Source organism: Bos taurus, chromosome 8 (assembly GCF_002263795.3).
Source record: "Bos taurus isolate L1 Dominette 01449 registration number 42190680 breed Hereford chromosome 8, ARS-UCD2.0, whole genome shotgun sequence".
In the NCBI taxonomy this organism is placed as follows: domain Eukaryota; kingdom Metazoa; phylum Chordata; class Mammalia; order Artiodactyla; family Bovidae; genus Bos; species Bos taurus.
This window is the reverse complement of record NC_037335.1, coordinates 83918789-84437297: the sequence shown is the minus strand read 5'-3', so window position 1 is coordinate 84437297 and position 518509 is coordinate 83918789. Positions and strand designations below refer to the sequence as shown.

At 42.2% G+C, this 518509-nt stretch overlaps 9 protein-coding genes and 1 non-coding gene across 24 annotated transcripts; 8 read left to right on the top strand and 2 right to left on the bottom strand.

The window, feature by feature from the left end:
- Positions 1–16659: 16659 nt before the first annotated feature.
- FGD3 (FYVE, RhoGEF and PH domain containing 3) lies at positions 16660–80930 on the bottom strand. 6 transcript variants are annotated; one of them, XM_059889036.1, is made up of 19 exons: positions 80584–80930; positions 49484–49666; positions 49276–49344; positions 48144–48657; positions 41708–41797; positions 40890–41026; positions 38525–38681; positions 37164–37302; positions 36548–36606; positions 33450–33596; positions 33014–33106; positions 31740–31819; positions 30468–30498; positions 29440–29547; positions 28005–28067; positions 20256–20378; positions 19801–19941; positions 17882–18028; positions 16660–17610 (listed from the first exon to the last, which is right to left on the bottom strand). In XM_059889036.1, coding segments are annotated over exons 3-19 (2277 nt in total). In that variant the 5' UTR covers positions 49278–49344; positions 49484–49666; positions 80584–80930; the 3' UTR covers positions 16660–17364.
- A 44462-nt stretch (positions 80931–125392) lies between these two features.
- On the top strand, positions 125393–181273 carry BICD2 (BICD cargo adaptor 2). 2 transcript variants are annotated; one of them, NM_001206475.1, is made up of 8 exons: positions 125403–125724; positions 157834–158046; positions 171169–171321; positions 173010–173444; positions 174089–175096; positions 175348–175499; positions 177127–177337; positions 179163–181273. In NM_001206475.1, exons 1-8 carry the CDS (start codon positions 125485–125487, stop codon positions 179166–179168), a joined length of 2418 nt encoding a protein of 805 aa, NP_001193404.1. In that variant the 5' UTR covers positions 125403–125484; the 3' UTR covers positions 179169–181273. The 2 variants fall into 2 exon arrangements, with proteins under 2 accessions (XP_005210476.1, NP_001193404.1); XM_005210419.5 differs by having other exon boundaries at positions 125393–125724; positions 177127–181271.
- Positions 181274–190766: 9493 nt separating this feature from the next.
- Positions 190767–250287, top strand: IPPK (inositol-pentakisphosphate 2-kinase). The gene is made up of 13 exons (XM_024996269.2): positions 190767–190984; positions 199725–199772; positions 201861–201956; positions 205168–205234; positions 209362–209483; positions 210342–210431; positions 215538–215596; positions 216015–216087; positions 219484–219763; positions 221561–221711; positions 222446–222548; positions 244945–245024; positions 247618–250287. Exons 1-13 carry the CDS (start codon positions 190904–190906, stop codon positions 247841–247843), a joined length of 1476 nt encoding a protein of 491 aa, XP_024852037.1. The 5' UTR covers positions 190767–190903; the 3' UTR covers positions 247844–250287.
- CENPP (centromere protein P) lies at positions 250128–485724 on the bottom strand. 2 transcript variants are annotated; one of them, NM_001105615.1, is given in 8 exon segments: positions 250128–250449; positions 250792–250883; positions 252039–252118; positions 421474–421570; positions 448262–448350; positions 465345–465433; positions 467139–467320; positions 485599–485724. In NM_001105615.1, coding segments are annotated over 8 exon segments (867 nt in total). In that variant the 5' UTR covers positions 485706–485724; the 3' UTR covers positions 250128–250318.
- On the top strand, positions 289034–330062 carry ECM2 (extracellular matrix protein 2). 2 transcript variants are annotated; one of them, XM_024995834.2, is made up of 10 exons: positions 289034–289175; positions 300046–300358; positions 302871–303059; positions 305653–306237; positions 308475–308590; positions 310600–310735; positions 316113–316270; positions 318445–318584; positions 322126–322452; positions 328648–330062. In XM_024995834.2, exons 2-10 carry the CDS (start codon positions 300070–300072, stop codon positions 328814–328816), a joined length of 2109 nt encoding a protein of 702 aa, XP_024851602.1. In that variant the 5' UTR covers positions 289034–289175; positions 300046–300069; the 3' UTR covers positions 328817–330062.
- On the top strand, positions 344649–370018 carry ASPN (asporin). 2 transcript variants are annotated; one of them, NM_001034309.2, is made up of 8 exons: positions 344665–344859; positions 351626–351892; positions 354437–354549; positions 358718–358931; positions 359954–360064; positions 365790–365883; positions 366266–366404; positions 368780–370018. In NM_001034309.2, exons 2-8 carry the CDS (start codon positions 351649–351651, stop codon positions 368975–368977), a joined length of 1113 nt encoding a protein of 370 aa, NP_001029481.1. In that variant the 5' UTR covers positions 344665–344859; positions 351626–351648; the 3' UTR covers positions 368978–370018. The 2 variants fall into 2 exon arrangements, with proteins under 2 accessions (XP_059744977.1, NP_001029481.1); XM_059888994.1 differs by lacking the exons at positions 365790–365883; positions 366266–366404; positions 368780–370018 and adding an exon at positions 362410–363379 and having other exon boundaries at positions 344649–344859.
- On the top strand, positions 384571–399607 carry OMD (osteomodulin). Of its 2 annotated transcripts, NM_173947.2 has the most exon segments (4): positions 384691–384802; positions 390034–390987; positions 391996–392324; positions 398899–399607. In NM_173947.2, coding segments are annotated over 2 exon segments (1269 nt in total). In that variant the 5' UTR covers positions 384691–384802; positions 390034–390047; the 3' UTR covers positions 398899–399607.
- Positions 402445–418031, top strand: OGN (osteoglycin; the record flags this gene model as incomplete). The annotated part of the gene is given in 7 exon segments (NM_173946.2): positions 402445–402508; positions 403248–403774; positions 405188–405284; positions 411960–412118; positions 413839–414041; positions 416116–416211; positions 417024–418031. Coding segments are annotated over 6 exon segments (900 nt in total). The 3' UTR covers positions 417195–418031.
- On the top strand, positions 476675–476781 carry LOC112447956 (U6 spliceosomal RNA). The gene has a single exon (XR_003036209.1). It is a non-coding gene; the product is annotated as a U6 spliceosomal RNA (small nuclear RNA).
- Positions 485725–486090: 366 nt separating the features above from the next.
- NOL8 (nucleolar protein 8) lies at positions 486091–512463 on the top strand. 5 transcript variants are annotated; one of them, NM_001191213.2, is made up of 17 exons: positions 486091–486345; positions 487433–487640; positions 488295–488357; positions 489981–490059; positions 491780–491915; positions 492355–492423; positions 493575–495425; positions 496653–496766; positions 497237–497359; positions 497642–497732; positions 501464–501602; positions 502232–502309; positions 507284–507555; positions 509326–509452; positions 510025–510095; positions 510834–510913; positions 511564–512078. In NM_001191213.2, exons 2-17 carry the CDS (start codon positions 487502–487504, stop codon positions 511612–511614), a joined length of 3483 nt encoding a protein of 1160 aa, NP_001178142.2. In that variant the 5' UTR covers positions 486091–486345; positions 487433–487501; the 3' UTR covers positions 511615–512078. The 5 variants fall into 5 exon arrangements, with proteins under 5 accessions (NP_001178142.2, XP_059745254.1, XP_059745253.1 ...); XM_059889271.1 differs by having other exon boundaries at positions 486302–486345; positions 492355–492425; positions 493577–495425; positions 511564–512463; XM_059889270.1 differs by having other exon boundaries at positions 486302–486345; positions 492355–492425; positions 493577–495425; positions 497234–497359; positions 511564–512463.
- The last annotated feature ends 6046 nt before the right edge of the window (positions 512464–518509 follow it).

The window sequence follows — 518509 nt, the reverse complement described above, 5'->3', positions numbered from 1 at the left end:
GGAGGGACAAAGCCTGATGGGTTGCTTTGGGGGCTCCTCCTTCACCTCTGGGTGGCCAGATTGTGGCTCATTTTCTCCTGCCTCTTGACGCTTCTCTGTGTTTTCTGATTTTTTTTGCAATAGGCATGAATCTATTTCTTTTCAGAAAACAGGAGACTAATAAAGATTTTAAAGGTGGAACACATGTAAATGATTACACACAGTCACTGGACAGTTCTGAATTCTACCTGTCAGAAAAGATATGGACTGGCCCCTCATTTACAGATGGGGAAGCTGGACTCAGGGAGGTAGAATGATCCCACCTGTGGCCATTTGCCTGCTCGAATGATGCCTCATTACTGTGGTCTGAGGGCTCACTCACAGGGTTTGGGTGTGCTCTGCCACGGGGAAGGGGTATGTTTTCACAGACAGAAGTTTTTCCTAGGTAAGCCTGGGGTAAAATGTGCGTTGGTGAGTCTAGGGTAGTCCAGAGGGTTGGTGGTTTTGAGCCAGTTAAGCTTCTTTGAGGCCATATACCTGCACAGCCAGCATGGCAGGAGCCCGAGTCCCCAGTGACAGGAGAGGTATGAGAGCCTGTCTCCCCATGCTCCCTGCCTGCTTCCCCCTGCCTAACACAGCCCCTGTGACCTCTTGGCCCTCATCATCCCCTCACAGGGCATTTTAACTACTTCTGTACCCTGCTGGTCGACTTTGGGTAAGCTCTGCCCTGTCTCTGGGCTCCTGTCTCCTCCCCACCTCTCCCAAGCCACATCTACTGAGGCTGTGGCTCAGGGGCACTGAGGCCCAGGCTTGTGGCCTGGCACACACCTTGTGGGAAAGGCACTTCCTGGGCCTCCTAGGGAGTGGTCTTTCATAAGGTCTGGAAGGCTGGCCAAGGCCATCCAAATGAACACATTGGAGAGACCTGCGTGGAACAAGTGCTTGGAGGGCTCCCATTTCACAGATGGGGAATCTGAGGCCTGGGGGAAAGATCCGCCATAGCAACAGAGCTCACCCCCAAGGCCCAGCCTCTGGGGCCTGACTTTCTGGTTCTCTCTGCCTCTCAGTTTCCCTGAGATGGGCCAAAGGAAGGACAAGATGTACATTGCAAGACCAAGTGTGCTCAGGATGCGAGCCCCATCAGGGCCAGTAGGAAGGTTGGGACAGCCGAGAGCAGGAAGGGGCTGTTCTGAGCCCTGCAGCCTGCGTACCTACTCACCTCCTCACTCCCTGTGCTGACAGCTGCTTTTCTATCATTCAGTCTGATGATTACTGATTTTCCGGTAATCATCATGAGCGCTTTGCTGTCCCCATTTTACAAGTGAGAAACTGAGGCTCAGGCCTGTGAGTCATACATTTGCTAAGTAGCTGCATTAGTCATCTTCAAGGAATAGTAACCCAATATCAACCCAGAAGAGAAAGCTGTTGGCAGTTTCAAAGTTTTGAGGGAAGCCCTTCAGGCTAAGAATCCCAGAGCAGGGGAGCAACTCTTTCAGCATCCCAACACCTCATCCCAGAGGTGGGCTGGACCATGTGTTCATCCCTGGACAAAGAGCTGTGTCAGGTAGAGTCACTTGATGGACAAGGGTTCTGGGAACCTGTGACTGCATAACCACAGATAGTGTTTATAACAGATACTGTTTATTACAGCAACAGTCATTTCTGCTCATAAATCTGCAGTCCAGGCAGGGCTCAGCACCTTGGCTCTGCTCCACAGTGAGACTCCACTAGAGAGGGCTCATCCCAGGGCATCATCACCTCTCCACAGGCTGCTTGAGCTTCCTTATGACATGGCGCTGTCTTCTAGGAGCAAGCATTCCTGAAGACAGGAAACTGCGTGTTTATCCATGCCTTAGCCTGGAATGTCACTTCCATTGTATTCTGTTTATCAAGCTGCCATGGAACTCAGGTTCAAGGGGAGGAGACAAACCTCACCTTCAGCAAATCTGAGGGCCACCGTGGGAGCACAAGCAGTAGGCCAGACTTCTCTTGGGTATCTGATGGACACCTACACAGTAGCAGGCCACTCCATATTAGAGAACTAGGATCAAACTCAGACCCTAAGCGTAGGTGTAATCTGAGTTCTGATAAAACATGCACAAGGAGATGCAGACACAGGAGGGCTGGAGAACATGGCGTTAAGTGCTGATAGGAAATATGAGTAATGTCTACGTTTTTGATGTTTGTCCACATTTTCTGAACAGTTCAGGGGAATGTACACTTTATTCATCTGGCCTTGGGCTGTAAAGATGCTATCTGAGGGCAGGTGGGCAGAGACCATAACCAGAGACAAGGTCATCTCTCACATACCCACTTGTGGAGTCCCAGTGATAGTGCCCTCGAGTCTTCCTTCCCGTCAAGGCCCAGCTCAGCCCAGGTGGGTCCAAGCTCATGTGAATCATGCATATTGCTATACACGTTTCTCCCCTGTCCCCCCATGGCCTCAGTCCTCCTGGAAACTGCCTTGTTTTCAGCTCCTCTGAGAGGCTCAAGGAGGGCCAGGGGAGGCTAAGGCCAGCCCGTTTGGTGAAGGCCAAGATCCCCGAGGGTAGTGCACGGGCTAAATGTCTTTGTATCTCTGTGCTCACTGGGGCCCCTGTGCAGAGACAACATGTGGACAGAACATGGTGATCCTCGGTGGGGAACATGCTCCTTCAGCCTTCAGAGGACTGGGGGGTGCACAGGTCCTGCCTTGCCTTGTTGATGGCCACCACCTCTCAAAACCGGACTCACAGTGTGATTAGTTAAAAGGTCCCTGCCCAGCTCTTCCTTGACTCCCTATTTTATTCAATCCAGTTGTTAAATACCTGCTCCTACCTGACTCTGTGCCCCATGCTGCCAGCCTCTGTGATCTCTTCGGTTTCCAGGGCCCGGAGTAAAGCCTGCTCACTCATTCCTTCCTGTAGCTTCTGCTGCTGCTAAGTCGCTTCAGTCGTGTCCAACTCTGTGCAACCCCATAGACGGCAGTCCACTAGGCTCCCCCATCCCTGGGATTCTCTAGGCAAGAACACTGGAGTGGGTTGCCATTTCCTTCTCCAATGCATGAAAGTGAAAAGTGAAATGAAGTCGCTCAGTCATGTCCGACTCTTCGAGACCCCATGGACTGCAGCCTACCAGGCTCCTCCAGCCATGGGATTTTCCAGGCAAGAGTACTGGAGTGAGGTGCCATTGCCTTCTCTGCTTGGAGAGCCTACTGAAGTATTTATTTGCAGAGTGGTTCCTGTAGAAACCATGGTAAAGGTTCTCGCCACAGGTCCCCCTCTCCCTCTGCTTCCTGAGCAACAATGGTGCTTCCTTGTGTGGCCCTGCATGATGCAGTGTGCTGCCAGCTCCCAGCCCCCAGCCCCATGGGCAGGTTAGCTCCGAGGCAATGGTTCTGCACTATGAGAAAGCTGGGGCTGTCCTGATAAACAGAAACTGTCACAGAACATCAACATGAGACAAGGTCACTCTGTGAGACAGGCAACACCATATATCACCAGGATAGAGACATAACTAACCATCCCCATCCTGGTGATATAAGTGACCGCTGCTTTGTTACCAGCCACAGCTTTTGCTTCCCTTCATTCCTCACACTTTCCAATAAAATGTATTGATACTCAAGCATAGAACAAGTCCCACTTCCTAACAGCATCCAACCCAGCTCTGCCTCCTTGAACCCTTATCAAGATTGCCTCACATGAGCCCAAACCCTACTCAGGCCCTCCCTAACATCATTGTTCTGAGACGGCTCACACGTTCCCATTGCGAGCACTTCATCTCATCTCACTGTGGGAGATCTAAAAACCCCAACGTTGTCCTGGGGGTCTCTGCAGGGAGGAATGGGGTGACTGGCACACAGGCTTCCCCTGCAGCCAGGCTTCAGTTGCTCCAGACCTCAGTTCAGTTCAGTCGCTCAGTCGTGTCCGACTCTGCGACCCCATGAATTGCAGCACACCAGGCCTCCCTGTCCATCACCAACTCCTGGAGTTCACTCAGACTCAAGTCCATCGAGTCAGTGATGCCATCCAGCCATCTCATCCTCTGTCGTCCCCTTCTCCTCCTGCCCCCAATCCCTCCCAGCATCAGAGTCTTTTCCAATGAGTCAACTCTTCACATGAGGTGGCCAAAGTACTGGAGTTTCAGCTTTAGCATCATTCCTTCCAAAGAAATCCCAGGGCTGATCTCCTTCAGAATGGACTGGTTGGATCTCCTTGCAGTCCAAGGGACTCTCAAGAGTCTTCTCCAACACCACAGTTCAAAAGCATCAATTCTTCAGTGCTCAGCCTTCTTCACAGTCCAACTCTCACATCCATACATGACCACAGGAAAAATTATAGCCTTGACTAGACGGACCTTTGTTGGCAAAGTAATGTCTCTGCTTTTTAATATGCTATCAAAGTTGGTCATAACTTTTCTTCCAAGGAGTAAGCGTCTTTTAATTTCATGGCTGCAGTCACTATCTGTAGTGATTTTGGAGCCCCAAAAAGTAAAGTCTGACACTGTTTCCACTGTTTCTCCACCTATTTCCCATGAGGTGATGGGACCAGATGCCATGATCTTCGTTTTCTGAATGTTGAGCTTTAAGCCAACTTTTTCACTCTCCACCTTCACTTCCATCAAGAGGCTTTTGAGTTCCTCTTCACTTTCTGCCATAAGGGTGGTGTCATCTGCATATCTGAGGTTATTGATATTTCTCCTGGCAATCTTGATTACAACTTGTGTTTCTTCCAATCCAGCGTTGCTCATGATGTACTCTGCATAGAAGTTAAATAAGCAGGGTGACAATATACAGCCTTGACGTACTCCTTTTCCTATCTGGAACCAGTCTGTTGTTCCATGTCCAGTTCTAACTATTGCTTCCTGACCTGCATACAAATGTCTCTAGAGGCAGATCAGGTGGTCTGGTATTCCCATCTGTTTCAGAATTTTCCACAGTTTATTGTGATCCAGACAGTCAAAGGCTTTGGCATAGTCAATAAAGCAGAAATAGATGTTTTTCTGGAACTCTCTTGCTTTTTCCACGATCCAGCGGATATTGGCAATTTGATCTCTGGTTCCTCTGCCTTTTCTAAAACCAGCTTGAACATCAGGAAGTTCACGGTTCACATATTGCTGAAGCCTGGCTTGGAGAATTTTGAGCATTACTTTACTAGCATGTGAAATGAGTGCAATTGTGTGGTAGTTTGAGCATTCTTTGGCATTGCCTTTCTTAGGGATTGGAATGAAAAGTGACCTTTTCCAGTCCTGTGGCCACTGCGGAGTTTTCCAAATTTGCTGGCATATTGAGTGCAGCACTTTCACAGCATCATCTTTCAGGATTTGAAATAGCTCAACTGGAATTCCATCACCTCCACTAGCTTTGTTCGTAGTGATGCTTTCTAAGGCCCACTTGACTTCACATTCCAAGGATGTCTGGCTCTAGGTGAGTGATCACACCATCGTGATTATCTGGGTCATGCAGGTCTTTTTTGTACAGTTCTTCTGTGTATTCTTGCCATCTGTTCTTAATATCTTCTGCTTCTGTTAGGTCCATACCATTTCTGTCCTTTATCGAGCCCATCTTTGCATGAAGTGTTCTCTTGGTATCTCTAATTTTCTTGAAGAGATCTCTAGTCTTTCCCATTCTGTTGTTTTCCTCTATTTCTTTGCATTGATCACTGAAGAAGGCTTTCTTATCTCTTCTTGCTATTCTTTGGAACTCTGCATTCAGATGCTTATAGCTTTCCTTTTCTCCTTTGCTTTTCACTTCTCTTCTTTTTACAGCTATTTGTAAGGCCTCCCCAGACAGCCATTTTGCTTTTTTGCATTTCTTTTCCATGGGGATGGTCTTGATCCCTGTCTCCTGTACAATGTCACGAACCTCATCCATAGTTCATCAGGCACTCTATCTATCAGATCTAGTCCCTTAAATCTATTTCTCACTTCCACTGTATAATCATAAGGGATTTGATTTAGGTCATACCTGTGTGGTCTAGTGGTTTTCCCTACTTTCTTCAATTTAAGTCTGAATTTGGCAATAAGAAGTTCATGATCTGAGCCACAGTCGACTCCTGGTCTTGTTTTTGCTGACTGTATAGAGCTTCTCCATCTTTGGCTGCAAAGAATATAATCAATCTGATTTCGGTGTTGACCATCTGGTGATGTCCATGTGTAGAGTCTTCTCTTGTGTTGTTGGAAGAGGGTGTTTGTTATGATCAGTGCATTTTCTTGGCAAAACTCTATTAGTCTTTGCCCTGCTTCATTCTGTATTCCAAGGCCAAATTTGCCTGTTACTCCAGGTGTTTCTTGACTTCCTACTTTTGCATTCCATTCCTCTATAATGAAAAGGACATCTTTTTGGGGTGTTAGTTGTAAAAGGTCTTGTAGGTCTTCATAGAACCATTCAACTTCAGCTTCTTCAGTGTTACTGGTTGGGATCTCCAGTCTTTCCTATTCTGTTGTTTTCCTCTATTTCTTTGCATTGATCGCTGAGGAAAGCTTTCTTATCTCTTCTTGCTATTCTTTGGAACTCTGCATTCAGATGCTTATATCTTTCCTTTTCTCCTTTGCTTTTCGCTTCTCTTCTTTTCACAGCGATTTGTAAGGCCTCCCCAGACAGCCATTTTGCTTTTTTGCATTTCTTTTCCATGGGGATGGTCTTGATCCCTGTCTCCTGTACAATGTCACGAACCTCCATCCATAGTTCATCAGGCACTCTATCTATCAGATCTAGTCCCTTATATCTATTTCTCACTTCCACTGTATAATCATAAGGGATTTGATTTAGGTCATACCTGAATGGTCTAGTGGTTTTCCCTACTTTCTTCCATTTAAGTCTGAATTTGGCAATAAGGAGTTCATGATCTCAGCCACAGTCAGCTCCTGGTCTTGTTTTTGTTGACTGTATACAGCTTCGGACACGACTGAGTGACTGACTGATAGAGCTTCTCCATCTTTGGCTGTAAAGACCCCCTCATCCAAGGTAAGGAGCAGCGGCTGCGCTTTGCTGGAGCAGCCGTGAAGAGATACCCCATGGTAAGTAAGATGGTAGGTGTTGCAAGAGGGCATCAGAGGGCAGACACACTGAAACCATACTCACAGAAAACTAGGGAATCTAATCACACTAGGACCACAGCCTTGTCGAACTCTAACTCCAGACCTCAGTTGCCTGCTAATAGACTCTGTGTATCAGTGTCCTGGGGCTACTACAAGGAAGTACCACAAATCAGGAAGCTTAAAACAACAGATGAATCCTTGGTGTGCCTTGGCCTGTAGGTGCACCACTGCAGTCTGCCCACACCATCACATCTCTGTGTGTTCTCTCCCTCTTTTTATAAGGACACCAGTGACTGGATGGACCTCGATGCCGGGAGCTGGCGTGAGGAGCTCCACCCATGGCAAAGGTCATGAGGAAGGAGGCTCGGCATACGCAAAGGTGAGATCGAGCCTCAGGAGTCCCTCTGGAAATTCTCGAGCATCTACCCCCAAAACCAGAGTCTGCCTACTTTCTGCTTTGTGCTCTCACCTACACCTCTGACTTCATGGGGGGCTGTCCCCCACTATCTCTCTCTGAAAAAAGAGTTAACTTACAGCTCCAGTTAATAAAGTTCCTGGGTGTGATAGTGTTTCAACTTACAAACTCCTTTGGAAGTCCTCTAGCCTGCCTGAATAGGTTTTTCCGGCCACATGTGATTGTTCAGAGCCTCCCAACTGTGAGAGGCATGAGATGTTCTAAACTATCTAAATTCCTTTGAGCAGTTAAAAGATTGATTAGAAATTGTATTGGTGAAGGGATTTTCACTTGTTGGGCCAATGTTTGCTGCTAAGTTTCCATATCCCTTACCTGCTGTGTCCCTGGCAGTGTATTGATTAATATGATTGGTGTAAGTAGTAGCTTTAATGTTTGTAACCTTGGACCCTTGAGTTAATTCTTTTTCTTATTATAGCCCACCACACCTTTGCTCTGTAGGAATGCAACTTTATCTAATGCTTTTGGAGGGTGGCGCCTGACTAATCACCTTTAGAGAAAAATAAGTTTTCTGAAGAAAGGGTCTTAAAATGTTAACAGGCCTCTTGGCCAGAAGATGATGCAAATCACCAAAGCTTTTGCATATGATAAGTTTGCAGGAAGAAAGCCTGGCTTACTGCATGACTCTACCCCTTCCCCCATCATCCTCTATGCATAACTTAAGGTATAAAAACTACTTTGGAAAATAAAGTGCAGGACTTGTTCACCGAATCTTGGTCTCCCCGTGTCATTCTTTCTCTCACCTTCTGGCTGAATTATTCAGCCTCTTTTCTCCACTGAATTTCCTCACTGAGCTATCCTTATTTAACCACTCTTTATACCCTTAATTAACGTTTAATTAAGCAATTGTTTCCTGATCCTCGCCGACGCCATCCCCGCTTCGAATTCCCTGGATCCACCGGGGTTGGACCCCGACACCTCATCTTAACTAGTTACATCTGCAAAGACTTTACTTCCAAACAATGTCACATTCTGATATTCCAAGTGGACATGAATTTTAGTGGAGGACACTATTTAACACATCATCATCTGCCTTCTGACCCCCTCAAAAGTCACTTTGGTTCCCCACGTACAAAATACACGCACCCCATCCCAACATCTCCCAAAGTCGTAAATCAGTCCTAGAGGGAGAAAAAGGAAGGCGCAAAGGAGCCACTGGTCCAGTGCAAGTCAGAAGCCCAGCAGTGCCAGTTCCAGTAGATTGCAAGGCCTGTAAATAACCCTTTGTGGCTTGATGCTCTGGGTGCGTGATGGTGGCCCTGCTTTCTGTGGCTTTGGCAGCAGCTGTAGCCCCACCTTCTCTTTTCTCTGCTTCTGCCTTCATGGCTCTGCCCTCCAAGCCATTCTTTCTTCACTTCATTCCATCCCTGGGCCTCTCAATCTAGACTGGCAGATGTAACTGATGTAACAGTCTCAAAAACCTTGTCGGTCTTCTCGGTAATTCACAGGGAGCCACACCATCAGATAAGAGGCTCCACAGATCTTTCCTGAATAACCCCATCTCTGTTCCTTCATTCCCCTGAGATGGTGGAGTAGGCCTGCAAGTCATGTGCCTAATCTCTTCAGCAGTAGGCTCTCCCACACCTTTGGTGCTCTCTTTAGACCACACTTTCTGAACAGTAAATTTCCTAAATTTAACAAACTGAAGTGAACTGAAGTGAAAGTCGCTCAGTTGTGTCTGACTTTCTGCAACCTCATGGGCTGTAGCCCGCGAGGCTCCTCTGTCAATGGGATTCTCCAGGCAAGAATACTGGAGTGGGTAGCCATTTCCTTCCCCAAGGGATCTTCTCGACCTAGGGATCAAACTAGGTCTCTCATATTGCAGGCAGATTACTGTCTGAGGACTTCCCAAATCATCAAGTACTGATTCCTTTTGCTTATCAGTTCCTTTCCCCAATTTCTTTCTTTCCTCTCAGCTTTTACTATAAACAGCAAGGAGAAACCAGGCCATATCATCCACATTTTACTTGGAAATTTCCTCAGCTAAATAGTCAAGTTCATTCCTTACAATTTCTACTTTCCACTCAATATTAGAACATAATTCAGCCAAGTTTCTGCTACTTTATGGCTTTTCCAATAACTGGTTCTTCACTTCCATCTGAGATCTCACTGGAAGAACCTCTCATGTTCATACTTATGTCAAAAATATGTTCATGATCATATATGTATTCTCTGAGACAATAGAAACTTTCTCTACATTCTCCTTACTTCTTTCTTTTCTTTTCCTTTTTGGAGGTTTTTCTTTTTTTTAATTGAAGTAAAAATTTACAATGTCATACACCAGTACAGAAAAGTGGTTCAGTTATACATACATACATACATATATATAGTATAGCTCTCTGTTCTATACAGTAGGTCCTTGTCAGTTATCTGTTTTATATACAGTGTGTATATGTTAATCCCAAATTCCTAATGTATTCCTCTCTCCCACTTTCCCCTTTGGTAACCATAAATTTGTTTTCTATGTCTGTGCATTTATTTCTGTTTTGTATATGGGTTCATTTGTATCTTTTTTGTTTGTTTGTTTTTTGATTCCACATATAAGCAACATCATGATGTTTGTCTTTTTCTGTCTGGCTTATTTCACTTAGTGTGTGATATCTCTAGGCCTATCCATGTTGCTGCTATCATGCCTACTTTATCCATTTATCTGTCAATGGACATTTAGATTGCTTCCATGTCTTTGCTATTGTAAACAGTGCTGCAATAAACACTGAGGTGTGTGTATCTTTTCGAATTATGGTTTTCTTCAGGTATATGCCCAAGAGTCCTCACTTCTTTCTGACCTCAGTCTCACCAGAATCACCTTTGTCCGTATCTCTACCAACAATGTCTTCAAGGAAATCTAGGCATTTTCTATCATGTGCCTCAAAACTTTTCCAGCATCTACACATTACCCAGTTCCGCAGCTGCATTTTTAGACATCTGTTATAGCAGCATCCCCCTTCCTGGTACAAAATCTGTATCAGTTTGCTAGAGCTGTTGTACAAATTTAGTGGCTTAAAACAACAGAAATTTATCCTTTCAAAGTTCTGGAGGCCAGTAGTCTGAAATCAAGATATTGTCAGGGCTGTGTACACTCTGGAAGCTCTAGGAAAGGATCCTTCTATGCCACACACACCAGAGTGAGCTGCTGGTCACTCCGGGTGAACTTTGCTGTTCCTTGGCTCATAGTTGCGACATGCCAGTCTCTGCCTCCGTCATCACAAGGCCTTCCTTGTGTGTCCTGTCCTCTTCTTATAAGGACACCAATCACTGGGTTTAGGGCCCACTCGATCCTCATTTTAACTAACTCCATCTGTGAAAAATATACTTTCAGGTAAAATCACATTCTGAGGTTTCAGGTGAACGTGGATTTGGGATGAGGGACACTATTCAACTCAGGAAGCCAACTTGTGTTGGCTTTCTTCCCTTTTCTGCCTCATTCTCCATTCCCCTACTATTCTTCCTGGGTTGCCTCCCAAATAAAGTCCTTGCATTCTATCTGTGTAGCAGGATCTGCTACTGAGAGAAAGTTACATAAGACATAGGCCCCCTGCTGGGAGCCAGTGGGGACCCACCTAAGACATGGCCCCCTCCTCTGTGACCTACTGGGAACCTACTTAGGACATGACTCTCAGTGCTGAGCTGCAGTGTCCCCCTCTGTGAATGGAGTGAAGATAATGTCCCCTTCCTCTGAGGTTTTGGGAGGAAGGAGGGCATGCTGGAGGGCTCTGGGCTTAGGCCCACACACAGAGAATGGCCACGCCCTGCCTCTGGGAAGTGGGGATGCTTTGGGAATTACTCCAGTATTTTTCTTTGGAGATGGGCTGCTCTGGTGTCAGTTTTCCAGTGCCCCTTGGGGTCAGATATTCTGGGGGGCTATAATTTGCTCTCTGAGTCTGGATAGAGCACAGGGAAGTGGCCCTCCAAGATGCAGATAGATTCATGAGATGTGGCATGCGCAGTTTCAGCAGGCAGAACTGGAGTGCTGATGGCCAGGCCCCCCAGGGGCAGGCTTGGCCCTGGCAGGAAAGGGGAGGGTTTTGTCCCTCTCAGGGATACTGCCAGCCTGGATTCTGTTGGGAATATAGGGTCAAGGCAGGACATTTTGGAGGATGCAGGCTGGTCCCTGTCTGTGGGTGCTGTGGGGTGGGGCAGGGCCATAGAAGAAATAAGGCTCCAGATGAACTTTATTTGCTCGCTGCTGCTGCTTCAGGCGAAGTCAGAGATGGTTTTCTTCCCCTCTTTTCTCCTATCCTAGTCTGGGCTCCCTGGGAGGCCCTCCCATCTCGTTCCAGGATGGTCCCCCTCCACCCTCAAAGGGGGACTGTCTTGGGTCACACGGCCATCTTGGACCAACCCCGGCAGAGGGAGCGGAGAGCTGGCCAGTGAGCCTGTGGTATAGGGGCCCCGATAGAGGCCTTCTCCTGCACACCTTCCTTTTCTAGGGTCTTGGGGCGAGATGGCCCACCTGAGCCACCAGCTCTTCTCCTTGGCACCACCTGGTACTTGCCATCCTGCTGGGGTGGGTTCCTGGCTGCTCCCCGTGGCTTGCCCTAGTCCTGCCCACCTCTCTGGCCCTCCGTTTTCTCTCTTATAATTGGGGGGCAGGGTGGATGTAGGAGGGTATGTGACTAGGGAGCAGCCAGGCCCCCTGTCACAACTGGCTGCCTTGGGACCGCCTGGAGCTCCTCGGATCACTTGGAGTACTTAGGAATACCTGAGCTCCCTGGGGAGACCTGGAGCCTCACAGGGACCATTTGGAGGCCCTGAGGACCACCTGGGGTCCCCCGAGACAAACTAGAGACCCATCTTGGGCCCTCAGAAACACCTGGAGCCCCTCAGGACCACTTGAAGCCCCTGTGACCACCTGAAGTCCTCTGGGACCATCCACGGCCCCCTGGGAACCCCACCAGGAGGGGGAGGTGACTAGTAGGAATGGGTAATGGGGATCCACAGAACAGCCACTCTCAGTTGCCAGCTGGGCTCCCAGAAGGGTGGTTCAGAGAGACCTTGTCTACAGACACGTTGCAGTGGGTCCTGAGGAGGTGAGCCCGCCCTCCTTCCTGGATGCCCAGCACCTGGACCAGCTGCTCAGAAGGGCTTGGATTCCAGGGCCCTGTCAGACCTCAAGAGGTGGGAAGGCACCGTGAGCGTCTAGGGGATGAGGACTAGAGCCCCCCGAGGCCTGGGAGTGTCAGCTGGGGCTTCAGGGGCTGATCCTACCACCCCCATGTGTACAGGGGTCTTCTGTCCCCTGGGAGGGCACTGAGGGATGGGCACAGGTGTAAGTCAGACCCATTTGGGTCCCAATGCCCCTCTGCTGATTTTCTGGGGGCGTGGCAGCTGTCTGGGTCTCATGTGCTATTCTCTGCAATGGGACCGGATGTCCGAGGAGAACCTGGCTATGTCCCGGATACCTAGGGACTCAGAGAGGGCAGGAGAGCCACTGGGCCTTTATCACCCCAGGCAGCCATTGGCTCTGTTTCCTGATCTGTTAAAGTGAGTGAAGTGAAGTCGCTCAGTCGTGTCTGAATCTTTGCGACCCCATAGACTGTAACCTACCAGGCTCATCCATCCATGGGATTTTCCAGGCAAGAATACTGGAGTGGGTTGCCATTTCCTTCTCCAGGGGATCTTCCTGACCCAGGGAATCAAACCCGGGTCTCCTGCATTTTAGACAGACGTTTTACCATCTGAGCCACTAGAGAAGGTCTGTTAAAAGAGGATTCCAGACCCAAAGTGCTCTGGGGCTGCATGGCAAGAGCAAAATCCCTGAACTTTCACTAATGCTGTTGGCAGATATTAACTGAGCACTTATTCTCTGCCAGGTGCTATCATAGGTGCTTCATTCTGCCCTCGGAGCTTCTGTCCTAGATGAGGAGACAGAGATTAAACAAGGAGGCAAATACCCAAACAAAAAGTAGAGAGATTAGGGCAAGGGCTCTGCTGAGATTCATGAAGCAGACTCTTGCAAAGTCATGAAGGAAGAACCCCCAAGCAGATGAACAGCATGTGCAAATTTCCTGAGATGGGAGGGAGACTAGTATGTTCTAAAGACCCAGTGACGAGACTGGTAATCTGAGGTCAGGATGAAGCAGCAGGGGAGCAAGGGAGGGCAGGAGAAAATGAGGCTGGAAATGTGGCAGGGTCAGAGGCTACAGGGCATTATTCAACTCCTGAGTCCCAGAAATCCGAGTGGCTGGCACCCTAGTGCCCAGCACACAGGCATGCCGTCAGTGATGAAGAAATGGACAGGGAGTGAAAGAGTGACCCAGCTGGGTCCCTGATGCACTGTGTGACCTTGGGCAAGTATATTTCCCTCTCTGGGTCTTTGTTTCATTACTACTAAGACACTACCCGAGTTATAATTCTTTTCAGCAAATGGCTGGGCTGGGTGCCTGGCTGCAGCAGGCCTTTGAGTATGGTGGCTCCTTCCTCTTCCCACGACTATGAGGGACACAGCCAACATCCCCCGTGGCCTTAGTGGGGACATGTTTTCCTCACACTGCAGGCAGCAGCCCCTGGAGGCACAGAAGACTCTTAGCTCAGGCCTTTGACTCCTGTGGCAGCTGGGTACCTCAGACCTTTTCCTGCCCTGACTGGCATTCTTTAGGACAGGGGATGGTCTCCTGTCCTGCATGGTTGGGAGCTGGACTTGGGGAGGAGGAGATGATTGAAAAGAAGGACAGTGGAGAAGCTAAAAGCCAGTGTGCATCCACCTCCTCGCTCTGTGGGTGGGCAGTGTGGTGTGGGCAGGCCCTGGGTTATGGGGACAAGATGAGGGTGGACAGATGTTGGCAATGTGTGCGTGGGAAGAAGCCCAGTCTCAAAGTCACCCAGACATATGGTGTGGAGACTCCAGGCAGGCATCCTGCTTTTCACAGTCCTTACTGGGGCATCCAGAGGGCTCAGGGCAGGCCAGATGCCCCTAGCCGAAGGGATCCCTGGAGCCATCCACTGGTCACCCACCCCATGACTTCAAACTCTACAATAGTTAACATTTATCGGGATGTATTATAAGAACATTCAAGTTTCTTTCATCTCCTGAAAAGCTGGAAGCTCTGGCCACATAGGTCCATGCCTGTGTGGGCACAGTTGGCAGAAGTGCCCCTATATCACCATGACTGCTGGTGTGCCCCTCATGGGGGTTTGTGTTGAGATACCTGGCCCTATCTCTGTCTCTGCCCTGGCCATCCCTATTGCAGCCAACTGGATCTATTAAGACCCCCAAGCCTGCCCCATGGCTCTCGCCTCCTGGAGCATCACCAAAAAAGACCCTGTGGAGACCGCATGACCAGGCCTTGTCTCCCCCAGGCTCCTTCTCCTCACTGGCTCCTCCAGATCTTGGTGGCCCTGCCCTTAACTTAGGGACCCTCTCTGTAACCCCTCCCCCAGCATGTCCTGGTCAGGAGTGAGGCTTCTGGGTACCTCCTGCCACCCCCCCACTCCCACCACCCACCCCCCCACACACACCCTGCTTCTCTCTTCCATGGCTGCACACTTTCTTCTCAGTGTCTCAACGGGAATAGCCACTCCAAATAGGAATTTCCTTTCCTCTGGATCCTCAGGGCCCAGCTGTCCAAACTGGACAGTGAGGACATTTTTCCCAGTCCTGCTGCAGCCACAGCCGATGGAATGCCTCCTGCTTTCACCCTTGCAGTTGGCCCCAGGACACTCTCCGATGGACTGTGATGGAACGTAATGTCCTGGCGGACTACGAGCTGCTAGGGACAGAATGGCCACCTCACCAGCCTTCCCATGTGCTGAGTGAGACAGGACCCTCATGAAATTACCGTGGACACCTGTATGCCAGGCCCCCCAAGCTGTTGGGTCAGAGAGGATAGGGCTCAGGCCTGCCCTGGTGCCCAAGAGCTCACTGGGGAACTGGTCATAATGGCAGAACCCACAGTGGCAGCCCTGGGTGAGGACCCTGAATAGGGGGCCCAGTCTTGACCCCTCAGACTGGCAGAGTGGCACCATGTCCAGTTGGTCAATTCTGGCTGTGCACTTGGTCTGGAGCTGTGGGACTCTTGGAGGTGTCCTTTCTGTGACTCAGTTTCCTCAGCTGTCAAGTGGGAACATCCTGGGATTCAGGTAAGATGGGAGTGTTACAGAGTTGACCCTGAGAAGGAGCCCCACTAGGCCCCCTCAGTCAGCGCATGAGGCAGAGAGAGCAGAGCTCCGAGGGAGAAGGGGCAGGACCAGTGGGGAGGGGCTGGCTGATCCCTTCACTGCCTCTGACACCTACCTTGGCTCCCTGGGTAGGACTTTGCTGTGTTTCCTTGAGTAAGAGCACAGTTGGAAGGGCCTGGCCTCCCCTTCCCAGTGGGCAGGTTGCTGGTATCAAGTAGCGTCAGAACACCCACTGCAGGGTGGGTGGGCTGTCACAGATGCAGGACTGGGGCCCAGGTATACAGCTGCTGCAACATCCAGGCATCGCAGGGTGAGCACGCAGGGTGGGCACACAGGGCGTGGCGCTGACTCGTGCATAAGCTCACCAGTGCCCTGCCCGCCTCACCTGTGTCTCCACCTGTGCTCTCTCCTACCTCGCCTGTACCTCACCGACCCTGCCTACCTTACCTATGCCCCACCACCTCACTTGGACTCTACTCACCTCACCTGGGCCCTGTTATTCCTCACAGAGCCCAACCCCCACCTCACCAACGACCAGTCATCCATTTCTGGCTCTCACAATGGCCCTCTCAGCCTCCAGGTAGGTGCCCTGCAAGTCTGCCCACACCTGAGCAGTGACAGACATCCCTGCAGGGTATCTTGTGGATGTTGGAGAGATGGGGGTCCCAAGGGACTGGATACCCCTCAGTCATCACTCCCTAAGTCCTTCAGCTCTCTCCCAAGGCCCTCAGGGCTCTGGTCCAAATAGACCTTCCTGTTGACTTTGTGAGTGCCCAGCACCCCACGATCCCGTAGCTAAGTCTGGCTCTACTTGCTACAGGGGCAAACAGTCCTATCTACCCCAATAGCATGCTCAGGGACACAGCAATTGTCCAGGCATGGCACCTTGTCTGAGGCCTCGCCATCTGATGCCGCTGCATCCTGGGGCACCCACAGGGGTGTGACTTGCACCCTGCAGGCCTGTATGGGGGTCCAGGCCCCGATTACTGGCTGTGCCCCGTTACCCTCATTTTCCATCCAACCACCAGCAGGCCCACTGTGCGGAGACCCTGCCCCAAGGCTATGTCCACCTGTTGGCTGCCAGTATTTATTTATTTATGCAGATAAGCACTGTCCGCCACCCGCCAGGGGAGGCAGGCACAAATCTTGAGGCCCCACACAATGCCTGTGTGGTCCCCCTGTAGTTTTGCAGCATGGTTATTTAGGAACATACCACTCGTCCCCTTGGGCAACTCCAAATGGAGTGTCAAACTACAAGGCAGCACAATGCTGTGCCCAGTCGCCGGGAGAGGAAAGGGAAGAGAGGTGGAGTCCAGGGGCCAGGTCTGGTTCAGCTCGCATGCATGTAGATGGTGTGGATGGTGGGCAATCACTGGGAGGGATGGCATGACTGCAGACATCCACCAGGTGTCCCTGGGCACCGCCCATGAGCTCCTTCTGTCTTCCAGCACAGGTGACTGCTCATGGCCCACTCAGACAGACTTCACTTGACAGTCACCCTACGCCCAACTCTGGGCCACATGACTGGGCCTGCAGGCAGAAGCCCAGCTCTTTGAGACATGCTGGATGACCTAAGCAGTTGGCTGCCCTTCTCTGGGCCTCATTTTTCTCCTCTCTGACATGGAGGAACCCTCCAGAGCCAAGTGCTGTGTGGCCTGTCGGCCCCTCAGAGGTCCAGGATCTCTTCATGCCCATGTGGAGCCTTGACATCACCTCTCAGAAGAGCATAGGCCCTGCTGTGGTGGCTGTACAGTTAGGAGACATGGCAGAGACTCAGCTCATGGGGCAGCTGGGGCCTGGGGCTGCGGGGCCCCCAGGCTGGCCTGGGATGAATGCCTATGGGCTGCTGAGCTGAGAGCCTCCAGCCACTGCTGCTGCAGCTCGGCAGACGGGGCGCTCAGGTACAAAGACTGCTGGGCCTGCTGCAGCTGCCACACGTGCCTGGCATCCAGTCTCTCTGCAGGGTCCAGCACACTCACCCTGCAGCCGGAGAGGGGGATGGCATGGAGCAGCTGCCCATCCTGCTGAAAAGTAGAGAAGCGTCAGCACCCTAGCCTCTGGAGTCCTGGCATCACTAAATACTACCTCCCACAAGTGGGTAGCAGAAGGGTGATTCTAGACAGTCGGGGAAACAGGCCCTAGGGTCACGTGAGCCACCCTCCAAGTGAAGCTGGTCCCAGGCAGCATGGCCCAGGCCTATATGGGCACAGGCCTGAGGCCACGGGCCTGAGGTTCTGGTTGCCGGAGCAGGGTGAACCCCCACCCCCAACGTGGCCCGGTGGACAGAGCACACACCTGGCTGCCTTCGTGGAGGTGCAGCACCAACTCCAGGGAGTCTGACTCAGAGATGGCAGCCCACGCCTTGCTCCATGCTGTGCCGCCATCTGACACCTGCAGGGGGCCGCAGAGCAGGCTGGGTGGGGGCTCCGCAGCGACTGGCTTCTGGGAACGCAGAGGACAAGTCAGGTGAGTCTCACTTGTAAGAGCTACTCTCCTGGGGAAGCATCAGGGCCAAGGCTCTGGGGGGAGAGAGGCAGGAGGGGAAGACAGACTGGACAAAGGCCTAGGCCTAACTGACTTTGCCCAGGGTCACTGCAAGGCCACTTGGGGTTGGGCTGGACCCTCTAGGGAGTGAGACCACAAGAAAGGTCAAAGACAGAAATAAAGGCAGTAGGAAACACTGGAACTGCAGGAATCCAGAATGTGGTGGCTTTTGTGATTTATCTGTACACACACACACATAGGTAAACACCCCTCACACATAACACCACACACATACCACACACATGCACACACACACACACACCCATACCACCCCCCAACACCCACACACACCTCACACACCACACACACACATTCATTCACATATACATCATACATCACACACGCCCTTCTCTCTCTTCTGATGTGTTTAGAGCAGTCATGGACACAACCCCTAGGTCATCAGAAAATCCCTCAGACACACCTGATAAAACTGGTTCCTGCTTGGACCTGGGACACGGGTCTCCCAGATACAGCATTTAAAATGCATGGATGAGAAGGCCAAGGGAGCTGTGCAAGGGACCCCTCTCTCCTCTGTCAAGATAATACTACACTCAGTTCTAATACACCGATGCACTTAACCTCTAAGACATACAGAGACTCTAACTGGGGCTCTAATCAGAGTCCTGACCCACCTGGATAACCTTCCCTAGAGCCTTTGGGAAGGGAAATGTTATAAACATTATAAATAGCTTCCCAGAATATCCCAATGTGCAGCTGGCCTTGAGAATCATGGACTATGTTATGTGGAGAGAATGCAAAAATGCACTTTTTTGGAAAGCCATATTCTCTTTTTTTCCAGCTTTCCTGTTACCTCATCAAATAGGGACAGTGCCCTTCAAGGAAGGCCTGGAGGGCAGCAACCATCTCCAGAGAAAAGGAGGTGAGAAGGAGGCAGGTGTCCTCACTGCCCCCACCGCCCTGATGGCTTGGTCAAGGTGGGAGCAACATCTCACTTCAGCAGGGCCTCCAGGCCTTCAATGAGGGTGACCGTGAGTGAAGATGAAATGTGTTCCCATCTGCTGTGGGCTGAACTGTCTGCCCTTAAATCCATATGTTGAAGCCCTAAGTGCCAGCCCCGCACCCCCCACCCCCCACCCCCCCAACCACACACACACACACAGTGAGACTGTGTTTGGAGATGAGGCCTCTAAGGAGGTAATTAAGTTAAAATGAGGTTATATGTATGGGCTCCAATCCAATATGATCAGTTTCCTCATAAGTAGAGATTAGGATATCCATAGAGAGAGCACCATGTGAAGACAAAGGGAGATTAAGTCCATCGGCAAACCAAGGAGAGAGACCTCAATTGAAACCAGCTTGCTGATCCCTTGATTTCAGAATTCCAGCCTTAAGGACTATGATGAAATAAGTTTCTGTTGTTTAAGCTGCCCAGCCTGTGGTATTTATTATTCAGCCTGAGCTGACTAAAGCACCATCTAACTCCAGGGTGCAAATGATTCCCAAGCTCTCAACCATGACTAGATCCTATGAAGCCCAACATGCACACAGGAGATATTTGGCATTCAGTTGCTAGCTGCCTGCAGTGGCCTACAGATCCAACTGAGCCTCATCAGTCCTGGTCCCAGGAAAGCCAACAGCTCTGGGAGCACCATCTATCAAGGCTTCTGGGGCCTTGTGTCTGGAAGGCTCACCAGACCCAGCCCACCTACCTCTGTGCTCTGCTTGGGCTCCAGGGGCTCCTCAAGGCTGAGGTTCAAGTGGGCCACTGGCTGGGTCAGGAAACACTCTTTGCAGACACGACTCTGCCTGCCGTTCTCAGCCTTGAATTCAGAGCACTTCCCACAGATGACCTGCAAGACAAGGGCACCTGTGACCCTACCACCCAGGGACAGAAGACTGTCCAGAAGGAGGCTGGAAGGGCCACAGTGACCAAGAGAGATGTGACATCATGTGGAGGGGAAGGGCTTGCCCATGAGCCAGGGGAATCAGGAGCCTTGTCCAGCAGGCAGAGACCCCGAGGCTGGACCCCTTTGGGCCTCCAGGCCCTGCCTTCTTGCTCGGAGGGTCCAGAATCCAGGGGGTCTGTGTGCATGGAAAGAAGATTGGGAGGAGGAATAAAGCACATGAAGGTCCCAACAGTTGGCCTCCTCCCATCTGGACTCACCGCCCCACACAGCTTGCAGTGGTGTTTCCTTTTGGTGATGGAGTTGAAGGTCTCACCACAGCTGCTGCAGCCCTGCTTCTCCTTGTCACGTCTGGTCTTAGAGGACCCTCTCCTGGGCTCAGACTGTTGGAGGCAAACCGCTGCAGTCAGCTTCCCAGCACGTGTGGAGTGGCAGCCGTGTGACACACAGGCAACGCACATGCGGGGCAAGAAAGCTGGACGTGCAGAAGGGAATTGAGCAGGAGCCACGTTGGCCATGGCCCCCTGTTCAGCCCCGCTCCCCAGAAGCTGCCCTGCTATCACACAGAGTGAAATTCCAAGGGGATCAGGAATTCTATGCTTAGAATGACCTGGCCCTCCACAAAGGTCAGTGACATAACCCTGCCGTGTCTGCAGGGATAACAACCGGAACCCACACCAGGGGAAATGGTGGCTGCTCTGCAGCAAAGTCCAGACGGCGAGGACCGGGTGTCTGCACCCAGCATCCGGCCAGGTGGCCCTTGCTTCCACACTCTTATCCTGCACTGGGCCCCAGAGCGTGGTGCCTGCAGTTGCCCACCCAACATGTGTGAGAGTGCTCTCCTGGGGTGGAGGAGTAGGGTCAGGGGGCTGGACTCCCCTGTCTGTCTCCTCTGATGCTGCCTGAATTTCCCACAAAGGAGGGCACTGATGAGTCTTTTCAGCAAGAGAAGAGAAACAACAGGAAGTCATGAAACATAATGTGGTGTGTGTTCAGAGAGGTTAAAAGACCTTTGAGACAAGTCACAAGAACACACTACAAAATTCTTTTACTTTTGTTTTGCTTTCTTTAACGTATAAACAAGCTGTTTTGTGTAAGGTTTCTCAAAAAGATTTATAAGAACCACATCAAAGTCCTTGGAGCCAAGAGGAATTGGGAGTGGCAGGCAGCAATGGGAGAGAGGTTTTCATTTTCTTCTACCACTGTACTTTTTTCTTAAAAGTATTCATTCCTTTTATGGTAAGCATACATTTACAAATTTTTAAAAAATCTGATGCAGTTTAAAATAAAGGAACAGGTGCATAAATCATGCATGGGAGGTAGATGTCAAGGCGACGTATCGGAAAATTAAAGGTGTTGAGTTCTATAGCTAAGGGAAACAAGCAAATAGCAAAATAACAGACAGTAGCATATGATGTTTATACCGAAAAGGGTACATGCATGAAAAAAAGACTGGAAGGAAGCACACCCTGATGATCCTATTGGCTGTTTGGGGTAGAGTTACTCTTATCTGACTCTCTTATCTGGATTGTCTCAATTGTTCACCAGAACGGCTTGTGAAAGGAGAAGAAAACCAAAAAACATACAGAAAGCAAATCAGTCACTCACTGACCAGCACCCCCAAACCCCCACCCCCCACCTCACACTCCCATCGAGGACTGTGTCCCCTCTGCGCTATGAACAGAAGTTTGAGAGCTGGTGTGGTCTGCTCTGGCCACCTACACCCTGGCCATAGTGACATCAACTGTGTCTAGGACCCCAGCCCCATCTGATGCAACGGCTTGGGAGGTGAGTGGGAGGCAGGCAGGAGTGAGGGTGGGAGTGGGCACTGCCCATGCACTGAGGCTGGGATGGGGGCTCAGAAGTGTTGTCTGATTAGGTTTCTCCATCTGATTAGCAATAGTGCAAGTTAGGGGATAACTCCCAGGCCCCTGCCCTGCCCCTCATCAGCCGTGAGACCCTGCATGAGTCACTTTTCCTCTCCAAGCCTGGTTCCTCATCTGTAAAGTGGAGTAAGGGACAAAGCACAAAGCTGAAGTTGCTCCAGACAGATGAGGCGGGGCTCGCTGCCCGTTATTTCTACTTCGGTGTGTCCAAAACTTCTATAATAAAAATCTGAACAAAATAAACTAGAAATATGTTTAATATAAACTCTGCAAACTTAAGGAGAAAGAGATGCACTGGTCAGGGGTGAGGAGACAGAAAGGAGGGGCTTGTGCTGAATTGTGTCCCCCAAAAGTCATAGTTTGCAGTTCTAACCCCCAGCACCTTGGAACGTGACTGTAATTGGAGAGAGGGCCTTGAAAGAGGTGATTAAAGTAAAATGAGGTCACTTGGGTGGGCCTTAATCCAACATAACTGGTGTCCTTATAAGAGGAGATTAGGACATGGACATGCTCAGAGGCAAGACTACGTGAAGACACAGGGAGAAGATGGCTATCTATATGCCAAAGAGAGATGCTGTAAACAAGAAAAGAACAAAGAGTGTTACTCATCATCCAGTTATATAAGGTTCAGGCACAACCTCTGCAGTCATGACAGTGTGGCCAGAATGAAAAAGCAAGAGGAGACATTCTGTGTGTTGGAGAAACAGGCCCCGAGATAGATGCACATCTCAGAAAGAATTTCAAAGACCTCAGATTCTTGTATCTTCCCATGTACAGAAAAACACCAAAAGTGTTCACTTGAGATATGTGTTCTTTATGATTAGCAGTCATCTTTTACTAAGATAGATGTCTGTCTACATGTATGTCCTAGCCAAAATAAATCCATTCATATCCTGGCTCCTCCCCTCCTCTCTTAGAATCAGTTTCTCAGAGCTGTCTGCTGGGCTACAGTCTTCAGTAAGACCGTGAATAAAACTTAAATTCAACTCTTAAGTTGTATGTTTTTCTTTAAGTCAACAGGCCTCCGGAGAAACCAGCCTTGCCAACACCTTGATCCTGGATTTGCAGCCTTCAGAACTGTGAGCGAATAAGTGTCTGTGGTGCTTTGTTAAGCAGCCTGAACACAGGCCTATGCTCCCCAGCTCTGCTGCCTCTGCTCATAGTCCCCACTGTGGGCCCCACCACTGTGAGGCCAGCTCCAGCCACCTGGTACTAGGAGCCGTGAGACAGCTGGTGCCTCTGAGGGTGACAGGAACACTTATTCCGCCCAAGACCGCCCCCCCCCGCCCCGCCACCTTCTCCTCCATCTCATGACCCCTGGCCCCATGGACACTGGGCTTAAGATGTCCCCCTCTGTTTATTCCATGCAGCTCAGGACCTCAGAGCTCTGTGGGTGGAGAACGGGCGGCACAGACCCAACAAGCAACGCTGATGCTCCCTACAGCCACACGTCTCACCCAAGGCCACCCTGCCATCCGACACGGGCCACCAGCCACACTGTAGCCCTGAGACACATGTGTCTGCCCCACTCAGGGTTCCTTCTTTGGAGACCATCTCCAGAACTGCTAGGGCTCAGACAAGAGGAGGAAAGGGAGGGGCCATCTACGGGTCTGCAGCAGCTGCAGCAGCCCCAGCCCTCCACCAACCTTCAAGGTGACCCTGTCATTCCCATTTTCCAGGTGAGGACACCAAGGGCACGTGGGATGGGCGTGGTCAGAGGTAGGGTGGCTGGATCCACTGGCTTGCCTTCAAGCCCTGACGTGTGCCACAGAACCTCATCTCTCCAGACCCTGAAAACAGCGCTGCACAATTGCAGAGAACACCAGGGGACCAAAGGGGCTTCTGGGGTATCCCTGAGGGCCAGGGGGTAGGCAGGGGGCTGGAGGGGCAGGGCTGGCCCACAAGATGGAGGAGAGGCTGTAGTGGGCCAGAGGTGTGTGGCCATGAGCTTGACCTGTGAAGGTCACCAGGACAGCAGGGACCCTGCTCTGGCCAAAGGGACAGAGGGCAGTTCCCAGAGCAGGGCATCTTGGGGCTGGGGCTCAGCAGAGCAACCCTCCTGGCTTCCTTTGTCAGGCAGCAGCTCAGTGCTCAGATAGAGTTCAGGCTAGGTACCAGCTCCCTGCATGCTGAGGACTATAAGCCACTGTGGCCCACCACTGATGCACTACCCCACCGAAAGCTGGTGACCAGGTGGCTGGGGTGAGCCCACCTGCGTTGCTGGGGACAGGTCTTGGCCAACCATACTTCCTGTTTGGATGAGGATACAGAATAGGCCAACAAAAGGGAGAGGCTTAGATTTTCTCTCTGGGTGTGGAGACATTGGAAAGGCTGGGCCAAGTCTAACCGGGGAGGTGTGGAACCGTGGCTTTCTCCACTAACAGCCAAGTGACTCCACCCGCAGTGCTCCAAACACACAAGCGTGGGCCTAGGAGGAGGTATGTGCCAAAGCCTGTTTCACGAAGCGTTTTCTCTTCAGCAGATTCACTTACAAAGCAGGGAAGCAGGAGGAAAATTCAGGTTAAGAAGTGGGTCCCAAACAGTGGTCCTGACAACCAGCCCCGGAAGACAGAGCCACACAGTTATCATCCGTCCTGAAGGGTGTGGACATTGGCCTACATCTTAGGCCCTGCCCAGCAAGGCCCAGCCCCTCTTCCTCTTGTGGGCAGCTCTGTCCCAGGGCCCTGGAGGGTGGGTTGTACTAAATTTGTGCATGCTGAGGAGATGGTGGCAGGGGTGGGGCCTTCCTCGGCATCGTGGAGGGGTCCATGTGTGGTCACGGTGGGTCAGGGACTCTGACATTTCTGTGCTTCTGAGAAGAGAGATGTAACTTTTACAGAACAGGGAAGTCTTTGGCTTCTGCAAGGCCCCCTTGCAAAACTTCCTGGTTTAGCTTCTCTTAGGAAAGATGGCTTGTGGAAATTGAGTGTCTGAGGACAACACCAGGAAATCAAACCAGCACACCAAGAGTGAAGTTACATTTCCTCTCCAAAAGCTTACATCTGGCATGTTGTAGCAAAGATCACTCTAGTGTCAGAATTAAAACCCACTTTTGGGTACTTTCCACAAATATCCACTGAGTACGTCTTGGACTCGCCTTATACAGCGGGAGCTTCACTGAGTTGCCCTGGGTCCACTAAAATCTGTGCTCACCAGAGACACAAATGAGAAGAACCATGGCCAGGCCACATGTGCCGGGGCCAGAGCTACGAGTCTGTTGCTAACAGATGTCTCTCTATTGTAGGGCCCTGGCCTGGCTTGGGGTGGGTAAAGGGACTGGGACAAGGAGGCCTGAACTTGAACTGTGATCTCAAGCATCTGCGAGTCAGAGACGCTGCAGAGCCCTGAGAAGACTGAGCCCCAGGTGGGAGAAAGAGGGGCGGCCTGCTCATCCACTGACTGAGTGTCGCTGTCACTGCCCCGCAGGCTGCAGCCTGGCCTGGACAGACCCCTGGGCTGGGCTGAGGCCCTGACCCTCAGGGGCTCTCAGTTACCTTTTCACCTATAAAAGGAGTTGGGCGACCAACTGGAGGGGCACCCAAGTGGCCAACAGGCATCTGACATAGTTTCTCTCTCTCTTCCTCCTATCCAGGAGAAGGTAGGGGTGGAGGGTGAGGAACTGCCCAAGGCCTCATGTCAGGACCCAGTCACAGGTTAAAACATTAAACGTGGCTTTCAGGTCCTTCCACCTAGAAGATTCTCCAGTGGGCACTGCCTGCCCTGTGTGCCAGCCACACCTCCTGCTTCTCTCTCCCTGCCTTGGCACTGGATCCTCCTCGGTGCCTCCTCCCTAACCATGCAGCCTGCAGCCATTCCACTTCTCCTTGCATCCCAGGGCTGAGGCCTGCTATGGACTCACCCAACAAAGAATGGGGGTTGCTCATGGCTCTTGATGCCTTGTAGCCCACCCCAGGCCGAGGGTCAGATAGCAGAGGGCCCTGCATGGGGTCCAGCTCAGCTCCCCTGTGGAGGCAGGGAGAGGCAGTGCTTTATGCAAAGGGCCAGCATGGAGGCTGTCAGAGACCCCTGGCCAAGGGACCCAGGGGCCAATTGGAAAACTGCAGAGGCCCCATCTGTCATTTCTCTCTGGTCAGTTACACAGAGGAAGCCTGAACGTGCGGATTCTTTTCATGACATTCCTAGACGTTCCCGAAAGGAGCACAGTAGCACAGTGCAAGCCTTACGTGTACAGTTTTGTGATTCATAAAGCTTATAATGGGCTGCTTCATGAGGGAAACACTTGTCAGTGATCCTGGGGTCAGCTGTGAAGGCCTCACAGATGAGGCATTCTGCACAGAGCGGGCAGCAGGTACACAGGCCCTGGGACATGGCTAAGTGAGGGGGACCAGGGCGTGGTCAGGGAGGGTGGGCTGGAAAGAAGGCAATGCGAGACAGGGTCACGATGTGGGAAGCCCCTCAGGGAGTTTGAAGGGCTGTGATAAGACCATCTCTCCCCTACTGACCACGCGGCTTTTAGATTTCCTGACTTTGAGTTCAAACAAATTAGCGCAGGCTGCTTCTGACCCCCCAGCATACTGTGTGGCAGAAGTATCACTCAAATAAGGGGGCTCCTTCCTCTCAATTGGTCCCTGAACCCCACCATGCTCTAGAAAAGCTGTATCTTTCCCTCAGAGCCCAAGAACTTCTCAAGGGTTTCCCAGTGCCTGCAATCCAAGACATGTCAGGTTAGGGGTCATGTGTGACCTCGCAAAGCCTCTGCTCTTGTAACAGAGCTGGGGGGACACTGGTGCATCTGTTCTGGGGCCTCAGCAGGGGTTCAGTGCTATCAATGCATGGATGTTGTGGGAGGAGGAGATTAGTTTTCTTACTAAAAATCTAAGTCAGGACAGGAACACTTACTCCCCATAACAAGCTAGGCAGCTGTCCCTCCCTCTGCTGCTGTCCCAGGAAAGTCCAGTCACACCACAAAGTCTGGAGTCGAAGGCTAGGTCTCCTCACCTGTCAAGCCCATTTCTGCTTCCTAAAATGAGTTGTCCTTCACAACCGCCAACCCAGAATGGCGGTAATGACCAGCAGGGTGGCACTTGTAGCCAGAAAAGAAGGAGCTCTAGAAGCTGGTGCTAAATTCAGGCAGACTTTGCTGTCCGACTGGGGTGCACCTGCCCCGAAGGGAATGGTCCTGATAAGGGTGTGAGAAAGAGAAGTGGGGGAGGGAAGGAGAGGCAGGCATGGAGGAGAGAAGGTGGGGACAGTACTGACCCACCCACAGGAGATGTTCCTTTCTAGGAGCAAATACCCTGTTGGGTGTCAGGCTGGGCCTCAGGCCCCCACTCGTTCTTTCGAGCCTGGAAAACTGAGGAACAGGGCCAGGTGGGGCTCGTGGTAAAGAATCTGCCTGGAGATGCTAGTTCAATCCCTGGGTTGGGAAGATCCCCTGGAGAAGGAAACGGCCCCCCCTCCAGTATTCTTGCCTGGAAAATCCTATGGACAGAGGAGCCTGGAGGGCTACAGTCCATAGTGTCACAAAGAGTTGGACATGACTGAGCGTGCACACACAAGGGCAAAGCAGGGGTGCCCAGGAGAATCCCCTCTCAGGATGCAGGGCACAGCACCTCCCTGGGAGTCTAGGGTTATAACTGTCATCAGACTTCATGACGATTAGGCCCCGTGGTTAATAACAACGCTCCCCTGTACTGCATACTCCCTGCATGCAAGGCAAGCACATTTGCCCTCCTACTTAATCTCCCAACCAACAGAGTGGGCGGGGCTCAGGCATAGTCCCATGGCCTGGCCCTCTCAGAGTGGGGACAGGACACAGGCCGTCCCTGGACACACCATCTTTGCCCACACTGACTGAGCATCCTGAGGGCCAGGCACCACCTTGATGCACATTGATCCAGGGCTATTCTATTCATGGTAAAGAGCACAAGTCTTCAGAAGATCTTAGCTGTGTAACCTCCACCCACCCCAAAAAATGGACATTTGGGTCCCAGCAGGCTTACTCCAGCCCTCTCCCGACAGGCCCCAGAGGCCATCACTGTAAGGACGCAGGTCTCATGGAGTAGGAGGAAGGCTTACCCCTAAGGACTCACCCTCAGGTCACCCTGATCTGACCCCAACTTCTACCTCCCACCCATGCCAACAGCTGAGGGGGTCACTCACCCCTGAAACTCCCCCTCCACTGTTGGCTGGCACTGCAGGCACCTCGGAGCTGGGGCTCATCATCTGGAAGGGACAGAGACAGCTGGCATGAGCAGAGGTTCCATGGCCACATGCTGACATCCAGTGTAATGTTGGAACACCACCATTTCTTCTGTCTGATCACAGGGTCAGGAGAAAGACGGTTGGGGCCTAGCATTTGCTATAATTCTGACAATCAGCCCCTCCCTGGCCTGGCTGAGGACTGAAGGCATCCCAGGAAAGTTATCATTTCCCAGCTGGGGGTGGGGGAAGGTGGGCAGGTATGAAGCTTCTCAAGGTCCGTTGGGCCTGGCTGGCTACATCACACCACGTGAGGTGGCCCTGGGTTCTAGCTCCTTCCTCTGGCATTCATGGAGAGCTCAGTGCCCTGCCTTCTATGGTCAGGCTCTGCCTCTGCATCGACTTTAATAGCAGGTATGGGGTGGGGCAGGGGGATTCTGTTTTCAGGTCACCTCTGTTCAAGCTAGGAGACAGAGCTTTTCCTGCCTGGAGATGACACAAAGTTTTCTTCCAAAATAGTCCAGAAAGCAGACAAAATGGAGATTTGATGCAAATATTAAGTGGATAACGAGGTGGCCTGTGGGCCACAGGGAGGACCAACCAGGCCTGGTGTCTGGGACACTGAGCTGTTGAGCCAGTCTGGGCTGGGCATCAGGGATGTCTCTGAGGCCTCTCACCATGAAGTCACGTTTGGTTGTGCCCACACAGAGAGTCCCTTGGACTGCAAGGAGATCCAATCAGTCTATTCTGAAGGAGATCAGCCCTGGGATTTCTTTGGAAGGACTGATGCTAAAGCTGAAACTCCAGTACTTTGGCCACCTCATGTGAAGAGTTGACTCATTGGAAAAGACTCTGATGCTGGGAGGGATTGGGGGCAGGAGGAGAAGGGGACGACAGAGGATGAGATGGCTGGATGGCATCACTGACTCGATGGACGTGAGTCTGAGTAAACTCCGGGAGTTGATGATGTACAGGGAGGCCTGGCGTGCTGCGATTCATGGGGTCGAAAGAGTCGGACACGACTGAGCGACTGAACTGAACTGAACACAGAGGGGATGGCCAGGGCCTAGGGCCACCTATCTGGCCGTGGGTGGGGATCCTGCTTCCCTGCTCTCCCCAGGCCTGGGGGCGACTCCCCATTGGGAGGAAGCCACCCCTGCTGATATGATCACAGCCCCTAGTGCACGTGAGAGGACAGCAGATCACGTAGCAGCTTCATCCAGCCCTGTCTTTCCCTCCCTCCATTCTGAGCGCTGACCACACCTGCAGGGAGCAGGGGTCCCCACATGGATGCTCAGTAAATGTGGGCACAAGGAGAGTGTGGGGACCAACTTCCCTCCCAGATACCAGTCCTTGCGGAAAGGGCCTAGGTCACCCAACAGGTACTGGCTCTCACAGGGGGTTCTGGAGTGAGGGGGGAATTCTCATCCTGGCTGAAGGAGCCACTGAAGGCCTTGAAAGTCTGGCTGTTCTGCTTGTGCTTCTCAATGGTGGCTTGAATGACCTGAAACAACCACAGAGAACAAGGGCCCTCAGAAAGCATTTCAGGAAGGTCAGGACAGGGTCCTATGGTCATTGCCTTTCCCCCTGACCAACAGCTTCACATTTCGGCAATAGCCCCCCCATAATGTGAGGAAACAAGGCTCAGGGATGTGACCAGTGACTGACAAGGTCCCCACTCCAGTTCCCATGGATCCCAATGCCACCCCACATGCAGTGCTCCAAGCCCAAAGCAGACACTCTCTGGGAACCTTTTATATGGATTTGAGGCCGTGTTTTCATTTCCTGCAACTGCATTACCATCTAGTATCTGTTTGAATTTCCTTTTTCTCCTCTCACTCAGATTTCTCTTCTATGAATTTTGTGAGCCACACTTCACTAATGGTTAGCATTTGGCCTGGTGGTGGTCTGCCCACCCTGCTCACTGCCTTGGTCTTCACACTGCCTTGGCCCTCCTGACCGATATCCCCGCCATGGCCAGCTCTGAGCTGAGCCTGTTCTGGCTGCCCCATGATGCTGCCTGGCCTGTCACTGGAAGTGCAGACTCCATCCTGGAAGTCAAACTGCTCTTTCCACACAATGCATCGCTCCTGACAGCCATGGAGAGAAAGGTGACAAGGACCCGCCTTCAAACTTCCAGCCAGTAGGGATTCTCCCCAGGGTGAAGGCACCTCCCTGCATTCCCACTTCCAGGCCTTTACATTTATTTGTTTACTGAAGAGGAGCCCCAAATAAGAGAATGGATTCAAACTTTGGATTCTGAAGGTACTTAGAAGCTTGGTCAATCCACCACTTCAAGGTGGATAGATGGATGGGCAACACCTGAAGGGCCACAGGGCCATCCCATCTCTTGCTCCAGAATGAAATGACTATGCTGCTCAAGACTTTGGTCATTTGGTGACTTTAAAACTTTAGGAGCTTTACCTGAATCCATTCTTTCTTCTCCTCTTCCGTCCTATAAAAGCCAAAACAGTATTTTATTAATTTTGTCTTGAAAGTGAAAGTGAAGTCACTCAATCTTGTCGAACTCTTTGCAACCCCATAGGCTGTAGCCTACCAGGCTCCTCCATCCATGGGATTTTCCAGGCAAGAATACTGGAGTGGGTTGCCATTTCCTTCTCCAGGGGAGCTTCCTGATCCAGGGATCGAACCCGGGTCTCCCACATTGTAGGCAGACGCTTTACCAGCTGAGCCACCAGGGAAGCCCTAATTTTGTCTTAGATACCTAATTTTGTCTTAGATACTATAAACCATTGACTCCTCTCAGCTCTGTAGCAAACGCCTGAGCTGCTCACTGCCTGGAAGTACAATTCAAGGCTTGGAAGAGTGGCCCCACAGGCTGTGGGACAATGAGGCCAGTATCACCAAGTGCAGCCGGGTTGAGTGTGACCAAGTGGAGTTAGATATGGCCATGTGGGTTCAGGACGGTTCAGGTGTGCCCAGACGAAGTCAGGTGTGACTGTATGTGGTTAAGCTTGGTATGCAGAGCCCTCTGCAGTGGATGTAAATCAACACCTCCCTGGGCCACAGTGGGTCATAGATGGGCTCTCCCACGTACTGCTGCAAGTCAGAGAGAGCCTGGCACCACCTTACAAGGTAGTGTGATAATAGCCACCAAAATTTAAAGTGGACGTGCTACTCTTTGGCCAGCAATTCCTCTTCAAGAATCTGTCAGATGTACATAACAACACGTCTGTATAAAGCTTGGTTCATGGACACTGCTTGCAGCACCATTTGCAACAACAAGACCCCGGAGGAGCCTAGATGCCCATCAGTGGGAACCAGCCAATGACCATAGTGGAAAATTATCCTACTTTAGAAAATGATGATCATATATGGGATGATTTCTAATAAATTAAGTGAAAAAAGCAAGATGAAGAACAAACTAGACAGAAAATGGTCATCTGTGATTAAAAAAAATAGATACATGTATGTATGGGGACAAAAATTCCAGAAGGATGCTTCAGAGATGGTTAAAAATGTCTGCTGGGGGTGGGAAACAGGAAGTGGGTAGAGGCCTAATTTTCACTGACTTCCCCTTAGTACTGTTAACATTTTAAACCACAAATAAGCCAGTTAAATGAATAAATAAAAAATACATCAAAAGGTTATCCAGTTTAGAAAAGGAAGCCATCTGCTAAAATTTCAGGTCAAACACACTCACACAGCAGCAGACACTGAGGCAGCTGACCCTACCGAGTTTGTAGCTCCAGGGATCTTTTCTTTCCAGTTATGATGAATGTGTGGGCTGCCCCTGACTTGACGATATCCTGCACCTAAAGGCACACAGCCAAGGACAAAATGAAAACAGTGTGTCACTCAGCAGGGCCTGGACTCTGGACTCACACCGTCACTCAGACTTGGAGGGTTTTCCCTGAGAAGGGGGCAGAGGGGGCCCAGAGGGTCTGCAGGGAAGGTGTCCAGCTTAGGGTCATGGTTGCTGCGGGCAACTGTATGAGTCAGTCCATGGGGGGAGGGTGGACCACTGACCTGCCCACACAAGGCTAAGACCACTCATCCACTGTTCTTAGAACTGTGCCAGCCAAATGTGTCTGTTCTTGGAGTTTCCCAGGAAGTCAGTGCCAGTGCCTTTCCCCACAAGGTACCCCCCAGACACTCCTGACACACAGGATGAAAATCTGAGAAGAGCCAGGAGGATCCCCACTTCTCTGCAGGAGTTTCTGAGGCCCCATGGGCTGGTGCCTTGGATCCAGGGGCATCTGCAACAAGGAGCCATCCTTCATCCCCTACACTCCTCATTCCCTCAGCTGGATGTGGCCCACAGGCAGGCCACTATCAGAAGGGATTTTTTTTTTTTTTTGGTATCACTAGCAAATCTTTACTTTTCAGAATAACTAAGTACTTTGATTTAGCCAGCATTTTTGGAGTGCCTGTTAATTCAAAGTACTCCCCCACAGGAGAAGGGGCACTGATTCCAGCTCCAGTAGCCGCACAGCATAAGACATCGATGGACTCAAGGAAGAGGGACGGCAAGAACAACAAGCCGTCTGGATTTGGGGTACAGATGTCAGCAGAACCTCATCCGGGTTCCAGATTGGTGCCGGAGTGGAGGGAGCATAGGACCAAGGACCAAAGAACAAGGATGCCCAAAGAGCAAAGTGCCCAAGCATGGGCACCCCATCTGTATTCACCTCAAGCTTCCCTTAGAGTCTGTAAAGGGAACCCTGAGTGCTGGGTACAGGAGACAGCTTGGTCCTGCCATGGCCCTTCAGCCTGCCAACATGAAGCCTACACATGCTGGAAGGTAGGCCAAGCTGAGGGGCAGGGATCCTGCCCACTCAGTCCAGGATGCCAGGACTCAGAGATGTTCCTGCACGCCTGGATCAGGACATAAGCAAGGCTCAGAGAAGCAGGCACATGACCAGTCGCACAGCAGTGAGTGCCCTGTGTCCCTCCACCTGCTCTGTGCTTTCCCAGGGGAACAGATTGCGTGGGAGGGGCTCACCCACCTGGAGGCCGGAAATGTCCATCTTCTCCCGGACACTGAACTTCTGGCCCATAAGCCGCAGTTTGGGCACACAGTAAAGGATCATGCTGTTGAACTGCGATAGGGACGGGCAGGCACGCGATGAGGGGTGTCTGACCCCAGAGAGGAGCACCCTAGGGAGGAGGTGGGGCGTGGCCCTGGCGGTGGTGGACAGGGCTAGGTGGGGCTGGGCTGAATGTGGGCGTGGCGAGGGCATGCTAGGGGGTGGGCTGAGGGTGTGGCTTAGCCGCTGGGCGTGGCTTTGCCGCTGGTTGGGTCTGGGCTGGGTGAGGGTGTGGCTGAGTGACCCGGTGGGCCAGGACTCTGCGTCTGGGCTGGGTGAGGCCCGGCAGGGTTGTGGCTCTGCAGCTGGGTTGGGCAGGAGTGGGCAGGGCTGGTGTGATTGGATGGGGGCTCACCAGGAAGAGGTGGCGGTCCTGGGTGGTGCCATTCTTGGCCGACAGCTTCTGGATGTGGCCCTCCTTGATCAGCTCGTTCGCAGGGTTGACGATGTCCTCCTCCCCACCCAGTCTCTCGTACACCTCCAAAAGCTTGTGCATTTTCTCCTAAGAGAGACACGGGGCTCAGGCAGCTCCACAACCACAGGGACTGGAGGCCTGCCAGGGCTGGGGACCCAGAGATGAATGGAACCCTGCCCTCCAAGTGTGGACCAGAACCAAGATGGGACCATGAGCCTGTGTACAACCAGATGTGAGGGGAAACATGGGTGACACTCAAGTTGGGCACTGAAGAACAGAAGTTCACCTCGCATGTTAATAATAACTATTCAATTGTAACAGCAGCTAGCACCATGTGCCCTGCCCTGTTCTACACACAGTATACTTAATACACATAGTGTATTTAACCTAATTCTAGCACAGGTTCTATGAGGCAGATCCCATGATTATCCTCAACCTATAGACAGAGAAAGACTTCCCTGGTGGTTCAGACGGTAAAGCGTCTATCTACAATGCGGGAGACCCGGGTTTGAGTCCTGGGTTGGGAAGATCCCCTGGAGAAGGAAATGGCAATCCACTTCAGTATTATTGCCTGGAAAATCCCATGGACAGAGAAGTCTGGTAGGCTACAGTCTGTGGGGTCACAAAGAGTCGGACACGACTGAGCAACTACACACTTCATAGATAGAGAAACTGAGACACAGAGAAATTAAGTAACTTGCTGGAGGTGCTTCAGCTAGAGAACCGGGACTGGCTCTCTTGGCCTCCACACTGCATGCCAGTGCCTTCTATGGGGAGGCAGTGAAGGCCTTGGGTCAGAGGAGATACGCTGGGCCCCTCTTGTGTTTTAGCCTTACCGGTTTCCTGCTCCACCCTCAGATGGCCCAGGGCCATGATAAGACCAGACCTCTGCCGAGCCTCAGGTCATCTCCCTCCGGCCTCAAGACTGGTTGTGGTCATATGGTCAACCAGCTCCCCTGGGGTATGAGGGGAGAGGATAGGCAATTCATTGTTACAGCTCTGGGCTGAGAGGCACCTAAGCCAGGAATGAAGGAATGAACACAGCAAAAGGCAGAGCTGAGCCTAAGGAACCTTAACCCAGCAACAAAAAGAGTAGATCCACTATGCTACAGCAGCCACTGCCCTTGGATCTGACCAGTCTAAATCTGCATGCCCTGGAAACAGGCTGGTTTAGTTGGCCCTTCTGTCTCTGGTATGGAAACAAGTGGTAGATATGGGCGTGGGAGCAGAAAGGGGACCCCAGCATAGAGATTAAGGAGGAGCAGACAAGGCAGGGCCAAAGGGCCTGTGTGTCCTGGAGGCTAGGCATGCAGACAGCAAGTTGGAGAGCTTGTGTGTGTACCTGGGAGGCGATGGCAGGTCAGGAGGGCTCTGAACAGGGAGTGACAAAATAAGCAACCCATAGAAGGCTCTGAGCAGAGAAAGGTGGATCAGAGTCTGGGGAGACTGGAGGTGGGGAGGCTGCAGCGGTGGTCCAAGATGAGGAGATTACAGATAGATAGGTGGAAGCATGAAGAGGCTCCTGTGAGCACACATTGATAAACCGTCCCCTGCACCTGATAAGAGCCCCCAGACTGTCACAGAGGCCTCACCAGACTTGGAGTGAGAACTGCCACATGGTGAATATGGTATAGTGTGATGGGAGTCCATCCCATGCCCCTCCAAGATGTAGGCCCACAGCAGCTCCTCCAAAGGTCCATGGCCTCTATGTGACCTCATGACCATGGAGTTCCATGAAGCAGCTCTTTCTCCTCCATTAGATTTAGTATTAAGGACAAAAAGATGGGAAATTAGATTAAAAAGGATCTAGAGTGAAATGTTGCCTGTTTTGGTTGCTGTGGGTACCCCCAAAGCACACCCAATCCTGGGGAAAGTCAGGTAGGAGGACATAGGACATGGATCACACATAACAAGAGCTTCCCCAAAACAGGCTGCCCATCTCTCATTTCTCACTGTTGAGAGATGTGGGGGTCAAAGAAATATTTCCCTTTCTTTCTCCTCTCAAAAAACAGCAGTGCCCATGTGAAAGTAAATAGGTCCCAGGACTGAGGGAACCAGGGCTGGATAGAGACTGTGGCAGCCTGGAGAGCCGGCTCACTGAGAAGATAACCTCATCTCATCCTAGGTTGAAGTGTGGCCCTGGTGTTTTCAGGGTTTTCCAGTAAAGCCAAGAATTTGGATTCTCCTGTGAAATGCTCTGATCTAAAATTCTGGGTAAGGAATTAGAAATTCTTACACTATGTCCAGGCAGTGTGCAGGATAAACAAGGGCTGTGATGAAACAATGCCAGCTGGGTCAAAAGGTGTTGGTATGAGCTAGGACGCCTCCCCATCTGCAGACCCCATTGCTCAGAGGTGTTAGATCAACAAGAGGACACCTTCAGGCTGTATCTGGAGATGGGGCCTTTGGTAGATGATTAAGTTTAGATGAGGTCATGGTCATGGGGTGGGAGAGGGGATCATGATGAGATTACAGCCCTAATAAGAGAGACATCAGAGAACTTGCTCTTTCTTTTTGCCAAGTAAGGACAGCGAGAAGGTGGCTGTCTACAAGCCAGGAATCAAATCCATCAGCACCTTGATCTTGGACTTCGAGCCTCCAGATGGTTAGAGTAAATGTCTGCTGTTTAAGATGTCTAGTCTACAATACTTTGTTATAGCAGCCCCAGCTGACAGAGCTTGAATGAATGAATGAACAATCAAATGAGCGATGCTGACACTGAGAGCTAACACTGAACTGTACCAGGTCTTGTTTTGAGCACTTTATGTAGAGTGATTTGATCCCCATGATCCCCAAGGAGACAAGTTTTGTCAGTGATCTCATTTTACAGATGGGGAAACTGAGGCACAGGGTACTGTATAACTTACTAGCAATCATCAAGCTAGTAAGGGGCAGGCCTGTATAGAACTCAGCAGAGCCTCTGTCTTCCTGGGGGCAGGTGGGTAAGTGTGCATACTGATGATGCTTGGCCCACCCTGTGCTTGCCCTGCCCTAAACTGCTGGTTCCTCAGGCATCTTCTGGGAATGCCCACACTCACCATTTTCCGAATGGCAGCATTGGAGTGGTTGGCAGCTGTGGAGATGAGCTCCAAGGACCCTGCAGAAAGACAACAGAATCTAGCTACAGGGCACCTGATGGTGCCCCAGGTCTTTCCCCCATGAGGCTGAGTGCCAGGCTCTGCCCTGTGCCTGTCCTTTCCCATGGCTGTACCAGGTGCTCATTAGAACTGGCCCAGGGTGGGGCAGTGCAAGCTGGCAGACGTGTCCCATTTGCTGGGGGTCTGCCAAGGCTGGCGTCCCATTCCCCTGTGCAGATCCTGCCCCATGCTGCCCATCAGCTGCTGCCCGTGCACCAGGTACAGCCTTGCCAGCCCCACAAGGTCCCCCATGAGCCCTAAGCTCTGCCAGCACTTAGCAGTTCCCTCCACAGGAACATCATCCTCTCCTCACACTGCAGTGGGGCAGGGGAGGTTTTCCCTTGCACTCACTCAGTCGCTTCCTGCTTAGGGGTCAGTTGGAACTCTTTCCTTCTGTCTCTGTCTCTGTCTCTGTCTCTCTATCTCTGCCTCTTTGTCTCTATCTTTCTGTCTGTTTATCTCTCTCGATGTGGGTTTTCAGCAGGAGCCCCAACTCCCACCACCCAGGCCAGCTCACTCTCTGCATCCTTCCAGTCTGGGGCATCCTCTGGGAGCCTCTTCAGATAGTCCTTGAGCAGCAGCTCATAGCGGGGGACCCTCTGCACGGGTTCCAGCATGTGGTGCTGCAGGGTCAGGTTTCCGCACAGCTCCTGCTTCTGTGGGGTAGACAGAGGAGGTGTGGGGCACCCATGGGCAGGCATGCGGCTCCCAGGCACACTCCACACTTTCAGCTTCTGCAGCCCCCAGAAGGCTGCCTGGAGAACCCACAATTGACTGACTGCAGGCCACATCTTACACAGAGGAAACTGAGGCTTGGAGAGATTGAACAATGGAGTGAGGAGCTGCACCCCAGGCAGGCCTGCTCTAGACCCAGTGCTGGCACTTTTATATACATCTTCGTTGGAGACTGTTCTGTGCGGACAGCTGGGAGGGCCCAGCTGCAAGTGAGCAGGTGAGGGTGTAGGGGTGGCAGGTAAAAGGGGAGAAAGAAGCACTCAGAATCAGAGATATCCTCTCTGGGGAGAGATGGGGATGCTGAGAGATGCAGGCAGATCCAGGACTCTATACTAAGAAATCATGAGTGATGTGATTACAGTGGGATCTGAGGACAACCCAGAAAGTTATCAAGGGGCCACCCCAAATCTGAACCTGTCCTTCAAAGCCTTGGCACAGAGGGCTCAGTGCCCATTAACTCTCCAGGGTACAGTGAGGAATGTAGGTGCACGTATGCATGTGTGAACATGTGTGTGTACACATGTGCACATGTGTTACATATGTACATATATGCATGTGGGTGCAGGTGGCTCATACTTAAAATATTTTTAAAAGAATTACTTTATTTAAATTGGTGAATGTGGCCAATTAAAACCCTCAAATTTTGTATGGAAAACAAAATCTTAAATAAAGTTAAAAAATAAAACATCAATGGGGAAAAATAATTTGCAACACATTTGAGAGTTAACAGCTGACATTCTTAACATGTAAAATCTGCATGAATTAGTAAGAAAAAGACCAACAGGGCAGTAGACAACAGTAACCAGAGTTGTAAACAGTCTGTTTGCAGAAAAAGAGAAAAAAAAAATTGATGCAACATTTTCCTAAGTGTTTGCACCAGCCACAGAAGGATGCTCTGGAGGGAGACTGGCATTTGGATCCTGGTCCTATTGAATAATAGTTTGTGATGACACGATCGCACAAACTTTTTGAGCCACAGTTTCCTCTTCCATGAAATGAAAATGATGATTTGTCTCTTGGAGTTATTTTAAAGATCAAAGCATTAATAGAGCGTCTGGACACATCCCACAATTTTACTGATTTCCTCCATGTTGAAACACAAACCCATCACTGTGCCCATGAAGCAGAGGTGGGGCCACCTACCTGGATGCTTTGGACAGTGTCTTTAAATACAGGTGAGCGCTGGGTCCAGGTGCTCACCAGCTCCATAGCCCGGTCAAAGTTCTTGACATATTCACCATACATCTTGAGGAACGGGGCCAACTTCTGCAGGATGTCTCCAAGTCGAGGGTTCACATCCCTTCACCAGGAAATGAGATCATCACACACATAGTTCCAGTGAAGGGCCAGGGTGGGACAGGGACTTCACAGGGAGCCATGGGACAATGGCCTGACTCCCAAGTCTGTGTGATGGTGGGCAAACTGGTCACCCTCTCTAAGCCTTATTTTCCTCTCCTGTATCACATGGGATGGAAAATAGTGTATTGCCTAGAGGATCATGTGAAGTACTTCAACAGTGCAGTCACAGAACCATTGCTCAAAACCAGGAGCTGTTAGTAATAATGGAACCACCTGATGAGCCACAGTTATCGAACAGAACCAAGAAAACCCCATTATACTTCTATATGAGCAACAATTAGGAACAATAGGATGATCTAATTCTGGCAATATCATGGGAAAGCAGCACTGTGTAATAATGAGTGGTTTGGACAGGGATTTAGAAATAAATTTAAAGGAACCAAAAATATATGAATATATTAGACTTTAGAACTGTGGGGGATTTATCCTAAAGAAATAATCCAAAAGAAGAAAAAAAGGCACAGGCAAAAAGTCATCCTCTGCAGCATTACTAGGAATGGGCTTTCAAAGGCAGAGGGGAAGCCCCTGGACTCCTGCACCATTATTACACAAGGAGTGTCTGTGTACTGACAGTCTTTTCAGGGCCTTGAGGGGCAAAGTCATTTCTAGCAGCTGTGCGCTGCATTAGCCAGAAAGGCAATCCAGCCCTGAGCTTTAACCTCATGGCCTTGCACACAGTATAACCTGCTCTGCAAGTGGAGCGTGTCCTTCTAAATATTTACAAATTGACCTGGATGCTTGCTGAGCCTTGCAGGTGCAGGGACACCCCCCAATCAAGCCCCTGGCCCCTGGCCTCTGTGTTCTCTCTGGCCTGGCTCTAGCTTAGAGAGTGGACTCTTGGGGACACCACAGGCCTTGCAGCTGAGCTGTCCCTCTCCTACAAATAAATGGAAGCAGCAGAGGGACAGAGGGACAGCCCTCTGGGGACACTCACGAGAGAGAAAAACATCTCAGTTTTTAAAGCAGAGGTGCAGTATATACTAGGAAGGAAAATAAACCCATAAGCATGGTATATTCACTGGTGTTTGCAGACGTCAAACCTCATTTAAATTCTGCAAAGCTCTGGTTTGGTGGTTTTAGTTGTTAAGTCATGTCTGACTCTTGCGACCCCATGGACTGTAGCCCACCAGGCTTCTCTGTCCATGGGATTTCCCAGATAAGAATACTGGAGTGTTTTGCCAGTTCCTTCTCCAGGGGCTCTTTCTGAACTATCAGTCAAATCCACATCTCATGCACTGCAGTCTCCTGAATTGCAGGCAGATTTTTCACTGACTGAGCCACCAGGGAAGCCCAAACAATTCTATTTACAGTAGCACCTGCTCAAGGTGCTCGGTCACATCTGACTCTTTTGCGACCCTGTGGACTCTAGCCTGCCACGCTCCCCTGTCCATGGAATTCTCAAGGCAAGTATACTGGAGTGGGTAGCCAACCCCTTCTCCAGGGGATCTTCCCGACCCAGGGATTGAACCCAGGCCGCCTGCATTGCAGGCAAATTCTTTACAGTTGAGCAATCAGGGAAGTCCTGAAGGAAATGGCAACCCACTCCAGTATTCTTGCCTGGGGAATTCCATGGACAGAGAAGCCTGGTGGGCTACAGTCCATGGGTTTGCAAACAGCTGGACACAACTGAGCAACTAACAAAGCCCTGAGCAGGTATTAAAGTCTCTTTCATAGCTCAGTTGGTTAAAAAATCTGCCTGCAATGCAGGAGACCTGGGTTCGATTCCTGGGTTGGGAAGATCCCCTGGAGAAGGAAATGGCAATCCACTCCAGTATTCTTGCCTGAAAAATCCCTGGACAGAGGAGCCTGGTGGGCTACAGTCCATGGGGTCACAAGTTGGACATGACTCAGCGACTAAACCACCACCACCAATTTGCAGATGAAGAAGCTAAGACACTGAGAGGCCATGGGGTCAGGGTTGGCCCAGGACCCTGCAAAAGAGAGCCTAGGACCCTAGGAGACAGGTTTCCCAGGTAGCCCCTGGTTTGGGGGCATGCAAACCCCAGATTTAAAGGCTGCTTGGCAGGGAATATACAACAAAACACTGCAACAGGATCACCATGACCTTCAATCTCCAAAGGTATAGGAATCCAACTCCCAGGGAAATGTCGGCCCCTCCACTTTCCCAGGCACCCTGAGTTGCACTTACCACTCATTCGTGATCCGCGCCTGCAGCTCAGGCAGGAGGAACTGCCCGTGGAAGCGATAGATGGAGGAGATGTTAGAGAAGATGCCTGTGGTGACTTCTGAAGGGATCCCTGCTTCTGTCAGCCCGGTGCAGAAAACCTAGGCATGGAGAAGCCCTTGCAGTGGTCACTAAATGTGGGTCACTGCAAATGGTTACAATCATGCTTCTGCTACAAACATGGGAGCTCAGGAGAGGCTGCCATTGCCTTATGTTTTCTTAATGAAACTTCTGCTTCAACAAACTGCCTTAAAGAACCTTATGGTCTTAAAGCGAGCTTACTGATGGCCAAGAATTAGGAGTGAGGCAGCGACAGTCCCCTCTAGACTGAGACAGACCATCTTTCTCCCATCTGCCTTTCATGGGAAATGGATGATCCTGATTTCCTTTCTCTGCTTTGTGAGCTACAAACAGAAGCAGCACCTGTCAAAACCTGGTTTCTATTGGAGTTTTACTTCCTGTGCTCATAAACCCCATGTTGCCAGGTAAAGAGGGAGAGTGCCACTCACTGTCATAGGGCTTTACATGCTCAGATAATTTAACTGCCATGAAGAAAAACCCCCAAGGTGACTAGACAAGACCTTTGCCCCAGAGCCACAAGTTGTGAAAGCAAAAACTAAAAATTTCTGGAGGAGACTTAAATATATCCAAGTTTTAGTATTCGTGTCAGTCATATTCCAACTGCAAGGCCTAGCCAATGCTAAGATAGAAAGCTTGCCTCTGAAACTGCCCACTGAAACTCTGGAAGTAGACAAAGGCAGGCTCCAAGCCAGGAGGGTTACCTGGTCTAGCAGGTACAGCCGCTTCACATAGGTCTCCTCCGTGTGCAGGAGCTCCTGGGCGATGTGGAGCAACTTCTGAGGCTCAGAGCACTGTGAAGAGAAGAGCTATAACTCACCTAGGGATGGTGAGTTTGGGGGAGGCAGCATCTGACACTGCATACCAGGGATGACCACAGGCCCCCAAAGATCAGAGGAAGCTGCTGGAACTGGGATGTGAGGCTCAGTTCTCACAGATGGAATTTCCAGGGAGGTTTCTGGGGGAGACAGAATAATTTTTACCAATCCCCTCAAATCTTCTGCAGCCAAGAGAAAACTCTATCCTCCCAGGGCTTTGACTGCAGAACAGCTACAATAGCCACATCAAAATATACTGTGGAATGACATCATCAAGATGGCAAATCAAAGCTACAAGCCCACCCAATAGACACATGAAAAGATGCTCAACATCATTAATTGTTACAGAAAAGCAAATCAAAACTATAATGAGGGTATCACCTCACACTGGTCAGAGTGGTCATCAGTCATTAAAAAGTCTACAAATAAGAATATTAGAGAGGGTGTGGAGAAAAGGGAACTCTCCTATACTATTGGTGGGGATATAAATTGATGTAGCCAATATGGAGATTTCTCAAAAAACTAAAATAGAGTTGCCATATGATCTTATAATCCCACTCCTGGGCATATGCCCAGAGAAAACTATAATTAAAAAAGGTACATGTACCCCAGTGTTTATTGCAGCACTGTTTAAAATAGCCAAGACACAGAAACAACCTAAATGTTCATCAACAGATAAATGAATAAAGAAGATGTGGCGCATATATACAAGGGAATACTGCTCAGCCATTAAAAAGAGTGACGTAATGCCATTTGCAGCAACATGGGCTAGATATTATCATACTAAGTGAAGTAAGTCGGACAGAGAAAGGCTATGCGATATCACTTATGTGCTTAGTTGCTCAGTCGTGTCCGACTCTTTGCAGCCTTATGGCCCACCAGGGCCACTGTCCATGAGGATTCTCCAGGCAAGAACACCGGAGTGGGTTGCCATGCCCTCCTCCAGGGATATCGCTTACATGTGGAATATAAAATATGACACAAATGAACTTATCTATGAAACAAAACAGACTCACAGAATTAGTGAACAGCCTTGTGATTGCCAAGGAGAAGAGTGAGGTGTAGGAGCGATGAACCTGGAGTTTGGGATTAGCAAATGCAAACTACTATATATAGAATGGATAAACAACAAGGTTCCGGTGTGTAGGGAACTATATCCAATAGCCTGTGATAAACCATAATGGAAAACATATTAAAAAGAATGTGTGTGTGTATATATATACTTATATATAAATGCATAACTGAATCACTTTACTATACAGTAAAAATTAACATAACATTGAAAATCAGCTATGCTTGAAGAAAATAAATTTACAAAAAGAAAGCTCCAGGCCCTCCTTCTCCTACATAGACATGGAGTTAACAATATACAAACAAGAATACCTCTGTGAAATCTCAAGACAGCTGAGAAATTATGGCTTCCAAGCCATTTTAAAACTAAGAAGAGATTCTATCAAGCAGCGAATGAAAACTGGTGTTTGGAACACCCTTTTACGTTCCTCCCCCAAGCAAAATAGGATGGCACAACTGGGAGGAACTCCCCCTCCCCATGATGCTCCTCCCTCAGGATGAAAACAAAGGAGTGAGCTGTACACCCAGTGTTCTGTCTCTTCTGGAAGTTTCCTGAGGGATGGTTTTTGTCTTGCCAGACTTGGAATGCTATCATGACCAGTGCTAGAGTTTCAAAGACACTGAAAACTGAGGCAAGAAGCATGTTAGAGCTGATGGTCTGCAGGCAGATGCCAGAGGAGCAAGAGATCAGACAAAGTTTACTAAGTTTTAGAACTTCTAGCCTGACTGGCTAAGATTTTTCCCTGCACAAAGCCAGCATGTGAAGACTGGAGAGGTGGTTGTTTTTCAGATGCCCAAATTCCAGCAAAATATTACAAAGAAATAGGGAAATGTGGTGTGATTAAAGGAACAAAATAAAATTCCAGAAACCAACCCTAAAGAAGCATAGATCTATGAGCTGCCTATAAAAAAATATTAAATACCTGTCATATAGATGCTCAATGAGCTAAAAAAAAAAAAAAAGGAACACAAATAGACAACTAAGTGAAATTGGGAAAGTGATGCATGAACTAAATGAAAATATCATTAAAGAGATAGAAACTATAAAAAAGACCCAAACAGAAATTCTAGAGCTGAACATTTCAATAACTAGACTAAAAAATTCAATCTAGGTCATTTGAAAGTCAGAGAAACAAAAAGAAAAACAATGAAGAAAAGCAAAGAGAGCCTAAGAAGTTTATGGAATACTATCAAATTGACCATATATGCATTATGGGAGTCCCAGAAGAAGAGAGTAAAAAGAGCAGAGAGTTTACTTGATGAATTTTTGGCTGAAAATGTCTCCCAAATGAAATGGATACAAATTCAAGAATCTCATGGAACTCCAACTAGGACAAACCCAAAGAACCACAGTGGGACCTATTATTAAAAAAGGTGGGGGAGGGGGGCAGTGGGATATCATATTTAAAGTACTAAAGATGAAAAAAAAAAAAAAAAACTGTGAAGCAAGAATACCTTATTCAACAAAGTGGTTCTTCAAAAGTGAAGAATAAAGACTTTCCCAAATAAGCAAAAGATAAAGAGTTCATTATCACTAGACTTGCTATACAAGAAATGCTGAAGGAAGTCCTTTAAGTTGTGAAAAGATGGTAGATAGCAACATGAAGTTATACAAGAATATAAAGTTCTTCAATAAGAATAAATGCATGAACAAATATGATATAATAACCTATGCTATCATAATTTTTGGTACAAAATAACACAAAAAGGACAAAAACTTTTAAAAACTCTAAATCTATGTGAAAGGGCATACTGAACATATAAACATGTCATTTGTGATAACACATAGATCATCTGGTAAGGACAGCTGTAAAGCAGAGTTTTTGTTTACCATTGAAGTAAGTTTTTACCAACTTAAAATACAATGCTATAACTTTAAATATTTTATGTAATTGCAATAGAAAAAATATATAGAATATACACAAGGGGCAATGAGAAAGGAATCAAGGCATATTATTACAAAAAAGTCAGTTAAACTTAAAAAAGGAAAGCAGTAAGAGACGGACAAAAAAGTTACAAACCATATAGAAAACAATGAAAAAGGCAATAGTGAGTTCTTCCATATCAGTAATTTCTTTAAATGTAAAATAATTTAAACTCCCCAATCAAGACATATGGATTGGTTGAACAGATTTAAAAAAAAATAGCATTCAGTTATATGCTACCCACAAGAAACTCGGGCTTCCAAGGTGGCTCAGTAGTAAAGAATCAACCTGCCAAAGCAGCAGATGCAGGAGAGGAGAGCTTGATCCCTGGGTTGGGAAGATCTGGAGGAGGAAATGGCAACCCACTCCAATATTCTTGCCTGGAAAATTCCATGGACAGAGGAACCTGGCAGGCTACAGTCCATGGAGTCACAAAGAATCAAACATAACTGAGTGACTAAACACACAGAAGAAACTCACTTTAGACTTAAGGATATACATAGGCTGAAAGATGTAAAAAGATATTTCATGGAAATGGTCAACAAATAGATCAGGAGTGGCCTACTTACATCAGACAAAATGGACTTTAAATAAAAAACCTTACACAATACAAAGACATTATATAATGATAAAAGGATCAATTCACCAAGAAGATAGAAAAATTATAAATATGCATTAAACCTCATGGTGGGGGTGGTTTACTTGCTGAGTCATGTCCGACTCTTGTAACCCCGTAGACTGTAGGCTACCAGGCTCCTCTGTCCATGGGATTCTCCAGGCAAGAATACTGGAGTGGGTTGCCATTTCCTCCTCCAGGGGATCTTCCCAAACCAGGAATCCAACCTGGGTCTCCTGCATTGTAGGCAGGTTCTTTACCTCATAACACCTAAATATATGAAGCAAACTTCGACAGATTAGAAGAAAGAAGCTGATTACAACAAAATAGCAGTAGGAGACTTCAGTACTTTCAATACTGGATAGGACATGCAAAATATCAATAAAGAAGCAAGGGATTTGAACAACAGTGTCCGAATGAACCTAACAGACATATGTAGAGCACTCCATCTAATAATGGCAGAACATACATTCTTCTCAAGTGCACGTGGAAACCCTCAAGATCAGACCATGTGTTAGGCCACAAAACAAATATTAACAAATTGAAGAAGATTGAAATCATATGATTTATCTTTTCCAATCACACCAGAATGAAACTAGAAATCAATAGCACAGGAAAACCTGGAAAATCCACAGATTTCTGGAAATTAGATAGTACACTCTTAAACAACAGTCAAAGAAGTTGCAAAGGAAATTAGAAAATAGCTTGAGACAAATGAAAATGAAAACACAACATATCAAAGCTTATGGAATGTGGGAAAAGCAGTGCTAAGAGGGGCATTTATAGCTGTAAATGCATGCATGTATAAGGAGGAAAGATCTCAAATCAACAACCTAACTTTGTACCTCAAGATTAGAAAAATAACACACTAAACTCAAGGGAGTCAGAAGGAAGTAACTAACAGATTAGAGCAGAGATAAACGGAACAGAGAGTAGAAAAATACACTAAAAAAAAAAACAACAAAACTAAGAATTGTTTTTTGAAAAGATGAACAAAACTGACAAACCAAAAAAATGAGATAGAAATCAAATAAATAAAATGAAAGAGGAAACATTACAACCGATACCACAGAATACAATCATAGAGATGGACAATTAAATGCCAACAGTTGAATAAACTAGAAGAAGACATAGATAAATTCCTAGAAACACAATCTACCAAGACTGAATCATGAAGAAATAGAAAATATGCACAGACCAATAACAAATAAGGAGGTTAAATAAACAATAAAGAAACTTCCCAACAAAGAAAAGCCCAGGACCAGATGGTTTCACTGGGAAATTAACACCAATTGTTCTCAAATTTTTCCAAAAACTTCAAAGAATGAGGAACACTGCCTAACTCATTCTACAAGACCAATATTATCTTAATACCAAAGTTTTGGGGCCTTGCTGACCCTGGAGATACTGTCCCTCCCAGGATACACTAATTCCTAGAGATATAAAGAATTCACCAGCAAGACAAAAAGTGTCTTTCAAGTGCAAACCAACCCATCCAGAGCCCACATCTAACCATCTTCTTTCCTGAATCACACAGGACCAGGTGTGAGGTATCCAGGGACAGCCCCTGTACACAGAGCCCACTGAAATTATTCAGACTGGCCAATCTTAAGCCTGCTTACTCTGTCTCACCCATCCATCTCATCAGAAATCACAATCAAGACTCTACTGTAACTTAAATAGTACTTGTACATCAACTATACTTCAATTAAAAAAAAATCATTAAGTGATTAAAAAAGATTCTTGCTCACAATTTCCAACCCCTCTGTCTCCTGACCCACCCTGGTGAGTTTCTCTCTGGTTCTCCTTGGTATCATGTACCCCCTCTTTTCATGAGCTATGAGTAATAAACTGTCTTTACACATAAGTCATTTCCTGATTTGTTGGCTTTGTCATTTCTGAATAATAATAAAACCTAGATTAAAATATGCCCCCAGCCCACTTGCTGAGACTTTGGCTTACAACAGCATAGGCCTGTGGCTGCCGTTTGCCCACAAACCTGCCTCTTGATGCAGCCATGTTTGTCAATACCATCTCCAACCAAAGGCCGCCTGTGCTTCTCTTGAGACCTAGTCACTTGCAGCTTACCTACGCTGTTCTCCTCCCATGCACATGCAGTCCCTCTAAGCCAGGGCTATCAGCTTTACTCCCATGTCCCCATGAGTCCCAGTGCAGAGCCCAGAGCCCCAAATGCTAAAGGGACACAGATGAGCTTTCTCTAACACTGAGCCACATGCATGAGCATACCTGCTTCCCTGGGCCATCTGCATGGGGCTCTACTCCCATGCCTGGGCTCCCTTCCTGCCTCTGTACACACCATGTGCAACACTAGTGTTTTCCCATTCATAAAACAACATGATAACCATGCTGCCTTCTTCATGGGGGCTCTGCAAGGCAGGCAGCAAGCATTGGTGAACAGAGCTGGTGGCAGCGCTGTTTGCATTAAGACTGGGACACTGTGTGGCCATGGAACTGAGGCTTAGGAGAGACATCATTGCCTGATGTGTTGGGGAGACCCCTGCTTGCATGGTCCTGCCCTCGGGCCTGCCCACCAACCCATTGTGGGGGCTTCTTTGAGAGTGGTGTTTGAGTGTGCACCCTGCTACTGGCACCAGTAAGTGATGTAAGTAAGTGATGGCCCTATGGACCTCCAATACCCTCAGAGGAGGGCCCTGCAGCCCCTGATACCTGGTACAGGAAGGTGACCTACCTTGGCTGGATCCATGTCAACCTTAGAAGGGTTGTTCTCAGGGTCTGGCTCCTCACTGCTCCCCTCGCCTGCATCGCTATCAGCCTCCTCCTGTGGAGACTTGCTGCCCAGGGCTGTTCCCGGGTGTGGCCCTTTGATGATGGTACCTGGGCCCGCCTCGCCGCTGTCCTCACAGAAGTGCTCGCTGACCACGCTGCAGGATGGGCTGTCTATCCCGCTGTCCCGGTTAGGGATCTTAGAGCTGCTCGCCTCACCCACTGAGCTCATGTCCCCAGCAGAGGCCTGGCTGCCAGGGCTCCCAGAGGCAAGCTCCCCGTGGTGAGTTCCAGGCCCGACAGGGAGCGCTGGGAGCTTCCCTGGGTCTGTGCTTGGTTGCTCCAGGGAGGAGTTATTAGGCCCAGCATCTGGCTCCTCCATGGTGGCACTGGGGGCCGGGGGTGTTGAGGACCCCCTTCCTGGCTCCATCCTCAAAGCTGAGTTCTCTGATCTCTGTGAGGGGCTGGCTGGGGGCTTCCTGTCAGGGAGAAATGAGTGCAGTCAATGCCAGCTGGGCTGTGGACCAGCCCCCAGGGAGGGCCCTCTGGAGAAAGTCAACATGCAGCTGCACTTGAGCACCCCTGTCAGCCTCAGCTGGTTTTCGGGCAATGGCAAATACAAAGCATTTTGTTTTAAAAATTAATCTCTTCATAAAGAAAGAAGGAAGAGAGAGAGGGATGGAGGGAGGGAGAGAGGGAGAAAGAAAGAGAAAAAGAGACGAAGGAAGGAAGGAGGAAGAAAGGAAAGAAAAAAGAGGGTGAAAGAAAAAGACAGGAGAGGGAGGAATGAATCCTGTATCATGAAGCTACCTGCTCCTCGATGAATTAGAAATAAATGCATAAAATAATAGCAGTAGCCATCTTGGGCACAGTGGATCTGGTCTGCACCCTGCTCTGGCATCCGTGACACTATCCTCAAGGTAGCTCTGAGGTGAGGCAGGATCCCCATCAGGACCCTCCCTCAATATCACTGTAGATATTCTGTCTGACAGGTGACCTGACACTTTCCAGAGACCCAGGGGCTGAGGAGCCTGGATCTTGGTCCCAAATTCCTCCTGCTGCTGCGTTTATGCACTGGGGCTGTTTCATGCTCTCACATGGTGCCTCTTCTGGAAAACCTTGTGGAGGAAACGCCCCTTCGAGTGTCAGTCAGTCAAGTGTCAGACCTGCACAGAGAGGGTCAAAGGTGAGACTAGACTGCAGGAGACTGAGATCCCCCCAAATCTTCTACTTGAAGAGTGGAGCTGCAGAGGAGTCAGGGACCAGGAACAGCAGCCACTTATTCCTGGGCAACAGGTGGGTTACCTGAGGCTGGCAGACTCCACAGGGCACTGAGGTGAAGGGCGGGTGCCAGGCTCCCTGCCAGCTGCTTTCTGGGTCCTTTGGGTTGGCCAGCCGAGGCCTTGCACGAGACTGAGGGGGGGGGCAGGATTTGCTGAAAATCTTTTTCTTGCCCAGCAGTTTTGAAGTGGAGCAGTTCACGAGGTTCTGAAAAAAAAAAGGTGAAAAGAGAACGTTAACCACGTCCTCCACTGGCACAGAGCAACCTGGGTGACAGACCTAGTTCTCCAGGGAGAAGATGAAAGGGCAGCTTCAGGCCACCGCTCAGTGCAGGGGACCCCTGAGCAGGTCGTAGAGGCCTATGGGTGGATGGAGCACGGCTGATTCCCTGGCCCCCAGCCCAGGGAAACATGTACGACAACGGCCGTGGCATGTAGCAGCTTCTACTGCTGCTGCTACGACTGCTAAGTCGCTTCAGTCGTGTCCGACTCTGTGCGACCCCATAGACGGCAGCCCACCAGGCTCCCCCATCCCTGGGATTCTCCAGGCAAGAACACTGGAGTGGGTTGCCATTTCCTTCTCCAATGCATGAAAGTGAAAAGTGAAAGTGAAGTCGCTCAGTCGTGTCCGACTAGTAGCGACCCCATGGACTGCAGCCTACCAGGGTCCTCCATCCATGAGATTTTCCAGGCAAGAGTACTGGAGTGGCTTGCCATTGCCTCTAGGGCTGGCTTAAAACTGGGGCCAGAATTGAGCTTGTCCCCAGCCATGCCATGACTCAGGGAGAAAGGGTCCCTTCGAGTGTGCAGTGCCATCATGACTGAGGGGACCCAGCAGGCCCTCCCAGACACATGCACTCCTTGTGCTCACAGTCACAGGCAATCAACTGCTGTCAGTGGCTTCTTCACACATGGTCTTCCTCCCTCACTAAACAAAATAAAGAACCATCAGTGGAGGCACAGGTCCCCCTCCCCTCCAGACACACAATCAAAAAGGTGTCCTGAAGCCTGACCCTTGGCCACCCATGCAACAGAAGGGCCTCCTGGCAGAGTGTGCTCAGAAGAGAAGTGTGACCCACCTCTGCACGCACATGGCCTTGAGGGCTGGTGAGGCCCCAGAAGCCAAGCAAAGATCCAGCCCCTGTGGGTCTCCTGCCCTCTTGTCTCCCAGTGTAATCAGATTTCTTCTGAGTCAAGTGACTCCAAAATCAGTGCAGGGTGCACATTTAGTATTGCTACTGCCACATTCCTCAAGAACTTAATGGGGAGGAATATCAATATTTCTAAACAGAAAATGCATGCTTTGCCGCATTCTTCTCATAGCACAGAAGATAATCTCCAGTTTCCAGAAATCAGACATGACACAGCAGTAAAAATATGCCAGATGGAATTCAGGCCACACAGTCAGCTTTGGCATGTCTAATGCCGCCATCCGGTGCCAGGTTGAGCCTGCTGCAATCACACCTCAGGGCCTCCTGGTTCTGGTCAAGATTGAATAAACTGGAGCTACTCTCTCACCTGAAACAACTAAATCATGGATAAAGCACACGAAACAGCAGTTTGAGAGACACCTTACAGCAGGCAGCAAAGGGCAGTGCTTCTGAAGGTGGAAACATGTGCAGTGAGCCCTCCGTCACCCCAACTTTCTGCCTGGAGAAGGGGATCCCAGGTTGACCCCTGAGTGAGGAGACAGACCTGGGCATCCAGGAACACCAAAGCAGCTGGACGTCACAGGGTAGAGGGCTAGAGAGAGATCTGCAGTGAGGGAACACGGAGACTGACGGGGGCCCTCGGGATAGCTCAGTGCGTGTGCAAGGGAACTACAAGACTTGAGAGAGAACTACCAGAGAGGATCAGAGGGAACGCCAACTCAGGCTCACACAAGGCAGGGAGTAAGCCTGTTTCCACCAGCCAGACTGAAAACCCCAGTACCCACAGGGACTTAGCTAACTTGGAAGGGTCTTGCCTCAGTGTGGGTGCATAATTAGCCCCACAGTGAGCTCTACTCAGGTCCCACCTAACAGACACTGACGAATTTTAACAGGCAAGTCCCTCTGTTAACAAGCAACTTAATAGCATCGCTAAACAATGCTCCAGAGCAATTATGGAAGCACAGACATATTCAGAATCTAATAAGGTGAAATCTACAGTGTCTGGAATCCAACCAAAAATTACCAGACATAGAGGGCAGACACACACAACCCACAGTGAGGAGGAAAAGTCAATGAATTGAAATTGACCCATATCTGATACAGATGCTAGAATTAGCAGACAAGGTCTTTAAGACAGCAGCAGTACCTGCTGTATATTCAAAAGGTCAGCAGAGACATGGAAAATAAAAAAAGATGCATATCCAATTTCTAAAGATGGAAACCACAAGATGTGAGATCAAAACCCCCTGGAAGGGACTGATGGCAGATTAGATATTAAAGAAGAAAAATTAGTGAGTTTGGAGAGACTATAGAAGCTTTCTAAAATGAAAGAGAGAGAATGAATTGTGAGATGCAGAAAAACTATGAACAGCATAATATGTGTGTAACCAGAATACATATGTGGAGTGTTAAAAAAGGAGTGAGCTTGAAAAATACTTGAGAAAAAAAAATGACCAAAGTTGATATCAATTCTACACAAGCCTTTGGATCACTGAGGGGAAAAGGAAATACTTCTCAATAATAAGGATGAATCTAGAAAAAATTATTTCAAGTGAAAAAAAGACAAAGAAAAAGGTGTCTACTTGTTTTTCCATTTACATAGAATTCTAGGAAATGTACCCTAACATGTGATGCCAGAAAGCAGACCAGGATGTTGCCTGGATGGAGGGGTAGGTGCGGTGTGGGGGTTACAATGGAACACAAGGAAGCCTTGCAGAGTTGACAGATGTGCTCATCACATGTGTGTGTGTACGTGTGTGTATGTTGGAACATCCAATCGTACGTCTTAAACATGCAGTTAATTGTATGCTGACTATACTTCAGGGAAGGTGATACCTCTGAGTTACACAGACTTGGTGAGTTGCTAACATTCACCAGTGTCATTTTCCTTGTTACAGAAGGGACAATGAACTATGCAAAGAACAGTGGTAAGGAGTGTGGCAGGCCCAGAGCCTGGGGAGGCTGCAGCAGCCTGGCTTCCCTGGATCCCCATCAAGGAGAGGAATTGTACCCTTTCTCTGGAGGTCCTTCAGGTGTGGCCATCTTACCTTCCAAGGGTTTTTGTGCAAGGGCAGCTGATCAAGGCTTGGCCAGACTGGGAAACCCAGGGCTCGGCATAAAGATGCCCTCCAGGGAGCAGAGTACCTGGTGGAGGGCGGTTCTGGTTGCAGAAGAGCTGAGACCACCCTCTAATCTGACTAGGAAGCTGCAGGGTACAGCCCGCAGCCTCAGCTGGTCTCCCTTTCTAAGGCCAAGGTGAGCACAGGACAGGCCAGTCCAGTTATAGCCTCCCCTCCTCACAGCTCAGAGGAGCGGAGGGCTGAGGGAGGGTTAGGGTCGAGGACACACACGTGCAAGGGTGCCCACCACACACACACATGTAAACACACACACTTACACACATGCACATGCACACACAGACACACATAAACATACATCCAATTACACACACACACATACTCCATGTGCCTGGGGACATGCTGAGCGCTTTTGTATGCTTGCTCAGTTGTAGTCACCAAGGTGGGTGACATTCCATGTCTCAGACAAGGATGCCAAAGCTGATCCTGACCATGTGACCTAGGGGAATCAGCACCCAGGAGCTGAGTCTACCAGACATGCTGCTCTGAACCCCCTGGACTGGGTTCCAGGCTCATTCTGACATGCCCAAGGCCAAAGATGTAAAACCATGCAGGAGCCAAGGAGCATTTGTCATTTCTGTCTTCCCAGCCACTCACCTCTCTCTTTGAAGCCCCGAGCTCTCTGAGCTGAGAGAGCCCAGCTACTGAACTCAGCCCAGGGCCCAGTGCCCCTGACACCCAAGGCTGCCACCAGCCAGTATCAAAGGCCCCAAACCTGGGACCAGGAGAGGTGTGGGGACTGGAGAAGTACAGAGAAATTAAATGTGCCCCACTACCGAGTGCATTGTGCAGCCAATGGATAGGGTGGCAGGAGGGGTGTGGTCCCTGCCCTGGAGTCCCCAAACTGCTTGGCAGCTGCCTGAGACAGGCAGGGATAGTCCTGCATACGGGCCACAATTCCGCTCCACCTGACGCTGGACGTCCCCACTACGGATACAGTGCAGGAGCTCCCACTAAAATCAACACTATGCCCATCTCACTTGCTGCCTGTCACCTGGTACCTTGGAGGCCCCAGGTGGGCAGGCATCTCCACAGCTTTGTCACTGACATGGCTTAGTAGCCCCTGAACATGGGGCCCCAGATGACAGCTATCAGCAGCCATCAGACATATGAGCCTGAGAGGAAGCCTTTGAAACAGTTCTAGCCCTGACTGGCTACAGTCCCAGAGAAACCCTGAATGAGGGCCACTGGAATGCACCCCACCAGTCCCAGAATCGTGAGAGATGATAGTGCTCAGTGGGGTGGTTGGTTACGTGAAGGAGGTAATCCAAATAGTACTGAGAGCACCATGGGGCAATACAAGAAACTGCTATGCTGCACACACCTACATGCAGGTTGCAGGCTGGGGGATAAGGCTGCAGAAACCTACAAGGCTCTATCAGCAGTGACAAAGGTCTGGTTGTGCAGGCCCTGCCAGATGCAACAATCGATGGCATGTCTACAAAGCTGTTCCATGACCCAGAGGTGCCTGCACTCCAGAGTTAGGATCCAGAAGCACAATACTTGTCTTGGGGCCTCAGCCTAGGAAATGCTCTGGCTGGTACAGTCTGTGGTCTCCATCCTGTGTGCTGAGAACCCAGACATGGACACAGACACTGGGGTGCCATATGCTTCAAAATTCAGTGGGGGTCAATGGGACTTCAAGGCAGGATGGGGCTAGCAGAGCGAGGAGGAAAGGAGACTGGTCAACAGCACTGGACCCAACAACAGTCCCACAAAGGTTCTTAAAGCCCGAGGCAGCACACAACACTCTACCTCCAACTGGCTATATCATCGCTTTTTAGTGGTCCTAACAGACAAAGATGGTCAGGACACCTCACCAGGCTGATGACCTCCAGCCATTAGCATCACCTGAAGCTCCTAGTTCCCCATCACAGGGCCTGTTCAGCTACAGTAGGAGTTGGCAAAATCACACAATGAGTCCAGTAGTGATGACATGTGCCCAGAGCTGAGTTAACAGAAGTTCAGCAAAAGCAAGCCCAAGAACGCACTGGGTACAGTGTAAGGAGCTGTGACTAGAAGGCCCACGTGCAGAGCTGCGCTGTATGCAGGCAGGTGTGTCTGGGAAACAGATCACTGTGATGTTTCTTTCTCTCTTCTTTGGCCGTGCTGCATGGCATGAGGGATTTCAGTTCACCAACCCAGGCTCCAAACCATGCCCCCTGCAGTGAAAGCGTGGAGTCTTAACCACTGGACTGCCAGGGAAGTCCCTGTACTGCTTCAACTTAATCTTTTTGCTTATGTATATATTTACTATTCTTCTTTATTTCCTTTTTTTTTTCTATTTTTAAATTTTTATGTTTATTTCTGATTCATATTTTGTTTCTGTTTTTACTTTTATCTAGAAGGAGAACAAATATAAATACTACAGACACTATGCATTGCCATACATCAAAAGCAACTACAGAAATAAAACCACAACCTTGGAAATAAAAAGTAAAATCCTTTCTTGCATAGGCAGCTAGATGTATGATAAAGCAAGTAGAATCCCAGGAGTGAGCACTGCAAAATTATTGGAGCTTTGCTGTATTTTTAAAATGTTTTATAATAAAGTTTTTTGGGAAAAGAGTTTATCCCCACAGCATCCAAGATCCCTAGGCCCACACTCAGGATGAGGCAACAGGGGCTCCTTGTTCCATTCTGACCTCTCCCATGGGGCACCCTGGGCTCACAAATATTCCACTCTACTTTTGATTGTGTTTAAAATTTTTATTTAAAAAAGCAATGAATCAAAATGGATAAGAACTTTCCAACAGCTTCCAGTTGATACTGAAAACCCTAACACAGACATGACTCTGCCTCTCCCTCCACACTGAGCCACTTTGGGGGGCTTTCAAGGCCCTCCCTCTGGAGGAACAGCCTAGCCCAGCTCCCCGCGCTCATTCCCTGCTCTGTGATAGGCCTTCCTCAGAAGAGAACCCCCTCCTCCATAGCTCCCACCTGCCAGGCTCACCCACACCTCCCCACTCCACTCCCCGCCGGCTGCAGACCACACAGGTGGAAATCTTACCTCCTTCGTGTGGTCTGCCACCTGGCAAATAGCAGGGCTCAGTAAGCATGTTCAGTGAGTAAGTGAATAGATGAATTTGAATCAGCACATCAGTTTTATTTCCTTCTAATATGTACTTTTACATAGCCCTACAAAAATATGCTTTAGTCAAGTCCAAATTTTTGAAAATACAAAATGCAAATCAAGATTACAGAAGGTTAAACTCCATCTCCTACCGTCCGTCACTTGACAGCCCCACATCATCTCATCTAACTGCACAGTGACCCTGTCAGGTAATTACAGTGAAACGGAGGCCTAGATGGTGGATTCACCTCCCCAAAGCCGCATGGCTGTACCAGCAAGAGCTCTGTGTCCTGGGCACCAAGGGGCTCCAAGTAGCCCCCACAAAACCCCGTAGAACTGATGTACAAGGTAGGTTACCATCCACTTCACTGGGAACCTAGGCAACCAGTCATCACCACCACACACAGGGGCTCAGACAGGGGACAGGAACCCAGACAGAGGAAACAGCATCCTTAGTAGAGGGAACAATATCTCAGACAGAGAGAGCAGTATCACAGGCAGAGGGACCAGTGTCCCAGACAGAGGGAAGGGCACAAAGCAAACAAGAGTGAGTCATGCCATCTGAAGAGGTGGCAGTGTGCCTAGGTGTGTGAGCCCAGAGGGGAGGGGACAGGATTTGGGGGTTGGAGCCAGGATGGATCTCATAGCTGTAGGCAGCCAGGGGTCATGCAGGTGAGCGACACCCCATTCAGGTTTGGGTTTCACATCTGTGCTATGGTCAATACTGCTTGAAGGTTACATTTTTACTCCCAGGCTCATCCCCTTTTCCATGGACCTGTTTCCTCATCTGTCAGTGGGGTCATCAGAGCCCACCTGGAGCAGATGGCAAAGATGCAGCAAGACAAGTGCTCCTGGCACTTGACCGTGATCCTGGTGTACTCCTGGAGACTCTTCTGTGATCATTGTTCTGAGTCCAGCAACAACCCCCACCCTAGGCTCTCAAGGGGCTCAGGGCAGAAAGGCCTCACCTTTCCTCTGGGGCCTTGCTCAACACCTCATCTCAGCTCTAACCTCAACAGACCTACTGCAGTCTAGGCTTCTGTGTGTGCAGAGCATAGAGTCCTGTCCAGCTTTGGGGGCCACTGCATATTCAGAGGTGCTGGTTTTGTGTGGAAACAGACGTCAGCGCAAGTTGCGGAACCAGGGCCTTGGCCTCCTGCAACTACCCAGCCGAAGACAAACCACTTCCTCCCCTCAGCACCCAGCCCCACCCAGCCCCAGGGCCACTTGCCAATCAAATTTTCAGGCTCCAAAGGTTTGAGTTTGGGCCCAGGTTGTCAGCTTACAGTCCATGGTCTGGTGCAAGTGATGGGCCTCAGTTTCTCTGTGGCCCTCAGCTTCCTCTCCTAAAAGAGTGGTGGAGCAAAGTCACCGTGGGACTTGTCTGAGGACTAGTGTGAGTAACAGCAGAGCTTCCCTGAGCACACCCAGCCTCCCAGGGCTGTGCTCACCTCTGGAGCCTGGTACCACTCAGATCCCACTTCACATATGGGAAAGTTGGGTGGTAGAATCAGTGGCCCATAGTCACAGAGCTGGGGGAGGGACTGCAAGCCAAATGTCCCCGTGGGCCATGAACATCACCAGGATACCAGCTACCTGCTGCCACATACTCCTCGGTTCCCTCCTCCAGTGAAAACCCCAGACCCATCTTTCCACCTCCCAAGGGGAATCCACAGCACCTCACTGACCCCGAGAAACTGTAAACGGGCTGATGGTCTGCAATCAGAGGGACTCCCACACTGCAAACACCACAGGGTCCTGGGAGCCTAGTGCTCTGGGTACAGTCGTGCCCTAGAACATGCCCCCTCAGTACAACCAGCACAAACACAGCTGCCTCTGGTACCCCATGGCTGCCCATCACCCTCCCCGATGTCAAGGTGGCCTGGCCACCACCCTGCACTCTCTGGGCACAGTATGAGGTTCGGAAGAGGCCCTGACAGGCTCAGTCTTCCCTCCTAGCAGCCCATCATAGACAGGCCCTGTCAGGACCTAAAATGCAGATTGCAGCGGAATCTTCTGAAGCCCCACAGTCTCTAGGGACTGTGTTTGGGACCACTTATCCTTCCTCCATAGGTCCAGTCTATTCGGGGACCCCGGCCCTCAAGTTCATCTTTGCTAGAGTCTAAACTGCCACAGGACACTCAGCAGTGTGCTCACTCACTGCTCAATGACTTGCTACAAATCATGCCAGAGGCACCACAGGAAGACAAAAGGGACACAAGACACTGCTCGGCGCCACCACGGCAGCTTCCTGCCTTAGAGACATCCGACCCCAAATGACTACTGCTCTGAACTTTTCCTGACCCCAGAAGTGCCCCTTAAGGGACCAGCAGAGGCTCTCTGGGCTGGCAAAGACCCCAGAGCCAGCACCACTCACCTGTCTTCTGTGGCGCACGTACTTCTCTCCAGGACTGACTTCAGGCAGCAGCAAAACACAACTTCCTTTTGCTGGTTTTCGCAATATGGGTCACTAAACGACAGTGCATTTGCATTTCCGCACTGGTTCTTCCCTTCCCTCACATACAAAAAGATACACCCCAACCAGCTGGAATGCTGTCCGAGGACCAGGCGATGCTGGCCGCAAGGTGGGTTAAAGTTTAACCGACTGCTCTGCGTGCCCCAAGTGGTTCCGGGTGTGGAGGCTACAGCCGTCCTGCCTCTGCCTCTATCTGTTTTTCTAAGCAGACTTCCAGGTGCCCGTCTCTCAAACCTTCAGAGAGGGGGCACTCAGTGGGTATCTAGTGGGTTCAGTGCCTGAGTTGGAGAAGGCAATGGCACCCCACTCCAGTACTCTTGCCTGGAAAGTCCCATGGATGGAGGAGCATGGTAGGCTGCAGTCCATGGGGTCGCTAAGGGTCGGACACGACTGAGCGACTTCACTTTCACTTTTCACTTTCATGCATTGGTGGAGGAAATGGCAACCCACTCCAGTGTTCTTGCCTGGAGAATCCCAGGGACGAGGGAGCCAGGTGGGCTGCCGTCTATGGGGTCGCACAGAGTCGGACACAATTGAAGTGCCTTAGCAGCAGCAGCAGCAGCAGCAGTGCCTGAGTAGTGGGGTTGGCTCCAGACCATACAGGCTGTGGCTCCTAGATCAAAGAAAAGGCCCAATGGGCCACCAGAGGCTTTCTTGAATTTTCTTGGATGGGAACAATGAAAATGGCCATAAACTGTTGGAAAATTGAAAGTGGATTGTTTCAAGGTGCTCCCAGGGGTGAAGCCAGTCGCCACCCCCACCCCAATTTCCTGAGGAAACCTGTTCCATATTTGATGATCTGGCTGCTCCAGCCAGATCCAGCCCTTCCTAGCACCTACAGAGAGGGCTCCATGACTTTTAGAGTGAAAAGTAAATATATGAAGATACAAGATTGCTGCAAGGCTTAGACCACAAATTCTGGTCCAGTTTAAATGATGGATTCTTCATCCAGCCTTATATGTTTTTTAAAAAGCAAAGAGATTTCTCTGGACCTTGGTTTCCTTGTTGTATGGGGGTCACAATAGAGCCCCCTCAGAGGTAGTACCTCACACACAGGGATCATGTGAGTATAACGAATGAGACCATTGAAGGAGCCAGTTAATGAGATAATTTCTCCAGTCCACACTGACCCCCCTTGGCAGACCACACAGCCATGTTTCTCCATGGGTTTCCAAGGGATGCCCACACCAGCTGGAGAGGGGATTTGCTTCCACCCTCTGTTCTTCTAAATATTTACCAGTTGTTTGGAAGGGGGTAGTCTGAGAGATGCTACCCACTTTCACCTCCAGATAGTCTTCCTTTCAACCAAAGACTTGAAGAATTCTACGACTAAGACACTGATAAGCTCTTGCTCACCTCCATGACTCGTTGCAGTGAAATCCACCATGTGCCAGGCCCTACGGATAGGACCACCTTGGACCCAGGTCCAGCTCCAGAATACATGAGTGCATCTTCTCCAGGAATCTGAAGACCAACGTTAAGATAAGTTCCACCTGGCCCCCAGCCATTACTGTGGACTCAGAGCAGCTCAGTCAGCAGGTGATGGAAAAGAGGGCAGCCTATGTCTCAGGGGTACCTGGTTTCATATCCTGGCTGATGGGGGGTGTGTCACCTCCATACATCACTAAGCCCCTTGGAGCCCCAATTCTTCTCATAAAATGGAGATAATACAGGATGCGTGGTTGGAGTTTTGTGAGGAAAGAGAGCCTGGCCTGGGGTAGATCAATTATCTGAGTGCTTCCAGTCCAGGCTGGCAAGGACAGTGCCTGCCACCATCGCCCAGCACAGCCCTTCCCCTTGTTGACATCCCTAAGGCAGAAGACTGGCAAGGGGACCTCATCAGGACCTGGAGACCCAAGCCCAGATCTCTGCTGTACAGAAATGGCCCAAGAAGGCAGAGGTGAAGCCTGGCAGCAAAGCAGCAGACCAAGTGTAATGATCCATGGGTCATGTGGTGGTGGAATATGCTGAAAATAAGAACGGGGGTAAAGTGCCCTCTCATCCTGGGTGGGGGAGGAGATTCTCCACCGGGATGTGGGTGACCCCCTCCAACAAGAAGTATGTTTGTGGCAGCCATGCCCCAAGAGGGATCTTGGTGACCCCGCTCTGCTGCAGCTGTGCCCACTTTGAATAGGGTTGATGCAGTAATGCAGTCAATAGGACACCGCAGAAATATCAAGGGTAACTTCTGAGGCCAGGTCAGTCACCACACTGCAGCTTCTGCCTTTCTCTCTTGGCGTACTTACTCTGGGGGAGCCAGCCACCATATCATGATGATGCTCAAGCTGCTCTGCGGAGAGCCCCATGTGGGGAGGAGCTGGGCCCTCAGCCAACAGCCAGCACCAACTTGCCATGAGGTCGTGAATCACCTGGAAGGGCACCCCTGGCCCCAGTCAAGTCTTTGGGTAAGACTAGGACCTCACTAAAGTCTCCAAGCCAGAGACAAACTGTACCAAAATTCCTGACTCACCAAAACTGAGTTGGTAAGTGTTGTCTTATGTCACTCAGTTTTGGACATTTCATTAGGCAATAGATAGATCCGTTATGCAATGATATGAAATGGTCATCAGGAAATGCACGAAGGATGACTTATGGTCAGGGGGCATCAGCCCAAAGTGAAGAGATGACTGCAGGGTATTAATGGCACACCGTCCTATTTCTCTATCCAATTATTCCATTAATGACCCGGTGGTTCAAACTGTGTCCTCATCCCTGAAGGGTTCCCTGGTAACAATGGTGAAGGCTCTGCCATTCACTCTCCATGACCCTGAATAGCTTCATGAGTCAGAGGCTCTTCAGCGGAAGGCCAGGTTCCCCAAACAGCATCCCTCTGCCCATCCATCCTCCCCCAAGCTGCTTGCCACACAGGAAGCAGCGCTGATCATGAGGGCTCTCCCACATGGTCCCCGCTTTACCCCAGAAACTCCCAGCCCCACCTAGCACAACAGCTGGCAAAGAGTGAGGGACAGCCCATCCAAGGAAGGCAGAGGAACCCTGAAAGCTGTCACTAAAAGGGAACTTGTGTAATCAAAGGCTGGGGAGAGTAGGTGAGCAGAGACCTTTCTACCAGGGAAGTATCCATTCATTTCACTCAAGAGGTGATCCAAAGGGAGAGAGCCCAAAGCCAGCCAAGAGAAACTGGTCTGGGGGATGGTGAATGGGGCCCAGCCCATATCCTGACGTGGGGCTGCTGGTTAGCGCCCAAGCCCACACAGAGGAGGATATGACAGTCTCTTGGAATAAGGGACTGGTCAGAGAGGAACCCTGGAAGATCTCATGATTTGACTTCTTCTGTGCTATGATTCCTACTCATCTTGTGTGAAACTCATAGAATTTAAGCTATATTAAATAACTCAAGATGCAGTCACAGTGGCAAATGTGAATTTCCGTATTAGTTGTTTTGAATGTACAACATAGGACTCTGAGTGTCTAAGTGTAATACATTGAGAGTGTCAACAGAGATAAGGCACTTGTTTGGTAGCATCCTAGGAAAGACTGGGAACAGAAGGGGTGACTTTGACTCCATATATTTGACTCCATATACTTTGACTCCATATATTTGTTTGATAGAGACAAGACCCCCAGAGTAACTGTTACACCTACTGACTGACTTCTTAAAAGCTCAGACCACTAAGCCAAATGACTTAATGCCTCTTTGCTGGAGGACCCAAGTCCACACTGCTGAGTGCTGTTCCAGATGGCCCTGCCAGAGGCTCTGCAGGAGGAAAGCCACTTCCCACTCACGCTTGGTCAAGGGACCCACTGCTGGCCCAGAGACTGATGCTCATGCTGAGATACCTCCTTCCGGGACTTTCTCCTGGAGTGATTTGTTACCCCCTTTCCTATTTTCTCCCTACTTTGACTAAACTGTGTTGTAACCTGATGGTGTGCAATAAGCTGAGTGACTTGTGAGGTGAGTGTTGGTTGCATTTTGTGTGCCTCCAATCCTGTGATTGTTACCTGGCCTTACTGCTGTGCCCTCAACAAACAGGTCTGCACAAAGAACAGTGGAAAGAGTGAAGAAAGAGACCTTGGGTGGTAAAATCTAGGGTTTATGGAGTCTCTCCATATATTTGTTTATCTCTCTGTATATTAGTTTCCTGCTCAAACCTGAACTCCCTGATTCACTGTTTACTCCAGGAGTGTATACACCTGTTGTGTCCCAGCTCAAGGGACACAGAGGTCATCCAAAACGGGTATTTTTATAGTATAGGATATTAAACATAAAACAGCCACATATAGTTGTGTCTTATCCACACTTATTTGAGTGTGAGGAATATGGAGCAGTACTGAGAGTGAAGTGACCACATCTTATTACTCCCAACCTCCCCTGTGGATGGTGGGCCGTGTTGCCAGCCCTGGGCAATGGGAATGACATGCTCCCTTCAGGCTTGGCCTCTCAAAAAATGTTCACAAAATCTTCCAGTTTGCTCTTCCCCATATGCCAGGCAAATGCACAGAAGTTGGGCCAGTAGCCATCAGATGAAGGGGACTGGACTCCAGACTGTCGACGAGCTAAGCTGGACTGTGTCTCCCATAACTCCTTCTCTGTGGGGACGTGAGTTAGGGATGGTCACAGGGGAAATTTGCACAATATCTGGGAGATGAAAGTGAAGCAATACCTCCCTTTCTGAAAGTCACTGTGATTAGATGAGAGAGACCCAAACAAGAGCCCTAGAAGATTCCAGTTCATCCCAGTCCTCTCTGCTCTCTGTCCAGCTCTACATCTCCCAAACAATCACCAGTGCCCCTTCATGGTTCTTGTCTGCTGGTACCCCTGCCAGCAGACCCTTCTCTCCTAGCTGGTATTTACTAAGCACATACCTGAGCCAGATTCCGCCTGGACTGGATTTGTGAGAAACTTGGCACCCATTGGCCCACCCCAAATGCTGCTCAGAATCAGATCAACTGCCAGGGTCCTTTGATCATGCAGAAGTTTCACTGGCTGTGGACATCTGATGGCCCCAGAACATGCAGAATCAAACATGTGGTCAAGCTTCACTGAGGTTTTCCTGCAGACAGGGGACAACAAAAGCACTAGCTCCAGGCAAAAATCACCTCTCACCTGTACTGTATGTGGCACTGAGCTTTGAGATCATAACTGAGCCCATATGAGATTCTGAAGATGTTTAAGACGCTTTTCCGTGGGAACAAATTCAGATTTTACTCACGGTTACCAGCAATGGAAAAGCGCCTGCTAGAAAAGGGGAGGCCTAGCCCACCCACATACATTCTGAGTGGGCACTCAAATATCTCAAATCCTCTGACCATAGCAGGGTAGAGAACAGAGGCTCCAGTTTCCTTGTCACCAGGAAGCGGCAGGGCTGGGAGTAGCTCCATCCTCTTGCCTGTACTGATCAGAGCTGAACTAGCTCTTGCTGTCCTGCAGTACTGTAGGTGTAAGCAGCCTCTCCTGGGACACTCTTGTGAGCTATCAGATGTCCATTCTGGACCATGGGCATTGAACAATCACTGCTTTGGTACTGGGAAACTTGGAATACACCCGGGGCAGCCACTCTTCTGGATGGTCCAAGAGCTGTCAGCTCCACTGTTCTCCCATCAGAGACCCTACTCTCAGCATTGCTACTGGCCCCCTGTATGTGCCCCCTCACCTCCGCCCCACAGTCCCCCTGTGTCCTTGGGGATCAGAACCACACAGTCAATACCACTTCAGCGTCCCTGATGGGGTATCCTCTGCCATCACAGTGACCCAGAGCGGGCATCAGCAAATCCCTTCTAACGAGCCAGGCAGCAGGCAGCTCCTACTGCACAGCAGTGCAAAACCAAGAAAAGGGCCTGCAAAGTCTGACCAACAGGGGAAAGTACCATTGTTCCAGCACATTTAGAAATTTTGTCAGAACACTGAAAATCTCTCACTGTTGCTATAAATATAGAAAGATGAAAAATAGTAAAACCAACATTTATTCATTATGTTGTGCTGCTGCTGCTAAGTCACTTCAGTCGTGTCTGACTCTGTGCGACCCCATAGATGGCAGCCCACCAGGCTCCCCCGTCCCTGGGATTCTCCAGGCAAGAACACTGGAGTGGGTTGCCATTTCCTTCTCCAATGCATGAAAGTGAAAAGTGAAAGGGAAGTCCCTCAGTCGAGTCTGACTCTTCACAATCCCATGCCATTAAAAACATTAAAATTAAGGTGCTTTATTTCTTCATATAAAAAGTTACATTGTTAAAAAAAAAAAAAACTTATAAAAAGAGAAACTAATTCTCTCTTCAATTGCTCAATCTGTTACAATTGCTCTGTTGTAACAAATGTACCACTCTGGTGGGAGAGGTTGTTAATGGAAAGCTATGCACCACTACCTTGTTGATGAGAAAGCTATGAATGTTCAGGGGCGGGGAATATATTGGAATATCCCTTTTCCCTCTTAACAGTGCTGTGAAAGTAAAACCAGTCTAAAATTTTTTTAAATTTAAAAATCCAATATAGTAAATAAAATATGATACCCCAGATTGAATGCTGGTGAAATCTGACTACAAACTGTAGTTTGTAGTATTCTACCAATGCCAATTTCTTGACAAATGGAACCTGGTTTTGTAGATGCCCATGTTGTGGCAAGCTGGGTGAAGGGTATAGGAATTTATATTATCTTTTCAGCTTGTCTGTACATCTAAAACTATTCCATAATCTAGGGATTATAAATTCAGTACTGAATATTTTAATGAGATGGAACAATCCTGTTGTAAGGCCATGAGAAAGTTAGCTTTCTCTCAAAATCTTGTCTCTTATGACATTTCGCATTCTAAATAACTATCTGGTTCATGTGTCAGTGAGGCAGCAGGAAAGACAAAAGGATGATAAAAAAACAGCTACCAAATGTAAAGCAATGTATTTACTGTTAATTTGACTCAACCTAAATTTGGTTTTATTGCAAAATGGTTCAATTTTTTAATTTTTTTAAGATTCAGATGGCTGATCTGATCTGCCATCAGATGAGCCACTATCATTTGGGCCAGATGAGGATGCTGTGAAATGATTCAGAACCCAATAGCTCTGGGCAAAGGTTAGGAACAGATAATCACAGAAAAGGAGAAGTGGCTCCACCTCACATGTAATGAGGGAACTACAGATTACAGCTACACTGTGATAACTTTCCTCCCAGTTAGACAGGCGAAGACTGAGGGAGGAGGGAAGTGAGGCCTGGGAGGAGGCTCTTTCCACCTGGCTGGTGGGAGAGTGAAACGGCACATCTGCCCTTTGACCCGGCATTCACCTCTCTGATGAATGTGGGCATTCTGCAGGCACAGTTCTGCAGACACACCTGCACAAGTACAGCAGCCTGCGTCAGGCTGCTAAGAGGAAGGCTGGAAACAACCAAGACCCACCTAGGAGGGACCTGCTGGTAAACCACGTGGCCACCTGCCAACTGCAGAGGGGAATTTGCACAATGAGGGGGATCTGGCAAAACTGCCTTAAAGGACGATGCAGCTAGTCACTAAAATGGAATGACCAGAACCTGAGTGACACAAGAGGAAGTCTCTAGCCACAAAATGTTCCATCTGTGAGCTCTGAAAGTTTTTTTTTTTTTTTTAAAGATGGTTCTGACCGAAAAAAGTCTGCCTATATATTCAGAGAGAACGAGGGATTAAATATGGGAAAATGTTGACACTTGCTGAATCAATTCTTATAATTTTTCTGTAAGTTTGAAAATGTTTAAAAGCAGTTTAAAATGGGCTATCTATACAGAACAAGAGGAAAGGGATGGATGAAGATAGGGGTAGGAGTGAGATTTCTCTTGTATCATTTTATTTTTCTAGCCATATAATCATTGTAGCCATTTTTTCATTTAATCATTTTCTTAGAATAGATAATCAAAACAAACAAACAAATTCTACTTCCTCATATGGTTCGTCTCCATGACAAAGCACAGAAGCAAGACATGAGATAGCACTCCAGAGGCACCAAACACCGGAGGTCGACTTGGAAAGGGGCAGTATAGGGCCTGGGGTGCACCATTCCCCTGCTCCGCACCATCTTGGGGAAAGCAGTCTGGAGCCTCGACCAAAACAAGGATGGCAACACACAGCTTATACCTCCTCCCACCCAGCCGTGCCCACTCCAGGTGTCAATCCTTCATGCTCACACAGATGAGAAAGGACATGCAGTACAGTCATAATTGTAATAGGTGAAAATTGGAGGTGTTCTGGATGTCCACCAACAGAGAACTAGTTCAATAGATTACCGCAGCACAGGTCTTACTATAAAATATAAAATGATTTAATTTATTAAGTAAAATGATTACTATAATAATATTAAATTCAAAATCAAGACACTGTGATGATATTGGCATTGTTGTTATTCAGTCAGCAACAAAAGAGTTGTTTGACTCTTTGCGACCCCATGGACTACAGCACGCTGGGCTTCTCTGTCCTTCACTCTCTCCCAGCATATTGGCATACAGATAGAGAAGTAGGTCAATGGAACAGAATAGAGTCCAGAAATGGACTCACATTCACTTGGTCAGCTGATTTTCAGTGAAAGTGCCATCAGCTGTCAATGAGAAAGGAAAACCCTCTCAACAAGCTGGATTAATTGGTTATCTATATGGAAAAATGAACCTTAACTCACCACTCACACCACACATGTGAAAATAACTAGAAGTGAATCACAGTCTTAACTGCAAACACCAAAACTAAAACTGAATAGGAGAAAACATACATGCATTCGAAATAAGCAACAATGTCTTAGGCTAGAAAAGACACTAGCCATACAATAAAAACTTGACAAATGAACTTCATCAACATGAACAACCTGTGCTCATCAAAAGGCTCCCTAACCAGAAGGGAAAGAGACACGTGTACCCCAATGTTCACCGCAGCACTGTTTATAATAGCCAGGACATGGAAGCAACCTAGATGTCCATCAGCAGATGAATGGATAAGAAAGCTGTGGTACATATACACAATGGAGTATTACTCAGCCATTAAAAAGAATACATTTGAATCAGTTCTAATGAGGTGGATGAAACTGGAGCCTATTATACAGAGTGAAGTAAGCCAGAAGGAAAAACATAAATACAGTATACTAACGCATATATATGGAATTTAGGAAGATGGTAACAATAACCTGGTGTACGAGACAGCAAAAGAGACACTGATGTATAGAACAGTCTTATGGACTCTGTGGGAGAGGGAGAGGGTGGGAAGATTTGGGAGAATGACATTGAAACATGTAAAATATCATGTAAGAAACGAGTTGCCAGTCCAGGTTCGATACACGATACTGGATGCTTGGGGCTAGTGCACTGGGATGACCCAGAGGGATGGTATGGGGAGGGAGGAGGGAAGAGGGTTCAGGATGGGGAACACATGTGTACCTGTGGCGGATTCATTTTGATATTTGGCAAAACTAATACAATTATGTAAAGTTTAAAAATAAAATAAAATTAAAAATTAAAAAAAAAAAAAAAGTAATATGGATGATATTGAAAATAAAAAAAAAAAAGAAAATGAAAAGGCAAGTCATAAACAGAAAGAAAATATTTGTAATACATCTACCTGACAAATGACTTGTATCCAGACTATTTAAAGAATTCCTACAAAGACAGTATGGAGATTCCTCAAAAAACTGAGAGTAGAACTACCATATGACCCAGCAATCCCACTACTTAGCATATATCCTGAGGAAACCAAAATTGAAAAAGGCACATGTACCCCAATGTTTGCTGCAGCACCATTTACAATAGCTAGGATATGGAAGCAACCTAGATGTCCATCATCAGATGAATGGATAAAGAAGCTGTGGTACATATATACAATGGAATATTACTCAGCCATAAAAAGGAATGCATTTGAGTCAGTTCTGATAAGGTGGATGAACCTAGAGCCTATTATACAGAGTGAAGTAAGTCAGAAAGAGAAAAACAAATATTGTATTAGTTTAGTTCAATCACTCGGTTGTGTCCGACTCTTTGCAACCCCATGAATCACAGCACGCCAGGGCTCCCTGTCCGTCACCAACTCCCAGAGTCTACTCAAACTCATGTCCATCGAGTCAGTGATGCCATCCAGCCATCTCATCCTCTGTCGTCCCCTTTTCCTCCTGCTCCCAATCCCTCCCAGCATCAGGGTCTTTTCCAATGAGTCAACTCTTGCATGAGGTGGCCAAAGTATTGGAGTTTCAACTTTAGCATCATTCCTTCCAAAGAACACCCAGGACTGATCTCCTTTAGAATGGACTGGTTAGACCTCCTTGCAGTCCAAGGGACTCTCAAGAGTCTTCTCCAACACCACAGTTCAAAAGCATCAATTCTTTACGTTTCTCTTGTTTAATATAGATAGCAGCCTTTGGTTCTATCACTAGCATTGCAAGTAAAAAGAAAAAAAAAATTAAAAAAAAAAAGCATCAATTCTTTGGCACTCAGCTTTCTTCACAGTCTCATACCCATACGTGACCACTGGAAAAACCATAGCCTTGACTAGACGGACCTTTATTGGCAAAGAAATGTCTCTGCTTTTCAATATGCTATCTAGGTTGGTCATAACTTTCCCTTCAAGGAGTAAGTGTCTTTTAATTTCATGGCTGCAATCACCATCTGCAGTGATTTTGGAGCCCCCCAAAATAAAGTCTGACACTGTTTCCACTGTTTCCCCATCTATTTCCCATGAAGTAACACACATATATGGAATCTAGAAAGATGGTACAGATGAACCTATTTATAGGACAACAATAGAGACAGACATAGAGAACAGACTTATGGACACAGGTCGGCAGTGGGGGAGGAAGGACAGGTTGGGACAAATGGAGAGAGTAACATGGAAGCATATATACTACCATGTGTAAAACAGATAACTAATGGGAATTTACTGTATGACTCAGGGAACTCAAACTGGAGCTCTGTAACAACCTAGAGGAGTGGGATGGGGGGTGGAGGTGGGAAGGAGGTTAAAGAGGGAGGGGTCACATGTATATCTATGACTGACTCGTGTTAATGTATGGCAGAGGTCAACACAATATTGTGAAGCAATTTTCCTTCAGCTAACGGTAAGTTAAAAGAAAAAAAAAGATTCCTACAAATCAAATAAGAAAAAAAGGCAAGTGATCTAATGAAAACAATTTTTTGAGGAAAGACTAAAGTAAGTACTCAACTAAGTTATTTAAATAGACAAAAAGCACACGGGAAAGTGCTCAACATCACCTGCCATCAGGGAAATGCAAATTAATTTCACAATGAGATATCACCATGCCCCACCAGAAGGACTACAATGTAAAAGACTGAGAATACTAAGTGTTGACAAGAATGCTGAGCAAACAAATCTCATATAGTGTTGGTGGAAGCATAAAATTTTACAACTGCTTTGGAAAACTGCTTGGAATTTTCTTATGAAGTTAAACATACATTTGCCCTATGACCCAACAATAGCACTCCTAGGGGGTCTACCCAAGAGAAAACATTTGTCCACACAAAGACCTCCATTTTTGTCACAAAAGTCTATAGAAGGCCTGTTCATAATAGTTCAAAACTGGAAAAAGACCCAAGTGGCCACAGGAGAATGAATAAATGAAGGGTGGTATAGCCCTAATATGAAGCAAAAAGGAATGAATTACTGACATAACCAATAATATGGATGTATCTCAAAATAAGCCAAGCAGAAAAGGCTGGTTTTGATGAAGTTCAAGAACAGGCAGTACTAGTCTATGAAGTTGAAGTAGTGATAATCTCTGGGGCTCTGGGTTGAGAGGGTGGGTATTAGTTTGCTTGAGCTGCCATGACGAAATACCATAGAAACAATAACAAAAATTTATTATCTCATAGTTTCGGAGGTTAAAGTCTGAGATTCATGTGTCAGTAGGGCTGGTTTCTCCTGAGGCCTTTTCCATGGCTTGGAGATGACAGTCTTCTCTCTGCATCCTTACATGGCGTTTCATCTATTTGTGTGTGTCTATATCCTAATCTCTTCTTCTTATAAAGACACCAGTCATATTGGATTAGGGTTACCACTTGCAAGACCTCATTTTAATTTAATTATACCTCTATAAAGGCTCAATCGCCAAATACAGTAACATTCTGAGGTACTGAAGATTAGGATTTTAACATGTAAATTTTGTGGGACACAATACAGCCCATAGTTCTCCTTAAGAATGAGAATGAGGCAAGGATATCTGCATTCTTATTCATCAGAGTGGTAGATTCCTTAGCTAGCTCAATAAAGGCAAGGAACTAAAATGTATCCATAACAGAATGGGAGAAATAAAAATGTCCATATTTACAGATGACATGATTGTCTACAAAGAAAATTTCAAGAATCTACATCATACTCAATGGTGAAAAGCTGAAAGCATTTACTCTAAGATCAGGAACAAGACAAGAATGCCCATTCTCACTACTTTTGGGCAACACAGTATTGGAAGTCCTAGCCACAGCAATTAGACAAGAAAGAGAAACAAAATGAATCCAAACTGGAAAGAAAGAAGTCAAGCTGTCACTGTTTAAAGATGACATGATACTATATATAGTAAATCCCCTACATACAAATAGTCAAGCTGCAAACTTTCAAAGATATGAATGTGCATTCCCTCGACATCAGGGGCGAATTAAAGTGAAACTTGCCCTCCATCTCCTATTGCTGGTGATCCTTCAGCCCTACCATCTCTCACCTCCTCTACCTCCTCCAGTTAATGATTCTTCTTGTCTGTTCACTTGATGCCAGACCCAGTATGCTAGCTGTTGTACTGTACTTTTCAGTTACTGTAAGATTTAAAAATGTTTTATTTTGTGTGTTTATTTTCATGTATCATTTATGTGAAAAGTATTATAAACTTATTACAGTACAGTACTATATAGCCACACAATTGCACTCATCTCACATGCTAGTAAAGTAATGCTCAAAATTCTCCAAGCCAGGCTTCAGCAATACGTGAACCGTGAACTTCCTGATGCTCAAGCTGGTTTTAGAAAAGGCAGAGGAACCAGAGATCAAATTGCCAACATCCGCTGGATCATGGAAAAAGCAAGAGAGTTCCAGAAAAACATCTATTTCTGCTTTATTGACTATGCCAAAGCCTTTGACTGTGTGGATCACAATAAACTGTGGGAAATTCTGAAAGAGATGAGAATACCAGACCACCTTGACCTGCCTCTTGAGAAATCTATGCAGGTCAGGAAGCAACAGTTAGAACTGGACATGGAACAACAGACTGGTTCCAAATAGGAAAAGGAGTATGTCAAGGCTGTATATTGTCACCCTCCTTATTTAACTTATATGCAGAGTACATCATGAGAAATGCTAGGCTGGAAGAAACACAAGCTGGAATCAAGATTGCCGGGAGAAATATCAATAACCTCAGATATGCATATGACACCACCCTTATGGCAGAAAGTGAAGAAGAACTAAAAAGCCTCTTGATGAAAGTGAAAGTGGAGAGTGAAAAAGTTGGCTTAAAGCTCAACATTCAGAAAACGAAGATCATGGCATCCGGTCCCATCACTTCATGGGAAATAAATGGGGAAACAGTGGAAACAGTGTCAGACTTTATTTTTTTGGGCTCCAAAATCACTGCAGATGGTGACTGCAGCAAGGAAATTAAAAGACACTTACTCCTTGGAAGGAAAGTTATGACCAACCTAGACAGCATATTAAAAAGCAGAGACATTACTTTGCCAACAAAGGTCTGTCTAGTCAAGGCTATGGGTTTTCCAGTAGTCATGTATGGATGTGAGAGTTGGACTATAAAGAAAACTGAGTGCCAAAGAATTGATGCTTTTGAACTATGGTGTTGGAGAAGACTCTTGAGAGTCCTTTGGACTGCAAGGAGATCCAACCAGTCCGTCCTAAAGGAAATCAGTCCTGAATATTCATTGGAAGGACTGATGTTGAAGCTGAAACTCCAGTATTTTGGCCATGTGATGGGAAGAACTGACTCATTGGAAAAGACCCTAATGCTGGGAAAGATTGAAGGTAGGAGGAGAAGGGGACGACAGAGGATGAGATGGTTGGATGACATCACTGACTCAACAGACATGAGTTTGAGCAAGCTCCGGGAGTTGGTGATGGACAGGGAAGCCTGGCGTGCTGCAGTTCATGAGGTCACAAAGAGTTGGACACGAGTGAACGTCTGAACTGCACTGAGGCTAACTTTGTTGGACTTATGAACAAATTGGACTTATGCACATACTCTCAGAATGGAGTTTGTTTGTATGTAGGAAACTTACTTTATAAAAAATCCTAAAGATACCACCAAAAAGCTATGGGAACTAGTAAATGAATTCAGTAACGTTGCTGGATATGGAATTAATATACAGGAATTGGTTGGATTCCTATATGGTCACAATGAACTATCAGAAAGAGAACTTAAGAAAACAAACCCATTTATAATTTCATTAAAAAGAACAAAAGCACCCAAGAATAAATCCAAATAAGGAGGTAAAAGATCCATACTCAAAAAACTCTAGACATTGATGAAAAAAATTTAAGGCAACACAAATGGAAAGATATACTGTGCTCCTGGACTAGAAGAATTAATATTGTTAAAATAATCATTCTACCCAGGGCAATCTACACATTCACTGCAATCTCTATGAAAATATCATTGTTATTTTTCACAGAAAAAGAACAAATAATTCTAAAGTTTGTACGGAAACACAAAAGACCCTGAATAGCAAAAACAATCTTGAGAGAGAACATAGTTGAAATTATCAGGTTCCCTGACTTCAGACTATACTACAAAGCTACAGTAATCAAAGCTGTATGGTACAGGCACAAAAACAGCCACAAAGATCAATAGAACAGAATAGAGAGCCCAGAAATGAACCCACACTTAAATGATCAATTACTCTATGGCAAAGGAAGCAAGAATATACAATAGGTAAAAGATAGCCCAATAAATGACGTTAGGAAAACTGGACAGCTAAGTGCGAAAGAACCAAAGTGAGCTATGTTTCACCATATAGTAAAATAAATGCAAAACGGTCTAAAGGTTTAAATGTAAGACCTGAAACCATAAAATTCTTAGAAGAAAACATAGACAGTATCCTCTTTGACATCAGTCTTAGAAATATTTATTGGATATGTCTCCTCAAGCAAGAGAAACAAAAGCAAAAGTAAGCACAGGAAGTTGCATCAAATTAAAAAGCTTTTGCACAGTGAAGGAAGCTATCCACAAAATGAAAATCTTGCCTACTGAATGGGAGGAGATATTTACAAACCATATATCTGATAAGGGGTTAATATCCAAAAGATACAAAAAAACTCAAAACTCAACATCACCCTGATTAAAAAAATGGGAAGAAGACTTGAATAGAATTTTTTTCTCCAAAGAAGACATACAGATGGTCAACAGACACATGAAAAGATGGTCAACATTACTAATCATCAGGGAAATGCAAGTAAAAACCATAAAGAGATATTACCTCACATCTGTCAGAATGGCTGTTATCAAAAAGATAACAAATAACAAGTGTTTTAGGAAGGATGTGGAGAAAAGGGAACCCTCATGCTCTGTTGGTGAGAAAGTAAACTTGTGCAGCCACTATGAACAACAGTAAAAGAATTAAATATAGAACTCAAAAAATTAAATACAGAACTACCATATCATCCAGCAATTCTACTCCTGGGCATTTTTCTGAGAAAAACAAAAACACTAATTTGGACACTCCTATAAACATAGGAGCATTGCTGCATATAAACTGCAGCATTATTTATAATGGCCAAGATATGGAAGCAAACTAAATATTCTATGATAGATGAACGGATAAAGAAGATATGATAGAGACAGACAGATAGAGATATATACACATATAGAGATATATACACAATGGAATATATATATATACACACACACATATACAAAATGAAAAATTTTTTCAATCAGATAGAGATATATACACAATGGAATATATATATATATATATATATATATATACATACATATACACACACAAAATGAAAACTTTTTTCAATCACTAAGTCATGTCTGCTCCGTGGACTGCATCTCACCAGGCTTCCCTGTCCTTTACTATCTCCTAGAGTCTGTTCAAATTCATGTCTTTGAGTTGGTGATGTTATCTAACCATCGCCACCCTATTCTCCTTTTGCCTTCGATCTTTACCATCATCAGGGTCTTTTTCAATTAGTTGGCTCTTTACATCAGGTGGCCAAAGCATTGGAGCTTCAGCTATAGCATCAGTCTTTCCAATGAATATCCAGGGTTGATTTCTTTTAGAATTGACTGGTGTGAACTCCTTGCTGTCCAAGGGACTCTCAAACATCTTCTCCAGCACCACAATTCAAAAGCATCAGTTCTTCAGTGTTCAGCGTTCTTTTATGGTCCAACTCTCACATCCATACACAACTACTGGAAAAACCATAGCTTTGACTATACTGACCTTTGTTGGCAAAGTGATGTCTCTGCTTTTTAATACGCTGTCTAGGTTTGTCATAGCTATTCCTCCAAGGAGCAAACATCTTTTAATTTCATGGCTCCAGTCACCATGAATGAAATGTTACTCAGCCATAAAAAAGATGAAACCTTACCATTTCCAATAACACGTTTAGACTTTCAGGGTATTATGCTAAGTGAAATCATTTGGAAGGAGAGAAACACTGGCACAAGTGGGTCCTGTGCCTGTGCCTCTTCCACTCACCGGTCCCATGGGACACACAGCAGCAGGCACTGGGGGCACTGCCAGGCCCCAAGGATGGGACACAGTGTCCAACACTGTACTTCCTTCAACAAGCTGGGCAACATCACCAAAACAGCTGGATGGGAGGCTGGGATGAGAATCCAAGAAGCTTTGGATAGGGGGGGCAACTTGGTCAGCTTTCAGGCCCCAATGACAAATTCTGATGAATATTCCACTTATCAGTAGACAAGACCCAGGAAAGGAAGAGGGAAATCTTTCCAGGCCCACATAAATCTTGCCACTATCAGGTGGTGAGCTTCTGGGTTTCCTCTTCTCAACGCTTCTCAGTAATATCTAAATTTCTATGAAGAACATGTATTATATTTGCAATTGGGAGAAAAGCCAACCTATTTAAAAATAAGCTAATAAAATCTCCATGCTCTTTCAAGATTCAAAACTTCCAGTCATTACAGAGTCAGAGCCAGCTGTCTCCATGTCTGTTTACGTATGGAATTTTTAATTTCTACTTAGCTGTCCTAAATCTCTCTGAGGAAAAATGTGGTCAAGCAATTCCAAAAGAAAGGACTCTGAATGTAATTCTGCTTTCCGAGAACATGTTTTTGCAAAAAGCTTTCTAGATTGCTCTAAACTGAAAGTATGTTTTGTTCAAAGGCAGAAAATTTTTCCTAAACTTGAGGAACTTCACCCATTTGCACCATCAATCAGGCAGCTAGGAGGGTGAACACAGGTCCTGAGAGGCCACATCCTGGCCAGATGACAGTGGGGGAGCCCCTTCACCCCAACGCGAGGCTACAGGGACTCCCGGGGAAAATTGTATGTCAGATGCCAAGGTGGAGGCAGTGAGGAGCTGATTAATCATCACTCACTTTACTTTTCTTATTTATTTTTTAAAAGAAGACTTGCTCTAAAAATATTTGACAGTTTAGTCATCTCAGCCAAGAGGAGCCTTTGGCATCGCACTGGAGAAGCAATCTCGGCCTCAAGCCCTTAGATGAAGTGGCATTTAAGAGCTTTCCAGACAGGACAGGATAATTACAGAGAGGCCCTGGCATAGGCTGCAGTGACATTCAAGCCTGAAGTGGAAGCAACCTCTTATCTTTAACAAAGAGCTCTGATGATAGACACTGAAAGGAAAGTGCTGTGTCTGGGATGCTTTTTTTTTTTTTAACCCTGTAAGAAAAAAAAATGTCATTGTGTAAATAAAGAGCTACATGAAGGAGTAAGGAAATAAGAGTGGCCTTGCCCCACTCTTCAGGTCCAGGTGTCTGGATACAGAGTGATTCCAACATTGTTCTGGCAACTGCACAGCCTCAAGCAGAACATGGCTGAGCCCAGGGAGATTAGGGTCTCCTCTGCATGCTCAGGCTCCACCCACATCAGAGTTGGCCTGGTGGCATTTGCACAGTCACTTGGACTCTTTCTTTCCTGTTCAGTTCCTTCATCTTTGCTCCTGATCAACCAAAGGCAGTTCAGAACGCAACAGCTCTGCTTATTTAGAGGGCTTCCTTTCAGGGCACTGATATGCTGGCAGCTCTGGGAGAAGATAGCTAGAGAGAACTGGAATCTACTCACAGCACCACTGTCCTAGTAAAAAAAAAAAAACAAAACCAAAAACGAGTGAAGGGAGGGAAGAATTAGGGGAGGGAAAGGGGAGAGGACCTAAGTGTCCCTTAGCAGGGCTCTGAAGCTGAGGGACAGGCCTTCCCTGATGGCTCAGATGGTGAAGAATCTGCCTGCAATGCGAGAGATCTGGGTTCCATTTCTGGGTTGGGAAGATTCTCTGGAGGAGGGCATGGAAACCCACTCCAGTATTCTTGCCTGGAGATCCCCATTGACAGAGGAGCCTGGTGGGCTACAGTTCATGGGGTTGGACACCACTGAGTGACTAAACACAGCACGAAGCTGAGGGACAGTCTCAGGAAGCAATATCGGGCTGGGAGCATCTGCCTACTCCTGCAATTGATTATTTTTTAGGCAGCATAGTTTATTTTGCAGACAAAATTTTTTGAAGCTTGGTTTAAGACAGAGGATGATGGGGAGAATAGACAGCAGTTGCCCACTTTGCCACAGAAGCTCTTAGGCTCCTCATATATGTAGGGAGTGGGGAAGGGAGGGAGGAGCTTCTCTGCAGCAGGTCCTGACTTTAGGAAGAAAGGCTACCATTTCAGCTGTTCCCGAGGATACTCCCTGCACGTGATGTATCCCCACAGGAGGACACTGGCTAGACCCCCATCCACACCAGGGTTCCTTGACCAATCATCTAGGACAAAACAGTAACAGCCATGCTCTCCTGCACCCATTTTTGGAGAAGCAGCACAGGCTGCTGAAAAGTCACAGCCTGCTGACCAGGAGGCCCCAAGCTTATATTTAGAGGCCTGCAGTTTTATCCAATTTGCAGTCAGAGCAGCAGCTATGAGGGGTCCTTTAGACATGATGTTAAGAACATGGAAGTAGACAGCTATAACCCCACATCTGCATGGGATGCCAGTTTATTTTAGGAGACTCTAAATTCAGCATAAGATGCATTCAACAAAAAATTCTGGCCTCATCCAGCACAGTCCTCCTGGAATATTCTGAGATATAAAATAATGTACCAGGAGAACACAGGCCTTCCCTGTTCATCTGTTCAAGCATATATCACTAGTAACTTCTCATTTTTAAAATCCCCAATTGGATCTCTAGCAAGTCCATTGGAATTCTCTCAAAACACACTCGACAGAGCTCTCACCCCAGAGCCAGGCCAAGGTGGAGTGAGCCATCTGCTCCCATGCTGTCCCCTCTCCCTTGTTCCTGCAGGGGGCAGAAAGCTGGGAGGGGCAGCCAGGAGGGTGGGTGGTCATTTAAGGGCTCCCACTCCTCAGACCCCCTCTGAGTGGGCTCCTTGGGTGTGTTTCTGGGTTCCACTCTTTAGACTAAAGAATGCTCACAGGTTCTAATAAGTCATAAGAATCTGACCTGGAAGTGGGGCGAGGACTTGGACTAAACTGGCCAAATTGAGCTCACTGGTGCAGAGCCCTCCGCTCTCCCCTGCCTTCTTTCAACACCCAGGTTCTTGCAAGGGTGGGCCCAAGTCCAGAACTCCTATACAACTCGATCATGCGGCTTCACACTCCACCCTCCGACACACTCACGAGTTCTGTCTGCAAATACATCCAGCTCTTATGATAGGTGGGAGAGAAGGAGAGAGGGAAAGGAGGAAGGAGGAAAAGGAGGGAAAGGGAGAGAACAGAGAAGGAGGGAAGTCAACTAGTTGGTTCGTAGTTGGGTAGTGACTGCTAGTAGTGACTAGCACCCAGGTGCTGCTAGTGGTATAGAACCTGCCCACCAATGCAGGAGACATAAGAGATCTGGGTTCGATCCCTGGGTTGGGACGATCCCTGGAGGAGGGCATGGCAACCCACTCCAGTATTCTTGCCTGGAGAATCCCATGGGCAGAGGAGCCTGGCGGGCTGCAGTCCACAGGGTCACACAGAGTCAGACACGACTGAGCAACTGAGCATACACACGTGCACACAGTGACTGGCTAGTCAGTTAGTCGAGCTCTAACAGGGATCTTGCCTGTGGCCCCAGGGCAGCAGATGGCTGACAGCCTCTCAGTGAGCATGGAGTGAGGACAGGAGGACCACGTTCCTTGGCAGCATGTGAAGGGCACGGGTGCAGCAGTGTACACAGGGGGCGGGTTCTGGCCCAGAAGGCATGGCTTCTCAGTTCCTCCCAGACAGACTGCTGCAAACACAGGTGCCTCACCTCTCACTGGACACAGTTGGACCACATAGACACCTGGTGGCCTCGGGTGGGCTGGGAATGCTGAGCTGTGGGTGTCCCGGATGTCCGGATGTCCCGGAGAAGGTGGATGCCCCCAAAGCTAGCCTGAAGCTATAGGAGTGAGGCAGAACTGGTGCTCAAGAGCTTGGGTAGGGTGTCCCCTCAGTCCGGGCAGATGCTTAAGTCAGACAGGCTGCATCTGCCGCAGAGTGCACCCCTCAGCTCCTTTCATACATACTAAGCACCACTGGACACCTGGGAGAACTGAAGCACTGGTGGTGTGTGCTCCCCCTGCCCACATGGCAGGCAGATGTGTCCTGCTCTGAGCCCCCCAGACCTGTGTGAGCTGGTCTGTTCCTGGTGCCTAGGGCAGGGCCAGGCCCCCCACAGCCCTAACTGAGGTCACCGAGCGAGCCACTAAGGGCCGGAGGATGAGCTGTCAAGATCCCCCAAAGTGCAGATGAGGAAACACGCCCAACCCAAGCTCTGCCTGATGGGTTCTCTGTGTCAGTGGGATCCAGCCCAACCTGGCTTGCCCGTCACCCTCTTGTCTACAGAGAGCAGGCCCTGCATCCAAAGACAGCTGGCCTTCAGCTGACCAACTGGCCAGACACGGAAGGAAAAGCCACAAAATAAGCCTGCACAATATCACCTCTCGTGAACAGCCTATCTGGGGTTGAGGTGAGCTGCTGTCATTTGAATTGAGTCTGAGCACATGTGCGCACAGACCCCCCTCACCGACTCACTCTTTTTACATCAAGCTAATTCAAGCTGTGATGCTGCATCCCCCAGTCACCCTAGAAACCCACAATGACAGCTTAGACCTTCTCACTGTCCTGATTCATAGATGTAGACAGGGAACACACCATCAAAGAGCCAGGGACAGCCTGGGGTCACCAAGAACCTGGGAATAAGCACTTTACACTCTCTTTAAAGAAAAAAATCCCCTTATCCACATTTATCTGAAGGGCTGGTTTTCCTAATCTAGAAGAAAGTAAGTGAGAAAGAGAAAGAAATAATAAGACAACTCTGGAACCTAAAATGAAGGTTACTAAGTGACAGAAGCCAATCTGAAAAGGTAACATACTGTATGAGTCCAACAGTGTGACATTCTGGAAAAATTACTGGAGTTAGGACTTGCCGGGGTTTAAGGGAGGAGGGATGACTAGGTGGAGTACAAAGGATTTTTAGGGCAGTGAAACTACACTGTGCAATACTATAAAGGTGGATACCTGCTATTTGTCCAAGCCCACCGAACGTTCACACCTAGAGTGAACCCTAATGTAAAACGTGGACTCTGGGTGATCATGATGTGTTGAAGTAGGTTCATCAGTTGTAACAGACGCACCATCCTGGTGAGGGAGGCTGATAATGGGGGAGGTAGGGAGAAGCAGCTGGGAGTTATATGAGAAATCTCTGTACCTGCCCCTCAGTTTTGCTGTGAACCTAAAACTAAAATAACAAGTCTACTTAAAAAAAAAAAGACAATCCTGACATATGAAATCCCTGTTATCATGGCAACCTCATGCAGGGGTATTTCTAAAGCACCCAGTCTATTCCCTTCCCATCCATTTAAAAAGGGGGAAAAAAGAAAGAGTGGGGTGAGGGTGAGGGAAATTCAGAATTAAACCAGGTCCCATCACAGAACCCAACATTCTGCATTTGTTCAAAAAATACTCTGGACAATTTTGTTCAAGAGCCAGGGACCCCTCAGCAAAGCCAGCCCAGGCTGTCAGCCTAGACCCTGGTGCAGTCAAATGGAGGCAGACCCCTCCTCAAGTCACACAGCAGGAGCGCTCCAACCCAGCCCGACAACCCCGGAGAATACAGCACCCAAGGAGCCCAGGGAAGTGACACCCAGGACTTCAACACCACCCGAAACGAGAAAAACTCTCCCCTTTTCAGACATTGGTCTACTCACCGCCTTCCCTTGGCGAGGAAACCCATGAAACTCACAAACAAGCAGAGCCAGGGGGTACCCACAGGCCTGGGCAGCCCCATTGGCCACTCCTGCCTGGGACAGCTTGCTGCCTGAGACCCCAAGCAGGTCACCAAGGAGCAGGATGTCACCCCAGTCTCCCACGCTGGGGTGCCGTGGGCCTCCTCCTTCTGGGCACGCTGTGCTGTGGGCAGTTAGTCCAGGGTGAGGCTGGCAGGAACCCCACGAGCTCGGGGCTGGTGGTCTGGAGTGGCCCTGCCTCCCTGTTCCAGGCCTCAAGGGGCCCCAGTGGCACCCACGGCAGCCTCTTTTCTTCTCTGTCTAATCTCACAGCTGCAGGGAGACGCTGAGCCCTGACAAAGCCCGCCTGCTCCTCCAGAGCCAGCAGGAGGGGTGAGGGGAGTGCAGCCCGCAGCCCGCAGCCTGGGATGCCGACTGTCACCATGGTAACAGGAAGGGTGGGGGAGGGTGGGCGAGGAGCTGGTGGGACCTGTAGGGCCAGGGAGTCTCTACAACCATGGGCAAAGGAGGAGGCCCTGGCAGGCTGTGAGGGGCCTTGTTTCTTGTTCTGAATACCTCTGCCACCCACCTTCTCTCTTGCAGACTTTTTTAGAAGATTCTGTGGCAACAGGGCATTTAAAATGCTTCATCACCACAATGATGTAGTGTGCGGACATTTAACACATGCCTACAAGGAATACTCATCTGCTTAAAGAGTCCTTTGTTTGGAGACTATGGGTGTAGGGGGTGTGTGTGCCTCTCACATTCAGGCTTGCCTCCACACTCACATTTTACGCTCATACCTGCCTGCACCCCTCATTTGGAGAATGCTAACTGAAGCCTGGATCCTCAGGGTGTGTCAGCTCCCCTGAGCCCTGTCCGTGAATGTGACACAGACTTACTTGTTTGTTTCCAGCTGTGCACCTGTAAGGTGAGTAAGGTGAATACAGTCATCATGGAGTTTTCTGCCAAGATCACCAAGGAGATACATGCCTTGCTGAGGTCATTTCCTCTGTAAGTGATAAGCCTGGACTGAATGGTGTGTCATATACTTTTGAAAGTGCCAAAACCACAACTGGCCAGCACTGAGCAGACCTAGGGCACGGGTGTGAAGCAGAAAACTGCGAGGCCAGCCATCTTTCCTGGCCCAGTTCGCCAACACCTTGAGAAGTGGTGTCTCAGCTTCCCACCGGACCTGAGTGTCCTTCACTCCCCTGTCCAGGATCTCATTAACATCTTCATAATTCAATGTCTGCAGGCCTACAAATGCCCACTGAAGTCCCCTTGGTGAGGGGCCTGGGAGGACACAGTGGGTTTGAAACCTCAAAGTCTTCACTTTTCACTCTATGAATTTATCTATACATGTACACTTGTGGTAGCATCAAAACAACTTGCAAAGAGAATGTGCTAATATGTTCCTTAGGGCGTTCAGGAAGGAGGGGACATATGTATACCTGTGGCAGACTCATGATAATGTGTGGCAGAGGCCACAAATATCGTAGAGGAATTGTCCTCCAATAATTATATTTTGTGCTAAAGTTCTCAATATTGTACAATTATAATCTTTGACAATTATTAGTTACTCAAGAACAGTTATGTTTTATGTGTATTGTTCAATTGTCATCACCAATAGAATGATACTGAGAAAAAAAAAAAGAAAAGGTTTAGTTATTGATAATGAAAGTTTTTAGGTTGATTCATAATTCCTCATTGGAAGTTCAAGGAGAGGCAAAGAATAATTTTTTAGTATGTTGTAAATATTAGAATTTTAAAATTAAAATGTTACATCACTTTAATAAGGTAACTCATAGAGTATACTTACTACAGTGATTTGATATGTTGTTCAGTCGCTCAGTCACATCCAACTCTTTGCAACCCCATGGACTGCAGCACACCAGGTTTCCCTATCCTTCACCATCTCCTGAGCTTGCTCAAACTCTTGTCCATTGAGTCAGTGATGCCATCCAACAGTCTTGTCCTCTGTCATCCCTTTCTTCTCCTGCCTTCAATCTTTCCAAGCACCAGGGTCTTTTCTAATGAGCTGGCTCTTTGTATTAGGTGACCAAAGTATTGGAACTTCAGCTTCAGCATCAGTCCTTCCAATGAATGTATATTATGATTGACTTGTTTGTTCTCCTTGAAGTCCAAGGGACTCAGTGTACTGCTTTATCTTATCCAGAGAGATATACTTTAATCTAGATCAGAAAGTCAAGGAAAGACCCAGACATCATGACAATCCAGGGGAGATTCAGGAGAAATAACAAAAGAAGTGCGGGATCCCAAAAAGGGAAAAAGCATTAGTGAGAAGTTTGGCAAAATTTGGAAGAGTTCTGGTGACATGTTTTCATTATGAACTTAAATGATGACAAGTGCAATTTCAGCTTCAGCTACTGAAATTCAATCCTCTGAGAATATGATGTTTAAAACCTAGAACAACTCTTTCTTGGAAAAAACAGATTACAAATTTCAATTTTGAACACTTCCTTCACTTAGCCAAGAAGAGCATCTATGGACAAAGAATCCAACTTAGACCCTGCCCTGATGTCCCCAAGCTCCAGATTTCATCTGTACCTGCAGAGGGCCTGGGGACTTGAACCTGAGGGCTGCCAATTCCACCTGATTTCCAGCTGCCAGCCTTTTACCCCTGCAGCCCAGGGCAGCTCAACCCAGCACAGACCCCTGAGCATACCTTCCTTGTCCTGAAAATACAAAATGTGCCTGAAGTTATGGCACCAGAAAGAAAGGAAATGCTCAAACGAACAAAATAGATTGTCAACAGAAATCAGGACTTGACGTGAAGGAGCTCCTACTTGCCACAGCCGGAATAATTTGAGCAACAAAATAAATGACATTTAGATCTTTAATCCATCTTAATTTTATCTTTCTGGATAGTGTTAGGAGCTGCTCTAATTTCATTTTTTTGCACTTAGTTGTCCAGTTCTTCCAGCACAACTTATTGAAGAGACAATTTTTTTTCCCGTTGTGTATTCTTGCCTCCTTTGTCAAAGATAAGGCACCCATATGTGTGTGGGTTTATCTCCAGACTCTATCCTGTTCTATTGGTCTATACCTCTATTTTTGTGACAGTACCATACTGTCTTGATGACTGTAGCTTTGTAGTATTGAAATCAGGTGAGTTGATTCCTCCAGCTCCATCCTTCTTTCCCAAGATTGCTTTTGTGTTTCCATTTGAATTGTGAATTTTTTTGCTTCAATTCTGTGAAAAATGCCATTGGTAATTTGATAGGGATTGCATTGAATCTGTATATTGCTTTTGGTAGTATAGTCATTTTCACAATATTGATTCTTCCAACCCAGGAGCATGGAATATCCCTCAATCTGTTTATGTCATCTTTGATTTCTTTCATTAGTGTCTTATAGTTTTCTGCATATAGCTCTTTTGTCTCCTTCAGTTCAGTTCAGTCCAGTCACTCAGTCGTGTCCGACTCTTTGCAACCCCATGAATTGCAGCACGCCAGGCCTCCCTGTCCATCACCAACTCCTGGAGTTCACTCAAACTCACGTCCATCGAGTCGGTGATGCCATCCAGACATCTCATCCTCTGTCGTCCCCTTTTCCTCCTGCCCTCAATCCCTCCCAGCATCAGAGTCTTTTCCAATGAGTCAACTCTTCACATGAGGTGGCCAAAGTACTGGAGTTTCAGCTTTAGCATCATTCCTTCCAAAGAACACCCAGGGCTGATCTTTAGAATGGACTTGTCTCCTTAGGCAGGTTTATTCCTAGGTATTTTATTCTTTTAGTTGCAATGGTAAATAGAATTGATTTCTTTATTTCTCTGATTTCTCGTTGTCAGTATATAGGAATGCAAGTGATTTCTGTGTATTGATTTTGTATCCTGTGCCTATACTAAATTCACCGATTAGTTCTAGTGATTTTCTGATGGTATCTTTAGGGTTTTCTATGTACAGTATCATGTCATCTACAAATAGTGAGAGTTTTACTTCTTCCTTTCCAAGCTAGATTCCTTTTATTTCTTTCTCTTCTCTGATTACCATAGCTAGGACTTCCAGAACTATGTTGAATACAAATGGCAAGAGTGGACATCCTTGTCTTGTTCCTGATGTTAGAGGGAATGTTTTCAGTTTCTCACCATTGAGAATAATGTTTGCTGTGGGTTTGTTGCATATGGCCTTTATTATGTTAAGATAGGTTCCTTCTATGCCCATTTTTTTCTTTTAAATTAATTAATTTATTTTACTTGGAGGCTAATTACTTTACAATATTGTAGTAGTTTTTGCCATACATTGACATGAATCGGCCATGGGTGTACACGTGTTCCCCATCCTGAACCCCTCTCCCACCTCCCTCCCCATCGCATCCCTTAGGGTCATCCCATTGCACCAGCTCTGAGCACCCTGTCTCACGCATCAAACCTTAACTGGCGATCTGTTTCACATAAGATAATGTACATGTTTCAATGCTATTCTCTCAAATCATCCCACCCTTGCCTTTTCCCACAGAGTCCAAAAGACTGTTATTTACATCTGTGTCTCTTTTGCTGTCTCACACATAAGGTCATCATTACCATCTTTCTAAATTCCACATATATGCGTTAGTATACTGTATTGGTGTTTTTCTTTCTGGCTTACTTCACTCTGTATAATAGGCTCTAGTTTCATCCACCTCATTAGAACTGATTCAAATATATTATTTTTAATGGCTGAGTAATATTCCATTGTGTATATGTACCATAGTTTCTTATCCATTCATCTGCCGATGGACATCTAGGTTGCTTCCATGTCCTGGCTATTGTAGACAGTGCTGCAATGAACATTGGGGTACACATGTCTCTTTCAATTCTGGTTTCCTTGGTGTGTATGCCCAGCAGTGGGATTGCTGGGTCATATGGCAGTTCTATTTCCAGTTTTTTAAGGAATCTCCACACTGTTCTCCATAGTGGCTGTACTAGTTTGCATTCCCACCAACAGTGTAGGAGGATTCCCTTTTCTCCACACCCTCTCCAGCATTTATTGTTTGTAGACTTTTTGATAGCAGCCATTCTGACCAGCATGAGATGGTTATTATGGTTTCGATCTGCCTTTCTCTGATAATGAGTGATGTTGAGCATCTTTTCATGTGTTTGTTAGCCATCTGTATGTCTTCTTTGGAGAAACGTCTGTTTAGTTCTTTGGCCCATTTTTTGATTGGGTCATTTATTTTTCTGGAATTGAGCTGCAGGAGCTGGTTGTATATTTTTGAGATTAATTCTTTGTCAGTTGCTTCATTTGCTATTATTTTCTCCCATTCTGAAGGCTGTCTTTTCACCTTGCTTATATTTTCCCAGATAATCACGATGGTGTGATCACTGACCTAGAGCCAGACATCCTGGAATGTGAAGTCAAGTGGGCCTTAGAAAGCATCACTACGAACAAAGTTAGTGGAGGTGATAGAATTCCAGTTGAGCTATTCCAAATCCTGAAAGATGATGCTGTGAAAGTGCTGCACTCAATATGCCAGCAACTTTGGAAAACTCAGCAGTGGACACAGGACTGGAAAAGGTCAGTTTTCATTCCAATCCCAAAGAAAGGCAATGCCAAAGAATGCTCAAACTACCACACAATTGCACTCATCTCACACGCTAGTAAAGTAATGCTTAAAATTCTCCAAGCCAGGCTTCAGCAATATGTGAACCGTGAACTTCCTGATGTTCAAGCTGGTTTTAGAAAAGGCAGAGGAACCAGAGATCAAATTGCCAACATCTGCTGGATCATGGAAAAAGGAAGAGAGTTTCAGAAAAACATCTATTTCCACTTTAATGACTATGCCAAAGCCTTTGACTTGTGTGGATCACAATAAACTGTGGGAAATTCTGAAAGAGATGGGAATACCAGGCCACCTGATCTGCCTCTTGAGAAATTTATATGCAGGTCAGGAAGCAACAGTCAGAACTGGACATGGAACAACAGACTGGTTCCAAATAGGAAAAGGAGTTCATCAAGGCTATATATTGTCACCCTGCTTATTTAACTTATATGCAGAATACATCATGAGAAATGCTGGGCTGGAAGAAGCACAAGCTGGAATCAAGATTTCCAGGAGGAATATCAATAACCTCAGATATGTAGATGACACCACCCTTATGGCAGAAAGTGAAGAGGAACTCAAAAGCCTCTTGATGAAAGTGAAAGAGGAGAGTGAAAAAGTTGGCTTAAAGCTCAACATTCAGAAAACGAAGATCATGGCATCTGGTCCCACCACTTCATGGGAAATAGATGGGGAAACAGTGGAAACAGTGTCAGACTTTATTTTTCTGAGCTCCAAAATCACTACAGATGGTGACTGCAGCCATGAAATTAAAAGACGCTTACTCCTTGGAAGGAAAGCTATGACCAACCTAGACAGCATATTCAAAAGCAGAGACATTACTTTGCCAACAAAGGTCCGTCTAGTCAAGGCTATGGTTTTTCCTGTGGTCATGTATGGATGTGAGAGTTGGACTGTGAAGAAGGCTGAGCGCTGAAGAATTGATGCTTTTGAACTGTGGTGTTGGAGAAGACTCTTGGGAGTCCCTTGGACTGCAAGGAGATCCAACCAGTCCATTCTAAAGGAGATCAGCCCTGGGATTTCTTTGGAAGGAAAGATGCTAAAGCTGAAACTCCAGTACTTTGGCCACCTCATGCGAAGAGTTGACTCATTGGAAAAGACTCTGATGCTGGGAGGGATTGGGGGCAAGAGGAGAAGGGGACGACAGAGGATGAGACGGCTGGATGGCATCACTGACTCGATGGACGTGAGTCTGAGTGAACTCCGGGAGTTGGTGATGGACAGGGAGGCCTGGCGTGCTGCGATTCATGGGGTCACAAAGAGTCAGACACGACTGAGCAACTGATCTGATCTGATAGTTTTCTTCATTGTGAAAAAGCTTTTAAGTTTTATTAGGTCCCATTTGTTTATTTTTGCTTTTATTTCCATTATTTTGGAAGGTGGATCATAGAGGATCCTGCTGTGATTTATGTCAGAGAGCGTTATGCCTGTTTTCCTCTAGGAGTTTTATAGTTTCTGGTCTTACATTTAGATCTTTAATCCATTTTGAATTTATTTTTGTGTATGGTGTTATAAAGTTTTTGACTTTCATTCTTTTGCAAGTGGTTGATCAGTTTTCCCAGCACTACTTGTTGAAGAGATTGTCTTTTCTCCATTGCATATTCTTGCCTCCTTTGTCAAAGATAAGGTATCCATAGGTACATGGATCTATCTCTGGGCTTTCTATTTTGTTCCATTGATCTATATTTCTGTCTTTGTGCCAGTACCATACTGTCTTGATGACTGTTGCTTTGTAGTATAGTCTGAAGTCAGACAGGTTGATTCCTCCAGTTCCATTCTTCTTTCTCAAGATTGCCTTGGCTATTTGAGTTTTTTTTTTTGTATTTCCATACAAATTGTGAAATTATTTGTTCTAGTTCTCTGAAAAATACTGTGGGTAGCTTGATAGGGATTTATGCCCATTTTTTGAAGAATTTTTTTTTTATCACAAATGGATTCTAAATTTTGTTAAAAGCTTTTTCTGCATCTATTGAGATTATCATTTGGTTTTACTCTTTCAATTTGTTAATTTGGTGCATCACATTGATTGATTTGTGTATACTGAAGAATCCTTGCATCCCTGGGATAAACACGACTTGATCATGGTGTGGTGTTGAATTCTGTTTGCTAGAATTTTGTTAAGGATTTTTGCATATATGTTCATCAGTAATATTGGTCTGTAATTTTCTTTTTTTGCGATATCTTTGTCTAATTTTGGTATCAGGGTGATTGTACCCGCATAGAATGAGTTTGGAAGTGTTCCTTCCTCTGCAATCTTTGGGAAGAGTTTCAGAAGGATAGGCATTAGCTCTTCTCTAAATGTTTGATTGAATTCCCCTGTGAAGCCATCTGGCTCTGGGCTTTTGTTTTGGGGGAGATTTTTGGTCATATAAACTGTTCTCATTTCTTTTTTTTTCTGTTCAGCAGCAATGGTTTTCACTACTCTGTCTTCCAGCTCACCTCTTTGTTCCTCTGTATCATTTAATCTACTGTTAACTCTATCCATTGTATTTTTCACTTCTGTTATTGTACTCTTTATTTCCATTTGGTTGTTCTTCATATTTTCTGACTAGTTGTTTAAAACTTCTAACTTCTTGCTCTGTGTATCCATTCTCCTGAGTTCTTTGACCATCTTTGTGATCATTACCCTGAACTCTTTCTTGGGTAGACTGCCTATATCCACTTCACTTAGTTCTTCTTCTGAGATTTTTATCTTGCTGCTTTGTTTGGAACATATATCCTTGTCAGCTCATTTTTAATTCTATATATCTGGAAGGTTGGTTATGTTTCCCAACCTTGCAGAAGTAGCCTCTTGTAGGGGACATCCTATGTATCCCAGCAGTATGCTCACCTCATCACCAGAGCCATATGCTCTAGAGGTGTCCTTTATGTGGACTGCATGGGTCCTTTTGTTGCGGGCTGACTACTATGGGCAGTTTGGTAGGCTTGATTGGCCCTTGGTCTAGTTGGTTGCTAGGCCTTGCCTTGTGCAGAGGCTGCTGGCTGCTATTTTGCAGGGCTGGGTTACAGGCAGCAGTGTGTCACTGCTATAATTTGTCCATGATAACCAGGGACCTTTCTAAGATTTAGCTACTAAGGTTTGTAGTTATACAGTAATCAGTCTACTGGGAGCTGTATGTCACACAGTCTGAAGGCCTGGTAGGTAGTAGACTCCAAAAATTCCTTCCTCAGTGATATCTTCTGTAGTAGATATAATCTGAGAAATAGGAGTTACGATACTGGCACATCACTAGAATTTCACTGGGCTGTCAAGAATCAGTGCTATTCCTATGACTACAGTGTCTCCCATAGTGACGTCAACTACGTTTGCAGACTGCCGTGTGATCTTTTCATGTTCCTAGAGCAAACATATGAGTTTACCCTTCTGGATGTCTGGTGTAATTGTGCTCAAAGATACTACAATTCTCTTGTACTGAGATTATCTCAAGGCACCAGTGTAAAGTGGACTTTCCCTCATTGCATGATCTGTTTATTCATTCCTTTCAGCTCTCCCTGGTGGATCAGATGTTAAAGAATCTGACTGCAAGGCAGGAGACCTGGGTTTGATCCCTGAGTCAGGAAGATCCCCTGGAGAAGAAAATGGCAATCCATTCCAGTATTCTTGCCTGGAAAATTCCATGGACAGAGGAGCCTGGTGGGTTACAGTCCATGGGGTCTCAAGGAGTTGGACCTGGTTGAGTGATTGAGCACACACATATGCATGCCCTACATGAACATCCCCTTAATAGTCTGGTTTTCCATGGCCCTTCTGCCTGACTGGATGGTAAGTTATTGCCATTGTCCATGAGTCAGTAAAAATCGACATAGAAGGCCTCGTATCATTTGTTTTTTAATTATTTCATTACAGCGAGAGAACAGTATGCAACCCAGCCCACTGAGCTGACTTGTTCTTCAACTAGAGATTTTCCATCAGTCAATCATAGTACACTGACCTTCCAGCCAAGATGTTGTCTGTCTACCTAGGCACTGCCATTTGTAAATGAAATGACTCTTTCCTAGGAATGAATAAACAGATCATGCAATGAGGGAAAGTCAACTTTATACTGGTGCCTTGAGATAATCTCAGTGCAAGAGAATTGTAGTATCTTTGAGCAGGAAAGAGTCATTTAGTCAATAGAGAGCTGTGGATTCAGCAGATCCTCAAAGCTGCCTTACAGGAAAGAAGGCCATCTACACATGAATATGATGAGTACTTCCTTCCATTCCCCAATAGCATGTTCCTGGAAAAACTATTTCCGTATTACTATGGAAATCTTCTTGGCACTGACTTCCTTATATCAGAATGTGTCTCTGATTTAACCCAACATATTATGGGTATTTCAGGTTTCAAAATCATTTTATACCTTCACTCATAGGGTCAGTTTCGATCAATACTCAATCAAAAGCTAGTAATTGTGTCTCACACAGGATACACGGTACTACCATGGCTAGAAATTTTCCAGTCCAAAATCCCAGCGGTCACCACTGGGTGGCACTCATGGGCTTTTGCCATGAACTCCAGTCTGTGCAAATATTCATGGGCATGCAAGCCATTCTCCTTTTCCATGGGCCACATAGAGCTATTGTACAGAGAATTTGTAGGTGCCAGAACTCTAACTCCTAATATGTCATAAAAGAGTCTGGTCATCTCTTTGACTACCAGATATCCAATACTGTTTCAAATTAACAACCTGTATGGGCTCAGATTCAAAAAACTAAGATCATGGCATCCGGTCCCATCACTTCACGGCAGATAGATGGGGAAATAGTGGAAACAGTGGCTGACTTTATTTTTCTGGCCTCCAAAATCACTGCAGATGGTGATTGCAGCCATGAAATTAAAAGACGCTTACTCCTTGGAAGGAAAGTTATGACCAACCTAGACAGCATATTAAAAAGCAGAGACATTACTTTGCTGACAAAGGTCTGTCTAGTCAAGGCTATGGATTTTCCTGTGGTCATGTATGGATGTGAGAGTTTGACTATAAAGAAAGCTGGACTATAAAGAAAGCTGAGCCCCGAAGAATTGATGCTTTTGAATTGTGGTGTTAGAGAAGACTCTTGAGAGTCCCTTGGACTGCAAGGAGATCCAACCAGTACGTCCTAAAGGAGATCAATCCTGGGTGTTCATTGGAAGGACTGATGTTGAAGCTGAAACTCCAATACTTTGGCCACCTGATGCGAAGAGCTGACTCATTGGAAAAGACCCTGATGCTGGGAAAGATTGAGGGCAGGAGGAGAAGGGGACGACAGAGGATGAGATGGTTGGATGGCATCACCAACTCGATGGACGTGGTTTGGGTGGACTCCGGGAGTTGGTGATGGACAGGGAGGCCTGGCGTGCTGCAGTTCATGGGGTCGCAAAGAATCGGACACGACTGAATGACTGAACTGATGGGCTCAGATAGAATTGAGCCTTCTGTATTTCCCATTAACACAATTTTATGCCTTCTGCTTTACAATACTAGGTAGGAGAAATGACTTCTAGTCAGACATAATATCCATTGATTAATGCATTTAGGTAAAAGAGATGCATCCACTTCACATAAAATCTACTCAAACATTCCAATTGTCCTCCAAATTTTCATCTATCAAACATTTCTTCCTCTATCTTCCCAATCTAACTGTAATCCTCATCAGGACCTCACCACCAAGTTTTGGAATCACAGTGCATTGGGGTCCCAATGTCAGGATGTCCCAGAAAAGTTTCTTCTCAATGCCTGGCCAATTTGCCCCCATATTTCCAAATGACCTTAAGTCCCTGACTGGGGACTGGGCCAAAAGACACTGACTCCTTCATCAATACAAATTCAGAATAATTTTCTGGACCATCATTATCAGTGAGTCAAGATTAAATTTCTCAGTCATCTTTGCCTTCTGTTTTAATTCCTTCAAACCAGGATAAATAGCAGAGAAGGCGATGACACCCCACTCCAGTACTCTTGCCTGGAAAATCCCATGTACAGAGGAGCCTGGTGGGCTGCAGTCCATGGGGTCGCTCAGCGTCGGACATTACTGAGCGACTGCACTTTCACTTTTCACCTTCATGCATTGGGGAAGGAAATGGCAACCCACTCCAGTGTTCTTGCCTGGAGAATCCCAGGGACGGGGGAGCCTGGTGGGCTACCGTCTATGGGGTCGCACAGAGTCAGACACGACTGAAGCGACTTAGCAGCAGCAGCAGGATAAATAGAGCATATTTGTTTAAATCTCTTCAAAGTTGAGGGAGTAGCTGGGGTTCCCATTGGTCCAGCCAACCTCCATTAGTGCTGCATTAAGACTTTTATTTCAACTCCATCAATGTCCATTTTATTCATCCTATTTCTTAACTGTGTAAAGACTTCTATGTTTCTTGGAAAAGTCCCTTGACTATCCTCTTTGTCTTTCCCATTCCCTTGTGAATTATTCTAACTTTGTTAGTTTCTCTAAGACCCATAAGGGGAAGCTGATGGCATTATCCACATAATGGGACAACTCCATCACACACAATGAGGCAACTCTCCTTGATTTCAATAGTTTCTCAGTTTTGTCCCTCTGCCACCTGAACTACTTCTTGGTGACCAGAAGTCTCTTAGAGGTGCTTGTTATTTCATTTGTTGTTCCAACATAATTTTTCCCTTTGGTCATGTTACTAAGGCTACCCATAGTTCAGATGAGCTGAAATACAAGCTTGAAAAATGGCCTCAGGTTTCCCATTCAACGCTCTCCTTTATTTTCATTTTAGCTATTCATTCAGCAATAACCAAGGAATTATATACTTTTTTTTCTCATTATCTTTCATTTTCTTGTGTATTTATTAAACCAGTGTCTGAGGCATTGGGTGTACCAATTCCATTGGTGACTTTTACCTCTAGTAATTGATCACAGCGTAGCTACTGTTTCATACCATGGGTATCAGTTTCATCAACCCCATTTCTTCCTTATTCCTTTTCTCAAAAGAATGCTTTCACAGTGTTTTAGTAAGTCAGGATCACTAAAGCCCAAGTCCCAGTTCTGACACCCACTGTGTCTGGGATTCCCCAAGGTCACCTTCAGGTTTGATGATTTTCTAGATGGGCTTACAAGACCCAGAAAAGTTAATATATGGATTATTACATCAGATAGATACAGACTAAAATCAGCAGAAGAGATAGGTACATAGGTAGAGACCAGGAAAAACCAGGTGCAAGCTTCCAGTCATCCTCGCTCAGTGGAAGTGCACAGATAGCACTTAATTACCCCTGCAATAATGAGTAACAACATGTGTGAAGTGTTGCCAATCAGGCAAGCTCACCAGAGCCTCCTGTCCAGGAATTCTACTGAATGCCTGAGACATAAGCACAGAGCACTTTAGTCATCAGCCCCTCCAGAGATCTGACTGACCTAGCATAACCCAGAGCCCCAGGCAAACAAAAATAGGCATTCACTATAAACCACACTAAACGACAGAAATGGTATGGACCTAACAGAAGCAGAAAATATTAAGAAGAGATGGCAAGAATACACAGAAGAACTGTACAAAAAATATCTTCACGACCCAGATAATCACGATGGTGTGATCACCGACCTAGAGCCAGACATCCTGGAATGTGAAGTCAAGTGGGCCTTAGAAAGCATCACTACGAACAAAGCTAGTGGAGGTGATGGAATTCCAGTTGAGCTATTCCAAATCCTGAAAGATAATGCTGTGAAAGTGCTGCACTCAATATGCCAGCAAATTTGGAAAACTCAGCAGTGGCCACAGGACTGGAAAAGGTCAGTTTTCATTCCAATCCCAAAGAAAGGCAATGCCAAAGAATGCTCAAACTACCGCACAATTGCACTCATCTCACATCTGATCTGATAAACCACACTGTTAGTATAAACTGTCTAGCATGGCCCAAGACCCCAGGTAAACAAAGACATTCTTATCAGACAGGATAATGCAAGTGCTTAGAAGTTACATGCCAAGATCCAGTCAAAGACCACTCCTTTCTTTGGAACAAGCTACGTTTAAGCATCCCAAGACTTCTGAGTTAACCTCTAATAAAAGTCTTGAATTCTTTTGTTTAGCTTCCTACTACTTGTTATACTTTTTATCTGATAATTCTACTAGTTATATTATGAAAGCTATTGGTGCATATATATTAACATACCACACTACCTTCCAGAATTCCCTTCAGTTCAGTTCAGTCGCTCAGTCGTGTCCGACTCTTTGTGACCCCATGAATCGATGCATGCCAGGCCTCCCTGTCCATCACCAACTCCTAGAGTTCACTCAAACTCATGTCCATCGAGTCGGTGATGCCATCCAGCCATCTCATCCTCTGTCGTCCCCTTCTCCTCCTGCCCCCAATCCCTCCCAGCATCAGAGTCTTTTCCAATGAGTCAACTCTTCACATGAGGTGGCCAAAGTACTGGAGTTTCAGCTTTAGCATCGTTCCTTCCAAAGAAATCCCAGGGCTGATCTCCTTCAGAATGGACTGGTTGGATCTCCTTTTGGTCCCAGGGACTCTCAAGAGTCTTCTCCAACACCACAGTTCAAAAGCATCAATTCTTCGGTGCTCAGCTTTCTTCACAGTCCAACTCTCACATCCGTACATGACCACTGGAAAAAACCATAGTCTTGACTAAACGGACCTTTGTTGGCAAAGTAATGTTTCTGCTCTTCAATATGCTATTTAGGTTGGTCATAACTTTTCTTCCAAGGAGTAAGCGCCTTTTAATTTCATGGCTGCAGTCACCATTTGCAGTGATTTTGGAGCCCAGAAAAATAAAGTGTGACACTGTTTCCACTGTTTCCCCATCTATTTCCCATGAAGTGATGGGACCAGATGCCATAATCTTCGTTTTCTGAATGTTGAGCTTTAAGCCAACTTTTTCACTCTCCACTTTTACTTTCATCAAGAGGCATTTGAGTTCCTCTTCACTTTTTGCCATAAGGGTGGTGTCATCTGCCTATCTGAGGTTATTGAGATTTCTCCCGGCAATCTTGATTCCAGCTTGTGTTTCTTCCAGCCCAGAGTTTCTCATGTTTCTCATGATGTACTCCGCATATAAGTTAAATAAACAGGGTGACAATATACAGCCTTGACGTACTCCTTTTCCTATTTGGAACCAGTCTGTTGTTCCATGTCCAGTTCTAACTCTCGCTTCCTGACCTGCCTATAGGTTTCTCAAGAGGCAGGTCAGGTGCTCTGATATTCCCATCTCTTTCAGAATTTTCCACAGTTTATTGTGATCCACACAGTCAAAGGCTTTGTTTGGCATAGTCAATAAAGCAGAAATAGATGTTTTTCTGGAACTCTCTTGCTTTTTCCATGATCCAGCGGATGTTGGCAATTTGATCTCTGGTTCCTCTGTCTTTTCTAAAACCAGCTTGAACATCTGGAAGTTCATGGTTCACATATTGCTGAAGCCTGGCTTGGAGAATTTTGAGCATTACTTTACTAGCGTGTGAGATGAGTGCAATTGTGCGGTAGTTTGAGCATTCTTTGGCATTGCCTTTCTTTGGGATTGGAATGAAAACTGACCTTTTCCAGTCCTGTGGCCACTGTTGAATTTTCCAAATTTGCTGGCATATTGAGTGAAGCACTTTCACAGAATTCCCTTACTGATTGTTAAATCTGATTTTCATGGGTTTTCCAGGTACACAATTCTGTCATTTCCAAATGCTTATAGTCCAGTGTTCTGATTGTTGCCATAGCTTAAAGTAAACAATCAAGCATATATAGTTCCTGATATTTATGTTAAAGATTTTTATCATAAGATTATTTTCTAATCATTGATATTTTATCAGTTTCTAGAATGCCAGATATCATTTTCATTCTTTAAAAGCACAGGAAAACATCAAGACCAACACAGTTCATGGGTGTTCACTACCTATAGATCCTGTGTGAGCAACCCTTTGATGCTTTCAAGTTCAATCAGAGTCAGTAATATTGAATGTTTGATGGATAAAAACAAGTCTTTAGATAGGTTATCTTGAAAATAATAAAATCTAAATTACAGAAGAATATAAAATACACAGATGATTTGACCATGCCATCTGGATCCTTGTGTCCTTCTCCAATATTTTGGCTCACCCTCTTCCAGGAAACCAAATCATAGCCTTTGCTGCCTCTATTTCTCTGAGCCTTTACATCTAAATAATGCACATTATGCTGTATACTAGAAAAAGCAAAAGAATTCCAGAAAAACATTTACTTCTGCTTCACTGACCACACCAAAGCCTTTGACTGTGTGGATCACAAAAACACTGGAAAATTCTTAAAAGATAGGATTTCCAGACCACTTTACCTGCTTCCTGCAATACCTGTATACAGGTCAAAAAGCAACAATTAGACATGGAACAACAGACTGGTTCAAAATTAGGAAAGGAGTACGTCAAGGCTGTATATTATTACCCTGCTTATTTAACTTATATGCAGAGTACATCATGCACAATGCCGGACTAAATGAAGTAAAGCTGGAAGCAAGATTTCTGGGAGAAATATCAGTAACTTCAGACATGTAGATGACACCACTCTTAGGCAGAAAGCAAAGAGGAACTAAAGAGTTTCTTAACAAAGGTGAAAGAGGAGGGTAAAAAAGCTGGCTTAAAACTCAACATTCAAAAAACAAAGATCATGGCATCCGGTCCCATCACTTCATGGCAAATAGATGGGGAAACAATGGAAACAGTAAGAGACTTTATTTTCTTGGGCTCCAAAATCACAGCAGATGGTGACTGCAGCCATGAAATTAAAAGACACGTGACTGCAGCCATGAAATTAAAAGACACTCCTTGGAAGAAAAGCTATGACTAACATAGACAGTGTATTAAAAATCAGAGATATTTCTTTGCCGGCAAAGGTCTGTCTAGCCAAAGCTATGGTTTTTCCAATAGTCATGTATAGATATGAGAGTTGGACCATAAAGAAAGCTGAGCACTGAATAATTTTTTTTTTAAGTTCTACCATTTTACTGCTCCAACCCATCTCCCTCCACCCTCATGCATGCGTGCTCAGTCATGTAACCCTATGGACTACAACCCGTCAGGTTCCTCTGTCCATGGACTTTTCCAGGCAAGAATACTTGAGTGGGTTGCCATTTCCTTCTCCAAATTAATGCTTTGGAAATGTGGTGCTGGGGAAAACTCTTGAGAGACCCTTGGACTGCAAGGAGATCAAACCAGTCAATCCTAAAGGAAATCAATCCTGAACATACATTGGAAGGACTGATGCTGAAGCTGAAGCTACAATACTTTGGCTACCTGATGCGAAGAGCCAACTCATTAGAAAAGACCCTGATGCTGGGAAAGATTGAAGGCAGGAGAAGGGGATGACAGGTGGTGAGATGGTTGGATGGCCTCACCAACTCAATGGAGATGAATTTGAGCAAGCTCTGGGAGTTGGTGAAGGACAGGGAAGCCTGGTGTGCTGCAGTCCATGGGGTTGCAGAGTTGGACACAACTAAGCAACTGAAGAACAAAACTGTATCCTACATGCATTGCCAGAGCATCATTCTAAAACACACATCTGTTTATGCTCCAAATTCCCAATTTCTATGTAAAGCTTAACTCTTAGCACAATGCAGAAGAATTTTGAAACCTTATACTAGCTTTGTCCCAGCTTCTACCTATATCCAGTACCTACTCTTACCGGAAAAACCTATTCGATATTCCCCAGACATTTCATGCATGTTGCTATAACTAGATTGTGCCTTCTTCCATATTCATATATTGACACCCTAACCCCCAAAATGATGGTTTTAGAGATGGGGCCTGTGGGAAATAAGTAAATTTAGATGAGTTCATAAGTAGGACCCTCACAATGGAATTAGTGCCTTAAAAAAAGAGACACCAGAGCATTCTCTCTCTGCCATGTGAGGACACAGTGAAAAGGCAACCACCGGCAAAGCAGAAACAGAGGTCTCACCAGAGAGTAACCATGTTGTACTTTGATATTGGACTTCTAGCCTTCAGAACTGTAAAGAAATAAATTTCTGCTGTTTAAGCCACCTGGTATATGGTATTTTGTTATGCTGCTGCTGCTGCTAAGTCGCTTCAGTTGTGTCCGACTCTGTGCGACCCCATAGAGGGCAGCCCACCAGGCTCCCCCATCCCTGGGATTCTCCAGGCAAGAACACTGGAGTGGGTTGCCATTTCCTTCTCCAATGCATGAAAGTGAAAAGTGAAGGTGAAGTCACTCAGTCGTGTCTGACCCTCAGCGACCTCATGGACTGCAGCCCACCAGGCTCCTCTGCCCATGGGATTTTCCAGGCAGGAGTACTGGAGTGGGGTGCCATTGCCTTCTCCTTTGAGCAGATTACTGAGGCTGTAAAATCTAGATACCACTTTCGCATTATTATAATTACTCACACATATTTCCCCCCTATTTCTCCCATCCCCCCAACAAACAGATCTTAAAAATTTTAAAATAGTTGTTGCAACTGACATTCAGTCGTTAGTTAGCACATGATCAAATCTGTAAAAAGATTTAAGAATACAAAGAAACTTAGTTACAAGAGCCTAACAATTCTGAAACAGTTCCAATGAGTATATGTGTGGAGGGAGGAGAGGTTTCCCAACAACAAGCAAATCTCGGACATCAACTGGGTGACCTACAAATCAACCCACACAGTGTCAGGTAAATAGTACCTGGAGATAGCATCAGACTCCACAGTTTAGGAGCTCAGCCCCACAAGACTGCCCTCTAGTTAAGATGTCAATTACAAGTCCATGTTGTCACTTCTGACCATCTGGGTACAGACTGGAGGTTCCTATGACTCCCTCGTAAGGTTTGATTAATTTGCTGGAGTAGTTCACAGAACTCAAGAAACCTGCTTACTCACTGAATTACCAGCCTATTATGAAGGATATTAAAGGATATAAATCAATAGCCAAATAAAGAGATATATAAGGTGAAATCTTAAATAAGGGAGCTTCTGTCCCTGTGGAGTATGGGATCCAGCATGGTGGCATATGCAATCATTCTGGTTCCCCAAACTCAATTCTCCAAACCCCTTCCTTTTGGGTTTATATGAAATCTTCCTTATATAGGCATTATTGATTAAATTGTCGGCCACTGGCTTTTTTCTTTTCTTATAAATCACAATAGTGCACAGTTGAAACTGACCAGGACACATGTTTATATCCCCTGGCAGGAATTTTTGCTGTTTCTTCTGCTTACTTCTGCCTGGAGATCCCTATTCATTTTCAAGACCCAGGTCAAATGTTACCTCCACAATGTCGCTTTCCTAACTGTATTATTCCTCCCCCACATACATGATCTGCAACATAATTGTGGCCCAGTACAAATGAAAATGCAAGACGTCTTACTCAGCAAGCAGCAAAAAAGTGCTGTGAAAGGTACTCATACAGAAAGCGTTTTTCTTTCTTCTGCTTTCTCTCTCACTTTTATTTGCTACTTAAAGTAATTCTGAGGAAAGAAAAATTAAAATTTAAAATTATAGGGACTTTCCTGGTAATTCACTGGCTAGGACTCCATGTTCCCAATGCAGGGTGTCAGGTTCAATCCCTGGTCAGGGAACTAGTTCCCACATGCCACAACTAAAGATATCACATGCCTCAGCAAAGATCGAAGATCTCATGTGCCACAACTAAGACCTGGCATAGCCAAAAAATTAATAATTAAAAAAAATTTTAAATTATCATATGAATTTTACCATTTACCTTTATATTGCATGCTCAGTCACTTCAGTCATATCTGACTCTTTGCAATCCCATGGACTGTAGCCTGCCAGGCTCCCCTGTCCATGGGATTCTCCAGGCAAAAATACTGGAGTGGGCTACCATGCCTTCCTCCAGGGCATCTTCCTGACTCAGGGATTGAACCTGAATCTCTTGTGTCTCCTGCATTGGCAGGCAAATTCTTTACCACTAGCTCCATCTGGGAAAACCATGATGCCAATTTAAAATGCAAACATAAGAACATTCAGCTTATATGTAGAATCACTGAAATTGCACAATTCATTGCTCATACATGCATACAGATTTCATTCTTGGGCAGAGGAAATGCTGCACAAAGCTGGGTCAACTGCTTTTATTTCACTTCTTGATATACTCACTTTCTGTCAACACCTCCATCTTTCTAGTGAGTGAGGGAAAACTTTTAAAAAGCATCTGTGTGTTGCCGTGTCTTCCCCTTTCCTTCCATGCCATCATTTTTAGCCAAGTGGTTGGCCAATGTGGGGGAAGTAGCACAGATAAGAAAGCATAATTATAGGACTCCTGGGTCATTGGTGTTTTCCTGAAGACACTGTCTTCTGCATTTGAAGCAAGTTTTGTGTTTAAAGTAAGTTCTGCTTGAAGCGGCTCTCAGGCAGTCCCCAAAGCCCAGTTCACCTAGCTGTAGCCATCACATGCTTACATCATACCCTCCACTTGGCTCCTTTGGCTGTGCACCCAAGCCCTCTCCAGACTTGTTCTGTTTGGCAAGAGATGTGTCCCCTAAGTGGGCTCCTCTGTGGGTCTGGCCCTGTCCTTCCCTTCATGAGCCTGGCACTGTGCTAGGTATGGGCACACAGCAGTCAGCAAGATGATGAAGGTCCTGTTCTCACAGGGCCTGTGTTCTCTAGGGGCCAGCTGGAGGTCAATGAGAAGAGAGAGGAAAGAAAATCAATAAACAAGAAAGCACAGTAAGTGCAGTGCTACCTCTCTCTAAAGCATGCAGCGGGAGGGGAGAACGAGGCAGCAGCAAAGGGTCCTATGAAGCTGGGTCAAGAGGACAGAGAGAAGGAGCCATCAGAAGGGTTGGGATGAGCGTCCTGCTAGTCTTAGTGAGTGGCAACTGGTGAAGTGGGGCATTCAGAAGGAGAGGGCCCCTGCCTGGGCCAGGCAGGACCTCTATGTGAGGGTAAGACCCTGGAGCTCCTCTAAGAGCAGTGAGGACTCTGAGGGATGTGAGGCTGTAGGCTCTCCACCTGCTGTATTTGTGGTGGATCATGGTAGCTCCTGGTGGGGAAAGCATGGAGGGCCAGAGCAGGAGACCTTGATGGGGAGTTGGCTGAAGAGGTGGCAGTGGAGACTGAAGAAGGAGAAGGAATCCTGTGGTTAGCGCACTGTGCGTGCTACAACTACTTGAGGATTGCAGTAGGTCAGAGCCGTCAAGTATTTCTCTCTGCGTAGACTTTCTTTCTAACCTGGGCAGGTAGTTATTTATTCCTATTTTCAGTACTCTCTCAGATGCTTCTTCATGCAAAATAGGGGTTAACAAAGCACAGTCCAGGACCAGAGCCAGCCTGCCACCTGTTTTGGTTCTACCTGTGATGCAAAATGAGTCTTACATTTTAGAATGATTGAAAAAAATGAGGTTTTGTTTGAACAAAGCCACACCCACTCACGGACATGTTGTCTATGCCACTTTGTGCTAAAAGGACAAGTAGAGTAATTTGAGGTCCACAAATCCTGATTATTTACTAGCTGGCCCTTTACACAAAGTTTGTCCATACCGGTCCAAAACCCCGAGAGAAGGCGAATCTTTAGTTCTCACTTAGTAACAACCACAGGTGAACATAAAGAAAGAACACAGTGGCGCAGAGGACAACACGCACAAAGGCAAGCAGATGGGTATGAGGTCAGTGTCCACACACGCCAAGAGCCCGCTCTGCAAGAAAGGCTCCTGAGCAGAGGGCTGAGTGGGCCGTGTCTTGTCAGGGGCAAAAGAAGGCCCTGACCACAGATTGCAAATGGTAACCCATTTGCAATCTGAACTACAGGCTTAAAGTGGAAGCCAAGCCACAAAAACTTTCAGGAGGGCTATATGTCATTCCAGCAAGATGTGAGATCCTAAAGGGGCAGATGAAAGATGTGAAGTGGAAGCCATAAGAGGGATTCTCCAGGCAAGAATACTGGAGTGGGTTGCCATTTCCTTCTCCAGGGGGTCTTCCCAACCCAGGGATCAAACCCAGGTCTCCTGCATTGTGAGCAGATGCTTTAACCTCTGAGCCACCAGGGAAGCCCATAAGAGTTGGTAACTAACTGGATAAACGGAAAGAAAGTGTTGAGACAAAATTGACTCCAGTTTCAAAAATTTGAACTGGGCAAAAATAATGTACCAGAGAGAAGAAATAAATCTGGTTTGGTTACAGGGGAGATGTGAGATAACAGTGAGATGATTTAAAAAGTCCTTTAGGCAGACATGAACTAAAAGTGAAGACAAAGAGTCTAGATAAAATATTAGGCAGCCATCAATTCAGAAACAAATGCAGCCTCCAGGGCAAGAACTTGAAGCAAGGAAAGCCACAGAACAAGCTCTTGCTTCTGTTAGGGGGTTAGAGGGAAAAACCATGGGAGGAAAGAGAAGAAGCAGAGACCAGAGAATCTGGACATTACCACATCACAGAGGCAGAGACCCTCAAGAAAGGGCTAGATGGACTCTCTGTAGAGGGCAGAAGGCATCCCACAGGGAAGAATTCCTGTCAATACCTTGCAATAAGTGTGAGGAGCTGGACCAAAAAATATGGAGAAAGATAGTCATGACCAATAAGTCACATGGAGGAGAGTAAGGGGGAAATCACCAACATGAATGCATGTGTGTGAAAAGAATATTAAAGTTAAATAAGTGAAAAGTTAAAGTTGTGGTCTAATATCTCACAGCAGAGGAGAAAAACAAAACACGACAAGAGATTAGAGCCTTTGTTACTAAGAAAAAGATTAAAGTCATGCTATAACAAATTTTAGACTTTATAAGAAAATAACTGAAAGAGATGAAAGTTGAACACTAAATAATTAAGAATCCAATTTTACTATACCTAAGATGAATAAATAAAACATATACCAGGTTTATTACTTTTTTCCCTAAAGTTTTCAAATCAAACAGGGTAATCTTAAATTATATTCACCTATATGCAGAGTACATAATGCGAAATGCTGGGCTGGATGAAGCACAAGCTAGAATCAAGATTGCCAGGAGAATATCAGTTAACCTCAGATATGCAGATGCTGCTGCTGCTGCTGCTGCTAAGTTGCTTCAGTTGTGTCTGACTCTGTGCGACCCCATAAACGGAAGCCCACCAGGCTCCCCCGTCCCTGGGATTCTCCAGGCAAGAACACTGGAGTGGGTTGCCATTTCCTTCTCCAATGTAGGAAAGTGAAAAGTGAAAGTGAAGTCACTCAGTCGTGCCCGACTCGTAGCAACCCCATGGACCACAGCCCACCAGACTCCTCCATCCACGGGATATTCCAGGCAAGAGTACTGGAGTGGGGTGCCATTGTCTTTTCCGATATGACACCACACTAATGGCAGAAAGTGAAGAGGAACTAAAGAGCCTCTTGATGAAGGTGAAAGAGGAGAGTGAAAAAGCTGGCTTAAAACTCAGTGTCCAAAAAACTAAATCATGGCATGCTGTTCCATCACTTCATAGCAAATAGATGGAGAAAAAATGGAAACAGTGAGATTTTATCTCCTTGGGCTCTAAAATCACTGTGGACGGTGACTATAGACATGAAATTAAAAGATGCTTGCTCCTTGAAAGAAAAGCTATGACAAACCTAGACAGCATATTAAAAAGCAGAGACCGCCTTGCCGACAAAGGTCCGTATAGTCAAAGCTATGGTTTTTCCTGTAGTCAGGTATGGATGTGAGAGTTGGACTATAAAGAAGGTTGAACACTGAAGAACTGATGCTTTTGAACTGTGGTGCTCGATAAGACTCTTGAGAGTCCCTTGGACAGCAAGATCAAACCAATCAATCCTAAAGGAAACCAACCCTGAATATTCATTGGAAGGATTGATGCTGAAACTGAAGCTCCAATACTTTGGCTACCTGATGTGAAGAGCCAACTCATTGGAAAAGACTAATGCTGGAAAAGATTGAGGACAGAAGGAGAAACGGGTGACAGAGGATGAACTGGTTGGATGGCATAATCAACTCAATGGACATGAGTTTGTGCAAACTCCAGGAGACAATGAAGGACTGGGAAGCCTGGTGTGCTGCAGTCCCTGCGGTTGCAAAGAGACACACACAACCCAGCAACTGAACAACAACAACAAAGTGAAAGAATTTAGTGTTAAAGTTGGAAAAGAAATTAACAAGTGATGAGGGATAGGACAGAGGTCAAAGGCAAAGAGGGAACACTGATACTATATAGAAAGGTGGAGAGGGATCACTCACGTGGAAAACTATTTGCATAATGCTTACTTGCTCTCAACACTCATTCACTGAATGTGAACTACACACAGTGTACAAAGTAAATGAGATCTTGCTCTCCCTTCAAAAGATTTACTGACTAAAATATTGTATTTATAAAACAGAACCTATTTTCTTAGTGAATCTAAGAACTCTAATAACCTGATTTTTTTTTTCCATTTTCCCTTCTTTTTTATTTTTAAATTTTTATTTATTGGCTGTGCTGGGGTTTTGTTGCTGGGTGTGGGTTTTCTCTAGTTGTGGCAAGTGGAGGATACGCTCTCTTTGTGGCATGCAGGCTCTTCTTGCAGTAGCTTCTCTTGCTGCAGAGCACAGGCTCTAGGGCTTGTGGGCTTCAGTAGTTGTGGTGCATGGGCTCGGAAGTTGTGGCTCCCGGGTTCTAGAGTGCAGGGGCTCAGTAGTTGGAGTGCATGGGCTTAGATGCCCCAAGGTATGTGGGATCTTCCTGGACCAGGGATGGAACCCATATCCCCTGCATTGGCAGATGGATTCTTAACCACTGGACCACCAGGGAAGTCCTCCTTTTTCCCCTCTTGACACACATGTTCCTTACAAGAATGTCCCTTCCCCACACATAAGCAAGAGATTAGGATGGGATTGACAACCCTCAGCTCCAGGGGCGGATTCTGAAGGGCTTAAGCCAAGCAAGGTCTCATCTGTCTGGCAGAGTGAGTGGCAAAGTATTGAGTTTATGATTCAACCCTTTTTAATCATCCAATGGAGGTTTTTGTTGACTCTATAATAACAAATCTACCAACTGGAACTAAGCGGGGGGAAAAAGCAGAGTATAAAATCTAGATTCCTCAATGACTTTAACTCTTAGGGGTGTATTAAAAAAAAAAAAATCCTGCTTCATTATGTGTCAGAAAAAGCCTAAATTCCTAAAGTTCTTACATCTGAATTTGGGAGTCAGCACCCCCATGAGGGGCAGTCCTCCAGGTTTTACTTACAACACCTGGCCATTCGGATGGCATTTATAAGACTAGTCACACTACCAACTTAAAGACTATTTTTCTGTTAAGTTCTGTCAACAGGTCTTATTAAACAAAATATCCAGCATCTGAATTAAAGTTTGTTTTTGGCCCATGCTGTACATTATTATTTTTATCAATATTGAGCAAATGGAACATCTTGAGAGTTCCTTCGCAATTAGAAACTTTACTCTTTTCTCTACTACTCAAAATCTAGGCAGAAAAGATAGCTTGTAAAATGTAAGAACTAAGTTACTGGAAGAGAGAGACAGGGGAAAAGGAAGAGGGGAGGAGGAAGAGAAAGAACACCACCAACCATCCTAGAATGATCTGACCAGTCCTTTTCCTTTATTTTTGTTTCCTTATAATTTCTGTGGTCTTCAAAAGTGAGTCATACTTCAGCCATACATATTAAAACCCACACAAAAACACTACATTTTAGCTTGAAAGTAAACATGTGGTTTGGAGTTTTAAAGTAAAACAGAACCAAATCATATTTTCTCCCTTCGTGATCCACTTCAAAGCCAAATATGATGTGTTAGCTTCTGTATGAGATCAGGTCATAGGAAAACAATTTTAATTATCAGAATGTTAGAGAAATAGAAGTAAGTTAAATGTGTGCATTTCAGAAAGAAGGTGCACATTACCAGAGAATTCATTTATAATTCTTTTATGGAAGTGAAACATTAAAAATGGGATATACTAATCCATAGAAAGATTATTCAACCTATGAATACTCATAATTTATCTCCTATACTAAGGAATATCAAATCCTAATTGGATATTCTCCTCCTACTGTTTTTAGGCATTTATACAAAAATACTAAAGCTGTCAGATTTTTTAAATAGAAAATTATTATTTTTTAAAATTTTATTTTATTTTTAAACTTTACATAATTGTATTAGTTTTGCCAAATATCAAAATGAATCCACCACAGTTAGAAAATTATTTTTAAAGTGTGCTTAGCAGCTAATCTCTGAAAACACTTTTAAAAGTAGAAATTGAAAACTTTTGAAAAACAATATAGAAAATAAAGCTAAAATTAAGTGTTTAAAGATTTATTTCTGCTTCTAAGATGGAGTAACACAGAAACAGATGAAGTATACAAAACAATTATTTTCTAATATTAGCTCTCAGAGGTGAGGGACAGTGACCCCCGAGAGAGGAGAAGCAAATTAGCAGAGAGCTAAAACTGTCCGCAGCTCACCACCTGGAGAAATCATCCAGGGTGCAGTGGGAAGAGGTGATTGCAGGGGGAATAGGTGGGCCAGGTAAATTGAGGACAAGGAACTGAGTCTGAGGAGAACCAGGTTACTAGAGTTCACAGAGCAGGGTGCCGGAGAGGAGAGATCTACATGGAGAAAGAGCATTTCTGAAGGTCCCCTTAGAGTACTGAGTGAGTCTGGAGGTGCCACTCAAGGCTAGGGAAAGAACCACAAGTGAGAAGTGAGAGAAGAATCACCAGATCTTTGCAAGGCTGGGACTATTTCCTGCTCTACCAGTCAAGACAAAACACTGCAATACTCAGGCCATCAGATAGAGTACTCAGGAGGGTATTTCCTCAGTGGTATAGTGGAATCAGCCGTAGAACAAAGGTTACTCTGACTGTTACCAAATGCAAGTTCTTGTGTCTTACAGTGAGGCCAAACAAGCCACAACATGGGTGTTTAAAGCAGGGAAAACTTTATTGCAAGGCCAAGCAAGGAGAATGGGTGGCTAATGCTCAAAATCCCTGAACTCTCTGATGGTTTTCAGGAAGAAGTTTTACAGGCAAAATTTGGGGTGAGGGTTTCAGGGTGTGGGACTTTCTTCTGACTGGTTGGTGGTGAGGTAACAGGGCACTGTTCCAGGAATCTTGTGTTTAGCCTGAAGTTACCATGCTCAGTTTTCATTCCAATCCCAAAGAAAGGCAATGCCAAAGAATGTCCAAACTACTGCACAATTGCACTCATCTCACACGCTAGCAAACTAATGCTCAAAATTCTCCAAGCCAGGCTTCAGCAGTACGTGAACCGTGAACTTCCACATGTTTAAGTTGGATTTAGAAAAGGCAGAGGAACCAGAGATCAAATTGCCAATAGCCATTGGATCATTGAAAAAGCAAGAGAATTCCAGAAAAACATCTACTTCTGCTTTATTGATTACGCCAATGCCTTTGACTGTGTGGATCACAACAAACTGTGGAAAATTCTTCAAGAGATGGGAATACCAGACCACCTTACCTGCCTCCTGAAAAATCTGTATGCAGGTCAAGAAGAAACAGTTAGAAACAGACATGGAATAACAGACTGGTTCAAAATTTGGAATGGAACTTATGTATATTGTCACCCTGCTTAGTTAACTTATATGCAGAGTACATCATGAGAAACGCTGGGTTGGATGAAGCACAAACTGGAATCAACATTTCTAGGAGAAATATCAATAACTTCAGATATGCAGATGACACCACCCTTATGGCAGAAAGCAAAGAGGAACTGGAGAACCTCTTGATGAAAGTGAAAGAGGAGAGTGAAAAAGCTGGCTTAAAACTCAACATTCAAAACACTAAGATCATGGCATCTGGTCCCATCACTTCATGGCAAATAGATGGAGCAACAGTGGAAACAGTGGCTGACTTTACTTTTGGGGACTCCAAAATCACTGCAGATGGTGACTGCAGCCATGAAATTAAAAGATGCTTGTTCCTTGGAAGAAAAGTTATGACCAACCTAGGCAACATATTAAAAAGCAGAGACATTACTTTGCCAACAAAGATCCGTCTAGTCAAAGCTACGGTTTTTCCAGTAGTCATGTATGGATGTGAGAGTTGGACTATAAAGAAAGCTGAGCGCCAAAGAATTGATGCTTTTGAACTGTGGTGTTGGAGAAGACTCTTAAGAGTCCCTTGGACTGCAAGGATATCAAACTAGTCAGTCCTAAAGGAAATCAGTCCTAAATATTCACTGGAAGGTCTGATGCTGAAGCTGAAACTGCAGTACTTTGGTCACCTGATAGGAAGAATTGACTCATTGGAAAAGACCCTGATGCTGGGAAATATGGAAGGCAGGAGGAGAAGGGTATCACATAGGATGAAATGGTTGGATGGCATCACCAACTCTATGGACATGAATTTGAGCAAGCTCCGGGAGTTTTTGATGGACAGGGAAGCCTGGTGTGTTGCAGTCACAGTCTGACATCACTGAGCAACCGAACTGAACTACCATGCTCCACCTGGGTGGGGGCCTTAGTTCTTCTGAAGAACTCAAAAATATTATTATGTATATTCATTGTGAAGAATCAGAACCCTGCCCCAAGGCTACACTATTGATTCTTGACTGCTCCACCTTTCTTTCTGCATTACCTCCCTTGCCTGATTAGCTTTGAATTTATTTGAATCTGCTCTTAAGAATTCATGGGACAAAAGAAGGCTGAAGCCTTTTTTAATCAAATAAGAAATGGGGGACACAGAAGGTATTTGTACCAGGGAGAGTCCCACACGGTCTTGCTCCATTTCATGGTCCTACATAACACCTCTCAAAAGCAAGCCTTGAAAGATCTGTTTCCAAGTAATTTAGCTGTATGCCAAAACAATGTTCACTAATGTTCAGTTCAGTTCAGTCGCTCAGTTGTGTCTGACTCTTTGCGACCCCATGAACTTCAGCATGCCAGGCCTCCCTGTCCATCACTAACTCCTGGAGTTTACTCAAACTCATGTCCATTGAGTCGGTGATGCCATCCAACCATCTCATCCTCTGTCGTTCCCTTTTCCTCCTGCCTTCAATCTTTCCTAGCATGAGGGTCTTTTCAAATGAGTCAGTTCTTCGCATCAGGTGGCCAAAGTATTGGAGTTTCAGCTTTAACATCAGTCCTTCCAATGAATATTCAGGACTGATTTCCTTTAGGATGGACTGGTTGGATCTCCTTGCAGTACAAGGGACTCACTAATGTCCACAGAAATCCAAATTAGCCAGCACCCAAAAGGTAAAACTCAGAGTGTCTGGCAGGCAAAATGTTAGGAAAATCTGACCCATAATGAGAAGAAAAAAATCAACTAATAAAAATAAACCCAGAAATGATAGAGTCATTAGGATGATCAGATAAGGAAATTGGAATAATTATCACAGCTGTATCTCATGTTCACTGTTCAAGAAAGATTGCACAGGTTATTAGGGATAGGAAAATATGAAAAACACCAAAATCAAGCTATCTGAAATGTAAATACAATTTCTGAAATTAAAAATATTGGATAAGATTAATAGCAGATTAGACAATGAAGAAGAAAAGATGGGTCAACTTGAAGAAATAGCAACAAAAACTATCCAAAGTGAAACACAAAGAAAAAAGATTGAAAAAATTAATGAATCACCAGTGAGCTGTGGGACAAATTCAGTCAGACTAAAACACATGTAATTGGAATCCCTGTGGGAGAAAGAGAGAAGGGGAACATTATTGAAAAAATGACATCCCCCAATTCCCCAAATCCTGATTTAAAAAATCTAAACCAGTAGTGCTCAGCTGGGGATGATTCTGACCTTGAGGAAATATGGCAATGTCTGGAGTCATTTTGCTTGTCACAAGAGGAGAGTTATCCTGGAACCTAGTGGGTAGAATCCAGGAATACTGCTAAACGTCCTATATGCATACCCAGCCTCCACCAGACCCCACAGTCCTGAGACTGAGAAACTCAGCTCTAAACATGCAGGTCCAAGAACCCAATCAGCTCCAAGCACAAAGATAGAGAGAAAGAGAGAGAGAAGGAAAAAACAGCTCCAAGGCATGTTATAATTGGATTACTTTAATCTATGAAGGAGCAATGGCTGTGCTTTGCTGGAGCAGCCGTGAAGAGATACCCAACGCCCAAGGTAAGAGAAACCCAAGGAAGACCGTAGGTGTTGCAAGAGGGCATCAGAGGGCAGACACACTGAAACCATACTCACAGAAAACTAGTCAATCTAATCACACTAGGACCACAGCCTTGTCTAACTCAATGAAACTAAGCTAAGCCCGTAGGGCAACCCAAGATGGGCGGGTCATGGTGGAGAGATCTGACAGAATGTGGTCCATTGGAGAAGGGAATGGCAAACCACTTCAGTATTCTTGCCTTGAGAACCCCATGGACAGTATGAAAAGGCAAAATGATAGGACACTGAAAGAGAAACTCCCCAGGTCGGTAGGTGCCCAATATGCTACTGGAGATCAGTGGAGAAATAACTCCAGAAAGAATGAAGGGATGGAGCCAATTGTGACTGGTGATAGAAGCAAGGTCCGATGCTGTAAAGAGCAATATTGCATAGGAATCTGGAATGTCAGGTCCATGAATCAAGGCAAATTGGAAGTGGTCAAACAAGAGATGGCAAGAGTGAATGTCGACATTCTAGGAATCAGTGAACTCAAATGGACTGGAATGGGTGAATTTAACTCAGATGACCATTATATCTACTACTGCGGGCAGGAATCCCTCAGAAGAAATGGAGTAGCCATCGTGGTCAACAAAAGAGTCCGAAATGCAGCACTTGGATGCAATCTCAAAAACGACAGAATAATCTCTGTTCGTTTCCAAGGCAAACCATTCAATATCACAGTAATCCAAGTCTATGCCACAACCAGTAACGCTGAAGAAGCTGAAGTTGAACGGTTCTATGAAGACCTACAAGACTTTTTAGAACTAACACCCCAAAACGATGTCCTTTTCATTATAGGGGACTGGAATGCAAAAGTGGGAAGTCAAGAAACACCTGGAGTAACAGGCAAATTTGGCCTTGGAATACGGAATGAAGCAGGGCAAAGGCTAATAGAGTTTTGCCAAGAAAATGCACTGGTCATAACAAACACCCTCTTCCAACAACACAAAAGACTCTATACATGGACATCACCAGATGGTCAACACCGAAATCAGATTGATTATATTCTTTGCAGCCAAAGATGGAGAAGCTCTATACAGTCAGCCAAAACAAGACCAGAAGCCAACTGTGGCTCAGACCATGAACTCCTTATTGCCAAATTTAGACAATTGAATTGAAGAAAGTAGGGAAAACCACTAGACCATTCAGGTATGACCTAAATCAAATCCCTTATGATTATACAGTGGAAGTGAGAAATAGATTTAAGGGCCTAGATCTGATAGATAGAGTGCCTGATGAAATATGGAATGAGGTTTGTGACATTGTACAGGAGACAGGGATCAAGACCATTCCCATGGAAAAGAAATGCAAAAAAGCAAAATGGCTGTCTGGGGAGGCCTTACAAATAGCTGTGAAAAGAAGAGAAGCTAAAAGCAAAGGAGAAAAGGAAAGATACAAAGATCTGAATGCAGAGTTCCAAACAATAGCAAGAAGAGATAAGAAAGCCTTCTTCAGCAATCAATGCAAAGAAATAGAGGAAAACAACAGAATGGGAAAGACTAGAGATCTGTCAAAAAAAATCAGAGATACGAAAGGAACATTTCATACAAAGATGGGCTTGATAAAGAACAGAAATGGTATGGACCTAACAGAAGCAGAAGATATTAAGAAGAGATTGCAAGAATACACAGAAGAACTGTACAAAAAAGATCTTCATGACCCAGATAATCACGATGGTGTGAACACTGACCTAGAGCCAGACATCCTGGAATGTGAAGTCAAGTGGGCCTTAGAAAACATCACTACGAACAAACCTAGCAGAAGTGATAGAATTCCAGTTGAGCTATTCCAAATCCTGAAAGATGATGCTGTGAAAGTGCTGCACTCAAAATGCCAGCAAATTTGGAAAACTCAGCAGTGGCCACAGAACTGGAAAAGGTCAGTTTTCATTCCAATCCCAAAGAAAGGCAATGCCAAAGAACGCTCAAACTACCGCACAATTGCACTCATCTCACATGCTAGTAAAGTAATGCTCAAAATTCTCCAAGCCAGGCTTCAGCAATATGTGAACTGTGAACTTCCTGATGTTCAAGCTGGTTTTAGAAAAGGCAGAAGAACCAGAGCTCAAATTGCCAACATCCGCTGGATCATGGAAAAAGCAAGAGAGTTCCAGAAAAACATCTATTTCTGCTTTATTGACTATGCCAAACAAAGCCTTTGACTGTGTGGATCACAATAAACTGTGGAAAATTCTGAAAGAGATGGGAATACCAGACCACCTGACCTGACTCTTGAGAAATTTGTATGCAGGTCAGGAAGCAACAGTTAGAACTGGACATGGAACAACAGACTGGTTCCAAATAGGAAAAGGAGTTCATCAAGGCTGTATATTGTCACCCTGCTTATTTAACTTCTATGCAGAGTACATCATGAGAAACGCTGGACTGGAAGAAACACAAGCTGGAATCAAGATTGCTGGGAGAAATCTCAGTAACCTCAGATATGCAGATGACACCACCCTTATGGCAGAAAGTGAAGAGGAACTCAAAAGCCTCTTGATGAAAGTGAAAGAGGAGAGTGAAAAAGTTGGCTTAAAGCTCAACATTCAGAAAACGAAGATTATGGCATCTGGTCCCATCACTTCATGAGAAATAGATGGGGAAACAGTGGAAACAGTGTCAGACTTTATTTTTCTGAGCTCCAAAATCACTACAGATGGTGACTGCAGCCATGAAATTAAAAGATGCTTACTCCTTGGAAGGAAAGTTATGACCAACCTAGATAGCATATTCAAAAGCAGAGACATTACTTTGCCAACAAAGGTTCGTCTAGTCAAGGCTACGGTTTTTTGTGGTCATGTATGGATGTGAGAGTTGGACTGTGAAGAAGGCTGAGCACCAAAGAATTGATGCTTTTGAACTGTGGTGTTGGAGAAGACTCTTGAGAGTCCCTTGGACTGCAAGGAGATCCAACCAGTCCATTCTGAAGGAGATCAGCCCTGGGAGTTCTTTGGAAGGAATGATGCTAAAGCTGAAACTCCAGTACTTTGGCCACCTCATGCGAAGGGTTGACTCATTGGAAAAGACTCTGATGCTGGGAGGGATTGGGGGCAAGCGGAGAAGGGGACGACAGAGGATGAGATCGCTGGATGGCATCACCGACTCGATGAATGTTAGTTTGAGTGAACTCCGGGAGTTGGTGATAGACAGGGAGGCCTGGCGTGCTGCGATTCATGGAGTCGCAGAGTCCCACACGACTGAATGACTGATCTGATCTGAATCTATGATAAAGAGAAATCTTAAAATCTTAAAAGTAGCCAGAACTACTTAAAAGTAGTTCAGTTCAGTTGCTCAGTCCTGTCTCACTCTTTGTGACCAGGAACCGAGGAACATACACTCGCGTGACATCTATGGTGCCATGACTCGGGTTTAACCTGGCTGAAACAACCTCTACTTGGAAGAGGCCAAGCACAGCAGGAGCCCAACTCAGCAAAGCTCCCGCGCTAGAAGCGGAAGGCGAAGAAATCCAGCGCAGGTCAAGGCCCATCGTGCTGGAAACCAGGACAGCGAAAAACGAACTCAGCAGAAAGCTCAAGCGGCCCAGTCTCAGATTCCAGAAGACCTCCGGTTAAGGTAAGAGATCCTCGCTCCTATGGCTGGAGGGACCTTTACAATCTCTTGTTTCTTGTTTCCTTGAACCTCCCGCAAACAGGCGGGTGGCAGGGGCACAATTGAGGGACTCTGGAGAGGCTATTCCTCAGCATGTCCCAAAGGCGCTATCTGCTGAGCCCCAGTAGCTGTTACACAAGCCGAGGGAGGTTCTTCTGTCCTTTCTCTTCTTTTTGCCAAGGATCAGACCAATGAAACTGTGAGCACCGGTCAGATATTTAGCAAATTTTCCAGCGGGCTATGAAGGGGATTCCTTGGCACGTTTTCCCCACTGCTTTTTCCTCCTGTCCTTCAGCTCTCTCCCAAGACTCAAGCCCAGCCAAAACTAATGAAACTCAGGCTCTGATGTCTCATTGCAAAAATTCATTGAGAGACAAAGCGATAAGAGGTAGATTTGTTAGGATCCAGAGAGAAGCCACCCTTCAGGGTGTGAACCAGCCTGGCTAGGTTTTGTGAGGGGATGGGATTCATATGCTAATGAGTGAGGATCATCCCAGCCATTGGGGAACCACCCACTTCTCCCTCTTCTGAGGGAGCTGTCTTGCCACCTCTGGGTGTGTCTGTTGGCTTATAGATTGGGGATTAAGGTTTACTTGAAGTTGACTTGTCATCTTGGACCCAACTGATTTTAATTGGTTTATGTCATTCTTTCAAAGTTTGTGCTCTGCCCTCTTCCCTCCTGTTTCATGCTCTTTTCCTGAGCCCCATCCAGACACACAAGGTCTCTACAATCTTCTGGAGAGACAACCAGAAAATAGCTGGCCTTGGGAGGGAAATACTCTATAATATCCAACCCCTAATCCTACCCAATACTGATCACACTGGAGATCTTGGGGACGCCCAAACTCCAGTCCGGGGGGTCCCAGGAGGTCATCACGCCTTGACCTGCCTAGGGATTGGTCTTCGAAAGGTTGTCACGCCTCAACCTGTTTGGGGATCCTCTAGTCCCAGGGGTCCCAGGAGGTCGTCACGCCTCGACCTGCCCAGGGACCCAATCCTCGGGAGGCCGTCACGCCTCGACCTGCCTGAGGATTCGATCTCTAGGAGGCTGTCATGCCTCAGCCTGCCTGGGGATCTGCACCCTGACCCGGGGACACCTGGCTCTCAGGTTGCAACAGTACTAGGTAGGATGAACTTAGTCATATCTATTTCCGTCCAAGGTGGGCAAAACAAACCTCTTAACTCTACCCAGCACTGGTAACACTGGAAATCTCGGGGACGCCCAAACTCCAGTCCGGGGGGGTCCCAGGAGGTCATCACGCCTTGACCTGCCTAGGGATCGGTCTTCGAAAGGTTGTCACGCCTCAACCTGTTCGGGGATCCTCTAGTCCCAGGGGTCCCAGGAAGTTGTCATGCCTCGACCTGCCCAGGGACCCAATCCTTGGGAGGCCGTCACTCCTCGACCTGCCTGAGGATTCGATCTCTAGGAGGCTGTCATGCCTCAGCCTGCCTGGGGATCTGCACCCTGACCCGGGGACCCCTGGCTCTCAGGTTGCAATAGTTCTGGGTAGGATAAGCTTCAGAAAGACTCACCCCTAAGGAAGTCCACCCATGGAAACATAAAGAAGCCTATTACTTGTGGGACTGTGCCCAGTCTCAGCAATAACTCAGGAGCCCAATGAGAACCCCATTACCTTTCTGGAGAGGCTAAAAGAGGCACTCCAAAAGTTTACCAACCTGGACTTAGACTCTTACGAGGGACGGGTGATTTTAAAGGACAAATTCCTGTCCCAATGTGCATCAGATATCAGAATTAAGTTACAGCAGCTACAACAGCAGGACCCTGCTGCCTCTTTAGATGAGATGGTCCAGACAGCCACCAATACCTTTTATAACAGGGAACAGGAGAAGGAGGCCAAGGCTCAGGAGAAGGAGAGAAAGAAAGAGACAAGGCATGCCCAGATGCTGGCCGCCCTCCAGAGAAGCCCTATGGCAAACCCCGAGTCCTTGAGGGACAAGGCACGAGAGACAGATGCCTGATCTGTAGACAGGTGGGGCATTGGGCCAAAGAGTGTCCAAACCATGACAAGTCTCCTAGAACGGCTTGCCACAAATGCCATCAACTGGGACATTGGGCGGCACTCTGCCCTCGGGACCCAAGAGCCTCAAGGTCAAGCGCCAAGCCTACCCTCAGGATACGATGGTTCAAGAGGACTGAAGCGGCCCGCTCCAGCCAGCCCGCCTGTCACAGATAACCATCACGGGGCTGGAGCCAAGGGTGCAACTGGATGTGGCAGGTAGGTCTGAGAATTTCTTGGTTGACACAGGGGCTACCTACTCTGTCTTGATCTCCTACGCCAGAGCCTTCTCCTCCCAAACCTGTACCATTTTGGGTACTTCAGGAAAAGCAACTACTAAAAGATTCACCCGAGCACTTCTTTGTTGCTGGGATGGACAAATATTTTCCCACCAGTTTCTGGTGGTTCCTGAGTGTCCTACCCCCTTATTGGGAAGAGATATACTCATTAAACTGGGGACCACCCTTGTGATGGGAAGTTTTTCAGCCCCTAGAGCTCTACAGCTCCTGGTTACTACTGAAGAACCCATTATACCTTCAATAGAGAGGGACCAAAAACTATGGGAAGACAAAATTAACCCCCAGGTGTGGGACCAGGGGATTCCTGGACAAGCCCACCAAGCTGAACCAGTCATCATTGTCCTCCGAGATCCCACTCGGTTTCCTAACCGGAAACAATATCCACTCAAAAGAGAGGTTCAGGAGGGACTACAGCCTTTAATAAGTAAATTCCTTGCTTGTAGGCTATTGGTCCCTACCAGTTCGCCATGTAACACCCCAATCCTCTCAGTAAAGAAAAAAGATGGAACCTGGCGAATGGTTCAAGATCTCCGGATTATAATTGAAGCTGTAGTCCCCCTCCATCCCACAGTACCCAATCCCTATGTAATCTTGGGAGAAATCCCACCCAGTGCCAACTGGTTTACAGTCTTGGATCTCAAAGATGCATTTTTTTGCATACCACTGGCTAAAGAATCCCAATACCTTTTTGCCTTTGAGTGGGAGGCCCCAGGAGAAAAACACCAACAGATGACTTGGACAGTATTACCTCAGGGCTTCAGAGATAGCCCCTACCTGTTTGGACAGGCCCTTAGCCGGGATCTCCTAGATCTGGACCTGGGACCTAATGGGAAAATATTACAATACGTAGATGACCTACTAATCTGCTCTCCAGATGAGAAAAGTGCCCAACAACATGCAATTCAGGTTCTAAACTTCTTGGCAGAAAGGGGATATAAAGTCTCCCGTACTAAGGCACAGATGGTCGAGACAAAGGTCACTTACCTGGGAATTCAGATTACACATGGGTCCAGGAGGCTGTCCTCTGATCGGGTACAAGGAATCCTTCAGTTGCCCTCCCCCACGACTCAAAAACAATTGCGAGCTTTCCTGGGGCTAACTGGTTATTGTAGAATCTGGATACCCAATTATGGTCTAATTGCCCAGCCCTTATACGAAAGCTTAAAGGGAGGAGATGATTCAATCCCACTGATGTGGGGAACTCCTCAAAAGGAGGCAGAGGCTACACTAAAACAGGCCTTAACTCAGGCACCTGCCTTGAGGTTGCCAGACCCAGAAAAAGCATTCCAACTCTATGTCCATGAAAGAGAGGGAATAGGCTTGGGAGTGTTAACTCAAAGGTTGGGATCTGAGCCCCAGCCTGTAGCTTACTTATCCAAGAGGCTCGATCCAACTGCCCGAGTTTGGCCCTCCTGCCTTCGAAATCTTGCAGCTATTGCAATCATGATAGAAGATGCTTTAAAACTCTCCTTTGGGGGCAAACGATTTTAACCAGCCACCAAGTAAAACAACTCCTAAATGGGAGAGGCCATTTATGGATGTCTGATCAAAGAATCCTCAGATATCAAGTAATGCTGATGGAAAATCCAGGCCTCACTATATCCCCTTGTGAGGTTCTTAACCCAGCCACCCTCCTTCCTACCCCCGAGGGCTCTCTCCTCTTTCACTGTTGTCTAGAAACCTTGGACCACTGGACAAAACCCCGAGAGGGATTGTCAGAAGATCCTCTGACCAATCCTGAGGAAACCTGGTACACTGATGGAAGCAGCTTTGTCTTGGATGAAAAAAGAAGAGCCAGGTATGCAGTAATCTCCAATTTTGAGACCATAGAGGCTAAGCCTCTGCCACCAGGTACTTCAGCCCAATTAGCTGAGCTCATAGCCCTGACTCGAGCTTTAGAGCTGGGAAAAGGAAAAAGAATAGCCATTTACACTGACTCCAAGTATGCCTTTCTGGTGCTACATGCACATGTGGCTGTTTGGAAAGAAAGGGGCCACTTGACCACCCGAGGGTCCCCAATCAAATATGGTGATCAGATTCTTCGACTCTTGGAGGCAGTCCATCTGCCAACTGAGGTTTCAGTCTTCCACTGTAAAGGACACCAAAAAGGGAACATGGAAGTGGCACGAGGGAACCAAGCAGCTGATCAGGCAGCTAGGAGAGCAGCATTACAGAACCATGACCTAATCGGGGTTGCCACCTTAGTTCCACAGACTAATTTGCCAGAAACTCCTTCATATATTGAAGGTGAGACTCTTAAAGCTAAGAGCGAGGGCTTTCAAGAAGATCATATGGGGTGGTTCCAAAAGGAGGGACTCCTTTTTCTGCCTGGAAACCGCCAATGGAAGTTGGTTAACTCCTTACATGCCACTACTCATTTAGGAGAAAAGGCCCTCCAAAGATTACTAGAAAGCTCCTTCAGAGGAACAGGCCTCCAAACAACTATAAGACAGGTTGTCTCCTCTTGTCCCACTTGCCAATTAAACAACCCCCAAGGAGCTTGAAGACCCCAGCTGGCCCAGCCCGTCCAACGACGTGCAGCCTACCCAGGAGAGGACTTGCAGATGAACTTCACCCAGATACCAGTTTCTCTTAGGGTATAAATACCTACTAGTTATGATAGATACATTCACAGGATGGATTGAAGGCTTTCCCACCTGGACTGAGAAGGCTGAGGAGGTGGTAAAAAAACTGCTCCATGAAATCATTCCAAGATTTGGTCTGCCCAGGTCATTACAAAGTGACAATGGGACATCATTTACTTCTAAGGTCACCCAAGGGGTCTCAAAAGCATCGGGCATTACTTATTATCTCCATTGTGCCTGGAGGCCTCAATCTTCAGGAAAAGTAGAAAGAGCCAATCAATTCTTAAAATCAGCGATAAAAAAGATAACCCAGGAGACCTATACAGATACACCCAGATAGATGTCACACGACAACAAAGATATGGAGCATTTGGACATTAAAGCCCTCGGCGCATCACAGCTCTCGGGTCTTGGACAAACCGTGTTACAGCTCTTAGGCAAATCAGTGTTACAGCTCTATTTTATTTAGAAGATAGCAGGAGAGTGAGAGAGAGAGAGTGAGAGAAAGAGAGAGAGAGAGAGAGAAAAGAGCGCACACACGCGGGAGAGAGAGTCCGAGAGAAAGCGCTTTGGCTCCTCCTTTTATATGTTTTTTCCTCCACCTGGGCCTGCCCTATGCAAATTTGGCTTAGCCAGGAGTGCTGTTTGTTCTGCCTGAAGTTTTCACTCTGGTCCTCAGACCTTCCTTTGACCTTCCTTGTCTTTGAGCCACCGCCATTTTGGACTCCTTTTCCCTATTCTACCTACCTAACAGGTCCAAGATGGTGGACAAGTTGAATTCCACTAGACCTTGAGGCTCATTATATACTCATTGTGTCCACTTAAAAAATAATCACAACCTAAAAGCTGAGACATGTTTTATTTGGTGGGAATTTCTAGGACTTCAAGCCTGGGAGACAGCATCTCAAGTAACCCTGAGAGAACTGCTCTGAGGAGGTAGGGGTGGGGTGGGGTTGAGGAGAGGGGGAGTCAGGTTATTTAGAAGTTTGCAACAAAGGACAGGTAGTCTGAATGAGGAAAGTATTTTTGTGAATTAAAGAAAACCAGATATCTCAAGTTAAGGAATTTAGCACTTTTCTATGTGTGGGAAGATGCAAGAGTCTGGGCTCACCGGAATCTTTCCTTTCATGCGCATCTAAGCTATATTTTCAGGCTGTTTCTCAGTGCTTACTGTAGGGAGTACTGCAGTCTAATGGCTGCCAGATCACAGGTATTGTTCTCCTTCCTGAGTGCCCTCAGGGCTCAGAAGTTCACATTTGGAGGGCTGGACATCTTTCTTTACAGATATGGCAGGAAATACTCCTCTCCAAAGTCACTGCAGGTGGTGACTGCAGCCACGAAATTAAAAGACGCTTGCTCCTTGGTCTCCAAAATCACTGCAGATGGTGATTGCAGCCACGAAATTAAAAGACGCTTGCTCCTTGGAAGAAAAGTTATGAACAACCTAGACAGCATATTAAAAAGCAGAGATATTACCTTGCCAGCAAAGGTCTGTCTAGTCAAGGCTACGGTTTTGCCAGTGGTCATGTATGGATGTGAGAGTTGGACTGTGAAGAAGGCTGAGTGCCAAAGAATTGATGCTTTTGAACTGTGGTGTTGGAGAAGACTCTTGAGAGTCCCTTGGATTGCAAGGAGATCCAACCAGTCCATCCTAAAGGAGATCAGTCCTGAGTGTTCATTGGAAGGACTGATGTTGAAGCTGAAACTCCAATACTTAGGCCATGTGATGCGAAGAACTGACTCGTTTGAAAAGACCCTGATGCTGGGAAAAATTGAAGGCAGAAGAGGACGACAGAGGATGAGATGGTTGGATGGCATCACTGACTCAGTGGACATGAGTTTGAGTAAACTCTGGGAGTTGGTGATGGACAGGGAGGCCTGGCGTGCTGCAGTCCATGGGGTCGAAGAGTTGGACATGATTGAGCAACTGAACTGACTCCATCTCTCAACTGTAATACATCAGCAAGCTAAATAACACACACAAAGGCACCATGACAGTTCCAAGGCTGACAAGAAAGTTAAAAATAAGTGTCAAGGCCTGAAACCTGGAAATACCCTTTCCCCAAAATAGCTGGAATAGTCTTCCCCTTAGTTTATGAATTTACCCACCCTTAAAAAACTGACAACCCCCATACCCTGGTGCCACTCTTGCCTTCTGGGATGGCCCACACTCTGTCTCTGGAGTGTATTTCTCTCTAAATAAAACCACTTTTTATCTGTCACTTGATCTCTTACTGAATTCTTTCTGTGATAAGATGTCAGGAACCTGAACTTCATTAAGTCCTGTGTGTGATCTCAATTAAAAAACTATGGGTTCAAGTCCCAGTCTGAGTTCCACGATTTACTGACCCCATGGGGCTCCTGGGCACAGAACATTTTGAATCCTCCACTTCTTGTAGGGAATATACCTTCCTTCAGATTTGAACATCTGCTAACCAGGGAAAGGAGGAGATGCAGAGATGAGAGAGGAGCAGCCAAGAAACAAGTTTCGCCTTGAGCAGGTTCCTGGTTCTACCTCAGGGCAGATACACATGACAGTATGTTTGAGTTCTTTGCAGAATTAAAACCTCCAACAAGTAGAAGATGTTAGCACTCCAGAGGAGATCACCTGAGGCCAGATTAAAGAAACCAGAGAAGCTCAACAAGAGATTCATGCTAGTGCTTGGAGACGGAGCAGTCAGGAAGGCAGGAGGTCAAGGCAAGTTCTGGGTCTGTCATTTGCTTAGAGATTGACAAATCGTCAAAGGTGACACTGAGGCCTTTACCCTGAGCTTCGTTTCTCATTTGTAAGTGAAGTCGCTCAGTCATGTCCTACTCTTTGTGACCGCATGGACGGTAGCCTACCAGGCTCCACAATCCATGGGATTTTCCAGGCAAGAATACTGGAGTGGGTTGTCATTTCCTTCTCCAGGGGATCTTTCCAACCAAGGGATCGAATCTGGGTCTCCTGCATTGCAGACAGACGCTTTACCGTCTGAGCCACTAGGAGAGCAAAGTCCCACACTCTGGGGTGTTGGGAGCATTCAAAGAGATAATGGAGGTAAAGTATCTGGCAATGTTGGAGACCCAGTTGGAGCCCAACAAGCAGTGGCCCCACCTCTCTTATCTTTGCCAATCCCCTATTCCACCAGCCTGACCGGCCACTTCCTGTGCACTTTCTGGGTCTCCAGTTGGGTGTCACCTCTGCAGGGAATCTTCTCTTGATGCCTATCCCCCCGATATTGTTACATATAATGACTCTTCCAGGGATAGGCACTCTGTCCCCAGTACCTGTAAGAGTCTTTGCCTATCCCCTTCTACTGTCACCCTAAGCTTTGTTGTCAATGCCTGCACCAGATTCCCACCTTTTATTCTCTCCCTCCCTCAGCCCAGCCTCATATGAAGGTGTGGAGTTGGGTAGGGGTTTGGAGTTTAGACAGCTTGGGTCAAAGTGAAGTGAAAGTGAAGTCGCTCAGTCGTGTCCGACTCTTTGCGACCCCATGGACTGTAGCCTACCAGGCTCCTCCCTCCATGGGATTCTCCAGGCAAGAGTACTGGAGTGGGTTGCCATTTCCTTCTCCAGGGGATCTTCCCCACCCAGGGATTGAACCCTAGTGTCTCGCATTGCAGGCAGATGCTTTAACCTCTGAGCCACCAGTGTATCAGTCTTCCATCTTATGTTAATCTCACTCAAACAAGGCTTGTTCCTCCTCACTTCTCTTCCCAATCACCTCTCCCACTTAGACTGAATGGTGAGCACGGGCCTTAGGGCTTTTCAGGACTTGGGACTTGGTGCTAAAACCAGGACAGACTGGCTGTTTGGGCATCATACTGCTACTGTGGTTGAATGCCCTAAAAGTAATTTTTTAATTTCACAAGTAAAATTATGACATATTCTCCTCAGACAAATAAACCATTAAACCACTAAAAGGAATAAGGGCTCCTTAGAGAAATGGTTGATTCCAGGTCTGGGACACAGAGTATAAGATGATCCTGAAACAACTTTGCTATAATCAAAGAAAATTCTCAAAAACCATGACATGTTGAAAGGACACAGACTCAACTGAGCAGCTTCCACTGGCCAGATCTGCACATGTGAGCATCTAAGTGAATATGGAGAATAATGGATTATAACTCATTAAGTACAATGAGAATCCACAGATTCATATCACTAATGAATGAAATATCTTCTCTAAAGTACAAAGTTAAGTAAGTGGAACAGGAATGAGGGAAATAGAATAGTCTGGTTAATAATCTAATTTCTTTAGGCAAGAAATTTCAACGAAAACTAGTCAGCTAAAAGTTTGAGGAGCTCATTTAAGTCAATATCAAAAAACCAAACAATACAATTAAAAAATGGGCTGGAAACCTGAACAGACATTTTTCCAAGAAAGACATGTGGATGGCTAATAGGCACATGAAAAGATGCTCAACACTGTTAATTATTAGAGAAATACAAATCAAAACCATAATAAGCTATGATCTCACACCTGTAAGAATGGGCTTCCCAGGTGGCACTAGCGGTAAAGAACCCACCTGCCAATATAAGAGACATAAGAAATGTGGGTTTAGACCCCTGGGTTAGGAAGATCCCCTGGAGGCAACCCACTCCAGTATTCTTGCCTGGAGAATCCCATGGACAGAGAAGCCTGGCAGGCTATAGTCCACAGGGTTGCAAAGAGTCGCTATCATCAAGACTACAAACAACAAATGTTGGTGAGTATATACAGAAAAGGGAACTCTCGTAAAGTGTTGGTGAAAACATAAATTGGTGCAGCCACTGTGGAAACAGTATGGGGATTCTTCAAAAAACCAAAAAATAAAAAGAACTAGTATATGATCCATTAATTCCACTCCTGGTTTTATATCCGAAGAAAGTGAAAACACTAATTCAAAAAGATACAATTCCACCCCAATGTTCATGCTGCTGCTGCTGCTAAGTCGCTTCCGTGGTGTCCAACTCTGTGTGACCCCATAGATGGCAGCCCACTAGGCTCTTCTGTCCCTGGGATTCTCCGGGCAAGAATACTGGAGTAGGTTGCCATTTCCTCCTACAACGCGTGCTAAGTCGCTTCAGTTATGTCCGACTCTGTGACCCCATGGACAGCAGCCCACCAGGCTCCTCTGTCCACGGAATTCTCTAGGCAAGAGTACTAGAGTGGGTTGCCATTTCCTTCTCCACCCAATGTTCATAGCAGCATTATTTACAGTAGCCAAGATATGGAAACAGCCTAAATGTCTAACAACAGATAAATGGATAAAGACTATGTGGTATGAAATAGTACTGTCATTAAAAAAATTAAATTTTGCCACCTGCAACAACATGGATAGACCTATAAGATATTATGCTAAGTGAAATGACACAAAGAAAGACAAATACTGTATGTTATAACTTTTCTGTGGAAACTAAAAAATAAACTAGTGTATATAACAACAACAAAGAAAACACTCAGATAAAGAGAACAAACTAGTGGTTAGTAGCCGGGAGAAGGAAATGGGGAGGGGCAGGATAGGGGTAAGGGATCAAGAGATACAAACCACTATGTATAAAATAAAGCTACAATATATTGTAGAGCACAAGGAATATAGTCAATATTGTATAACTGTAAATGGAGTATAATTTTTTAAAATTGTTAATCACTATTTTGTACACCTGAAACATTATAAATCAAATCTACCGCAAGTGAGTGAAGTGAAGTCGCTCAGTCGTGTCCGACTCTTTGCGACCCCGTGGACTGTAGCCCTCCAGGCTCCTCCGTCCATGGGATTCTCCAGGCAAGAATACTGGAGTGGGTTGCCAAAAGTGTAAATTGTCTTCTCATAGGATAGTGATTACAAAGGAGTGCCCAGCAGCACCGGGGCGATGGGTTTACGAGCTTCCTGATAGAATTCTTTGAAAATTTAGCCCCATCTCGTGATATTCCAGCCGAAGTGCATTATCTACTCTAACCCTGGAGGATGCATCGGTGTATACATCTCTGGCTTGCACGCCTCAGAAAGGTCAAGGTCATGAAGACAAAGGAGCAGAGTAAAGACAGCTGACTGCCGTTTGAGTGACCCAGGACCAGGTCCTGGGCTGGAACCGTGCTACAAGCGCAGGGACGCTATGCTGGAGTTAGGCCGCGTCCGTGTCGACGGTCCTGAATTGGATCACTGTAGAGCGAATGCAGATGCCTAATTCTTAGGAAACACGCACGCGGCATTTCGTTTTTAGCTGGATGGAAGGCGCCTCTTCTGCTAGTGGTTTGACCATTTTTCCCACTGGATAAGGCCCGAACCAGCAGGTTACAATCCTCACCGCCACCTGGCCCGCGGTTCCCCCGACTCTCCGGGCGCTCCACCTCTGGTGGTTCATATCGGGGGCCCGCTCCACCCATTCCCCTGAGCAGCGCAGTGCGCACCCTCTCCAGCGACCCACCTAACCACCGACCCCCACCTCCCACGCCCCGGGACTGGCAGCGGAAAACGCTAGTTTCCGGCTCCGCGACGGCGGACGCGCCGGCCAATCACTGGCGGGGGCGGGAGGGCGTGGGGAACTACGGGCCTTGTAGTCAGCGCGGCGACTGGACCACGACCCCCACAATGCTCCGCGCGGCGGCGGCGGAGGCTACGGAATTGGAAGGGGCCGCCCGGAACGGAGCCCTGGCCAATCACAGGCGGGGGAAGACGGGCGCGGGGCAAGACCGGCCTTGTAGTTGCCGCAGGCGGGACTATGGCCCCCACAGTGCCCCGCGCGACCGCGAGCTCACTGCGGCTGCGCGGCGGCGGCGGCGGCGGCGGCGGCGGCGGCGGCGGCTGCGGCCGGGTTGCCGTCGGGCGGGGCGGCGCGGACAGGAGTCTGGTCTGAGCCTCCGACGGAGCGAGTGGTGCGACTCGGGCCGTGGCCACCATGTCCGCGCCGTCCGAGGAAGAAGAGTACGCGCGGCTCGTGATGGAGGCGCAGCCAGAGTGGCTGCGCGCGGAGGTGAAGCGGCTGTCGCACGAGCTGGCCGAGACCACGCGTGAGAAGATCCAGGCGGCCGAGTACGGGCTGGCAGTCCTCGAGGAGAAGCACCAACTCAAACTGCAGTTCGAAGAGCTTGAGGTGGACTACGAGGCCATCCGCGGCGAGATGGAGCAGCTCAAGGAGGTAAGGAACAAGGGTGGCTGGCGCCACGCCCTCCGTGTCCCCCGGCCGTTTCCGACTCCGGACCCGGATCCCTCATCCCTCCGAATTGACCTCCGCGCCGACCCCAGAATCGGCCCTTGACCCGAGCCAAGAAGGCGACCCCCGAGGCAGCCGCCGACCCAGGCCGAACTGACCCCTTAGCCCGAGTTAGGTCGACCACCAGCCGACTGCTGACTCCGCGCCGACCAGACCAGCACTGGAGCACCCGGGGTCAGTGTGGTTGGCCGTCCCGGAGGCGGCCCTGCAGTGGATGACGGGCCTTAGGTGCTGTGGGCGATTTGGGTTCTAGAAGCCCTGGCCTCCGCGTCAAGGGCTGCGGTGGAGCCTGGTGGTTAGCCTTTCTGCTCTTGATGGCAGGTCTCGGGCACGGTGGGGGTGGTGTCCTTTGCGGTGTTTGACTTTTTGAGTAGCGGGGATTTGGACGTGGGATGGATGCAGGTGGCCGGCTGGGAAACACCAGGCGTGTGTATCCATCATTTCTATGTATATCATCTCCTGTCTCTGGGCGCAGCTGCCTTCAGCGGTTTCAGCGTCTTTTGTGAGCGCCGGGACACCAGGAAAGGGTCAAGTTGGGGACTTGCCTTGCATGTGGCGATCACAGCTGGCCGGGGTATCTATCCCACAGGCCTTCCCCATGCTCTGCTCTCTGACCACCCCGCTGGTTACTTCTCTGGGATACAGTGTTCTGTCCACTTCCTGCCCTAGATGCCCATCCAGGCCCTTTCCCAAAGTTGAGGGACACGTCTGTGGATTTTTGTCACAGGTGAAGCCTTATCTCTCCTGTGATATTTTTACTCTGGGATGAACAGGTTGGACCACTGGGCTACCAAGAAATCTTGCAGTGGTAAAACTAGGCAGTCCTTCCCTGAAGTAGTTCTCTTAGAAGATTTTAAACACCAATTCCTATCTCAATCCTTCTTGACTTCCCAGCCTTGTTGTAGGGGTGGGGAGGGAGAAGTTGCTTTCTGGGTGGACACTCAGGTTTGGACCTAGGTCTTGCCCCTTACTGGTGATGGGGCTATGAGCATGCACCTTCTCCCACCACACCATCTCACCTAGAAAGGGTTCATCTGAGATACATTTAAAAAGGCTAGAGAAGGTGTCAGATATTTAGCCTGTCAGTGTCTGAGATAGTTTTCTCCTTCCCTACTTGATTCTTCCCTTGTCCAGGTGGGCTCTTGGCCCTTGGTCTCAGGATCCACCACATTTGCTGCTTCTCCAGCTGCCCACCTCCCAGCAGCCTGCTCCAGGTGGCCTCAGGCAGGTCCCTGGAGTGTTTTGAGCCTCCATGCCTCACTTGGGAGACCAGTCAGGTTCCCTTCTGATAGTAAAGGGAGTTAATGCATGAAGGTACTTAAATCTGTGCTTGGTGGAACAAGTGCCCTGTTAGTGTCTGTAGAAGACAGATAAGGGTGCCCAAGGAGGATAGTTCTGTAGCTCCTTCAACTTGAGGTCTTGTATATGTCAGCAGGTATTGGTACCTCCTCCAAGCCAGCCTTATCTGGCACTAAATCTACTAGAGGGGTGATATGTGATCCCTCTGGCAAAAGCCTTATCTTACTATATGGGGCAGGCAATGATGGAGGGAGGCTTAGGGGCCTTGAGAAAATGAAGTGGGAGCATCTTAGGTTCACCTTCTCTACACTTCAGAGGGGAGCCTGGCCTTCCCCCGCCCCTCCCCTCAGAGTCTATTCAGATGGAAGTCTGAGCAGAAGCTAGAGGAAGGGGCATCAGAGCCTCAGTAGATATTGCCAGAAAGCTCACATCCATTTACGCAAAGTCAGTCAGCCTCTCTAAATCTTTGTATTGTTATACTTCAAAGTATTAACTCTTATTTTAAAAAATAAAGATTTAGGGACTTCCTTGGTGGTACAGTGGCTAAGACTCCTCTCTCTCAATGCAGGGGGCATAGGTTCGATCCCTGATCAGGGAACTAGATCCCAAATGCTGCTTCAGAAAGACCCAGTGCAGCTAAATAAATAAAAATAATTTGAAAAAAAAAAAATTAAGATTTAAGGAGACAGTATCTATTGGATCTTTAAAAAATTTTTTTCTCCTGTAGAGAGATGAGCCATCTTCATTCTTTTTAAAGCTTTATTTCTTTAACTAAAGTGGGTTCGGTCACTAACAAGTCATGCCACAGAGGTACCTGTGTTCCTGTTCAGCGTTTGTAGATAGTATTGTCTTGAGGGAGGAAAGCCGACTGGCCTATCCCAGGTGACTGGGTTTGCGACCAGACCTGAAGAGTGTCCTGTGTAGGGCAGTGGTGCCGGCCCTGCAGCCTTTCTCGCTTGGTAAGTGTGTGTGTGTCTGTGTCCTGCTGACACCATGGTGTTAGGGAGGAGGGGTACTAATGGCCCATTTTGCTAGTGATTGAGCCTGGCCTACTGAGGGCCCCGTCTGTCCCAAGTTCTGCTGTGTCCCTTCCCCACCATGGTGAGGAAGAGAATCGGATAAATTTTGGTCAGCCATGTGGTGTTTCCTGTCCTTAGTGGCCATGGAACGTCTTGCTGTGTGTCCTCAGCTGCGGTTTGAGGAGGGCAGGGGTGCTGGGCTGACGGTTGCTGCCTGCAGGGCTCAGTTAGGCACCGGGAGTGGGTAGCTCTTTGGAATGTGAGGGTTTGGTTTGGAATGTGAGGGCCAGTGGTGGGAGTCCTAGTGCAGTCGCAGCCCCATCCTCATTCAGCTTCCAGAGAGAGCAGGAAGACAAGGTCTGGACGTCCTTGCTGGCTTCTGTGCTACCTCAGGATCTTGGCTGTGCAGTATACTTACATCCCAGGGAACCCAGGGGTGGAATTTGGTGAGCTGCAACCTGTCACAGGCTGGGACTGGTGCCTGGCACACAGTAAGTGCTTACTCAGTAAGCACACACAGTAAGTGTGTGCTGGCTGGTATCTTAAGCTTCTTCCTTCCCTCTACCTCACCCGACCCTGGATACCCTTCCTGCTGTCCCTCTCATTGTCTTATCTCTACTCCTTGCGGGATCTGGAGCAGCCCCACTGCGTCTCCTAGAGGGCAGCCTGAGCCGCTGGCCTGGCTCAGCCTGCACTGCTCCCCTGCTTCCTAATTGCCTTCATGGTCCTCACTATCCCTGCCTCTTCCCAGTCTTGGATCTTGGAAGTCCTGCCTGCCCTTCAAGGCCTGGATGCTTTTCAAAGCCTCCTCTGGACTTGTCTGAGCCCAGCTCCCAGGTGACCCACATGGGTATCCCTCTCATCCTATAGGCTCAGCAGCCGCATGAAGAACTGTGGCAGAGCTGGTGAGAGCAGCTGCTCTGTCCTCTTTGCTTCCTCCTTCCCATCTCTCTTTATCATAATTTTCTCTCTCAGAGGATGGGGAAACCAAGGTAGGGATGGGTGTGAGTGTCTGAGGAAGGTGCAGTAGCTCAGACCAAGTTGGAAGTGGTCCTTGGGCACCAGGTTCCTGTCCAGGTTTGTAGAAGTTCCAGCCATGAGCTGGCTCCAGAGGAGGGTGATGTGAGGGCTGTTGCCCAGGCTTCACCCCTATTGATGAGTGGCTCTAGCCTCCCTGTGCCCCACCAACTCCTGCAGTCCTCATTCTGACTTTTGGGGTCACTACCCTGTTAGGTCTGTTGTACTGCTGTGGAAACCAAGGCACGAAGAAGTTGGCTTTGACTCAAGACTGTGAGCCCAGGCAACCTGTCCCCAAGAGAGTGGACACCTGCGGAGGAGGGAAGGTAATGGGAATCCTCTGTGCAAGGCTCAACCTCCTCAAGTGTTTGTCTTGGGACAGGAAAAGTCCTGATTTGGGCCAGACTCTGTGAGGATCCCACTTATCTGTTACCACCCTTGAACTTGGAGCAGAGAGCCATTGGGGATTGGGAGGCTCTGGGAGTCCTATGGGCCTCTCAGGGCCAGCTGTGTGGTAGTCTGCTGTTAGCCTGAAGAAGCCTGACTTGGGATAGAAGTTAAGTTCCAGGAAGTCCTGGAGGTGCTGAGGTGGCCCTGCTCCCAGGGATCTGATAGTTGGGAGAGGCAGCTTCCAGCATCCAAAGGCAGTGACCACGTGGCCTATTGTGTCCACATTGCTGGGCACTCCCCACTTTCCTGCCTGTAGAGCTTGTATCTGGTGTGGCATCGTGAAGCAATCTTGAGGGCTCTTCTACTTTTGAAAACTCCTGAGACCCCCATGTCACCTGGCAGTCTGTTTTCCTTTAGGCCATGGTGGGTGAGCTGCTGTGTACTTCAGTGTTTTGGGGGCGTGGCTCTGGACAGGTGGGTGGACACACTTAGAAGGAGCTGCTTTTCCATGACTGGTGCAGGAGGGAGGCCAGGCCTGAGAGTGGCTGTGCCTGGGCAGGCGAGGAGGTGCTACCTGTGCTGTCAAGGGCTGTGGTTTCCACATTCTGGCTCCACGGGGCCAACGGGACCCTGCCTGGGCCCTCAGGAGCTATGTGGCCCCAGAGGAATGGCTCTGCCCTCAGGCCAGTGTGCCTGGGGCACTTAGGCAGGTAGTGGCTGAGGCTCCGTGTGTTTGAGCAGCTGCCTCAGAGAGAGCTGTGGCAAGGCAGACACAGACTCTCGCTGGGCCTTCCCGCTCAGGGAGCCCAACCCCTTCCTGTGAAGTGGGAGCTCAGTGTACCCTTGTCAGCCTGGGGCAGCCACTCCTCAGTCAGACCTGCTGCTCCACATGTGTGCACTGGATAAAGGGCCGGTACACACATTGAAGGTAAAGAAAGATTTGGTTTCTTAGTGAAGTGAAGTGGCTAGTGGGCAGAGGCTAGATGAGACCCTCCTGGGCCTCAGGCCCCATATTGTCTACTGTTTGGAGTGTGGCCCCTTGAGCTATTCTCCAGAGCCAGGAGTGCCCAGTGTGACCTTCTAGCTGCTGTCCTGGGCATCAAACCACCCAGGGAGGTGGGCTGACAGATGGGGCTGTAGGAGCAGGGTGGGTGTCAGGGACATGTGGCTGAACGGACAGTCCAGTGTCAGGTAGTCGATGGCATTAAGGAGGAGAAGACTGCTTTCTTCTCTAGAGATTCAGTTCAGTTCAGTTCAGTCGCTCAGTCATGTCCAACTCTTTGCGACCCCTTGAGTCACAGCACGCCAGGCCTCCCTGTCCATCACCAACTCCCGGAGTTCACTCAAAAAGTTATTCATTTACTTTTGCTGTTGTCCAGTCCCTCAGTTGTGACTGACTCTTTGTAACACCTTGGACTGTAGCATGCCAGGCTTCCCTGTTCTTTGCTGTCTCCTGGAGTTTGCTCAAACTCATGTCTATTAAGTTGGTGATGCCATCCAACCATCTCATCCTTGGTTTCCCCCTTCTCCTCCTGCCTTCAATTTTTCCCAGCATCAAGGTCTTTTCCAATGAGTTGGCTCTACCCATTAGGTGGCCAAAATACAGGAGCTTCAACTTCAGCATTCCCCCTTCCAATGAATATTCAGGGTTGATTTCCTTTAAGATTGACTGGTTTGATCTCCTTGTTGTCCATGGGACTCTCAAGAGTCTTCTCCAGCACCATAATTTGAAAGCATCAGTTCTTCAGTGCTCAGCCATCTTTATGGTCCAACTCTCACATCCGTACATGACTACTGGAAAAACCATAGCTTTGACTAGATGGACCTTTGTTGGCAAAGTGATGTCTCTGCTTTTTAATATGCTGTCTAGGTTTGGCATAGTTTTTCTTCTAAGGAGCAAGGGTCTTCTAATTTCATGGCTGCAGTCACTGTCTGCAGTGATTTTTGGAGCCCAAGAAAATAAAGTCTGTCACTGTTTCCATTGTTTCCCCATCTATTTGCCATGAAGTGATGGGACTAGATGCCATGGTCTTAGTTTTTTGAATGTTGAGTTTTAAGCCAGCTTTTTCACTTGAAAGCATCAGTTTCACATGATACATCCTCTTTCACTTTCATCAAGATCAAAAAGTGGAAATGAGCATGTCTCTGTAGAAAGTACGGAATGTGTATGGAGGACTACTGCGTATTTCTGCTTGCCAGCTTTTTCTTCCTTTATGTGTGTGTGAGATGCATATGGTATTCTAAAAACCAGAAAGTGCTTTGAGCATCTATAACAGTTGTTTTTAAGGAGAGACGGGGTTTGGGGTTACTCTCTGAGTTGCAGTAAAGTAGGTTTCATTCAACTGGATGAAGATAATGAAGATTTCCATGGGTTTGGAAGCTGCTGTGCACGTCCAGTCTACTGTGTCATGTGCAATAATGGTTGTGGTTTGAGTTTTATGGGTTTGCTTTTTGAAAGCAGTTCCCCTCCTAAAGGGTTTCCATCTTGAGGGGATGTTCTATGCACAACCAGAGCAGAGACATTGGCCTGCGTGTTTTCCTACCCACTTTGGTGCCTCCAGCTTTGGCAGCCTGCATTTTGTGTCTCACTTCTTCCGTAAGTACATTGATGTGTTGTGCTGAGAAGATAACTTTAAAAAAAAATAAAACATAGTCACAGATTAATTTTTACACCTCATAGGATTAACAGTGATTCCTTAATGTTGTCTTTTATCTGGTCAGCGTTTGGATTTCCCTGTTCAGTTCATAGTTGCTTTACAGACTTGTTGCATTGCATTATAAAATCCCTGTACTTTACCTATTCAACACTGCTCCACCCCCCAAAAAGAACCCATGGCAACCATTGATCCTTTACTTTTTCTGTAGTTTTTTTCCCTTTTCTAGAATGTCATATAATTGAAATCATACAGTATGTAACCTTTTCACATTGGCTTCTTTCACTTAGCGACATGCGTTTAAGATTGATCCATGTGTTTTCATGGCCTGATAGCTCTTTTTATTTAAAAAAATCACAGAATTGTTTAGATGTACCATAGTTTGTTTATCCATTCAAACTGGGCATCTTGGTTACTTCCAGTTGGGGGTGTTTCCTGTGACAAAGCTGTTATAAAGCATCCATGTGCACGTTTTGTGTGGACATAAATTATCAACTCTTTTAGGTAAACACCAAAGAGTATGCAACTTTTTGGATCATAGGCTAAGAGTACGTTTAATTTTGTAAGAAATCACCTTGCAAGTGCTGCACGAGTCTGTATTCCCGCCAGCAGTGAATGAGAGCTCCTGCTCCGTCTCCGTACCTGCATTCGGCGTTGCCAGTGTTTTGGCTTTTATCCACTAGACTAGGTGTGTGGGGGCATCTCATAGTTCTCATCTGCATTTCTCTGCTGACATATGATGTGGAACGTGTTTTCATGTGTTTGCTTGCTGTTTGTATATCTTCTTTGTTGAGTTGTCTGTTCCGATCTTTTGGTCATTTTAAAATGGAAATATTTGTTTTCTTATTATAGATTTTAAGAATTCTTTATTTTGGATACAAGTCCTACTTTTCAAATTTGTAACCTAGTGATTTGGCTTTTCATTCCCTTAACAGTGTCTTTCACAGAGCAGTTTTTAATTTTAGTGCCATTTTGCTTTCATATTAAGATTGTCATCACCAAGCCTAAGGTCACGTAGATCTTTTCCTATGTTTCTGTCTAGAGGTTGATAAATTTTGCCTTTTATATTTAGATCTTAGATCTCTGGTTCATTTCAGGTTGGTTTTTGTGAGAAGTATATAGTCTGTGTCCAGGATTCTTTTTGTTTTTGCACATGGATGTACAAGCTCCAACACCATTTGTTGATGAGACTGTACTTTCTTTATGAAGTTGCTTTTGCTCCTTTGTCAAAGATCAGCCTATTACGTGTGTGGGTCTACTCCTGGAAGTTCTGTTCTGTTCTGTTGATCTGTGCAATTATCCTTTTTCCAGTACTCTACTCTCTTGATTGTATGCTGCTGATTTTATTAGGTTTGTGTCCTTTTCATGTGTTAGTGGCGAATCTTCCCCTTAAGGCCTGTGTTTTTTGTTGTGTGACTCATCACAACTGAATGGTGTCTGCTGGCTTGGGTCTTCAGCCCTGCGTTGACAGGGTTGGTCCTGGTCATAATCAATCGATAGTCTTTTTTTTTTTTTTTTTTAATCTTGAGGAAAAGTAATAGAGTGCAAACTGTTAAAAACAAAAATCACTAGTACAGTTGGTTAGATTTTTGATAGAAGATGAGAAGTGAGACTTCTTTGTGTCTTTTTAAGATGGTCCATGGGAACTTCTGTTTGAGCAGCTCAGTTAGGGTTGTCTTTACCCCTGAGAATCCACCTGGAGAGTTGCTTAACCTGCTAGCCTTATGCGTTTGACTCAGGAGTTAGGGGAGAGGTGTGGACTCAGCCACTGCTCAGACCTGGGATTGAGTCCCACTTGGGCATTTAATAGCTGCTTGCCCCACAGGCAGAAGCTGGCTGCCAGGTTCCTCCAAAAGTGTAACAGACATGTTCCTTTCTGGGCTTCAGATGCCTTCTCTTTTATCTCAGGTCACCTGTGTAAGCCCCTTTCCAGCCTGCCAGGCCTCTAGCTCTGGCCCTTCCTGTGGTGCTAGGGCCAAACTCCACCCTCAAGATGCCAGCCTTTCCCCATGCCTGCTCCCCCTCTTCACCATCTTTAGGACAGGTTTTCGGGACCCATGATAGATTTACGGTTGGTGTGGGTGGTGCTCCACACGCCAGGCTGCCAAATCTACATCTCCCGCAGACTCTCACTGCCAAGCACACCTCTTTTCCCTCCTGTGCTCTCAGCATCAGTCTCAACTCCACTGTGGGATGCCCCTTTGTGCCCGTGTTGGTTGAAGTCTGGATCACATCTGTTTTCAGGACCGACAGAAGGCTGTGAGGCTTTGGAGAAGGGAGCGTGCCTGGGCCAAAGGCACCAGGCAGAGGGTCAGGGCTTGACATGGCACTTTCTTTGGTTGCGGTTTGCACAGTGGCTGCTGCAACCTGAAACAGTGTTGGTGCTGTTGTGATTGGGCTGAGAAATGGCCCCAGGTAATCTGCTGGATGGTGTCCGGATGAGTCACTTGTGTTAGGCAGTGGGCTTTCGTGCCTGAACTATGATGAAGTGAACTGTGTGTGCATGTATGTGCATGTGTTCACGTGTGTGTGTGTGTGTGTGACAGCACAGGAAGGATCTCTGCAGCCTCACTCTTTGGGTGACCTTGATATGTGGAGGGTGGAGGGGCAAGACTTGGGGAAAAGACACCCGGCTTCAGTATAGGGTCTCAGCTGCCCACTCTGAACCTCAGGTTCTCACCTCCTTTCATGAGCAGTCAGCATCCTCGGTTCCTCAGGCTGTGCCAGTCCTTAGTGGCATTGGCCCTCAGAGTATCCGAGGTTTACCCTGCAAGGGTGATTGTGATGGAATGCTGGACATGGGGGACACTTGGCCAAGACCTTTCGTCTTACCTTGCTGCAGCGACTAACAGGCCCGTCTACTTCCAGGGCAGATGTGAACATCGAATCATCGTTACAGCCATGCCCACGGTTCCATAGGCTCCACTCTCGTCCCCAGAGCTGCAGACCTCTGGGTTCTTGGCAGGAACACGACTTGAGTTACAGGGTCTCTGGCTACTTGCTGACTATGAGCCTTGTTGGATGTCCCTTCCTAAATGGCGCTAATAACATGAAGATGTGTTGAGATTAGAGATGAGGTAAGAAACCCCAGTTAACTCTTCTGGTGTTTCCAGCCCAGTATAGTCCTGGCTGTGCTGCCTGCTGAGTGTCTTCTGAGGCTTGGGACAGATGGCAGCTGGACAGCTCCCCCCAACTTCAGGCCATTCAATAGAGGTTTGTATCTGGCAGCCAGCTGCCGTGGAAGACAAGAGCTTGTCCCAGGACCCAGGATTGGCAGATGAACCAGGGTCTATAGGGATTGCCACCAGCTACAGGGCTCAGCTGGCCAGAAGCCTGTCTGCTGACATTGGGGCAATTAGGGTGTAATCTTCTCTAAATGACACCCAATTCTGGCTAAATCCCTCCTGCCCAGGAGTGGATTCTCAGTTTTCTAAAAGCAGCTTAGTGTTTGGACACTGCCCAGGGCAGCTGGGGTTTGTGGTTGGTGATGGGATGGATGTGGGCCGGTGGGACGGACGTGGGGAGTGGGGGTGTTCCCTATGTGGGCACCAATCCTTGAGTCCAGTTCTTCTGATCCCTACAGCCAGTGTGCAGATGCTCTGTTGAGAAACTGAGACCGGAAGTCACACAGTGGGAAGGGCAGGCCAGTGGAGAACAGCTGTCATACGTGTGCCCCTCCTAGACCTTTGGAGGGGATCTAGGACAAGGGTGGGCCTTGGCATGCTGGTCTGCTGGATGCTAATTGTCTGCCGGACAGGGTGTATACAGGTGTGCTGGCAGCATCTGTTCCGCTGCAGTTCTCAGGTGGGCCCCATCTCCAGGAGGCCCCGCCTCTCCTGCAGGGGGATTTGTGCAGCCTTCCCAGGAGCCTCCCTGCCTTCCTGCCCGATGAGGCTGTTGGGCCAGTTTGGAACCCAGCTCCACCCTCACGCCACCCCTTCTCCAGCATATCTTGCCTTTTCCAGGACACCCCAGATCTGGGAACTACTTTGCTGCAAAGAAGTAAAGTCGTTTTTGGAGTGAGAAGCCCTATGGTGCCACTCGGGGGAATCATCTGACTTAGCATAACCATGGTTTGCTCACCTGTGAGATGGGAGTGTTAAGTTTATACTTTGCATGGCTTTGTGAAGATCACATGAGATTCACACCCATCTCTGTCTCTTTTGGGTGGTAGCCAGGCCTTCCCAGGCTGCCTCCCAAAATGCTTAGGGGCCTGGGGCCATGCCTGCCACCACCTGTCTGTTCAGGAAACCTGTGAGCCAGGTAAGTGGGAGTGGGTCTGGGATAGGTCCTTCTTGGAGTGGAAGGTAAGAGCAGATAGGAAAAGCTGGCTGAGGAGGTGAGCTGAGGTCTCTCGGAGTGCACATGGGGTCCTTTTGTGCAGCTTTGCAGATCTGTGAAGGCCTGTTTAGGGAATGGGTCTGTTTCTGGTTTCTCAGCTGACTTGGTTCCAGTGGAGGCTCATGTGGAGCTGGTGTGGTGTATTGAATTTCCTGCATGCCAGGGTCACCTGGGAATGTTCAGAAATTCCAAAGCATTGGCCACACCCTGAAGGATCAAAACAGCTTCAGGGTAGGACATGGCATCAGAAGTTTTCATACTTCTGGAAGGATCCCAGTGGGAAGATGAATTTAAGAAACCCATCGTGTCACTGCAGCTTATGTTAGGGATCTGAACTTTCCCTGGTCACATGGGTGGACTATCATTCTGTACTTTTGTGGTTATAGAATTTAATTGCATCTCTCTACCTTGGTACACAGTCAGGGCCCAGGAATGCCCTTGGCTGTGTTCATGTGCTGGCGGGAAAGCCTGCCTCTTTGCTTCCCATGGCCAGGTGGTGGGCCACCAGCTGCCCTGGGCTGGTCCTGGACAGTATGCATAAGCCACAGGCAGACCCAGGGAGAGGGGTGAGCCTCAGAGCGATTCCTGCTGCCAAGTCACTGGGGATGTATATCCTGCTAGCTGGGGAGGGGAGATGGAGAGATGCCTGCAAGGCCTGTTTGCCAGCTCCCGCAGCACCAAGCCTCACCCAGCACCCCTACTACCTGTCCATTCACTGGACCTGCTGTCCCTGTCCACCCGTTGCTGATGTGGGCTTGTCACCCCTCTGCAGTGCCCCCACATCCTCCCTGTTCTCCAGTCAGTCCACATATATTTACTGAGCACCAGTCATTTGCCAGGCTTGGGCTTGCCCACTGACTCTAGGCCTGTACCCCACTGAGGAGGCAGAGACTCAGTTGCCAGGCATGGGGTGCCCTGTGTGCACCACTGCTTGCATTGCCACTTGCCACACCCATTTTCCCTGTGTGAGAAGCCACCTCACCCCCACCACCCTGGCCTGCACTAATGTATCCAGGGGGTTTGAACCCTGCCTTCCCCCAGCCCAGCTCTCTGCATCTGTGAACTGAAATGATAGAGCACCAGCCCTAGGGTGGCTTTCTGTAGGGAAAGTGGCAAGTCCAAGGGTAGCCCCAGCACTTTTATTTTCCTGCCTGTTCCCTACTATCCCCAGGACTGATTGCCCTGAGTTCATGCCCTGCCTCAATCCAGGCTCCCTTGACCGCTGGTGACACCCCAATCTGAAATATGGCTTGATGAGGACCGAGCAGAGATGTCACAGGCTCCGTCCAGCCTTCCAGAGGGTTCTGTCCTTGTGTGGGAGCTTGGCCATGTGTCCCCTCCACCGCTGGTTTCTTTTCCTGGAAGTTGCTCCTCCTGGCCAGTTAGGTCTTACCCACCTGTTGGAATTTGGCTGATTCACCGTGAGGTGATGCTGAGCTTCTTTTCTAGTGGCAGAAGGTATTGTTCAGGTCCACCTCTGACAGATGCTTCTGGAGCAACAAATTTGGCTGCTGTCCAGATGATTCTATCTACAATTAGTTCTCATTTTAAAATTGAGGCATAATTTACTTATTACAAGACACAGTTGTTTGCACTCCTGTGGCTGCCTTGCCTGAGGGTCATCCTCACATACCTTCCAGCTCACGTCATCCAGTACAGCCCTGCTGGCCTGCTGCTGCAGGTTCTGTTTTAGACTTACATGTTGATGGGCTACACCCAGGTGGCCTTTTTGTCTGGCTCCTGTGAGCCAGAGGAGGCATTGGAGCTGTGAGTGTTGGTGCTTGCTTTTCTCTCTGAGCAGTAGTGCCTGAGTCACCAGCACCTCCCCTTGGAGGATGCCAGAGTCACCTGTTCCAGGCTCTGTGTGGACCTGCATTCTCAGGTTCCTCAGTGATACCCATGAACAGAACTCATCTCCCTTTGTCCGGGACAGATACGCACAGATAGCCACCCTGGTCCTCTGGCTAAAAGGCCAGCTCCTCTGCAACCTCTGCCCCTTCTGCACTTCACCCTAATGCTTGAGGGTGGCCGGGCTCTGCCAGGAGGGAGATAATCTCCGTAAGTCATGTGAAGTAGGAGCAGGAACCAGCATAACCAGTCTCAGCCAGATCTGGGAATTAATAAGCACTGCCCCAGTAAGCTAAAACATTTCAGATTCTAGGCCTGAGACCACAGGAATGACTGACTGGCAGGCAGGTGGGTCTGCACCTGGGAAGGGACAGTTCTGGTTCCTGGTGTGATTCTTAGGTGTGGGCAACGGAACAACAGAGTTGTGGGTCCCATGCTGGTTCTGCCTTCCAACCTGTTACACTGCTTTCCTGCCTTCTGTGGCAGTTTCACCTGGGAAGTCATGTGGAGTTGCTTTTTCCCAGAGTTCAGTTTCTCACCTGGGAAGGAAGGTCCCTCCTGTGAGAGAAGCGAATGGGCTCTTGTTGGTGCAGACTGTGAAGTGCACAGGCCTCACGTTATTGTTAACCCTCCTGGGCCTCTCCCCAACTGTTTTGTCTCTTCCCTGGGCCCCCATCAAAGCTGGAAAGCAGGGCCCGAGAAAATGGGCTTTGGAGCCACTCTGTTTCTGAGTGCTCTGTGAGCCTCAGCATCTTTCTCCAGGACCTCTGTCCTGGATGTATCCTCATTGATTGCCATCTCTAGCCCTTTTTATGCCCCTCTCTCCTTACCCCATCCCTGGTCCAATCTGCACTTGGTAGCTGTTGTAACTTGTTTTTCTCCAGTTACCAACAAGGCTGTGTGCCTGTATGGGGTGAAAGGAAGCATATGGCCCACAGTGAGCCTGCAGTCCATTTTTTTGGTTCCATTTTCTGGCTGGACCTTACATTCTGATATCAGGTTTTTGCTGAAGTGCAGTTGTGGAAAGTTGCTCTCTCATTGTGTGTCTGATAACTTCTGTTTCATTCGGAAAGAGTAATTGATCTCCCTGGGTTATATTCAGATCTGGGGTACATTTGGTTTGGGTATTGTATGGGGCTTCCCAGGTGGCACAGTTGATAAGGAATCTGCCTGCCAATGCAGGTACCGTGGGTCCAGTCCCTGGGTCAGGAAGATCCCTTGGAGGAGGAAATGGAAACCCACTTCAATATTCTTGCCTGGAACATCCATGGCAGAGGAGCCTGGCAAGCTACAGTCCAGGGTCACAAAGAGTCAGACACACTGAGCAACTGAGCACCAGTTGTTAATCTTATAACTGTAATCAGGTGCAGTAAAACACAGACTTTTAAGTGCATGTACACACCATCCCTGGGCACATTTGCACCCTGCTTCTGGTAATTTCTCATCACCAAGAGTGGTGGTAGCTTAAGGTACTGAGCATCTCACCTCTAGCATTGTACATTTAGATAACATTTCAGATACTGCTTCATTTTCAATGGTTTGATTCTGTTGGGTTGGCCAAAAGATGCATTTGGGTTTTTCCATAAAGTGTTAAGGAACTGACCTTTTGGCCAACCCAGTAAATTCCGTTTATCACAGTTTTGATAATGGTCATACAGTACTATTTTAAAATTAAAATTAGTTTTATTAAAGTATAGAAACTACACGATCATCTTTATACAGCTCAATGTCCCCATGCAGCTCCATAGATGGAGCAAGGAGCATGTTGTCAGCATCCCAGGGACTGTTCTCTGATACTTGTCCAGAGGTAATTGTTCAGACTTTGCCCCATGAATTGATCATGCCTGTTTTCAACTTAGCATAGGCAGTCCCACAGACTTTGGGTTTTGTGTGTTCACTCTGAATTTTGTGTCTAGAGACACGGATTTGTGGATTGATAGCACTCATTGCTGATAGGGTTGCATGTGGACACACCATGCTTGCTTCCCCAGGTTTGGGCAGTTGGATTCTGAGCCTCCGCACATGCATGTAGGTAGACCCAGGGTGGGCACTGGTGTCCATGTTAAATTCCAGCCTTTCTGGTCCGTGTCCTAGTTGCCAGCCTGGTGCTGGCTTTCATTTCCCAGTGGACCTCTCCTGTGTTGACCCTCTTTTTGCAAGGAGCCTATTCAGGATCTTTACCAGTTTTTCTGTGGGGTGTCTGCTTCTTTCCTCCTTATGTGTCAGAGTTCGTGATGTGGTTTGGTTGTGGATCCTCCTGCCCTTCAGCAGTAGGTCCACCGCTGGTGTAATAGAAGAGCTGGCGTGAGAGGGTGGGGATGGCCCAGAGTTACAGCTGTGCCTCTACCAGGATAGATGAGGCCTTGACATGGCTTTGGCCTCTTGGACTCAGTTTCTTCCTTCATCAACTGGGAACCAGAATTCTCCTGAGAACTTTGAGCTAGGCAGTAAGTGAAATAATCGATTTAAGGAGAATTTTAAGAGTGGTAGCTATTGTTGCTAATACTAAATTATTTTAAATAGTAGGATACCTTATACCTACTATGATGGCTAAAATCGAAAGACCAGCAATAACAAGTATTGACAAGGATGTGGAGAAATCAAAACCCACACTTGAATGGAAAATGATATGCTGCTTTGGCAAATCATTTGGCAGTTTCTTGGTGTCAAACATAAAGTTATCATATACATACCACTGGTTCACTCCTACATACATACCCAGGGAATTGAAAATATGTGTCCACACAACTTGTACATACATGTTCATAGTAGTAGTATTCATGACAACCCAAAAGGGGGAACAACCCAAATGTCCATCAGCTGATGAATGCATAAACACATGTGGTCCATGCATACAATGGGATAGTATTTGGGAATAAAAAGAAGTGAAGTGCTGGTACACGCTATAACATGGATGAACCTTGGAAGCATTATGATCAGTGAGAGAAGCAAGTCACAGAAAATAAAATTGTATGGTTCCCTTTATATGAAATATCCTGAATAGACAAAGCCACAGAGATAGAAAGTACACTATTTAGGGTCTGGAGAAAGGGAGCTGGGGAATGAATACTAATGGGGAATGAAAGTGTGGGTTATGAAAGTGTGAAATTAGATGATGATAATGGTTGCTCAATCTTGTGACTCTATTGAAAACTACTGAATGGAATTGTACGTAAAATAGGCAAATGTTATGGCATGTAAATTATATCTTAAGGTTTTTTCAGTGGAAGCAAAGGGAAGAATCTCTTTGCTTGCTAAATCATCTGGATAAACTACACTATGCTCTCACGTAATCCCAGAGGATTTGGGGCAGTTTCCTTCAGCCTGATAGCTGTGCAGTCCCTAACATGTGAGCTACAAGTGACAGCTCAGGCACCTTACCCTCCTACTTGGGTTCAGCCCTTTTCAGTAGCTTATTTATCATTGTCTTTGAATAAATCTTGGGTTTCTGGTTAAATTAGTATTCAAGGTTAACGTCTTTAAGTGGTTGCAGTATCGCTCTGTTTTGTGTTTTTTGGCTACAAGCCATGTTAGGATCTTAGCTCCCTGACCAAGGATCAAACCTGCATCTCCTGCATTGAAAGGCTATGTCCTGACCACTGGACCGCCAGGTAAGTCCCCTGGATAAAATCATCAGTTCAGTTCAGTCCAGTCGCTCAGTCATATCTGACTCTTTGCGACCCCATGAATCGCAGCACGCCAGGCCTCCCTGTCCATCACCAACTCCCGGAGTTCACTCAGACTCAGTCCATCGAATCAGTGATGCCATCCAGCCATCTCATCCTCTGTCGTCCCCTTCTCCTCCTGCCCCCAGTCCCTCCCAGCATCAGAGTCTTTTCCAATGAGTCAGCTCTTTGCATGAGGTGGCCAAAGTACTGGAGTTTCAGCTTTAGCATCATTCCTTCCAAAGAAATCCCAGGGCTGATCTCCTTCAGAATGGACTAGTTGGATCTCCTTGCAGTCCAAGGGACTCTCAAGAGTCTTCTCCAACAGCACAGTTCAAAAGCATCAATTCTTCGGCGCTCAGCCTTCTTCACAGTCCAACTCTCACATCCATACATGACCACAGGAAAAACCATAGCCTTGACTAGACGGACCATAAAATCATCACCTACAGACAATATGGATATGTCAAGTTAAGGCAAGATAACCTTAACTTCTTACCACACTTCAGAGACTGGAAGAAAGAGAAGAAAGGATTAATTCCATATTGTCTGTAGGTGATAATTTTATACAGACAACATGGAATTAATCCTTTCTTCTCTTTCTTCCAGTCTCTGAAGTGTGGTAAGAAGTTAAGGTTATCTTGCCTTGTCCTTTTAAGTAGAGCGACTCCAGTGCTTGTCCATTTTTTAATAATGCATTCTGTTCTTTGTTAAGTTGGCTCTCATTTTAAATCTGTTTAGGTAGATTTACTGTAGCTGTAGGTGCTCTTTCTATGAAATTAAGAAAGAAAGTTACACAACCATTTTTCTAAGATTCATGTTGAGGAACAGGTTGAAAGCATCTTAGTGCAAATGACATTCTTGCATCCTTTCTTAACATTAGTTTGCAGCAGAAATGTTGATAGTTCACTTTCTGACATACTGTATTGTTTACTTACTATGCAGGTAGATGCCAAATCAATATTTTTAAGTTGTTTAAGTTAATGCCTTTGGTTTTGTGTTCCTGGGGCAAGTGAGTGCTTCTCCAGGTGAACTCTTGACTTTTGTGTGCTGAGATCTCACCCAGGTTTCTGCATGCATAGTCAGCCCAGGTGACCTGGGACACTCCCCCACCCCCGGCTCTTGAAGGAAGAATTTGTGAGTTACAAGGTGTCTGTTGAGCCACCCTTCCCTCCCCACATCCTGTCTTTTGCTGTGAGTGGACAGAGAAGTTCTGATTTCCAGCCTGATTTCCAGCCCTGCCACAGTGCAAAGTCCTGGCGGGTGGGGCAGCCGGTGGGGGCGGGGGAAGTTGTGGTGATGGTGGTGATGGTAAGGGACTGGCTTGCAGCTCCTTGGTTTAGGGGCTTGTGCTTTTGCATATGTATATAATCATCATCAGATTGAGAAAATAAACTAACTTAGTGGCTTTTTTTCTTTTGTTTGGGGTTTTTGTTATGTCACTTCCTCTTTGTGAGACTTTTGCCTCATCTCTTTGTTCAGTTGCTATTTTTATCATTAGTATGTATTTATAGTATAATCCCTCCCCCAACACAGTAATGCTTTGGCGGTGATCCCCAAGTTCTGATATGAAATGTTTTTACTTTTTGTTTACTTGGTTTTCTGTTGTTTTGTATACCCTCTCTGATACAGACAGTATTTAAGAGATCATATTCCATGTGTTTGGGTGCATACTGATATATATTTTTTTCTTAATACATGTATTTTATTGAAGTGTAGTTGACTTACAGTGTTTCAGATGCACTGCAAGGTGATTCAGTTATACATATATGTTATTTTGAAATTATTTTCCATTATAGATTATTAAAAGATATTGACTATTAGTTCCATGCGCTATACAGTAAACCTTTGTTGCTTGTTGGCATACCTATTTTTTTTAAATTAGGAATCTAGCATTCTATTCATACTAAGACAAGTAGAATCAAAATGTCATATGTTTTTTAGTTGGGCAAAAATTCATAAGTTTTCCAAAATACATATACATATTACTTATATATATGGATGCAAGAGTTTTTCTACTACATATGATAAAAGCTTGAGATAAAGCATTAAAAAAAAAGAAGAGATGGAGAAATTGGAAAACATAAGCTAAATGAAATAAGAGCACTGACTATGAAATAGAAAAAGTGAGAAACTAGATAAAAGTAAAAGAACCTCATATAGTCGAGTTGTTTTTAAACATGGCTGCTCATTAGAAACGTATCTGGAGCTCTGGAAGAAAAAAAGCAATATGTGGGCATTTGTGTTTTTCAAAAATTTTCAAGATAATTCTGATATGCATCTGGATTTTAAAAAGTGATTACAGGTTTTTCTGTTAAGTCCTAGTTTTGGTAATATAGAGTTGTTTTTTTTCTGTTGACCAGTCATGATTCAATGGTGTTAAGTAATAGTTACATAATCACAGTAGTAAAAGGTGTTTATCAGTTTTCACAATCAATCGCCAGACAAAAAATAAAAGATAATTACAATTGCAAGCCATAATGGGAGCATGATTAACAATATGACATAATTAAATACAGTTTGGCGGGGTCAAGCAGAGTGATGTGGTAACTGGAGCACATGCATTTTTCATCTGTTTTCATCTGCCCAGCCAGTCTGTGTTTTTTGGTTGGTGCTGTAAAATCTTTATCTCATGATAATATCATAGAGCTTGTTCAGTTCAGTTCAGTCGCTCAGTTGTGTCCAACTCTTTGCGACCCCATGAACCGCAGCATGCCAGGCCTCCCTGTCCATCACCAACTCCCGGAGTTTACCCAAACTCACGTCCATCGAGTCGGTGATGCCATCCAGCCATCTCATCCTCTGTCGTCCCCTTCTCCTCCTGCCCTCAATTCCTCCCAGCATCAGAGTCTTTTCCAATGAGTCAGCTCTTTGCATCAGGTGGCCAAAGTATTGGACTTGTTATCTGTATACAATTCACAGACTTGAGTCCCATTTTGAGGTTGATGAGTGAGGCTGATGTGGTTTCTTGGGGCTGACAGCCTCACAGAGGGAGCTAGCCATAGGGTAATGCCTACATGTGGCCCCGTCTCGCAGGTCTTCCCATCATGTCTTCTTTCCAGTCCTCAGAGTTGCCAGACGCCCTTTTAACTCAAGCAAGGGCTTAAGCCCCGTGCTTTGTATGTACTAGTTTTGGGGTAGAGAGGAAGCCATCAGCAGTCAATATCTGTTGAATATTGTCTGCGACAGCCTGCATTGAACTTGAGTTACTGGTTCCTCTTCCCTACCTAGCTCCCTGAATTAAGGTTTGGGAGAGAGGCCAGTTCCCAAGGCTGCTCTTCCCTTCCTCAGATCAGCAGACAATTAAAGCTTTCAACTGATTAGTAAGTGCTCTGTGGCTGAGGTGTGGCTGAGCCTGGGCTGACAGGTTCAGCAGGCCCAAGTGTGCCAGCAGATGGTGACCATGTGGAATGATGACTGGAGGGACTCCTCCTTCCCTGAGCACCAGCTGCTGGTGGCCCAGCTCTGCCCCAGGCTGGCACTCTGCCCCTTGGGGTACTCAGCACATACTGGCTCTGAGGAGCTGCTTCCCAGGGTGAGGTTCTGGTAGGGACACCACTTTGAACCAGAAAAGAAGTGAGGGATGTTTTAGGGGCCCCTGATTCTGGTTGGGGATAGAGAGGATGTAGTGCTGACAATCACTGGATACAGTAACCAAGACCATTGGTGAGCTGAGGGTAGGAGGTGATTCTGTCCATTCATGTGGTTCCTAAGGATGTCAGGGTTTGTAGTCCTAGCTGGGACAGAATTGGGTCCTGAGGGCCTGACAGTGTGGGCTCTCTTGGTACCAGCGGCACCCTCCCGAGGCCAGACACTCAGGAAGCATGCTCTTGAAAGGTCCTTGTGAAGCTACTGGTGGCACAGGAAGACATTGTGGGGTAGGCACATAATGATGGTCCCCAGTCCCTGATCCCAGGAAAAGGATTAGGCAGCAAGCCCAGCAGAGGGGCCAGGATGGGCAGCTGATAGGAGTTGGGAATTTCCGGGATGCCCCCACCCTGTTGCAGGCTGCTAGCCCTTCAGGAAGCTATGGGAACTGCTGTGGGAGGGTGGGGCTGGATCAGCCGAGGAATTCCAACAACAAGGAAGTTGAGAATCCCAAACCCCAGCTTCATTGTGAAAACTGCTTCCTGGAAGCACACCTAACATCCTGGGAATGCTCAATCTGGTTCTCCTGGCTTGGCATGTGTTGCATCTGCTACATCAAATTGTCACCTGAAAAACTGGTAACTCTTGGTGGATTTTGGGCCAAAAGACTCAGCCAAGCCAAAGAATGGGAAACGAAGGATTTGTCACTCCCAGTAAGTTAAGTAGAACACCATAGATCTTTCCCAAAACAGTGTTGTGGGACCCGTGCCCTTAGCCAGTCAGGTTGCTGCTGCTGCTGCTGCTAAGTTGCGTCAGTCGTGTCCGACTCTGTGCGACTCCATAGATGGCAGCCCACCAGGCTCCGCCGTCCCTGGGATTCTCCAGGCAAGAACACTGGAGTGGGTTGCCACTTCCTTCTCCAATGTGTGAAAGTGAAGTCGCTCATTTGTGTCCGACTCTTCGCGTCCCCACAGACTGCAGCCTACCAGCCTCCTCCGTCCATGGGATTTTCCAGGCAAGAGTACTGGAGTGGGTTGCCATTGCCTTCTCCAGCCAGGCAGGTTAGGGAGAGGCAGATGGAGCCTTTTGCCTGGAAAGTCCATGAACTCCCTATAGACACCAGACTCTCAGTCTGCGTTAGTTGCTGACCCTAGTGTAGGCCATGAAGGCTGCTAGCTGTGTGGACCTCACATCCATGGACTCGTGGCAGAGGCCCCAGCATCATGCTAGCCTGCTTCAGCTTTCCCGTTTAGCTCTGTTCCAAGACAGCTTTAGTAGCAGAACGAGACTTGGACCAAACATGGGCCACAGGGCTACATCGTGCTGACCTCCATTCTTCTCATCAGGTGGTCAGAGGAAGCCTGTTATCTGTAATTGTTACTTCTGCTTCTTTGTCCTGCGTCTATCTCTGAATCTGGGCCTTGTCAGGGTAGTGCGGGCCTGAGTATCTGGTGGAGACTTGGATCTGGTCCTGGATAGCATAGCATGGGGCCAGGGGTTGTTGGGTATCTCAGCGTGTTGACGCTAGTCAGAAGTGCTGGCTCTGGAGGCGTTGGTTCCTCTTGAGGCAGGAGGGGGGATACCTGTCCACTGGTGTGTCCCAGCCTCTAGTGGAAGCAAAGATTTGGCTTGTTGCTTGAATGTCCTCATGGGAGTCTCATCCCTGTCCCGACACCACCCTCATAAATGGTCCCCTAGTTGCCTCGCTCTCGGCACGACCCTAGTTGAAACTGCAGCTCAGGGGCCCTGCACCTGTTCTGTCCCCTTTGTGTCCTACTTTTTGGGTGCTTGTGTTCTGAACCATGCCGCCCTCAACATACTGAGGTGGGTGGCTGCACTGGGCAGCAAGAAGGGCTGACCCAGAGCCAGAGCTTTGCGACAGGAACTCATCCTGTCTTGTCTCTGAGGCCTCCTGCAGAGAGACTTCAGGCCTTGAGGACGGGAGGGTCAGGGTGACCCAGGTCTCATTTACCCAAGTGTACAGGTGCCCTGATCCCTGAGCTCTCACCGCTGTTCCCACTCCACAGAAGCTAGGTGGTCTGCCAGGTCACTTGGGGGAAGCCCCCAGACCTGACTCCCATCCCCACCCGGCTCCTCTGCTCCCCACTCTGAGTCTCCTAGCTGCCCCCTTCTCAGAAAGCGGCTCTTGATGCTTGCCTGAGAGCCTGGGACCTCCTGCCTGGCATGTGCTCACACTACTTCCTGAGCTGTGACCTCTCTTCCCACCAGGTTTGGCTTTGAAATCTGCCTCTGGAGGCCTCCAACTTCACTTCCTGGCCTGAAGCTTGCCCTGGGCACCCTTCCCATTTGGCACATGTAACCTCCCCCACTATGTTTGCTTCTGGCTCCAAGTGTCCACGTGAGTGCGGATGTACTTGAAGCAAGGCCAGGCATGACCTCACATCTGTATTCACTGGACCTTGGAAGATACACAGCAGTGGGGAGGGTGTGGTCTGCAATCCTGTGTCGAAACAGCGTTAGCCTGCTTACAGCTGGCGCAGCCCTGTGGGGACATCACAAAGGCACTGCCACTGCCACCTCAGAGCCCATACAGGCACCCTGTGATCCAGGAGGTCAGTGGTCAGGGAATATCGTGGGCAGGCCTGGGGTGGAGACCAAAACTGGGTCCCCAAGCTGCCCGGGAACTTGTGAGGCCCTCCAGAAAGCACCAGCCTGGGAGGTTTGTGGAGAGGCAAAGACAAGCATATCCACAGCTGGACACTGCAGTCAGGGGTACATTTAGCTGCTCTGAGGACCTCCTGGGTTGAGGGGGCAGGTTTTGAGATAGACTCAAGCCACATAGGATGTTATGGGGTGTGTAAGGATGCTTTGGTCAGAAGAAAGACAGGTGGGCTGAGTGACCAGGGGCGTAGATTGTCTCCACCTCTCCAGCCCTCAGCTTCCTGGCCTGTGAGCTGGGGCAGTGAGCACAAGGGTGAGGTCTCCAGGTTGAATGCTTCAGAAACATCCAAGTTGTTTTCTTAGCTTTATTGAAGTATAAGTGAAATACAATAAATTGAATATATTTAAAGTATTCAAGTTTTCCCTGGTGGCTCAGTGGTAAAGAAATTTGCCTGCTAATGCAAGAGACAGAGGTTCAGCCCCTGGTCCAGGAAGATCCGACGTACCACATAGCAACTAAGCCTGTGTACCACAACTCTTGAATCTGTGCTCTAGACAAGTTTTCATATGGGTGCATACTCATGAAGTAGACAGTGTAATTGAAATAATGACGGTATTCGTCATCCCCACATGTTTCCTCATCCCTATTTGTAATTTCTTTCCTCCTCATCTGCAGGCAACAACGATATATACATTTGTTTGCATTTTCTAGTTTTACATAAATGGAATCATACAACACATACTGTATTTTTGGTGTGAGAGGTGTCTGTGTTAATGTGTGTGTCAATAGCTGTCCCTTTTGGTTGTGGAGTGGTATTCCATTGTGCGGCTATACCACATTTTTAAAAAAATCTACTTTCCTATTGATGGTCATTGGGCTGTTTTGAGTTTGTTTTGTTTTGGTTGTTACAGATACATAGATTACTGTATGTATCTATACAAAGATACATACTTGGATTTCTCTTGGGTAAATACCTAAGAGTGGATGGCTGTGCCATAGGTCAGATATATGCTTAACTTTTTAAGAATCTGCCAGATTCTTTGCCAAGATGGTTGTACCATTTACATTCCCCATCAGCAGTGTAGGAGAACTCTAATTGCTTCCCACTCATCCAGCCTTGGTAGGTAGGATCAGACATTTTAATCTTCAGTATTCTAGTAGATATGTTGTGGTTAACTCATTTAATTATTATTTGCATTTCCCTTGAGATAAGTCCTGGGTGTTCATTGGAAGGACTGATGTTGAAGCTGAAACTCCAATACTTTGGCCACCTGATGCGAAGAGCTGACTCATTGGAAAAGACCCTGTGCTGGGAAAGATTGAGGGCAGGAGGAGAAGGGGACGACAGAGGATGAGATGGTTGGATGGCATCACCGACTCGATGGACATGAGTTTGGGTGAACTCCAGGAATTGGTGATGGACAGGGAGGCCTGGCGAGCTGCAGTTCATGGGGTTGCAAAGAGTCGGACATGACTGAGCGACTGAACTGAACTGTCACTTAATATGTTCAGCACCTTTTCATATGATTCTTTCTCATACGTGTATCTTCTCAGGTGATGTATTTGTTCAGTTCTTCTGCCCATTTTTTAAAATTAATTTTCATTGAAGTATAGTTGTTTGCCAATTTTTTTTGAAAGAAAAATCAGTTACATTTTTAAACATCAGAGTTTATTGTATAGTTTATTAAGTACTTTTGTCACAAGTGGCTTAAATAAATCTGATTAGTATTTGGGATGTAACATTTTTTAATGAGTAGAGGAATATAGGACTATTAGGACAAATCTCCCTGTCATGAGATTTGTGACCCACTCATTTATCAGCAGCCCCTCAGATATGCAGATGACACCACCCTTATGGCAGAAAGTGAAGAGGAACTAAAAAGCCTCTTGTTGAAAGAGGAGAGTGAAAAAGTTGGCTTAAAGCTCAACATTGAGAAAACGAAGATCATGGCATCTGGTCCCATCACTTCATGGCAAATAGATGGGGAAACAGTGGAAACAGTCAGACTTTATTTTTATGGGCTCCAAAATCACTGCAGATGGTGACTGCAGCCATGAGATTAAAGGACGCCTACTCCTTGGAAGGAAAGTTATGACCAGCCTAGACAGCATATTAAAAAGCAAAGACATTACTTTGCCAACAAAGGTCCATCTAGTCAAAGCTATGGTTTTTCCAATGGTCATGTATGGATGTGAGAGTTGGACTGTGAAGAAAGCTGGGCACCGAAGAATTGATGCTTTTGAACTGTGGTGTTGGAGAAGACTCTTGAGAGTCCCTTGGACTGCAAGGAGATCCAACCAGTCCATTCTAAAGGAGATCAGTCCTGGGTGTTCATTGGAAGGACTGATGCTGAAGATGAAACTCCATTACTTTGGCCACCTCATTCGAAGAGTTGACTCATTGGAAAAGACCCTGATTCTGGGAGGGATTGATGGCAGGAGGAGAAGGGGACGACAGAGGATGAGATGGTTGGATGGCATCACTGACTCGATGGGCATGAGTTTGAGTGAACTCCGGGAGTTGGTGATGGACAGGGAGGCCTGGCATGCTGCGATTCATGGGGTCACAAAAAGTCGGACATGACTGAGTGACTGAACTGAACTGAACTGAACATGGTATTCTTCTTTCATGTTAAGACAAGAAGAGGCATAAACTTTCTGTTGCCCAATTTTAATTGGATTATTTTTCTTACTGAGCTTATATTCCAGATCTTAGTCCTTAATAAAAAAGATGTGTGATTTGCAAACACTTTTTCCCAGTCTATCACGTCATTCTCTTACCTGTCTAACAGCATAAGCTTATAGTTTTGGAGTCCAGATTACCAGTTTCTCCTTCTGTAGGTCATGTCCAAAGTCACAGACATTTTCTTTTGTTTTCCCCTGGAAATCTTATACTTTTAATGTTTAAACCTATGATCTGTTTTAAATTAATTTTCCTATATGTTGTAAGGTATGGGTGGTAGTTCATTTTTTAATATAAGGATATTCATTTACTTCAGCACCATGTATTAAAAGATTATCCCTTATCCACCAAATTGCCTTTGTACCTTTGTCAAGTCAGTTGGCCGTACATAAGAGTCTATTTCTGGATTCTCTATTCTGTTCAGTACCGCTGTTTGTCTGTCTTTATGCTGGTAGTATGCCCGGTATTTTGGTCATCTGATGTGAACCACCGACTTCACTGGAAAAGTCCTTGATGCTGGGAAAGATTGAGGGCAGAAGGAGAAGAGGGCATTAGAGGATGAGATGGCAGGATGGCATCACCAATACAATGGACATGAACTTTGGCAAACTTCAGCAAATGTTGAGGGACAGGGAGGTCTGGCATGCTGCAGTCCATGAGGTCACAAAGAGTTGGACACGACTGGGTGACTGAACAGCAGCAATATTCTCTTAATTACTATAGCTTTATAATGTTGAAATCAGCTAGTTAGTCCTCCTGCTTTGTTTTTCTTTTTCAAAGTGATTATGATTGTTCTAGGTCCCTTAGCTTTCCATACAAATTTTAGAATGAGATGGTCAATTTCCACCAGAAAGAAATGCTGGAATTTTGATTGTCATCATGATGAATTAAAAGATCCATTTGTGGAGAATTGATATCTTAACAATATTGAGTCTTTTGGCCCATGAATAAATATATCTCTATTTTTTAATTTCTCTCAGCAGTATTCTGTGGCTTTTAATGTATAGGTCTTGTATATCTTTTGCCAGACTTAAGTATAAACATTTAATACAGTTGATGCTGTTGTAAGTAGTGTTTAAATTTTTTTCATTTTCCGATTGTTTAGTCCTAAACAAATACAGAAATAAGATTTGATTTTTATATAGTAATCTTGTGTCTTGCAGCCTAGCCGATCTCACTTATTAGTTCTAGTAACTTTGTAGATTTCTTTGGATTTTCTATACAGACTATTGTGTGATGTCTAAGTAAAGATGGTTTTACTTCTTCCTTTCCAGGCTAGATCCCTTTGATTTTTCTTGTTTCATGGCACTGTAGGCTGAGAACTTAAAAAGTGCAGTGTTGACCAGAGCAAGGTGACTGTTTTTCATCATTAAATAATGTTAGCTGACAGATGTTTAGAAGATGTCATCAGGTTGAGGGTGCTCCCTTCTGTTTGCTGAGACTGCTTACAGGGATGAATGTTGAATTTTGTCAGATTTTCCTGCAGCTTTTGAGATGATCCCATAGATTTTTTTTTTGTCTTAATATACTCAAGTACATTTATTTTTTTTCTTCTAATGATTGTCAATCAATATTACATTCTTTGGATAAGCCCCTCTGTATCATAATTCCTTACCCTTTTTATATATTGGTGGATTTTTATACTGTCTTTGGTTTAAAGCTGGTCTCATAAAGTCAAGTGGGAAGTTTTCCTTGCTTTTCAGTTTTCTGGATGAATCTGTGTATGTTGGATTTATGTCTTTCTTAAACGTTTGGTAGAATTCATCAGTGAAGCCCAGAATGTTCTCTCTGTGGTTTTAAACTACAAATTCACTTGCCTTAGTAGATTTGGGACTATTCAGGTTATCCATTTCTTCTTGAGTGGGCTTTGGTAATTTTTATCTTTCAAGGAATTTTTCCATTTCATCTGTCATATTTATTGGCATCAAACTATTCATGATATCCCTTATTCTTCTTAATACCTGTGGTGCTCCCTCCACCTACCCCTACCTCAGTTATTCTGGATATAAGTGTATCCATTTGATTAACGTTTTTTAAAGAACTTGCTTTTGATTTATCTATTTTTTTTTTTCTATTTCATTGATTTCTACTCTGATCCTTATTATTTCTGTTTTTTCCTTTGAATTTCATATGCTCCTTGTTTCTTGTTTCTGCTTTTACTTTTTTACTGAGGAGAAACATATAGAGCACAAATCATAAGCGTGAACTTTCACATGCTGAACACGCCTACATTATGAGCACCCAGATCAAGAATCGACACATCTTTAGCTCCAGAAGCCTCTTTCAAGGGCCCTCCCCCAACCCAAGGGACCACTGCCTCTTTACCAGCTGAGTTGTGTATATAAACGGAATCATACAGTATATCTCTTGTGTCTGACTTCTTTCACCCAATGTTGTATGAGATTCGTCTATGTTGTTTAAATAACAGCAATTTACTCATTTTCATTTCTGTGTAGTATTTGTAATGTGACTATATCATAATTTTTCCTTCTGTTGACAGAACTTGGGAACTTTCTGGCTTGAGTCTTTTTGTAAATGATGCTCCTATAAACATGCAGGGTCGTGGAACAGATGTGTGCTTAGTGTTAGTAGATAATAGTTTTCCTGAGTGGTTGTGCCAGTTACGCTCCCGCTACCAGAAGATCAGAGTTCATGAGGGTTTCAGGCAGGGTGTACACAATATGTGTTCCAGACACCATCGTGCTGTCCAGTGTTTGTTGAGCAGCCGAGTGAGTGAATACACAAGCACACAGCTGAAAGGAGAGGCAGTTCTCACTGGGGTTGGCTCAGCTCTAATCAGATACCATGTGGGCCCAAGACTAGCCAAATACAAGAAACAGCTCCTTCCTTAAGGAACACACAGCCTATAAGGAGGGTTTAAAACCATGCTCCAGTGGGGTTTATAGGGTCTGTGTTCAGTACAGAACTTGTGTCTGGGAGGTGAGAAACACGGTAGCCCTCAGGCAGGACTTGAAGGCCTTCATCCCTTGGCCTGTAGAATGCCCAGAGACCATTGGGCAAAGGCCTGGAGGAGTGTTGTCTAGAGAAAACTATGGCATGGTGAGCTGGGGTGAGCATGGGTTTCTTAACAGCTGTGTACATGGGGCTAAGCTCTTAGCCTTGTGAGCCTCAGTCTTCTTATCTCTTAAAAGGGCTTAGCCTCACAGGGCTTTTAGCTGCACCATGAGCTTTGTGCCCAATACCTGGTGTAATTTTTAAGATGGAAGCTGAGGTTATTGATTAGATTGGTAGTTTTTTTTTTAAAACATAGTCATTTAATGCTATAAATATTCTACTAAGTCCTTGCCATAATGGCATCCCGCCAATTCTCATACTCATTTCATTTTCATGTAGTTAAAAATACTTCGTTTCACTTTTGGTTTCTTCTTTGATGTGTTCGTTAGTTGCCAGACATTTAGGGATTTTCTAGAAATCTTTCCATTATTGATTTCTTTTTTAATTTCCTGTGGTCAAAACAAATCTTTGTATGGCCGGAATCCTTCTGGGGTGTGTTTCGTTTACCCAGAGTATGGTCTGTCTGGGTAAATGTTCCATGTGTCCTTGTAAAGAATGAATGTGCTGCTGCTGTTGGGCTGGAGATTCTAGACATGCCAGTTAGATCAGGCTAGTTAATTGTGCGGTTCATGTCTACTGTGTCCTTATTGATGTCCTGTCTCCTTGTCCTATGAAATATTGAGAGGAATAATGAGAGTTGGGTGTTGAACTCTCCCAACTATAATTTTGGATTTGTCTTATTTTTGTTTGTAGTTCTACCAGTTTTTTATTCATATATTTTGAAGCTCTGTTATTAAGTGCATAAATGTTTAGAATTGTAAGGTTCTCTTTGTGACTTAGACTAATTATTATGAAATGATCCTCTTTGTCTCTGATGATATTCTTTGCATTGAAAAATATATAAAAGATATATAAAATACCTACTTTATCTGATATTAATAGAGACATTCCAGCTTTCTTTTGAGGAGTGTTAGTGTGCTTTATCTTCTTCCATGCTTTAACTTAAAACAACTGTAACAGTTTATTAGTATAATTCAATGTACCGTACAATTCACTCAAAATGTACAATTCATTGACTTTTAGTGTATTCAGAGTTGTGCATCTGTCTCCTCAACTAATTTTAGAATATTTTCATTAGCCCCAAAAGATACCTCTTTAACTGTCACCCCCTCCAACCTCGCAACTCCACCCCCTGCCATGGGCAACCATTCGTATGCTTTCGATCTCTAGATTTGCCTGTTTTGGATATTTCATATGCATGGAAGCATACAATATGTGGCCCTTTGCGACTTGCTCTTTTCACATAGCAGAATATTTTCAAGGTTCATGTATGTTGTTCCATGTGTCAGTAATTCATTTCTTTTTATTACCAAATAATACTCCATTGTATGTGTAGACAGTTTTATTTATCCCTTCATCAGTTGGTGGCCATTTGGTTTTTTTCTGCTTATTGGCTATTATGAAGATTTGTGTACAAGTTTTTGTGTGAATGTATATTATCATTTTTCTCGAGTCTGTGCCTAGGAGTGAAATTGCAGAATCATATGGTGATTCTGTGTTTGACTCTCTGAGGATCTACCAGGCTGTTTTCCACAATACCATTTTATATTCCCACTAGCAGTGGGTTCAGTTTTTCCATACCTTCACCAGCACTTGTTATTTTCCTTTAAAAAAATTTTCGATTATACCCATCCTAGTGGGTGTGAGGCGCTATCTTCTTGTGATTTTGACTTTCATTTTCGTATCTGCTGATGGTGAGTGTCTTTTAATAAGCTGATTGGCCATTTTTAAAAATCTTTGGAGACATGTATTCAGGTCCATTGTCCATTTTTTAAATTGATTTGTTTATCTTTTTATTGTTGAGTTATAGGAGTTCTTTATATGTTCTGGATACTAGACGCTTACCAAATACAAAAATTTGAAAACATTTTCTACCATTGTGTAGGTTGTCTTTTCATGTGATAGTATGCTTTGATACACAGATTTAGAATTTTGATGAAGTACAGTTTATCTGTTTTTTTCTTATGTTACTTGTGCTTTTGGTGCTGCAAGGAAGATCCCGTTGGCAACAAGGTCATGAGGATTTACCCACATTTTCTTTTGAGAGTTGTAGTTTTAGGTCTTCCATTTAGATCTCTCATCTATTTTGAGTTAATTGTTATATATGATGTAAGAAAGGGATTCAACTTCATTCTTTTGCGTGTGGGTTTCTATCGGTTCTAGCACAATTTATTGAAAACCTCTTCCTTTTTTTCTTTTTTTGCCCCCCTAATTACTATTTGTTTGCTTAGCTGCACCAGGACTTAGTTGAGGCATGCAGAATCTTCAGTCTTTGTTGTGGCATGCAGGATCTTTAGTTGTGGCATGCAAACTGGTAGTTGGGATTGCCACCCAGGATGTGGCAGGTCCTGCCTAGACACGGATTTGTGCTTTGGTTTTTCCCTGGGACAAGGATGGAGGAAGTAGAGGACAGCAACAGAAATCAGAGAGAGAGAGCTGAGCTGACTTGATTTAAAAAGGAACCTATGTCTTCACAGAGCAAGTTGTCAGTGGCTGGGAGCAGATGAACAAGGCCCACTCTTGGGAGGGAGAGCAGTTACCCTGACCTGACCCTACCCTACTTTATTCAGATAGATAATCAAGTCGCTTTCTACATTTTTATCTTTTATATTACACATAGTCCTGCTCATATACATATGAGCTTTGCTTATATACATAGCTTTGTATGTTTTCCCAGTTGTTTTCTTAGACTGGATTTCTAGACTTCATATTAAATAATAAATTAATGAAAATGTTTGTATTTCTCTCAAGAAATAAAGGCATCATTTTCCTTGCTCTTTAGTAGCCCTCTCTCTTTTTTCCTTCTGTGAGCCAGGAGCCCTGTAAAGAGACAGGGTCTCCCCTTCAGAGGTCCGTATGGGGTGGCCAGTGAGGACCAGGGTAAAAAGACAGGGTCTCCCCCTCAGAGGTCTGCGTGGGGTGGCCAGTGAGGACCAGGGTAAAGAGACAGGGTCTCCCCCTCAGAGGTCCGCGTGGGGTGGCCAGTGAGGATGGGGTCCCTGGGGAGGATGCACACTAGAGGCCTATGTGGGCCGTGTCCTGGCTACTGTGATGACGCAGGGTGGGAGGGAAAGAGAAGCAAAGGTGCTCGCTTGGGGCTGTGACACCTGGATGAACAGGGCATGATGGTGCGTCCAAGCTGGCCGGGACCTGGGGCATGGACTTGGGCAGACCAGCACCAGTTCTGGTTGTACTTTGCTCATGGGGGCTACTCCCTGAGCCACTGCAAGATCCTTTGCTTTTAGAGCCCAAAGCCCTTGCTGGGTCTGGGGGTGGTGGGTCCTCTCCCCTCGGGTATTTTCAGCTCTGTGCCCAGGTCCTGGGCAGGTGGGCAGGGTCTCCCAATTAGGACACATGTGGGGATCAGTTGGCACAAGCTTCACTTGTACCGGGCTTGGGCTCTCACCTTCTCAGGCCTCCCCTGGTATAGGTGTCTTCCAGGATGAGTGAATCAGGATCAATCAAGGGAAGGGCACTGCCTGAACCTTGGTTTCCATATCTGGAGGAGAACCTCAGACCCACCCTAGTGCTGGGGGCTTCCCTGCTGGGACCCAGGACAGGGGTCTGTTTGCTGATGGGGGCCACGCTGGCAGAGACAGTGGCTGGGACCTCCTATCCCTGCCTTGTCCCAGTTCCTCCAGCCACTCCCACCATCCTATCCTACCAGGGCTCCTCATCAGCCCCACCCCCAGATTTTCTGTAACTTCATAGCCCTCATGTCGCACTTGGGTATCTTGCTTCTCCTGTGGGAAAAGTCCCCCCACTTTCCTCTGCATGTCTGGCCACAGGATTGCCTCCAGGCTCTCTCTCAAGAGCATCTCATCCTCTACAGGCATTTGGACAGGCCCACACGAACCATAAGAAGGTGGCTGCAGATGGCGAGAGCCGAGAGGAGAGTCTGATCCAGGAGTCAGCTTCCAAGGAGCAGTACTATGTACGCAAGGTGCTAGAGCTGCAGACAGAGCTGAAGCAGCTGCGCAACGTGCTTGCCAACACGCAGTCGGAGAATGAGCGTCTGGCCTCAGTGGCTCAGGAGCTGAAGGAGGTAACCAGTGAAACTGGGGCCGTTTGCTTGACTCTAGGTGGGTGGTGGGAAAACAAGTAAGTGCTCCCTGGCAGGGGGCGGGGGTCAGGGCCACCCACAGATTGTTTTACCCCAACTTCTTGTGGTCCATGGTGGTCCAGAAAGGTCTGGGGATGGCAGGGTCCCATCTCTGCACTTGGGGTGATGTGCGTCCTGGGTTCCTCATGTGAGCAGTGTAATTATAGTGTCTACCTCCCAGCTTGGGACAATAAAGTCAGAGGGAGGCCACTACAAACAGCTCTGAGGATCAGTTTGGCCCCTAACAGGGGCCTGGCCGTCAGAGGCCTGGGCAGATGGAGGGGAAGGGCAGCCAGTACCCTCTGAGAGAGGTGGGAGGCTGGGCCAGTGTTCCCAAGGTGGGGTGGGGCAGCAGCAGCAGGGGAGCAGCATGACCAGACGTCTACCTGAGCTGTAGTCCTGGCCGTGGCTTTAGGGTACCCTACTGTCAGAATCCCCAAATTCTCATCAGGAAGGGCCTTGTTAACCTCTGTTCTCCATAGGGGTGGGGAGGGGTTGACCAGAACAGCAGATGGTTCTGAGTGGTGGTCAGCTCTGAGGTCGACACCTCAGATGGGATGGTATATGGCAATCAGGGTTCCACAGGGGTGGGAGGGACACTGGCAAGGTTTGGGACAGAGCCCAGGAACTGGCAGCAGTGGGAAGTGGTCATCCATCCTGGTTTGGGATCAGAGGTCACCAAGACTTGTGGGCTGGGGAGGAACTTGGCTTGAATTCAGGAGAAGTGCACGATCTCATATCTTCACACAGGAGCTCTCTGGTTAGGGTGGGGAGAAGGGACTATCAGAGCTGTAGATTTGAGCACCTAAGGGGGAGGCTAGCCTCATGGCCAGCTACGAGCCCTTTTCTAAAAGAGTCAATGCAGATGCTCTCCCCAGCCCAGACTCATTCTGCAGCTTCCCTCTTCCTCAGAGGAGTGGCAGGGGACTTGCTGACTACTGGCTTTGGCGCCAGGAAATGAACTAAGCCAGTCCCACATGCTGCTATTGAAGAACCCGTCTGGTGGGGTCAGGTTTCCTGCCGTTCCTGTTAGTGCTTCTGGAGGAAGCCTTCGACTCCCCACCCCCATACATCCTCAGTACATTTTCTCCTGAGGCCCTGCCTGTGTGCCCCTGATCACTGTCAGGCAGGCACTATGGAGCCATGCCAGGTTCTTGGTTGGAGTGGAGGCTCTCCGTCACCGCCTACTCAGACTAGAGCCCTGGTCAGTGTCCCCACCATTGCTGGCTCTGCCTGTGCTCTGCTGCCATCCCTCTCCAGTTATTCTGCTCGTCTTGGTCCTGCCACTTCTGCCTGAGCTGCTGTGTGGAACCCCTCTGGGGCTATGCCCTGGAGGCCGGCTCCTACAGGAGGCCTGTACTGAGGCTGAGGAGCCTAGATCCTGAGAGCTCAACACTGAGCGCTGCCCCTGAGGAGCACCAGCCTGCACCTGTCTTGGAGTGATCCAGATAAGCAGGCTCTGCACAGTCTCCACAGGAAATGCCCCTTCCACACGCAGGCCTTTCCCTGCTGGTGCCTGCTCCTGCTGCTGTCCAGTTCAGTGACTGAGGGGCCAGCTGTGCTGTGCCCTCTGACCCACCCCCGTCCTTCCACCCTGTGATGTCTGGCTTAGGGGTTCATCCCATGCCCAGCTCTCCAGGAGGAACTTGAGGCCTCGGTCATGTGACACGTATGGCAAACATGCTCAGCGTGGGGGACAATTCAGCTACTCTGTGACTTGTCTTTTGGGTGACCCTGTGGGCATCCAGTTATTTCCTTCATCTCACAGGTTGGGAGATCAAGGTGAAGAAGGTTTGACTGCTCACCCAGGGTCACTGGGTCCTGACCTCTGCACTGTGTGTGAATGGACCCTGCCAGCTTCTGCCCTGGGACATGCCCTGAGGGCCCATTTTGCATATAGTGAAGCAGAGAGAGACCCAAGGATCAGATCCAGCTGACGGATGACAGAGTCAAGTCTTTTGCACATTCCTCAGATTTGCCTTGGGAAGGGGTTGAGAGGGGTGATGAGGGCTGCCTTGAGAAGCAGAACTGTGAGTTGAGGAGGGGGTGGGCATCATCAGCCCAGGGGGTGACCCCTTTAGGTAAAATTAGCATCCCAGTGGACCCTGGCCTTGCTCTCCTGGTGGACTCTGCATGTATCAGGCCCTTCACAGGCCTAAGAGTGAGTGGCAAAGATGTGCCAGGAGAAATCGTATCTGTTACCATCTCCTTTGTCCTGGCTAGGAGCCAGAAATACTTGTTTCTTGCTATGGTGGCATCTGGGCCCCTAGGAACGGCTGAAGGGAAGCCAGGGTTTTGGCCACAAGCTGAAGTGGTGGGTGCTAGATCCGGAGCAGCAGCCCCAGGCACCAGGGGGCTCTCCACTGTGGTGTGGACAGGCCTGTGCAGAAGGACACCTACGCTCCAGATCCAGGGGATTGAGTGGAGAATGTCACGTTGGCAGTCCAGAGTCAAGAGGAATGGCCCTGGGTTTGTAGAGAAAGCAGCAAGGGTAAGGGGTAAAGTCAGGGGTGAGCCCTGCAGCCGAGGAGGAGCTGGAGGGGGCACACAGATGAGTCCCGAGGGAATGGACTCCATAAGGAAATGGAAATTCCTCCCAGGGAGCAGAGCTGGATCCAGCTGGTTCAGATGCGGCATCCAGCAGCCCCCTAGGAGGTCAGATTGGTGAGGGAGGGCCTACAGGGGGTGCTAAGATGGTACCCCGCATACTATCTGGTTTATACCCTGTTGGACCAAGGCCTCCTGTGTCCCTGGTTGCTGTGCATCATCAAGGCTGCTCTTGTCAGGCTCACCTGAGAGAAGGTGCTTCTCTCAATCAAACCCCACAATGGCCAGTGGGAGCTTGTTTGAGCCCTTGGTAGTTGGGTGTGTGCCAGGCAAAGGTTCCCCTGAGGGCAGCGGCAGTGCCCTCACCTGCCACGCCAGCTTGTAGCCTGGGTGCACCTCGCCTTGCTGTCCAGAAGCTCTCCTGCAGACCTGTAAGGGCCCATACTTCCTTTGTCAGCTCCACTGCTATGACAGGAGGCTGTGTTCCAGTTCTGAGTTGAGAAGGTGGAATCTGCCCAGGCCGTGAGGGAAGCTGATCCGAGTTTCTTCACCGCAGCCTGGAGGGCTTTCTAGGTTTGTTAGTCCTGATGTGCAAACCTGTGGGGAGCTGGTGAAGTTTAGACTCTCCTCTTGGCTTCCACTCTGTTGTGTGGTCACGTGAAATCAAGCCGCACATGTTTGAGCACCTCCCCAAGCAGCGTGACTTAGCAGGGAAAGAGGGAGGAGTAGCAGAGAATTCTGGCAGAGGAGTGAGCGTGCGCCCACTAGTGTATTCACAGAGGGCGAGAAGGCAGCTGGAAGCACTGGGACAGGGGCTTGGACAGGGGCTTGGGCACGGCTAGGGGCTCATAGCCACAGCACGCCAAGAGCAGTGGGAGCCAGCGAGGGGATACAGTTCAGTGTTTAAGCAGGGGAAAAACAAGATGAGAGAGCAAAAGCTAATTGTTGTGGGAGCCTGTCCCATCTGACTGGAGGCAGGAAGACCAGTTAGGTAGACTGGTTAGCTGTGGCCAGCCTGTGTGACCTGCAGCAGGGTGGGTTGGTGCTGCGGATGGATGCACAGGGGCCACAGCTTCTCCTCCAGTTACCATCCCTTCCATTCTCAGAGGGGAGACAAGGCCCTGGGAAGTGAGCCAAGGTATGGTTACCCCTCGAGGGCATTCGCTTTCCTGAGCACCTCACATAGCGCCTCCATGTGGAGGCAAGGCTGAGTCACTGCTTCCTCAGCGCAGTCTCCCACACGGGCCCCTCAGCCCTACCCCTGCCTGAGCCAGTCTGAGCCATCTTCACTGCTGATTCCTTGCTGCTTCTCCAGGTGTGCTTCTGTCTGGGTGACAGCACACTTGCAGTACAGATGTTTGGTGGCTCCCCAGGGGCATACGTGCCAAGTGAGTGAAGTCACCTGTCTGGGACTGCCCCTTGGCAGCTTTCTGGTGGGGGCAACCACAGCACCCTGCCATGAGAGGTGGGTCACCTGGCACAGTGTTGACAGCGCTGGGGGCTCCTCTTCCACTTCACTTAGCTCTGTCGGGTGCTCTGGGCTCTCCTGTGTCTTCAGGGTTCATCTCCCATGCCCGACCCCAGCTTTCAGTGGGATAAGACCAAAACCTGTGTTCATTTCTTGTGACTGCTGTGACAGATTACCACAAACTGAGGGCTGAAGACAACAGAAAATCAAGGTGTCAGCAGGGATGGCTTCTTCTGGAGGCTGTGCAGGAGAGTCCTTCCTGTGCCTCTGCCAGCACCTGGCAGCCTCTGGGAGTCCTTGTGTTCTAGTCTTTGCCTCCGTCTTCCTGTGGCCTTCTCCCTGGGTGTCTCCAACTCTCCATCTTGGAAGGACACCAGCCCTTGGATTTGTGCCCACTCTAATCCCCTATTACCTCATCTTAACTTGGGTGTATCTGCAAAGGCCCTATTTCCAAGTCAGATCCCATTCACCCCTTCCAGGGCTTATCATTTCAGCATATCTTTTGAGGGAACACAGTTAAAACCCATAACATTCTACCCTCTGGCCTTCAGGATTTATATATTTTCCGTGTGAAATAGATTCGTCTCATTCCCAGAAGTCTTAGCCCATTCCAGCATCAACTCTTCAAATCCCTTATCACATCTCAAATTCACTAAATTAGGAAAGGCTGACACTTTGAGATGGTCCATCCTGGGGTGAAATTCCTCCCTGTGCAAATTATGTGCTTCCAGAATACAATGTTAGGATAGGCAAAGGAGAGTTACTCTTATTCCAGAAGGGAGAAGAGGAAAGAATAAAGGGGCTGCAGGTCCCAGAAAGTAAGAAGCCGCGCATTTCAGGGCCTGAGAACAGTCTTTGTTGGCCCCCTCCTCTGACTCCTGGAACCCAGGGAGCAGTGGGCCTGCTGGCCTCCCAGCCGGGTGGCTGAGTTGTAAGCCATACCCTTGGTGCTGTCTCCAGAAAAATGCTTTCTCATTTTTTTGCAATAAGGACAAGCTGAGCGTTTTCCACATCTTCAAGTTCTAGTTCTGTTTTGCTTACAATTATTTCTTCGGTTTCTGTCTCCTTTCCCACTTTGCTATAAGCAACAAGGAGAAACCAGGCTGTACTTCTAACCTTCTGCTTCAGAATCTCCCAGGCTGTTCATCCATCTTCCTCGCTTACTAATTCTGCTTTCCACACAGCACTGGAATACAGCTCAGCTGGGTTTTCTGCCACGTTACAGCAAGCCTTTCTGCCATTCCTCATTCCCTCCTAAGGCCTTAGAGGGAGCACCGCTAGCATTCACATCTCTCCTAGTGTTATTTCATGATAGTCCATGCATCCCCTGAGACAATGGACTGTTTCTCTATGACTCCTCTCTGACCCTCACCAGAGTCACCTGAAACAATTACTTTTTTTTACCAATAGTCTCAAGGCAGTCTGGCCTTTTCCTGTCCTGCTCTCTAAGCTCTTCCAGCCTGTGGCCATCCCCAGCTCCATGGCCACTTCCACATTTTTGGGTATTTGTTACAGTGGCATCTTTTTCCTGGTATTAAACCTAAATTGGTATATTTGGTTTTTGGGGCCACCATATTAGATTGCCACAAGCAACAAGATTTTATTCTCTTAAGTTTTCTGTATCTGAAATAAAAGTGCTGTCAGGACCATGTTCCACGTGGAACCTTTCCAGCTTCTGGGTGGCAGCAACCCGCAGACCCTTGTCTTGTGTTCACATTGCTCCAGGCTCTGCCTCTGCCATCACCTCCTCCTGTGCAGGCTCTGCAGGTCTGACAGGACTGGGGCATTACTCCCATGTCCACCCTGGCCTTCCTTGGGGCCGCAGGCCTTTCCTGGGGATTGGGCTGCGACCTGGCTAAATGTCTTGCCCATTCCTCTGGGGAACGATACAGACCAGCTTTGGAGCACTCCTGTGCAGGGTGGTGCTCCCTCCCTGTGCCTGAGCTCCAGCCGCACTATGATGGGGCTTCTGCAGTGTAGAGTGCTAACTTCTCTGCAGTCCAGATCCCCAGACCTGACCTCAGGATAGCACCCCTCCTTGCCTCATCAGGGCCTCCCTCAGCAGCAGCTGACACCAGCTGGCAATGTGTGTGCTGTACGTGGGCAACTTTAGGGAGCCTCAGTGAACAACACAAAGCCTAGAGCAGCACCCAGCACAGTCCGTACTCAGTATTGAAGGAAGGGGTCATGCCCCTAGGGTTGCCGGAGCGGTGCCAGTATGGAGACAGCGCCAGTGAAAGGGTTTTTGAGCCATGCAGAGAGACCACACATTGTCCAGGTTCATTTCTGTGAACGCCAAGAAAAGGCAGATTCACAGACTGAAAGCATATTGGTGGTTGCTGATTGGTGTGTGGTTTCTTTCTAGGGTAATGAAAATGTTCTAGAATAGGTAATGGTGCACAGCTATGAATAAACTATAACCTTGGAATTGTACACTGTCAGTGGGTGACCTTTATGGGACGTGAATCATATCTCAATAAAAAACAAAAATGGTTCTCCTGTGCAGGCAGACTGTGCTAGGGTGCAGCTCAGCAGAGGCTTCCGGTACAGCCTGGGCGCACAGGTTCTGGGGTGCAGATGGCTTCGACTAGGCAGTCAAGCTGGCCCGTGGTCTTGTCTCCCCCTCTGTCCTTTTTCTGTCTACTTTAGGACCACTTGTTTCATTGAGGAGAGCTGTTAAGTTTTAAGTAAAGTCCATTTACATTTTTCATTGACCAACAGCTCCCACTTGCTGCCCCTGTTTCACCATCTTAACTCCTATGTCTTCCCATACTGAGCGGGCAGTTTTTTTTTTTTTTAATTGGAGCATAATTGCTTTACAGTGCTGTGCTGGTCTCTGCTGTAGAAAAACATGAATCAGTCATAATTTTATATATATATCCCCTTCCTGGTGAGCCTCCCTCCCCATCCCACTCCTCTAGGTTGTCACAGAGCACCAGGCTGGGCTCCTTGTGATACACAGCACTTCCCCACCAGTTTCCTATTTACACATGATATTGTATGTATGTCAATGCTGCTTTCTCAGTTTGTCTTACCCTCTGTTTCCCCTGCTGAGTCCATGAGTCTGTTCTCTGTGTCTGTATCTCCATTTCTTCTCTGTAAATAGGTTCATCATTATTATTTTTCTAGATTCCTTGTATATGTATTAATATACAATATTTGTTTTTCTCTTTCTGACTGACTTCACTCTGTAACAGGTTCTAGGCTCATCAGCCTCTCTACAACTGACCCAAATGTGTTCCTTTTTATGGCCAAGTAATATTCCATTGCATGTATATGTTCCACATCTTTTCTGTTCGTTCATCCGTTGATGGACATCTAGGTTTCTTCCATGTCCTGGCTGTTATAAATAGTGCTGCAGTGATCACTGGGGTACATGTGTCTTTTTGAATTGTGTTTTTCTCAGAGTGTATGCCCAGTAGTGGGATTGCTGGGTCATAGGGTGGTTTTATTCCTGGTTAGTTAGGGAATCTCCACACTGTTCTCCATAGTGGCTGTATCAGTTTACATTCCCAACAGTGCAGTAGGGTTCCTTTTTCTCCACATCCTCTGTAGCATTTATTGTTTGTAGTTTTTCTGATGATGGCCATTCTAATTGGTATGAGGTGATATACATCATTATAATTGTCATTTGCATTTCTCTAATGATGAGCAGTGTTCAACTTCTTTTCATTATTGGCCATCAGCAGGGAGATCAAACCAGTCAATCTTAAAGGAAATCAATCCTGAATATTTTATTGGAAGGACTGATGCTGAAGCTGAAGCTCCAATACTTTGGCCACCTGATGCGAAGAGCCGACTTAATGGGAAAGACCCTGATGCTGGGAAAAAATGATGGAAAAAGAAGAAGAGGGGGCAGCAGAGGATGAGATGGTCAGATACCATCACTCTCAGGGATACTGTGAAGGATAGGGGAGCCTGGCGTGCTGCAGTTCATGGGATTGCAAGAAGTCGGACACAACTTGGCAACTGAACAACTTGGAGAATGTCTTTTTTGGAGAAATGTCTGTTTAGGTCTTCTGCCCATTTTTTTGATTGGGCTCTTTGTTTTTCGGTATTGAGCTATATGAGCTGCCTATATATTTTAGAGATTAATCCTTTGTCAGTTGCTTTTAAGTTTATTTAGGTTTTATCTGTTTACTTTTGTTTCTGTTTCTATTACTCTAGGAGGTGGGTCAAAGAGGATCTTGCTGTGATTTATGTCAAAGATTATACTGCCTATGTTTTCCTCTGAGAACTTTATAGTTTCTGGCCTTATATTTAAGTCTTTAATCCATTTTGAACTTATGTTTGTGTACGGTGTTAGGAAGTGTTCTCATTTTATTCTTTTACATGTAGCTGTCCAGTTTTCCCAGCACCACTTACTGAAGAGGCTGTCTTTTCTCCATTGTATAGTCTTGCCTCCTTTGTCAAGGATAAGGTGCCCATAAGTGCATGGGTTAATCTCTGGGCTTTCAATCTGTTCCATTGGCCTATATTTCTGTTTTCTATATATGGAAATATATTTCTATATTTCTGTCTTGATGATTGTAGGTTTGTAGTATAGTCTGAGGTCAGGAAGATTGATTCCTCCAGCTCCATTCTTCTTTCTCAAGATTGCTTTGGCTGTTTGGGGTCTTTTGTGTTTCCATACAAATTGTGAGTTTTTTTGTCCTAGTTCTGTGAAAAATACCATTGGTAGTTTGACAAGGACTGTATTGAATCTGTATATTGCGTTGGGTAGTATAGTCGTTTTCATAATATTGATTCTTCCAATCCAAGAACATACTGTTTCTCTCCTCTATTTGTGTGGTCTTTAATTTCTTTCCTCAGTGTCTTATCGTTTTCTGCATACAGGTCTTGTGTCTCTTTGATTAGCTCTAGTAATTTTCTGGTAGCATCCTTCGGATTTTCTGTGTGTGGTATCATGATCATGTCATGTCATCTGCAAACAGGGAGAGTTTTACTTCTTTTCCAATCTGGACTCCTTTTATTTCTTTTTCTTCTCTGATATCCAAAGCACAATTCTTATATATCAATCACTGAGTTAACGAGGACTCTCTAGAGAAGCAGATGGATAGGGGTATGTGTTTTGCAGGGTGCTGGGTCAGGGGGTGGGAGGCAGAGATTTATTGTAGGGAATTGGCTCACTCAGTTGTGGTGGCTGGCAGATCCAAAATCTGCAGGTTATGCCATCTGACTGGAGACCCAGGAAAGAGCTGATGTCGCAGCTACAGTCTGAAGGCTATCTTTTTTTTTTTTTTTAAAGGCCTTCGACTGACTGGATCCACATTTTTACTCAGTGGATCTGTGAGTTTAAATGTTAATCTCATCTGAAAATATACCTGAATGGTGACACCTAGACTGGTGTTTGACCAAATATCTGGAGGCCAGGGCCTAGATAAGCTGACACTAAAATTAATTGTAACAATCAGTTGGGTGGTAAGTAAGGGAAATGGCCAGAGTCAAGGTGTATGTAGAATTTTGTTAGGAAGCAAGTAAGTATGTTTCCTTAGGTTACCGCTCACACTGTGTTATTTTGTTTATTTTTGCCTCTCAGGAGTTTTGCTTTCCTGACAAGCCTTGCATTTCACCAATCAGTAATTTCAGTTCAGTTCAGTCGCAGAGTCGTGTCTGACTCTTTGCAACCCCATGGACTGCAGCACACAAGCCTTCCCTGTCTATCACCACTTCCCGGAGTTTACTCAAACTCATGTCCATAAACTCGTGTCCATTGAGTCGGTGATGCCATCCAACCATCTCATCCTCTGTTGTCCCCTTCTTCTCCTGCCTTCAATCTTTCCCAGCATCAGGGTCTTTTCAAGTGAGTCAGTTCTTCGCATCAGGTGGCCAAAGTGTTGGAGTTTCAGCTTCAACATCAATCCTTCCCATATATATTCAGGACTGATTTCCTTTAGGATGGACTGGTTGGATCTCCTTGCAGTCCAAGGGACTCTTAAGAGTCTTCTCCAACACCACAGTTCAAAAGCATCAATTCTTCAGGCTCTGCTTTCTTTATAGTCGAACTCTCACGTCCGTACATGACTACTGGAAAAACCATAGCCTTGACTAGACGGACCTTTGTTGGCAAAGTAATGTCTGTGGTTTTTAATTGCTGTCTAGGTTGGTCATAACTTTTCTCCCAAGGAGTAAGTATCTTTTAATTTCATGGCTGCAGTCACCATTTGCAGTGATTTTGGAGCCCCCCCCCCCCCGCCCCCCAAAAAAAATCTGACACTGTTTTCACTGTTTCCCCATCTATTTGCCATGAAGTGATGGGACCAGATGCTGTGATCTTAGTTTTCTGAGTGTTGAGCTTTAAGCCAACTTTTTCACTCTCCTCTTTCACTTTCATCAAGAAGCTCTTTAGTTCTTTGCTTTCTGCCATAAAGGTGGTGTCATCTGCATATCTGAAGTTATTGATCTTTCTCTTGGCAATCTTGATTCCAGCTTGTGTTTCCTCCTGCCCAGCATTTCTCATGATGTACTCTGCATGTAAATTAAATAAGCAGGGTGACAGTATTCAGCCTTGACGTACTCCTTTTCCTGTTTGGAACCAGTCTGTTGTTCCATGTCCAGTTCTAACTTGCTTCCTGACCTGCATATAGATTTCTCAAGAGGCAGGTCAGGTGGTCTGGTATTCCCATCACTTTCAGAATTTTCCACAGTTTGTGATGATCCACACAGTCAAAGGCTTTGGCATAGTCAATAAAGCAAAAATAGGTGTTTTTCTGGAACTCTCTTGCTTTTTCAATGATCCAGCAGAGGTTGGCAATTTGATCTCTGGTTCTTTTGCCTTTTCTAAATCCAGCTTGAACATCTGGAAGTTCACAGTTCACGTACTGTTGAAGCTTGGCTTGGAGAATTTTGAGCATTGTCTTACTAGTGTGTGAGATGAGTGCAGTTGTGTGGTAGTTTGAGCATTCTTTCGCATTACCTTTCTTTGGGATTGGAATGAAACTGACCTTTTCCAGTCCTGTGGCCACTGCTGAGTTTTCCAAATGTGCTGGCATATTGAGTGCAGCACTTTCACAGCATCATCTTTCAGGATTTGAAATAGCTTAACTGGAATTCCATCACCTCTACTAGCTTTGTTTGTAGTGATACTTCCTAAGGCCCACTTGACTTCACATTCCAGGATGTCTGGCTCTAAGTGAGTGATTATACATTCGTGATTATTTGAGTCATGAAGATCTTTTTTGTATAGTCCTTCTGTGTACTCTTGCCACCTCTTAATATCTTGTGCTTCTGTTAGGTCCATACCTAACATACCATTTCTGTCCTTTAGAGGGTATCTTTGCATGAAATGTTCCCTTGGTATCTCTAATTTTCTTGAAGAGATCTCTAGTCTTTCCCATTCTATTGTTTTCCTCTGTTTCTTTGCACTAATTACTGAGGAAGGTTTTCTTACCTCTCCTTGCTATTCTTTGGAACTCTGCATTCAAATGGATATACCTTTCCTTTTCTCCTTTGCTTTTCGCTTCTCTTCTTTTCACTGCTATTTGTAAGGCCTCCTCAGACATCAGCGCTGCACAGCCGCTGCTCTGCCTGCGCCCCATGTCATCTGTTGGGTACCTCCTTGGCTCACTTAATGAGGGGACTGCATTGGTCCATTTGCTGGAGATTTGGGTAGTAAGCATTTGTCAGGAGTACTTGATATATGTGATAACTCGTTCCCCTTTTTGTTGTGTTCTTCTTTTCTTATTGGTCCTATTTCACTTCGTCAATCCAACATTGCTTTTCCATGTGTACCTATGTGGAATCATAGAATCTTGTCTGCAAAGTGTATGCATCAGTGGGATCACAAGAAACCTCAGCACCAGCAGAGATGCTGCTGTGTTGGGAGAGGACAGAGTGAGCTCTGGGGCCCAGTGGGTGATGGTGCTTCTAGCCAAGGGGGTGGGCATTAGATCTTTGCAGGTGTGTAGGGGAGGCTGCGTAGAATGTTGGGACAGAGAATGTGAGGAGAGATGGAGAGTTTGCCTCAGAGACAATTCTGCCTCCAGGGGCACCAACCTTGGGCTGCAGCTAATCCTACAATGTATACAATGACTCCAGAATGTTGGCCAAGGAACCCAGGTCCTGGTCCTTGGCACAGAGTAGTAGCTGGTTGAGAATCCCCCACGGTCTTGATTGCACAATTCATGCCAGGTCTGCACTTGCCCGTCTCCGTGCATGTTTGAATCCCCTAGACAACTTGGAGGCAGGGACTTTTTTAATAGAATTATTGAGATAATTCATATCCCTTACAAATCACCCATTTGAAAATATGCTGTTAGTGGATTTTAGTATATTTACAGATTCATGCATCATCCCAAATCAATTTTAGAATATTTCATCACTCCAAGAAGCAACCCCATTAACAGTCACTCTCCTTCCCATCTTCCCCTTGTCCCCGCCCCAGCAACCACTGACCTGCTTTTTCAGTCTCTCTGGGTTTGCTTATTCTCAATATTTCATATAAGTGAAGTCATAAGGTAAGTGAACACCAACACCTCTTTTTTACTCATGTTGTTTTCAAGGTCCATTTGTGTTACAGCATGTGTAGTAACGTCCAGTTGTATAAATATACCGTATATTGTTTATCTCTTCAGTTGGTGGGCATTTGGGTTGTTTCTGCCTTTGCTGTTATGAATAGTGTCTGAACATTCACTCACAAGGTTTTGTGTGGACATGTGTTTTCCTTTCTTTGGAGTGCCTGCTGAGGCCCACTGCTGGGTCAGCTTTAACCCTGTGCTGAACTGTTGAGTATCTGCAGACTGTTTCCACAGCACTGCACCAGTGCATGCTGCCAGGAGCATGTGACAGAGGAACTACTTTAGACCCCATTTTACATATGAAGAAACCAGGGGTCAGAGCTGCTGAGACTCTCTGCTGTTCACCCCCATACCACACAGCTCACGGCCCCAGCTCGTTGTTAGGTGGCTACATTGGACACCACGGCAAGCCTGGGATTCCAAGTCCTGGCTGTGTGGCTACCATGGTGGGCCTGGCTGCACTGAGCTCCTTCTGCCTTTGGAGTGGTGAGACCAACTAGAGCAGGCTTCTCATATCCACCTTCTTCCTGGCAGATCAATCAGAATGTAGAGATTCAACGTGGCCGCCTGCGGGATGACATCAAGGAGTACAAGTTCCGGGAGGCACGCCTGCTGCAGGACTACTCGGAGTTGGAGGAGGAAAATATCAGCCTGCAGAAGCAGGTGTCTGTGCTGAGGCAGAATCAGGCAAGTATCTGGGCTGCACAGATGGGACGGGTAGATTAGCTCTGGGCCACAGCCTGGCCTAACCCTCACTTTGCTGTCTCCATGGTCAGAAGACATTCCCTCCCTCCTTCCGCACTCAGGCTGAGGGTTATATGCCACTGTAGTTCGAGGGTGTGGCAGCAGGGCCCAGCCCCTTCAAGACCAGAAAAACAAAGCCTCCGGCTGTATTGTTGGCTGGCAATTGTCAGCCAGCAAAAATTGGAGGAAAATGGAGGTGATGAAGATGTGAAACCAAGAGATCCCAGAGGCTGGGTGTCTGGCTCCCTCTCATTTCAGGTGCCAACAGGAGACCAGAGATGTCCGTATGCCCTCTGGAACCCTAGAGCTATCAGTGTACCCACTCCTCCCACTGTATCATGTTTTCTAGACTCCTTTGAACCCCATATGGTCCTGGACTTTGGGGTGAAGCCTAGTGACCCTTGAGCAGTATGGAGATGTCCAGGCTGTCATATGATGTTCTCAAGTAACATAAAAATGGGTGGGACGAGTAGGAACACTTCCACCTGGGACAGGTCAGGGACAGGAGGTCTCCTCTCCCCACCTGTGACAGGATGGGGACAGAAGGGTCACCTCCACCTGTGAGAGGACAAGAGGGTCACTTCTGCCTGGGACAAGACACCCAGGCCCTTCAAGGCCTGCCCTTGTCACCTAACTGTCCAAGAACCCCAGCTTCACAGGTTGGGGACTAGGGGGACCTTTATCCCAGAAATCCCCAAACTGGGGACCCGGGTATTTAAATCCAGCATAAGGAAGTGTGGGCCCATATGTTTACGCTGGTAGTAGAACTTCTGACCCTTGGAGCCAGAGGAAGTGGGTCTCCTCCCAGGAACACAGGCACCAGAGCTCCTCCTCTGGCCGCTCGGCAGACTCTGTGACGCTGTGCTCATCTGTGGGTCAAGCATCCTGAGGAGTGGGAAACCAGACCATGAGTGGCACATGGAGTCTGGCCTCTCCCTGGGGTTCCCCTACTCTAGTCCTCAGCCCACAGAGACCCTAATCGACCTGCCTCTGAGTGGTTTACTCCTCGTTTCTTGCACAAATATTGCAGAATAATACCAGTTTGTTTTTAAGTTGCTCATAGGCCCTGACTACCTGCACCAGGCATTGGTTTCTGTCAGTTCTCTCCTTGTCCGCCTGCACATACTGTCCTGGCATGCACAGCTTTGGACTCCACCCCCCTACTTGTACCCGAGCCTTTCTCAGTCAGGGTGGTGTGTGCAGTGAAGGCACATCCCACTCCAGTGAGAGCTTTCGTTCCTTCATTTTGAAATGTGATTAGAAGTGGTGGTCACATTGCACATCTAGATACATATTTTTTGTATCTTAAAAGATTTAATCAACTCTTAGTGATAATGAAGTTTTGTAGGATTTGAAGTCAATATATACTTGGTAGCATTTTAAGTCACCTAACAAATTGGCAGTGTGGGTGTGTTCTGAATTCCAGAGGGCACCTCTGGTGCTGAGCAAGTTGCATGCTTTTGCACTGCTCATGTGTGCACACGTGTCCGAGGCGCGGGCTCAGCATTTCCTGTGTGCACCTCATGCCTGCAACCCTCTGAGTATCCATGTTCTCCCAGTTGTTCAGTCACTACGATGGTGCTTCTTCCCCATCCCATGGGGATAGAAGAGTGTCGACTTCTCTTTTACAGGTGGAGTTTGAGGGCCTCAAACATGAGATCAAGCGTTTGGAGGAGGAAACTGAATACCTCAACAGCCAGCTGGAGGACGCCATTCGGCTCAAGGAGATCTCGGAGCGGCAGCTGGAGGAGGCTCTGGAGACGCTGAAGACAGAGCGGGAGCAGAAGAACAGCCTGCGCAAGGAGCTGTCGCACTACATGAGCATCAATGACTCCCTCTATACCAGCCACCTGCACGTCTCCTTGGACGGCCTCAAGCTTGGTGATGACGCCGAGGCCCTGGCCAATGGCTTCGAGCACGGTGGCCTGGGCAAGGTGCCACTGGACAACAAGACCTCCACGCCCACCAAGGACGGTCTCACCCCACCCCCTCCCAGCCTCGTTTCTGACCTGCTCAGTGAGCTCAACATTTCTGAGATCCAGAAGCTTAAGCAGCAGCTAATGCAGGTGAGCAGGTGGATGGTGCTGGGACCCCACCCCGTTGGGTTTGTGCCACAGCCCTGGGCCTTGGGCCCGTGTGCGCCATCCCCACCTCCACTGCTGTCCTCGATGGTGTTGGCCAGACCTGCTGTTCACCACGACAGTGCTTGCCTGACACTTTGTGAATTTTTTAAATGCTATGCAGTCCTTTACTTACATTTCTTTTACGTAGGTAATTCTGTATTGTTACCTAAGTGGAACTGCAGCATTATAGGAGGAAGGTGCCCAGAGAAATAGTTTTCTGGTTATGAGTTTGGGCACCACCAGAAGTTTAACATCTCTCTGAGGTCTCCACATATGGTTTCCCATGCTGTGTCCGTTAGACACGTCAGGGTTTCCTGCCCCAACAGAACAGAACCCCAGGGTCTGCATCACAGCCTCTTGGTTTGCTGCATGTCTCTAAGGAAGGACTCACTTGGCCCCACAAACAGCTGGGCAGGGGGAGGAGCCATCATGGCCCCACACATGACACCTTGACCCATATTTATCAGAGAGAGCTCAGCAGGGTGATGAATGTGGCATGGACAGGGTCTTCACTGGGACTGACCAGGGGTTCTCTGAGGGCAGAGACTCCTGTGGGCTGTTAATGGTCCCTTTCTCTGCCTTTGCAGGTGGAACGGGAGAAGGTGGGCTTGCTGGCAACACTGCAGGACACACAGAAGCAGCTGGAGCAGGCACGAGGGGCCCTGTCTGAGCAGCACGCGGAGGTGAGCCGCCTCACGGAGAACCTGAGTGCTCTGCGGCGCCTGCAGGCCAGCAAGGAGCGGCGGACCGCGCTGGACAGCGAGAAGGAGCGGGATAGCCACGAAGACGGTGACTACTACGAGGTGGACATCAACGGGCCCGAGATCTTGGCCTGCAAGTACCGTGTGGCCGTGGCAGAGGCGGGCGACCTCCGGGAGCAGCTGAAGGCCCTGCGCAGTGCACATGAGGCCAGCGAGGCCCAGCACGCCGAGGAGAAGGGCCGGCACGAGGCCGAGAGCCAGGCGCTCACTGAGAAGGTCTCCCTGTTGGAGAAAGCCAGCTGCCAGGACCGTGAGCTCCTGGCACGGCTGCAGACAGAGCTGAAGAAGGTGAGCGATGTTGCCGGCGAGACACAAGGCAGCTTGAGCGTGGCCCAGGATGAGCTGGTGACCTTCAGCGAGGAACTGGCCAATCTCTACCACCACGTGTGCATGTGCAACAATGAGACACCCACGCGTGTGGTGCTAGACTACTACCGTGAGGGCCAGGCTGGCACTGGCAGCTGCAGCCCGGAGACCCGTGAGCGCCGCTCACCTGTCCTGCCCAAGGGCCCACCACCCGCAGAGGGTAGGGCCAGGGACAGCAGCCCCTCGCCTGGCTCCTCTCTGCCCTCACCCCTGAGTGATCCACGCCGAGAGCCCATGAACATCTACAATCTGATTGCCATCATCCGTGATCAGATCAGGCACCTGCAGGCAGCCGTGGACCGCACCACGGAGCTGTCCCGGCAGCGCCTAGCCTCACAGGAGCTGGGCCCAGCTGCAGACAAGGACCGGGAGGCACTCATGGAGGAGATCCTGAAGCTGAAGTCACTGCTCAGCACCAAGCGGGAGCAGATCACCACACTGCGCATGGTGCTCAAGGCCAATAAGCAGGTGTGCATGGCGCTTGGGTCCAGCAGGGGGTGGGTAGGTGGGTGGGGGCTTTCTCAGCCTCCCTGGCTTCCCACCTTGTCCTGTCCCAGCTCGAAGAAAAAATGAGAGAAAACCTCACCTCAGTGCTGTGGGGAGGGGCTGGGTCTCAGGGGCCCAGGGCTGGCTGGGGCCTTGATCTGTGGTGCTCACCAAGGCAGCGGACTCCTCCTGATGCCTCGTCTGCCTGTCTTTTACAACTCTGACCCCTGCAGACGGCAGAGGTGGCCCTTGCCAACCTAAAGAGCAAGTATGAGAACGAGAAGGCAATGGTGACTGAGACCATGATGAAGCTGCGCAATGAGCTCAAGACCCTCAAGGAGGACGCGGCCACCTTCTCCTCCCTGCGGGCTATGTTTGCCACCAGGTAATGCTTACTGCTGTCGCTGCTCAGCAGCCCGGGGACCTGGCCCTGTGGGAAATTTCCATTTCTGCTATTTGTGAAAACCCAGGGGCCCAAGTTTTGTCTCCACTTTGTGTAAAATGAGGAAGTTGGAAGCAAAAGGCCATGAGGGTGGGTCCTTAGTGGCCAGGCTGGAGGCTTGAGCTTCGAAGGAGAAGCAGGCAAGTGGGCAAGCCACTGATAACAAATGAGGAGCTTGCTTTCCAGAACTTGGTGGAAAGTTCGTATATTTTAGAAGAAAGGTTCCCCTCCCAGCAGTGGTGAGGCCACAGTGCTCCCACTCTGACCCTACCAGGTGGAGTTTGTTGGGGGTGATGGCAGCATCTTTGTTTAGGCCAGTCCTTTGGCCGGGAACCCTGGGCCAGTGCGGAGCTGGAGGCTGCTTTGGGGCCTGGTTCTGGGTGTCTCCCTATTCAGAGAGGCTTGGTGCCATCTGCTGGCCACAGTCAGTCAAGCACCAGGGGAGTGTTCTCTGGATAGGCCTGGTGTGTCCTCAGGGCTGGGAGGCTGAGACTCCTGGTTAAATAGGTTGGAACTGAGCTCAGGGTCTGCTTCGCCTTGTGTCAAGGTGCTGGGCACTCCCTGCATTTCAGCGATATGGGAGGAGAGGGACAAAGCTCCCTCCTTCTGGGCAGTGTTTGGGAAAGATTTCAGTTAGTCCCTTAGCACATGGTATGTTGACCTTTGCTCCCTTATCTTGTATTATTTAAAAGTGTGACTTCTCAGATGGAGCCAAGATGGCAAACCTCTGGGCAAAGGTTGAAACTTGCTGATGGTCCTTGGCCTTGGTGGATGGGGGTGTAGGGTGGGTGGGTGGGTGTGCCCACCACCACCTTTACCCCAGCCACACTCCCTCAGGGGCAGACCCAGAGTGGGCATTTCTCTCCCAGATCCTTACCCAGGTAGAGGGCCCCTGTCAGTTGGCAGATGCTAAAATGGGGCTGTTTGTGGCGCCCACGTGTGCTTTTCCTAGGCCCTGTTGGCTGTTTGTCCCAGACTACTAAGCACCTGCTGTGTGCCTGGGCTGTTCCAAGAACAAACAGATTCCTGTCCTCGGGTTTATCCCCACATCCTGAGAGCCAAGTGACATCACACCCCTAACTTGCTCCCCTGGGCCAGCTGGAGGTCTTCAAGGGCACCATCCACTGCCTGCTTTAGTGAAAACTGGCTTTAGAGAGTCCCTCTCAGAGAAAACCAAACCTCAGAAAGGCACATCCTCTTCGTTTGTGGCTCAGTAAGCTGATGAATCCTATCGCAGTCCCCTCACCTGGAGCTCGGCTTCCCAGGTTGGTGCAAGTGGTAAAGAACCCGCCTGCCAGTGCAGGAGACTTAAGAGATTCTAGTTCGATCCCTGGGTTGGAAAGATCCCCCTGGAGGAGGGCATGGCAACCCACTCCTGTGTCCTTACCTGGAGAATCCCCTGGACAGAGGAGCCTGATGGGCTGTAGTCCGTAGGGTCGCACAGAGTTGGACACAACTGAAACTACTTAGCACGCGAGCACCTGGAGCTCTCAGCATGGGGACCATGGTCACGTGCTCTGCTGGCTCTCCCAGGTCCTTCAGCCACGCTCTGCCTCTCGCCTTCCCACAGATGTGACGAGTACATCACACAGTTGGATGAGATGCAACGGCAGCTGGCAGCTGCCGAGGACGAGAAGAAGACGCTCAACTCACTGCTGCGCATGGCCATCCAGCAGAAGCTGGCACTGACCCAGCGGCTGGAGCTGCTCGAGCTGGACCACGAGCAGACCCGGAGGGGCCGCGCCAAGGCCACCTCCAAGGCCAAGCCTGGCCCCCCGAGTGTAAGTCACACCTGCGCCTGTGCTAGTGACAGGGCTGAGGGTGCTGGGCTTGCTGCCCAGGTGCTCTGTGGCGAGAAGTATAACATTTACTGCGATTAGGGCCGCAAGGTCACACGCTGCAGCTAACCTGCCGCACGTCACCTGTCGCTTCACCTCAACTAACCTGGCAGCAGCGGGACTGTGGTGCTAGGCTGGTCTTAACTGTGACTAATGCACAGAGGGAAGAATTTAGCAGAGGCAGCCTGCCACTCCACCTGGACGCTGCAAGCTTTGCGTCTGTTTCTCATCCCTCGGGACCACCCTTCACAGCAGCTGCTTTCTTGTTTGGGTGGTCAAGGTGGGGTTGGAGCCACACGTCCTTGCAAAAATGTGGCTTTCCAGGGCCCAGTTGCTGTTGGCTCCCAGTGGGAGGGGCAGAACTTGCATTGAAACTTGCATGTTCCCTGCATGTGTCTAATGCAGTTATACTGCCCCAGCACCCAGAAACCAGTGTTAAAGGTTCCAGCCTGAGTCCCAGGTGCAGCCTTGGAGGACACTCTGCACTTGGCAAGTTATGAAGTTTGTGCAGCATCTCGTTGCAGTTTATATTTGGGACAGAATTACAGAATTCCTTCCCCTAAACACAGAGGAAGAGCAGCCCCACATTCTCCAGCCCAGGGACCAGTCGTGCCCAAGAGGCACAGGCATGCCTAGCCACATCCCAGACCAGAGCTCAGCAGTCTCAGCTTCTCTGTCTGAGATTTGTATGCTTGTCTGGTGGCCTGCAAGGTGACAAATTGGTGGGCCAAAGGCTTGGGTTTTTTCCAAAAAGAAAAGCTTCCCAAGTGCCTGGCTAGACTTCTGTCCTCACAGGAAGCCCATCTTTTTGAACTTAACGGTGTCCCCAGCTTTCAAGTGGATTTATTCACCCTCTGCCCATTATCAGGCCTTCCTCCCACAGGGCTTCAGACTCCAAGAAACAGGGCTATGGAAACCCCTAAGCTGAGTCTGAGTCACCAGCAGACCAGGCTGAACAGTGGGTCTCGGTCCCACAGCTATAGCTGAAGCCCTGCCTGGTGTGGGAAAGGAGCTTTGTGTGGAGACAGGGCAAGTTTCAGGATTCACAGTAGGAGGAATATGGTTCATGATCGTCAGTGCAGTTGCAGGGGTGGTAACAGACCAGAAGGGCAGTCATAGGACTTCCCCCATTCTCAGGAGCTGCATCCACACCAGAGCTTTGGCAGCTGGACTTCTCTCAGTGTTTCTCTCCCTGTCATCCATGGGCCCACCAGCCGTGAGGCTGCAGACCTTGAATAGCTCCTTGCTTCTCTCTCTGTGGCCAGGAGGGGGAGTTTGCATTTCCCCTGCACACTTCTGTCTGCCCCATTCCACTCTTTCCCTTAGTTCCCGAGCATGTCTCAGTTCCCACCAGATGCCAGTATGGGTTTTACAAACTGCCGGATTGAAGATACGCAGGATAGACCACACCTGTCCCTTCTGTGTGCCTGTCTTTAGCTCCAGGCTGCTTTGCAGAAGGGATGTCAGGTCTTGATGCCCCTCCCACTTGAGAAGATGTCAGGCCATCTCCCCTCTGCAAGCTGGACTCCCAGGGGCATGACTGCCTGCTGGCCTCGCATACTGCTTCTGCCTTCTAGCCGAACCTGGCACACAGCTTCTCCATACTTGTAAAGGGTTTTCATGAGGCACTCGGAGCCAGCGGCCCCCCTAACACATGCAGGTCTTCTCTGCTGCCAACTAACACACCCATGCCCTCACAGCTCGGTGAGAGCTTAGTTGTCTGACAGGTGACCAGTTCTAACGCTGTCTTGTTTTCTCCCATTTTCAGCTGTAGAGTAGCTGCTGGGAGGACTCGGCCGCCGGCCCTGTCACACTGCACCCCCCTCCCTTCCTCTCCCATGGTCCACGCAGAGGAAGGAAGGGCAGCCTAAAAGTCCACTTAGAAACGTTTTTGGATATGCCACTGCAATTCTTTTCAAAATAGCATTCCCCAAGTTTTTAATGGCAGAGGAAATAAAAGCTTTAATGTTGAGAATACCGCCAGCTGCTGCTTGGAAAGGCCTTTGTACAGGCGCTGAAGAACCTGCTTGGACAGCGACCACCAGGCTTGCTTAGGAACCCTCTAGAAACACTCACCACTGGGGTCTCCCTATTACAGATACTCCTTTTTTACCCAATCAATCTGTGCACTTTTGATATTTTGATATTATATTTGCTTCCTTAATCCCTGGCATAGAGATGGTCTCAGATGCCGTAGTCTGTCTCGTGGTCCTGTAGCTCCCACAGTGTGTTGGTCTGATATCAGCACATGGCACAGACGTGTCCTCCTAGCGCGTAGCTCTAGACTGTTTAGGTGAAGGCTTCAACCCGGTAAGGAGCCCGGCTGAATGTATCCACACTGTGGTTCAGCAGCCTTTTAGATTATACGGCATTGTGGTTCATGTTGGAAATTACAGATTTTAAATGCCATGTTCATTAAGAAATCCAGGGTATTCCGATTCTGGGGTTTTTCATATTGTATTATTATTATTCTTAGGAATAGTTCAGTGTAACAAGAAGAAAACTTGACCTTTGCTCTGGTTAAACAGTAAAAGGCACTTGAAAACAAAAAGATAAATTATTGAATGAGTAGTATTACCTACAAATTCCAGAATTTTCTGGGTTTTAGGACATTGTGAAGCATGACTGATTAACAGAATTTTATACAACTGTACCAGTGAAATTCCAAATTGGAATTGTTTTGTTACTCTGGTTGTTGTGCCAAATTGTGGTACACTTAGAAAATCCTACAGTCTTCGATTTTTAGGGTGTTCTATTTCAACGCCTTTTTGTTAGTAATCATTGCCAGTAGTGCCTTCATCAGTTGAGGGAGGTGGCCCAGCGTAGTCTATTCTCTAAAACAGACAGTAAAGAGCTATTTGGAAATGTTGAAGGCTGGTATGGACCAGTTGGTGTGAATAGGCACACACCTTTGAACCTAAATCTGGGCATCTTCATTGAGGGAAAGAAAACAGCAATTGTGCAAAATTCTGTTAGTCAGTGATTCTTTACTGTGCAGATCCTTGCAAATTCAGGGGCTGAAAAAATGAAAGTGAATATAAACCTTGAGTGTGCTTTGGGAACCAAATGGACTTTACGGGACAAGCTAAGCAAGTATGTGAACAACACGCCACGTTTGTGAAGAGTGGGGTGGGTGGCAGGGGAGCTGGCACTGTCGGCCCCGTGCACTGGGGTGAGGGGTAGCCATAGTATTCTTTGCAAATGTGAGAAGAGACATTATATATTCTCTTGCTTGGTGTAACTAATCACTGTTAATTTCAGGAAACAGAAGTCACTGAAGCTCCTTAGCAAACCAGATCTTTGTCCTGTCCTGATTTGCTAAGTGAGGTTGTGCAAATGGTCAAATTGGTACTCGAGGAGGAGGAATGAGAAAAAGTGTCCTCTCTTCTCCAAAATACAGGACAAATTATAATAATATAAGTAGCAAGAAAGAAAGAATTCTGTTTCCTGGAATAAGCATTTTTATTCCTAGTTGTAGGGACCCCTGTTTTTACCTTCTCTTACAGTGTTGATTCATAAGAAATAATGTTACATTTACAAAAACTTCATCTGTATGGGGTATTTATTTGCAATGATGTCTGAGTACTGTATTTTTCTGTGCATTACCTTAGTGTCAGAATGTTGTCTTTATTTTAAGATCATATGCATGTTCTCCTGCCAAGGATCTTTTACACAGACCCAAACAAACAAAAATGCCTTCAGATTTTGAGAAAATGAGGCACTACATGGAAAAGGAATAGGAAGGGGAAATCAGTCACCAGCTGGGACACAGACATATGACACAAGTGTCTGTAAAGCCAGTGCATATAGGAACAGTGGGCCTGGGTAAGGGGTCATTTTGGTAGGACCAATAAATAAAAAATAATAAAAAGACAAAGCACAAGACTTGTTCTTTGTGGCTGCTCTGACCCCCTGCTCCAGATGACTGTGGATGCAGCAATGCACTGTAATTCTAGCACCTAAAACAAGAAAACTAGGCAGTCAGTAACCCTGGTGGTGGGAACTGGAGGCACCCTATCTCAGGAGACCTATCTCAGGAGGCGTGGGAGGGAGGGAAGTCATGGCTTGCCTCCTGTGATGGGCATCATGTGTTGTGAGTACCCAGCAGTGTGGCAGTGAGAGCACATTGCCTTTGTACTGTCCTGATCAGGAAGCAAAGAGATTTACATGACAAGGGGGTCCTCTGCCGTCCAAATTCCTGGTCTTTGTACCCCAGGAATGAATGGGTACAGGCAACAGGAGTTACTTGTTTGTCAACACAAAACCATGTTCATCTGCAGGAATGTGCTCAAGGTCCTCTGAGCCTGTCCCAGCGATTGCTTGTGACCGTGAGTGTAGGGTACACATCATGTCTGAGGACACAGAAAGTCTTAGGACACTTTGCCACCTCTCCTTCTGACAGTCTTAGTCAGACCTAAGTGATTTCACCCAAACTTCAGGGCTTCCCTCTGGGAAGCTGTCTGAAGTCAGGGTCCTGCTGCCCTGCATCTCCACATGACCCCACCCTCCACCTGAATTCTCCCTTGGCCTCATGGTCACTGAGAGACCCCTCCCTTTGACAGTCCCCATCCATCCTACTTGGGTAGTGTGAACCCATGTTCAGTTTGAAACTTTCTTTCAAAAGAGACTTGTTTTTCTAACTCAGTAGCTGGAAGAAATCTTCTTTCCCTCCTGGACTGTCATCCCAACAGGCCTCTGGAAGAGGTTGGGAAGAAAGCCTGCAGCAGATCTGGAGGAGGGGGTATTGAGCAGAGCAAGCCCTTTCACGTGGCAGTCGTGCTCGTTGGGGTGTTTCATTTGCACAAGTGCAGATGTTGAGGTCTTCCCTACCCCTCAGTGTGCTTCGGGTCCTTGCACATGTGCTTCTTCATTTCACAGGTGGAGTGGCAGCCTCCTGAGTGGGTGGGGTCCCGCGGAGCCTGTGGGAGAGGGCAGTTGGAGCTCAAAGGCTTTCCATTTGGTTGTGCTTTCCACGAGGGAATGTCCCTGTTGCCACCACCTCCTCCAGCTCCCTACATTGGTTTTCACCCTCACACCCAGCATGTTACCAGAGCTATAAACAACAGCACCAGCTTTGAGATCTTGCCTCCTACCTTTGGGAGCCTCCTGGGAAAACAGATGCCTACATTCTGACATCACTTGGTGTGAAGTTTTGACAGGGACCGGATGCCATCAGGTCTGCCTCTGTGCTTACCCTTCAGTTGTGTTCAAACAGCAGAGCAGGAAGAGCTGAAGAGCTGTGTGTTACCATTTTGTGGGAAAGTAAACTGGCTCTTGTGAGTTCACCTCAGTCATCCATGAACTGGATCCTTTATAAGCTCAGGTCCCTGGAGTGGAGCCCCCGCCTTCCCTGAAACGTATACAGAGTTCCTCCTTCTAGGGGAAAGGCAATGCCATGGTACCTTATCCACAGAAAAGGCTCCCTGCATGGACTCTGTGAGCACACCACCTCATGGGCCTCTGTGAGAACAGTAGGAATCACTGATCACACACACACACGCACACGCACCCACACACACCGGGATTCCATTTGTTCATCTCACTCTTAAGGAATCAAGTTTGTTTCATTTACCCTAAAGTGTTTGTGAAGTACAGTATACATACATAAGAGTGAAGCAAGTGTCCACTGGCTGCATATTTCCAAAATGGACACTGTGCAGCTACCATCCAGATGAGAAACAAATGCAGGCAGGCAGTCTCCCGAAGTCCTCTTTCTGTGCCCACTCCCAGGGATAACTTACTGAGTCTGTCAGTGCAGGTCACTTGTGCCTTTTTCTGTACTTTACATAAATGAAATTGAAAGCATTAGTTGCTCAGTTGTGTTTGACTCTTTCCTACCCCATGGACTGTATCCCGCCAGGCTCCTCAGTCCATGGAACTCTCCATTTGAGAATACTAGAGTGGGTAGCGATTCTCTTCTCCGGGGGATCTTCCTGACCCAGGGATTGAGCCTGGGTCTCCTGCATTGCAGGCAGATTCTTTACCATCTGAGCCACCAGGGAAGCCCACTTTATATAAATGGAAGCATACAATAGAGACCCAGACCTATCATACACTTGCTTACCAAACTGCATTGATTTCTCCCACCGTCATCAAAGATATAAAATCAGTTGAATGTAAAATAATGGGAAAAGGGTCTTCCCTGGTTGTCCAGTGGCTAAGAATTTGCCTTGCAACCCAGGGGACATGGGTTCAACCCCTGATTGGAGAACTAAGATCCCACATGCTGAGGGGCAGTTGTGTGTGTGTGCTGCAACTACTGAGCACACACATCAGCTAGAGAGAAGCTTGCGTGCCACTGTGAAGATCCTGCATGTCACATTAAGACCTGACACAGCCAAATTAGATAAATACTTGTTTATTTAAAATAATGGGAAAATACATTCCATGCAAACAGTAGCCGTAAAAGAACAGGAGTGACTTTACCAATATCAGACCAAATAGACTAATTAAGACAACAGGAGACAAAGAAGAACATGTAATGATCAAAGAGTCAACTTAAGACTTCTTTGTGGCACACATTCTTATGGGCCAGCATTACCCTGATAGTAAAGCCGAACAAGGACACTATAAAAGGAAATTATAAGCCAATACCCCTAGATGAAGATAGATGCAAAAATTCTTAACAGAATGCTAGCAAACCAAATTCAAGAGTGCATTAAAAGTTCATCAGGTTCAACTGGGATTTATCCCTGGGAAGTAAGAACCGTTCAACTTAATAATCAGTAAATGTGGAATACCACATTAACAGGATGAAGGGAAAGGACACACGATCATCTCAACTGAGGCAGAAAAACCTCTTCACAAAATTCAACATCCTTTCACAATAAAAACAGCCAAGCTGGAACACAAGGGAACCACCTCATCGTAATAAAAAGCCGTATGAAATCCACAGCGAATATCACACGCAGTGGTGTAAGACTTGAAAGCTTTCCCTCTAAGAGCAGGAACGAGGCAAGGAAGCCTGCTTTCACCACTTCTATGCAACAGAATTGGAAGTTCCAGCAGAAGAAAAGTCATCCAAATTGGAAAGGATAAAGTAAAATTTTCTCTGCAGATGATCTCGTGTAAAAAAACTGAAAATTTTCACAGAAAATACTGTTATAATTAATTCAGCAAAATAGAAGGATACAAAGTCATTACACAAAAATCAGTTTTGTTTCCATACACTAACAATGAATAATATGAAAAGGAAATTGAGAAAGAAATCCCATTTACAGTAGCATCAAAAATAATAAATATTGGACTTCCTGGTGGTCCAGTGGTTAAGAATCTGCCTGGTAATGCAGGAGACACAGGTTCCATCCCTGGTCTTGGGAGATTACACATGCCCTGGGGGGCAACTAAGCCTGTGAGCCACAATTTCTGAGCCCTTGCTCTGGAGCCTGAGTGCCACAAATACTGAGCCCATGTGCTGCAAGTACTGAAGCCCACACACCCTAGAGCCCATGCTCTGCAACAAGAAACCACCACAGTGAGAAGCCCACACACCATATCTAGGGAGTAGACCTCACTTGTGACAACTAGAGATCAACGTGAAGCCATGAAGCCCCCATACACCCCCAAAACAGCAAAATTACAAAAATAAATACCCACAAATCAACTTACCCAAGGAAGTGAAAGACCTGTACACTAAAAACTATAAATCACCGATGAAAGAAATTGAAGAAGGCACAAATAGTGGAAAGAAAATCCTGTGTTATGTTTGCAATAATTATTCTTAAAGTATCCATACTACTCATACCAGACTATAGGTTCAGTGAAGTCTCTTATTAAAGTTCCAGTCCATTTTCCACACACATACACATGCACACACACACATACACACGTGCACACACAAAATCTGAAATTCGTATTGAATCACAATAAACCCTGTATACCCAGAGTATTTTTGAGAAAGAAAAAGCTGGAGGACTAACACTTCCTGATTTCAAACTAGGTTACAAAGATACAATGACATGGTACTAGGACTTCTCTGGTGATCTAGTGGTTAAGACTGCACACTTTCACTGTTAGGGATGCGGGTTTGATCCCTGGTTGGAGAACTAAGACCCATGTGCTGTGCAGCATGGCAAAAGAAGAAACAAAAAACCAATATGCTTCTGTCATAAGAACAGACACTGATCAATGGAACTGTGTTTCATTAGAAAATCCACAGTATCAAAAAGATATGACACTGAAAGATGAATTCCCTAGCTTGGTAAGTGCCCGATATGATCCTGAAGAAGAGTGGACAAATAGCTCCAGAAAGAATGAAGAGGCTGAGCAAAAGTGAAAAAAAAAAAAAAAAAAATGCCCAGCTGTGGATGTGACTGGTGATGGAAGTAAAGTCCGATGCTGTAAATAACAGAACCTGGAATGTTAGGTCCATGAATCAAGGTAAATTGGAAGTGGTCAAACAGGAGATGGCCAGAGTGAACATTGACATTTTAGGAATCAGGGAACTAAAATGGACTGGAATGGGTGAATTTAATTCAGATGACCATTATATCTACTGCTGTAGGCAAGAATCCCTTAGAAGAAATGGAATAGCCCTCACAGTCAACAGAAGAGTCTGAAATGCAGTACTTGGGTGCAGTCTCAAAAATGACAGATTGATCTCTGTTTGTTTCCAAGGCAAACCATTCAGTATCACAGTCATCCAAGTCTATGCCCAACCGCTAATGCAGAATAAGCTGAGGTTGAACGGTTCTATGAGGACCTGCAAGACTTACAACTAACACCAAGAAAAGATGTCCTTTTTATCGTAGAGAACTGGAATGCAGAAGGAGGAAGTCAAGAAACACCTGGAGTAACAGGCAAGTTAAGCCTTGGAGCATGAAATGAAGCAGGGCAAAGGCTAACAGAGTTTTGTCAAGAGAATGCACCAGTCATAGCAAACACCCTCTTCCAACAACACAAGAGAAGACTCTACACACGGACATCACCAGATGGTCAGCACTGAAATCAGATTGATTATATTCTTTGCAGCCAAAGATGGAGAAGCTGCATACAGTCAGCAAAAACAAGACCAGGGGCTGACTGTGGCTCAGATCATGAACTCCTTATTGCCAAATTCAGACTGAAAGTGAAGAAAGTAGGGAAAACCTCTAGACCATTCAGGTATGACCTAAGTCAAATCCCTTATGACTCTACAGTGGAAGTGATAAATACATTCAGGGGATTAAATTTGATAGACTGCCTGAAGAACTATGGACAGAGATTTGTAACATTGTCCAGGATGTGGTCAAAGCCATCTCCAAGAAAAAGAAATGCAAAATAGCAAAATGCTTGTCTGAGGAGGCCTTACAAATAGATGAGCAAAGAAGAGAATCAAAGGCAAAGGAGAAAAGGAAGGATATATCCATCTGAATACAGAGTTCCAAAGAATAGCAAGGAGAAATACAAAAGCCTTCCTAAGTTCCTCAGTGATCAATGCAAAGAAATAGAGGAAAACAATAGAATGGGAAAGACTAGAGATCTCTTCAAGAAAGTTAGAGATACCAAGGGAACATTTCATGGAAAGATGGGCACAATAAAGGACAGAAATGGCATTGACCTAACAGAAGCAGAAGATATTAAGAAAAGGTGGCAAGAACACAGAAGAACTATACAAAAAAGATCTTAATGACCCAGATAAGCATGATGTGATCACTCACCTAGACCAGACGTCCTGGAATCCGAGGTCATGTGGGCCTTAGGAAACAGCACTACAAATAAAGCTAGTGGAGGTGATGGAATTCCAGCTCAGCTATTTCAAGTCCTAAAAGATGATGCTGTTAAAGTGTTGCACTCAGTATGCCAGCAAATTTGGAAAACTCAACAGTGGATTGATACTTTTGAAAGAATTGATGCTTTCAAAATGTGGTGTTGGAGAAGACTCTTGAGAGTCCCTTGGACTGCAAGGAGATCAAACCAGTTAGTGGTAAAGGAAATTAGTGCTGAATATTTGTTGGAAGGTCTGATGCTGAAGCTGAAGCTCGAATACTTTGGCCACCTGATGCGAAGAGCCAACTTATTAGAAAAGAACCTGACGCTGGGAAACATTGAAGGCAGGATGAGAAGAGGGCGACAGAGGATGAGATGGTTGGATCGCATCACCGACTCGGTGGACTTCAGTTTGAGCAACTCTGGAAGTTGGTGATGGACAGGGAAGCCTGGTGTGCTGCAATCCATGGGGTCACAAAGAGTTGGACATGACTGAGGGACTGAATTGAATTTCATATGCTAATGAGTGGGAGGTTTGGTTTATTCCATCCATTTTGAGGAAGGGTTGGAGATTTCCAGGAATTGAGGCACTGCCCACTCCTTGGTCTTTTGACAGTGTCTTGGAACTATCATGGCCCCTCTGTGTGTGTCATTTAGCTTGCTGATTGAGGATCAAGGTCTAGTTGGCTTGTCTGCCATCTTGGACCCATTTGATTCTAATTGGTTTATGTTGTGTCCTTGGGCTATGTCATTCTTTCAAAAGTTGTGCCCTGCTCCTTTGCCTCCTGTTATACATGGGGTCGAAAAAAGTTGGACACGACTGAGTGACTTTCACTTCACCTCGTGCTTGCTAGTGCAAGGTTGCTTCAGTCATGTCCGGCTTTTTGTGACCCATGGACTATAGCCCGCCAGGCTCCTCTGTCTACAGGATTCTCCAGGCACGGATACTGGAGTGGGTTGATATGCCCTCCTCCAGGGAATCTTCCTCTCACTTCACTTCGACTCTAGCAACTGATTCAGTGCAGAAGCAGATGTGAGACTATGGCTATCCTCTAGGGAGCCAGACTTGAAAGAGATTTGCAACAAAATTGTAAAACAGTTGCCACTCTTCTTTGTATTTTGGGGAAATATCACTTTTTAAAAAGGTAATGTTCCTTGATCCTTATGGCATAGCCTTACCTGACTATGCAACCTCTCCCTACTAACCAGGGGAGGGGCGGCACAGTTCTTGAGGCACTAGCCTACTGTGTTCCCCCTTTCCCTGGCAAAGTAATAAAGCCACACTTTCTCCTCCATGAAAAATAAATAAAAAGGTACTGTTTATTGCTTTAAAATGAAAATAATTTTTAGAGCTTTGTTTTATGATAAACATATTATATAAATTTGTAATATGGTAAACAGTGGTGCTGGAGAAGACTCCTGAGAGTCCCTTGGACAGCATAGAGATCAAACCAGTCAATGTTAAGGGAAATCGACCCTGAATATTCACTGGAAGGACTGATGCTGAAGCTCCAGTATTTTGGTCACCTGATGTGAACAGCCGACTCATTGGAAAAGTCCCTGATGCTGAGAAAGATTGAGGGCAGAAGGAGAAGAGGGTGTCAGAAGATGTAATGGCTGGATGGCATCACTGATGCAACGGACATGAACTTGGGCAAACTTTAGGAGATGGTGACGGACAGGGAGGCCTGACGTGCTGCAGTCCATGGGGTCCCAAAGAGTCGGACACAATTGGGCAACTGAACAACAAAACATGACTTGTGGGACTTAGTTCCCTGACCAGGAATTATACTTCAGCCCTTGGCAGTGAGAGTGTAGAGTCCTAACTACTGCACCACACCAGGGAATTCTTGTCAATCATTTTTTTAGAGTTTAAAATGGTCTTGAGAGTAAGAATTTGAGACTCACTTATCTAATTTAATCCTCATAGCACCTCTATGAGATCATGTCAACAGGGAATAAACTGAGGCCTGGAGAGGGAAGAGATGTGGCTTTTGTTTCACTGCCATTAAGTGGCAAGGGCAGAATTCAAACCTCCTCCTTAAAGTGTATACCTCAAGGTTCAGTGAAACCTACTCCTCCTGTAGGCAAATGGGGTAGGGGGTCCCCAAAGAAAGAAAACCAAGCATGGCTTTCTTGACATAGAAGCCATTTTTGGCATAAGCCATTTCTTTATCTAAGCCTGACCACAACTCTTACCCTTGAACAGGTCTCAGTAATAATAATCTTAAGGTAATGTCATCAGGCATGAAAAGTAATAGGAAAGATACTTTATCAGTATGAAAGACTCTCAGTTCTGTTTCAGTGGTGAAGATTATTCTGAAGTGCCAGGTAAGTTGGGACCAAAGGGATGATAGGAGTCATCCAGGCCTGCATTTCATATGATGTACTCTGCATAAGTTAAATAAGCAGGGTGATAATATACAGCCTTGACATCACTTTCCTGACAGAGGTCCATATAGTCAAAGCTATGGTTTTTCCAGTAATCATGTATTGACATGAGAGTTGAACCATAAAGAAGACTGAATGCTGAAGGATTGATGGTTTCGAACCGTGGTGCTGGAGAAGACTCTCGAGAGTCCTTTGGACAGCAAGGATATCAAACCAGTCAATCCTAAAGGAAGTCAATCCTGAATATTCACCAGAAGGACTGATGCTGGAGCTCCAATGTTTTTGTCACCTCATGCAAAGACTCATTGGAAAAGAACTTGATGCTGGGAAAGATTGAGGGCAAGAGGAGAAGGGGGCAACAGAGGATGAGATGGTTGGATGGCACCACTGACTCAATGGACATGAGTTTGAATGAACCCTGGGAGATAATGAAGGAGAGGGAAGCCTGGCATACTGCTGTTCACGGGGTCACAAAGAGTAGGACACGACTTAGTGACTGGATAACAAGGGATGATGTAGACCTTTTCTGCCTCTCATGAGTTCATCCAGCGGAAGTTTGCACTCTGACTGCCCAAAGCTCCTTTATGTTTAAAACTTCCTCAGTTGTCCGATTTGGGGTGACACTGGTTTGGGAAAGATCCCCGTGGATCTCCTTACTTGTTGAAAGTAATAAATCCTTCCTTCTCCCACTTTTTGGCTTGACACCACCAAAAGGCAAACCCAGGTTTTCAGGTAACTCTTTGGCAAGAGCGCCATTTAGGAGTCCACTTGCCTCTTTAAACCACGTATCCTTATTTGTAAGGTGTGGACCACAATGTTTCTACTTCCTGGGACTACTGCATCAGATATTAACAATCCGATGAGTGAGAAATTTATCCCATTCTACAGAAAAGAACGCTGAGGCTCATGATCCAGTGGTCTCCAGCTTTAGAGACCACCCACCCCAGGCCCACCTGGACCGCCCCATCCCCAGCTCCTACCCCTGCTGGCACCCCCTTGGCTGCTAGCCCGCCAGTATAACTCCACCCACAACCCGCCTGGACTCCAGTTCACCAGCTTGTCACTTCGGGACGCCCGCAAGCCGCCGGCTCCTCCCGCTTGCCTCACTTCCGGGCCCAGGCCGGAAACCTTCAGATTCTTAAGATCGCGCTCCGGAAGTGAGTCACTGTGCCAGTACTTAAGATGGCCGCCATCCCACCTGCTTCAGTGGACGATAGATAAGAAGCCGGCGTGAACCCAGAAGTTGCCCGGCTAGGCAGTGGTAGCTTCGGGGGCGTAGCTTCCGGTGGCCCGCGCCTGCGAGTCCCGGCGCTGAATCTAGTGGAGGTGGCAGGTGACAGGCGCTGCTGCCCGGTCGGCGGCGGCTGGTGCCCAGGCAAACCAGCGGCCTCCAGCTCGCGGCCCCGCAAGGCTCCACGGCCGCACCGTGTGATGGACGAAGGGAAGATGGACGAGAATGAATGGCGGTACCACGGTGAAGGCAACAAGAGCCTAGTGGTGGCCCATGCGCAGGTGAGCGGTGGCCTGTCGGCGAGGTTCAGGGCCCTCACCCTACTCCCAGGGGGTTACGCGTCCCCCAAGAGCCCCTTCAGCTCAGGTTGGTTCTGCATCCCCTCAGCACCGACTACCCCCGATCGGTTCCCCAGCAGCCCTTCTCCTGATCGGTTGCGCGTTCCTCGAGTGTCACTGCCTCTCGGATAGATAAGTTTCGCCTCCCCCCAGCATCACTACCCTGTCGGGTCGGTTCTGCCTCCGCTTTGTGTCACCGCCTTCCCCCGTATCAGTTCCGCGTCTCCCCAGCGCTCTCCTCCTCCCCCTAGGTTGGTGCCGTGTCTCCCCAGCATTCCCCTCCATCCAGATCGGTTCCCTGTTCCTCCAGTGTTATCTCCTCCCCCTGGGTCTGTTTCGTGTCCTCCCAACGCCCCCCATCCTAGTCTCACACGGGACCGGCCCCGATTGCCCAGCCGCGGTGAGGACGCCCGGTGTAATCTTAGGCAAGACAGAGGTTACGGGCAAACTCCGGAGGAAGAAGCAACGTGCTTGGAGTGCTTGAACTCCCCAAGCACCGAGGGAGTTACGCCTCTGAAATGCAGGGAATTGCTGTTCTCCTACTGCTGTTGTTAATATCAGTGGAGCATTATCTACAGGTTCTTCTCCAGAATCTTTTAGAATTTAAAGAATTTCCCTTTTTATTCAGTAAGGATGAGAGATTCAGAGAATGCAGTAAGGACTCTCAGTGAGTTGAATCCAGGAAGAGAAGCTTGTGGGTTTGTGTAAAGGCCCCGGATCTCTGACATCTTGCTGTCTGATTCAACCAGGCAGGAATGTGATGGGCTGGGGGAGGAACCAATAGGTGTCATTGAGGGCTTAAGAGGATGGGAGTTGCATTTACACAGAGCTGGGCGGAATCCCGGTTCTACCACTGCCTGGCTTAGGTTCAGTTTCTGCATTTGCCCAGTGGAACTGGTAACAGAATCTCTTTGCAGAATTGCTAGAAAGATGAGCTGGAGAAGTTATGCAAGTGATAACTCTCATCCCCACTTGGCTCAGGGTTTAGGAGCTCTGACCCAGCCCAACAGCTCCTACAGGGTGATTGGCGCAGGAGCTGAGTGATGTCCTGCTCTGTTGTTCCTGAGCTGGGTGCCCTGGGGCAGCTGTAGGATAAGCTGCAGTCACCGAGGTGGCCCCTGTGTTCTGCGTTTTGTTACCCATTAGCACTGTTGGGAAACTGAAGAAGTGAGTCTGCAGGCTTTGCTCAAGATCTTTAGGATAATTAATAATTGACAAGGCTTAACCTGAAGCCGCTCTTCTCTGTCAGTCTGCTGGGCCTCATTGTGTTTCAGGGTTGTGCAAAGCCCCGGATAGTCCAGCATGAGTCCCTTTTGTTTGAATATTGTGTGACCCCCTGCATCCTTTCACAATTCAAATACTCATATTCCTGTTCCTCAGTAAGACTACATGGTATATCTTCATTTTATGTAAAGCTAATTAAGACTTCTTTTAGCTAATGAACTGAGTTTCAAAAATAGCATCAGATGAAGGAGCAATTTCCAGACTCAAAGTAAAAGGACACCGGGCCTTGGGCACTCAGATACCTTCTCCACTGTCCCTGACAAGCATGTGTCCGCTCTCTACGGCAGCTGCCCCTTCCCTTGTTGCCCAGCTTCGGTTGTTAAGGTCATGTTTCTTATTCCTTTAGATGGAGTCATCAGGCTACTCTGTTACCTGTTCTCTTCATTCTTTAATTTAAATCTAAATCTTTGTTACTGTGCTCATTCCTGCTTGGTGGTTGTTATCATTTGAAGATTATGATCACAAGTGGTCTTGTAAAAAAACGTTCCCACCAAGTGAACACACTGAATAAAGGGAGAATTATGCCCCTTGTGTACTGAGAAGCCTTTAGGCTTTGCTTGGGCCTTGAGGACCAGGAAGGAAGAGGGAGCCCTGGAAGGCAGCTTTCAGGGTCCACTGTGCCCAAGGAGAGGGTGTGTGTGTGAGTGGGATAGAAGAAGGTGAATGAGTGAGAACATGTATTCCTGCTCCCATGGATGGACTCTCCAGACCCACCTCATTCATTCTGAAGTAGAGTGTGACCCTTACCAGGCTTCATTCAGACTGGGAGATGGTCACTTCCTCAGAGAGGGCATCATCAACTTTCAGAATTGAAAGTTCCTTAAAAAGTGATGAGGCAGTCAATCCTAAAGGAGATTAGTCCTGGGTGTTCATTGGAAGGACTGATGCTGAAGCTGAAGCTCCAATACTTTGGCCACTTGGATGGCATCACCGACTCAATGGACATGAGTTTGAGTAAGCTCCGTGACTTGGTGATGGACAGGGAAGCCTGGTGTTCTGTGGTCCATGGGGTCACAAAGAGTCAGACACGACTGAGCGAATGAACTGAACTAAAAAGTGATGAGTCCATCCCCTGTCCCTTCCAGTGTCAAAGCCTGACATACCTTCAGCCAGCCAGTCCTAAGGTCTGGCATTCTGTAGTGAAGGAACATAGGATGAGACACAGTCAGTCTTCCAGCCTGGTGGCTTGGGAGGCTTCTGAGAGCACAGGACTTGCAGAAAATGGGACTTGGATATGGAGGAGTTAAGTGCAGGCCCAAGGAGGGCTGTAGTGTGAGGATGTGTTCAGGGTTGGGCAGTAAGAGATGACTGAATGGTAGGCCAGTTCTTGACAGGTTGCTGTCAACTTTCCCATGGCCCAGTGCTCAGCATCCTTGGGACCGGCTGTGCAATTTAACCTTTTCCCAGGCACTGGCCCTTGGCCCTGCCACCAGCCCTCTGCAGTGCTCAAAGGCTATGGCCAACTTGGCTCTGTATGCTAGTGCCTGGGGTTCCCGGCAGTGACCCTGCGGGGGGTCTGGGGCAAGAGCATTTCCGTTGTGGGCACATACTTTCGTTTTCTACTGCAGCCTGAGGTGCTGTCACTCATTCTAGAGAGCACATGGTACCTCTGCTCATGCTGAGTCATGGTCTTGAAGCCCAGGGCAGCCCTCAAGTGCGCTGCTGCCACGTTGGATTTCTCTCCTGGTGGTGTTGCTTTTACATCTGCAGTGACCCTGCTTCACCTTGGTCTTGTTGGTTTCGGCCTGGTGGCCTGTCCTGTGAAGGTCACTGTAAGACTGGTTTGTCACCTGATCTCTTAAGTGCCTTCAGTGGGGGAAGTCACCCAGGGCAGGCCAGGCAGAGGTTCCTCCCCAGGTACTGAGCTGCCCCCCAGCTCCCCTCACCTCTGGGATGCAGGGGAATTAGGGGCCAACTCCCTTTATCACACTAAGCTGTTGTGATGTTTTTCTCCTTATTGACAGAGGTAACATGAAAGACTTGGCAACTGAGATCTTTTAGCAAAAGTTTGTTCCTGATCTGTCAGGGTTTATATCGTTTCTAAGATTCTGATAGGGCTTCAGATTGTTTCTGCAATTGTTTTGATGCCCTGGGATATTTGTGTGGGCCCTGGAGATGTGGGGTTCAACCAGTCAGGGGCTGTGTGTTTCTCTTTTGTGTTTTAGGATTTCTGATTTGTAGATCATACTTCTTAATGGAGATATTGGAAGCAAGTAAGAGTTGTTCTTTCTTTTTTTTTAAAGACATATTCCCAAATCCTGGGCTTACTTTTCTCCTGAATCTAGTAGAAAGTTAGATATTTTTTTTTTTTGAAAGTTAGATATTTTACTGCTCTGTTGCCTATAGTATTTTTTTAAACAAGTAACTTATTCTGTATTTGAGGTTTTTAATGGTATTCACACAGGTTGATAAAGCTGATGAGATTACGTCTCATTGAAGAACTCTGCATTTAGCCCTGTCTTTATTCCTGGGATCACCTGCAGTTGAATGGTTAGGATTTGGTTCTTCCAAGACATTCTCTCTTTGGTGGTTTTCAATCCTGGCCTTGGTGAGTGCTGAGCTCTGCCTTCCTGGCATTTGGAGGTCTGCCAGTCTAGGCCTGGTATCCTAAGGTGGCGTGGTCACTCCCCCCACCCTGATGATAACCTTCTTCCTCCTCAGTCAGAACTCAGTCAGGACAGCAGCTGCCCCTTTGACCAGGAAGGTAAGCAAAGTTTCTCCATGCTGCAGAAGGATGAGACCACAGCACTGGGTCACCCACCCCTTGGTTTGTTTGGACGCCTGCTCTGTGGCCACCATGTGGCCTTGGAGGGCCTGGGACTTCAAAGCCTCCCCTGGGACTTGGGTGCTTCTCTGTCACCCTCACTGTCCTTTGCATGCACTTGTGGTTTGTCTTTACAAAACATTCTGCTTCTCTTCTTGCTGTTGGATTTTCCATCCCTTAGAAACCTTCTGAGCACCTCTTCTGCCGCAGTCCCTGGGTGTCCTGCCTGTAAATGCCGACTGGGCTTCCACCTCCATTCTCCTGTCTCCCACCTCATAACTCGTGTCTGTGTCTGCTTCAGGCCTGTGGCAGCTGTGGTCCATACAGACACATGAAACTTGGGAAGGAAAGTGCCCTTCCTAGTCCAGGCGCCTGCTGTCCCCACTTCCTGTCTGGCCTCCCTTCAGAGTCTTGGGCTCCTGCCTGTGGAATGTCTCACCTCACCCTCCATCTGTTCTGCCTGAAGCTGTCAGCCACACACTGTCCCACCCTTGTCCCTCTTATCTTTCTTTTGGAACTGTGGTGTGCTTCTGGCTGTTTAGTGGGCACAAGTGGCCTGGCCTGATATGCTGTCCTAGGTATTCTGCTGGAAGATCCGGACAGTGGCTGGTGGGGTGTCTGTGAGTGGTGGCCTCACCAAGAAGCAGAGCTGAGCCACTTTGGGGTGCTTGGGGCAGCACCCTGAGGCTCTATTCTTCTGTTGCTGTGTTTATCTATCTCCTTTTCCCTTGAAAGTTACCTGATCTCTGCTTCCCTGGGGTTTTCTTGGGGTGCTGTCCTGGGTAATATCCTCACTCTGGAGGAAGACTTGACTTAAGCTTGTCCTCCAGCAGCGAGGCTTCAGCAGCTCATCACGTCATACCTTACCTTTGCCGAGAGGTCCTGGAGTCTTAATTCCACCCACGAATTTCCTCCTTTGGGCTTCACATGGGTAGGTGACCCTCTTACTATATTGTTTTTGTATTCTTTTATTTCTATTTAATGCCAATCATTAGTTCCTCTCACCATCCCAGAAAATACAGAATATTAGAAGGAAGAAAGTAAAAACCATCCAGCATTTCCCTACTAGTAAAAATAATTTTTGTTAACATTTGATGCACTTCCTTCTATAACACGTTTTTATTGAATACTTAAGAATGGTATCTGTCTGCTTTTGTTTCCTGCCTTTTCTCTCAACTCTGCTGCTGCTGCTGCTAAGTCACTTCAGTCGTGTCTGACTCTGTGCAACCCCATAGACAGCAGCCCACCAGGCTCCCCCGTCCCTGGGATTCTCCAGGCAAGAACACTGGAGTGGGTTGCCATTTCCTTCTCCAATGCATGAAAGTGAAAAGTGAAAGTGAAGTTGCTCAGTCGTGTCCGACTCCTATCGACCCCATGGAGTATAGCCTACCAGGGTCCTCTGTCCATGGGATTTTCCAGGCAAGAGTACTGGAGTGGGATGCCATTGCCTTTTCCACTCTCAACTCTACAGCATAAATGTGTAGATACTTTTTCACACACACACACACACACACAAGGCTGCAGAGCACTGGGCAGCCAGAGTTCCTGTGCTGTCAGACATTCACATGGTTGTGCTTTTAGAGCTGTTATGAGCCAGGCCTTGCTGATGTCTTGATATTCAGATGACTTGGATGGGTTTTCAGGGGGGATCAAAGAGCACGTCCTAGGTCCTGGCACATAACATGCCAGTCCTCCCCCACCACGGCCTTGGACCCTCACTGAATGCTTTCTACTCTTTTTAAATTTATTTGTTTTTGGTTGCACTGGGTCTTTGTTGCTGCGTGTGGGCTTTCTCTAGTTGTAAGGAGTAAGGCCTACTCTTCCTTGAAGGACGCAGGCTCTGGGGCCCGCAGGCTGCAGTCGTTGGCAGCACGCAGGCTCAGTAGTGGCGGCTCCCGGGTTCTAGAGAAAGTTCTAGAGCACAGGCTCCATAGTTGTGGCGCATGGACTTATTTGCCCCTTTGCACGTGGGATCTTCCCCGAGCAGGGATCAAACCTGTTTCCCCTGCACTGGCAGGACCACCTGGCAAGTCCATCTCCTGCTTTTATAAGTAGAGTGTTATATACATTTTGAGACTGTTTAATGTACGTGTGTGTGTCTTTATATGTGTCATTTCTCCATTCACTGACTTTTTCAGTCTTGTTGAAATCTTTGGTTTTCATCTAGTGTTTCAAGGCGCAAGAGAGCACACCACACTTTTCTATCCTAAAGGACAGAAGAGGTGTGGGCCCCACTAAGATTCCCTGTCCTACTTTGGAACAGGGAAGAGCTGCCTCTGCCCCGGACCATGCAGAAACTCTTCTTAAGCCCCTCTTCTTAGTCTCATTCCTTTCTCTTCATGTTCTTAACATTTATCCTAGACACTATGAAGGAGATATACTTTAAACATCTAGTTTCAGATGTTTGAAAGGAAAGGAGTTGTTTGCTTCACAACTGGTTAGAAGTTTGTGAGCTGGCAGGGCCCTGGTGCTTACCAGATTAGGTGTTAATTTGGGCTCCTTCATGGGAATCTCCCTGTGGGCGGTTGCATCAGTCTTGCTACACACCATGGGTGGCCCTTGAACTAACTATGTCTTTATGCCAACCAGGGCTGGTAAGGTTGATTTCTCATCTTTTCGCTTCTGTCTGCTTGAATGGGTGTCACCTGGTCCCATGGCTGGCCTTGGGGCATGTCACAGGGCCACCAACTCAGCCCAGTCAGACCCTCACAGGGGGCAGTTAGTGCTTGCTGTCCAAAACAGATGTGCCCACTGAGTGCTTGCATTTGTGGAGACTGACCTTCAAGGCTGACACTGCAGCTCCTGTGGGGCAGTTTCTGGTGACAGTTTTAAATGCTAAACAGGTCAGTAGAGAAAGCAGTTTTCCTTGAAGCAGACACAACATGACACTCAGAATTTCTTAGTAGGTCTTGAGAAATAGTGGAGTCCAGGTAAAAAGTGAGTGACTTTTAGGGGCCCAAGTTTCTGGGAAGTTGCCTAGAATTAGGGTTTCTGCATTATCAACTTTTGTTTTTCCTTGAATTTTGATGGAATCCTTGGCCAGTCGATTCCCATGATTGAATACTAACGTCTACCTGGATTTGGGAGGGGTTAGAGATGGCTGGATGGCATCACTGACTCAATGGACATGAGTTTGAGCAAGCTCCAGGAGTCGGTGATGGACAGGGAAGCCTGGTGTGCTGCAGTCCATGGGTTTGCAGAGTTGGACACAACTGAGCGACTGAACTGAGGGGCGGGTACATGCCCTTGACCTTAGCTTCCCCAAGTCTGGGGTTGGGGCTCAGGGAGGTGATGGTTGTCTGGAGTTTTGAGAGGAGTATGTGTCATCAGAGTGGGATAGGAAGTGTCGGGGGGCCGTGGGCTGGGGAAATGGATCTGATCTCTATGGGCCTTGCTTGCTCTCGGCCATGTTTTGAGTGCTAAACCTGTACTTTCTGAGTCTCTTCAATCACCAGCCCCTCCTGCCCCACCTGGACCCCAGTGCTCTAGACAGTACCCAGACTGCTGCACCTCCCCTCCTCCTGGCCACTGCTTTACAGGCTAGGTTCCCATCCAAGCCCTTCTGCCTGGAACTCTCTGTCTCCATGGGAATGGTTTCTGAAGTTGTCCAAATGGAATGAATCTCCCCCATTACCAAGACTCCATAACACATCCAGGTTATTTCCTTGAAGAATGGCTGTTTTCAAAGGCTGTACTTGTTTAAAAGGTTATTTTTTTTACATTTTTGACATGTATGTTAGCATTGTAAAAAATTTTTGAAACGTATGTTATATTTTTTGTATGTATTTTTTTGAAATGTATGTTATATTAACACTGTAAAAAGTTGGAAAACCCAGAACTTGAAAAAATTAAGTTCCCCAGTTGTTGCTACCTGGACACACGGTTATCTGTTCTGAAGTTTTCTCACAGTTCATACAAACTCAGCATGCACATACTTTATTTTAAACAAGGGATAACATCATATATGGGTACACAGCTTGATTATGACAAAGTACATGGACCTGTATTCTCATGACCAGCTCCTTCTAGAACCTTTCTCAGGGACCATCCCAGGTGCCAGAGATCTGAGTCTTACCTGTTTTTGAGCTTTACATAAATAGCACTGTACCCATACATCATTCTCGATTACACACACACATATATATGTACATATTTATAAAAATAGGTTCACTCTGAAAGCCCCATCCTGTAATCTTTTTCACTTATCAGTGATGATGGCTATGCCTCTGTGTCTGAAACATGGATCTTCCATATTTTCTGGTAAATGACTACCTGGTATTCCATGGTCTGGAACACGTTCCTCTGTATTTAACCATCCTACTGTTGTTGACATTTAGGTTGTTTACATTTTATGTGGAATTGTAAACAGTCCTTTTACATGCAGTGGCTGAAATCTTCTGTGCATCTTTTTTCCTTAAGATAAATCACCGGGAGCCGCCTGACTAGGTCAGAGAGCAGAGGTTTTCCTGGTTGCTCTGTGTCCTCAGACATGTGGCCCAGTAATGGCCCTTACCTCCTCCCCGGGGCACTGGGTGTCCCAGGCACTGCTGAGGACAGCTTTTTCTGCACAGCCATCTACCCTCATCCCCAGGCTTTGTGTGGGTACTAATCGGACTCTGTTTTATTTTCCAATAGCGTTGTGTGGTGCTTCGTTTTCTGAAGTTTCCTCCTAATAGGAAGAAGGTAAGATCAGTGGATTTGCCACCCCATCGTTAAAATAATTATTTAAGAAAACTTTGATTTTTTTTCTGATGCAAAAAAGTATTAATGCTAATTTTAGAAATTTGAATATGATATAAGCATTCAGTGCTGAAAGCGATGTGCCCATCATTCCTGCAGGACCCAGTGCTTTGGCCTGCTGGGTCATCATGGTCAGTCCCTGGGTAGTGAGTCAGGAGCCTACCAGACTAGTTCAGAGACCTCTGCTTATGACTGGGAAACCCAAAGGCCTTCACTTTGCCATGGCGATTTCCTTACACCCTGCTGCCTCAGTTTCCCTATCTGTGGAAGTCTAGCTATGAAAATGAAGTCTGTAATGCTGTGGTAGACAATCAGTGTTACAAGTCACAGCTGGCAGTTCAGATGGAGCGCTGGGTTTCTGTTCTCTGAGTCAGCCAAGCAGAGTACTGTGGGCACCCTTAGAAAACCACTGTTCTGCTGCATGCCTGCTGACCCCCGAGTTGCAGTGTCTATCTACCTTGAGGTGTGATGTTGCCGTGGTGTTTATCTAAGTGGTCACAGAGGTCAATATGCAGGAGCCCTGTGGGAGCCTTTCGTCTTTGATGTTCAGTGGGGAGGGCGTGATATGAGCATAGACTCTATCTTAAAAGGGCAGAAAAGGCTGGAGTTGCAGGTCACACTCACACAGTGGGGCAGGGCCGTCGTGCTGGGTGGTGAGTGGAAATTGGGCTCAAGATCAGGGTGTTGGAGACATGAGTCACCACCTCACCTCATTTGAATTATGGTGAAACAGCCAGAAAAGATGGTGAGGTGGATGGCTTATGGGTGCCAACGGTGGCTGATTGTGCAAATGAAAGGCACCCTTGTGGGTTAGTTTCATAGAATGAGAAGAGGGGACCAGGGGAGAAAGCTGAGGACCGTCGTCACGGTGGGACTGGCTGCAGTGAGGTCTGGGGCCGGTGTGGTCGGTGCAGAGAAAGATGGCTCAGGATGCGGGGGAGGTGCGGCTGCTGAAGAGACTCCTGCGGGGAGGTTCTGTTTCTGTGGAATCCAGGTGGAAACGAGAAACATTTCAGAGGCTGCCTGTAGTCCTCTCCCCTGCCCCCGTCCCCCACTCGGGGTCTGTGGAGCCCAGCCTTGGTGAAGGGTCAGACTTCTCTGGATGCCTCTGTTTTCAGTTCTTCCCGTTTACATTTATTGAGGTAATGTCTCTCAAGGCAACAGTGTGCTGTTTTGCTGTTGTTGTTATATAAATGGCTCTATGTGATGCCAGCTGCATTATTTGTGGGGAATTGTGTCTTATTCTGTCAATAAGAAGACCTTTTTGTCAGAAGCCTATGGCCACAGCTCTGCAGAAGCACTGCCTGTGTTCTGGAGTTTTTTTGCCAGGCTTCATCCTAACGCAGCAGTGCCTTGGGATGCAGGCTGTGGTCTGCCTATGTTCTGGTGCCTGCGGAGCAGCTCAGACCAAGACCTTCTCAGAGCCTGAGCCGTGTGTCAGGCACCTCTCAGCCCGCTGTTGAAGAAGACAGCCCTCTCGCTCCTGAGTGAGACCTGTGATCAACCCTTTGTCCTTCTTGCCTTGGGTGAGAGTGAGGGATACAAGATTGATTTTCTGTCTCACCTAAATCTCACAGCTTATCAACTCTTTAAGAACCTCTGGGGTAAAAGTGTTTTATTTCTACATTTAGAGGCTGAAGAATAAAATCTAAATATCTAGTAATTTTTGGATGGGAAAGATTTTTAAAGTCAAATTTCTCAGAAGGTGTGCACGGGCCACAGGTGGAATCCCCCTGTGTTCCTGGTGTGAGGAAGGCAGGGCCACAGATATGGTTCTTAAACTTACAGCTTCGGAATCACATGGGCCCTGAGTAGAATGCAGAGGTGGCCCAGGGGCCCCTGGGGACGGAAACTCCCCTGAGTGTGGTAGTCCCCGCGGCGGGGCCTACCTTCCTCCGGGTCCAGGGCCACTGGTGGTTTCCGTGGCCACGCACCTGGCGGCCCTGTATGTGACAGGGGCTCGTGGTGGTACCAGAGTCTGCCTTCTGGGAGCTCCCGGGCACTGAGGCCTCCTTGTCCTTCTCTTTACAGACCTCGGAAGAAATATTTCAGCACCTGCAGAACATAGTGGACTTTGGCAAAAATGTCATGAAAGAGTTTTTGGGTGAGAACTATGTTCATTGTGGGGTAAGTGATGTTTTTTAAATGTAGTCTAAATTCATGAGCACATTCTGTATCAAAATACCAACTTCTCAATTATAGTTTGAAAGTTTGTGCTTCACAATAACCCCTAATGTTAGTTACAGAGTTTCCAAGTGCTTTTCTCATTTTTGCCCCATGAGGTAGCAGAGCAGATCCTGTTATTCTCATTTGCTAGCTGAGAAGCATGGGATTCCGAGACACTTTGTCAGACCTTAACTTGCTGGGACCCCTGGGACTCCACCATGCCACCCTCAGGGGGGCATTCAAATTGGTGAGAGCTCTTGATGAGGTCCAGGCAGCAGCCTGGATCTTTGATAGGCACCTTCGAGCAAGGTAGGGAGAAAAGGGCCCCCGTACTGGGAGGTGTGACCTGGTCTCGTGGGAGACCCCAGCTGAAGCTCACGTGGGGTGGTGGCTTCCACCTGCCTGCAGGTGGTCTCTGTTGCTGGCTTCTGGTCTCAGTTACGGAGAGCAGTACTTGTTACAGGCAAGGTCTGCTGTTTGGATGCTCATGGAGCGGGCAGCATAAGAAGCCTCAATGGAGTGGCCCTGTGATCCTGGCAACCCTCAGAGTAGATGGCCATGGTCCACGTCTGGGACAGTCATTCCTACGCCTTGGCTTTGATCACCGCTGCGCCTCTGCTTCTGCTGGCCTTACTCCTTGTCTTAGATCAGAACCCTGAACAGATGATCAGATTTGTCATTTTGAACAGAGGGAATAGTACTGCCTGTTTTGCAAGTTCTGTACCTTGTGTGCATCTTGAGAAAAATGATGCCAAGAAGGATTGCCTGGCAAAACAGAATTTTAAGTGGCTCTGACAGCAAAATGTCCTCCTTTGACAGCTTAGGATGTACTATGGGTGGCGCCTCTCTGGGTTCCTTAGGGCTGTGGTCTTATCTGAAGACTGGGGCTAAGGATCCTCTTCCAGGGTGGCCCAGAACCACAGAGCTTGCAGTGTGGTGCTGGCTGTTGACCTGCTGACTGGGGCTCAGCAGCTCCCCATGTGGACTCTCTGCAGGGCTCTGAGCATCCTTGTGACTCGGTCCTGACTCTTCCAGTGCGCAGTCTGACAGATGACCTGTCAAGAAGTTGTGTCTGTCACTTCCACAGCATCCTGGGGTCTTTGCAGATCAATTCTAGGCAGTGTGGGACTACACAGAGGCAAAGGCCGCTGAGGCCATCCTGGGGGCCAGCACCACCCCTCCCCAGCTGTCCTGTTAGATTGTGGACACCTGAAACCCACCTCCTGTGAGAGCCTGAGTGACTGAGTGCTGGCTGCCTCCTCCTCCTCGGCCTGGACGGTGTCTGAGAGAACGCAGCTGTGCCGACTGTCAGTGTCCTTCCTGGGGCGAGAGCATGCTCGTCTGGCCAAGTGGGAGTGTTGCTCTGTCTCCCTCAGGGACTCTAGACTTTTCTTCCAGGAGGGGCCAATGGTGAAGAAGGGTGGTGAGGAGCTTGCGGTTCCAGCCAGTGGCAGCCTGGCAGGTGGGAATAACACTGGGCTGTCCCTTCAGGCCTAGGGCATGCTCTAACTCCGAGTTTGATTCTGTTTGTCCACAGTGGACAAGGCTCTGGGCCTGTGAGGTGGATTCACAAGGTCACATCTTGGGAGTATTCACCCTGTTGACATACCTCCTTTGCATGAAGACACTGCCAGAGTGAAACACAACCTGCTTTTCCTCCAGGTGGCTGTAGTAGTGAGAGGACTGCCACTCGGGCCCAGCACCTCTGGTCCTAATAAGACCATATTCAGGCAAAGTCCGCATTTGTAAACGATATGGTTTTCTCCTTCTGATGACATGAGCTAGCTTAGAGAGGGGCCCTGTTGAGAGCGTTTCCCTCTTCTGTGTCCTGAGACGAGAAATGACAAGCCCAGTGGTGAGAGCAAGGCTCAGACAGAGAGACAGACACACCCCTTGTGCCATGCTGCCTCCAACCCTGCCTGGCTGGTTTGGGGACTGATCTGGGCCTGTCTTCATGTGAGTTGGAGGTTAGGTGGGAAAGGGCGTGATGGAGGTGTGGCATGTAAATGGACAGGATCCCAGCATCCTCTTTCTAGGCCAGTCTCTTCCATCCCCTTGGGATTCTTTAGAAGTCAGAATTCTGCCACCCTGGAAATATAGGGAAGATGGTGAGCAATGTGGATTAAATAGAAACTCTTAGTTTGGGAGATTGCAAAGAAACAGCAAAGCAGAAAGAAGTTGCTTTTCTGTTTCTTGCCCCAGTGCACCAAATATTGGCTGTCCTGTAGCTGATGGGGGCACAGGATGTCCACCTGGGGATTTATTTTTTTAAAGATGATTTATTTTATTAGGCTGTGCTGGGATCCAGTTGTAGCACGTGGGATCTCCGATCCCGCATGGCATGCGGGATCCTTAGCTGCACCTTGCAGGATCTTTGCAGTTGTGGCATATGGGATCTAGTTTCCTGACCAGGGCTCAAACCCTGGTCCCCTGCATGTGGGAGTGCGGAGTCTTAGCCACTGGGCCATGAGGGAAATCCCTTACCCAGAGATTAATATTTGATCAGACCCCGTTCCTTGAGCTGCTTCTCAGATGGGAATGTGAGAAGCCCCAGGTTGCCCGAGGAGACAGCTGGTGAGGAAGTTTTTGCAGGCAGAGGGCTGTCTCAGGCCCCTGCTCTGCCATCCACAGACCTCTGGAGAATGAGGATGAGGTCGCCTTGAGAACACAGGAGCTGCCTGAGGAGTATTCTCTGGAGACTGATTGTGGGTGACATTGGGCATGCTGCTAGCCACTGCCATTGTGGACACCAGCCATCCTGAGGAGGGCCTGTTCCTGTTAGTGCACAGAGACGTTAGTGGTGAAGAATCCACCAATCAGCGCAGGAGACACAGGAGATGTAGGTTTGATCCTTGGGTCGGGAGGATCCCCTGGAGAAGGAAATGGCAGCCCACTCCAGTATTTCTTGCCTGGAAAATTCCATGGACAGAGGAGCCTGGTGGGCTACAGTCCATGGGGTCCCAAAGAGTTGGACATAATCTGGACATGTCCTTAAAATAACAGAGCAGCTTTTATTCCCAAAACTCACATACTGAGTGTTTTTTAATGTGGTAAAATATACAGAACATAAAGCTTACCATTTTAAGCATTTTAAAGTCTGCAGTTCTGTGGCATTAAGTACGTTTACCTTGTTGTGTAACACACACTGAGTATTTCTTATTTGTTCTTACAGGAAGTTGTTCAGCTGCCTTTAGATTTTGTGAAACAGCTTTGTTTAAAGATACAGTGTGAAAGACCAGGTAAGGGTTTCTAACTTACAAAATTTATAATATTCCGTTTGAAAAGTGTTTGATGTTAGGCAGATACAGTTTTTAGCAACTTTTTTGCCAGGGACTTCATTATCAGGGGTAGAAATCCTAGGAGTTTGTGAATACAATTCTGGGTGTCAAATATGCAGATCACTGCAGGGAATATATGACCAAGAACTAATTCATAAAAATAATGCTTTTGAGGGGCAAAAGGTAGCTGAAGGAGTTGGAGGAGAGTTAGGGAAGGGAAGGTGGGCTCTAGGGTGGTCTGGAGGAGTCCAAAAGAAAACCAGAGCAGACCTGAGCTGTGGAGGGTGGGCCAGGCCCTAGAGGAGGGCAGTCCTGAGTTCCTTCTTTCAGAAGCCAGCACCACCCAACCTGCTTATCCTCTTGAGGTAAGCTGGGAGACTTGAGTTTTTGTACCTCCCACCACACCTCACTTACTTCCCTGAACTCCAGGAGTTGGTGATGGACAGGGAGGCCTGGCGTGCTGTGGTTCATGGGGTCATAAAGAGTCGGACACGACTGAGCGACTGAACTGGAGCTGGATCACCATACATAGCTTCCCCCATCACCACACGTGATTTCTACCCAGCAGTAGAAATGTACCGCCCCATCCGTCTCCCCGCCACCCCCCCCCCACCACCCCTGCAATATATACTTGCTCCTCCTCACCTCCCAGACTTTCCCCCTTCACCTTCTGTACCTTTCCCCACTGGCCATACTTCCCTATCACCAATAATATGTTCCCCCATCAAACCAATTACCACACATAGCAGCCCCCATCACCTCCAGTACCTTCCCCCATCACCTCACATACCCCCCATCATCTCACAGACCACCCCGATCACCTTCCCCAATCACCTCACATACCTCCTGCATCACCTCTCATACCTTCCCCCAATTACCTATCTTCCCCCATCACCTCACATATCTTCCCCCATTAGCTCCCATACTCTCTCATCATCTCTCATACCTTCCCCCATCACTTCCCATCCCCTCCCCTCATCATTTCCCATACCCTCTCCCCATCATATCACATACCCCCAAACTCCTCATACCTCCCCGCATCACCTCCCATGCCTCCCCTATCACTTCCCATACCTTCCCTCATCACCTCACATACCCCCATCACCTCCCATACCTTCAGCCATCACCTTGTATACCTCCCACCATCATCTCCCATATACTCTCCCCATCACCTCACATACCCACCCTATCACCTCCTATACCTTCCTCCGTTGTCTCACATACCTCCCCCATCTCCTCACATACCTTCCTCTGTTGTCTCACATACCTCCCCCATCTCCTCACATACCCCCCATCACCTCCCATACCTTCCTCCGTTGTCTCACATACCTCCCCCATCTCCTCACATACCTTCCTCCATTATCTCACATACCTCCCCCATCTCCTCACGTACCCCTCATCACCTCCCATACCTTCCTCCGTTGTCTCACATACCTCCCCCATCACCTCACATACCTTCCTCTGTTGTCTCACATACCTCCCCCATCTCCTCACATACCCCCATCACCTCCCATACCTTCCTCCGTTGTCTCACATACCTCCCCCATCTCCTCACATACCTTCCTCCATTATCTCACATACCTCCCCCATCTCCTCACGTACCCCTCATCACCTCCCATACCTTCCTCCGTTGTCTCACATACCTCCCCCATCACCTCACATACCTTCCTCTGTTGTCTCACATACCTCCCCCATCTCCTCACATACCCCCATCACCTCCCATACCTTCCTCCGTTGTCTCACATACCTCCCCCATCTCCTCACATACCTTCCTCCATTATCTCACATACCTCCCCCATCTCCTCACATACCCCCATCACCTCCCATACCTTCCTCCGTTGTCTCACATACCTCCCCCATCTCCTCACATACCTTCCTCCATTATCTCACATACCTCCCCCATCTCCTCACATACCCCCATCACCTCCCATACCTTCCTCCGTTGTCTCACATACCTCCCCCATCTCCTCACATACCTTCCTCCATTATCTCACATACCTCCCCCATCTCCTCACATACCCCCATCACCTCCCATACCTTCCTCCGTTGTCTCACATACCTCCCCCATCTCCTCACATACCCCCATCACCTCCCAAACCTTCCCCTATTACCTTACGTGTTCTCTGTCTATTATCTCCCATACCCTCTCCCCATCACCTCACATACTTCCCATCTCCTCACATACATCCCCTATCACCTCATATATTTTCCCCCATCCCCTCACATACTCTCCCCCATCACCTCCTATACCTTCCCTTATCACCTCAAATATCCTCCCCCCACCTCCCCACACCCCCCCATCACCTCTCATACTCTCCCCATCACATCCCCACACCCCCCATCACCTCCCCACATCCCCCATCACCTCCCATACGCTCCCCATCACCTCCCATCCTTTCCCCTATCACCTCCCATCCTCTCCTACCATCCTACCATCTCCACACCCTCTCCCTATCACCTCACATACCCCCATCTCCTCACATACCCCCCATCACCTCACATATCTTCCCTCATTACCTCAGATGCCCTCCGTCCCATCACCTCATATATCACCCCTATCACCTCTCATAACGCGCCCCTCCCCCCCCCCCCCCCCCCCGCCACCCCGCCATCACCTCACATAACTTCTCCCCCATCAGCTCAGGTATTTTCCCTCCATACCTTAGGTACTTTCCCTATACTTATTTGTCACAGTAATGACACTAACCATGTTAAAGCTTTTCCTTTCACAGTCAGAGACAGAGATATAAAATTTATGTTGTTAAGGAGTGAAATGTCTCCTCCTAAATCACGGCCAGGCAGTCAGAGTGTGTAGTAAGCCAATATGAAATTTTTTTCTGTATTTGATTAAGAAAATGGAAGAAAACAGGATACTGTGCCCTGGAGCCCCTGGTTTGGGGAGCAATGAGGAGCAGGGCTTCATGGGTGGAAACAGGTAATGAAGGGGAAGGAGGCAGCAGCCTTGTTCAAAACCTGGACTGTGTCTTGGCTCTGTTTTCCTCATCTAGACAGACTGAGGCCCGCTGTGATTCTGCCTCCTAGTTACTAGTGCCATGCGGCATCATTAGTTTTATAATCAGCAGTTATACTACTTAACAGTGATAAGACTGTCCCCTGTGGTAACAGTGACTCACACTCAGCCTTGTTGTGTGGAAGGAGGAATCTAGAGGCCATATCTTATGTGACTGTCTGCAGTATAACTTCTAGTAGTCAGTGCTGAGGAAACATTAGTGTTTGAATATTCTGAAGGAAGCTTTAAAAGGAAGGTAGTGGCTGTTGCCGCCTTCTCTGGACTCCTGGGTTAAGGGAGTCAACAGAATTGGGGGGCAGTTTCCAAGATCACTCTCACTTTTGATGGCAGCTGCATATTTGAGGGTCCCCAGGACCAACCTCAGATCTGATAATTTGCTAGGAGGACACACAGAACTCATTGTTATTCTCATGGTTATGGCTTAGGGACACAGATTAAAACCAGCTGAGAGAAGAGGGGTCAAGGTTTTTGCTGGGGCTTGGTCATGTAGACTGGAGAAGGCAATGACACCTCACTCTAGTACTGTTGCCTGGAAAATCCCATGGACGGAGGAGCCTGGTAGGCCACAGTCCATGGGGTCGTGAAGAGTTGGACACGACTGAGCGACTTCACTTTCACTTTTCACTTTCATGCATTGGAGAAGGAAATGGCAACCACTCCAGTGTTCTTGCCTGGAGAATCCCAGGGCCTGGGGAGCCTGGTGGGCTGCCGTCTATGGGATCGCACAGAGTCGGACACGACTGAAGCGACTTAGCAGCAGCAGCAGCAGGGCATGTAGACACAGCTGGCCACCTGTGTGGCTGCCCTCAACCTCCAGCCCCTCCAGAGGTGGAGCTGGTACTACAAGGTCCAAACTCCTACCAGGAATCACAGTGTTATCCTTGTGTGACTCTAGGTCCTTACAGAGACTCCTCAGGCAGGATAACCCAAGCTTTAGAGGTGACCTCCCCAAAGCAGAGGCTGAGTTGGTCCTGCCCCCAGCAGGAGCCCAGGCTGCCATGGAGTTGTCTTGCTGCTCTCGCTGACCCTCAGTTATCTTCCTCTCTCTGTTCTCCAGAATCTCGCTGTGACAAGGACCTGGACACGCTCAGTGGCTATGCCCTGTGCCTCCCCAACCTAGCCAGACTGCAGACCTACCAGTTTGCAGAGCGCCGGCCGATTCTGTGTGTGGAGATCAAGGTGCATATTTGTTAAAGGGAAATGGTATTGGGGAAAAAGGAGAAATTGTAAATCCATGGGTCATCTGCCTGGAGTGCACTTTCCCCACCTTGAGGTAGGGGCTACAAAGGATGTTGCTTGTCTAGTGGAGGTCAGTGATTACTGGAGAAGGGTCACTCCCCTGCTTCAACTCTGTGACTCCCTGTCCAGCATGGCCACCTGAGTCTCCCTCAGGAAGCCTCCCAGGTATCTCGTTGTTTCCTTTCTCCAAACCTCTGGTGGTGACTTCTGGGTCATGCTATTGGCCCTGAGCATTCACACTCCGGATGTTCAGTGTAGACGATGTTCTGCCTCTCTAAACAGAGGCTAATGTCTCAGGTGTCACAAATGATTTGGTGCCCTGACACAGAACTCTGGATTTTAAAAGATAACCAGAATTTCAGACATTCTGGGATCCTAGGAACCATGAGATGAGCACCATTGTGTTCACTCAGTCTTATCAGAGAGACCGTGGGTTCTGCTTCTTGGAGCTGAGAGTGTGGGACAGATCTGCACTCCTGGTCTTTCCAGTCTTGTTCTATAATGAAAACACAGGGTTATTCTATTGCAGTTTGTCAAGTGAGCAACTCAGGCCTCGTTGTTCTTCTCCAGTGAGAGTTCTGGGTGGATTCTCCAGGGGCAAAGAGAGATTTATACGATACAGTGAGGGCGGCATCAATTCCCACTTGAGACTGAAGATAAAAGCAACTTTTGGGAATGTTTGTAGCTAATACTTCCTGATTCTCCTGGGAATTGCACTTCATCATCCTGTAGTTATATGTCTGCCTGAAGGTATATGTTTTCTCCCTAAGCGTTTTTTCTTCCTTATCTGTTTTGCAGCCCAAATGCGGGTTTATTCCCTCCTCCAGTGATGTTACACACGAGCTGAAGCACAGGGTGTGTCGTTACTGCATGCACCAGCACCTCAAGGTAGGAGCTGGCCTCCGGGCGCTCACTGCACAGAGCCTGGGGTGAATGGCTGGGTCATCTAGAGTTTTCAGAGGAGTAAAATAAAATGGAGATACTGTTTACCTTTTATTTCAAAAGTAGTTCATCTTTTTCTTCTTAATTGAGATAGTTATACATATCCTAAGGTTTACCCTTTTAAAGTGTATAATCCAGCAGATTTTAGTCTATTCGTAAGATTGTACAACCATCACCACTATGGAATTCCAGAACATTTCATCACCTCAAAAAGAAGTCCTGTGCCCATTAGCAGTCACCCATTGTCCTGCCAACCCTTGGCAACTACCGAATCTGTGGATCTGCTTATTCTGGACATTTCATGCAAGCGGAGTCACACAAATTATGGCTTTGTGTGACTGTCTTCTTTTAGTTAACATAATACTTTTGAGGTTAATACATGCTGTGGCATTTATCAGCACCGCATTCTTTTTATGACTGAATAATAATCCTCCATTGTATGGGAACATCTTGTTTACCCATTCATCTATTGATGGACATACGGCTTTTTCATTTTGGCTACTGTGAATAATGTTGCTGTAAACGTATGTGTACATGTACATGTTTGAGTCACTTTTTTTCAGTTTTCTTGGGTATATTCCTAGGAGTGGAATTGCTGGATCTTGGGGGAAATTATGTTTAAAGTTTTGAGGAAATGGCAGACTGTTTTGCATAGCTATAGCACAATTCTGTATTCCCCCCAGCAGTGAACGGATGTGAGAGCGGATAATAAAGAAAGACCATAAATGCAAATTTTGGGAGATAGTGAAGGACAGGGAAGCCTGGCATGCTGTAGCTCATAGGGCTGCAAAGAATTGGACATAACTTAGCAACTGAACAACAGCAGCCACAAATGCATGAGGGCTCCGGTTTCTCCACATCCTGGCTTCACCAGCACTAATTCTTACCCCTGTTTGTGATTGTAGTCATCCTAATGGATACAAAGTAGTATCTCAAGTGATTTTCATTTGCATTTCTCCAAAGGTTAGTGATGTTGAACATCTGTTCGTTTGCTTATTGGCCATTTGTATGTCTTCTTTGGAGAGCTGTCTCTTCAAATTCCTCACCCATTTTTGAAATGAGTTGTGATTTTTTTAGTTGTTTTAGGGGTTCTTTGTATATTTTAGATATTAATCTCTTTATCAGATATGTGATTTGCAAATCTTTTCTCCCATTCTGTTAGTTGCCTTTTTGCTCTGTTGACAGTGTTGCACAGAAGTTTTACATTTTGATAAAGTCTGATTTGTCTTTTTTCACTCTTGTTGCCTATGCCTTTGCTTTCATATTCAAGAAATTGTTACCTAAACTAAGGGCATATGCTTTTCTGATATGTTTTCTTCTACGAGTTTTATAGTTTTAGCTCTTATGTTTTGGTCTTTGATCTGTTTTGAGTTAGTTTTTATATTTGGTGTTAGATAAGGGTCCAGCTTCATTCTTTTACATGTGATATCCAGTTTTTCCAGCACCACTTGTGAAAAGACTGTCATTTCTCCATTGATTGGTGTTGGTGGATTTATTGGCCTTATACGTGAGGTCTCAATTCTGACCTTTCTATCGGTCTGTCCTTATGCCACTCTTGTTGAAATCAGGAAGTATTAGTCTTCTAGCTTTGTTTTTCTTTTTCAAGATTGTTTTGGCTATTTGAAGCTCCTTTACAATTACGTATGATTTTGAGAGTTGGATTTTTTGTAACTGCAAACAATTGCAGTCGGAATTTTGTTGGAATTTTGACAGAAATTACAGGAAGTTATAGATCACTTTGGATAGTGTATAAGTGTTAGTCACTCAGTTGTGTCCAACTCTTTACAACCCCGTGGACTGTGTAGCCTGCCAGGAACCTCTGTCCGTGGAGTTCTCCAGGCAAGAATACTGGACTGGGTGGCCATTCCCTTCTCCAGGGGATCTTCCCAACCCAGGGATCGAACCTGTGCCTCCTGCATTGCAGGCAGATTCTTACCATCTAAGCCACCAGGGAAGCCTTGCCATCCTGTCTTTCTACTCATTTAGGTTTTCTTTAATTTCTTTCAGCAACATTTTTTAGTTTTCAGTGTACCAGTCTTTTGCCACTTTGGTTAAATTTATATCTAGGTATTTTATTCTTTTGGAATATTGTAAATGTTATAAATAGAACTGCTTCCTTAATTTCCTTTTTGGTTTATTTATTGCTGGAATATAGAAACACAACTAATATGTGTGTTGTACCCTACAACTTTGCTGCATTTATTTATTAGCTCTGGTAGCTTTCTTTGTATATTCTTTGGAATCTTCTATGTACAGAATTGTGTCATCTGTAAATAGAGTTTTATTTCTTCCTTTCCAATATAGATGTCTTTAAGCTTCATGATTTCCAAGAAACCAGCTGAGACTTTGACAGGGAATCATTGTGCTGCACATTTGTGTGGGAAGTGCTGCCCCCTCAACAGTATTAGTACTCTGTGAATGCAGGGTTTTTTCATTTATTTAGATCTTTAATTTCTTTCAGAAATGTTATAAAGTTTTCAGCATATAGGTTTTATATTTCCTTTGTTGAACTTATCCTTAGTGCTTTGTTCTTGGAGATGCCATCGTAAGTAGAGGCTTTCCTGGTGGCTCAGATGGTAGAGAAGCAGCCTGCAATGCAGGAGACCTGGGTTTGATCCCTGGGTCAGGAAGATCCCCTGGAGAAGTAAATGGCAACCCAGTCCAGTATTCTTACCTGGAGAATCCCATGGGCAGAGGAGCCTGACGGACGATAGTCCATGGGGTCGCAAAGAGTTGGACACGACTGAGCGACTAAGCACTGTAAATAGAATTTTTAAAAACGTCATTTTCAAGTTGTTTATTGCATAGAAATGCAATGACTTTTTTGAAATAAATATAGGTATTTAATTGTGATGAAATATACATGACATAAAACTTCCTATTTTAACCATTAAGTGCACAGTTAAGAGGTGTGAAGTGCGTTTACATTGTGGTACAACTATCATTACTGTCCATTTCCAGAATGTTTTTTGTTTTGTAAAACCAAAACTCTACATCCATGAAATAACACATTTCTTCCTTTCTCAGGCCCCTGGCACCCACCATTGTAGTTTCTATCTCTGTGAATTTGACTACTGTAGGTACTTCATATATGTGGAATCATACAGTATTTGTCCTTTTGTGACTGACTTATTTCACCCATAATGTCCTCAAGATTCATCCATACTGTAGCTTGTATCAGAAGTTTCTTCCTTCTCAAGGCTGCATAGTGTCCATTGAACGTGTATAATATATTTGGTTTATCCCATTCATCCGTCGATGGTCCCTGGGCTGCTCCCATCTCTTGCCTGTTGTGAATAATACTTCCGTGAACGTGGTTGTACAAGTATTTCTTTGAGACTCTGCTCCCAGTTTTTTTGGGTATACACCCAGAAGCAGTAGTGCTGACCCATATGGTAATTCTGGGTTTAACTATAAGTACAGTATTATATAGAAGTAGTAAGAGTGGCTATCCTTATCTTGTTCCTGGTCTTGAGGGGTAAAGCTTTTGGTTTTTCACTGTAGAATGTAATGTTCTCACTGTAAGTTTGTCAAATTTTTTTTTATTTTTAGAGTTTTGTTTTTTAAATCGTGAAAGAATGTTAGATTTTGTCACATGCTTGTCTTGCATCTGTTGAGATGATCATGAGGTATTTTCCTCTTTCTATTAATATGGTGTTGATTGATTTTCATATGTTGAACCACCCTTGTGTTTGACAGATAAATGCCACTTGATGAAGGTGTGTAATCTGTAGTATGCTACTTATTTTGGTTTGTTAGTTTTTGTTGAGGATTTTTTCTTGAGGGATATTTGTAGTTTCTAGTGATGTTTTTGTCTAGTTTTGGTACCAGGATGATAATTGGCTTGATAGAATGAATTCGGAAGATTTTCCATCTTTTACTCTTCATTTTTTGGAAGAGTTTGAGTATTGGTGTTGATTTTTCTTCAAACATTTAGTGGAATTCAGTAGCAAAGCCATCTGGTCCTGGGATTTTCTTGTTGAAAGGTTTTTGATTACTGATTCAGTCTTTTGTTATGTCTGTTTACATTCTCTATTTCTTCTTGAGTCAGTTTTGGTAGCTGTATGTTTCTAAAGAATTTGTTCATTTCACATAATTTGTTGGCATGTAATTGTTCACAGCATTTCTCTAAACTTATTTTTATTCCTGCAAGATTGATAGTAATGTATTTTCTTTCATTCTTAGTCATTTGAGTCCTGTCTTTTTTTTTTTCTTGCCATAAGCAATTACTCTGCTAGTTGATTTTGTTCACTTAAATAACGCTTGAAGATTGCTTGCTGTGTGTCTGTCAAGGCTCTTTGTTATGTGTTTGGATAACGCATGTATAGATGCACATACCCTTCTTTTCTTTTTAAAGCAAGTTATTTCATATGCATTGTTCTGCCACTTGCTTTTCTCTTTGAATAAATATTTGTGATTTTGCCTCTGTCTGTTAGTGGCCGCATATTATTTACTGATTCTTTCATTCAACATGTGGCTTGCTGTGTCCTAGTCCATAAGAGCAGATGTGCTTTGATTTATTTAGTTGTTTCTAGGTCTTGCTGTGTTTCACAGGTTGTTTCACATGTCGCAGTGAACATCCTTGACCCAGTGATTCCTCATAGATTTGCCAAATCAGGGGGCATCCATCTTTAAAATTGTGATGGAAACCAGCAAGTTGCCTTTCAAAGGTTGTGCCAATTTGTCTTCTCACCGACAACATGAAATTGCTAGTTGGGTGCAACCTACCTTTCCTGGATATTATAATTGTAAAGATTTGTTCATCTGATTACCAAAATTCAGCCATGACATCTTATAAAGGTGCTGGCTGCATTTCTCTGCTCATGTGGAGGGGCTGGCAGCTACGTGAGGCTCTCAGAGGAGGGCCGAGGTTTCTTGGAGTCAGAGTCAAGCTCCCTGTGCCAGCTCCCTGCACCTGGAGGTGGTGTCCCCTGCTGGGCCCTTCAGCTGCCTTGGTGATCTCACAGTCCCTCGAGCTCTTCTGTGTGTTAGAGTTAGCCCAGTGTGCCTCCCCAGTCCCATCACTGACACCCTGTGGTGATTTCTTAACAGGTAGCAACTGGGAAGTGGAAGCAGATAAGTAAATACTGCCCTCTCGATCTCTACTCAGGGTAAGAGAATACTTCTCCTTTGTCCCTAGTGCTGCCTCCCTTGGTGGTGGTGGTGGGGTGTGTGGCATTCTCTGTAGTGGGGGGTGGAGGGTGCATTCTGTGAGGTAGGGGCTACTTGCCTGCAGAAAGCAGGGCCCTGGGCAGGGCTCAGGTTTCTTGCCTGGGGTCAGCATTGCCTCAATAGGTTCCTGCAGATTACCAGTGGCTGGGGAGTTGTTGCCAGAGGAAGGGGCAGAGAGAAGGGTAGGGATTAGGGGCGGTAATGGGGGTGCCTCTCTGAAGAGGGCTGGGGAGAATACAGCTCCTTAATCTGCAAAGCTTGGAGATCTCAAGTGGCAACTCTTGGGCATGTCCCCTGAGCCACAGGCAGGTAAATGCAAAGTCTGCTCTAATTGTCAATAATACTTTCTCTTTTTAGAAATAAACAGAGAATGTACTTTGCTTTGAAAAGCTTGTTACAGGAGGCACAGAACAACTTAAAGATCTTTAAGGTAAAAGTTGCTTCTATTTTATGGCTTTTGGGTGGGTCCAGTGGGTGTCTGAACTGAGCTGGATGAAGCCCTGGTGCTATGGTCCCTAACAGGGCTCTGTGACCCGCAGACAAGGGCATCTGCACAGAGGCTGCCTCAGTATGATCCCTTGGGTCTTTTTTCCAAGCCTTATTTCATGAGCGCGTGCCATCCTGGGACTCCTGGGGTGTGTAATGGTAACTCCTTGCCCACTGGGTGGCCTCAGACTCAAGGCACAGACCCTGACTCTGGTTCTTGGGTAAAGATGGCCCTGACCGCGTCTCAGGTGTCCTCTGTGGTTGAGATGGGAGTAGGACCTGGGGCAGGGCAACCTAAAGGGTGGCCACACCTGTGCCTTTCCTCCCGGTTAACTTAGGGAACTTACAGTTAGGGGATCTCCTTGTCAGTTAGTGAGTTCTCAGAGTCCTGCAGCTCTGATTGTCCTGCATCCTGATTGTGTAGGGGAAGGGTTCTGCATGCAGCATACTCACCATCTGGCACTGGCACCTTCTGCTTCCTCATGACCACCTGCTTCTGGCACCCTGACTGGACTTGCTCAGGCCCTGTGGTCCCTACCTCCTGCTGTCAGGCATACATGGAGGAGATGCTGAGGGGCAGAGGAGTGGGGAGAAGGGGTGCAGGAAGAGGGGGCAGGGCTGGCCCAGATCTGGGGAAGAGTTTGTATTGGAAATATGTCCCCTGGGGTCCCCCTTGTCATCTCCTTTTCTGCTTACCACTGACTGCTCCCAGTCCTGGTTATGTTCTTACTAGGTGTGGCATATAAGCAAGAGCTCGTGACAGGCTCCAGGTTTACAGGCGGTGGATCTGTGTGGCGTAGCAGGGCTGCTGGGTCTGGACGGCCTGGTGCCCTCTGCATCCTGCTCCGTGTGGATAGTGCTGCTCTGCATACTGGATGCCCCTCAGAATCCCCTCAGAGCAGACAGTGCTGCTCTGCATACTGGGTGCCCCTCAGAAGTGAGCTTGGGGAATGTGGGCGTGAAGCCTATTCTTGACTCACTTCTCCCCGTATGGTTCAGAAACCTGGTCAGTTGAATCAGCTTTACCTTGTCTCCTGCCTTGCCAAATCAAGAAAAAGAGACATAGTTTAAAATCAGTTTTTGTTTTTAACTCTTATAAAGACTTTAGGAATTTTATATTTAAATGCCAAAGATAAGTTCCCTCTCTTCTGGGGATTTATTTGGAACCTATAGTAAGGCTGGCATTTTGTCTCAAGTGGACCCTTTTCTGACTGCCCTCACGTAGGCTGGCCTATTAGGCCAGCATAAGCTGAGTGGTGAGTCTGACTTGGCCCCTGGATCAGTTGACCTGGGACCTGGGACTGAGAACCCTGGCTATCTGCTGCTTCTGTTGAACTCAGCTAAGGGGAAAATCCAGAGATTGAGATAATAGTTTCAAAAGAGATGGATTAAAATAAGTGACATGGAATGGCTTTTTAAAATAACACCAGGAGCAATGCAGTACATTTTGCAAGTGCTGGCAAGCTCTCTCTCGTGAAGTTCCAGGTGTGGGGAGGTCTCCTGGATCGTGATCCATGCTGCCACTATGTTCTCTGCCGTTGGTGCCTTCTCCTTGTCTGTCTGAATGTTGTTCACAGACTCCAAGCCTGTGGCTCTGTCCACCCTAATACTGGACACCTGTGAGATGTGGTGGGGGCCATGTGGGACTGTCACAGAGACTGGGATGACAGTGCTCTGCACGTGTCACATGAGGTTTTTAGCAACTGTATGTGTATATGTAAGATGCCTGTCTGCCTGGATTCCAGACACTGGGGAGAGAAGGCCTTCTACTGTCCAGAGTCACTCAGCTGCTCATGGGCCTGGAGGAGAGAGCTTCATGGTGGGCCAAGGCTGCCCCTGCACTGGACGGCAGGCTGAGCCCTGGCCCTACCTTCTGGCCACAGCCCATGTTGAGTGGTTTTGGCTCCATACTTCGTCTTGGCCTGCTTTCCTCCCAGAAGCTCCTCCTTTTCCTTTGCCTGGCACACCCACCCTCCCTCTGTAAGGCCCGTCTCAAGGGGCAGCATCTCTTGTTGGTTTCTCCTGGTCCTTTGGTCAGCAGCGGCCTCAGCTGTGTTCCCATCTCTCTGGGCACCCGCATCTGCGCCCTCTGACGGTGCTGACAGGGGACTCCTAGGGAGGCATCATGCTGCTGAATCCCCGTCCACGCTTCTTAGTGGACTGAATTGACCCCCATCTGCAACCTGGGGGCAGAGCTGGGATCGTCCTCGTGGTATCATCTACTGCACAACAGCCACTGATCCTCTCGGTTTCTGTGGCCAGAAGGAGCAGCATAGCTGGTTCTGGCTCAGGGCCTCTCAAGGCTGCATCTCATCTGAGGGCTCAGCTGTGGGGCCAGAGGCTCTGCTGCTCGGATGGTGCCCCCACAGCCATAGGCAGGAGACCCAACAGCTCCATGGCAGCTCAGTGTGGCTGCTGTGATCTGAGAAGAGAATCATTAGGACGGAATCCACAGCATCTTAATCTTGCCAGGGGTATGCTGTTGGCTGTACTTGTATTCTGTCAGTCACACAGACTAAACCTCCACTGTTTGGAGAGAGAACTACGGGGTGTGAGTATCAAGGGATGAAGGCCACTGGGGACCTACTGGAGGGTGCTGACCACACTCTCACAGACTAGAAAATGTCTGTCCCCTGGGATTGGCTGCTGATCAAGCTTTTTCCTGGACATTGCAGACCCCTGTAAAAAGTCATGGGGTTGCACCTACTGAGCATCCCTTTCTGTAGCCCTGGGATCATTGGTGCCATGAGGAGTTTCTTTGCTGGACTTTGTTTTAAAAGGCAGGATTGGCCTCCAAAATGAAGACTTCCGTATTAGTGATGCTGATGGCCTTAACCACCCTGGCTGGAGCCTGGCTTAGTCTTTCACAGAGGACAGAAGGCTCTGGGATGCTGGCTGCCAATGTACGCCCACAGTGGTTGAGCAGTTTGTCTGCTCAGGGCCAGACTGATACTCTGTGTCCCTCAGTAGCACAGTGTCACTTGGCCTCTTCAGTAACAGGCTAGGGTCTTTTCAGTAACAGGCTAGGATCTTTGGGAGTTGTGCTTTGGGCTGAGTTTGTTTGAGGTTGCCTGCATACCACGTGTTCCTGTCTGAGGGTTTGAATTTCAGGTCTGGGGCCTTTCTGGTCTTTGGTTTTTGAGAACTTTTCTTCTTTTTCATGTTCCAGTGGGATTTTCCACTTGGTCAGTTAATGTGGTACATGAGGGTGGGTAGAGACCCTAAATGGGGGCACGTGTAAAATGTCAAGTGCCTTTGCCTATCTAGTGGGTGGGGACGGAGGTGTTTTTCTATCAACCTGTTGGAGTTGATGTTTCCCTGTCTCTTTCCCTTCCTGAAGAATGGTGAGCTGATTTATGGCTGCAAAGATGCCCGCAGCCCCATGGCTGACTGGAGTGAGCTCGCACACCACCTGAAGCCATTCTTCTTCCCATCCAATGGCCTGGCCAGTGGACCCCACTGCACAAGGGCTGTGATCCGGGAGCTGGTGCGTGTCATCACACGGGTGCTACTGAGTGGCTCGGACAAGGGCCGGGCAGGTGCCCTCAGGTCGGGGCCTGGGCTGCGGGGCCCACCCGTCTGTGAAGCCAGCCCTTTCAGCAGGAGCCTGCGCTGCCAAGGTAGGCCTGGTGGGCGGGCTGGGCGCAAGGGAAGCAGAGCTTGTGGCATGGCCTGCAAGGGTCCTGCCTGGCCTCACGGAGCTTCTGTGGGAGCAGCCTTGGTCCCGTCAGGGCTCCCCAAAGCTGGGCCTCCCTATCATCTCAGCCCCAGGTGGGGACATTACCGTTCTCATCTCCTGTCTGGGTTTATAAATTGCAGCATACATTGGAGCTATAAGATTCTCTCTAAATGTCGTCCGACATGTCTGACATCCTCTGTGGTTTCTCTACATTGTTCCATCTCATTGCAGCCCTGGAGGTGGGTTTTCCTTGGCCTTTCTTTTAGATGGAGAGAGCTGAGGCCCAGAATATTGGACTCCCACAGTGCAAGGCCCTTTAGGGTGGGTGGGTGGCCTCAGTGGGTGGCAGTTTGCAGATAGGTTATGAACACAGATGTATGAGACCTGTGACTCTGGGTGTCTCCTACTCTAGGCCCCATTCCTTACAGACTTGCCATGGGCTGGCTTTGACTTAGTGGGCACCCAAACTTCAAGGTGACTTTGTGACTGTTTTGGGTTTTGCCATGAATGTTCACGGCTCCTCATTTGCCACCTTTGTCATCTGCTGGCAGGCTCGCCAACATGCTCAAGTATGTAGCATGTGGAGCCGTAACCAGGATCTTATTTTGAGGGGCTGACTAGGAGGATTCAGATTATTCAGTTTTTGTGCTGCCAGTCCCTGTAGTCTCTTGGAGCCTCTGAGGATGCTGTGGGGGTGTGACACAGGGAGACGGCAGCTTTGCTCCTGCATGGATTTTAGGTGCGGTGGTTTTCCCATGCAGCTACCTGGGCACAAGTCACCCTTCTTTTGTCCCCCATGCAATGGCACAGATGAATTTTGCGGGTATTTTTCTTGTTGCAAAAGTGATGCCTACTCATTTCAGACAATTTTTGTAAACTCATGCCCGTGTTTGGGTACTTAACTGCTTGTAAGTAGACAGAACTTGTTTGGAAGGACACACAGGTGGACACTGGTCAGAGACCCCTGTGGACTTTTCTTCCAGACCTTCCCTGCATACGTACACAGACACAAGTCTGACCCATGGGATGTACAATGTATTCTACATGCTATTTTTTTAACTTATTTTTTGACCATAAAGTAGATACTCTACTATATGAATAACCTGTAATTGTAACAAATCCCTTTTAGCTGGACCTGTGCATTTTCACTCTGTCTTGGATGACTGAGCATGTTTTGCCAGAAGTGGGAGGTCAGAGTGTCAGAACTGGACATGGCCACAGGTGCTCCTTGTGGCTTGGACTCAATGATGTTTGTTCATTCATCAGACATGACTGTTTGCTCAAAGGATGGGATACGTGAGCTAGGACTCTGTCTCCCAGCCCTTAAGGCCCCTGAGAACCCTTGAGTGTGGAATGGACCTCATTTCTGCACTGTCCCCGCCCCGGTGGCTCCCTGCTCAGTGTGGTCACACCTCTTCACACAGGCTGTTCCCTGGGCTCTGCACATGCTGTCTTGCAGATGTGAGGACGTTACTGTGGTCCTTTTACATTTTGTGCTTAGTCTTCTGTAGACTGAGGGTTCTCTCTCTAGACTGGGCTGGTGTGATGGAGACTGAAGGATGTTGAGAGGAGGGGGATGCGCACAGTGAGCTGTGGGGCCTGCCTCTCCTTTGTGTCTAACCCGGAACGTGCACTTGTCCAGCCCCAGCAGCTCCGTGAGGCAGGGTGCGGCCTGTGCCCGCCACCTTCTTCAGCCCTTGACAGTAAACTTCTCGTTTTCCCCTGATGTTCTTGGTAGGAAAAAACACCCCGGAGCGCTCAGGGTTACCGAAGGGCTGTCTTCTGTACAAAACCCTCCAGGTGCAGATGTTGGACCTGCTGGACATCGAAGGCCTCTACCCTCTGTACCGGCGGGTTGAGCGGTACCTGGAGGAGTTTCCTGAGGAGAGGTGAGGCATAGACCCAGTGCTCCCCTGCCCTTTCTGGGCCTGTATGGGGCCCCGAGCAGCCCTGAGGGCAAGATGGGGATGAGGGTAGCAGGTTGACCCAGTGGGAGGACTGCATAGGCCTCCCAGGAGGATGACTCACCCCATCTACCCCCTCCCTGCCCCCAGCTGCAGGGCCAGCCTGGAGATTCAGTGCCATGTGAAGGAGGACCAAGGTCCTGTCAGATCAGAGATCGCTTTCCCATTTCTAGAAAGGAGAGTATGTCCTGACAACCCTGTTAGTCAGTTCCATGTTCTGAGTTGGAGCTGAGCCTGCAGGGGGCAGTGCTGCTCCACAGCCGGTGAGCCGCTTTCACTCAGCCCAGCTGGGCTTTGGCCTTCAGGCGCTTCCTTGTCCATTTCCTGACCGTCTTGATGTGGGTTGCAAGGATCCGCACCTGTGGCATGTGGTGGGGGCTGCAGCTGTCGCCTGGCCTGGCTTCCTCTCTATCACCCCTTCACTAGAATCTCTGACCTCGACACCATTTGTCATAAACAGGAGACATTCAGGCTCTCCTGGTTTCTGGTCTTGCAAGCTGTGTTTAAAACTTTCACGCTTCATAACAGTTTAGCATTAGGAAGAGATGAATCCACTAATGTTCTTTAAAAACAGATGTATGATTCTTAAACTGCAAAGAGTTTAACAGATGATTTCCAGGCAGCTTTGCTATCCTGTTTTTTTGTGCTTTGTTCTTCAGAAAAACATTGCAAATAGATGGGCCTTATGATGAAGCATTTTACCAGAGGCTGCTCGATCTTTCCACTGAGGATGATGGTACAGTGGCTTTTGCATTGACAAAGGTGGGTAGACTCTTCCAGAAACACACTATGTGCTCCTTAGGCTCTTAATACTAACTCAGAATACTAACTCAGAATTTTCATAAGAAGTGTTTCCCAGTACCAACTCCTGATGGTTAAAGCAGAATAATTATGGATTAAACCCAGATGTTCAAGCTGGTTTTAGAAAAGGCAGAGGAACCAGAGATCAAATTGCCAACATCCGCTGGATCATGGCAAAAGCAAGAGAGCTCCAGAAAAACATCTATTTCTGCTTTATTGACTATGCCAAAGCCTTTGACTGTGTGGATCACAATAAACTGTGGAAAATTCTGAAAGAGATGGGAATACCAGACCACCTGACCTGCCTCTTGAGAAACCTATATGCAGGTCAGGAAGCAACAGTTAGAACTGGACATGGAACAACAGACTGTTTCCAAATAGGAAAAGGAGTATGTCAAGGCTGTATATTGTCACCCTGCTTATTTAACTTATATGCAGAGTACATCATGAGAAACACTGGGCTGGAAGAAGCACAAGCTGGAATCAAGATTGCCAGGAGAAATATCAATAACCTCAGATAGGCAGATGACACCACCCTTATGGCAGAAAGTGAAGAGGAACTAAAGAGCCTCTTGATGAAAGTGAAAGAGGAGAGTGAAAATGTTGGCTTAAAGCTCAACATTCAGAAAACGAAGATCATGGCATCTGGTCCCATCACTTCATGGCATATAGATGGGGAAACAGTGGAAACAGTGTCAGACTTTATTTTTTTGGACTTAAAAATCACTGCAGATGGTGATTGCAGCCATGAAATTAAAAGACGCTTACTCCTTGGAAGGAAAGTTATGACCAACCTAGATAGCATATTCAAAAGCAGAGACATTACTTTGCCAACAAAGGTTCGTCTAGTCAAGGCTATGGTTTTTCCAGTGGTCATGTATGGATGTGAGAGTTGGACTGTGAAGAAGGCTGAATGCCGAATAATTGATGCTTTTGAACTGTGGTGTTGGAGAAGACTCTTGAGAGTCCCTTGGACTGCAAGGAGATCCAACCAGTCCATCCTGAAGGAGATCAGTCCTGGGTGTTCATTGGAAGGACTGATGCTGAGGCTGAAACTCCAATACTTTGGCCACGTCATGCGAAGAGTTGACTCATTGGAAAAGACCCTGATGCTGGGAGGGATTGGGGGCAGGAGGAGAAGGGGACAACAGAGGATGAGATGGCTGGATGGCATCACCGACTCGATGGACATGAGTTTGGGTGAACTCCGGGAGTTGGTGATGGACAGGGAGGCCTGGCGTGCTGTGATTCATAGGGTAGCAAAGAGTCGGACATGACTGAGCGACTGAACTGAGCTGAATGAAAAGGAACAGATTTGAGTTGTAGTGAGGTGGATGAACCTACAGCCTGTTATACAGAGTGAAGTAAGTCAGAAAGAGAAGAACAAATATTATGTTAATGCAGTATGTGAAATCTAGAAAAATGGTACTGATGAACCTATCTGCAGGAAAAGAATGAAGACGCAAATAAAGAGAATGGGCCTGTGGACAGGGCGGGGGGTGGGGAACGTGGAACAAATTGAGAAGGTAGCAGGGAGGGGAGGGCCCAGCGCGGCCTGGAGCCAGTTTACATATATACACTACCATGTGTAAAACAGATAGCTAGTGGGAAGCTACTTTATAATACAGGGAGCCCAGCCTGGCGCTCTGTGACAGCTCAGAGGGGTGGGATGTGGGGAGGGCAGGGAGGCTCCCCAGAGAGGGGAGATACATAATTACGACTGATTTGCATTGTTGTACAGCAGAAACCAGTGCGACACTGTAAAGCAATTTTTCTCCAATTAAAAAAATTTTTTTAAATGTGGCTAAAGTTTCCCCCAGATAGACTGGGTCAGTGATGACATGTTACTTTAGCTTCTAGGGAGGAGCTCCCTTTATTCAGTTGGCTCCAGGCCACCCTGAGCCCAGTCCTCTCTCCACCCTCCCTTTGCTGGGTCTCTGCTTCCTCCTTAGCAGCCATAGAGCAGACACGTGCCGACCATCTCTCCTATAGCCCTCAGGGGGGATTCTGGGCCCAGACCCCCGCCTGTGGTTGTGTGTGGCTGGCTTCCTTCCTTCCTCTACCTCAGGCCAAGCGGCACCCTGGGAGAGTCTCTTAGGGAAGAGGCCTTGATCCTATTCTTTCTGATTCTGTGAAATCAGGGCATTCAGGGCCTCCATGAGCTTGGATAGGAAAAAAACTTACATGTTTGTTTTCATAATCTCTGAGTTTAGTGTTTCCTTCCATTAAGAATGTGGCAGCAACCACTGTAGCGTCAACAGGACCCCCACCTTCCCATTAAGAGGAATCTGACCTTTTGATTTCACACTGTAGTTGCTATAGATATCTCATGGTATCTTTATGTTTGTCACTCCTGAGAATGTTTTTCTGAGAAGGATCCATAAGTTTCACTAGGCTGTCAGAGGTTTTGCTAGATGCTGAAATGGTTAAGGAACACTGTTCTAGTGGGAGCGAAGTGATGAAAAGACAGGAATAAAACAGCATGCCCTCTGCCTCCTCTCGGCGGCTGCCTTGGAGCCCTTGATTAAGCTGTCCTGGTCCTGACAATGTGTCTGTGGTTCTTTCTTGTTAAGAGTCCTCATTCCTGTCTCTGGCCAAGGCTGAGTGTACCCTCCTCTGTGGCCATTCAGTTTTTGAGGAGGTCCCCTCCAAAGCTAAGAGCCCAGAGGGAATTAACTGAGGTGTCTGGGGGTGGAATTGTTCTCATGGTGGGGAGAAATCCAAAAGGAAGCCTCTATCAGAATAAAGCGATGGACTGCCCTACATTGTCTGCAAATTGGGTATATTGATTTAGGAATAAATATCAGTATTCCTTTTATCGAGAGAAGAAGCATAGACGTTTACTTCCTTTTTTACACATTTCTGTATTTTTCAAAATTGTAATAAGGATGGATTACTTTTTAACTTTATTGCAATTTCTTGCTTCATATGTAAATGGAATCTTCTAAGAGGTTCAAGCGATCATTACACAACTCTCAGAATGACTAAACTAAGCACACTGAGACAACGCTGAATGCTGGTGCCGAGAACCTAGATTTGCAGAGCTAATCATGCACGTGCCCTATGACCCAGCACCTGTGTTCCTGGGCATTTGTTGCAGAGAAGGGAAGACTTAGGCTCACCCAAAACCCTATACAGAAGTGTTCGCAGCAGCCTGGTTTGTAATTGTTGTAACTGTAATTGTTGGAAACGGGCACAACTCAAGTGCCTGTCAGCAGGTGACCTACTATAGGTTACACAAGCTGGAACTGTTGAGCAAAGTGGATACACACAACAGCCTGAGTGAATCTCCAGAGAAATGTGCTGAGTGACAAAAGCCAATCTCAAAAGATCACACACAGTGATTCTGTTTATATGACATTCTTGAAATGACAAAGATGAATGAATGGTTGCTGTGGGATGAGGAGGAGATGGAAGGAAGGGGCTGTGGTTATAAAAGGTCAACAAGTGGAATCTTGTGATGATGCAGCTGCTCTGTATTTTAACTGTGGTGGCAGATGATGCATGAACCTACGTGTGTGATGAGATTCGTCCACATACACAACACAGCCACAGAGGAGGGTACACTCAGCCCCGGCTGGAGACAGGAGCGAGGACTCTTAACAAGAGAGAACCACAGACACATTGTCAGGACTGGGACAGCTGTACCAAGGGGTCCAGGGCAGACTGGAATAAAATCATGGAGCGTATTAATGTCACTATCCTGGCTGTGATATTGTACTGTATGGTTTTGTAAGATGTCACCATTGAGGGAGACTGGGTAAAGTGTATTCGGAACCCAGGATTATCTCAAACAAATAATTTAATGAAAAGGATTCAAGTAGTGAGTATAATTCATAAAATGTTATTTCTGCCCAAGAAATATATATCCACTGTTATCTTTTCAGAACTTCACAGTAACACATATACAAGCACTAACTCACTAACTCATCCTATTTGAGGAGTTATTCACGTTAATGTGTCACTGGCTTGCCTTTAAACTAACGTGTCTTGACATCTCTCTGTGTTGGAATATAAGGGTCTATCTTTTTGTTGTTGTTTTAGGGATTTAGGTTCTGTTAGTTGGAATCTGAAGAGGGTGTATGTGAAGCTGAAGCTGGAGAACAGGTTGAGAACATTCCTAGGCCACAGATGATTAAAAAGTTCTTTCACAAATATGGTTTATCTAATTGAGCTTTGTGCCTCTGATGAAATGAGAGAGGAGAGAATATTGTATTTATTTCAAAGCTCAGGAAGCTGCAGCTGAGAGTAATTCTTGCTTTCTGACTGTTGTTTAGTATTCCATTGTAGGTGTCAGCAAACTTTTTCTATAAAGAGCCAGACAGTAAATGCTTTAGGCTTTGTAGGCCATCTGGTCTCTGTTGTATCTACTCAGCACTGCCATTATAGCTCAGAAGCAGCCAGAGACAAATATAAGGGAGCATGGCTGTGCTCCAGTAAAACTTTATTTATAAAAACAGGTGGTGGGCTGGATTTGGCCCTTGGCCCATATTTTGCTGACTTCTGTTCACTTTTGTTTGTTAGTTTTAATCCTTTTTTCCTGTTGGTTTAGAAGTTAGACATTCTGATATTACATTTTTCTGGTTACTTGTCCAATTCGACCATGCATATTTAAAGACTAAAATTAATAATTTAACTCCTACTCCCACATCACTCCCTGACACACAAACATAAGGAATTGGGTTACTTTAATTCCATTTTTGTTCCCAACTTATATGCGTTTTTGCCAGGTATTCCATTTCTCATGTTCTTTTTTTTTTTTTTAATTAAAAAAAAATCACAACTTACAGTACTATTTTATACAGATATTTGTTTAGATCTGTCACGTTCCTATATCTTTGCTCAATATTCTGATTTCTCCGCTCTTTCCTTTTTCTCTAAAAGTTTTATTGTGATATAATTTACATACCATACAATTTACCCACTTAAAGTATTCAATTTAATGGTCTTTAATATGTTCACAGATGTGTAAGCAGTATCATAGTCAGTTTTAGAATTCTGTACCCTTTAGCCAATATCTTATCTCCTCACCCCACTAAGCAACTACTGATCTACTTTTAAGAAAGCCTTCCTCAGTGATCAATGCAAAGACATAGAGGAAAACAATAGAATGGGAAAGACTAGAGATCTCTTCAAGAAAATTAGAGATACCAAGGGAACATTTCATGCAAAGATGGGCTCAATAAAGGACAGAAATGGTAGGGACCTAATAGAAGCAGAAGATATTAAAAAGAGATGGCAAGAATACACAGAAGAACTGTACAAAAAAGATCTTCACGACCAAGATAATCATGATGGTGTGATCACTCACCTAGAGCCAGACATCCTGGAATGTGAAGTCAAGTGGGCCTTAGGAAGCTTCACTACAAACAAAGCTAGTAGAGGTGATGGAATTCCAGTTGAGCTATTTCAAATCCTAAATGATGATGCTGCACTCAATATGTCAGCAAATTTGGAAAACTCAACAATGGCCACAGGACTGGAAAAGGTCAGTTTTCATTCCAATCCCAAAGAAAGGCAATGCCAAAGAATGCTCCAACTACCACACAATTGCACTCATCTCACACGCTAGTAAAGTAATGCTCAAAATTCTCCAAGCCAGGCTTCAGCAGTATGTGAACCGTGAACTTCTAGATGTTCAAGTTGGTTTTAGAAAAGGCAGAGGAACCAGAGATCAAATTGCCAACATCCGTTGGATCATCAAAAAAACAAGACAGTTTCAGAAAATCATCTATTTCTGCTTTATTGACTATGCCAAAGCCTTTAACTGTGTTCAGTTCAGTTCAATTCGGTCGCTCAGTTGTGTCTGACTCTTTGTGACCCCATGGACCGCAGCACGCCAGGCCTCCCTGTCCATCACCAACTCCCAGAGTCCACCCAAACACATGTCCATCGAGTCGATGATGCCATCCAACCATCTCATCCTCTGTCGTCCCCTTCTCCTCCTGCCCTCAATCTTTCCCAGCATCAGGGTCTTTTCCAATGCGTCAGCTCTTTGCATCAGGTGGCCAAAGTACTGGAGTTTCAGCTTCAACATCAGTCCTTCCAATGAACACCCAGGACTGATCTCCCTTAGGATGGACTGGTTGGATCTCCTTGCAGTCCAAGGGACTCTCAAGAGTCTTCTCCAACACCACAGTTCAAAAGCATCAATTCTTTGGTGCTCAGCTTTCTTCATAGTCCAACTCTCACATCCATACATGACCACTGGAAAAACCATAGCCTTGACTAGATGAACCTTTGTTGGCAAATGTCTCTGCTTTTCAATATGCTGCGTAGGTTGGTCATAACTTTCCTTCTAAGGAGTAAGTGTCTTTTAATTTCATGGCTGCAATCACCATCTGCAGTGATTTTGGAGCCCCAAAAATAAAGTCTGACACTGTTTCCCCATCTATATGCCATGAAGTGATGGGACCAGGTGGCATGATCTTAGTTTTCTGAATGTTGAGCTTTAAGCCAACTTTTTCACTCTCTTTCACTTTCATCAAGAGGCTCTTTAGTTCTTCTTCACTTTCTGCCATAAGGGTGGTGTCATCTGCATATCAGAGGTTATTGATATTCCTCCAGCAATCTTGATTCCAGCTTGTGCTTCTTCCAGCCCAGCGTTTCTCATGATGTACTCTGCATATAAGTTAAATAAGCAGGGTGACAATACACAGCCTTGACGTACTCCTTTTCCTATTTGGAACCAGTCTGTTGTTCCATGTCCAGTTCTAACTGTTGCTTCCTGACCTGCATATAGGTTTTTCAAGAGGCATCTCTTTCAGAATTTTTCACAGTTTATTGTGATCCACACAGTCAAAGGCTTTGGCATAGTCAATAAAGCAGAAATAGATGTTTTTCTGGAACTCTCTTGCTTTTTCCATGATCCAGCGGATACTGGCAATTTGATCTCTGGTTCCTCTGCCTTTTCTAAAACCAGCTTGAACATCTGGAATTTCACAGTTCACGTATTGCTGAAGCCTGGCTTGCAGAATTTTGAGCATTACTTTAGTAGCGTGAGAGATGAGTGCAATTGTGTGGTAGTTTGAGCATTCTTTGGCATTGCCTTTCTTTGGGATTGGAATGAAAACTGACCTTTTCCAGTCCTGTGGCCATTGTTGAGTTTTCCAAATTTGCTGGCATATTGCATGCAGCACTTTCACAGCATCATCCTTCAAGATTTGAAATAGCTCAACTGGAATTCCATTACCTTCACTAGCTTTGTTCCTACTGATGCTTTCTAAGGCCCACTTGACTTCACATTCCAGGATGTCTGGCTCTAGGTGAGTGATCACACCATCATGATTATCTGGGTGGTGAAGATCTTTTTTGTACAGTTTTTCTGTGTATTCTTGCCACCTCTTCTTAATATCTTCTGCTTCTGTTGTTGTGGCAGGTATCAGTTCTTCATTTCTTTCTGTGACTGAACAGTATTTAATTCTATAGAGCTACTACATTTTGTTTGATGAGCATTTAGATTGTTTTCACTTTTTGGCTATTATGAATAATGTTGCTATAAATATGTGTGTATAAATTTTTGTGTGGGCATATTTTTACTTTTCTTGGGCATATACTTAAGAGTGCAGTTGCTGGGTCAAGTGGTAACTTATGTTTAACTTTTTAGGAACTGCCAGACCTTTTTTCAAAATGGCTGTACCATTTTACATCCCCACCAGCAGTATACAGGGTTCCAGCTCCTTTCTGTCTTTGACAACACTTGTTACCTGCCCTTTTGTTTTTAGCCACCCTGATGGGTATGAAATGGTATCTCATTGTGGTTTAGATTTGCATTTCCCTGCTGCTGCTGCTAAGTTGCTTCAGTCGTGTCTGACTCTGTGTGACCCCATAGACGGCAGCCCACCAGGCTCCCCCGTCCCTGGGATTCTCCAGGCAAGAACACTGGAGTGGGTTGCCATTTTCTTCTCCAGTGCATGAAAGTGAAAAGTGAAGGGAAGTCGCTCAGTTGTGTTCGACTCTTCGCGACCCCATGGACTGCAGCCTACCAGGCTCCTCCATCCATGGGATTTTCCAGGCAAGAGTACTGGAGTAGGGTGCCATTGCCTGCATTTCCCTGAAGACTAAGCATTTTTTCTTGTGCTTATTGCCCATTTGTATTTTTCTTTGGGGAAATCTCTATTCAGATCCTTTGCTTACTTTTTAATTGTGTTGTTTCATTGTCGAGTTGTAAGAATTCTGTCCATTGTGGATAGTAGGCCCTTATTAGATATATGATTTGCAAATATATGAAGTTTCTGTCAGAGTCCTTTTCAGTTTTTTGATCATGTTCCTTGTTACAAAATATCTGCAATTTAAACATTTTGTTTATTTGACATACAATATTATGTTAGTTTCAAGTATACTGCATAGTGAGCTTCCCAGGTAGCTCCGAGGTAAAGAATCCACCTGCCAATCCAGGAGATGTAGGAGATGGGGGTTTGATCCCTGGGTCAGGAAGATCTCCTGGAGTAGGAAATGAGAAAGTTTTTAACTTTGATGAAGTCCAGTTTATCTGTTTTTTGTTGTTGTTGTTCATGCTTTTGATGTCATATTTAAGAATTCATTGCTAAATCAAAAGTCATGATTATTTTCCTGTTTCTTCAAAGAGTTTTAGCTCTTAAATTTTGTTCTTAGATCCATTTTGAGTTAATTTTATATATGATTTGTGGTAGGGATCCACTTTCATTCTTGGTATGTGGATATTCGGTTATCTCAGCACCATTTGTTGAGAGACTATTTTTTTTTACCCCTAAATGTATGGGTTTATTTCTTGATATTCATTTGTGTGCCAATGATATATATATCTATATATCTATACTTATGCTTGTACATCTCTTGATTACCGTTGCTTTTTAATAAGTTTTGAAATTGCTCTTTTCCAATATTGTTTTGGCTATTTGGAGCCCCTTGTAATTCCATTGTGAATTTTAGAATCAGCTTGCCAAGTTCTACAAAGAAACCAGCTGTGACTGTGATAGGGATTGTGGTGAGTCTGCACTTTGCTTGCATAGTATGTATGGCCATCTTCACAACAGTAAGTCTTCCAGTTTGTTCACATGGGATGCTGTTCCATTTATTTAGATCTTTGTTTTTATTTCAACAATCTTTTCAGAGATACATTCTGTACTTTATTTATTCCTGAATGTTGTGTTTTTGATGCTGTTGTAAATGAAGTTGTTTGTTTTTTTATATTGATTTTGTAGCTTACAACCTTGCCAAGTTTATTAGGTTTTAAATGAGTTGTTTTTAGTGAATTCCTTAGGATTGTCTCTATAGAAGATCATTTAGTGATAGTTTTTCTACTTTCTTTCCAATTTGGTGGCCTTCTACGTCTTTTTCCTGCATAATAGCACTTGGCTAGAACTTGTAGTGCAGTGTTAAATGTAAGAACAGACATCCCTGTCTGATTTGTTACTGGTTTCTGGGATAGTGTTCAGTCTTTCATCATTATGTATAATGTTAACTTTGGGCTTTTTGTATATTGATCAGGTTGGAGAAGTTCCCTTCTTAATTTGTTGAATGATTTTATCATGAAAGGACGTTGTATTTTGTCAAACGTTTTTTCTGCATCAGTTGATATTTATTATGATATTATCGTGTGGTTTTTGTTTTTTATTCTATAGATATGACATATTCATTTTTGGATATTAAAACCAACCTTGCATTCCTGGGATAAACCCCACTTGGTCATGGCATATAAGTCTTGGGTATTGCTGGGTTCAATTTGCTATTATTTTGTTGAGGCTTTTTGTGTTTGTACTCATAAGAGGTATGGATCTGTAATTCTGGCCTTGTCGAATGAATTGGGAAGTATTTTTTCAGCCTGTTTTTTTCTGGGGGTTGGGGGGGATTTGAGAAGGATTGATGGTAATTCTTTATTTGATGGAATTCACTAGTGAAGCCATCTGGGTCTGGGCTTTTGTTTGTTGGTAATGTTTTGATACCCAGTTGAGTCTCTTTACTACTTATAGGTATAATTTTGCTATCTATTTCTTGAGGCAGTTTTGTTATTTCATATCTTTTAAGGAATTTTTCCATTTTATCTAAGTTGTCTAATTTATTGGCATATAGTTTACAGTTTTCCTCTTCTTGAAGTATATCCTTTAGAAGTTACATTAGTGAATATCTTTTGGTAAATTATCTTTGTATCTGTTTATCTGGATATACAGTATTTGTATTTTATCATAGTTTTAAAAAGTAATTTTTTTCTGGGTTTAAAGAAAGGCTTGATTGTTTTTCTCTTAGCATTTAATCATTTTATGCAATATTACCTGACTGTGGATGTTGCTGCTAAGATGTTTTCTGTTTGTCTAACTGCCTTTTCTCAAAGGTGATTTTTTTCCTCTATAGTTGCTTTTAAAGTCTATTTATTTAATTTGACATTTTAATGCAGTGTGATTCAGTGTGGTGTACTTTTAATTTATTTTGCTTGGTTTGTGTTGTGCTTTCTGTATTTGTGGATATGTCTTTTATTAGTTCTGGGAAATTCTCAGCCATTTTCTCATCAGATATTCTCTCTTCTCCATTATCCTGTTCTTTTCTTCTTAGACTCTATAATTAGATATATAGCAGACCTCATTTTATCATTTTCTTTAGTTCTGCCTTCCAGTTCAGTGATTTTGTCTTCATCTTTGTCTAATCTGTTAATTTATTGATCATTGAGTTTTCCATTTCAGTAGGTATACTTTTAATTTCTCAGAGTTCTGTTTGGTTGATTTTCACATCTGCTTGGTATTTTTCATAGTTCCTTGTTGCTTGCCCATTTTTAAACTCCATCTTTTATTTCTTTAATGAATAGATATTTTATATTCTGTATCTTAAAAGATACAATAAAACCTTGGAGGTTAAAAAAATAATAATCTCTTGTTATTTTGGCCAGCTCATCCATGCTGCTTGGGTTTTTAAAGTTGTATGATCATGAGCTCATGTTTGTTTGACCTTAATCTATGAGAATCCTGGGGACCTAAATAGGGAATGCTTTTCTCCAGAGAAAATACGGATCTTTGGCTTAAGGGGGAAGTCTCGGGTTTAGATGCTGTACTCTAGGGCTTATTCCTAGAAACCATACCTACACTGACGTTGCCTACAGGGCAGCTCAGCCTTCTCTATTGCTCTTTGCTCAAACCTCTAGTTTCAATTCTTTTGGGACTGACAGTGAGAAGAGGGGATTGGGTTGGGGATTTCCCTTACCTTCTGCAAGCCTAGCAGTGCATTAACAGTGTTAATAGGGATACCATTGTTTTGTCGGAGGGACCTTGGAAGTTCTCTATACTCCCAAAAGTGTTGTTCTTGTTAGTGTGGTCATATAACTAATTGTAATTTGTTTGAGTGTTATCTTTAATTTGTTACTATTAAAAATAACGTTTACATTTTGTTACTTTAACCCTTGTGCACTTACTCATAATCTGCCAGTGAGATTTTTAGAAGTTAAAATGCTAGATTTATTTTTGTTAGATCCTGTCATATTGTCCTCCTGAAAAAGACTTTGCCAATTTATGTTCCTTCCTGTAATAGTCGAGGGCCCTGTTTTCCACATGCCCTCAAAAATAATTTATATTTTTAGTATTTAAAATTTTAATTTTCTAAGCTTTTTATTCATTAACCACTTGTATTGTGGAATACAGCAACATATAAAAGTGCACAGCAAAAGATGTACAGCTCAATTATTTGTCATAAAGAAAACTCTTGGAGAACTACCAGTTAGGTTTGAATATGAAATACTGGCAGCTAATTAGAATCCCTGTTGGTTTCCTGTAAGTTATTACTCTTGCATTTTTCCCTCAAGTTAACTATTGTATTGGCTTCCATACCTATATTTTAGTTTATGTGTTTGAACTTTATAATTACAGAATCAAGTATATCTCTTTTTTTTAAAGTTCTGTATGACATGTATGAAATTTACTAATATTATTGCATGCATTTCCATATTTTCATTGTTTCATAGTGATGTATTTAAATGGATATGCTACAGTTCACCCGTTCTATGGTTGACAGATATTTGAGTTGCTCCCAGTTTGACTGTTACAAATAAAGGTTTCGCAAAACAGTCTTGCACAGATCTCTTAGTGAACATGCACATACATTTCTCTTGGGTATATTCCTAGGAGTGCAATTTCTGGGCCAGAGATGTGAGCATATTCAGCTTTAGCAGATACTGTGAAACAGTTTATATTCCCTACAACTGGCTAAGGTAGTTTGACAGGCTAGGGTAGTTCCTGTGGCCCCACACCCTCTCTGCCACTTGTTTGTGGGTCTTTTTAATTTTAGTCATTCTGGTGAGTGGGTAATAGTGGTTTATTGGGCAATGAGATTAAGCACCTTTTCATATGTTTATTGGTCTATTTCCTTTTCCACGAGGCACGCATTTAAGTCTCTTCCCAGTTTTTTTTTTTTTTTTTTTTGGTAGGGTTGTCTTTTTCTTATTGGTTTGAAGGAATTCTTTATGTGTTCTGGAAAGAAGTCAAGAAGTCCACTGTCAGATATATGTGTTACAGATATCTTCTTCCACTAGCCATTTTACTCTCTTAATGAAGTTTGTCCCTTTCAGAAGGGAAGGTCATAAGTTTAAGATTAATTTACATCTTTTTCTTTCTTTAGTAGTCTTTCTCTGTGTTTTATCTACCTTAAGGTCCTCCAGATATTTGAGAAACCTTATTGTTTTGCCTTTCGCATTTGGTAGATACTTTTGCAGTTGATTTTTGGTGTGGCATGAGGTAAGGTTTTATTTTCATATGACATTGTCCTAGAGTCTTAGGAATTGTCCTGATCACTATAGAGTCATAATTAATCTTTGATACCCAATAGGGTAAATTCTTATATACTTTCTTCAAGAATGTCTTTCCTTTAATTAATGACTTGGCTCTTCTTGACCGTTTGCTTATCTATATAAATTTTAGAATCAACTTGTTCAAAAAAGAAACACTTCCCACAGATATAGAGAACAAATGAGTAGTTACCTGTGGGGAGAGAGATGAGGGACAGGCAAAGTAGGGGTGGGGATTAAGAGGTACAGACTACTATGTATAAAATAAATAAGCTACAAGGATATATTGTACAACACAGGTTATATAGCTGATAATTAATAATAGCTATAAAATAGCTATAAATGGGGTATAATTTTTTTTAATTTAATTGGAGGATAATTACTTTACAGTATTTTGATGGTTTTTGCCATACATCAACATGAGTTGGCCATAGGCATACTATCTTCCCTAGTGACTGTGTCAATTTACATTCCCACCTACAGTTCAAGAGGGTTCCCTTTTCTCCACACCCTCTCCAACATTTATGCTTTGCAGACTTTCTGATGGTGGCCATTCTGACCAGTGTGAGATGATACCTCATGGTAGTTTTGATTTGCATTTCTCTAATAATGAGTGATGTTAAGCATCTTTTCCTGTGTTTATTAGCCATTTGTGTCTTTTTTGGAGAAATGTCTGTTTAGGTCTTCTGCCCACTTTTTCGTTGTTTCTTTTTCTGGTATTGAGCTGCATGAGCTGCTTGTATATTTGGAAGATTAATTATTTTTCAGTTGTTTGTGACTCATTATGTTGTATACCTGAAACTTACATCAGCTTACATTGTACATCAACTGTACCTCAAAAAAAAAAAAGAGTCAACTTGTTCAGTTCTACAAGGGAAAGCAACAACAAACCTGTTGGGATTTTGATTGATTTGGCACTAAAATGATGAAAAGAGTAGATACAAGATTGAGTCCCCAACATGGGCATTTTCTTTTTATTAGGTATTATTTAAAATCTGATAAAAACATTTTATAGTTTTTTTTAGAGAGATCATATATTTTACTAGATATATTTCTAGATATTTGATGGTTTTAGATATAGATTGTATCTTATTGTTTCACTTTAAGTGTTTATTGTGGATATATAGAAATGCAATTGATTTTTCTACCTTGATGTGTTTTTTATCTGTCAGGCTTGTTGAAGCCACTAATTCTAACTATATATATAAAATATTGTTTGTGAATTGGATTTTTTTCCTCTTTCTGATATGTATACGTTTTACTTATTTGTTTTGCCTAACTAATTTCTGATAGTGGAAATTCTAGTTTTGTTCCCAATCTTAAAGAGAAAGCATTTACCATTAAATTATTTACTGTAGGCTTTTTTGATGTTTGGTTTATTTTTATTTTTTTAATAATTTTATTTATTTATTTTACTTTTGGCTGTGCTGTGTCTTTGTTGCTGCACACACGGCTTTCTCTAGTTGCAGCGAGCAGGGGTTACTTTTTGTTGAAATGCATGGGTTTCTCACTGTGGTGGCTTTGCTTGTTGCTGAGCATGGGCTCCAGGGTGCATGGGCTTCAGTAGCTGCAGCACTGTAGTAGTTTTGGTTGCCAGGCCCTGGAGCACAGGCTCAGTAGTTGTGGCGCACGGGCTTAATTGCCCTGCACCATGTCAGATCTGCCTGGATCAGGGATCATACCTATGTCTCCTGCATTGGCATGAAGATTCTTTATCACTGAAACACCAGGGAAGCCCTGGTTTACTTGAAAATAAATAACCTTTATCAAATTGACGAAGTTCCCTTCTATTCCTGATTTGTTAGGAGATTTTTTTAGGAGTGGGTGTTGAGTTATTCCATGCTTTTCTATTCCTATTGAGAAGACCATGTGACTTTTCTATTTTCTGTTAATGTGGTTACAGGTATACCTCAGAGATATTGTGGGTTTGGTTCCAGACCACTACAATAAAGCAAATATCTTAATAAAGTGAGTTATGTGAATTTTTTGGCTTTCTAGTGCATATTAAAGTTATGTTTACACTATATTATACTCTATTAAGTATACAATAGCATTATGTCTAAAGAATGTAGCTAATTAAAAGATACATTATTGCTAAAAAATGTTGACCATTACCTAAGCCTATAGCAGGTAATCTTTTTGTTGGTGGAGGGCCTTGCCTCTGTGTTCATGGCTAATGACTGATCAGGGTAGTGGTTGCTGGAGGTTGGGGTAGCTGTGGCAATTTCTTAAGATAACAATGAACTTTGATGCATTGGTTGATTCTTTCTTTGATGAATGATTTATCTGAAGCATGAAATCTCTTTGAGAGTACTTTACCACAGTAGAACTTCTTTCAAAACTTGGAGTCAGTCCTCTCAAACTCTGCCACTGCTTTACCAACTAAATTTATGTCATAGTCTAAATATTCTCTTGTTTCAGCAATCTTCACTGCATCTTTACTTGTAGATTCCATCTCAAGAAAACAGTTTCTTTTTGCTCATCCATAAGAAACAAATCCTTATCCAGTAAAATTTTATCATAAAAATAAAATTTTTATGATGTGCAATGCAGTCACATCTTGAGGCTTCATTTCTAATTCTAGATCTCTTGCTGTTTCTACCACATCGACAGTTACTTCTTCCACTGAAGTCTTGAACTCTCAAAGACATCCATGAGGGCTGGAATCAGCTTCTTCTAAACTGTTATTGTTGATCTTTTCACTTTGTCTCATTAATCATGAATGTTCTTAATGGTATCTAGAATGGGGAATCCTTTCCAGAAGGTTTTCAGTTGACTGCCCAGATCCATCAGAAGAATTCACTATCTGTAGCAGCTACAGCCTAACAAAATGTAACTGGTAAGACTTAAAAGCTGAGATCACTCCTTGATTCATGGGCTATGGAATGGATGTTGTATTCAGTTCAGTTCAGTCGCTTAGTCGTGTCCGACTCTTTGTGACCCCACGAATCGCAGCACGCCAGGCCTCCTTGTCCATCACCAACTCCCAGAGTTCACCCAAACTCTTCTGCATCGAGTTGGTGATGCCATCCAGCCATCTCATCCTCTGTCGTCCCCTTCTCCTCCTGCCCCCAATCCCTCCCAGCATCAGGGTCTTTTCCAATGAGTCAACTCTTTGCATGAGGTGGCCAAAGTATTGGAATTTCAGCTTCAGCATCAGTCCTTCCAATGAACACCCAGGACTGGTCTCCTTTAGGATGGACTGGTTGGATCTCCTTGCAGTCCAAGGGACTCTCAAGAGTCTTCTCCAACACCATAGTTCAAAAGCATCAGTTATTTGGCGCTCAGCTTTCTTCACAGTCCAACTCTCACATCCATACCATGGATGTGGAAAAACCATAACCTTGACTAGACTGACCTTTGTTAGCAAAGTAATAATATCTCTGCTTTTGAATATGCTATCTAGGTTGGTCATAACTTTCCTTCCAAGGAGTAAGCATCTTTTAATTTCATGGCTGCAATCACCATATGCAGTGATTTTGGAGCCCCAAAAAGCCTCCTGATGAAAGTGAAAGAGGAGAGTGAAAAAGTTGGTTTAAAGCTCAACGTTCAGAAAACTAAGATCATGGCATCTGGTCCCATCACTTCATGAGAAATAGATGGGGAAACAGTGGATGTTTTGTTAGCTGGCATGAAAACATTGTAATCTCATTGTACATCTCCCATCAGAGCTCTTGGATGTCAATGAGCAGTAATATTTTGAAAGGAATCTTTTTTTTCTAAGCAGTAGTCCCCAACAGTGGGCTTAAAATATTTAGTACACTATGTTGTAAACAGATGTGCTGTCATCCAGGCTTTGTTGTTCCATTTATAGAGCAAAGGCAGAGTAGATGGAGCATAATTATCAAGGGCCCTAGGAATTTTGGAATGGTAAATGAACGCTGCTGCTGCTGCTGCTAAGTTGTTTCAGTCGTGTCCGACTCCGTGCGACCCCATAGATGAGCCCATCAGGCTCCCTCTTCCCTGGGATTCTCCAGGCAAGAACACTGGAGTAGGTTGCCATTTCCTTCTCCAGTACATGAAAGTGAAAAGTGAAAGTGAAGTTGCTCAGTCGTATCCGACTCTTAGCGACCCCAGAGATGGCAGCCCACCAGGCTCCTCCATCCATGGGATTTTCCAGGCAAGAGTACTGGAGTGGGGTGCCATTGCCTTCTCCGAACACTGGCTTCAATTTAAAGTCACCAGTGGCATTAGCACCTAACAAAAGTCAACCTGTCCTTTGAAGCCAGACATGGACTTCTTTCTAGCTATTAAAGTCCTAGATGGTATTTTCTTCTGATACGTCTGTTTCATCCACAATGAAAATCTGTTGTTTAGTGTAGCTTAACTTTCATGGATTATCTTAGCTATATCTTTTGGATAACTAGCTGCAGCTTCTACATCAGCCCTTATTGACTCATCTTTCACTTTTATGTTATGGAGATGGCTTCTTTCCTTAAACCTCATGAACTAATCTCTGGTAGCTTCAAATTTTTCTCGCAGCTTCCTTACCTCTCTCATCCTTAATAGAACTGAAGAGAGTTATGACCTTGCTCTGGCTTAGACGTTGGTTTAAGGAAATGTTTAATTGGTTTGGGCTTCCCAGGTGGCACTAGTGGTAAAGATCCTGCCTACCAATGCAGGAGACATAAGAGATGCAGGTTCGACCTCTGGGTTGGGAAGATCCCCTAGAGACGGAAATGGCAACCTGCTTCAGTATTCTTGTCTGGAGAACTCCATGGACAGAGGAGCCTAGCAGGGTACAGTCATGGCAGGGTTCTCAAAGAGTTGGACATGACTGAGCGACCAATGCTTTCATGTTCTGTGATTGGTTTGATCTTCTATCTAGACCACTAAAACTTTATATCAGCAATAAGTTGTTTTGTTAGCATTTGTGTGTTCACTGGAGCAATACTTTTAATTTCCTTCAAGAACATTTCCTGTGCTTTCACAACTTGGCTGTTTGTTGCAAGAGGCCTAGTTTTTGGTCTATCACAGCTTTCAACATGCCTTCCTTACTAAGCTTGTTTATTTCCAGGCTTTGATTTAAAAGTAAGAGACCTGTGACTCTTCCTATCACTTGAACACTTAGAGGCCATTTGTAGGGCTATTAATTGGCCTGATTTGGCCTAAGGGAATGGGGAGCCTGAGGAAGAAAGAGAAATAGGGGAATGGCCAGTCAGTATTTGCAGTCAGAACACACATTTGTTGATTGTCATTTTATGTCATTCCAGTTCCTGGTGCTCTAAAACAATTATAATAATAACATCAAAGGTCACTGATTACAGATCATTATAACAAATATAATATAATGAAATTTTAAATAGTGTGAGAATTACCAAAGTGTAACAGAGACATGAAATGAAGAAATGCTATTGGCAAATGGTGCCAGTGGACTTGTGTGATGCAGGGTTGCCACAAACCAATTTGTGAAAAAACACATCCGTGCCCTGTGTCCTGCCCCTCTGGCTTGCTCCACTGGCTCCCAGCTCCTCCTGGCTCTTTCCCTGCTCCCTCTGACTACAGCTCTGGTGCGGCGCCAGTGGCAGAGATCAAGCCCTGAGCCTTTGAAGTGGTAGCACTGACTCCAAGATCCTAGGCTACCAGAGAACTAACCCTGGGGAGTATCACAAAGGAAACCACTTGAATACAAGACCCAGCATCACCCACCACCAGTAGCACCCTGTGCAGGATGCCTCATCTAAACAACAAACTAAACAAAAATACAAACCTAGTCATCAGCAGACAGGATTACCACCTCACTCAGCCTTCATCAGAGGAAAAACAAACAAATAAACAAAAACTCAGCACAAATCTCACCCTATACAAAGCTTACAACAAACCACTGGACCAACCTTAGAAGGGCAGAAACCAAAAGGAAGAAAGAATTCAACCCTGAAGCCTGAGAAAAGGAGACCTCAAACACAGTAAGTTAAAAAAAAAAAATGAAAAGGCAGAGAAATACTACACAAATGAAGAAACAAACTAGAAACACAGAAGAGGAATAAATGAAGAGGAAATAGACAAACTACCTGAAAAAGAATTCAGAATAATGATAGTAAAGATGACTGAAAACCTTGAAAACAAAATGGAGAAAATGCAAGAATCAATTAACAAAGAATAAACTTACAAATTATGAATTTGTATTATGAATTAAAGAATAAACATACAAACAACACAAGTACTGAAATTAAAAGTACTCTGAGTGAGTGAGTGAAGTCGCTCAGTCATGTCTGACTCTTTGTGACCCCATGGACTATAGCCTACCAGGCTCTTCTGTCCATGGGATTTTCCAGGCAGTAGTACTGGAGTGGATTGCCATTTCCTTCTCCATTGGATCTTCCCAACCCAGAGATTGAGCCCAGGTGTCCCACATTGAAGACAGACGCTTTACCATCTGAGCCACCAGGGAAGTAATCAGTAGCAGAATATCTGAAGCAGAAGAATGAATCAGTGAGCTGGAGGATAAAATGGTGGAAATAACTTCTGAAGAGCAGAATAAAGTAAAAAAGAATGAAAAGAAGTGAGGATAGTCTCAGAGACCTCTGGGACAATATCAAACGCACCAACATTCAAATTATAGGGGTCCCAGAAGAAGAAAAGAAAAAGAAAGGCTATGAGAAAATTTTTGGAGATTATAGTTGAAAATTTCCCCAACATGGAAAAGGAAGAGTCAATCAAGTCCAAGAGGCCCAAAGAGTCCCATTCTGGATAAATTGATGGAGGAACATATCATAAGACACATACTAATCAAACTAACAAAGACTAAATACAAAGAAAGAATATTAAAAGCAGCAAGGGACAAGCGACAAGTAACATACAAGGGAAACCCCATAGTCTCCAGTTCTCTGAAGTTCTCAATTTTATTTATTTGAGCCGAGCAGCATGTGTGTGTGTGGTACCTCTGATACCTGGAGTCCATGATACCAGATACCTCTTTCTACCATTGTGGGTTTTGGGGGGGTTCATTTGTGTGTGTGTGTGTGTGTGTGTTTTGCTGGTTTTCTCTCATGGCATCATCTTTTGTGCCTGGGTAGTTTTGCCTGTGTGTCAGAAACTGTATTTGTATAATTAGTTTAGAGATAATCTGAGGCCTAGGATGTTATCTTCTTCTAGAGAGAATTTTAGGTTTGCTTCTGTCAGGGACCTGGGAAGCATTAGCAGGCTGGGGCCATCTTAATCCAGCTTTGGTGACTGTTCTCTTTGAAGCAGAGTTGCAGTTCCTGGTAAGGCCTGTTGACTTCTGGCTCACCCTGTCTAAAGCTGCAACATTTGGATACTAACCCAGAGCAGGGATTCATCATGGTTCCTGTCCATGGCCCTGAAGGTTAAAGTGTCTCTTGGCTGGCCTTCCAGAATTGTCATTCACTCCCTAGGCAGAAAAGGTCTTTGTCCTCCCCATGGTTAAGCAGTTCTCACTGGTCTTGTGACCTCTGACTTCAAGCAGGTGTTTTTGATATTTTGTTTAGCTTTTTCTACTTCAGCAGTTGGGTTGGCCCTGATTATACTCCAGCATTGCTTGAAGTGAAAGTCTAGACCTTTCATATATATATATAAATAAAAGACACTTTTGTGATGAAAGCAAAAATTTTCACAGTTATAATTTGCATTTCCTTGATTAGTAGTACATTTGAACATCTTATCTATGTATTGGCTATTTTTTATCTTGTCAATTTCTTTGGTCCATATCTTTTTTGATTAGTTTTCTTTTTACATATTGATCTAGCATTTCATATATTTTTAAAAAATTTTATTGAAGTATTGATTTATATAGTGTTAATTTCTGCTATACAGCAAAGTGATTCAGTTATAAATGTATATAGGTTCTTTTTCATATTCTTTCCATTATGGCTTATTAAGGATATTGAATATAGTTCTCTGTGATATACATTGTTGTTTATCCATTCTCTAAAAATAGTTTGCATCTGCTAATCCCAAACTGTCAGTCCATCCTTCCCCTAACCCCCACTCCTTTAGCAACAGCAAGTCTCTTCAGTATGTCTGTGAATCTGTTTTTTATAGATAAATTTTTGTCATATTTTAGACTCCATGTGTTAAGTAATAAACCATATGGTATTTGTCTCCTTCTGATCTACTTGACTTAGTATGATAATCTCTAGTTGGATCCATGTTGCTGCAAATGGAATTATTTCATTCATTCTTTTTTATGACTGAGTAGTATTCCACTGTATATATGTACCACATCTTTATCCATTCATCTGTCAATGGACTTTCAGGTTGTTTCCATGTCTTAGGTATTGTGAATAGTAGCACTTTATATATATATTTTAAATGTATCTTGGCTGTGTAGGGTCTTAGTTGCAGCACAGATGTCTTCATCATGGTTCATGGGCTCTCTACTTGTGATAGGCAGGTTCCAGAGGGTACAGGCTCAGTAGCTGACCCTCAGCATGTGGGCTCTTAGTTCCCCGACCAGGGATCAAACCTCCTGCATTGGACAGTGGATTCTTAACCACTGAACCACTAGGGAGATCTTGTATATATTCTTGATGTTGATTATTATATGCTGCAGATATTTTCTCCTATTCAAGTTTCTATATTTGGATTATAACTATATCAAAAAAAGCTTTTTATTTTTAGGTATTCAGATGTCTTTGTCTTTCATGGCTTTTATGTTTTAAGTCTTGCAGATTAGGATGTAATATTTTATATTTTGTTTTTAATATTTATCTCTGTAATTGTTTTAGACTGGATTTTTGTGTGTGTATATATTGTAAAATACTTGATTTCTTAGCTAAATGAGTATTAGGAGAAGAGCTTCTTTTTCCTCCTACTGTAAAGATTTTTGCAGGCCACACTTGGGGCCACACTTGTGTAACCCACACTTGGGGTTCTCCCCTCTTTCCCACACATTCCTGCCTTGTGGAATGAAGCTTGAATGTTGTCTCAGGGCAGTCCTCTTGATGTGTTTCATTGAAGGAAATGACTGAAAGGGAGACAAGAAGTTATGATCTGCCATCACACAGATGTTGAGGCTAGTGATAATGTGTAGGGCCCACTTTTTTGTAACTAGTTTATTTCTGTAAAAGTGAGAGCTGTGCAGTCTAAAAACTTCAAATGAGACTTTCCTGGTGGCGCAGTGGATAAGAATCCTCCTGCTAATGCAGAGAGCATGGGTTCGATCCTTGGTCCAGGAAGATTCCACCTGCCACGGAGCAACTAAACCCATGATCTAGCGCCCGAGACTTCCAACTACTGAGCCTACGTGCCAGTTTCTAAAGCCTGCATGCTCTAGGACTCACAAGCCACAACTAATGAGCCCCTGTGCTGCAACTACTGAAGTCTGCACTGCAACTAGAGAGTAGCCTCTGCTGTTTGCAACTAGAGAAAGCCCACGTGCAGCAACAAAGGCCCAGGGAGATACTCGCTGCTGTCAGTGTGGCTACTGCTTCTTCTTACAAGGTGGACTGATTTCTTGCTGAAGTCCTAGGTCTCTGGAATCAGGGTCCATACACTGCCTACAGTGAGAGGTCAGAGGGCGGGAATGGCCTCTAAGGAGCCCTTTGGGCCTGGGTCTTCCTAACCCACCCCTGATCTGGGACCAGTTCCCGGACCTCTCCAGTTGGGAAAGGTATGTGTGGGGGTGCCGTGGAACTGACTTCTCCTTCCCTGCAGGTTCAGCAGTACCGGGTTGCCATGACTGCAAAGGACTGCTCCATCATGATTGCACTCTCTCCTTGTCTGCAGGATGCAAGGTGAGGCACCTTCCGCTATGTCACATGTCCTTGGTCTAGTAAGATTCTGTGGCTTGGCAAGAGAGAGGCCCTTGAAGGATCATGTCTATAAACAAAGGCCAATTTCCAAGGCCTACTTAATACAATGGGGATTATTAACTCTTGCTCTTTAGAAGATTGTAACAAGTCAAAAAGACATTTTTGAGAATAATTTTAAAAGCTTGTTCTATTAAATTCAAGATTACTACTGTTTTCTAAGAAAATATCTCAAGGACTTTAGAAGCAGTTTAGATGTTGTGGTGCAAATACTTTTCTGTCAAAGAAAACCCCAAGTTTCCATCATGGCTCAGAGGCCCAAGAAGCTGTAGGTTACTCTAGGCCTTATTTTCCTTCCTTTTTCCAGGTCCTGATGTGCCAACCTTTATAGTCATTTCAAAGCCTTTAAAACAACATTCCATTGTTCTGTTTCCTCTTTGCAGCATCTCTCCCAGGGCATCATTATCCAATCCTATCTCTGCCTAGGAATTCAGGATGAACCTGATTAAATTCTCTCATTGATAGCATTAATCTTCAGGGTGCCAAACCCCACACACGGTTTTGTGGAATGTTCCATAATCTTCTGATGGGTGTTCCTGGGTCGAGGTGACCTTGTAACTGGCTGCCAGCCACTCGGTTTTTTGATGCTTTTGAACTAAACATTCCTAAGAGTCCTGCTTCTTGGCAGGCATAGGATTGTCCACTTTCTGATAGGAAACACGGAGGGACATTTATAGGGCATAACTGAAATATTTTTTAAAAGAGTTGTTTAAAAAAAAAAAGTTGTTTAGTTGAAATCTCTCATTATCCCCTAAGAAAATGCTCCCAGTGCTTAGCAGGAATCCATTTGGATTAAGCTAGTGTTGTTAGGTGAGAGAAAAGCACACAAATGTTACTATCTATCACCCTTCCTGAAGGAAGGATATAGTCAGGATACAGAAATGTGATGGGGTGGGGGCCAGAAGTCCTGACACCCTTGACCACAGCTGGTCAACAGAAATTGACATGTTTGGAGAGGAGTGAGGATGTTTGTCCAGAAACTTCTGAACCATGTGGGTACCTGTGTCATCCACAGGGTAGAGAAGCATTTTAGTTATCAGAAGACTCAGATCTGGGCTCACTGGGAGCTTGAGGCTGACCAGTAGGCTCCTCAGGAGTGGCCTGCACCATGCTGTCACCAGACTCTGTGTGATGGATTCCTTTCTTGATCCACGTCATCTTGTCAGGTGTTGGTTCTGATGTGATGTGTGGTTTCCTATAAAATGTGCAGCCCTGGTGAGGGCCAGAGATGTTCACTGTCCTAGCCCAGGTGCATGAAGCTTGGGTTTCAGGCCCTGAGAGTGAGACTCAGAAGCAAGACCTTAATTTGTATACATGTTCTCTGCTGTTCAGAGGGAGTAGCTAAGACCCCAGCAACTGAGCCAGGGATTCATTTTTCTTATAAACAGTATTTCTGAGCAGGAATTGAATGAGAGTCTAGGCCTTAATTAGGTTATTAGATAGGAATGTTTTTATCTGCCTTCCCTCTCCCAGGCAGGACCTTTAGAAATTGGTATTTTATTTATTTGTTTTTAATAATGTCTAAATCTAGAATAGTATGCATGGAGAAACCAGAACTCCTTAATACTTCTCTCTCGGGCTAAACCAAGCTTGTATAATGTATTTAACCAATCATCTGGATGCACACTGAGAGCACTTTGAGAGCTAAGTGGTATATACAGAAATGTTAGTACAAAACTCAGAACTAGCCTGCAAGTGTTTTGGTTGTTGCTGTTGTTCTAAGTCATGTCTGACTCTTGGTGACCCTATGGACTGCAGCATGCCAGGCTTCCTGGTCCTTCACTATCTCCTGGAATTTGCTCAAATTCATGTCCATTGAGTTGGTGATGCTATTCAGCCATCTCATCCTGTTGTCCCCTTCTCCTTCTGCCCTCAATCTTTTCCAGCATCAGGGTTTTTTCCCAGTGAGTCAGCTCTTCGCATCAAGGGTTTTAAGTACAAGTAATTGTTTATATTTTGTTATAAGCATACAACTATTCCAATATTTAGAAAAACCACAAAGCCAAACCCTAAGAAACAAAGTAGAAAACATTACAGACACAATTTGAGAATAAAACATGAAACCAGACCTCTCTTTCCTAATGTGAAAAAGCATAGAGGAGCAAGAGTTTCTCACCAGACATGGGAAAAGATACGTAAAGAGAAGTCTGTTCTTAACATTTTATGCATTTGGCTGTTGTATGGCTAGATCTACTTTCTTTTTCTTAGGTTTTGTAATACTTGGCTCATGATAAGTAACATTTTTAGCGTTTGTTTATACTACTGGGATATGGGGAATATCAGTTGCATAGTCTACTTAATTGCTTTTCCATCTTTCTGCACTTTAACCCTTTCTTATCTGGTGTGCTGGTAGGTATCACAGTAGGTGCCTCTCTTGCAGAAGCTTCAAGCATGAGGCATACAGATGGCACAGATAGAGATGGAATGCATATAGATGCACAGAACGGGTGCTCTTTGTGAGCTGAGTTGAAAGGATTCGGGAGGTTTGTGTATTCTGAAATTGCTCTTTTGCTTCCAGCTCCGATCAAAGGCCTGTTGTCCCTTCATCGAGATCTAGGTTTGCCTTCTCTGTGTCTGTGCTGGACCTGGACCTCAAGCCCTACGAGAGCATTCCTCATCAGTATAAACTGGATAGCAAGATAGTCAACTACTATTTAAAGACCGTACATGCCAAAGATGCCACCGTGATGTCGACAAGGTTCAAGGAAAGCGAAGATTGCACGTTAGTTCTCCATAAGGTCTAACCTTTTTTCTTGTAGTGGCTTTGAAACTTGAACACAGAATGTGAAGGTTGAATGATAGAGCTATTTTCTGTTGTGTAGGGTGACTTCTGGCTGTGAATGTTTTTGCTTTTCAAGCCCTGTTCAGGTGGGACTGCCTCTAGGAGACATGGAATGCCCTATTAGAGACAGCTTCCAGGACAAGGAATGTTGGACATGAGCCCAGCAGTGTGCTGTGTCCCTGGAGGCCCCCCTGGGCAGTTCTCCCTTTCCACCCAGGGTTCACATCTAATCTCTAAAAAGCCTTATAAGACCCCAGGTTTGGATCTCCTACCACCAGAATCCTAACATAGAAAACTTGAATTGTCACATACACCTTACAGTTGGACTTTGAAGAAAACACAGATACTACTGGAACGTTCCCAGCTGAGTTACCTGGTCACTCTTCCAACACAAGCCGTGTGTCAGCGCAGGTTTAGTAGTTCCCTGCTGTGGAGAGCACTGAGTTGCTGATGTGGACGTCAGTTCTGAGCAGCGGACTCACAGTCCGTGTGGAGGTGCTGGACCCACTGCTCTGCTCAGGGTCAGCAGGGAGCGTGGGACTCAGGGCAGGGGTAGACACCACTCATGCGAGCACTGACTTTCTATTTTGTGTTGAATGATTTTATCTTTAACTTTAGGGGAAACAAGGTATCCTTTCCCACCTGAAATTGCTGCTGTGGAAGCTGAAAGCAGAGCTGTAACTCTGAGCTGCTATGCCCAGGGTGGGTGTCGTGGGGTGCCTGTGCGTCTGCCAGTTCTGTGTTCTGACATTTTTGGATGTTTGGGAAACCTCAGCTACTTCTGCCAGGGCCAGCATCCTGATTCGGGTTTCACTAAGATGTGTGGTGTTGGTGGCCTTGAGTAATTCTGGACCACCTCCCCATCGGGGCTGCCCACAGCCCTGCTTCTGCATGACGAGCGACGCCTGGCTGGCACCAAGAGGGTTCTTGTTGGGGTCACAAAAGCGTGCCCAGCTGCTATGAAAACTGTTGGGAATCTTGGCTTCAGTTTTTTATTCTATGGTAGGTTGTATAGATTATTTATATCATCATTTTGAGGGACTAATGAAGGCTTATTGTAATATAATAGTGAAACCATGAGATTGTATGAAAATACTATACAAAAAATGAGAATATTTTGCTGATTATAATTTTTGTGGGGAATTTTGTGATAAATTGAGAATTATGCTTATTTGAATCAAGCCAGCTCTTCTAGAATTTATTCTTCAGTCCTGTCCTACCATTTACTTCTTACTTCTTCACTCAGAGGTTCAAAAAGATACTCAAATAACACATGCCTCTCATTCATGTGGGATGCTGGGTACAGGGCTTTGGAGATTCCACACATAGGGGTGTGCATGGAGCCCTGTTCTCATGGTCAAGTTGCAGGCTCCAGAGTGTATGGAAGTAGGTAGCTGCCAGAGTTGTTTTGGCCTGAGGTTGTTCCTTGTTGCTGGCCTGGGGTGAGGATGGTCTTGCCCAGCACCAGGGTATGCAGGGGATCCTGAATCTCTTGTGTGTGGAGCTCTGAAACCCCAGCCCCTCAAGGAGGTAGGCTGGGCAGCCTCCTGTTGCCTATTCTGACTGGAGTGAACAGTCTGAAAACAATCACCCTCTATTTGAGGGAAAAAAATTAAAGATGAGTATGTCTTGCTAGAGGGTCTTGACTCAACCCTTTGCACTTCTCACACTCCACCTCAGCCCCTTCCCTGAGGCTTTCATTTGATGGAAACAGTGTTTTCACCCATTCTACTTTAAACTGGCGACTCAGGTCAGTGCAGCACTTAGGACTCTGGGGGACTTTAATGAAGACACTGTTTCTTCTGTGCAGAGGGGCCGGGGGGCTAAGGCCCTGTGTGAAGGGACAATGCCGTGTTTGCTGTCTTACTGCATTTGTTAATGTTAACCACTCTACTTTTTTGTGAAAGACCATGAAGAGTGAATGTCGGAGGACTTGCTGCTGAGAGGTGCTGTGAAAGCCTCCAGTGCTGCTTCTAGAGCCAGGAGGTGAGGAGGGTGGTGTGGCTCCCCTGGGGTGTCTGAGGAATGTAAAAGAATGAGGCTGCACTGGTAAGCCCTCCAGGAGTCCTTCAGTGGTGGATGGTAGGAGGAGGGCCAGCCTTTGAGATGGTGCCGCCTCTGCCCTTAGATTCATACCAAGGTAGGGGCATGGTGGCTCCCCATATCCCAGGATGGATAGCCACTTATGTACTTTCTCGGATGTTGAGTTTACTTTTAAAAATACACTATATGTGTCACTTGTTTGGTATTTTGAATTTAAATAACTGTATTTATTTTTCATGTCCTGACAACTTATATATAATGTGCCATAATTGCATAAACATGTTCTAAAGGTAAGGTTTCTAAGTGGAAAAGAGCAAATGTTTATATTCAATAAAATCACACACCTCCAGGTGCAGCATCTTACTCCTACGTGTAGTTGTTCACTGTTTGGGAATTAGCTGCTTTCCTCTGTGCAAAATGATTTAATCAGGCTTTCTAGAGTGGCTTCAATGCCCAGCACGCCCAGTAGGGTTCGGAAGCTGAGAGGAGCAGTTTCTATGACTCTGTTCTTGTCCAGTTCCAGGGCTGTAAAGAAAATAAATCGGGTAAGACACTTCACCAAGACACTTCCCTCATTCTCAACTGGCTGCACTGAAGAGAAGCCAGGACAACTGAATCACCTTGACCCAGGCCCCTCCCCGGTTGCTGAGGCAGAGACATCAGGCCCTCACAGCCTGGGGGGGCCTTACAGGGGCAACCCCACTTCCATGTGCTTTTTGAGGGATTATGGACAAAAAAATATTTTGAAAACCTATTTTAAAAGTACATGAGTGAGATTTTTTACTTTTGATTCTTGCCATATAAAACCAGATGAAATGAGCAGGTGTTTGTGTTGAACACAGTGAGAAATCACCAGAACATCCTTACCTCGCAACGGCACTTTGGTGAGAAGATCCAGCTTTGGCAAAACCTTCCCTTCTTCATCTATTTGTATCCTCCAAACAATGACTAGTTCAAATCTGAAAGAGGTAAGATCATTGCTGAGTGCTTTAAAAACCAGACTAAACTGTATGCAGCATTTGACTCTCTCTAGAGGAGAGGATGCCTACATGGGCAGGAATGCTGCTGTCTTCCCAGTCACCCTTGGAGTTGCTGCCCTTCCCCAAGGCTGTGTTCAGACTCCCTTGATCTTAAAGACCCACAAGTGAACAGGGAGTATGGCCAGTTAAACATGAGAAGATATTCAGCATCATTAACATACAGGAAAATGACCACAGGGAGTTACTGTTTTGTGCCCACTACATGTTAATGTGACCGTACAAGTGAAGTACAGGATATCCAGCAACGAGAACTTAAAAGATTACTGGTGGGAAATACGAATTGATAAACTACTTTAAAAGGAATTTGGCAGTGATAGCTGAATCTGCCCTATGACCCAGGAATTTCATTTCTAAGTATATGCTTAAGAGAAGCCTGTGTACTCGTGTGCCCAAGGACATAAACAGGAATGTTAGAAATAGTGGAAGATAATGATAACCCAAAGGCCCAAGACTTGAAGAATGCAGAAATACATATATTCACCTAATGGAGTGTAAGCAGTGAAAATGAATTAGCTACAGCTATAGGCACCACCACAGGTGAATTTTGGAAATAATGTTGAATAACAAGGCATGTTCCAGAGGCTTACATAACCACACCATTTTAAGGCTTGGAACGAAACATCTGTAGGCGCAGGTCACAGAAGCACATCCTGCCCACATGCACATAAAGGTACCCACAGTGGGCGGAAGGGGACCTGGGTGACTTCTCCCCTCACTCAGTACTTGCAGACTCCCCACCTTTCTTGAAATAAGTCGATGAAAATAGAACTCCACCCCTCTGGCCTCCCCTCCTTGGCTTCCCCTCCCTAAGGACTCCAGCAGTGAGACCAGCACCTGCTGGACTTTTCCTCATAGATCCCATTTGTGTTTACAGTTCCCACGTTCCCCTCCTCCCTCACCCAGCAAGCTCCCCCTGGTGCTCTCCTGCCATCGCTGCTATCTGTTATAACTCCACAGACACATCTCAAGATGTCAGTTAGGTGGTTTACATTTGTTTTCTACTATTTATAATCGTTTTTAACAGGAAAGAACTGTCTGGGTTGGGGAGGGACTTGGTGGGGCCTGTGCACTTACCCAGGTTGACTGGGGTTCCTAATGCCCATGCAGCTGGAGGAGGCCCCCTCTGAGAGCTGCACAGCTTCTGGGTACTTTTCCTGTGGGGAGAAGAAACAGAGAAATCTGTGGGGTGTGTCTTGCATTCCCTGAAAATCTTAATTATCAGGCGTGCCACTTTCTCATCTAGGCATCATGGCATCCTGGCCGTGGCCATCCGCTCGTGGCTTCTGTGCTCATCAGCCCTGCCTGTTCTAGATCTCTACTGCCACACAGCCTCCTGGATTCCACACTGACAACCACCCAGTGTTAACAAGTTACATGACTGCATTCTGATTTTCCTGGCTTGTCTACCCAGGGCCCTGCAGCATTTGGCCAACATACTTCCTCTGTCTTGTCTCGTGACCTGGACAGCTTGCGGAGGCTGGCCACACATGCTGGCCAGCTGCCTCGTGAAGGTGATGCTGATCCTGATGACTGAAGTGAGGTGCTACATGCCAGGTTTCTTATTGTAAAGCAAATATTTTTCTTCAGAGCTTTAACATTTGGCCCAAAAGCCTTTCAAACTGAGGTCCGTGGGCTTGCCGCTCCAACAGTGGGTACTTCCACCCTACCTTCACACTTGCTGCTGAATGGCCTTGGCCCGCAAACTGGTAACTGCATGCAGACAGCTCCTGCACAGCCAGCGTGGGGCTACCTGAGCTCTCCTAGTGACCTACGGGTCTCACCAGGCATGGTGTCTGGGAATTCTGGGTAATAGGTTTTCAGAAAGCATGCTCTGCTAGAGCTCAGCTTCATGATGAGATCATGTACTGTTTTAGAGTTGAAAGTATTCTCTCTTAAACGAAAATGAAGTAGAATTTCACAAATTTCTAGGGGTTGGCTCCCCCCGACCCCATGTAATAGTTTTGGAACTGTCTGCTTCTTTCTGTTATTTGTAGTGGGCCCTGGGAACCTCCAGTATTAGACTTGACTTGTAGGTCATTAGAACAACAAAGCTTTGCAGGAATCCAAACAGAATGTTTATAACAGAGTAATGAGTGGCTCTGTCTTCAGTTCTTGGAAAACTTTTTTGTTTGTTCTTATAAGAACAGATTGTGGGGTTGGGGTGATATGACAGAGACTTAAAGTAGGCTCCACAGTGAGATTTCAAGTTCCACAAGGGACAGCTTTTGAAAGACATATTTTCTTTCCCTCTTCTTACAGCTCTTGCTATAGAAACAGACACCTGGGCTGATGCTGAAATCAGATGTAAGCCCTGCCACGTCCCAAATCCAAACCTACACCCTGCCCTGAGGGCCACCCTAAGCCTCATGGAAGGACAGTGAGGTGCAGCTTCATCTGAGAAATGCTTGGTCTAGCAGCCAATCAGACAGCCCCCCTCCCCCTGCAAGACAAGGGACAAGACTGGAACTGTTGTGGGCAGAACCTATGGGCTTCAGAGGATGGGGCCTTCCTGAGGCCACAGGTACTTGAAGGGCTGAACAAAATAAGCTCCCTCAAATGAGGTCTTGTGGGGACAAAGTTGTGTCACAACTTTTAAAGGACCAGCCCACATATCAGTGAGCTTGTTGCCAGCGTGTGAGGCCAGTGCTCCCAGACCCGTGTGTGAAAGATGCTGATGGAGCAAGAACACATCCAAACACCAAGCCATTCTGACCAAAGGCTGGGGTGGGCCTGGTTTAAACTTACAGATGATTTCTAATTTCAGAGAAACAGTTTTTATGAGAAAATGTATACCTAAAATTTTTAAATGGAAAGTGCTGGCTGGTTTTTAAACCTCAGGCTCTTCTAAATTAATAACAACTGTATGAGGAATGTAAAGGAGAACATGTGACTGTGGCAGTATAACTTCCAGGCTGAGCTAAAAGCACGTGGCCTGGGCCAGTTCCAGCGTGAGGTCCAAGGGCTTGGTCTGCCTCCAAGCAGACCTCAGCCTCTCTAGGCCTTCTTCTCATGAGCAAAAGGAGGGTTTAGATTAAAAGCTTTCACTAAAAAAAAAAAAATAAATAAAATGTACTCCTTTTAGTTTTTAAAATAAAAACCAAAAGTAGAAATGCTGACATTAGGAAGAGATCGGGCATTTCTGGAGAGCTCAGAGGGACTTGTGTGGAAAGTTTCCTTTTATACAAGTTAATAATATTGCCCCATTTATCCAGCTTCATTCACTTGCCTGGTGACCTCAAATATTCAAAGCTGACAGGAAGAAAGCAACTAAAGGCTGAAGAGGAGCCCAGAGACACAACATAAACAGCAAAGTCTGGATACCATTGCTGATAGTTAGAAATACAAAGCGTGGGTCTCATCGACAGAGTGTACGCATACAGGTGGCCTGGAGGGAGAAGACAGAGAAGTTGGAAAAAGTGATACAACTAAATGCAAAGTGGGTCTGAGGTCACGGCCAAATATCAGTACATTTCAAAAGCAATTAAAAGTTCTACATATTACTGTATTTGACATTCAGAAAAGACAACAGAATCCCCAAGAAAGGATTAAGATGATGAACTCAGATAAGGCAGCCATCTGGCCAGTGTGTTTTAGAATATTTAACATGAAAAAATAGCTGCACACACACACAAAAAGGTTGACAGGAAAGTTATCAGCCTGACTTGGAAATCACCTGAGACACTTCACGTTCCGCCACTAGTAAAACTAAGGTCCGGGCCTGGAACCTAAAGGGAGCAAATGGGAGCCTTGTGCTTCACAGTGTTGTTGGGAAGGCTGGAACAGGCTGCGTTGTGCTGATCCTGTACGTACACTGCGCCTGTCAGTCTTTCACAGGAAGTTTGTCCTAAGTGGTGATTCAGAAATGGATGTTTAGAACTTTCCTGGTGGTCCAGTGGTGAAAGACTCCATACTCCTGATGCGGGGGCATGAGTTCAGTCCCTGGCCGAATTAAGATCCTGCATGATACCAGGCTCCTCTGTCCATGGAATTTTCCAGGCAAGACTACTGGAGTGGGTTGCCATTTCTTTCTCCAGGGGATCTTCCCAACCTAGGGATCAAACCCAGGTCTCTGCAGGCAGAGGCTTTACCATCTGAGCCACCAGGGAAGCCGCATGATACACAGTGCAGCCAAAAAAAAGGGGTGGGGGTTGTGTGTGTGTTTATTTAGCTGCTTGCCATGTGTCTGGAGTCTGCAGTCAAGAACTCTCCTGGTGTTTATGATAGAAAAAATGATAGCCTTGAGAAGGCTGGGAATTTGTTATTCATCCCAGTTTTGTACCTGAGACCCACTTTACTGTTGGAATGGCTGCTGGATGCTGGTCCAAAAGGAAGAGAATTTTAAACAGAACTTTAGAGAAAACCAACCATGTATTACGGATCAGTCATACTATCCTAGTTTACTCCCCCCTGCCACTTAAATAAATGGAAACCTTGAATCTTGAGCTTAAATGTATCCTTGAGTGTTCACAGATATCTAGAGCAAGTGGTAGTCATGATACCCCTCATCCCTGGACACTCAGTGGCATTTCCCCAAACAGGGCCATCTTCCTGCTTTACCAAAACATAACATTCCAACCAGAAATTTTCAGATGTTCCCAGCTCCCTCCTGTGACCATCACACTCTCCCCGCCCCAACTGCCCCAGGCAGTTTTGGCAGTTTGGAAAATGAGGCCTCTTGGGCCTCAGTCCACGTCTGATGTCTCCTCATGATGCCACATTGGGAGTGCTCCAGAAATGCTGCTGTGCTTCTGGGGTGACCCAAAAGCCACCCTTTCCCCCCTGTTATTGGAATTTTCCAAGGGGACATCATGAGACCAGGCCACTGTCTGGCTCCTCAGACATCCACTCATCAGCCTGGGCCTGCTGGTGCCTCAAAGCTGAGTCAACCACACAAGGGGTGCCAAAGGGTGACTGTCTCCATCATTCCTTCCACACTGGCAAGTAGATTTTCACCAGAAAAACGAGCTTTTACTTCTCCCTTATTTATTTTCTATCAGCACTGACTCACAAATCACTGATTTATTCAACGTATATCAGTGTTTCTTTAGGAAGCTGATGGTATTTAGAAACCAAGACCTAGGCTCATTGCTCCTGGGGCTTTGGTGGCTTCCAGGCTCTCTCAGGGGTAAGAACTTGGTAAGACAGGTTGGTGTGACACATGCACGAGCATGCACATACCATAGCCCTTTGGGAATCCTTCTGCACACGCATATTAACAAACAAGCAGGTGATGACCTCAATACCTCTATCCACACCCCAGAATTTTCTAGCCTTCCTTCTGCAGCTATAAAATCACTCTACTCCTAGGAAGGAAGAGAGCTTACATAAATAATCCCCTTATACCTTCCCTGTTTAGAATGGAAAGGGGAAATTTAGGCAAGCAAAATCAATCAAATATATAGCCAAGAAACATACACCCTGCAATAACTCTGAAGGCAAGTGTACCCGTAAAAGATCTACTCCATTAAGAGTACTAGACAATAAACATCACTTCAGGTGGGGATACAAGTCCAAGAAGTAGTTCTTAAGATTTTTAAGATTGTCATTTTCATTCTAACTAACTGGGTAGCAACTGTACTTTTGTATGTAGTCTGTTCCCTTCTAGACTAATAATTAAAAAGCAAGGCAAGTTGGTTTCTTTTACAGTAGTCAGAAATGATAATTAAGAAGCTGAACACACACACACACACACACACACACACACACACGTGTAATAATCAGCACTAGAAACTCTTTAAATTTCACAACTTTCTCTTCATACAGTTTTTAACATGTAATTGTGCCAGCAAAATAATGAAATGCAGGCAGATGATGAAAGTAATATTCAGCTATTCACTGGTAATTTTATTGTTACTAATAAAACTCTCACTATTTTATATATCTCAAAGTAATGTGCAAAGCATTGAAACTGATCATAATTTAAACTTACTATGGTCTGGGCACTTCCCTAGTGGTCCAGTGGCTAAGACTCTGTGATCCCAATGAAGGGGGCTTGGGTTCAATCCCCGGTCAGGGAACTAGATCCCACATGCTGCAACTAAAGACTGCACATGCCACAGCTAAGAGCCAGCACAGCCAAATAAAAGAGACTTTTTTAAAAGCTAAAAAAAAGAGAAGTTACTATGGTCTAATTTGAATTTTTTCATAGATTCACAGACATTTTGCGCTTTTAAGGTGTTTTCTCTTTCAAAAGACACATTACACATCCACACTGGCACATACGATTTAACAGCCAAAGCCTCTGACTGTGTGGATCACGATCAATTGTGGGAAATTCTGAAGGAGATGGGAACACCAGACCACCTGACCTGCCTCCTGAGAAATCTGTATGCAGGTCAGGAAGCAACAGTTAAAACTGGACATGGAACAACAGACTGGTTCCAAATAGGAAAAGGAGTATGTCAAGGCTGTATATTGTCACCCTGCTTATTTAACATATGCAGAGTATATCATGAGAAATGCTGGGCTGGAAGAAGCACAAGCTGGAATCAAGATTGCCGGGAGAAATATCAATAACCTCAGATATGCAGATGACACCACCCTTATGGCAGAAAGTGAAGAAGAACTAAAGAGCCTCTTGATGAAAGTGAAAGACAAGAGTGAAAAAGTTGGCTTAAAACTCAACATTCAGAAAACGAAGATCATGCCACCTGGTCCCATCACTTCATGGCATATAGATGGGGAAACAGTGTCAGACTTTATTTTTGGGGCTCCAAAATCACTGCAGATGGTGATTGCAGCCAAGAAATTAAAAGACGCTTACTCCTTGGAAGGAAAGTTATGACCAACCTTGATGGCATATTAAAAAGCAGAGACATTACTTTGCCAACAAAGTTCCGTCGAGTCAAGGCTATGGTTTTTCCAGTGGTCATGCATGGATGTGAGAGTTGGACTATAAAGAAAGCTGAGAGCCGAAGAACTGATGCTTTTGAACTGTGGTGTTGGAGAAGACGCTTTAGTGTCCCTTGGACTGCAAAGAGATCTAATGAGTCCATCCTAAAGGAGATTAGTCCTGGGTGTTCACTGGAAGGACTGATGCTGAAGCCGAAACTCCAATAATTTGGCCCCCTGATATGAAAAGCTAGCTCACTGGAGAAGTCCCTGATGCTGGGAAAGATTGAGGGCAGGAGGAGAAGGGGACGACAGAGCATGAGATGGCTGGATGGCATCACCGACTCAATGGATGTGGGTTTGGGTGGACTCCGGCAGTTGGTGATGGACAGGGAGGCCTGGTGTGCTGTGGTTCATGGGGTTGCAAAGAGTCAAACATGACTGAGCGACTGAACTGAACTAACAGTTATAGGCCCCATGTCCTTAATATGCATTAGCTCATTCAAAGATGACAGCAGTCATATGAAGCCATTGGTATAATGCCCATTTAAATGAAACTGAGGCTTAAAAAAATTAAGATACTTGCTCAAGATTGCACAACTAGTAAACAGATTCAAAACTAAGGCAATCAGATTCCAAAACCTGAGCTAATAAATAATACTACCATTTCACATTTCCAAATTCAACTATAGTTGTAATACAGAGGCCAAGTGTGATTACAATCAACTTGTAACATAATTCATGCTGGCAACTGATTTTGAAGGTACAAACAAAACCATTTTGATTGGGAAACACAATAGCCCCTAAAGGTTTGTTCACATATTCCATATGGTATAAGACTTACTAGGTCCCTAATGGTAACAGGCTCCTGATCTAGTGCAAGCAACTTGCTGTGCGTATATTTTTTGGCTGCCCTATGTGGCTTGCTAGGTCTCATTCCTGGACCACGGATTGAACCCAGGCCATGGCAGTGAAAGCCCAGAATCCTATCCACTAGGCTACCAAGGAACTCCCCTGTGCCTCTTTTTTATTAGAGGTTCTTAGTTTTCTCTCCAGAGGAGTGAGGTTGCATTGCAGAGTCCAGGCCCCTTTTAGTAGTGCCAAGCTTTTTCACACAGGCCTTCTGTCAGGGCGAGGATGGACTGCCTCTCATATAGACTTTCTACTAATTCTTCTACCCACAGTCCCTCTTTCAGAGGTTCCAGAGAACAAATCGGTTGATTTGTTCCTTCCTCCAAGGAAGATAGCTTTCCCAGTGTCCTGCGTGCTGAGAGTCAGGCACAGCTGGAAAGCTTTGGCTTGGAGGTCATTTGTCAGTGGCAATGGCCCCTGAGGCCCTGCCCCCAGGGACGGTTCCCATACTCCCAGGGAAAGTCAAAGCAACCTCCAAACGACTGTTCCGGCATGTTCCCTTCAGGGGTTAGGTCTCAGCTTTGTCTGGGCCTCATCAAACTATAATTATCTGCTTCCTGAATGTACTGCTGCCTTCCTCTGGCCTATCCTTCATTTTTGTGTATTATGTCTTTTAAAACTCTCTCTACTGTCATTTCTGAAGAATTTTAGCAGAGTGGCTGATGAAGGTAGTATGTTTCAATGGTCCACTTTGGAGACCTTTTACATTTATATTTTCAATTTTCCCTCATACTTGCTGAATAGTTTGGGTATAGAATTTAAGGTTTAAATAGTATTTAAATTATTTTATATATAAAGCTAATGATATATGTCCAAACTTGTATTCTCGAGTCCTATGTTAAAATGCTTTCAAGGCTGGAGCACTGGGATGACCCAGAGGGATGGGAATGGGGAAGGAGATGGGAGGGGGTTTCAGGATGGGGAACACATAAACCCATGGCTGATTCATATCAACGTATGGCAAAACCCACTACAATATTGTAAAGTAATTAGCCTCCAATTAAAAAAAAATTAATAAAATAAAATGCTTTCAGTTTTTCAAAATGGAAAGAAAATAAATAAATAATTAAGTCAACTCATGTCCTTAGAAATAGAGGAAATCCCCACCCTGTGACAAAATAAAAGGGCATAAATAATGTTTGTAACTAAAATTTTATTTTATTTTTTTAAAGGCATAATTAATCCATTTTTATTGTGAAATGTAAGTAAAAAGATCTTAGTTCTTTTTAAATATAAGTCAAAAGTAAAAAATTCATTTTGCTGCTGCTGCTGCTAAGTCGCTTCAGTTGTGTCTGACTCTGTGCGACCCCATAGACGGCAGCCCACCAGGCTCCCCCGTCCCTGGGATTCTCCAGGCAAGAACACTGGAGTGGGTTGCCATTTCCTTCTCCAATGTATGAAAGTGAAAAGTGAAAGTGAAGTCGCTCAGTCATGTCCGACTCTTCGGGACCCCATGGACTGCAGCCCACCAGGCTCCTCCATCCATGGGATTTTCCATGCAAGAGTACTGGAGAGGGGTGCCATCGCCTTCTTCATGTAGCTAAAATTTTAAATGGTTCAAATCTTGTACTATATCAAGTCCTGATAGCTTTATTGTCATAAAACAAAATGAATATTAGGCAAGAGAATTAAAATGTGAGAGAGGAAACAAGTCTTGGTGAAATAATCCAAAGGACAATAATAATATATTGTATTTGCACAATAGTTCTAACTTTGCCAGATTTTTACATATTTATTCACATGATACCTTTATGAATCAGGGATATAAAATTATGCACACTTTAAAAATAAGGGAAAAAAGGCTCATAGATTTGCAAGGCTGCTGCAATGACCCTGAGCCCAATGTAAAGAAGCCAAGCTGAGCTGACTTCCTAACTCCAATGCCTTTCTTGAAGCAAACTCAGGTGACCCATGGTCCAGCTCAGATAAACTCACCCTGAAACCAATAAGGCTTATGCTTCAGGGACCAACACCTCCCTCCACGTACATGGGCTCCTTTCAAGCCCCTCTACTGAATTCAAAACAAGCTTTTTAGAACAGTTTTAGGTTGACAGAAAAATTGGAAGGATAGTACAGAGTTCCTATATTATTAACATTTAATATTGGTGTGGTATATTTATTACAATCAATGCACCAATATTGAGATACCACTTTTATAACTGAAGTCTATATTTTATTTAGCTATCTTAGTTTTTACTTAATGTCCATTTTCTGTTTCAGAATTCCCACTCAGGATCCCACATGACATTTTTGTGAGAGGTAGGAAAATTCACCTAGATCCTTACTCTATATACACCTTCTTATGTTCTGCCATGGGTTTAAGTATTATTCTAATAAGGGGCTCCAATTTTTTTTTTTACCTAGACTCTTAAGAGAAAATGCACAGTTGTTCTTTGGGTCTTAGAGTAACACATCTGGCAGTGCCCTTAGAACCAGGCCGGAAGAAGGGGTCAGCTGATCCTGGGCTTGACTTGAGACTCAAAACAGGTAATAAGAGAGGAGCAAACATGAAAACGCTTTCACATATGCATCTGTCTACAGATCATCCATGAGCTGGCAAAATGCATCTTATAATGATTCAAATTTTTAGCATGGACTAGCTCTTGAATTGATTGAGGGCAGAGGATTTTCTTTGCTGCCTTGTCCTGAAACTGCTTTATTTTCCTAGAGAAATTCTTAAGTAAAAGTATTTCAAATTCATCCTCTCACACACAATGAGACCTACACACATGATGAACTTGGATTGATAATTCATCACTCAAAATGATTTGCAGCGTGGCTGTTGTGTGGAACTATTGTGGACTGTCAGACCTGTTTTTCTTTGCCTGGCAAGCGTTCTTATTACCCTTACTCTGGCAACAGACCTGTCCCTTTCATAGGATTGGCTCAGGTCATCATAGACTGTTAGCTCCTCACGAACAGCATATAATGTACCCTGGGCCAAATGACAGATGCTGGGAGGACAAAACCTTTTCCAGCAGGAGCTGTTCAGGCTGTGGGAGGCCTGTGTGTTGCCCTGATAGACAACCAGCAGAGAATCGTGCAGAAATGAGGGCCTCACAACAGGAGGGAAAATCCTCTATCTTGATGTGATCCCCACATGCAGGCTACCCTTTCTTTAATTGTCTGAACTACTCCAGCTCTTTGCTACAACTGGAGTGACTAACTTTGCTTTTTGTTAAGCCAATGTGAATTTACATTTCTGTCTGTGTTGAAAGAGCTCCAATAAAAACACTGGGTACTTTGTTAAATGCTGGGTATGTCCTGGAACAAAATAACACTGAGCATCAGGAAAGTAAAAATAAAAACTACAAATGGAATACCACAACATACACACCTGAATGGCTACAAACAGCTGACAAAACCAGTGTTGAAACTGATATGAGCAACTGTTACCCTCACACCCTGCTGGTGAGAGTGTAAATGAGCACCGTTATTTTGACAACACCTCCAAAAGCTGAACATACATGTACCCTAAGATTCAGCAATTCTACTCAACATAAACATGTACCAGTATCACCAAAAGACATGAGCACACAGCAGCACTGTTTACAACTGCCAGGACCTGGAAAGGGCCAGGGACAGAGCCCTGGGTGAACGCTTTGTGGCTCATCCATGTGACAGAAGGCTCAAGGGCTGTGAAATGAATGGTCACCAGTTACACTCCACATGGATGGATCTCAGGGACGGTGAATGCAGTGACAAGCACCAACCCGTCTTGTAGCACCTGTGGTAGGTGGGTGGGCCCTGGGGGCTGCTCCTGCTCTGCTTCCTCTTCCAGTGAATGGTTCTGTAATTTTGTGAAAAATCATCCAACTGTGCATTTATGACGTGTGTGTCCTTTCCTGTATCTATATATTTCAACAAAAAATTAAAATACAAAAGACAGCACCCCTCAGCCCATGAAGTATACAACCTAGTGAAGACAGACCATAAGCAAGTAAACACAGAAATGCTTCCCCTCTGCCTCTGCCATCCAGGGTGGAGAAAGCTTTGTTCTTTTTCTCATCTGGAAGCCCAGTAGCCATCTCAATTACTTTGCTATCTTTTTTGGGTCTTCTCCAGGTCTATCATATCTGTCCTGAAGAGCCAAACCTAACTGCATGAAATATGTACAGATATTCTAGGATTTGGGACAAAGAACATAAAATCTATTTTCTTTTACCTGATCATCCTGAATTAAGGCTAACAATCTGCAAGCCTTTCTTGATGCTGAGGTATCTGAAATACTGTTTTGAGAAGTAGTAATATGCCTTTTTTGGGGTCACTACTGATAGCCAAAGGCACATTTTTTTCTGGCCATGCTGCATTGCAATGTGGGATCTTATTCCCTGACCAGAGACAAGTTCACACCCTTTGCAGTGGAAGCATGGAGTCCTAACCACTGGACTGCCAGGGAAGTCCCCAAGGGCCCATCTTTTGATAGGTATTTTCTGGATTTCTTTTTCCTTGAAGGTCTTATCTTATGCACAATAAATTTTTATTATTTTTTTGTGTCCTCTAACTAATGTTTTCACTGCATTCCCATTCTCTTGGTATTTCAATATGTGGAAAGGCTTAAAGTTGTCCGAAAATATGGAGATTTTACTGTTGACTTCTTCTTGGCTCATTTTATAACTGTTCAATTGCTTAACACTTCTCTATTATGAAAATATGGTCCACGTGACTTTGTTAAACTGGAATTAGTTGAACCACATTTGAGATAAGTGGGCCAAAAGCTGCAGCTTAAAATTTTTTTGTTACATGAAAATTTTACTTGTAAAAACGTTTGCTTGAATGCTTGTAAACATCTTTTTCGTTCTGGCTGCACTGGGTCTTTGTTGCTGTGCGTGGGCTTTCTCCAGCTGCAGCACGCGGGGCTACTCTCTAGTCGTGGTGCCCAGGCCTCTCGTGGCAGTGGCTTCTCTTGTAGAGCACAGGCTCTAGAGCATGGCTCAGGAGTTGCGGTGCATGGGCTTAGTTGCCCCACGGCACATGGAATCTTCTTGGACCAGGGATAGAACCTGTGTCCCCTGTACTGGCAGGTAGAGTCTCAACTACTGGACCACCAGGGAAGTCCTGAATGTTTGTAAACTTTCTACTTATCTTTCCTAATCTCCTTATATTAAAGTTCAGCCAATTTGTACATTTAAATAATACTTGAAGAAACATACTAATTTCCAGAGGCTGAGGCTGACCAAAGAAATGGAAAAGGCCTGTACAAACTTATCTTTATTTGGGAACAGAAAGACATCTTGATGAAGGGCCGGAGGGGAACTCAGGCCCCAGGACCCCAGAGGCTTGCCCAACAACAGTCCAAGGTGGATTACGTGGCCCAGCAACAAGAGAAAATGGAAACAGAGGATGTGAGCCAACAAAGTCGAGCTTTTTTTTTTTTAAAGACAAGACAGTCGAAGGAGATTCCATTTTCCTAAAGGTCATACTTCAGCCTCATATGAATATAAATTCCATCCTGTTTTAAATATCAAAAGCTGTAAGCACAGTATTTATACATTTGCAACAGAAAGAGGGTCCTTTATTTATAAGTGCCAAAAGCACTGAATACTAACCAGATGTGGTTTACTGCCTCTTACAAAGCAAGAAAACATACAGAGAAGAGCCAACAGTTGGAGTTTAAAAAAAAATCTTAAAACAAGTATAAAACAGTTAAAACAATTTGTCCTACTAACAGAACTGAGTAGCTGAAAGCCCTTTGCTGAAGCATGCCTCCACTGAAATACTACTAGTGAACTTAAGCGGGGCCCTCCTGTTTCTTCCAAGAGCACTAGCAAATAGCTGGGCTTTTCTCCCACACGTTTCTACATGAAAGTGATAATAATGTTCTGGTAAGATGCTCCTAAATGACTGGCCTGCAGACCCTGATTTATGCAAACATGATTATGGTTGTCTGAAATCATTTAACTACTTACAAGAGGAAGGTGATTATTACCTCATGCTTTCCCTAAGTAACCAATCTTTAAGTTCTTGAGGCAAAAATATAATCAGTCTTTTCTTTTGGGTGGGTACTGGGGGTGGGGTGGCGGGGTGGGCAGTGATGGTAATACTGTCTGGTTTGTGTTTATCAGAAAAATACACTATTTAAAACACATTAAAAATATTGTAATCAAAGACTGGATAAAGACTATAAAAGACTGAATGAATAAAGAGGAAATGTGAATATATTATTTTCTATTTAAATTACAACTAGACTTTGTAAGATAGTTTAAAAAGGCATTCAACAACAATGTGAACTATGATAAATAGCTTGAATGTAATACTTTAGTGTAAAAAATAGATTTGCAGGATGCTTAATTTGAAATCTACCTTAAAAGCATACAGAACCACTTCAGATCCACTAGGATATCTATAATAAAAAAGACAGACAATAAAAAGACAAATGTTGGTGAGAATGTGACAAATGCAAACCTCAGACGTTGTTGGTGAGATGTAAAATGGTATAGCCACTTAAGAGTTTGGCTGTTTCCCTCCCCCACCCCTCCCACACACACACACTGCCTGGCGTGCTGCGATTCATGGGGTCACAAAGAGTTGGACACGACTGAGCGACTGAACTGAACTGAACCGAATTGATAAATTCTGAGATGATACGTTCATGTATGAAGTTTTAATTGTCCCTTTAAACCTAGTCCCTATTTTTACACAGGATCCTGTCATTCAAATTTTTCTGCACTGGGACAAACTCCTGAGGATGTCTGACAAAACAACATTCTTTTTTTAAAATACAGCATCTATTTCATTCTCTCTTTCTGGTACTCTTATTGGATTACATTAAACCACCTAATTCTATGCTTAACTGAACTCATTTATTTTCCATCTAATTATCTTTCTAGAAGTTCTTTGTCTGACTTCTTCAAATACATCTTCTAATTTTCTTTTTACTAATATTTAACCTGTTGTTTCATTTATCCACTGGTTTCTAAATTTTAAAATTTCTAATGACATTGAAAAAATGTATAGATGTAAATTTGTTTCTTTTTCCAATAGGTTTTTGTAAAAAAAAAAAAATTGCTCTGGGGCTTGCCTGGTGACACAGTGGATAGGAATCTGCCTGCCAATGCAAGGATCACCTGGTCCAGGAAGATACCACGTGACGTGGAGCAACTAAGCCCATGTGCCATAACTTCTGAGCCCAAGCCTGCACTCTAGGGCCTGAGAACCACAATTACTGAACCTGGGTATGACAACTACTGACAGCCCTCCAAGAGCCTGTGCTCCGCAACAAGAAAAGCCACTGCAATAGAAGCCTGCACACCACAGCCAAGAGTAGCTCCCGCTCACCATAACTAGAGAAAGCCCGCATGCAGCAACAAAGACCCAGTGCAACCAAACGTAATAAATAAATTTTAAGAAACTGTCCCTTATTTTTAAATTAGGTTTATATTTCAGGTACTTCTTTGATATCTTTAACCTTGTACCTTGTTGTTTTTGTCTAGATTGTTTTATAATTCTCACTTATAGAAGTTTGTTTTATGCAATTAATGCATAATTTTTAAAATGTATACTTGCTTCATCTACAAGCTTCCCTGGTGGCTCAGATGGTAAAGAATCTGCCTGCAAAGCAGGAGACCTGGCTTTGATCCCTGGGTTGGGAAGATACCCTGGAGAATGGAATGGCTACCCATTCCAGTATTCTTGCCTGGAGAATTCCATCGACAGAGGAGCTTGGCAGGCTACAGTCCATGGGGTTGCAAAGAGTCAGATGTGACTGAGTGACTAACACTGTTTCATCTGGGGTCATATTTTTCTGTGACAGTTCTGTGAAATTGTGTGAGAATTTCCCTCTCTAGCAGTTTCAAGGTGGCTTTTCCCAGAGCCTGGAGAAGTCCCTGTATTTACAATTTATATTCCTTTCCAGAGTTGGGCTTCTACCTAAACCACACAGGCAGTATAAACTGAGATCCAGTATATATCTATGCCAGGGATCTGGAGACGTGAGTTTCTCCACCTAAGTTCCCTGCAGTTTCTTTGGCCTGGCTGGCAGTTTTCCTCTTCCTCTGTCAACTAACAGAAATCTTTGAGGCCCCAGGCTCTGGGAGGAGGGTTCACCCTAGCATCTGATACAGTCCAGGCTGTCTTCCAGACCCAGGGCCCAAATCTGTGTTCTACCCAGCACTAGCTCCTGTTCTTGCTTTGATTTGTCTCCTTATTTATGGCTCTTGGGACATTTCTACTTCTTTCTTTTGAGCTTGACTATAGTACTTAAGACATGTTATACTTAATCCAGGATTTCTGAACAATTAAAATGGTGTGAAAGGGTACACATGGTCATCTTAGCCTGCCATATTTACTTTCTTTTTCTTTTTGGCTGAGCTATGAGGCATGCAGGATCTTAGTTCTCCAACCAGAAATGAACCTGTGCCGCCTGCAGTGGAATTGTGTAATCTTAACCACCAGGTTAGTTCCTGACATATTTAAGTCTCCACTTGCTTTCTTTTTGGTGAGAAATATCACATTTTCATTTCTCTTTAATTATACAAATAATTAACACATGCATCTGCACTATGAAAATCAAATGGTTAAAGGAACTTTCTTGGTGGTCCAGTGGTTAAGAATCTGCCCACCGTAGCAGGAGATATGGGTTTGATCCCTGATCCAGGAAGGTCCCCCATGCCGTGGTGCAACTAAGCCCATGTGCTACAACTACTGAAATCTGCTCGCCTACAGTCTCTGTTTCACAACAAGAGAAAAATCATCACACTGAGAAGCTGGAGCACCCCAACAAAGAGTAGCACCTATTCGCCACAACTAGAGAAAGTCTGTGCAGCAACAAAGACCCAGTGCAGCCATAAAGAAAGAAATATTAAATGGTAAAAGCTAAGTTAAAGTCTTCTTTGACATAACCCCAATTCTAGTCTGCACTCCTCTGTCCCCAGGTATCTTGCAGATCTCTTCCCATATTACAGATCTCTACAGACCCACAGAATATAGGAAATTACATCTCAATGAAAAATACCTCAATAGAGAAAATTTAGTGAATAAAATCATATTACACCATATTGTTTTCTCATTTCTTTTCTTCAGTCAACAATGTGTATTGAAGAGCTTTCTCAGTGAAGATAGAGTTTCTATCTGGGGTCGCTGTGTAGTATTCCATTGTGTATTTAATTGCTGTGTAGTATTTAATCACTGTGTAGTATTCCATTGTGAATAATTTTCAAGGGTGTGTCAGCCCATGAGGGAAAATTTCCTCAAAGGAAAGGAATGCTTTTAGCAGAAGGAAGGGAAGATATTGGGCACCAAACAACTGATGTTCACCCTCTACCACCACGTTCTACCAGTCACTCATTGCTACATAATATAAGTATGGTGTTAGGACCATTCCACAGAATACGATGGACACCCCCACAAAACTTCAGGTCGGATGTTGACACTGATGGCTCCATTCATTGCAAGAGGGTATGTATCAAGGCATACAGTAGGCTTAACAAACATCTGTTGAATTCATTGAAGGCACATGACTTACAAGTAAAAAAGCCAAAGGAAACAAAAGTAATGTAGTGAAACTGAGAATTATAGGAGAATGATTGAAAAACAAAGCTTTAAATAAGGAAGTAAATACAGAGAAGTTCTTAGATAGATGTTTTAGTATAAAATCTGGAAAACTTCAGGAAAGACACTTGGTCCAAGACAGAAGCAACTACTGTAATTCCTGGCACATAAGTGCCTGGTGAATAAACAATATGAGTAGTTGGTTAAAACAAACAGAAACCAAAAAATAAAATGCTGAGCACCTAACTCTGTGCCAAAAGTATATGAAACACATACTTAGGCAAGACCCTCATCTGATTTTGAGAGGCAAAGAGGAATTGGAACAAAGCAGATGCATGCTGGGAGTCACTGCTAGCAGCTTGTTTAGAAGGAACTGGCATCCAGTTGTGTGTTACAGTCATGAAATTGGCCAAGATGGTACTGGGGAGGGGCAATGCAGTGCTGAGAAAGAGTCTCTGAGAAAATATGAGGAAGCAAGATTAATTACAGTGGTTTGATTTAGTCTTTTATTCCTATTTGACATGGAGCATAATGCTTGCATAGGTCTTGTGATGGTTCAAGAAACTGCAGTAAGATGGATGGAGTTGGAAGGCTTTACACTAAGTGAAAGAAATCAGACAGAGAAAGACAAATACTATATAATATCACTTACATGAGGAATCTAAAAAATAATAACAGACTACTGAATATAACAAAAAAGAAGCAGATCACAGAAGCAGAGAACAAATGAGGGGTCACCAGTGAGGGTGGGGGAAGGGGGTAATACAGGGGTGGGGAGGAAGTACAAACTTTTGGATGTAAGTAAGATTGGCCCAAGGATATACTGCACAACATGGGGAATACAACCAATATTTTGTAGTAACTATAAATGGAAAGTAACCTTTAAAAATTGTATTAAATAAACTGAACTAAGGGGAGCCATCAAATTGTAGACAGAAAACATGATCACTGCTAAGTGCTTGATCATTGCCAATTCTCCCTTCAAAAGACATAAATAAACCATTTCCAGCATGAAAACACTTAAAATTTACTTTCACTACTCTGAATCACAGATACCAAATGGCATGCCATCATAAATAGATGACGGCATGGCTCCTCCTGCTATCGTACTGGTGATTTCATAGTGAAAATATTGTTTGTTTCACTAAAGCCTGCTTGAAATTAGTTTTAAAAGCAAAAAACATCAGATATACAGATGACACCACCCTTATGGCAGAAAGCGAAGAAGCACTAAACAGCCTCTTGATGAAAGTGAAAGAGGAGAGTGAAAAAGTTGGCTTAAAAACTCAACATTCAGAAAACTAAGTTCATGGCATCCCTTTCCATCACTTCATGGTAAATAGATGGGGAAATAACGGAAACAGTGACAGACTTTTATTTTTTAGGCTCCCAAATCACTGCAGATGGTGACTGTAGCCATGAAATTAAAAGACGCTTACTCCTTGGAAGAAAAACTATGACCAACCTAGACAGCATATTAAAAAGCAGAGATATTACTCTGCCAACAAGGTCCATCTAGTCAAGGCTATGGTTTTTCCAGTAGTCATGTATGGGTGTGAGAGTTGGAGTATAAAGAAAGCTGAGCGCCGAAGAATTGATGCTTTTAAACTGTGGTGTTGGAGGAGACTCTTGAGAGTCCCTTGGACTGCAAGGAGATCCAATCTGTCCATCCTAAGGGAAATCAGTCCTGAATATTCAATGGAAGGACTGATGGTGAAGCTGAAACTCCATTACTTTGGCCACCTGATGTGAAGAGCTGACTCATTTGAAAAGACCCTGATGCTGGGAAAGATTGAAGGTGGGAGGAGAAGGGGATGACAGAGGATGAGATGGTTTGATGGCATCACCGACTCAATGGACATGAATTTGAGTAGGCTCCGAGAACTGGTGATGGACAGGGAAGCCTGACGTGCTGCAGTCCATGGGTCACAAAGAGTAGGACATGACTGAGCAACTGAACTGAACTGAAAGGCAAAAAAACTCCTTAGCCAGAGAGGACTTTGCTTTTTGTACAACAAATGGTTTTTAACCACCCTCTAAAATAGAAAAAAAGAAACCTCTCTGTAATTTAAGTATATATTCAGAAAAAAATTAAGCAGCCATAGTCTTTGAAATGTGTATATACTAATTAAAGGACAATTCTCATGAGAAAGATTTACAAATTGTATAAAATCTCAACACTCACTTATAAGTATTGTATAAATGAAACAATCTAAAAAGAAATAATCAGTAAATATTTACTGACAGATTAATAGGTAAGAAACTTGCCCTAGGCTATACAATAGAGTATTACAACAGTATAAAGATGTTCTCTTTAGGAAGTGAAGATAAATACAGGCTGATTGAAGAAGGTTATATTAAATATTAATGACTTTTCTCTTTCTCACAAAAGCTTTACATGTGATAGTCAATATGAAAATTTTTTTGTTGAATATGTTTACCTCTGTACTACATTTTATCACCAATACCCAGGAAAATTTTTGTGACCTTGCTTCCTCTAGAGATCATAGTTGATAGGACCAGCGGGTGAACACATGATCCAATCTGGTTAAATCAGGTTCTTTGGAGAAATCTGAAATTAAGGGCCATACCACCAATCTGGGAAGTAGCTTGAAGTGAAAGTAAACAGGTTTGTGTTTTTGGAGATGGGCCACTGGCTGGCCATATGCGTGTCAACCCAGAAGAAGTTGTCCTGCAGAAGGCAAGACCTACTGAGAGCAGAATGAAGTGAACATGCAGAAAATGATAAGGATGAGACAACTCTGAAAAAGAAAGCAAGGTAAGAGTCCTCGAGGGCTGCCGGGACCATGAGAACCACCTCATTCCTGGTCCCAGGGCCTTGGAAATCTCTAAGGCCGTTCAATAAGTGGGTATTCTCAGTGTCCTTCCAATATACCCACATTGTTCTTGGGCTTATTTGAAGTGAGTTTCTGTAATTGAAGTCGAATTACTTGCAACTGAAATGTATTCACACACAAAATGGCCATTTCAATTCCATTATTGACAATAAAAAGTATGGGATGGATAAGGGAGATATTTAGATGTCCTATCTAGGACATCATGAGAGAACATAGATATTAAAAGAGAGGGGAGAATTAAGCTCTGAATTATTTGTTCTTTGCCTTGATCAATCTCCTCAGTTCTGAAATGGTTCTTTTGAACAATTTCCCCAGCTTTACGTGTATTTTTTTGTGGAGAAGATTCAATGATCTCATCATTCTGCAACAGTTGAAAGTTCCGCCACAACTGATTTTTACAATTTTCTTAAAAAAATTTTTTGTCTTTTTGCCTTTCCTTTTATTAGCTTTAAAAAATTTTGCTTTCCCTTATACTAGATAGGATGTCACATGATCTATTCCTGTATGTCAAATAGACATTAGATATTTTATCACGCATACTCATCAAAGTCCAAATTAATCCATGTCTCAATGCTCTTCATGAACAAAGGGCTTTATAATGTTTTAATTTCAGTCTGAATTCTAGCTTAAAAAAAAACACCTCACTTGACATTATTATGACTTTATACGGAAACTGTTTTCTGTATTTACCATATTCTCTGTTCCTTATTACATCTCAAATCCTTTCCTGGGTTCATTCTCCCTCTGCCTGAAGAATATCCTTTAATTCTAAAATGAACATATGTTAGAGGTAAAATCTATCAGTTTCTATTTATATGACTTTCACTTTTCCAGTTTATTGAGATATAATTGACATAATACTACATAAGATGTACAATGATCTGATAAATGTACAAATTGCAAAACGATCAGTGCTGTGATAGTTTTATGCACGTTTCTGAATATACATGTGCACACATTTCTTTTGAAAATATATTTAGGAAGTTTCAAGATGGCAGAGTAGAAGGATGTGCGCTCATCTTCTCCCGCAAGAACTCCAAAATTACCACTTGCTGCTGAACAACCATCAACAGGAGAATGTTGGATCCCACCAAAAAAAGATATACCATGTCCAAGGGCAAAGTAGAAGCTCCAGCAAGACAGTGCTGCTGCTGCTGCTAAGTCGCTTCAGTCATGTCTGACTCTGTGCGACCCCATAGACGGCAGCCCAACAGGCTCCCCTGTCCCTGGGATTCTCCAGGCAAGAACACTGGAATGGGTTGCCATTTCCTTCTCCAAAGCATGCAAGTGAAAAGTGAAAGTAAAGTTGCTCAGTCGTGTCTGACTCTTAGCGACCCCATGGACTGCAGCCCACCACGCTCCTCCGTCCATGGGGTTTTCCAGGCAAGAGTACTGGAATGGGGTGCCATTGCCTTCTCTGAGAAAGACAGTAGGAGGGGCGAAATCACATTTAGAATCAAACCCCATACCCTCCTGAGATGCTTGAAGGGCTCAAACTAACTTTGTGCACACCAAGACCCAGAGACCCCAGAGAGACTGAGCCAGAACTGTGTTTGAGTGTCTCCTGTGGAGGTACGGGTTAGCAGTGGCCTGCTATAGGGGCAGGGGCTCTGGGTGCAGCAGACTTGGGTATGGCATAAGGCCTCTTGGAGGAGGTCACCATTAACACCACCATAAAGTGAAAGAAAGTGAAATTGAAGTTGCTCAGTCATGTCCGACTCTTTGCAACCCAGTGGACTGTAGCCCACCAGGCTCCTCCGTCCGTGGGATTCTCCAGGCAAGAATACTGGAGTGGGTTGCCATTTCCTTCTCCAGGGGATCTTCCCAACCCAGGGATCGAATCTAGGTCTCCCACATTGCACGCAGACGCTTTAACCTCTGAGCCACCAGAGAAGCCCTAACTTACACAGGACTGGGGTAACAGACTCTTGGAGGGCACAAACAAAACCTTGTACACACTGGGACCCAGGAGAAAAGAGCAGTGACCCCACAAGAGACTGACCCAGCCTTGCCCAGAAGTGTCCAGGAGTCTCCAGTGGAGGCATGGGTCGGTGGTGGCCTGCTGCAGGGTCAGAGGCACTGAGTGCAGCAGTGCCTGCACGGGACCTTTTGAAGGAGGTAGCCTTTATCTTCATTACTTCCACCATAGTTTGGCCTCAGGTCAAACAACAGGGAGGGAACACAGCCCCATCCATCAATATAAAATTGGATTAAGGATTTACTGAGCATGGCCCAGCCCATCAGAACAAGACCCAGTTTCCTCCTTGGTCAGTCTCTCCCATCAGGAAGTTTCTATGAGCCTCTTATCCTTCTCCATCAGAGGTCATACATGATGAAAACCACAATCACAGAAAACTAATCAAACTGATCACATGGACCACAGTCTTGTCTAATTCAATGAAACTATGAGTCATGCCATGGAGGGCCACCCAAGATGGACGGGTCACAGTGGAGAGTTCTGACAAAACATGGTCCACTGGAGAAGGGAATGGCAATCCACTTCAGTATTCTTGCCTTGAGAACCCCATGAACAGTATGAAAAGGCAAAAACATAGGACACTGAAAGATGAACTCCCCAGGTCAGTAGGTATCCAATATGCTACTGGAGATCGGTGGAGAAATAACTCCAGAAAGAATGAAGAGATGGAGCCAAAGCAAAAACAACACCCAGTTGTGGATGTAACTGGTGATGGATTGCATAGAAACCTGGAATGTTAGGTTCATGAATCAAGGTAAATTGGAAGTGGTCAAACAAGAGATGGCAAGAGTGTACACTGACATTTTAGGAATCAATGAACTAAAATGAACTGGAATGGGTGAATTTAACTCAAATGACCATTATATCGACTACCGTGGGCAGGAATCCCTTAGAAGAAATGGAGTAGCCATCATAGGCCATAGAAGATTCTGAAATGCAGTACTTGGATGCAATCTCAAAAACAACAAAATGATCTCTGTTCATTTCCAAGGCAAACCATTCAATATCACGGTAATCCAAGCCTATTCCCTGATCAGTAATGCTAAAGAAGCTGAAAATGAAGGGTTCTATGAAGACACAAGACCTTCTAGGACTAACACCTAAAAGAGATGTCCTTTTCATTACAGGAGACTGGAATGCAAAAGTAGGAAGTCAAGAGATAACCTGGAGTAACAAGCAAATTAGGCCTTGAGTACAAAATGAAGCACGGCAAAGGCTAACAGAGTTTTACCAAGAGAACACACTGGTCATAGCAAACACCCTCTTCTAACAACACAAGAGAAGACTCTACACATGGACATCACCAGATGGTCAAAACCAAAATCAGATTGATTATATTCTTTGCAGCCAAAGATGAAGAAGCTCTATACAGTAAGCAAAAACAAGACCGGGAGCTGACTGTGGCTCAGATCATGAACTCCTTATTGCCAAATTCAGACTTAAACTGAAGAGAGTAGGGAAAACCACCAGACCATTCAGGTATAACCTAAATCAAATCCCTTACGATTATACAGTGGAAGTGAGAAATAGATTTAAGGGACTAGATCTGAGAGACAGAGTACCTGATGAACTATGGACGGAGGTTTGTGACATTATACAGGAGGCAGGGATCAATATCATCCCCAAGAAAAGAAATGCAAAAAGGTAAAATAATTGTCTGAGGAGGTCCTGCAAATAGCTGAGAAAAGAAGAGAAGCAAAAGGCACAGGAGATAAGGAAAGATATACCCATTTGAATGCAGAAGTAAAGTGGGCCTTAGGAAACATCACTACCAACAAAGCTAATGGAGGTGATAGAATTCCAGTTGGGCTATTTCAAATCCTAAAAGATGATGCTGTGAAAGTGTTGCACTCAATATGCCAGCAAATTTGGAAAACTCAGCAGTGGCCACAGGACTGGAAAAGGTCAGTTTTCATTCCAATTCCAAAGAAAGGCAATGCCAAAGAATGTTCAAATTACCACACAATTGCACTCATTTCACACACTAGCAAAGTAATGCTCAAAATTCTCCAAGCCAGGCTTCAAAGGTATGTGAACCATGAACTTCCAGATACTTAAGCTGGATTAGGAAAGGCAGAGGAACCAGGGATCAAATTGCCAACATCTATTGGATCATCAAAAAAGCAAGAGAGTTCCAGAAAAACATCTATCTCTGGCTTTATTGACTATGTCAAAGCCTTTGACTGTGTGGATCACAACAAACTGTGGAAAATTCTGAAAGAGATAGGAACACCAGATCACCTGACCTGTCTCCTGAGAAACCTGTATGTGGGTCAAGAAGCAACAGTTAGAACCAGACATGGAACAACAGACTTGTTCCAAATAGGGAAAACAGTACATCAAGGCTGCATATTGTCATCCTGTTGATTTAACTTATATGCAGAGTACATCATGAAAAATGCTGGACTGCATGAAGTACAAGCTGGAATCAAGATTGCCAGGAGAAATATCAATAACCTCAGATATGCAGATGACACCACCCTTATGGCAGAAAGTGAAGAAGCCTAAAGAGCCTCCTGGTGAAAGTGAAAGAGGAGAGTGAAAAAGTTGACTTAAACTCAACATTCAGAAAACTAAGATCATGACATCCAGTCCAATCACTTCATGGCAAATGGATGGGGAAACAATGGAAACAGTGACAGACTTTATTCTTTTGGGCTTCAAATTTATTGCAGATGGTGACTGCAGCCATGAAATTAAAAGAGGCTTGCTCCTTGGGAGGAAGGCTATGATCAACCTAGACATCATATTAAAAAGCAGAGACATTACTTTGGCAACAAAGGTCTGTTTAATCAATAGATTTTTTTTCAGTAGTCGTGTATGGATGTGCAAGTTGGAAGTAAGGAGTAAGCGTCTTTTAATTTCATGGCTGTAATCACCATCTGCACTGATTTTTGAGCCAAAAAAAATAAAGTCTGACACTGTTTCCCCATCTATTTCCCATGTGGTGATGGGACCAGATGCCATGATCTTAGTTTTCTGAATGTTGAGCTTTAAGCCAACTTTTTCACTCTCCTCTTTCACTTTCATCGAGAGGCTCTTTATTCTTCTTCACTTTCTGCCATAAGGGTGGTGTCATCTGCTTATCTGAGGTTATTGATATTTCTCCCGGCAATCTTGATTCCAGCTTGTGCTTCTTCCAGCCCAGCGTTTCTCATGATGTACTCTGCATATAAGTTAAATAAAGCAGGGTGACAATATACAGCCTTGATGTACTCCTTTTCCTATTTGGAACCAGTCTGTTGTTCCATGTCCAGTTCTAACTGTTGCTTCTTGACCTGCATATAGGTTTCTCAAGAGGCAGGTCAGGTGGTCTGGTATTTCCAACACTTTTAGAATTTTCCACAGTTTATTGTGATCCACACAGTCACAAGAATTGACTATAACCAAATGTAAGTAAGACCTTTGTCAACCTTACTTATTTTTACAGATTTTAACAATGAGCTGAAGATGCACACAGTAAAAAAAAAAACAAACTTAAATGACTTAATTAGCAGCACACATGTGTGTGAGTCCTCAAAGAATTTATATAGATTTGGGGAAAACATATGGAAACCACTATTTATAATATAAAACAGAGTTAATCAGCCCTGGCAAAGTAGTAAAGCCAATGTGCTACCGGGGTGAACTGTGGAACTAGAGACAGTTTCTTGGAAAAGATGATATTAAAGTTAGGGACTGAAGAAAAGATCAGGCTATCAGAAGGTGGAGTCTTGAGTTTTTAAAACAGTAACACCTGTTTGCTTTCAATACCTATGTGCATGTGAGTGGGAACATTCAAACTTTTCATTCTGGCAGAAAAATGCAGAGTAAAGGTGAGCATTGTATTTAAAAATACTATTATTTATGGATTAGTTGTCTCAACAGGGTATGATCATGGATAATTTTAGTCTTTGTTACACATTGTTTTATCAATTTCTAAATTTACTCTTCTGCTGTAATTTGGAGGGAGGAGTTTAGTTTTATTCTTTTTAAGATCAGAGTTTCATCTGGGCAAATTGAGAAAAGAACGTAATTCAAAAACAGTATATTTGCACATACGGAAAAAAGTCAGTAATTTCCAGAATACTATTCATAAAAATTCCATAAACCCTGGAAGAGTTTGAAAATTGCACTTACAAATCTGCTAGAATTAAAATTAATTGTTTAAAAATGGAATAAATGAAGTTAGCATTAATTTTTTCCTACTCTCGGATGCTGAAAGATTCTAATGGAAATGAAAAAGATGATATCACCCACCAGTAATGGGGAAAAAATGAGGCCATGGACAAACACACTATGTTTTGATTTATTAAACTGCAAGTGAGCTTTACTTTATCCCCCATGAGTGATGGCTTAACCAGTTGCCAAAGTCTTCTTTTCCACAAAATACCTTTGTAAATATTGTGGTTGCTCTGATTTATAGCCATTGCCTTTAGACAGTGTATCAGTAGAAAAGAATCCCATTCCCAACAAACGTTAAAACTACCATATGTGTAATCATCTCACAAACCTCACGCTAAGTGTAGGTTTCAGAGTTTGGCAGGAGGAAAATTACAGGGAAAGAGCAGTTCTGGAGGCTGTGGCTGTGGTGGTTCATCCCTAAGTGGGAATGACACATCCAGAATGCCAGAGAGAAACACCTGGGTTGTCAACAGTGGTCTTTTTTAAAGATAAGAACCTAGTCCCAGGGGAGGGTAGGACTCATCCAGTTCTTCCTGGCAGGCAAGAGGCCAAGATGAATTCTGGCCCTGATGCCTCTGCAGTGACTTTCATCACGTCTGCTCCCCAAACACTCAGGCAATCTGGTTTTCATCTTGAAGGCATCTGACTCCTATGGTTTATGGACATGTGGAGTCATAATGGTGATGAGAGTCAGTTTCTGCTGATGTGGGCTGCAGAATATATTCTACCCATCCTTCCATTTCTGCTGGGAGAAGAAGCACTGTAGGGGTGAGCTGAAAAGTGTGTAGCCTGACTGTTGTGAAAAGAAAGAAATCAGACTAACTTGAAGTTACGCTCAGTTCTTCCATTTCTCAGCACGTCAGACAAATTATTTAACTCTGTGAAGCTTTAGTTTCCTCATTTAGACTGTAATACTTCAGTGTTCTTCCTCTGAAAACTGGACTATAACAAGGTATATTATTGGGTTGATTTATTGAGCACTGTCCCTAGCCAGAGAATATTTGGCACATAGTGGAGCTAGTTAATGCTGCCAGTTTCTTTGTTTCTCTTCTATCCCCATCATGTACAGGGTATGTAGGAAAAAGTGAGGACCTGATTCTGCCAAAGGACATACAAAAAATGTCTGTTCTTAGGTTATTTTTAAGACTCTATAAAACCAACTGCTAAAATAACATGCATTATATTTTTACCCTTGAATGTACATTCTTGTGGCAAAAAAAAATCACTATAGTTTTTAAGAATGGAAATTAAACCATAAATACCAAATGTGATTTTCTTTGCACAAAATTTCTCCTCCAAAAAATTTACCCAAAACCTCTTGAAACACTTGTCAGAATATTGCAAGTGTTAATATAAGTTGGTTTGGATAAGCAAAACTATATCCTGGCTGTGAAGACATGATATAAACTCACATCTCCTTTCAAGCCTAAACTTAAATAAATAGCTATAAAAGGGAGAGACGGAACCAAAATTTAAAACCCCTCTGAGCAGTAAAACCAGTAATTAGGTAAATCTTGAATTTCTGAATTTCCATGAGTTATCACAATAAAGAATACAGGAGGAGTAACAAGTTTTGGAGTAGACGGTACATCTTGTTCTTCTGTATGTGCTGATACAATGCGTGGGAGAGATGCAAACCAATCTGAACAAATGAAAGTTGGCAATTTGAATATAAAGCTCAGGAAACAGTTAAGCGCTTAGAATAGATCTGTAGCTCATTGGCGTATGTTAAAGCAATGTGGTTAGTGCTCCTTTACGTTTGCTTACTGGATGAACAATATTATGAGGGCAAGCAAGGACAGATATAGAAGAGGGCTATGGAGGATGGAGAACATGAATACTTATGATGTGGAAGTGGGTGGGATGAAGTCAGTAAAAGATGAAGAGAAAGAAAGATGGATAGAAGGAAGGACAGACAGACTTCCAAGAATAAGGCGATCAATAAGACAATAAGAAAAAAGAAGGCTGATAGACGGCTTCTGTGGGCCTCTGAATGTTTGAGAGGGCACTTTTACACTGACCATAAATGCCACAGCTGAGTCACAGTAGATTAAGGGACAAATGGGAGGCCAAACACGTGGAGGTATTTTCTGTAGATATTATTTCAAGAAATCAAGGAGAGAATAGGAAGATGGAATAGATGGTAGTTTGAGGACATCCAGACAGGATATAGGAAGATTCTGACTGACAGAACCGAATATATTAGTAAACAAAGAAGAACAAATTACAGTTATGCAAAATGCCATGCTGCTGATTTAACGGCCCCATGATTCCACTAAGACACAGTCAGTGCCATCACTTAATACTTGGACTTGAATGTCACACTCTGGAGATAGTTGAGTCATTCAGGCTTAGGTCATGAACACAAAAGAATGGATAGCTGGGAGCTGTGAATATTAGGCTATCCCAGCTCTCTATTCTTTTGTGTTCATGACCTAAGCCTGAATGACTCAACTATCTCCAGAGTGTGACATTCAAGTCCAAGTGTTTAGTGATGTTTGCCCGGTCTTGGAATAAACATACCAGAGGAGACAAAAGACCTGTACACTGAAAACCATAAGATGCTGATGAAAGAAACTGAAGATGACACAAACAGCTGGAAAGACCTACCATGTTTTTCAGCTGAAAGAATCAATACTATCAAAATGACTACACTGACCAAGGCAATCTATAGATTCAATGCAATCCCTATCAAATCAACAAAGGCATTTCCCACAGAACTAGAACAAGGGAAAAAAAAACCCTTAAAATTTGTAAGGAGACAGAAAAGACCCTGAATAGGCAAAGCAATCTTAAGAAAGGAAAATGGAGCTGGAGGAATCACATTCCCTGACTTTATACTACACAGCAACAGTCATCAAAATAGTACAGTACTGGCACAAAAACAGAATATAGATCAATGGAACAGGATATAAAGCCAGGAAATAAACTCACGCAACTATGTTCAATAAATCTACAACAAAGAAGGCCTTCTCAGGTGGGTCAGATGGTAAGGCATCTGCCTGCAATGTGGGAGACCTGGGTTCAATCCCTGGGGCGGGAAGATCACCTCGAGAAGGGAATGACAACGCACTCCAGTATTCTTGCCTGGAGAATCCCACAGACAGAGGAGCCTGGTGGTCTACAGCCATGGGATTGTAAAGAGTCGGACACAACTAAGTGACCAACATGACAAAGGAGGCTAGACCATACAATGGAGAAAAGATAGTGTCTTCAATAAATGGTGCTGGGAAAACTGGATAAAACGCTTAGAGGAAAACATAGGCAGAACACTCTTTGACATAAAACACAGCAGTATCTTTTCTGAGCCATTTTCTGAGTAGAGTTGTGTAAATAAAACCAAAATAAACAAATGGGACCTCATTAAACTCAAAAGCTTTTGCACAGCAAAGGAAGTCACAAACAAAACAAAAAGACAATCCATGGAATGGGAAAAAATTTTTGCAAACAATGCAACTGATAAGGGATTAGTCTGCAAAATTTATAAACAACTCATGTGGCTCAATATCCAAAACACAAACAACCCTGTCAAAAAATGGGCAGAAGACCTAAATAGACATTTCTCCAGAGAAGACATGCAGATGGCCAAGAGATGCATGAAAAGATGCTTAACATCACTAATTATTAGAGAAATGCAAATCAAAACTACGATGAAATACCACATCAGGAAAGTTATGACCAGCCTAGATAGCATATTCAAAAGCGGAGACATTACTTTGCCAACAAAGGTCCGTCTAGTCAAGGCTATGGTTTTTTCAGTAGTCATGTATGGTTGTGAGAGTTGGACTGTAAAGAAATCTGAGGGCCAAAGAATTGATGCTTTTGAACTGTGGTGTTGGAGAAGACTCTTGAGAGTCCCTTGGACTGCAAGGAGATCCAACCAGTCCATTCTAAAGGAGATCAGTCCAGGTGTTTTTTGGAAGGAATGATGCTAAAGCTGAAACTCCAGTACTTTGGCCACCTCATGCAAAGAGTTGACTCATTGGAAAAGACTCTGATGCTGGGAGGGATTGGGGGCAGGAGGAGAAGGGGATGACAGAGGATGAGATGGTTGGATTGCATTACTGACTCGATAGACATGAGTTTGGGTAAACTCCAGGAGTTGGTGATGGACAGGGAGGCCTGGCTTGCTGTGATTCATGGGTTTGCAAAGAGTCAGACACGACTGAGCGACTGAAGTGAACTGAACCACATCATGCCAGTCATAATGGCCATAATAAAAAAGTCTATAAATAATAAATGCTGGAGAGGGTATGGAGAAAAGGGAGCCCTCCTACACTGTTGGTGGGAATGTAAAATAGTACAGCCACTATGGAGAAAAATCAGGAAGTTCCTTAAGAAACTAAAAATAGTTATCATATGATCCAGCAATCCCACTCCTGGGCATATATCCAGAGAAATCCATGGTTCAAAAGGATACAGGCACCCCAGTATTCACTGTGGTTCTGTTTACAAGAGCCAAGACATGGAAGCAACATAAATGTTTGTTGACAGAGGAATGGATAAAGAACATGTGGTACATATATACAATGGAATATTGCTGTTCAGTTGCTAAGTGGTTTCCTACTCTTTGTAACCCATGGACTGTGGCATGCCAGGCTTCTCTGTCCTTCACTATCTCCCAGAGTCTGTTCAAATTCATGTCCATTGAGTTGGTGATGCTGTTTATCTAACCATCTCATCCTCTGTTGCCTTCTTCTCCTTTTGCTTTCAATCTTTCCCAGCATCAGGGTCTTTTCTAATGAGTCAGTTCTTCACATCAGGTGGCCAAAGTATTGGAGCTTCAGCTTCAGCATCAGTCCTTCCAATGAATATTCAGGACTGATTTCCTTTAGGATTGACTAGATACATCTTTCACTTTCATCAAGAGGCTCTTTAGTTCCTCTTTGCTTTCTGATATAAGGGTGGTATTATCTGCATATCTGAGGTTACTGATATTCCTCCTGGCAATCTTGATTCCAGCTTGTGCTTCATCCAGCCCAGAATTCTGTATGATGTATTCTGCATATAAGTTAAATAAGCTGGGTGACAATATACATCCTTGATGTACTCCTTTCCCAATTTGGAACCAGTCCATTGTTCCACGTCTGGTCCTAACTGTTGCTTCTTGACCTACATACAGATTTCTCAGGAGGCAGATAAGGTGGTCTGGTGTTCCCTTCTCTTTAAGAAGTTTCCACAGTTTGTTGTGATCCACAAAGGCTTTAGCAGAGTCAATGAAGCAGAAGTAGATGTTTTTCTGGAATTCTCTCGCTTTTTCTACAATCCAATGGATGTTGGCAATTTGATCTCTGGTTCCTCTGTCTTTTCTAAATCCAGCTTGAATATCTGGAATTTCTTGATTCATGTACTGTTGAAGCCTAACTTGGAGAATTTTGAGCATTCCCTTGCTAGTGTGTGAGATGAGTACAATTATGTGGTAGTTTGAACATTCTTTGGCATTGCCTTTCTTTGGGATTGGAATGAAAACTGACCTTTTCCAGTCCTGTGGCCACTGCTGACTTTTCCAAATTTGCTGGCATATTGAGTGCAGCACTTTCACAGCATCATCTTTTAGGATTTGAAATAGCTCAACTGGAATTTCATCACCTCCACTATCTCTGTTTGTAGTGATGCTTCCTAAGCACTTGTAATATGCTCACCAGAAAAAATTTATTTTCCATCTCTCACCATACAGTTGAGTCCCTTTACTCATTTCACCACCCCCTCATTTTAGATTTCCTATGCAAAGAAAGCATTTCACCTGTCTAATAAGTTTTTTCCTTCCTTAATTTTCTTACACTTTTTGGGGGACTGCATTACATGTTCTGCTGGATCTCAAGTTTCCTGACCAAGGATTGAACTTAGGCCCCTGGCAGCAAAAGTCCCAACCACTGAACCACCAGAGAATTCCTGATTTTCTACTTATACCCAATTTTCTACTTTTCTACTTAAATTCCACCCCCCCCTTTTCTTGTTTTACTGCACTTGCCAGAATTTTCAGTGAGCCTGCTTGTCTCGTTCCCAGAAAAGGAAAAATTGCAGTATCACAACATTATTTTTTAATAATAGCTTTGCTGAGATATAATTTACATATCATTAAATTCACCCTTTTAGAGTACAAATTTAGTGGGGTTTAGTATTTTCATTGGAGAAGGCAGTGGCACCCCACTCCAGTACTCCTGCCTGGAAAATCCCATGGATGGAGGAGCCTGGAGGGCTGCAGTCCATGCGGTCGCTGAGGGTCGGACATGACTGAGCGACTTCACTTTCGCTTTTCACTTTCAAGCATTGGAGAAGGGGATGGCAACCCACTCCAGTGTTCTTGCCTGCAGAATCCCAGGGACGGGGGAGCCTGGTGGGCTGCCGTCTCTGGGGTCACACAGAGTCGGACACGACTGAAGCGACTTAGCAGCAGTAGCAGCAGCAGCAGTATTTTCATATTTGGGAGATATCACTAATGCCTATTTTTGGAACATTTGGGCCACTTTATGAAGAGACACCGTACTCAGTAGCAGTCACCCCCCATTCTGTCACCCCACTCTAAGTCTCCTCACCCCAGCAACCACTCATCTACTTTCTGCCTAGTGGATCTGCCTACTGTGGATACTTCATACAAAAGAGGCATACAATATGTGGCCTCTTGTGACTGGCTTCTTGCACTGAACATAATGTGTTTGAGGTTCATCCATGTTGTAGCATGTATCATACCATTCCTTTTCATTGCTGAATAATACTCCACTGTAGAAACAGACTATACTTACTTTCTCCATTCACCAGCTAGATATTTGAGTTGTTCCCACATTTTGGCTGTTATGAAGAGTGTAGCTTCAAAATTGGTGTACAGTTTTCATGTGGATTTATGTTTCCACTTCTCTTGGGTATATAGCTAGGAGTGGAAGCAAGTTATTTTCTGTAGATACTCTGACACACTAATGAGTTCTCTTCTATTTCTAGTACGTAAAAGCTTTTTTCCTCCTTCTTCCTTCTTTAGACCTTGAGATGATCATATAATGTTTGGATTTTATCCTTAAATCAACCAGGTACTTGTTGAATAAGCCTAGTAGAGTCATGATATATTATCCTATTTATATACTAGTAGATTTGGTTTGCTAATATTTTAGTTTTTTAAAATCTATGTTCATTAGTGAGACTGATTTATAATTACCCTTTTTTATAATTTCCTTGTCAGGTTATAGTATGGTTATGCTGATCTTAAAGAACTGTTTAGAAGAATGTGTTGATTAATATAGGCCTGTAGTAGGGACTTCCCTGGTGGTCCACTGGTTGAGATTCTGGACTTCGAATGCCCAGGGCACGTGTTCCCACATGTGATGTGGCCAAAAGATGTGTGTAGTATTCTTTGTGGGAAGATGAAGCAACTTCAGTATGAGTTAGCTGAAAAGGCATTTGACTATGACACTAGGAAGGGATATAGAATAGGCTTGAGGTAAGATAAGACTCCCATTTCTGAGAGGACCCTGACTTAAAATTTTCAAAATTTAGCTTTATCTGAGTGTTATCTACAAAGTTGTCATAAGCAACTACAACCTTAAAAGAAAAACTAACTCATTGGCACTTTCTACCACAGAGGTAAAAATACCGAAAAGGAGTTGGTACCTGCACTGGCTGTGCTTATAGCCCGAGTGCTGAAGGACCTGTTGACATCCTGTTTGGTGACCAACACCAAACTGCAGAGCAGCCGTCAGAGCCAAGCTTTAGAACATAGTTATGGCTGCAATAATAAAAGGGAGGAGAACACTAATACCAGCATTTTCCATGTGTTGATACTACTGTGGTTAAAAGTTTCTGCAGAAGGACTCATGTAACAGTCCATTAACTCACAAGATTTTAGAGCAGGGACCTCAGAAACTGTATAATCTGGTTCTCTGCAATTTTGCCAGTCTTGGCTACTCCTCTATGTGGCTATTTAAATTATTTCTTTTTCTAATTGTTTAATTTTTTTTTTTAAGATTCCTTTTATCTGACCTGGTTATGAAAAGCTCAAAACATTATAAGAATACAGAATTACATACTAAAAATCCTCTCATAATTCCATCACCCAAAGATAACTAACAGTTTGTTATTTATTTCTTCCATTTTTTTCTCTAGGAAGATACTAAATTGTATATGTTAAAAGAAGGTAACATAATAGCACATGCGCTGCTTTAAAGTTTCTTTCTTCTTGGTAATACTGTGGACAACTATGATGTCTGTATAATAGTTACTTCAGTCTCTCGATATAACTTTATAACAGCCTACTGTTCCCTGTCAGTATACAACTGATTAATTACTCTCTACACTTGGGTACAATGCTTTAAAGTACCTTCCTGGAGGTACACTTGTGCAGAGAAAGACATGTTTCTATAATGGATTCCTAGAAGTGGAAGGCTGGGACAGAACATAGCTATTGCTAAGTTGTTCTCAAAAGAATGAGTTTCTGTTTGCTCTAAGCAATGTGTCCAATACTGCATGTTATTCACATTTTTTTCTCCGAAAACAATGTATATATTTCAAATCAAGCCACATTCTCTTTTAAAGACTATTAAAAATTTTTTTTATTGTATTATTTTTGATGCATGGACTCTCTCTAGTTGCAGCAAGCAGGGGCCACTCTTCCTTGCAGAACACGGGTTCTTCGGTGTGTGGGCTTCAGTAGTTGTGGCTCATAGGCTGCAGTAGCTGTGTCACAAGGATTTATTTGTTCCACGGCATGTGGAATCTTCCCAGGCCAGGGATTGAACCTATGTCTCCTGCATTGACAGGGAGATTTTTAATCACTGGACCACCAGGGAAGGCCTGGGTGTGTGTGTGTGTGTGAGTTGCTCAGCCATGTTGGACTCTTTGCGACCCTATGGACTGTAGTGTGGCAGGCTCCTGTGTCCATGGAATTCTCCAGGCAAGAATACTGGAGTGGGTTGCCATTTCCTTCTTCAGGGGATCTTCCTGACCCAGGGATTGAACCTGGGTCCCTTGCATTAGAGGCAGATTCTTTACCATCTGAGCTATAGGGAAGTTCCTAGGGAAGGCCTAAAGACTTTTTTTTTTTTTTTAAGAGCAGTTTCAGATGCACAGAAAAACAGAGGAAGGTACAGAAGTTTTCCATATATCCCTAGTACTCTCATCACACAGCCTCCCCCAGTAGAGTGGTGTATTTGTTACATGTGATGAACCTATATACAATATAATCACTCAGGTTTATAAGTTACAAATGCATTGGAGAAGGAAATGGCAACCCACTCCAGTGTTCTTGCCTGGAGAATCCCAGGGGCGGGGCAGCCTAGCGGGCTGCCGTCTATGGGGTCGCACAGAGTCGGACACGACTGAAGCGACTTAGCAGCAGCAGCAGCAGGGTTCACTCTTGGTGTGCACATTCTGAGTTTATATAATTGTACAAAGACATGTATTCATCATTATGATATCATATACAGTATTTCCACTGCCTTAAAAGTCCTCTGTGATTTCACCTATTCATTTCTCTCTGACCCACCCCTCCACCTGCCCCCGCAACAACCCCTGGCAACCACTGACCTTTTCATTGTCTTGACAGATTTATCTTTTCCAGAATGTCACATAGCTGGAATCACTAATCAATATGCATTTAAAGTTCCTCCATGTCTTTTCAATGCCTAATAGCCTATTTCTTTTTAGCACTAAATAATATTCCATTGTAGGATGTACCACAGTTTATCCATTCACCTATTGAAGGTTGCTTCCAAGTTTTGGCAATTATGAATAAAGCTGCTGTCAACATCTGTGTGCAGGTTTTTGTAGTTTCAACTTGTTTGGGTAAATATCAAGGAGCTTGACTACAGAATTTTTCTAGAAAACCTCCAAACTACCTTCAAAAGAGTCTATCATTTAGTATTCCCACCAGCAGTGAACGAGAATTCCTACTGCCCCACATTCTCACTTGCATTTGGTATCCTCACTGGTTTGGTTTTTGCAATTCTAATAGGTGTCTCGGAGAAGGCAATGGCACCCCACTCCAGTACTCTTGCCTGGAAAATCCCATGGACGGAGGAGTCTAGTAGGCTGCAGTCCATGGGGTCGCTATGAGTCGTGTCACTTTCCCTTTTCCCTTTCATGTATTGGAGAAGGAAATGGCAACGCACTCCAGTGTTTTTGCCTGGAGAATCCCAGGGACGGGGGAGCCTGGTAGGCTGCCGTCTATGGGGTCGCACAGAGTCGGACACGACTGAAGCGACTTAGCAGCAGCAGCAGCAGCAGCAGCAGCAGCAGCAATAGGTGTCTAGTGGCATCTCATTCTTGATTTAATCTTCAAAGCTCTTTTCAGATTGTGTGTAGGTATTCTGGGGGAAGAGATGAGGGGAACTCCTATCTCTAATGTTAGTATCTTCTCAAATATTTGGTAATCCTGGGCTATCTACTTATGTTAGAAACACTGACCAAAAGCTCAGAATGTGTGGGTAGAGATAGTCAACTTAGTGTTTGTACTCAGTTGAGCTAGTTTGGATCCCTTTTCTATTAGACACGCAAAACCAAGTAGATGAGAACATGGGTCAATTTGGAGGTAAATGCATAATACTTGGAACAAATGATGGAGACATCAGGAGGATTGGGGTCATATACCTTGCTTCTGCTGAGTGCAGTTTCCCAATGAATCTCACCATTCCTAAGATCTATAATTTTTAAACTTGGAACACTCACAAAATTATCCTGTCTTACACCTGTTTGGGCTATAGTGTCATCTGTCAGAGCCTATATGCCTTCAGTCTTTAAGGAATTTATCAAAAATTCTGTCTTCTAATAGTACTAATAATTTTGTGATGCAGTACTACATTTTTAAAAGAAAATGTAGTTTTTAGTTTTAGGAATTTGGGTGGCCCATGTGCTCAATCTATCATCTTGATTTGATCTATCCAAGTCACATTAAGATTTTGGAAAGACAAAAATGTAGTTCTTCTCTGTCAAGCAATTTAGACCCCTGAGGTAAATTAAGAATTTAAAAAAAACAGATATTAAAATTACCTAGCTTATGACAGGTATTTTGTATTGCTATTCATTTTATTTGCACAAAAATTTGAAGGGTAGGTATTACCATCCCAGCTGTATAAAGAATAAACAGTTACAAACAGCAGTAATTCATCCAAGGTCCCCCATAAGGAGCACTGTGGGCCAGGAACCTTGATCTGACTGTGACCTGCTCATTCGCAGATGAAGAAACTGAGGCTGAACTAGATAACCAATTTGCCCTAATCAGAAGCCTCACGGCTCTCTTGCCTATTTTATTATTGCTTAAGGTTGGAAGTTATATAATTTCAGTGACACTAATATATAACAGCTTTTTAAAAATTTATTTATTTTTGGTTGTTCTTGGTCTTTGTTACTATGTGCGGCGGCATGTGGGGTCTTCCTGGATCAGGGATCAAACCCGTGTCCGCCTGCAGGCAAATTCTTTACCACTGAGCCACCAGGGAAGCCCTGTTTTGTTAACAATATTGTGTGGGAGACTGGTATGGCTGGCAGGGAGCTGATTAGAGATTTAAATAACATTAACCCAATTAAGACATCCCAGGAATGTATAGTCCTCTAACTTGGCAACAATAGCATCTCTGCAGTCTGATAAAGCTCAAGTGACACGCAGGCTAGTACGAATGTTAACATTTTTAATGCAATTAGTCTGTGAAAATCACACATTTCTTAAGCTCCACTTTTGTTGTTTCTAACTCCACTTTCTCAGCCTACAGACTAAAGCTTCCCGCCCCCACCCCCTGCTGCTTTCCATTTTCCTGTGATTTAGAACAAATATTTGCCTTGGTAACCATTTTCCCTAGTTACTCTCTTGGCTGATTTTCTGCACAAAGAACCGAAAGGCATGTAACCCCAAGGGAGGCAGTTATTTTAGATTTTACAAAGAAGTCAGTTAACATTTTTCAACACTCCCTTCTTTGTCTTAAAGAAAGCTCTGGTTTTGTTTCATTTTCATCCGGAGACTTAAATGACACCAAGCAAAGCCTACTTAGTTTAGATTTCCAGGTAAAATGTTTTAAATTTTAAGTTTCTACTAAAGCGTGTGGAATGGTTTTAATATTTGGGTGTTTTGTGTGGCAAATATGTTTAGCACTTGAGGAAATTAGCTCTTGCTAATAGGTTTTTAAAGTTTAAAGTGTACATTATTTTGTTTACTTGTTTTTTTTTTTTCAGGATGACTACTTCTGAAGTATTTAAAACTTTATGAATTAGGATTAAATATATTTTTATATGTTTAAATAGAGTTACTTGTTCAATAGAAGTATAAGTTGGTTTGAAAATTTCATTCTTTTCTATTTTACAGTCCTAAGGAGCATAAAGGATTAATTAAAAATGTTTTTCATTTTAAGCCTACTAAGCGAAGTTAAAAGGGATAATAGGTATCTTGTGGCTTTGTGTAGAAGATTAAAATTGAATTTAAACCCTTTTAAAGCTTACTTAAGACAGCTGATGAAAAACTTTTAATAAAAAAATAAGTTAATCAAGATTTACAGATGATATTTAATGTTGGGATAAACACAAAAAATACTAAAAAGAAAGACAATTTTACTTGATCAAAATAATGCCTACAGTGGTTAGACCGACTGTATCATAAACATTTACCTCCAGAAACATATTCACTCAATTATAAAGTAAATATTAAATGCTATGTGAAATTTTATAAATCACTGAAAATAACAAAGGCATAGGCATCAATGATAAAATTATTATTGAGAGGCCATTTCATAAAACTTATTTAAACATTTCAATGAGACTATTTATAGAGTCTGATTTTGTTAAAATTAAGATAGCTCTGTAAATTTATTTCTGTATATACCTATTTAGGCTTCTGTATAAGCAAAAAATGAGCCAATTTGGGGTGGGGGAGGCAGAGAGAGAGAGGTAGGGATAATGGGAGAAGGGTGAGCTTGGGCAGTACTCTTGTTAAGTTAACAGGCTCAGGGACAACATGATGCCTGAGACACTCATTAAGTTTACCTCCAGAGCCCTTAGGTCCAGGGCCTGACTCCTCATAACTCTCACCTAACACAGAATGGAGAGTTACATATCCAACTGTCAACTGTCAAAGCAAGAAAATCTCCATGTACAGATTTTATGTATAACACAGAATTTACACTACCACAGTTCACCTCCCCTGCCACTTAGCAAATTCTACTTCTACCCTGTCTCATGGGCCAACTTTTCATATTGCTTTCCCCTGCTGCTGTTATCATTTCTTCCCAACATATTAGCTTGTTCTCTGAATTGACTTTTACAATTTCAGTTGCCAGTCAACTAGGGAATTTGCTCCTCCCTCACATTTTGCAAGTTAGTTTTTTAAAAACCTAATGTAGATTACAAAACATTGTTCTAATATAGTTTCATCTCAATGACCTACAGTAAAGGGTTTGAAATGCAGTAATTAATGTACATATATACTGAAAAAAAGATTGCATGCTGAGGTTAGTTGACATGAAAATACCCTAGAGGCTGCCATTTGTTGAGCTAATGTAAAGTGGTGACAAGTCAGCATGTGACCCAAGTGCAACCTGACTAGAGGAGGAGAATTCAAGTGGATAAAGTTATAAAAAGAACTACCGAGATTCAAGAGGGCAAGCTAAGCAGATATCACTCCTTTCCTCTCACCAAATACCTAGAAATAAGAGAAGATATATTACAAATAAATACACACATGGATATGTAGCTATGTAGGAAATAAGAAGGGAAACTTGTGGTGAGACAGAAACCGTGAGGAATCCTTCAAATACAAAGAGAAGATGTGAATGAATTTAAAGAGGAAAAACACAGCCTTGAATAGGTATAGGAAAGAACTGAGTTTAAAGAACGTATGTGGAAAAGAAATATATCTTTTACTGGGGAGTAAAAGATCCCAAAAAGGATACATAAAGAAGGAAAAAACAAACAAAAAACCCTGTACATTATATTAAAACCTCTGAATATTAAAAATAAGTTTGAGATGTGAAAAGAACCTCTCCAGAGAGAGGAAAAAGGATTTATTACAAAGAGATGAGAATCAGATTCAAGTTAAACTCTTCATCAGTAAAAGCAGATATAAAAAAACAAATGGAACAATACATATAAAGTATTGAAGGAAAATGATTTTAAAATCATAATTCTACTTCCAACTAAACAAAATGATATTTTCTGACATAAAAGAATTAAAATTTACAACCCAAAACATTCGCTCAAAGAAAGAGGATATATTTTCAGTGAAATAAAACTAATCTGAGGTGACTTCTGCTTCTCATAACTGCAGTCTAGGCAATTTAGACTGCTGAGAATTGTTTTTTTAAAAAGTAGGAAAAATAACAGGGCCAATATTTAGGACAAAACTAAAACCCAAAGATCTTTTCTTCTGGAGGCATCTATGGAACCGAAAGAGGTGACTGAGAAGGTTAGTATAGCTTTAAAGCAGCCGCTCAAGTCATGACAGAAATAAAACTCAAGGAAAGGAGCAGGAAGTAGCAGGGGTGGTAGGAAAAAGTGATGCTGATGAAATCACCAGGCTTTGGTTTGGGACCTAAAATATAATTATTAACTAGATATAGTGAAACTCAGCTTCAAATCATGTAATTTATGATTGATAGTACACTTAATTTCATGTTTGAATGTAAATTCTTTTAGGATAAATAATACATCATTATAGGCTTCAAAGTATTTTCATAATTTTTCATATGTAATGGCTGGCAGTCAAATACCATCAGGCATAAGAAGAAACAGAAGAAAATGGCTAAAAACCGAAAAAGAAATAACAGACAATAGAAATAGACATATACATGGTCCCAAAATGGAGTTGTCAGACTCAGACTTAAATAAATGTGATTACCATGTGGAAAACATGAAAGATTAAAAATTTCAGTAGAGAATCAGAAAGAATAAAAACCCATTAAAAACCCGAAAAGCTAAGAAACCAGAAAAACAGAAACAAGGAAGTCAATGGATGGATTCAAGTCAATAGTGGATAAACCACAGCTGAACAGAAGGAAAGAGGTTAGTGGAATAACCAGGATCAATCACAGGGTGACGAAAGGATGAAAAATATGAGAGAAAGTGACATTAAAGACAATGAGAAGACTGTCATACATGTGGGCTTCCCTGGTGGCTCAGATGGTAAAGCATCTGCCTGCAATGCAGGAGACCCGGGTTCAATCCCTGGGTCAGGAAGATCCCCTGGAGAAGGAAATGGCAACCTACTCCAGTACTCTTGCCTGGAAAATTCCATGGATGGAGGAGCCTGGTGGGCTACAGTCCATGGGGTCACAAAGAGCTGGACATGACTGAGTGACTTCACTTCACTTCATCATACATGTTGGAGAAGGAAATGGCAACCCACTCCAGTATTCTTGCCTGGAGAATTCCATGGACTGAGGAGCCTGGTGGGCTACATACAGTCCATGGGGTCACAAAGAGGTGGACACAACTGAGTGACTAACACATCATACATGTCATTGTAGTTCTAAAATAAAAAGGAGAGAGAAGCAGAAGAGAATTATTTGAAGAGGTAAGGGCTAAGAAGTTTCCAAATTTGATGAATATAAGATCACAGATTCAAGAAGTGCTATGAATCCCAATAGAGAATATCTTAAAAGCAGCCCCAAAAAAGTTACCTTTAAAGGAAAAATAATTAGATTGACAGATGACTACTCAATACAAAATATGGAAAAAAGAAGACATTGGCGTGAAATCTTCAAAATGCTAAAACACTTGCTAACCTAGAATTCCATATATAGTGAATACATTCTTTCAAAATGAACATAAGATATGAATATTTTCATATAAACAAACATACAAAGGAACTGGTCACCAGTTGTCCTGCACTAAAGGAATTACTAAAAGGTATTCTTCAATTAGGAAGAAAATAATCCTGATAGAAGACTGGAGATGCAGGAAGAAATGAGAAAGAAAAAGGATAAATATTTACATAGATCTAAACTAGTGGTTCTTAACTGGAGGCAGACTGATTCTTTCCATCTCCCAAGACACATATGGTAATATTTGAAGATATTTTTGGTTGCTGTAACTGAGAGGAAGGTGGTAGTGGTATCTGGGTAGAACCAGGGATACTACCAACTCTACAAGGGCCAGCTCCCCCCTCCACTACAAAAAAGGATTATCTGAAACAAATGTTAATAGTGCTAAGATTTAGAGAGCCTGATCTAAATGAACTGTGAGCATAAGATCATCATCATCGTCTTTTGAATAAAGAACTAAAATATGTAACAAAAGTAGTAGATGTGTTAGAATGAGGTAAGTAAAGTTAAAGTTGTCTGGAAATAGGTAAAGGTACTAATTTATATTAGACTTGATAAGTCAAGGATGTATGTGGTAATCTCAGAACATAAAAGGAAAAAGTATATAATGACTAATGGAATAATAAAAACAAAGCAGCAAAAACCAAGTAAGCAAGAATGAAAAAAAATTAATAACACAGAACATGCAGGACAACTAGAAAACAGATAGCTGGAAAATAGATTTCAATCCAAAGATATCAAATGTTACAACAAATACAAATAGACAAAATATTCAATTAAAAGATCAAAGATAAAAATTGTCATGTCACACTAAAAATGATATGCTAATAGAAAGTATATTGAAAATATGAAAGGCTGAAAGTAAAATAATGCAAAAATATATTAACCAATGAGGGACTGAACATGGGCCACTGGCAGTGAAAGGGTGGCGTATCAACCACTGGGTTGCCAAGGAATTCTCACAGGAGTGTTTATAATAAAAGAAAACTGAAAAAAAAAATTAAATATCCATCACCAAATTGTTACATAACTTATGGAATGAAAATAGAGTGCACAGACTATAAGCATTTACAAACACTGCTATATATGTCCATATGACTATGATTTATTACTGAATGGAAAGAAAACAGGTTGTACTGAAACATACATAGAATAATTCATTTACATTTAAATATATATGCTCATACATGTTTAGGAGGCATCTCAAAAGACACTCTTAAACTAGCAGTTGGGAAACTATGGCCCACAGGCCAAATCCTGTTTTTCAAAGTGCCATCAGAACATAGTTGCGGCCATCCATTTACTTCTTGTCCATTGCTATTTTGGGGTACAATAACAAAGTTGAGTAGTTTCAACAGAGATTGTTGTCTTGCAAAGCTGAAAATGTTTACTCTCTGGACCCTGAAGAAAAAGTATGCCTACCCTTGTAATAAACTATGAATTATGGTTAAGCAACTTGTCTTTTATGCCTACATATCATTTTGAGTTTTTTAAGAACTATGTACTATTTTTAGAAACTTAAACACATCTTTAAAAGCATTGATAAAAAAGATTAAGAACTCAGAGGAAAGATAACTGTGTAAATGTGGCTTTTATCTTTAAACCTCTTATGAGCCATGATGTGACCAACAACAAATTGTAGCTCAATCTAAGGAAGACTTTTCTGGCAGAGCAGTTTGAACATGGATGATAAAGAACACATGTATACCTGTGGCAGATTCATTTTGATATTTGGCAAAACTGATACAATTTTGTAAAGTTTAAAAATAAAATAAAATTTAAAATTAAAAAAAAAAAAAAGAATTTCCCATGAATGGAAAAGCAGATGACTTCAAAGATTCATTCAAAATCTAAGTTCTATAGAGTGAAGCACCATTATAAATGATACAGATTTCAAGGAGACAGAAGCATCACCCGAGCACAACGAAAACAAAAACTGAAAGTAGGATCATAAATAAAGGAACGTGCAATTCTGATTAATGAGCATACAAGCATAATACAGAGATGTTGTGGATTTGATTAGACCGCCAATAAGGGGAGTCACACATTTCTTTTGTTTGTTTTCAAGTGCATAAAAGTTATACTCATAGTACACTCTAGTCTATTAAGTGTGAAACAGCATTATGTAAAAAAAAAATATTGCTATTGTTTAGTTGCTAAATCATGTCTGACTCTTTGAGATCTCATGGACTGTCTCCAGGCTTCTCTGTCCATGGGATTTCCCAGGAAAGATACTGGAGTGGGTTACCATTTTCTTCTCCAGGGGATCTTACTGACCCAGGGATCAAACCTGTGTTTCCTGCATTGGCAGGTGAATTCTTTACCACTGAGCCAGCAGGGAAGCCCTGGTGGCAAAATACTTTATTGCTAAAATATTCCATCTACTTTTTTTTGATTAGTGTTACTAAGGTATATTTTCCATCCTTGTAATTTTAACCTATTTGTATTTTTATTTAGCATGAGTTTCTTATAGGCAGCATAGAGTTGGGTCTTAATTTTTAAAAATTCTACTTGGATAGCCTCTTCCTTTTAATTGTAGCAGTTAACGAATCCACATTCAATATGATTTACAGGTGGCTCAGTGGTAAATAATCCACCTGCCAATGCAGGAGACACTGGTTCGATCTCGGGGTTGGGAAGATCTTCTGGAGAAGGGAATGGCAATTCACTCTAGTATTCTTAACTGGAATATCCCAAGGATAGAGGAGCCCGGGGTGGGCTACAGTCCATAGGGCTGCAAAGAGTCGGACACGACTGAGTGACTGAGCACAACACATAGTACATGTAATGTTCTGGATTATTTTTATTATTCCACTTTATCATCTTTATTGGCTTATTAGCTATAACTTTTTGTTTAGTGGCTAAAAAAAAATGTGTGGTTGCTCAGTCGTGTCCGACTCTTTGTGACCCCATGGACTGTAGCCTACGAGGCTCCTCCATCCATGGGATTTTCCAGGCAAGAGTACTGGAGTGGGTTGCCATTTCCTTCTCCAGGGGATCTTCCCGACCCAGGGATCGAACCCGGGTCTCCTGCATTGCAGGCAGACACTTTACCCTCTAAGCCACAGGGCATATAATATGTGTCTTTAACTTATTACAGTTTACCTTCAATTGATATTCCTCTTTACTTATAAGTACATTACAACAGTATATTTACACTTTCTCCTTTCTGCTTCTGTTGTCATACACTTTACTTTCACTTAAGATAGAAAGCCCAAAATATGGTATTATTATATTAACACAACTGTTAAACAGATGACTGTATTAAACAATAATTTTTAAAAGAGATTTTAAAATAAAAGAGTACTTATCCATTTGTATGCCATTTCCTGTGGTTTCATTCCTTTGTGTAGCTCCATAATTCCATCTAATATAATTTTCCTTATATGTTAGCATTTTTTGTAGTGCATTTCTGCTAGTGATTAATTCCTTCAGCTTTTCTATGTCTGAAAAAGTCTTTATTTTGCCTGTGTTTCTGAAAGACATTTTCACTGAGTATACAACTCTAAGTAAGGACTTCCCTGGCAGTCCAGTGGTTAAGAGTTTGCCTTTCAATGTAAGGGGTGCTGGGTCAAATCCTGGTCAGGGAGCTAAGAGCCTACATGGCTCTTGACCAAAAAACCAAAACATAAAAGAGAAATAATATTGTAATAAATTCAATGATGACTTTAAAAATGGTCCACATCAAAAAAAAAATCTTAAAAAAAAACCCCAAAGAACTTTAAGTCTATTTATTTTTTCCCCCAATACCTAAAAGCTATTGCTCCATTGTCTTCTGGCTTGTACTGTTTTGAATGAGAAGTCTTTTATTCTAATGTTTTTTTCTCTGGTTACTTTTAAGATATTCTTATTACTGGTTTAAAAGCAATTTGAATATTTGACATAATTTTCTTCATATTTCTTATTTTTGGGGTTTATTGATATTGGATATGTGGCTTTATAATTTTCTTCATATTTGGGAAAAGACCAGGCTTTATTTCTTCAAACACAGTCCTTCAGGGGCTGGAACTGAATGTAAACTGATCTGCTTAAAGTTGCCTGACAATGTGATGATATTCCGTTCATGTTTTTTTTACTGGTCTTGTGTGTATGTCTGTTTCATTTTGAGTAACTTCTATGACTATAGTTTCCACTTTACTAATTTTTTCCTATAGTGTCTAATGTCCTACTCATCTCTTGCAGTATAGTTTATTCTCTCTCACATTTTATATCTTTATAAGTTCATTTGAATTTCTTTTAAATATCTTTCCTTTACCTTCCTGAACATACAAATTATAGTTTTAATAACTTTGAAATTAAAGTTTTTATAACTTTTAATGATCTATTTAATAATTATGCCAGCTGTGCTATGGATGTGTTTCAATAGATTGATTTTCCTCATCATTATGGGTCAACAATTCCTGTTTTGTGCCTGGTAAATTTTTGCTGACTTTCCCAACCCTTGCTGGGTGCTTGCATATAGTTTGATCCTTTCCAGAAGGCTTGCTGTTCAGTTCTGTTACATGTGATCAGATCAGCCATCAGCCCAGAGTAAACTGTTTTCTTTGATGTGCCAATGCCCTTCTGAGCATTCTGCCTGATGCCCTTTGCAGTACAGGTTCTCCGCTATGACTGGTGGACACACAAAGTCTGTCCAGTATTTTCTAGCCCAAAGAATTATTTTTTTTTTTTTTGTCATTCATGGTAGTTCTTTCTTCAGTGTTGAGTAGTCTGCTCATACAAATGTGTTAATCAGTACTCAGTTGAAGAACTGGCATCTTTGGAAGGCTTTCTCAGGGTTGCTCTCACCTCTCTGTGCTCTGCTCTGCAAATTCTTGCCTCTCTGGGACCCCAGGTTTTGTTTCTTCAGCTCTAGGAGATTGTGAGGCTCTGTTTGGGTCTTCACCCTTGGCTTCAGCCTGGGAAGGAACTCCCTCTAGGCAGTGCGCAGGAGGTTAATTTGCATGTTCCCCCTCTCAGATTTCTGTTTTGTGCTACTCCATGTTTATGGTCTGAAAAAGTATTCATTTCTCAAACTTGTTTTTCAGCTTTATCATGTACTGGGCCCTGTGCAGCTGATTAAAAGTTAGGTTTGTTTCTCTTACCTCTTTATAACTGGTATTCAGTTCAGTTCAGTTCAGTCGCTCAGTCGTGTCCGACTCTTTGCGACCCCATAAATCGCAGCACGCCGGGCCTCCCTGTCCATCACAAACTCCCAGAGTTCACTCAGACTCACGTCCATAGAGTCAGTGATGCCATCCAGCCATCTCATCCTCTGTCATCCCCTCCTCCTCCTGCCCCCAATCCCTCCCAGCATCAGAGTCTTTTCCAGTGAGTCAGCTCTTCACATGAGGTGGCCAAAGTACTGGAGTTTCAGCTTCAGCATCATTCCCTCCAAAGAAATCCCAGGGCTGATCTTCAGAATGGACTGGTTGGATCCCCTTGCAGTCCAAGGGACTCTCAAGAGTCTTCTCCAACACCACAGTTCAAAAGCATCAATTCTTTGGTATTCAGCCTTCTTCACAGTCCAACTCTCACATCCATACATGACCACTAGAAAAACTATAGCCTTGACTAGATGGACCTTTGTTGGCAAAGTAATGTCTCTGCTTTTTAATATGCTATCTAGGTTGGTCATAACTTTCCTTCCAAGGAGTAAACATCTTTTAATTTCATGGCTGCAGTCACCATCCACAGTGATTTTGGAGCCCCCCAAAATAAAGTCTGACACTGTTTCCACTGTTTCCCCATTTATTTCCCATGAAGTGATGGGACCAGATGCCATGATCTTTGTTTTCTGAATGTTGAGCTTGAAGCCAACTTTTGCACTCTCCACTTTCACTTTCATCAAGAGGCTTTTTAGTTTCTCTTCACTTTCTGCCATAAGGGTGGTGTCATCTGCATATCTGAGGTTATTGATATTTCTCCTGGCAATCTTGATTCCAACTTTTGTTTCTTCCAATCCAGAGTTTCTCATGATGTACTCTGCATATAAGTTAAATAAGCAGGGTGACAATATACAGCCTTGACGTACTCCTTTTCCTATTTGGAACCAGTCTGTTGTTCCATGTCCAGTTCTAACTGTTGCTTCCTGACCTGCATACAGATTTCTCAAGAGGCAGGTCAGGTGGTCTGGTATTAGTTTGCTACTGTTCTTATATGATGAAATTATGCTGCTTCCTTCCCAACAAAGAAAATTATAACAATAAAAGAATAGAATAGAAGAGCTGGGAAAATAAGTTTCGGATGACGTTAGTCACAGAATGACTTGGCAGACAAGTGGAGAGAAATCTCCCAAGTAACCTCTGGAAACCTACAACACAGCGGTCCAGAAAGGGGCTGGCAAATTACTGTAGGGGCTAAGTCTGACTCACTGCCTGTTTTTGGAAATAGAGTTCTACAGGAACACAGCCATACCCACTTGCGTACATATTGTCTACTTCCATATTACAAGAGTTGAGTGGAGTAGTTATGACAAAGAATGCACGGCCTGTAAAACCTAAAATATTTACTATCTGGTTCTTTATAGACAGAAGTTTGCTCATGCCTGGTCTATAAAGATAAAGATAAAATACTAAAATTTCTTTGGACTTCCATAGTGGTACAGTGGGTAAGAATTTGCCTGCCAATACAGGGGACATGGGTTAGATCCCTGGACCAGGAAGATTCCACATGCTGAGGAGCAACTAACCCAGCATCCCACAACTACTGGGCTGGTGCTCTAGAGCCCACGAGCCACAGCCTCCCCAGAGCCTTCCCTAGAGCCTGCACGCCACAACTACTGAGCCCGTGTGCTGGAACTACTGAAGCCTGAGCACCTAGAGCCTGTGCTTCGCCACAAGAGAAGCCAATGCAATGATAAGCCTGTGCACTGTAATGAGCAGTAGCCCCCGCTCACCTGCAACTAGAGAAAGCCTGCATGCAGCAACAAGGATCCAGTGCAGCCAAACCAAAACAAAAACCTTTGATTCTGACAGAAAAATTCTAAATTCTGACTTGGCAATAATAGTATAGCATTGAGCCCATATATCTATGTTTTATTTCTCAGAGACTTGCTGCTGAGGGATATAGGCAATTATAAGCCAATTTTCAGAGGTAAAAAATTTAGTCACTAACTCCAAAATTCCATTTCATTTTCATCCTAGGAATCAAATGGTGAAAAAGAAAGCATGAAGTTTTCAAGCTTGTATTGTTTTCTTCTGCTTCTCATTTTTCAAACTGACTTTGGACAAAATGAAGAAACTTCTAGGAGGCAAAGAAGGAAGATGTATCATAGAAGACTGAGAAAAAGTTCCTTGTCCACCCACAGATCTGTTAGACAGCCTGGAATTCAGCAGATGAAGACAGTTACACCTGCAGCAAAACTTCCCATAATTAACTTGGATTACAGTATTGAGGAAAATTTTGAATCTTTTTTAAGTGTTCCTGGAGTAGAATCAAGCTATAATGTGTTACCAGGTAAGCAAATAGTAGGAGAGAGGAAGAGAGAGAGAAGCTCCATGAAGAAAATTTTTAAAAAGTCAAGTTATTATCTTTTAATTTAATCTATAAAGATAAATTTTGAAGTAATTAAAAATCATTTATAGAATATACTTATAAAATTATTGGAAAAAAGAAAAACATTACTTATTCCACAACTATATTTATAAAACCATACATACTATTTGGTTTATTATTTCCAGTCTGTTTACTATGCCATGTATTTTAAATAGTTGTAATCCTACTATAGTAATATACATGTCATTTATCATGATAGGTTATCTAGGATATAGAAATAAATGATTCAAATGAGTCTATGAACTCATGGCTATTAAATATTTTCAAACAAATATGAAGTTAAGCCACTGAATTTATTTTATATAGATCAAATTACAGAATTTTTTTCCTGAATTTTTAAAGTTTGAAAAGATTGGAAATTCTTCCAAAGATTTCAACTAGGCATTTTAAACACTAATATGTAATGGTCCGCATTTTTCCAGGTTTGGAAGGAAAAAGTAATTATATTTTACGTATGTTATCATTACATAAAACTCTCAGAAGACAAAAGAAAATATCACCACATAATGTTCTGTGACCAATACTTCATATTTGTCTCAAGAGAACCAAATACTTTTAAATGATGTTATTTCCATGAAGCTAACAGAAATAACATACAATTATGATGAAAATAGACAATTTAGGTCATATTTACAACATGATTGGAGAGAAGAAAGAGTCTCAAGGCAGGGAATCTAAAATGATAATTATAGTGTACCCATAACTCTTAAAGAATGATGAAGTCAATTTCTCTAATTATGTGGAAAGATATCTAAGCTATAATAACAGAAAATAAAAGGACTGAAAAGCAGTATCCATAATGTGATCTCAAATCTGTTTTAAAAATATACAATATAGGGTGATGTGTATAAAGTACAAACAATGTATACTAAACATTTCTAAATTGTCCTAAAATGTTTTCCAGTGGTCTGGAAAACAGACTTTTAAAAAATTGTGATAAAACACACATAACATAAAACTTATCATTTAACCATTATACAGTGTACAATTCAGTGACATTTAGTATATTCACAATATTGTACAACCATCACCACTACCTAGTTCCTGAACATTTTCTTCACCCTAAAAGAGAACTGCATACATATTAAGCACTTACTCCCCATTTTCTTTTCCCACCCCTCCCCACCAAGTCCCTGGCAATCACTAATCTTTCTGTCTCTATGAATTTGTCTATTCTGTATATTTAATATGAAAGGAAGCCTATAATACGTAGCCTTTTGTGTCTGACTGCTTTCACTCAGCCTAATGTTTTCAAGGTTCATTCATGTAGTATGTACTTCATTCTTTTTTATGGCTGAATAATATTTCACTGCAGAGAAACACCACGTTTTGTTTATCCTTTCATCCACTGATGGATATAACTGTGCTGTTTCCACCTTTTGGCTACTGTGAATAGGACAGCTATGAATATTTGTGTACAAGTTTCTATCTGAATTCCTGTTCCCTTGCATATAAACCTAGAGATGAATAGGGCTAACACAGTGGTGAAGGAGAGAAGGAGACAAATGTGAGCTCTCACTTGAGGGGACAGTGGCTCATCAAATGGAGAAGAGTTATCAGGACTAACATTAGGATTAGAAGGAAAACATCACCTCTAATATTCAAATTGGCTGTCTAATGGCCTGCTTAGTTGCACACTTATCCATGTATGAAGAGAGAATAAGATACTAAAACCCACTGTACTGTGCACTTTAAAAGGGTATTAGAACTGTATTTCAACAACACAACAATTCTAAAACCAGAGATAGCTGCAATGTATTATTGAGACTTCAATGCCAGAAGCACCACAAGCACATAGCCTAATTTCACCTCTCCATCTGCACACTGAGAAGGGTACAGTGTGGGCTGGCTCATCATTAGTGCTGTTCTGGTTCTCTGCTCTCTGGCATGTTATGGAACTATACTGCTTTTTCTCTTCTGAAGTTAGATGTAGCCATATAATTTGCCTTGGTTCAATGTAATTAGATACATTTAGAGCTTGTGTGTTATTTGCAACCTCATATTCCCACTGCTGTGGCCAGCAGGGTAGCCTGCTTGGAGACGAAGCCTATCGTTTGTCTCGACAAACAATATCTACATTGGATATCCAGCATGAACAAGAAATAACTGAGATTTGAGGATTATTTGTCGCCATTATAATAGCTCAGCCATCCTGACAGATGCAGGATGAAAAGCACAATTTAGAGTCAAGTTACCATGAGGAGGTCCACTCAGAGAAGTAAGAGGGCTTGACAGTACACGTGAAAAGCACTTCAAGGGGTTACATATGTAAGATACTTTAACCCTATGTATGAATGAACATATAATGTTATTCTTGTGTGGCTCTATCACTCTGGGCTTCACACTGGGCTCACTTCCATTCAAAGGTGCTAGTGATCAGAGAAGGAATTTAAATGTTACTGTTCTCTTCTAGGAAAGAAAGGACACTGTTTGGCAAATGGGATGATCATGTATAACAAAGCTGTGTGGTCTCCGGAGCCCTGTACTACCTGCCTCTGCTTGAATGGAAAAGTGCTTTGTGATGAGACCAAGTGCCACCCTCAGATGTGCCCCCAAACAATTATACCTGAAGGAGAATGCTGCCCTGTCTGCTCTGATACTGGTACAAATATTTAGCCCAAACAAAATATCACACGTGATTTAGTCTTTAACTTTCATTTGCTTTTATTTCATCACTACCTTAAATTTTATTTTTTTAAAGGATATTTCTTTTTTAAAAAAATACTTGCTTATTTGGCTGTGCCAGGTCTTAGTTGCAGCAGGTGGGTTCTTTAGTCTTTGCTCCTGCAATGAGGGATCTTTTTTAGTCATGGCATGCAAACTCTTAGTGGCAGTGTGTGGGATCTAATTCCCTGACCAGGGATCAAACCTGGGCCCCTTGCACTGGGAGTGCAGTCTGAGCCACTGGACCACCACAGAAGTCCTTATCTTAAAATTTAAATTATGATAAACTAGTCAGCAGGGTACTTAAATATTGGCACAGTGATGACAAACAAGGAAATTACTTGGGAGATTATATCAGAGGAGAGAAATAAAAGACAGTGGTTTTAGAGTTTTAGCTCAATTTGAACTCGGCCCAGATCACATTCCACATTTGACTCTCAGCCTTACAGATGGAGTGACAGAATTTACACAGTAAACAGCTCCCACATTCTTAGTAGGTATGAAGAGCTCTGTTTAGTTCCTTATATGCGTTGTCTCAATTCAACTCAATGTACCTACAGTTATCAACCCAAATAAAGAACTCAGGGTGAAGAAAGTGGGGAGGGGCTTGCATCTAGAGAGAATAAAGCCCTATTCTCTCAGTCTATGTGCAGTTATTACTGCTCAGGTAATCCTTGGGAAATAAAGGCCATGGCCCAAGAGCAGTGGCTTTCTTTTGTGGTACTGCTGTGCAGAGAAAGATTATATGCTATGAGGTTTTGTTGGCTGCTCACTATCCCTTATCCTATGAGACTGATGGGGCAGAGGACTCTCAAGAAGGAGGCTCAGGATTCCTTCAAGAAAAGCCTAGTCAGTAGCTTATGAAATAAATGTGTGTTAGATAATTTGATGGGAAGGGATAGGGAATAGGGATGTTTTCTATTGCCTATGATTAAGGTAGACTGTTTCCACACACACAGGGTGATCACAGGGTAGCTATCCACGGAAGTCTCCTTCCAAGAAGAACTTCAGGACATTTAGGAACTGTATTTGGTGTAGAGTACCAACTGCTTTGAGAATCTCTGATGGCTCATTGGGTAAAGAATCCGCCTGCAATGTGGGAGACACTGGAGACGCAGGTTTGATCCCTGGGTTGGGAAGATTCCCTAGAGGAGGAAATGGCAACCCACTCTAGTATTCTTGCCTGGAAAATCCCATGGACAGAGGAGCCTGGTGTGCTACAGTCCAAAGGGTTGCAAAGAGTCGGATGCAATGGAGTGACTAAGCACCAATTGTTTTACTCAGATAATATAACTTTTAAAAAAGTGTTAGAAAATAAAAGTGTTTAATGAAACTGACACCTTGGGAGATGAAACACAAGGTTTATAAAGGCAAGATCCAGAAATGCTCAGATATTTTTCAAAACTTGAACTACTGTTCTTGAAAAATACTGTGGTTATTTTGGAAAAATAAACTTGGATACACAGGAAAGATTTTAAATGTTTCAATATGATAGCTTTAGTTTCCTTTTGCTAATTTTTTCCTATTCTCCTTTTGCATGTTTGTCAAGAGATGTGAAAAAAATAACTCACAGACTTTATAATATATACTGAATTGAAATTTCAAGTAATTATTTCAAATAATTACATTTTGAGTTCTTTTTTGGGGTGATTTACGTATGGTATTAAATAAGATCATGGAAATGATTAAGTAAATTTTTATATTTTGATGAAAGAAAATCTATGTACTGAGCTTATTTTTCCCTTAAAAACTCTTCATTCAGAGGGTCTGGTCTGTGTCAAGTCTTCCCTGATCTCTGCAAAAGATAATAACAATTAAATACAAATGGAGATAAACTTTCTACTATAATATATTATGTTATCATCATGAAATAATAAAAAATACTCTATGCATATGTCTAGGTTAAGAAAGTATCATTTAAGTACAGAACATCTTCCATAGATCTCAAGCAGTAAACATGATTTAAGTACAGAGTCTGGGAGGAAAAGAGAAGATGATTTTCTATAATTCTGAATTTCAGAGGATACTTTTAGGCACATGGAGCTGAAAGAAAATCAGACAAATATAATAAAAGCCGATTTCATTATCATAAACAAGTAAAATATACACCTGCTTCATGTTTTTATGTCTGACAGTGTACAAATTCTTACATTATCAATAACCCCAATTAACTGAACAGTATCTATTATAAAGGCATCACATCTGATTATTTTATAATCTCACAATAGGACTGCTTACCATTTTGTAACATATGGTAATATTATTCCCTCTTTAGTCATCAGATAGCATCATACCTTAGTAAAATAAGGCTCATAAAGCAAACAAGAATTGCCTATAACATCTTACAAAACACAAATAACATTCATTTATTTCTACTAAAATTATTCAAGCAAAAACTACAAATGCATTTCATGTTTAAATTGCACTCATATTCCTGGAGGGAATAATATTTACTAACCTAATTTTCACTATGATTTTTCCTTTCATTAATACCACAACTTGCCCTTGCTGTCTTATTTCGTGGTCAGTAGCCTCCTATTTGCTACTCAGTGGTACAGCATTAAATGACAGAACTGAATTTTCTGGTGATTCTTCAGAACAAAGAGAACCTACCAATTTACCTCATAAGCAACAGTCACCTCCTTGGGAGGAAATGAATCGAGCACTGAGAAAAGAGGAACTTCAACTTGAGGAGGATGAAGAAGAAGTCAAACAAGATGAAAATAGGGAGCAAAAGAAAAAGACTTTTAGACCTGGAGACTGGGGGAGACCTATCAATGAGGGACAGAGCAGAGAAGGGAAAGCGCAGAGGCCTGAAGAGGAGGGGAGGCAGGCCCATCAACACAGAAACCCAGCAAGGGAGAATGAGGAAGACGATGATGAGGAGGAGGAAGACGATGACGATGAGGAGGAAGACGATGACGATGAGGATGAAACCATCAGAGGAGACACGTTCAGGATGCCCCCTCGACTCCCAATCCCAGCTACCCCCAGAGGCATACCGTCTCTGCCAAGCATGTGCTCTCTGTCCTACAAAACCATCTCCTGTATCAGCGCTGACCTCACACAAATACCACCGCTAACAGCACCAGAGATTACAAGTCTGGAGCTCATAGGTAAGATGTGGATGTCTGTTTGATTCTGTGGTTACCTCTCATTGCCCTATGAATGTGATATTATAATTTCATAATATAAATGGACCCCAACAGATTAATTTCACAATCTTCAAACATAAAAACTTTGCAGAAGAGATAGGTGTTTACTACAGAAAAGCACCATCAGGTATAATGCAAATTCCTCCAAATCAAATCATGATGTCCCATTGACTTTTTTCCTAAAATCAGCTTTATGAGGTGTAAGTTATATTCAGTAAAAAAATTGTTAGCGTGTTATTCTTTAAGTTTTGGCAAATGCATAGTCATACAGTCACATATTCAAGGTATAACATTTTCATCACCTCACCAAATTCTCTCATGTCCCTTCTTTCACCAGCCCTGATGTTTTCTGTCTCTAGAGTAGCTTTTCTAGGATGCCACAGAAATGCATACAGTGTGGAGCCTTTTCAGTTGGAATTCTTTCACTTACCATAAAACTTCTGAGAGCTATTCAGGTTCTTGTGTTTATCAACAACTTGCTCCTCCTCACTTTTGAGTGGCATTCCATTGTTTGGATGGACCACACGTACCAGGTGAAGGACATCTGGATTATTTCCAGTTTGGGGCAATTATGCAACAGTTGCTATAAAGATCCATATATGGATGCTTGTGTGGACTTAAGTTTTCTTTTTCCTAGGGCATATACCCAGGAGTGGATTGCTGAATGATACAGTAAAAGCAGGTTTACCTTTATAAGAAATGGCCAGACTTCCTTAAAATGGCTGTGAGACTCCTTCCAGCAATATCACAGCGTCCCTGTTGCTTTCCCCCTGATTTTAGCTACTTGGTAGGCATGACGTGATCCAGACTGTTTGCTCATGTTCTTAAAGGGTCAAGAAGAGCTCTGAGTAGAGGACCGGCAGGACAGATATGTGTGTGAGGCTGGCTGGTGTGGAGACTGGGACAGTGAACGAGTCTTGGCGATAAGGCCACGCTGGGCATGGCTCTTAAGATGGAGGGCTGAGAGAATCTGAGTGGGGTTTCAGACGTGTCTTGGGAGAAGTAACAGAAATAAACTACCATAGAAATAATAAATGATCATATAAATACTCAACTGACACAGCCTGACTCCTTAGTCAGGACAGCCAGTTTACAATAGGACACTTCAGGTATTATGGCCTTCCTGATGCTAGGCTTATATGATCTCCTAAGGAATTACTCTTATGCTGAGAGCTTCCTTTTTTAGCAACACCCCCTCCTTCTGTAGCCTAACTGCTAGGTGTGCTCTGCCATTAGACAAACTATTAATCTGTGAAGGTAGAAAATCTTACGAAAGATGATGTGTGCTCAGTTACACTATCCTGGTTTTATAAGAAAGCTACCACATGGTTTTTATAGTACTCAACATTTCTTGGGCTTCCCTATTGGCTCAGTGGTAAAGAACTGACCTGCAATGCAAGAGCCACAGGAGACGTGGGTTCAATTCCTGGGTTGGGAAGGTACCCTGGAGAAGGAAAATGGCAACCCACTCTAATGTTGTTGCCTGCAGAATCCCATGGACAGAGGAGCCTGGCAGGTTACAGTCCATGGGGTCACAAGAGTTGGACACGACTTAGCGACTAAACCACCACCATTTCTGTTAAGCTCATTCTCTGGGTATAAAATCACTGACTACTATATTTAACTAAATGTCAAACAAAACCCCATAAATTAAAGCATGCAGGAACTTTTATAGATTGAAGTCATAGAATTTTAACATTAGATCTGGTAGCAATCTGAGAAATAATCTCCTCAAACTTCTTATTTAGAGCAAACTGATGCTTGGAGAAGGTAAGTTACTTGCCCAAGATTTCATTAAAAAATATTTCTGGTCCAGAGTCTAAGAAGTGTCAATAGGAAAATATGAAGAACTATAAAATTCAGTTTCTATAGTACCTTCCACAACACATCTTTGTTGTAAAATGCATATTGCTAACAGAATTGTCTGGCAACCCACATTCTGGCTGTTTTAAGCAGCTTCATCTAAACATGATGTACTACAGCAAGACGGGTCCTCAGAGTGAAAATTTTGACCGCATGTAATAGTCTAGTCTCAGTCTTTTATTTTTTTCTAAATACTCATTTATTATATAACATTGTCCTTGCTCTAAGGACTGTGTTTTCCTCTAGATAAAGCTCTCTTTTGCTATCTATGCATGTACATGTATATATGTATTTACAGGCACATAGGCCTAAAACATAATTGCTGTGTGTCCTAGACAATTCCATCACCTCCATTCCGGATGAAGCATTTAATGGATTACCGAATTTGGAAAGGCTTGATCTGAGCAAAAATAATATCACCTCTTCAGGCATAGGTCCAAAAGCATTCAAGGTAAATATGTACTATGATTTCTAAAAGTCCACTTGGATGGCTTTCTCATTAACTGTACTGATAATGGGTGGAGATGGAGAAGGAAAGAAAAGCATGTTCTTTTTTGTTGTTGCACTGGGTCTTTGTTGCTGCATGTAGGCTTTTCTCTAGTTGCAGTGAGCAGGGGTTACTCTGTTGTGGTGTGCTGGCTTCTCTTGTTGCAGAGCTCAGGCTGTAGGCATGCGAACTTCAGCAGCTGCAGCACATGGGCTCAGCAGCTGTGGTTCAAGGCTCTAGAACACAGGCTCAGTAGTTGTGGTGCATGGGCTTAGTTGCCATGCAGCATGTGGGATCTCCCTGGACCAGGATTGAACCTATATCCCCTGTATTGGCAAGTGGATTCTTATTCACTGCACCATCAAAGAAGTCCCAGTAAAATGTTTTAAAGGAGTTTTTGTCAAAGAAATTTTCTTCTCTGATATCCCTAAACTGTATCCAAGTTATATCTTGAATATACTTGGTTGTTTTACAAATTTCTGTTTTTTCTATGCTTTGTCCTTAACGCACCCACAGTTGCATCAATGACAAAACTAATGTTTAGAATTTATGGAAGAGTTTCTTCCCAAGTACCTGAAAACATGTTGAAATATGGTCTCTTAGTATGTGAGGTATTTCTGGGGAAAAAGGAGAGCTTATTTAGAAACTGTTAACATTTTCAGGCCAGCAAGACAAAACTTCCTTATTTTGTGCAGTCTGCAAAATCTGGTAAAGAATACTTCAGCAGGTAGGGTTCTGCAAGAACAAAGAGGCTCAGAAGAAAATTAGCTTGGGGATAGGTTGGGCAGAGAGGGAAAGAGAAAAGCATAGAGTAAACTTTGGAAAGAATCAGATTTAACTAAATTTTTTTTCTAAAAGGGAGAAAAGAGAGTAACAAGGACTTTCCGAAAAACAAAGGCAGAAGAAAGGAGGAATTTGTGTGTGCAAACAATTACTCAAAATTGTGTGTGGTTAAAGAAGCCCAAGTAAAATATGTTATATGCCAGGAAGTCAAACTTTATCCCCTTGGATGGTTTTCTTCCACTCTTTGGATAAGTCACTGGCCTCTTACAAGCTTAGTTCCTGGTTCTTATTTACATTCTGGGCTGCAGATGAGAGAGTTCCAGACACTTGGTGTCCACATTCAAGTGAAAGACCTGGAGTCCTGCTTCATGCTAGTTGTCCTTCTGATAGAACAACAGTTGGGACTTGTACATTTTCTCTATTTGATCAAAAAAGAGGACATTGTAGGAAATAACTTGTTTTTTTTGTTTGTTTGTTTTTGGGATTCTCTATCTCATTTCCAAACTGCTGAAATTGACTTTCAGCATCTTTGAAGTAAATCACTCTGCAACTTTGGTAGTGGGGGCTAGTCTGGCCAACAAACATGTAACTACAAATGCGGATATACACTCTCCAGACTGTCAAAACAGTTTGGGTACCATATAGAAATAGTTTGTGATATTTGTGGCATTTAATTTTGATGAATTTCCACAATAGTTAGTGCTATTTCATGACTGTTTCTGCTTAGTACAGATAGAAAACTGAGGTTTACAAACACATTGAAAGGATTCAAACTGCTATATTGTTAGTATCGATGACAGATTCAGATTACTGCATGATTTAATAAATTTTGACTCTACTGCTGAGAAGGCAAAAACATAAGATCTAGGAAAATATGGCTGGTCCAGTGGTGATAGGAACTTTCTCCTGTCACAGTAAAATATGACTTAAAATATAAGTCACAGTAAAAATATGGATGAGTATGATACAAAATCACCAAATGTGGTTTGCTGAAAATACCAGGGAATAAATGCTATTAACAGGATCAACATCTACCTGGCAGGGAGAATTGGGGATTCATGCCTAAGCCTGAATAAACTGAAAGTTTGTGAAACTTTAGTAACTACTGCAAACTGACTATTAAATAATATATATGACTGCATTTCTGTGACAAGATAAATAAGTAATTTTGAGATTTGCCTTTTTTGAAGTTTCTAAAGAATTTAATGCGCTTAAATATGGATGGAAACAATTTGGTAACGATTCCTTCAGAACTACCATCTACATTAGAAGAACTCAAAATCAATGAGAACAAGCTGCAGGTTATTGATGAAGAAAGTTTATCAGGTACTTAACATTTGACTTTATGACATGTGTCCTTATAATCTTTCTTCTATAGTTGTATGGAAATTTTATTTGCAATATTGCTAAGTGAATAGCTAATAAAAAGTTTTTAGTTCATGTTACCATTTAAGTTGATAAAACTTATTTTAACTATTGATTGGTGAAACTTTAAAAAATGTATTTTAAACTGCCTGTTGTCTTTAAAAAGTATTCTATAAATAAACTTTCAATGATTTCAGGTTTTCATCATTTATAATACAATAACTGAACAACAAGTCCATAATGTCCTAAGAGTTACACTAACATTCCCCAAATAGCCATGTGTTCTTATCCTATATTTGTACTGTTTTTGGTATTGGTGATAACATGATGGTGTTAATGGTGATAATACCATGGCTTGTTTAAATGGTCTCCTTTATCACCCTTAGATGCTCAATATACCCCATCCACAATTCCATCACATCCAAACATTTTGCTATTTTAACATGTCATGGTTTGGCACATGAGAATCATATATAAAATATAAGTAAATGGGGATGTGAGGTTTTGAGGGGCTATTCTAAAATCAAAGCAAACATAAACTTTAGCACATGCACTATATACGGCAGTCACTTTGGCTTTAATAGTCTTGTTCCCCCGAGAGTTGCTCTGTCACTCCTGGCACTTGTGTGTTATCGAGGTGCATGTGCCCCACAAGGCAAGACAAATGATGTGCATGGGTATGTGGTTGCCAGGTCAGCCTGGCTTTCCCATGGATGGGCTGAAGTGAAGGTGCCCCACATTTTGTTCATTTGATACAACTGATATTCACTCTTCTTAAGACTATTTCTGGACTGAGCTGGATAACTGAGGTTGTCATATTATGAACTCAAGATAAATAAGGTAGTATTACATTTGCCTTTTCAAGAATTCTAGCTAATGTTGTTGATTAGATTATATGCTTCTTTAAGACAAAGACTGTCTAATTTTTCTTTTTATCTTCCTACCAGTCTAGTGTAGCTCTTGAGGTATAGAGTTATAGTGCTTAACTTTTGTTTATTTGATCTGAACTATACTTATGATGTTAGTGTTGATTACCCAACCTTTATTCCTTTAAAATGGGGAATTTACTCCTCAAAAAAATTCATAAGGACAAAACACTTCTGGTGATAGGAAAAAAACAATAATGAAAATTGCCAAATCTGAGGATGACAGAGTTATGGAAATACTCTATTTCCAGATGGATTTCAGGGTACACGTGAAAAACATTAACAAAATTTGAAGGGCTTTTGTCATATGGAAAAGACATTAGAAAGTTCAACTTCTAGCTGCGAGGTGAAACAGACCAAAGGAACACAATTTAGGACAAATGTACTAATGGGCTACATGTGAACTACATGTGAGATGGTATTTCTAGCAGAGCTATCAAAATGGCATGCTTTAAGTCCTTGTTTGGGAAGTATTCTCTCGCATTCCTATAACTGCTTCTCCACTCACATGCACCTCTCCCTCATGAAAAAGTTTCCATATTCCCAGAGGGCTAACTGTGGTCCAGGGTGACCTAGCCTCCCCTGCCCATCTCCACAGTCTGAGTACCTCATATGCCTCAGCTCCTTGCAGGTGACCAGTGAGGAGGCTCTGCACTGTCATCTTGCCCAGCGAAGCCTCTGTAGGCTTTGTGTCCTGAAGGCTCCTCTTCTGTTTAGCCTGTGTTCTTAGCCCCACTCCAGTGCTGGTCCTTCGGTACTGGCTTCTTAGCTCTGCTCCAGTGTTGGCACCTTTGGTACTGAGTTCTCTTTCACCTGCTGCAGCCACTGCAGCTCCTCAGCTCCTGTGAGTCCCACTGTTGTGGATGGTCAGGCTGGCTGGCAGTGAGCAAGGCAAGCCCAAAACAAAGGCCACTGCCAGCGCTGTGACACTGCTTTTCTGGGTGGAAGCCCCTGGGCTGACTATCAGTGGCCTGCAGCACTTCGGTTACCTCCCTCATGACCTTTCCAGGTTTTATATATTAATGTATAGTTCCAGGGAAGTGGGAAAGACGGCACTTCATGGAAAGTAATACATGCAAAAGTGTAAAAAACAATCTAGATGCTATGGGAAAAACATTTCAGTTTCATAAATCTTAGATGCAGGCTATGATAAGGAGTGAAGAACAAAAGATGATGTGAAAAGATGAGAAGGAACCACACAACAGAGAGCTATACACGCTATGCCAAGGTGCTAGGAGGCTATCCAGGATCTACTGGGAGACCTGCATACCCACTCTAGAGAAAAGGAAGGTCTTAAAAGAGAAGGTGGGGCTTCCTTGGCAGCTCAGTGGTAAACAATCTGCCTGCCAATGTAGGGGACATGGGTTTGATCCTTGGGTCGGGAATATCCCCTTGAGAAGGAAATGGGAATCTACTCTAGTATTCTTGCTTGGGAAATCCTATGGACAGAGGAGCCTGGTGGGCTACAGTCTGTGGAGTCGCAAGAGAGTTGGACATGACTTAATAACTAAACAACAACATCAAAAGGGAAGGTGAAGCTAGAAGGGGGGGAGCAGAAGAAAACAGGACATACTAAAAAATGTTCCTGTCTTCATTAATGATGACAACAAACCAAAATCCATGATCATGGTGTCATTTCTAGCAATGATGGCGTGTGGCTATCCACTCAGAATGACTGTACATTAATGCATAAGATCATGAATTTGCATTATTGTGTTTCTCTCTCTTGTGAGCTCATGTAATAACCACTAGTCTACTTCTATCACCTGTTTTTCTCTGAAAAAAGTTCTCCATTCCCAAACCTCAGCTATGTTCTAGATAAATATGCTTGGATTCTCAGTACCTTTAGTTGTGGAATTGGTTATATAAAGAAATAGAATCATGTATCATAATTTAATAATTGGCCTCCACACTTCCTTTCTGCCCTTCAGTTGATATTAAATACCAGCAGATTAGTATTTTGTCATGCTGTTCCCTGGCCAGAGGCTTCTCGCTGCCCAGAAGGAAAGTCACACCTTATTTTCTGGTGCATGAAGGCCCTGCCCAGCCTACCTCTGTCTTCTCCACAACCTTCATCCTCTCTTACAGATGGGCCACTCTAGGGCTGATCTCTTTCCTACTCCTGAGCACAACCATGTGGGCTCATACCTCCATGTGTTCACCTGGCTGCCTCACCCTCCCATTTCCTACCTATGTCTTTCTATCTTGAGAGTCTAGCTCCACTCACACTTCCGTACCCCTCAGGTCTACACTGCCATCTTCTCCTTGTCATGTTCTAGAACCTATGAGGTACTTGTGATGGCAGTGTCTTTTGTTTTCACTTTAGACTATGTCTTACTTCTCTGCATGCCTAAGAGTAGGATCTAAGTTGCACAGACCGTATCAGCGCAATATCCATGACTCAAATTGAATATGAAAACATCCGCTATTCTGAAAATTTTGGCCACTGAACAAACTCCAAAGTTACACCCTGAGTGTCTGACTCAGATGCCTCTGGGTATCATCACTGCTAAGCTGTCCATTCTCCTCTAAGTTTCCAATTGATTTGGTCATACCACTCCAGAGACCTGAAGAAACAATTTAGAAAGAAACTTGTTTGTATAAAGGCCTTTCTTGGTAGCTCAATCTGAATGTGTGGAATTTTTAGTCATTCTTTCAAAATGTCCATCTGGCTTCACTCTGCCAGGAAGTGAACACTGCAATGGGAATTTACTGCTGTAATTCCCTTGTTCAAAGACTCAGGGTTTACCAGGCAAGAGTGCTCCTTTTGTGTCCTGAAAAAAGGAACCACCCATTGCATTACACTCTCTGTACCTCCCTGGTTATGCCACCATTTCATAGCTATCTGTCTTTGCAAATACTTCATTGCCACCTCTGGGTGGTGTCCTGCTCCCCCACCTCCTTCTTCTGACTTCTGTTCATTATACAAACGCTCCTTTCCATACTGTACATTCTTAACTCCCTTTCTCAAAGATTAATTGACCATAAATGTGTGGGTTTATTTCTGGGCTCTCTATTCTGTTCCATTGGTCTCCAGGTCTGTTTTTGTGGTAGTACCACACTGTTTCAATTACTGTAGCCTGAAAACAGGGAGTGTGATCTATCCAGCTTTGTTCTTCTTTTTCGATTGTTTTCGCTATTTGAGATCTTCTGCACTTCCATACAAATATTACACTTACGTGTTCTAGTTTTGTGAAAAATGCCATTGGTATTTTGATAGGGATTGCACTGAATCTGTAGACTGTCTTTTTAGGCAGTATAGTAATTTTAACAGTATTAACTCTTCTAGTTTATGCACATGGAATATCTTTCTGTTTGTCTGTGTTGCCTTCAATTATTTTTTCATCAGTGTCTCATAGTTTTCTGAGTACAGGTCTTTTACCTCCTTGTTTACATTTATTCCTAAGTTTTTATTCTTTTTGAGGCAATTGGAAATGGGGCTGTCTTCTTAATATTTCTCTTTCTGATAGTTTATTGCCAGTGTATAGAAGCTCAACAGATTTCTGTGTATTAATTTTGTATCCTGAAACTTTACTGAATTCATGTACTAGTTGTAATAGCTTTTTGGAGGCAGTCTTTACAATTTTCTATACATATAGTATCATGTTGTCTACAGTGACAATTTTACTTCTTCCTTCCCAACTTGGATTCCTTTCTTTGCCTTGTCTGATTGCTATGGCTGGGACTTCCAGCATTATGTTGAATAAAAGCAGTAAGATTGGGCATCCTTGTCTTATTCCTGATTTTAGAGGATATGCTTCGAGCTTTTCACTTTTGAGTATGATATTGGCTGTAGGTTTGTCATATATGTTGAGGGATGTTCCCTCTATACCCACTTTGTTGAGTCTTTACATAAATGGATATTGAATTTTGTCAAAAGCTTTTTTTGCCTCTATTGAGGTGATCATATGACTTTTATTTGTCAATTTGTTAATGTGGTGTATCACACTGATTTATTTGTGGATATTAAGCCATTCTAGCATCTCTGAAACAAGTCCCACTTGATTACAGTTTATGATCCTTTTAATGTATTATTAAATTTGGTTTCCCAGTATTTTGTTAGTTATTTTGCATATATGTTTTTCAGTGATATTTGCCTATAATTTTCTTTCTTTCTGTGGTGTTTTTTGGCTTTGGTATGAGGGTTACAAACTTTCATCATACAACACAACAGTGATTTCTCTACAGGCGTGTCTCTCCTGAACCATGCAGTCAGCACTGAGTCCTGGCTGAACTGAACATTTGTTGTGCAAATGTGAAGAGTACTTGGGAAAAGGCTCTATGGGGGGATTCAAAGAAAGAAGCTATAACATTAGTCGTCCAAATAAAGTGAACATCTCACATGAAATTTTGAAAGCCTATAGAAATTGCATGTTTTTAAATCATAATATCACAATAATTTTTTTTTATAGACTTAAATCAATTGGTCACTTTAGAATTGGAAGGAAACAATCTCAGTGAAACCAATGTCAATTCCTTAGCTTTCAAACCTTTGAAGAGCCTATCCTACCTGCGTCTGGGAAGAAATAAATTTAGAATTATACCACAGGGTCTTCCTGCTTCTATTGAGGTACCAATATTTTCTTTATAATGTTTTATACTTTAAATATAGCACACAATGACAAAACAAACAATATATTTTAAAAGATTATCGTGATGCATATTAAACTGAGTCATTCTGGTGCTATAAATAAAATTTATTATAATTTGAGTACTGTTTTCAAACAATACAAAATTATGAATCAGAATTATTACTACTAGTAGAGAATCTTGGTAAAGTGAAAATTGGTCTTACTGACAGCTCTTGGGGAGAGAATAGGGAAGATGAACTCAAAGTTCAAACAGAAAGTACAACTTGGAAAAAGCACCTTGATTTGCAAAGTAGTTTAAACTATCTCAAACTGGAAATGTGATGTTCATCTCAGTCTGTTCCACTCAGAGGCCCACCTAGGCTAGCAGTGACCCTGTAAGGATGGACAAGATTTGCAGAGAAGGCTGCTGAGCAGTCCACCCCTCACTCACTTCTCACAGCTTACTAGTTTTGACTAGCACTGTCCGGTGTCCGTCCCCTCTGGATAGACTTCCTGCGGCCCAAGTGTGTGGTCTCCCTTGCTACAACACAGGACACACTTTACTATGGGGGTACTCTGGTGGGGCCTTCCCTGCTGAGTGTACACCCTGACATTCCGCATTAAGAACTGAGGTTTAGCAGATCCAGGTGACCCTTAGGTTACTTCCTCTGAGCTCTATTTCTGTCCCATAAACAATCAGCCAGCAGGATGAAGCTTCATATGGCTGTGAACCCAGTGAGCCAAAAGAGGGCCATCAATCTCAATCTGATACTGCTGCTACACAGCCACCATGCTTCCTCTTCCTCCTATTTGTAGATTAAGACAGGCATTTAGAATTTACCAAAACTGTAAAAATTGAGGTTGCACTCATAACCTAGCTTTACCTCAGAATTACTTGGATTCTAAACAAATACAGATTTTGGGGCCTATACCAGACATGCTAAATCAGGTTCTTTGGAGAATGGGGTCAACAATTTATTGTTTTTTTTTTTTTTTAAATAAAATTTTAAATAGATAATGCATGCACACAGTAAAACACACACACACACAACACTTGAATAGTACAAAAGAGCAGTGTGTCTCCATTCCATGTCTGACACTCCCATCTCTGGTTTCTCTTTCTAAAGACCCTCTTACTAGCTTCTTCGGAGCTGTTGTCCATGCATGTACATACACTCTGAACCCTTTCAACGCACCACTTCACACGTGCAGTTTCAACGTATAAATGAGTGTGCTCTGTTAATTTAAGTTGGAATTTATACTTTAAAAAGCTGACGAGTGATTCTAACCTACAATCAAGTTTAGGAGCCACTAATAAGAGTTCACCCCTAAATAGGTATGAAGCAGAACACTAAAATTTACTTTACACAGTTCCAACAATATCAAAATTAAATGACAAAGAGGGGGAAATTACGACAATAGGAATTACTCCAAATATATATACACAAATCATACTTGTGAATTCCAACAAGATTTCTGAGTGACAAATTCCTTGTAAAGTCAAATGAATTTAACTTGAAGGCAGCTAGCTACTGACAACTTACTAATAGTTCTAACTTCACCCTGATGTTAAATGAAGGCTCTTAATGAACTTTTAATTAAAGAAATTATAATACAAACAAACCTTAAAAATGTGAGCCTAAAAAAATTACAGACAGCATGGACTGGCAGGAAACAGGATGACTCTAAGCTGGGGCCAGCAAGCATTCCCTCATGTATCAGCCGTGTAACTTTGCAAACACCTTGCCATCTCTCCAGGCCTGAGTTTTTTCACTACTAGATGCGGATAATTTCTACCTATTTTTTAGTTTCTAGGTCTTTGAAGCCCAAATGAAATAATTTATGTGAATAAGTTTTATAAATTAGAAAGCTTTATACAATTATCATGATATGCTATATCATATCATTTTATGGTTAAAAATAATTAAATTCATTTAATTCCATAACCATGACAGACAGTACACTTTATTTTGCTAGCTAGAAAATCTAACAATGTAAAAAATTAACTCATTTGGAAGAGCTGCAAGACTCTTTCATTAACTAACACTAATGACAACAGTTTATAACATGATTTTAATTCTGTGAAACTGAATATATTTTAATTCTGTGAAATTGAATATATTTATCATATCAAGTAATATGAAGAAAAATAAGTCTTTTCTTTTAATTATAGGAATTATACCTAGAAAATAACCAAATTGAAGAAATAACTGAAATTTCTTTTAATCATACCAGAAAGATCAATGTCATTGGATTACGTTATAATAAAATTGAAGAAAATAGAATTGCTCCTTTAGCCTGGATAAATCAAGAGTAAGTACATGCTACAATTTGATGTTCATAGATGAATTCTTTTCCTTTGCCATTACTAAACAGGGTATGAAAATGAATGAGTGAGGAAGATGACAGCATTCTTAGTGAACCTCCCCCTACCAAAAACTTGGTTATTTTCAGAGTTCAAATTGTTCATGATATAACTGATGTTAGGATAGCTATGGTCACTGCTGCTGTGGATAACCTACAATGTACAAGTGCCAAGCCCAAGCAGCATGACCCAAGGTCTGATCACTGTGCTGGTCTGTTGACCTCACAGGCAGTCATGAACTTTAAGTTTGATAATCCTCTACCTGCAGAGAGGATTATAGTCTTTGTAGCTGAAGATGGAGAAGCTCTATATAGTCAGCAAAAACAAGACCTGGAGCTGACTATGGCTCAGATCATCAGTTCCTTATTTCAAAATTCAGGCTTACATTGAAGAAAGTAGGGAAAACCACTAGGCCATTTGGGTATGACCTAAATTAAATCCTTTATGATTATAAGTGGAGGTGACAAATAGATTCAAGAGACTAGATCTGATAGAGTACTTGAGGAACTATGGACAGAGGTTTGTAACACTGCACAGGAGATGTTGACCAAAACCATTCCCCCAAAAAGAAATGCAAGAAGGCAAAGTACTTGTCTGAAAAGGACTTACAAATGGCTGAGAAGAGAAGCAAAAGGCAAAGGAGAAAAGGACAGATATACCCAATTGAATCCAGAGTCCCAGAGAATAGAAAGGAGAGATAGGAAAGCCTTCTGAAGTGAACAATGCAAAAAAATAGAGAAAAACAACAGAATGGGAAAGCAAAAAATAGAGGAAAACAACAGAATGGGAAAGACTAGAGATCTCTTCAAGAAAACTGGAGATACCAAGGGAACATTTGAAGCAAAGATGGGCACAATAAATGACAGAAATGGCAAGGACCTAACAGAAGCAGAAGAGATTAGAAGAGATGTCAAGAATATATAGAACTGTACAAGAAAGGTCTAAATGATTCAAATAACCATGATGGTGTGGTGACTCACCTGGAGCTAGATATCGTGGAGTGTGATATCAAGTGGGCCTTAGGAAGCATTATTATAAACAAAGCTAGTGGATGTGATGGAATCCCAGTGGAGCTATTTCAAATCCTAAAAGAGAATGCTGTTAAAGTGCTGCACTCAATACGCCAGCAAATTTGGAAAACTCAGCAGTGGCCACAGGACTGGAAAAGGTCAGTTTTCATTTCAATACCAAAGAACGTTCAAACTATCATACAATTTGCTCATTTCACATGCTAGCAAGGTAATGCTCAAAATCCTACAAGCTAGGCTTCAACAGTATGTGAACTGAGAACTTCCAGATGTACAAACTAATTTAGAAAAGGAAGAGTAACCAGAGATCAAATTGCCAATATCTGCTGTATCATAGAAAAATCAAGGGAATTCCAAAAACCCCATCTACTTCTGCTTCATTGACTACACTAAAGCCTTTGGCTATGTGGATCACAACAAACAAAAATTCTTAAAGAGATGGGAATACCAGACCACCTTACCTGCCTCCTGAGAAACCTGGATGCAGCTCAAGGAGCAACAGTTAGAACTAGACATGGAACAATGGACTGGTTCCAAATAGGGAAAGAGTACGTCAATGCTGTATACTGTCATCCTGCTTATTTAACTTATATGCAGAGTGCATCATGTGAAAAGCCAGGCTGAATGAATCACAAGCTGGAATCAAGATTGCTGGGAGAAATAACAACCTCAGATATGCAGATGATATAACTCTAGTGTCAGAAAGTGAAGAGGAACTAAAGAGCCTCTTGATAAAGGTGAAAGAGCAGAGTGAAAAAGCTGGCTTAAAACTCTAATTGAAAAACTAAGATCATGGCAACTAGTCCCATCAGTTCATGGCAAATAGAAGGGTAAAAAGTGGAAACAATGACAGATTTTATTTTCTTGGGCTCCAAAATTACTGCAGACTGTGACTGAAGCCAGAAAATTAAAAGACACTTTTTGGAAGGAAAGTTATGACAAACCTAGACAGCATACTAAAAAGCCGAGACAGTACTTTGTCAACAAACATTTGTATAGTCAAAGCTATGGTTTTTCCAGTAGTCATGTATGGATGTGAGAGTTGGACCATAAAGAAGGCTGAGCTCCAAAGAACTTATGCTTTAAATTATGGTACTAGAGAAGACTTTTGAGAGTCCCTTGTACAGCAGGGAGATCAAACCAGTCAGTCCTAAAGAAAATCAACCCTGAACATTCATTGGAAGGACTGATGCTAAAGCTGAAGCTCTAATACTTTGGCCACCTGATGTGAAGAGCCCACTCATTGGAAAAGACCCCGATGCTAGGAAAGACTGAAGGAAAGAGGAGAAGGGGACAACAGAGAATAAGATGACTGGATGGCAACATTGACTCAATGCACATGAGTTTGAGCCAACTCTGGGAGATTGTGAAGGACAGGGAAGCCTGGTGTGCTGCTGTCCATGGAGTCACAAAGAGTCAGAGATGACTTAGAGACAACAATAACAACAATACAGTAAGGAAGCAAGCTGCCCTTCTCCCTTTTTCTCCTCCCTCACCACTAGATTCTATACCACACTGTCTTCATTCCTTGATACTATTTCTCTATTTCAAGTCTTACAAAAGAGACTGAAGAATGCATGACCTGATAGAGGAAGGAAAAAACAGAGCCCACTTTCTTTGAGAGGAATCAATGGTCCCAGGCTGTAGCTCTCAGGGAAGTGCAAAGTGTCGAGGCCTTGCCTGTCAGGAGGGAGATGATTAGCTACCCAGGGAAGCAGGGTCAGGCCCCAGCAGCAGGTGCCATCAGAGCAGATCTGAAGTCATGTCATGAGGGAATGAGGGATTTGAGTAGCATCGTGGGGATAGGCATGTTTCAGAAGCAGGACAGACATGAAAAGAGACCTTGAGGGCCCTTTAGGTATAGCAGGATGTGGCAGTGGCAGGGCAACCGAGTCTTCAGCAAGTGAAAAATCTTCATGCAGTGGGCAGAAGCTGCAGGTGAGGCTCCTGAAAAAAGCCAGGGAGTTCACCACATTTCCCAGATCTTCTGATTGGTTATCAACTTTTTCTAGATCCCTCATTCTAACCCCAAGTTCCAGATCCCAAGTTATCAGATCAAATGTGGGAGAAGAATGCACAGACCTCTTACTGCTACTTCCTTGCTGGAACCAAAGATGATTGTAGGGATAGGGTTTTGATGTCAGCTAGAACTTTGGACTTTATTTCCAATGTAAGTTATGCCTCAGAGATATTTGTGGGCCCTCTTTGGGTCTCAGCATTACCTCTAGGACATCAGTTTCTTCTCTCTCAACTCTGGTGCTTCTCCATAAGACAGGAACTCAAGTAGCTGTTACCCAGGTAAGAGCACTAACCTTGCAGCTAGCCGTCATATAGCCACACTTGCACTGGGAATCATTACTAAACACTGGCATGAAAGCAGACAAGCATCCTGACTGGCTTGTCAAAACTCTGAGCTATCAGTCACTGCCCTGATGCACCCACACTGTTTACTCTCTTCTAGAAATCTAGAATCGATAGACCTCTCCTACAACAAGCTCTACCATGTCCCCTCCTATCTACCCAAGTCGCTGGTGCACCTCGTACTCATCGGGAACCAGATCGAACGCATCCCTGGCTATGTGTTTGGTCACATGGAACCAGGCCTGGAATACTTGTACCTGTCATTTAATAAGCTTGTGGATGATGGCATAGACCGAGTCTCCTTCTATGGAGCTTACCATTCTCTGCGAGAGCTGTTTCTGGATCATAATGAATTAAAATCTATACCACCTGGGGTACAAGAAATGAAAGCACTGCATTTCCTGAGACTGAACAACAACAAGATACGGTAAATTTTGACTTTCTCAAATATCCATTTAAATTGTTATGGGTGAAAAAATCTGATTAAATGATCATGACATAATGTCTGGAATTTAAAGAAAAAGTGACAAGAGGTTGCATCAAACAACACTGGCAAATGTTAATGATTGTTGAAATTGGATGATAGTAAGTACATAAGGATTCATTATAGTTTTTTCCCTACTTTTCTATGTTTGCAAACTTTCATGTAAATTTTAAAAAAAATAGAGTATGATTACATAATATCTAGAATCTTAGAGACACTTTCAAGTGAGACTTCAAGGCCGCATGTTATGGTGCTGTTCCTACCTCCATATGTGATTTCAAACACACTGATCTGTAGAGCACAAAACCTAAGTGTATGCTAACATTAAAATTGCTTGCTTCTATCTAGATTTTTCTGAAAACAAAATTCTGAAAACATTTATTAAAACTCAGTTTCTTCACTTCTGAGGACACATTTTTCTGTGAGTGTTCTGTTTGCTGACTGAGTCATCCCCCCTGCCTAAAAAGTATGAATGTCTCAAGATTAACCTAGGACACATTCTTAGTGCAGCCAATGAGGGTAACAGATCCTTGAGCTCTGTGGTCTGGTCTTTGAAGATTATACTCTTATTCTTTTACCTATCTCTAAAATTCCAAACACAAACTTCTAAAAGAGTAAAACAAAGAGTCAAGTTTATAGGGAAGTGGTGGGGATGGGGAGGGCTTTAAAATATTCAGAGTATAATTTTTGGGGGGAAGATAATTTCTAGGTTGTGCCATATGGTTCTTATTGTATTTCATCAGGAGGCATAAATTATCCCACTTCTGGTAGGATATAGGTGGCAATGGTAAGATATCTCCATCATAACCATTCTCCTCCACCACTGAACCAATGGTTTTTTTTTTACTCATGATGACTCTTGCTTGCATCTGTTATTTCCTTAGGGGTAACAAAATGGTGAATTTCTATTTTTGTCATTCTTTCCACATTTGTTAAATGGAATTCCTCTGTAACCTGGAGAAGGGAATGGCAACCCACTCCAGTATTCTTGCTGGGAGAATCCCATGGACAAAGGAGCTTGATGGGCTACAATGCATGGGGTTGCAAAGAGTCAGACATGACTGAGCGACTAAGCACATTCCTCTGTAAATAATATTTTCTTAACAGCAAGGGCAAGTTCCTTACTCTGAAAGGTAAGATAAATGCTCTGTTCTTTCCTTTAAATTGCCCATCATGGTAAGAAGTTGGTTACAAATTTGTAACTATGTGAGGTGATGCAAATTAACTTATGGTGGTCATCATTTCAACCATACACACACACACACACACACACACACACACACACATCTAATCATTATGTTGTATACTTGAAACTAATACAATGTTATGCCAATCTTTATAAAATTGTAAAAAATTATGCATATGCATTAACCACAGACGAAAAAGACTATAAAAGATTTAAAAATTTTAATAGTGGCTGTCTCAAGAAAAAAAAAAGAAGTTGGTGCCTAAATATTTTTGCTTTATTACTTTGTTTCTGGCCTTCTCTCTTTCTCTGGAGACTCAATATGAACTTATGGCTTTATATATTAAGAATGTTTCCATCAGTTGCGATAACTGTCTCATCTTCAGCTGATGGAGCCCTTCGAGCTGGCTCCTGAGTCCTTGGACAGGCCTCCAGAGATCTTGGATGGCTCACTTTTACATTCCCCACTATAGGCCAATGCCAGCCTTCTTCCAAAGAGCCCTAGCTCCTTTCACTGGGGAATAGTGTTCAGAGGCCCCAGTCTGGGCACCAGGCATCTTTCTTTCAAATGTATTTTTAGTCTCAAGGCCTTTCAGTGGACTGCCAGAAATATGCATTTTTGTTAAACACACACACACACACAAGAACAAAAACAGTTCATAGTGATATTCCCAAATCAAATTTACCATTATAGGCTGATATATATGGTGGAGGCCAATACAATATTGTAAAGCAATTATCTTCCAACTGAACAAAAAAAGCAAAAGAAAAAAACATTTACCATTATAGAGAAATCCTTCTGATGTAGACTTATCTTAAATTGAAATTCTACATTGCCAACAATATAAACCTATTTTGTAAGGTAATAAATGTATACCATTATTACAACTAACGGCAAAAGTATTTAATTAAGTTTATTATGTTTTTGGTAGTTCTATTTGTCCTTTGAATATGTTCCAAGGAGGATGTATAGCTTAAGCACAGTAGTTTTCTCTGTAACAGTATGTCAACAATTTAATATTCAGATAGGTCTTTAGTTTGCTTAGAATTCAGTCACTCGGTCGTGTCCAACTCTTTGTGACCCCATGGATTGCAGCACACCAGGCTTCCCTGTTCATGACCAACTCCTGGAGCTTGCTTAAACTGATGCCCATCAAGTCAGTGATGCCATCCAACCATCTCACCCTCTGTCGTCCCCTTCTCCTCCTGCCTTCAATCTTTCCCAGCATCAGGGTCTTTTCTAATGAGTCAGTTCTTCTCATCAGGTGGCCAAAGTACTGGAGCTTCAGCTTCAGCATCAGTCGTTCCAATGAATATTTCCTTTAAGACTTCCTTTAAGTCTGACTGGTTTCATTTCCTTTAAGACTGACTAGTTTGATCTCCTTGCAGTCCAAGGGACTCTCAAGAGTCTTCTCCAACACTACAGTTCAAAAGTTTTTTAGGAATTGCTACTTCCTACATAATATTTTTCTATGCCTGTCCCTTATACTGTATTCCATCCTTCTCCTTTGATCAAATTTTTAAATTAATTTCCTGTTGATGATTACAGTGTTATTTTTGAAACTGAAATTCTGAAAGAGATGAGAATATCAGACCACCTGATCTGCCTCTTGAGAAATTTGTATGCAGGTCAGGAAGCAACAGTTAGAACTGGACATGGAACAACAGACTGGTTCCAAATAGGAAAAGGAGTTCGTCAAGGCTGTATATTGTCACCCTGCTTATTTAACTTATATGCAGAGTACATCATGAGAAACGCTGGGTTGGAAGAAACACAAGCTGGAATCAAGATTGCCGGGAGAAATATCAATAACCTCAGATATGCAGATCACACCACCCTTATGGCAGAAAGTGAAGAGGAAACTAAAAAGCCTCTTGATGAAAGTGAAAGTGGAGAGCGCAAAAGTTGGCTTCAAGCTCAACATTCAGAAAACGAAGATCATGGCATCCAGTCCCATCATTTCATGGGAAATAGATGGGGAAACAGTGGAAACAGTGGCTGACTTTATTTTTCTGGGCTCCAAAATCACTGCAGATGGTGACTGCAGCCATGAAATTAAAAGACGCTTACTCCTTGGAAGGAAAGTTATGACCAACCTAGATAGCATATTCAAAAGCAGAGACATTACTTTGCCAACAAAGGTTCGTCTAGTCAAGGCTATGGTTTTTGCAGTGGTCATGTATAGATGTGAGAGTTGGACCGTGAAGAAGGCTAAGCACCGAAGAATTGATGCTTTTGTAACTGTGGTGTTGGAGAAGACTCTTGAGAGTCTCTTGGACTGCAAGGAGATCCAACCAGTCCATTCTGAAGGAGATCAGCCCTGGGATTTCTTTGGAAGGACTGATGCTAAAGCTGAAACTCCAGTACTTTGGCCACCTCATGCGAAAAGTTGACTCATTGGAAAAGACTCTGATGCTGGGAGGGATTGGGGGCAAGAGGAGAAGGGGACGACAGAGGATGAGACGGCTGGATGGCATCACTGACTCGATGGCCGTGAGTCTGAGTGAACTCCGGGAGTTGGTGATGGACAGGGAGGCCTAGCGTGCTGCGATTCATGGGGTCGCAAAGAGTCGGATACGACTGAGCGACTGATCTGATCTGAAACATACACATTTATATTCCATACCCCCTCAGAATTATTATACAAATTATCTCACAGAAGTATTATTCATCTGTGAATAAGAAGAATAAGTATTATTCTTTTCTCTCTTTTTTCTAGTCTTTACTTTTAAAAATTATCAGTATATCCTGAATATCACTCCAAATCAGTATGTAGAAAACTTCCTCTTTCTTTTTAACAACTGAATAGTACTATTATGTAGGGACTTTATTCAACCAGCTTCTTACTAATAGACATTTGATTGTTTCCACTTCTTTATACTATAAATAATGCCACAACGTGTTCAGTTTAGTTCAGTTTAGTCACTCAGTCGTGTCCGACTCTTTGTGACCCTACGAATCGCAGAATGTCAGGCTTCCCTGTCCAACACCATCTCCCGGAGCCCACCCAAACTCATGTCCATTGAGTTGGTGATGCCATCCAACCATCTCATGCTCTGTCGTCCCCTTCTCCTCCTGCCCTCAATCTTTCCCAGCATCAGGGTCTTTTCAAATGAGTCAGCTCTTCATATCAGCTGGCCAAAGTATTGGAGTTTCAGCTTCAACATCAGACCCTCCAATGAACACCCAGGACTGATCTCCTTTAGGATGGACTGGTTGGATCTCCTTGCAGTCTAAGGAACTCTCAAGAGTCTCCTCCAACACCACAGTTCAAAAGCATCAATTCTTCGGCACTCTGCTTTCTTTATAGTTCAACTCTCACATCCATACATGACCACTGGAAAAACCATAGCCTTGACTAGACGGACCTTTGTTGGCAAAGTAATGTCTCTGCTTTTAATATGCTGTCTACGTTGATCATAACTTTCCTTCCAAGGAACAAGCGTCTTTTAATTTCATTGCTGCAACCATCATCCGCAGTGATTTTGGAGCCCAGAAAAATAAAGTCAGCCACTGTTTCCACTGTTTACCAATCTATTTGCCATGAAGTGATGGGACAGGATGCCATGATCTTAGTTTTCTGAATGTTGAGCTTTAAGCCAACATTTTCACTCTCCACTTTCACTTTCATCAAGAGGCCCTTTATTCTTCTTCACTTTCTGCCACAAGGGTGGTGTGATCTGCATATCTGAGGTTATTGATATTTCTCCCGGCAATCTTGATTCCAGCTTGTGTTTCTTCCAACCCAGCGTTTCGCATGATATTCTCTGCATAGAAGTTAAATAAGCAGGGTGACAATATACAGCCTTGACGAACTCCTTTTCCTATTTGGAACCAGTCTGTTCTTCCTTGTCCAGTTCTAACTGTTGCTTTCTGACCTGCACATAGGTTTCTCAAGAGGCAGGTCAGGTGGTCTGGTATTTCCATCTCTTTCAGAATTTTCCAGTTTGTGGTGATCCACACAGTCAAAGGCTTTGGCATAGTCAATAAAGCAGAAATAGATGTTTTCTGGAACTCTCTTGTTTTTTCCATGATCCAGTGGATGTTGGCAGTTTGCTCTCTGGTTCCTCTGCCTTTTCTAAAACCAGTTTGAACATCTGGAATTTCACTGTTCACATATTGCTGAAGCCTGGCTTGGAGAATTTTGAGCATTACTTTATTAGCGTGTGACATGAGTGCAACTGTGCGTATAAGTAACTCTGTTCAAATATAATTTTGTATTTTCCAATCTAACTTTGGGATAAATCCATAGAAATGGAATTGCTGATTGAAAGGAATAAAATGAATATGTAATTTTGTTATATACTGCCAGATTCCTTTCCATGGGCCTGAACAGTTTTGAATTCCCTTCAGTGATGCTTGATCCTATACAACTTTATCATCAGAACATGTGAATGAGCTTTGATTTGTTCTGTGGAGAGGTGGAAAAATCTGATAAGTTAGAGTTGGCATGCCAGTATCATTTCAATTTAATTTTTCTTATCATAAATGAAATTAAGCATCCTTTTATGTTCACATGTCATTTCATTTTCTCTTCTGTAAACTGGTCACCAGATATCTTTTTTTTTCTTTGATTTCCCTTGCCTCCTAGATTTTTAGGTCTTTGTATATTAGCCCTTTATTTAAGTTGCAAACACTTTCTCCCAGTTTGCAATTTGTCTTTTAACTTTGCATTTAAAAAAAAAAAAAAACTGTAGCCAATTTTTAAATCTTTCCTTCTAGTGCTTCTGGTTTTTGAGTCACACATAGGAAGATTTCTCCCTCCATCCCAGGGTATAACCATGCTTTATTCTATCACTTCTATGACTTCATTTTTTCATACGCAGATCTTGACATATATGGAATTTTTTCTGGTATATAAGACAAGGATCTAATTTTATTTTAACTCCTAAATTATGAAGATGGAATATTACTTCAATCCTTTATGACCTGCATGTCTATTTTTCCTCAGGAATATTCTTCCAGAACAAATTTGCAATGCTGAAGAAGATGATGATTCAAATCTACAACATCTTCATCTTGGAAACAACTACATTAAAACAAGAGAAATACCATCCTATGCATTTTCATGCATAAGATCATATTCAAGTATTGTTCTTAAACCACAAAATATCAAATAATTCCGAGTTTTTCTTTGTCATTTGTAAATCATACTCATATATTTGTTTTAGTAGCATTTTCCTCAATAAGAGATATAATGTCATATTAAAGTGTCATTATGCTAGTCAACCTGATTCACCAATGCACAGGACAACCAAACATATATCTACAAGGTTTAGTCTTTTAACAGTTTTAGTGAAACTTTCAGTTTCACACTCTAGAAAGAAGCCATCTTGTTGCAAACTTTTCTCACAAGAATAGGATGTTGTGTGCTGCTGAAGTAGACTGAGAGAAATCTGAAACTAAATATGACCTTTACAACAGACCACAGAATTTCTATTAGCTAAGAACTCCCTAAGTCTTTTAAAAAAGTATATATGCTATGGTTCAAGCCCAAGAAGTGGATAGCTGGAAAAAATAATAGGTAGAATTTATGAACTAATGTTCTGTTTATTATTCTGTTAAAGCAAAACTTTATTAATTTTCTATAAGTAATTAAGACCCTATAATACAATTATTGATATAAATAAACTTAATCATTGGCTTAGCTTTAGTTCCTTCTATTAATTACATGAATAGAATTAAAATATAATTACTATAAAGTTAATTTCCTGATCTTGAGAACTATACTATGGCTAAATATGTGCTTATTAACATTAGGGAAAGCTGGGAGAAGGGTATATGTGAATTCTGTATGATTTTTTAATTTCTCTGTAAGTCTAAAAAGTTTAACAGTATTTTAAGATCACCCACCTCATGCGAAGAGTTGACTCATTGGAAAAGACTCTGATGCTGGGAGGGATTGGGGGCAGGAGGAGAAGGGGACGAAAGAGGATGAGATGGCTGGATGGCATCACTGACTCAATGGATGTGAGTCTGAGTGAACTCCGGGAGTTGGTGATGGACAGGGAGGCCTGGCGTGCTGCGATTCATGGGGTCGCAAAGAGTCGGACAGGACTGAGCGACTGATCTGATCTGATCTGAAGATCACCCTCAGGATTATTTGCTCAAGATCAAAAGATTTATGGAAAGCAGTGGAGTTTGCCTAAAATATAAGTTGACTACCCTTGACTAAACCTTGTAAATATAAACCTAATGCATACATTTAAAAAACTTTTGCTCCTCTGGTCATTGTTAACATCTCTTGTCTTTGTCCTAATTTGCTCAAATGTATCTTTTTACTCAATACAACATAAAGCTATTAGTATTCATTATGTAGTAGATCCTAACAAAATCATATCATGTATTAAAATTTTCATTATATAATGACATCTTATCTTTATTTAAAAGACACATATAGAAACCATGTTGATTTTTCTTGTTACTCTCAGTTTTGTACCTTGGAAAAACACCAGATTAGGTGTTTTTAATTAATTAAAACACTAGATTAATTTCTAGTCTTGGCCCCATTGGGCAGATTACTCTAATTTTTCAAACTTTAGTTATTTAATCTTTTAATAGTTCTCCCACAGTTCTCAGAGCCTTTCAGCCCCACTTCACAGGGCTGTTATGAGAACCAGAGAAGAATAAAAAGTATCTGAGAAGTGTGATATGCATAGTGAGTACACTTAATATTGCCAACCTTTCATATAAAATTGACAGTAAACAGCATATTCAGTCAAAGTTAATTATTACCCGGGCAGCTTTCAAGATGTAGAAGTTTGATTTATCCCATTTAAGATAATGTTATTTCTAAGCTCTCTTTCTTAACATATAGGCTTTTGAGATCACAAAATGAACAAGAATAATAATATGATACAAAATGTTAGAATCAAGCATCAAAGGCTTAAACCAGGTGGCTAAGAAGAGAAATAAAATCTTATGGAACAAAAAGTTCAGATTTATAACCAGTTTGGGTATGTAGAAGCATTACTAATTTAAATTGGCCAAGTTGAATGAAAGAGACAAATAATAAGATACAGGTATCTGTTTATCTTAACAAGAACCCTTGTGCTGTTTGAATATAAATGCATCAATGTAAATGATTCAAAGAAACTTAAAAAAGTAAAAAATTACTGTTAGAGGGGACTCAAACCAAATAAAGTGAGTCAAAAGAATTAGCATCCTAGACAATAGAGATGAATACTGAAGCATTCTTGCATTAATTTGTCATTATGATTTTAATCAGCTGTGTCCCAGATGCTGTTTTAGAGAGAAAGGGATCAAGAGATCAGATGAGGTCTCTGCTCTCTGGGAATGTGTGGTGTTTTAGAGGCAATAAGCAGGAAATCAAACAGACAATCAAATCAACAAGTCAAGTATGATGAAATCAGCACAACAGGGTGGTGATGTAATAAAGTATGTTGGGGTCCCAAAGCCCCTGTGCCTAGGCCTAGGGGTATTCCCAGATTGTGGGTCTCTAGAGTGTGCAAGTAACAAAAGTTGCAATAAGACATTGCAACCCCCAGGAGGCTTGGAGTAACACTAGACCCAGGCATGCACTGAGACTCTACTGTGCACTGAGAATTGGGAGAAGAATCTCTAGAAAGGTGAAAAATCAGAATGACTGATGGAAGTTTTGTTCTTAAGTTGGAAGATGCTTTTATATCTACTGATTATATAATTTAAAATATAAAATATATCTAGCACTGAAGTTGTTTGCTTTGAAACTTCATAATGCTCTGGATAGAAGCTTTAATTTCATTTTAGAAAAGTGATAAATGTCCATATAGCAAACACTGTTCATGATATATAATGTTTATATAATGTGTAACAAAGAGGTGTTCTGTTTGGCTTCAGAAGTATACTGTAATTACTAACACAGATGTACACTAAGGAAATCCTGGCCCAGTCATGGTCTGAAAATATTTAATAGTGTGTCATCTTTGCACATATGTACAGGAAATACTAACTATATTTTCAATTTTGAGATTTGGCTTTGTAGATTAAGGTATTTTGTAAAAAGCATTAAAGATATGATGTGGTTAAAGAAACTTATAGCCTAGAATTATAAGGAAGTAATTATACCAAGAATCAGGACATCTGGGTACCCATCTTGGTCTCCAGTAATTATGCAGTCATTTTACTTTTCTGAGATCACTTGATTCAATTACAAAATAGCATTCTTGGAACACATCAATGGTTTTCAAGCATGGCTCATCAGGAGTTCATGGTGCCCTGGGGAGGAAGCGTCCTTTAGAGAGGAAGTACACAGAGTCTGTGTACTCCCTTCAGACAAAACAGCTCTGCTACCATCAGAAAGGGTTAGCTGACACTGTTCCTGTCTGCCTCCCCAGCTCCCCTTATTTCTTGAAACCAATAGACAAGGTACTATATAAATCACACATCAAGTTCTAAAAGTCATAAAGAACATTCAGCCAAAGTCCCTGGTCCTTATCCTCTCCTCAGCTCCTCCTATACTTTCAGAGAACTTCACTGGAGAGCTTTGGCCTGAAGAAACATTTCTCAGTTACAAGGATTACAGCTGCCTGAACAGAGCCAACCTCTGGATATGCCGGGACAAGGAAGCTTAGTAGCTGTGTCTGTTCCTTTGGACCTCCAGTGTCATAGTGGGGATCAGCCCTGAGCACCTCTGCCACAACCAAAGACTGCTGACCTCTGACCTAAAACACCCTGAAAGGCAGTTAGCGTGAGTGCATGTTCTATAGGATGGGGACAACATGGCAATGCTGCCACACACAGAGATTGGGATCACATCTTTGTCTCTGCCAGACTGTGTGACTCCCTGTGGAGCAGGCAGGTTAGAATGCCCACAGCACCCTAAGGGTGGATGTGCGGCATTTGGGAACAACAGGGAATATGTGACTGAGCCTGGACTTAACATGCATCTGCTGAATGCAGTCCCGAAAGTGGAAAGTCTGGACACCTGAGAGTGGGTAGGCGCACCCATAAATCTGGCGGGTGCTGCCAACAAGATTGAGAAGATACAACACTGTCTCCTTGGGCTTTTATTGTCAAGTGACTCTACATACATCCCTCAGGAGTTGGCCTTGAGAGGTTAAAGTTAACTATTCCTAGGGATGACTTCTTCTATTAACATGGAAAACACCACCCACAACATGAGTTGAAATGTGCCTCTATCCCACATTGACACCACTAAGAGCAGAAAGGATGATCACCTCATTCACACAGAAGAATGTGATTATTCCAATAACTGTTCAAACTGTGTAGTCAAAACCTTGAAGTTCACTGGAAAGTGTTAATAAACTATAATACTTGTTTCAAGATATTTTTAGATTTGGTATGTGGAAATTTAGCCACAGATGATGGGTATATAGCTAAATTAGGATAAAATCCCAAATTTTTACTGGTGCCACAGTGTGCTACAGGCAAAAATGGTTTCCCTGAGTTGACAAATTTAGATCAGGAGTAACAAAGAAGTCTGTGGTATATATGGTATAGGAAATAACTACCACTGAGTTTGGGGGAGAAAAGATCCCTAGGCTTAAACTGGGGCTTGAAATTTGAATCAGTTGAGGGGGAAGGAATAACTGACTGAAACAAAGAGGCATGAGCCAAGCATAGTTGAGGTTCACCAGGGGAGGCAAGACCATACAGGAAATAAGAGGCTTGGGGTGGCCTGGAAGGCCCATAAGAGGAGACCATACTTACTGCAATAAGAAATATAGGACACCACCAAAAACCTCTGAAGAGAGGTGCATGGAAGTAATGAAGGGAAAAGAGCCACCACTCTGATAATCTAGAAACAGAATAAGAGGGACCCACTCAGTATAGGCGACAGGAGGAACAAGCAAAAACAGGGATAGGTACAACAGAGACTTTGAAAGAAGAAAAAAACCCCTACATTCTCATTGCTGTAGATTAAGTCTGAAGGCAAGCTTGCCATATTTGCCATTTTCTGAGGGGCTCGATCTCAGAAGGACACTATGAACCATCAAAAACTGAGAATATGCATGCATGCATGCTAAGTTGCTTCAGTTGTGTCCAACTCTTTGTGACCCTACGGACTGTAGCCGCCTGGCTCCTCTGTCCATGGGATTCTCCAGACAAGAATATTGGAATGTCTTGCCTTGCACTCCTCCAGGGGATCTTCCTGACCCAGGGATTGAACCTGTGTCTCCTGCATCATAAGCAGATTCTTCACCACTGAGCCACCGGGAAGTCCAATAGAGAATATATTAAGAATAAAATGAACTGATAGAAGGGAGGGGACATGTGCATACCTATGGCTGATTATGTTGATGTATGGCAGAAACCAATTCAAAATCATAAAGCAATTATCCTCCAAATAAAAATAAATAAATTTTAAAAAATGAACTGATTGATTGTAAAAAGGAAGAGAAGAAAAGAAAAAACAAAAGGGAAGTAGTGATCTACCATGCAAGGGATACAAAGAAAAAAAGAAAAGGGATAGTGATCTACCAGGCAAGAGATACAAAGAAGAGAAAAGCAGATAAAAAGGAGAACTGCTCTGAGTCTCAGTGATGCTGCTGAGAAACTCAGAGAAAGAGACAGTTTGGCTGAGAATATGCTGAAGTTTGGAGGTGTCATCATGGAATTTAGGCAGGAGGATGGGAATGCACTCAGCTGGAGGGGAATCCAAAGGAAAGGTTACAATGAAGGGTGGATGAAGAGAAGGGCAGGAGCAGAACCCTAATGGGTACCGACTTTCAATTTCAAGGGGAATAAGTTTACTATATGGCTGCATCTGACTTGAGCCATATGATCTGACCTCAAGGAGCTTCCAAGGCATAAGGCAAGCTGTGCCTAGAAGCCCAGCTCTTCAGCAAGTGCCTCCTCCCTTCGGTACTTGGCATCTGTTCCGCCAACCTCCTGACAGACAGGTCTGGTTTTATGAGTTAGGTCTGCATTGATTATTTATTTGCATTGTATGATGTTGTACAGTAGATTGGTAGACGGTATACCATGTTTTCCTAAAAGACTGTAAAACTTAAAATAAGAGACAATTCATTTCTTGAATCCCTATATTCTGTGTATAGAGTAGGTACTAATATAATTGTTGATCCCTCAGTCTAAACGATCAGCTCATGATGAGTTGTCCAAAGTTGACATAAATATTATCCCTAAACAAAGAGAAATGTGCAAAATTTAAGGATTTTTAAAGGAAAAGTGATAAAGATTTATATATGGTCATATAATTAGTAAGGAATAACTTCTCTTATTAATATTTTCTGACATAGACATTAGAAGGCAGAGTATATTTTATAAAAAAATAAGTCATGCTTTGACAACTGATTGTTTTCCATAACAGCAACACAGACAATGTTTTCCAAAGCCATCATTTAAACAACATGAATTACTAGGTTCATAGATGCTGACATAAAAGAATAAAATACTCAAGTTCTGCTGTTTAAGTGAAACCTCAAAGGACTGGGTAAACCCTCTATGATATCTATTTCACCTCTTTCCCTTATTTAGAAAACAGAAAGTGTCCTCATAGGAGAAGTATTTATAAATTGGTAATGACTGAATTATTCATTTGTCCATAGTTGAATATGAATTCAACTTAAAATTCAAAAACATTAAAAGCATTTTGGGGTTGCAAAGAGTTGCACATGACTGAGCAAGTAACACACACACATATGTATGAAAATAGATGTTTCTGGCCAACTCTAACCTATACCAGATGATTCCAGGGGGCTTTAAACCCTAGAAGTCTATGAAAAATGAAGTTCATCTCTTGCAATGAAAAAACAAGAATGAGTATCTTGGGTCTGAAACTGGAATCCTTTTTAGCTGTGGACATGATCAAGTTACTTAGACTCTGATTTCCAGTTTCCTTGCCCATGAAATTGAGGAGAATATCTGCCTACCAAGGCGTCTGTGAAGGTTAAATAAGGTGATGTCCACAACAGTACTGAGCACAGGGTGGACGTCAGATGACTATCCATTCCCTCAAGGATAGGTGCTGGGAAACCAGAAGGTAGGAAAGTTCAGTGACTTATTCAAGGCTGCCAAGTCTCATAATATGGTAGATATTAATAATTTAAGGAAATGATTCCTTAGATTGTGATATATACTGGAAAAAGGAATGGGCCTACTACAGTAGAGCAGGGTCAGACACTGCTCTCTGTAGAGGGCTGGGCTCACGTGGGACGCTGCAGCCGCATCAGGAGCTCTCTTGAGCTTGGTGGCCTTTGTGCTGTGTCACTGCATGCTCACATCCATTGCACAGAATAGAATGAAACCAGCTTAGAACGTGTTATAAATGCAGTGTGAAACCAGAACCCAAAGAAGCTAAACCATTTATTGTCATAGATATGGGAGTAGATTAGAAGCAGATTTTTAAAAATCCTGATTATAGGAAAGAAAAGTAATTTTGACTTATAGGTGTGATTCACTATAATAACATAAAACCAAAAAAAAAAAAAGAGAGAGAGAGAGAGAAACTGTATTTAAAATAGCCAAATGAGAAGACTACCTGATCAATAAACCTGTCCTGCAGATGGGTTTCTACCATAGAGATAATCTGCAAGTGGGTCTACAGGGATATAGTAAGAGTCTGCATGTAAGCCTTGGCCAGGTGCGGCATGCTCTGGGCAGATGGTTCTGGGGTGTTTAAGTATTTACTATTCTTGTGAACATCAGCTCTGATTAAACCTACTGCAACAGACCCAGAAGCATTGGTGAAAGACTTTTAGAGGAACTACAATCTATGTAAATAGTGTAGTTATGTGTTAGTGTACATTTCATCCTATAATGTCTTAAACAACACTTTGGCATATTATAACATATTACTTACATGCCTTTGCTTCAACATGCTGAACAGGAAGAGTTGAAACTATAAGTCACATTGAAATTTGGTCTGTCACACACTGTTATTGGCAAAGAGGTGAATATTTCTAATTAGATCAATAGAGCTTAGTGATTACACAACTAAAGAATAAATGGCATGATTATTTCTTCTTTGACATTATGTTTCCTTTTCTACAAGAAAACGGATTAAAAAAACTTACAGTCTAGCGTATTTTTCCCTTTGCACAAAATGTGAAGAATGTGAATCCACACAAGGGAAAGTAGACTGTATTAAAAATAACATGTGATTGCACTAAACACATATTAGTTTGGAAAAGAAAAGGAATACATCATGTTACTAGAATGTCATGGTGTGTTCCTAAGTAACAGAATCTTGTGGTCAAATAAACTTACATTAAACTAACAGCTTAATGTAAGATACAAGAAAATCTTTTTATAAATTGGAAACTGCTGAAAGTTCATTTGCTTTACGTAAGTTGAGAATTACATTCACAATTACCAAATTTATATATGAACTGTCTGAAATATTAATAGTGTGTGATACTCAGAATAAACAATGCATTGAAAACTGTAAATCTATTCTAGGTCAGTAGTTCTAAACTATTTGAAGAATGGACCTACCCTTTGAAGATATGATTGAAGCTCTGATGGCTCTTCAATGCAGAAAAATATACAAACACTTCGCATGTATCAACAGACTCACAAAACTCACCCTACATGTAGAATAAGACCTTAATCAACTTAAATTTTTCATGTAAATATTTTATTCCAGTTAAGGATAAATCAGAGTTAAACTTAATTTAAGGCAACTTATTTACCACAACTTATTCCCTTATTTCCCACAAATATTTAGCATTTATTCCCCATTTCGCAATATTTTTAATGGTCATAGAAAAGTTGAAAGAATACAATGAACATCTATATATTTTCAGCTATATTCACCAATGAATATTTTGTCATCTTCATTCTATCTTTGTCACTCTTTCCACATTCATGTCTATACATATATATGTATTTGTGGGGTACAGGGGCTGGACCATTTGAATGTAAGTTGCAGATATAACATGTTGCCCCAGTGCTTCAATACGAATCTGCTAAGAACAAGGACATTTTCTTACATAACCATGAAACAATGATCACATTCTCTCACATTGTCAAACCCCAGAAATTTAATATTGATTCAGGATCAACATCCTGTCCATATTCAGAGTTCCCCAACTGTCCCAACAATGTCCAAATCGCTGTGTGTGGTGCAGATCTAATGGCTCAAGATCCAATCAGAGTTTGCTTGCCTTAGTCTCTGGCAATCTAGAGCAGCAGCTGTCACTCTACGTTTTTCACTCCTTCACTTTATGAAGGGATTCTAAGCCAGCTGCCATGTAGAATGTCCCCTAATATACATTTGTCTCATTGTTTAGATTTAGGCAGAATACTTTTGGCAAGAATCCCACATAGTTGATATCATGTACTTCCTTTTGTATCACATCAGGAAGCACAAAATGTTGGGCTGGCCTGTAATTGGTGATGCTGAGACATTTGGTTAAGGTGGTATCTTCATCTCCTTGTAATTAAGAAATATCCTACAAAGTAAGACTTTAGGTCTGTGTGAATATCATGCCATCCAATAACTTTTCATTTAGTGGCTTTTAGCTCCTATTGAAGTTCTTTGCCGAAATCAGTGACTACATTATAAGTTTCACAGTGGTGATTTTCTAATTCTATGGTTCCTCTGTACTCATTAGTTGGCATTCCTCTACAGAAGAAGCTGTGACCCTTTTGACCCTCTTTCCTTGTTACAATAAAAAGGACTTTGCATTTGATGTGTTATAATCCACTGCCACCCTTATTCTATGAGGTTCGCAAAGAGTCAGACATGACTGAGCGACTGAACTGAATTGAACTGAACTCAAACTATGCCTTTACCCAAGCTTCTATGTACTGTTCACAAGTCCGCAGTAATCTCTGTGTGCTTTTGTGCCTGCTGGTATGATGTTTCAGGCATACCTTACAAATTCCCTGGTCCTGATCTGTTACTTGACATTTTTCTCAGGAGCCTTGCTCGTCCTAATGAAAAGTGGACCTTAGCAACACAGATTTGGAAGTTAGATGCACTCACTGTTTTCCAGTCTTCTCAGAGGAAAGTGGTAGAAAATTTATTTAAAAGAAAACCATTACTTATACTCATTCCTGAAAGCAAACTGACCTATGAAGCATTATCTGAAAATATTTGATACCCACATTTTTATAAATCCAACTCAATTCATTTAAAATGACTATTTATGGCATTAATTCATTTTTAGAGGAAAACATTAAACAGGATGATGGCAGTAGCTCAACTTGCAGGAAGTAGAAGTGAGTCCTTATAGCACTGGGTATAGAAGAATGGTAGGTGAGACCCAGGGACCGGAAACCAATCTGAAGAAGACCATCACCGAGAGCTCACCCATTTGCTGGAATGACACAGAAATTCAGTGCAGTCTTTTCCAAATTGAACTTTTAAAATATGGTAAATCTGGCCTTTGATGTAAGTTTCCTGTTTTTTAAAAATAATACATGCTCTAAACAAACCACAGCTGTGGGCTCAAAACTGCCCATGGGTCATGACCTACTGTATAAAGTCAATTCATTATAAACCACAGAGCCTAATTCACCATGAGAGATGCTTGAACATTCAAAACAGCCCATGAAGTCATATCAAACCCAAGAATTCACTTCTTTCAGAAGTCTTTGGGAATACCTACTATATACAGAAATGGAATGGACGTAACAGAAGCAGAAGATATTAAGAAGAGGTGGCAAGAATACACAGAAGAACTATACAAAAGAGATCTTCACGACCCAGATAACCACCACGGTGTGATCATCCAGCTAGAGCCAGACATCCTGGAATGTGAAGTCAAGTGGGCCTTAGGAAGCATCACTATGAACAAAGCTAGTGGAGGTGATGGAATTCCAGTTGAGCTATTTCAAATCCTGAAAGATGATGCTGTGAAAGTGCTGCACTCAAAATGCCAGCAAATTTGGAAAAGTCAGCAGTGGCCACAGGACTGGAAAAGGTCAGTTTTCATTCCAATTCCTAAGAAAGGAAGTGCCAAAGAATGTTCAAACTACCACACAATTGCACTGATCTCACACGCTAGTAAAGTAATGCTCAAAACTCTCCAAGCCAGACTTCAACAGTATGTGAACTATGAACTTCCAGATGTTCAAGCTGGATTTGGAAAAGACAGAGGAACCAGATCAAATTGCCAACATCCGCTGGATCATTGAAAAAACAAGAGAACTCCAGAAAAACATCTATTTCTGCTTTATTGACTAAGCCAAAGCCTTTGACTGTGTAGACCACAACAAACTGTGGAAAATCCTGAAAGAGATGGGAATACCAGACCACCTGACCTGCCTCCTGAGAAATCTGTATGCAGGTCAAGAAGCAACAGTTAGAATAGGACATGAACAACAGACTGGTTCCAAACTGGGAAAGGGGTACGTCATGGCTGTATATTGTCACCCTGCTTATTTCACTTATATGCAGAGTTCATCATGAGAAATGCCAGGCTGGATGAAACATAAGCTGGAATCAAGATTGCCAGGAGAAATATCAATAACCTCAGCTACACCACCCTTATGGCAGAAAGCAAAGAAGAACTAAAGAGCCTCTTGATGAAAGTGAAAGAGGAGAATGAAAAAGCTGGCTTAAAACTCAACATTCAGAAAACTAAGATCAGGGCATCCGGTCCCATCACTTCATGGCAAACAGATATGGAAACAGTGAGAGACTTTAGTTTTTTGGGTTCCCAAATGACTGTAGATGGTGACTGCAGCCATGAAATTAAAAGATGCTTGCTTCTTGGAAGGAAAGCTATGACCAATCTATACAGCATACTAAAAAGCAGAGATATTACTTTGCCAACAAAGGTCCATCTAGACAAAGCTATGGTTTTTCCAGTAGTCATGTATGGATGTGAGAGCTGGACCATAAAAAAGGTGGAGCACCGAAGAACTGATGCTTTTGAAATGTGGTGTTGGAGAAGACTCTTGAGAGTCACTTGGACTGAAAGGAGATCCAACCAGTCCAAGGAAATCAGTCCTGAATACTCATTGGAAGGATCGATCCTGAGGTTGAAACTCCAATATTTTGGCCCCCTGATGAGAAGAACTGACTCACTGGAGAAGACCCTGTTGCTGGGAAAGATTGAAGGCAGGAGGAGAAGGGGAGGACAGAGGATGAGATGGTTGGATGGCATCACCGACACAATGGACATGAGCTTGAGAAAGCTCCGGGAGTTGGTGATGGACAGGGCAGCCTGGCATGCTGTAGTCCATGGGGTCGAAAAGAGTTTGACACAACTGAGCGACTGAACTGAATAGAGCTATATACAAACTTGGTTACGCACAAATAAAATACATTATTTACATCTTAGTGTTTGATGGTCTAGAACATTCTTAAAGTAGGTATTTACAAGGCACATCCTCTCACATTCCTCAGGGCTTCCCTGACAATCCTCCACCCCATTTTGCCTTTTTTCACCGAGTTTAACACCATTCTTTAAATAAATGGATGACCAAAATCTTCCTTGTGATTACTACTATAAGAGACTGTTACACAATCCATTAAAATGTACTTAATGTAAAGGTCCGTCTAGTTAAGGCTATGGTTTTTCCAATAGTCATGTATGATGTAAGAGTTGGACTATAAAGGAAGCTGAGCACAGAATTGATGCTTTTGACCTATGGTGTTGGAGAAGATTCTTGAGAGTCCCTTGGACTGCAAGGAGATCCAACCAGTCCATCCTAAAGGAGATCAGTCTTGGGTGTTCATTGGAAGGACTGATGTTGAAGCTGAAACTCCAATATTTTGGCCACCTGATGCAAAGAGCTGACTCATTTGAAAAGATCCTGATGTTGGGTAAGACTGAAAGCAGGAGGAGACGGGGAAAACAGAGGATGAGATGGCTGGATGGCATCACCGACTCGATGGACATGGGTTTGGGTAAACTCCGGGAGTTGGTGACGGACAGGGAGGCCTGGCGTGCTGCGGTTCATGGGGTTGCAAAGAGTCGGACATGACTGAACGACTGAACTGAACTGAACTGAACTAACATAAACAGAGGAGGAGACACAAGAGATCAGCTGACAAACATCATAAAACTCATTAATTCTAGTGATACTCAAGCTCAGGAAGGTGTCTCATGTGGCCACAATCAGCCCTACTCCTCACCCTTTGGAGTCTTAATTTTCATAAAATGATTTTTAAGGTCCTTTCCAGTACCCCAATCTGGAGAAGGGCATGCTACCCACTTCAATATTCTTGCCTGGAGAATCCCATGGACAGAGGAGTCTGGTGGGCTACAGTCCAAAGGGTCGCAAAGAGTCGGCACGACTGAAGCAACTGAATATACACATATACACACATGCAACCAATGCTTCTTTTCCTAAAATGTAAGTCAAGCGAGTAATGCTTTTCTAAGTTTGAAACTTATCTTGTTTACAAGATAATAATGTGCAGATTATTCACGATTCCTAAAGACTATAAATAGTAATGCTAATTCTCCAATATTTAGACCAAGACAAATTTAGATAAGGCAAAACCCAAACAGTAAAAAACAGACATGTAGAAAAGAAATAGGGTCCCTTCAGAGGACCCTCATAGGAACCAAGAATGGAAGAAATTCTCCTCACAATACTTTAGGGAAGAGGAAGTAAACTGATGTGTCTAGAATGACAATGTGCAAAGGTGTGGAGAAAAAACTCCAGTTTATATCCAAACGGTGTGTCTGTGCATGCTGGGCTGTCTGTGTAGTTGTGAGGTAAATCTTCCCACTGGCAGCTCCAAGACTATGGCGAGGGGTTGTGGGCCCTGGGCTGTACTGCTAGTCACAGTGTCAGCAGAATAGGGTGAATAAGCCAAAAAGACCACTCACTTTTTGGCATTATACTTCAAGGCCTATTTCTTTGCCTAAGCCTCTGACTAAAGATCACATCATGTTGGAGGAAGACAAGCTCAGGGCTCACAAGTGGGGAGAGGAGAGAGGCTACAACATATCTTTAGAAAAACAATCTCACATGACGTGCCTCCCAGTTCTCTAGATAAGGTGGCAGAGCCCAGCTTAGAAGGGTGGTGGTGGGGCAGACGCCATGACTAAGAGGAGAGGTGAGGTGAGGAAAGGGTGGAAGAGTAACACGGGAGAGGGGCCCTGTGTGCACAGAGGCAAAGGGAGAGGGTGGGAAGCACATGTTCCCTGGCAATGAGAGGCTGCCACTCGGCCCCAGTCAAGTGTCACCATGCAATGTCATTATGTCTTTAAAAGAATGTACCTAATTAAAAAGATTTTATTGCTAAAAATGCTAACCGTCATCTGAGCCATCAGTAAAGTGTAGTAACAGCAAAGACCACTGACTGTAGGTCATCATAAGAAATATAATAACAATGGAAAAGTTTGCAGTATTGCAAAAATTACCAAAATGTGACAGAGACATGAAGTGAGCAAATGATATTGGAAACTATTGGCCAATAGTTTCGCTTGACACAGGGTTGCCTCAAACCTTCAGTTCGTGAAAAAACACAAAGAAAACACTAGATCTATGAAATGCAATGAAGTGAAGCACAAGAAGGTATGCTTATAATGAGAATAAGCAAACTATTGCTAACCACAATGACCCTGATGGATCTCTAAAACATAACACTGGATGAAGAAATCCAGGCTCAAAAGAGAATGCAATGTATGACCCATATACATGGAACGTTCAGGGAACTACAGTGTTGGAAGTCAAGCAGCGGCCTCCTCTGAAGACAGAGTGATTTGGAAGAGGGGTCTGGGAGTGCTGGAATTTCTTGATTAGGTGTTTGTGAAAACTAATTGAGCTGTACCAGTATGATGTTTATTTTTCTGGAATCTAAACTTTACCTCCAGTTAAAATTAAAAAAACAAAACATTGTGAAGGACACAGATTTCTGCCCAAGGAGCTTCCCATTTATGGTCGCTGCTTTGATGGAACTCAGGTTAATAAAACCCAGTTCAACCTTTACAATGTCCCAATTCATCAAAATAACAGACAAATGTTTTGAACTAAATATAACTGAATAAATATGGACATGAGCATTATAACCAAACAGGAGGCCTGCCAAACCTCAGGTGCTGTACCGAGGACAGGCCTAAAATTCTGCAGAGGGAGGTCCAGCATATGGAACTCTTTGATGTGAGGGCCACAGAAGGATATTTTATTTAACTGATGGCTGGCTGCCCTGTACAATGGAGGCACGGTACTCTTGCTATGGCTTGCTTCAACATGTGCCATTTCTCTGAGAATTGGGAACAAACAACAGTCAGATTTTCTTTGTGGGAGGAGAGAAGAAATTCTGCTAACTAGTATAAACACACTTTGCAAACAGGCTGGCCCCCAAATCTGCACATCATGAAGATGCTGGTTTGGTGTTACCTAGTACTGGTGAGTCTTTCTCACCAGACTTAGAAAAACGTCCTCTTGAAGAACGGTCTCTTAACTGATGTAAATTGGGCACTCTTTGAGGGTAACAGAGAATGTTGCTTTCCTGCTCCCACATCCTCCCTAAACTCTATGTGGTCATAGGTGATATTCTCTTGAAAAGTAAAGTCCAAGGAAGCATCACCTGTATCCTTGAGTCTATGTTTGTATCACAGTATAAAGGCTAGAAGGATTATATAGGGCCTGGTCTGCAGTTCCACTGACATGCCTATGGCAGGAGTAAAAGCTTTTAAAGACAATCTTGAGACATATGCTTGATGTAATAGCTTCAGTCATCAGAAGAAAATTAACAGCATGGTTCCTTTCTTAGGTACATCTGGAGACTGGGTTTATATTTCAATAATGTACTCTTTCAGTACCCCTTTCTAAAACTGATAAATATTTTGTTAGTCTATATAGAGTGAGTTTTAAATCTGTAATGTATAAGTATTCATTCATTTAAGAATTTCATAAAGTATTTTTCTTAATCAGGTATTTCTTGGATGACTTTGACTGTACTCTCAATGGCCAGTTGCCATGAATTATTAGACTCTTTTTTTTTTTTCTTCAGAATCTTCCAGTAGACGTCTAGAGTTTAGCTAGAAGTCTTGGCTATGATACAAACAGTGATGGAAAACACATGAGCAGTAACAAGTTTTAATCTCGCTTCTCAGTACTAACATGGGCTAATCTGTGGAAGCAGCTTATTCCAGTGTCACCCAGGGTGCAGCCACACCAGGCTCTGTGGAAGGGTGTTTTTCTTTTAAATGTAATACCTTCTCATATTTTCTTCTTAAATAGTAGCTGAGGACATTTACGTTATAGATTTGTAGTACATGGTGGAAAATTCTACTTTCAAGAGGACTTACTCTCTTCTTACAAGGTATGTTTTCATGTCTTTTTCTCATGCACTAGTGTACAATTATTTTAGTCAATACTAAGAGGACATTAATGTTATTAACATAAATGCCTGTAAATTATATAACATAAAGTTTATCTGTGTAATTTCTTAAAAAACAGCATTTAGATACATATGTAATATTATTCTAGCTTTATGTTTAATATATAATGGATTTACTTTCAACATAACTGTGACTTCTTAAAACAGCTAGATGATAACCTGTCACTATGCTTTGCCATAAAAGTTAACATGGCTGATTTTTAAAATCATTTAAACAAATAGTGTATGAATATGTTCTTTTAAAAAATTATATTAATGATAAAAAAAGCTTGGGGATATTAAAAATACATTAAGTGAAAATAGTAAAAAAAACTTCTTTCCAAAATGTGAAACTATGTTATTTTCTAAGGCATTTAAAAAATATGAGTTATTCAAATGTTTTTACTTATACATTTGAATATTCATGTTTTTCCTTGATAAATGTCTTCCTTATTCTTATGTAATGAAATGGCACTGGACAGTTAAAATGGAGATTCATATAAGTCTAAGAAAGAATATTTATTAGCAAACTTTAATAAGCTCTATATTCAATATGAAAGATTAGAGACTTCACAAAATCCAGTCAGAATGTAAAATAAAGATTTCCTTTATCCCCTCTCAAAGTAAATTCTTAAAAGATTAAACAATGTATTTGATATCCTACTCCCTCATAATCTTATAGAGCACAGTTTTCTTTCTTGTTCAATCTATTTGGAGGTGTGGCAGTCATAAACAATAGCCACATGGTATAGGATTAAGTTACAAAGAAATCTGAGGGAGTCTATATGTCTTTAAAAATAAAGACTTAAAAAATCCCACTAAGAATTGAGTTGTTTTTTAAAAAAAAAAAAAACATAAGCCCACACACACATAAAAGCATCTTGATGTTTTCAGTATTTAGAAAAATAGGATACTGGTGGAAAGAAGAGGGGATATGCAGTCCTCTGTTACAACTACTACATTAAAAAAGAATATTCAGATATCTGACCTGAGGTTTGAGACAGAATAGATTAACTTTATAAGCACAAGTTTTAAGGAAGCATAGGAAAGATTAGAAAAATGAAGAGGTAGGAGTTTTTTGTTTTTAAAAGCAGCTAGGTTGCTGGATGCATTGAAAAACTGATGAAGGACAAAACATATAAAGAGAAAAGCAGCCAGCAAGTTCTTCAATCAGCTGCTACTTATACTTTTGAGGTAAAGTTAATTATTTCTTTAAGGAAATCGTAGGCTTTAAAAGCATCTGTTTCCATGACCAAAAGGTACTGTGATTAAGTTTCCAAATGCATGTTTGGATGTTTGATTTAACTTGTTCACTTACAAGTACCTTGATTCCAGCTGAATTTAGTCTGGATTCCTTTTGTGAATACACAAAGAATGGTATATCACATTTATATAATGAAAACTATTATTGGTACATGTGAATTTATAGGAACATTTCAGCCAAGCGGATCTTTAAGGATAGGATTTAAAAGCACAGTGGCTTATTTTCCTAATAATAGTGTCTGAGAGGAAATACCATTTCACTTAGACAGATTTTCCATTCTAAGTTTGTGGAACATTTAAGCAGAAAATAGGAGCTTATGTAAATTCAGAAAGACACTTCTTAGCTACAATTCCAATCCTAAGAACTTGGCCAAACCTCTAGCCCCATTCTCTCCGAGGGGAGTCTGGTTACTGTCTGGAAGTCACTGTGAGAGTAAGACCCATTTAGAGAAGGCTAAGCAGAAGGGTGGACAATGCAGGAATGAGGAGGCCAGCTTCAGGTTCTTCCACTTTAAAAGAGGGCACGGTAGCAAAGTCTCAAAGGCCTCTCCTGGCTCTAATATGTAATGGCTTAGTAATAACAGCAGTAGCATTGAAATAATATTTCAAATACTACTCAGAGAAACCTGAAACCAAATTCAAAGCTTTCTATGAGTAGGAAACTCTGGCAAAACTGGTTTAAATCAGGGAAATACTGAGTTTTCTTGAGAACAAGACATAAACACTTTAAAAGGTCTTAAAAATAACAATCTAAATACTGCCAAAACTAAACAAATAAGAGTTTGATCCATATTAATAAGCTCAAAATCTCAAAATAAGATAAACAACTAAAAGGCGCATCATTTAAATGAGAAACAATATTCTCTACACTCCACACTGAATAGAAAAACACTACTGTTTGGCGTTCCCTCTTGGACATTCCAGTATTTTCCTACTGATAAAAAGTGCTTAACTAGAATAGAGAGAGATTTAGGGTCTATAATCACTTGTTTTTATCAAGGCTTTGTCATTTCAAATGAAGGGAATAACTGGTAAATTCCTCATGGAATCAAGGTTCTCCCGACTTCTCTTTTCAAGTAACCAGGATAAGAGAATGCAAAAAGATCCGATTAATTTCATATGACTAATAGGAGACAGAAGTAGCACAGAGAGAAGACTGTGACAGAAGATATTTTGGTCTCTATAAAGAATTTCCTATCAACCACAGATGGACAACAGTGGAACTGGATGTCTCTTGAGGAGGTGTGCTCCCTGAGTCCTCTCACTGGAGTCATGCAATCAGAGAGCGGACACGCCATCTGGTCCACAATGTTCTGGAGGAAACTTCAACACTGGGAGGGAGTTTCAACTAAATGACATTTTCTGCTTTGGCATGTCTCCTCTCTCACTCACAAGGGAAGGGTCCAGGAAGGCATGACAGGTGGCTGCCCCCACCAGCCAGCCAAAGGAAAGCTTCCCAACTACCACAGAGGAGCCACTGCCTCATCTAGCAAGCCAGAGTTGCCATCTCATCCAAGGCAGGGAGGAGCTTATGTAGCTCATCAGTATAAGAAGAGAGGAAAGGAAACTGATTGATGCCCCTTCTGACTCTGCAAGTAGGCTGATCAAAAGCCCACTGGGAGAGACATAGAAGAGAAACAAGCCCCCCCGCCCCACTTCATGCCTGGCTTCCTTCCTCTCCTTCACCTGTACACCACCCTTCTGTGCATCCTTCACACCAGTGTCCCTCTAAGTCTGTCACAACTGCCTTTCTCTTCCTCATCCCAGCCTGCATCCCACTCCAGGGCTCTTCTATGTCACAGGGAAACATGAGTGGAGCGGGAAATCGGGTTTGCAGGAATGAAGGCAAGTTCTTGGCCTGCTGCCAGGTTACAGGGAAAGGCCAAGATGTGGTATGGCTTCCCACTTTGGATCTCTAACATATTCCTCTTGTTACATGTATTTTTTAAAAAAGTTTTCTGGCTTTCTTAGGTCTATACTTCTAGGATATTATATGTTAGATTTTTCTGGTTTAGACAGGGAAACTACAACCTATTTATCTCTAAGTTTCTACCAAAAAACCCCACAAAAACCAAAAACCAATGAAACTCAAACAACCAATTAACTCAAAAATAACCTTATGAAAATTCTCTGCCTCCCATGGACCAGAGTAAATAGTGCTAGTCCTACCAAAAATTGTAGCTCCAAACTATTTTGAAGCATTTTTGGTTGACTTTTGAGGGGGTAGTATATGGGAAACCTTTAACTGTACTGTCTAATGCTATAGAAGTGGTAAGAAAAGGCAAAAGTACATGGAGGACCAGAGCAAAGACAATTTTGTTGCAGACTGCTATTTAAAATATTTAAAAAGCAAAATAATAATTTACAAAATATGCACCATAGACAAGAAAATAACCTTTAACTCATAATCCCACTATCCCTTTTATTAGGTTTGTATATTCTATTTCAACCATTTTTTTGTGTATGTATATTTTATTGACATCTTTATTTCTATTGGTCTTAAACAGTAAACTGAAGGTTATGAGGAACACAGAGACTTATGGTGAAGAATTTTACTTTCAGAGTCTGTGAACCACACACGTGGAGATTCTTCCAAAACATTAGAGTCACAGTGTACACAGCTGACACTGATCACCTGCAGTTTAGTTCTATTTACTAACTTGAGCATTTATTTTTTACTTTTTCTATTAGTGCACCTGCCATTTAAGCATTCACTTTTACGATAATTCCACACTTACCTCAGAGTAGGGGATTAGAAGGTATGTTTTTGCTTTTTGAGCAAGGAAGTGTGGGAGAAGTGCATAGGGAGAGACACATCCATTGAAAGCATCCAAATACGTTCTACTTCATGGATTCTGCATCTGTGCCTAGTACATAGCGCGTACTGATAAATGCCCAACGAAAAACTTCAGCAACCTCAAAGAAAGCTAGAGACAGGACATCAAATGACATTTAATTCTTCACCACCACTAACTTCTCCACCAGGGTCAAACAAGGCTGGGGCAGCTATGGACCTAGAAGATAAAGCTGCAATGCAGAACAATCTTAAAGAATAAATTGGTACTAGGGACAAGCTTTGGTTTTGATAAGGACCAAAAGCTAAATTAGCTCAAGAATGAGAATTTTAGAAATCAAGACAAGGCAGGGCACCAAGCGTTAAGGAACCAGGAACCACAAATAAACCTGTGGTCAAGAAACATAATGGAGCAAAGTTAGGCAGGCAGCCAAGAAGCAGAAATGATGTGCCAAAAAATGATGTTGGAAATGAAGCCCAGTTGACCATAATCAGGTGCCGGTGCCAGGATTCCAGGGTGACTGGAAGGTAACCTGCTGACAGAAGCTGCTGGGCCGTGAGTTGCCAGCACAATTTCTCTCTGTACTATACAAATCTGACTGCCAAACCACCCCCATTTCCACCCTCTGAAAGCTCTGAGTGCACTCCTTTATGCAGAGATGTATTCTGGATAGCAATGTGTGGACTGGCTGGAAAGGAAGAGGTGACAGAAGCCATTAGCTAAAAGAAGATAAAAGAGAGTGCTCCTGTGTGGGTTGTAGCAGAAGATGCAAGGATGGGTCAGAACACATGATCTCTAACTCAAGTTCTAGTTCAATTTGGTCATGTGGCCTTGGGGAAGCCACTGAAGCTCTTTGTTCTTCCTATTCCTCCTGATTAATCTGAGAGACGTATCTAGAATAAACTGAATTGACAATTCCACAAGGCAGTGCAGAGATGGGAGGGCAGAACTGTTGTTCCTGGAGTGGGATTCAGAATAAGGTTATAAAAATAAAAAACTTTTTACTGTTCTGTGCCCTATATTCTCCCTTACCTAGCACAACTGAGTGTGAGTTATCATAGGGAAATCTGACAAGGCTGGTGATGTCCACTGGGCAAAATGTGCATATTGCCATATAGATTTCTAAGAGTTAAATAATATTAATTATCAGGTTAATCACTGATGACAGTAGGGTTTTTTAAAAAAATCTTCCTCTGATGATTAAAACGTATATACATATATATGAATATTTTAATTAAATTAGTTAATTCATTTCTGATTTTCAAGTCCAGAAATAGCAAGGTGGTGGAGAGACATTAAACCTAATTTCTGGAGAATTGTAAGAAGCTGGCATAATTCAAGGATCCAGGGAGCCAGGTCTTCCTGAGGTTGGGTCAATTCTAAGTGACTCTAGAAGTCCTTTGTGACTAAGGCGCTGTCTGACGCTCAGGCATAGCAGCCCAACCACACTGTTGGGTGACTCGGCTGCGTGTGGACTACCCCCTGCCAGGCTACAGCCTCACCAATGGATTTATGTGCAGCTAACTGAATGCCCCAAAGGGAAGACAGGCATAAGTCTGTTTTAGATGATATCATAATGGTTTTACTTTTTGAAAATTAACCAAAAAAACCATATGTTTCACAGTTCATAGTTAAGAAACCACGATATATAAACATACCTGTGGGAAGATCTGCCATCATATGACAATAAACCCTCAGAAGTTTCTCACTTGTGCATTCCAGCTCTGTGTGGGCTTTAGAAAAATGCAAATGATAGCACCCCCACCTCCGAAAAACTAAACAAAAGGAAACTCAGTGGAATGATGAGTTGAGAAAGAATAGCCTGGACATCAGATGTTTTGGATAATGGAACAGATTGGAAGGAAGAAATCCAGTAACACTATGGAAAAAGTAACTAACTCTGAGAATGAGGCTAGGGAGGCTGGTGGCATAGAAGTTAAAGAAAACTTCCAGATGTACTAATGGGACATGAAGGATTTTACTTTAAAAGTGACATAGACTTTAAGGCAATGGAAAGATTTTAGGAATAAGGGAATATGATAACCTTTTTTTTTTTTTAAACAAAACATTAATTTCCTAGGTATAAATATAATTTTTATTGCTCAGTATAGAAACTGAAGGAAAAAAGACGACTCTACAACCCAGATAATATCATCAATTAGGTATATTTGTGCCAGGATTTGAGTGTGTGTGTAAGTATACTACATATAGATTTTTAAAATATTTTCTTTCAAACAACAGTATTTCTTATTTTTAAATATATTTGCAAATATTTTGTGAGTTCCAAAGTATTTCAAGGAATAAATACACCCTATTTTATTTTAGTATTTCCCTTTAACCATAAGTATAATCTTAAAACATCTTTTGTTATTACATAATTCTGTGATGAACACCTTTATGCACATTAGAATTGTTTCTTGAGACTAGATGCCAAAAGTAAAATTACTAGATGAAAAAATAAAGATATTCATAAAGCATCCAATGCATATTGTTGCACTGCTTTCCAAAAACTTTTAATAAACTTACTCTCACATTAGTAACAAATAAGAATGCCATTTCATTGTATTCTTGCCAGCCCTGGGAACTATATAGCAGCAGGAACTATATCTATTTAAACTTGAACTTAATCCTCAATGTCTACTTACTTCTAGATCGGTCCTCTACATAGGAAGACATGAAGGTGTATGTGCTTCTAGTATTCTTGACTTTGTGCTCTGCCAAACCATTATTTCACCCTTCGTACTTGACACTGAAGAATTTGATGCTGAAGGACATGGAAGACGAAGGTGATAGTGATGCTGACAACTCTCTCTTTCCAACAAGAGAGCCAATTAACCCCTTCTTCCCATTTGATCTGTTTTCAACATGTCCATTTGGATGCCAATGCTATTCGAGAGTTGTACACTGTTCCGATCTAGGTAAGAACATACGTCAATTTGTTTTGAAGAATTATGTTGTTCTGATAAAATTTAAAGGACAGGGAAAGACCTCACTGAAATTTTAAAAATCGGCTAATTGTAAAGGAATTTTTTCATTTAAATTTTTGAAAAGTATAACAAACCCCAAAGTCCATCCAAACTTATTTTAAAAATCCAGAAAATCTGAGGAAAACATTGGAAATTTCATATACAGAACATTTCCTTCTCTCTCCAAATTTCAATCAATACTTCACTTTAATTTCCTTCAGAGAGAATGGATGTCACTGCGGTTTCATCTTATAGAGTGTCAACTGGTTTAAACTGTGCTTTCTAGCAAAATTCTACAATAACAAAATAGTTGTCTGCCCAGAACAATGAATAGGTTATAGAGTTTGTGAAATCTCTAATCTAGGCACTTTAAAGACAATACTCCATGTGTTTTGAATGATTTGGGTTTAAAACTATCTAGAAAAGAAGTGGCTGAAATGCAAGTCGCTTTCTAAAGTTTCTTAAAAACGTATAATTCTCTGCTGAGTATTTTATTATTTTAATACTTCTAACAAGAGTGCTGTCAAACAGAAGGGCATACTCAGGGAGAGGTGTAACAGGAATGCACACTGAAATTGTAGTCAGCTGTTTCCAAAACACAGAATGACTCAGACCTGACCCACTGTGGGAAGCCAAAGGTATAGTTCACATTTCCCATACTGGACCTGGAGCTCATCAAGGCCACTTGGAGGGTATATATGAGCAGACAATGCCTCTGCAAGCTTTAGATTCATTTCCCATGGTCACAGCATTTGCGGCAATATGCAAAACTTGCTACAGTGAATTCCAGAGACTTTAAAAATGTGTTATTATGGGATATAGTGAGAAAGGTGAACAAAAACCATCCAGAAAAAGAGGATATTATTATCAGCTAGAATCACTGTGAAAGTCTTAATGGAATATACAGGCACATATCTTAAAATGACATGGCACTGTTAGCAGCATAAATGTCACCTACCCCATGACCACAGAAAATGAAGGTTCCAAATTCATCAGGGGTAGGGTAAGGGAAGGTTTCTCAAAATTTATGTTATAGGTCCTGTCTGCAGAACTTCTAGCTTAAGACCTTCCACTTATTTTCTAAAATCAAAGTAATCTCCTAACAAAACTGCTGCTACCTTGGTAACCCATCAAGTTACCCCCTTTTCCCTCTTTCCAACTATGTCAAACTTCTTCAAAGAATTGTCAGTTTTAAAGTATAAAGGAGAAAGTATCGAGGGCTGTCAAGTGGAATGTTGACATTCATAGTATTTTTTAATATTTAATTCTTCAATTTTGGGCTATTAAATATAATATTAATATTACTCATCAGGAGCCTAGCAGGCTACAAACCATGGGGTCACAAAGAAGTCAGATGTGAGTTAGCGACTAAATAAAAAACAACACTCTTCAGGAGTAACGATGGCTCCACTAAAAGTGTAGTAATATCTGAAACTCACTTTAAAATACATAAAAAAGATAAATTGATGTATGGATGGATAGTAAGTATAGTATAGTAAAATGTTGATGGGAGAAAAAGGAATATTAGTTTTCACTGGAAAATTCTTTAAACTTTTTTGTATATTTGAATGTTTCAATAATAAAATATAGAAGAAAACCAAGAAGGCCCCATGTGCATCAAGCATAAGTATCATATGGAATGTCTGGTAACAATCAGGGGTGCACATTTTCAACCATTCGAGGAAAACAAGGAAAGTAAGGAAGAAATGTACCACATACTGCTCCTGCTGATTTTTTGCTTCTTTAAAAAAGAAAAAACACATTAACATCTTTAAATAATTTAATTAGGGCTTTCCTGGTGGCTCAGATGGTAAAGAACCCATTTGCAATGCAGGAGACCCAATTTTGATATTTCTGTCAGGAAGAGCCCCTGGAGAAGGGAATGGCTACCCACTCCACTCTTGCCTGGAGAAGTCCATGGACAGAGGAGCCTGGCAGGCTACAGTCCATGGGGTCACAAACAGATGAATAAATTTTTGTAAATCAAATAAGTTACAACTAATTAGAGAAGCTCATTATTAAAATAAATGGGTGGTAAGGTTTTTAATAGTATACATGAAAATAAACTTACCTATTTTCTAAGCATAACTTTCTACATATTGATGCTTCTTAAAATGATCAAAACCCACAGGCTCCAATTTAGCATTATGACTGCCTGAAAATCTGCAAAGAATGTCAATATTCTTTAGTCGAAAGTGCATAAGCAGAATCTGTGCCTCCACTGTTGGTCTCCTCCTTGTAGTCATATTAGAGCATTTCAACTTAGCTCCATTTAATGTCACTATGACTGAAGTGATAGCTAGACCTAGCTAGACACCTTGTAAAAATAAAGTTACTTGATAAGATTAGGCCATTCCAAAGACCAATGTTTTTGTCATCTGCTACACATTAAGTCATCTACTATTTAATGGCAATCACGGATTTCTTGAAAAGCACACTAATATCAGCAATCTTATCTTTAGGATATAATATGTACGCAATGTGTTTCTTTCTCAGGTCTGTCCTCCGTCCCAAGCAACATTCCATTTGATACTCGAATGGTTGACCTTCAAAACAATAAAATTAAGGAAATCAAAGAAAATGACTTTAAAGGACTCACCTCACTTTATGTAAGAATACATGTTCATATTTTCAAATATTTAAGTGAAAATCTCTATCACTGCTAAAATGATTACTTGTATTTGTGTTTGTATAAACAAGTCTTTATTTACTCTGTGTGATGAATGACAAAATCCTGTTATTTTGCATTGTTCTAGTTAATGAAAAATGATAGATTTAATTCAATTATTAATTTGATTCAACTGATGTTTACTGAATAATAGATGATTGAAAGGCAGTGGGCTAAGAATTCAAGTAAATGGTCCTTAGATGAGATTATTTCAGTAATCACAGTCATTACACACTAAAATAATGAAACTATGGTTATTTATAGCAACTTATTAATGTACAGTGTAAGAAAAGCAGTATGTAAACCCACTGACTTAAGAAACCATAAAGCTCTAAGAGCAGCATGTGCAACATACATAATTGATTAAATATATCTATATGGGTTTTTTCCTAGACTTCTGAAGATGAAAAAGAACTTTTCTTACTATACTGATTAATATTTTAGCTTTCTAAAATTTAAAAGATTCTTATTTCTCTATTTAACATTTTGGGCCTCTAGATTTTAGCAGGTAAAATTTTGAATGCTATTTGAAATTTGGTTTCGGGGAAGAACCTGATTCCACACTGTCACAGACATGGGATGTCATCTCTTCCCCTCAGAGTAATATTAGAGTGGAACAGCTTCTTTTTTGCACCAGGCTATGGTGGTAAGGCAATACTGCTCTTCTAGGCTGTTTTTCCACATTCTCATGCTACGCTGGAGAGAAGAAAGTAAACCTGTTACCTGCAAGGCACCAAGAGGCGATGGGAGAGATATTATGACCATAGCAGTCTCTTGCTATGTAGCCACCCATATAGCCCTGTTCTCTTCCTATGTCTGAGAGGCTTGAGGCCACTCTACCCACATGAACCCTGCTGAACCACCCTAGCAGGCAGGGAAGGAGACTACCAAATCCCATTACGAAACCAGTGCTTAAATGTCAGCTGGAAGATTGTGTTCTAGACACCACATGGGGTGTTTTACTCAACTCTCTTGCTAAATCCCCTTGATAAGGCCTGGCACGGATGGCACCCAGAGAGAGCCCAGTCAACCCCCTGTGAAGCCATACTCTCCCTTGCACTGCCTGGTGGCTGGGCTTGTGGGGCCTTGACTGCTCTTTTCCCTTTCAAATATACAGTGCAGATTTTCTGGGTTCCATACATAATAAAGTTTCCATGTTAAAAAGAAAAGAGCAAATGGAAGAACATATATATATATATATATCTTATAAATGAGGCCTCACTTAAACAGTCAGAAATAGCATAATATGATCTGTCCAATCTACCCCACTAACTCCAGTCTACAAAGACTTTTAAATACCAAGGCCATTATTTTAGCCTCAGATGTTGGAAATATAGTGAATGCTTCTACCACTTCTTCAACCTATATTTATCTATAAAACCACAATCATTAATGCCATATTTAACTCTGAATCATTAAGTCTTTTTCACATCATTATTTTATTATATTTTAGGAGTATTCCAGGGATTTAACCTACTAGTACTCCAGTTATTCATTGAGAAATGAGAATCAAAAAGGTGTCAGGAGCTGTCTTAGGCCTCCTTAACTTGCTTTTAGTCAATTTTTAAATGGCATTGTATTGGAGTGTTCTGGAGTTCAGCAGTCCCAGGCTGAAACCTTGGTCTAACAGAATTAGAAACATTGGGAAAGTGACTTACTTCTCTAAGTTTGGCTTCTCTCAGTTTTAAAAGAAGTGTGATAATAGTATGGAATTCAGAATGGTTATTTAGACGAGTGAATGCATATAAGGTGCTCAGAGTCCAGCTGTCAGCTATTACTGCTACCAGCTTATTGTTTCTAGACTGGTCAATGCATGAAATGTTAAGTACTTTTAAAAGCACACTTTATACTTAAATTGTTAGCATGCTGTATATCTCAAAACACTTATTTAATTATAGTATCATCTACATGGCACTGGTCTTTAAAGAGAACTAAAATTATTTTTTTAGATATCCTGTAAATTCTCTATATGTTTTAGCTGCTTGTTTGGCATTCTGATTCTTGCACAGAGAACAATGAAGCATTAGAGAATAAGTGAGATCACTACACACACACACGCACATATTCCAAGTACACTTCCAGCCCGTTATTACAGACACATTCATCATGAAGACTTATTGTCCTACCACTGAAAGACTATACTTTTCTTATCCTCTGCCCTTACATATAACCACATTGTTTGGGGCTCTGTGACTGCTATGTTTGGAATTTTCATGTGAAAGCCAACATTGAAAGTACTGCTTAAATGGAGACACTGTGCTAACTCAACTTGCTGGGGCAGCATTAGAGGGTTTAAAAGTCTTACCCCATTTTGTATTCTTATCCTTCCTTTTATGCAGTATGACAACTGCATGTCTTAACCAGAGGGAAAAAACAAACAAAACCCCATTTGTGATGGCTGGATCTAATTGAGGCCCATATTCCCATTGGGGCTCCTGACAGTGGCAGCCCACAGGGAGTGCACACAAGAGGAAGAGCAAAGTATGGAGGGCTGAGGGGTGGGGGCAGGCAGGGGGCAAATCACTTTTCTTCACTGTGCTCATGTCCTCGTCACTAAGAGGACAGAAATAACTTCTGTTAAATTTACCTCATGGGGGTTGAGTGAGTTCGTCAAGTTGTTCAATCTTCCCTGTCCTCTCATTTTTTCAGTATAACCAAAGGAAAAGAGAACACATTCTAAATTTGGCAGCACACAGAAAGGAATATATATCACCAGTTGGTAACAAAATGTAGCTTAAATTCTTCTCAGTTTAACCTTTTTTAGCTGAAATTGTTAAAATTAGTGATGTCTGAAAGCAGGGTAAGAAAAAGGAGACAGTAAAGGCCTGCAGTGAAACCAGTAGACATGATAATAAAGGGACTCTAACTGCCAAAGTATTTGTATTTCTTCTGTGAAACAACAACAGTGTAAATAACAGGATAAAGGCATATTAAGTCAGTCTGGAAACAAGGAAGATTATTGTACAATGGTACCAGAGACAGAAGTCAAAAGGAAAGAATCTCGATCTGCTCCCTAAAAGAATGAGAGGATCCAGATTAGCAGAGAGGAATAAAAAGTTCTAGCAAAGCTAAACCCACCTGCCATTGCCCTTGGGAAACATTGAAAATTCTTTCTGTAAAATCTGGCATGTTTTGAAAATAGTTACTAGGTGACCGGCAAGCCCTAGACCAAGGACTTTCCCAGTTTTGGTTCTGAAGTTCTGTGCCCCAGTAGATTCTAGGAATGCTAAACCACTTGCCATTGCCCTTGGAAAACATTGAAAATTCTTTCTGCAAAATCTGGCATGTTTTGAAAATAGTTACTATGTGACTGGCAAGCCCTGGTACCAAGGACTTTCCCAGTTTTGGTTCTGAAGTTCTGCACCCCAGTAGACTTAGATGGCTGCAGTCAGACCCTCAACGTGTCATAAAGGGTTTGACTGTGGGGAACGCAGATTCAGGCTGTATAAGTTCGTTCACTTTCTGGGGTTGTGTCTCTTATGAAGAGTTTTGCCACGTTGCACCAAGAAATAGCCACAGAACTGAGAAGGGGTTGAGTCATTCCTCAGAACCTACTACCACCTCCCCAGTGTCTACAGTATGCCAGAATGCTGAGGGCACATTGTAGGAATTTATTCTTACAAGTCTCTATTCTGGAGAAAACAGTAAACATTAGTAAACAAGACAGAAATGAGGTTTTAAGAGTAGATAAAATCATGCAAAAATGTATTTGGTATGTACTGAACTTAACTTTGTAGAGTGAACAGGTTTAAGATAAGATAAAGATAATACCATTCATTACTTCCATGAATTGAAATAGGAGAGGGGAATCTTAAACACAGGAACACTTCACCTACTCATGATAAATCAAAGGCATGAAACCAACTGTTAAAGCTTTGCACTGTTTCAATGCAGTGGCAAATGTGTGTGTGTGTGTGTGTGTGTGCGCGCGCGCGCGCGCATGTCTATTAGCTTAGATTGGACTGTAGAATTATTTACATGGTTAATAAAGTATATGAATGACACAATTTGCGTTGATTTCCATGATTTCCAATCACTACTGAATATTGGTAATCAAATATTGGTAAATAAAATTCCTGATTCGGTACAACTTTTTATGCTTTATCTAGGCTTTGATTCTGAACAACAATAAGCTAACAAAGATTCACCCAAAAGCCTTTCTAACCACAAAGAAGTTGCGAAGGCTATATTTGTCCCACAATCAACTAAGTGAAATACCGCTTAATCTTCCCAAATCATTAGCAGAACTCAGAATTCATGACAATAAAGTTAAGAAAATACAAAAGGCAACATTCAAAGGAATGAATGCTTTACATGTTCTAGGTAAGTTTTTGCAAATAAATGGGACATTTTGAAATTATATGCAATATGCAGATATAGAGATCTTTATCATCATTAACAAATTTAGGATTGATAATTTCTAAAATTAATTTTTTGAATCTAATAAGCTTTACCTAGATAAGCCATTCAAAAATAAAGTATCAAACAAAATTTATAGCACTTAAAGAAATACACCTTTTGTACATAAATACACATGCACTCTCAAGAATTCCCTAATGTGGTTTCCATTTTCTGATTGTACCTTAAGTGGTGAATATTTGTTATTCTCATTTAATTTAAAGATATCATTTTTAATGTAAAAACTACTTAAATATAACCTATAAAATTAATTCAGATATTATTTAGAATGTACAGCTGACTTTTCATTATTTCTTTAAGATTATTGAACTATGGCATTTTTACTATATACTTTAAATTTTACACAGTATTTTACTTCTAACACCCCTGGTATGACCATGCCATCTTCCCCCACAATATCTATTCAAAATTCCTAACCAATATTCTCATTCATTTATTCATTTAATTCAACCAAGTGCCAGACACTTACCAAATAGTTTCACTATCTGGTACTTCCTCAGTTATATTTCTGTTAACAAATAATTTTTAATTGACTTGCAATTTAAAAAGTTTAGGTGACAAATAAATGTACACTGAAAAACACAAAGGTTTTGAATTATATGAATGATGGTCTTTCTTCCTAATGTAGTATTTCTGTAACAAAATTTTGATCATGCTCATGGTTGGAAAAGAATAAGTAAGTTATTGATTTAGTAATTCAAAGCAAAAGAGTAAAGCTGTTATATACTCCAGCCTATGTAATACAAAGCATTCTCTCATCTGAGACTAACAGAAAGGAGAGTAGATAGACACAGAAACAGATACACTGAGCAAAGAAGAGTCTGAACAATAATGCTCACACTTCTAGGGACATGTATCTCTGTATTCTGAGTTTCCTTCAATATACAACATATGTGTACTAAATTATATAATTCCACCCCTAACAGAAATGAGTGCAAACCCTCTGGATAACAATGGGATTGAACCAGGGGCATTTGAAGGGGTAACAGTGTTCCATATCAGAATTGCAGAAGCAAAACTGACCTCAATTCCAAAAGGTTTGTATTTGTATAGTATTTTTTAAATTGTCATCTTAAAATGACTATTAAATGTAATGCTATAAACACTGTCAAAACCACAAAATTCTTTTTTACCGGTATATCTGGTCAGTATAGTATGAAATTTAGTATTTTCTCATGTACACAAAAAGAGGTTTTTTTTCTCCTTTTTTTGATAGTTTGAAACCAGAATCTTTATTCCCAGGGAGAATAAAACTTAAGAAGCAATGAACTTTTTATTTTCTCTTTCCTGACATTTACTTGTCTATACCTGTCATTCTGTGAAGTGTCTCAGAGAGGTGAGAATTCTGTAGAGAAGAAAGCAGAGGGAAATGCACAGGGTCAGAGACCTTTCTCCAGGCTTGCAGCAGTAGTTCAGGGTGGGAATTGTGAGGAGAGACTGGCAGGTGCTGGCAGTGGCAGGGGTGGGGGTGGGTGTATACTCTGGGCAAGGAACTCTACACCTCATTTTTTTTTACAGCCGAGTTGTGTACATTAACAGGCTAATGCACAGAAAGGTCTGAAGACAATGTTGGGCACATTCTAAACACTCTTACAAGACATAACCAGTACCAGAATGACCACCACGCTCTATCACATGACCTGAAGCTGGTACCTCAAAGTAAAATGTTTCTTAAGTTTGCCACAGGACCAATTTTCTAAATCATTACTTACAAAATCCCAGACTAATGACTAACTAGATAGCATTTACCTTTCTCCAAGCCCATGCTTAAAGTCTCACCTTCTTCCCCCTTGACAAAGTCTCTCTCCTATGCTAATACCTGGATCAGAAATAACCCCTATGATTAATAACATACTTTCCTTTCAAACAGCCCTGTCTTTCAGTATCCACAGTAAAATCAGCAATAATCTTTTTTTCTTCTATTTTATCATTAACTCCTTTTCTATATTACTCAGTAGATCCAGATTAACAAAACAAACATAAGCTGATAAAAAATCAAGCAAGGCTACTATTACTGATCTTTCATTTCATCTAAAGTGAAAAGACAATTTCATTTAGTATAGGAAAAATCAGTTTAGTTCAGAACTTACACAATTAAAAACAACCTTAATTTAGTTTTCAAGGAGCTGGCTGTTTTTCCACAAGAAAGCTGAAATATTATATTTACCGTCTAATCTTTAGAACAACAACAAAAACACATACTCTACCTAACAAGTTAAATAAAATAACTTTTATAAGCTGGAAGCTGACGCAGACGGGAAGAGGATGTACTAGAGGAGAAGAGCGGGGCACCACCCCAGAGCTGTGGCTCCCAGGTCTTGCAGTTATCATCACTCTTTATATTTATATTAGCAGTTTTCTTTACTACAAAACATGCTGAGAGTAATTCTCAAGTTTCAAAGTGTATCTTTAAATGAAGTTTTAACTCCTTATGAAGTTCTCGAGATTTTTCCAAAGTCTAAAGGAAGATTTTATATATTTAGAAATTTAAATTTCAAATCTCTAAATTTACATAACTACTTCTTTAAGGTCCTTAATAAGTGAGAGTCTCTCAGTCGTGTCCAACTCTTTGCAACCCCATAGACTATACAGTCTATGGAATTCTCCAGGCCAGAATCCTGGATTTGGTAGCCTTTCCCTTCTCCAGGGGATCTTCCCAATCCAGGGATCGAACCCAGGTCTCCTGCACTGCAGGCAGATTCTTTACCAGCTGAGCCACAAGGGAAGCTTATGACACTAAAATCCTTACGACATTCAAAAGACAGTTTTTTGTTTCTATGCCTTATTTGCTCAAATGTTAAGGTTGACTGCCTAAATGTTATAATTCAATCATCACTACCCATTGCAACAGGGTGAATTAGGCAGAGGTCCAGAGGATTCTTAACTAGACTGGACAACGTAAGATGAACGAAAAGCGGTTTTCCTTGTCTCCAGTGGTTAAGATTTCACCTTCCAATGCAAGGGGTGAAGGTTCAGTCCCTGGTCGGGGAGCTAAGATGCCTCATGCCTTGTAGCCAAAAAACCAAAACATAAAACAGAAGTAATGTTAACTATAAAGACTTTAAAATAAAAATGGCCATACCAAAAAAAAAAAAAAGAAGTAGACTGAAAACTGTTTTTCCTTCATATTCAATTGGAAAATTTTGTTACATAATGGAATTGTGTGGAGTGGAACAGAGACCTGTTTGACTATAGAGTAGATACAGAAATATCCTACGTTGGTGCAAAAGTAATTGTGCTTTCATATTGCTAATCTTAAATCATTATAACTAGGGTCAAACACATCTTTATTAATCAAAATAGGAACCATTACAATCTACACATTTTTTGCCAACAAAAAATAAGTTTGTTTACGGCTGTAGTATAAAAATCCATTCTTTAGGATTCGACGAACTCTTGGAAAGCATTTTCTGTATCCTGCTGGTTGTGGAAGCATTTTCCCTGCAAAAAGCTGTCGAGATGCTTGAAGAATTGGTAGTCGATTGACAAGAGGTCAGGTAAATATGGAAGATGAGGCAAAACTTTGGAGCCCAGTTTGATCAATTTTGAAGTGATGGTTGTGCAGCATGCAGTTGGGCATTGTCATGGAGAAGAATTTGGTCCATTCTATTGCCCAAGGCCAGCTGCAGGTGTTGCCGTTTCTATGCATCTCATCAATTTGCTGAGCATACTTCTCAGATATAATGGTTTTGCAGAAAACTACAGTGAATCAGACTGGCAGCAGACCACCAAATAGTGACCATGACATTTTTCTGGTGTAAGTTTGGATTTGGGAAGAGCTTTGGAGCTTCTTCTCAGTTCAGCCACTGAGGTGGTTGTTGCTGGTTGTTATATAAAATCCATTTTTCATCACATGTCACGATCTAATCAAGAAATGACTCATCGTTTTTGCACAGAATAAGAGAAGACAACACTTCAAAACAATAATTTTTTTGATTTTCGGTCAGTTCATGAGGCACCCACTTACTAAGCTTTTTCACATTTCCAATTTGCTTCAAATGCCGAATGATCACAGAATGGTCAATGCTGAGTTCTTTGGCAACTTCTCTTTTAGTTTTAAGAGGATCAGTTTCAAGGATTGCTCTCAATTGGTCACTGTAACTTCTGATGGCCAGCCACTACACTTTTCATTTTCAAGGCTCTTGTCTTCTTTGCAAAACTTCTTGAACCACCACTGCACTTTACTTTTGTTAGCAGTTCCTCGGCCAAATGAGTTGTGATGTTGAGTTGTCTACACTGCTTTATAACCTACTTTGAACTCAAATAAGAAAATTGCTTGAATTTGCTTTCTAACATTATTTCCATACTATAAAATAAATATAAAATAAACACGTAATGTCATTAACAAAAAACCATGAAGCAGTTTTATGTTTTTTATATGTGAGTATAGTCATTCCTTAAATATGAGTAACCTCAACTGATCAGAATTCAAGAAATTAGGATGCTCTCAGTTTAGAATTATTTTCCTGCTCTCTAATTTATTTATTTTTAAAAATAAAAGTACATTATAAAATCAATATAAATTCAGCCATGATGAATATTGCTATTCATAAGGATTTGAAAATTATCTTTAACAGTCTTAATACTAATAAAGTAAGGAAATGTTTTAGCAAGAATTGAAAAAAAGAATGCATTTCCTAGCTAGGCAACAAGAAATTCTGATTGAAAACTAATACATTATGTGTAGGATTAATGAAATGAGGTCTGACTGAATCACTGGTTAGTCTCTTTCATTCCAGCTTCAGTTAAATGGAGAAAGCTAGGGTCAGAACTGCAGGGATCCAAACATATCAGAGGAAAAATATTCTTGTGTTTATGCTGTTCAGTCTCTAAGTCTTGTCCGACTCTTTGCAACCCCTGGACTGCAGTACACCAGGCTTCCTTTGCCTTCACTATCACCCAGAGTTTGCGCAAACTCATGTCCATTGAGTCGGTGATGCCATCCAACCATCTTAACCTCTGTTGTCCCCTTCTGCTGCCCTGTCTTTCCCAGCATCAGGGTCTTTTCCAATGAATCTTCTCTTCAAATCAGGTGGCCCAAGTATTAGAGTTTCAGCTTCAGCATCAGTCCTTTCAATGAATATTCAGAGTTGATTTCCTTTAGGATTGACTGGTTTGATCTTCTTGCTGTCCTAAGGCACTCTCAAGAGGTTCTCCAGTACCACAATTAAATAGCATCAATCCTTTGGCACTCAGCCTTCTTTATGGTCCAACTTTCACATCTGTACATGACTACTGGAAAAACTATAGCTTTGACTATACGGACCTTTGTTGGCAAAGTGACATCTCTGCTTTTTAATATGCTATCTAGGTCTGTCATAGCTTTTCTTCTAAGGAGCAAGCATCTTTTAATTTTGTGGCTGCAGTAACTGCCCACTATGATTTTGGAGCCCAGGAAAATATGATATTAAAAAAAATTCATTGGGACTTCCCCAGCAGTCCAGTGGTTAAGACTCCACCATCCAATCAATGCAGGACGCACAGGTTTGATCCCTGGTTGGGGAACTAAGGTCCCCAATTACTAGCTGAAGGATGTGGCCGAAAATTAGAAAAAAAATTCACTGGTCACCTCTGGGTATTGTACCAATTCATTACTTTAATGAAATCAAACATTTATGCTGCTTTTTCTATAAAAACTGTATTATAAAGTAACTAAATAATTAATGAAGGAAAATTCTTTAGAGAAGAATCTCACCTAATAAATGCATAATGAATGATGAAATCAGAAAATCACCATTTTCTAATTGTTAATGAAATAATAAGTCTAAGTAGCAGTAATCAATGAATGAGTGTGAAGACTATCAGATGAAAGAATAATTTACTGAATCTAATCTGATCTCTAGATCTAACTACTCAGTTCAGTTCAGTTCAGTCCCTCAGTCGTGCCCGACTCTTTGTGACCTCATGAACTGCAGCACGCCAGGCCTCTCTGTCCATCACCAACTCCCAGAGTCCACCCAAACCCATATCCATTATGTCGGTGATGCCATCCAACCATCTCATCCTATGTCGTCCCCTTCTCCTCCTGCCCTCAATCTTCCCCAGCATCAAGGTCTTTTCAAATGAGTCAGCTCTTCTACCAGGTAATAAGAAATAAAGGGCCTAGATGGAGGCCATTAGCCCAATCTACAAATGAGTATCTCAAACAATTTAATATCTAAAACAATCACTAGAAGGAGAAAGAGGAGGTAGTATGTAACAGAAGAAGAGATTTAAAGAGATACAAGACTCAAATATATTCTGTACACTTTATTTGGATCTTGACCTGAACAAATCAACTGTAAAATAATATAGTAATAATCATATACTTATTAGGGAACTGATTATTAGATGATAGGAAAGAATTATTGCTAATTTCGTTAGACGTGATACAGACATGATGACTATGAAAGGGGAAAAAAAAGATGACCTTATGGGTTAGAGATGTCTAGTCTTTACAAATGAAATGACACTATATATGAAATTTGATTTTAAGTACTCTAGCAAAAAAATAAATTAATAAAAACAAATCGATAACACATAACTACTAAGGTAGATGAAACAAAATTGGAAAAATGGAGATAATTGTTGAAGCCAAGCAACCAGCAAGGTTTCTAGTTTCTATTTTTCTATGTTTGAAATTTTCCATAATAATAATAATTAAAAAAAGCAAATCCCCCAAACTGCCTAAGTCTATAATGTGAAACTTAACGAGAAAATAAATACTCAATAGGGCTTGGTCTTAGCCTGATCTAACATACATATTTCTTTTCTTATCATTAGAACTACCTTCAACTTTACTGGAGCTACATTTAGATTATAATAAAATTTCAGTTGTGGAACTTGAGGATTTTAAACGATACAAAGATCTGCAAAGGTAAACATTTCTCAAATCCTATCTAACCTGTAGGTGGTAGTCCATATGATGACAATATTAATGAAACTTGTTAGAGAATGTATAGAGAGGGACACAATCAAAATTAAGGGAAAACTAGAATGGATTGCTATCATTCTGTCTCAGAAATGAAAGAGGGAATGAGTAAAAGGACACTTTCCAAATGTTCCTTTTGTTGCAAACAGGTTAGAAAATTTCCTGACAGTAGAGGAGAGGGCTATTACATCCTGAAATAGGTTATTAAAAGAAAGCATGGAATACCTTTCTCTGAACATACATACAAATATTTCTAACTTAGTTGTGTTTTCAGCTAATTGAATCATATCATCTGCTCAAGAACTGATGCATTTTATATCAATTTTAGGCTGGGTCTAGGAAACAACAGGATCACAGATATTGAAAACGGAAGTCTTGCTAACATACCACGTGTGAGAGAAATACACCTAGAAAACAACAAACTAAAAAAAGTGCCTTCAGGATTACAAGAGTTGAAATACCTCCAGGTAAAACATTCTACTTGTGTTTTGTAGATATTAATACTTTCCTTTGTTTTTATGAAATATATTAGTATCTGAAGCAAAGCAGCAAGTAGCTTCACACCCTAATGATCCTCCTAACACCCTAATGACCCTCCTAATTCACAGCCTAATGACCCTCCAGATTATGCAACATGTTTTATGCAGCAAGAGTGTTAGAAGGCCAGTTTCTATTAAGGTATAAGCTAAAACACTCAGGAACCCATTTCTAACCCTCAGTTTCTTCTGCTGAAACTGTCAAGGTCATTGTGGTTAAGGTGCTGACAGCTAATTTCAGGTTTCTGAGGTGGCAATAACTATGTAAAGGCAGGACTGGTCAGGAGGCAATGAAGTAGGATTATATAACCTTTCATTTCTGTACACATTTTATGAAGGAAGAGCATGTGGATAAAGTCCTAGGTGTTTTCACTATCAATATGGTGCCAGACTAAAAGTGTGCATGCTTTTCAAAAAACTCAGGCCAGAATATATAATCAAAAGTCAGTGTTTGGAACATTAAGGGCTCACATTTCTTATTCTTAATTATTAGAAAAACTTTCCCTTCTAATCTGGCAACTCTTGACTAGCCAGAAGGGGCCACAGAATTGTTGGAGAATCTGATAAAGCTTTAGATACTCCCAAGAAAAAATATGAAGAAAATCTTTTCACATAATTTTAGGAATTTCACAGATCTTCCCGATTTTCATCTATGGACCTCAAATTAAGCATCTCTACTTAATCTGAATCACCTTTAGTCCATTTTTTTCATGTGCTTTCCTTGATATATTATACAAAGTCCTCATCATCCAAGGAAAAACACATTGAGAACAAAATGGGTCTTGAGCCACTTGCTTCTATATTTCTTTCTAATTTTTCTTTTAAGTTTTGTTCACTACACAAAAAGAACCCTTTGGCCTAGAAGCAATCAAAATGCATGTGACATTGGCAGGTGCTAATCTGCCAATTAAGATTACAGCTTCTGCTTTGATTTTTTTCAAATGTTGTGTATAACCTTTTTTTTAAAAAAAAAAAAAAACAGTGGGCACAAGCGGGGTCTTTCCTCCCTTAAGCTGTCCAGTCTTTCAGTACTTTACTCCACAACACTGATCCTAGATTCTGAGCATCTTAAATCTATCCATACTATTGCTAGCATTAAAAAAATTAAACAGAATTATAACACAAACATAGTCATAAGGATACATTCAACAAACGTTCACAAACCAAACACACCCATGTCCAGCAATGTTTTCCATTCCCAATGAGGTCAATGCTGTGGTAAACTACATCTTGCACTGCTGCTGAGCTGCTAGGAAACCATATAATGCATCTGCCATGAGGCCCCCAAGATTAATAGAGGGCAGCAGTGACTCAAACACAAAACTTAAGAGGTTTTAGCAATGTCTACAGTTCTCAGGACTGGCTCAGATCAATCTCACCAAAGCAAAATGCAGAGGTAACAAAAGCTAGAACTGGTATCCTAGCCTGCCAGCAAAAGGCTCTTTCTTTATAATATGCCGAAACTTTGTTAGTTAAGTAGATTGCTTTTACTTCCTAGAAATCTCAGTTGTCAAAAGAGTCCAAAGAAGGAATTTATAGGGCTATTAAAGGGAATGAATGGAAGGTCTTATATTTTCCATTTTTTTTCTGAGTAATAATTTAATAAGACATATACACAGCCTATAAAATTGTATTTTGTCCATTGGTGCAAATAAAGACTCAACTATTGATGCTATATTACAGATATGTATTTAAGATGTCAACAGACATATTTTTCTATAAAACAAAAAAGTAGCTCTATCTACACTTCTCTCCTTTGAACACAGAAAATGCTAGCTAAAAATTCTTCACATTCATTTTGTAAAACTAATTCTTAGAGCATTAAATTTCATTCTTCCACTCATTTCTAATACTTTAAAAACACATTATTGCATATGGTACTGAAACAACCCTACACACACACACATCCATATATAAAAGTTGGGTATTACTATGCATAAAAGCAAAAATCTATTCCCATGTGGTAAGTCTCCTGACTTACTGTATGACAAACAACTTTCATCTATGTGTGTGTGTGAGTGTGTGTGTATGTAGAGAGAGAAAGAGAGAGACAGGGACAGGAGAGTGGCATGTGCTGACCAGGCTGACCTGGGCTTTGGCATAAGTACTACACCACACTTCATATATACAGCAATTTCTATAAAATACAGGAGCTTGAGTCTTTATAATAAATATTTAACAGGCATAAATGAGCACATATATTTTAAGCAAAATATGTCCATGAACAAATGCTGACTACAAATAGAATATCTTCTTTTTCACATTTATCAAGAATTTTTAATCCATTCTTTCCCCCATTACAACAGATAATCTTTCTTCATTCTAATTCAATTACAAAAGTGGGAGTGAATGATTTCTGCCCAACAGTGCCAAAGATGAAGAAATCTTTATACAGTGCAATAAGTTTATCCAACAACCCGGTAAAGTATTGGGAGGTACAACCTGCAACATTTCGTTGTGTTTTGAGCAGAATGAGTGTTCAGCTTGGGAACTTCAGAAAGTGATAATTAGTAATTAGCAATATACATTTAATATAAAATTCAAAAATTGTTACATTTGGAATACTTGAACTCTATTAATAATGGTGGTACTATGCATCAATGCAAAAATCTATTCCTATGTGCTTAAGTCCACTGACTTATTGTATGACAATAAATTTCAACAGAATTTTGCAAAAATATTGATACATCAGGATTAAAGGAAATAGGCATTTATTGCAGTTTCCTTTTACATGTAAATGATTTTGCATAAATTTCATGCTTGAACATTCTTTCTCAGTAACAAAAAATAAAGACATTCAATATTTAATACTTTGTTATCAAGTGCATTTAAAAAAGAACTGTACTGTAAATGGAATGCTTGACTTAGCAAAATTTGTGTTCTTTCATTTGCTATTAGAAAAGGAAAATTGACAAGTACGGTTATACAAAGAATACATTATACTATTCTTATTCTTTCTTTAAAAACTTGGGTATTACTGTAATATTCTAATAATGTTGAAGTATGGTTTGATATAATCTTATTCAAATTCTCACAACTTCAAGACTTACTGTCTTTATGTTTAAAACTTCTTTATAATAAAGTCTTCAGTAAGTGTTTATTACCAACTCAAACAGATGCTATTCATACGGCTGTTTTTCAAGCTGTAGCACATACTTTTCTCTTTAATGATTATTACCTGGTTATAAACTCTCTATAGAAATGCATAGTGAGTGTTTATATAAAATCTCACATTTTTTTAATTATTACAGTTATTATAAGCTTTTAACAGTGTGTCAATTGTTAGGTTATATAACACTGTCACTTCAATGCTAACGAATATTTTCAAGATGTCCCTTTGTAAGACCTTGGTTGGAAGAGACTGGATACTATCAACTCTACACCAAACTGTCTCCTTAAATATGCACAGACTGGATAACTCTGAAGAACACATCTTGTATAACTGAATAGGCAGATCATAAAATAGAAACTAGCTCTGTATACAAATTAACAGTACTTACATATGTATTTTTTGGTGTTCAACATAAATAAAACTAAAAAAAAAATAAGAAAAACATTAAAATATTGGCTTGAAATAAAATATTTGTGCTTTGGTTTTTCTTCCCCCACCCAGAAAAATAAACTATCTTTGATAAAACTCTTATATATGACACTTTTAGTACAGTGTTAATGCTTATTCTTAATAATAGTATTGAAACAACCCAAATCATACCTGAGCTATGGGAGCTAACCACCTTTATAGTAAACCACCTCAAAAACTAGACTTCAAATAATTTTGGGGAGAGCTGTACGTTACAGACACATAAAAAGGGGTGGAGGGTTGGGATATCCAGATCAAGAAAGAGTAATTAGATCTGTTCTTCACAGTGAGGTTTCCCAACTGCTGACACTGTAGGCTAGATCATTCTGGGCGGCATGGGGCCAGGGCGGGACAGAGAAGGGGTGCTATCCTGTCCTTTCCAGAATGTCTGGCAGCTCCTTGGTCTGTATTTACTAGACGCCAGTAGCACTTGTACCACAGTGTGACAATCAACTATTTTTCCAAAACATGCCAATGTGCCAGGGGGAAAGGGTGGAGCCAAACTGTAGCTGGTTGAGAACCACTGATTTATAGAAAATTTACTTAATTTCTAAATTCTGGCACAAGTTTGCAAACCTGAAATAAAATAGTTATTTTTGTTTGGTAAAACAGTCAATCCTAAAGGAAATCAGTCCTGAATATTCATTGGAAGGACTGATGCTGAAGCTGAAACTCCAGTACTTTGGCCACCAGATGCAAAGACCTGACTCATTGGAAAAGACCCTGATACTGGGAAAGATTGAAGACAGGAGGAGAAGGGGATGACAAAGGATCAGATGGTTGGATGGCATCACTGACTCGATGAACATGAGTTTGAGCAAGCTCTGAGAGTTGGTGATGGACAGGGAAGCCTGGCATGCTGCAGTCCATGGGGTTGCAAAGTCAGACACGACTGAGTGACTGAATTGAACTGAAAACTGCAAGGGCAAGATCAAAGTGTGATTAAAATAATACCACCAGTAGTGATATAAAAGAAAGAGCCCAGGGATAAAGAGGTCTGAGTTGAGAATATATACCCAGAAATCCAGTTCCATTTATAGCCTTGAGCTAATCACCATCTCTTTGAACCTGTCTTCTCATCTAAAAAGGGTAGGGATGACACTACTGATCTGATAGGTTGCTGTAAGAACTGAATGAAAAAAGTGTATGAAAAATGCTCTGTAAACCATAAAGATTCATGAAATATGCTTAACTATTATACTGGACAATAATTTACTGACAAGAAAAATGAAAGATTATGAGGTCTAAAAGCAAAAAAAAATTCATAACAGGGCTTCCCTGGTAATCCAATGATTAAGAATTAGCTTTGCAATGTGGTGGTCACTGGTTTCAATCCCTGGTTGGGGAAGATCCCACATACTGTGGAGCAACTCAGTCCATGCGCCTCAATTACTGGGCCAGCACTCTAGAGTCCATGCACCTGGAGCCTGCGCTCTGCGACAAGAGAAGCCACAGCAATGAGAAGCCTGCACACTGCAACAAAGAGTAGGCTGTTCACTGCAACTGGAGAAAGCCTGCATGCAACGAAGACCCAACAGAGCCAAGAAATAAATAAAGCTTTTAAGAAGGATATATAACAATGACAATCATCTTAAAATTAAAATGTTCTAAAGTTCTAATAGTTTTAACAAATAAAATTCATTTTCTACAATATATCATAAAAATAAGATGTGACATCATGCCACTTATGAGAACATAAGTAGAAATTCACTGAAATTGTAATAATCCAGCTTTGGGAATTAATAATTAAATGTATAAGTTAGTGCTAAGGTTAGAATCATCTAAACAAATAAATTAGTCTATGATCGGAACATGTTTGTTCAGTCACTCAGTTGTGTCTGATTCTTTGGGACCCCATAGACTGTAGTTCACCAGGCTCCTCTGTCCATGCTATTATTCTGGCAAGAATACCGGATCAGGTTGTCATTTCCTCCTCCAGGGGATCTTCCCAACACAGGGATCAAACCCATGTCTCCTGCGGCTTCTGCATTGGCAGGAGGACTCTTTACCACTTAGCCACCTGGGAAGCCCTATGATCTGAATAGAAAAGCTTAAAAGAAAGAAGCTTTTCTTTTTAAAAAGGAAACACAGCAAAAATTTCTAACTACTGGAAATGATTCCTGAAACCACTAAAATTAATTTCCTGTAGTTAATGTCTGTGTTTTTCATCCCACAGGTGTTAATCATTTTTGGTTGTTAGTTTGCAAAAAGCAAATCAGTAATAAAAGCATAACCACCCAAAACTGTATTAAGTTTTCTTAATCATATTTTATGGTAAATACAAAATATTACCCACTAAAAATCTGTTAAAGTTTGGAAGCAAATGAATTACTGCAACTTACTGAGTTTACTAAGGGCTTCCAGGCAGAAAAAAAATCTCAGAGGCTATCTACCTTTATTTCCTTCCAAATACTACAGTAAAAAATATCACAGAATTCACAAAACAAATGTAATACTTTTAGAAAATCACCTGAAGTTGCTAAAAGCTTTTTTTTTTAATCAATTTTGTTTCTCCTTAAACTACAGCATTATTTTTCTTTCCTTTCTAATTCCATTTTTTGGTAAAAGAATTGTCTTATCTTGGCGGTGTGTAAAGAACATTTTCAGATATTCTTCCAAATGCCTTACTTGCATTTATTCATTTAATCCTCACAACAGCCCTATGAGGCAGGTACCTTTACCTATCTAGGATTTGATCCCAGCAGTCTAGCTCAAAGCTTCTAACCATGATAACACACTAATGTTTTAGTTAGTGAGATCAAGCGTATAAAATAGTGGACAGTGCTTCCTCCTGGAGATTCTACGCTTATTGGCTCCCACACACCACGCCTTTCAGGTTGCTCTTTAATGGCTAGTGTTCCTCCTCAATACTATTTTGGCCTCTTCACTTTGCTCCTGATAAACTGATGCATTTCTAAACATTAGCCATAATGTTTCAGGTGAGGCCTCTGAAATCCACCTCTCAAAAGAGGATTTTGCTGGGGAGTAACAAACTCTCAAAATCCAAACAGTTGGAGATATAAAATTCAATAAAAATCAACATCAAAAACAATTTCTTTCAAACCTACACAGACTCTCCTGAGCTCTTCTTTCCCCCAATCTTTCTAGTTTTAAACTTCAGCAAGTGCCATTCCTGCTCTACCTCCCATGTTACTTGCATCCATTCCTTCCTTTTTATTCTCATTCACCATACCACAAATCATTTTATTTTCTATTTGGAGTATCAAAATAAGTTCCTGGCCTCATTTTGCCAATTCAACTCTATCATGACTAACCAAACAGATTTACGTGCTATCTGGATTATGTCAGTCCTTTATCAAAAGACTATAACAGTTCCCATTGATTATAAAATTACAAAAAATGCTTAATTCACCTTTCAAGATTATCTATGATTTTTGAGGTTTTTATTTCCTGTTTACATCTTTTTATACTCCAGTTGAAAACTATTTGCTATTTCTCAAATATGCTCTGTATTTTCTGGCTTCTGGGACTTTATTAATACCACATGATGTGCATCTGTCAAAATCTTTTCCAACTTCAACTGTCTGTGTCAAAGTTCACCCTTCTCAGTTCATCTTCCTGATTCTCCCACAAACAGATGTGATTTCTCACATCCCATCTCCAGAACCTTCCCAGTATTTTAATATGCTTATCTTTTGCACTTATCATAATCTTAACTTATTGTGGCTATTTAAATATGGGCTTTTTCCCTTCATATTCTCTACAGAATTGAAAATATCTTGATTGTAAGCACTGTATTCTTTTTTAAGATTTTTTTTTTATATGGACCATTTTTAAAGTCTTTATTGAATTTGTTACAATACTGCTTCTGTTTAATGTCCTGGCTTTTTGGCCAAGAGGCACATGGGATCTTAGTTCCCCAACCAGGGATCGAACCAGCAACTCCTGAGTTGGAAGGCAAACTCTTAACCATTGGACTGTCAAGGAAGGCCCAGTATTATGTTTTAGTTAGGTTTGCATCCCTTTTCTCTCTCCCACCAAAGGGTAGCACACTTCGTTACCTCAAAACATACTTCTGGAATCAACAAAGGGTGTGTATTGAACGGAAATAAAAAGCCTTTATCCTCACTCTAACAAAGCAATGTGTTTTTATCCTACATGTCTTTCTTTTCATCCTAAATGCACCCCCTCTCACCTGAGCTCTCTCACAGATGTATACTTACCTGATGCAGATGTACTGTGTGTCCCACACTACTCTAAAATAGGGGCAGATGGCATTTTCTCCCAATGCATTCAGTGTTATCAAAAGGATTCATCATAATGTCTATCACAGGCTCTGGAGAACTCTAAATGAAACAGATCCTCCCACCCAGTTAGCTCTGAACAGTGCTGTAACAAGGTAAGCAGTAACATCTCTCCCTTGGTAAAATAATAATATGATAATAAAGACAACTGCTTGAAAATGAGCCCTTCCATAGTCAGGGGAATCCCACCCCTCTAAGTCATCACAGAGCACCAGGCTGAGCTCCCTGTGTTATGCAGCAACTTCCCACTAGCTGTGTATTTTACATATGGTAATGCATATATTTCAATGCTACTCTCTCAGTTCGTCCCACCCTCTCCTTCCCTTGCTCTGTCCACAAGTCTGTTCTCTACACCTGTGTCTTTATTCCTGCTCTGCAAATAGTTTCACAGTATCATTTTCCTAGATTCCATATATATGCATTAATATGTGATATTTGTCTTTCTCTTTCTGACTTACTTCACTCTGTATAACAGGCTTCGGGTTCATTCACCTCAGTTCAACTAACTCAAATTCATCCCTTTTTATGGCTGAGCAATATTCTATTGTATATATATATATGTACCACAACTTCTTTATCCATTCATCTGTTGATGGACATCTAGGTTGCCTTCATTTCCTAGCTATTGTATTAGGTTGGTGCAAAAGTAATTGTGGCATTATATTGTTGAATTTTGCTGCTTTATATTGGAATACATTCTTAAGTAAATGTGGTTATGTTATGCATCATTTTAATGTGCATTTCTTACTTTAAGTTTGTTTGCTAATTACTTACTACTTGCTTTATATTTATATTACACATAATATAAATTCAATGTATATGTATTTTAGACTAGGGAAATGATGTCACACAAAAAGCAAATTCAAGTGATTTGCTTATTCCATTCAAAATGGGTCATAAAGCAGCAGAGATAACTTGCAACATCAACACATTTGGCCGAGGAACTGCTAATGAACGTACAGTGCAGTGGGGTTTCAAGAAGTTTTGCAAAGGAGACGAGAGTCTTGAAGGTGAGGAGCACAGTGGCTGGCATCAGCAGCTGACAACGACCAATTGAGAGCAATCACCAAAGCTTATCTTCTTACAACAACATGAGAAGTTGCTGAAGAACTCAATGTCAACCACTCTACAGCCTGCACTTGAAGCAAATTGGAAAGGTGAAAAAACTCAGTAAGTGTTGCCTCATGAGCTGACTGAAAAAAAAAAAAAAAAAGGCTGTTTTGAAGTGTTGGCTTCTCTTATTCTGTGCAACAATGAACCATTTCTCAACTGGATTGTGACATTTGAGGAAAAGTGGATTTTATACGACAACCAGTGGTGACCAGTTCAGTGGCAGAACTGAGAAGTTCCAAAGCACTTCTCAAAGTCAAACCAGCGCCAGAAAAAGATCATGGTCAAAGTCTGGTGATCTGCTGTCAGAGTGGTCCATTATAGCTTTCTGAATCCTGGCAAAACCATATATATGAGAAATATGCTCAGCAAATCAATGAGATATACAGAAAACTGCAACGCTTGCAGCCCGCACGGGTCAACAGAATGGGCTCAATTCTCCATGACAACGCTCGACCACACATCACACAATCAATACTTTGGTTGATTGAACTGGGCTAAGGAGTTTTGCCTCGTCCTCCATATTCACCTGACCTCTCGTCAACCGACTACTACTTCTTCAAGCCTCTCAAACACTTTTTGCAAGGAAAATGCTTCCACAACCAGCAGCATATAGAAAATGCTTTCCAAAAGTTCAGCGAATCCTAATGCATAGATTTTTACACTACATGAAAACTATTTATCATTGGCAAAAATGTGTAGATTGTTCAGTTCAGTCGCTCAGTCGTGTCTTGACTCTTTGCGACCCCATGAATCACAGCACGTCAGGCCTCCCTGTCCATCACCAACTCCTGGAGTTCACTCAGACTCACGTCTATAGAGTCAGTGATGCCATCCAGCCGTCTCATCCTCTGTCGTCCCCTTCTCCTCCTGCCCCAAATCCCTCCCAGCATCAGAGTCTTTTCCAATGAGTCAACTCTTCGCATGAGGTGGCCAAAGTACTGGAGTTTCAGCTTTAGCATCAGTCCTTCCAAAGCAATGCCAGGGCTGATCTCCTTTAGAATGGACTGGTTGCATCTCCTTGCAGTTCAAGGGACTCTCAAGAGTCTTCTCCGACACCACAGTTCAAAAGCATCAATTCTTCGGTGCTCAGCTTTCTTCACAGTCCAACTCTCACATCCATAAATGACCACAGGAAAAACCATAGCCTTGACTAGACGGACCTTTGTTGGCAAAGTAATGTCTCTGCTTTTCAATATGCTATCTAGGTTGGTCATAACTTTGCTTCCAAGGAGTAAGCATCTTTTAATTTCATGGCTGCAGTCACCATCTGCAATGATTTTGGAGCCCAAAAAGATAAAATTTGACACTGTCTCCACTGTTTCCCCATCTATTTCCCATGAAGTGATGGGACCAGATGCCATGATCTTAGTTTTCTGAATGTTAAGCTTTAAGACAACTTTTTCACTCTCCTCTTTCACTTTCATCAAGAGGCCTTTTAGTTCCTCTTCACTTTCTGCCATAAGGGTTAGATTGTAATGGTTCCTATTTTGATTAATAAAGATGTGTCTGAGCCCTATAATGATTTAAAATTAATAATATGAAACAGCAGTTACTTTTTCACCAACCTAATAAATAGTGCTGCAATGAACATTGGGATAAGTGTGACTTTGAATTATGGTTTGGAGATTTTTTTTTAAATAAGGAAAATTTATAATGGAAGCAAAAGCAGAAAAACACTAAAATGAACTTTCATGTACTTCTGACTCAATTTTTAAAAGGACCAACTTACGTGTGTGTAAGGATGTTCAGTTATGTCTAACTCTTTATGACCCCATGCATGGTAGACCGCCAGGTTCCTCTGTCCGGGGGATTTTCCAGGCAAGAATACTGGAGTGGGCTACCATTTCCTTCTCCAGGGGCTCTTCCTGACCCAGGGATTGAACCCACATCTCCTGCAGCTCCTACACTGGCAGGTGGATTCTTTACAACTGAGCAATCTGGGGATTCTTATAGCCAACTATATTCATTTACACTCTCATCATTATTACTATTTTTAATAATAGCATTATTTGAGGTATAATTCACATATCATACAATTCGCCATTTAAAGCATACAGTTCAAAAAACAGCATATAGCTCAAAGATTTTTAACATATTCAAGGTTAGCAGCCATCACAAAATTAATTTCAGAACATTTTTGTCACTTCAGAAGGAAATCCTGTCCTGATTAAAATCACTCTTCATTTACTCCCAGCCTTCAGTTCAGTTCAGTTCAGTCACTCAGTTGTGTCCGACTCTTTGCGACCCCATGAATCACAACCTGCCAGACCTCCCTGTCCATCACCAAATCCCAGAGTTCACCCAACTCATGTGCATCGAGTCAGTGATGCCACCCAGCCATCTCATCCTCTGTCATCTTCTCCTCCTCCTGCCCCCAATCCCTCACAGCATCAGAGTCTTTTCCAATGAGTCAACTCTTTGCATGAGGTGGCCAAAGTACTGGAGTTTCAGCTTTAACATCATTCCTTCCAAAGAAATCCCAGGGCTGATCTCCTTCAGAATGGACTGGTTGGATGTCCTTGCAGTCCAAGGGACTCTCAAGAGTCTTCTCCAACACCACAGTTCAAAAGCATCAATTCTTCGGTGCTCAGCTTTCTTCACAGTCCGACTCTCACATCCATACATGACCACTGGAAAAACCATAGCCTTGACTAGACGGACCTTTGTTGGCAAAGTAATGTCTCTGGCTTTTCAATATGCTATCTAGGTTGGTCATAACTTTTCTTGAGTAACCCACAAATCCACTGTTTTCATCAATTTGCTTATTCTGGACATTTCATACAGAGAAGGCAATGGCACCCCACTCCAGTACTCTTGCCTGGAAAATCCCATGATTGGAGGAGCCTGGTAGGCTACGGTCCACGGGGTTGCTAAGAGTCGGACACAACTGAGCGACTTCACTTTCACTTTTCACCTTCATGCATTGGAGAAGGAAATGGCAACCCACTCCAGTGTTCTTGCCTGGAGAATCCCAGGGACAGAGTAGCCTGGTGGGCTGCCATCTATGGGGTTGCTCAGAGTCGGACACGACTGAAGTGACTTAGTAGCAGCAGCAATACTCCATTGTATGAATGGACCACTTTAATTCATCCATACATCAGCTGATGGACATTTGTTTTTACCTTTTGGCTATTATAAATATGCTGCTATAAATACGTGCACACAGTTTTTGTGTGAATATGTATCTTCACTTTTCCTGGGTATACACTTAGGAGTAAAACTGATTGGTTAAGTGGCAACTTTATGTTCAATTATTTGAGGACTGTAGATTGTTTTCCAAAGTGGCTGTGCCATTTTAAATTTTCATCAGCAATATATATAGATTCTAATTTTTCCACATCATCACCAATACTGACAGTTGTCCATATATTTTACTTCAGCTACTAGAAAACATGAAGTAGTACCTCACTGTGGTTCTGATGTGCATTTTCCTGATGATCAGTGATGTTAAGCATCTTTTCATGTATTTATTGATCATTTGTTATCTTTGGAGAAACATTTATTTAGATCCTCCAGTCATTTTAAAATTGGTCATTATCATTATTATTGACTTGTATGAGTTTATTAACTATTCTAGACACAGGTTCTTAGTCACATATATGATTTGCAAACTTTTTTCCCCACGTGTGGGTGTTGTTTTTTTCCCCCCACTCTTGTGGTATCTTTTGGTACAGAAAAAAAAAATCTAAATTTTAATGGTACCCAATTCATCTATTTTTCTTCTGTTTCTTATGCTTTCAGGGTCACATCTAAGAAACTGATGCCTACCTAACCCAAGGTCATAATGACTAATTTTTCTTCTGAAATGTAATAGTATTAGCTCTGAAACTTAGATCTTTATTCCATTTTCACTAAATTTTTACATGTGACCCAGTTGTCTTAGCACCATTTGTTCAAAGGAGATCAAGATATAAAAGATTTCTATCACTCCAGAAGGTTCTTCCATGCTCCCTTCTAGTTCATACTCCCACTTCATCCAGCATATATTCATTCATTCACTCACTGAACCAAGCAGACATATCCATCCCAGAACTTTGCCACTGGCAATATAACCATCTCCTAAAAATTTCCTTAATAACTGTTAACCTGAGTAAACATTCCAATCCCAAAGAAAGGCAATACCAAAGAACATTCAAACTACTGCACAACTGCACTCATCTCACATGCTAGTAAAGTAATGCTCAAAATTCTCCAAGCCAGGCTGCAACAGTATGCGAACGGTGAACTTCCAGATGTTCAAGCTGGATTTAGAAAAGGCAGAGGAACCAGAGATCAAATTGCCAGCATCTGCTGGATCATTGAAAAAGCAAGAGAGTTCCAGAAAAACATCTACTTTTGCTTGATTGACCATGCCAAAGTCTTTGACTGTGTGGATCACAACAAACTGAAAAATTCTTCAAGAGATGGGAATACCAGACCACTTGACCTGCCTCCTGAGAAATGTGTATGCAGGTCAAGAAGCAACAGTTAGAACTGGACATGGAACAACAGACTGGTTCCAAATTGGGAAAGGAGTACGTCAAGGCTGTATATTGTCACCGTGCTTATTTAACTTCTGTGCAGAGTACATCACGAGAAATGCCAGGCTGGATGAAGCACAAGCTAGAATCAAGATTGCCAGAAGAAATATCAATAACCTCAGATACGCCACCCTTATGGCAGAAGCGAAGAAGAACTAAAGAGCCCCTTGATGAAAGTGAAAGAGAAAAGTGAAAAAGTTGGCTTAAAACTTAACATTCAGAAAACTAAGATCATGGAATCCAGTCCCATCACTTCATGGTAAAAGATGGGGAAACAATGGAAACAGTGACACTTTATTTTTGGAGTTTCAAAATCACTGCAAATGATGACTGCAGCCATGAAATTAAAAGACACTTGCTCCTTGGAAGAAAAGCTATGACCAACCTACATAGCATATTAAAAAACTGAGACATTACTTTGCCAACAAAGGTCCGTCTAGTCAAGGCTATGGTTTTTTCTGTGGTCATGTATGGATGTGAGAGTTGGACTATAAGGAAAGCTGAGTGCTGAAAAACTGATTCTTTTGAACTGTGGTGTTGGAAAAGACTCTTAAGAGTCCCTTGGACTGCAAGGAGATCAAACTAGTCAATCCTAAAGAAAATCAGTCCTGAATATTTATTGGAAAGACTGATGATGAAGCTGAAACGCCAATACTTTGGCCACCTGATGTGAAGAACCGACTCATCGGAAAAGACCTGATGCTGGGAAAGATTGGAGGTGGGAGGAGAAGGAGAAGATTGGAGGTGGGAGGAGAAGGAGAAGATTGGAGGTGGGAGGAGAAGATTGGAGGTGGGAGGAGAAGACTGGAGGCGGGAGGAGAAGGGGACAACAGAGGATGAGATGGCTGGATGGCATCACCAACTCAATGGACATGAGTTTGAGTAGGCTCCAAGAACTGGTGATGGACAGGGAAGCCTGGAGTTTTGCAGTCCATAGGGTGGCAAAGAATCAGACATGACTGAGTGACTGAACTGAACTCAGTAAACATAAGTGATAGTAATTCTGCTCCCTGGATCCACATATCCCATCCTCTTTAACAAACAAAACAAAGCAAAACAAAACATTCTCATTAATTTGGCAAAGGGAAACACATCTTATCACTTTTTCCTGAATCTGAAAATGCTATTGCTTTGTACTTTATTCCCAGTCAGTGAAAATAAAGACAAAACAAAACATTGAATGGATTATATAAACAACAACTTTATTTTTCTGCTTCTCCTGAACTGGCAAGCCGACTTTTTAAAAATTTATTTTTAATTGAAGGATAATGGCTTTACAACATGACTTTTGTTTCTGCTATACATCAGTATGAATTAGCCATAGGTATACACATGTCTCCTCCCTCTTGAACCTCCCTCCCTCCTCCTACCCCTCTAGGTTGTTACAGGAGGCCCAGTTTGAGTTCCCTAAGTCATACAGCAAATGTCCATTGGCTATCTATCTGTTTGGTAGCGCATATGCTTTCATGCCCCTATCTCTATTCGTCGTACCCTCTCCTTCCTCCCCACCCCCAACCCCACGCCCATAAGTCTGTTCTCTATGTCTGCATCTCTGCTCCTGATCTGCAAATAGGTTCATCAGTACCATCACAACTACTTTTTAATTGTATATACTATTTTGGAAATTTGTGTGAGGGTGGAGAGTACTGGATGCCTCTGAGTGCTCCTTTGCACTCTCTGCCATTTGTGGCTAATAGTATACTGGCCTTTAAAATTCTTTTTTTTTGGTAAGAATTTGGTTTATTTTAACCCCCAATTTCTAGTTAAACAGTTTAGGCTCTGGATTTCTCATGCTTTGTGGAAATACATATTTTACATTCCCTGGACTGGGGGGAGGGGGGGAGGTTCAGGATGGGGGGACACATGAACACCCATGGCTGATTCATGTCAATGTATGGCAAAACCCACCACAATACTGTAAAGTAATTAGCCTCCAATTAAAATAAAGAAATTAATTTAAAAGAAAAATAAAATTCTTCTCTTTACTTCCTTATATGATGAAGTTTCTATGGTATCTCCCAGTTTTGTTATTGTATGGTTTATTGATTTGAATTGTATTTTTTATCTCACATGGTTTAGTTAGGTGTTAACTGAGAGAAATACAAACCAACAGTCTAGTTGTCTGAATAGTAAAGATTTACAAAATGTCTTCTTGAAACACAAGCTATCCCTTCAAAAATATTAAGAAAAAAGTTACAACATCATTTGCATATGATTCATATGTACCTGAAAAACCCAGGACAATCAACTGAAAAATGACACAGTCGTGCATATAGGTAGCCATAATAAAAAAAAAAAGAAACCCTAAAAATCAATCAGAAAGACAAATAACATAATAGAAAAATGAGCAAAAAAAAAAAAAATTAACAGGCATATCTCAGAAGAGAAAATCCAAATGGCTGAAAAACATTTGAAAAAATGTTCAACCTGTTTAGTAATAAGGGAAATGGAAATTAAAATCAAAAGTAATACCTTCATATACCAAATAAATTGGGGAGACAGTCAGATAATGTCAAGTGTTAGTGAGATCTAAAACAACTGTTGCCTTTCATTCCCACCACCTCAACTTGCCTATCTGTAAGCTCCCTCCAGCAGTTCTGCCAGTTACACCACCATTCCTTACCAGCATACATCACAGTAGTGTCAGAACTATTGACTTATACCTCTGTGCTCATTCATTTTTCCATTGCACTCCACACCACTTGATATATGTTTATTTTCTATCTTCCTCTTCCATAATAAAAAGAGACTATTTTAGCTGCTAGCTCCTCAGCAACTAAAACTGCCTTGAATAAAGTAGGTGTTCAACAAGTATTAGCTGGATGAATAAATGAATTAAAAATGTTTATTATGGTTTATTACCATAATTACTAGGTCTCAGTCAGACCTTTCCTAGCCAGCACTAATTATTTGGCTCTGACATTTTGAATCTACTTCAATCAAATTATAATCGTAGAATGTAATTTAGATTTTCACCAATTCAACTGACTTTTCTCCCTAACTGCTACAATTATAACCATCAACTGGGGGAATTCCCTGGCAGTCCAGTGGTTAGGACTCTGTGCTTTCAGTGCTGAGGGTAAGGGTTCAATCCTTGGTAGAGGAACTAGGATCCTGCAAGCTCCACAGCATGGCCAAAATAAATTAACTAATTAAAAAATAAAATAAACTCCAACTGAAACAGTGAACTATCACAATTACTTGCAGCTTCTATTTTCCCTCTAAGGTCTGACTCAAACCAACTCTCCCATCCCCTACCAAACTAAAACTCGATGACATCATCAACCTTTATTTAAATTTCCTAGATACTACTTTTAATTCTGAGTGTTCTAGCTATTTATTGATAAATATTTTCACATTTGTTAAGAACATGAAAATATAATCACTATCACAAGTTCAAATCTCAGAGTTAAATGAAGAATTAAAGGAAAATTAAGCTGCTAATTTTAAATTAATCTTCCAAAAGAACCATCAGGGCATATAGAATAATTTTTGGATAAAGTACATCCTTAGTGTGAAAGCCTGAGGTTTAAGAACAAACACTAATAGGAAACATATGGAAAAGATCAGTAACGGGATGAAATCTTGGCCCAGATATGATTTGCCACGTTTTACAGACCAGTGTCTCAAATAACAGATAAGATTTTTATAATACTGCCAAAACATCTCCTGAAACACCATACACTTTTTAAAAGTCTGAAGTCTAACCAAATAAATCTTGCGAGTTATTTGTAAAAACTTAATGGAAAATACTATTTTGAGGAAACAAAAACAAATTTCAATAATTACTTTATCTTATTAGTTTGTACAAGCTTAAAAGAATCTCCCAAAAGAATGAACTCAAAATTCACTGCCAAGAGATACAAGTTAACTCTTTGTTTAAAATACGAAAACATTAGTATAAAAATATAGCATTTAAGTAGTTAATTGTTACTCTTCAGGAGAGACTATTCAGTGAAATTTGTAAATTTCCTAACATCTGCAAAATAAAGGCAAAAATGGTTGGTCAACAGAAGTTCCTAACTCCATCTTATTTAATATTATAAAATTAATTTTTGTACTAGTAAAAATAGACAAATTAGAGATATACCTTCTGAGTAAATTCCATAACAAAGAGAATAATTCTATTTCAAATATTTTATTAGAAGGTATGCTAGTGGATCTATTTGGGAGGAAAGTGAGAAAGCTGATAGAAAAGGTATAATTCTTTTTATGGAAAAGCAATATATCCAATCTGTGTCACAAATGACAATCTATTTCATTTTTAAAATAAACTAGAAGTGAAATGCTGTATATTTCTAATCCTGATTCCCTGTCTTAATAAAGGAAAGCACTGGTGAGAACACAAGGTATCAGATAACCCAAGTCTCAAGACGACTCTGAGTTCCACCTTAAAATGCCAAGACACTGAACTCCATGTTACTGTGAACCTTAATTTGAAGAATTCTTTGGCATGAAAATGAAAATAAAAACAGTAATCAGTACATGCTGTTTCATTTAGTTCTGTTTGCCTTTCATATTAGAGGAAATTCTTGCCATTCCTCAAACCAAAATTAAGGGGGAAAGAAAGAAGTAAGCCACATAAATCTGACCAAGAACACAAGCATTTAAATTAAGAGTCCACAAAGTTTCAGATAATGAAAAGAAATACATAATTTTAATTCAACCCAAGTATTTTCCAAGCAGATTATATTTGCTTAAATTGCTATAGCAATTCAAGGGACAGCCCTGCCTGAACACAACAGTTACTGTGGATTTTTAAGAGACTCAGTTTAAGAATTCAGGAATTTCTGATTCATTCACAGGATTTGCAAATTCATCAGCCCCTGAAAACTAAAGCAAATTCAACAGGTATGATGATAAAATAATTTTCAATTTTTAAAAAAATATTCCTGCTGTTAAAAATAAAGTATATTTGATTTAACATTAAAATAGATTGTAGCCACCATAAATGCATAATTTTGGTAAGCAATATCTGGTAAAAGTTACATTAAATTTGGATTAGCCAAAATATTCAGGGAAAGAAGTAATGAGGAAATTTAATTTTCTAACTTAAGGTTTACCCAATAAATAATCTTTGTTTAGAGTTTTATTTTTTACTTTGAATGAAAGATTTTCAGGTTAATACAGTAATTTCTGTTTCTCTTTCTTTTTCTTTCTCAACTTTGACCAAAAAAGTTGCTGACAAAAAATCAGCAAACACCTTTGAGTCATACATCTGAGCAATGCTAGAGATTCTGGTTGTAAAGAAATGGGTATTTGTATAAATTTCACTGGACATTTTCTCAAAATTTCTCTATTAACCAAATATTACAATGTGTTTGCCTCTTCCTCAAAGAGAAAATGTAAGTACTGTAGCTCTAAAGGATCTAGTTTCTTGGGTTTCAGTTAACTAAGATTCAAATGTATTATGGCTAAAAATAATCTTGAGACTTTCATATTTTTAATAGCAAAAGAGTCTTACTTCTTTAGGCCTTGGGTGTGATACTGATGTATACAACTTTAATTTTACAGACTTAAATTTAAAACTGGTTTGGAAAATTTCTGAATTATATACTAATAGTTGGGTCTCTTATTACACTTTAGCTTCTATGGCATACCAATGAGACAAATATTTAAAATAATTAAATGCTATGAAGCTTTCAAATTACTTTAAACTTTTCAGAACAAAATTCCATCTCAGTTTGATTAGTAATTTAAATTAAAACTTTCTTGATGAAAGTAAGAGTGCTTTTTTCCAGGTAGGAGAAATGTTATGATATAGAAACTTAGCTGTAATATGAAAAATACACATTAACAAATAATTTTAAAAGCCTGGTAACATGTTTCACTTTGCTTTAAACTTTCTGTTTCACATTTGTTATTTTTCTACTAAACAAGGTAATAGAGAAGTGAATACAGTATATTGTGACAGAAATATTTTCTTTTCTATTAGAAAAGAAAACAGCCATGCTCTCTGTGACTATGTTCTTTTAGAGAAATCACTGTGATGAAATAAATTCCTAGAAACAATCAACATTAGTAGTAATAAACATCACCAATGAGATGTAATCTATAATTAATCAATCATTCATTCAGCAAATTTCTGAGCACTTCCACAATGTTCATTGTACTACAGCCTATCAAAAATTAGAAGTTGGGATATGAGATGATTGACAGTGAGTTATAATGTTTCACTATGACTTATCCTATAGGAAACATGGCATAAATTGCTGAACATCAAAGGTAGAAGTAATAACAATATGCTTAACAAATGACTGGTAAACAATTAGCTGAATGAAAAATTTGGATGAAAAGAAACAAGATCACTGTAACAAGTAAAATGATCAGGGGTGAAGTTGAGGAGTTAGAGGAATAGAAAATAATGGCTATATCCATGAAGATGGAGTGGATTTCTGAACAGAAAACTGCAGTAAGTCAAAAGGGAGTGGGACAAAGTTGAGCTATAGAGCCAAGGTCTTCCATGAATGAGGGCTCAACGGATGAGCTCAGATTCAGAAGACAAACTGTCTTCAGGGAAAGACCTTTCTTCTTAGTTGGCCAAAAAGATCAAAAGCAGCTAATACTAAGAATCTCATTTTCAGAAAGGCCCCTATCTTCAGGTCTGGATTCCAAGTCAAAAGTAAAGGCTGAACTAAAAAGTATCATCCAGGTCTCTTCCCCCCCAAATTTCTCGTAACTATTGAATAGTCACAACTTTAATTCTCAAATATAAGGTTACTAATTGATAATTACTGATATTCTTAACACAAGGGTAAAATTCAGAGCTCTGATGAGTAGTGCTGTTTTTGAAGTTTGACTGTATAACAGTCAACCTCTGAGACCCTATACACGGCCTGATCCTGGATAGTTGTTATGTTTCTGCCTCTTTGCTTCTACTTTCATCTCAAATTCATGGAGCAGTACTTTATGTTCTATTATCCATTCCTGCTAATCTCCCTAAATCTTGGCCAAATGATGTCTACAAAGATTTCCCTGTCTCATTCTTGCAGGGTTAAGCCACTGGCTCCCACAGAACTGATATCTCTGCTGCAAGCCATATTTCCCTTTGTCTGAGAATCGGTTCACTGTGTTGTGACTCTCTTGTCCACTAAATTGAATGCTCTTTATAGAAGGAGCCATGTCTTCATGTTTTTTTCAGTCTGTGTTCCCCACCGATCACAGTGCCTCACCCCTAAAATTCAAGACAATCACTGAATAACCAAATCAAACTAAATAAATCACCAGTAATATTTGTAAGCTGCTTTGTTAATAATGTCAACACAATTACCTAGTACATGGTCACTAATTCTAGCAGGTGAAAAAGCACTCTTAATCATACCCACTGGGAGCTCCCCAGTCTGGATCAGCCAGCACTGAACACTGTCCTTTGGGATGAGACCATACTCTTTCACTTCCCCTCCCAGGACTCTTACTTGATGCATGAACACTGCAATGTGAAGATCATGGCTCAACTATATTAATGAACTAGGTGTTCATTCCCAATGTGCAAATTCCTGAGATCACAATTTAGGCCTCAAGGTTTTGGGCCAGATTAGCTGTACAATCTTATTTTGCTATTTCAACAGTTAACCGCAACTTCTCAAACATCTCATCCTTTGTTGCTTTACATGTTTTTTGCTCATTTCTTTTATCTGCAAATTTTCTTCTCTACTTCCCTCCGGAGGAACCCTCATATTCCTTCAAAGTCTAATTTAAATGCCATGTCCTACATGGCAGGAATCTAACTGATTATCAAAAGGAAACTACAAATTTCAAAGTCAAAATTGTTTAAAAAGATCAAATCATTACTGTTTTGGCATTTTCTGTAGGAAGGGACAGGATTAAATACAAGACAATATATTAGAGTAAATGATTATCTATTATAGTTTCTGAGTGAAACAGGAAGCAGGGTCATCATCCAAAACCAATGGTGAGGTTTTAGAGGCTTGTGTAGGAGTAAGGGAAAAGGAATGCACTAATGAGAGGTCACACAGGCAGCACTTGAATGGTCATGACTTTAAAGTGAGCCAGTTGGCACTGATCTATTTTCTCTCATGCTGTCAGCTGCATGAGTCAGGCTATTGGAGGATGGAGAACTGGAGTAACCAGGATTGGACTATGAAGAGTCAAGGGGCCAGCAAATTGAGGGCATGTGCAGTGATGGTCATGATGCACTATGGGATCTAGGTTGGTAGGACCTGAGTATACTGAGAGGTATGAATGAGGAGCAGTGAAAAACAGTTGGATCAAATAATTTTTAGGTCCCACTGAAAGTGAAAATTGTTGCAGCTGGAGTTACTACATGAAGTAAGTTATAAAGACAGGAGATAGCAGTCAGTATGCAAAAGACTTGCAGTACCCTTGACAAGGCCCTTCATGTGGCTGCATAAGGGCATGCTCAGTCACTTCAATTGTGTCTGACTCTTTGTGACTATGGACTGTAGCCCGCCAGGCTCCTCTGTCCACAAGATTCTCCACGCAAGAATACTGGAGTGGGTTGGTATGCCCTTCTTCAGTGGGTCTCCCCAGCCCAGGGATCAAGCCTGCGTGTCTTACATCTCCTGCATTGGCAGGCGGGTTCTTCATTACTAGCAGCACCTGGAAGACTAGAGGAATATTTACATTCTGTACTATTCAGATTCTGACAAGAAAAGAAAACAGACTAAGAAACTAAGTTGTTAGGATCTAGGGCAGCCTTTCTCAAGGAGGGTTCTGTCAGAGAAAATGATTTAAGTAACTATTTTTTCATTTATCCAATGATGAAAAATAATACCATTCTAGATGAACAGGAGATAAGCTGTTTCATTAATTCTCTCTATTAGAATATTAATCTCATGAAATCCTGGATGAGAAGGGTAGAGAAAAATGGCCTTAGAATAAAAGGTATGATTTTTTTAAACTTTTCCTAAATAACATACTTATTCCATCTGGATCACTTTCTAATTTGCAAAGTACTTTAACATGCATACCTCATATGCATTTATGACAATAACAACTACCAAGTGAGATAAGCAGGCAAGTGATTATAGTTCTTATTTTACTGATGAGGCAAGAGGCAGATGTAAGTGACTCGACTGTCATAAGTGATGGGACTGAAATGAAGGTTTTCAGACTCCTCATCCAGTTCACATTCCCCATCATTCACTACAACTTCAAGTTTCAGCACGGCTGTTGTCATTTGTCTCTCTTTCGCAAGCTGAGCACTCCCTCCTTTACAATCCTACCCCACACATACCCTCCTATTCACTGTATTGCACGTCCGATTCTCCACTAGACCTAAACTCCTAGGAACTAAGGAGAGTGTGTTTTTAATACCTGTGTATCTAGAAATTAACTAAAAAAAAAAAAATTAGTGGAAAGAAAAAAGCTAGGAGGGTAATTAGGAAAAATGTATAGAAAAAACAATTAGAAACTAAAACTTTATAGAATGTAAATATTGTGTATATCTAGGATTTGATGCAGTTATTCAAGTAGAGTCAGAGACAAAATAATTGGATTCTGGAAACTATTTCACAGGGAAAATTTGAAGTGACAGTCAGACTTGGACAGAAAACACTAAGAGGAAACATGATACTTATTTTTAATATCTCAAGCTTTCACATAAAATGGAGTGTTCTATGTTTTTCCGAAGAACCGAAAAGAACATCAGCAAACAGGAGTTACAGTGGGCAAATTTTGGTCAGTATTAATAATCTCCTAAGTAACTAAAACATAGGGTCTCTCTTCTCACAGGTAGTGAACATCACTGAAGGGGCCAAATAGTGAGAACATCTAATATCCATATGGAAAAAGCACTCAGCTTTGGGGTAGAAAGATGTCATGCTATCATTGTGAATTCACAGTCTAGTAAGCCAGACAAATCGAGATTCTCTAAAAAGATGATTACTTAGTCTGGTTTAATGCAGCATGAGGCTTTTTAAAAAATATTACCTTAAACATTAATTTTGTTCTGAGCAGCAGCCATTAATTCTGGACATTCTTTTACATATTTCAAATCAGACCTAAATACTGTGCATTTTAGATAATTGTCAATTTATATAAGAGTTATTACATGTTTCACTCACTTTTTCCACTATATATTTCCTTTTGCCTTGTAATAGGACAAAAAAGAAACATGGGCTTTTCAAGTTTAGTATGTGTCCTTTTCTTCTTTCTTGGAGTCAAAGTATATTGTCAATATGAAAGTTATCAATGGGATGAAGATTATGACCAAGAACCAGATGATGTCTACCAAACAGAATTCCAATTTCAACAAAATATAAACTATGAAGCTCCGTTTCATCAGCATACTTTAGGTTGTGCCAGTGAATGCTTCTGTCCACCTAACTTTCCATCATCAATGTACTGTGATAATCGCAAATTGAAGACTATCCCAAATATTCCAGCACACATTCAGCAAGTCTATCTTCAGTTCAATGAAATTGAGGCTGTGACTGCAGATTCATTTATCAATGCCACTCATCTTAAAGAAATCAACCTCAGCCACAACAAAATTAAATCTCAAAAGATTGATCATGGTGTGTTTGCTAAATTGCCAAATCTACTACAGCTTCACCTACAGCATAACAATTTAGAAGACTTTCCGTTTCCTCTTCCTAAGTCTTTGGAAAGGATTTTTCTAGGTTACAATGAAATCTCCAGACTGCAGACAAATGCTGTGAATGGGCTTGTAAACTTGACCATGCTTGATCTCTGTTTTAATAAAATTGATGATTCTGTGTTACAAGAAAAGGTACTTGCCAAAATGGAAAAATTAATGCAGCTCAACCTATGTAATAATAGATTAGAATCAATGCCTCCTGGTTTGCCTTCTTCACTTATGTATCTGTCTTTAGAAAATAATTCAATCTCTTCTATACCAGAAAATTACTTCAACAAACTTCCGAAACTTCACGCTCTAAGAATATCACACAACAAACTACAAGACATCCCATATAATATTTTTAATCTTTCCAACCTTATAGAGCTCAACGTTGGACACAACAAACTGAAGCAAGCATTCTATATTCCAAGGAATTTAGAACACCTATACCTAGAAAATAATGAAATTGAAAGTATGTAAAATTTCATTTTGTGTATGTCTGTGTTTTACTATTTATTTATAATTTTTATTTTATATTGGAGCATAGTTGAATAACAATGTTGTGTTAGGGTCAGGTGTATAGCAAAGGAATTCAGTTATACATATACAAATATCTATTTTTTTCAATTCTTTTCTCATTTAGGTTACTACCAAATATTGAGCAATGTTCCCTGTTCTAGACAGTAGGTCCTTGTTGGTTACCTATTTTATTTATCTATTTATTTATGGCTGTACTGGGTCTTTGCTGCTGCAAATGGGAGCTACTCTCGAGTTGCAGCACACAGGCTTTAGAGTGTGGGTTCAGTAGTTGTGGTGCAGGGGCGTAGTTGACCCACTACACGTGGAATCTTCCCAGACCAGGGATCGAACCTGTGTTCCCAGCACTGGCAGGCAGATTCTTAACCACTGGACCACCAGGGAAGTCCATTATTGTCTTTTAAAGATAGAAAAAATCTTATTTTGTTCTTTTAAAGAACAGATCTTTAAAAACCCATGCTTTACATGGTGCTACAAATTACAAATGGTTGCTTTGAAGCTGGCTAGGGAAATGGCAGAAAATGGGCCCCAGAGAAATTTGTACCTCAAGGTTTATAGTCTTTTCTATTAAATGTTATCACTTTGAACTCTGAGAATATGTACTACAAAGTATATGAAAAAAATATGAAATACTATAGAGTACACAAAGAAATATGAGATCTTGAATAGTAGAACTATACGTGATTTTCACTTTTTTTCTCTTGAGATTGTTTCTGCTAAGAATTTATTACTTAAATAATTTATTTAATAATTAAATAGTTACTTAATAGCCAATGAAGCCATCATTTATTTTGATAATATAAAATTCATTTATAGTTTCATTTTATTCATTTTATTATTTGAGTACTATAAAATAATTAAACGTAACAAATATTTTAATAAAATCCATTACAGTATTATGGATATAATACAGAAGGATTAATTTTTAATTTGTATTTTTCAGATGTCAATGTCACAGTGATGTGTCCATCAGTTGATCCACTACATTACCACCATTTAACACACATTCGCATAGATCAAAATAAGCTGAAAGCGCCAATAAGCTCATACATTTTCCTCTGTTTCCCTCATATACACACTATTTATTATGGTGAACAACAAAGCACTAACGGTCAAACGATACAACTGAAGACCCAAGTTTTCAGGAGATTTCAAGATGATGGTGATAGTGAAGATCATGATGATCATCATGAAGGCCCAGAAGAAGAAGGAACAGAAGAAAACATTGATGCTCACTATTATGGAAGTCAAGAATGGCAAGAAACTATATAGGTATACATTTATAACTTCATAAGATCTTATTATTCAATATAAATTTAGCTAAATATGCATAGTTCATAGTAATATAGATAGAATTGAGTACTTAGTATACTAAGATCAGATTGAATTTAGGTTGTTGATAACATCTTCATCATTATATAGGATTATAATTTACTCAAAATGATACAAATCTTGTAGAAATATAAATTAGAATGACAAGTAGGATCAAAAAACTACACTTAGAACATAAAATTATCATGTTGAGAAAAAAAACAAGTATGCTTATCTGTATTAACAGTATTTTTCTAAAAATGATGAAAGAAGTAGCATTAGAAGCTAACAATTGTAAACCACGCACTTGAAATCACTATGAGTATACTGTTTAAATGCCAAGAGGTCATATTAATGTAACAGGCAGCAACTCATTTAAGGAATAGACTATTTTCTTTGGTCTAATCTCCAGAAAAGCTTTCATACTTTTATTTGGCTATCATCACCATGACAGCCACCCACTCTGGTCCTACCACTTAGAGCACAGAATGAGTTTTGATTTTCAAAAGAGGTTATCCTAACTAAGGATCCAAGGCACAAATTTATGAAATCAACTAGTCTTACTTTTTTGTTGTTTTGTTTTAAATTTGTTTTTCTTTTTAATTGAAGGATAATTGCTTTACAGAATTTTGCAGTTTTCTGTCAAACCTCAACATGAATCAGCCATAGGTATACATATATCCTCTCTCTCCTGAACCCCCTTCCCATCTCCCCCCCCCACCCTACCCCTCCAGGCTGACACAGAGCCCCTGTTTGAGTTTCCTGAATCACACAGCAAATTCCCGTCGGCCATCTATTTTACACATGGTAGTGTAAGTTTCCATGTTACTCTTTCCATACATCTCACTCTCTCCTCCCCTCTCCCCATGTCCATAAATCTATTCTCTATGTCTGTTTCTCCATTGCTGACCTGTGAATAAATTCTTCAGTACCATTTTTCTAGATTCCATATATATGCATTAGAATACAATATTTATCTTTCTCTTTCTGACTTACTTCACTCTGTATAATAGATTCTAGTTTCATTTGCCTGATTAGAACTGACTCAAAGGTGTTCCTTTTTATGGCTGAGTAACATTCCATTGTGTATATGTACCATAACTTCTTTATCCATTCATCTGTCAATGGATATCTAGATTGCTTCTATGTTCTAGCTATTGTAAACAGTGCTGCAGTGAAAAATGGGATACATGTGCCTTTGAAATCAACTCGTCTTACTTTTCTCTCAGAGCACCAAAGCAACAAAAACTTAAACCTTGTATTTGGATGACTGCATGTGTGCATGCTAAGATGCTTCAGCCATGTCTGATTCTTTGCAACCTTATGGATTGTAGCCGGCCAGGCTCCTCTGTCCACGGAGATTCTCCAGGCGAGAATACTGGAGTGGGTTGCCATGCTCTCTTCTATGGGATCTTCCTGACCTAGGGATAGAACCTGCATCTCTTATGTCTCTCACATTGGCAGATGGGTTCTTTACCACTGGCACCACCTGAGATGCCCATTTGGATGCCAGAAAAACAGCAAAATTTGTATTTTAGCAAATTTCAGCTATTATACAACACAATCTTTTCTATGTTCCATTTTAATTGGGATAAACATTTTTTAAATAAATTCACTAGAGAAAGGTTTTAGTTACATAAAAATTTGCTAATAAATAATTGCTCTATTCATAAGATTAAGTTAATGTTAGCACAAGAAAGTATATCAGCATTATTAACACTTCTATTTTCCTAGCACAATATATTAGAAACATATATGTATATCAGCCAATGTTTATGTACATAGTGCTAAAGTTGAATAGAGTTCCTTTGAAATTTGAATAACAGCTTTTGATATCTTCTTTAAAACCTTAATAATCACATATCATTTTGAAGCATTTTAATATGCCTATAATGAAGTATAACTTCTATGATGAACTTTCTTGATTTACCAGGTTAGTATTTTATAGAATTCCTCAGGTAAGGAATAAACACAAATCTGGGACTGCCTATATAGGAAACTCCTAAAAAAAATTTTTTTTAAACAGTATTCAAAAAGACCAGACAATTAGAACAATATTTTAGAAGCAGTTTTCTAGCGATGAGTCTAACTTTCTGGAGATGACAGTTTAAAATGAAGCCTCTCATGCTCGTTTATATCTTTGAGCAGGTTATTAACATTTAGCAGAAACAGACTACCCGTGTGTCCTAGGGGATAGCTCAACAATCCAGAATGAATATGAACAATACTCCATTCATTCACTTAATAAACATTCATCAAGGCATGTAGGGCTTAGCAATGAGAGGTCAAACAGAATAGATATGTGCATCTGTGACACTGTAAGACAACAGCTGTGATGGTAAAGAGTAAATGTTAGTGATGTGGGTAAAGCACATTTTCAAAAGAGGTAAAAAACTTTAAGGACCATCTCCTCCTTTACTGACATTTTAAAAAACAGGGTTACAAATGTAAACATTTATTATGATCTAACATATGGAAAACACTGTGGATGTTTTATGAGATGAGAAAGAGAAGACTATTTAAAATGTAATGAGCGTTGTCAGGAAAATACAAATTATAAAAAACTACAACCAGATAGTTTACATTTACTGGATGGCTGAAATCAAAAAGGCAGACAAACAATAAGCATTAGTGAGGAGACGCAGAAAGTGGAATCCACTCGTGACGAAGTCAAACTGTACAGCTGCTTTGGAAAGCAGTCTGGCAGTCCTTCATTTAGTCACCTATGAACCAACAATTCCATTCCTAGATATAAATCTAAGAAAACTGAACACATGTGGTCACACAAAAATATGTACACAAATGTTCATAGCAGCATTATCCATTTATAGCCAAAAAGTAGAAACCACCCAAATGTCCTTCAGCTGATGAAAGGATAAACAAAATGTGGTATATCCACACAATGGAATATTATTCAGTCAAAAGAAGGAAGGATGTTGATACATGTTATAATATAGATGAACCATGAAAACATTATGCTAGTTAGTGAAAAGTCAGTCACAGAAGAACACGTATTGTATGATTCCATTTATATGAAATGTCTAAAACAGGCAAAACTATAGACACAGAAAGATTATTGGCTACCTGGGGTTGGGGAGCAGGAGAAACAGGGGAACTAGGCAGTGAGGAGGAGAAGGGGACGACAGAGGATGAGATGGCTGGATGGCATCACCGACTCGATGGACATGAGTTTGGGTGAACCCTGGGAGTTGGTGATGGATAGGGAGGCCTGGCATGCTGCAATTTATGGGGTCGCAAAGAGTCGGACACTACTGAGCGACTGAACTGAACTGAACTGAGGCAGTGACTGATAATGGATAGAGAATTTCTTTTTGGGTGATGAAAATATTCTAAAATTGACTGTAGTGATAACTGTACAAGTTTGAAAACACTAAAAGTTACTGAATTGCACCCTTTAAAAAAGTGAGTTGTATGAGATGTGAATTATTTTAATAAAGCTGTTATTTAAAAATGTAACAAAGAAAATAAGATGTAATAATTCATTCTAACAAAAGGAAGAAAGAAAGAAAGAAAATGTGGCAGTAACTGAAAAATGATATGAACACAGATATATTAACTTTGCTTCTGGCCAGGATGTGGTGAAGCAACTGAAGGCTTCAAGGAAGAGGTGGCACTTTGATGTGTGAATAGTAACTGACTGGCAGGAGTGAAGAAAATAAGGTCCCAAGGTGAGATTAACATAAAGATGAGGTAATTAGTTATTTCGCTTCTTGTACAGTTAAAACATCCCAAATTTTGAGAATTCTGGAGCATTTATTTTTATCTCCTCCTAAAGTGACAAAAGAAAATACATTTAAGAACAGGCTTAGCAAAGAAAAAAACTGATGGGAACATGGAATTTTAAATCAGATATACCTTGGTAGAAGCCTGACTTCACTCTTGTAACTAAGCAAGATGACTCTGAGTGAGTTACTTCTTGAAGTCTCTCTTTCTGCATTTCTGTAAGGAAGGTGGTTCTCACAGGGCTGTTAGTGAAGTTGCTCAGTAATGCCCGACTCTTTGCGACCCCATGGATAGTAGCTTGCACCAAGCTCCTCCGTCCATGGGATTTTCAAGGCAAGAGTACTGGAGTGGGTTGCCATTTCCTTCTCCAGGGAATCTTCCCAACCCAGGGATTGAACCCAGGTCTCTCACATTGTAGACAGATGCTTTACCGTCTGAGCCACCAGGGAAGTCCAATACATACCACAGCATTTAACAAAGCACATGCCAGTTACAAGGGTTTCCTGTGGCTCAGCAGTAAAGAATGCCTGCAATGCAGGAGACGAAGGAGATGTGGGTTCGATCCCTGGTAGGGAAGATCTCCTGGAGGAGGAAATGGCAACCTACTCCAGTATTCTTGTCGAGACAATCCTATGGACAGAGGAGGATGGCAGGCTACAGCCTAGGGGGTCACAAAGAGTGACTAAGCACACACACACATGCATGCCAGTTACAGGTATCCTACAAGCAGTAACTATTATTGCAGCATGTCCGGCCCAACCTCCTGCTGGATCTATGTGCCCCGAGCCGTCAGCGGTGCTTCACATGCCTCAGTGGACCCTCTAGAAAGGAGTTTGCATCTTTCAGGTTCCTTCCAAGGTTCTATTGTACAAAAGATTAGTAAACAAGAGAGAATTTACTAAAGGTTTCATTAGGGAGAGAGAAGAGAGATCTAAATTCATATACCCACAACAAACATATTCCAAGTCATTATTTGATGGTTTAGCTTTCCAAAGCACCTCTAGATAGCCTAGAAGGATGAGGAGCAGTTTCCCAGACCCTTCACGAGGCATTTGGCTACCTGGCTCCTCTGGCCAGAGTAAGGTGAAACTCTTCTTGTCTATTAGGTAGAAGAGGTCAAAGAGGCCAACTCTGCTCTCCCTTTAAAGGCAAGTACATATAAACACGTCACAAAATGTCCTCCAGCTGCAGGACCCAGAGGGAGGTAGATGAACAACCATCTTACATTAATCAAAAACACCCAGAGGAACTCATACCCCAAGTAGTTCTCAGTAAAAAGAAAACAAAACAAATAACCACCAATGCTTTCTGCAGAACAGAAGAATAAAGTTCTACCTCCTACCAGAGTTACAGACAAAACTAGGTGATATATCAGGAAAGAAAAAGATGAAAATTCATCAATTTTCTCATTACACTTCAAAATATTAGCTATATTAGCTCTGAGGTTGAACTTTCTGTCTTTGTGCCTACTAATGAATAAATTCAAATGATACCATGAACCCAAGCTTAACAAATACATTAAAAAGGAAATAAAAATAAAGGATATTCAATAAATTTGCTTACAATATACTGGTTGAGAATGTTTAGCATGTGTTTAAGTATAACCTGAAAACTATACATTTTTTACTTTATTCCTCAAGTTGGAACCACTAAACCAAAACGCAGATATATGCATATCATGTAACACACTTAACCAATTCCATGGTATGAAAGCTAAAAAAAATAAACCTGTTTCTTCTGTATACTTTTACTGTAGCAAAGAAGTCCAAGGAAAGCTAGAACTAAAACTCCAATTTCCTGATTCCAAATCCATCTTTTCTAAATCTTGGAAATGAAGAATAACAGCAGCTGGAAACAAAATTAAATCATAACAGCTAAAAATCCAGTTTCTTTTATGTTCCAATTTCCTAAATAAATATAACCTGCTATGCCCAGCAGGTAAATATCACAGCATTTCTGGATATGTCTGTCGTTGCATGTTTAGGTTGCAAACTTATTATACGGAGACTTATGAATACTACTCAGAAAAATTAAAATCACAAATATGATCCATTTTAAACATTAACCCTTATTTATATTGAGTCATAATTCCCTTCCCTTTAAGTTTTAGCCTTCTAGTCCAGAAAGTACTTGGGTTCCCATCTTTATTTCATTTGACCAAGGTATAAGGTATTGTACCTGCTTATTAGGTATATTATATTATTAGGTGTATTATACCTGCTTATTAGGTATAAGCAGGTATTTGATACGGAGATTCAAATCATAGACGTCCCACAAAAAGCCCAGAATGTTGGTTAGAAACAAGTCAGAGGTCTTTCCCACACTGAAGGAGCAACAATTACACAAGGTAAAATTCTGATACACCTTCAAAGACATAAAACCCTACAAGGATACCAAGGATAATGTAGTAGGGTTAACAAAAGAACTCCACAGAGATAACCCTCTTAATTTTGGATAAATGCCTGCTCTTGAGCCTTGACGGCATTCATCTTTTATTACTGTGCAGTGAAAGTTAAATAGCTCTTTTTGGAGTAGAAAACAAACTAAGTTTGAAACATATTTTACACTGGAAATGGGGTAGTAAAGACTTTGACTCCAAAGAGCAGTTTGGGCTTTGTTCAGCTTCTAGGAATTAATCTATATCTTTGTTTAAAATGAGGGTTATACTTAATGGACATGAATTTGAGAAAACTCCAGGAGATAGTGAAGAACAGGGAAGCCTGGTGTACTACAGTTCATGGGGTCACAAAATGACTTAGCGACTGAACAACAATAACAATTCTCTTGATAGTCCCACGGATAGCAAGGAGATAAAACCAGTCAATCCTAAAGGAAATCAACTCTGAATATTCACTGGAAGGACTGATGCTGAAGCTGAAGCTCCAATACTTTGGCCACCTGTTGTGAACAGCCATTGGAAAAGACCATGATGCTGGGAAAGACCGAGGGCAGGAGGAGAAGGCGGCAACAGAGGATGGGATGATTGGATGGTATTACTGACTCAATGGACATGAGTTTGAGCAAACTCTGGGAGACAGTGAAGAACAGGGAAGCCTGGACTGCTGTAGTCCATGGGGGTGCAAAGAGCTGGATAAGACTTAGCAACTGAACAACAACAACAGATTTTAGAATGGGACAGGCCAAACCTAATAGTCTTAGGTTGGCCACGCCAGAAAGACAACCATGTGGTTTAGGATGGGTCATGTAGAATCAGTCAAACTGGGGGCAGAGTTCAACCATGTGGAATACTCAATTGATCATGCCTATGTACTGAAGCCCCAGTAAAAGCTGAACCATGAGGTTCAGTAGCACTTTCCTGGTTGGCAATACCCATGTTCCTTGTCATGCGTCAATGCTGGGAGGGCACTGATGAGAACATCCTGAGAACAATACAAGTTCTGTATGTGGAACCCTCCCAGACTCTGACTACTGCCTCTCTTCGTTTGGGTGATATTTATGTGTGTCTTTTCTCTGTGATAAACCATAACCATGAAATAATGGCTTCCAGTGAGTTCCATGAGTCCTTTAAGCAAATTATCAAATGTAAGGGTGGTTTGGGGAAACTCTCAAACTTGCAGTTGGTATAAGAAATGAAGATGGTCTTTGGAACTGTGCTCTCAAACTTTAGTTTGACTAACTCTGGGAGGGAACATACATATTTTTCGGTGTAACTCTGAATATTTCTAGAATCTTTCTTGTGCAGTCATCTCCCCTTCAATGTGGATATGACCTCTGATCTCAAAATACTACAAAGAGATGGCATATATGATTACAGGTACATGATTGCTACAAAAACTGTACTGCTCATCTTGTTGGAATACTAATCTTCCTTTCTGGCTATGAAGCAGAAATCTGCCATAATATGAGCTGCCCAATGGTGGAGGCCACGTTGCAAATAACTGAGGGTGGCCTTCAATCAACATCAAGCAAGGCTGAGGCTTAGTCCTACATTCTGAATGGAGTTGTGGCCAACAACCACATAGGCTCATACACCTTTACCTTACTTGACCCTTGAAAAGAGAGTACAGCCCTAGCCAACACCTTGATTGCAAATGAGGTATAAACAAAGCCATGGACAGAGGAGCCTGGAGGGCTACAGTCCAAAAGGTTGCAAAGAGTCGGATACATCTGAAGCAACTTGGCACTCATGCACAAGCAAAGCCATATTTGGACTCCTGAGCTACAGAAACTATGGGATAATAAAGGTGTGTTATTTTAGATCACTATACCTGTAATAAATAACCAATAAAATAGGTAACTAGTAGTATTCTTCAGAAATGCAACATTAGAGAGCTATCTCTAAAATGAAAATAGAATCATGCCACTCGCTGGCTTAAAAAAATTTCTCAGTGGTCTCTCACTGAATACAAATGAAAGTCAAACACCACAGCAAGGTATAAAAGACTTTTCCTTAATCTGACCTCTAGTACCCTGTCTGATCTCTTAATATATACCACCCCCCTAACCTCTTCTCTTTCTCCCTCTAAGCTCTAGCCATATACAACTAATTATAAATTATCTTAATGATCTATCCTCCCCCACCTATGTGCTGTTTCCATTCCTAGAGCAATTCTCCCTTGGTCTGCTCCTGCCCTGACTACCCCCTCATTTTCTCTACAGAAGTCAGTTTGGTGCCACCTCAGTGGCTTTACCCTTTCCCAGATCACTGCAGAATATTTTTGTATAGCAGGTCGCTCACTGTGCCTTCTATCGCTTGTTTGCTGCTGTTCTTGCTTACTTACAAACTCTTCCTCCTTGAAGGGAAAAAACAAGTTTTGCTTGTCTGGGTTTATTTTTCTACAGTACTGGCAGAGAAGTGGCACTCAATAAACTTCTACTAAATGAATGAATTTACTCTGCTGACAAAGGTCTGTATAATTAAGGCTATGGTCTTCCCAGTGGTCACATATGGTTGTGAGAGCTGAATAGTAAAGAAGGCAGAGAGACGAAGAATTGATGCCTTCAAAACTGTGGTACTGGAGAAGACTCCTGAGAGTCCCTTGGACAGCAAGGAGATCAAACCAGTCAATCTTACAGGAAATCAACCCTGAATACTCATCAGAAAGACTAATGCTGAAGCTGAAGCTGCAGTATTTTGGTCACCTGATGCAAACAGCCGACTCACTGGAAATATCCCTGATACTGGGAAAGACTGAGGGCAGAAGGAGAAGAGGGCATCAGAGGATGAGATGGCTGGATGGCATCACCGATGCAATGGACATGAACTTGGGCAAACTTTAGAAGATGGTAAGGGATAGGGAGGTCTGGCGTGCTGCAGTCCATGGGGTTGCAGAGAGTCGGACATGACTGGGGACTGAACAATAACAACAAATGAATGAATGCCAATAAAACTATACACATTGGTCAGAACTTTTCAAGGAAAAAAAAGTTATAATCCACAAAATAATTTTATGTAGTACAAAGTACCAAACTGTGTATACCATAATAAACTATGAACCTCTAAGATTCTCTAAATCTATTCAACATCTATTCAGTTCACTTCTCAACATCCCGTTAAACCTGCCACACAACAGAAAACAAATCAATATCTGCTATTTCATTATTGGATTTTTCCAAAGAATTTAAAGTCATAAAATCAACCCCAATCAGAGAATATCACAACTAAATTTAAACTAATTCACATTCAAGTAAAAATGTAAGTATTCACATCTTAGTTTATTCAAGCTTTAATTCAAAAAACTCCAAAGCCAATTTTGAGTAGAAAAGAAAACAAACCAGTATTCTTTCACTTTCTATTTTTTTTTTTACAAAATATTCATATCCACACACTGAAATTTCAGCTGAGAGGAGAAAGAAAGGTTACTTTGATTGCTAAAAGTACCAGTGATAAAATTAATCTTTAAAGATGTTCACCTAGTTATCTAGATACCACTTCAACTTCAAAAAAAATAATATTAAGGTAATTAATACTATTTTCTTCATTCAGCAAACAAAAACATATTTTACTATCAAATCCCAAATTGTAACATTTATATTTAAAAAGCTGATTCTGACAGTTGAGTTTTTGTTACATATAACAAAATAAAGGGGGAAGTGGGCCTCAAATGACTAAACTAAAAAATAATTTGTGCTACGAGTATTTATTACATAAGGTAAAAAATAACAGAAGTTTATGATAATCAGTGGAAGCAATCTGAGTACAGCAGTTACAAATATTTTAGTTCTCTAGTACAACACACTACATTTCACCCTGCAGAAAGAATGTTGGCAAAGATCTCTACCACATGGAAACTGCTTTTAAAGCTGTTGGGCCCTGAAATTCTACTCAACAGTTTGAAATCACTCCACAGCTTTTCTCATTCACCCTCCCACTTGGGGCTAATGCAAGCCATGACCATCTATTGAGGAAAACCACAAAAAACTTCAAAACAGCTACAACGGTAGGCTCTTTTCTCACATATTATTTTAAATATTGTTTGTTAAAATGTGACATATAACAATCTTAGTAAATATAAAGGCAATCTTAAATCTTTTTAAGTCTCAGTTACCTCGGATAACTATTTTTTAACAAGCACTTAAGTATATCACCGCATAACTTGAATGTCCATGCAGGCAAGAACAGCGTGCTGCAAAAGTCACAAAACCATGTTATGCTTAATTTCAACCACTGACTTTTTTGACAAACTAGTATCTAAAATGCAGCACCAGCAATTCTGAGTGATTCTGTCTGAAGTTACTTAAGAAAAAGCAGAAAATGTGTACCACCAGATAAAATCCAGTGGTGAGCCTAAAAGAATCTTTCCCATTTCATTCTCTTGAAATCTTTGATTAAAGTTCTATTAGTTTTCTAGTCTGCAATACTATTTTTGCATTTTTCATACCTTAAATTTTAAAAGAAATGCTATTACCTAAAAATAATGATATCTATGGAAATTATGAAACTGAGGAATTTGAAATCATGGCTTTTTCAATATTCTGTATCACCTAAAAGTAAGTGTTAATGACTATTTTTCATAATGTTAAATTTAAAGTTTAAGTTTTAAAACTGTTCCTGGAACTTGTTTCTGCTCATACCAATACAAATCAGGAGTTCTTATAAAGTAGCAAAGCTGAAATATGATATTTTTAACTCACATGAGACAGGATCATGGGTCTTCATTTTAACTGTTTATATTACAGGTATTCTAAGAAGACTTCAATTGCGTACCTTTGTTCAAGGTACCTAATTATTAAAAAACTGAAATTATCAACATTGCTTGGATTTTTGATAGAAAAAGAACTAAAACCATTTTCTGAAACTATTTTTCAGAATATCACTGATACATAAAAACTTTTAGCATCTAATTAAAGATCACAAAGGGTTAAATACTGTTCGCTGGCCCCTGCTGCGTATACCCTGCCAAAAAGTCCTCTAAGCTTTTAAATATTGCTTCGATGGTCTGCATTTTTATTTCCAGGGAAAAAGAGAGTATTGTCCCACAGTCAGCAGGCCACTAGCTTATTAGTTTTCAGTCACCTTAATTTCTATTAAAATGAAGACTCTGCAATCTACACTTCTCCTGTTCCTGTTTGTGCCTCTGATAAAGCCAGCACCACCATCTCAGCAGGATTCACGCATTATCTATGATTATGGAACAGATAATCTTGAAGAAACCTTTTTTAGCCAAGATTATGAGGATAAATACCTGGATGGAAAAAGTACTAAGGTATTTTATTTCTACTCTAAATTTAATTTATAAAATAGTCACCCATTTAAATGCATGTTTTTGTTTTTTTCTGAATGTGTCTGATAAGGTAAGAGGAAAGGAAAAGCACTTGAAATGATTCAAAACAATTCAAAATAACTGTCCCTAAATTATATTTTTAAAGTATGCATGCTTCCCAAATTAATAAATAGACTCTGTGATAACCAAATAGTATCTGTAACAACCAAAACATAAAATTTAAGGAAAACTAAAATTTGAAATATACAATTTAAGGAAAATTCAATTTAAAGATGATCTCTTATCAGCAGAGATTTACATTTAAGTCACAATACATAGTGCCTTTTATTTGCATATTAAAATAAAACAGGAGAAATGTGTATTAGGAGAAATAAAGATGGATTACCAGTTTAAGGTTTATTATTTTAGGAAGAAGTAGTTCAAGTACATAAATAGAAGAGTACTGCTTATTTTGTATCTACAGGATTTCATAATAATTCATGTATGTCAACTACACAGTATCAAAAAATTAAAACTACTAATATGCAGCATGATTTTCAATCAATTTCAACAACTTAGGCTCTATCATTTTACCAAGTAACTGTCACTGTCATTGTCTACAGAGATGACTTTCCTACCACATTTTTCATATTCTGCTTGCACAGGGACTAAGTAATTACTTGTGGTTTTACTGGAACACAGAAATGAATACTGGATAAAGGAAAAGTTAATACAGCACATAAGGATCTGCTGCCTTCCTACAGTGTGTCTGTACGTGTCTCTCTCACACACACACGCAAAATGGAAAATAAGAGATGCAGCCAAATACTTAACAATGTTGATTCCTTCAAAAGTTCTCTACTGTAAATAAGATGATAAGTATTTTAAGAGTGAACAGTTATAATAGATTCTTTTTTTTCAGTACAGATGAGCAAATGTTAATACTACAATTTCTTTCAATGAAGTTGGCTAATATCCTAGTATTATTATTATCATATATGTATATATTAATAATATATGTATAAATAGTCATGCTTCCCAGGTGCTTAGAAAAAAAAAAAAAGGCCTATTATAACAAGCTGTCGGCTCACATGGCTGATTTCAATCTTATCAATCAGTTTAAAGAATACTTTCAAAATCTCCTGGTCCCTAAAAAGTAGTAAGTAAAAAAGTTCTCTGCTTCTTCTCTTTACATTGCTTTAGGAGTCTCTCTAAACACAGGGACCAAGATATTTGTGAAGTGGAGCAGAATTCAACAGCACTTAATAGACAAATGGAGAGTGGAAGGACTGTTCAACCAGAACATTTATGGGAGACTGCTGTCTGTAATCCCTCAGTTTTACAGTCCAAATTGTAAATAATACCAAAATTACCAAATTGTAAATAATTATAAATAAACGTTTATTTTTCCAATAGGAAAAAGAAACTATGATAATAGTACCTGATGAGAAAAGTTTTCAATTACAAAAAGATGAGACTATAACGCCATTACCCCCCAAGAAAGAAAATGATGGTAAGTATGAATACTCTATTATCCTATTTTTAAAAGGAGCTTTAAAAAGTAGCTTACAATGGAACTTTATCTGCTATAGTTCAAAACTGCATCAGGATACAGTAAATCCAAACAGTGGAATTTTATCTCCAATGATAAAGTCAAACAGGTATATTGTGAATTTTCACCATTTGCCATTCCACGTTATGAGTGAAAAACATGGAATAGGAACATTCAAGAACAACCAAAGTTCAGTTTGGGTTTAGCCTCTGTAAAGTGTGTGCTTCTATCTATATAAAATCAATTCAAGAAATACTTGTTAAATTCCAATTAGTTGCAAATCCCTGGTGGCTCAGCTGGTAAAGAATCTGCCTGCAATGTAGGAGACCTGGGTTCAATCCCTGGGTTGGGAAGATCCCCTGGAGAAGGGACTGGCTACCCAGTCCAGTATTCTGGCCTGGAGGATTCCATGGATTGTATAGCCCATGGGGTCCCAAAGAGTTGGACACAACTGAGCGACTTTCACTTTCACATGTAGTCTGAGGATAAAGTAAATAAAATATTATTTTTGCTTTTAAGAAATTCACAGGAGAAATGGTTATATACGTAATTATAATGTATGTTTCAATTAAAACAATAGAAAACTTAAACAATAACAAATTACAAAGTACTACTTATTAGTTTCTATTTGGTTTATTATTGCTCTCTCACAGACCATTATTTCACGTGACAATATGAAAAAAAAACCACACACTAATTTCTATAGTGCTACAATAAAATTAAAATGAAACAAAACAGAAAATATATCTCAAGAAATTTGAAAAGCATCATAGTGAAAATAGACTAGAAGAAATTAAAAGACATTTCTTGCTCGTGGATAGGATGATTTAATATTACAAAGATGGTAGTTCTCCCTAAATCTGTAACAATAAACTTCTTTAAAGAGTTGGGTAAGGTTGATCCTCAAGTTCAGATGGAAAATCAGATCTGCATGAAATCACCTATCAGCACATACTTTAAAGCCTCCAAACTTAAAATAAGTATAATACTGGTACATGAATGAATGTCCACAGACAGAAAGAAATACATATAGAAATTTAGTAAATAACAAAGGGACCATCTTTAATCACTGAAGCAAAGATGATGTTTTTATTTTTAAAAAATATTTATTTATTTATGTATGGCTGCTCTGGGTCTTCATTGCTGTCCGTGAGTTTTCTCTAGTTGCAGATGGGGCTACCCTTTGCTGCAGTGCACAGGCTCTAGGTGCTCAGGCTTCGATAGGTGTAGCATGTGGGCTCAGGAGCTGTGGCTCAGGAGCTTAGTTGCTCTGTGCCATGTGGCATCATCCCAGACCAGGGATTGAACCCATGTCCCCTGCATTGGCAGATGGATTCTTAACCACTGGACCACCAGGGAAGTCCCAAAGATGATGTTTTTAAAAACTGAGTCTGGGACAACCTTGAAAAGGGATACAATTATATCCCTCTTATACAGAAAAATAAACTTCAAATAAATTAGGGTCTAAATGTAAAAAGTGAAACCATTTAAATAGTAGAAGATTACCTGACTGTGGGATGTCTCAAAATCCAGAGATGATAATAGAAAAGACCAGTAAGTTTGACTCCATAAATGAAAAACATTTGCATGGCAAAAATCATCATAAATGAAGCTGAAGACAGCTTAAAACTGAGAAAAATATTTTCAATATACAGCACTGTAAAGAGTTAATATCTCTAATTTATAAAGAACAAGTAAAAATCCAGGAAAAAGAAACTGATAAAAAATCCATGGGTAAAATGGGCAAAAGGTATGAACAGACAATTCACAAAATGACATAAAAATGACCCTTACACACATAAAAGGTGTTCAATCTCACATGGAAATTTAAATTGACATAAAATTTTTTAACTTATCTGACACAAGTGTGACAATATATTAATATATTCCACTGGCAAAACCTGCGTGGTATCAGACACTGACATATGTTGCTGATAGTAATGCAAATTGGTAGAACAGAGAGGAATTTGGTAATATTTGATGAAACCTAATATGCATTTACTTTGTGACCTAGCAACTGACCTCTAGGAATTTATCCTAAAGGTATACCTTCAAAAGTAAGAAAATACATATGCAAAATCTCTGAAGGATTGCTTGCAACAGCAAAATATTGGAAACAATCTAATTATCCATAAATTGAAGAGTGGTTGAATAAAGTATGGTACATCTACCTACGGAATGCTATGCAGTGGTAAAAATGAATGAGGAAGATTTATATAATGAATATGGATTGATTTCTAGAAGAGATTATGTGAAAAAAACCAAAGTGCAAAAGAGTATCTACAGTATGCTGTCTCTTCTAAAAATGAAAGGGATATAAGAGAAGATACACTTGTGTGAAAGAAATTCAAGAAGGGCAATTAAGCTGAGACTAGTTACCTATGGGTTACAGATGGACTAGGGGTGGAAGGAGGGGGAGACAGGAACTATAGGTACAGGGAAAAGGTGGCAGAACTTCTCTGAGCACACTTTTTGTGCATATCTGATTTTAGAACATTATATTCACATAAGCAAATAAATATAGTACATTCATAAATAAAATCAACAAGGATAAGATAAAAAGAACCCAAACTGACAAACAAACAGAAAAATACAAACTTAATTGTATTTCAAATGAGCAACATAACACATTACAGGAAGGGAAATCTAACTGAAGTAACTCAGTATTTTGATGTATACTTTCAGTAGACAAATACTAAAATTCCAATGAGTAGGTTTGTTTTCCATAGTGTTATAGGTTAACAATAATGAAACTACTTAACGTGTGTTCTAGGATTGAGTAAAGTAAATACAAAGTGGATCAGGAGAATCAGGTCTCTCATAATCAGAGAAGGGTGTTAAAAGATATGGTCAGGGGGAAGGCTAGAAGGAACACTATGGAAATGGAGTGGAATGGACTGGAATGAAAGGTATCAGCATCAACTCCTGGTTTGTATACAGATATACAGAAAAAGATATAAACATGTTTGCTTCCCTGTATGAGTGTGTATGTGCATATATGCATATGATATGTTTATGGTTTTATATGAGCATATGGTACATATATATTATATATGTTTACATGTGTGTCCATGTGTAGTGTGTCCATGTATAAAAACATATACATGTGTATGTATGTATTATACATACTGCTGCTAAGTTGCTTCAGTCATGTCCCACTCTGTGCGACCCCATAGATGGCAGCCCACCAGGCTCCTCTGTCCCTGGGATTCTCCAGGCAAGAATACTGGAGTGGGTTGCCATTTCCTTCCCCAATGCATGCATGCATGCTAAGTCGCTTCAGTCGTGTCCGACTCTGTGCAACCCTATGGACAACAGCCCACCAGGCTCCTCTGTCCACGGGATTCTCTAGGCAAGAATACTAGAGTGGGTTGCCATTTCCTTCTCTGTATTATATATGAAAAGAGAGCAAAATAAAAATAAATATATTTCCCAGTCCTCTTTGCTGAAAGATCCTAGGAACAATGAGATCCCAGTAGCAATGAGCACATGCACACCCAAATCTTGGTTTCTAAATACCATTCTCCACTGAAATGGACTGGTACTTCTTAAAGTAATAGCTGATTTCAGACCTGGGGCAGGGAAAGGGCAAGGATTGGTATGGGACATCTCAGCATGCCAGAAAATAAGTAAGCTCTCAAAGAATAGTAGAGACATTTAATTTTTTAATCAAAATATAAAAAAAATATATGTATAAATGTATGACAGATGTATAAGATTTATTCACTAAAATCCAGACAATAATGGTAAGAGATATTTAAAAAGACCTAAATATATAGATAGAGATACATTGTATTCAAGGACCAGAAAACTCAGTATCATTAAAATGTCTATTTTCCCCAAATTCATCTGTAGATTCAATGCAGTCCCAATTAAAATTCTAGCAGGCTTTAAGTAATTAACAAGCTGAGTTTAAAATTTATATAAAAATGAAAAGAACCTAGAAGAAACATAACATTAAAGAAGAATAAATTTGGAGAATTTACACTACCTAATATCAAGACTTACTATTCAACTTTTAAAAGAAAACAGGATAAAACTTGGTGGTTGGCAAAGATTTCTTAAACCCAGTACAAAAAGCATGAACTATAAGGGAATCAATTATTATTCATTAAAATAAAAAATGTTTGCTCTTTAAGAGACATTGATTAGAAAATTAAAAAAAAAAAAAAAAGCCAGAAACTGGAGAAAACATTTTCTCCAAAACATATTCTGACAAATGACTTATATCTATATAATATATATAATTCAAAACTAATAATGCAAAACCCGTTTAAAAAGCAGGCAAAAGACACGAGTAGACACTTCTCCACACACACAAAAACATGTGGATGGCAAATAAGTATATAAAAAGATGCTCAGCACATTAGTCATTAGGAAAATGTAAATTCAAACATGAGATACCACAACACATCTTACTTGAAAGGCTAAAATCAAAAAGTCCAACCACACAAACCAAATGTTGGAAAGAATGCGGAGCAATTGGAACTTATATGCACTGCTAACGAGAATTTAAAATGGCACAATGACTTTGGAAAACAGTTTAGTAGGACTTTTTCCAAAACGTAAAATATATATGTATAATAAGACACAGCCATTCTATGCTTAGGTATTTATAGAAGAGAAATGAAAGCGATAAGTCCATACATTAATGTTCATAGCAGCTCTCTTTGAAATAGCTGAAAACTGGAAACAACCCAAATATATGTAAGAGATGACTGTATAAACTGTGTCTACTGACAGAATGGAATAAATTGGACTGAACTCAATAATAAATAGAAATGAATTACTGATAATGCAAAAATAGATGACCCTCAAAATAATTATGCAGAGTTAAAGAAGCCAGACAAAAGAGTATATACTGCATAATATATTAAGTTTCTGGTCCTTAATATATTCATAATATTAACATATTAAGATAATGACAGAAAGGATATTAGTGGTTACTGTGAGGGAGAGATAATTACCAAAGAGCATGAGGAAACTTTTGGAGTGATGGATACGTTAATTATCTTGATTGTGGTGATGGACATCCAACTTATAAATCTTACAAGTTAAATATGTGCAACTCATTGTATAACACTGAATCACAAAAAGGCTATGGGATGATAAAACAGAGTTTAGGAGTTCTCGTCGACTAATCTGGGACAATTTGATTATCAAAATAAATATGACAGTAACATATGACCCATGGGATAAGGAATTCATAAGTTCATACCAACAAAAATAAATAAGGAGGGAACATTCCACCTCATATCAGAATGTGAACTAACAAATATAGAAGAAATGATGGAATCAGAAAAATTATTATTTGGCAACTATCCCAGTGATAAATGATTCAAGTAAGACTCAATAGATGAAAACTAGAGTTTTAAAACATGAAAGTTTGATAACAAACCTGATGTTTAGAATCTCAAAGTACTTCTCTAGAAGGTACACACTCATTACAAAGCGAAAAACAGTAATTTTACAGGGTGAGAACCATGGCAGACACCAACTGAACCAAGTTACCCAAGACAGCATTGTAAGGAATGAGACAGATACATGACACAGAGGATGAAACATTATTTCTGTAGTATTCCTGCCAAAAATGAGGAACCTTTTTTATAAACCCCAGTTGAAAGACATTCTGCAAAATAAATGCCCTGAAAATAAATTTTTAAAAAATTCAAAAATTTCCAAAACAGTAAAAAGATATAAAAAACAAAGACTAAGGAACTCTTCTAGGATGAAGGCATGACAAGTAAGTACAATAAATGATACAGGCCTCTAATTAAAATAAATAAATTTAAATTAAAAAAAATGATGCAGGGTGCAATGGGATTCTAAAAGTGCTCACAATGACTCCAAATTTTTGTTGCTGTTGTTGTTGCTGGAAATGACTTTTACTTGAATCTAAGTTTAAGGGAGATTGGAGGAGATTATTACGAAGCTAAAATTCAACATTCTCTATGATTCCAAGTTCATACTTTGACTAATTAGTTTCATTGGAAGGACTGATGCTGAGGCTGAACCTCTAATACTTTGGCCACCTAATGCGAAGAGTTGACTCACTGGAAAAGATTTTCGTGCAGGGAAAAATTGAAGGCAAAAGGAGAAGGGGGTGGCAGAGGATGAGATGGTTAGATAGGATCACCAACTCAATGGACATGAATTTGAGCAAACTACGGGAGCCAGTGAAGGAGACGGGAGCCTGGTGTGCTGCAGTGCATGGCGTTGCAAAGAGGAGGACATGACTTAGCAACTGAACAACAAACTCATGAGAAATGTGTTTGCACTACCCCAAGTGATAAATCAAGCTTGTGCTTACCTTAAGTCCAGCTTTATGATTTTTTGATACAAATGAAGAAATGTAACTGTCAATCAATTCAGCAATTAAATAAATGATCATTGCCAAAACAGACAGGAGAATAAAAGAGATTGTGTATTACAGAATTTAAAATAAAATTATGCTGAGTTACCAGATACAATATAGATCACTAGCTAATATGGCCATAACATCTTTCCTGTTATCATCTATAATTGTGTAAAGTATCTTTTCGAATTAGTAATAACATTCATGATAGCAAGAATTTTAATACTAGAGGTCAGATATTTTTAAATTATTGATTTTTATGATTTTGTTTCCCAATTCAGAAATGCCCACATGCCTGCTATGTGTTTGTTTAAGTGGCTCTGTATACTGTGAAGAAGTTGACATTGATGCTGTACCACCTTTGCCAAAGGAATCAGCCTATCTTTATGCACGATTCAACAAAATTAAAAAGCTGACCGCCAAAGATTTTGCAGACATACGTAAGCTAATTTTAAATAAAATATTAGTGTTAACTCATGTTAGTTATTTAACTCATATAAACACAAGTTTCTAGGTCACACGTAGGATAGTCACTGTTGGGGTATTTTAAGTATCCTGCCAGGAGGGTGTTGCTATGAGCACCACACACAGCAACTACTTCTGCAGTCAAGTCCAAGTCCTGGATCACTCATTCCAGAAAAGTTTCCTATATTCCAATTTTGTCGAGGGCTTCTGAAGAAAATGATACCAAGAAATGCACACTGGCTCCACTACACATTGACAAGATTAACCATCCTGAATTCATGCTGTCACTGGTAGTTCCAACTGACTGAATACAGTTGTTTCTCATTATTTGTGGATTTTATGTTTTCAAACTCACCTACTTTATAAATTTATTTGTAACCCCAAAATAAATACTTCTGGCACTTTCAGGGTTATTCACAGGCACATGCCTGTGGCAAAAAATTTGAGTCATCCAGGTGAGGTAGAACAAGATGCTTTTTTTGTCTTTTATTTCAGCGTTAAACAAGTACCTCGTTTACAGTCTACTTAGTGCAATATTTTTCACTTTTCATTTTTTGGCTTTTTTTTTTTTGCTGTTTGAAACACTCCCTAAATATAGTGTTGAAGTGCTGTATATTATTTCTAACTGCAAGAAGGCTGTGATGTGCCTTCCAGAGAAAACACGTGTTAAGTAGTCTTCATCTAAGTGAGTTACAGTGAGTTACAGTGCTTAAGATGCCTTTAAAAAAGAAACACACATACAATTTTCTGATTGGCTGATGAAAATGTGTGATGAAAGGCTCGAATCCGTATATTCCCTAGGAGCAATGGTTCCATATTCACTAATTCAGCATTTGTGTCGACTTTATAGATGACTACCTTAAATAGTGAGAAGTGACCATATCTCCTTATCATCCCAGACAGAACAAAAGTGATGCATACATACACACATATTGAATTTCTCTCTCAGTATGTACCACATTAACAAAATAGGGAACATTTTTGCCTTTGTTGTTTTTAAGCAATAAGGCATGGAGAGATTAAGATAATATACCCACAATCACAGGGGCTTCCCTGGTGGCTAAGATGGTAAAGTATCTGCCTGCAATGTAGGAGGACCTGAGTTCAATCTCTGGGTCAGGAAGATCCCCTGGAGAAGGGAATGGCAACCCATTCCAGTATTCTTGCCTGGACAGGATGCCAGGGACAGAGGAGAGGAACCTGGTGGGCTACAGTTTATAGAGTTGCAAAGAGTCAGACACAACTGAGCAACTAATGCAAACAAAACAAACCCATAATCACAACGCAACAGGATGGCAAGAAATTCACAAATATTTACATGATTCTATTCAATCAAACATAATGCTTGCCTTCCATAATTTGCAACAAAGAATTTCTTTCATATTACTTGAGCATACTCAGAATTCAAACAAAAAAGGATGGACGGACTCTATTAACTTAAAGTTCCCTTCCAAACCTGAAATTCTAGAACTCCAGTGAGAAATGCCATCAGTGTCAAGCACTGAGTACATGCTGAGTATTCATTCAATAAAACTTACTGAGCTATTAATTGTACATGTTCTGCAAAGCACTAAACATAAAAGAAATTTGAATTACCTGTTAAATAAATGCTTTTCCTCAGTCCACACAATTAAGAATTTAACTTCATGTATTAAAAAAATTTTTTCTGTATTGTTTGTATATTTTTCCTTCAAGCTAACTTAAGACGACTTGATTTTACGGGAAATTTGATTGAAGACATAGAAGACGGTACTTTTTCAAAACTTTCTCTGTTAGAAGAACTTACACTAGCTGAAAATCAACTACTGAAGCTTCCAGTTCTCCCTCCCAAGCTTACTTTATTTAATGCAAAATATAACAAAATCAAGAGTAGAGGAATCAAAGCAAATACATTCAAAGTAAGTATTTTATAGTATGACTGAGCACAATATAATATCATTGTTATACAGCCAATAATAACATGATAAAAGAAGAAGAAACTATAGCCTAGAATTTTGTTTTAAAACTATTACATAATAAATAGTGATATTATTAGGCTTATTCAAGTCTAGCTTATGCCTGTACCTCACTTAAAATAACTTTATTTGGTTTCATGGGACTACCTGGTGTCACATCTTTTTCCTTTGTTCACACAGCAAATATTTATTTATATAGACAAAGACTCATGGTACCAAGAGTCTCCAAAACCTCAAAATGGAAGTTTTCCTGTGTTTCTTCTTCCCTACAGTATTAGTAATTCATAAACACCAGAAAAATCATGCTGTAAAGACTGAATTTTATTTTTAATACTTAAAAGTATTAGCCCATAGAATTCTGTAGGGAAATATTCTTTTGAATTCCATGATGGCACCTAATACAAAATTCTGTATGTAGTAAAAATTAAATATATTTCTTAATTTAATCATTCAAGAAAATAAATGCTCAGGAAAAAGGGAAGGTGATTTACTTTGATTTAGGTAGCCAGGTTGTCTCAAAATGCAGTCTACAGAGAAGTAATCACCTCAGCCCAGGACTTCCATAGATCTGAAGTACTCATTCCCAGTCCTGGAAGAAACCCCAGATAAAAGGTTGAGATAATCATGCTACTGGTTAGCAACAGAAGACCTTGCTCAAAATACAGGATTGTAGCTCCTTTTGACAATTTCTAACAGTTCCTCAGAAGTTAAGGAACTCTTAGGGGACTTTCAGAAACTGGCCTTATTTTAAAAACAAACAAAAAAATGCTTGTAATTTGAACATACACAATTTGAGGAGGTAAACCTTTGAATAACTGGTATGTTAAAGACCTACAGGAGCCGGTCAACATTTACAAAAGAAGTATTTGACTATTTTACGCATTTATTACAGAAGGGATTAATGAATGACAAATTGGCATCAAAATGATAAAGTCAGCTATTTTCTAGTTTTGCTTAATGGCCAAGGCTGCAAAAGCCACGTAAAATCAAGTCACTCTAATCCATGTAAAGAGGTCCACTGGGGAAGACAGGAGCTTGATTCTTATATAATGGGTCGTAGGATGCTTAAGAGGGCTTCCTAGGTGGTAAAGAATCTATCCACCAAAGCAGGAGACTTGGGTTGGATCCCTGGTTCAGGAAGATCTCCTGGTGTAAGAAATGGCAACTCACTCCACTGTTCTTGCCTGGAAAATCCCATGGACAGAGGAGCCTGGTGGGTTCCATGGGTCACACAGAGTTGGACATTACTGAGTGACTAAGCACACATGTAGGATGCTTAAGAAAGGATTAAAATAACAACAAATTAATTCTAAAAAAAAAAAAAAATAGAATCCAAATTCTGCCATAGGATGTATATCAAAAGTAAGGTAAAACATTACTGTCAGGGGAAACTATATCTTGAAACTACAGAATTATACACAATAATGGGTTATTGATTATGGAGAGTAATCTAATGTAGACCCCTTAGCAGGGTAAAAAGAAAAATCATACCCAGCCACGTATTTAATACATTGCTTTGGAAGATATCTTACTAACAAGCACACACATCTCTTAGGAATATTCATTCTACTATAAGTTAGTGGAGCTGAAATGGAAAGTTCTGGAGATTCAAGAGAGGTTATAGCAGTACCAGGATCCAAATACAATCCTGCATAAGCATTAATATCATCACCTATTCCAAAGACAAATTTAAAGAGCCCCAGAAATTGACATGAGGGCTGAGGCTGGCTATGACTGGGTATTCAGATGTGAGGTGAGTAGACAGACATGGGGATGCATTAGGGTTCTATTGCCCTTTGTAAAGGACTGAAATACACTACTTGTAAAACCAAAACAGCAAACTAAAAATCCCACCAAATCAAAAACTACCATACCAATGATTAATAGTATTGATACATGACTATATCTATGTATTTTATACATATGTATATTTATATATATGTGTATATAGCTTGAGTCGTGAAAAAATGCACTGATCTCAGGTATCAACTCAAGCAAAAGCACCTTTTTCTTACAGAAACTGCATAACCTCTCCTTCCTCTACTTGGATCACAATGCTTTGGAATCTGTGCCTCTTAATTTACCAGAAAGTCTGCGTGTAATTCATCTTCAGGTATGATTGCTCCTTTCACAGTATCAGACTTTAATTCAAATTACTATGGGTCAATCTTACAATTCATTAGGAAATTCACTTACTTATATGTAAATGTTGCCCATCAAAAGCATTAATATTTAGTCAAATGCTCTCTCTTGCCCAGAAGCCACAGTTCTATTCAGAGCAAAGCCAAAGGATCAGTAACACCAGGTATGAGGTCTGCTCTTACAGGATGGCTTGTCTCCAGGTGTGTACCTGGCATCTCCTAGTTAATCTGACATGTGGATTTGAAGTTAGGGGACACTAAGACGTGGTTTATGTTTCTTTCTCCAAATAGCAGTAAACACTTGCTTTTGGAGACTTCCCAGCTGACTTTATTGTCCAACATCAAGGGTAATAGAAAAGTGAAGAGGCAATAAAAAGAGACTAAAAGTAGTCTTTCACCATCACAAGAATTCTCATTTGTTCTTTTTACTTCTTTAAAGTACATTTAAGGACACAGTACCCATTTTGAGTTGACACTATACAACAGGATACATTTTCCAGCTAGTACAATCTTATTTGTACTCAGAAATTTGTTACATACATGAGTTTTATTCTTAGAAAAAGCAAGTAGTTTGTTCTTTCAAAGTAATACTGTAGACATTAAAAAGGGAGGCTCAGATTGCTCAGACAGGGTTTTTTATTACCATGAAGATAGATATACAGTATGTACCATATTTTAAAAATCACTTTTTATCGACAGATAAAATATTCTGCCAGACCTCATTACATAGCATACAAAAGGATGATTTGGAGTTTATAAATGATTTTTCCCTTTTGTTTTCCAGTTTAACAACATAACTTCAATTACAGATGATACATTCTGCAAGGCTAATGACACCAGTTATATTCGGGACCGCATTGAAGAGATACGCTTGGAGGGCAACCCCGTCATCCTGGGAAAACATCCCAACAGTTTTATCTGCTTAAAAAGATTGCCTATAGGGTCATACATTTAACCACTATCAATGCAGCATAGCTAAAGTACACACATACTTATAATCTGTCTCAACAATGTCTAAAGGAGCATAAATATTTAATATTAATTTTGCATCTGACTATTGAAGGAACTTATGCTTTAAGCAAGAATGTTAAAAAAAAAGTCTTATATATAACAACAAGTAAAAAGTAAGATTGAATCTCTAAGTTCAAAACAGAAATGTGAAAATATTTGAACAGAATTACAAAATCCCTGTAGTTCGTAATAGAGTAACACTTAAAAGGTACGTTTTTATATAAATACCCAAAATTAAGAAGTGTTACAAAGTTAAAAGATAAGTCCAAGAAACTTTCAACTGTCTTTCCTGGCTTCCACTGGATCCCTAAAGCTTTTAAGGCATATGTTCCAAAGACTTTGAAAAGCTGAATATTTCTAAGGATCTCTCACTTTTCTTTCTTTTATGATTTATACATTATTCATTATGAAGTAGGAACTCTGTTTTCTTTCTTTTAAGGCAGCTACTATATTTTTACTTAGCCTGAGAAATAGGGTATAGTCTTATACCTAAGCAAAACTTTCCAAATAAAGCATAATTTTACTCTCTTGACAAAGAGCTAATATAGTAATGTTCAATTATTCTGTTTTGTGGTTACACAATTAAAAGCTTTAGTGAAGTAGTACGAAAATTTATTTAATCTAAATAATCAACATTCTAAGTCCACCACAAAACATTTTAGGAAGCTAGGCACATCAAAATCAGTATGCTTATTAAAAAAACTGAAAGTCCACTCTGTTTCTCAGAATATAGCCATAAAGTTCTCCACTGTAAAGTCTTTCAGTTATGACATACCTACAAAATATTTTTTATACTATAGGAATGAATCTTATCAATAAATTTATCCAAATATAAAATATGAAAACAAAGCAAATTCTGTGGCATTACTATTGCACACCACCTTCCCAACCACCCATACACATTCATGTTCATGAATATAGGCCATATATTCATAAGAAAGCATATCAGAAACATTTTCTAAAGATCCATGATTAACTAATATGTTTAAAGATAAGAATTAATCTCTAATCTAATGGTGATGATTTATAATGGCACTGCTGCAAGACTGAAATTCCTGAAATTACTTTCCTCTTGCCCAAATCCCATTCAAAATTCTTAACTTCCACACTTCTTTGGGGTTGCATATAAAATTATCACTGCTTTAGAAATAAAAGTCTGAAGGGCGTATATAAAAATAACCAACATTGTTTCCAACATCAATTATAAATGAGAATCAAGTTGGTCTCTATCCTCTTTCCAGAACAAATATTATTGGTGTTTTTTCATTTCATGATAAAATAATAAAAGTAAAAATATGCTCATTTCCATTATCTTAAATAGATAATGCTTTATTTTTGACACTGATAATGAAAGAAACAGAAGATTAAAATTTTAAGTATTTTAACCTACAAACATTCCTGAAACTAAAGAAGATACGCATAAATAGAAGGACAGCTTGTGTTCATGAATGAAAGATGGAAAAGTTAGTATGTCAACACTATCCAAAACAATTCATAGATTCAAAATAATCCTTATCAAAATCTCAATGTAATATTTTGAAGAACTGGGAAAACCCACCAAAATTCATATGGAATCTCAAGGAATTCCAAATAGTCAAAAGAAATTTGAAAGAAAGAACAAGACTGGAGGATTCTACACTTCCTCATTTCAAAATTTAGCTACAACGCTACCGTAATTAAAAGTGTGATACTGGCATAAGGACAGACATATAGACCAATGGAATAGAATAGTGAGACCAGAAACAAAACTTCATGTACAATCAAATGATTTTTGAAAAAGGCATCAGATCAGATCAGATCAGTCGCTCAGTTGTGTCCGACTCTTTGCAACCCCATGAATCGCAGCACGCCAGGCCTCCCTGTCCATCACCAACTCCCGGAGTTCAGTGCATCAAGACCACTCAATTAGGAATAGACAGTCTCTTCAACAAGTGGTGCTAGGAAAACTGGATATTCACTTGTATAAGAATGAAGTTGGACTGCAGGCTTACAACATACACAAAAATTAACTCAAACTGAATTGAATACCTAAACTTAAGAGCTAATCTATAAAACTCCTACTAAAAATAAAGAGAAAATTCTGTATGACTCTGAATTTGGCAACAATTTCCTGGATATGACACCAAAAGCACAGGATAAAAAAGAAAAAAATAGATAAACTGGACTTCAAAATTAAAAATTTCTATACATCAAAGAACACTATCAAGAAAATGAAAAGACAATTCAGTGAATGGAAGAAAATATGTGCCAATCATATTTGATGAAGTAAATATATAAAAAAATATCTACAATTCAACAACAACAAAAAACCTGATGCAAAAAGGGACAAAGAACTTGAATAGACATTGCTCCAAAGAAGAAATACAAATGGACAATTAGCACATGAAAAGATACTCAAGGTCACTAATCATTAGGGAAGGAAATGCAAATCAAAGCCAGAAAGAGATAGAAATTCACACCCAACAGTTTGGCTACAAAAAACAAAAAAAAGTAAAAACAAAACAAAACCCCAGACAATAATGAATATTGGCAAGGATGTGAAGAAATTGGAAGCCTCATGCCCTGCTGTTGGGGATGTAAAGTGGTGCAAGCTGAAAGAAAGAATTACCATACAATCCAGCAATTCCACTCACAGGTATATATACTTAAAAGAATTAAAACTGAGACTTGAATAGATATTTGTACACCAATGACTTGAGAAGGACTATTTGCAATAGCCAAAAAGTGAAAACAATTAAGTGTCTATTAAAGATGAACGAATAAACAAAGTTTGGTAAGTGCATATAACAGAATAGTATCCAGGGCTAAAAAGGAATGAAATTCTGACACATGCTACAATATAAATAAATTTTGAGGACAGTATGTTAAGTGAAATAATCTGGCAAAAAGAACAAATTTGATGATTCTGCTTGAACAAGATACTTAGTCAAATTCACAGAAATGGAAAATAGAATGATGGTTCCCAGAAGCTGGGAGACAGAGGAATGACAAATTAAGTGTTTAATGGGGACAAGGTTTTCAGTTTGGGATGAATAAAACATTCTGTAGATAAACACTGGTGATGACTGCACAACCATGTGACTGTTTCTTTCCATTCTAACAACCTTGTCACCAGCAAAGACCAGCTCAAATAAGCACTTTATTTGCTACAGGAAAAGCACACCAATTATACTTCTCTACTTGCCTTAAAAACATGTCAAGGAAAGTCAGCTTGAAAATGGAACCAGTGCTCACATTTCCCACAGCTCATCCTAATGTATAAGTAAATGGCCATATGATATGATTTATTATCATAACTGCCAGCATGCTCCTCAATTATTACTCTATTTTACCAATTCTGAAGAAGAGCTATTTAACTGTTCTTGTTCAAGAGCACCTGCAAGTAAACAACATGATCCTGAGAACTCCTCAAGGGACCACAGTACAGTACAGAAATCAGCATGCTTCGTTCTAAAGAAAATCCTATGCTTGACAGATTAGCTCAACCAAATAAAATGCAAATGATGATGACGATGATTTAAAGAAAGAATCCAAAATAAATGAGTGTTAGCACCAGTCATAAAAACAATAGTCATGACAAAAGTCATGACTCAGGATTTTGAGGAAACCTGAACCTTGCCATATTATTCATGTGAACTCTTTTAGAACTGATTTCTGTGTGGATCCCTGCTGTCAGTAATTTGATCCTATCCAGCTAAGCATGAGTCAGAGGATTACAACGTAGCCAAACATAATTCTAGCTATGACAAACAAAAACAGGGAGTTTTAAAAATGTCTTTGAATGTATCTGCATTAGGCCTAAGAAGCATTACTTTATAAGAATCAGACCTCAATATTTAAACTTGAAATATACAATAAATAAGAAGCTTAAATACAGAGAGTGATTTAGAATGTAAAGATTACATTATGACATTATAAGGCTTCTAAGCTCATATTCTTTACTAGCATTTAGCATTTTACTTCAAGTATCCTTGACAGATTAATTTTTCAAAATGTATATTATAAAATAAATATGACTATAATTATTTTTCTTTCAGTGAAAATGGTTCACTGATTTCTACAGAAGCATTCCTCCTCTATTTATTGCAAACAAATGCAAATCCCAGAAGCCAATAAAAATATTTTCTATTGTTTGAAAACTTTAAGAATGTTATCTTAAATCCCCAAATTGACATCAGCTTCACTTTCCATATATGTTTAAATTGAAAGACTTTAGACTCTACCTTGAAATGTTTAAATGTGCGCTTACGATAGTCACACCACTCCACAAAGAAGCGTAGGCTTCGGAAAAACATAAGCAGATCTCTTTTTTCTTCTGCTCTGTAGAAATACAAGGTTCTATGATTAATAAATATCATTAAATGAACCCCCCCCCCAATCTGGCTTTATTTTATTATTGCCTTTTACAGACCTGACACTAAAGCTTGAAAAGTACTTGCTTGATATATTTCTATATACCAAACTCTGCATTTTTGAGTATGTGCCCCTGTGTGATTTCTCAGACTGGAATTCACTTTTCTCCATTTTCAAATGTTTAAATTCTACCCATCTTTCAAGACATCACACAAATGCCACATCCTCCTTGATACCTCATTTGATGATCCATGGTATAACAAAGAATATATCTGGTCTTAGTTACTAGTTCCTAGTCATTATTTCATGCAAGGATGGGCACAAAAAAGGACAGAAATGATAAGAACCTAACAGAAGAAGAAGAGATTAAGAAGAGGTGGCAAGGATACACGTAAGATATACAAAAAAAGTCTTAACGATCACGAAAACTCTATGGCATGGTCACTCACCTAGAGCCAGACATCTTGGGGTGTGAAGTCAAGTGGGCCTTAGGAAGTATTACTGCAAACAAAGCTAGTGAAGGTGATGGAATTCCAGCTGAGCTATTTCAAATCCTAAAAGATGATGCTTTAAAAGTGCTGCACTCAATATGCCAGCAAATATGGAAAACTCAGCAGTGGCCACAGGACTGGAATAGGTCAGTTTTCATTCCAATCCCAAAGAGACATAATGCCAAAGAATATTCAAACTCCTGTACAGTAGTTGTATGGTGAGGACAGTTATGAGCACAGATTGTGCTCATTTTATGTGCTAAGCCAGGTAATGCTCAAAATCCTTCAAGTTAGGTTTCAACAGTACATGAACTGAGAACTTCCAGATGTATAAGCTGGATTTAGAAAAGGCAGAGGAACAGAGATCAAACTGCCAACATCCATTGGATCACAGAGAAAGCAAAGGAATTCTAGAAAACATCTACTTCTGCTTCATTGACTATGCTAAAGCCTTTAACTATGTGGATTTCAACAAACTGTGGAAAATTCTTAAACAGATGGTAATACAAGAACACCTTACCTGTTTCCTAAGAAACATGATGCAAGTCAAGAAGCAAGTTAGAACCAGACATGGAACAATGAACTGGTTCAAACTGGGAAACGAGTATGACAAGGTTATATACTGTCACCCTGTTTATCTAATTCTATGCAGAGTTCAGTCGCTCAGTCATGTCTGACTCTTTGTGACCCCATGAACTCCGTTATACAATAATGCCTACACAGAAGGCATGACACTACTTTCCATTACTGGGGAAGCACACAGGAAAGGTGTACAGACAAAGACTGGTCCCTGTTAAGAGAACACTGTGTTCAAAGAACTGCAAGGTATTCAGAATGGCTACAGTGAGGAGTAGGAGACAAGTGAAGAGGAAAATATCAGAGATGAGATTAGGACAGTGCCAATTCATTTGTTCACTCATTCCTTAGGCTGAAGTCTTACTATGTACCATCCACTGTATTCAGTTCAGTTGCTCAGTCATGTCTGACTCTCCGTGACCCCATGAATCGCAGCACGCCAGGCCTCCCTGTCCATCAACAACTCCCGGAGGTCACTCAGACTCACGTCCATCGAGTCAGTGATGGCATCCAGCCATCTCATCCTCTGTCGTCCCCTTCTCCTCCTGCCCCAAATCCCTCCCAGTGTCAGAGTCTTTTCCAATGAGTCAACTCTTCGCATGAGGTGGCCAAAGTATTGGAGTTTCAGCTTCAACATCAGTCCCTCCAATGAACACCCAGGACTGATCTCCTTTAGAAAGGACTGGTTGGATCTCCTTACAGTTCAAGGGACTCTCAAGAGTCTTCTCCAACACCACAGTTCAAAAGCATCAATTCTTCAGCGCTCAGCTTTCTTCACAGTTCAACTCTCACATCCATACGTGACTACTGGAAAAATCATAGCCTTGACTAGACAGACCTTTGTTGGCAAAGTAATGTCTCTGCTTTTGAATATGCTATCTAGGTTAGTCATAACTTTCCTTCCAAGGAGTAAACATCTTTTAATTTCATGGCTGAAATCACCATCTGCAGTGATTTTGGAGTCCCCCCCACAAAAAAAAGTCTGACACTGTTTCCACTGTTTCCCCATCTATTTCCCATGACGTGATGAGACCAGATGCCATGATCTTAGTTTTCTGAATGTTGAGCTTTAAGCCAACTTTTTCACTCTCCTCTTTCACTTTCATCAAGAGGCTTTTGAGTTCCTCTTCACTTTCTGCCATAAGGGTGGTGTCATATGCATATCTGAGGTTATTGACATTTCTCCCGGCAATCTTGATTCCAGCTTGTGCTTCTTCCAGTCCAGCATTTCTCATGATGTACACTGCATATAAGTTAAATAAGCAGGGTGACAATATACAACCTTGACGTACTCCTTTTCCTATTTGGAACCAGTCTGTTGTTCCATGTCCAGTTCTAAATGTTGCTTCCTGACCTGCATACAAATTTCTCAAGAGGCAGGTCAGGTGGTCTGGTATTCCCATCTCCTTCAGAATTTTCCAGTTTATTGTGATCCACACAGTCAAAGGCTTTGGCAGAGTCAATAAAGCAGAAATAGATGTTTTTTTGGAACTCTCTTGCTTTTTCCATGATTCAGCGGATGTTGGCAATTTGATCTCTGGTTCCTCTGACTTTTCTAAAACCAGCTTGAACATCCAGAAGTTTATGGTTCATGTATTGCTGAAGCCTGGGTTGGAGAATTTTGAGCATTACTTTACTAGTGTGTGAGATGAGTGCAGTTGTGTGGTAGTTTGAGCATTCTTTGGCATTGCCTTTCTTTGGGATTGGAATGAAAACTGACCTTTTCCAGTCCTGTGGCCACTGCTGAGTTTTCCAAATTTGCTGGCATATTGAGTGTGGCACTTTCACAGCATCATCTTTCAGGATTTGAAATAGCTCAACTGGAATTCCATCACCTCCACTAGCTTTGTTCGTAGTGATGCTTTCTAAGGCCCACTTGACTTCACATTCCAGGATGTCTGGCTCTAGGTGAGTGATCTCACCATCATGGTTATCTTGGTCATGAAGTTTTGTATAGTTCTTCTGTGTATTCTCGCCACGTCTTCTTAATATCTTCCACTTCTGTTAGGTCCATACAATTTCTGTCCTTTATTGATTCCATCTTTGCATAAAATGTTCCCTTGGTAGCTCTAATTTTCTTGAAGAGATCTCTAGTCTTTCCCATTCTGTTGTTTTCTTCTATTTCTTTGCATTGATCACTGAGGAAGGCTTTCTTATCTCTCTTTGCTATTCTTTGGAACTCTGCATTCAGATGCTTATATCTTTCCTTTTCTCCTTTGCTGTTTGCTTCTCTTCTTTTCACAGCTATTTGTAAGGCCTCCTCAGACAGCCATTTTGCCTTTTTGCATTTCTTTTTCATGGGGATGGTCTTGATCCCTGTCTCCTGTACAATGTCACGAACCTCAGCCCATAGTTCATCAGGCACTCTAGCAGATCTAGTCCCTTAAATCTATTTCTCACTTCCACTGTATAATCATAAGGGATTTGATTTAGGTCATACCTGAATGGTCTAGTGGTTTTCCCTACTTTCTTCAAATTAAGTCTGAATTTGGCAATAAGGAGTTCATGATCTGAGTCACAGTCAGCTCCCGGTCTTGTTTTTGCTGACTGTATAGAGCTTCTCCATCTTTGGCTACAAAGAATATAATCAGTCTGATTTTGGTGTGGACCATCTGGTGATGTTCATATATAGAGTCTTCTCTTATGTTGTTGGAAGAGGGTGTTTGTTGTGACCAGTGCATTCTCTTGGCAAAACTCTATTAGCCTTTGCCCTGCTTCATTCCGTACTACAAGGCCAGATTTGCCTGTTACTCCAGGTGTTTCTTGACTTCCTACTTTTGCATTCCAGTCCCCTATAATGAAAAGGACATCTTTTTTGGATGTTAGTTCTAAAAGGTCTTATAGTTCTTCATAGAACTGTTCAACTTCAGCTTCTGAAGTTGGGGCGTTACTGGTTGGGGCATAGGCTTGGATTATCGTGATATTGAATGGTTTGCCTTGGAAATGAACAGAGATCATTCTGTCTATTTTGAGATTGAGGAGCTACCCCACGTCCGAGGTCAGGGGTGGCGGCCGAGAGGAGCTACCACATGCCTGAGGTCAGGGGCAGTGGCTGAGAGGACCTAACCCTCACCCGAGGTCAGGGGCGGCGGCCAAGAGGAGCTACCACATGCCCGAGGTCAGGGGAAGCTGCCAAGAGGAGCAACCCCACGTCCAAGGAGCTATGGCTGTGCAGTAGCAGGAGGGCCGAGAGGAGCTACTCCACGTTCAAGGTCAGGAGGGGCGGCCATGAGGAGATACCCCTCGTCCAAGGTAAGGAGCAGTGGCTGCGCTTTGCTGGAGCAGCCATGAAGAGATAGCTCATGTCCAAGGTAAGAGAAACCCACGTAAGTGTTGCGAGAGAGCATCAGAGGGCAGACACACTGAAACCATAATCACAGAAAACTAGTCAATCTAATCATACTAGAACCACAGCCTTGTCTAACTCAATGAAACTAAGCCATGCCCGTGGGGCAACCCAAGATGGGCGGGTCATGGTGGAGAGATCTGACAGAACGTGGTCCACTGGAGAAGGGAATGGCAAACCATTTCAGTATTCTTGCCTTGAGAACCCCATGAACAGTATGAAAAGGCAAAATAATAGGATACTGAAAGGAGAACTCCGTGGATCGGTAGGTGCCCAATATGCTACTGGAGATCAGTGGAAAATAACTCCAGAAGGAATGAAGGGATGGAGCCAAAGCGAAAACAATACCCAGTTGTGGATGTGACTAGTAATAGAAGTACTAGTAATAGAATAGATAGAATAGATGTGACTGGAATGGGTGAATTTAACTCAGATGACCATTACATCTACTACTGTGGGTAGGAATCTCTTAGAAGAAATGGAGTAGCCCATCATGGTCAACAGAAAAGTCTATGCAGATGAAAGAGAAGAACCTACAACCAAGAATACGCTACCCAGGAAGAGTCTCTTTCAGATACGATGCAGAAATCAAAAGCTCTCCAGACAAGCGAAAGTTAAGAGAATTCAGCACCACCAAACCAGCTTTACAAGAAATGCTAAAGGAACTTCTCTAGGCAGGGAACACAAGAGAAGGAATATTGTGCAGTCTTGCCTCCTTTGTCATAGATTAACTGAACATAGGTGCATGGGCTTATTTCTGGGTTTTGTATCCTACTCCATTGATTTAAAATCCTCAACAAAATACTAGCAATTCTTTTCCAACAATACATTAAAAAGATCATACACTGTGATCAAGTGTGATTCATCCAGGGACACAAGAATTTTTCAACATCTGCCAATCTATCAATGTGATAAACCACATCAACAAATTGAAGAATAAAAACCATATGATCATCTCAATCAGTTCAGTTCAGTAGCTCAGTCATGTCTGACTCTTTGCAACCCCATGAACTGCAGCACGCCAGGCCTCCCTGTCCATCATCAACTCCCGGAGTCCACCCAAACACATGTCCATTGTGTCAGTGATGCCATCCAACCATCTCATCCTCTGTCATCCCCTTCTCCTTCTGCCCTTAATCTTTCCCAGCATCAAGGTCTTTTCAAATGAGTCAGCTCTTCGCATCTGGTGGCCAAAGTATTGGAGTTTCAGCTTCAACATCAGTCCCTCCAATGAACACCCAGGACTGATCTTCTTTAGGATGGACTGGTTGGATCTCCTTGCAGTCCAAGGGACATCTCAATAGGTGTGGAAAAAGTTTTTGACAAAATTCAGCACCAATTTATGTTAAAAAAAAAAAATCCCCAGAAAGTGGGCATAGAGGGTATATACTTCAACATAATAAAGGCCATATATGACAAGCCTATAGCTAGCATTATACTCAACGGTGAAAAGTTGAAAGCATTCCCTGTCACATCAAGAAAAAGACAAGGATGTCCACTGTCACCACTTTTATTCAACATACTTTTGGAAGTCCTAGGTACAGCAATCAGAGAAGAAAAAGAAGTAAAGTTAATCCAAATTGGATTGCAGATGACATGACAGTATATATGGAGGATCCTAAAGATGGTATCAGAAAACTACTAGAACTCAGCAGTGAATGTGGTAAAGCTGCAAGTTATAAAATTAATACACAAAAATCTGTTGCATTTCTATACACTAACAACGAAAGATGAGAAAGAGAAATTAAAGAAGAAATTCCATTTACCGTTGCATCTTACCTAAGAAGACAAAATACCTATACTTCAAAAAGTGTAGGATGCTGGGGAAAGAAATCAAAGAAGACATAAAGAGATGGAAAGATATACCATGTTCATGGATTAGAAGAATCAATATTATCAAAATGACTATACTTCCCAAGGCAATCTACAGATTCAGTGCAATCTTTATTAAATTACCAATGGCATTTTCCACAGAATTAGAAAAAAAAATTTCAAAATTTGTATGGAGACACAAAAGATCCCAAATAGCCAACCAAAGCAATCTTGAAAGAGAAAAATGGAGCTAGAGGAATCAGGTTTCCTGGCTTTAGACTTCAGACTAATCTTTGCAGAGAACAGCAAGGAGTAATAAGAAAACCATCTTAAGTGAACAACGCAAAGAAACAGAGAGCAATTAGGGAAAGACTAGAGATATCTTCAAGAAAACTGAAAATGGAAACATTTCATGCAAAGATGGTTCATTTCTAGAATTCCAAAAAATCTGATCATGACAGTTTTGGCCAGTTTTCTTGCTGCTTTTAGAGAGGATAGAATCTTCAAAGGTACTTACTTACTCTGTTAGTTTCACTGACATCTATGCCTTCGATTTTAAAAGGACTCAGAGAGGGCTCTGCATTAATCATGTCTTTTTATTTTCTGTATTCTGATGCTTTGATGTCTAGAGTCTTGATAACCCTGAGCAAACTATGCCTCCCAAGATTAGCCCATTCTTAGAGATAGTAAACAACTGCTCCTGAGTGTGCTTTTCTAACTTGATCCAACCAGTCCAGAACTTGTATCTCAACCACCTCCTTTATATTTGCTATACCCTTATCCACTTGCCCAGGCTTAGGTACCAGAGGCATTTAGTGACAGCTTTTATGACCCAGAGCCTTCTAAAAATTTTCAAACTAGCCAGTGTAAGCCTGTTCACCTTGACTTACCTTTTCCTTACCTCAGAAACCACAGATGACCAGCTTCCCCCTCTCCCACTGACTCCTGACTTATTCTAGTGGTGCCTATGGCATGATGTACCCCTCCTTGCAGGAAATGTGAGAAAAATTCCAATCGTAATCATCTTTCTGATCTGATGGACTTACCATACTCAAATAATTTTAAAAAATCTTTTAAAATAGTTTCCTGTGCATTTATTACTAACTTTAAACATTAGCCAGGTAGGATATATGAACATAGATGTTTATTTCACATGTAATCTGTAGCTTCCTGTAGACAGGAAAAAGACTACCCTAGACTAAAAAGCCTCTTGATGAAAGTGAAACAGGAGAGTGAAAAAGTTGGCTTAAAGCTCAACATTTAGAAAACTAAGATCATGGCATCCGGTCCCATCACTTCATGGGAAATAGATGGGGAAACTGTCAGACTTTATTTTTGGGGGCTCCAAAATCACTGCAGACGGTGACTGCAGCCATGAAATTAAAAGACGCTTACTCCTTGGAAGGAAAGTTATGACCAACCTAGATAGCATATTCAAAAGCAGAGACATTACTTTGCCAACAGAGGTCCGTCTAGTCAAAGCTATGGTTTTTCCAGTAGTCATGTATGGATGTGAGAGTTGGACTGCAAAGAAAGCTGAGCACCAAAGAATTGATGCTTTTGAATTGTGGTGTTGGAGAAGACTCTTGAGAGTCCCTTGGACTGCAAGGAAATCCAACCAGTCCATTCTAAAGGAGATAAGTCCTGGGTGTTCTTTGGGAGGACTGATGCTAAAGCTGAAACTCCAATACTTTGGCCACCTCATGCGAAGAGTTGACTCATTGGAAAAGACTCTGATGCTGGGATGGATTAGGGGCAGGAGGAGAAGGGGACGACAGAGGATGAGATGGCTGGATGGCATCACTGACTCGATAGACGTGAATTTGAGTGAACTCCGAGAGTTGGTGATGGACAGGGAGGCCTGGCATGCTGCAATTCATGGGGTCGCAAAGAGTCAGACACAACTGAGTGACTGAACTGAACTGAGACTATATAAACAGCAGTAGAGAGGTTTATTCTCTCCATACTTGGTCATTCAGGCAAATAACCCTGTAACCATGAGTTAAAGAACACACTGGAACTGCTTCTCAGAGGGATCTCACCAACCTAGTCTTCATGGAAGCTAGTGATATGTCTATGAAAGTGACCAATTTGTGGCATGTCTTGATCACTGAGTAAAAAATAATGATCACTGAAGCTACTTTTAAAGTAATCTTGGTGAATTTATTAAAATTTGGAATAGTAAGTAACTCCATAGAGCAAGTAGCTTGTGGAAGTCAGCATGGGGATTAATTAAATTGATTCTTGGAAAATGATCTAAAATTGTCTCAGGCATACGAAAAAAGAGCATGCTTATGTAATAACCATTCAGCTTACATGTAAAATGATTAATCTGAGTAGTTTTATCCTAAATCTCTTTCAGTTAGAACTTTTTATGCTTTTGCTTTTTCAAAAACAACAGCAAAAAAGCAAAGAAGTCATCTGGCACATAGATTTCATTCTCAAAGAGTCCCTGTAACTAGATCAGTTGAGTGTATTGTAAATAGTGGTGGGCACATATTCTTACTGAAGGAGTTTAGGAATCTATGCCACAAGTAATATCAAACAATAGGCGATCTGTTAGATGAAGTAACTTTATGTAGAGTGGGTGGCCCAGAGGAATACAAAACTGTAGCTTTAGTTTTGCTGAGATGCATTCCCCAAATATTGGCTCACTCCATGCTGTAAACGAGAGACCTATTAATAGCTTAAGGATGTTCTCATAGTTCTATTATTCCAACTCCAATAAGTTCCATTATTTCTCAGAAATATTTTTATTCTTTGATTTGTTATCCTTCATATAAACTTCTGGAATGGGGCAGAAGCTTGCAAATAATGTTATCCAGTTCCTTCATTTTGCAGATAAAGAAAGAGCTCCACAGAGTTTAAATATTTTTCCTAATTCAGAGGTGTTAGTCATTAGTTTAAAACCAATGAAATGTGTTATATACTGGTACACTGTCCTTGTTATCACATATTTGTAAACTAAAGATAACATATATATATATACATATACACATATATACACACTAGGTGATTATAATAAAAGGCAGCATATGATTCATTTTTAGAGAGTACCTAGAGTTGATACCCAGCGAGGTACAATAAGGCAAGGTTAGCTCCCTGATTTACTCATATGTCACCTTGTAAAAGAATTGATGCTTTCAAATTGTGGTGTTGGAGAAGACTCTTGAGAGTTCTTAGACTGCAAGGAGATCAAACCAGTCAATCCTAAAGGAAATCAGCCCTGAATATTCATTGGAAGGACTGATGCTGAAGCTCCAATAATTTGGCCACCTGATGCTAAGAGCCAACTCATTAGAAAAGACCCTGATGCTGGGAAAGATTGAAGACAAGAGGAGAAGGAGACGACAAAGGATGAGATGGCTGGATGGGATCACCGGACGTGAGTTTGCGCAAACTCCAACAGATGGTGGACAGGGAAGCCTGGTGTACTGCAGTCCATGGGGTCGCAAAGAGTTGGAAATGACTAAGTGACTGAACAACAAAAACAATATCTTCTAAATAAGGCCTTCCCTGACCACCTTATTTAAAAGTGAATAGCTCTCATTTATCACGTATATTCCCTATTTCCCATCCCACTTTATTTTCCCCAATACCACTTATCACTATCTAATATTGTTCAATTATATTATTATTGGCTTCCTTGGTGGCTCAGACAGTAAAGAATCCATCTGCAATGCAGGAAACCTGGGTTCAATCCCTGGGTTGGGAAGATTACTTGGAGGAGGGCATGGCTTTATTATCCCTGATACCACTTATCACTATCTAATATTGTTCAATTGTATTATGAGAGACTAATACGGTACAGAGTACATAATACACATTCAACACGTATGTATTTATTTATTTTTAAATTTTCATTCTGGGGCAGAAGAGGTATCTTTTAAGACTGGAAAGTCTTTTTATGCCAAAATGTAAGGAAGTGTTCAAAAATATAGGAGTAAAGAATTGTACATCTTTAAGAAAAATAAGAAGAATGATAAAATATCTATAATAAATAGATATATACACATATGTACACATACACAGGGTGAAGGGTGATTTATTTCTTAAGCAAGTTCTAATGTTTATTGAGAAATGTAAAGTGAAGTGCTGGAGTTGAAAAATCATCAGTTTGCAACCATCATAGTAAAGAGAAGATCAGATAAGAATCACCAGGTGATGCTAAATATAGGCAGAAATTTTAATGAGGAGTAGCATCTGCATGGTCATAAAGTGTCTCCCTATAGATTGCCTATTAGTTGTGAGGTTAAAAAAAAAGCAGTAATGATATAGTGGAGAATCAAGTAACAGTTTGGCTGATGATTAAAATTAACATCACCTTTGAGTAACAGATTTCTGAAAAAGACAAAACATCACCTATACAGTATTTTGTCTAACATAAGAGCAATTGATGAGAAAAAAATTCAAGATAAAATTAAAAACATTCTATATGTGGCAGGACTTGGGGGAGGTGAAAGACTTGTATTTTGTAAAGATGGCAAAGTCATGAAGCGCTCTTAAATTGTTCCAGATTAAAGAAATCTATAAGACACGACAACTAAATGCAATACTTGACCCTAGACTAGATCATGTACTGCAGAGGAAAAGAAAACACAAGAGAGGACATTATTAGATCAACTAACCAAACTGAAATATGGATGGCAAAATAGATGAAAGTATTATATCAATGTCAGTTTATGAGGACTTCCCTGGTGGTCCAGTGGTTAAGAATTCACCCTGCAATACAGAGGATGTGGGTTCGATCCCTGGTTGGGAAATTAAGATCCCACATGCCATGGAGCAACCAACCCCGCAGACACTCTGGTACTCCTGCACTGCAACTCCTGAGTCTGCACGCCACAACTAGAGAGTCTGTGCTGCAAAAGAAGATCCCACTCGAAGAAACAAAGACCCTGTGTGCCACAACTAAGACCTGGTGTGGCCAAATAAATAAATACAAAAAACCAGAAATTATTTTTAAAAACGTCAATTTATAGAGTCATTCACTGCACTATGAGTACAGAAGAGAACACCTCTATTCTTAGGTTGTACACCAAAGTACCTAAGAGAACAACAGAAATGGTAAAAACCTGGTTAAATATTACAGTCTACCACTTTTTAGTTCCTTAAGTTATACATCATGGTTGAAAAGCAAAAAACTATAACGTTGTCTGATGGGGTTTTCAGTGCATACATATGAATGTAATTCATATAAAATCTGAAACACGAAGAGAGAGAGAGATCTATATGGCTATAAGCATTTCCAGACAGTACTTGTAGTGGTGAAGTATTATATCTAAGTAGACTGTTAAAAGTTACCTTATGTAATTGAAATATCTCAGACAGACAATAAAAATAAAAATATTATCAATACTTTTCTAATGCCTGAGAGATGAAATTACTCTCCAAAGAACAAAGGCTTATAAACAGCAGTTGTTTTTTAGTCACAAAGTCATGTCTGACTTTTTCACGACCCCATGGACTGAAGTCCGCCAGGCTCCTCTCTCCATGGGAATTTCCAGGCAAGAATATTGGAGTGGGTTGCCATTTCCTTCTCCAGGGGATCATCCTGACCCAGGGATTAAACTTGAGTCTCTTGAATCTCCTGCATTGGCAGGCGAATTCTTTACCACTGAACCATCAAGGGAAACCTATAAAAAGCAGTAGTTATTTCATTAGAGCTTACAAGGCCAAACTGATAAGACATTTTGATCTTCATCAAGCAAGGGAGCAAAAAATATGCGCTCAATCATGTGATGCTGGAGTGAGCCAAGAAATAAAAAATAAAAACTACAATGCCCAAAGTTTAAACACACACACACACACACACACACACACGATACTCAGAGAAAGAGAGAAAAAGAAAAAGATAGTTTTGTTACATAACTTTTTAAAAAAACTGTATTTAAAGTGGATTAAGTCACAATCCCCTCACTCCCATTTTATATGTCCATAGTATACTATTTTAGAAAGTGTGTGTGTGGGGGTGAGAGAGAGAGAGAAAGAGAGCATGCATGTGTTGGCTCTTATAGCTGTAGGAATTATTGCGTTTTATCTATTTTTCCCAAGCACAGTTAAAACTTCACTAAATGTAAAACAGATGTTATGAACTTCCTTCACTAAATGTTGGCAGTGGTGCCTTTCAATTGCAACTATGATAGTCAAAAACGTAAAGTAACTCCAAATGTCTCTTTCTCAAGCAAGGATAAAGTAAGCACAAAGAAAAATTTGGACTAAAAATTTTAAACTTAAAAAAAAAAAAAACCCTAGGAATCAGTTCAGTCACTCAGTCGTGTCAGACTCTTTGTGACCCCATGAACTACAGCACACCAGGCCTCCCTGTCCATCACCAACTCCTGGAGCTTACTCAAACTCATGTGCATTGAGTCAGTGATGCCATCCAATCATCTCATCCTCTGTCGTCCCCTTCTCCTCTCGCCTTCAATCTTTTCCAGCATCAGGGTCTTTTCAAATGAGTCAGTTTGTCACAACAGCTGGCCAAAGTATTGGAGTTTCAGCTTCAACATCAATCCTTCCAACGAATATTCACGACTGATTTGCTTTAGGATGGACTGGATGGATCGATCTCCTTGCTGTCCAGGGACTCTCAAGAGTCTTCTCCAACACCACAGTTCAAAAGCATCAATTCTTCGGTGCTCAGCTTTCTTTCTAGTCCAACTCTGACATCCATATAGGACTACTGGAAAAACCACAGCTTTGACTACAGGGACCTTTGTTGGCAAAGTAATGACTCTGCTTTTTAATAAGCTGTCTAGGTTGGTCATAACTTATCTTCCAAGGAGCAAGCGTCTTTTAATTTCATGGCTGCAGTCACCATCTGCAGTGATTCTGGAGCCCAAAAAATAAAGTCTGTCACTGTTTCCACTGTTTCCCCACTATTTGACATGAAGTACTGGGACCAGATGCCATGATCTTAGTTTTCTGAATGTTGAGCTTTAAGCAAACTTTTTTACTCTCTTCTTTCATTTTCATCAAGAGGCTCTTTAGTTCTTTGCTTTCTGCTATAAGGGTGGTGTCATCTGCATATCTGAGGTTATTGATATTTCTCCTGGCATCTTGATTTCAGCTTGCGCTTCATCCAGTCCAGCATTTCTCATGATGTACTCTGTATATAAGTTAAATAAGTAGGGTGGCAATATACAGCCCTGATGTACTTCCTTTCCTATTTGGAACCAGTCTATTGTTCCATGTCCAGTTCTAACTGTTGATTCTTGACCCACATCCAGATTTCTCAGGAGGCAGGTAAGGTGGTATGATATTCCCATCTCTTGAAGAATTTTTCACAGTTTGTTGTAATCCATAAAGTCAAAGGCTTTGGCAAGTCAATAAAGCAGAAGTAGATGTTTTTCTGGAACTCCCTTGCTTTTTTGATGATCCAACAGACGTTGGCAATTTGATTTCTGGTTCCTCTGCCTTTTCCAAATCCAGCTTGAACATCTGGAAGTTCATGGTTCACATATTGTTGAAGCCTGGCTTGGAGAATTTTGAGCATTACTTTGCTAATGTGTGAAATGAGTGCAATTGTGTGGTAGTTTGAACATTTCTTTGGCATTGCCTTTCTTTGGGACTGGAATGAAAACTAATCTTTTCCAATCCTGTGGCCACTGCTGAATTTTCCAAATTTGCAGGCATATTGAGTGTGGCACTTTCACAGCATCATCTTTTAGGATTTGAAATAACTCAACTCGAATTCCATCACCTCCACTAGCTTTGTTCATAGTGATGCTTTGTAAGGCTCACTTGACTTCGCATTTTAGGATGTCTGGCTCTAGGTGAGTGGTCACACCATTGTGGTTATCTGTGTCATGAAGATCTTTTTTGTATAGTTTTCCTGTGTATTCTTGCCACCTCTTCTTAATATCTTCTGTTTCTGTTAGGTCCATACCATTTCTGTCCTTTATTGTGCTCATCTTTGCATGAAGTGTTCCCTTGGTATCTCTAATTTTCTTTAAGAGATCTCTAGTCTTTCCCATTCTATTGTCTTCCTCTATTTCTTTGCATTGATTACTGAAGAAAGCTTTCTTATCTCTCCTTGCTATCTTTGGAACACTGCATTCAAATGAGTATATCTTTCCTTTTCTCCTTTGCCTTTCACTCTCTTCTTTTCATAGTTGTTTGTAAGGCCTCCCAGACAACCATTTTGCCTTTTTGCATTTCTTTTTCTTGGGGATAGTCTTGATCACTCCCTCCTGTACAATGTCACAAACCTCTATCCATAGTTTTTCAGGCACTCTGTCTATCAGATTTAATCCCTTGAATCTATTTGTCACTTCCACTGTATAGTCGTAGGGGATTTGATTTAGGTAAATCACTGAATGGTCTAGTGGTTTTCCCTAGTTTTTTCAATTTAAGTCTGAATTTGGCAATAAGGAGTTCCTGATCTGAGCCACAGTCAGCTCCATGTCTTGTTTCTGCTGACTGTATAAAGCATCTTTGGCTGCAAAGAATATAATCAATCTGATTTCAGCACTGACCATCTGGTGATGTTCATGTGTAGAGTCTTCTCTTGTGTTGTTGCAAGAGGGTGTTTGCTATGACCAGTGTGTTCTCTTAGCAAAACTCTGTTGGCCTTTGCCCTGCTTCATTCTTTACTCCAAGGCCAAATTTGCCCATTACTCCAGGTATTTCTTGACTTCCTACTTTTGCATTCCAGTCCTCTATAATGAAAAGGACATCTTTTTTGGGTGTTAGTTCTAGAATGTCTTGCAGGTCTTCATAGAAGTGTTCAACTTCAGCTTTTTAGCATTACTGGTCAGGGCACAGACTTGTATTACTGTGATAGTGAATGGTTTGCATTGGAAACGGACAGAGATCATTCTGTCGTTTTTGAGACTGCATCCAAGTACTGCATTTCAGACTCTTGTTGACTATGACGGCTTCTCCATTTCTTCCAAGGGATTCCTGCCCACAGTAGTATATATATTGGTCATCTGAGTTAAATTCACCCATTTCAGTCCATTTTAGTTCATTGATTCCTAAAATGTCGACACTCACTCTTGCTATCTCCTATTCAACCACTTCCATATTGCCTTGATCCATGGACCTAACATTCCAGGTTCCTATGCAATACTGTTCTTTACAGCATCGGACTGTACTTCCATCACCAGTCACATTCACACAACTGGGTGTTGTTTTTGCTTTGACTCTGTTCAATCTTTCTGGAGTTATTTCTCCACTGATCTCCAGTAGCATATTGGGCACCTACTGACCTGGGGAGTTAATCTTTCAGGGTCCTATCTTTTTGCCTTTTCATACTTTTCATGGGGTTCTCAAGGCAAAAATACTGAAGTGTTTTGCCATTCCCTTCTCCAGTGGACCACGTTTTGTCAGAACTCTCCTTCATGACCCATCTGTCTTGGGTGGCCAATACTAGGTCTAAAATCAAATGATTATGGGGAGGGAGGAGGGAGGAGGGTTCAGGATGGGGAACACATGTATACCTGTGGCAGATTCATTTTGATATTTGGCAAAACTAATACAATTATGTAAAGTTTAAAAATAAAATAAAATGTAAAAAAAAATAAATAAATAATTAAAAAATAAATAAAATAAAATAAAATAAAATGATTATCAGAAGTTAACTCACTAAAATACTATCAGTTACTCTCATACACTGCTGGTGGGAATGCAAATTGGCATGGTCACTCTTGTAAACAATTTGGCAGTTTATTAGAAATTTAAACATATTTTTATCATATGACCCAGCAACCTCACTTCTGGTTTTTACTCTAGAAAATAGAAAGTTTAAATTCACATAAAAACCTCTACTGCGCAGTATTATTCATAATCACCAAAACTGGAAATAACCTTAATGTCCTCCAGTAGATGAATGTATAAATAAAATATTATCCATACAACAGAATACTACTCACAAATGAAAAGATAGATGAATCTCAAAGGCATTAGGCTAAGGAAAGAAGCCAATCTCAAAAGGTTACACGACTTCACTTATTTGACATTTCATAAAATGAAAAATTGCAGTAATGAAGATCAGAGCAGGTTTTGCCATGTGTTAACAGTATAAGGGAATTTTTGCATTGATGGAAGTGTTTAATATCCTGATTTTAGTGAGTACACAGAAACCATCTAATTGGAATAATACAGAAGGAAAAAATTAAATAAAATTAATGGAGTCCAAGGGACATGTATAACAACACCAAAAGATTTTATAATTATGTTGACAGAGACCCAGAAGAAAAGGAGAAAGAACGTTGATTGAAAAAAATATTTGGAAAAATAATGGCTGAAAACTTGACAAATTAGGTAAAAGATACAAGCTTACAAATTTAAGAAGCTCAGAAAAACCACAGCGAGGATAAACTCAAAGAAATCCACGCTTAAATATATCGTAACCAAACTATTGAAAATTAAAAAGAAAACTTCATGAATCAGTTGGAGGAAGATAGACACATGCCATATTGAGTAACAAAGATTCAAAGAGAATAGATTTCTCAACAGAAACCATGGAGGCCAGAAGGAAGTCAATTCAGATTTCAATATCTAGTGCAAATATTTTTAATAAATGAAGGTATAATAATGATATTCTTAGAAAGAAAATGGAAAGAATTTGTCCAACTCAACCTACTCAAAAGGAAATGATGCTAGAGGGAAACTGGTAATATGAAAAATAAAGAAAAACAACCCAAATCATAAAAATCTGCATAGCTGTATCAGACTGTTACAATATATTAAAATCTAGAAAATAATAATTGTAATATTATCTGATGGGGTTAAAATGTATGTAGAAGTAAATGATGGCTTTAATATGAAGAGATAGGCATGTAAAGGGACCTATTTAGTACAAAATTTCTATTTGAAGTGATAAAATATTAATTCTAAGTAGACAGTGATCCCTATATCAACCAGTTATATACATATATATATTATAAACATAATACACATTTAGATATATTATTTTAATATATATATACTTATGTAAGAGATATAGAAAAAAGTCAAATTAAAGTGGAATTTTAAAAAGTATTCAAGGAATCTAGAAAAGATACAGAAGGGCAAAATACAAGAAAAAAACAAAGAGAACAAATACTGCTGGGTAGAGCCCAATCCAAACAGATCAACAATGACCTTAAACGGAAATAAATCAAAGATCTAAGTGTAAAAGGTGAAAATATAAAAATTTCTAAAGATTTTGAAGATAGCCTTCATGACCTGAGGTTAGGCAAAAAGTTTTCCGACATCGTATCAAAACATGAGCAAAAAAATAAATAAACAAAGGCAAACTGTGATCTTGAAACCAAAATATTGTGCTCTTTGAAAGATACTGTTAAGAAAATGAAAAGACAAGCTATGGAAATGGGAGAAATATTTAGAAATTTCATATATGATAAAGGACTTGTATACAGGTATGCAGAATATGTAAAGAACTCTCAAAACAATAGTGAGAAACAACCTAAAGAAGCAATAAAAAAAAAAAACACAAACAAACGTGCAGGAAAATGAGATTCTACTACACTTCTACTAGAATGGATAAATTTAAAAATACATGCATACGAAGTCCTGGAGACCTTGCAGAGCAATAGGAACTCTCATACATTGCTGGTGGAAACACAAAATGGTAAAAGCCTCTGGAAAATGGCTTGACAATTTCTTAGAACAAACAAACAAAACATGTGCTTATCACATGACCCAACAGTCCAACTCCCAAGTATTCATCCTAGAGCAGAAATCAGTAAATTTTCCTTAAAACATCAGATAGTAAATACATCAAGTTTGCAGACAATGTAGTCTGTATTATAACACTGTAAAATTAATTTACTCTGATATTTTACAATGAAAGCAACTACAGATAATACCTAAGAAATGGACATGACTACATTTCAATAAAACTTTTCTTATAAAAATAGGTAGCTGGGGACTTCCCTGGTGGTCCAGTGGTTAAGATTCCACACTTCCTGTGCAGGGGGCACAGGTTTGACCTCTGGTTGTGGAACTAAGATCCTGCATGCTGCATGGTGCACAGCCAAATAAAATTGACCTGACTCTTAAAAAAGAATAAGCAAATGGTCTGTGAATCAAAATTTGCCCATCTCTGCCTAAGAGGAATGAAAACTTACACTCGCACAAAACGCTTCACACAAATGTTTAGAGCATCTCTATTCATAATAGCAAAAATCTAGAAACAACCCAAATGTCGGTCAGTGAGTAAATGGATAAACAAACTATGGAATATACATGTAATACAATACTACTCAATAATAAAAAGAAAAAGATATTGATACACACAAAAATATGAATTAATCTCAATGGAATTAGCTTTAGTGAAATAAACTAGTCTCAAAAGTTTACATACCATGTGATTCCACTTGGAAAAGGCTAAATTCTACTGATGAAGAACATACCAAAGATAGTCAGTGCCTAGGAGGAGGAGTAATGGTCATATCTAAAAAGGTCAGCATGAGACTTTTTTAGTATTATGGAATTGTTCCTTATTCTGATTATAGTGACAGCTTTATGAATTTATATTTGTGCTAAATTGACAATACTTCTATGACAGAAAGTCAATTTTATTGTATGATAATTGAAACATACTAAAAAAATTATGAAAGAAGAGAAAAAAGGAGGGAAGGAAGGAGAGAGGGATGGAGGGATGGAAGAAGGAAGGAAGCAAAAAGGAGAGGAAGAAAGGAAAGACAGAAAAGGAAGAAAGAAAAGAAGAGAAAAGAGAAAAATTATGAAAGAAGTCACACAGAGAACTTTGAGGAAAGACTGGTCCTGACAGTGAGGTTAAAAGATCAGTGAGTGGACGGCTTTAATACATGGTTAGACAATTTGAAACAATAATTATCTCCTTTACTGGAATATACAAGTGAGGAGATCACCAAGAATAATTACATGGAAAAGCAATAATTTAAAAAAGATTATTTTTAAAAAAGATAAGAAAATTTGAAAATCAGACGCATAGAACTTTTACAAATGACAAGTACTGTCAGTGAAGTTATAGACTCAGTGGATAAGCAAAGAGATTTCCTGGTGGCTCAGTGGTAAAGAATCTGTCACTGCAGGAGACGAGGGTTCAATTCCTGGGTCCGGCAAGATCCCCTGGAGAATGAAATAGCAACTCACTTCTTTCTGGGAAATCCAGCAAGAACATGGACAGAGGAGCCTGGTGGGCTACAGAGTTGCAAGAGTCAGATATGACTTGTGACTAAACAACAACATGGATAAATGCATATGAAGAGATGCTCAAACATCATTAATTATTAGAGAAATGCAAATCAAAATTGAAAGAGGTACCATCTCACAACAGACAGAATGGCCATCATTAAAAAGTCTACAAATAAACCTTAGAGAGGGTGTGGAGAAAAGGGAACCTTCTTACACTGTTGATGACAATATAAGTTGGTACAGCCACTGTGGAAAACAGCACGGAGGTTCCTCAGAAAACTAAAAATAGAATTACCATATGATCCAACAATCCCATTCCTAGGCATATACTTGGACAAAACTATAATTAAAAAAGATACATGGGGGTTTCCCTGGTGGCTCAGTGGTCAAGAATCTGCCTGCCAATGCAGGAGACATGGGTTTGATCCATTACCTGGGAAGATCCCACATGCCGTGGAGCAGCTAAGCCTGTGTGCCACAACTATTGAGCCTGTGCACTAGAATGGGAGAGCCAAAACTGCCGAAGTTGGTGCACCCTAGAGTCTGTGCTCCACAACAAGAGAGGCCACCATAATGAGAAGCCCGCACACCACAACTAGAGTTGACTGGCATGCCACAACGAGAAAAGCCCACACAGCAATGAGGACACAGCACAGCCAAAAATAAATAAATGAGAATGCATCTTAAAAAAAAAAAAAAAAGATACATGCACCACTGTGTTCATAGCAGCACTACTCACAATAGCCAAAACATGGAAACAATGTAAATATCAATCAACAGATGAATGGATAAAGATGTGATATACATATACCAGGGAGTACTACTCAGCCACAAAAAATTATGAAATAAGGCCATTTGCAGCAATATGGATGCAATTAGAGATTATCATAATACTAAGTGTAGTAAGGGGAGAAGGCAATGGCACCCTACTCCAGTACTGTTGCCCAGAAAATCCCATGGATGGAGGAGCCTGGTGGGCTGCAGTCCATGGGGTCGCTAAGAGTCAGACACGACTGAGTGACTTCACTTTCACTTTCCACTTTCATGCATTGGAGAAGGAAATGGCAACCCACTCCAGTGTTCTTGCCTGGAGAATCCCATGGACGGAGAAGCCTGGTAGGCTGCAGTCCATGGGGTCGCACAGAGTCAGACATGACTGAAGCGACGCAGCAGCAGCAGCAGCAGCAAGTGTAGTAAGAATGAGAAAGCCAAATACCACATGATATCACTTATATGTGGGAACTAAAATATGGCACAAATGAACCTATCTATAAAACAGAAACAGACTCACAGACGTAATGAACAGCCTGCAGTTGCCAAGTGGGAGGGGGAGGGAAAGGAATGGACTGGGAGTTGGTTAGTAGATGCAAAGAACAAGGACCTAATGCATAGTACAGAGAACTACATTCAATACCCCGTGATAAAGCATAATGGAAAAGAATATAAAAAAGAATGTATATATGTGTATAATGAGTCACTTTGCTGTACAGCAGAGATTGGCTTAACACTGTAAATCAACTATATTTCAATTTTAAAAAAAGACTCAATGGACAGGGGTTTAAGAGCAGATTATGGGAAACTGGGATTGACATACACACTACTATATATAAAATGGGCTTCCCAGGTGATACTAGTGGTAAAGAACCTATCTGCCAATGCAGGAAATGTAAGAGATGTGGGTTTGATCCTTGGGTCAGGAAGATTCCCTGGAGGAGGGCAGGGTAACCCACTCTAATATTCTTGCCTGGAGATTCCCATGGACAGAGGAGCCTGGTATTATAAATCAACTACACTCCAATAACTGTTTTTTAAAAAAGACTAGTTAGAAAATTAAGAAATAATTACTGCACCAAAATACATATCTGAGGAACAATCAGAAATAAGCACAAAGATATGAAGGGACAGAAAATATAAAGAGTAAGATAGATACAGAAGATAAAAAGATAGTATGGCCCAAATTCCAGATTGAGAATCAGAGAAAATTAAAACTGAACCACTTCTACGAAAAACGTAAAAAGTTGCAGAGAGGGCCATAATCATGGAAAATCTGAATAATCTATAAAATCATAATCTTTCTTGAGCCCATCAAAGATCTGAATCACAAGGCAACCAAATAAATTAACATTTTTCTTCCTCAAAGGAGAAACAGGACACATAAACTATTCACCCTTGGTTAAACAGAGGGGAGGGAAGGAGCCACCATACAAGCGGGTAACAAGAAATTAGCTAAAATTCCAGTGAATTATCAAAGGACAATTGTGGGGTAGATGTCATTTTGAAACAGATGGGAACCCCAGGCACAAAAGGACTCCACCAGAAAGATCATGGCAGGAGCCCAGCAGGAGCTCCCCTCAGTGGCACAGGCACAAAGAGGTGATCAGCTGCTGCTGGGGTTCAAAATGAAGCCAGAACTTTTCTCTGGTAGGAAGTCAAAACTCTAAATTGCTAAAGAAGCAGCAGGAAAGCAATGCAAAAAAAAAAAAAATCCCTTTTTTCCAAGGGAGGAATAAAAGTCAAACCCATTTGACCCTGGGGGAAGGGCAGAAAATGCTCAGGTTACATAGAGAAAGATCCATTGCTTTATAAAGAAGGACAGAAATTAAACACCTCTGTTCCATGGGAGGGGTACAAAACCTGTGGGTGCAGGATCCTACATTAAAACCAAGCATAATCCTGTTACCACAGGAGTGTGGGGGTGAGAAGGACAAGGAACACTCTTCCACCCAAGACCAACCCCAGACCCAGGCTGAGTTTGGCTGCACTGGGAAGAGCAGGAAAACTTGTGTTCCCAATCCCCAAGGTGCAGGTCCATAGGATCTGCCCAATACTATGGATGAACCATGGAATATAGATCTCCCTTTGTTCCCACCATGAGCCTAGCACCAAGTAACAAGCATCGACACCTACTGCTGGAGAGTGTCAAGTGCAGGGAGAAACATTCCCCTCTGAGATACAGACGTACAGGAATTACTAAAAGTTGAGAGTGAAGCTAGAATACTGATGAAAACCTTCCAGCTCCCTAAACTCTATTCCAAACATACTGCTGCTGCTGCTAAGTCGCTTCAGTTGTGTCCGACTCTGTGCAACCCCAGAGACGGCAGCCCACCAGGCTCCCCTGTCCTTGGGATTCTCCAGGCAGGAACACTGGAGTGGGTTGCCATTTCCTTCTCCAATGCATGAAACTGAAAAGTGAAAGTGAAGTCGTTCAGTCGTGTCTGACTCTTAGCGACCCCATGGACTGCAGTCTACCAGGCTCCTCCGTCCATGGGATTTTCCAGGCAAGAGTTCTAGAGTGGGGTGCCATTGCCTTCTCTATTCCAAACATAAGGAAGAATGAAATTTGAAGTTGAGTTTGAATTCACTGTTGGAAGAATTTGAAATCTTTAGTGACTAAAGTTAATAAAAGAAATAAAAACCCCAAACCAGCTCAACTGCTGACTACCTTAAATTAAACCCCATACGAACAGACTGATAAGTGAAATGTGCCCATTTCTGAGCATAAATACTATTTGTTTCAGTCTCTACTGAAATGTCCATCAATAGATGGACATTTACTGATGTCCATCAGTCAATAAAAAAATTATGAGACACAGAAATTCAAGAAAAGATGAACTACTGTAGACAATAGTTCATAGTGACAACAATAACATTGTGATAGTAATATTATTATTGTTAGTTAATGGTAACTAATAGTAATAGTTCTGTAGTCACCAGAATTGAACTCAAAGATGACTCAAATGTTGATAATATCAGATATAGGCTTTAAAATGACTATGATTTAAAATCACAGAGAAAGAATAAGAATGGTGGCTGCTAGGGGTTGGGCAAAGAAGGAAATGGGGAGCTCTGGTTTAATGGGTATGGAGTTTCAATTTTACAAGATGAAAAGAGTCATGGAGATGCATGGTGATGATGACTGTATAACATTATGAATGTATTTAATATCACTGAACTGTAGATTTAAATCTGCAAAAGCTCTCTGAATTTTACTAATATCAATGTTCTGCTTTTGATAGTATACTACAATTATATAAGATGCTACCACTCTCAGTCTCCTTATATATGGTTTTTACTGCAACTTCTTGTGAGTCTATAATTATTTCTAAATTCAAAGTTTAAAACATGTAAGAAAGATGAAAATAAGTGTCACAAAATATTTATAATTGTTGAAAGTACCTAATGGGTTCAGTTCAGTTCAGTTCAGTTGCTCAGTCGTGTCCGAATCTTTGTGACCCCATGAATTGCAGCACGCCAGGCCTCCCTGTCCATCACCAACTCCTGGAGTTCACTCAAACTCATGTCCATAGAGTCGGTGATGCCATCCAGCCATCTCTTCCTCTGTCATCCCCTTCTCCTCCTGCCCCCAATCCCTCCCAGCATTACAGTCTTTTCCAATGAATCAACTCTTCGCATGAGGTGGCCAAAGTATTGGAGTTTCAGCTTTAGCATCAGTCCTTCCAAAGAACACCCAGGACTGATCTCCTTTAGAATGGACTGGTTGGATCTCCTTGCAGTCCAAGGGACTCTCAAGAGTCTTCTCCAACACCACAGTTCAAAAGCATCAATTCTTTGGTGCTCAGCTTTCTTCACAGTCCAACTCTCACATCCATACATGACCACTGGAAAAACCATAGCCTTGACTAGATGGACCTTTGTTGCCAAAGTAATGTAGCTGCAGGTTAATTATACTATTATTTTTATAGATCCATGTATCCCTCCACTTCTCAAAAGTTTGAGTCAATCCACTTTACTTTTTATTTTTAAATTATTTATTTAATTATGGGGCTTTCTTGTTAGCTCAACTGGTAAAGAATCTGCCTGCAATGCAGGAGACCCCGGTGCAATTCCTGGGTCAGGAAGATCCCCTGGAAAAGGGAATGGCTACCCACTCCACTATTCTGGCCTAGAGAATTCCATAAGAGTCGGACACAACAGAGCGACTTTCACTTTCACTTGTCATTTATTTATGGCTGTGCCAGGTGTTCCTTGATATGAAGGCGTTTCTCTAGTTGCAGGGATCAAGGGCTACTCTTCATTGCAGTGTGAAGTATTCTCATTGCAATGGCTTCTCTTGTGGAGTACGGGCTCTAGGGCACATGGGTTTCAGTAGGTGTGATTCCTGGGCCCCGGAGCACACGCTCAATAGTTGTGGCGCACGAGCTTCGCTGCTACACAGTATGTGGGATTTTCCCAAACCAGAACCCATGTCTCTGCTTTGGTAGATTCTTTACCACTGAGCCAGCAAGGAATACTCACACCACTTTACTTCTACCAAAGACCTACATTATTACCTCTTGTTGCTAAACAAAAGAAATCTGAAAAGAATCTTCACTTTTACGAAAAAAGGTGAAAAGTGAAAACAGGATTCAGGGTTTGTTTTGCAGCAAGCCAACATGCACCTTGAGCAGCAAGACTGGTACCATCAAGCTCCTTCCCCAGAAACCACACTCAGCATCTCAGCATCAAACTTTGAACTGTGTCTATGACTATCTGTGCTATATCTTGATTTATTCTGCACATCTATTAGCAAAAACTGTCCAGAGGTAACAGCTTCTTTGCTTTACACTATTTTGGCTTACAAAAGGTTTCATAGGAATGCTCTATTTTTGGAAAGCAGTAGGAACCTATATTTGAAAATTTCTGTAATAAACATTAAAGAAAAAAATAACTATGATTAATAGATTAAAAGATCTAGTAAGAAAGCTAGATAATATTCATGAAAAAATGGGGAATTTAAGCAGAGAGAAAAAATTAAGAATCAAATGAAAACACTAGAAATAAAAACAACATTACTTTAGACATGACGAATCCCTTCAGTGAGCTCATTGCAGAACTTGAAGATAACATAATATATCAAATGTTTTAACATATAAGTAATCAGAGTTGGAGAAGAAGAAAGAGAAAAGGACAGTAAAAGTACCTGAAAAGATATGGCTAGAAATGTTCACATAAACACTCTCTAGAAATAGCAGAAACTGTCAAAAAAAAAATTAATAGATATGAAAGCAGCCCCCAAAATGCATGCATACACACAAACAATATAGCAGACTTCTTTTCACAACCTATGTACTCCAGTAGACACTGGAAGGATTTCTTTAAAGACGTGTAAGAAAAATTGTCAATCCAATTGGCAAAGGTCAACAATAAATTCCTGGTTTGCCCTCCCATCTTTCAGTTTTCTAAATCCTTTGCAGGATCCTTCAAATCTATTCAATATACATTTTAGAATTCTTCAAGGTTCAGTTTCAGTCCTTTCCCTATTTTCTATATTCTCTCCACAGGCAATCTCATTCTTGCTCAAAGTTTTAACTTTACCCACTGGTGGAAAACCCCAGTGTTTATATCTACTACTTACATCTCTTTTTAGCTGCCTACTTCTTATTTTTACTTTAGTGTTTCAAAGGCACTTATGTTCAACATGTCCAAACTGAAGCCACAATCTCATTTGACATGCTCTTGTTGCAACTCTTCCTATCTCAACAAATGCAGTCACCATCATCAAGGAATTATCATTTGTCAGTGACTCCTGACCCCTCTTTTTCAACCAATATCATGCCTATTCAATGGTGCATCCTAAATATACCCCATCTACCCAGTCCTCTACCTCAGCCACCATTAGTCTAGTCCAAACTACAAATTTCTGTTTCCCTGAACTGTTTTAATGGGCTAGTCACCAATCCTCCTGTATCCAATTTTGCACCCCTTAAATCCCTTCTCCCTGCAACATCAACAACAATCCTTTCCGAGATGTCAAAATTTTGCCTCGCTTAGGCTCTGTTTAAAATCTTTCCATACCTTCACATTTGTCATAGGACTATGGTCAAGCTCCAAAATCCATAATGTGGACCTTACATACATTGCTAACTGTATCTTATCCAACACTCCCCCAGTCACTCTGCCCTCCTGTCAGTTGCTAACAGATGTCATGTTCCCCCTTAAATTCCCTGGTGGCTCAGAGGGTAAAGCGTCTGCCTACAGTGCGGGAGACCTGGGTTCGATCCCTTGGTCAGGAAGATTCTCTGTAGAAGGAAATGGCGACCCACTCCTGTACTCTTGCCTGGAAAATCCCATGGATGGAGGAGCATAGCAGGCCACAGTCCATGGGGTCGCAAAGAGTCGGACACGACTGAGCAACTTCACTTCATTTCACTTCCCCCTTAGCACAGTGCCTACGTATCAGGACCAAAACCGGTGTTATGCTTTTAGAGGCATTTTGATATTTACTTATCAAGAAAAAGAACAGGTAAACTTAAAATTGTAAGCTGAAAGAAATATCTTTATAAAAATAAGTAAATATCTTACCTAGACACAAATTCACTTAATTCTGAATATTCCGTAGGCTCCATTATTATGCTGAGGTCAGTAATAACAGAAGATAAACTCTCTTTATCCTAAAATAAGAACAAAAAAAAAAAGCTTTTTTTTTTTTTTTTTTATCAAAGCACAGTCAACTTTTAAATAAGGAGAAAAAACTACTTTTCAAAATACGCCAAATGAAATGTCACTAAGTTATAGGAAAAGTAACCAATAAAAAGTACTGCAAATATGGGTTACTTAAAAAAAATTTTTTTACTGGGGTACAGTTGGTTTATAATGTTGTGCTAATTTCAAATGCACAGCAAAGTGAATCAGTAATACATACACAGACATCCACAGTCTTTTTTTTTAAGATTCTTTCCCCATATAGATCATTACAGAGTACTGAGTAGAATTCCCTGTGCTATAGCCCTTATTAGTTATCCATTTTATATGTAAAATGTCTATACATGTCAAAAAGCTGGCTTAAAATTCAACATTCAAAAAACTAAGATCATGGCATCTGATCCTGTCACTTCATGGCAAATAGACAGGGAAAAAATGGAAATACTGAAAGACTTTATTTTCTTGGGCCCCAAAATCACTGTGGACAGTGACTGCAGCCATGAAATTAAAGGACACTTGTTCCTTGGAAGAAAAGTTATGACTAATCTAGACAGCATAAACAGTGTATTAAAAAGTAGAGATATCCTTTGCTAACAAAGGTCCATATAGCCAAAGCTATGTTTTTTTCAGTAGTCATGTATGGATGTGAGAGCTGGACCATAAAAGAGGCTGAGTGCTGAAGAATTGATGCTTTCAAACGGTTGTGCTGGAGAAGACTAAGAGTCCCTTGGACAGCAAGGAGATTAAACCAGTCAATCTTTAAGGAAATCAATCCTGAATATTTTTTGGAAGGATTGATGCTGAAGTAGGAGTTCCAATTCTTCGGCCACCTGATGCAAAGAGCCGACTCGTTGGAAAAAACCCTGATGCTGGCAAAGACTGAGGGCAGAAGAAGGCGACAGAGAATGAGATGGTTGGATGGTATCACTGACTCAATGGACATGTGTTTGAGCAAACTTTGGGAGACAGTGAAGGACAGAGAAGCCTAGTGTGCAGTCCATGGGGCCACAAAGAGTTGGACACAACTTAGTGACTAAACAACAACATCTCAATCCCAATCTTCTAATTTATCCCTTTCCCCCTTCCTCTTATTAACCATAAGTTTGTTTTTTACATCTGTGACTCTATTTATGTTTTTAAAATAATTCCATTTGTACCTTTTTTTTTTAAGATTCCACATACAAGTGATACACATTTGTCTTTCTCTATCTGATTTCACTCAGTATGACAATCTCTAGGTCCATCTATGTAGCTGCAAATGACATTATTTCTCCTTTTTATGGCTGAGTAATGTTCCATTGTACCGCATCTTCTTGATCCATTCTTCTGTCCATGGACACTGAAGTTGCTTCCATGTCCTGGTTATTGTAATCAGTGCTGCAATGAACACCAGGGTACATTATCCTTTGAAAGATACCACTCTAATGGCAGAAAGTGAAGAGGAACTAAACAGACTCTTGCTGAGGGTTAATGCTGCTGCTGCTAAGTCACTTCAGTTGTGTCCGACTCTGTGCTATCCCATAGATGGCAGCCCGCTAGGCTCTCCCGTCCCTGGGATTCTCCAGGCAAGAATACTGGAGTGGGTTGCCATTTCTTTCTCCAATGCATGAAAGTGAAAAGTGACAGTGAAGTCGCTCAGTTGTGTCCTCGTGTCCAACTCTTAGTGACCCCATGGACTGCAGCCTACCAGGCTCCTCCGCCCATGGGATTTTCCAGGCAAGAGTACTGGATTGGGTTGCCATTGCCTTCTCTGAGGGTTAATAAGGAGAGTGAAAAAGCTGGCTTAAGATCCAGCATGCAAAAAAGTAAGATCATGGCATTCCATCCTCTCACTTCATGGTAAACAGATGGGGAAAAAGTGGAAACAGTGAAACAACAAAGAGTTGGACACAATTTAGTGACTGAACAATAAAAACTCCTTTCAAACCACGTTTTTATTCAGACTTATTCCCACCAATGGGATTGACAGCTCTATTTTTAGTCTTTTAAGGAACCTCCATACTATTCTCCGTAACGGTTGTACTGATTTACGTTCCCACAAACAGTGTGAGAGGGTTCCCTTTCTCCACCCACTCTAGCATTTGGTTTTTGTAGATTTTTTGGTGATGGGTATTCTGACCATCACCAGAATCATCCATGAGGTGATACCTCATTGCAGTTTTGATTGTATTTTTCTAACAATTAGTGATGTTGAACATCTTTTCATATGCCTCTTGCTATCTCTATGTCTTCTTTGGAGAAATGTCTATTTGGATCTTCTGCCCATTTCTTGATTGGGTTGTTCATTGTTTTGGTATTGAGTTGTATGAGCTGTATGTTTATTTCGGAGAGTGATCCCTTGCCAGTTGCTTCATTGGCAAATATTTTCTCCCATTCTGTGGGTTGTCTTTTCGTTTATGATTTTCTTCACTGTGCAAAAGGGTTACTTCTTTTTAAAAAATATTATTTATTTATTTGGCTGTACTGGGTCTTCATTGCTGTATGGGCTTTCTCTCTAGTTGCAGTAAGTGGGGGCACAGGTTTCTCACTGAGTTGGCTTCTCTTGCTGCAGAGCACAGGCTCTAGAACATTCATGCTATAGTAATTGTGGCACATGGGCTCAGCAGTTGTGGCTCCTGGGCTCTAGAGCACAGACTCAGTAGTTGTGGTATAAACCTTAGCTGTCCCGCAGCATGTGGCATCTTCCCAGACCAGGGATCAACCCTGTGTCCCCTGCATTAGCAGGCAGATTCTTTACCACTGAGCCACTAGGGAAGATCTGGGTTATTTCTTAAAAGAATGCCTCAGATCCTCACTCCAAACCTAAACAAAATGAAAATAAACAAATGGGACCTAATCAACCTTAAAAGCTTCTGCACATCAAAGGAAACTATTAGCAAGGTGAAAAGACAGCCTTCAGAATGGGAGAAAATAATAGCAAATGAAACAACCGACAAACAACTAATCTCAAAAATATACAAGCAACTCCTACAGCTCAACTCCAGAAAAATAAACGACCCAATCAAAAAATGGGCCAAAGAACTAAATAGACATTTCTCCAAAGAAGACATACAGATGGCTAACAAACACATGAAAAGATGCTCAACATCACTCGTTATCAGAGAAATGCAAATCAAAACCACTATGAGGTACCATTTCACACCAGTCAGAATGGCTGCTATCCAAAAGTCTACAAATAATAAATGCTGGAGAGGGTGTGGAGAAAAGGGAACCCTCTTACACTGTTGGTGGGAATGCAAACTAGTACAGCCACTATGGAGAACAGTGTGGAGATTCCTTAAAAAACTGGAAATAGAACTGCCTTATGATCCAGCAATCCCACTGCTGGGCATACACACTGAGGAAACCAGAAGGGAAAGAGACACGTGTACCCCAATGTTCATTGCAGCACTGTTTATAATAGCCAGGACATGGAAGCAACCTAGATGTCCTTCAGCAGATGAATGGATAAGAAAGCTGTGGTACATATACACAATGGAGTATTACTCAGCCATTAAAAAGAATACATTTGAATCAGTTCTAATGAGGTGGATGAAACTGGAGCCTATTATACAGAGTGAAGTAAGCCAGAAGGAAAAACATCAATACAGTATACTAACGCATATATATGGAATTTAGAAAGATGGTAACAATAACCCGGTGTACAAGACAGCAAAAGAGACACTGATGTATAGAACAGTCTTATGGACTCTGTGGGAGAGGGAGAGGGTGGGAGGATTTGGGAGAATGGCATTGAAACATGTAAAATATCATGTAAGAAACGAGTTGCCAGTCCAGGTTCGATGCACGATACTGGATGCTTGGGGCTGGTGCACTGGGACGACCCAGAGGGATGGTATGGGGAGGGAGGGGGGAGGAGGGTTCAGGATGGGGAACACATGTATACCTGTGGCGGATTCATTTTGATATTTGGCAAAACTAATACAACTATGTAAAGTTTAAAAATAAAATAAAATTAGGAAAAAATAAAAAAATAAATAAAAATAAAAATAAAATTAAAAAAAAGAAAAGAAAATGAACACTGAGTGAATTACTTACTTCAATGTAAACACTGAAGCCATAAAATATGAGGAAGAAATATAGACATTTAACCGATTACTGAGTGAGAAAGAACTTTCTAAGTAAACAGCAACAACAAAATAGCAAATATGATTACATAAAAATACAAACTATTGCTATAAAATGACATAACTAAAAGAAAAGTAATAAACAAGGAAAATTTGTTCTATAAACATGACAAGGAGATATGAAAACTTAAAAGAAAAAGGCAAAGAACATGAACTAAAAACTAAAAACTAGGTAAATGACAAGTTACATGGAAAAAAAAAGTTCACTCTGACAGGATAAATGTAAATATAAAACAATGAGATGACATGTTAATCTATAACATCATTTTGATAATGCATAACTTAAAAAGTTTATACTCTCTGCCTCAGCAATTTGAATTCTAATATATCATTGACTCTTTGCAACCCCATGGACTGTAGCCCACCAGGTTTCTCTGTCCATGGGATTTTCCAGGCAAGAATACCGAAGTGGGTTGCTATTTCCTCCTCCAGGGTATCGTCCCAACCCAGAGATCGAACCCCAGTCTCCTGCATTGCAGGCAGATCTTTACCATCTACACCAATTTGTACTTTAAAGAAATATGAAATGAAGACAAAGCCTAACAGCTCCTTACTACAAAAATCTAAAACAACACTATATACAATAATGAGGATTGTTAAATAAACTGTTAAATATTTTGAGGTACAAAATAAAGGTTTTCTTCTTTAGTAAATTTTCTCATGCTATATATTTACCTATCATTTCTGTTTCATTTTTTTGATTGTTTTTTGGAAAAAAATCACACAAATCTTCATTTTGTTTTCCAGATTTTTCTTCTTTTCAGTTGTACTTGTGGTTTTTCTCAAGCCTATCCTCCATATTCTATTCCTGCTGCTGCTGCTGCTAAATCGCTTCAGTCGTGTCCAACTCTGTGCAACCTCATAGACAGTAGCCCACCAGGCTCCCCCGTCCCTGGGATCCTCCAGGCAAGAATAGTGGAGTGGGTTGCCATTTCCTTCTCCAATGCATGAAAGTGAAAAGTGAAAGTGAAGTCACTCAGTCGTGTCCGACTCTATGCGACCCCATGGACTGCAGCCCACCAGGCTCCTCTGTCCATGGGATTCGCCAGGCAAGGGTACTGGAGTGGGTTGCCATTGCCTTCTCCTATATTCTACTCCTAGCTACTCCTAATTTAGCTTTCAGCACTATAATCATTTTATTCTTTCTTCCTTTCTTTCTCTCAGCTGTCTTTCCCTTTTATTCAGTTTTTTTTGAATGTTTTCATTTGAGAATGTAAACAGTTACAATATAGCATGTTCTTGCATTTCCTGGATTCATTCTTTCAAAGAGACTTTAACTCCATTTTCTAATTCCTTTCATGGCAAGAATCCTAAATGATGATGAACAAACTCTGTACCATCTTTGTGCTGTGTACTCTGTGGATCTTTTTTGTTTACAGGAGTAGATCCAGCAATTTCTGCTATTTCCTAAGGATACAGGATGAGCAGATAAATGACTGACTCTTCCCCATTTGTCTGGGTGTATCTGACTTTTCAGTATTTTCAGCTGCTGGAAAATGGGTATTAATGGCTTGTAATCTTTGTTTAGTTTTTCAGCTGCTCAAGAATATAGTGGGAATTATTAGGAGCAGCTGTAGTTAAAGAAGACTGTGGGCATCTACTACCACATCTAATCAGAAACAAATTTCCAGAATACTCTTACAACTCAATAATAAAAAGACAAATAACCCAATTAAACACTGGGCAATGGATCTCAACATACATTTCATCAAAGATGATAATACAAATGGCCAATAAACTTATGAAAAAATGCTCAACATACTAGTCATATCTGGTACTTCCATCTGACCCAGTAATTTTCTGGTGCTGGTGGTTTAGTCGCAAAGTTGTGTCCAACTCTTGTGATTCTAAGGGCTGTAGCCCACCAGTCTCCTCTGTCCACGGGGTTTCAAGGCTAGAATACTCAAGTGAGTTGCTATTTCCTTCTCCAGGGAATTTTCTCAACCCAAGGATTGAACCCAAGTCTTCTGCATTGCAGGTGGTCTCCTGCTTAGCAGGTGTATTCTTTACCATTGAGCAACCAAGGAAGCCCCATAGTAATTCTCTACCTAGATATACACAAGAGAAATGAAAAATATGTCTACCGAAAAACCTATACATGAGTAGTTTCAGAAGTGTTATCCATAGCAGCCAAAAGGAAAAAACAAGCTGCCAAATGTTTCTTAGCTGATGAATGAAGAAACAAAATGTGATATATCCTCACAGCACAGCTAGAAAAAAAGAATGAAGTAACAATACATGTGATAACATGAATGAATGAATCCTGAAAATAGTGGTGCTAAGTAAAAGAAATTGGTCAAAAAAAGACCAAAAATTATGTAACTCCATTTTTTATGAAATGCCCAGAATAGGCACATCTATAGAGACAGAAGATATATGGATAAGTCAGGTTTGGGCAGAAGAAGGGCAAATGAGGGGTGATAAAGAGCATGAAGTTTCTCTTTGAGGTAATAAAGTTCTAAACTGGACACGGTGATGGTTGCACAAATCTGAACAGATTAAAAACTGCTGAATGTATACCTTAAATGGATAAATTATATGTTATGTGAACTACATCTCATATAAAGCTATGATAACCCACACAGACAAAAGAAAAAGAAAGGAAAGAAAAAATCTCAGAGGAATATCTTGTCTTTGTTTGAGTATGTGTGTGTATGTTGGATTTTGGCCTTTTACCCATTAGAATAGGCAAATTATCTTGTCATTATAAAGCCTATGATTTACATGTTTTGGATATTAATACCTTATTAGATATGATTTGCAACTATTTTCTCCCATTCAGTCTTGTCATTTTGTTGATGGTTTCCTTTGTTGTGCAGAAACTTTTTAGTTTCATATAGTTCCACTTGTTTATTTTTGCATTTGGTGTCAAATCTAAAAAGTCATTGTCAGAGTGATGTCAAGAGGCTTACCACCTATGTTTTCTTCTAGCATTTTTATGGTCTCAGGTCTTACATTCAAATTTATAATCTATTTTGAGTTAATATTGTTAATTGTTAATTAGAGTTAGGTTTTGTGTATGATGTAAGAGTGGTCCAGTTTCATTCTTTGGCATGTGGCTATCCAGTTTTCCCAACACCATTTATTGAAGAAACTATCCTTTCCCCATTCTATAGTCTTGGCTCTTTTGACATAAAAGTGAAAGTCACTCAGTTGTGTCTGACTCTTTGAGACCCCATGGACTCTATAGTCCATGGAATTCTCCAGGCCAGAATACTGGAGTGGGTAGCCTTTCCCTTCTCCAGGGGATCTTCCCAACTCAGGAATCGAAACCAGGTCTCCCTCATTGCAGGCGATTCCTTACTAGCTGAGCCACCAAGGAAGCTCAAGAATACTGGAGTTGGTAGCCTATCCCTTTTTCAGTGGATCTTTCCGACCCAGGAATTGAACTGGGGTCTCCTGCATTGCAGGCGGCTTCTTCACCAACTGAGTTATCAGGTAAGCAGACATAAATTAACTCATATGTATGAGTTTATTTCTTGGATTCTTTATTCTGTTCTATTGACATATGCGTCCACTTTATGCCAAGACAATATTGATTAGATCTCTATAGCTTTGTAATACAATTTGAAATCAAGATGTGTAATGGTTCCAGGTTTGTTCTTTCCCAAGACCGCTTTGGCTATTTGAGATATTTTGTGCTTCCAAACAAATTGTAGGAGTTTCTTCTAGTTCTGTGAAGAACACATCAGAACTCTGGTAGGCATTGTACTGAATCTGTATATAGCTTTCGGCTGTGTGGACATTTTAACAATGTTAATTCTTCCTATCTACAAGCATGGAATATCTTTCTATTTACTTCTGTTCTAAACTTCTTTCATCAATATCATAGCTTTCTGTGCATAGGCTTTTCATCTCCTTGGTTAAACTTATTGTAGGTATTTTATTCTTTGTGATGCTATTGTAAATGAAATTGTTTTCTTAATTTCTCTGGTAGCTATTATCGTATAGAAATGCAACAGATTAATTGATTTTGTATCCCACAACTTAACTAAATTTGTTCATTTATTCTAACAGTTTTTTGGTGGGGAGGAAGCCTTTAGGGTTTTCTATAAATAACAACATATATCACCTATGAACAGTGACATTGTTACTTCTTATCTGATTTGGATGCCTTTCATTATTTTTTAAATTTATTTATTTATTGGCTGCATTGGGTCTTCATTACCGCGTGTGGACTTTCTCTAGTTGCAGCAAGTGGGGGCTATTCTCTAGTTGTGTTGTGTGGTCTTCTCATTGAAGTGACTCCTCCTGCTGCAGAGCACCGGCTCTAGGGCACATGGGCTCAGTAGTTTTGGCTCATGGGTTTAGTTGTTTTGTGGCATATGGAATCTTCCTGAACCAAGGACAGAACCTGTGCCCACTACAAGTGGATTCTTAGCCACTGTGCCACTAGCAAAGTCCTTTTTTAAAAAAATATAACCGATCTGGCTATGACTTCCAATACTGTGTTGGGTAAACATGGCAAGAGTAGGCATCCTTTGTCTTATCTGAGATCTTACTGCTAAGTTACTTCAGTCATGTCTGATTCTTTGCGGCCCCACAGATGGTAGCCCCGCCAGGCTTCTCTGTCCATGGGATTCTCTAGGCAAGAATACTGGAGTGGGTTGCCATTTCTTACTCCAGTGAGATATTACAGGAAGAGTTATTTTCACTGTTGAGCTTACCATATTTATCCTTTATTATTTTGAGGTATATCCCCTCTATACTCACTTTGTTGAAATGATTAAATGGTTAAATTTGCTAAATGGTTGTTGACTTTAATCAAATGCTTTTTTTGCATGTATTGAGATAATCATATTTTTTATCCTTATTTTTCTGTTAATGTGATGCACACATCAATTGATTTGCAAATTTTTAACAATTTCTGCAACCCTGAAATAAATTTCACTTGATCATCATGTATGATCCTTTTAATGCATTGTTGAATTTAGTTTGTTAATATTTTATTAATGATTTTTGCATCTATGTTCACCAGGGACATTGGGTTATAATTTTCTTCCTTGTGCCCTTGTCTGTTTGGGGTATCAGGGTAATGCTGGCCTTATACAGTGAGTTCAAAGTGCTCTTCCTCTGCTTTTTGGAATAGTTTTAGAACCACTGGTATTAATTCTTTAAATGTTTGGTACAGTTATCAGTGAAACCATCTGGTCCTGGATTTTAGTTAGTTGGGAGGTTTTAAATTACTGATTCAATCTATTAGTAATTAGTCTGTTCAGATTTTCTATTTCTTCCTGATTCAGCCTTGGAAGGTTGTTTTTAGCTGTTTATCCATTTGTTGGTGCATAACTGTTCATAGTAGTCTCTTATGATCCTATGTATTCCTGTGGTAGCAGCTGTAATGACTCCTCTTTCATTTCTGGTTTTTTTAAGTCTTTTTTCTTTTTCTTGGTGAGTCTAACTCAATGTTTATTCAGTTTTGACTATCTTTTCAAATTACCGGCTCTTAGTTTCATTGTGGAGAAGGCAATGGCACCCCACTCCAGGACTCTTGCCTGGAAAATCCCATGGACAGAGGAGCCTGGAAGGCTGCAGTCCATAGGGTCGCTGAGGGTCGGACACGACTGAGCGATTTCACTTTCACTTTTCACTTTCATGCATTGGAGAAGGAAATGGCAACCCACTCCAGTGTTCTTGCCTGGAGAATCCCAGGGACAGGGGAGCCTGGTGGGCTGCTGTCTATGGGGTTGCACAGAGTCGGACACGACTGAAGTGACTTAGCGGCAGTTTCATTGATCTTTTCTAATGTCTTTTTAGTTTCTATTTCATTTATTTCTGCTCTGATCTATGTTCAGAGTTTTCCTTGTTTTGGCCATACCACATGGCTTGTGGGGTATTAGTTCCCAGGGATGAAACACAGGCCCTCTGCAGTGACAGTGCAGAGTCCTAACCACTAGACCGCCAGGCAATTCTGCTGGTCTATGTTATTTATTCCCTTCCTTCTGTTATCTTTGGGTTTCATATCTTTAATTTGATACTGGAATATAGCTGATTAACAATGTTGTGATATTTTCAGGTAGAGAGCAAAGGGACTCAGCCATACTCCCATAAATAATTATTGTAGTTAGTTGTTTTTACTTTTTTCTTTTGACCTTCATAGTAGCTTTGTAAGTGATTAATTCACTACCTATCCTGACCTGCGGCAGTCCATGGGGTTGCAAAGAATCGAACACAACTTAGCAACTGAACAACAAAACTTAGCAACTGAACAACAAAACTTATATATTTACATTTACCAGTGAGATTTATACTTTGGTGTTTTCCTGTTACCAATTTACTGACCTTTTCAGCTTAAAGAAATCCCTTTAACATTTCTCTTAAGGCTGGTTTAGTGGTGATAAACTCCTTCAGCTTTTGCTTATCTGCAAAACTCTTTTATCTCTCCTTCAATTCTGAATCATAACTTTGCCAAGTTTAATCTTGGTTGGAAATTATTTTCTTTCAGCACATTGAATACATCCTGCCACTCTCCTCTGACCTGCAAAGTTTCTGCTAAAAAACCTGCTGAAAGTCTTTAGGGGGTTCCCTTATATATAACAATTGTTTTTCTCTTGTTTGTTGCTTTTAAGAGTCTCTTCTGGGTTTCAAATTTTGGTATTTTGATTTTAATGTGTCTCTGTGTGGGGTTTTGGGGGGTTTCTCTAACATGGAACTCTCTGGGGTTCCTAGATCTGAAGAACTGTTTTTATAGTTTAGGGAAGTGAAATTACCACCATTGTTTGTTTAAGTATGTTTTTGTACCCTTTCTCTTCTCCTTCTGGGATGCCTATATGTGAATGTTAGCATGCTTCATTTTATCCCATAAATCCCTTAGGCTACCTTCATCTTCATTCTTTTTCCCTCTTTTTGCTTTGATCTGGTGAGTTTCTGTGCCCTGTCTTTGAGTTCACTGATCTTTTATTCTCTTTCATGTTGTCAGCTGTTGAAATTCTCTAACATATTTTTCAATTCAGTTATTGTATTCTTCAACTCAGGGACCTCTGTTTGGAACTTATATTTTCCATATCTTTGTTGAAGTTCTTAATGTATTCATGCATTCTTTTGCTGAGTTTGTTAGCATCTTTGTGACCATTACTTTGAACTCTTCATCAGGTAAATTACTTATCTCTGCATCATTAAGGTTTTTTTCCTGAGGCTGTATCTTGTTCTTTTTTGTTTCAAACATATTACTATCTTTCTTCATTTTACCTGATTGTCTTTGTTTGCTTCTATGCATTAGATGAAACAGCCACCTCTTCAGTTTTGAAGGGCTGGCTCTGTGTAGGAGGTGAACCTTATTGTTCAACCCTGCCATTGTTCTTGGTTGTCTCACATAACTTTGTGATTACCCAAGCTGTCAATTTCATTTTTTATAGCTCCCAGTAGTTGAACTTGTACCAAGACAAATATTCTTTTTAGTTTAAAAAGTTCCCTATTTTTGGATCATTTTTTCCAGTTCTTTGGGTTTCAGGGAGAGCAGTTACAAAAATACATTCAATTTGTCTCTTATTCCACAAACTGCCACCCATTTGATTTATTGTGCTACATGGACTATGAATGCTGATACATGTTAATTCTAATATTCTTGCAACTCCTCACAAACAGTACAACAACACTAACAACATCAGACAGTAAATCTGGAGAAAAGAGTTGTATGCTCCAATTGCATATGACAAGAAGAACTGTGCCAACATGGGTAATCATTCAAACATTCTGGGTGTGTTTCCCTACAGAGTAAGAGGGTTGAGCCAGATAATCTATCAGTTTACTTTTGGTCCCAACATCTGATTTATACGATTTTAGGTCACCTGTGGTTTCTAACACTGTACTACTATGATTTCATAAAAACAATATTCTAAAGTAAGATAGATTTATTAGATTACTTTTAAACTTTCTGATAGCTAAACATCTCCCTCTAGTGGAAATTTTGTTTTTTAAAACTATTTAAGAACATAAAATATAGCTATTTCTTTACCACTGCTTTTTTTCTATCAGTCTCAACTATAAAAATCTGCCCAACATGTAAAATGGTAAAAGGATTTAAGAAGGCAGTTCGGTACTATCAATCAAAATGTACATGTACATCTCCTTTAACCTGGCAATTCCACTAGAGATATAGTTCTAACCTATAGAGAGAAACAGAGTGTTCTTAACATAGCTTGGGACAGCATGCTCTTTCTACAGCAAATTAGGTAAAACCAAGCAGTTCAAAAGCACCTACATACTTTGAAATGTATATAATTACAACTTATGTCCCTTTAGAGATTCAGCGATTACTGAGTTTTAGGTCTTTCGAATTGTATAAATTGTTCTTCTCCTTAGTTTTTTTTCCTGCATCCCCTAAAGTGTATGGGACAGAAACTGCTGGTAGTCTGCAATATGTGGACTTCTTTCTTGCTCCAATTTTTCCATTGGCCACATGGCCATGCATAATGAAGACTAAATTTCCAGCCTCCCCTGCACTTACTTATTGGCCATTAGAATGCAGGTGAAAATGATGGGTATTACAATTTCTACAAAATGCTGTTCAATGGAAAAGGTGAGCCCCTGTTTGCCCAGCTCTTTCCCAATGTCTGAAATGCTGAAGTGATAACTGCACCACAATGTGGCAGCCACGTGGGTGATGGCAGAGCCTGATGATCATAAAACCACAATACTAGTCCTTGAAAACAGATCTTGCAATTTTGTTTAAGCAACAGAGATAAAGTTTTCTATTACATGGAGTACAACTAATTTTAATTTGTTAAGCATATGAACTAACAGTGTAACTGCAGGCCATTATAAAATGGTTACAAAATTTTCAATCATGCTTTGGCAATATGAGGATCAGAATATTAGCTTAAAGTACTGTTGATAGGGAGGTGAGGTCTGGGCTGGTATCACTACTGTCTGGTAGGAGGTAGGGAGTGTAGTCACTATAGTATGTATGGCAGGCCCCACATGGCTCTGGTCCTGTCTGTGTGACTTCATGGTGGCCACCCAGGACCATTCAAGTCAAGCCACTGTGGGAACTGCAGTACCAGTTCATGCTAGGAATGCCTCTGGTCAAATAACAGCCATTCTTCAGAAGCACATCACATTATTTAAAAAAATGTCCCTAAATTGAAACCTTATGTGTGATCTGACTTCTGATGTGATCACATTGCCACTGATGCTTTCCTTCAAAGGATTAAAGTGACCACAAGTATGCAACTTCAACAAAATGAAATTAAAATAGTCTATTCTATGTCTCAGACCAAAGCCCCACTAATGAGCACACCAATCAACTTTTGGCCACAGCCTATCCTGGAATGTACAGCTGCACCGAGTAGATTGTTCATCTCAACTTCAGAGTATCGTCTTTTATCCAACTGGACTCATGTACAGCTTCCCATACATGTCCCTTGGACTGCAAGGGGATCAAACCAGTCAATCCTAAAGGAAATCAACCCTGAATATTCATTGGAAGGACTGATGCTGAAGCTGAAGTTCCAATATGTTGGCCACTTGAGGCGAAGAGCCTACTCATTAGAAAAGACCCTTATGCTGGTAAAGGTTGACGGCAGGAGGAGAAGGGGATGACAGAGGATGAGATGGTTGGATGGCATTACCAACTCAATGGACATGAGTTTGAGCAAACTCCAGGAGATGGTGAAGGACAGGGAAGCCTGGTGTGCTGCAGTCTACAAGGTTGCAAAGAGTCAGACATGGTTGAGTGACTGAACAACAACTTCCCAAGGAGGAGCCTAATTTTACCAGCAATCTGGCTTCTCTCCAGATAACCCAGGGAGTGACTATAAAAAAGATAAATAACAACAGAAGAAAAAGCCTATAAAAGCCCAAGGCTACTATTAGGTTGATACAAAAGTAACTGAAGTTTCAGACTATGAATTTTAAATCATTATAACTAGGCTCAAACACATCTTTATTAATCAAAATAGGAACCATTACAATCAAACATTTTTACCAGTGAGAAATACGTTTGTTTATTCCTGTAGCATAAAAATTCACGCTTCGGGATTCAACAAACTCTTGGAAAGCATTTTCTGCCTCCTGCTGGGTATGGTAATATTTTCCCTGCCAAAAGTTGCTGAGATACTTTGAGAAGGTAGTAGTCAGTTGACAAGAGGTCAGGTGAATATGGCAGATGAGGCAAAACTTCGTAGTCTGATTTGTTCAACTTCTGAAACATTGGTTGTACAACATGGATTCAGGCATTGTTGTGGAGCAGAACTGGACCCATTCTGTTGATCAATACTGGCTTCAGGTGTTGCAGTTTTTGGGGCATCTCATCAATTTGCTGAGCATACTTCTCTGATGCAATGGTTTTGCTGGGATTAAGAAAGCAGGAGTTGATCAGATGGGCAGCAGACCACCAAACAGTGACCATGACTTTTTTCTGGTGCAAGTTTGCTTTGGGAAGTGCTTTGGAGCTCCTCCTCAGTCCAACCACTGAGCTGGTCACTGTCGGTTGTTGTATAAAATCCACTTTTTATCACACATCACAATCTAATTGAAAAGTGGTTCACTGTTGTTGCACAGAATAAGCCAAGACGACATTTCAAACCAATGGTTTTTAAATTTTCGGTCAGCTCATGAGGCATTCACTTACTGAGCTTTTTCACCTTTACAATTTGCTTTGAATGCCAAATGACCACAGAATAGTTGACACTGAGTTCTTTGGCAGTTTCTCATGTAGTTGTAAGAGGGTCAACTTCGATGATTGCTCTCAGTTGGTCATTGTCAACCTATGATGGCCAGCTACTAGGCTCCTCATTTTCAAGGCTCTTGTCTCCTTTGCAAAACTTCTTGAACCACCACTGCACTGTATGCTCATTAGCAGTTTCTGGGCCAAATGTGTTATTGATGTTATGAATTGTCTCTTCTGCTTTACAACCCATTTTGAACATAAATAAAAAAACTCCTCAAATTTGCTTTTTGTCTAATATCATTTCTATAGTCTAAAATAAATATAAAATAAACAGCAAGTAATAAGTAATTAGCAAAGAAACATAAAGTGAGAAATGTACATTAAAATGATGTATAACATAACCATATTTATTTAAGAAGGTATTCCAATATCGAGCAGCAAAGTTCAACAATGCAAAACTGCAATTACTTTTGCACCAACCTAATAGGATGTCCCTGAGCAGTTTCCTGGACATGTATACACTGATAGTGCAGATGTTTTAAGACATAGAACTAGATCTCAGAGGTCTGATTCTGCCAACCTGGCACAGTCTATAGGCCTGGCCATTAATGGAAGCAAGAATGCAAGTAAGCATTGGTATATCACCACTCTGAGTTTAGGATCACATTAACCAGAAAGAAAAGGCAGTTGGTCCAACTATGCATCCTTCTGCAATGGGACAACATCCAGGAATTCTGAGGAGTCTGGAGTCCTGGAATGGGCTGTTCATCATAAATGAGATCAACTCAATTGGGTCCATATTTTATTCTAGTCTTCAGCAGATGATCTTTGAGGTCATGCAGAACTATAGTATCATCCTGAGAATTTTGCATGGCTTCAAGACCTGGTGCCAACCTGCCAGCAGTGTATTTCTAAGGATACTCATCACCCATGTACCTGACATCCTGCTCAACTGGTTTTGGTAATGCCACACTGTGGATGTTCGTGTGTCACTTTGACAGACTAAAGAGAGATACCCTGAGGTGGGAGCAAGTTGGAAACTCTGTCATCAGATGAGAGACCTAGTCAGTTCTCAGCCTGCCAGGGTCAGTGGTGACCACCAGGGACATGGACTGCAAAGAGTTCTCAAGAGGCAAAACTTCTAGTGCAGATACCTAGACCCAATCACTCATGACTAGTTGGGGGTAACTTCTAATATCTGGCATCAACCCCTATACAAAAAGGGACAACTTGAGGCTATTTCTGTGGCTGAGGATAAGCATGAGGAATCCAGGCACAGTACTGTGAGTGCAAACAAACAGCTTATCCCTATGACTTGGCTGTGACAACTGGTCTACATTCACTTTAGTTATCTGATGAACTGAGGCCAAGGCAATTTGCCTGTCCTTACCTGTTCTCTCCTCTATACATTCTCCCTATAGGCCCAAACTCATAAAACAAACTGATTGAAATTGGTTTTTTGCTATCAAAGCACATGTCCAGACTTGGTTAGTTCTCAAAATTATGCCTGGATCCAACCCTTCTTGGAGCCAGACTTTGAAGATCTCTGAGTCTTATTCTCCCTATGCTGGCCAGGGGTTGCATGTTAACATTCTGTCTGTCTGCTTTCTGATTTTATGTGAAAATCCTAGCCAAGAGTATCCTCCTCCAGTGTTGTGCCTCAGTAGTCCTGTATAACTGGCTGGCATAACCATGACCATCCTGATGTCTAATCCTTCAGCTCTGAACAGTCTTCAGATTGTGGTGGTCCCAGATGACCACAACTATAGGAGAGGCCAGAGGAAGAACACCAACTGTGCTACTCACAAATTCCTGCCTCACAGAAAATGGTGAGATAATAAATGGTTTTTGTTGTTTTAAACTGTTCAATTTGGGAGAAAATGTTAAGCAGCAATAAATAACTAACAGATGATTGATGACTACTGAGGGCATCCAAGACTGTTCACATGACCTCAGGGCTCACACTGGAATCCCACAAACATCTCATTACATCTATTCCAATAAAGACTATGCTCTCAGCAATAATACTACCATATGCAGTTGCTGGGGTAGTCATATTAAAAAAAAAAAATGTTTTAATGGTACCACTTTGTATGAACATGCTACAAGGGGTCCTGCTCAGGAATGTCTCCTCAACTCAGCCACTGCTGAAAACTGGGGTATAGGGTATTTTTATTTCATAACAGCAGAATCTGTGTTATCTACCACAACATGTTCTTTCATTTACCTGGATTTCCAGAATCTGAAATTCAAGCTGAAACGTAATCATGTGGCAATTTCCTGATAATCTGTGTCTCTGCAAAACTTTTTTAATACCTGTAAATCAGAAAAACAAAGATTTTTATTTGCAAATAACAATTTTCTTTAAATATCAATTATTTAATTTTGTGTGGCTGTCTATAATACACATGCGTTTATGTGTGAGAGTGTTAGCATTTGCATTGAAAATACTTGGAAGGATGTGCACCTTTGAGAAATATGATTAAAGATAACTTGTATTTTCTAGTTCTCAATGATACCAAAGATTAAAGTAAGAAATAGAAATATGATAGTATAACCCTAGACAAATTCAAATTATGATAATTGTTGGTATTTTTCCTATTTTCAACATTGTCTGGCTCCAGTTAGACAATAAATTAAATCCATGCAATTATCTCAGTTAACTCTCCAAATGTTACTAAAATGATAGCAAAAGTATTTTTTAGGTATAACACGAATACACTCATAAAATGTCCTATTCTTAAGTATACAGCAAGTATACGTGCTGTATACTTGATCAAGATCAAGATACAGAAATTTTAACATATCGCATAAAGTTCCTCATGCCTTTTCCAAGTTATACAATATGTCTCAGAAAGGAGATAACCATGATTTTGACTTTATTATATTTTTCTAATGAAGTTATTTTTAGAAGGACACAATTCGCTCTTTTTTTAAACTGGAGTATAGGTACTATACGATATATGTTACAGGTGGATAATATAGTGATTCACAATATTTAAAGGTTATATTCCTTTACAGTTACTATAAAATATTGGCCATATTCCCCATATTGTACAATATACCCTTATAGCTTATTTTACACCTAATAGTTTGTACCTCTTAATCTACCCCTGTATTGGCCTTTCTACCAGAAGGGCACAACTCTACAAGGATATAGAGAAAAAAGATGAGAGTAAACTAATTTTATAAGATGAAAATCAGATGGATCAGCTGGATATTATGTGAAAAATTGAAAGTAACCTGGCAGAGCCAGGAAAACTGAAATCTAAACCAGCAATGGGAAAAGCTCTGAAACAAGACCATTCTAAATGCATTCACTCTCGCTCTTCCCAGTCAGGAGAGTTATTTTTGTACGAATCAGGAAGCATTTCCTGAAATGATTCCTTCTTCTAAACAAAGATCCCAACATACAACTGTAGAGCTGAATTAGCTTCTCTTTACTTGTTAGCGTATCACAGATTCTTAGTAATATAGCATTAGTCACTGGGACCAGAAACCCTCCTCTGCCAAATGATCCAGTTCTTGAAATATCTGAGTATGAGAGATGACACACTTCTCTTATCAGTAGTGAACAACAGCTAAGATTTACAAACTAATAGTGCTGTTTTCCTTAAAATCACTTTTCTATGTTACTTGACTACTCAGGTACATAACGAGAGACCATGTCTTCTTTAATATCTATGTCAGGCAGCTTTTAAGAATATTACACACGCTGTAAAGTTCAATAGGCACCTGACAAACAAATTTACCACAACCACACATTCAAATCGTTACCTTGGAGAATTTATTTCAATGATAAGAAAACTAATTTTCTATGCATAATAAGGTAAACCTCAATACTACTTCCTGATTGAAATTAATGCTTACTCTGGAAATTCCCTGGGAGTCTAATGGTTAAGACTCAACACTTTCACTGCTGTAAAATCAGGATCAATCCCTTGTTGGAAAACTAAAATTAATATTCTGCAAGCCATTTGGTGCAGCCAAAAGAAAAAAAAAAAAAAAAAAAACTGCTTACTCTTTTCTGCCATCTCAGTGTTAGTTAGGTCTTCTGTGTTCTTGCAGTAATTTCTTATACTGATACCAGTAAGTCTACTTAGAAATTGAAGTTCAGATTCTAAACTTCCAAGATGACTTCTCAGATCTTTTGACAATCCCCATTCTTCAGAATTTGATTGGTGTGTTTCTTGAAATGATTTCCTAAAAAGCACAAAACACAAATAATTACTCCAATGAAGAAACTACTAACAAGTGTTTCAACTAACATCTATAAATTTCTTCAAATCATTTCCATTTTATCTTTCTTATTCTCTTCCCATTAAAACACTAGTAGGAGTTTTCTTAAAATGAGTGTGGTTATTAACACTGCAGCCATTAATCTCAATATAAAACATCCTAACCAAGTTAGAGGTGCCAAGAATACACAGAAGAACTGTACAAAAAAGATCTTCATGACCCAGATAATCACGATGGTGTGATCACTAACCTAGAGCCAGACAACCTGGAATGTGAACTCAAGTGGTCCTTAGGAAGCATCACTATGAACAAAGCTAGTGGAAGTGATGAAATTCCAGTTGAGTTATTTCAAATCCTAAAAGATGATGCTGTGAAAGTGCTGCACTCAATATGCCAGCAAATTTGGAAACTCAGCAGTGGCCACAGGACTGCAAAAGGTCAGTTTTCATTCCAATCCCTAAGAAAGGCAATGCCAAAGAATGCTCAAACTACCACACAACTGCACTCATCTCACACACTAGTAAAGTAATGCTCAAAATTCTCCAACCCAGGCTTCAGCAGTGCGTGAACCATGAACATCTAGATGTTCAAGCTGGTTTTAGAAAAGGCAGAGGAACCAGAGATCAAATTGCCAACATCCGCTGGATGATCGAAAAAGCAACAGAGTTCCAGAAAAACATCTATTTCTGCTTTATTGACTATGCCAAAGCCTTTGACTGTGTGGATCACAATAAACTGTGGAAAATTCTGAAAGAGACAGGAATACCAGACCACCTGACCTGCCTCTTGAGACACCTCTATGCAGGTCAGGAAGCAACAGTTAGAACTGGACATGAAATAACAGACTGGTTCCAAACAGGAAAAGGAGTATGTTAAGGCTGAATATTGTCACCTGCTTATTTAACTCATATGCAGAGTACATCATGAGAAACGCTGGGCTGGATGAAGCGCAAGCTGGAATCAAGATGGCTGGAAGGAATATCAATAACCTCAGATATGCAGATGACACACCCTTATGGCAGAAAGTGAAGAAGAATAAAGAGCCTCTTGATGCAAGAGGAGAGTGAAAAAGTTGGCTTAAAGCTCAACATTCAGAAAACTAAGATCATGGCATCCAGTCCCAACACTTCATGGCAAATAGATGGGGAAAAAGTGGAAACAGTAGCTGACTTTATTTTGAGAGGCTCCAAAATCACTGCAGATGGTGATTGCAGCCATGAAATTAAAAGACACTTACTCCTTGGAAGGAAAGTTACAACCAATCTAGATAGCATATTAAAAAGCAGAGACATTACTTTGTCAACTATAGTCCACCTAGTCAAGACTATGGTTTTTCCAGTAGTCATATATGGATGTCAGAGTTGGAGTATAAAGAAAGCTGAGTGCAGAACAATTGATGCTTTTGAACTGTGGTGTTGGACAAGACTCTTGAGAGTCCCTTGGACCGTAAGGCAATCCAACCAGTCTATCCTAAACGAGATCAGTCCTAGGTATTCACTGGAAGGACTGATGTTGAAGCTGAAACTCCAATACTTTGGCCACCTGATGCAAAGAGCTGACTCATTGAAAAAGACCCTGATGCTGGGAAAGATTGAGGGCAGGAGGAGAAGGGGATGACAGAGGATGAGATGGTTGGATGGCATCACCGACTCAATGGACGTGAGTTTAGGTAAACTCCGGGAGTTGGTGATGGACAGGGAGGCCTGGCATACTGCAGTTCATGTGGTTGCAGAGTTGGACACAACTGAGCGACTAAAATGAACTGATCCAAGTTATAATACCATACTTCTATATATTAGAAACAACTATAAAATAAACTAAGACCATGGCATCTGGTCCCATCACTTCATGGCAAAGAGATGGGGAAACATTGAAAATTGTAAGAGACTTTATTTTCTTGGGCTCCAAAATCACTGTGCACAGTGACTGCAGCCATGAAATTAAAAGATGCTTGCTCCCTGGAAGAAAAACTATCACCAACCTGGACAGCATATTAAAAAGCAGAGACATTACTTTGCCGACAAAGGTCTGTCTAGTCAAGGCTATGGTTTGTCCAATAGTCATGTATGGATGTGAGAGTTGGATCATAAAGAAGGCTGAGCGCCAAAGAATTGGTGCTATCGAATTGTGGTGCTGGAGAAGACTCTTGAGAGTCCCTTGGACTGCAAGGAGACCCATCCAGTCCATCCTAAAGGAAATCAGTCCTAAATATTCATTGGAAGGACTGATGCTGAAGCTGAAATGCCAATATTCTGGCCACTTGATGCAAAGACCTGATTCATTGGAAAAGACCCTAATGCTCGGAAAGATAGAAGGCAGGAGGAGAAAGGGTCAACAGAGGATGAGATGGTCAGATGGCATCACCGACTCGATGGACACGAGTTTAAGTAACCTCCAGGAGTTGGTGATAGACAGGGAAGCCTGGAGTGCTGCAGTCCATGGGACCGCAAAGAGTCGGCCACAACTGAGTGAACCGAACTGATAAAATAAATTATAATAGGAATACTTTGCAGAATTAAAATGTCTGTTTAGGTTGGAATATTTTAAGTGTTCTAACCTAAGTATCTGCTATCCCAGGACATTGCAAACTATTTAAAAAGATATGATGAAATAATAAATCTTTTGCTTCTTAAACAAGTGCAGTATCAGAGGGCATTTTATACTAAGAAAGATATTCTTGGGACATTGAAGAGTATGGGGGTAAAAATTCCAGAGGAATAACAAACAGCATGATCTCTAAACAACACTGTAATCAGATATTTTTCATTAAGAATATGGCAAAACTAATACAATTATGTAAAGTTCAAAAATAAAATAAAATTAGAAAAAAAAATTTAAAAAAAAGGGAAAAAAAAAAAAAAACTTATCCATAGTTCCTAAAAAAATAAATAAATAAATGAAATGAACTTCTAAAAAAAAAAGAAGATGTAGGAATAAAGTCATCTTGTCTATAGCTTTCATTAAAAACTGTTAAAATGAAAAAAAAAAAAGAATATGTAGCTCTATTTTCCTTGAAAAAGAGTAAAATTTCAGCAAATAATTGCATTAAATTATATTTTATTTTTTGTAATCCTTTATTGCCATCATGCTCTCAGCAACATTTTTACACTGTTGACTTCCACTGTCTTACAACATACTTTCCTTGCCTTCTGGGGCATGATTATCTTGATTCTCATTTTACATCTTGGGTCTCTTATTGTCCATGCATCTTGTCTCTAATGTCAGAAGAAAATCTTCTAAATCTTGCCTCTGCTCTTCGAAATATGCATCCTCTCATTCTAGAAGAATGTTTGATGATTAATCTCAGTTCTTTCAGGCCAGTACTTGTAAATCAGACTTCCAATCATCTCTCTTCTATCTGCAAGGTAGATTGAACTTGATATCGTTCAGTTGCTCAGTCATGTCCGAGTCGCTGTGACCCAATGGACTGTAGCACAATAGGTTTCCCTGTCCTTCACTATCTCCCAGAGTTTGCTCAAACTAATGTCCATTGAGCTGGTGCTGTCATCCAACCATTTCATCCTCTAACAGACTCTTCTCCTTCTGCCCTCAATCTTTTCCAGCATCAAGGTCCTTTCCAACGTTGGGTTGAACTAATATGTCATTGTAGTTTTGATGTGCATTTCTCTAATAGTAAGTGATGTTGAGCACCTCTTCATATGTTTATTAGCCATCTGTATGTCTTTTTTGGAGAAATGCCTATTTAGGTCTTTTGCCCACTCTTTGATTGGGTTGTTTGTTTTTCTGCTATTGCCTTGTATGAGCTCCTTGTATATTTTGGAAATTAATTCTTTGTTAGTTGTTTCATATTGATTATTTTCTTCCAATCTGAGGGCTGCCTTTTTACCTTGTTTATAGTTTCCTTTGCTGTGCAGAAGCTTTGAAGTTTAATTAGGTACCAGTTATATATTTTTGCTTTTATTTCCATTATTCTAGGAGGTGGGTCATAAAGGATCTTGCTATGATTTATGTAAGAGCAAGCATCTTTTAATTTCATGGCTGCAATCACCATTCACAGTGATTTTGAAGTCCAAGAAAAAATAAAATCTGTCCTTCCAATGAATACTAAGGACTGACTTAAGTAATGTCTCTGCTTTAAAACATGCTGTCTAGGTTAGTCATATCTTTTCTTCCAAGGAACAAGCCTCTTTTAATTTCATGGTTGCAGTCAATGTTCACAGTGATTTTGGAGCCTAGGAAAATAAAGTCTCTCACAGTTTCCATTATTTTCCCATCTATTTGCCATTAAGTGATGGGACCAGAAGCCAGGATCTTCATTTTTAGAATGCTGAGTTTTTAAATCAGCTTCTTCACTTTCCTCTTTCACTTTCATCAAGAGGTTCTTAAGTTCCTCTTCACTTTCTGTCATAAGGGTGGTGTCATCTGCATATCTGAGGTCACTGATACTTCTCCCAGCAATCCTGAGTCCAGCTTGTATTTCATCCAGACTGGCACTTTGCATGATGTATTCTGCACCTAAGTTAAATAAGCAGGGTGACAATACACAACTTTGGCAGACTCCTTTCCCAATTCTGAACCAGTCTGTTGTTCCATGTCTGGTTCTAACTGTTGCTTCTTGACCTATATACATGTTTCTCAGGAGGCACGTAAAAGCAGTCTGGTATTCCCAAGTCATTAAAAATTTTCCAGTTTCTTGTGATCCACACAGTCAAATGCTTTTGTGTACTTAATGAAGCAGAGTACTCCAGTCCTATGTTGCTTCAGTCCTGTCTGACTCTGCAACCCTATGGACTATAGACCACCAGGCTCCTCTACCCATGGAATTATCCAGGCAAGAATACTGGAGTGTGTTGTCATACTCTTCTCCAAGGGATCTTCCTGACCCAGGGATCAAACCTGCGTAACATCTATGTGTATTGGCAAGCAGAAGTAGCTGTTTTTCTGTAATTCTCTTGCTTTTTCTATCATCCAATGAATGTTGGCAATTTGATCGCTGGTTCCTCTGCCTTTTCTAAATCCAGCCAGTATGTCGGGAAGTTCTCAGTTCACATACTGCTGAAGCCTAGCTTGAAGGATTTTGAGCATTACCTCACCAGCATATGTGCTTCCTTGGTAGCTCAGTTGGGAAAGAATCTGCCTGCAATGCAGAAGACTCTGATTTGATTTCTGGGTTGGGAAGATCCCTTCAAGAAGGGATAAGCTACCCACTCCAGTATTCTTGGTCTTCCCTGGTGACTCAGATGGAAAAGAATCCGTCAGCAACACAGGAGACCTGGGTTTGATCCTTGGGTTGGGAAGATCTCCTGGAGAAGGGAATGGTTACTACTCTAGTATGTGGCCTGGAGAAATTAACCAGAAATTTAATGATCCTTTTATGCAACCAATCTAGACAAGAGCATAGGTACTCACTTCAGTATTCTTTTCTGGAGAATCCCATGGTCAGAGGATATTGGCGGGATACAGTCCACGGGGGTTGCAAAGAGTAGGAAAACTGAGTGACTTTAACTTTGCTAGCATGAGAAATTAGCATAATTGTATGGTAGTTTGAACATCCTTTGGCACTCTGTTTTTTTGGGATTGGAAAGAAAACTGATTTTTACCAGTCCTGTTCCACTGCTGAGTTTTCCAAATTTGCTGACATGCTGAACACCGCACTTTAACAGCATACTTATAGGATCTGAAATAGCTCAGTTGGAATTCCAGCATCTCCACTAGTTTTGTTCATAGTGATGTTTCCTAAGGACCCCTTGACTTCACATTCCAGGATGTCTGGCTCAAGAGGCCCACCTTTGCATGAAATGTTCCCTTGGTATCTTCAATTTCCTTGGAGAGCTCTAGCTTTCCTATTCTATTGTTTTCCTCTATTTCTTTGCATTGTTCGCCTAAGTAGGCGTTCCTATCTCTCCTTACTATTCTCCAGAACTCTGCATTCAGATGGGTATATCCTTCCCTTTCTTCTTTGCCTTTGGTGTCTCTTCTTTTCTAAGAGAAAATAGCACTATGTCATTTGAGAGTGAATACTCTCTTTTTTTTTCCCATTGTTTCCCCATCTATTTGCCATGAAGTCATGGGACTGGATGCCATGATCTTACTTTTCTGAATGTTGAGTTTTAAGCCAACTTTTTGACTCTCCTCTTTCACTTTCATCAAGAGGCTCTTTAGTTCTTTTTCACTTCTAACAGAGTTTTGCCAAGAGAATGCACTTGTCATAGCAAACACGCTCTTCCAACAACATAAGAGCTACACATGGAGATGGAGAAGCTCTATACAGTCAGCGAAAACAAGACCAGGGTTTGACTGTGGATTCAGATCATGAATTCCTTAATGAAAAACTCAGACCTAAATTGAAGAAAGTAGGGAAAACCACTAGACCATTCAGGTATGACCTAAATCAAATCCCTTACAATTATACAGTGGAAGTGACAAACAGATTCAAGGGATTAGATCTGATAGATGGAAGGCCTGAAGAGCTATGGATGGAGGTTCATGACATTGTACAGGAGGCAGTGATCAAGTCCATACCCAAGAAAAAGAAATGCGAAAAGGCAAAATGGTTGTCTGAGGAGGCCTTATAAACAGCTGAGAAAAGAAAAGAAGCTAAAGGCAAAGTAGAAAAGCAACGATATATCCATCTAAATGCAGAATTCCAAAGAATAGCAAGGAGAGATGAGAAAGTCTTCCTCAGTGATCAATGTGAAGAAATAGAGGAAAATAATAGAATGGGAAAGAGTAGAGATCTCTTCAAGAAAATTAGAGATACCAAGAAAACAGTTCATGCAAACATGGGCACAATAAAAGACCTAACAGAAATAGTATGGACCTAACAGAAGCAGAAGATATTAAGAAGAGGTGGCAAGAATACACAGAAGAACTATACAAAAAAGATCTTCATGGAAGAAATCTTACTGACCTAACAGAAGCAGAAGATATTAGAAGAGGTTGCAAGAATACACAGAAGAACTAAACAAAAAAGATCTTCATGACCCAGATAACCATGATGGTGTGATCACTCACCTAGAGCCAGACAACCTGGAACGAGCAGTCATGTGGGCATCAGGAAGCATCACTACCAACAAAGCTAGAGGAGGTGATGGAATTCCAGTTGAGCTATTTCAAATCCTAAAAGGTGATGCTGTGAAAGTGCTGCACTCAATATGCCAGCAAATTTGGAAACTCAGCAGTGACCACAGGACTGCAAAAGGTCAGTTTTCATTCCAATCCCAAAGAAAGGCAATGCCAAAGAATGCTCAAACTACTGCACAGTTGCATTCATCTCACACGCTAGCAAAGTAATGCTCAAAATTCTCCAAGCCAGGCTTCAATAGTATGTGAACCATGAACTTCCACATGTTCAAGCTGGATTTAGAAAAGACAGAGGAACCAGAGATCAAAGTGTCAATATCTGCTGGATCATTGAAAAAGCAACAGAGTTCCAGAAAAACATCTACTTTGGCCTTATTGATTACACCAAAGCCTTTGACTGTGCAAATCACAACAAACTTTGGAAAATCCTTCAAGAGATGGGGAATACCAGACCACCTTACCTGCCTCCTGAGAAATTGGTGCAGGTCAAGAAGCAACAGTTAGAACCTGACATGAAACAACAGACTATTTCAAAATTGGGAATTGAGTACGTCAAGGCTGTGTATTGTCACCCTGCTTATTTAACTTATATACAGAGTACACCATGCAAAATGTCGGGTTCGATGAAGCACAAGAAGGAATCAAGACTGCTGGGAGAAATATCAATAACCTCAGATACACAGATGACACCACCCTTATGGCAGAAAGCGAAGCACAACTAAAGAGCCTCTTGATGAAAGTGAAAGAGGAGAGTGAAAAAGCTGGCTTAAAACTCAACATTCAAAAAACTAAGATCATGGTATCCGGTCCCATCATTTCAAGGCAAACTGATGGGGAAACAATGGAAAGAGTGAGAGACTTTATTTTGGGGGGCTCCAAAAATCACTGCAGATGGTAACCACAGCCATGAAATATAAGACGCTTACTCCTTAGAAGAAAAACTATGACCAACCTAGAGAGCATATTAAAAAGCAGAGACATTATTTTGCCAACAAAGGTCTGTCTAGTCAAAACTATGGTTTTTCCAGTAGTCATGTATGGATGTGAGAGTTGGACTATAAGAAAGCTGAGCGCCGAAGAACTGATGCTCTTGCACTGCGGTGAGGAGAAAACTCTTCAAAGTCCCTTGGACTACAAGGATATCCAATCAGTAAGTCCAAGGAAATCAGTGCTCAATATTCAGCGGAAGGACTGATGGTGAAGCTGAAGCTCCAATACTTTGGCCACTTGATGTGAAGAACTGACTCCTTGGAAAAGACCCGGATATTGGGGAAGATTGAAGGCAGGAGGAGAAGGGGACGACAGAGGATGAGATGATTGGATGGCATGACCGACTCGATGAACACTGAGTTTGAGCAAGCTCTGGCAGTTGGTGATATACAGGGAAGCCTAGTACGCTACAGTCCATAGGGTCGCAAAGCGTCAGACACGAGTGAGCAATTGAACTGAAAAAAGACTCATTCATAATAGTAATTTGTTTTGAACAAAATACCATTGGTCCATTGAAATTAATGATGTTATTTTGAATGAACTGGGGTTATGGGCTTTATGGTTTTGTAGTTTATTATTTGCATATTTGTTTTAGTAGCATATATTTTTTGTTCAAAACTAGGTGTTCACAAGAAGCTTTTTTTCCTTCAAAGCAAATCTACCCAGAGACTTCAGTTTAAAAGTCGATGATCTAGGATTCTATGAAGATGGCAAAGTAGGAAGAACCAGTAATCTACTCCCCAGTCAGGCAGCAATTGCAAGGCAGAATCTGTCTAATATAACTTTTTTAGAACTCAGGAGACTACTGAATGCTTACAACCTCACAGAGAATGCTTTAAGGTAAATAAATAAGGTACAATAAATTTGGGGCAATTTCAGCTCTTAGTACAGTAAGTAAGTACCCATGCCTACTTGAAAAACATGGCAGGGTGCTGTGCACATATTCTGGGAGCAGTTTGCATACAGCTTAGGGGAGCAAGGGTGGGCAAAAAAGGACTGTCCCCCAAATACTGGGTACATGTGCTCCAATTGCTGATTGCTGCTTCTGATCACATAGATGCAGACAAAGAGGTGGGGAGTTATTGTTTCAAGCCCCTACCCTCTGACTGAGATAACTTTAAGGATACTAAAAGAGCTGCTGCATTTTGTTTCCCATCTTCATTATCTTACCTTTTTAGGATTCAGACATTAAAGACTAGGACATGCAAAAATCCAACTAAATATATGGGAAAAATTAGAAAATGATGTACATACTGAAGGAAAAGCTCAGAAAAGACATAATTAGTGCTCACTTTGGTGGCACAAATGCTAAAATTGGAACAATACAGAGAAGACTAGTAATCCCCTTGCACAAGGATGACATACAAATTCGTGAGGCATTCTATGTTTTTTAATGATATGGCTCAATACAGTATAAGGCACAAATAACAAAAAGAAAGTTAAAACAGTAACAAAAAAGTATAAATATTGGGGAAGGGGGGAGAATCTGATTTCCAGAGTTACTACAGTATTAAATTAAAATGTCCAGTGTTCAATAAAATATCACAAAGCATACAGAAAGAAAAAAAAAAAAAGTATGGCACTCTCAAAGGAAAAAAAAATATTCAAATGAACCTGTCCCTAAAAAAAGACTTATTGGCAGATATATCAGACAAAGACTTTAAAATAGAAGTCTTAAAGGTACTCAAAGAAATACAGGAAGATCTGGAGAAAGTTAAGAAAATGACGTGTAAAAAGAAACCAAAAGAATTTCAGGAGCTGAAAACTATAATAAATAAAATGAAAAATTCACTAGAGGAATTGAAATGCAGATTTAAGAGTAGAGAAGCATCAATCAGTGAACTTGAAGAGAAGATAATGGATGTGGAGATTGAGGAACAGGAAGTAAAACACTGAAGAAAAGCGAACACAGCCCAAGGGACTAGTGGGGACACAACCATAAGGACCAATGTATGCATCATGGAAGTACAGGAGGAAAAAGCAAGAAGAGAAGGGGAAGAGAGACTATTTGAAGAAATAATGGTGAAAAATGTTGATATTTGACGAGTGACATGAATTCAAAAAGCTCACCTAATTCTACCAAAAGTTTAGAGAAGAGCTAACACATATCCTGCTTAAATCCTTCTAGAAAATTGCAGAGGAAGGAAAATTCCCAACCCATTCTACAAGGCTGCTGCTGCTGCTGCTGCTTAGTTACTTTAGTTGTGTCCGACTCTGTGCGACCCCATTGATGGCAGCCCACAAGGCTTCCCCGTCCCTGGGATTCTCCAGGCAAGAACACTGGAGCGGGTTGCCATTTCCTTCTCCAATGCATGAAAGTGAAAAGTGAAAGTGAAGTCGTACAGTCGTGTCCGACTCTTCTCGACCCCATGGACTGCAGCCCATCAGGCTCCTCCGTCCATGGGATTTTCCAGGCAAGAGTACTGGACCATCACCCTAATACCAAAACTAGACAAAGACACCACAAGAAAATTATAGGCCAATATCACTGATGAACATAGATGCAAAAACCCTCGACAAAAGTCTAGTGAACAGAATCCAACAAGACATTAAAAGATTATACAGCATGATCAAGAGGGCTTTATCCTGAGCATGCAAGAATTTCATCAATATACATAATAAATCAATCAATGTGATATACTATATTAACAAACTGAAAGATAAAAACCATATGATTACATCAATAGATGCAGAGAAAGTTTTGAAAAAATTAAACACCCATTTATGATGAAAATTGTCTAGAAAATAGGCACAGAAAGATATACCTCAACATCATAAAGGCCATATACATCAAACCCACGGCGAACATTTTTCTGAAAGGTGAAAAACTGAAAGCATTTCCTCTAAGATCAGAAACAGGGGTGCCCACTCTCGCCACTATTATTCAACATAGTTTTGGAAGTCCTAGTCACAGAAATCAGGAAAGAAAAAGAAATTAAAGGAGTCCAGATTGGAAAAGAAAAAGTAAAACTTTCACTGTTGGCAGATGATATGACACTATACACAGAAAACTCTAAGGATGCCACCAGAAAATCACTAGTTGCTGCTCAGTTGCTCAGTCATGTCCAACTCTGAGACCCCATGAACTGCAGCACACCAGGTTTCCCTGTCCTTCACCATCTCCTGGAGTTTGCTCAAACTCATGTTCCTTGAGTTGATGATGCCTTCTAACCATCTCATCCTGTCACCCGCTTCTCCTCCTGCCCTCAATCTTTCCCAGCATCAGGGTCTTTTCCAATGAGTTGGTTCTTTACATCAGGTGGCCAAAGTATTGAAGCTTCAGCTTCAGCATCAGTCCTTCTAGTGAATATTCAGAGTTGATTTCCTTTAGGATTGACTGGTTTGATCTCTTTGCAGTCCAAGGGACTCTCAAGAGTCTTCCTTCTCCAGCCCTACAGTTTGAAGACATTGATTCTTCAGTGCTCAGTCTTCTTTATGATCAATGCTCATATCCATATATGACTAATGGAAAAATCACAGCTTTGACTATGCAAACCTTTATAGGCAAACAGATGTCTCTGCTTTTTAATATTCTGTCTAGGTCTGTCATGGAGAAGGCAATGGCACCCCACTCCAGTACTCTTGCCTGGAGAATCCCATGGATGGAGGAGCCCGGTGGGCTGCAGTCCATGGGGTCGCTAAGAGTCTGACACAACTGAGCAACTTCACTTTCACTTTTCACTTTCATGCATTGGAGAAGGAAATGGCAATCCACTCCAGTATTCTTGCCTGGAGAATCCCAGGGACAGGGGTTCCTGGTGGGCTGCTGTCTATGGGGTCGCACAGAGTCCGACACGACTGAAGTGACTTAGCAGCAGCAGCAGCAGCAGGTCTGTCATATCTTTTCTTCCAAGAAGAAGTATCTTTTCTATCTTTTTTTTTTTTTGCAAGTGCCTTTTAATATCATAGCTAAGCACCATCCACAGTGATTGTGATTGTGGAGCCCAAGAAAATAAAGTCTGACACTGTTTCCACTTTTTTCCCATCTATTGGAATGAAGTGATGGGATCACATGCCATGATCTTAGTTTTTTCAATGTTGAGTTTTATGCCAGCTTTTTCACTCTCCTCTTTCACTTTCATCAAGAGGCTCTGTAGTTCCTCTTTTTTTTAAGGGTGGTATCATCTGCATATCTGAGGTTATTGATATTTCTCCCAGCAATCTTGATTCCAGCTTCTGCTTCATCCAGACTACATTTTGCATGATGTACTCTGCATAGAAATTAAATAAGCAGGGTGACAGTACGCAGCCTTGACTGATTCCTTTCCCAAGTTTGAACCAGTCTGTTGTTCCATGTCCCATTCTAACTACTGCTTCTTGACCTACATACAGGGTTCCCTCAGGAGGCAGCTAAGGTGGTCAGTTATTCCCACCTCTTTAAGAATTTTCTAGTTTGTTGTGATCCACACAGTAAAAGGATTTAGTGTAGTCAATGAAGCAGAAATAGATGTTTTTCTGGAATTCTCTTGCTTTCTCTATGATCCAATGAATGTTGGCAATTTAATTTCTGGCTCCTCTACCTTTTCTAAATCCAGCTTGAACATCTGGATATTCTCGGTTTGTGTACAATGGAAGCCTAGCTTGAAGGATTTGAGTATTACCTTGCTAGCATGTGAATGCAACTGTGCAGTAGTCTGAACATTCTTTGAATTGCCCTTCTTTGGGATTGGAATGGAAACTGACCTTCTCCTGTCCTGTGGCCACTGCTGAGTTTTCCATATTGGCTGGCGTATTGAGTGCAGCACTTTCACAGCGTCATCTTTCAGAATTTTAAATAGCTCAACTGGAATTACTAGAGCTACTAGTAAAAGCACAGAATATAAAATTAATACACACAGAAATTCCTAGCATCCCTATAAACTAACAATGAAAAATTAGAAAGACAAATTAAGGAAACAATCCCATTCACCACTGCAACAAAAAGTATAAAATACCTAGAAATCGGTCTACCTAAACAGACAAGAGATCAGTATGCAGAAAATTATAAAACACTGATGAAAGAAATCAAAGATGACACACATAGATGGAGAGATACACCATATTCTTGGACTGGAAGAATGAATATTGTGAAAATGACTATACTACCCAGTGCAATCTACAGATTCAACACAATCCCCATCAAACTACCAACAGAACTAGAACACAAAATTATTTTTCACAGAACTAGAACAAAAAATTCCACAATTTGTATGGAAACACAAAAAGCCTCAAATAGCCAAAGCAATCTTCAGAAAGTAAAATGGAGCTGCAGTAATCAATCCTGCTGACTTCAGATTATACTACAAAGCAACATTCATCAAGACAGTCTAGTACTGGCACAAAAATACAAAGAGACCAATGGAACAAGACAGAAAATCCAGAGATAAACCCAAGCACCTATGGGCACCTTATCTCTGACAAAGGAGGCAAGAATATACAATGGAGAAAAGACAACCTCTTCAATAACTAGTGACGGGAAAACTGGACAGCTACATGTGGAAGAATGAAACTACAACACTTCTTAAGACCATACACAAAAACAAACTCAAAATGGATTAAAGAACTAAATGTAAGGCCAGAAATTATAAGCTTTTAGAGGATAACATAGGTAATATACTCCTTGACTTACCTCCTAGAATAATGTAAATAAAACCAAAAATAAACAAATGGGATCTAATTAAAAGCTTTTCCACAGCAAAGGAAACAATAAACAAGATTAAAAGACAACCCTCAGAATATAAAAAAATAATTGCCAACAAGAAACAAGTGACAAAGGATTAATCTCCAAAAAAGCATATAAGTAGCTCATATAGCTCAATATCAGAAAAACAAACAACCCAATCAAAAAACGGGCAGAAGACCTAAACAAACTTTTTCAAAGAAGACATACAGATGGCCAATAAACACATGAAAAAATGTTCAACATCACTAATTATTAGAGAACCGCAAATCAAAACTACGGGGAGGTATCACCTCACATCAGTCAGAATGGCCATCATCAAAAAATCTACAAGCAGTAAATGCTAGAGAGGCTGTGGAGTAAAGGGAACCCTCTTACACAGTTGGTAGGAATGTAATCTGATACAGCCACTATGGAGAACAGTATGGAGATTCCTTAAAAACTAGGAATAAAACTATCATGACCCAGCAATCTCCCTACTGGATATATACCTTGAGAAAACCATAACTGAAAAAGACACATGCACCCCAATGTTCAGAGCAGCACTGTTTACAATAGCTGGGACATGGAAGCACCCTAGATGTCCATCAACAGATGAATGGATAAAGAAGACATGGTACATATATACAGTGAAACATTACTCAGGTATAAAGGGAACAAATTTGAGTCAGTTCTTGTGAGGCGGATAAACCTAGAACCTGTTATACAGAGCGAAGTAAGTCATAAAGAGAAAAACAACCAAAATCACAGAAGACTAACCAAACTGATCACATAGATCACAACCTTATCTAACTCAATGAAACTATGAGCAATACTATGTAGGGCCACCCAAGATGGACAAGTCATGGTAGAGAGTTCTGACAAAACGCGGTCCACCGGAGAAGGGAATGGCAGACCACTTCAGTATTCTTGCCTTGAAAACCCCACAAATGGTATGAAAAGGCAAAAAGATATAACACTGAAAGATGAACTCCCCAGGTCAAGAGAGGCCCAATACACTACTAGAGAAGAACAGAGAAATAGCTCCAGAAGAAATAAAAAGGCTGAGCCAAATCTGAAACAATGCTCAGTTGTGGATGTGTTTGGTGGTGGAAGTAAAGTTCAATGCTGTAAAGAACAATATCACATAGGAACCTAGAATGTTAGGTTCATGAATCAAGGTAAATTGGAAGTGGTCAAACAGGAGGAGGTGGCAAGAGAAAACATCAACAATTTAGGAATCAGTGAACTAAACGGACAGCAATGGCTGAATTCAATTCAGACGACCACTACTACTGTGGGCAAGAATACCTTGGAAGAAATAGAGTAGCCCTCATAATCAACAAAAGAGTCTGAAATGCAGTACTCTGGTGCAATCTCAAAAATGACAGAATGATATCTGTTCATTTCTAAGGCAAACCATTCAATATCACGATAATCCAAGTCTATGCGCCAATCACTAATGCTGAAGAAGCTGAAGTTAACAGTTCTATGAAGACCTGCAAGACCTTCTAGAACTAACACCAAAAAAGATGTCCTTTTCATTATAGGGAACTGGAATGCAAAAGGAGGAAGTCACGGGATACCTGGAGTAACAGGCAAGTTTGGCCTTGGAGAACAAAATTAAGCAGGGCACAGGCTAACAGAGTTTTGCCAAGAGAACACACTGGTCATAGCAAACACTCTCTTTCAATGACACAAGAGAAGACTCTACACATGGACATCACCAGATGGTCAGTGCTGAAATCAGATTGATTATATTCTTTGCAGCCAAAGACGGAGAAGCTCTATACAGTCAGCAAAAACAAGACTGGAGAGCTGACTGTGGCTCAGATCATGAACTCCTTATTGCAAAATCCACACTTAAATTGAAAAGTAGAGAAAACCCCTAGGCCATTCAAGTATGACCTAAATAAAATCCCTTATGATTACACAGTGGAAGGGACAAATAGATTCAAGGGATTAGATCTAATAGAGTGCCTGAAAAACTATAGATGGAGGTTTATAATACTGTACAAGAGGCGATGATCAAAACCATTCCCAAGAAAAAGAAATGCAAAAAGGCAAAATGGTTGTCTGAGGAGCTTTTACAAACAGCTGAGAAAAGAAGAGAAGCTAAAGGCAAAGGAGAAAAGCAAAGATATGTCCATCTGAATGCAGAATTCCAAAGAATAGCAAGGAGAGATAAGAAAGCCTTCTTCAGTGATCAATGCAAAGAAATAGAGGAAAACAATAGAATGGGAAAGACTAGAGATCTCTTCAAGAAAATTAGAGATACCAAGGGAACATTTCATACAAAGATGGGCTCAATAAAGGTCAGAAATGGCATAGACCTAACAGAAGCAGAAGATATTAAGAAAAGGTGACAAGAATACACAGAAGAACTATGCAAAAAAATATCTTCAACTATGCAAAAAAAATCTTCATGACCCAGATAACTGCAAAGGTGTGATCAGTCACCTAGAGCCATGTATCTTGGAGTGTGAAGTCAAGTCAGCCTTAGGAAGCATCACTATGAACAAAGCTAGAGGAGGTGATGGAATTCCAGTTGAGCTATTTCAAATCATAAAAGATGATGCTGTGAAAGTGCTGAACTCATGTGTCAGCAAATATGGAAAACTCAGCAGTGCCCACAGGACTGCAAAAGGTCAGTTTTCATTCCAATTCCAAAGAAGGGCAATTCAAAGAATGTTCAAACTACCACACATTTGCACTCATCTCACATGCTAGTAAAGTAATGCTCAAAATTCTCCAAGCCAGGCTTGAACAGTAAGTGAACCGAGAACTTCCAAATGTTCAAGCTGGATTTAGAAAAGGCAGAGGAATCAGAGATCAAACTGGCAACATCTATTGGATCATAGACAAAGCAAGAAATTTCCAGAAAAACATCTATTTCTGCTTGATTGGCTACACTAAAGCCTTTGACTGTGTGGTTCACAAGAGATGGGAACACCAGACCACCTTACTTGCCTCCTGAGAAACCTGTACAGGTCAAGAAGCAATAGTTAAAACCAGATACCGAACAACAGACTATTGTTTGAAAACAACAATTTTCAAAATTGGGAAAGGAGTATGTCAAGGCTATATATTGTCACCCTGCTTATTTAACTTATATGCAGAGTATATCATGCGAAATGCCAGGTGGGATGAAGCACAAGCTGGAATCAAGATTGCCAGGAGAAATATCAATAACCTCAGATATGTAGGGGGCACCACCCTTAAAGCAGAAAGTGAAGAGGAACTGAAAGGCCTCTTTATGAAGGTGAAAGAGAGGAGTGAAAAAGCTGGCTTAAAACTCAACATTCAGAAAATGAAGATCCTGGCATCCAGTCCCATCGTTTCATGGCAGATAGATGGGGAAACAGTGGAAACCATGACAGACTTTATTTTCTTGGGCTCCAAAATCACTGTGCACAGTGACTATAGCCATGGAATTAAAAGACACTTGTTCCTTGGAAGAAAAGCTATGACAAACCTACACAGCATATTAAAAGGCAGAGACATCACTTTGCTTACAAAGGTCCATATAGTCAAAGCTATGGTTTTTCCAATAGTCATGTATGGATGTGAGAGCTCGACAATAAAAAAGCCTGAGCGCTGAAGAACTGATGTCTTTGAATTGTGGTGCTGGAGAAGACTCTTGAGACTCCCTTGGACTGCAAGGAGATCAAACCAGTCAATCCTAAAGGAAATCAACCCTGAATATTCATTGGAGGGACTGATGCTGAAGCCGAAGCTCCAATACTTTGGCCACCTGATGAGAAAGCTGACTCATTAGAAAAGACCGTGATGCTGGGAAAGACTGAAGGCAGGAGAAGAAGGGGACGACAGAGGACGAGATGGTTGGATGGCATCACTGACTCAGTGGACATGAGTATGAACCAACTCCAGGAGTTGGTGAAGGACAGGAAAGCCTGCCGTGCTGCAGTCCATGCGATCGCAAAGAGTCGGTCGGACACGACTGAGGGGCTGAACAATTAGATACTGCTCATCATCAGTAAAAGGAAGATTTCTAAGGAGACAACCAAGACTTTCACCCTGAGTGTTACCAGTAAGAGAAAGAGAATACTTTGAAATTAAATGACTGCGATTTAATCAAATAATATATGGTAATATGTTTACATGGAGAAGGCAATGGCACCCCACTCCAGTACTCTTGCCTGGAAAATCCCATGGACGGAGGAGCCTGGTAGGCTGCAGTCCACGGGGTCGCTAGAGTCGGACATGACTGTACGACTTCACTTTCCCTTTTCACTTTCATGCATTGGAGAAGGAAATGGCAACCCACTCCAGTGTTCTTGCCTGGAGAATCCCAGGGACAGGGAAGCCTGATGGGCTGCCGTCTATGGGGTCGCATAGAGTCGGACACGACTGAAGCGACTTAGCAGCAGTAGCAGCAGCAATATGTTTACAACGGGGTCCATGCGTGGGCTTATCACTTTCACCCCTGTTACAGACAGGTAAGTTCCAGCGCACGTCAAGTGCTCGGGAAAAGTTTGTGGGGAGGTCCGGGGCGCCTCTAGTAAAGAGATTGTCACCCACCTCACCAGGTATGGGGAATGCCACGTACCGAACTTGAGAGTCGTCGTCCCCGGGCGCCTGTGTCTCTATGCACGCCCGCCTCAAGGCAGCGATCTCGGCTTCCAAGGCGCGGGCTTTTGCCCGCTGGGAATCCATGGAGCTGTGCTGACGTGAAGCTCCCCGACTTGGGCGCGCCAGGTCTGGCTCTTCAAGCCTCGCGCGCTCCTGGAGCGAACCATTCTGGAACTCGGCGGGGGAGGCAAGGGAACCATGCGCAATTCCCGCGCCTATAACTCGGTCCCGCAAGTGTCTCCGGCTAGTTGCCATCCCTGCGCACTTTTCCACAGCTGTCCTCCAGCAGTCCTTACGCGTCAAGAGAGCTGAAATCCCTCTCGAGGCCCAACGGCGCAGCTACCCACCCCGACCTGATGGCGGCTTGGAGCCCCAGTCACGGAAGAGGCGGTTCCGCGAGCACTTGAAGAGGGAGCTTCTTTGTATTTCTTCCCCTTCCTCATTTCCGCCGACCGTATCCAGGAGATAAGATGATAACCTTCTTCTGTAGGAATTAGAGAATTTTTGTTTGGGGTCTTTTGCGGACTTAGAGGCAGGGGACGGGGTCATCGCGATTGCCTGGAAGACTGGAAACGAAATAAAGAACACTGGGAAACTGAGCGTATTAATGGAACCTGAGGAGGCTGGGTTGGAAATCCAGTAGGAAGAAAGAGATAGGGTACTTGTTGGGACACGTGACTAGAATTTAGGCCTGTACGCCGCGCTGGATGTAGAAAAAGAAGTGGTGAGCCCGGGGCTTGGGGCCTGGGATGGGAAGGGGCTAATTGGCCTACCTTCTCCGTGCTTGTGTTCGAGTCTTCTCAGAGAAAGAAGTATGGGGTGGGTAGGTTTGGGACAGAGGAAGCCACCAGGAAGATATAGGCCTTGGCTCACGCCTAGATCTCGACCCATGCTTTGGCATTTTGGCGTTGTTTGGGGGTTCCATGTGTGCGAAGTCTGTCAACTTGGGGGGAGGGGCTTGTTGGGAGCTGAGCAACAGCTGGGCACTATAGGCATTGTAGGCCTTAAATCCCAGTATCTCTGGAAGAGTTTTCCTGAGTCCCTTCTATTCCAGCAACCTCCCTGGTACATTGTTAGAATTACGGGTTCTGAAATTACATTTGAGTTATAATCTTAGCTTCACCGCTGTTTCTCTAAATGGCATTGGGAAAGTGACTTCACCTCTCCTGCTAATCTGAAAGAAAGGCACCTGCAAACTACTTCGTACAACGCTGGCGCATAGTGTTAAAAAAAAAAAAATTCTGTATTAGTTTTGATATCCATTGCTGTTTTTGTGCCTGAAAACCACTTTGTATGTATTTCTGTTGTTATGTAGTATTGCAATTTCAGCATTTGCTTACTTCTCATTTGACTGTGAGAAACTTGAAGATGGAGAGCTTAAAGAATCTGCCTGCAGTGTGGGAGACCTGGGTTCCATCCCTGGGTTGGGAACATCCCGTAGATGTTAATATGTCCCATCCCATTTCTGTCAGTTTATTAAAGTGAGTGAATAAAGGAGAAACACCTAACAATATGGATTAGTAAAATCAGGGGGAGTAGAGTGTATATTGTGGTCATTTAGAGGGAAAAATGTCCACCTGCACCTGTGTCTGTCTAGCGGTTCTGTTCCAAAATGCATTCATGAAGAACAAGGATGTAGTGTGTGAACAGAGTCCTCAGGAATAAAATTGGGAACAATACAATAGGAAGGGAAGCACAAATCCAGGCAACCAATTGGCACAGAAGGTTCAGGGAAAGGAGTTGAGGGTTTTTTCGTTTGTTGGTTAATTGGTTGGAGTTTTATTTTTGTTGTTGTTCTTTGTTTGTTTTAGATTTAAGGGAAAGAACTCTAGGTAGAAGTCTTTTTCCACTAGAACACCCTGAGTGTTTGTCCAGCCTTGATGAAAGCCAACAGAGAAATGAAACGCCTTTTTGTGGGTGGTCTTGGGCAGAATATTTCTGAGGCAGACCTGCAGAATCAGTTCGGCAGATTTGGAGAAGTTTCTGATGTGGAGATCATCACTCGGAAAGATGATCAAGGTAAATTTAGAGTTCTTCATGGGTAGTTAAAGCAAATATAACTCAAGTCAAATATCACAAAATGAACCCCCAAATATGAATGTTAGCCCTGAACACTGAAAGTGATGTTATTTCATTATGAGAGTATAGTACTAACCCCATCCCAGCACATATGCCCTGGAGGTGTTATGTATGAAATAAAAAAATTCTAAATTCCCAAACATCCCCACTCCCCTTTTTTGTAGGGGGGAGGGAGCATGTGGCTTGCAGAATCTTAGTTCCCTGACCAGGGATTGAATCTGCCCTCTGCAGTGAAAGCCCAAAATCTCACACTGGACCTCCAGGGAATTCCCAAACATCCAATTTCTGAAACAAGTTGCTTTAAATTTTCAGAGCTAAAATTCTAATAATTAGTAAATGTCCTGTTAGAATACCACTAACATATAAACATGAAAAATGTTTCCTTAACTGACTGCTTGACATTTTTCTCGTACATATTTTCTTTTAAAATATTTAGATAATCGTGCTTAAAAATTTGCAATCTTTGTATCCAATGAAAAATAAACAAGGTTTTTCTTTGGAAGAGTAAGTTTCTAAGAGGTCTTTTTTAAATTTAGAAGTCATTTTTACATTATTCTCTGAGAAAGAATTTAATTTAATTTTTTTTTTTTTTAGGAAACCCACAGAAAGTTTTTGCATATATCAACATCAGAGTAACAGAAGCAGACCTGAAGAAATGTAATGAATGTTTTCTATATTATTTACCATTTCATGTCACTATGTAATTTGGAATAACTTTGATTCTAAATCTAAACAGCCACTTTTACATCATTGAGAGGGACAACCATGATGAATAGAATTCTGATATTCTACAGTTTGAGATTTAGATTCATCCCATAATGCATGACATATGGTAGCACATTACCAACAAGTTTGCTCAAAATTGGCATTATCAAATATTGTGGACAAAGGACCATGCTTTAGTAGAAACTGTATGTTACCTATATCCCACTGGATATTATGCCATACCCAACTCCTCAGGGTGTTCATTTCTCAGGTAAATAATTCTTATTAATAAATGCTATTAGAAGAGGGCTTTACATTATGCCCTTATAAGATCATATCCTTGAAATTATGAAGTATCTATCAATAAGTTTAAGAAAGCTGAGGACCAGCTGTGGCCTTCAGTGAAGAGTGAGAAGTAATTCATACTGCCACTAATGTAGAAATGCATTCTAATTATTTGGAGACTGAAAAGTCAAAAGACACTGAGTAGGAAACATACTAATAGAGAAGGAAGGCCATTGGCCTTTTGTAATATCATCCAGTTGGGAAACATATATGACAAGTACATTGCAGTCATAAACACAGTTCTGTTGTGTGACTTAGCTGCTGCTGCTGCTGCTGCTAAGTCGCTTCAGTCATGTCCGACTCTGTGTGACCCCAGAGACGGCAGCCCACCAGGCTCCCCCGTCCCTGGGATTCTCCAGGCAAGAACACTGGAGTGGGTTGCCATTTCCTTCTCCAATGCATGAAAGTGAAAAGTGAAAGTGAAGTCGCTCAGGTTGTCTACTTGAAAGTTACACAGTCATGTCCGACTCCTAGCAACCCCATGGACTGCAGTCTACCAGGCTCCTCCGTCCATGGGATTTTCCAGGCAAGAGTACTGGATTCTATTTAAAGTAGAAGACCCAGTTTGTTTACCTGATATATGACCAAGATACAGCTTGGCTCATAATATTACTGTGAATATGAAATTGAATAATACTTCTGTACTTAGCATAGTACCTGTCTCATAGAAATTTCTCTCAGTGATGATTATTAAGGAAGCTGATAGCAGATACTGAGAAAAATCAGCTACTAGGGTACAGTAGTTCAAACACAGTGTAGTTGCTTGTGCTAATATGTTTGCAAGTTATGCAGTAATAATTAGTATGAGGTAGTAAGTAAGAATGAGGAGCTGTAGGATTCCAGTGTCCTCTGATTCTCCCTAAGAAAATTACATAAATATTCTATAGTTTTAGTATGGTAAATAACAGTGATATGTTAAATAAATACCAACCATTTGCCAGAGATTTCTGACATTATAAACAAATGACAAATTTTGCTTAAAGGTTTGCAGATTTGCCTCATTCAAATCTTCCAGTTACATGAGACAATAGGGAACATAAGAATCTACTAAGTGGTCAAGATAAGAATGGGACCTAAGCTTCCTCTTTCTGTTTTCACTTTCCTTATTCTCTTTCCTCTGTGTGTTTGTGATAAACAAGTTTTCTTTTTTTGGTACTAATTAGTAAAAGCACATGCTGAAATATATTTTTGCATTGCTATGTACTTGGGTACTAATTCTTTGCTTTATAGGTATGTCTGTTTTAAATAAAACAAAATGGAAAGGTGGGACACTGCAAATTCAGCTAGCAAAGGAAAGTTTTTTGCACAGGTAAGGTTTGCTGTATTTGATTTAATCCAAACATTAACACACTAATTTCTTAATATTGTAAGTGATTTTATATGTTCACTTAATTGATTTGAAACTATCACACTATTACAGTTTTAACAAATTTATGCATTATAAGTAGAGCTATTTGCAGCTTTTTAGACACAAACTTTTATGATGATGTAGATCTTCCCCCTTCTTTGTAACACCTATTTAGTACTATTTTAGAAAATGTCCCATAGTCTAGTTAATCATCCCCGACTCATGGACCTTTAGACCATTTCCACTTCCTCTTGATAACAGATGACCCTTGAAGATAACTTCTATATATGTACAAGGGTCCCTCTGGTGTGTATGTCAACAAAAGGAGTTGCTATGTCATGGAGTTAAGCACACTTAAAATTTTAATAGATGATACCAAATTGCTTATGTTAACTTTAAACTGTTAATGAAAGTATCATACAAAAACTTAAAGATAATAGGGATCCCTGTAAGAGAGGCATAAGATTAATTAAGCTTAAGATTTAAGAACAAGGCAATGTAAAAGCAATTAAAGCATTTTAAGATCCGAAAAGTATCCTTAGGGAGAAAAGATTGTATGCGTTTGGATGCTTTCAAAATGGGAGACATTTTTGGAATGTACAGATGAAGTGACCAAGAGAGTTTTAAGATTGTTCTCAAGCAAAGAAATGCCACAAAGAAAAATAAGGTCTAAATCAAATTTTGTGGAACTAGTCTGGAGACGAAGGTGAGGATTTTGTTCTTCAGCTGTGGGCCTCTGTAAACAGGGTAGTGATGAGACTTTGATTCAGCAGTACTTTTGTGCCTATTATAGGCAAGAACTGGGGCTCCCATCCTGAGCAGGGTGAGCACACAGTGCTGCTGCCTTTGAGTACCTGTGCACGTCTGCCTGTGGAGCATGAATCTTGGAAGTTGAAATGTAAAAGAGCCATAGTTCAGTTCAGTTCAGTTGCTCAGTCGTGTCCGACTCTTTGCGACCCCATGAATCACAGCACGCCAGGCCTTCCTGTCCATCACCACCTCCCGGAGTTCACTCAGACCCATGTCCATCGAGTCAGTGATGCCATCCAGCCAACTCATCCTCTGTCGTTGCCTTCTCCTCCTGCCCCCAATCCCTCCCAGCCTCAGAGTCTTTTCCAGTGAGTCAACTCGTCGCATGAGGTGGCCAAAGTACTGGAGTTTCAGCTTCAGCATCATTCCTTCCAAAGAACACCCAGGGCTGATCTCCTTTAGAATGGACTGGTTGGATCTCCTTGCAGTCCAAGGGACTCGCAAGCATCTTCTCCAACACCACAGTTCAAAAGTATCAATTCTTCGGCGCTCAGAAAAGAGCCACACCAGAGGCAAAGAGGCCAGTGAGAATTGGTCAGCACAGTTGACCAGGCCTGAATCAGATAGGGAGTTTGAATTGGAGGATTTAGTTGGCATTCTATTCTGCATTCTCTTCATTATGAGAGTAGTAATATTCAAGATTTAGCAGATGAGATTCTGAAAGAAGAGACCTTTTCCTCATAACAAAGAGAAGGGATTAAGAATAGTTAAAATACCAAAAGTACATAAGTTGAAAGGGAAAAGCTGAGAGACCCCAAATGATACCTATGAAGTTAAACAGCTTTATAGTATGAAAAAACAAGACAGAAGCATGGTTAATAGTGTGATTGGTTATTGTAACTCACTTATTTGTATTTTTTCTTTGATTCAGATTGGCCCAAGAGAGAGAAGAAGCAAAAGTAAAGAAAGGAAAATCAACAACAGGCAACACCAGCTTGTTAGAAAAGATGAAAACGGTGGATTTCCATGTGAAAGCTGTGCCAGGAACAGAAGTACCAGGGCACAAAGTAAGTCACCCCTGGTAGCCTGAGTAGCCTAGGAACCAATTCCTGAGACCAAATGACCATGAACATCATGTTTAAAGCAATTGCTTTTTCTCTCTTGCTTTGAAGCAGTTAACATAAATAGTGCTTTTTGATCTTCCAAGTGCATTTACAGCTTTTGGGAAAGCACAGGTTTCCCCCATTTTAGAAAGAGAAATAAAAACCCACATGGAGGCAAGTCTCCTGAGGGAAATAGAGGTGGTGAGGAGTCCAAACAGGTCCCAAGTTTGCCTTTTTAATGGCTGTTATTTCTGTACCATCTTATGTGATTTATATGGGATCAACAACTGCCTCAATTTTCTTTCTTTCTATACTCTTTTTTCTTAAGTTATATTTATGCAGAATGGTTAATCTTTTCTGTTTGTGACAAGTATAATAAATATATCCTTTTTTTTTCTTTTAGAATTGGGTTGTGAGTAAATTTGGAAGAGTCTTACCTGTCCTTCATCTAAAGAATGAACGTAAACGTAAAATATCCTTAGCAGTTGGCCTTTCAGAGAAATTATTGTTGACTACAGTGATGGATACTGCAGAAGTTAACTTCGTGTCTTCGGAGTTTCACTGCTGCTGTCAGTAAATCTTTAGATGTTTAAGAGTTTTTATGTTCCCAATTTCTCTATAAGGTAAGATCCATTTACCTACATGTATGAAGCAATTAGAGGATGAGAAAATGTAGTGACGTTTTATACAAGTAAGTAATACAGATGATGCTTGTTAAGCAAGCACTTTTACTTACTTATTTATATATCATTCCTCTCGTTTGACATGGATTCAGAGCCATTTCCAGAGGAACTAAGGAAGGGCAAGGGAACACAGTGCAGTCATAAAAGTAGGCTTTGGACAGCAGAGAGGAGGATTTGGAAGGACAGTGTAAAGCCAAGAGATAATAAACAGTATTTGACACACTTCACATATAATTAGCCAGGTATTCAGTAATTACTAAGTGAACAAAGGAACTGTTCAGGAGTGAGAGATGAAAGCAACTTATACTTGTCTATTCGTATGTTTTAGGAAATCAGCCAATGCCATTGACATTGACTGGAATCTTTCTGGACAGGGTTAGCAACAAAACAGATCTGATAAGTATTAGCCTTCTAAGAAAGACCTGCAAAAATTCAGAGAGTGAGTGAAATGTGAAGTGGATGTTTGAGCTAAGAGAATCAGGTCTAGGATGAGCCAGCATTGAAAAGACAGGAGTGGTCAAAATGTTGGAGAATCTCTGATTCTCAGGTTTGAGATAACCAACAGAGTGTCTAGTTGTTCCCCCTCTGACTGCCCCTCTATACTCTGCTTTATGATGTTAGCAGTGAATAGATTTCTCAGACATATAGAAAAGTACCTAGAATATAATCTTAAATCAGTTTGTTGTAATATACATATACAACCCAAGTAATTTCTTCTAGTTAATAGTGATGATCGTTGGTTTTCACTCTGGACATGCCATGGACATGTCAGTTCCAAAGACCCTGAGTTACCTAATGAAGTCCTTTTTTGTTTGATTGGAAACTGAGTGTAAAATGAGTCAATGATTTGCTCAAGATTAAACAGGATTCTTTTGCTTAATCAGATTGATAGGTTCTTCTAAAACCTAGTGCCTATTTTTGTTCCTTGACTGTTGGTGACATCATAAAGTATGATCCCTCAAAATACTGCCACAACTTAAAGAAGATAGGGGAGGATTTCACAAATGCTGTCCCTATATCCAACCTCACCTGGGAACTGGAAGGAGGGAATGATCCTATGAGTAAGAAACGGCGAGGAGAATTCTCTGACTTTCACAGCCCTGCCAAAAAGATAATAAAAGTACAGAAGAATGAGGATTCTACTGCATTTCCTACCATCAGATCAAAACCTAGTGGCATAGTGGAGAGTCCACATTTAATACAACAGCTTGCACAAAAAGCACCTCATAATTCCAGTACTCCTAAATCACCGTATATAACTGATTTTGATCATCAGAAATTTAAAAATGTATTTTTTCAGACTTCTGGTTTAGAAACTACCAAAAAGAGAAATAGCATATCTGATGATGATATTGATTCTGAAGATGAATTAAGGCTAATGATTGCACGAGAGGAAAACTTAGAGAAAACTACATGGTCCTCAAATGAATTTGAAAATGATCCCTTTGAAGTTGTAAGGGATGATTTTAAATCTGATTTTCACAAATTTCATACTTCAACAGGTTTAGGCCTCAAAAACAGTGAAAATAATGTTACGGAAAATGGTTGTGACTCTGATTCAGGAGATACAGATGAAATCATTGCAATGAAAAAAAGTTCTGGTAAGATCGAAAACGGTGTAGATTTTTCACAAGGAGAAAAGTCTATGTACAAGAAGACTTTGAAAAGCAGAAAAAAGTATGATCTTTCTGATGACTGTATTAAAGAACAAAAAAGAAAAAACAAAGTAGAGATAGCCCTCAGTCACAGAGTTAAGCCTCTTAGTTGTAAATCTCTGATTGAGTCCAGTAGCAGTGAAGATGCTGATTCTGTATCAGAATCAACTGAGTGTGAAGGAGATAAGGAGTATAACACCTTGATGGAAAACTGTCTCCGTGTGAATCTGACTTTGGCTGATTTGGAACAGCTGGCTGGGGGTAACCAGGAGGCTCCAAAAGAAAAGACTGAGAGCAGTGGCCAGGAAACCACTGCCAAGTGTGACAGGGCCTCCAAGAGCCGAAGGACTCCAGGTGACCTCCGCAGAGGCCAGCAGTGTATTCATCCTGAGGAAATTGTGGCTTCTCTTTTAGAAGGAAGAGAGAACCCATGTGGAAAACAGAAAACAAAGGAAAATACCTTAAAGCCAAAATTTCAGGCTTTCAAAGGAGTGGGCTGTCTCTATGGAAAGGAATCAGTGAAAAAATCCTTGCAAGAGAGTGTTGCCTCTAATAATATTAATAAAGATCAAATTTCCTTGAAACTTGAGGAACCGAGGAACGTGTCCATGGGAAAATGGTCCCTGTGTGCTAATGGCCTATCAAGTGAACAGACTCCTTTCCAACATGCAAAGGAGGCAAATGACTCAAACCAAATTCAGCCTCAAAAGAGACAGTCTTTTTTGAGCCAGGGTCACAAAGTGGTGTCCCCTAACAGTTCAGAAAAGAGAAATAGAAATCCTATTTCTAGTCTGTTGCCACTGAAAGATAAGAAATCTTCAAGTTGTGGGGCTAAGACTCCCAACAGAGGCCTTGATGAAGACTGTTGCCACGGGACTGGAAAGTCAGGAGAGAGCTCTGAAGGGAGGCCTGATCTGTGCAGCTCCAAGACCCCTGAGAAATCACCAGAGGTTTTCTCAAGGAGAGACTCCCAGGGAAGCAAAACTGACTTCCCACTTTCTGTTAATAGTTCATCAGATGTTAACGCTAAAGATAAGCATGCTGAAGATAATCAGAAACGTTTGGCAGCCTTAGAGGCAAGGCAGAAAGCCAAAGAAGTCCAAAAGAAGTTGGTTCACAATGCTCTGGCAAATTTGGTGAGTATATTTTCAGTCTAGGAATTTACCAAGAACTCTCTCCAGGTCTAGTCTCTTTCTTTCCCACAAAGGTAGGCAGGCCCCTTTAGAGCTGAACGTTTGTGTTTTATGTCTTTGTGTCTATATAGTATATCTGGATATTGCTTTAGAAGATATTACTGATATAATTAAGTGATGTGTACTAATACGTCTCAGTTGTCATATATATCACCTGTCAAGTGAGTCGTGTCTTATGAAGATTTACTATAATGGGACCTTATTCATTTTTTCAAGAATTATTAACTTCCTGCAAAGTTCCAGTCCTTCACAGCAAGTGTTCGATTGTATAGAAAAGATCACTATCAGGCAGTATTGGCTCACAGTGTGGTGAACAGAGGGTCACAGTTCAGTTCCATGCAATGGGAAACAAGTATGCCTACGTGCCCTGACAGGAAGCAGACCAGTTTGTTGGCATTGCCGGGGAGTGGGTACTTCCCCAGCTGACCTGAATCTAGTGGGAAAGGCTCAGTAGAAATTGGTCTGGCAGAGGCAAAAGGTTAGGAAGAGAGAGGAAAGGCATTATAAGATAAGGCAGCAGTTTGTACAAAAGTGAATATTTGCAATAACTGACTAAATAGAGTACAAGGTGGTGACAAGTGAGAGAGATAAGTAGGCTACAGGGCTGGAGTTTATTCTTAAGTGTGGGAAAAAACTGAAGGACTGGAAATAAGGGAGTAAAAATTAGTTGTGTTGGAACAGGATTTGGCAAACGAGCCCATGTTTTAAAACGAGTCCTGTTTTAAAAGAGCCTCTTGGCTAAGAATGGTTTTTACATTTTTAAAGAGTTAAAAAAAAAAGAATATAGAACTAAAACTATATGTGGCTTGCAAAGCCTAAAATATTTATTCTCTGGCCCTTGACAGAGAAAGTTTGCCAACTTCTGTTTGGGGCAAATGGTTCAGGATGTGGTGAGAACAACAAATCAAATGGGACAAACAAGGGAACAAGGATAGACAGCCTTTGGGAGGTTTTGAGCCAGAACCAAGGCAGTGACTGTGGGAATATATTTTTAAAATAGCAGGAAGGCCCAACTGATGGGACTTGGTGATCAACTGCAAATGGAAAGCGAGAAGTTTCTATCTTGGGATGATGGCAGCATTCACTAGAGAAAAAATAGGGTGGGAAATAGACTTACTTGGGGAAGAAGAGAGGTTGTCTTAAAGGTAATGCTTTTGATGACCACTCTAGGATGGTCATCCAGAGGACAAGCCGACGCACATCATCTTTGGTTCCAATAGTGAAAGCGAAACAGAGGAGACATCCACTCAGGAGCAAAGCCATCCAGGAGAGGAACTGGTAAAAGTAAGAAATGTAAGATGTCCCTATGGGCTTGCCTCTACTTGTGCAGATTCATTTCTGCATATTGCATACCAAAACCTGCCCCCGACTGCTGGGCTCAACATAAAATTTCCTCTGAAAGCCACAATGAAACACAAAACTCCCCAGACCACCACGCATGGATGCTACGGGGGCCTTAAAGATTTTCTCGCACATAAATCTGTCCTCTGCAAAGTGACATCAATATTAGTGAAACCATGCAGAAAATGTTCTTATATATAATAACTACCCCCCTTTCAGGCTGCATTAGGAGCCTCTGGAGACCCAGGGGGCCATGTAAATATCACTGACTCAAGAGTTTCTATTATAACCACCACCCTGTTTCCTGGGATATGCATCTGAGTTGTTTCTTAAGTGTAATGAGGAAAATTGCATAATGAGGGAAATACTGGTTGTCTTGGTTATTAATAAACGTTTCTGTCCTTATGTAGCAGGAGTCCATGGGTAGAGCCTCTGGGAAGCTCTTTGACAGCAGCGATGATGAGGAATCTTGTGCTGAAGATGACAATAACAGGTTCAGAATTAAACCTCAGTTTGAGGGCAGAGCTGGACAGAAGGTTAGTGAAGACTGAAAATAAAAAAATTTGCAACATGCTCTTATTTTTTCAACATAGTCCTTAAATCTAGGTTAATGAAGGCAGACCTTGCCCATACTCTTAACATTAAGGTTTTTGAGATTGAGTCCTCCATGGCCCTCTTTGTTTGGTTCATGAGTGGGTGAGGTTATGCAAACATTAATGTAGTAAATTTCACAGCATGGGAAGTATACTTGGAGGGTCTTTTTTATAAGTAATTTCTTGGGAATGCGACTGTCAGTTGTCTTTGTGTTTTGTCTTTAGCTCATGAATTTGCAGTCTCACTTTGGCACTGATGACAGATTTCGCATGGACTCCCGATTTCTAGAAAGTGATAGTGAAGATGATCATGAAGGTAAATGACTCATTGTCCAAACAAACAGTCCTGTTGTTAGAGCTGGCGTACCTCAAGAAATCAACTTGTCTAGCATCTTCACTTAACACACAGAGAAATGTTTTATGTAATACCAGAACACCTGATCTGCCTCTTGAGAAATTTGTATGCAGGTCAGGAAGCAACAGTTAGAACTGGACATGGAACAACAGACTGGTTCCAAATAGGAAAAGGAGTTTCGTCAAGGCTGTATATTGTCACCCTGTTTATTTAACTTATATGCAGAGTACATCATGAGAAACACTGCACTGGAAGAAACACAAGCTGGAATCAAGATTGCCAGGAGAAATATCAATAACCTCAGATATGCAGATGACACCACCCTTATGGCAGAAAATGAAGAGGAACTAAAAAGCCTCTTGATGAAAGTGAAAGTGGAGAGTGAAAAAGTTGGCTTAAAGCTCAACATTCAGAAAACGAAGATCATGGCATCCAGTCCCACCCACCACTTCATGGGAAATAGATGGGGAAACAGTGGAAACAGTGTCAGACTTTATTTTTCTGGGCTCCAAAATCACTACAGATGGTGACTGCAGCCATGAAATTAAAAGATGCTTACCCCTTGGAAGGAAAGTTATGACCAACCTAGCTAGCATATTCAAAAGCAGAGACATTACTTTGCCAACAAAGGTCTGTCTAGTCAAGGCTATGGTTTTTCCTGCGGTCATGTATGGATGTGAGAGTTGGACTGTGAAGAAGGCTGAGCGCCGAAGAATTGATGCTTTTGAACTGTGGTGTTGGGAAAGATGCTTGCGAGTCCCTTGGACTGCAAGGAGATCCAACCAGTCCATTCTGAAGGAGATCAGCCCTGGGATTTCTTTGGAAGGAATGGTGCTAAAGCTGAAACTCCAGTACTTTGGCCATCTCATGCGAAGAGTTGACTCATTGGAAAAGATTCTGATGCTGGGAGGGATTGGGGGCAGGAGGAGAAGGGGATGACAGAGGATGAGATGGCTGGATGGCATCACTGACTTGATGGACGTGAGTCTGAGTGAACTCCGGGAGTTGTTGATGGACAGGGAGGCCTGGCGTGCTGCGACTCATGGGGTCGCAAAGAGTCGGACATGACTGAGCGACTGATCTGATCTGAACACATATAGTGTTACGTGTACATGGTGTGTTACATGTACATGTAACACTTGTACATATTAATTTATTTATAAAATTTTAATTTCCTGAAGCTGCCAGAAAAGATAGGAATAAGTAGCATCTGCCAAAGGTACCATCTTCCCTCATCCTGGTGTTATAAGTCAAGGACCCTACCTGGCAGTAGGTCAACAGGTCCTCGTGAGGTTGTGTAAGACAGATACATCCCACTTGGTTTACTTAAAGAAAGTGTTCATGCTCGGTGCAGATTTTTCAAAGCAATGTACCACTGAATATCACTCTACTTAAATTCATTCTTATTTGAATATATTTAACAGCACTGATGCTATCGGAAGCATCGGCAATGGTTCCAAACTTTCTTTACAAGATCTTCTACTCTTATCCTTTGCAAAAGACCTCACCTCCTACTTGACCAAGATGATGGTCACTTCAGGTAGCTCCCTGCTTTCCTTTCCAATCTCAGAACTACTCTGTCCTTTCTTTTTTCTTCTTTCTTGAGTTTATCTAATCTGTATCTTGATCTTCTCCATTTATACCTCCTGTTCCCTCCTTTCTCATTTGCATCTTCACACTTAACTTTCTTCTATCTCTTCGCTCTTTCTGCAGACATAATTCGGTCTCATAGGTTCAAAAAGCCATTCTTCAACCCTGCCAGTTTTTAAGTTGCCATTCCCTTTTTTTTTTTTTTCAGTTCTAAGCCTGAAATGAAAAAATAAATTTCATCTAATTTAGAAGCAGTTGATTTTATTGAAAGTACAATCTCTGGATATGATACTTTCAATTCTTTGAAGTGATTATTCTGTATATTATACATTTCTGAAAACAAGTATTCCGAGAGTAAATTCTCCAGGATCCATACCAACTTATTGTTTCAGAACTTTTCACTCAGAATTCCATGTTGATAACATAGGAATGGATAGAACCTTGGGATTAGTCAAGAAGCTATAGATGTTGCTTTCTAACTCCTGCCACTTTTGTCTGTCTCATATTTACAACTCTTTAGCGTGCGTTCCCTCAAAGCTGTGAATAACTGGTTTACCAGATGCAGTGGCGTCTTCTCAAGCTTCATCCTTCAACCTACTTATAGCATTTGTTACTGTTGATCATCATCCTTGAAATGTTCTCTTCCCTTTGCTTCTATTGCACTATAACTTCCTTGTTTTCTTCATAATTCTTGGTTCTTAAATTTTCCCTTTGCTTTGAGATATAGGCTCTTCCCAAGGTTCTATAGTCCATGTGGCTTTAGCCTTCATTTTTACATGAATATTTTCCAAATCTGGGTCATCTTTGCTCCTGGCTGTTCTGCTTTTCAACTTTAGATACACCTGTGAGAAATATCCACCAGGCATTGAGGAAAGAATAATTGGGAGCTCAGCAGAATAGTCATGAGCAAAGATTACCTACATTTGGAAAATATTCATGTATAAACAAAGGCTAAAGCCAGAGGATCTTACAGAACCTTAGGAAGAGCCTGTATCAGAGGTTCCTTGGGAACGTTTGAGACTGAGCTTTTTGTGTGTTGCACAAAGACCGTCCTGCAGATAAGCAGCCTACCAATACACTGAGCCCTTTCTAACATTCTGTTCTACTTCCTAATTGGCAATATTAGGATAAAATTAAAATTGCCACTTTTTAAAGTCAGAAATCATTGAATGTGAGCAGTTTCATGTGGTTTAGCCTAATGCAATGTAAACTCTTTGCAGTTTCTTATTTCAGTTACGTGTTCATTTTGTTTCCTAGCGTGCTCTCTTCCTTCCTCAGGGAATTACTTTGTCTTTCCTACCTTAGACTGTACCTGGTTTGTAAAACATTTCTTAATCCAACTGAACATAATCCCTACCTTTTTTGAACCCTTAGACACTTTTGGGCCATCTCTATAGAAAACTTATGCAAATCAGTGTTTTATTCTGTTAATTTCTGTTATTTAGTTGTTTATATTCTACAGTATTTTGAAAAGGTCTTTAAGGCTCAGACTTCTTTTATGTTTTCTCTTATAATCCAAACTGGCTGTTAAATGTTTAACTTTGTTCCCGGATGTTTGTCTGTTTTTAGTAAATAAGAAAGCCAGCTTATAGGATTCCACAATGCCCTGTGGGTAGGCTCTATTCCTGTGATATTTATTACTGAGTTTAAAAGCTAAAGTAACTGCTAACATATCATGTTAATAGTCAGTACAATTACCACCTTTCTGTCTTTCACTTTTAGATTTACATGTAATTTAGATTAATTTCTAGATTGTTGCCAAAAATCAAAGAATCTTTATTCACTTTAGGTTTTTAATTACTATCTTGCTCTATTACATTTGTCAATCTTTACCTTAAAAACTTAGACTTGCCACTGAAAGCCATTAATTTCGTATTTCATTTTTATAAGTAGAAATGGGAATTTTGTTTGCTGATCAATTTCTGGATTCACTGTGACATCAGGGGCTTAGGGACAGAGAGGTTAGCAAAACAAGGTTTAACTTTTGTTCTTCCTGTCTTAATGTGCTTTGCACATGTTTAAGTGCTTGATAAGTATTTGATTATTGAGATTTCTCAAGTTAGGTTTGCCAAAAGATTACTAATTATCCTCTTCCCTCAAAGAAATAAATGAAAAGAAAACTCCTGAGGAGGAAGAGCTTGCTGCAGAAAAATTGAAAGCCCTGAATGTTGTGCAGAGTGTTTTGCAGATCAGCTTAAGCAATTCTACAAGCAAAGGATCAGTAGCTGCTAAGAAATTTAAGTATGTCTTATGTTTCATCTCACTCTTCTCTCTTCCTTTGCCACAAAATTAGGCCATTTTCAACTTCTTGGGGAGATCAGTTAACAATATGTATCAGACTCTTAATATTATACTTACCTAGTGATTCACTTCAAGAAACTAATCTAAAATTTTTTCTGTATTTATTACTACTGAAAAAATGGACAACTGTTTAAATATTAATAAATGTTAACAGTTTATTATAGAAAATATATAATTTAGGAAGACTAGTGTAATGAAACCCCTGTGTACATCACCCAACTTCTCCAATCACTAACATGTGACCAGTTTTCTCTTCTATGCTTTTACTCACTCCCCACTACTGTCACCACTGAAATATTTTATACAAATCCCAATAGTATATCATTTTATCTATATATATTTTCCTGTTTTAAAATAATATTTAAAAAATTTTCAAAGATCCTCTCAGAACTGGGTAATTTAAAATATAATTGCTTCTAAGGAGCTCCTGCTACACTTATTTGATATTTATGCCTTTGTCTTGCTCAAAAGTGGAATTGTCCTGGTTTTGCATTATGTTTTGCTATTAGTTTTTTGGATTTATACTCTGATTTGTCCCTTCAAACTTATCACTCTCCTTTTTTAAATAGGGACATCATACATTATGATCCAACAAGGGATGACCATGCAACTTACGAAAGAAAGCAGGATGATAAACCAAAAGAAAGGTAAACTGCTACAGTTACTAGTAAGGTACCTGTGTTAATCTTCTAGATTTGGCAATTGTTTTCATATCTGTGTAAGATGCTACTATGAGGGGAAACTAGGTGAAAGTTATTCCTAGTTTTTCTGTAAATCTGTTTCTAGTTTTTCTGTAAATCTAAAATTATTACAAAATTAAAAGATTCTTTTAAAAAGAATCACATTCAGACCATGCAAGCCTCCTCATTGTGGAATGTCTCTGTACCTACCCATCAAATCTAGTGGTGTTTTTGTTCCTTTAATTGTCTTAAAGTATTTGGGTCTCCTGTGAATCTTTCTGGGGTTCACTTCATTAGACAAAAGCCAAAATTCAGTGTAAGATAAACTTTTTTTCCACCATGGTGTTCTGCCGGGACTGCTGAGAAATAATACCTTTAAACTCATAAGAAGCCCTCTTGTTTGAACAGTTGGAGTTTCTGAGCTATATCTAGGCTCTCAACAAAGGATTTTGCTTTATATTAATAATTAGCCTGGTGTACAAATTTTTCTCTTCAGAGTACGATAGTAAATATATTAGGCTTTGCAGGCCAGATGGTGTCTCTTGCAGTGACTCTTCTCTGTCCTTATAACAGAAACAGAGCCATACATAATACATAAAATGAATAAGGTAGGCTGTGTTCTAATGAAACTATTAGTAGGACACTGAAATTTGCATTTCATGCAATTTGTACATATTATGAAGCTATCTTTTTATATAGTTTTTACCAGTCACTTCAAACTACAAAAATTATTCTTAACTTGCAGTCTGTACATAAATAAGCAGTGGCTTGGATCTCATCCATGGGTTTACTTTGCCAAAACCTGCTTTACACTATATTTTCCTGAAAAAATAGATTTGTTCTTGGTTAGAAGATATTTCTTAAATTTTATGTTACTTGCCTTCTAGAGAATAGGAGTCTTCAAAGTCATGAGGTCCTAGCGCCTTATTAAAAAAGATTTCTTTCTTTAGTTTCACTATCTCTGCTTATATGTTACTGTAAGCAGCAAGAAGAAATCAGAAAATGCCTTCAATACCTTCCTAGACATCTCCATTGCTAGATCACCCATTCATTAGGTGCATTTTCTACTTACCAGTTAATAAAGGCGACAGTGTTGCTAAGCCTCCTGCCACTATATAACAATGATCTCCTTTCCCCCATTTTCCAATAGCGTTTACTTCACTTTTCTGCAAGGCCTTACCTGAAGCCTCAATTGGCATGTAGTTTCTACTAACCGTTTCTTCAGGGAGTTTTCATGCTTTTGCTAACACCCTCCTCGCTGACCTTCCAACTTCTGCTTATTGTGTGGGCTATGAAGTCATTCCTACATTTTGGGCTTTTATAGCAGTACCCCACTTCTAGGTACCAAAATATGTATCAGTTAGATATTGCTATGTAAAAAATGGCCCCCAAAATGAAGAGCTTGAAACTAAAAATTTATTAGGTCCCAATTTCTGTGGGTCAGGAATTTGGGAGCACTTCACCAGATAGTGCTGGTTTGGGCTCTCAAGAGGTTGTAGTCAAGATGTCACCTGGGACTATAGTCTCTGAAAGTTTGCAACCTGCTTGCAAGATGGTTCACACACTTGACTGCTGGCAGGGGCCTCAGTTCCTTGCTTTGCTGACCTCTCCTTTTGGGTGTTTGGGTGGCCTCAGAACATGGTATCTGATTTCTCCCAAAGCCGGTGATTAGGGAAGGGGAGAGAGCAAGGAGAAAGCCACAGTGCACTCTATAGCCCTAGTTTCAGTAGTTGAACCCAACCACATCTGCCTTATTCTGTTCCTTACAAGAGGTCATTAAGAACAGCCCACAGTGAAAGGGGTGGAGGAATTAACTTCCACTTCTTGAAGTATCAGAGGACATTTGGACCACCTTTAAAACCACTACCTTAAAAAAAAAAAAAAAAAAAAAAACCACTACCTTGTGTTTCATTGATCATGGAGCTCAGTTTCGTAGGAGGCATATTTGACTTATAGCCTATGGTTTATTTAATGAAGTATTAAAAGTTTCTCTGTATAAGATAGTCTCCACCAGTAAGATGATCATTTAGGACATTATTATTTTAGGTAAAACAGAATATTTGGCCTAATAAATAAAATAGACTCTAATAGAAAAAAAGGATGTTCAGTTCAGTTGCTCAGTCGTGTCCGACTCTTTGCGACCTCATAACTTGCAGCATGCCAGGCCTCCATGTCCATCACCAACTCCTGGAGTTTACCCAAACTCACGTCCATTGAGTCGGTGATGCTGTCCAACCATCTCATCCTCTGTCGTCCCCTTCTCCTCCTGCCCCCAATCCCTCCCAGCATCAGAATCTTTTCCAATGAGTCAACTCTTCGCATGAGATGGCCAAAGTATTGGAGTCTCAGCTTTAGCATCAGTCCTTCAAAAGAGATCCCAGGACTAATCTCCTTAAGGATGGACTGGTTGGATGTCCTTGCAATCCAAGGGACTCTCAAGAGTCTTCTCCAACACCACAGTTCAAAAACATCAATTCTTCAGCGCTCAGCTTTCTTCACAGTCCAACTCTCACATCCATACATGACCACTGGAAAAACCATAGCCTCAACTAGACGGAACTTTGTTGACAAAGTAATGTCTCTGCTTTTGAATATGCTATCTAGGTTGGTCATAACTTTCCTTCCAAGGAGTAAGCGTCTTTTAATTTCATAGCTGCAATCACCATCTGCAGTGATTTTAGAACCCAAAAGAATAAAGTCTGACACTGTTTCCACTGTTTCCCCATTTATTTCCCATGAAGTGATGGGACCAGATGCCATGATCTTCATTTTCTGAATGTTGAGCTTTAAGCCAACTTTTTCACTCTCCACTTTCACTTTCATCAAGAGGCTTTTTAGTTCCTCTTCACTTTCGCCATAAGGATGGTGTCATCTGCATATCTGAGGTTATTGATATTTCTCCTGGCAATCTTGATTCCAGCTTGTGCTTCTTCCAGCCCAGCATTTCTCATGATATACTCTGCATATAAGTTAAATAAGCAGGGTGACAATATACAGCTTTGACATACTCCTTTTCCTATTTGGAACCAGTCTGTTGTTCCATGTCCAGTTCTAACTGTTGCTTCCTGACCTGCATACAAATTTCTCAAGAGGCAGATCAGGTGGTCTGGTATTCCCATCTCTTTCAGAATTTTCCACAGTTTATTGTGATCCACACAGTCAAAGGCTTTGGCATAGTCAGTAAAGTAGAAATAGATGTTTTTCTGGAACTCTCTTGCTTTTTCCATGATCCAGCAGATGTTGGCAATTTGATCTCTGGTTCCTCTGCCTTTTCTAAATCCAGCTTCAACAGCTGGAAGTTCACAGTTCACGTATTGCTGAAGCCTGGCTTGGAGAATTTAGAGCATTACTTTACTAGCGTGTGAGATGAGTGCAACTGAGTGGTAGTTTGAGCATTCTTTGGCATTGCCTTTCTTTGGAATTGGAATGAAAACTGACCTTTTCCAGTCCTGTGGCCACTGCTGAGTTTTCCAAATTTGCTAGCATATTGAATGCAGCACTTTCACAGCATCACCTTCCAGGATTTGAAATAGCTCAACTGGAATTCCATCACCTCCACTAGCTTTATTCATAGTGATGCTTCCTAAGGCCCATTTGACTTCACATTCCAGGATGTCTGGCTCTAGGTGAGTGATCACACCATCGTGATTATCTTGGTCGTGAAGATCTTTTTTGTATAATTCTTCTGTGTATTCTTGCACCTCTTCTGCTTCTGTTAGGTCCATACCATTTCTGTCCTTTATCGAGCCCATCTTTGCATGAAATGTTCCCTTGGTATCTCTAATTTTCTTGAAGAGATCTCTAGTCTTTCCCATTCTGTTGTTTTCCTCTATTTCTTTGCATTGATCGCTGAGGAAGTCTTTCTTATCTCTCCTTGCTATTCTTTGGAACTCTGCATTCAGATGCTTGTATCTTTCCTTTTCTCCTTTGCTTTTCACTTCTCTTCTTTTCACAGCTATTTGTAAGGCCTCCCCAGACAGCCATTTTGCTTTTTTGCATTTCTTTTCCATAGGGATGGTCTTGATCCCTATCTCCTGTACAATGTCACGAACCTCCATCCATAGTTCATCAGGCACTCTGTCTATCAGATCTAGTCCCTTAAATCTATTTCTCACTTCCACTGTATAATCATAACAGACTTGATTTAGATCATACCTGAATGGCTTCGTGGTTTTCTGTACTTTCTTCAATTTAAGTCTGAATTTGGCAATAAGGAGTTCATGATCTGAGCCACAGTCAGCTCCCGGTCTTGTTTTTGCTGACTGTATAGAGCTTCTCCATTTTTGGCTGCAAAGAATATAATCAATCTGATTTTGGTGTTGACCATCTGGTGATGTCCATGTGTAGAGTCTTCTCTTGTGTTGTTGGAAGAGGAATCTCTTACTATCTAAAAACTCAGTATTGGAGACTGCTGTGTAACTCTGGTTAAAACCAAAAACAAAAACATATTCCTAAATATAGAGCAGGTTTGATGGAAACAGAAAAATTTCATCCCAGACATACTTATAATGCATTTCTACAACAGAATTATGACTAAATCCTTTAATGCCAGTATCATAAAACTCACCATTTTACAATTTGATAGAGTCTTAAAAGTCATGTGGTTTAACCTTGTTCATTTTGTAAATGAGGATACTGAGGGCCATTGCAGTTAAGTAATTGTCTTACTCATAGCTGATATCTTAGTTGTAATTTCTGAAGTGTAGTTCAGAGGATAAAAGAGAGGACAATATGATTCATGTTTAATACTTGGAGCTGTTTGAAATAATTTTGGCTATTAAAAGCTTTTTGGTTAAGATTCTGTCCTTATGAGTTGTATATGTGGATCCTCTTGGTGGTTGAAACAATGGGACTAATGTTATCCAAGGTATTTTTATTTCCTGATTTCTGGAATTTTTCCAAACATTGACTTTTTTGTGATCTTTATATATGTCAATGCAGTAAAGCAAAACGAAAGAAGAAAAGGGAGGAAGCTGAGAAACTACCTGAGGTGTCTAAAGAAATGTATTATAACATTGCTACGGATTTGAAACAAATATTCCAAAGTGTAAAAGATACTAGTGAAAAGGAAGATAACACACCTTGGAATGAGGACTCTGATGGAGAGAAAGCTGAGGTAGTCCAGGACACTCCAGCTCTGATGACTCGCAGTGAGCAAACCGGCGGATTCACATTTTCCTTTTTTGAGTCTGATGCCAAAGATGAAAAAGAAGGTATATTTTTGTTTGTTTTTACTTTTTCATTTCATGCAGTTTGAATTTAATTGAGTCTACTGTAAGTATGATGATTTAACATTAGCTGAAGGCAGTATTCTCTTCTTTATCTAGATAAACAGTATTTCAGTCAGCATTACATAACCATAAATGTAACGTGCCTAGAGCTGTGTTCAACACAGTAAGAAATTGTTCTTGAATTTGGAAGCAAACTTATAGATAGCTGCCATATGAAGGCAAGCCAGAGAAATATGCAACATTCCTTCTTCTGTTGAGTAGAAATAGTCATATATTTAAATATGTTTAAGAAGTCATATATTTAAATAGCTTTACATCTTTGATGCAGTTGGAGAAGCCATAACTTCAGGAAAGCCAGTGTTATTTGTTAGGAGAAGAAATATGTAACCCTGGCTCTAAACAAATATGCTGTGTCATCAATATACCAGCTGTTTCAAACTTTATCCTTGGAGATTTGCCAGAACCTAGAGAAAAGTATCGAAGACAATGGCACCCCACTCCAGTACTCTTGCCTGGAAAATCCCATGGACAGAGGAGCCTGGTGGGCTGCAGTCCATGGGGTTGCTAAGAGTCCAACACAACTGAGCGACTTCACTTTCACTTTTCACTTTCATGTGTTGGAGAAGGAAATGGCAACCCACTCCAGTGTTCTTGCCTGGAGAATCCCAGGGATGGAGAAGCCTGGTGGGCTGCCATCTAGGGGTTGCACAGAGTTGGACACGATTGAAGTGACTTAGCAGCAGAAGAAAGTATAGCACTGGTATATACAATTTTCCATTCTACTTCAGGAGATTTACCTCTGAAGTCCTACGTGTCTAAAAGTTTGAAACAAATATTCCTTAGGAAGTTGCTTCTCACCTTAAGATGTAAGTGTAGTTTTTCTGAAAGTTCACTGTAAAAGCAAGGTATACCTATACAGAATACACCTAACAATAAGTTCTACTTGAAAGATCAGCAGTTAAAATAGCATCCTTGTGTTTAGCAGATAGGTATTAGATTCCAGCTTTGGGGTGCTACAAAAGGAGGTACAACAATCAAGTAGTTTTTCCAAAATTGTCCTAAATAAGATACAATATATCATTGCTCTGCTTATTTCATTCTCTTGCCTATGCTGTCCATTTGAGTACCAAGGTCAGTCCTAAACTGTTGAACAGAGTTGGTATGATATAGATGTTTTAATTTTTCTAACTTTGAGAGCCAAGTGTGAGAAATTGGCCTTGAAATGATTGCTAAGACACCCGAGCAACCTGGGAGATGTGTTTTATGTGCTTTGGCAATTATGAGGACTTGTGAGGTGATCATCCACAGCTTTTAGCAGCAGCTTTTTCAGCAGTTTTAGAAGGAAATTTGGGAAATTGAAAACGTAAAGATATGTTCCTTTTCTCCTTTATGAATAAGCAGGAAGGCAAACGGGTTTCACTGCATCGTTAGACTGCTCAATGCTAGCACAGGTGTCACACTTATTTTGATCTTTCTTGTAAATTGTGTTGCTCATTTATAAACCTTCAGCTTTTATATCTTTTGATAGTATTACTGTATTCCTTATGAGATCACTGTAGCAATGCCAAAAAATAAAAGTTTCTCTCAATATTTGAAAATCAAAAAGATACTACTACACATTTTGAATTAATGATTACGATATTCAAAATGTAGAAATATGTATGCATGGTGAAAGTAAACAAGTGAATGTGTCCATAAATACTTGGGCTTTAGGTCACAGTTGTGTCATCTTTCATTGTCTTGATGACATAGAGACCTATAGAGTTGAAGCAGTAAAACCTGGGAAGGTTGCCTGGCAGGGAGACCCTCGTTTCCAAGACAGCAGTTCAGAAGAGGAAGATGTTACTGAAGAAACAGATGACAAAAAGCAGAGCCCTGAGTAAGTAATGTGCTTCTGTCCAGATATATTTCATAATTTATAAAATCTGAGTTGGACATGCTTTAGAGATATTATAGAAGTATCTTAAGTTTAGCTTTTCAAGACAGTTTTCTTTTTTCTTTTTTTTTTTTTTTGCTCCTTTAGAGAGTTCTGTAGTCTTTTTGTCATTGGGAGCGTGTTTCTTTTCCTTGAGATTTGGATAGCACTGGGTGGGGGATATGCTGCACATAGGGAAGAAAGCCTGCCACTGAAGTCCCTGGTCTGGAAGAGGATGCTTCATCTAGTTGGCTGCTACCTCATAGGAAACACTGGCAAAATGGGTAGCAGTGGTTGGGTGAGAGTTTTAACAATCAGCATGGGGAAGATAGAGCTTGTACTTAAATCTTTGTTACCAAAGTTACAGGTAGAAGCAAAGAATGTTGAATAGAGAAAGGGTGGTATTACTTTGACTCAGGGCAAAAATGAGCAAGACACAAAGCACAGATATTTAAGGCATAGTTCATTTATATTTACAATGTGAACATTTCTTAAATGTTGAAATTAAGTGGCCAATTCTGTCTTTCTCACTTCAGAGAAGTACCATTACCTGAGAAAGAGACTACTAGATTTTTCTTTTTCTCTAAGAATGATGAGAGACTTCATGGTAAGTCAGTTTTTTTATTAAATGGCATATATAGTACATCTCTATTTATACATAGTGTATTCTGATATATTAATACTAACATGCATCCAAGTAAGAACTGATTGGGAAAAATTCTGATTCTTTGCAGTGTGATATGCTTTAGCCCCCTCTTGTTAGACAGAAGCTTGTTGACTTATAAAGCTCTGGAAAACTGAAAGCTCCCATTCATCACCTCAGCTTACTCGCTATCCTCAGCAAGGGCTTGTCTTGTTCCAGGGGCTTGCTGAGATGCTAGAAATACAAAATTCGCAAGTTTTTAGTACCCTAAAAAGTTCACATGAAGTATACTCAATATCTTGTAATAAACTGTAATGGGAGAGAACCTGAAAAGAATGTATGCGTGTAACTGAATCACTTTGCTGTATACTTGAAACTAACACAACATTGTGAATTAACTATACTTCAGTAAAACAAAAATAGAAAAAAAAGTTCACATGAAAATGCTGAGGCTGTTGAACTCATATCTGAAGCCTAACACAAACAGAAACTAAGTTACATCACAGTAAATGGTTTATAAACAGTAAAAATCCTAGCAATTCTACATTTTCATTTTCTAAAAGAATAAAATATTTTTGAAAATTAGCATAAACTGCGGGTGGGGAATCATGTTAACTTGAAGACCTTGATAATGCCAGCACTAAAATATTGTCTGTTTTAATATTACTGTGCTGCCTTGCCTTTCTTTGTTTTTCCTTCTAGGTTCTGACTTATTTTGGAGAGGAGTGGGAAGTAATATTAGCAGGAATTCTTGGGAGATCAGAACAAACAATTTGCGAATGGTGAGTATCGCCATGTTAATTGTCTCCTGAAATAGATATGATGTTACCTTTGTGTTAATATTTTCCTGGTGTAGGAATATAGGAAGGCATGAAACTTGAGAAAACTGAAAACATGATTTAAATGCTCACAATTAATAGTGCTGGAAGGGAAGTTTTAATTGTTTAACTCAATCCACCCATGTGCAGAAAGGAGACTAAAGAGTGGCTCCATTGAGTGACTGATCTGAGTTCTCATCATGCTTATTAAGTAACAGGAAATGATGAAATTTTTGAAAGACTGAATTACAGTTTCCATTGTAAGCACTTAAAGCCAAAAGTCTGAACATTCCACATACATGTGAGCACTTCCAAAATGATTTCTACGACCCAGTCACTGAATAATCTAAATTTTACTTTATGTAGTTACTGAACACTGTGAAAGTTATTTTATTTTTAACAAAGACTTTCTTTTTAATTTAATGGCTTCATGAATTTCCAATAACTTATTGGAAAATGGAGGAAGTATAAGAAAGAATATAAATAACATGAGGGAATTATTGGAGACTTTGACTGAAGAGTCTACTCTCAAAATAACAATATGCACACTCTGTCTTATTTATGAACCTGCCATGCCACACCTAACGAGGGCTTTTGATTTTATGTTTTTCTAGGACTGTCGGAAGAAACATAAAGATGCCAAAAGGAGATTGAAGCTAAAATAATAAATGTCATCATTAGTTTTGATACTGAATGTAAAGAAGTCTTACCATGGATATTGGAGTGATCTAGAAAATGAGTTTAGATGGCAAAGAATTCAGAGTGAAGGAATATTCTAAATCTTATCTGGTGGATATCATTCTGATTGCTTTCTTTTTCTGTACATTTCCTATTTGTTCTTACCAAATTACTTCAAACAACCTGAACATTTGTTTTAATGAAGCAAAACAACCTGAACATTTGTTTTAATGAAGCATAAGATAGTCCCTCAAAATACTTTGTATATATTTGCCCTCCATTTTCAATAACTAATGGACATTTCTTGCCATGAGGTTTTAAAATATATGCATCAGAGCACTTACATTTTTCAAGTTATGTTTCATGTAAATTATACTTGAAATATTTCTGATTGTACTAAATATACCTTACCTCCATTTTGTGGTTTTTTTCTAAGAGGTTGAATACAAGTTAACCTTGAGTTCTGTATTTGTGTCCTGTTGAATAAGCTAACTGAAATGCAGGACATTTCAGACCAACTTTCATGGGAGAGTTCTGTGAGGACCAGAAAAGAATGCTAAATGCAGAGTTTTCCTTTCCTCAGCCTCCAGGAATTGATGGAGGCAGACTCGTCAATCCCAAATTCTAGTTAGATTAGAAGTTTTTGAAAAATTGAAGTGCCTGACAGATGACATAGTCACAGTTAGGAGTCAGTGCCCTGGGTCCAGATAAGGAAACAGATTTAATACCTCATTAAATTAACGTGGCTAGGATTCACTATAGATAAGCCTCTATCAAACTGGGCTCTGTACAAAATTATGCTTTATATAATAAAGTCCCAGGGGATTATCATTGAACCATAGTGGGTGTATCTGAAATTACATATTTATTGATTTACATCTTGATCAAATATAAACTCTGTGAAGGCTGAGATATCACCTGGTTTGTTAACTGTTATGTCGGTACTACCTAGAACTATGTCTGGCTTTAACTGGGTGCTCAGTAAACAGAGTCTGAGGAGCTAAGTAACTGAAGAGTCATTCAGAATTCCTGTTTCCAAGGCTTCAGACTTCATGAAAAATGGCACCCACCCCTCAGCAGGACAAATAACTCCACCTTTTCTTGATGTTGACTATATTTGTACCATCTTACCTATTGCTGCATAACAAGTCATCCTATTAACACTCGTTCACTTTGCTCACAGATAAGCAACTTTTTCAGGACTTTGGGGACTGCTCATCTCTACTCCATGTATGTCATGGGAGTGGCCCAGCTGGCACTAAAGGATCCACTTCTAAAATGGCCTGTTCACTCAGTGCCTGTCCATTAGTTTCCTCACAGCATAGCAACATAACTTTCAGTTTCATAGCAATCAATTTTCTTCCTGTTCCTATTTTAGGAGCAGGAAGCAGATGTCTTCAGTCCTAACCCAGAAACTGGCTCAGTTATTTCCACTTTATCTTATAGGGTAAAACAGACACTGAGCCAACCGAGACTCAAAAGTGAGGGGACATAGATGCTCACGTCTCAGTGCAAAGAGTGTTCAGAATCTGTGGCCGTGTTTAAATCTGTTATACCCTCCATCTCCAGAGTAGACAAATGTAACATCAAGTAGCCTTGTGCATCCCCAATTCGTGCTCCCCAGATATATGCACTTTCAGAAATTTTGTTTCTTCTGACATGATTTCCGAATTTCTACCTAACATGTTATACTGTGATTTCTTGGTTTTTCAGTTTTAGACATTAAATTTAGACATCATTTTAAAATAATTAGACCTATAATCCCAACCTTTTTTCCCCATGGACACGTCTGTCTGGAAACCCTCTGTTCTGCTCTAATCTGGCCTATCCAGACAGATGATAAAATGAACAAGATGGCATTTTGAGGAATGTGAAAATTAAAACACATTCCAACTTCTAGTTAATAAGCTAAATGTTCTTAATTAAACTATCTCAGGAATGCCCTACACATATTCTATCAGTTTTTTTCTGTCCTTTTATTGGCTATCAGTTCGGTTCAGTTGCTCAGTTGTGTCTGACTCTTTGCAACCCCATGGACTGCAGCACGCCAGGCCTCCCTGTCCATCACCAACTCTCGGAGTTTACTCAAACTCATGTGCATTAAGTCAGTGATGCCATCCAACCATCTCATCCTCTGTCGTCCCCTTCTCCTCCACCTTCAGCCTTTCCCAGCATCAGGGTCTTTTCAAATGAGTCAGCTCTTCGCATCACGTGGCCAAAGTACTGGAGTTTCAGCTTCAGCATCAGTCCTTTCAGTGACTATTCAGGACTGATTTCCTTTAGGATTGACTGGTTGGATCTCCTTGCAGCCCAAGGGTCTTTTCCAACACCATAGTTCAAAAGCATCAATTATTCAGCGCTCAGCTTTCCTTATAGTCCAACTCTCATGTCCATACTTGACTACTGGAAAAACCATAGACTTGACTAGATGGACCTTTGTTGGCAAAGTAATGTCTCTGCTTTATTGTCTAGGTTAGTCATAACTTTTCTCCCAAGGAGTAACTACCTTTTAATCTTAGGGCTGCAGTCACCATCTACAGTGATTTTGGAGCCCCAAAAAAGTCTACCACTGTTTCTCCATCCATTTGCCATGAAGTGATGGGACAGGATGCCATGATCTTTGTTTTCTGAATGTTGAGCTTTAATCCAACATTTTCACTCTCCTCTTTCACTTTCATTAAGAGGCTCTTTAGTTCTTCTTTGCTTTCTGCCATAAAGGTGGTGTCATCTGCATATCTGAAGTTGTTGATATTTCTCCCAGCAATCTTGATTCCAGCTTGTGCTTCTTCCAGCCCAGCGTTTCTCATGATGTGCTCTGCATAGAAGTTAAATAAGCAGGGTGACAATATGCAACCTTGACGTACTCCTTTTCCTATTTGGAACCAGTCTGTTCCATGTCCGGTTCTAACTGTTGCTTCCTGACCTGCATACAGATTTCTCAAGAGGCAGGTCAGGTGGTCTGGTATTCCCATCTCTTGAAGAATTTTCTAGAGTTTGTTGTGATCCACACAGTCAACAGCTTTGGCATAGTAAATGAAGCAGAAGTAGACGTTTTTCTGGAACTCCCTTACTTTTTCAATGATCCAGTGGATATTGACAATTTGATCTCTGGTTCCTCTGCCTTTTCTAAATCCAGCTTGCACATCTGGAAGTTCACAGTTCACATGTTGTTGAAGCCTGGCTTGGGGAATTTTGAGCATTACTTTACTAGCATATGAGATGAGTGCAATTGAGTGGTAGTTTGAAAATTCTTTAGCAGTGCCTTTCTTTGGAATTGGAATGAAAACTGACCTTTTCCAGTCCTGTGGCCACTGCTGAGTTTTCAAAATTTGCTGGCATATTGAGTGCAGCACTTTCACTGCATCATCTTTCAGGATTTGAAATAGCGCAATTGGAATTACATCACCTCCGCTAGCTTTGTTCATAGTGATGCTTCCTAAGGCCCACTTGAGTTCACATTCCAGAATATCTGGCTCTAGGTGAATGATCACACCATCGTGCTTATCTGGGTTGTGAAGATCTTTTTTGTATAGTTCTGTTTATTCTTGCCACCTCTTCTTAAATATCTTCTGCTTCCATTAAGTCCATACCATTTCTATACTTTATTGAGCCCATATTTGCATGAAATGTTCCTTTGCTATCTCTAGTTGTCTTGAAGATATTTTTAGTCTTTCCTATTCTATTATTTTCCTCTATTTCTTTGCACTGATCACTGAGGAAGTCTTTCTTATCTCTCCTTGCTATTCTTTGGGACTCCGTGTTCAAATGGGTATATCTTTCCTTTTCTCCTTTGCTTTTTGCTTCTCTTCACAGCTATTTGTAAGACCTTCTCAGAAAGCCATTTTGCTTTTTTGCATTTCTTATTTTGGGGGTTGGTCTTGGTCCCTGTCTCCTGTACAGTGTCACGAACTTCCATCCATAGTTCATCAGGCACTCTGCCTACCAGATCTAGTCCTTACATCTATCTCTCACTTCAACTGTATAATTGTTAGGGATTTGCTTTAGATCTCACTTGAATGGTCTAGTGGTTTTTCCTACTTTCTTCAATTTAAGTCTGAATTTGGCAATAAGCAGTTCATGATCTGAGCCACAGTCAGCTCCCGGTCTTGTTTTTGCTGACTGTATAGAGCTTCTCCATCTTTGGCTGCAAAGAATATAATCAATCTGATTTTGGTTTTGACCATCTGATTATGTCCATGTGTAGAGTCTTCTCTTGTGTTGTTGGAAGATGGTGTTTGCTATGACCAGTGCATTCTCTTGGCAGAACCGTTATTAGCTTTTGTCCTGCTTCATTCTGTACTCCAAGGCCAAATTTGCCTGTTACTCCAGGTTATCTCTTGACTCCCTACTTTTGCATTCCAGTCCCCTATAATGAAAAGGACATCTTTTTTTTGATGTTAGATCTAGAAGGTCTTGTAGGTCTTCAAAGAACCATTCAACTTCAGCTTCTTCAGCATTACTGGTCAGGGTATAGACTTGGATTACTGTGATATTGAATGGTTTGCCTTGGAAATGAACAGGGATCATTCTGTTGTTTTGCGATTGCATCCAAGTACTGCATTTAGGACTGCTGTTGACTATGATGGCTACTCCATTTCTTCTAAGGGACTCTTGCCCACAGTAGTAGATATAATGGTCATCTGAGTTAAATTCACCCATTCCAGTCCATTTTAATTCACTGATTCCTGAATGTTGACGTTCACGCTTGCCATCTCCTGTTTGACCACTTCCAATTTGCCTTGATTCATGGAGCTAACATTCCAGGTTCCTATGCAATATTGTTCTTTACAGCATCAGACCTTGCTTCCATCACCAGTCACACCCACAACTGGGTGTTGTTTTTGCTTTGGCTCTGTCTCTTTATTCTTTCTGGAGTTATTTCTCCACTGATCTCCAGAAGCATATTGGGCACCTACCAAATATGGGGTAGTTCATCTTTCAGTGTCCTATCTTTTTGCCTTTTCATACTGTTCGTGAGGTTCTCAAGGCAAGAATACTGAAGTGATTTACCATTCCCTTCTCCAGTGGACCACATTTTGTCAGAACTCTCCACCATGACCCATCCATCTTGGGTGGCCCTACATGGCACGGCTCATAGTTTCATTGAGTTAGACAAGGCTGTGGTCCATGTGATTAATTTGGTTAGTTTTCTGTGACTGTGGTTTTGAGTCTTTCTGCCCTCTGATGGAACATGATACGAGGTTTATGGAAGCTTTGGGGTGGGAGAGACTGACTGAAGGGGAAGCTGGGTCTTGTTCTGATTGGCTGGGCCATGCTCAGTAAATCATTAATCCAATTTTCTGTTGATGGAGGAGCTGGGTTTTCTCTGGTGGAGCTGTGTTCCCTCCCTACTATTTATGTGAAACCAAACTAGTGGAGGTAATGCAGATAATGATGACCTCCCTCAAAAGATTCCATGCATGTATGGCAACCCACTCCAGTACCCTTGCCTGGAAAATCCCATGGACGGAGGAGCCTGGTAGGCTGCAGTCCACAGGGGTTGCTAAGTGTCGGGCACGACTGAGCGACTTCACTTTCAGTTTTCACTTTCATGCATTGGAGAAGGATATGGCAACCCATTCCAGTGTTCTTGCCTGGAGAATCCCAGGGACAGAGGAGCCTAGTGGGCTGCCGTCTATGGGATCGCACAGAGTCGGACACGACTGAAGTGACTTAGCAGCAGCATGTACTGCTACACTCTGTGCCCCCAACCCTGCAGCAGGCCACCACCGACCCAAGCCTCCACTGGAGACTCCTGGACACCCACAAGCAAGTCCGGGATATGTTATTGGCTATACTAAGCAGTTAATACACTGAGGGATTCTCAATTTGTCAAGGCTCCAATCCTGAGATCAACTGTCCTTTGCATGGCTTTGGATTCCCTTTGGTTTTTAATCAACATACCCAAAGGGTGCTGGGGAGACTCAAAATACATAAGAAAGCAGACTAATATGCAAATAACTTTGTTTTCAATACAAGAAACATTAACATGCAATACTTACAAAGCTGGTTGTCAGGCATTTTCTTCCTTTCTTGTTATATCTCCCTGTATGTTTGTTTACCATTATTTCTGCAGTACAATTCATGAGAACTCTGCGTGGCACTCAAGGAGAAAGGAAAGGTTTTTGTGAACTGCACTGACCTCTAATGCTTCAGCTCCTCTCAGACTGTTCTGTGGCCTCTGTATTTCCCTGCGATATAGGAGGGTCTCTTCAGATAGGCAGGTCAAGAATTTTAGTGAGGAGCATAATTATCCAGAATGTGTGTTAAAATAGGCTTCCCAGGTGGCGGTAGTGGTGAACAATCAGCCTGCCAATGCAAGAGATGCAAGAGACACAGGTTCCATCCCAGGGTAGGAAAGATCCCCTTAAGGAGGTAATGGTAACCCATTCCAGTATTCTTCTGCCTGAAAAATCCCATGAACAGAGGAGCCTAGCAGACTACAGTCCATGGGGTCGCAAAGAGTTGCACAGACCTGAGAACATTCCACAGGGAGATTTTTGTGACCCATATCAGAGATTTAGCAAGCCTAGTCTTTGCTCCAGGACTCTGCATATTTGCAGACTCCAAGGTGCTTTGGTGCAGGTCTCCATTACACCAAAAAAAATATTGCCTTAATGTCTAGGCTTGCTTTCCTTAATATCGCCTAGTAAAGCAGCCTTGAAAATGAGCACTCACGGCTCCACACCGTAACTGAGGCCCTGGCGTTGCATTTGGTTTACCCGTGGGGAAATGCACATCTGTTCCGTGTAGTGAGGTGAACACCGATGAAGGCAAACATCTTGTGTAACAACGCCCTGTCAAGATGCACAACATGTTTCCTGTGTGCCTCTCCCAATCAGTCTCCGTTTTATAAAACGGTCGCGTCCTCCACCATTGTCC

Coding starts and splice junctions, on each gene's coding strand:
- FGD3 (XM_059889036.1), bottom strand. Junction 41,027..41,707: donor GGCTGTACCTGCTAGACCAG/GTAACCCTCCTG, acceptor CTCCATGCCTAG/GTTTTCTGCACCGGGCTGAC. Junction 31,820..33,013: donor TGGACATTTCCGGCCTCCAG/GTGGGTGAGCCC, acceptor GTGTGCCTTTAG/GTGCAGGATATCGTCAAGTC.
- CENPP (XM_024995503.2), bottom strand. Junction 448,351..465,344: donor TTCAGATTCTGGAAATCCAG/GTAAATGAAAGA, acceptor TTCTTATTTTAG/GATAAAGAGAGTTTATCTTC. Junction 252,119..421,473: donor GCACATTTAAACATTTCAAG/GTAGAGTCTAAA, acceptor TTCTCCCCACAG/GAAAAGTACCCAGAAGCTGT.
- BICD2 (XM_005210419.5), top strand. CDS start 125,485: ATGTCCGCGCCGTCCGAGGAAGAAGAGTACGCGCGGCTCGTGATGGAG. Junction 125,725..157,833: donor AGATGGAGCAGCTCAAGGAG/GTAAGGAACAAG, acceptor CATCCTCTACAG/GCATTTGGACAGGCCCACAC. Junction 173,445..174,088: donor TTAAGCAGCAGCTAATGCAG/GTGAGCAGGTGG, acceptor CTGCCTTTGCAG/GTGGAACGGGAGAAGGTGGG.
- OMD (XM_024995430.2), top strand. CDS start 390,048: ATGGGCTTTTCAAGTTTAGTATGTGTCCTTTTCTTCTTTCTTGGAGTC. Junction 390,988..391,995: donor AGAAAATAATGAAATTGAAA/GTATGTAAAATT, acceptor TGTATTTTTCAG/ATGTCAATGTCACAGTGATG.
- ECM2 (XM_024995834.2), top strand. CDS start 300,070: ATGAAGTTTTCAAGCTTGTATTGTTTTCTTCTGCTTCTCATTTTTCAA. Junction 308,591..310,599: donor TAGGTCCAAAAGCATTCAAG/GTAAATATGTAC, acceptor CCTTTTTTGAAG/TTTCTAAAGAATTTAATGCG. Junction 318,585..322,125: donor TTAGCCTGGATAAATCAAGA/GTAAGTACATGC, acceptor ACTCTCTTCTAG/AAATCTAGAATCGATAGACC.
- ASPN (NM_001034309.2), top strand. CDS start 351,649: ATGAAGGTGTATGTGCTTCTAGTATTCTTGACTTTGTGCTCTGCCAAA. Junction 358,932..359,953: donor GAATGCTTTACATGTTCTAG/GTAAGTTTTTGC, acceptor CACCCCTAACAG/AAATGAGTGCAAACCCTCTG. Junction 360,065..365,789: donor ACTGACCTCAATTCCAAAAG/GTTTGTATTTGT, acceptor TCTTATCATTAG/AACTACCTTCAACTTTACTG.
- NOL8 (XM_059889268.1), top strand. CDS start 487,502: ATGAAAGCCAACAGAGAAATGAAACGCCTTTTTGTGGGTGGTCTTGGG. Junction 491,916..492,354: donor CAGAAGTACCAGGGCACAAA/GTAAGTCACCCC, acceptor TTTTTCTTTTAG/AATTGGGTTGTGAGTAAATT. Junction 497,360..497,641: donor AGGGCAGAGCTGGACAGAAG/GTTAGTGAAGAC, acceptor TTTTGTCTTTAG/CTCATGAATTTGCAGTCTCA.
- IPPK (XM_024996269.2), top strand. CDS start 190,904: ATGGACGAAGGGAAGATGGACGAGAATGAATGGCGGTACCACGGTGAA. Junction 201,957..205,167: donor AGAACTATGTTCATTGTGGG/GTAAGTGATGTT, acceptor TTGTTCTTACAG/GAAGTTGTTCAGCTGCCTTT. Junction 219,764..221,560: donor CAGGAGCCTGCGCTGCCAAG/GTAGGCCTGGTG, acceptor TGTTCTTGGTAG/GAAAAAACACCCCGGAGCGC.